The sequence below is a fragment of the Apteryx mantelli genome, chromosome Z (genome assembly GCF_036417845.1).
Source record: "Apteryx mantelli isolate bAptMan1 chromosome Z, bAptMan1.hap1, whole genome shotgun sequence".
NCBI classification, from domain to species: Eukaryota; Metazoa; Chordata; class Aves; order Apterygiformes; family Apterygidae; genus Apteryx; species Apteryx mantelli.
Genome location: NC_090020.1, coordinates 62,440,525 through 63,017,240, shown reverse-complemented (window position 1 = coordinate 63,017,240; position 576,716 = coordinate 62,440,525). Strand labels below are relative to the sequence as shown.

The following is a 576,716-nucleotide window of genomic DNA, read 5'->3' as shown; positions in this document are numbered from 1 at the left end:
GGGAGGTAACAGACTGATAGATTTGTGTTTCAAAATCTTCCTTTGACTACAGACACACAGTGTTGGAAAGAATGCAAAAAAATAGGTTGGGCCTGGGTTTTTCCAGTTCCTTAGTGCTATGTTTTGAATGCTTCTTACTGATACCAAGAAGTGGTATTGTACTCTATTGCTTCTACATCATTCCTGCTAAAATTTATTTCAAAACCACAAAGTTAATAATGAAACAGCTATTAGGATCTTGAATGTCTTTGAGTTATAACTTTGCATTGCACCTTTTAGAGAATTCTACAATGTCTTAGGTTTGAATATTGAATTTGATGTTAGAATTGTTCTTTTCTGTACATCTGAGAGAATTTCACAAAGCTAAGTTTTGAATATAGCAAGGAAAGAAGGCAGGCACTTGAACAAGGAAAGGTACCGGAAGCTGCTCCGTTGAGAGAGCTGCTATGGCATCATGGTGAACTGTTTGTTTAACAGTATATCTGGAGATCTTAAATTTTCCCATTGATGCAAGAGGACAGAATACAGTATCGCATGTGGGAGATGGTGCTGCTTTAAAAAAAAAAAAAAAGAAAGAAGAAAAAAGGAAGCATTGTTAATAAACCAGATGCTTCTCATACTTGCAAGTTGTGCAGTATGACACTAAACTGAGAGAAAATTGTCCCCGAGTAACACTTCTCAGTTACAAATGTGTAACTGTCATGCAGCTACCTGAATACTCATTCACTGAGCATATGCAGCTGGTTTTCATAGATGAGTATTGCTGATAGTTGTCACTTGAAATGGGTACATTACATTTAGAGATCATTTTATTGGGAGTACTATTCAAGTTCAGAATGATAAATCACAAGCTATCATCTGATGGGGCCCGCCGGGAAGATTCACAGTAATATTGGCAGTGTCTTGAATAAATCACCAAGGTGGGGGAGAGGGAATTTAATGCACTCTTGAAAGCTGGAAAATAAAATTTCAACTTTTCTTTTTAAGTGTAAGAAAACAGTAACTTGACTTGCACAGAAAATGTGGACAAAAACATTTGTTTCTGCCACTGTGACTTTTTGAAGCTGTTCTGACCAGTGATGTTTGCCTAACTGAGTCACCTGTGGAATTACTGGACTCTGCAGTGAGAAGGCCGTGGTAAACAAAGAATTAATTCCATCTCTATTTAAGGTATATATATATTTTTTTTCCTGAAGAGGAAGAAAGGCCAAGTAGGTAACTGAGAATGCCAGGATAATGAGGGCAACACAATTTTCATTTTCAAAACCATGTTTTATCAGTTTTGCAATGTAACCATTGCAAAAGTAAGTCAATAATAAAATACGCTAAATAAGTTGTCATTCTAAAGTTGTTTTGTCTATTCCAAAAATTGAAATCTATTAAAAAGCATTAATAAATTCAGACCTTTTGACTGCTTTTTATCTCCAAAGCATGGTATGCAGCTAAATGTTACAGCATTCCTGTAAGATAAGTATGTGTGGTACTTAACTTGCAGATTGACAATCTGATAGATGGAAAATCAGGGATAAATCCCAGCTCACTTTAAACTGGTATTACAATATTGGTGTTCTTTAGTCCTGTATTCACTGAATAATGACTATATTTAAAGTAAATAATTTTTGTCATAATTTCAAAATAGAATTCCAGTTTGAGGGGGGGAATGGAGCACTCTGTGTCTACATAAGTGTTGCTAAGCAGACTGAGTTTGCTGGACGTGTGTGACTAGCTGAACGGATAAGCTAAGCAAATTAGAGAATGGCAGTTCAGGTAAGTGATCGCTGGTTTCCGGACTGTCACAGAAGGGAGGTATCCATTGTTACTGGCCGTTGTGTTCACTGAGTCTGGCGGACCTTTGGAAAATATTAGCCAAGCGTGGATGCAGAGCTGAAGGGTGCACTCACTTGCTTACTATCTTGGCACAACTGTTACTGAATGTTAAAGAGTAATGAAAACCAGAGGCACCTGCACTGTCAATGGTGGTATCATGTGTTACCAATATTTAAGGGAAAAAGCAAATATATACTTAACAGCTGGAGAAGAAGGGGACTGTGAAAGCGTAGGCTACTGAACTGAGGACTAAGGTAAGGAAGAAAAGTCTTTCAGGTTTGTGTTTGTGTTTCAATTAAATAAAATCTTCGACTGTGCTTTTTGTTGTTTGTTTTGGTTGGTTTTGGTTTCTAAGCAGATATCCGAGGTAGATTACTAAACCCAGAGAGACACCAGTAAGGATTTAGATGACTAATCTGAGATGTGTTCTTATATTTCAGTTCTTAAATTTGACTTTTATTCTCTAGAGAAATGGGAGACTGGGGTTTACGTTTGCAAAGGAATGCAATTCTTAAACAGCTCCTTTAGTCCTGTTCCTCACCTTTTGTTTGAGGTTGTTCTTTCTGTGTGAGAAATCTTCTCAATAGAATTTGTATCAATGTAGGCAAAATTTATCAAAATTTTCAGGTTAATCTAAATGAAAAGAACATTTTTAATTGCAGATTAGTGTGTATTATTAGAGAGAGATGAACCAGAACGGAGGATGGATTACACTATTGTGGAGATCAGTGTGTCTCCAGGGTGGGGAAAAAAACAGTAAGAACTGAGGGGAGTTCTTCAGGAAACTAACTTCCTGCTTAATTGAACTAATTTGTCTCATGGAATGACGTTTTCCTCATTTTCCCATCTTGAACTGTGTAAAATGTTACTTATCCTTTGCTTTGTGTGGTACCTTGATACCTCATAGGATTAGAAGAATATAACGTACAAACCTGAAGTGGATGTTTCCAGTCCTCAGCAAGTTGCTAGCAGAGCTCTCCTCCTTGTGAAATGATGCTGTTTTCTGACAGGAGAAAAAAAAAAAAAAAGGAATTTCTTTCCAGTAGCCATATTACAATAGAGCCCTAAGGAGAACAACCAGGTATTTTAGCCTGTGGATGCTGCAGTTTTCAACTTAAATCTCATTAATGATAAATTAAACTCTTTAACACAATATTGCAGCATCTGTGATAACCTAATCTTTTATAGTAAGTAACACTGTACAGTGCTAAACTAATAGGATTGGTTTTATCAATAAAATAACATTCATGACACCTACTTTGATTTGTGATACCAAAGTCCAAGAAATCGGTTAAATCGTTACCTTTGAGACAGTGATGTTATTCTAGTCCTTGCAAGTATAATGAATGTTATTTATCCTAGGAGTAAAATAGTTACTTTAAATGAATAAATGAGATTTCTTCTGCAGTACAATGAGCCTCCTTTTTAACTTCCACTTGCTGCTTCAACTATATATTGATGGGACTGACTTAGATATAAGCAGTCCAAAATTAAGTGCAAACAATTTTGACTAAATTGAAGTCAGCTCTCACTTGCTAGATTTCATATAACTGCTGCTAATTTTTGCCCCCAGATAAGTGTAAACAGTTCCCATTTCCTCCTGCAGAAGCTGCATGAACGTAACTGTGGGCAGAATTTGATCTCCTGCTGTGTATTCATTTACTGTTTTCCAGTAAATCTTAATTTTTCTGAACTTCTCCCTGAATAAGGCAAAAATGCATAAAAGATTTTTCAAAATCAACCTATAGCCTAATCTCAGTTTAGAATAATCTACCATTAATGTGATGAAAAGTGCCTGCATGAATTAGCTCTGTAAAGAGGTTGATTTATCATGGTCTCAAAATAGCCCTTATATGCAGTTGCTTATGTTTAAACTGCTGCGTTCAATTGCCAGTCCTGCACTTTCTCCTGTAGTCTGGTTTACTGGCAGTGTTGTCGTCCTGCGGGTAAAACGTACCTATTGCCTAAGTGTTTCGCACCATAAATCAGCATTTTGTGACATATTCTTTTGCATGCTTTTCCCCTTCGTATTGCTTCAGAAACAGTGAGCCTGCACCCTGTTTGTGGGCTTGTCTTCTAATGTCACCCTAATATTAAAATTGGCTTTATGGGAGTAACTCTTAAAATTTGTATCATGATTTTGAGGCAAGCTGCACTTCTGAGCTGGTGCTTTTGCTGTTTTGTTTATGGAAATAGTAGTGGTGGTTCTGTCCTGATTGAGTGGACGGATGGGCGCACACGCTCACTCACTCGGGTAGGCAGCGGCAGGGTAGTGTGGCTCTGCGATGCACCTTGAGGGCTCTGCGAGGCTGTGTATGTGTGGGACGTGCGCACAGTCACAACTTACCTGCTGAAATTTTCAATCCTTGTTGAGCCTTGTTCATCAAGAGCAATCCTATTCAGCAACTGAAGAAGCAGGATGTACAAAAGACATTTTATCAGAGGAATCAAAAAACAAAAAACAGAGCTTGTTGGTGAGAGGTACTGAACTGTCTATTCTTAGCAGTCACAGGAAAAACACAAATCTGTGACTAGTCTTGCACTGTGCTACCCTTATCTCTGCTCTTCAATGACTGTCTCCAAACTCAGTCACGAAAAAAAGCTGTAGGCATGGACAGCTTCACCTGATGGCTTCAGTGCTGAAGCTGTTTGGGCAGCTGATCCTTCTACGCTTTCTTTCAAGTTTGAGAATATTTTTAAAAAATGTTTTGTTGTCTTTTGAGTAAAATTTGAGATATTTTGAAAGACACAGTTGGAGTTGGGCACCTACCTGATTTATGTGCCCTTGAAGATTTGTGCACATACCCGTGCCATTTTGCAGTCTTGAATTTATTCCCTTAGATCCAGTCCTTTTTTTCTTTCAGATGGTAGGAGAATTTAGAACCTCCCTAGTAAGATTATTTGTAGGATGCTTGGTTTAGCCATGCTTGCTGGGACCTGAGTTTGGTATACTAGAATCCAGATGTGCCTATTATGTTTTAGAAATTCAGATGTGTAGTTCTGGGTATCCTTCAGTTTTGTTTCTGGTATCCTGTGCCTGAATACTCAGGGTAATACATTAGTTAAATTAAAAATATTTTCTAATAGAAAAATGTAATAGAAAAAAAGAATTTAATGATTACTTCTTGCTGTGTGTGTGAAACACTGAGCTCTTCTGAGCTAGGGAGATGTGCTGCCTCCCTTTGTACAGTAATTCACATATTTCTGATGTTACTCTTGAAAAGTAAGCAGCAAGCACTTATTTAATGTCTAGTATTTGTTTCCTTAAAGTGCTGCAAACATCCCTTAGGGTGCTCTTCCTAACACATTAGCTTGAAATATAATTCTTACAGAAAATCTGAATGTCACCTTGAGCTAATGTTTCTTTTAAAAAATAAACAGGCTTTTCTAGCAATAAGGTTAATTATCAAAGAATAATTAATATTTTGCCTATAGCTGTTGGGGGGGGGGAATCCAGTGGCGTAGCCCCTCCATTCTTGGGAAGTGAGACTGGTGACTTGCCTGTACGGACCTGCCTCCTCCCGTCCTCAAGGAAGGCTGCCCAGACTTGCAGGAGACGTGGGCAAGCCTGCCCGCGGGCCGGAGCGGGAGCGCGCGGGAATGGCACTGGCGACTCCTCGCTCAGGGTCCCTGGGGCGCCTGGGCTTTGCTGCCCTTCCTGCAAAGAGCAGTGCAGTTCACCAAATGCCAGTTACCTTCCCTAACCAAGAGATCTCCCTCAGTTTCTGAAACCCACGGCTCTGTTCCAGCAGACTTCCTAATTTCTCCTAAAAATGAGCCACAGGTCCAAAAAGCAGCAGCTTCATTTGGTCCTGAATTTTGACTAGTCTGTGGAGTGTTTCATGCCTGGAACAGGGCTAGAAATCTTGACGGTTGAAAAAAATCATGTGATTGATCTTATCATAATGTACAAGAGGTACAAATTGGAGTCGCATAGGAAAATCATGGGGGTGATATAAAATATTCTGACTCTTAAATTAGTTAAAATAAATATGTGCACACCACCTTTGGTTTTCTTGGTGTTTTATGGAGCTTTATAAAAATGCTAGTCCTCATGGAACAATTCGCAATATTTTTTGTTTATCAAAAAGGTAAACTCAGACTAAGAGTGTATAAAAAGAAGGGAATAGAATTAAATTAAAATCAGCATCCTGTACAGCTTCACTGGTCTAAAACTGCCTTATGAACTGTTGTATACTGCTTTACTTTTAAGTGAAGTTACTGTTAAAAAGATAGACCTTCTTTCTGCAATTTCCAGGTTTGGCTCTCATCCTTAATAAGATCTTTAGATCATTTCCCTTTAACATTCCATACAGTCAAGACAGAACAGAACATTAACTTTTCCTTTTGTATCAACATCGATATTATAATAATGTATTTGTTCTTCAAATCTCTTAGCAGTAATTTTCCATGTTAAAGAGGAAGAGCATATTTTTCATTCAGTGATTTGCTGTTCTATTGCTGCAGAAACTGAATGTCTATTTACCGAGGAAAGGGATAATGTGACTTAAACAAGATGGCTAAATTCTATTCGACAGGATCAGAGGGGGTTGTGAATGTTTGACATTTGCCGAGAGAAACCGTCTTAGGCGTACGGGGCTGCCTTTCCTTTTTTTTTCCTTTTTCTTTTTTTGGTGCCGTCAGTTGGCGTGAGGAGAGGGACTCCCGGTTCCTCCGAGGTGTAAAGCCTGTGTGCGTCAGGGAGGCAAAAGCCTTTTCGGAAGATGAGGAATGAATTACTCGATGTGCAGAAGGGAAGGCTGCGCCCGCTTCACAAAATCAGCACAGCGTGCGTTGCCGTTAACCTGCAAAAGGCAGCTGACGGCTCTCGGTGACAGCTAGAGGTGGAAGGACCCAAACTTGCGGTGCCCCCCCCGCCCCCGGGAGATCGTTAGTCCCTTCCTTTATAGTGGCGCCTTTGGCTCGCTGTCACCGCCAGGATGCTGCCACTGAGTGTGTGCCGTGCTGACAACAGGGTGTGCTAGCACACAACAGCCATGAAAGCCCAGCGGGAGAGGCTGCAAATTCCAGGGCTGACCTTGGAGTAAGTATTGTCTGTCTTTAATATTTTAATGGTTACTGCATGATGCTAGCTTTCGTGCAAGCGGGAGCCGTTTAACATATGTTTATGCTGACAGTCTCAGAGCGCTGCAGCTTTAGGTTGAAGGAACACATTTTAAATGCACTGCAGTTGGTTTCAGCAAATGTGCGAGCCTGGAGCCGGGATATTGCAGTACGTTTGGAGAGAAAGCGTTTCTGCATATTTAAAGTTACTGAATGTCAGTGCATGAGGCATCCTATCAGCTCCTAGTGAAAGAATCTGTCAGTAGGCCATGGTGTCTGTCTTCCTTTCCACCTCTCCGTTCCTGTTTGTTTTTCCCACTGCTGCCTTTTAGAAAGGCCTCTCTCTCTGCTGAATAATAGAGAGCTCTGCAACAGATTAAAGCACTATAGAAATGCTGTTTGCAAAAATCTGTCAGGAATGATCCATATTTTACATATATAACTACATTAATGAACTGTATTTACATTCTGGAGGATTCCTGATAGTCTCTGCAGTAAGTATGTTTACCTAGTTTAGCAGATGTTTACTTGGTGTTTTCTTAAAGCTGATTAACTCATTTGTTTGCTTTCAGCAATTTAGAGAGTAACTACACGAAAACATATAATTTTAACATATAGTGGTAATAAGAAGTATAGTCTTTTATTCATAAATGCCAGCATATATTTACCCAAGATTTGTTAGTTAAAGCCAAATATTTATTTCTGTACATGCATACCTACATTTTACGTTGACATGTCAGGCATGTATGTATGCATGTAGCAGACACCCTGAGAACTCGCTAATTTTATCTAGATAGATAGATATGGTTACGTCAGATCCTTTAGTATTCCCTGGGACTTCCCCATTCTTGCTGTAGAAAAAAACCTGAATGCTGCAAATGCCTGCGGTAAAGTTATTTAGCTATGGAAGGTATTATCTCTGACATCTGCCATGTTCTAAAGAGAATGCTATAGGTAAATGTGCAGTGTAGCAAATAATTTATTCTAACAATCACATGAAAGTGACAGAGCACTTTATTCCAGGGAACAAGTGTAGACGTTATATTGGGTTCCCCACAACTGTGCTTGTGATAGAAATTCTGCATTTCAGTCTGGCTTCTTTTACTTAGAGCAGCATATGTTAGCTGTGAGCACATTAAGCTGTACATATTATTCTGAAAAAATAGCATTGCTAATTTCTCATGAGTTTTGGAGGAGGGTCTTAACAGGGAACTCATTAAAATGGTTACCATGAATAATTAATAATTGTACTCCTTTTAAGATGTGGCAATTTAAACATTTTTAAATCAGTCTTCATAGAATTATGCAATCATCAAATCAGAATAACATCAGTAACTGAAAAGGAGAAATGATTCATGTTGCTGTTTTTTTCAACATATATGTGTTTTTGTAATATGAGGCAATCATTTTTTTTCATGGTTACTGTTTTTCCTGGTAACCTGAAATAATTACACTTGTATTGCCATATTTCTACAATACTGAAATACCGATAAAAATTAATAATTATATTTAATTTCAGTATTGCTAACTGTTTTTGCTAAAACATTGTCCAGGTACAAATCATTCATATATTTTAATTTTTTACATATTTATATAAGACTTTTTTTGGCCATCAGTTTTTACTTTTTAAACCCCCTTTTATGTGCAAAGAAAGGAAAACACCCTGTTTTAATAGCTGCCACTTAATGGTTCCCATAAAATTGTTCTTTCCTGACGTGTCAAAGTTGAATCAATGCAGAACTCATCTCTCAAATTCCTACTTTCAGTTATCTATAAAAGCAAATCTATCTATCTAGGTAAAAAAACCTTATTCCTTGAAACATTCTTCAAACATGGTTTCTCATCAATTTTCTTTCAATAAAATTTAAATGTTGGGACTAGAATTTCATTGTATCTCTGAGAAATTATTACAGTCTGTCTGCTTGATATTCATTAGTTGCAGAAAGCTCTTTCAAAGAATATTAAGAATCTAAAATGAAGCATTCCAAATTTAGTAAATGTAAGAGTTAAGGCTGCCTGTCAGCCTCGTGCATGTGCACTGTGCTAATTTGTTTTAACAGGTTTTTGCATGTAATTTTTAGGTCTTAAAAAGCAAAGCTGAAAAGCAAGCTCTAAGAGCTGGATTGACACTCCTGTGTCATCAGTTGGTGCGAATTTATAGACGCGTAGCACAAGCACATCTGATGTTGAATGCCCTGAGAGTCTGCTCCGTGACTGAGACTCTTACGTGTTACAGTAATGAAAAGGAGCAGTAATACTCGAGTAGCTACTACTAGCAGGCGTAAGATTTCCACCTGCTCTGTATATGCCAGTCAACAGAGGGAGGGAGATGTGCTTTGCTACTTCATGTTGCTGGGATTTGCTCACAGCAAAGGGAAGATAGTGACTTAAGAATCTCATTTTTGATTAGGGTCTGAAGGTAGTATAATCGTCTCCTCCAGTGCCAGCCCATTTTCTTCCCCTTCCTTTCGCTGCTCTGGTTCATTGCCCCCAGCCTTTACTGCACAGTGCTTCCCTCGCGTGGCCGAGGCCCGTGGCTTCTGGCCAGCCAGTGCCTGCTCTCCTTCGCCATGCACCTGCAATTCTCTTTTGATTGTTTTCTGCTCGCCTTCCTGTTTCTTACCCTTCTGGAGGCTGTTTGCTATCTCCATCACCTGCATCCTTCTCTTTGCTTGCTGCGCACCCCAGGAACAGCCTGGTGAGCCCTGGCAGCGCAGGAGAGGTCCTCAGCTCCCAGGCCGGGTGGCAGACGGGACTGCCTGCTGTGCTGCTGCAGGCCTGAAGTGGAGAATAGAGAGTAGGGTGTAGATGGAGCTTAAAAATGCAAAAAACCTTTCTCACAAGTCTATATTGATCATATGCAAGCAAAGACCTTTCCCATGCATGTTGTGGTAGATCTATACAGTGAAACAGAGAGAGGACACCAGTGAAACAGCAGAGATCTGCATCAGTTAATCTACACCTTGCTCTCCAGGCCTGCGCAGACTGACTAATATGAGCTGGGATCCAATCTAGCCATTTCAGGAGCGATGTAACGAGCCTTTGGCTCTTAATGGAGCTTCCTAGCTTAGACATACTGTCATGCTAGCACAGCTTATTGGCAGCAGAAGTCAGACTAGCTCCTCTCCAGCTGCTGTGCCGTGTTCAGCAAGCCCTGCTGTGCCCGGGTGCTGGGATTAGCGCAGGCAGAGCTAGCAGCCAGGCTCGCTGGCCCAGGTGCAGGAGCCTTGTCAGAAAGTTACAGAAAGCATCTTTAATGCAGTGTGGCATCTCCCTGCCAAACTGTGTGTCCTCTCCAGTGCACAGAAATGTGAGAACCTCTTAAGAAAGAAAGGTTGCAAGAACATACAATGTCAAAAAAAGTTTTCCCTAGTCTGTTTTAGAAGCAGTAGTACTATTTATGCTGAAACTTTTATGTAAAAAAGCTTGAATCAGGTATCCACTGTGGAAGGTTTTGATGGGAGTGTTTTAAAGTGTGGCAAAGCTGCATGCAACTGAAAACAAAGGTTTGGGTTGGAGCTAGTTGTACTCAGTGTATCAGCCATTGTGGCTCCACTGGGGACAGGACAGGAACAGGAGTGCTAGTGGTGACTGGCTGCGAGGGTCTGTTATGTAGCAGAACAAGTCTTTGTGCAGGTATTAGAAGTTACCTGTGAACTCCTGCCTTTGCTCAGCCTGCATTGCAGGCAGACCTATGTGTAGTTTTAGACTAATATATTACTCCAGTGAATTGCAACAAGAGGCATGCTATTGAATGTGCTTAAAAAAAGAAAAAAAAGCTTTCTTGCAAATGTTACAGGGAGAAGTGCAGGAGAAGTGCATGAGACCGCATGAGTGTATTTTGGAAGCGCATCTGTGAAGTGTGTCAGTGGCCTACCATTTTATTGTGAGACCTTTTCAATTGAGCTGCACTTTAAGTAACTTTTTGAAGGCACCTTTGAAGCCAAATGCTCAAGTTTTTTTTCTGTTCTGTTTTGTTTTTGAGATTAGTCACTTATATCTCTATTTGATTACGTAGATAAAGGACTTGATGTTTGTGACTAAGCATTTCATATTGAATGAGAATTATTAGTATCTAGCTGGGTCACTTTTAATTTTTAGTAAGTGCCTGAGTCTTAGGCTCTCAAATTGGAAATTTTTTACAAAGAGTTTTTTTATTGATGATGAAATAACTTTTTTAGTTTTCCTTTTGTTTTTTAATGGAACTGATTTGCATATCAAATAACAAGCTTACAAAATTCCTAAGATTAAGAAAAACAAAGGATGAAGTGTCTCTGTTGCATATCCTGTTCTACGCAGAATGCTTAGAGGTCTGAAACGAGTTACCAGTTTTTTCTCTGTGGACTTGTATGCAGGTATGCCAGCACTGTTCCTGGAGAGATCAATAATAGTCAAACATATACAGCCAGTGCCAGATTTCCTTAGGCTTTCTTCTAAGGGTGTTTGGTATTGGTTTTTATTTCAATCAATTTTATTTTAAGGAATGTGTTACTGTCAATCACTCCATTCAGGAGGACAGTATTATTTTGATTCTAACTGAAACTCTTTTCATAACTCCTGCACTAAAACATGCAACTCTTACTAAACCTTCTGTTTACTAGAGATGACATTATTTTAACTTTCAGTCTCACCCCAAGGAGCCTGAGCCCAACCCCAACAAGTCCTTGCAGTCCATGCAGTCCTCTGTTTGCTTTTCATTTTTGGAGGTAAGCGAGTAAACTTCCATTGTTGATATTTTCTTCTTCATCCAAAACCCGACAATCAAAACATATTTCAAGGGGAAAATTGAAGAAAATCAAACATGTCTGTGCAATCAGGAGAATGTTTTACTTGACAAGGTGTTGTTCTGAAGTTAAAGTACTTTATAAAAAATTACAGTATAATCCATATTTTGAGAGGGATTAAGGAGATTCTAGATATTAATGCATAGTTTGTTTGGAGTTGCAGAGAAATCCACTATGTTGCATTTTTATGCATTTAACTGTACAACAGTTTGTTACTAGGTGTAATAGGCTGAAATAGTTTTAAATTGCTTTTGTTTTACTTTGTGGACAGATTGCTTGTATATGTGCTCACTTTGTCACCTTCTTGTAATCAGAGATTTGTAACAGCGGTCGCTCTGGCTTTTTTTGCTCAGGAATGCATATGCTGTTGAAATTTTATAGTTTGTTTCCTGTGATCGTCTCTTGAACTGTGTTCTCTCATGTCAAAAGTCTATGGTGAGTTCAGAAGTGAGGGGGATTCACTAAACACATTTTTATTTTTTGCTTACTTGAGAGGCAATAATATGTTCTGCAAGGGCAGATACCAGAAGAGTTGAGTACCCAAGAGGTACGTCCATTTAAAAGAACATAGTCATTTCCAGTAGGTCTGTAGGCCTGTTTCTTCTTCTGGAGTAGGAAAACCTTAAGTCTTATTTCTAATGCAGTAATGTTTTAGATAAGCCCTAAGCAAACACATACAATATCATTCTCATTTTCTTCTTTCTCCTACCCTGTATTTCATACAAAAGGATCATTTTTTTATACAAGTCAAAAAGATGTAGTTATGAGATCAAAAAAATCATTATTTAATCAAAAAATAACACTTGCTATTATGGTAAAATTGTCCTAATAAATAGTAATTGAAGGATGCTTTTCATTTAGAAAAATGTTTTTTGCTTTCTTCAATTTCTTGTTAATTCAGAAAACAAAACTGTCTTTTGCAAGTGTGAATTAGTGAGATTCTGCTCCATGAGGAAAGTAAGTTTCAAAATGTATTAATACAAGTTATCTGTGTCATGGATTAAAAAAAAAAAATAAAAAAATCAAAGATTTCACTTGATGCTGTGAGGATGAAGGAATTTTAAAGCAGTACCAGTGTGCTAAATTGCATAAGGTATATTTGTGCCTATTTGATACCATGTCTTTAATCTAGGATGGCAGTGAAGAAGTCATTTGGATGTGTTATTCTGCTTCAGTGTACTTCAAAGTTAAAACAAGCTGACACTTAAAGTCTTTCTGGCATGATTCACATGTCACTGAAAAATGAAGCAATAATTTTGGCACTTGCTATGTGTTTCTGAAGAAAGATTTTAATGCTTTTTCATATTTACTGTTTTGCTATGGAAGAGATGGGATGAGAATCCCAATTTTGTTCATTTTCAGTCTGGTTGAAATCACTGAATACATTTTGTTCTCAGTGGAAGCTTTGTGGTGTTTGTTTAATGAATTCTCTGCAAAATCAGTATACTCCATGGAGTTTATTTTGATGGTAGGGAAAGATTGTTATTTCCAGAAACTAGTATTTTCTAATACTCTCTTAAATGTATATAGCCAGAACAAATCACTTTTCCTGCGGGAGGAGGGGAAATGCTCTTTTTCAAAATAGCAATTTTATGGAATTAAAAGACTGTGTGAAAATATCTCAATTTGTGCAAGCTACTGAACTGTCTGGCTGGCCTTGTGGCTGTCCTGCCCTGCAGACTGTGCTCCGGACACAGATTTCATGGGTTTTGTTGTCTTTGGAACCAGGCAATAAAAATGGACACCCAAGGCTGTGGTTTCCCCTGCCTGGGGGCAGAGGTTCCCGACAGCACCGAGCTGGAGCTCGTCGCCTGGCGGAGGAGGGCCCTGGGAGCGCTAAAGAAATGGGATGGAATGGAATTTTTTTTATGTTGTTTAATGTAACTCTTCTCCAGATTGTCCTGAAAAATGCAAAATTCCTATTTGTTTAAACCTCTGAAATGAGTCTAAAGCTCTGCCAGACTGTTTGGATTTTCCCTGGAATGGATATTGAAAAGTTAAGTTTAATTCATTCTGAATCTTTGTTCTGTGTGTTGCTGTAGCTGTAGAGAGCTTTCGGTGTTCAGAACAACAAATGTTTTAGTTGTTATTACTGTTCAAGGTTGACCTAGGGTTAATGGGGGAAAATGTATGTGTTAGTTTTAGGGTATCTAAGTAATTAGTATTTCCTGTTCTGTTAGCTCAAGAGTACTCCTGTGTGTGGGAGGAATTACTTCAGTGTGACTACTTTTGCTCGTATTCGGAAGTGCTAGCAGGATGGGGCCTTACCAGTGTGAATGGATAGGATTTGCCTACGGTAACTCTCTAACATGCTGTCTCATCTCCCTTGTGTCCTTTGGCTGGCACAGCTGCTTCTTAGGCGGTTGTTCCTGTTGAAGTTCTGCTTATACTAGTTGTCATACAGTATTAGTCTAAAGGGAACCTTTTGCCAGCTAGATGATGAACATCATTTCAAAACAAACAGTATCATTTTGTGAACAGAAGTGTCTGTGGTAGCAGAGCCTGCTGGTACGGCGTGGCGGTGGTGTTACAGTAGAGGTACTTACTGGCTTTGACAGGACAGCTGTCTGTATTTTGCTGGTGCTTCCTGGAGGGAATGAGGGGGGAAAGGTTTTTCAAAGTTCAGGCAGCTAGGTGTGCATTTCCCATCAACTTCATAGCTGCTGTTTGTGCCTTCTGAAAATTTTCAACTTCTGGAGGAAAAAAGTGTATACTGTTTTAGCACAAATTAATACAAACAGGAGCAGCAGACTTGTAAGGGAAGAGGGAATGTGGAAATAACATAAATCACTCAGCTGCTGAGAGATTTTAAAGGGTACTTATTCTTCTTTCATAATAATTTTAGGGTGATTTTGAACTTTGTTTTGGATGTGTTGGTTTCCTTTGGGATAGTAATGAGGAATGGAGTTGCAGGAGTATTGGAAGATGACTAGGGGAGAAATGTTAAGTGTGAGAAGTTGTAATAACTTCTAATAAAAAGGGTAAAGGAACTGGCAGTAGCTAAGTAAAAAATGTAGAGCAGTATGAATCTTTGAGCTTGATTAGTAGGGAAGGTGATTGGAAGCAGAAGAACTTTTTTGCTCAACCTTTTGCTTTACTAGAGCCCCTGATAGGATAGGGGAACTAGAGCAACTCTGTGGAAGGCTTAGACCACATAATAAGAAATAGCAATTTCTGCTGCTGCCCACGTGCAATGGGGATCCAGGTGGAAAACTTGTGTTTGCCACCTTTGAGTGCTCTAAATCTTTCTCATGACCAATATAAGACACTTGCTGGCTGATGTCTTCTCTCTGCTTGAGTTGTGCCTGGTAAGTTGATGATTTAGTTTGTGATTGTTTTCTGCCTTTGGACATTTACAAAACTTAAGGGGTTCAGTGCTTCTAGGGAGAACTGGAAAAAAGTCCTTACTACAGACAGATAATTCAAACTCCTTATCATCCTTCTCAGGCAGAAAGTTTCTGCTGATACAAAGGCATATCTTAGTTTATCAAAAAAATGATTGTGGTGATGCTTCCTGAAAGCCTCGGCTGGGGAGCCTCCGACTTGCAGGCCTGTAGGGCGTCATGCTGGCAGGCACCTTGCTGACCTTCTCTGGGGGAACAAGCATGGGAGCAATTAATTCCAAAGCCTCCTCAAAGAAGGTGAACAGAAAGAGCCCAAGCTTTTTCTGTATTTTTGTGATTTTATTTTTTTAAAGACAGTCTTATTTCTTTGGGAAAATCCAGTTCAGCATATCTAAAGCTTTGAGTTGACAAGAAGGTAAAGGAGGATTATTAATGACACTTTTTGATATTGCAGTCAGTTCTCTTGGCCTGCTTGCGAGGGTGCCACTTAAGAGAGCATTCTGAATAGAGTGATATTATCTGCTGATTTCGTGCAAGTTACCAGTAGCAGTCATTAGAAGTAGAGCTGGCGTGGACTGAATTTGTTCTTATGACAGTGAATTGAAAGAAAAAATATGTCAATGTCACAGAGAGCCTAGAGCTCTTAGCCGCTTGCTGGTATTCAGTACTAGATTTTTTTATCTGGAAAATGCTGAAAATGTTGACACTCATAATTTTTCATCAAATGTAACCTGAATATTTAATATGCATGAGTAACCGTTACAAGTCTTAGGAAGAGAGAAAATCAAATATTAATTTTCACTGAAACTATATTTAAACTGTTTGGATTCATATACGAAAATTGAATACAGAAATCAAAATCTATTAGTCAGTGTCCTCCTGTTCTTGCACGTTCTCTGCCTGGGCTTTCATTTATTTATTTATTTATTTAGGACATTCCTGCATCCCTGAATCAAATAAAGGCAGAAAGCTTAAAATAGCTACTTTTTGGCAACTGTATTGCTCTGTTTGAAGAACCCCTCAATGAAACTGGTGGATATTGTGGAAAAGCAGACAGGAAAGATGTTAGTGGTTTTTTTGTTGTTGTTGTTCTAAAAGTGAACATGTTTTAAGCTTTTAAGTGTTTTATAGCTTTTTACTGTGCTGTGTGTGCACATGAGCATATGTGCACATGTGAAAAATGTCATGGAAAGTGGAAACTTAATTTGCTGTTTTTCTGTCACTTTAAAATATAAGCCATTACGGAAATCGATAGTGACATTTTAAACTTACCAGTGTCCCTGTGTTTAAATAGGGAGAAGAGTGATATGGTCATTTTTTATTTGTTTCACAGGGCGGCCCCAGACAGCCGGGCTGGAGCGGTTGGGGCAGCGTGGGGTGGGGGCTGCTCATGGCAGAGCTCCCCGGGGACCCTCACAGATGACTGAAGCCTGCTCAGCTGCTGGCTGCTCATCCCCACGGCTGTGCTCCCAACCCTCTTCCTTTTGTGAGCTCTTGTGATAGTGTGGCTGTGGTCGAGTTGGATCACTGCTGTGGCTGAAAATGGACCTTTTTTAGAAAGGGGCTGGGGAGGGAGCAAAGGATCAGTTTTCAATTTTGTGGGAGGCACTGCTAATGTGTGCTTGGGCTGGCTCTCTGCAGACACCCGGGCACCTCCTTTGACACGGCTGCTGGCTGTAGCTCCAGAAGTTACCAGCTCAGACCTGAGTAACAACCAAGGTGACAGCTGTTGCGCATGATCGAATCTGTCCAAGTGTATAGTCCCCCTCTGTGATGGGGATGACAGTTTTCCCAAGGTAGAGTGAAATTTTGTAGAAGAGTTAGCAGTTACATTTGGACCTTTCTTGTCTCAAGCTGGCTTCTTTGCCTCTGTATTATCTGCTCTAGAGCTGCTACTACTTTGATATACAAGATTTTAAAAGATGCAGAAAGTGTGTACTTCCGGAGGGTGCCTCCTTTTCCTGTGTCTTAATGCCACAGCTGCCACACCCAGGGATGTTCAACCTGGGCCGGAATAGAAAATAATCTGCTGCAGGCATTTTTCTTCAAAATTTATTTCCACCTTTGCTTCCTGAGATCACTGCAAAGTACCTTGACCTTAAGGTTATGCTGCAGGATTCATTTGTTGATCTGTGGCTCTGAAGCAGCAAAGTCGTGAGAAGGACAGACGTGGGTGAGGAAAGAAATCACTTGGCTCCATTTCTGTCCCAAGTTATTTTGTTTTTGCTTAAAATGAGGAAAACCTGCTGTCTCATCTCTCGAAATAATCTGATTAGCATTCATAAACACCTACCATAAAGCACAAGTTCCTCAAGGTGAAATGAATTAATATTTAGCTTTCTCCTCCAAAAATAGATTCTCTACTCCAGAGTTGTCATTATGTCCTTGCTGCTCTTTTAACTCTTTCTGTGAGCCTTTATTTAACCATACAAAACACATTTTCCTTGGATACTTCCCACACTTTCTCTTTTTAAAACTTGTGACTTGTACAAGGGAGTGCTGTTTCAGTTGGGACTTAGGCTGTGTGAGTACCTTGGAAAATGAGAAGCAACTTCCGTGTGTGCATAAAGTTTTCTGGTGAAGAGCTGGGTCTTGAAGGTTGATTATGTAAAAGCAGCCCCTTTTTCAGCAGGTCTGATCCTCTGTGTACTTAAAATCACTATACCACCATCAGCTTTTGAAATATTTTCAAAGCTTTTAACTTTTCTGAGCCCTGTAGAGTCACAGCAGAGGAGAGGATAATGTGTTTTTATTTTTGCTAGTGAATCACCATCAGTGTTTTATTGAGTGACATTCAGTAACACCTGTATAAACCTGTTAGGCCATGGGTCTCCTGGAGGATCTTTATTCTCTGTTTGCCGCCCTGGTGGAATGCAGCAATGCGAGTCTGAGCTCGTATTTTGTAGGGCTGGCAGCAGAGAAAGTGCAGCTCTGCTTGCGGCACGCTGATGCGGCATCAGAGAGGCCAAGCCTGAGGCTTTACAGTGATGATTTGGAACAGAGCTTTTGGAGTAAATAAGAATAGAACTTAATTTGATCTCCTAACGATTTGGTTGTGAGTACATTTTTGAACGCTCCCAGGAGAAATCTGAGTTCTTGTATATGTCTTTGAAAAAGTTGTGTGGAATATGGCAATTTGATTTGCGGTTTGTGCTACTTGCTGTCGTTTGGAAGATAGATTTTTTTCCCCAAAATCAAATAAAGCAAGAACAGCAGCCCTCTCTCCCTTCTCTCCAACCCCAACATTTTACAGCATATTCCAGCTCGGAAGGATAGATAACAGAATGTTCAGGATTTACCTGATTATAGTTCTTTGTAGTGCTCTAATTTTTCTCTGAATGTGTAAGATGCATTTTAGGAGATCATGAAAAGTTCTTGTGACAGTTATTTCCTGTGGTAGTTTAAAAACTACATTTTTTTTTTCCTTTGTGGGAGAGAGCTTGTCTGAATCTTCTTAAATGCCATTTTGTTGATCCCCTCTCCCTGAGCTCTCATAAAGATCCTCCCAATGTAGCTGTGTGCTGGTTTTATTAAATCTTTTGGCCTTTTGGATTATTTTTATGTACTGTTGAATGTGAAATTTTAAGGTTAGTGGTTTAGACTTTCTAACCACTTTAAGGAAGTGAGAGGGTGTTACGAATTTGATTTGTTTGCAAATTGCAGTAATTGTGGAGTGGTTCTGTTACACTGGAACTGTGGGACTGGAGACAAAGGGTTGGGGTTTTTTTTTAATTCTAAAATCTTCTAAAGTTGCACAGTCATAGAAATTATCTGAATAAAGATTTATTGAACAGCTTTACTAATCTTTAAAGCAAAATAGGGAATGAAAGTCTTCTAGAAGTATTTTCCATTGAGATACACCTTCATAATTTTAATTGTTACTGTAATTTGATGTGCTGATTAGATTAGTTTTCTTATGATTTTGGAGCCTAAGATATTTAAGTGCTCGCTGGCTAATCTGTGAACAGTTTTGCCTTACAGCCATTAAAAACAAATGACCTGGTATATTCTGATTTTGAAAACAAAAAATGGCATCACTTTTGGGGCAAGTTTTTGTTTATCTTTGGGTCAAATTCTGGTTTCTCTTAACTATTATGAGCGATATCATAACAAAGAACTGGTCCAAGCTATTGATCTAATTACTTGTGTCTTGTTTCAAAGATGAAAGAGTGAAGTGAAAGCAAAATGTGGAGAGAGGATTTCTGTAGAAAATAAACTTTTTCGGGTTTTCGATTAAAAAAATATGATGAAAATCTGTAATATTTACAAATCATAAATATGTCACATCCAAATTAGAAATTGGAGTAGGTGGGAGAGAGATTGAATGGTATTTGTTTGGGGACCCTGTGAAAAGTAGGTGACTACTCCACATGCAGTTTTCAGAAATCACTCCGAGCCAAGGAGGTGGCATTTGAATAACTGAGTTAGTACTGATCTGCATTGCATAGTGTGCAAGTAACTTGGTAACCCTTGCAATACACTTGGAAATGGACAGTCTCTTGTGTCTTCCTTCACTGTCATACCACAAGCTTTTCAGTAACATGCAAGTGACCTGCTAACAGCAGTCATTAGTCACTGAGATGACTGTACCTGTTGACCTAGAGGCTTTGCTTGTACAATGGTGACGTATCTATTAGTGACGACTGTAAAAGTCCTGAGGCTCAGCTGTTTCAATCAGCACATAGTACTCAGACTTCTGTAGTATGGTTTCATAATTGGCTTCATCTGAGTTAATGGGATAGCATTTAAAACATCCTGAATTTAAGATCCCTTTATTCTCCAAAGTGAGGTGGCAACTTGTGCTCTGTTTTGTTGCCAATCAATTTTTGCAGATACGGAGAAAGTGCTGGTTAAGCCTGCTTGTTGTCCATCACTTTTTTGTAAAAGTTTGGTCTGATAGCAATGTCAACAGTTTGCTTCTTCCAGGGAAGATACTCCCTTAGTTAATTCCACTCCTGTTATCCCAAATTCAGAAATCCTACAATCTTTCTGCAGCATAGTAACCAATTTCAGCTGGTCTGCAGAGAAACAATCCTGCAGCTGAATTCTTGAGATGGAAATCCTCAGCCCTGCTCCTTGCCAACACTGCAGCATTGTGTTGCATCTGCAGCATTTTATTGCACCTTGATAAAAATAGATGCAGAATAGAAACTAACACTGCAGACAGCCTTTCTTACTACGCAGAAATGTCAGCACACCACAACACTGCAAGCTGCTGAAAGGAGCTGCTTAACTGCCCTGAGGCAGTTAAGAGAAATGCTTTGAGACTCGCAAGGCTTTAATGCGGTAGGAGGTGTATAGCAGAAGGTCACTGCTTTCCCTGCAGTGGCTCTTTTTTGGACGCTTCATTATTTCTGCTGTACAGGATACAACTTGTTTTCATTTCTGTGCAGGCTGAATTGCTTTGCAATGAATGTTGGTGCTCCCCTAGGGAAAGTATCTTGCTTTGGTGTTAGCTTATTCTTGAATACTATTAAAGTGATTACTTCACAGCTGCAATTTCTAATCAGACTTTAAAAAATGAAATGAAGTGGCAAATAGGAATGCAAGAAGTATAAGACTTTTTCAGCAGAATGCTACAAACAAACAAGCAAAAAAACCCTGCCTCCCCCCTACTCCACCCCATAAGTTCTCAGTCCCTTTGTATTTCAGAAATCTTATTGCTCCTTTTGCTTTGTCAGTTACCGTTTCAGAAGAAAACTAAATATGCAGGTTCCTAGAGGCCATGCCTTATAACCACAGAAAATTCAAGAAGCAGCCCCTTCCCTGGTGACAGTTTGACCAGTTTGTCATCTTGATCCATGTTAGTGGTTAGGGCAGGGATGGCCAGTGCTCCTGACTCAAAGAGCTATTCAGCAGAATAGCCGCTTGGCTGTAAAGAGGAGAGAGGTTCCTTGGTGTGCTGGGGTGGAAGAGAGCTCATGGTGTGATTCAGGCACAAGCTGATCAGCTCCCTGAGTGATTCCTATTACTCTGCTAGGAGATGAGATGCAGCTGGCCTGTTGTAAATGTGCAGCTTGGTCCTAGAGCCAGTGCTGTGATGTTGGGCAGAGCAGCCTTGAGAATGTGGTTCCACCCCTGCTGGGACACCAGTTTTCTTGGAAGGGTTTGTGGGGCTCAGGCCCATTGCTGGGCTAGAGCATAGTGCTAGGAAGCAGGGGATTGAGAGGCCTGAAGTTTGCAGTGATGCTGACTTCAACATGTCCTTGTCTCCATCTCCCAGTAATGCTAGTTTAAGTAAGCTTGCGTGTTTGTCAATGCATGGTAAGCTTTCCCTGTTAGTGTGTGACAACGCTGTCAGTATTAGCATGATACCATGTTGTCTTGGGTGTATGTTGTGAGGTGTGGCTTTGAGCACTATGACTTTCTGGGCTGACACTACAGTAGTCAGTGCTCATATCCACGGTGTGTTCAGAGACGGTGCCTGTTAGCTCTGGAGGCCATGGGAGGAAATGAGCTAGGCCTGCAAAATCCTTTTCTAGCAGGAAGAAAGCTGCTCTCGTAGAACAAAAGCATGGTTCCTCCTCACCCTAATTACCAGGAGTAATGGCTGCTGTTATTTCTGGTCTTCAGGACCTGCTTCTAGGAGCGACTGCTGAGACTGTTGTGGGGCTAGAAAGAGGCAGTGACTTGCAGCTACCAGTGCTGGCACTGTAGCACTTCAACGGAACAAAGCTGATGGGAGTTTAGAACCTCAGAGTTGCATAGCAGAAAGTTACATTCACAAGGATGTACCTTGGAGAGCTGGGAGAAGGGTTGCTCCAAGAGTGGTTCTTAGATGGGAAATGCCATGATGCTTCTTGTCCAGGAAGACAAACTGGCCATTTGATACAGAAGTGTGCAGTGACTACAAACAAGCCTAAAATTTTCACACAATAGACTGTAAAAAACATGTCCATGGGCCCCAGAATACGCCAACAACAGTGTAGAAGTTGTTCTTGTCATATTTTAGGAGGTTTTAGTCTCAGACTTCTGTGGTTCTGTTGGCAAGTACATTGGAAAACATCCAATTGAGTTTGAGAAGGCAGTTAATGCTGCGTGACCTCCCAGACTGATAAAACCTGGAAACAACTCTAAAAATAGATGTAGTGCTTGAGAGGAAGGGGTGATGATGTGTGCTGGTGTTGATAATACATGTCAGCCCAAGCCAGTCTCTTTCAGTATGAGCAATCTGGTATGTTGTTCCTGCCCCCTTCCATAAAGCACTTTCATTGCCAGGTGAACACTTGGGTTCTCAACACACTTGTGCCACTGGGTTGATAAAGCCTTCTCTTCTTGTGCGTATGTACAAGTGTGCAAGATGGAGAATAGAATATACCTTTGGCTGATGGGTGAATAAAAAAAAGATAGCATTGAATGGTAGTAGCATTTATGATTGAGTCAAGTCGTGCTGTTAACAGTGTTTATGAAGATACAGTTGGAATATCTTGGGATAATCCTTTGTCAATATTAAGCCTTGTTTATTCCTTTAAATTTTGCAAGATTGAAGTGATACATTATTTTTTGAAAGAGAACCCAACCCTACAAAAATTTCAAAATACAGACATAAATGAATATGCTGATATAAGAGAAACAAACAGATAATTTTATGCATGTAGTCCTGGTTCATTAAAATCCATGGTCAGCTGTGTTCAGATGTGGTTGGAGATGGCCAAAGAAGAGGCCATTGAAAGATGAGGGGTTTTGAAGTTGGGTTTATTTTACCGCTGGCATACAAAGAATGTACATTTGCAGTGCTAAATGATTCAAGTCCCTTTTGTATCAGGATATAGATATTCCAGGAAACAAACATCCTTTGAAGTTGTATGAATGGAATAATCAGTTTGTCTGATATCAGTGAAATTAGGACTGTCAGACAGAGGTTTGAATTGCTTTTTGAATGCTGAGCAGCTAATTTTCTCATTTCAGCTACGACTGATAGAATTTTCCCAGATGCTGAAGGTATTACAAGTTGGCGTGGATTGTGCTGATCCTGCACACCTTGTTTTACATGGCTTTGACAGGGTGATGGTGGAGGTGCTGGCTGCAGTTTGCACGTTACAGGAGGTTGATGAGCACTCTCAGTCCTGTAAAGCTAGAAAGAAATACATGCGCTCATCTTTGCAGGTGAGGAAGGTGGAAGTCTGTGACGTGTCGTTCTTCCTGGTTATTGTCTTTCTCCCTGACGTGCATGGGATAGAGATTTAAGACTGTTTAACTCATCTTAGTCCTGCTAGACTTGTGCTCGTACAGCCTTTGCCTGTCGCAAGGAGGGTAGTGTAGGAATAATTTGGTACTTCTGAATTTCTACACTGGTCAGCCTGAAGATCTCCCTGCTATTGTATGCTCCTTTTCTTTATGCCTTTTTTAGTATCTGAGCATTTCATGCAAATGTTTGTGGAATTACCGTCACTGCACTCCTGCGAAGTAGGGAGGCATTATTATCTTTGCTTTACAGATGGAGAACTGAAGCACAGAGATTAAATAGCTGGATCACACCCAGTCTTAGAGCCTGGGGCACCTTAGCAATAAGATCACTTTTAGTATTTTGTCCTTCATTTCAAGGGTTTTCTCTCACATTCTGATACGCATAAATAACTAAAATCATGTTAACCTCTCTTGTACTTCTAGATGCTTGGTTTCCATTTTACTCCTGAAAAACGTATCTTCTTTCTATGTAGTTAATCCTACCATTTCCAGTAGCCTTTGTTTCAGCAACTTTATCATCTGCATATGGAATTTGGAGTATTCAGCTACAGCACCTTCTGAGAGACAGGCTCCTCTATTGTTCAGAAAACAATATAGGCCTAAGAACATGAGGTGTCAAAGTAGGCCTTCAGTTGTTTCAGCTCAAGGAGTCCAGAAGGTCCAGGTTTTGCTTATTTCAGTGTAATTAGGCTTATTCAGGAATTCAGATTGAAACTGCAGAGTGTATGCTAGAACATGATTTATTTATTTTTTTTCCTTTTGAGTAGGAGATCGTTAAGGATGATGTGTAAAGAGATTTAAAGATACCATCAACTTGCAGAGCTGTGTGCTCATTGCCTGAAATACCAAGGGTAATGTTAACGGGCAGTCCACATAATATTCTTTAAGCATAATGTTTTTCCTTTTAACTTCCGATGTCCCCAAGTTCCAATTTGCCAGCTTGCACTGCATGGGGTGCTCTATCACACGCTGCTCTGCTGACAGCAGATCAATCACTCAGATCAGCTGAAGCATGAAACCAGATGAGCACAGGGAAAAGCTCAGGAAATGCTACTGCGCTGGTATGTATACCACAAAGCTCTGAATTCTTAGCACCTTATTTTTACTCACTGTGGGCATAGATCAGGATTTGAAAATAATTTGTGTATTTAAAATACCTGAAATAAACATAGTACTTGCTAATGTTGGGGAGGAGTGTTTTAATATACTTGCTCTGAGAGATACTTAATAGATCTGGAGCCATCAGTCTGTGCTGACTTGGCAATTAGTTTAGGACATTCAGTATGCAAGTATATCAGCTGATGCACTTTTCTGTCTCATTGCAGACAGCATTTATACTGAATAACTGCTTCTAATTTCAATATAATCAAAGTCAATCTATTTAGTTTGACAGGCTTGAGTGCTTCTCATCTGTGCTGAGGATTACTGTGCTGACCTCCAGCACCCTGCCTCCCTACCTTTAAAGGTATTTTAAAAATCAGAAAAGTTGCAACTCGTGGTGGCAACTTTCCCAAACATATCAGGGTTGAATGATCTCAAACACAAATTATGCTCAATTTCTTTCTGCAGTTGATTTGGCTTTTGCACAGAGAATCCCCTAAGTCTGTTGTTATGAATGGTGGAATATGGCAGTGGGGTGGCCAGTGGCAGAGCTGAATACAAGGAAAATGTCTCTCTGTAATGAGCAGTATTCCTCTAGTAGGGAGATGTTGTTTGGGGTTCTCCAACCAAAGTTCTGCGGTTGCATAAGAAACTGCTGCGCTTACTTCAGCTCTCCTTCCCTCCGAAGTGCTGGGTTTTGCGTTTTCTTTTCTTTTTAATAGCTTGTTAACATATGGAAAAAAGCCAAAACCCCCCAAACCTTAGTACTGCAGAACAGTTATTTTATACATGTATTTGAAACTCAGTTTATTTTAAACAGTATGTTTCCTCTAGTAAAGATGGCAAAGGTCTGATATGAATATTTGCATGTTAAAAAGATACAGAAAGATTATATGATATATAGAATGATGATACAGTCTGCTAGAATTATTTATTTTTAATCTTTAAGAAACACAAATTTTTAAATACAGCTTCTGTTTTAAGAATGTGATTTTATTCTATAATTAAAAATTTTTCTCACAAAATATGCCTTGGCTGACTGCAATTATTATGCAGATTGTAATAATTGTGAAGTGCATACTATTTTAGGAGAATGATTGTATTCATGATTTCTTAAGAAATTATTTAGGAAATTTCACCTTTAGCCTTAACTGTCATGCCATTCACTGTGTAGACTGTGGCCATTGATTTTTAAAAGATACAAAGAAAGATATAGCTGTATGTGTGAAAGCAGGAGAAGGTCTCAGTATATAAAATGGCCTGGGCCAGTGCAGTGAATTAAGTCTCTTAAGTGTGTGAATGCCTCATGTGAAAGGCACAAAAACATGGAAAACTTCATTACAGCTCCTTGCATACCAGTTGGGCAACATATCTATCTTCAGATTTATAGTGGTGATACTGTAGCCACTAAAATGGCTAATTATTAATTAAAAAAAAAAAAAAAAGGAATGACCCTCCTAAGATGCTGCTAAGTCCTCGCAAAAAAGGCACTTGAGGAAAAGCAAAGCAGGATGGGTAATACAATATATTTTTTTCCCTCTGCCATTTGTGATAGGAAGTCAAGGTCCAAGCACCAGGGTACCTGGAAAAATGATGAAATTTTTCACAGACATTTTCTGTTTTGCTAGAGTTGCTTATCACATAAAGTAGCCCTTCTGAACTATAGTAATGCTGTCTCAGTTTGCTAAGATAGATGTAAATTTAGTGATAAAAATTGGAAATTGCTCTTTCATACTTTCTCATTAGTTTGCCTGTTTGCTAAATTAGCTCTGAGAAGGTAATCTCTGGGACCAGAGTAAATGTATGGTGGCCTAGTTATTAACATGTTTTTCTCCACTATAGATGCAAAAAGTTGGATTAAAAATAGTCTTGCCTGGTTCACATTTATATGGCTGATGTGGATGGTTGCACAGTATATATTTAACTTCCAATTAATACTGTGTATTTTTTTTAGAACTTTTTATGAATGGGACCAGATCCAGTGACTATTGATTTTTCCTGAATGCATTTATTTTAAATGAGCTGTAATATATCACAGCAGTGGGAGGTTAATTTGAATGTTGCACGTTACTTTATAACTAGAGTAATAATGTTTGCATGCATTTATAAACCTATCTAAGTAAACTTAGAAATTTGGCAGATATACATTGTACACCCACAAAATGCTTCCTTCCCTTCAGTGATTTCTGCAACTTATTTTCACACTGTACATCCCACAGTGAAAATCATGTGTGAATTCAGTAGAAGGTAATAAACATAAACACCAACCACTAGAGGGAGCAAGATTTCAAATATTGTAATTAATGATAACATAAAAATAATTAGTGCATAGACCAACAAGATCCCATAGTCTAACTTCCTATATAAAATAGGGTGTAGAACCTTGTCTACTAATTTTTGTATCCGTCCTATAACTCCTGTTTGAAGTGTGAATTTTTTAGATAGAAGGCTATCTAATCTTTAAGATTTATAGTGGTGAGAAATCCACTGTGTTCCAATGGGTGAGGTTCAGCTAATTTAAAACTGTGCTTTTTTCATCTAATTTTTGCCTTTAGAGCTCCTAAGTCTAATATGTTTGGAGGAGGGACAAGGTTGGAGTTTGCTATACTCACAGCCTCTTCCACTCTGCCAGGTGGGGATGCTTTCACTGAATGACCAAGTTACTCTTTAGGCTTGGATAAGCTGAAAAAATTAAGCTTTTCAGGCCTCATACTATAGAATGGCAGGTCTCATTATCATATATATATATTTTTTTCTGAACTCCTCCTGATTTTTTTCAACAGCCTTTGTGAAACGGGGATGTCACAACTAACTATGCTCTAATCCCCCAGTGCTCAATGTAGTAGTTGTATCATCTTACTCCCATGAGAGATTTTCCTGCTTGTGGTGGAGTATTTGTTCTTTCAGCTATAACGTCACATTAGGAGCTCGTATTCAGCTGCTTCTCTACGATAGTAGCTAAAGTCTGGTTGTGCCTGTCTTCCAGGCTTCACTTGAAGATGTGATTATATAATCTCACTTTCTTATGGGTAAAGAAAAGAATTGTTAAGGCAACAGTTATTTTTGCCTTTTTTCTTTCATTATTTACATAATTATCCTCTTTTATCAGTATCAGGCTTGTGTGACTGTTAGGATTTTGCTTGTCTGTAACATACTTAGGGAACTCTTTATTACCTGTACTATTACTAGTAAACTTCCTTCAGTGTATGTCTTGCTGTGAATCTGAGCAGTCTTTAATGCTTTTGGGCAATGAGTCCAGAACAGTCTTTGTATATGTTTTGAAAAATTATAATGTATATTGATTTAATTATTAGTGAAGGAAGCCATTGGAATATTATATGCAAAATCTTAATTTGTATTGGTACTGTATTTTGATTTTAAAGACATACCAACTTCCTAAGTATTTCATGGTGATACTTAAAATATGCATACATATCAATATTGCATATTAAAACATTTCTGGGGAAGAGTTTTTATTCCTATTAATCATTGGAAATGCTGACATTTTGAAATCTTTTTGCTTATATATTGAAAGGGAATTTTTCTTAGGGAAAGGATGCCTTTTATAAGTTTGCTTTTGGAAATCTAATTTTCTTCAAAGCAAGGGTGGATTAGTCACTTTTTCTAACTTGAGTGACATTTTTATCTTCTTTAAGTAAATATAAAAGGGAAAACTTAATGATCTTCATCACTTGTTTTTGTTACATGCCACCTTGTGTAATGCTTTGTGAAAAATAACTCATCAGCCAGGTTGCATAGCAAAGCACCTCATAAGCGAGGAAGTTTCCTGAGCTGCATGTTATTTTTGGGTTGGCTATGCAACTGAAAATGTGAGACAGTAAATGATATTAAGTGTAAGCTTGCAGGTTCTCAACTGTTGTATTTGATTTTAATGTTTTTGTCAACTAGAAATTTATCTAAAATATTTTTAATTTGATAGGATGTTCACAGTAGCTGAACATATAATATTTTGTTGCAGGGGAATATATTTAATTGTCAAGTCTGTGTTTATCAGTGTGTTGTAGATCTGTTCCTAATAACCTAGCCATTATATATTTATGAGCATGGTGTCATCTGCATTATGCAGTTTTCTGTCTAACTGTACGTTCAACTGGTTCTCTCACATGCACACCAAAACCAAACAAAAGCAACCCCAGCCCCCCAACCCACCTGGCTGTCCAGCCTTTGCTTGCCAGGTTGTTGCAAGGATACAGCGCACTGCCAGATTGTGGGATGAAGGAGGCTGGAGTTTATGAGGGAGCAGGACGCTGCTTTGGCAGCAGCTGCCCCCTTGCCCTGTCCCCCTGCCTGGCCATGCGCTCCCTCTGCTCCTTTTGGGCTGGGCTGGTCTGGGCCAGGCGCTCGCTTGTCCCTCTGCGACCCGGCTCAGCTCACTACAGTGGGAGAGAGGGTGGCACCTTGGATAGCAGCGTTGCACCACCTTCACTAGCTTGTGAAACCTCTCTTCCTTGAGATACGTGCTTTGAATTCAGGCTTTTCTGTGGCATGGAAAAACACAAACTGCAGGCACCCCTTTTGAAGCTGTTGTGCATTGACAGACATTACGAAGTTTTCAGCATTATTTACATTTTGTACTCTGAGGATAAGGCCCAAGTTTCCCTTTATGAAGAATACTCATTCATGTAAGGTTGTTGTGGGACTGTGCTGGACTTCTCACAACTCCTACCTTCATTTACATGCCTTTCTCAAAGTCTCAGTAGTACCTTAATATGCAAATGTCCACCAAGCATTTCAGAAAAATAATTACTCAAGTCTCCTCTCTTTCTGGCCTGTATTAAACGGCCTGACTGGTTAGCAGGATTATGTGCATGTATGTAACTGTACACAGAAAGCCAAGGTGAAGCTAAGTTTGACTCCATAGGTCGTGTAATTCTGGGAGCTCTTACTTGTGAATAGTCTATGCAGGGTCTAGAAACAGCTCTGTAAGGGTTTGACCGTGGCCATCAGATCCCACAGCTTGAAATGACCTGTGCTCAGTACTAACCATAGAATGGCATTCAGATGTGATTATTTATGGTACTGTGTTGCTATACAAACAGACAGAAAATTGATCTAAAATTTCTTTTCCTTCTGCATTTGCAAAAATCCAGCTTGCCAGATCATGAAATGTATATTGCAATAGCTAGGTCTATGTAGTTGCCTTAAGGACAATCATCTGTCCAGTTATACATAGCCTTCTATGTATAACTTCTTTTGCTATCAGAATTTTTCTAAAGTCAAGCAACAGTTCACCTTTTTAAGTGGGTCTTTGCCCACAGAATGATAAACTAGTCCTGCTTCATTTTTGAAAATGTTGAGGATGGGTTTTGGGATTGGACGCCTCAGATCATTGTTAATAAAGTGGTAGAGACTTTTGCAAAGGAATCCTCAGTTGAATTACAGCCTAGCCTTGCAGGAAGAAGGATTGTTAATATTTGGCCTTAATATGAAATGAATTTTGAGCTACATGTTATATCATCACCACCACATGTGGTGCATTTGGCAGAAAGTGACTGAGCTATGGAAACTGAACTGCTTTTGTTACTAAGAGAGGGAAGCTAGTCCTTCAACTGCCTCTTGGGACGGGTGAGGATGGGAGGGAGTTTGCTGGGAGATGGGGACACTGAAGCTTTTTCTTCATGATAGGTGGAAGACTACTGTTACTCTTTACCCAGTGCTGTTCACAGCATCAAACATGTATAGTTGCCTAGTCATCACTGTATACAGTTCTTTCTGCAAACATGCAAATTACAAGCAAAAGGTTGTGTGCAGAGCAGAGAAGATGAGGCAGTGGAGTGTGTGGAGGAGGAAATGTTTCTCAGTGCTTATGCAGAGCATTGGGAATTCTCTTCTTAGGCAGTAGGAGCTTTAAGAATGAAAGATTCCCAAGTGTGCTGGCCTTCATACGAACTTTTAAAACTTCACACTATGTTACTGGCTGTCATAGGTGTATATACTGCTCCGTTAACACAAAGAAGCATAGAAAGAGCAGGCATATAGACTGGGTGAGGAGGGCATGCCTGCCCAGCCCTTGCAGAGGGGACATGAGTGGAGGCTGGCCTAAGTACCAGCTTCTGCAGCTATTTCAGTTACTCATACAATACAGTTTGAACAGGAGAATCTGACCTGTGAACTAGACGGTGGCTGTTTTCCCTCCTTCTCATAAGTGATCTTTGTCAAAAATTAAGATACCTTTAGAGAAGTGTTAGATGATTCTTTCTGTTTGGTCTGTGTCAAACTGAGCTTGGCTATGGTGACATGTCAGTAAGTCATGTCTGGTGGTTTGTACTAGTGCCTTTGGTGATAGTTGCTGTATGAACACCTTACTAAATGCCTATCTAAACCCATTTTAAGCATTTTCTTTCTTATTCTATCTTCCAACTCTGTTTATCTTCCATTTTGTTATGTGTTTGAAGCTTTTTTTTTCTTTATTGTATTCCTCTGCATTCTCTGAATAGGATAAAATTTGTATGTGTGACTTACAAAACCAGAACCCAAGATGGTGTTTCTCTGCAACCTAGAAATAAACATGTTTTGGTTTGTTAGAGGACATTTTAGCACTGTCTTTGCAATGAGCAGTTCTGGAGGCTTTCCAAAATGTAGGCTAACGTTCAGATGCTGTTACATGCCTAGCTGCTATCCTCAGAGCTGCCTCATGCTCCAGTGTGTCAGGAGAGGCTGTCCAGCTCATTTCAGTACTATTTCACTACTTTCACCCCAGTGATAGACACTAGTCTGTATTTACATCAGTTTTTTCTTTGTTTCCCATGTTTTTAGTACCACTATTCCAGATGACTTCCATGATTTAACCACTGTTACCTAGTTTCTCTCAGAGCAAGCAGTATGGCTGGCTATCATGGTAGTTAGTGTTTTTCTAAGCCACAGCTCCTGAAGTGTTAAGATAATGCAGGAATCTTGCTTTTATTAAGATAAGTAAACACTCTCAGCACAAAACTTGACAGGTTCTCTCCGTAACTGTGAATGTGACCCAAGTCCCTTATGTGTGACCCTTGGACAAACTAAAAGGCCAACAGAAATCTCAAATATATTAAAACAAACCTCACCATTTTTGAAGCCACAGCAAATGTTTTTCTATACATGACTGCTGCTGTTTTTGAACACTAGACTTTGGCATTACTGAATGACACTGCAGTATAATAGGAAATATTAGAAACTCTGTATGTATCTGTATACTGCAGAGATGTGGGGGAAAATGCTTGTCTAGAGTGAGCTCGAAGGTGATGCTGGAATTAGTGAAAAGACTGAGGACAGGAGCCAGAACACATGGAGCTAAAATGAGAAGAAAAGTGAAGGTGGAAGGATGGAGACAAATCAGTAAAGCAAAACAGCTAAGCTGGAAGGTAGCCGGGCTAAGGGAATGGTGAAAAGAGAAGGAAGCCAAGGAAGAAAGTTAGGAGGAAGGCTAGGAGGAAATGACTCAAAGTACCTGACGATTAGGTCACCATCTTGAGTGGAAAAGGTCCTTAAAGTCTTTCTGTACCCTTCTTTTGCCAGCCAATGTTTTAGGGTAGCTTTTTCAAAGTGCAAGAGCTGGTAATGGAGGCAGGTGTCCCAGCTTGCTATCTGAGGCTAGTCTTCAGAGTGCCAGGTAGCCAGGTGGAAAATAGTAATTAAGTACCGGCACTGTCAGTTCTGCTAGGATAGGCGTGAACTCATAATAATCACATATGCATGCTGTACACTTAAATAGAATGTTAATGGCTTTTATTTTCTATTTCCAATAGAATATGTCAGCGAAGTTTAACTAGTGATCTTGACTGTGAAGAGCATAGTGGCTGTCTGCTGACCTGAGGCTTTCGAGCTTTTCACTTGTGTTTTAGTGCGGCGTGGGATTGCTGCTGTTGCTGGAAGCAGTCGCGCCAGGCGTAGCTCCACCAGGAGCCGGGAGCGGCGGCCCCGGCGCCGCCAGCGGCGCTCGCTTCCCGCGCGGCGCAGAGGAGCGGGCGCCGCCGCCCCCCCGCGCCGCCCCCCGAATGGTCTCGGCCGGCCGGGGCGGAGCGGAGCGGGCCGGGGCGGCGCGGGGCGGGCCGGGGCGGCGCAGCGCCTAGCGCCGGCTGAGCAGCCGCTCGGGAAAGTTGGTGTCGGTGCGAGTTGCTGTTACCTCCTCTCTCCTTCTTCTTCCCCCCGTGGCGGCTCTTTCTCGCGCTCTCGCTCGCTCCCCAGGGAGCGACAACATAATCGGGAGCTATTTCCTCGTCCTTTTCGTATAATGGCATTGAGTTTTTAGGGATTTGAACACAGAGAAATGGATATGTCTGACCCGAACTTCTGGACGGTCCTTTCCAACTTCACTTTGCCGCACTTGAGGAGCGGCAGCCGCCTCCGCCGCACGCAGAGGTAAGGCAGGCTGCGGCGGGCCCGGCGCGGCGCCGGCTCCCGCCCGCTCCCAGGTGGCTGCTTGAGTCAGGCCGCCGGACTTCCTGGTTCCCCGGGGCTGGCAAACCGAACCGGCAGCCCCCTGGGGCAGCTGGGCACTTTCGGCTCCTTGGCTTTTCCTTAGCCTAAACGCGGAGCTGTGGGAGCCTGTCGCAGAGCACCCCGTGGAGTTTTTCTCTTCTGGTGTTTTTACAACCAAATGCTGTGTATTACTTTCTCTTCTTTTATAATACGTTGTTATTTTGTCGTCTTCCTTTTTTGAGACTCTTGCTCTCAAATATTTGACCTCTTATCTGAAGCAGAAATACTTTATATGGACAATTCAGGATAGCCTGTTTCATTCCGTGTTCTTAAAGAGACGGATCTGTGTAATTTTGCTTGTTTTTAGACAGGCTGGTTGGTATTTATTAATACAGGAGTGGCCTTTTCATTTTTGTAGCATTTCCCTTCTTGACAGAAGGGAAAAAAGGTCTGGAAATAGCAAATGCTAAGTAGAAGCTAGGGATTGTGCCATTAATGGACAAAAGACAGGCAGGCATTGACATTTTGGTCATTTTTTTGTACTATGGTATCCCTGCAGTTGGGTATATGCCTCTGTCACAAGTAACAAAAGTTTATAATGTTTGTAACACTCTTCACCACTCCTCCATTTGCCTTTGAGACGTACCACGTGCATTGTTAAAATATGATACGCTTCTGTCTGTGAAACTACCATGAATATTAGTTTATGTATTGTCTTTGGAGAATGCTTCTTCAGTGCTGTACTGGACCTGTTGCTCTGGCTCCTACTCAGCTGTTGATGTAGATGGTGCATCCCAGAGTGATGAAACTGTCCGAAGAAATGAAAGCAATACAGAAAGCACAGATTCTCCTAGTTCTGCAGAAACGGGCTTTAGTTAATTAAAAGATACTATTTGGATCCTCATGTTCTGGGCTGTATCTCATCTGCACTGCCTTTAAAGGCTCAGTCTGTCACAGACCCCACTGTTACATGGGAAGACTGGAAGGATAGCTAGATACAGGCCACAGGATTGCTTTTCTTTCTAGAAGAGTCCTGGATCTAGTGGTAACCACTGATATTTTGCATTGCTTTCCAGGCACTTTAAAAGGTATGAGTAGGTTTGAAGGAAGTCTAGTTCCTGTGATCTGAATCTGCTGGCTGTGTTTAATTGAATGATTTGGGTCCACTGAGTCCTGAGAATGGTTGTGTGGTGTGGTTTTTTTTTTGTTCGTTTCTTAATAGTGGTACTGTCTATGAACTACTGTCCAACTAATGACAAGCCTTGATTCTTCATGAAGCTTATAGAGAGACATTTGTTGGTCTTTCTGGTTGTATCCACAGGCTTTGGGTCTCCTTGCCAATGCAAGAGCATTAATTTATTGCTTTGGTTATGCATTAGCACCTCTTAGCTTTGTTTATCTTATCAGTTCCCTTACATTTAACTGTACTACCAGGATTCTTGGGGTCTGTTAGGCCGCTTGCTTTCCATGAACCCCTTCCTGATTTTTGGGATAATGAGAATTGTCTGCTGTATTCACTGAGAATTCTGTTTCTTTGTACAGATTTACTTGGTGTAGGAATTTATTTCTCTTTGCTGAGATACTAAGAAGTAAAGAACTTAAGACAGTCTGTTCTCCTTTGGGTTGCAGTGTTCAGCCTAGCTGTTGAGTTATAATGGACATAAAATTTCCTTGGTTTATGGTCTTCTCTGCTGACTAAAGTCTTTCATTAAGATCTTTTTACTCCTGTTTTCTAACAGCAGACTTATTAGTTGAATTTCAATTGTGGCAGCTCTTGCTGGCAGTTATACCTGAACAAGAAGCCTGCCTTTCAAGTCGTGGAGTGGGTTTTCAGGACTGGCAGGTAGAAAAATTCTCTCAAATTATAAATTGGAGATGTTTGCTATTCAAATCATTGTGCCTATAAATTACGTGGATTGCACTGTGTCCTTTTATGGAGAAGATACCACCCAGTGTTAAGTTCTTTTTCTATTGCTATAGGTGTGTGGGCCCTTAGAACTAATTTCAGGTCCCTGCCTGAAATGGCATCTAGTCTTGAGTAAAGGAGGAGAGAGAGAATGTGCAACTCTGTGCATGTGTATACATATGTTTATTTAGGTAAATGTGTAGATTTATACAGGTAAGAGTGTGTGCACGCACCCACACACACACATGCGCATTTTTTCATATGGAAGGGTCACTAAATGTTCTCAGCTGCATTCTAAGCTATATAGTTCTGTTCTCTCTTCTGTCTCTTACCTTCTGTGTATATCTTTTACAAAACCAACAAGCCAATGATTTTGTTTTTCTCCCACCTCTTTGTGGTAGTTACATGGAAACAGTTATTACAGTCGTCCTTCCTTTGAGTCAGAAAATTTTTTTTTCAAAAGCATGCATAAATGCTTGCCTAATTGCTTCTTGGTCGAAGTAGGCTCTTGGTTGATTTGTGTTGAAATTCCATGTTATTTGTGTACAGTCATCGAAGTGGTATTGAAGACACTTTCCTGTTACAGGATTAAAGTATTCGTTAATCACCAAGTAATCACTTTATATGTTCTGACAATTCATAATCATTTCAGAAACATTAAAAACAAAGGAAAAATGTAACTTTCACTGGAAACTTTTTCAAAAACAGAGGTGTCAAAATTTGTTGTAATCTTACTAGATTTGGAACAACATGTTCCCTGGAAAATACTGAGCAGACCTTTTGAACTTTCATGAGTTAGCAGTTTGAGTAGACTGAGTGATTTTTAAGTAATAACTTAAACTCTTGGTTTTGGTCTTTACATAGATATTTTCTTTGTCAAGATGGTATTATTATCATGATCCTGTTGGTGACATAAGAAGACTGAGCATGTTTATTAACATAAAAGCAGTCACAGTAATGAAATATAATTGTGTTGATATCAGCTGAATCTGCCAGTGTTCCTGCTTCATTTATTTGATTTTTATTACATAGCAGTAAATGTCAGTTAAAATTTACTAAGCAATTGCTTTTTACTGTATTTGTGTCATTGTTTAATGTATGTTTTGTAGTATTGTGATCAGAAGAGCTTTACCTCTGTTCCTTACTTCTACCCTCTGCATTCACCTTAACCCCTACATGCAGAGAGAGAAAGAGAGAGGGATGCAAATATTTATTATCCTAAGAGATGTTGGACAGGTTCAGAGAGAAGACAATTATCTTAAAATTGAGGAGAATAAGAAATACACCTGTGCAGGCTATCTGTGCTTATGTAGCACATTGTCATTGAATGTTTTGTTGAAAGTTAATCTGATAGACTAATGATCCCACTGCTTTCTGTGGTAGCTGGTAAAGTGTTAATGTATTTTGCTAACTGTATTTCCTTTCAATCACAGTAAGAGTTGTGTTAGGGGGATAGTCTTACAGTCTCCCTGTGAAAATGAATGCTCTGTTTTTATTCTGGTTGGTTTACTTGACCAATCTTTTTGTTAAAGCAATTAATGTATTTTTAGTTCTGCTGACAAGCTCAGTGTTGGCAATGTTGAGTTTCCTCTGATGAGCCATTGTTGTTTCTTTCCTTCAGACGGACAGGTAAGGACTTGTTTGGTCATATCTGTTTTTTTACTTGGTTTTATCCTGACAGATTCCTATTTTCAAACAGTTAAGTCAAGATCTTAGGATTTAGCCTAAGAATCTTACTGTAGAACACTTGGGGAAGGCAAAAATAAAAGCAAGATAAAAGGAAGCTTGTAAAGGGTGCTGGGACATGCTGCAAGAAGTGCTTGTTGTTTATTTGTTTGTTCTACCTCTGTGGTTAATAATGCTGATACAGAGTAGGAGATAGTCCTTGTCCTTCAAATCAGTCAAAAGGGCAGTAGTCCTGACTTCTCTTCATTAGCTCTGGTTGTTGTGCCACATCACATGATGTGGGCACATTGCAGAGAGATTCAGTCTTGCTGCTCGCATCCATTTAAATGTGGGTTTCATCTGCTATTGATGTTCTGTAGAGCCATTAAGTTCTTACTATATCAGATGTTGACTGATCCTTCTCAAATGTAATTTTTAAGCACATGTTTGCATACTCATTCAGTTGCTGCTTCTGCTGCACCTTCAGTCAGAGAACTTCAAGCTTCTGGTAGCAGTAAGCTATGTACCTAATCTTATGGTTGTACATACTGTTGATGGACTTGCCTCTGGTAATTCTTTATCAAAGCTGGAAGTGATGCCCAGATAAGTGGATTCCTAGCTAGGTTCCCAGTGAATTTGTTATACATTTCAGTATATGTGACTTAGAAAGTAGAAAACTTTCATGGATATGATTTGGTTAATTATTGGGCATGAAACCATTTGATATTTTGAGCTGGTGTATTCAGAATGTGCAGTTATTGCTGACTGGTTTAAACATTTTTAATGAAGCATATTAAATGTGTCACACTGCATTAATAATGATGTAAAACTGTTTAACAGATTGCACAGAGTTTCCCTTCTTATATTCTCACATTACCTATAGGCTTTGGACATGGATCAGGATGTCCCAGTGTTAGATGTTACAAAAAATTGTAGTACGATGTAGATTCATTGAAAGGAACAAAGTAAAGTGAAGGCACCAGGATAGATATATCTATGCCTTACCATATTTCCCAAAGTAAGAAAAACAGTAGGTATTGTTTAGCCTTCCTACAGCCGCCTTCAACAGTGTGCCACATTAAGTGGCAGCTCTTCGATTTTTTTCTTGGGAACCTTTTAGAGGATTTTGCCTCTGAACCTTCCCAAATTCACTGCCTGCATTTACAGCCCCACAAGACTGTGTGTGTGTATAGTATTAGTACATGAAATCGTACCTAGGAATAATATGCAAGTATTGTGTATACACATTCTGTATGCTGAATTTCATCTGAGATGAGGGTCTATCAGGTATTATGTACATGGTTACTTTTTTCTTTAATGTGACTTAAGATTTCACAAGTAGAGATGTATAAGGAGATCACTCACACTTAACATTCTTGGCATTTTTCTATTTGTTTCTGAAGCTACTTTAGCACTAATGATTTAATCTGTTTTTGTAGCAGTTTGCATTCTATATTGTATCGGTATTTGGACTTACTTAATTAACATGTCAGTATTATTTAGACCTGCTTAGTAGAATCTTCCACCTGAATAAAGCTGAGAAATAAAAATACTTCCAGTACATCCTTAAATCTTGTGGTAGGCCAATTCTGTGCTTTTATTTAAAATGCTAAAACAGTGATCCACTACAAATTGAATAGTAGCAAACTAGAACTCCCCTTGGCACGGTTCCCAGTAAATATAAACATATCTCAGAAGTACTGTAAACCGGAACAATTCCCAGATTGATCTACCCAATAGAGAGATTTCAAAACTGCAAACTGCGCACTACTAGTATTCCTGTCACTGACAGATAAGTGCAAAAATACTGGGGTTATGCCAGAATAAATACATCAGCTTTTTCTGCCTTTCTTTGAATTAGCAATAGTCTTCCCTAAATAATTGTTTAGGAATAAGGAAAACCGTCATGGTCTATTGTTCCCCAAAGATTATTATTGTAAGTAGAATCTGTTATTCCCATGAAATACTGGCTTGCTCAGTTTGGTGATTAGAAAGTTAAAAACTGTTGCAGTTTCCTTATCCCACCCATTGTTTTTTCTGCATATGGAGTATTATGTAGATGTTCTAGCATGTAGTAACTTGCTTTTGATTTCTATCGTTTGGATTTAACATATGACTTTAAACCTAGTTTAAAGGAAAAAAAATAGTTTAAAGAAAAGTTGTTAAAAGGTTATCCACTAGAGGATCTTCTTTTTTCCTCATAAAAACGTTGATGATGTCAAGTAAGGCACTGCTTGCTGGTAGAGAGATGGCTATTTATACATGACCTGGGTGTCTGTCTTTGCTAACGAGGCTAGTTTAAAATATTAGATAATCTTTAACTTTCACCCAGATCACGGGAAAATCAAGGATATGTATTATCTTATGAAATTATTACTTTAGCTTCTGTAAGAATTTACATAAGCAATTTTAAAAATCTATATAAATGATAGGCAGATTAAGGTAGGGCTTATGTAGATTCAAGTATCTTTATTTGACTAATGAAGAAATACCACTCCTGATGCTGCTTAGTTTGTTGAAACAAATAATTATTAATTGCAAATTGTTGTATATTGAAATTATTTTAATAAAAATGTATGTATCCTGACTACTCTTGGTGCTTGATTATAGTATTTTATTGAAGAGTTTAAGAACGTTGTTTTCCTGGAGCATAAGACAGTAAGTTGGTTGTAAAACAAAATTTAATTGTGTGCGTGTGTGTGGTGTGTGTGTGAATAAGAGAATACATTAGTCCGAGCACTATTTTTATTTGTTCGACAAAATTCTTGGGTTTTTTTGTTTTCAGGGGACTTGCATGAATGTGAACTTTCCTTTTGCATGGTTGGAGGGGAATTGCACTCACTGTTACCAACATCTGTGGATATTTATATTGTGGATATGTATATTGTCTTTTATTTTTAATGCATCTGTGTGTATATATACACCTATGCAGACTGTAAATACACAGACATGTGGGTGCACAGACATTTGTGTATATGAATATTAAAACAGTTGCTATAAAATATGCTTGTTGTGAAGTTAAATGTGAGATTAATTTTAAGAGGTCAATTCAGGAATCAGAAAAATGTATTCTTCTTACCTGTGCTTTTTATTCAAAGGCACATCTAGGCATAAATAGGATAGAAGCTAATCCATCCAGGAAGGGATTTATGTTGTTCATAGTGTGAATTCCTGCTATGGCTTTTGAAAGCTCCCCAAGTACAGCTGTTTCTAATCTTGCTTCTGGAAGATGTGGCTGGTTTCCTCAGATTGAATAAGATTCCAGACCCTCTTCTACCACTGGCAGAAGTAGATTTATTTCCTTGAATTTCACTGTCTTATTTGGTCCCAAATTTTTGACTAATTCAAACTAGCATAGCAGTTACATTTTGAAGTACCATGAAATCTACCTGTTTTTTCTCTTAAGAAGTAGGTGAAGAAACAACTTAATTTTTTTTTTTTTGTTGAAGTAGATGTATGAGTATTAATTTTTGTTGGGAGCTCAACCTGAGAAGACTAATAAATTACAAGTCACAAAGTTTGAATGCTGGTACTTGTCGTCTGTGGTTGTTCTAAGCAGCACTCAGCATTTCGATACCTGAGACATTAGGGAGGATGGCCTTGGCGTTATTTTCCTCAGCTGATCCCGTAATGCACTGAGGCAGACTGTGCTGCCAGCCTTCCCACTGCAGGCAGGCGGCCCCCGGCCACCCGGTAGGAGCTTGGCACGGGCCAGTCTGGGTACAGGATCCCGCTCGGCCCAAGAGCGCTACCTGGGTGGGACAGGCTGCATCAGCGGGCCCTGTGGTTTTTTTCCTCTGTGCTTGGGAGAAAGAAGTTTTACAATAGAAATTTGTTGTATTAAAAGTGTCAGAAATTAGTTTCTGTGAGAAGCCCTTGCTGTTTTTGAAATATATTTAAATGTGGTGCTTTTAAGCATCAGTGTTAAATCCTAATATTATGGGGAAGATGGATACAGTGGTTTGAACTAGCTGAACTTCCTTTGATCAATCTTGAGTATAACAAATCAGCTTCTAATTTAAATTCTTCTTGTTCTTAAATCTTTTAAATTTCTCTTTGGGAAACTGGTATTGCCACTGCTTGAATGAGCTGCTGGAATTTTCTGGAAGGGTATTGCTACACAAAAAGGCAGAGGAACTTCAAAGTAGAAAACAAAAGAGAGGTAGCTGTGAGAACAGTATGTTTTATGAGCATGTACTTTAGCCCACAAACCTCCTCCCTGCGGGCGACATGAGGAGCTCTGTAGGGGAGCGGAAGAACCCGCGTGCCCGCTGGCTGCTCTGGCACGTGCACAGAGCCCTCCATGCCTGAGAGGCGGCATCTTCTCTCAGCCCAGAGCTGGTGGCATTCGGGCCACATGTCCCAGAGGTGGCACTGGAGTGGCTGTGGGAAGGGTCACGCGCACCTCTGGTTAGCTAAAACCACCGGCAAGGGAAGGAGCTGTTTGGAGAGTGAATGGCACAGGAGAGCTGAGAATTTTGCAGGGGAGAGTAGGGGATGTAGTGTTACAATTCAATGGGAAGACACAAAACGATAGAAACTTGAACTTCCATAGTTTTTTTGTTGACAGAATTATTTATAACAGGTAGTGCCATTTAATTTAACAATAGATAGCTTAGTAATAATGAGCCTAGAAATCTTTGAGCCAAATTCTGGCTTCAGATATGTGCATTTCCTGTTTATTTCAGTTAGTGGTGATTGAGCAAAGGCAAATCAAAATTTTTTTAGTGTATTAGAAAATATTTATGTACTTACAGATTTAACTTACTTAAAACATAAGCATAATAATATAATCCTTGGTGAAATAGAAGTTAGATGTTGATTATAAGAATAATTCAGAGTTTTATATTTTACTGACAGATGCCTTGGTGTTCACTGGAATTTGTTGGAATTTGTTGTCAGGACAGTTTTCATAATGTAAATCAACACAGAGCTTTTATTCCTTTTTGTGGAAACTGAAATGAGAATGCACATATGTAACTCATTCGTCTTTCAGTGCTGTTCATTGAGAAGTCATAGTTTATTGATATCCTTCATGATAATATTGTTAACCTTCTCAAGGCTAACTAGTAAAATATTGATTGTGTGCATTCATTTTACAGATATGCTTTTTCGGTGAATCTAGGCCTGTCTAGCTTGTTCTTATGCGTGTATAAGTCAAGGGAATTTCCATAAGTGCTGTAATAGTAGAAGCACAGGCAGTCAAACAAGTCCAATATGTTCATCTTGTATATGAACACCCCACGCAAAAGGATGATTATGTGAGTTTGCTGTACGATCAAGTCTTACCAGAATACCTTCTTTTTGCTTCCCCCACATGATGGACAAATAAAATGTATAATACATTTTGTAAGTAAGCTTTTTTTTTTTCCTTCTTCTTCTTCTTCTTCCCCGTGATTTGCCTTCCTCTCTGGTGATTTGGCTTGGTGATTTGCCTTGCTCCCTGATCCTTCTGCCATATTTTGATGATTGAATGGTTCTATCTGGAGGCATCTGCTCTCCATCTGTGACCTGTGACTGACGAGAGAACATGAGTTCTGTAGGGCAGTAGGCTTCTGTCTAGGTTTTTTCCTTCCTTTTGGATTGTGTCTTGCATTCTATTCTGTCTTGCCAAACGTCAAAATATTATCATCTTTTGTAAGTCTTTGAAGATTGATTTCTCTTGATGGAAGAAAGTTTCAAAACCAAAATGAAGCTGCTTCTCCTCCTCCCCCCTTTTTTCCCCTCAAGTTTGGAAATGAATTTTTTCTTTTCCTCCTCACCCCGTTACATGTCCTGCTCAAGTCTTAGAACAACATATTTCTTATTTTTGTGCTGTAAAGGAAATGTTTTAAAGGAAATACTAAACATACTAGGGTGTATGAATATACTAGGTTATTTTATTAAATATGCAAATTGTTTGTGTAGGTCAGACCTAGGCATTCAGCATTATCTGTAAATTAATACCTTTTAATGATCATGTGTTTCCTTTTTCTGATTCATAAATTATAAGGCAAGAAGGAACCAGTAAGATCACCTGCTCTGACGTTGTACAGGATACATGACATAGAATAATGTAGTGTTAGATTGGGCAGTTTTGCCCTCCTGGTCAAGGTAATGCATTTATTTAATCATTTACAGGTTTGAGAAAAGCTTACAGATTTGCCACATTTGTTATTGATCTGTGTTGTGCTGCTACTAGTTAATTGTTTGTGCTATGTATCTGCCACTATACTTAGTAATAGCCTCAGAGAACATTGGGCCAATCTTTATATAAATGTAAAAAAAAAAAAATACTGTAAGTCCTTTGGATCTGTGACTGTCTAAATATGGTTCAAAAGACAACAGTTGGATATTAATAGAGCAGAAGGAAACAGTTATCTGAAGAGTGTCCTGTATCCAAAGAACTGCCTGCATTTTCTGCCTCAGTTGGTCTGAAAAAAATTTCCCAAATTTCCCACAAATCTTATTGAGAAAACAATCCCTTTTTTGGTACCTGTCCTTGGAAGTTGGCCCTGGCCCATGGGCCAGCAATACGGAGTGGCTTCTGTCCACACTGTGAACACTTGGCCCAGGTTTCTGCTGGGCCCATGGGATACCCAGGTGGTGCTGATAATTATTTTTGTGTGTGTGCGTGCATGTGGGGGGAATTGTATGGTCTTCCCCTGTTATGTGGGTCAAACTGTATGGATTGTGGGGGGGGTTGTATGAAGGAACAAGTCCTGCTCAGGTACTGTTGGAAGACTGTGTAGTGCAGTGGGAGGCTAAACTTGCGATCTTGTTCATACAGCCTGTGAGAAATGATCCCTAGAAGTGCACCCAGGTTTTGTTTTGCAGGGAACTAGTTGAATCGCTCCAAAACATAGCACAGGAATAAAGAAATGGGTGGGCAGGATGGACAATCAAGAGAACAGGATCCAGGAGCTAGAACATTAGATGTGGTAGGCATGTCCACTGCTAGAAGTCCAGCACCCTAATGAAAATGAGATATTGCTGTAAATAGTTTTAGTCGGGGTGAACAGATGTATATAGAATATTAGAATATCTATCAGATTTTAGATGATATGGTGTCCTACTTTAAGCATTATTCCTTCTTACACTATGCTACTGTAAAAATAAGTGTATTCAAATAAAAATAAGCATGTTAAATATGTAGGTAACAATAGGTATAAAATTATGACAGCCATTATAATTACCCTATTTTATAGAAAAGCTCATATGAAAAAGGTTTTCTTTTTTTGTAACGGACATCTTTTGCGTCAGACAAGGGATTAGAATTTGAGAACTACTGGCTCAGTGTTTTGTGTGTTGCAGTGACCTGTTTGGAGGCATAGTAGAGCTGCACGTAGTGCTGCGCAATCAAAAGTAAGGATGGAGGCACTTCTTCCGTTCTAGTTTTCATACATGTTTTAAGGATATTTCATCTGAACAACTTTTGCTGTCAACAATGATTTTTCTACTCTGCAAACTTAGTACCTTTACAAAACTACTTTTCTGAAAGATGCCAAGATACAGTAAAAATAAAACACTCATAAACAATGAGTGATTGACTTATCACTAGACAATAGCCATCCTGAGCTCAAAGGCAGTAAGTGTTAACACAACTGCTCAAGAAGAGTGAAGGGGAATACAGGACTTCTTCAAATACATTAAAAGCCTGAGTAGTTAAAATGTAATACTTTGTATTAGTCTTTGGGAGGATTGTGGCACATTATGTTTTTATGATAAGTGCCCAATATCAGGCTTTTTAATAGTTATTTGTTTTTTGATACTCATTATTTTATGAGAACAGCCCACATTAGATTAATCTACTAACTTGTGCATTTATTAGCCGATGGATTCTTATCAGTTCTACATCAAAAGTGACGGCTACCATTCCCTCACCAAAACCTTACAGACCAAAGGGAAAATGATGTGAAGGTAATGGATTTTGGACCAGTCTCAAATTTTTTCCCCTCTTTTTCTTGAATCATCTGACAGTAGTGTTCACAAGACATAAAACACTTTCCAAGCAAAAGCAGGACTAGAGAAATGGTGATTTTATCCTTTTCTGTACATTGCTTTTTACAGTGTATTTCTGCTGTGATGCAAATAGCCTTAAATTAGGTAATGGGCCAGATGATTAGTGAGTTGTGATTACTCTTCCTGATGGCCAAGAATTGTAGCACACCCTTTTTCTGTCACCTGACCTCATCCACACCCTATTCTAACCTGTTGGAAATGTTTGTCTCATCTACATGTTATGCCTTGGTTTTTAGACTGTGTAAGCTCTTTGCGACAGAGGCTGTCATTTATTGTGTTTGTATGATGTCTACAACAATGAGGACTTTTTATATAAGCAATACTACTGTAATAGCGCTCCTTCTCATTATGCTCTTTTGCATATTGGACCAGTGATCTTGTTCTTGAGAGGAGAAGGTGTGGTGTTTTCTCATTTACAAACAGATCTTCCCACAAAATACTTCTTCTTTAGAAGTCTTGGAGACTAGTCCACTCCAGTTTTGCATAGTTTTGGCAGATTGATTCCATTGTAGTCTAAAGAAGGAAGGCTAGGGTCTGAAATAATTGCACAGTTTTTAATAGCAACAAAAAAAATCAAGTCATAACTTTACCATTTATTCCAATAATACTTTAATGCATTTATTTTAAAGGCGTTTTCAGACAAAAAGCACCATTAAATGTACATATAGTGGCATAGCTGTTTTTTTGGATGGGAGGAGTACTACATGGCTGTATGGAAGTACATATTAGTTCATTAATTTTCTGGTTTCATATGTCCTTCTAGAAGAAAAAGATGTGTAGAAAATGAAACCTGTACATTTCTTCTCATATTGTATTTCAGTATGGAATATGAAATGCTCATCAGCGTTATACACTTGGTGAGTTAGCAGCTACCAAGATTTCTGGTGTTTGATGTATAATGTATGCTTAGTTTGTTATTTGATTTCTTTGAAATAAGAGAGGGCACCTTACTGTAACACTGAGTGACAATAATTTTGCTTCAGATTTGTTTGATTTTTCTTTTCCTTTGCTTCTCCCAGCAGACTGAATTCATAAATTGACAATATTGAACTATACTGACTACTTTTTCTGTTGAAAATATTTGTAATTTTGAGGGTATGATTCAGCTGTCTGAGCAAGAAAGTCTGGCTTCTGATCTGTACTGTGGCTGTGGCCACACGTCACCTGTTTACCTCAGCAAAATCAGTGAACTTCTGTGCTTCTCTTTGTACGTGTGGTGGTGATAACCTTCTGAGGGTTATCCGTATATTGTATCTGCTTTTTATGCTTGGTCTGCGATTTGATAAGAATTTGTATTGCTATGTTTATTCTCAAAACATCCTCATAGTGCTTCATTGTTAGTGATGATTATAAGTATGAATGATAGAATTATGTGTATATACAATAGCTACATGTCTGTTTTTGTTAGTCTGGGCAGCTTTCAGTAGATTACATCCATTGCAAGGTATGTTGCTAATAAATTGAGCATTGGTAGACAAAAGGTCAGGATAGCTGGGAGTTTGCTTAACATGGATGTTTATACTGTTAAAAAGTTAAAATGTCAAAAACTATTTTATACTGTTAAAATACTGTTAAAACTTTTTTTACTTAGCTTGTTGAGATCTTGAAAATCAACCTATGACTGAAGAAAATGTATCCAGTTTGTCCGGATTTCTCAATGTTCGATAGGTTTTTTAAGAGTGCATACTTGGCTACCTGTATGCTTAGCAAAAGCAGTGATCTCTAATGGTCTCATGTGGTTGGCAGCCCAGATTCATCTCAGAAATAGTGCTGTGCCCTGCAGCACCATCCCAGCCTGTGTGCTTAGCACTGACTCACAAGGGATCGTCATCATTTCCAGCAGCAGCTTGTTAGCCCAGCACTGCATAGCCGGAGACGTGACAAAATCACAGCATGAGGTGACAGGGCTACAGGCGTTTAGACTATTAGAGGTAGACTTGTAAAGGATATGACATGTAGCTTTATATCACATTACAACACGATTCCTGTCTCTACCACCAATGAATGACATGTTCCTACTTTTTTACAATGATTAAGTGTGCTGGGAAACATTAGTGAATAGGAAGACCAGAATTTGTCCTTTGGAGAGAGTGACTAAATTACTATCATTAAAGATATGGCTGATATAACATTATGAATACTCAGAATTTAAAAGCAGAATATTATTTTCTGAAATTACTGCCACAGCTTGTTTTAGAGCTCTGGAGTGGATGATATTTCAGTAGCTGTCTCCTGAGCTGTAATATCAAACCAACGAGCATGAGTAACTTACTGTTCAGTCCAGCCTCAGTCTTAAAGAAACTCTTGGGACCTTAGCAGATTTTTGCAAGATGATACTGTATGTTTGATTCCCTGTGTTAAATAGGTGTGAAGCTGTTATTTTTGTCTTTATGAGTTTGTTTACTGGAAAAATGAAGAAAAGCAGGAAGAATAAAGAAAAACTAACAAGAGAAAAGTATGCTATTTCTCAGTATAAAGAATACGTAGAAATAAAGAATTTATGTGAATCAGTAAGCAGTCCCCACAATTCATATGAAATCTAATAGAAGACTTTGGGAGCAAGAAATTAGCAGATTACATTGTTATTTCACCAAACTGCAGGAGGAAATATGAACAGTTGAATGCCAATTTAGTGATGAGTGTCTTGGGTTTTTTTAATTAGTCACATTTTAAAATTTTGCTATGATTACTGTCCTGTATCAGATAAACTTATGCTAGTCATGATGAAGCAAAAGGATTTTACTTCTCCATAAAAACTAGTCAATCTCTGTAATCCGTTTAAGCCAGGTTGAGAAAACAATCAGTCACTTTTTTTTATTAGTCACACTCCAATACGTACATCAGGCTAATTGTCTGGTCCTTCTAAACTGTGCGCTATCATTTCCTGCACAGACTTTCTTGAGATTTTGAAAGATTGAAAAATCATTTTGGTTTAATATTTAGTTACGGGTTTGTAGAAGGGAGGTGATTAAAAAACATATGATTATGTTAATGTTGATTTATGTGAATGCTTTATCATTTAATTTACATCTTCAAAGGTAAAATCTGTTTATATGAGAATGGTAATTTTTATCATTTGAAGAAAGGATAATCCTAATGATTTTTTTTTTTTAATATATAATAAATACTTTTGGGAAGTTTCTGCTTCTGCTGATGTCCTTTTGTCTTTCAGGTATATGCCTGGATTTGTTTTTTGAGCTGAATATAGTACGTTTGAGGTGATTTGTAATAATTCTTTTGAAAGGTGAACTAGAGCTTAAATTAGTTTGATTAAATCACTGAACCAGCTTAGAAGTTTTGGGTCTCTATCCTGCAAAATCCATGAAATGAAGGATTAATGTTTAAACTTTTAGCATGGTAATATGTTCTAATCTACTACTGAAAAAGTTAGAAGAGCACGGGATGTTATGTGTAGTGGTGCCACTTGATCATATCTCCATTGCATCAAAAGGGTAGTTTGTATAAATTGTGCCAAAGCAAGATTTAGTGTAACAGAGTAGTCAAGCCTGTTAAAACTATGTAATTATTTTTAAAAGCTAGATTCAACTTTCAGCTTTCTTCATCCATGCTGTTTGAGATGACTGGATAATCTTCAAGACATCTTTCTGCAGTTGAACAACTGGTGTGAATCTCAGAATAATAATGATGAAGTTGTCATCTCCTGGCAGTAGAATTTGCAGAAATGTATGGATAGTCTTATTTTTAACTTGTCCATATTAGAAGTAATTGCTAGCATAGCAGTATGTTTTAATAGAGAATTTGAGGAACTTCATGTGACATGGTACTACTTAGACATAGCTGATAAAAGGGGGGAATTTGTTCTTGTCATGGATCCCGTTGTTGTACTGTTTTAATGGCAAACGGAGTGTTTCTGAGCTCTAAATCTAGTATTGGTCATAGGTACAAATTCTAATTCAAAACAGTTGTATTCACTGGAAATAAGTTCTGAGATTTTTCTCACTTTTTGAAGTACATTTCTCCTCATGCCTGAAATAACGGCTGAGTTCTCTTAGGTTGGTATGCAACTAGCAGTTTATAAACAAAGACCTAGGTAAAATAGGTCTTTGTAAGAGAGTTCCAACTCTCTGCTAATCTTTGACACAAATTCGTTCTTGGTTTCGATGCGCTTTTTCCACCATTATCACTGACACTACTGCTCCAACAGAGCTTTTAAGTTAACACTGTTAAGTTAAAAGCTGAACACATCTGTTCGTTTAAGAACTCCAAGATAATATAGTTGTGAGTTGCTTAGCTATGTAATATTGGAATTTTTACTGGGTCGGATGTGTAAAGAAAACCTGTGTACTGAATTGCAGTGTTCAACTTTGTTGCATGGGTCCAAAGTGGCATTCACGTTTGTTGGGAATTCATTACTGCTTATATTTTAGCATATGCTTTTCTAATGTGGAAGTATTCATGGATAGGATTTAATTTTTGACCGTTTGTTTTTAGATGTTTAGGGTTCATATTAAATCTTTTAATTGCCAAAATAGGGCTTGAAACATGAACTTCCAAAAAAAAAAAACCCCCCAAAAACCCCCAAACAAAACCTAAGGCAAAAGAAGACCCCAACCCCCTAACACTTGGGATTGTCAAATTGTGACATGTATCCAGAAGCTAGAGCTTTAAGAATAACTGCAAGTACTGCATTGTGTGGTTGTAACAGTTGACAGTACAGGCATGCCTCGTTTTATTGTGCTTCGCAGATAATGCATTTTTTACAAATAGAAGGTCTGTGGCAACTCTGCTTTGAGCAAGTCTGTTGGTGCCATTTTTGCAACAGCATGTGCTCGCTTTGCGTCTCTGTGTCACATTTTGGTAATTCTCGCAATGTTTCAAACTTCTTCATTATTATTATATCAGTTATGATGAACTGTGATCAGTGATCTTTGATGTTACTATTGTAATTGTTTGTTTGAACCGCACCCATATAAGACGGCAAACTTAATCGATCAGTGTTGTGTGTGTTCTGACCGCTCCACCGAGCGGCCGTTCCCCCGTCTCTCTCCCTCTCCTCGTGCCTCCCTATTCCCTGAGACACAGCAATATTGGAATTAGGGCAATTAATAACCCTACAATGGCCTCTAAGTGTTCAAGTGAAAGGAAGAGTCGCACGTCTCTCACTGTAAATCAAAAGCTAGAAATGACGAAGTTTAGTGAGGAAGGCATGTCGAGAGCCGAGACGGGCCAAAAGCGAGGCCTTTGGTGCCAAACAGTTAGCCAAGCTGCAAATGCAAAGGAAAAGGTCTTGAAGGAAGTTAAAAGTGCTACTGCAGTGAACGCGTGGATGATAAGAAAGCGAAACGGCCTTCTTGCTGAAATGGAGAAAGTTTTAGTGGTCTGGATAGAAGATCAAGAAGATCAAACCAGCCACAACGTTCCCTTAAGCCAAAGCCTAATCCAGGGCAAGGCCCAAACTCTCTTCAATTCTCTGAAGGCTGAGAGAGGTGAGGAAGCTGCAGAAGAAGAGTTTGAAGCTAGCAGAGGTTGGTTCATGAGGTTTAAGGCAAGAAGCCATCTCCATACCATAGAAGTGCAGGGATGCGACGAGGAAGGCTAAGGCCCGTTTGGAATTAAATCTGGCTAGAGATGTCAAGGACAACAAGAAGGGCTTCTTCAAATACATCAGCAGCAAGAGGAAGACTAGGGAAAATGTGGGCCCTTTGCTGAATGGGGTGGGTGCCCTGGTGACGAAGGATGCAGAGAAGGCAGAGTTACTGAATGCCTTCTTTGCTTCAGTCTTTACTGGTCAGGCCAGCCCTCAGGAACCCCAGACCCTGGAGGCAAGAGAGAAAGTCTGGAGAGAGGAAGACTTTCCCTTGGTGGAGGAGGAGTGGGTTAGAGATCATTTAAGCAAACTTGACACCCACAAATCCATGGGCCCTGATGGGATGCACCCACGAGTGCTGAGGGAGCTGGCGGATGTTATTGCTAAGCCACTCTCCATCATCTTTGAAAGGTCATGGAGAACAGGAGAGGTGCCCGAGGACTGGAAGAAAGCCAATGTCACCCCAGTCTTTAAAAAGGGCAAGAAGGAGGACCCAGGGAACTACAGGCCAGTCAGCCTCACCTCCATCCCTGGAAAGGTGATGGAGCAGCTCATCCTGGAAGCCATCTCCACGCATGTGGAGGAAAAGAAGGTGATCAGGAGTAGTCAGCATGGCTTCACCAAGGGGAAATCATGCTTAACCAACCTGATAGCCTTCTATGATGGAATGACTGGCTGGGTAGATGAGGGGAGAGCAGTGGATGTTGTCTACCTAGACTTCAGCAAGGCTTTTGACACTGTCTCCCATAGCATCCTCATAGACAAGCTCAGGAAGTGTGGGTTAGATGAGTGGACAGTGAGGTGGATTGAGACCTGGCTGAATGGCAGAGCTCAGAGAGTTGTGATCAGTGGCACAGAGTCTAGTTGGAGGCCTGTAGCTAGCAGTGTCCCCCAGGGGTCAGTACTGGGTCCAGTCTTGTTCAACTTCTTCATCAAGGACCTGGATGAAGGCACAGAGTGCACCCTCAGCAAGTTTGCTGACGATACAAAACTGGGAGGAGTGGCTGATACGCCAGAGGGCTGTGCTGCCATTCAAAGAGACTTGGACAGGCTGGAGAGGTGGGCAGAGAGGAACCTCCTGAAGTTCAACAAAGGCAAGTGCAGGGTCCTGCACCTGGGGAGGAATAACCCCATGCACCAGTACAGGTTGGGGGTTGACCTGCTGGAAAGCAGCTCTGCTGAGAAGGACCTGGGAGTGCTGGTGGACACCAAGTTAAGCATGAGGCAGCAATGTGCCCTCGTGGCCAAGAAGGCCAATGGTATCCTGGGGTGCATCAGGAAGAGTGTTGCCAGCAGGTGGAGGGAGGTGATTCTCCCCCTCTACTCAGCCCTGGTGAGGCCCCATCTGGAGTACTGCGTCCAGTTCTGGGCTCCCCAGTACAAGAGGGATGTGGCACTACTGGAGCAAGTCCAGCGAAGGGCCACAAAGATGATTAGGGGACTGGAGCATCTCTCTTCTGAGGAAAGGCTGAGAGAGCTGGGCCTGTTTAGCTTGGAGAGGAGAAGGCTGAGAGGAGATCTTATCAATGTGTACAAGTATCTGAAGGGAGGGTGTCGAGAGGATGGGGCCAGACTCTTTTCAGTGGTGCCGAGCGACAGGACGCGAGGCAATGGGCACAAACTGAAACACAGACACTTCCATCTGAGCATGAGGAAAAACTTTTTCACTGTGAGGGTGACAGAGCACTGGAACGGCTTGCCCCGAGAGGTTGTGGAGTCTCCTTCTCTGGAGATATTCAAAACGCGCCTGGATGCAATCCTGTGCAATGTGCTCTAGGTGACCCTGCTTGAGCAGGGGGGTTGGACTGGATGATCTCCAGAGGTCCCTTCCAACCTCAGTGATTCTGTGATTCTGTGAAGTGCAAGGTGAAGCAGCAAGTGCTGATGTAGAAGCTGCAGCAAGTTATCCAGAAGATCTAGCTAAGCTAATTGATGAAGGTGGCTACACTAAACAACAGATTTTCAATGTAGACGCGACAGCCTGATATTGGAAGAAGATGCCATCTAGGACTTTCAATAGCTGGAGAGGAGAAGTCAATGCCTGACTTCAAAGCTTCAAAGGACAGGCTGACTCTCTTGTTAGGGGCTAATGCAACTGGTGACTTTAAGTTGAAGCCAATGCTCATTTACCATTCTGAAAATCCTAGGGCCCTTAAGAATTATGCTAAATTTACTCTGCCTGTGCTCTATAAATGGAACAACCAAGCCTGGATGACAGCACATCTGCTTACAACATGGTTTACTGAGTATTTTAAGCCCACTGTTGAGACCTACTGCTCAGAAAAACAGATTCCTTTCAAAATATTACTGCTCATTGACAATGCACCTGGTCACCCAAGAGCTCTGATGGAGGTGTACAACGAGATTAATGTTGTTTTCATGCCTGCTAACACAACGTCCATTCTGCAGCCCATGGATCAAGGAGTCATTTTGACTTTCAGGTCTTATTATTTAAGAAATACATTTTGTAAGGCTTTATAAGAGTGATATAAGAGCCATAGAGAGTGACTGCTCTGATGGATCTGGACAACGTAAATTGAAAACCTTCTGGAAAGGATTCACCGTTCTAGATGCCATTAGGAACATTCGTGGTTCATGGGAGGAGGTCAAAATATCAACATTAGCAGGAGTTTGGAAGAAGTTGATTCCAGCCCTTATGGATGACTGAAGATGTGACTGAATTGCTGCAATTTCATGATAAAACTTTAACAGATGAGGAGTTGCTTCTTATGGATGAGCAAAGAAAGTGGTTTCTTGAGATGGAATCTGCTCCTGGTGAAGATGCTGTGAACATTGTTGAAATGACATCAAAGGATTTAGAATATGACATAAACTGAGTTGATAGAGCAGTGACAGGGTTTGAGAGGGTTGACTCCACTTTTGCAAGAAGTTTTATTGTGGGTAAAATGCTGTCAAATAGCATTGCGTGCTACAGAGAAATCCTTTGTGAAAGGAAGAATCAATTGATGCGGCAAACTTCGTTGCTGCCGTCTTTTAAGAAATTGCCACAGCCACTCCAACCTTCAGAAACCCCCACCCTGATCAGTCAGCAGCCATCAGCATCGAGGCAAGACCCTCCATCAGCAAAAAGATTATGACTCGCTGAAGGCTGAGATGATGGTTAACGTTTTTTAGCAATACAGTATTTTTTAATTAAGGTATGCACACTGGTTTTTTAGACATAATGCTATTGCACGCTTAATAGACTACAGTGTAGTGTAAACATAACTCTTATATGCACTGGGAAACCAAAAAATTTGTGGTACTCGCTTTATTGTGATATTTGCTTTATTACCGTGGTCTGGAACCGAACCTGCAATATCTCCGAGGTATGCCTGTACAGTCCCTTTGGTCTGCTCTTAGTTTGCCTGCAGTCCTGCTTGCCTTGGAGCAGATATTGTTTAAACAACAGTTTAGTTTAAATATGGACATATGCCATCCTATGTTACATATTTTGAAAGGCAGTGTTTTTGATAGCGCCTCGGGTTCTTTTTGTTATTGCCAGCAGCACTGCCAGATATGGCACCTAAACCTATGTGCTACTGTTGTGTCTGGGGACACACTATGCGAGTAGTAGGTTGTCAGCTTTCATAGCTGTGGACAGTAAGTTATCCAATGTGTTCAAAATTAAAATATTACCTATAATTACCGCAGCTTGCTTTTTAGTCTCTACATTGGCGGTTGCTTTACTAGTTCTTTTACATAGTGCTTCATTCGTAACACACCAGGATGAATTAAATCTTCATTGTGAAATTGTTCACTTTCAGGTATTAGCTCATAGCTGTTTGCACACTATAAATCATATCCTTGCACTCTTTTTTCCTCTCTTCCTTACATGTTGGGTGAGTCACTGGCATTTGCTTTCATGAATACTCCATGACCTACTTCTTCTATTTATGGGCAATTAGTATATTACTTTGGTAGTAAAATACACCTTTCCTCGTGTGGACAGTTGATAGGGGGGAAAGTATATGCAAAATTTTCTTTCGTAATTTGCTTGCACACATTATGCTGTGTTCAAGATGAATGTAATATTTTCTCTATATTCTTCTGGGATACTGTACCATTTGTATAGGTTTTAATCTAGTAGATAAATGTATATAGAGATAAAACAGTTAATTTTAAATTGCCATCTTGCCTTATTACTTTGTTTCTGGATTTTCATGAAAAAATAAAGTTATTGATTCCTGAAAGGATCAAGAGAACTATAAATGAGAAATCTAGCTTACTTGATTCTGATAATTGCAAGTCTCTGCAAGACATTACTCACAGGCAGAAATCTTGATTAAAAAATATGGATGGGTTTTGTGAACCAGATTCATTCTTGGAAGAACATTTCATTCCATTAGAACTCTACTTGGACTTGTAGTGTTGAATGAATATCTGTTTAAAAGCAGATCTTTTTTTTTTCTGGAAAAATACTACTTATTTTCCAGTTTCTCTCAGCAAATTTTCATTAGACATAATCAGTGATGTAGACAAACTTGAGGTCAGATTGCATTGTAGCTGTCCTGGGTCACCAGTTGTGGGAAAGAGGGTGAAGTATACCATTGCAGAGAGGAAAAATTCCCTTCTCCCTGGATTACGTGTCAGCTTCTTTCAGAACCTGGAAAAGCCTGTCTGAGAGACTGCAGCCCAGCACCACAGCGTCTTAATCTCTAGAAAAGCTATTTTGTATAGGCTTAAGGTGCTGAAATTGTATTAACTATGATATTTCTGTTTCCGAGGTTTGGATACTCGGATCACTAAAGTGGCACAGTGCGTCAGGGGGAAGGGGATACTTGGCGGCATAACGCGAGCGCTGCATCAGTGCTCGTTGGGGATGGCCTACATTGCTTGCTTCTGACATCACTCCGAGTAATTCAGTCCCTTGAAACTTAGGCCGCTGAGACTTTTTTAATGCTGCGCCGTGCTATTTTTAATAGTATAAATGTGCATATATGTTCAGTGCCAGGCCTGTGGCAGCAACCTGAAGCATTTAAATCATCTAATCTTTCTTGGCTTGTGTGGTGCTTGATGATTAAGTGTTACTGGGGGAAAAAAAAAAAAAAAAGAGAGAGAGAGAGACTCCATCTCGGAATCATCATCTTCCCCACTGCTGACTGTGCCTGGAGATATTTGAATTGCTTCACTGGAGATTATTCAATTACCTCATAGTGACTTTGCAGCAAACCGGTGTGATCTGCATGTATAATAGATTGCCCTCCTGCTGAATGTACTGCTGTTTGGAACCAAAGGTTGCTCTAAGGCCTATGCGCAGGTTTTATATAGGAGTAATTATTTGAGTTAGATCTAGCCAGTTAGTTTTTCTGACATAGCTATGTTAGTATACAATTACAGCTAGAAAAGAGAGTTTATGCTCTTGTGACTTGTTCCTATTCCCCTCTAGGAAAATCTGAACCAATTAAAAAGGACTTTTATCCTGGTATAACTATAACTGTAGAATGGAGAATATCCTGGTATAACTATAGCAGTATAGATATGTAGCTCACTCTCATATGTAGTTACTGTATGTCTAATAAAAATTTGTAGTCAAAAGAAATGATTGATGTAGTTTCTGTAGTTTTGTAAATAGTGTTAGCTCTAAGCCAATACTCTAAAGGGTATTTATTTTTTTCCTGTCAAATTTCTCATGAAGCTTTGTTAAACAAAACAAAAATCATAATTAATAGTTAGTTATATAAACTCAGTCTTTATTTCACCTGGAAAAAGGAAAGACTGTGTATATAGTTTCAGATATTATTTATTTGTTGTTTTGCTATTTAAAGATTTAACTATGTCTGGAAAACTTCAAGGACAAAAAGACTAATTTATAATATGACAGATGGGTAATGCCGCCTTGCTGGCCGCACGTATGTGTCGCGTGATGTCTTAAAATTATTAGCATGGATTGTTTGGTAACTTATATTTCAGTATGAGTTTCAGCAGACAGCCAGTTCCTACCGAACAGATAACCTCTTCATGGAGGCCACCATACTTGGCATTAATGGATGTCCTCTTTGGCAGTCTCAGCAGATGCCAACAGCTGAATGGGCACAGTGAAAGAACTTTTTTCTGCTTCTAAATGCTTAATTATGATTTAATTAGAAAATTTTTGCTCAGCTTGTGATGTAAGGGAAGGACAACATTGGTTTCAGTAAGAGAGAGGGTCCTTTGTTTGTGAACTTCATCTGTGAAGTGCCGTCAGTCTGGCAGAGGTCTCATAGGAACATCTGCAGTTTGCAGATTGAATGCTTCACACTTAAATGTTCCTATTCAGGTTCTTAAACAGCAAAGGGCCTAGTTCTCAAATGTCCACATTTTGTCCTAAATAACGATTAAAAAAAAACCCTCCATATTTTCTTTATTCCCTTAATTCTTGCATATTAACAGTTTGTTTAACCACTATTGAATACTTATGCCTAAACAAAAGACAGTACAGAATATTAACTGCAAAATGTTTATTGTGATCATAAGGTAGATGGGGGACTTCAATTGTGTAATATTGACTCTAACTTTTTGAGAAGCTCAGTTATAAAAATAAGCAAGACCCTTTTTGCTGTATTTTGTATTAACTCCTCTAAGAAAGGAAACAAACTTATTTCAATATTACTGACTTCTTACAGTGCATATATTATATTATATTGCTTTGTTTAAAATTAGACATTTATTGCATATTTTTGGTGACTCAGATGTGCAGGGGAAAAGAAGAGAAATCTAAACCACTACAGTTAATGTCAAAGTGACATAAAAGGGATGAAAGTCATTTTCCTTATTTTGCAGATGCTGGGTAAACAACTGTGCTTCATAGTTGCAGTGTTTTCCGGTCTGTGCAGTTGTATCCTCTCTCCTGGTTCTCAGGAGGTTAAATGAGTGTGCTGAGGCCCTTCCGCTCTGTGTTGGGAGCAGTGTGTGTCTGCGGGAGACTGACGTTCTTTTTGTCTTGGCTGCAATAAAAGGAAGCCTGTTTTCGTTGTTGTTCAAACTCATCAAGCTTCCAGAAACTACTGCTGAATTAAGATATAAGCATTTGCTTTAAATGTTAGGTGTTTGTAGCTGTATTATTTTGTCATGATTCCTGCTGTTTTTGAAGGTCTTGCAGTCCCCACAGTTGGAAGATAGGTGTATGTGCATGGAGGAGCTTGAAAATGCACCTTCGCTGTTAAGTGTTTAGTGCATCTGTTTCTGCTTCAAAACTTTGTAAAGCATTAGCTGCTTAAGTGATGATAGGCCTTATATATTTAAGTAGTGAGATTAACAGTGGTTTTGGTGAATACAGGTGAACTCTGTGTGTGTGTGTGTGTGTGTGTGTGTGCATGTAGATTGTCACCTCCCTTGTATTTGTAAGACAAAAAAGTGATGTCAGGATCTTTATGAGAGAAGATGAAGGAAAGTGGGTTTTTTTTCTTGTTTTTGTATGAGTTTGTTTACAGACTTGTATTTCAATGAGGTCTTTTTTTCCCCCTCCTTTTAAATGTATTTTACTTCTGTTTAAGCTAGGCTGTATTGTGCTGTGAAAAAGTTGCACTGAAATACTGAATAATGAAATGAAGTGGTTACAATGCATTATTCACAAATGTAATTCGGTGTTCTTTTGATTTCCTGTTCTTGAATTCCCTTGTTGTGAACCTTCTCCAGCTAAAAGATTAAAAATTACATACGCGCGCACATGCACTCACCCCTTTCTTTTTGTCTGTGATTATTTACAGAAGATCTGTGATCCGCATCCCTTTTTGGTGTGAATTAGCTAAAGATAATTCCACCAGTTTCAGAAAAAACTTAGGAAAGGCAGAAGTCTTGCACGAAAAAGTATCAGCAATGAACTGGTAATAATCAGGTATAATTTGCACAATTACCATTTTAAAATAGGAATAGACAGACATAGATGGCTGTAGAAGAATTAAGTGACTTTTTCTTAATGTCCTAGATCTGCCTTTGCTTTTTAGCCAAGGGGTATTTTTTTGTCAGTTTCTGAGCATATTACTTTTCAGTCAGAAAATAGAACACTTGATACAATTAAAAAGTGTCTTGTAGCTTCTTTAATATCCTGTTCAAATCAGTACAAGCAAGGAAATTTGGGTTTGTTTCTAGTAAATTTGATCTGGGGATGCAGTTTTTCAGTCACGTGTTGGTTTGGCATTATGTCACCTGCTGATTCTTTTCCGCTTGCTACTATTTGCTAATGGTTTGCAGATAACATGTGTGTTTATCATATATATTCCTCCAGGGATATTTATGACAGTAAATGTAAGGTACTGCTGTGTGTTTATGCATGAGGAAGCCTGAGCGAGTACTCCAAGAGGATGAAGTTTTGAGGATTTCAGTGGAGGAAGGATTTGGGGCTGCTAGAATCAAGCCCAAAGAGAAGCAGTGTGGAACTGTAAGCAGGGAAGACCAAGCAGGGCAAGTACCATCTTTGAAGGAGCAGCAGCTGAGTGGGGGTCTGACTGAGGACTGGGGAAGGGGCAAGAGCTGCCAAATTTAGCAAAGAGAAGCAGTTCTGTCCAAGTTCGCTACTATTTTGAGTAAAAGGAATTGTTACTATTTAGTTGTACGAGAAATGAGGTAGGTATAAATTATTTTAGGGATCAAAACAGAAGAGAATTATTTAGATTGAATATGAAACCATGTAAATTGTCTGTACTTCAGGCAGCTCCCAATTTCCTACTCTTAGATTTTAGGATTTGGTTAATTTAATTGCACTTCTTTCTTCAAGGTTTAAAAAAAATGATACTTCAAAGAAAATCATTTTTTAAATTATGAAATAACATAGGGAAAAGGATTTCTAGGGTTTGTCTTTTAGTGGCTTTTCTCATGGGGAGAGTCTCTGGAGTACAGTGGAGAACAGACAGTGTTTCATGTGATAGAGGGTACTGCATAGACTTCTGTTTCAGTAAACCTCTGTTTTTTGGGGGGGTTTTTTGAGAAAAAAAAGTTATGTTGCCTTGGCAACATAAATTATTTTGACAAACAAATTGAGGAAGTTGAAAAAAAGATGTAGCAAAACTTCTGTAGCATGAAGGAAAGCAAACTAAATCATTTCTTCTAGCCCGCGCTCACTCCTTCCTTCCCCCAAATGGAAAAGGTTCAGTTGTTTCTGAGGTATATCAAAGATGTCTACTCCGACATTAAGGCGTCTGAATTTTTAGGCTGGCCATATGTATAAATATGTGATAATTTCAGATGATATAAGACTTTAACCTTTTGAGACTTTATCAAGTATCAGCATCATTTGTGCTCTTTCAGCCAAGAGAGATGCTCTTTAAATCAACTCTCCATGCTGTTTGGGGAATGCTCTCAACACTGTGAGGAGGTCTATTTGTCTCATCATCCTGACACACCAACCCCTTGAAATACAGTACGTTAGGAACAGTTGTGCCCAGAGCTGTGCTGTTGGGAACAGCTGCCAGTAAGGAAAAAGAGAAAGCCAAGAGGTGGTAGGTCTAAGCAGAAAGCAGAATGAGAAGGCTGGGGAGAAGGTGTACAGGATTTTATTGTGATAAGTATCTGGATGAGCAGGTCTCCTGTCTGTAGTTTGGAGATACTCCCACTTTTTATCTTTCTTCTGAACTATGCTGGGCTCAGCATTTCAGCCAGGCTTTCAGAGAGCTCAGGGGATGATCTGGGCTCCCTTGCAGTATTGAAACAGCTTTGGGGATTGACTGTGGTGTAAGTCCTTGAGTGTAGATAGATGTCGTTCAAAGGAAATATGGCTGGAACAGGATGCTATCCTTTCTTAAGGACCAATCTGGATAGAAGTTATGAGTTGGCTGGACTGCTCCACTTGGCCTTCGTGTGGCGAAGGCAGCTGCTCAGTGCCTTGGTTCCGGCTTGAGAGCTGAGCTGCAAGGAGATCCCCCAGCTGCCGCCTTGCCCCGCTTCGGATTCCTTGTTCGGAGAGCAGCACCCGTCACGGGGCACCACACTAGCTCCCACACTGGTGACAGACCAAGCAGGCAAGCGTCCTCTGTCCGGGGCTGAGCGTAACAGCCTAGGAGAGAGCGCTCTGGTCTGACACAGAGCTGAAACTCTGGAAAGAGCAGTAGTAGTGAATAACACGCAGTGTGGTGCCAACTAACTTTACTCCTTTTCTTCCCCCCCCTTTCCCCAGTCTATTAACAACAAGCAAGGAGCCAGAGTAAGAAACATCCCACACTCAGCCTAGGTTGAAGATGACCATGGCAACCTCATTAGAAGTGTCTGGCCATATCCCCTTATCCCGAGAGAGGCAGTAACCAGTACCAGGAGCTTGTAGTCTAGAGTCAAATCTAAAATGACCTGAGTTAATACAAAATTGTCGGAGATAGCCAAGAGCATAGGGAGGCCTGTGTTTCTGAGTTGCCTGTGTGTGGTGCAGCTGTGATAGCCATGCTTCCAGTAAATAGGGTATTTCCTCTCTTATGCAAATGATTTCTGCAGGGCTATCACTATGCAAATCAAAACACTACTTCATGTTGCTAAGAGCTCCAAACTATGAACTCTTTGATCTTCACAGGTGTGATGAATGACACTTTTTTTTTTTAAGGTAGTACTTTATAGTAGTACTCAACCCATTACTGTGGCTCCCAGTTACTTTTCTTTGATGCGTTTTGTGTCTTTTTTTGTATCTCCTAAATTATGTAGAATAATAAGAATAATCATACTTAGGAATGAGTTAGGCCAGCACTGTGTATTTTTTCACACTGCTTCTGGTAGTGGAAAATACATCCTACTATTTATCTTTCTATTTTGAAAGAAATACTAGTGCATTGTGGAATTAAGTTAGATGACTATATCTCAGTATGATAGTGAACGTGCTGTTCACCTCATAACTTGGTTTATATTCCTTTCCAGAACACAAATAAGATTAAAAAAGAAATTCAAGATGCACTGGGATTTAAATGATCCCATCAGTGTGTTCTCAATAGGTTGTATGTTAAGAAGTTGCAAAAATTGCATTTTGTGGATAATGAACTTGAATTGTGCCATGGACTGGTTTATGATCCTGAGTATTCTTTGCCCGCTCTTCACTGTTTGCCCGCTTACATGCATTACAGACTTTTATCTTGTATGCAGCTATTTTATGAACATTGTTCAACTGTGGAGTTGATGGCTTAATAGTCTGTTTTATGTTACATAATTAAATATTTATCTCTGTAACAGTTAAGTTCTGAGTCAGTTTTTTAGAGGTGGGAAGGAACAGAACAGAAGTACACGATTATTTAGGAGAAACTCAGAACTCTTGTAATGTCCTAATGGTTTTGTGCTGTATGAGAAAAAGAAAAATTGGACCAAAATTGCATACAGCAAAAATGAGAGCAGTCACTGAAGCTGAATATCTTGGACATAGATTTAACATTCACGGTTGCAAAGGCTTAACGAAAGGTCTGTTTATTTGTTTAACGAATTTACTTCCTGCTGGACGGGTGGAAATTGAGAGGCCTTCTAAAGCATTACAGAGGTCTGTCTTAGGTCTGAGCAGCAGAGATTGCTTGGCAGATATTTTTGCAATGTAGTTTTTTTGTTTTTTTTTTTCTTCTTTTGTATTGCTGAGGAAAGGCAGAGCTCTGGTGATATGCTGGCAGCTAGTAAGCAGCCGTAAGGGCACGGAAAAAGGGATTGAACACCAATGTGTCAGTACCTAGAAAGGACCCTTCACTTACTGTCCACGTTCACCAGGGCAATAGCCAAAACTAAAACACTTGCAATTGTGTTCCAAAGTTCAGGGCAAACTCTGCCAAGCAAGCGCTGCTAGCAGCTGCATGCTTTGTTGTTGTTGTTGTATTCATTATATTTTGACAGCACTCTTTTCTTTAGATGAAAGTTGACCTCATTTAAATTGATCAAACCATAAAATATAAAAAGGTAAAATCTGAATATTTGCATTATAGTAGTTCAAATGTTTGTAGAATTCCAAGACTACTTTTCTTCAGCTCATTAAAGATTGTTATGGAATAGTTCTTTACAGTGAGCAGGATCTATAATAAACAATGTTTTGCTGTATGTATATGTATAATTTTATATATACATGTACGCACACACAATTTTGGAAAATGTGTGCAGACATGCAGTCTAGTGAAAATAATGCTACGTGATACTTGATCGGTGTATGAGTATGGAACATTGAAAGCCCTTAAAAAGAACAAAATGAAAATTTTGAGTTCCTGTTAGTACATTTAATCCACGTTCAGATGTTTGGCACATTTCTCACAGTGATTGTAACACCTTGCAGGTTTACCTACTTCAGTCTTTGAATTAGGAAATGTTGTTTGAAATTGTAACCCTTTGTTTCCATACTCTAGAGTGTCTCTTAGCTTTGGAGTAGAACAGTGCAACAACAAATAGCACTGAATGGAGTTTGTAGATTTTGCTCACCTAACCTTAATTCTGTGGTATTCACAGAGGAACAGTCTTGGTCGATTTGCTTTCTTTCAGAAAGTGATCGAAGTATGAAACTACTATTAAGTTATGTCCCACATATATATGCAAGATAATGTCCTACAGCACTTGCAAGGGTTCTGGAGAGCTTAGAAATATTCACCAAACTGCTTTTTAATGCAAAAGGCTTTAAAAAGGGGGGGAGGGGGCAACCCCCCCCCCCCCCCAGTAAATCCCTCACTTTGTATGTTAAAAAGTTGATTGATTCATACCCAGCTTTGGCAGATAGTACTTGAAATGCTTTGAAAAAAATGTTTTTTAAGTCAGTGCAGTGTGGACTGTTGGCTCTTCAGTGTTGCTCTCCATGAAGATAATAAATAACTGTGGAGTCATAGGTTACCTAGCTTCATAACAAGTTAAATATAACTGAAATATAACTTAAATTTAACTTTCCTGTATAAACAAAGTGGCGACATCTCATGTCTTGCTAGGGATAGCATGTTTCTCCTGAGGTAGCTTTCAGCTATGCAATTTTAACACTCCAGAAATTGTAACCATCTTTTCTATCCCTAGAGCCTTTACTGTAGTGCTGGTCTTGCGTTATTAGTCTGTCTTGTGTCTACATGGTCAGGCTTTGCATTCTGGATACTGCAGTGGCTTATTTTCTCTACACTTACATTAACAAATACAAGATTTTGTTTGCAATCTTCCTTAAAATAGGAGGGGTTCCCTTTTAATCTTTACCTTCTGCTAGGTCAATACATCACACTGATAACAAAATTAAGAAGCTGTGTGGCAAAATAGTGCTGTGCTCAGCATATCCTGTGAAAGGTGGAGAACTGTCATAATAGCTTACAGCCCAAATCCATCTTCATTACAAGTGTAAATATTAATAATTAAGGATGTTGAAATGAAATCATTATAAATGATTAAAACAGATGCCAGATTTCCTATGAAATGGCAAGTGGTAACCTCTGTCAATATATCGTTCTTTCTCTATGTTTTTTTTTTTCTTTTTTAAGCAATTAACCTTTCCTGCCAGTAATTTGCTCACATATTAGCACTTCTTCTGAGGAAGAAACTTGCATGCTAGTGCATACCTCTCACTGCTATTGCTGTTTCTTGATTACACTATTAGGAAACCTGCATTAGTATGGTCTGTCCTGAGCATATGACTAAAAGAACTAGACTTCTGATGCAACTTTTTATTCTGTTTAGCATTTCTGAGAGCTTGTGGAGGGTAGCTCTTTTTTAATGGCCATACTAGTATTTTTGTCTTGTGCTTTGATATATCAGTTCCCATCATCTCTGTCTAAATGGCTTTTGCCCTTTATTGGAAGAATTGTGGCTATTTAAGCAGCAGCGTAATTAAGTTTCATGTGACTGAAACGCATCTTTCGGCAGCTGTAGTTCACCCTTGCTTTATGAGATTAGCATGGCTCAGTACAAAGCACTTTTTATGTAGCCTCCTCTGTTATATCATGCAATACTTCTCATGGGAAGTGCTGCTCATCTGTTAGGCTTTCAGGAAGAGTGACCGAGCGAGAGGTTTGAATGCTGGTGCCGGGGTGGGGAGGAGTGAGGAATTCCCCACCGGTGAGACGCCGTGAGAAGGGAGCTGGAGAGTTGGGGCAGGGAGGTGTGGAGTGCGTGGGCAGGAGCGGTGGTGACGGCGAGAACAGGAGGTGAGGCAGAACCAGGCTGTGAAGGATTTGAAACCCAAACAGAAAACTGATTTGGATTCTAAGATCAGGACCAGTGACTGTAATGTGGGTAACGTGCCGATATGATGTAATGTAAACTACAGCAATACTTCCAGATAGGTAGAGGTTCAAGACTGCCACTTTGTAAGTTATAGGCCACAGACCAAAGTCCAGAGAGCATTTTCCTGGGAAATGAAAGGGGACAAAGGGCAAAAAATTAAAGTTTATATTCTGTTAAAGTTTTGTTATGTTTAATTAGCGTTGTTGAATATGACTGAGAAATGTTTTACATTATTTGGGCCTCTCCCACTCCATTCTTCTTCTTGGAAAAAGATTTTTTTCTTTTTCCTTTTTTCACTGCTCTAAACCCGGTGTCATATCAGCTGCCTGGCTTGCTGGTCTCTTCTCTGTGATGTGCAACCTGATCAGGACCTGAAATCCAAGGCTTAGAGAATTGCATTTTGAGGGTGTAGTTCTCCATGGTTTACCGAGGTTTATGTTTCCCAGTGTTACAATCCCTGCAGATTGCTCCTGCGCTGCTCTACCTTTGCTGCAGACAAAGAGGCTTTCTTTCAGGGCTGCCTCTTATCCGGTGGTTTATCATGTCGGATTTGGATGGGAGAACAATAGTTGTTCTGTGGAGACAGTAGAAGGGAAAAAGGTGCTTGATGTCTACAGAGATGTGGGATAAATGATTTTGTCCACAGAAGGACTTGAACTTTTGAGATTCTTTTGTGTTCTGAAGACGGGTGTTTCAAGACTAAATACGGTTCAGTTAGCAACCCTTTGCTACCTCCTTAGTGGGACCCTGCTTCCCATCTATGGTGTTCTGGCAGCTTAGATCATCTGTCAAGGTTCCCTGAAGATTTTTTTACCCATAAAGAGCCTCTTCTATAACAGCATTAATCTGGGGGAAGAGGTGTGTTTCATCGATGATGCAGGATGGATAAAATCATTTCAGAATTTTCATGAAATAGAATTAAAAAAAAAAAGTTACAGCAAGAGCTGTAGGATGAAATTACCCTTTCATGCAGTGATTTGCATCTTACCTTACTAGTAAGACAGAGGATATTTTGTATTTTTATTCTTTTAATCTCTTAATAGAACACTTCTCTGGAGTATGGTGACAAATTCTTTATATAGCTGCAGCCATATCTGAAAAAATAGCAAAATTTTTTTGAAATGACAGTTGGGAAAACCTGTGGTTCTCTCTCTCCCCCCCCCCCAAAAAAAAAAAATTATGTAAGATATTGATGTGGAAGATGATGCCATCGTAGTCCTAAGAAATAATTCTTAAAAGTACAAAAAAAAAGATGGTTTGAATTTAAAACCTTTGATAATGATCTGTGAAAGGTATTGCACTAACTTCATCTGAAGAATATGAAGTTTGAATTTTAATACAAAAGTGAATATAAGGCAATCATTTATATAGGAAATTCTGGCAAGAGTGGTAAAACTCTCAATTTCTGAATTTAAGAGTAATTGATATTGAGAGACATGTATCTGGAATCATTTTTGTAACAGAACCAATGCAGTGTCTGCTGGGTCTAGAATTTGAAAGTAAAGAAATGTATGTTTAGTTAAAAAAGGAGAATTGTCCACTATCTTTGAAATTTCTTTTGCTAGGAAAAGATAACGCATTAGATTCTTAAAACGTATGCTGTCCTTGTGACAGGAAATGAGAAGATCCTTCAGATCCCTAGTTTTGTCCATTCAGAGCTCTTTAATGCCACACGGCGGGGTCACATGACACCAGGCTGCAGCGCAGAAGCTGTAGTGAGGTCATCAGGTCGTCATGGATAGATGCAATCTGCCATGTTCTTTAGCGAAAGTCTAACGAATACCAAGAATGTCTGTTGGATTCAGTTTTGGACTGGAGAACAGCAAATGAACAGTTATTCAAGTTTTAGCAGATAAAGTGAGGCTTGTTACAGCATGAGATGAGAAAAGTTTCCAAGAATGTAGGACATTGCATGAAGCCAAAAGGAAGAATTTGGACCATTCCTAGAATGTAACGGAACAACTCAATATGACTCCTCAGCTGCACAATATTTGGAGATGGGATAAAGCAATATGGTTTTGAAATTTCAGTCTTATGAAATGTGGAATATTTGCTCAATGTATATCATTTAAGAAGTAGATTAAATGCTGAGTACATTAAAAATACTTCTACTTAGCTCAGTTTAACCTAGACAGATTCCTAAAAACATAAATTATATATATATATATGTTTCACGTTTACAAAATTTTCCCAGTTTAGCTTACAAATTACAATGAATCTCCTATTTTAAATAAGTTTTGTTTGGCTTTTCCTTCCCCTGTGCTTCAAATGTGAATCTTCTGATTGTATCTTGCTTTCTTTTGTTACACAGATTTGTAGTAATGATGAATGTATACTTATGAGTTAACTTATTGTTTAATTGATTATAATAGTAAGCGATACAGCAGATCATTATATAATTCATTCAAATGAACCTGCATTAACTCAGTAAACAGTTGGGAATGGTACACTTGCTGCTTGGCAAAAGATTTTTGAAAGGGACTCTGGTCTTGGACCTTTTTTGCAGTATAATTGCAAATATCTTTTATGCTGCTTTAATATTCCAAAGGTACTTTTGCGGTTCTCCTCCTCCCTGATTCCTTGTTTTCAGTAATACTTCAGTGTACTTTAGAATCTGTTTTATTTAATCTGTTTTTTCTGTTAAACTCCATCTATCCTTTTGCATTTTATTCAACTCATACAGTATCAAGACTGATCAGTTTTGCTTACTGGCTATTATATAGGGACTTTATGTTACAAAGTTGGTCTTCAGTGACCATTCAAATATGATGCGAATTGGCTTCTGTTGGAACGTACTCTATTAATGAAAAATTTTTTGATGTGGATTTTTCCCCTTTTAGTGATTTTGAGTTTTTCTGAAGCTTTGCAGAAAATTTTTGATTGCAGTCCTATAAACATTTACATGTGCACTGAAGTTTATGTGCAGTTATAATCTCTTTGACTTCAAGATCCTTTTTAACTTGTGCATGAATGTTTGCAACATTGTGGGGGTTGTGTTTGTGAGAATATTGGTTATAATTGACAGAGGAAAGAAAAACATTTCTGCCAACAAATACTTTAAAATGGTAAGGTAAGGTATATTTAAGAAAAATGTCTCTTTCCCAAATTTAGTAGTTGTGTTAATTTACTATTTATGTTGCCTAATGATCTTGTGATATGGGAAATTAGTGGCTTTGCAGTGAAAAATGTATAAAAAATATATATTCATTTTCTTAGGTATCATCTGTTCCATTGACAAAGGCACAGATATGAAATTTATCTCAATAATTAGATTTACAATTATTGTGTAATTCTCAGGTTGATAAATCATTGCTTTTCATGGCATGTGATTTGGAGCCGCAGTTCATGTAACACAAATAGGTTTAGTCATTGAGTGGTGATTCTGAACTGAGACTTTTTCAGATTATGCTTGTATATTTTTATATATTATAAAAAGGAAGTGCATGGCAGAGAAACAAGCTGTGTACTCTACAGGAGTATGCTAATCTTTGCACAGAGCAGTAAATGTGCAAACCTGAAAATTATCTATGGTGTGTTTTCTGTGGAAACTGCTGTCTTTTGCCATTATCCAATATGATTCTGGGCTTCTTGGACTCATGCCAGTCCTAAAACAATAGCCCTGTTTTTTAAAAGGAGACTGGGAAGTGAAGGAACAAAGTAGCCAAAAGTAAGAAAATTCCATATGCAGTATATGCGGTATTTCTGATGCTAATGTTGTCTTTTTCCTTATCTTTTTGCCCACAGTTGTAGAACAAGCAACAGGAAGAGTTTGATGGGCAGTGGCCAGTCTCCAGCTCTGCCTCGACCTCACTCACCTCTCTCAGCTCATGCAGGTGATTCATTTTGATCTATCCTACAGCCAGTATTATTAAATGTTTAAAATCTCTATATGAGGAGAAGGAAATAGCCAAATTCTCTACTACACTACTTCTATTTCCATTGTTTGTAATAGCAAGACTGTGCATATCATTGCTGTGTAAAGTCCAAATCTCTGGTCAGTTTAAATCCATAAACCCTAGGTTATAGTGAGAAGCAGTCTAGAAGTATCTAACAGATCACGGCTGTTTTTCCCCCTTGCATTCTGACAGCTTCTCCCCCCCCCCCCCCCCCGCCCAATTTCAGTTCCTTCACTGGGCCCAGTAAAATTTGAAAAGTATATAGAATAGTTTGTGGTAGCATGGTAAAGGTAGCAAGGCCAGTGAACAGGGCATTACATTCTATTCCTAATGCTGTTGCTCCCTAGGATGTTTGATGTTAGGCAAGTTGCTGGAAACTTCTGTGCTTTGATTTCCACAACAATAAATTGTTGATCATTTTGTTTCATTTGTAAAGCATTTTGAGATTGAATGGATGTCCCAGAATAAGTTATTTTATTGATATGATTGTTTATGTTCATTTTGAAAAGGAACATTTTTTAGTGTATCAAAACACATTTCATCAAAGATTTTTCTCTTATGTTTTCTGGACATTGGCTGTAATTACATGCCAGAATTAAAGCCCTGCATCAATACATGTGTAGGCAATGACACTGAATACACTGCTGCTCTCAGATACTGCTTTCAGATAGATGGTAAAAGAGAAGGTGCAGAATTTCAGCTGAAATTTTCAAGAGGTTGATGAGTTTAGTAAGGTGTCTGCAGTTTTCTTGTGGAAGCAATATTATAAGAGAAGAGTGGTGGTTCTCCCTGAGCAGCAGGTTATCACAGAGTCAGGAACTCAGAAGAGATCATGAAGATTAGTGAAGAGTTCAGCATTATTATTTATTTATTTATTAGAAAAAAAAACCCTGTGGTGGAGATTATTTAAAACTAAAAAATAAAATGTTGAAATGTTTGGCTTAGATAAGCTCTCCACAGCAGTCTTCAGAAGTCTTGTGTGAGCAACACATATGACCTGTGGGCCTGAATATAAGTTGTGAACTTGAGAGAGGCCAAAGAATTCCTGTTTGGCAGGGACTTGGGTGCCTTCAGCAGGTTGCTTCATCTTTTTGAGTCAGTTCCTCAAACCATAAAAGGGCAGTAATAATGCTGGTGTCATAAAGATGTTGACAAGCTGCTTCGAAGGTGGAAAAAGGAAGGCTAGTATAAGGATTAAGACAGGTCAAGTGTAGCTATTCTTTTCCTTAAACTGAGCAGCACGTGCTGTGTGTTCAAAAACGTTGTTGAAGCTTGGCAACTTCTGCAGTTACCCGGGCTACGCTAGATTCTCTGATGTTGATATGTTCTCCCAAGATATGCATGCCAAACACTCCAGCGGTGCTGGAAGTTCTGGTGCTGAGGATTTGCATGTATACATCTCTGTTATTAGTTTTCCCCTACATATAGTTATTTACAGTAAATACTCCCATGAATGTTGGCTCCTAACTTAGCTGGCTAATGTGCCTAGACTAGACTCCCAAAGGCGCAGTTTGAAGTTAGAGCAAGCCCACAATCGCCCTTGAAAGGGTTTCTTATTTCTCCAGTGATTGATTAGATACTGTCTAGAGTTGATTTGCTGGCCAAGATAAATTCCTAAAATTTGGGCAGTGTGAATGTGATCCTAATTAAAACAAAGATGCAGATGTTTTGGTTAAAAGCACAGAGAAGCTACATTAGTGCAAATTTTCATCTTCTACATCTACAGTAGGAGTTGAGTGCTGAGTGTTTAATGCACGTAAATCCTTGGTAACCTACGTCTTAAGAGAGAGTGTGGATTTTTAGCCATGATGCCAGAGCCACCAGGTCTTACCTACACTGGCACTCAGCTCTGCTTCCTGCTCTCCCTTGCAGCTAAGTGCAGCAGAGAGAGACCTGGCAAGGGGCAGCACATTCTATATAGACTGCTGGATTTATTCCTTCTGGCATTCCTTGGCTGGGAGGGATAACTCCAAGTCAGAGAGGCTTCCTTGATTCCACTGAGTGAACCTGGTATATCTGCTGTCCAGCTGGATCATTTTAATGTCTGTTTTTGACTACCTCTGCAGAGTTGCTGTGATCAAGAAGATTCTACTGGAAAAGTTCCCTAAATCAGAACGCTATTTTTTTGCACCCTGCACTGGTCAGTCTCTAAAAGCTTCTTTGCTGTAAACAAAGGCACACATTGACTTGGCTAATTTACCCTTACATGTCCCTCATTTTTCAGTCCTTCTACCAAGAGCATGGACTATATGCTCCAAGTCTCAGAGGAACTAGGGATTTTCCCTTTAACTTCTTCACATCTTTCTTATTAGTGGTTGCGGTTAGAGGAAGAAAAAAACAAGAGAAGGGAAAAAAACCAAAATAGTTTCCAATCCTAGAGGAAGACGGGCAAGCTAAAGACACAGCAAAAGATCAGTGCTGATATTCACTGGAAACAGGTTTATTCATTAAGCTGTCCTCAGTTGAAGTGTGATAATTGCATACATATTTGGGAAATCTGTCCTAGTGATACTATGCGGAGTACAGGGGACGTTGGAGAGATCCTGCTCCATAAAAGATTTTTCTACTTTGTTGTCAGAGCTCAGTTTTGTGCCAGAAATCTTGCTAGGCTAGTGCAGCTATCCCTGGAGAGAGCCTGCCATTCTCTTGCTGCAAATACAAAAGGTTCCATTAGATGCACTCATTTAACTAGGTTTACTAGGTTCTTGGCTTGATGTTTGTCCCATCTTGGCCTCTACTGCAGGTCCTTATCCCTTTATTTTAGACTAGTTTAATTGAATGAAATCAAGGTAGTCTGTCAGACTCTCCAAAATCCACCTGGGATCAATTCTATTAATTATCTTCTTGAGAGCTCTTCGGTGTTGTCCTGTGCCTTTCTTGCATAGTCTAACAAAATTGTTTCCATTGGTTGAGAATTCAGTGCCTCACAGCTATCTGAACACTCAGTATTTTCATCCCTTGTGAGGACACCCTTTGATCCATTGACAGCCTGTTCCCTTTTACATCAATGCATTGCCCTTGTTGGGAGAAAAGGCAAGATCTAGGCCTTACTGCATCATCTTTGCCTACATCCCATCCCTGACCTGAGTTTCATGTGGACCATAAGTTTAAGCTGCCTGCTTTTTTTCCCCAAGACCTCACATATCTAAAGGCAAAGGAAATGCTACACGCACCCTCTGTGTCAACGGAAGCAAGGTGTGTGAAGGCATGTTATGAATCTGAGAAGGTGGACCTCTATTAGTCAGAGCACACTGCATCAGCACTCATGCCAATATTTGTGGCTTTACTCAAGAATGTTTTCATCTTTGATATCTACAGAGTAATCATTTAGAGGTCTGATTGCATCTTTGGAAATAATGTGCCATTACTTCAGACCTGCTGAAGAATTAATCAGCTTGCTCCTAGGTAATCATAACAATGTGGATTGTGACTGGAATTGTCCAAAACTGAGATTAGATGTGAGCCGTATGGCTCAACTGTAGAAGAGGAGCTTGCTTGAGCATAATCAGAATTCTTCGAAGTGCATGTTCCAGATGTGCATTTGACACCCACACTCTTCCTTGTAGTCTTGTTTTTCTCACAGGTTGAGATGGACTTGAAGGCATAGTGTGACCTCTAGTTTAAATAGAGAGGAAATGTTTGAGGAGGACCAGTGGCCCAAATTTAGGACGGTCCTAATTGCCCCATATGAAAAAGACATGTAGAGTTCTCAGTGAACTTTATTACTGATGAGTTGCTTTTTTTCAGGAGCTCCTAAGAAATGCTTGTCAGTGCTAAAGAATTCCTTTGTGTTGAGCTCTTTTGGTTTAGTTCCAGTTTGTGTGCGTCCCCCTGGCTTCCCCTCTCCCCAGTTTTTGTTATTTGCTCTGAACATGGTGCAAGATTGCTCCCATGAAGGAATTTGTTTTTAATCTTTACAGATGCTAGCTGAATTAGACAAACACTGAATTTTTAAGATAGGTATAAAGAAGTTTTTTTTAATTGATAGCCTTAATGTCTCAGCCATTCTCGCATTCATGTGGTAGAATGGGGAGAGAGCAAGTGAGAGAGCACCACACTGGTGAAGCAAATACATTATGCAGGATTCAAGCAGTGCATGAGTAGCAAGAGTGAAAGGAGAGATGGATTCATTTGTGAGCAACAGGAGACAGTGAAGGCTCTTCATGGGCTATAACAAAAAGTTAGCAAATCAGTAAGTCATCCAAAGCTTGAGGGATCACAAAGAGGTTTAAGGGGCCTGAGTCTGAGGGTTAAAAAAGGGAAAGACAAAAGATAATGTATGCAGCAAGTATATCTCTGTCACATGCATTAAGTACTAATACAATACATTTAATAATGCCCTTTTCATTAGTATAGGACTTGAAACTAGCTACAGAGATAATTCATGTTGGTGGAAGGGCAGCTTTTAGTTTGCATCCAGTGTCTCCCACTATGCCTTACACATATCTGTAAAGGTCATTAAAAACTTCAAGAATAATCTCTGCTTTTAAAATCTTTCTTTCTTACAAGACAGAGAACAAGTATATACCAGTGTCACTTCTTTGGTTTCAAACCTTTATTGTTATTAATAACTGTCTTGAATTAGTTTGAACATCCTTAGCCTTCAGTATCTGGGCTGGCAGCTGTTAAACCTACTGAAAGTTTTTTCAGGAGCTGTGGATACATTCAGAATTGTGGGAGGTGAAGGGTTGCAGCATCAGCCTGGACAGCGTCTGGTGCCGTGGCCGATAATGGGCTCATCCAGCTGAACGCCTGCTGCTGCGTCAGCAGGTCTTGTGCACCACCCAGCCTGCAAAGTGAATGATTATAATCTCAGCAAGTCAGGGCACTCAGGTGTCCCCACCTCTGCAGTCACTGGAGCTTGTTCCTGTGGGTGATAGTAACCTTAATGATTAATAGCCACATGTGGTGCTACTTAGTTGTAGCTGCTGTAGGAACAAGATTTAGCTGTTAGGAAAAATGCTGTAAATCTTATTTGTCTGTATCTTAGTAAAATGTTTTGTGTGTACCATATGGTGCCGCTAAGACAGGTACTAGGACAAGAATTGCAAGATAAGTAATATATCAGTTAAAGGGAAGAGGACAGAAGTTGGTGCTAAAAAGAAAAATACAAAGTGGGAGGGGAGGTTATCAGTAGGGTCCTCAGGTTTTGCTTTTGTGTCCAAACCTGTTCAGTCTTTTCATAAGTGACATTGACATAAAATTGCAGTAGGTGATTCAAGTTGGAAGGCATCCAGTATGGAGCAGCATTGGAAATCTGGGTTGAGGTGACTGAATGATCTCAAGTATTGGATTAAAAAAGTATGAAATTGCATAGCGACATGCAAAATTTTGTACTGGGGGCCAGTAACAAAGATGTCTACTGTCAGCTCTGGACTCATCCATTAGAAGGTATTTAGGGAAGGATCTGAGTGCATTTTTGGATCAAATGATGTTTGCAAGGACTAATATTGTATAGCCGTGAAAATCAAATCCTCTCTTCCCATGAGGGAAGCCATTTTCAGTTGAGTCTGGGAGGATTTCATGCCACTGAATAATGTCCTGGTTTTCCTCTGGGGTACTGCATACTACTTTGGTTATACATGTCCAGGTGGGATCACATGAGAAGAAAGGCTAATGGTATAGAGTGTGAGAGCTTTTCATATAAGACTAAAAGACTGAGACTTGTTTGGCCTAACAAAAGGAAGACTGAAAAGCTTGTACTGTCATCTAAATCAACCAGAGATATTTTCTGCAGGGAGTGGAAAGACAAATACGTGCTGGCCATATATACTTTTAAAAAAAAATGGAAGATTCTAACTAGCAGAATGTGAGGATTCCTGAAGGATCTTCCAGTAAGTATGGCAGTGGCAAGCAACCTGTTCCTGTTCCAACCTCTTGGAGTCAGTAAATTTATGACTGGGATTACATGATGTATTTGCTTAAAGCAAAATTTTATGGTCAGGGAAGTCTTACCTCCAATCAGTAATCCTCTTTTTAAATATGTTCCTAACTTTTACTTTGAGGGTAGGCTTTTCTGTTAGTGTTAAAAATTGTTCTGTAGTAAAGCTGCTCTCTTCATGCCTGTGCTAGAGGAACAGTCAAAAATTGTACATTTTTCATGGTGAAATACAGGAGTGCTAAAAGCCAAAGGTAAGAACGTAGGGCTCTGAATCTGTTTTTAAAAGAAAACTGATGTTTAAAGAAAAGAAAATAATACAGTATTTCAACTCTTCTGACTGCTGTTGCATGTAGAATAATAAACTGTTTTGCTGAAATCAGACTTTTTATTCAGTCTTGCTCTTGAACAGAGTGAAACTAGTCTACCAGTTTCAGAGGACCTGGTGTTATTTAGGGAATAATTTAGGGAGGAAAGAATAAGTAGCAAGTTACGTCCGGATTCAGCTGACTTTTAAATAATATTATATCAAAATATAATATTGCCAGTTTTTTTTAATCAGAACCTGATTATCATGATATCAGAACATGATAATCAGAACATGCAAAGATGCCACTGTTCCTGATATGCCCATTCCCTGTGTTTTTAAGTGTGTAGTTTGTATGGTGTCCTCTTTTTGTTGTCCCTGCTGTGTGCTCGTACATTGAACTTTGGTAATTGTGCCATGTCTTTTAAGGGGAAATTTCAGATTTCCTCTGGACATAGGTTGGAATGTTAATTCCAGTTCGGAGAAATGAGAATAACATAGACATGGACGCAGAATTCTGTTGAAGGTCTCCTACCCCTTCATGTCTAGCTAATATTAATGTCTCCTAGAAGCAGGGGCTACTGAGCATGCCAGGAGATTTCAGTGACATCCAGGATGGGAGTAAGAGATCTCCTTGAAGCAAGCCAGCTGCTAACCATAACAAAGTTACTTAGCAAAAAGTCTGTGTAGAGAAAGCCTGGCAAACAGATTTAAAGAGCTTGCAAACGTTCCCTGCTCTAACTGGGGAAAGTCATTTGCTGGTGTGAAGCATAATTAATCCAGCTTTAGAAATAGCTTGAGCTCCTCACCTCTGAGCAGATCTCAGTGGAAAGCACCTGCGGAAGTATTCGAAATGATCCTGTTGCCCAGCTGTGCGTTCTGCTGACTTGCCCAGTTTGTTACAGTTTGAAAGTCAGACCTGTAACTGTTGATGGTTTCTTGTGTATTGTTCACTTCACAGCATGGGTTCACCACTAGATAAACTGACACAGAAGAATGTATGTCCTGTGGAGATATTGTATTGCTATGGTGTTGATGTACTGTGATTCACTTAAAAAGACCATCCAATAATGACACCTAGACTTCAAACTGGAGCTGACTTTGATCCATCAGGAGTTTGGGATAGCAATTATCATTAATGTCTTATTCCCTTGGTACTATCAGAAAGTCTTTGCATCAGAAACTCTTTATTTTGTAAGTAGACAGCCATTAAAATGCATTAATAGTAAAAGTAACAGTGAAAGTAACATGCCTTTTTAAAAGGTTTAATACATTTTCCCTCTGTGGCAAAGATACAGGACTTCTTGAAGCTAATTACAAAACAGTCACACAATTTAATTAATCTGGGTATAGTTTCCTCAACAATAGCTGCCTGCAAAATGAGGCACCCCTTGTGTTTTTATTAGGTAAAGTATTGTTCTGGTGCGTTGATTGCCTGTTCACTATGTTACTTTTCCCGGAGGATGATGGAGTTAATTATGTACCTAATGCCTGACCGCCAGTCAGGTTTACTTTATCAGGTCAGAAACATCAGCAATAATCTCGGCAGCATAGAGATACCCAAGGACTAAAACATACAACAGTCAGAAGATCCCTAAGAACAACAGGATTTGAGTAATAAGCAAGCACTGCACATATGGACAGAGAATTAGCTGGCACTGGTTTTCATTTGAAAGTCTCTCAGGTATTGACTTGCAGATGGGTGGATGAATGCTGTAAAGGATGAAGGTCACGTATGGGACTTTGCTTCTAACATATCTTGCTTTTCTGGAATACCACACCTTAAACCCGTAATAGCAGTAGTTACTTCTCCAGTCATATGGAGTTTGGATTTTTCATTCTCTGTTTCCATGCTTGTCTGAGTTGCTGCTCAGACATGTAGATAAACCCACAGGATTTAAAAATCAGTTATTATACAGCTTTACCATTTTTTTTTACTTTAACAGCTTATTTTCTGTTAAAAACAGTGCTTGAAAACTGATTTTTCCCTTTAACAGGATCTGATGCTCCTCCTGAATAGGAGTTTGCTGCTTCATGTTTTGTCTGTAATGAAGTGATCTTTGTTGCTCATAGTGAAGTAGCTTGCAGCACTGCATCTCATTGAATCCACCATAATAGTTATAAAATTACTGTATTCCTTCACTGCGTTTTTGTTTCCATGTAAAGGTTAAGCATATGTTCTGAATAAGTAACTGATGGGCAGTTAGGCAAGCTGTTGATGTATATTAAATAAGGATATCCATATATAATTTTTAAATAGCTATCAGTAGAAAAGAATTCATAGACAACCCCCCACATGCTGATTTGTCAAGTTACGTCCTATCAAAAGGTGTTTATGTCCCTGGAATTTTTCTTTAAAACTAATTCTCTGCTCTTCTGCCAGAGCTTAAGGTAGTCTTTTGGTCTTTTTTTCCCCCTTTTATCTAAATCCATGACATATTCCCAATTACAGCTCATTCTTTCTAGGGCAGTATAGCTAGAGTTTGTGACCATGTTTTATCTGCACGGTGTTACAATTTTTTAGCTTATCTTTATTAAATAAGGTCAGGTAGAAGCAAAAGAAATCTAGTTAGCCGTTAAATTAAATGAACTTTTGCTCTCGGTAATGTGGTGTTTGCAGTTCATGCAGGACAAGAATAAATTGCGTTGGTCCCCAAATAAAGATTGAAATCTGTGCCACATGTGCGGCTTTGGATCCCCCCCCCCCCCCCCCATTGCAAAATCCCCTCAGGGAACAAAAATCCTTGCTGCATTGAAATTATCTAGGCCTCAGAAGTGTATGAAGAGTGATGAAGTAGTGGGTTCTCGGGGTGGGGAAGGGGAGCGGAGGGTTAGCTGAAAGAAGATGATTCAGCTGTGATAGTTAAATGGACAAAAAGGAGTCCGGGGTATTGGCCAGTTAAAGTAGAATCCTTGTCTCCTGGGGCCTTGGGATGAACAGATGCAAAAATGTGATTTCAGCACAGTTTAAAACAAACCAACGCAGTATTTTACATCTGGTTCTGACAAAAAGAAAAAAAAAAAAAAGGTTTCTTCTGTGTTTACTATCTAAATAGCTTCATGATTATACTTTCTTTGGTAAAATTAATGGGGATCTGTTAAGGACATCACTATGATATACACAATGTTAATTTAAAAATTTGAGTAGAAATCAAGGCCGCATGAGGTCTTCAAGGAATCACTCTATTGGACTAGGCTTTTCTTTTCACAAATAGGTAGTAATTTTCTGCTCAAAAATTAGATGTTGATTCTAAATGTGTACATAGAAGGTTTTCTCTCTGTTGCTTAATTGCAGTTGCAGTCTCATTTATGTCCCCCCAAAACAATACATTCCTTTTTTCTTCAATTTGTTGTTATTGCAGTCTGTTCCTTATTTAAGCCAAGACTGGTTTTTAAACATGTGCAATAGCCTATGCTACCTTAAAACAAATGTTTTTAGCTTTTGTTTTTTATACAGATGTCACCTTTATTTCTTCTCCAGATACTGTATTTCCTCTAATTATACCTGCTAATCAGTGGGGGTGGCAGGAGAACCGCTCCCCAGCTGCCACCTTCCCTCACTCGCACTGGCCAATGTGAGGTCCCATGCTCTGATATGAAGAAGTGACAGACCCCGAAGTTCTGCCTGTGCACAGTGTGCAGTCGCTTCTTACTGCTTCGGGAGGAGGGTCACCTTTCTGTGCCTTGGTCTAACAAAGAATGGCAAAAACTTTCATTCTGTGTGTTTTGCCTGTTTATTTGGAGTTCAGAGCTAATAATAATGAAAACCTCACAATATGGCTGTTGTGCAAAATGTTATAGACACTTCATGTAAGGGCTAAATCATGCTAATCATATTCTGGATTTTGTGTCAAATATCTGTGTGATTTTAAAAAACCCCAGTATTCAAAATATTTCTTTCAAGCTAAAATACTGTTTTTGTAAACTTTAATTACTTTGAAAACAGAATTATAAATTTTAGCATCCAATCACTAAAAATCAAATATAAATGAGAATGGTTTGAAATAAGATTCTACTTCAGAATTTTAGTTTCTCAGAGACCTTAAGAAGAGAGATTCAGTAACTGGTTTCTAAGCTGCCTGGAAATGCTAGGATGAGCATGCCTGAATGGTATTTTCTTTTTTTTCTAACATGTATTTATTTGTGTCATCCCCTTCCCCCCCCAAAACAGGAAACAGTCCTCAAGATAGCCCTAGAAACTTCTCTCCCAGTGCCTCAGCCCATTTTTCTTTTGCACGAAGGTAAGAATTTATTTGTAGTAAGTAGCCTGTATTTTACATAGAGGAAATGTTTTTGGACCCAGATATTAAATGATGACTGCCAATATGTAGCTATATCTGTCAAGTCAGTCACTGAGAATGACTTGCTCTAGCTCTGTTACATAAACTCTCTTAAACCTCAGTTGCAACAAAATTGTATCTCCTCATCCATTGAAATTTGGAGAATTTTTAAGCTACATCCAGTGCCTCCCCACCCAAGAGTTTGTGAGGTGCAGAGTCTATGGGATCAGAGCCCCACTGCAGAACAGATGGAGCAGGAATTCCTGAGTTCCGGCCTGGTTTTCCTGGCAGCAGCTCTGTTGTCACCACAAATTAACATCTGACCTTGACCTGCTTCACTATCTCTGCAGTTGAGACAGTCATCTCTGTTGTAGGAGTGTTGTGAGGATTAATTAATGTTGGTAGAATTTTTGAAGATAGAAAATGAATTTGAAGTGATATATGAAGTAAATTATTATTTTTAAATGAACCATAACCCAAGTTGATAGCATGTCATGGGAGACTGCCTAGTCGTGCCAGTGTGTTTCCATGTCACTTATCACCTTGTCAGCCTACCTCAAATAATGTGTTCATTAACTGTTAAACCTGGGAGAGTAGGTAGATTTTGTATGTTGACTCAAGAGTCTATATGCAAAAATTGAAATTGGAATGCTGCGACTGTTTTTTGTCTATTGAACAATGCCGGGTATGTAGCTGTTGCAGTCTCAGTTAGACAGCACTCTCTAGTATAGCTTTATTTCCTCTATTTCAGGAGTTTATTAAGTCATACACACAAACTTTCACAAGTAGATGCAAGGAAATGACTTTGTGCTTTTTAAAAGCTGTAAAGGGGAGAAAGATTTACTCATATATTCCTTTTGTTCTTATCTGAATCAAACTCATCTACAATAGTAGGTCATATCAATCTTTCTGAGAGCATAGGATGTCACTTTTTTAAATCTGCAGCTTATAAAAAAAAAAAAGTATTTCTTATGACTCTACTTCACTTTAATAGTATCTATCTGAAAGGAAAGATATATCTTTTTAGATTATGTTTCTTTGTGAACATATTTTTAGAAAGATTCATTAAGCACTGAAATAGCTTATAATGGAGAAAACAGATGTGAAAGACTGTGAACGTTTTTTAGAGATACAGCAGACAGGAAGTAGTTTTCCTGTCCCACCAGTAATCAACAGAAAGTTGAAATCATTATGCTTCTGCAAACCTCAAAATTCAGGAGGAAGAAATGAATTTGTCTATCAGGCTTTCATTTTGACTTTGACCATTTTTAGAGTTTTCTAAGGGCATTGTTGTTAAGTTTAAAATGAAAAATTTTAAATAGTTTTAAATAAAATCTTTCTTTTAAAGGAATGCTAGCACAAGAAGTTTCTGTGATTTCAAACTATTTAACCACCTCTGTGTGGTTCAAGAAATTTCTTTAGACCAGTTTCCTGTGGAAGCTTTTTGGTTTTTGTTTACAGCAAAAATGTTTGATAGCACCAAGTTTAAAACAGTGTTCGTATAAAAATTTTCTTACTGTTTTGGTACATGTGTCATGGTTATCTTCATATAACCTGTAATAGGACGCATGTTAGTAGTAAAAGGGCCTGTGTGTTCATTGCAGCTGTTTTCAAACTTATGAGTTCACTCCTTTTATGTTTTGTAATATTTAATGAAGGTACAAAGGAAGGGAAGGACAGTGTGTGTGTGTATGTGCATGTGATATGGTGTGTTGAAGGAGCAGAGGTGAGGTGATATAAGGTGTATGGACAGTCCTCTTTCATCCACCCATCCCAGAGGAAGGGAGGGACAGAGAAAGGCAATGGTTTGGAGGTGTCCCATGGGAAAGGACTGCTTCTGGGTAGCTGTTTCACGTCCGATGCAGCCCAAGCCAGGCAGCAGCAGAAGGGAGTTGCAGCACTGCATCAGGGAGGTACCTGTCCGTCTGCCGTGATGCCGGCTGCCGTTCCTCAGCTCCCTCTGCCGCAGCACGAGGGTCGGCTTCGCCAGCCCGGCTCTGCCGTGGTGATGCAGGGAGGTAGCTCTGCTTCTGGTAGCAGCCACTTAGGCCTCTTCTGCCAGTACGTAGGAGCCCAGCATTTAGCAGCATGTGAGCTGCCAACAGATCCTGCTTTGCAAAGCTTCTGGCAAGCGGATAGGCCTCTGTAGTGCAGAGGGAAGCACGGTAGGGCAGTCTGGAGGAAAATGCTCAGGCGCTTGCTATCTTTTTATATGTTCTTATGGAGATGTTATTTTCCATCCTTTGCTTCCCAGATACATTCTGTGATATCCCTTTCCCATCTCCCATGGCCCTTGTGATTGGGAATTGCTGTGTTGATGCAGGAACCCTGTTCAATCTAAATCCTTTAATAAGGAAGTATTTTCTGTCTCACAGCTGCAGAATATACAGGTCTTAGCCATGTTTAGATACCTTCCAGATTGTTTTTCTATCAACTGTGAACAAATTTAGCTTGTGCAGCTGAGCCAAAAGGGAGAAAAAACTCTTTTTGAAATTGTTCATTCATCAGGAGGATGCTTATTCATACCTGGGGAAGGAGAGCAAGGAAGGAGAATTAATGAATTAAAAAATAGAGGAGGAGAGCATTTCTTCCAGAGTTCAGTCTTGGGAAAAGTCAGCAGTCCCTCTACCACATGCTCTTTTTATTTTATTTAGCATGGCCCTTTTAATGTGCAACAATGTTAGTTATATACTGTATTATGTCATTGACAAAATTCAGATATAGTTCTTGACTCTTTTCTCAGGCTTTATTTCTTCAAATCCCAGAGACTTGAGTTGTAACATGGATAAATGGGAGTAGGAAGTAAGGCCTTAGAATAGAGAGATGTGGATTTTGTTGTTGTTGTTGTTGTTGTTGTTGTTGTTGTTGTTATCTTGAAGGGTGGGGAAGTTGAACCAAAAAGTTTAGGTTCCTGATTTGGCACTACTTTAATTCTCCTTAACAGAATTATATCTCTTGAGCAAAATCAAACTTGAGATTTGATTTTATATTGACTGTAAAACACAGCTTGATTTCTCCTACCTCTTCTTCCCCACTATCATATTGTATATTACTAAAAACAAATCCTATTTTGTTATTTATATATGTATTATTTTGCTTTTTTTCTTTAACATATTTGATACAATTGTACTCCAGTCATGGGCACCGAAATGACAGGTAAATGTTACCTCCTCAAAAATCCAAACACCAATCCTATAGCTGCTTTTTGATTTGTCTCTGAATATTTAAATTCCGTGTTGTCTGTGTGTAGATCACCTGAAGTTATGAAAAATAGAAATTGTGTTTGGCTATGAATTTTTTTTATCCTGAGAAAGCATGATTTTAGCAGAAAAATAGTTTTTCCTGATCTACATACATCTTTTAACAAGTTAAAGTTCTAACCTAACCATTCCAGTTTTGTGACATTAGCTTGCTTGATGTCACACTGTAGAGAACTACCCTCATATTTCAAGCCGACTGTGGTGGTTATTCTGTGGTTTAGAGCATTGTGGATTGTGCTTGTTCCCAAGTTTTTAATTTGCTTCTCATTAATTTGCATCTAATGGACCAGAGAGTTATGAAGATTCCCGTGTCCATTTTTTCAGTGCATATTTTTGAGAGAAGTTCTATGGATCTGTTCATTTGCTTTCTAGTTGTTTCATCTCATAGACTTTAACTAGAAAAACAAAATGTGCCCTAAAAATCCCAAAGCCTAAGTCATGTTTGCTTAATGTTTGTTTATTGTGATCCCCCGTGAAAGTTTACTCTCTATTAAAAACCCTGTTCATATCATGCTTTTGGAATGCAGTTTTACACAAAAACACTTTCACAGATGTTTCTGTGTAAGGATACTGCAGTGTGCATTTGCTAACTTCAGTTTCACAACAGGACTGATGGTCGCCGCTGGTCTTTGGCTTCCCTCCCTTCTTCTGGCTATGGTACAAATACACCCAGCTCAACTGTTTCCGTAAGTACCTACTTTGCTGTGCAGATATATTTCTGTTATAAGCTGTATCTTCTCAAATACAGCTTGCTTCTTGCAGGAGAAGATAATGCAAGTTTGGTTACTGTTGATAGACTTGGAATCAACTTGGAAAACATAACTTTTACATTCTAGAAGTAGAGAAAAACTTAAGGCAATGTATGCTTTGCTTAGAGATCTTTCTTTCTGGAAGGGATGTAGTATTTAACTGCCCCTTTTTGATCTGTAGATCACTATGAGGGGAGTCATATTGCCTTATTTTTACCATCTAGAAGTCAGGTATCCAGTCTAAGTGAGGCTTCCTTGATAATGAAAGGAAAGAGAAAGCACCCCACAATGTGATTCATCTGTCCTACCTTAGACTCCTGTCTTAAGATGGGATGAATCAGGCACTTGCAGTCTCTCTACTTTTGACAATGGTGAGATGTTAGTGCATAATATTGGATGAGATATTAGCTTTTTGGATGGCTATAATTAGAAGAGGTGAATCCCTTAGGATGCACAATAGGATAAATATAATAGTCTACATTGTTAGTTTTTTGCCTGTTAGATCAGTCACTTTGTCTTAAAACTGATCTCATTTTGGGCTAACCTGCCACCCACCCATGCATGCACCACTGCGTTGTGAAATGCATGATGGCAATTACTTAGTAACTTTGTTACTTAGTAGCTAGGCAGCCAGAGAAGCGTGAATCTGTAGTTTTGCACATCACACACACCTCTGCCGGAGAGGAAGTACTGGGTCATGTTACAGTCTGGAACTAAGCAATCCCTCTTGATAGTCACATCTGAGAGACTGGGGAGATACAGCTGAGAATGAAACCTGCTTCAGAAATGGCAAATAGTGGGCATTTTTGACACTTACTGCATCTCCTACAACAGGGGGCTTCGTCATTGTAGATCCAACTGTGACTCTTCAAAAATTATTAGTTTGGTCTCTTTAGCCTTGTTTTGTACCTATAGGCTTTGATCTTTGACAAAAGTACTGTTTTATGCATGGCACACAATATTATTGGAGACCTTTCATATGATTTCTTTTTCTAAATGCTTCTTTTACAATTTAAGTAAGCCTTTTCTTTCCTTGGGTGTGTTCTGTTATTCTTGTGAAGATGGCGAGTTCCACATCCTGTAGACTGATAAAACTTGACTGTTTTATATTATGAACAACTCTCTTTTTGTCTGCAAAGGTTCCTGGAAAGTTTAGTCAAATCTTTGTCTTGCTGACTTCAAATCGAGTTCGGGGATTTAGTGTATCTTAAGAACCGTTCCTCAGCGACACTGATTTTTGACCTCTACTTTCCTCCTTGTGTAGATCTTGCTTTTGCCAAGCAAATTGCCTGATTTCACATTAATTCCCTAACTAGTTTCTGTAGTGCATGTGTAGACATCTCTCATTGGAACTAGATCAAATGTGCTGTGCTCATCACTTGAAATATATTGCCATAAGGGAGGTTATGTCAGATAACAAGTAATTGCTATAGCAACCCCATCAGTGTTATAAGAAACAGATTTGTGCTAGAAAGGAAATGAAAAGCTATGTGTCAGAAACATATCAAAACACAATTTTAATTTCCAAGCTATAGGCATAGGCTTTTTCCTTGACTGTCTGCAATTTTAAAATGGTAATTCTAGTTCATTTACTTATTTCTTGGCTCCCACTTAGGTTTACTAACTATTGCATGCATGCTGGACCATGGAATAGTTCTACATTCTTTCCATACTACTTATGAAAAAGTATAGTGCTGTCATATATGGACTTAGAAATCTTAACCTCTGTAATAGATTGCTTGTTGAGTCCTCATATTTCCTGACTAGACCACATCCTATAGATATAGATGTATTCCTTAGCATTGAATGAACAGTTCCTCAATTGTGGAAAGAAATCTGGGTTTCTTTTTGGTGGTGGTGATGAGGTTTTTTGTTTAATAAATAAGTTTGAGTTTTGTTGAAGAAACCAGGGCTGTAAAATCGATGCCCAGTATTTCCATCTTTTTTTCCTGTTTGGCTGTTTGTTTGCTTCTTTTTGACTTGTCCTCTACTGTTGATGCACCATGTGAAAGCACTGCTACAACCTCTGAATTTTAAGACGTGGTCACTATTTCTTTGCTACTTGGAAGAGATATTTTTCATTTTTGTTTTTTACCCACTGGATGTAATACTTGAATCAGAAAATGAAAACTGGAAGTGTAGCTCATCTAATTGGTTTTATGTACTTTGTCAGAATCTTAAACAGCTAGCATTATGCAGCCTCTTCCTCTGCATTTTTACAAATTCATAGAAATGATGAGAGACCACTCCACAAACAGAAGCCTAAGTGTGCCTAGAGCATGCTTCCTTTTTAGTACAGGATAAATAAGATCCACTTAATCCAGAGATCTATCAATTTTAGACCAGGAACAGTTTTTACACGTTGTAATGGAACAAAACTTTGATCTTTATGATAAACGGAAGGTCAAAGCAGGGATGGAAAGGTCTATAGTAATCATGATTTTGTTCTGATGAATGCAGCACACCGTGTCTTGTTAAGCCTGCTTTTTCATAACTTTTTTTATATTGGGAGTGACAAGATTGAAGGATTTATCAAGTTAATGGAAGTTCATGGGTTTAGAAGTGGTGCAAGTACCACATATTCCAGTTCTCACAACAGAGCTGAAAGTGAATGGAAATGGCTCCTGCAAAGATTGTTTAACTGAAAGGAAACTCTTGGTTTTTTTGTATTCTAGCAAAGATGGATCTGATCTTGCCAGTTAAGAGATATGGTAGAAGAGATCTGTGTATCTTTAGGAGGGCAAACCCATAAAACCAATAAAATGAGAGAATATTTAGTTGCATATTATTGCCAGTAGCTTATATTTTTGGAAGCTTATTCAGATGGGGAAGTGGGGTAGGGAGATGAGGAAAGCCTTTTGGGGCTGCATTAGGTGATACTGGCTCTGAATTTGTTCTGTTGTTTGAACAAGTTGCCTTCTCATGATGCACTGAGATTATGTATTTTAAATATATACTAAATCTTAAGTAATTTTTGAAAGAGCTATTCTTCTTGAATGTTATGAGAGCTAAATAAGAGTTTTGCTGTGAGAATTTGGATTTGTTCAGAGGTCTGAATTCAAACCTCCAAGAAAACGTGGTCTATGCCTGTGATGGTCCTGAGGCAACTGGGCGACCTTAGTGAAAGAAAGATTTTCTCTTTAATCCTGTTGCATCTAGACTTTCTGACACCTTATATGAGGAAAAGCATGATGTAGGTTGTTATCCTCCCCATTTCCCAGAATCCCGTGAAGTCTAAGAGATAGAAATTGATTTTACAGAAATAGGCATGTGTGACAATTTCTACTGGGTAATTATGTTGTGCTAGAATATCTTCTAACTTGCTGAGTGTGGCTTTAGGAAATATGCTGTAAGGTTAACTGCAACTAGCTGCCATAGTGTGAGGTAAGAAAACTTATCTATGCTGTGTGCTGAATTATGCATAATATTGTCCTAAGACTGAAGCTCATAAGTGAGTTACTGTGGCTTGACAAGTTACTGTGTATCAAGCGCACTGCAGTAAATTCTTGGTGTGCGTGCTTCTTCCCCTGCAGCAAAGGAAGATATTGCAGCCTCGCTAACTTTAACTTGTTCTGATGTGATGCAGTTTTCCCATGTAGGCCAGTCCTGTGAGAGTTAACCTTTCCCGGCAGTGTGGGTTTTTTTTCTTTTCTTTTTTTTCTTTTAAGAAATGACTTTGTGAGGTCTAGTGTGATAATCTTTTCCTGAGTTCTCAAGATTTAGGATAGGTTCAGCTTTCACCACACAAGTTTCTAGAAAATTATGAAGACTCTAGTTTCTGTGCTTAACAGGCTGGATATTACCTGCTGACCTTAGCAATGTAGCACAACACCTGTACAGTATCAAAGTTTATTGATTTCCCTCACTGGCGATGATACAGTGAAGAAGTTCTTACTGTGCTGGCCACCAATAAAACAACAGCAAGGCAGGGGCCTTGATGCCTTTTATGAGAAGCCCGATAAGAACGGTAGTTTGCACAGCATGAAGATTGACATACAGAAGAATTTCATTTTGTTGAAAAAGTCAGCTGCAGGAAAGGAGGTGGTCTTTCATGCCCCCCCCCGCCTCTTTCCCCCAAGTAAAATATAGGGTATGTCTACATGGCACCAAGCAGCATGGTGCAGTGATACAAAGATATCTGTGATCAAGCTATCTTGGAAACCAGCTTTGATACCAGAAACAGCATCTCACTGTCTTTTCACTAATAAGTCCTAATTAGCAAGCTTGTTTGTAAATGTATTGCACTATGTTCACCTTCTTTATGAGGGCATCAAATGCAGGCTCAGTGAAGTTTCAAAATTCAACACCAAACATTTCATGTGGCTCAGGTAGCAATGCTGTATAAAAGACAGGAAAGTATGATAGTATTATCATCTGCTCTGCATTGCTTTGTATAGTATGTAGTTTACTTGCAATTTTGCAAGGCTGGGTATTGTGGTAAAACTTCCAATCTCATAACTGTTTGTATCTTGTGTTTTTAAACTAAATAAATGTTTTAAATGTAATTTTTCATTTTTGTCAGTCATAGAACCTGTCTTGATACATGTATTAAGTTCTTTTGCTTCACTTTAGATGTACAGGTTTCTATTAAAAAAAAAAAAAGGCATATGAAAATTTTCAGCAAGAATTTGGATTATATTTAACTTTTTTATGAAGCAGTTATAATGTCTTAAAAGCAAATTTAGACAACCAAATACTTCAGTATTTAGAATTGCAATTTGTGTTGTGGCAGTAAATTGTACTCTACTGCTATCATACTTATTCTGTCCTCCTAAAATAATTTTCAGTAGGCCCTTTTTAAAATGTTCCTTAAATGTTGGTGTGTATTACTGACACCAGATGTCATCTTTGCGTTAGACTGAGGGAATTTGAACTTTTGAAATGCAATGTCTCTTTCTTCTGGGGCTAAAGTAGTTTATGAGCTAAATGTATAGCAAATCTAAAAGTCAAGACTAATTATTTTCTTCTTTAAACTGGTAGTCAAGCATGAGAAAAAGCTATACTTTATAAATTAAATGGCTTTGTTCATGAGCAGTGAATATAGTCTTGAAAGTGTTTTTTCAGTCTGAAACTTCTGTTCCCTTCTCTTGTAGTCATCCTGTTCCTCCCAAGAGAAGCTACACCAGTTACCATACCAACCAACACCTGATGAACTACATTTTTTGTCTAAACATTTCTGTACCACTGAAAGCATTGCCAGTGACAGCAGATGCAGGACCACTCCAATGCGTCCTAGGTCCAGAAGCCTCAGGTGAGTTTGTCTGCCTGGAAATAGTGGTTGAACCTAAATTTATATACTTCTGAAGCATCATGGTTTTGTACATTGGGGGCATTCGCTGATTATTGCTATTTTCAAAATTGCTGTAATATAATACAAGAAGTAAGGAATTTGAGGCTGAACAATAATCCTCTTAATCTGTTGCTTTAATAATACTTAAATTGTTGTTTCGATCATTGCTTATTTCAGTGGTTAATATTGTATGGTAGGGCTTAAAGGAGGTAGCTAATAACTTCCATCCACATGAACTGTGCTGTTGAGCTAGTCATTACTGAGCTGGCTGTAGCTCTGATTTGGTTCTGGTGTTCAAAGTATTTACAGAATAGAAGCTTTCTTTGGAGAAGTAATTTTAAATTTATTTATATTCTAGGACTGTTTAGAAAGAAATGGGGTAAAGAGCTGAGGGGTAGGAGGAGTGCATTCATTTACTGTCTTTAACTAAGATGGACTTCAGTTGCTTGTTTCCTAAAAATTAGGCCTCTTCCATTTCCTTTGCCCTGGCTATTTGTGCAAATGTGTTTTATACAAGATCAGAATAGGTTAGGTGGGATGTGGAAAATGGAGAATAATATTACAGATAAGTTTTGAAGAACTGGAGGAAAAAAAGGAAGTATTACAGTTTTATTGTTGTATTGGTCCTTTCAGAGTTTTAAAAATAGTTCTACAGGTATACAAAAATCCAGGATTCACCATTTCATTGTAATATATTTTGACTCTCTTGATTTTTACTTTATTTAAAATTCTGTGTTAGGCTGTTATGATAAATGAAGTTGTTACCTACGTGAAACAGCAGAATAGTTACTAAGGAAAAAAAATGTTTCTTTACATTACAAGTCACAAATGTAAAAAGTTTTATATGTATTGCCACACTTTTCAATTTCTTTTTTAACATTTTAAAAATTAAAATCTTTCATATGAACTCACAGAACATGTACAATCACTCTAGGGGAAAAAAAGATAGAGGTATTTTCAGGGAGCTGATTATGCTGCAGGAGTGTTTTGATGAAATTATGTCTCTACCATGTCCTGAGTGTTTCTGATTTGCCTATGGGTACAGGTAATAAATTGTCCATATCAATTAAAGGACCTACTATTGTGATATATTCAGACAGATGTTATTGCTCATTTTTGCCCTTTGGAAAGCCAGAGTTCAGCTCTTCTGTTCATGCAAGAACACATTATGATAAAAATTCTCCTAGAAGATGTCATTGCTTTTGTGGGATCTTTTTGTTGATACACCACATGATTGTGCTGCCATTCAGAGGGACATCAACAGGCTGGAGAGATGGGCAGTGAGGAACCTCATCAAGTTCAGTAAAGGGAAGTGCAAAGTCCTGCACCTGGGGAGGAATAACCCCATGCACTAGTACAGGCTGGGGGCTGACCAGCTGGAGGGAAGCTCTGCAGAGAAGGACCTGGGGTCCTGGTGGAGAACAAGTTGACCATGAGCCACCGACGTCGCCTTGCGGCCAAGAAGGCCAATGGCATCCTGGGGTGCATCAGGAAGAGTGTTGCCAGCAGGTGGAGGGAGGTGATTCTCCCCCTCTACTCAGCCCTGGTGAGGCCACATCTGGAGTACTGCATCCAGTTCTGGGCTCCCCAGTGCAAGAGGGATGTGGCACTACTGGAGCAAGTCCAGCGAAGGGCTACAAAGATGATTAGGGGACTGGAGCATCTCTCTTATGAGGAAAGGCTGAGAGAGCTGGGCCTGTTTAGCTTGGAGAAGAGAAGGCTGAGAGGGGATCTTATCAATGTGTACAAGTATCTGAAGGGAGGGTGTCAAGAGGATGGAGCCAGACTCTTTTCAGTGATGCCCAGCGACAGGATGCGAAGCAACGGGCGCAAACTGAAACACAGACAGTTCCATCCTAACATGAGGAAAAACTTTTTCCCTGTGAGAGTGACAGAGCACTGGAACAGGTTGCTCAGAGAGATTGCAGAGTCTCCTTGTCTGGAGATATTCAAAACCTGCCTGGACGCAATCCTGTGCAACGTGCTCTAGGTGACCCTGCTTGAGCAGGGGATAGGACTAGATGATCTCCAGAGGTCCCTTCCAACCTCAACTGTGCTGTGATTCTTATTCTGCATCTTTTAGACCAGGCTGAATGGGTCAGGGTCACCAACCCAAGAAAATGAGATGGAGTTTTTTTTATTTAAAAAAAAAAAAAGTGATAACTGACTATGTTAGCCAAGGCCATGGGTACCTTTTATGAATTGTTTTCCTGCAAGTGCACAGTGCTCCTGGTATTGATGGAACCGATGTGTGTGTATAGCACTGTTTGTAGGAAGTTGCTGCCTTTATTTGCCAGTCAGATTGGAAGTAGCTAGTGTCATTTTGATTTTTCTTTTATAATCTGTTTAAGAAAAAAAAAAGACTCCTGAATTCTTCTCAACACTTTTTACTCATAGCTTGCATTTTTACTTGGTCAGGTTACATTGTTTTGATTGTATGTTACCTTCAAAGGGGCAGGTATAGTTAATACACATAATTGATTGTTGTCTCATGAGTTAAATATATCTCAAGGTCCCTTTAGAGAAAAGATAATGTCATGAGTGTTGCAAAACTGTATACTGAAGTGTAGTTATAAACTAAGAAAACATTGACAATTAGAAGTCCAGCACATGAAATAATCTTAAATGCCTGGTCGGAAATAGCAGAAATTGATTAGAGAATGTAGCTTTCAAGTGAAGTCTATGCTACCTTTTGGTGCAAATAAACTGTACAGAAATATAAAAACTAACTCTAATTCATGGTGAGACAAGTTAAAAGGGATAATTTGCTTTGCTTGCAGCCCTGGACGTTCTCCTGCCTGCTGTGACAATGAAATAATAATGATGAACCATGTCTACAAGGAAAGGTTCCCAAAGGTAATGAATTATATTTAAGATACCCTGTATCTAAACTAATAGGCAACGCAGGCTTTAAGTAAGTGGTGTTTTTGTTATGGGAACTAATGACCCAAGCCTGTAATGTCTTTCATAAAGTATCACCAAGCTGTTATTGTCACAGTGAAGAAAAATCCTGCTGAGAACTGGACATTCAGTTGGCAAAGCTGCTGAACTGGTTTGGAAACGAATCATGCTGGTAATATGTTCTGCTGATTGGAAAGCTGTGATACATTTGATTTCAATAGGTGGTGTATAGTTGCAGTAAGTATATATTAAGTTAGAACAGAACATATTTCTGTTGCTCAGCATTGTGCAGCATTCACTGATATACCTGCAAATTCCTTTCTTCAGTGGCATTTCTTATATTTTCTTAACACTCACTATATACTTACTTTAATAGTGAAGATCAATACAGGGTTATGAGGGTTTCACTACAAGATACCAAATGAGAAAAGGTTTCTGTCATGTCCAGAGATCTGAGATACAGATGAATTCCAAGGTGCAGGCATGTTGCTAGGAGCACTGCATTCTCAGTTGCTTCTAGGAGTTTGATGTTTCCCAATAAATAAATAATATAAAGTAAAGCTGATATAGTTCCAAAAAGTGCCCACAAAACAGAAGATCTGAAATATGAAGAGATATTTGTCTGGATTTGCCGAGTGGCTGAGCAATAATCTGAAGTGTGAAATGACCCATTTGTTTCAATGGGTGAGATATGAACTAAGAGGTGTTGGGTTACTATTTAATAAGGAAAATACTGAAATGTCTTTAGTGTCAGCGGTTCTGTGAGAAACAGACACTTGGTTCTATAAAGCAGATGCATCTAGTAACCTGCGTGCACATATTACAGGATCTGTGAGCCTGCGTTTTTATTGGTTAATGTTCTTTCAAACACTGCCCAGGGAAGTAGTTTCATGGTATAACCTGTATGAAAGGAAGAAAGATGCTGTGGTTTGTAGTACCTACAGTTTTATCAGAACAGACAAAGGAGACCTTTATGAGTTCTCCTTTTTTATTTTGACTTGAACTTAAGGGTTTACTGTTATGGGTGTTATTCTAGTCCTGCTGCGTGATCATCACAAGATTGTTGTACAGTGTATCGCAGGTGGCAGACATCAGGGAGGATGTGCATAACAGAATAGTAAGGCTGTTGCTTTTTTGCACCAGTAATGTGGGGAAATGTCATCTGTCATTTTGCCTCTCTATTTGCTTGCTTTTTTTGCTTTAGCCATTTCATATAGTGTGCCAAAATATCTTCCTAGGCGACACAGAAATGTAAAATCAGAAGTATGCTTTGACATTGTTAGAATTTCAGGAAAAGCTGATTTTTTTGTATCATGTATGTACTTGTATGTAGGCCACAGCCCAGATGGAAGAACGGCTTCGGGATATTATAACGAATCATTCTCCAGATAACGTCCTTCCCCTGGCAGATGGAGTGCTCAGTTTTACCCACCATCAGATCATAGAACTAGCTCGAGATTGCTTGGATAAATCCCACCAGGGCCTCATCACGTCACGATACTTCCTTGAATTACAACAGAAATTAGACAAATTGCTGCAGGAGGTATGAGCCATGAGATTACTCTTATCTTTGGTTGAAAAATTGTTTAAATCTGTTTGCCTAAGAGTTGTTGCCTTGAAATAATCATGACTGTTGCACTCAGATAATTGTCAAAGTGGTATTCATAGTCATTTTAGTCTGCATAATGACCACTACAAGGACTATAAGGCATCTTAGTGTACTACTCTGGGATAAATGGGTTATAAAGATTTCAGGAACAATAGCATTTTGTTATGCATTGCAAGTTATAAATTGCTTAGAGAAGTGTGTGCATAAGCCTTAAATGAGGAGACTCACAGTTCCATTTACTATGGATAAATGAGGAAACATATACTCTTTCCACTTTATCAACCCTACTAATAGCCTGCTGTGTTGAGAAAGCAGACAGCAGCCTTTAGCTTTCCATTAGCTGAAGGTTATTTAATTCTTTAAAATATTCTTAATATTCCTTTCATAATTAAACTGTCTATTAACAAACAAAAAAAACTGTTCTAAAAGTGTTAAAAAATGCCTTAAATTAGTCAGCAAAATGGATAAGAAAAACTTGGAAGCTGACTAAGTGAATATACTATGGCATAAGTCACTAATTTATAAATACATAATTTTTAAAACAAGGATTATGTTAGATGCTATACTGCTGTTTGTGTGGGATTCACACCCAATGATTGACAGGGCATTATGACCCAGGGTTTGTGACAGACCAGCAGATTTGATATTGACTTGAAATTTGCCAAGTGAGATGTTAAGATATCCTGCCTGTCTTAATTTACGTCTTTTCTTCTGCTTTCTTTGAAATGCAGGAGCAATTTCTAAAGGTTTTGGTTGATTCTTTCTGTGCTGCTTTTTTGTTAACTTCTATTTAGTAAATAGCTTTTTTTTCCCTTTTACTAATTTCTACAACTTCTGAATTTTTAACTTTTTCCCTTCATAAAGGAGTGCAAAAACTGACACATCAATGAAGTATTTCTGGAGTATTGAAACTCTGTTTTTCAAGCAGGGAAAATTCATGGCACTTTTCTAACTAATCAAAAAGAAATTTGAACTAAGTGAAATGCTCGTTTTTATGATGCCAAAGTGCGGGCAGAGTTGGCCAAGATACTGACTGGAGATACCTGACTATGAATTACGTTATGCTAGTGTGAGTGTCATAATACAAAGAAACATGTCTTAAAAGTTAAGATTCACTGAATTGTGTTTACAATAATGTGTTAAATGTGTTTAATGGCTGTGCAGTAAGTAGAGCTTAGAGTATAAGTTGGCTCATTTGGTTAAAAAAAAATCTCTAGTGAGTTATTTTCCACGCTGTATATAAAAATCATTGCTATCATACTCTGTAATGCAAATTATGTACGATGTAAAAGTTTCTTGCTTTGTAACAATTTAATTTCTTAAATTATTCAAAGGATCTTTTGAGTACCTGTCAATAACTTAACGTGACTATAAGAAAACTTGTTTTTTGCACAACTCAGTTGTCTTTGGATTCTTGTGATACTTTTGTTATCAGTTCCCAGCTGTGACATTTGGCAGAAAGCTGCATCTCCTGCTGCTACTTGGCATGCTGTGATTGCTTTACATAACCAGGGAGAGACTCCCCTGAGGCTTGAGCAGTTTGGTTCGGCTGACATTTTTTTAATTCTAAGGTCAAGGGGATCTGAAAGCTTTCCTGCTTCATCCTTCTTTCACATGTATTGAATCTTCTGTTCATATACACACCTAAGTGTCTACAAAGCCGTACAAAGTTGCTTTACATTTTGCTCGTGATTAAAATAGGCAGGTATTTTGTTTACAAAAGAGTTCTCTTTGGATTTAGTGTGTGGAATAAATATGGTTGTGTCTGATTAAGGTTCTTCCAAAACCTATTGCGGAGTGCTAGATTGGTGGTTCTGTGTGTGTGTGTGTGTGTGTGTGTGTTTTTAACAGATTAATTGTTCTCAGAATAAGGGGGGGGGGTCAAATTACAGTGCTAAAGTTGAGGGGGAGTTCCACTATGTAGCTTTATATTTTCTGTAGAATTTTCAATACCGAAAATTTAAATTTAAGATATATTATCTATGTAAAGTACCTAGTTGTTCATATTAATCACTTTCAAAATGTTAACTGGTTAGTTTTCTTTGAATTCTCTTCTTGGCTTTGAATAAGCAAGAGGGTTAGGAAAAACTGTGGTGTACAGTTTCTACTGTTCAGAGCAAAGAAATGCTTTGTTTGATATTAGAGTGAAGGGCTATCAATATATTTTAAGCAGAAGAAAGAACATATGGCTTCTTTGCATTCATTAGGGTCCTTAAATTATGCCCTTTGTTCATAGATGAGAAAGTTTGAAAGAAATTTGAAACACAGTTCAGGCCCTTGTGCAAATCTCTTCAAACCTTCCAGAAGCAATTTTCTTTTGTATATATTCTTTTATAGCATTATTCCCCCTTTGTCACTGTCATCTTTGCAGAACTCAATTTCTCGTTGTCTTCCTTTCTGCACATACCTGTATTTGGCCTCTCTGTGCAAGAATTAGCAGTGTCTCCTATTTTTAGGTCATTTTAGTATGACGTGGCCATAGGAAATCATTTTCAGTTGGGCATGGATGTTGCTTATATTTATTAATATTACATATGTCAGCTTTCTTTTCATCCTAAAATTAATAACTGAAGCTGGGAGACAGCTGTACATGTAGACATATGTTGTATTGAAATGCAGTCTCTTGTTATCCAAAACTGATAATAATAATACTAAGTTAATACATGCAGATATTGTATCCATTTGAAATTGTAGTCACTTTTGTTATTACAGTGTTAGAATTGTACGCATGGGATGACTTCAATTTGAAATGATAATGTTGCTTCTTTGCTCAAATCCTTGTTATTTCAGCAGGCATTTTGAAGATGAATTACTGTTTGAAGCGCATGCTTCAAAACCTGCAAGAGGTGTGCCAGATTTCTCCTGATCCCACTTTTCTGAGTTGAGTATTGAATAATTATCCCTTTCTTTCCGTCTTTTAGGCTCAAGAGCGATCAGAGAGTGGAGAACTGGCATTTATTAAGCAACTAGTCCGAAAGATCCTAATAGTTATTGCTCGTCCTGCTCGCTTATTGGAATGTCTGGTAAGGTGATCCTTACTGTAAGTAGGTTTCTTACTTGTTACTATGGCAAATCTCATTGGTTAGTATTGAAGGCCCTTTACACTTTTTTTTTTTTAACCGTTCAAACTACTGGGCTGAGTTTCCTTGTTGCTGGGATTCTTTTTGTTTTTTGCTCAAAAACAAGGGACTGTCAGGGACCTCCTGCAGTTGTGTTTAGTTCCTTCTATTGCAAATGTAATACCTTACATGCTTAAAATCAGTTGGGTTTTTCTGTTGGTTGTGTTGTGGGTTGTTGTTGGTGGTGGTTGTTGTTGTTATTTTGCTTTGGCTTTGCTTTTCTCCTGGGAAGTCTGTTCCAGAGTCTTATTTGCTCAGTGGCTTTCCCTTCATTGTCATCATTGTTCTTACCAGTTTCAGAATTTTGTTTCACTCAGCAACTGCCTGGGCTATAAGCAGCTTGCAGTCAGCTCTGTAGCACCTGACTGGCAGCGGGGACGCAGCAAGGGGGTTAGGGTATGTGAATGTACAGATGCTGAGTTACACTGGGGACCGTAAGATAAACAAGAGTTAACTTACTTATGCGTAAGCATAGCACTGATGTTGCTAGACTGGGCTAGCTCATGTGAGATCATATGGGAGTGTTTCTGCCTTGCCTCCCCATGCTGTGATATCTGGGGTGGCTCAGGTGCGGGAAGTTGCTCATACGCGCTGAGCACCAATGTGCTTGAGTTGTTCAATGGAACTAATAAATCCACGCAGAACACTGTGCTTGGGAGAATGTTTAGACACCCAAATACCATGTAAGTCCCAACCTGAGTCCAACAGGCCTGGCGCGCAGCCCGAGCTGCCTTTGTTGAGCCACTGTGCTTGCCAGTGCCAGGTTCACAGTGTTGATGCTGCACATAGCTATTTGAGGCTGGCAAGGCTCTGCTTATGCGAGAGCCACTAACCTGCTGCTAGACTCAACTTATGCCTGAAAGTGGCATAACTGCATTTGCATGGCACCGAATCTGAGCTAGTAAGTATTTCCAGCCTGGTTTGGCTCTGTGCTGTGTCTGTTCATCTGTGGCACAGTTAATCCATGACCTAGATAGATCAGCTGTGGGCGTTTTGAGAGCTGACTCTGTTTTGTTTGGGAAACATCATGTCTCAGTATTCCCAGTTGCAATTTGTTCATGACTTAAAGTTCAGAAGAAATGTAAAATAAGGTATATGCTCTTAATCAGCGTGCAGCTGATGGGAAAAAAAAATTTTTCAGATACTAGAGGAGAGGAGACCTTAGCATGTCCTGACTTTGCTGTTGAATACAAACCACAAGCATTTTTCCTTTGCCCTGTCCCCTCAAAGGTATCATAATGCTCATTCCACTCCTGAATGGCTTTTCTTGTTCTGTTCTCCGGGTTCACATAATTTTTCTCCAGCCCTTTTTCCAATTTCTCATATGATCTGTCTTGTCTTCCCTCTTGTCCTTGCCTTTCTCTGTCACCACACATGTGAAAATACCCTTAAACACATTACCTGTCCTGTTGGCTCAGAGACCTGTGCTCCCTGTGACGCTTCAGTGTCACTAGTGTCACTTTAGTGTCTCTAGTTCTGGCGCCTAGCTGCATCCAACTATCCAACTGTTCAGCTTTGCAGAGCAGTGATTGCAGAGAGAGTCAGCACGGCTCCCTCGGAGTATTCTTATTTTGGATGAGATGTATAGGAGATTTTAGCTGCAATTTAACAAGTTTCTGCAGAGTATGTTTCTTCAGAGGCAGGTAGCTTGAAACAATTTAGGCAGACTGTCACAAAAAACACATTTCTAATGCAAGATGGTGCTAAGCCTACCCATAAAAGTAACTGGAATATTTTGATCTTGAAAAAACGATGTTGTTGGTTTTCCATAGTATCCCTCTGGAAACTTTTGAATCGTACTGGTTGATATTTTAGAAAGTTTTTCTGAAATAGATACTAGGTAGGGAAAACTTCAGCCTCTGTAAGCAAGTTTGTAACACTAAGAAATCAGTGGTTTTATCACAAGAAGCTTCAGATACCTTAAGGTAATACTGTCAGTTTGCTTATAGTGCTCTTAGCTCAGGTGTTCATGGTATGTGAGCACCTATTTGTATTCATTTGTTAATCATATGAATAAAACTTTTGCTTGTTTGGTTTGTACCAAGAGCTACTGCCAAATACTGAGAGATTTCTTCCATTTGAAGTGACTTCTGTACATGAGAAATTAAACACAAAAGTAAAAATAGAGATTAGGAAATAAATTCCATGCTTCTAAATAACTGTGTGTGTGTGTGTATTTCCATGTGATTAGAGCTATCTGTTTTGTAATTGCCCTGACTTACTAACAAGTGGAGGAGAAGCTTTATAAATATTTCAGCCATTGATACAGGTAAGGAGAAGAAAATATTTCCTTAATGAAGGTGGATAGGAACTCTTGGCATACATCATTGCGGTGTTCTTCAGTGCTGGGGAGTAAGATATAAGTGGTTCAGTTGGAGAATGCAACAACATGTCAGATGAGGCGAGTAAAGCTAAAATAATGTTTAGCGCTCAGTTCAGGTTTCCAGGCAGTTAGCAACCTCCTGAGACTTCAAGCTAATAAAGAGAGTTTGGGTATTTCATGTGTTTGTGGAAGATCTGTTGGAGTAGGGCTGCAGATGTTGAAAATTCTTTCATGGAAAATAAAAAACCTAAGATTGTTTTCACAAGACTGAAAGTTCCAAGATATTCATTTCAGTAAATTGTGTCTCCTCCTGGTAGTTGTTTGGATGTTTCCAAAGTGAAAGATGTTACCTAATTTCTCAAGCTGTATTCCAGGGTGGGATGTTGCGTTTCCCAAGTCCTGGATAGCCTAAAGAGCCAGGCCAGGAGCCTTGTGACCCAGCAGACAGACTAAAGCCCCAGGGAGTCATGGCAGGCCAACACATGGTCTGCAGGGAAGCTAACCAGCTCAGCAGCTTGCCTGGCTTTTACGGAAATTTTTGACAGAACTGACTTATGCCAGCAAAAAGTCTGTAACATTGCCTCATTGTTTCATGACTTAAACTGCTTTCACTGGAGAAATTCTTACTGACTCTCGCTCTATAAGCATTGCACCTGTCATGATTTATGGTAGACAAGAACATCTTGAAGAGTGTAAGGGCTATGTGAGAGGGATTTTTTTGTTTGTTTCTTTTTTTAAACTATGCATGAATACAGGGAGATAGTGTTAGTGAGAGTTTATTAAAAAAACAAAACAAAAACTTTTAAAACTTTTCTTAGTTCGCTTCAATTGTTTCCATTTTTATCATATATTAAGGTAGTAAAATAAACTGCAGGGGACTTAGAGGAGAGGCAAGGTTTTGGTTTTCTATTTTTTTTCCTCTCTCTTTGAGAGGGACTGTTTGAGGCTTGCCTTTTAGGCATGGAATAAATGATTATAATAATATAGTTGGTTCCTGAAGGAGACTGTTTCATTTCCAGATTTGGAACTATTGGATCAATGAAATTCAAATACTGTTTTCAGCAACTTATTACTTGAACTTGGTTCTAAAGCTAATGATTTATTTAATTGTATTTTCCATAAAACACAGTACATATATATGGATTAAAAATACCTCAAAAATTTTTTAGAAGTAAAAGCAGAGAGCAATATATTTACACAGTTTATTTCAATAGTAGATTTTTATATGCAAGTGGCAGCAGGAAGGTGAAGTATTCTGTATGTGAAATTTTATCATCGAATGGTGTATTGCTGGTTATAGGTCATTTCATTCTGAATATTATGGGAAGTTTTTGGGGCAGAGAACTTCCTGCGCTTATAAGATAGTGCTCTGTAATAATGGTCTGAAATTTCATCACTTACAGCATGTTGCAATATGTCGCAATCGTAAAAGAATAATAGGCTACTAGTAGTAGAATAATGAGGTGTTGGTTTTTTAGTAGGGGAAATATCAAATGTTTGCCATAGAGGAAGCAAAGAAAGGTTTTATGTTAGGTTTTAAGACTTCAGTTTCTGCAAGAAGGAGTGATGGTGATTATTTATTTTTCTTCTAGGAATTTGATCCTGAAGAGTTTTACTATCTTCTGGAAGCAGCTGAAGGCCATGCTAAAGAGGGGCAAGGTATTAAGACAGACATCCCTCGATATATTATTAGCCAGCTGGGCTTAAATAAAGATCCACTGGAAGGTAAGTGCACCTCCTGGTCCAGCTATCAACTCCCAGTAGCTTTCCATGAGTTCAATCATTGTGATACTGTGTTTGTACCTCAAAAAGTCAAAGGAAAGGCAGTAGTAGAACAAACAGTTCACTAACCTTCACAGTTCATTCACAAGCTGAAAGGGATGAGAGACTGCCTCAAATTCGATGGTCACTGTTATCCAACCATAGGTATAAATGAAACTGGGCTGAACCTTTATTAACCCTTCAGTGCTCCCACCCTCCCATAATTTAGACTCCCTGAGAAGAATGTATTCCATTGCTATTAAAACTGCAGAGATTTAGTTTTCCTAAGCAATTTCTGTGTCTATGATGATGACTTTTGTAGGAGAAGCTCAGGTTCCCATGGAGGTGCTGGTCGCTGCAAAGCATTATTTTGTGGCCTGTTTCATGCTTTCTACACACAGTGTTGGGAACTAAGAACAGTGTTGGGAAAACTAAGATTACTTCTTTCTCTTAACTAGAACATTTTGTCTTCTATTCTGACACCATTGGTGATAAATGGAAATTGGTTCATTGTGTTCAGTGTTAGCCCTGCAGGTTGGAAGTCCAGTAGGAATGTCGTCATGGAAAACATGCCTGGTGCTGTTTTGCTTGTCTGTTGTGTTGTGACACAGGACAAAGGGGGTCTCTAGGAGAGGGCTTGATAACACAAAATATTAGAAAAAATTGTAGTAGGCTTTTATGTATTAGTTCTTATGATGCAAGACCATATTTTATTAAAACAAAGAGTAGTGTATTTTAAGTGTGTTAGAAGAAAGGGCTTTTTTGTTCAATTTAAGCAGCTTGTGAAGTTAGTTCTGCCAGATTTTGACAGGAATTTGGTTAGATCTAATTCAGTTAGATTGGTATTGTTATAGATGATACTCATGTTATGTTAAAAGATTTAAAGGAAAAGTGCAATTCTATTATTAGTCCTCTTCCTATCTCCGCACCAGAACGTCCTCACCCAAATTTAATATTATTTTTAATCTGAAAAATACATTACAGCAGCAGCGACACTTTTTGTTTGGATTCAGAGCACAGCAAGAAGGCAGGACAAATTGAGAAAATATAAATAAAAATTGTTTTCCATGGGTTACTGGGGAAGATAAAGAAGTAGCTTAACTCTCTGCAAGATAAAGTGGTGTCTGCTGGATTTGAAGAGCTGTTCGTCTGGCCTAGAAGCACAATCCATAAGTCTTTCCCTGATCAAGTATGCAAGATGTAATTTAGAGTGTGGGTTGAGGGTTTAGTGTTATTGACCCTGATTCTACCACTTGAACTGTATCTTACTGATTAAAATCTTCATGGCCACTTGGATAAAAGGGTTCCTCAGCATGAGTAGAGAATCTGACACTATGTAAGTTTGCTAATGTCTTCTATGAATCTTTTTAAATAGTTTATTGAGAGAGAGGTCTGGATACAAATGTTACATATAAATAATAAATGATACTGTTCACAGAAACAGAATATTTACTTTATATGTCTACTTTATTTAGAGCACATCTTATAAATGCACTTCATAAATTAAATATTGATAAAAATTACTTAAACTTTGAAACATTCCAAGGTAATTGAAATATTTTTCCTGTGAGAAAAAAAGGCTATGTGGTTTTTCACACTGAGGGGTGTGTGATGTGCAGATTACTGACTTTTGGTTCAGTTGAGATTTGGGGCAATTAAATAATTTTGTGTATCATTTTAAAGGTTAATGTATATGTAGGTTTGTATTCAAATAATTCAGGTCATCTAATTCATATTAATATTTTCCTGCCTCCCCACAAAAAGTGACATTTACAAACAGTGTAAATCACTATGCATTGACTTCTTCAGTGATCCATTCTGTTTTTAAGTTGACAACTCTATATGAAAGGATGTTTCATAAGCAGAAATAAAAGAATGGCACTATGGGTTTATGCCCTCGAATTAATCATCTAGAAAGCAAAATATTTAGAAACACTGAAATTATTTGTATTAAAAAGTGTTGTGAGAGTTCTTTAAATTCCTTGTATGGAAAATATTTTAACAGCAGTAAGAACCAGGTCTCTTCCCCTCCCCCCCCCCCCCCCCCAAAAAAAAACCTCAAAAAGAAGCACTGAACTGGATTTCCAAACAAGCTGTTAAATTATGCCTCCAGTTTTTGTAAATGTTCATGCAAGGGCTCTCACTTCCTCTGCAGAGAAAAACAACCTACTGCTTTAGACCCTTCTCTACTTTCCTCCTTTGTTTGCTGCCTTAGCTGTAGTATCCTGTCTTTGAGTGAAATAATGCATGCATTACTTGGAGATAATGCCAGATAAATTTATACTGTACGAAAGCAATACCACAGCAGATTCATCACTTATCAGAGACTGGTGGCTGCATTTCTGAAAAGTTCCCCAGGGAGAAATTTTTCCCCATGGTTCTTAAATTACCATCTTTACCTTTTTGAATCATGAGTCTTCAGAAATGGTTTAAATCAATGAAAGAAAAAGGGCAGATGTTTAATGGTATTTAGATGAGTTTTAAAAATCTCTTCAGGCATTACAAAATGGTTCCTTAGCTCTGTGCTTCAAAAGCTGACTCTTGGTTCCATTCCATTACTACCCACTGTTTGCAAATAATATGTATTTTTCAGATAGTGGTTATTTTGCAAAAGTTCTCTTTAAAAATGGCTCATTTTAATTTGCTATTTATGAAAATAATTTCAGTCGAGAAGGTTGTCAAAGTATATTATTCTGGCTTCCTTGGTTCTCACCCATACAATAAAGGTTTCATCAACACTTCTGTTATAAAAACCCCATGTTCACAGAACTGTGATTTGACAGTAGAATTCACTCCAGCTCGGAACTTGACCTTCATGGGTTTAGCTTAGTCTCTCTTTTATTTGTTTATTCTTATTTGAGACATTTTTCACTGTTTAATGACTTTATATTCAGAATTTTTGGAATGTTTTTAGCTTCTGTAACTCTTAAGCTATGTTTGTTTTTTCAAAGTAATATTTTAGGTGCTTCAGTTTCTTACACATTGCAAACTTTGTGTTTTGCATAATGATTATGTGTGAGAGTTACTTTTTAATTCTTTAGCTATTCCAAGACAAAATTATGTGTGTGATTAATTTACTCTTAATGATTACAGTAAGTATTGTGCAGATTGCTACCTAGAATTTCACTTGTAATTGTCACTTATAATATTATATAGAAAAATCCGGTTCAGATATTTTATGTGAATATTCAATTATTTTTTGTATTTATAAATTCAGTTAACAGTGCTGACATTAAAAATGCACCTTACAAATTTCAGGCGGTCCTGTCTCTGATCCCCAGCACATAATTATGAACTGACATGTGCATCTTTGGCTCTGCAGAGTATATAATTAACTATGTATATGATTAAAGTAATACTAAGCTTCCAAGGGTGTTTTAGTTACCAGCTGTCCCATTTAGCTTTTACTATGACAAGGAATTCTTATGTTATTGGGCCCATTGAGAGCAGAACAGACTTGGGAACTCTGCAGCAGAGGCTAACACTGGGTAGGATAATAAGATAACCTGTGGACCCCCAAAATCTTAACCTTCGTATCTTAATCTTCTTAAAAAATGGCTGATTCTGTTAGGCATGTCAGCATTTCTGTGCAAACCGCTGAGAGTTCTTACTGTCTAAACTAGAAGCTTTTTAGCTGTAACTGAAGCTTTAGCGAAGCTTTAGCGACTGTGAAGTCTTAGCAAATTAGTGCTATCCCCTAATGCTCACATCACACAGATCGCTCAAAATTGCCGCGTCTTAGCAGCCATAACAATATTGTTCTTTATTACTATGTAGCTGTTTGAATTCTTTGATGGAAGATTTCATAGACGTGGAATAGCAGGTCTTCCTTTACCAGATGGGTTTTATCCTCTTAATCACAGAATCACAGAATCACAGAATCACTGAGGTTGGAAGGGACCTCTGGAGATCATCTAGTCCAACCCCCCTGCTCAAGCAGGGTCACCTACAGCACATTGCACAGGATTGCATCCAGGCGTGTTTTGAATATCTCCAGAGAAGGAGACTCCACCACCTCTCTGGGCAACCTGTTCCAGTGCTCTGTCACCCTCACAGTGAAAAAGTTTTTCCTCATGTTAAGATGGAAGTGTCTGTGTTTCAGTTTGTGCCCATTGCCTCGCGTCCTGTCGCTCGGCACCACTGAAAAGAGTCTGGTCCCATCCTCTCGACACCCTCCCTTCAGATACTTGTACACGTTGATAAGATCCCCTCTCAGCCTTCTCTTCTCCAAGCTAAACAGGCCAAGCTCTCTCAGCCTTTCCTCATAAGAGAGATGCTCCAGTCCCCTAACCATCTTTGTAGCCCTTTGCTGGACTTGCTCCAGTAGTGCCACATCCCTCTTGTACTGGGGAGCCCAGAACTGGACGCAGTACTCCAGATGTGGCCTCACCAGGGCTGAGTAGAGGGGGAGAATCACCTCCCTCGACCTGCTGGCAACACTCTTCCTGATGCACCCCAGGATACCATTGGCCTTCTTGGCCACAAGGGCACATTGCTGCCTCATGCTTAACTTGGTGTCCACCAGCACTCCCAGGGCCTTCTCGGCAGAGCTGCTTTCCAGCAGGTCAACCCCCAACCTGTACTGGTGCATGGGGTTATTCCTCCCCAGGTGCAGGACCCTGCACTTGCCTTTGTTGAACTTCAGGAGGTTCCTCTCTGCCCACCTCTCCAGCCTGTCCAGGTCCCTCTGAATGGCAGCACAGCCCTCTGGCGTATCCGCCACTCCTCCCAGTTTTGTATCGTCAGCAGACTTGCTGAGGGTGCACTCTGTGCCTTCATCCAGGTCCTTGATGAAGAAGTTGAACAAGACTGGACCCAGTACTGACCCCTGGGGGACACCGCTAGCTACAGGCCTCCAACCAGACTCTGCACCGCTGATCACAACCCTCTGAGCTCTGCCATTCAGCCAGTTCTCAATCCACCTCACTGTCCACTCATCTAGCCTGCGCTTCCTGAGCTTGTCTATGAGGATGCTATGGGAGACAGTGTCAAAAGCCTTGCTGAAGTCAAGGTAGACAACATCCACTGCTCTCCCCTCATCTACCCAGCCAGTCATTCCATCACAGAAGGCTATCAGATTGGTTAGGCATGATTTCCCCTTGGTGAAGCCATGCTGACTACTCCTGATCACCTTCTTGTCCTCCACATGCTTGGAGATGGCTTCCAGGATGAGCTGCTCCATCACCTTTCCAGGGATGGAGGTGAGGCTGACTGGCCTGTAGTTCCCTGGGTCCTCCTTCTTGCCCTTTTTGAAGACTGGGGTGACACTGGCTTTCTTCCAGTCCTCGGGCACCTCTCCTGTTCTCCATGACCTTTCAAAGATGATGGAGAGTGGCTTAGCAATGCTGAGAGACACCTTAAAAGTTATGTAGCAAGTACTACAGATAGGACAGCATGTTCATTAACTATTTTAGAAAAGTGACACTTTTCAGGTTTTAGTTTTCTGCTTAATTAAGTTTTGTAATTAACACAGTTTACAATGAAGTTTCTAATCTTTTTCTTTTTAGAAATAGCTCAGTTAGCTAACTATGACAATGGAACAGCAGAAACTCCAGAAACGGATGAATCAATAAGTGTAAGTTTTCCTGTTACAATACTGCTTTTACTGAATCTGAGTAAAGAAAAATAAACACACGTTGTTTCATTCCCCCCACCCGAATTTTCTGCCCGTATCTGCAAACAGTACGTTAAACAGAGCAGTGGTTAATGCTCAGACTAGCACCGTGGTGCACAGCAGATAGGCTAGCAACAAATAGAATTTTCTACCTGTTTTTCTAGATGTAGTAGTATCTTTAGTGTCCATCAAGTTACCGTGTGTTCATGATGCTGAGCTTGTTTTATCAAAAATTCCACTATTTTGCTGATGCCTCCTTTATTTCTGTTTGTTTAATGTATTTACTTTCCTTTTTGGAAGGACTTTAAAGCTCTTTCCTAAAAACAAAGTATTTTAAATAGCTTTTAACAGAGGCAGCTAATCATCAAATTGTTAAGAGAGCCTGAACAGGTCCAGTGAAGAGAAGAGGAGGAAGTGAGTGAGTTTAGGAATAGCCTTGATTCAGAAAGCCAGTTTGCAATGGGGAAGACTGTGTGTTGTTCATCAGAACCTGTGTCTGAAAATATTTTAGCAAAATAATGGGTCTCTAATATTTTGTCAGATGCTTGTTCAGGGAAACCAAGGGGAAGCAGGTTGGTGGATTTGATTCAGTTGAATATTGTGCTGGGTTCGAATTTTACGGTTAAAATTTTTATTTAAAAAAAAAAAAGTTTGTATACCTTGGATTTTAGTCAACAGAGTAAATGTTGCAATAGCAATTTAGTATAGATTTTCAGTGCAAATTGATAGAAAGGAGGAGCCCATGCAGTTTTGGCATTTAACTGGCATTTACAAATGTTAGAGTTTAAAATAACGTCATGAGGTATCTGGTAAACTAGTTCTGATATGCTACAGAAAAGACATCATTCTCTGCTGGATGTCTTATCACCTTGAGATAATTTCTGATTTTAGGGCAAAATGCCACCTTTAAAGGCTTCCAGAGCTATGACAGTTCCCTACTCCGCTGCTTTGGTTCATTTTCACAATGTTTAAAATACCATATTAGACCTGGCTGTTATCTTGTGGAAGGATGCTGACAAATTGAAGAAAAGTCAGTAGGTAATAACTAAAACGTTTAAGGGAAGTGCTGACTTACAAGGAGAATCTAAAAGTGCAAACTGGAGAGAGCCTATGTGCAAACCAGCTCAGCAGTGGCTAAGAAGTCATAATTCTAAGGTAATTGTGTTGTGCAAATACAAATATCAAAGTTGAAGAAATAAAGGAAGGTTAATGCAGTGTAATGAAGGAACATAACTTGGGGGTGATGAAATGAAATCAGGGAAGAAAAATACAGAGTAAATATTTGGAAACACTTTCTGAAAGTGTTTTTGTGCAGTAAACATAGCTTAAAGATATCTGTGGAGTAAATACACACAGGAAGTGGCAGGAAACATTTAGAAAAGTGAAGCATAGTATCATTCAAAATAATCATAAGTATGAAATTAGGAAGAGTTCTGTATTGGTGGGTGAAGGGGCTAAACAGTTTAATAAATCATCACTTTCTGTTGTTGTGTAATTCATTCTATTAACATGCTAATCTTCTTGCACTGAATTTGTTCTTCAAAAAGTATTTCATTGAAAATGTTCCAACCAGGTCTAATTTCAGCTGTAACTATGATAGAACTGCCTAGATAGGGCTCACAGAACTTTTCAGAGATTTAGAAAACGTCCTGAAAAAGATCTTGTGGGTTTGGAACATGGAATTATTTTGGAAATCTTCCTCCCCTCTCTCCATTTTGCTAATTCACTCTTCCATCTTTAAGACCAGATAAGTTAAAAAATATAGCTAGAAAAAAGGTTGTGCAGCAGTTAGGGTAACTCCATTTTGAAAATGTTCTGGTGTACAAGTAGGTGAGGTCGGTAATGGTCATAATTATTGCATTTTTTTCTCCTGTATTTTTCTTTTTCATTTTGTGTGTCTCTTTTTACAGTCTAGCCTAAATGATTGCAGACAACACTAATTAGAAATGTGTACGATTTTGTTTGTATGAGCAAGAGCTCATCTACACATTGTTACTATCAGGCTGTACTGCCGGAATCTGATTTACTAAAATGGGAAGGCAATAGCCAGTGAGCGCTTAGTGGGATTCACAGAAGTGCGTAACTCCAGATAGGAATTGCCAATAATTTGTTTGCCATTCTGGCTTCAGGCCAGCCTGCTGTAACGCTAATGTGTAGATGTAATGTGTAGATGAGTGGACAGATAGCTGCAGTATAACAGCTGCCTTTCTGATGAGAAGGCATCTTTGCCTCAGGGACCCCTTTGGTCTCTTACTTTGCTACCAGTGCAGCTAACTGGTTCACTGGGGTGTGGCAGCCCGAGGATGTTCGATTTGTGTTTATTCCCTGATTTTGAAAAAATGTACTGTATTAACTTTGTTCTTTCTCCTTTTTTACTTTGAAGAGCTCTAATACCTCACTGAAGCTACGGAGAAAACCTCGGGAAAGCGATTTTGAAACAATTAAGCTGATTAGTAATGGAGCTTATGGGTGAGTAATCCATGAGTGTAACAGTTCTTTTGCATTTCATTTTGGAAACTTCACATTATTTCTTACTGCAGGGATGTTTTTGTGAGGGAGTTCGTTTTCTCTGCTGCTTTCTCAATTCAGTTTTCCTGTTTCATTGCTACTATTTAAAGTTCACAAGAGAAACTTTTTGGAAAGCCTGCTAGGCAATAATGAATTATTGTGCACTGCAGTGAATTAAAATACTAAATACTGCATCACAGAAATTCTTCAGAAGTGGGTATTGTGTAATGCCAAAAATGAAATTTGAATAAATCAAAAGCCAGATTTAAAGTCACTGTTTTAATACTGGAAATGAGTGTTTTTGGAAATGTGAAACAGAATGTAACTTAATTTCTAGGGACACAATTTATTAAAAAACAGTGCTTATTTGTACTAAAAATACCAATAAAGTAGGAACAATTTCCTTAGGCCAATATTATTTTGTTGTTTTTTGTAGGCATTCTTTTACCCTCAAATTTTATCCAATTGGCTTTTAAGAAATTGCTGTTATATGGTTGGAGTTTGGTTGGAGGTACTTGGAAAGCATGTAACTTACTGCCCAATAGTATGTGAGTCTTCTGGGGATGTCCTGGAAAACCAAGACAAAATTATGGTAGCCCATGTCTTAAATGAGCTCACAAAATATTTTTGGAAATGCAGTACAGAGATTCTGTTTACCAGTAAATAGAGTAGTCTTCAATCTCCATTTCTTTTTTTTTGTTCAGATACTATCTGTTAGACCCTTGATTGGCTCATTCTCTGCACTAAAACAGATCAAGGCTGTTAGACTGTTGATCTAAACTGAATGGCCAAGAGACATGCATGGGTTCACCATCATGAGGTGAGGAGCCCACCCCCAAATGAGGCTGCATCACAGAACAGCAGCAAAGGAGGCGGCCATGCTGCTCTTTGGCAATGACTAAATTAGGCTGATTCTTAAGTTTCCCTGCTTGAATAGGGAGCAGCAACAACCTCATAGGACTAGACACTCTTTGAAGAGTCCCTGGATGTAGAAGATAAAGCGCTTGTGCTCTTTCCACTGGAATTTTGCACTCAGATTTAAAGGCCTGAGGATTGTGGGCTCAGGAATGCCTTTCTCTGGTTTATTTAGTTAAAGGTAACCCTGAGCCCTGATGGGACAGGAAACATTTAGTACTCTTTAGTGCTGTTGGTCATAACAGTGCGTGTAGAGGCTATTACTTGTATCTAGACCTGCTTACATAGTTCATCAACAAGCCAGAAGAAAATAGCGTAATTTGCATTAAAATTACATAAATATCCAAATACAACTTCTCTCTATTTAACCTCTCCTGGATTGATCCCCTCAGAATTTCCTTAGGCAGAATTTGCTCCTTAGGCAAACTCATTACTGTATGCTAGTTACTCTCAAATACTCCAGGACTTCAAAGGCCTTTTTCCCCAGCAGTTTGCAGCGGCTGCTGCTCCTCGCTGGCTACATCACTCTCTCCTTCCCTTGGCAGCTGCTTCATCCCCTCCCTTCCCCCTTTCATCTCCTACCCAGTTTCCTCTTTGTCTTATCGGAGGAGGATGAGAAGAGCTGTGTGTGGTTGGTACGTGTAGGAGAAACGGATGTCTGAGTCACTAGACCTGCCCAGCTTTCAAGTAGTTTTAGGATGGGTGGGAGTGGGGGAAAGGAGGGAATGGATGCAGAAGGGTATGTTGAGACCAGAAATGTGAAGCTTGCTGCCCGAAGGCAGAGGCTCCATAGGTCTGTGGCTCTTGCTGCTTAGATTTTTACAGTCAGAAGGAGCCTTGATCAGCCATCAAGAAGCATAGACTAGAGACAACTGTCCATTTGAAACAACAGGACAAGTAAGGATTTGAAAAGCTGGAAAAGAAAAGAAGAAAAATCAAGGCTTACTATGGCGTGTATGATGTAGACATGCAAGATTATTCTTCATGTGAAATCTTTGTTTACGGAGGGGAAAATCAATATCTGTTATGTGAAAGACCTTAATGAACGTAATTTGTAAAACTGGCAATATAAATGTGGTAAAAGTTGGATGAGACCCTGGTAAATTTGTGAGGAAAGATTTAATTTAGGGTGAACAGTTTGGAGTGTATCCAGATTCTATTTGAATCATTATTGTCCTTCTATCAAAACTGAAAACAGAGGTAGGCTGGCTTCTGAGTATCTGTGGTTTACACTGTGGTAATATTAGAAATGGAAAATATCATTAGTTTTAGTAGGATGCTATTCCATACTTAAACAATAACAAAGTGAATTTCATTGTTTTGGTTTTTTGTTTTAAATGAAACAAGAAAAATCAAGAACAAGAAAGAAAATAAAGATGTAGCCCACTAGCGACTAATGTAGAGCATAAGGAACGCATTCAGTGAACTGTGTGAAAATAGGCTACTTTTAAAAGTACTTTTTAATAAAATTTGAAATCACTTTCAAAAGTGACTTTTGCACCTAGTCCCTTATGCTGCTGAAAGCTGAGAAGGCTTGAGCTCCTAAATCTTCTAGGATACCATTTTCTCAAAAGTACCTGTGTGCTTGAAGATTTCCATTCTGGTGTATCAGATAAGAGGAACAGTAATATCAACTGACTTTTTTGTAAGTATTAAGCATTTTTTGCATTAGTGCCATACAATTGGTGGTTGATTTACTGAAAACTTACGATCAGGTCTAAAGGGGAACACATCACTATTACCAGCACTCCTTTTAACCTGTCCATAAAATGGAGTATAATTAAACATATCTGTTAATACAAAGCAATAAACTAACCCCTAGGTGTTTATCACAGCTTATTACAAGTATAAGCAGCTGAAATAAAAATTATTGTTACTATGTACAAGGATTTTTTTTTTCCTCTTCTGCATTTTTCCAGGCTATTAACTTCTTGAAATAACCTAAATATGTGTGAAGTCTACCTGTGCTTCATTGATTTATTCTCAGAAATACATCAGTGGGCATATTTTGTGCTGAGTAAAGATTTAGTATGATATTGCAATATTTTGTTTATTTCGAGGTTATAATGGAGGGTTTCATTCTGAACCAAATTTAAAAAAAAAAAAAAAGCATACCTTCTGGTGTCTTTGATTTTACTGTGGTGTTTTTGCCTCCATTAGTGAAATGGAAAGCTTTTACTGCTTGAAAGAGTAATTGTTGGTCTTGGCATGCTGTAGCAAAGATTTGTCAGATACGTTAAAGTTGATGAGTTTAAATATAAACCATTGGTTTTGTGAAAGTTTGAGTAAATATCTTAGCAGTTCTTTGCTTTTAATTGGTTGGGTAAACTCATTTGTAGTGCAATTAAATGACTGTATAGTAGATGAGGTGTATCAGGCTTTTGGGAGTGGTTGGGAATATACAAGAAGTTAAACAAGCTGTGAATCAGTAAATATGTAGGATGCTGGCCAAGTCATTAATGGTTTCACAAGCTGTCTGTTTGACTTTTTTTCAGGCAGCCAAAACTTTTTATGCTTTCCCAGTTTTATACTTTTACTGCCATCATAGCAACCTTTTTTTTTTTTCTTCCCCCAAATTATTTCAGCTCTCAAGAGGCAGCAGGTAGTCCAACCCCTCAAGTTTCATATCAGCCTGCTTTCATGAACCAGCCGAACAAAGTAGAGGTTACATTTGATTTCAGGGAAGAGAGTGGTCTTAGTAAAGAGAACCTGTACTAACATATAAGCGTAAAGCAAAAATACAGTGCTACTTTAGGAGCTGCGTGGAATGCTTTTACTTCTGCAAAGATTATTATGTCAAGGCGTACACGACATACTGACTGTTGGTGTTGCTTGATAAATTGTTAACTCTCAGAGGTGGTGTTGGCTTGAGCAGCTGCTGCCCCTAACCCTTGGTACTCATTCTTGTCTCTTCTTCACCCAGTTGACAGTACTGGCTCATGTGCAGTTGTATTGAGAATGGGACTAAGGAAGCTTCCCAGCTGCAAAATAGCACCCCTGTCAGTCAGATCAGTTCATCAGTCTGGCAGTCACCAAATCAGGAGTGGAAGTGTGGGAGAGTGGGGGGGTGGGGGCAGCTATGTAGGCTCACTTAAGTAGCAGCACCTCTGAAAGGACCACAAATAAAACAAACTGTATTTCTTTTCTGTTTATCCCTGTTGGTGACTGGTCCACAAAGAGTAAAAGGCTTTGGTTCCTAGAAGTCTATAGCTTTACAGTGCAGCTTAGAAAATAGAGAGTAGTGATTTTTGTGCTATGGGGTTCTTATATTCATCATAGACTTACTCAAAATGGTGAACTTCAGTGAACTGGTGGACTGCTCAGAGTGAGTCTCCCTTCTCAGTGCATTGTAGGCCGTGTGCCTTATCTTTCCTCTGTAGCTAATCTGTATGTGAGGATCTAATAGTGGGAGCTACTGCTGTTATCTCCAGTGGTAGAGAAAGAATGTTACAGTGCTGAATGTCTTGAATTGCGTCCTTCCTGAATGTGCAGCATGCGACAGACTGATGAAGAGCTCAGTTTCTTGAACATTTCTTCTACAAATACAGACCAGTTCTTCTTACAAAGCTTACTCAGGAAATCTGGGCAGTGGTTTCACCATTTTGCACCTATGTTTACTAGCTGCCATAAAGATAGAAGTTACTATTGTTAGATATAGAGAGTTGCTTTTATTGGCTAAGATCTATGGAAGTATTGAAAGAACTAGGACTAGTACTAGTTGTGAGAGGAGAATCACAGCCACGTGTTCTCATCTTCCTATGGCTAGCATCTCATTTGATACTAGGCAGGTTAGGATATGTCTGAAATGTTGCTGGAAGGAGGCTGTGCACTGTGTGCCAGGGCTTTGAATGCCCCCACCGCACTGGCTAGTGTTACTAGGAGTGCTGGCATTTCCTCCATACCCCCACATAAATCTGATGTGGTCACGGCCATCATCTAGCTAGGAAATGGTGGAACGTTGCTATGTAAATTGTGGTCTTAAATAACTACTTGTAAACTTATACTGTCGTAACATTACTCACAGGTGCCCAAATGGCTCCCCTACGCTGGAGAAAACTCGGACTAATTCCAGGGTAATACAGAATTTAGCAGTCAGGATATTGCTTATGAAAATGAAGCATAATTCTTGGTTAGCAGCTATAGTTTTTAAACAGTAAATATAGTAAACACAGTACCTGTGTTTCCACAAGGATTTCAAGGTCCTTTAACAAAGTAGAGAATCAGGTCAAAGCAATTGACACAGCTATGTTGGCCTAAAGCAGTGAATGTAGACTAGATTACACAATAGGGCTAAAAGATGAGGTTATTGAAGGAACTTTAAACTAGGGCTGGAGCCTATAAATAATTTAAGGGAATAGAAATCGGTGTTGTAAGATTTGGAGGAGAGATTGCATTATAGTTAAGTTGGAGCAATTGAGGAACCTGGTCGTCATTTCTCTTGTCATCTTACACACGTGTATCCATGTTTTGTATTTGTGCCTAGCAGAAAAAAGGTATTTTAGAGAGGTTTTTTTTTCCAAGCTGAAGAAGATGATTTATGTTAGAAGTGAAAGAAGGTCATATTTGGACAATCCCAAAGTTTATGAATAGATTTCCCTTGAAAAGTAAACTTATCGTGATGAAATATGACATCAATAAAACACAGGACACTTGTGTACATGATGAGGCCTGTACAGTGAAATTGCAGAGATTGTTTTAGAAATCTCTTGTAGCCATGTTATGAAAATAGGAAGAGGGAGGTGAGAAAGCAAATTGTTTCTTTGAAAACGTAGAAGGCCCCGACAAAGCCACTCTGTGGCTTCACAGGCAAAGATGGCAACCCACTGTGCTCAAATGGGTTGACAGGGCAAGTGGATGTTCTGGGAAGGGCACTGCTTTTGTATGAAGGAATCCTAGAATTACAGTTGTCTTTATAATATACTGAGAATCATGAGCTGAGTAATTAGTGGCCAAGGTCAAGAAACTGAGTAAAGTTTTCAACAGCATACTACTGTAACAGTCCTGTGCTCCTTCACTCCTTTCAAGGCAAAGGTGCTTGGACATAGAAACAGTGGATTTACCTCGATGCTGCTTTAGTTTCATTAGGGACTTCTTTTATATTACCAATCACATTTACGATCTTTTGAGAAGATGGAATGAATTAGCAAGGAAGTAGAAAATGAGGCCACTTCTCTTTCTAAAGTAGTTGGACAGAACCACTGAAAACTAATGAACACCCTTCATTGAGCTTTCTTTTTGTGTGAGGATCTGTCTCTAGTATTACCGGACATTTGTTCTCAGTAAACACAGAAAGCAGTTGTGAGTGTGCTTAGAGTACTGGTAGGTTGGGGGAATGGCAAAACTGCAGTGAATTTGCAGTATGTTGGAGAAAGAACGGAAGTCTTCAACAGGAGTAAAGTGCTGCTGTATAGGGCATAGTTTTCTTTGTAAAGCGTAAATGCTGTTTGCTCTGGTACTGTGGTACACAAAGGAGGATGTGAATAAGTAATGATATAAACTTAATTATGTTGAAGATAAAAATTTAAAATCACTTTGTACAGTGTAAGCTGTGTATGTACACATAAATGTGAGAGACACGTAGTATGTTGCTTCCATCTTGTGATTCTGCTGCACCTTGAACTAAACAATTTTTTTCTGAGGATTTGTGTATTACTGAATTCTGGTAGAAATGCATGCAATTATCTTCCTGTGATTACAAGACTGGAGAATGCAATTTAGAGACCTGGGGGAACATGACCAACATGTATTTCCTGGAGGATAGTCAGCCTTACTGATTCTTCATCATTAAATATGGTGGTAATGACTGTACAGGTCCACATGGTATGCAAAGGAATTATTAAGATGCTGTAATAATATGCTCTTGCTAATATCCATCTTTCAAAAGTTCATCTTGACATGCTGTCCAAATTTAAGCTCTGAGAAGGCTCTGCATTCAGAGTTGTAGGCCTGCCAGAGAGCTGCCTGCCCAGAAATCTGTTAAGTTCAGTGGATTGATACAACGTGGGTGGGTTTTTTTGTTTTGTTTTTAAGGATCGAGGCTTTAGGCACCCAAAAGGCTCACTCTTCTATGTTCCAGGAGCGAACCAAGAGCACTGAAATAGGGAAAAGACGAAATTGCAAGAAATTAAAAAGTTGAGACTGACTGGCAGGAGAGATGGCAATAAAAGGGAGAGAGGAAAGACAGACCATAAAGGAAAGCAAAGGAAAAGCGTTGTAAGGAGGGGGTGGAGAAAAGAAATGAATGTGAGGGGAGGAGTGAGAAGAGGTGTGGGACAGAAGGCATGAAGCCAGCAGGGAGGAGAGCTGAAGTGCTGAGCTGAATCACTAGGGGTTTTTGAGCTTGGGAGGGGCATGAGGGAGCAAGGCTGTGTAAGAGGCCCTAAGGGCGGGGTTTGTCTTGGGTTTTGCCCAAGGTGTTTTTCCCCTGGTTTCATAATGTGTAATGTCTTTTACCTGCCCTACCCTCAGACAAGAGAAAGGGATAGTTGGATAGTTCAGCCTTTGGAATCAATAAGAGAAACTTTCTTGTCAAGGAAAGTACTCCACAAAGGAAATCAGAAGGTTTTTTTGTTCTTTGTTTTTTGTTTTTTAAAGTGACTGTAACTTTGGTAGCTGTGTGGAGCTCTTCATAAAAATAGTAAGGCAAGAATCCCCATTTTCATTTAAATAACTGTATGCTGATAATTGGACCTCATGGGGACACCAGATTGAATTTAAAAACTACATAATTCAGTCCCATTTTTTTCCTCTATTTTCTCTTTTCATCCTTTCTTTCCATAAACACTCATTACTGTGGTAATCATATACTGGAGATGCTACAAGCATTAAATGCTGCAAAGTGGATTTCAAGCAAGACAAACATTTTCAGGATTTGCCTCAAGGGATTTTGAGAAATGCAGCAGTAATGTCCTGTGTCAGTGTTTCACAGCAGGGTGATTCCTTTTCCTGAGCATGGCAAGGAAAGTAGCTTGTCTGTGTGAGGTTTTCTTTCACTCTGCTTCCCCCACTGTCTTGACCTGATCTAACCAAGCTTAAGGAAAACTTTGTACTCAATACCCCAGTGGAAATTCTGCATGTCAAGATGCAGCATAACATATTACTGTGTAGTTAATACAGTGATCTTTCAAATTACCTGCTAGTGACCTGCCCTGATACAGATCGGTGTTGGTGTCGAGGCCTGAACAAGTACAGAAGATGATGCATTTTACACTTGGCAATGAAGGAACCACCCATTAAGCAACTTCTGAGGTTGCAGGTGAAACCTGCATGAGAAACTTGTGACATGTTTTAGAATCCCCTGGATAGTGTCTGAGTCATAATTATATGACACCATACTTACAGAATGAGCATTTGTCAGAGTGATTTATAACATTATGTCATAGCTGTTTTTTGTATATAATCCTTTGCTGGTGGAGACGCCCAAAATCTATATGGGCTGAGAGCATTTACAATATTTGTTCAGAGCTTTTTATTTCTTCTTTTTCGTTGGTTTTGTTTGGGGCTTGTTTGTTTTTAACTTGTGTGCTAATGTGTTGACTGAGGCTTATCCTCGTGATGAAACAAAATGAGGTCTTTAGCCATTCTCAGATGTGAAAGGCTTGTCAGCTATGTTAAACTAAAGCCAATTTTTTTCTAATACATATACAGTGGCTTAAAATATATGTACCTATTTTTACAAATATATTTAAAAATACATTTTTAATGTAGTTATTCACGCGCACCCCTTTCTTTTCTTTCATTTGAACTTCTTCAGCGCTGTTTATTTTGTGAGACATAAGGAAACCAGACAAAGATTTGCCATGAAGAAAATTAATAAGCAGAATCTAATCCTCCGAAACCAAATCCAACAGGCTTTTGTTGAGCGGGATATCCTGACATTTGCAGAAAATCCATTTGTTGTCAGCATGTATTGCTCCTTTGAAACAAGACGCCATTTATGTATGGTCATGGAATATGTAGAAGGTAAAGTATCTCTTTTCTTTTACTATGGAAGAACAGGGTTTCCTAACACCAAGAAAGGAAAATAACCCATGTGGTACTTGCATTTAGAAGGGCCCCCTGTGTGTCCTCTGTGCTCTGGCAATACTTGTTTAGTATCTAAATCCAAAACCAAGATGGCTTTCTTCCCAGTTGTTATCTACTGGTGGGAGCTTGTAAAATGCTTGTGCTACAACTATAATAGGAAATAACTGCTCCTTGAGTAAGTTCCTCATAGAATATAATCATAAGAGTCCTAGCATTTGAAGTTCATGTGAAAATGCTGTTTGCTTTTCTGGATTTTAAATTTTCATCAGCAAGTCCTGGGGTATTTACAATAGTGATTTTTCAAAGAGAGAAGACGAAGCAATTTGCAAAGGTGCTGATGTTGAAGGAAAACACAGTGGACAGAGAGAGTGCAAGATGAAATACCCAGGCTATGGTTGTTCGGGCATTTTTCAGTGGCAGTACGGGCTTAATTGGTTTCCAGCTGAACCCTTGTACCAGTCACTCCCAGCTTCACGCGGTTTGGCAGTACAATGGTTGGTGTGGCTACATGGTAAACTGGATCATGGAAATGATCTGGCTGAAAAATAAGCATTTATGGCTACAATTTATGCCTACTTCTGCAGCATATATGGATTATGCTGATACACCTCAAGAATTTATGGCGCCATCTGGAATGTTTGTCCTTTTTCCACAGGTGGAGACTGTGCTACTTTGATGAAGAATATGGGTCCCTTACCTGTAGACATGGCAAGGATGTACTTTGCAGAAACTGTTCTGGCCTTGGAATACCTTCATAATTATGGAATTGTACACAGGGATTTGAAGCCAGACAAGTATGTATAAGGAATACAACCATAAAAAAACTTTGAAATTGTTAAATAAAATATGAAGGGTATAATTTTACTATGCATGATGCAGAGTTTTTCATTGTGAATGTTGTCATGTAGATTCACAATTTCTGCACAATTTATGAATTTTCATTACCTGCAATTACAGAGAATATATTTTTCCAAAAGTGTTCTTTTAAAGCCCTTTAAGATGGAACAGGCTATCAGAGTAGCTAAAGAAAAATGTACTTATTTTTTCTGGTTGAAATGAAGGGAAATGCATTTTATCCATTAAGAAAAAAATCTTTCTAAGTATACTTAAAACACTGTTTAATACAAAATACCATCAACTTAGATATTTGTATATATAAAGAACAGGTCAACCTGATTGGGAAATGTTTTTTGTTGCATTTTTTTGCATACTTTAGAAATACAGACTCTCTCCTGTATGTGTAAATAACACTACAGCACGTAGCTGTAGTGATTGGTGTAATTGTTGTATCTCCGTTAATCTTCTATCTGTCCCACATTAAAAGAAGATTTGGGATCATGTCTGTTGAGTGGAAATACTTTCATAGCGTGATACTTCATGCCACTGTAATATTAGTTATCAGCTAACTTAATATCTGATTTTTTTCAAAAAAGTTAGATAGCAAATGCCTGCCTTGTTTCAAAAACTAAATGTCATGGATCTTTCAGAAGGATGTCTGCTTCTTTTTTTTCAAAGCATTTTATGTTATAAACCTGGATGTATTTAACTATTACCACTCAACGTGGTCCTGTAAGATGATGTTCAATTGGGTATAAAAATAGTTTGTTTACATCTGGTAAAAACAGTAACAAATGTAAGACTGTATCAGATTTTTAACCTCTTTGTTCTCTACCTGGTACAATTACTTCTTAAATTGTCTTTATATTTCTGCAGTGCTGATGAAACATTTTCCTCTCAGTATAATAATAAGTGCATAATATTGAATGATATTACAGTAACTTCAGATCATTCTAATTTTCAGTTTATTGGTAACATCCATGGGCCATATAAAGCTTACAGACTTTGGCCTGTCTAAGGTGGGGCTAATGAGTTTGACTACCAATCTGTATGAGGGTCACATTGAGAAGGATGCCAGAGAATTCCTTGACAAACAAGTAAGACACAGCCTTTTTCATTTCTACATTGAGTGTTCAAATGAAGTCATGTTTTGCGAGCAGAATGTACTGTATAAACTGTTTTTATTTCTGCATTGGTGTTCCTATTGTATATGTCAGTTACTTTTACTGGTGCCCTGTGGATTGTTGTAGGATTATTTTCCTTTCTACATTAGCATCTGTTAGTAAGATGAACAACCTAATTGTGTTCCAGTCAGTCTGTGAGAGAGACAAATGGAAAGCTCTTTTTATAAGGAATTCAGAAGTCTCAGCAGAGTACTTGTGGAGCACATGATGCATTGTACAACCAAGGGTGCTAAAATCCTTGCTATGGCCCATTTCTCTTTAAGCATGCCTCATTACCGTTGCTCACAATCTGTTCACTGTAAAAGTTACTTAAGATAAAACCATCACAACTTTCATGTAAAGATAAGGATATGTTTAAGTTAAATAAAATATTTGCTGTGATAGACTCCCACATATTAAAGCAAATGAAAAAAGAAACTATCCTTTGCATGACAGACATGCAAATATGATTATGATGCCTAAAAATGTAAGTAGGTCATTTTAAAACAATTAGATTTTATGCAAGCTCAACAGCCTAAAACCTACTGAATTTCATTTCTCCATATTTCCACATTATTTTACATTTCAAAAATTATAAATGTAAATAACATAACATAATTAGTACTGTTAGACTAATTTTACCATCATGTTTGTTTTCTTATTATTAGGTCTGTGGTACACCTGAATACATAGCTCCTGAAGTAATACTGAGGCAGGGTTATGGAAAGCCAGTGGACTGGTGGGCTATGGGAATTATCCTTTATGAATTTCTTGTTGGGTGCGTGCCATTCTTTGGAGATACACCGGAGGAGCTGTTTGGACAAGTAATCAGTGGTGAGGATCATCAGAAAGAAACAAATTTCTCAGCTTGCTGTGAAACATTTCAGTTCATTAATAGTAAAGCCATTTAAAACTTTACTCATACACTAGTTTTTCAAGCTAGTTTTGGTCAAAAAAAGGCACCATTGTTGTAATACTGTAATACACAATTTTCTGTCAAAGCAATAAGAACAAAATTTAGACTAAAAGCTGAACTTACTGTACATTATTGCTGAGTACAGAAATGGAGTAATGTAGAGGACAGTGGTTGAGTTGCACTGCTTGAAAAAGAAAAGCAGTACTAGTAGTCAAATAATGCCACTACAGCACAGTGCTTTCAGTCTTTAGTAAAGAAATTATACCAGAGAAGAAAAGGTTAAAATTAATTTTCATTGTTGGGAAAATGCCTCATGGCACAATGAAGAAATTAAAAAAGATTTAATAAAACCCTAAAACAAATGTCTCCCAAATAATGAATAATGAGAAAGAAAAGGAAACAAATTCAATTCACAGATTGTTAATGATTTCATTGGACATTGTTGTAGTGTAATGTTATTTCTGTAACATCTGTTCTTTTTTCATTTAAAATTCAATAACCTTTTAGATCTTAACCTGCAAGCTGACCCTAACTATTGTTATGCAGCTTGTGGCAAAACTAAATGATAATTAAACAGTCTCACTTACTATCCTACCTGCCATTTCCATAAATTTCCCGGATGCATAGATGTAGAAGGCCTCTGCTTATGCCAGAAGTTTAACATAATGGCACCTCTGTTAGTATTTCCCAGCATGTTTTATGATTTGCGTAAAAGGTCCACTAGCTAATACCAAAAACCATCACCAATCTCCCCCCCCTCCCCCCCCCCCCCCCCAAATCCCAAACTAACTGAACCTCCCCCTCCTTGTTCTCTGAGAACTCAAGAAATCTACTTTTGTGCTTAAGGAGACATTCTGTCGTCATCTCACATTTTTGCATCTCTGACATTGCAAGCCAGGCGTGTTTGTAAACTTTAATGAAGTGGACTTGTGACTGCCATCCATTATCTGACCTCTTTATACAATATCCTAGCTGTTTGTGGATTTGTAACCATGCTGTTTGCTGATGTGATGCACCAAGGCCTCAGTAACAGGGAGAATCAACTGTTTAATTAACACAAGCAGCAAATGCTGGCTTTGTTCTTGATGCCCCGTGGCTGCAATGCATATTCATGCTTTATATTCCAAATCAGATTTAAACTGCAGTAGAAGCTGTAGGCAGGCAAACAGGGAAATAGCTCATGTTTTTATTGCATTTCCAGACATGCATGCATTTGTGTTTATATCATTTGGCAACTCTTTGGCTGGGAGGAGGGAAGGAAATAGTCTAAAATTAATGACAAATTTTGCACTTTAGATTTTACATTTCATATGTCATATTAATTTTACTTTTTATAAACCACATTGTCATGTGTTACAGTTTAGCTGATATGTAAGTAAATAACTTCATCTGTTTGAATCTGCCCACTTACCTTGCAGAAATTATTTGTAGGAGTGTTTATAAACCTGATTCATTTCCATCCACACCCCAATGCTGTTGGTCAGTTTAGTTTCTTGTTTCACTTTTGACTTTTCAGGTTTTTCTTTTCTTTTAAATATCCTTATTTACTAAAGTCATTCTTTCTGTCAATATCTACAGGAGAACTCTTTTGATGCAAAAGTTTCCTGTGCTAAAATGTAAGGTCCCTTTGTATTAAACTTCAGAAACCTTGCTACAGAATCCAAGATTTTAATTCCAATTTCTGAGGGTGAAATCTACATTCTACATGAAAATCTACCTTCAATTCTTGCTCTCTCATTTCAGCTCCTTTCTTCTGTGTTGTAGGTTGCCATTCTTTTCCCCCAAGTTGTGTGCGTACAACTGTGGGAGGCCTAACTGTAAACTAGATGCCTAAAATGATCCAGGTTAAAAATAACCCTCCAGAAACAGGTTACAGGTCACGCCTATTTACTTCAGTATCTTTCTTTAAACTCTTTAATGCAAAGATGGAATTCATGTATAACCTTTGATCATGGAAAAATATAGATCATAAAGCACAATCCTGAAGTCTTCTGCATCTCCTGCGGTTGGTCCTAGTGCTCTGGTTCTCTGATGCCAAAATCCCAAACAACTTGTATAGAATTTTGTCTAAACCTGCAATATATTACATTTGTGGAGGCAGCTTCTGCTAAAAATCAGACAAAAAATTGCTGTGTAAGTTGCTATGAGGTTCATGTTCATATTGAAACTGGCACAGTTTTCCACTGTTGAATATAAATGAAGGTTTGGCAGAATTTCTATTCAACCTTACCTGCATGCTGCAGGGTGTAACTTGGCTGCAAGATTTAGGTGTTACTTGGTACGCAGTTCAAAAGGCTTTAGTGATGTAGGAGTGGAAGTGAGTTTTTTCCTCTAAAGTACAGGAGATTTGGAAAAAAGCTATGCTGGCATGTATCTTTCCAGACCACAGGGTCCCATACCTCTTCCCTTAGTCGTGGGAGGAATGACTTCAATGAAGCTACTAGCATTAGAGAGGGATTACAAATCTGAGCAGTGATGGCTGGTTCAGGTCAGCTGTGTCCACCTTATCACCAGTTTCCAGGAACAGAACTAGAATTTAAACCACATTGTTCTTTCAGGGGAGGAGGGACAGTGTACAAGTCGCTAGTGTTTTGCAAGAGCTTTCCATGAGCCAAGCATTGCTCTATTCTACTGTTAAAAACTGTTTTGGGTTAAAGGATACCTGCAAGGAAGATGGGGACATAAAAATACATGTACAGAGAAGGTGTCAGAGTATTGAAGTCAAAAATAGTATGCAACAGAAAGCAACTTGAAAAAGTTGCCTTAACTCTGACTACTGCTAACTTAGTATGAAGGCTTTCATACAGCTTTTGCTGGATGTTGGGACCAGACTTAAATAATAACAAATGATTTTCTTTTTTGCTAGATGAAATCAACTGGCCTGAAAAGGATGAAGCACCACCTTCAGATGCCCAGGATCTGATTACCCTGCTGCTCAGGCAAAATCCTTTGGAAAGACTGGGAACAGGTTAGGTGGCAGTATTTTAAATTTTGTTAGTATACTAGAAGTATCTTCTACATTCAGCATGCTGGGCCTTTTGTCCTTGTATTTGTTTTGCCAGGGAAGCATCTGTCAGTGTGTGCACATGACAGCATGTGGTTATAGCAGAGGTTATTTTGCAGATTCAAACCAGTAGAAGGAGCTTAACAGTATGATGGTTGTAATCATGTAGCATTCACATGTGGTCGTTCTCATTTACTCTTTTCTTGCCTCAATGAGTAAAACAGAAACCTCTCAAAGATCTAGGTAGCCACTGGAAGGAGTTCCTTCCTGAACACACTATTAAATAACTTAAAACAGATATAGAGAAAGGGGATTGAAACACAACCAACTCTTCCTTTGCCAGAAGTACCTTGACCTGGCAATTTAGTTCCTTCCTGCTCTAGAGTGAGTGATGGCTGCTTGAACTAATTATTGAGAAATGACTGCCTGAGGTTGCTTTGTGAAAAGGTTTATCGTTCTCATTCAGCACTACTGCCTTGTATGGAAAAGAATAAAATAAAATGCATGAGTGTTAAGGAAACAAATGGGTATGTCAGAATACAAGCTGCTTATTCTGCTGTGGTCATTCAGTGCCAAGCTTGTTCCATTCCAAGTAAAGAATCTGGTAGATGGTATTAGGTGTAATGAGCGTGCATTGGCTAGTGAAACCACCGTGTGGTTATGTAATATTGTAGACTTTGCTAGTTGATGGAGCAAGATTTTAGTTGGGAATTTGAGAGAGAGACAAAAATGAAGAATATTGCTGATTATTTTTAAGGTGTTAATGTATGGGAGCCTTAGTTACTGCATCCCACTTGGCAAGGCACCACGTAAACCCTAAACAAAAAAATGAGTCTTACAGTGAACACTGTATGTATAAATGAACATAGACATATCTGGGAGGTCAAGGTAACTGAGAGGCAAATTTAGTCAACATGACAGTACTTACAAAATTATCAGCAAAACTGAGTCCAGCGGTCAGATTCAGTGATGCATGTTTTTAGAGCTAACATAAGATGGAGCATTAGGAACAAGTTTATAACTGGCTTTACCACAGTCACTCGGGGAAACATGAGAATCACCCAGACCCCTAGGACTATTGATGTGGTCCCAAACCACAGGTCTTCATTTGGGAAATAGTGAAGTGACAGCAAGGACAGAGCTGTGTGTCCCTTGCTCCCTGAGCATCTGGGGTCTATGTGAACATCACTTAGGCACCACTGTAAGTGATGGTCTGGAGTAAGTGGCATCCAGTAAAGTTTGTTGTTTTCTCTGGCTGCACACTGAGCAAGGTAGGGGTGAGGGAGCTATTATGCCCAAGTGACAGTTCCTCTACTTGCTTCCTGCTTCGTCTGCTGCAAAGGGCACTGCCAAAGGCAAATTGAAGAACCAGAACTAGTTCTATCTCCTTGTTTTAAATATACTAATTTCAGGCATTGTCATTTCATTGCCTGTATGCGTTTTCCTTGTAAACGTAGTGTTAATGCAAGGCTGTCGCCCTGTGAGAGACTGGATCACAAGTAGACTGTGAGTTCTGCCTCTCTCTGTTTTGCTACAGCTGGTTAAGGAAGTGAACTGGCTAGAATTGAACTGGCCTAAGTGCTGTAATGGTCAGCGCCTCCACATGGAACATCAGTTTGTGGGCTGATTTCTTTCGACTGTTCATGGTCTCTCAAGAGCTGGTAGAGCGCAGCTAACAGAGGCAGCGAACAGACGCAGCAGTTTGCGCAGCAGTTTGCGCAGAAGGGTGCGCGAAGGTACCTTCGTTTCTGTTCCCTGTGGTGTACGCTTCCTCAAGTATGGTTGTGACACGCCGCACAGCGCGTTCCCCAGCAGCTGTTGGAGTTGCTGTGTCAGAGGCTTGGACCCAGACCGACCCTCTGACAGTAGATGCGGCTCTACAGGTCTCAGGCTGCAGGGAGTGCTTGGGGCCTCTCCGGGAGGCCTGGGCTGGCAGCCAGCTCTCCTGCAGGAGGTGTGCTGCTGTTGACGAGTTGTGTCGTCAGGTAAGGGAGTTACGGGAGGAGGTCAGTAGGCTGCGCAGCATCCGAGAAGCAGAGCAAGAGATAGACAGGGTATTCTCGGAGACTGTACAGCTCCAGGAGTCCCAACCCCCTGCAGCAGTGGAGTTGCCAGAGGGCTCTGTGCCATGTGAAATGGTACATCATAACATCATAGAAGAAGACTGGAAACTGGTCACTGCTCGTGGGAGGAGAAAGGCTCCTACTCCTCCTGAAGACCTGAAGCTGAAGAACAGGTTTAGTGCCCTCCAGGATGGGGAGGAGATGGGCATGGCTGCCAGGGAAGTACCTGGGACAACAGACCTTGTGCTCTGCCGGAACGCCCGGAAAAAGCGGCGGGTGATTGTTGTGGGGGACTCCCTGCTGCAGGGGACGGAGGCATCTATCTGTCGACCTGACCTCTTGTCTAGAGAGGTTTGTGGCCTGCCGGGGGCTCGTGTGAGAGATGTCATGCAAAGACTGCCTAGGCTCGTCCATTCTTCGGACTATTACCCACTGCTGCTCTTCCATGTGGGCGCCAATGACACCAAGGGCAAACTGGAGACCATCAAGCAGGATTTCAGAGCTCTGGGGATGGTGGTCAAGGGTCTGGGAGCCCAGGTCATCTTCTCCTCAATCCTGCCAGTGAGGGGGGTGGATGAGGGGAGGAGGAGACGGACTTTCCAGGTTAACGACTGGCTGCGCCGCTGGTGTTGGCAACAGGGTTTTGGTTTCTACGACCATGGGACCCTGTTTGAAGATCGACAACTGATGGCGAGAGATGGGATCCACCTCACGAGGCGGGGCACGCGTGTCTTTGCCAACAGGTTGGCCAAGCTGGTGAGGAGGGCTTTAAACTAGGAAAGATGGGGGAAGGGGAGAGTTATAGTGCCAGGGTAGTTGGCAAAAGACTGCTCAAGTCAGGATGCCTCCAACAGGTGAATGCAGCCAGGGAAGTGCGCATGGGATGTGGCTATGGAGGACCCTCTTTTACCCCTCCTGGGAAACCTGCATGCTCGATGACCTCTCTGAAATGCCTGTACACCAATGCACGCAGCTTGGGGAACAAACAGGAAGAACTAGAGATCTGTGTGCGGTTGCAGGGCCATGATCTCATTGCCATTACAGAGACACAGTGGGATAGCTTGCATGACTGGAGTGCTGTCATGGATGGCTACGTGCTTTTTAGGAAAGACAGGCCAGGAAAGCGAGGTGGTGGAGTTGCTCTTTATGTGAGAGAGCAACTGGAATGTATTGAGCTGTGCCTAGGGGTGGATGAAGAGCGAGTCGAGAGCTTATGGGTAAGGATCAAAGGGCAGGCTAGCATGGGTGACACTGTTGTGGGTGTTTACTACAGGCCACCTGATCAGGATGAGGAAGTCGATGAGGCCTTCTACAGACAGCTGGAAGTAGCCTCACGATCCCAGGCCCTGGTTCTCATGGGGGACTTCAACCACCCTGATATCTGCTGGAAAGACAACACAGCTAGGCACAAACAGTCCTGGAGGTTCCTGCAGAGCATTGGTGACAACTTCTTGACCCAGGTGGTGGAGGAGCCAACAAGGAGAGGTGTGCTGCTGGACCTCGTACTTACAAACAAAGAAGGACTGGTGGAAGATGTGAAGGTCGGGGGCTGCCTTGGCTGCAGTGACCATGAGATGGTGGAGTTCAGGATCCTGCGAGGAGGCAGCAGGGCACCAAGTAGGATCGCAACCCTGGACTTCAGGAGAGCAAACTTTGTCCTCTTCAGGGATCTACTTGGAGGAATCCCATGGGTGAGGGCCCTAGAAGGAAGGAGTGTTCAAGAGAGCTGGTTAATATTCAAACATCACTTCCTCCAGGCTCAAGAGCGGTGCATCCCTATGAGCAGGAAGTCAAGCAAAGGAGGCAGGAGACCTGCATGGATGAGCAAGGAGCTCCTGGCAAAACTCAACCAGAAGAAGGAAGTATACAGAAAGTGGAAAGGGGGACAGGCCACTTGGGAGGAATATAGGAATGTTGTCAGAGTATGCAGGGATGCGACGAGGAAGGCTAAGGCCCGTTTGGAATTAAATCTGGCAAGAGATGTCAAGGACAGCAAGAAGGGCTTCTTCAAATACATCAGTAGCAAGAGGAAGACTAGGGAAAATGTGGGGCCTTTGCTGAATGGGGTGGGTGCCCTGGTGACGAAGGATACAGAGAAGGCAGAGTTACTGAATGCCTTCTTTGCTTCAGTCTTTACTGCTCAGGCCAGCCCTCAGGAGCCCCAGACCCTGGAGGCAAGAGAGAAAGTCTGGAGAGAGGAAGACTTTCCCTTGGTGGAGGAGGAGTGGGTTAGAGATCATTTAAGCAAACCTGACACCCACAAATCCATGGGCCCTGATGGGATGCACCCACGAGTGCTGAGGGAGCTGACGGACATTATTGCTAAGCCACTCTCCATCATCTTTGAAAGGTCATGGAGAACAGGAGAGGTGCCTGAGGACTGGAAGAAAGCCAATGTCACCCCAGTCTTCAAAAAGGGCAAGAAGGAGGACCCAGGGAACTACAGGCCAGTCAGCCTCACCTCCATCCCTGGAAAGGTGATGGAGCAGCTCATCCTGGAAGCCATCTCCAAGCATGTGGAGGACAAGAAGGTGATCAGGAGTAGTCAGCATGGCTTCACCAAGGGGAAATCATGCCTAACCAATCTGATAGCCTTCTATGATGGAATGACTGGCTGGGTAGATGAGGGGAGAGCAGTGGATGTTGTCTACCTAGACTTCAGCAAGGCTTTTGACACTGTCTCCCATAGCATCCTCATAGACAAGCTCAGGAAGTGTGGCTTAGATGAGTGGACAGTGAGGTGGATTGAGAACTGGCTGAATGGCAGAGCCCAGAGAGTTGTGATCAGCGGCGCAGAGTCTAGTTGGAGGCCTGTAGCTAGCGGTGTCCCCCAGGGGTCAGTACTGGGTCCAGTCTTGTTCAACTTCTTCATCAATGACCTGGATGAAGGCACAGAGTGCACCCTCAGCAAGTCTGCTGACGATACAAAACTGGGAGGAGTGGCTGATACCCCAGAGGGCTGTGCTGCCATTCAGAGATACTTGGACAGTCTGGAGAGGTGGGCGGAGAGGAACCTCCTGAAGTTCAACAAAGGCAAGTGCAGGGTCCTGCACCTGGGGAGGAATAACCCCATGCACCAGTACAGGTTGGGGGTTGACCTGCTGGAAAGCAGCTCTGCCGAGAAGGCCCTGGGAGTGCTGGTGGACACCAAGTTAAGCATGAGGCAGCAATGTGCCCTCGTGGCCAAGAAGGCCAATGGTATCCTGGGGTGCATCAGGAAGAGTGTTGCCAGCAGGTGGAGGGAGGTGATTCTCCCCCTCTACTCAGCCCTGGTGAGGCCACATCTGGAGCACTGTGTCCAGTTCTGGGCTCCCCAGTACAAGAGGGATGTGGCACTACTGGAGCAAGTCCAGCAAAGGGCTACAAAGATGGTTAGGGGACTGGAGCATCTCTCTTATGAGGAAAGGCTGAGAGAGCTTGGCCTGTTTAGCTTGGAGAAGAGAAGGCTGAGAGGGGATCTTATCAACGTGTACAAGTATCTGAAGGGAGGGTGTCGAGAGGATGGGACCAGACTCTTTTCAGTGGTGCTGAGCGACAGGACGCGAGGCAATGGGCACAAACTGAAACACAGACAGTTCCATCTTAACATGAGGAAAAACTTTTTCACTGTGAGGGTGACAGAGCACTGGAACAGGTTGCCCAGAGAGGCGGTGGAGTCTCCTTCTCTGGAGATATTCAAAACGCGCCTGGATGCAATCCTGTGCAATGTGCTGTAGGTGACCCTGCTTGAGCAGGGGGGTTGGACTAGATGATCTCCAGAGGTCCCTTCCAACCTCAGCGATTCTGTGATTCTGTGCGATTCTGTGGTAGTCTGAAGACAGGAATCCTGCAGCTGTTTCCTTGAATCACAGAGGGATGTTTAGAAACCAAAACAAAGCTTTGTAAGTGTCAGAAGCAGCTCTCAGAAATGGAGGCCGCAACATGACCGGTCCCACAGGAGCACTGAAAAATAGCATGGTTTGTCCCAGGCTACGCCATGCCATTTCAAATGACAGCCCTATCTATTTATTACATATTAGCTCCTCCATAGCACTCCATGAAAATACGCAGCTGTGGATTTGCTCAGCGGATGTTAGTGGTGTAGTGAAATTGAAAGAGATAGAAGCTATACTTCTTTTAAAGAAGGAAAATGACAGAAAAGATCTTTTAAGTAACAGAAAACTTTTAGTAGCGCTAAGGCATGATAGAAGATGAGTCAGATTGCACTCTGGGTTTGAAGTGTCTGATATCTAGTCCAGAATTAAGTAATTCTGCTGTAATATCCCATTACAGTGCTCAGCAAAGGCAGAATCCATTGTTACAGATCACTCCTTGGCTAGTTACTTATCATTAGATGTGATTTTGGTTTCATTTAGAAAGACTTGGCTTGAATGAATTTTCCCTGATGCGGTGAGGAAAAAGTAAAGAATTCAACCTAGAAATCTTAACACTCTGACTTACAGACCAGTCTTGGAGACTTGATGCTTTTTCCATGGTGCTCTTCTGTCTTAGCCTAGACCAGTAAGCAAATTTATGCACTGTAGCAATTTGGCAGTTACTATTGTTACTGTCACTGGTCTGTTTTTTTTTTTCTGAACTACATGTATGCTTATCAGTAGCTCCCCTACCTGCCCCTCAAGACAAAAATTCCCATACTTCATTGTGTTTTTACAGTTGTAGCTTAATTTAAATATAATGTAGTTGTTTCAAACAAATTATAACAACTAGGCAATCATAATACTGTTCCAGTGAAGTTGCATGTTACTACCTAAAATACTAAAAGGAGCTCTTAAACAGCAATGGTATTGCAATGAATAACTTAAGGAAAGAATCAGTCTTCATTACTTCCCAGCTTCTACTTACTTTTCTGTTGTGCATATTTACATTTTGGCTACTACTACTGCTATGTCTGATGCTTCAGACTAATGTGTAGCAGATGCATAATAATTAGCTTACTCAGAAAAATGTAATAAAAATGTTAAAAGAGGAAAGAAGAAAAAGCAGTGCCACTGCTGTTAAAGAAATGGCAACAGCAAAAAAGGGATGGGGATGCTCTGACAAGTTTAGACCTCTCTGGTGGAAATGGCAATAGACATGCTTGACTGCAGTGATGCCTTTCCAAGCTAATTTGCATTTTTTGGACCATGAATTTAATTGATTTAATGTCAGAGGATTTGGTTAATATTCACTCAGTGTTTTTCTCTGGCTCCCCCAGGTGGTGCATATGAAGTAAAGCAGCATCAGTTCTTCCGAAGTCTTGACTGGAATAGTCTGCTGAGGCAGAAAGCAGAATTTATTCCACAACTGGAGTCTGAAGATGACACAAGTTATTTTGACAGTAGGTATTAGATTGTAATAAAAAAAAAAAGTGGTTGAACGCCTTGTTAAAATAATCACTGTCTTTTCACTTTTACATTTGCTTCCTGTGCTTTGAAAATACCCTTTATGAGAACCAGTGGCAGCTGTGGAATTTCACTGGTGGTTTGACATTTCAGGAGAAATAATCTTAAGAATTAAATTGTGCTTTTAATTAATACTAATACTTCCTTCCTGATAAATTGAAATAATTTGTTTTCCTTTTCTGTAGCTCGTTCTGAGAAATACCACCATATGGAAACTGAGGAAGAAGATGATACAAATGATGAAGATTTTAATTTGGAGATTAGACAGTTTTCCTCATGTTCACACAGATTTTCAAAAGTAAGTGAAATTTGCTGTAATGTTAATATGCAGTGTTTATATAATAAATATTTTGCTACTTTTAGAGAGTTTGGAAATGTCAAATATGGAAGAGGTGTATAGGACATTGTTTCTGCATGACACTGTCTACTGAAATTGAGTGAGAATGAAATTAACACCATTAATTCAAAACATGGGAGGATTCTGTAGGGAAGGGTGTCCCTTCTTCCTCCCTCGCTCCCCGAATCCTTAAGAAGGTAATAGAAAATGATATCCTTTCTGTAAACGGATTGATGCTTTCTGTTAAAAAAAAAAACAAAAAAAAAACCATAATGGTTTAAGAGAAATTTTAGAGAAACTGTATTAAGTGCTAAGGCATGTTCCTTATCTTGGTTTTCTTTATAGTTTCTGTGTTACTCCAGTTGTGTACTGGTATCTTGATGGTAATGGCATAGCACAGATTACATTACTAGCTGTCTACAGCAGAAGTGAGCTTCAGTGGCACTAGACTGCAAGAAAAAAGCATAGCAATGATTTGGTCGAGAAGAAATGTGGATTTGAGGGAGTGATTTGAATGATGTGAACTGAGGGTAAAGTTGAGTGTTGAAAACGAAGGATATTCTAGTAGTTGAGATGAGAGCTAATTAATGCTGGGCAGGGTTTGCCAGCAGGAGCAGAATGGATATGCTCAGGAAATACTGTGGAGGAAAAATTGGCAGGAAATAATTAAGAAGTTGAAAGTCTAATGAGTTTGCTTTTACTCTTATGTAGCAGCCAGCAGTGTTTTTCAAAAACTTTCTATTAATAAGCATTTTTTTTTAACCTGCTTTAGGAACTAAAAAGGTATTTTGAAAGCATATGGTTGTTTGTCCTGGTTAATGCTTTAATTAATTGATGAATTTTATACTGACTCTGCAGTACTACATAGGTATATACAGAGTCAGTATAAACTGTCTGTGATAGCATGGAGGAGCAGAGACAGGCCCTGCAAATCTGATTATCCTCATTCTGTGTAACTGCCTGTTTTGACTTGGTGGCACATTCCCAGTTCAAACAGTGGTAAATGATGAAAAGTCTTATTTTCCTCTTCAGAGTTATCTTCTATCCTTTTGAAAGCAACCTGCCTACAGTAATGGTTTGGTATATTAATGTCATTATGTCATTGCATCTCAAGCTGTGACTCAGGTTGTATAATATACAGCTGACAGTTACTTTATGTTGTTTGTCAACTAACTAAACAACAGACTTCCAGTGATCAGAATTTATTTTTTGTACATCTTTTGGCCAAGTAATTTTATTCTTATTTTCATAGTCAGTTCAGGTTCATTTTTTTCTTCCTTTCCATACCTGACTGCTAGACATTAAATCAGTAGCTTAGGGTTAAGGATTTTTTTTTCTTAACTGACTTTATGGTGAAGGAGTAATCTAAGATGTGCATTGATCCTGTGACCCAGAAACCCCAAAGGTATGGATTTTGCTTGTAGGCTTGTGGTTCATGCAGTGAAATGGTAAGAGCACTGGTGATTTCATAACAAAAAAACAGATGTTGTTCATGACCCTGTATGTAAGGAGCCAAGGAAGCAAAACTGGAAAGCATTTTAAGAACACAAACTTTTGGAAATTTAAAAAGGCTGAAGATGCTTGGAGTTTAGTCTGAAATACCATATAAGCATTTAGAACATGCAGAGTACCACATGCAGTGTCCCTTCCTGAATATCTTTTTATATCAAATATGTCAGTGATGAGTTGGATTTTTTTGTTGTTTTTTGTGTGATAGGTTTTTAGTAGCATAGATCGAGTCACTCAAATGCAAGGTGAAGAAAAAGAAGATGCAGGAGACAAAATAAAAAGTGTAACATTGCCTTCTGTGGAATCTTTAAGCTGGAGTTCAGAATATTCTGAAATGTAAGTAGAAAGAAGTGTTGGAGGGGATCTACATCCTGGTTGTCAGGTAGCAGGCCTCCTCATCTCAATAACTGCATGAGGGTTTATTTTTTTTAATGCAGGCAACAAATATCCACATCCATCTCCTCTGACACTGAGAGTAGCAGGCAACGACACAGTTCTGGTTTGCTTCCAAAACTGGCCATATCAGCTGAAGGAGAACAAGGTGGTCCTACTTGCCTAGTGGGACCCCAGGAGGAACAGGAAAAAGCTGCATTTGTGAATGAGGAAATAGTGCAAGATGAACCTGAGGTAACCACTCCAGCAAGTACTATCAGCAGCTCCACACTATCAGGTAATTTATAGTGGGTCTCTTGACTGATGACATCAGAAACAATTGTGGTTCTTTTGGGTTTTGCACTAGCATTCATGGATTTAGAGGTCCTTTATTTCAGTACTGCTTTAAAGAGAACTATCCCAAGAGGGCTTTGGTTTGGGCACAGGCTTAAACTATTAAAGTCTCATAATAATACCTGTAGGAAAGTGTCAACATCTTTGGAAATGCCAACAGTTGGTGTTACTTCACTGACTGGAGAGCCTGCTATGCAAGTAAATGAAATGATGAGCCTGTGCAGGATCCTTCTGTGGAGAAGTGGAATCTTAGATCCCTTGAGCATTTAAAGCAGCATTTTTTACAACATCTCTCATCTAAGCTGGTGCTTCTGGTTGATCATCCTAGAATCTTTCCGGCTGATCTGTACTGCTGTTTTCTAACACTCTGTGCTACACCATTGTGTGTGTTTTAATTGAGACATTTCAATGACATACGCCTTTTAGAATTGGCAGGGTTGTCTTTGATTCATGGAAGTCATTGAAGTCTAGGAAGGAGTTTTGCAAAGTGCTTCCTATTTAAATAATAATTTTCTTTTTGCACACCTTCCCCAGCACAAGTGTTTGTGTGCATTTCAGTAGGATCTGGGACCTCCATGCCTTGCTGTTTTTGTACTTTCAGAAGAGAGTTTTGCATTACTCTGAGACGACTTGATAGTTAACACAGATCTAGGCCTATATCAGCCTCACGTTTGACCAGATACAGGTTCCAGTAATCTCCTGTCTACATATACCTGTCTCTGGCTTACTTCTCTTTTGTACCTCACTGAGTGGTCCTAAGTTATCCCTTATATTATATTTCCTTTCTATTCCCATACCCCTAATTTCCCTTTTAGTCTGCATTTCCCCTTTTTCCCCTCCTCCTTTTCTGGGAAAAGTTCTCCAAGTCCATCCAGCTGTGTAACTGGAACCGTTTGTACCTCCTTCCCTTGTTGAAGTCCTTGTCTTGCTGTATAGTTCTGTTCCCCCCACCCAATGTTACAATGATGGCATTAACATAGCAGTACTAGACATAGCTCAAAGCCAAATAAAAAGTTTCTCTTTTGTCCCTTAACATTTAGGCTTAAGAATAATTGCAGTTTTCTGTATGATTCATTAGCAACAGGCTATTCTATGACCTTAAAGAAATACTAGGAATTATTCCTGTGCCTTTAAAATAAGAGGGCCACTCTTGGTGCTTGCTTCATAAGGTACAACTTCCCTGTGACATCTTTGAATCTTTGAAGCAATCTCTTGTAGGTTGTTCCTGTGGTACAAGGCCACTTTTTTATTGTTTAAAATGCTGTTGTCCTTCTTCCATTCAGTGTTGTGGAAAACTGTTACTTATGATAAACAAATACCAATGTGGTTGTAAATACTGAGTTTTGTGGTGCCAGGTATCTTCCTCTACATAGGTGTGGTAGAAAACCACCCAAAGAATAAAAGGAAAAGATGATAACTAAAAATAGAATTTAGTGTTTTAATGATTTTGGAAAAGTTCTTAAGCTGATAGCATCTTATGTAATGTTGGAGCCTCTCATAATCTTTAGTAGGAGTTCACATGCAAAATGAATGATTATGCATGATTAAGTTCTGTAAGGTGAATATTGCATATTGAGCTACCAAACTTGTGTCAGCTTTTGTCTTCATTTTACTTTAGTCAGTGATTACAAGCCATTGCAGTCCCTGCTGCTCCGATTCATTCTGTTAACCTTTATGCAATCTGTAAGTCTGTGAAAGAATTACTCAGTTTTTCGCAATGTTGTTTTACAAACTTGTTGACAGAAAGGAAAATTCCCATCTCACAATTATATTGTTTCCCCTCCCTGATCCCCAGTTTCCCTCAATGTGTTTATCTCTTCTTCTTTGTACAGTTGGCAGTTTTTCAGAGCACTTAGATCAGATAAACGGAAGAAGCGAGAGTGTGGACAGTACAGACAACTCCTCAAAGCCACCCAGTGAAGTTGCTTCTCATATGGCTCGTCAGCAATTAGAAAGCACAGAGAAAAAGATGATCTCTGGAAAAGTCACGAAGTCCCTTTCTGCGAGTGCTTTATCCCTCATGATCCCAGGAGGTATAGATAAATCTGTTAGTTTGAAGTGTTATGATTTGTGTATACTGCATGGTTTATGATGTAAGTTCAAGATTTTGGAGAGTCCAGAATGTATTCTGTGTCACAGATTTTGTTTCTTTTGTTCCTCTTGTTCCTGTGTGCTACTGTGTGGTCCCATTTTGTCAGTCACCTACAGTGGTCAGATCACAGTTGATGGACCTTCTCTCACAGGCAACCTATAGCTCAGTGGTGACTGCTTCCTGTTCAGCCATGTGCCTGCACAGCAGGATTCACGTTTTCATTCCCAGCTCATCCTTTGTTAGGGCTGTCACTGCAGTTGTAAGGAACTAGCTGTTGTACAGCTCCCTGAAAAGCAGATAGATGTTACAGCAGCACGCTCTGCCTAGCTAGTTCTTTCACGTCTCCTATGAGGAAAGGTGATAAGAAGTGTCCCAAAGGTGGAAGCAGTCTGTAGGCTCCTGTTTGGACTACATTGGCTTACAGGGAGCGCTCAAAATGTGAAGCCAGAAATACTGCTATAAATAAGTAGAGGATAATAGTAGTGTTGAATATTTCCAGATGAAGCGTTCGCCCTTCACTTTGTAATGTTTCAGAATCAAAGTCCAAACATGCTAAACTTTGAGGGAGTTTTTCAAAAGTGGGATTAGGTCTTAACTTTGTGCACTGGCCATATGTTGCTTTTAGACCTTAGAGGTAATATTTAAGTATCTGCTGGTCTGATAACATGACCCTGCACTTGCTTTGTGTGTTCAAAGGTGGCTTTGACAATAACTTCAGCAGGTTGTTCTGAGTGCTCAGGTGAGTGCCAAATCATGCTCAGTGTTGAAGAGCTGGTCCTGGCTATCTGAGGAGGAGAGAGCTGACATCTCAAACTTCACCTGGCTCCAGGGTGTAAAGCACATGTACCATAGCGCTGTGTCTGCTCTCCATGATACCCTGGTCAGCAAACACTGTGCTGTTGTGCATGTCCTCAAGACCTGGGGAGATAAAAGGCCCATCTGATCACTATTACTGCAAGAATTTCTGATGCACCTCATAATGGTTTCTGCCCTTTACCATACAGTTACATACCATACCATTACATACCATAAAGAACAGCATAGGCTTCCTCTGTCATAACTGTAATACCACCAGTGGCCATAAGCATTTTTTTAGTGAGATAAGTCAAGAGGAAGATGTTGAGTCCTGCTTGAAGAGGAATGTTTTGCCTCAGCTTGAATTCTTGGAGGGCAATCAGTTGGCAGTGAAAAGAATGTTTAGCATGTCAAAGCATATCTACCCTCACATGACATCACTTGGCCTAGAAACCATACTTGGAATCTCTGTGGACTGCGTTCGTTTCAACAACTGTCACTCTGTTACAGTCACCAAAAATATTTTTTATGCTGCTGCTTATATTAGCACAACTGTGAGCACAGAGTGCTTTCAAAACAATGAAATCAAATGAACTGTAATTGATACTGTTGTTGCAAGAAATTCTTGTGGCCTTATGTGAAATGGCAGAACATAGAATTGAGGCTTGGTTCAACCGTTGCGAGTTATGCCCTATGTACTAACTAGATATCATGCTTTAATTACAGTAGTCTTTACTCTATATAAAACTGCATCCAGAAAACCAGGCAACTAATGGTTTCTTTAGTGCTACTGGATATTGGGGGGTGGGGGGTGGGGGTGTATAGTCACAGTACTGCCAAACTCTGATGTTCTTTTCAAGTGTATTTGTTAGTAATAGGACCAAGGATTGTTCTTGCAAAGTTAGCAATGAGTATGTGTCCTGTCTGAAAGCAAGAAGCGGCCTAGAACTAATGAATTAAACCTATCATTAAAAAAAATGAGTTATACTGTGGGGGGAAGAAATTTATTTCCAAGATCTGGTTGTCAGCCAAGTTTGTAATACGCTAAAATTCACACTGAGTGAGGAGAAAGTTCTTGATGCAAATGCAATGAATTATTTTGGCACAAACGTGTCATAAAACTTTAAGCAGGTTCTCTATTCTGTGTCTGTGTGCGTGTGTGTGTGCTCAGAATGTACTCTGACAGATTTTTTTTCTTCCAGATGTGTTTGGTGTTTCTCCTTTGGGAAGTCCTATGTCTCCTCATTCCCTATCATCAGATCCTTCATCCTCCCGAGATTCCTCTCCTAGCCGTGATTCTTCAGTTACTGCTGCAAGTCCTCATCAGCCAATAGTAATTCACAGTTCAGGAAAGAAGTATGGCTTCACAATCCGAGCAATCAGAGTTTACGTGGGTGACAGCGATATCTACACTGTGCATCATATTGTTTGGGTAAGATAATTTTTGGCTGGTTGTTTATAACCACAGAAGATTGTAATGATGTATTTGCTCTTGATCTTTTGTACACAAGATAACTGTTTGTTGACAGTTACTGTGTAAATGGCAATGTTATGCTAAATAGCTTTCTTGGAATTAAATTTCTGCCTGTGCACAAGACCAGTGTTGGCTGTAGGGACAACCCAAGCCCTGTAATGGATATCTTCGATGACAGAAGTGACACCTACATATGTTGACCCTCTGCATGGGTCAGTTTCACTTTTAGCAGATCTGGTATTTGTGAACAGTCATTTCTACGTGCACAGAGTGGTGTGCCTTAGAAAACCGGAGGTGAGTGCAGCTTCTCTTAGATTGAGGCTCAGGGACTGCAGCACTAAGAGACTGTAGACAGAACTTGTTGAAATATACATGGGGTTTATTAAATTACTTCAGCCAAGGGATTCATAAAAATCAAAGGACTTGTTTATTTCACTAGTTGCAAGTAGGTTGATTTCCAGTACTGACCACCTTTTGTGTAGAAATGTGCACATCATTTGCAGTTGTGAATATCTTTGAGGATCCTATGGCACAGGAAAAAGGCTGAATACAATGAATAAATCATGTATTTTTCCTCCTCTGGTCACTAGTGATCTGAACCAAGTGGGAGACAGGCTAAAGGACAAGACAGCACTTGCCTTTTGTTGATTATCAACTTCTTCAATTGTAAATATATACATATATATGCGTGTGTGTGTATATATATATACTGTTCTAAAATGTTTCAGCTAGCTGAAAACAATTTTGAAAAAATTCCTTGAAAACATTTCAGAAACTTTGAAGATTCAGATGGCATTTTGTTTTAAGCAACTCTGGCAGGTTTTGAAATAAGTGCTACTGATGAGGTAGCATGTCGTTCATGTTGTTTACCTCTCAGACCCATTAATTCATCAAGAACATTGAATCTGGAGGCTGGGATATGTGTGACTGATAATGGAATAAATCTGAAAATCTGACTTCTTTCCACTAGTGCAGTATCACATCAGTGAAAGGAAGGGAAGAAAAATAAAAATTTCATGTTGCAGTAAAAGTGAAACCTTGGATTTTTCAAAACACTGCAATTTTTTAAAGCTATGTAGGTGCTGTTAGCTGCAATCGCAGGCATATGACTTGAAATTCTTAGAAAGCACATTTTTAAATAAATAAGTTATTTAAACCACCTTAAAATCATTTGCAATTAAATTTGTTTTGGTCTTTCATCACCTTTGTGCTGTATTATTCCCTCTATTGGGAAGCCTGGTGGATTGAATCCAAATATAAACAGTCCTTAATATTATAGTGGAGTTGCAAATTTTTCGTCATAATCAGTACTGCATATGATCATTGCCTTAATTACATAAGTATTTCTTAGTGTCAGATGTTAAAAATCTTAATTCAGATCTGAAATTTTTCATGGGAGAATGAAGGACCTTTTCCTTATCATGCATGCAAACCACCCTGCTATACAGAGCTAGCTTAATGTCAGTGGAAGCGAGCACAGTGTTTTCAACAAGCTTTGAAACAGTTCCAGCCCCCACCATAGAAGGATAAAGTCCAAGTAAGTAGATGAGAGCAAAATGGCCAGGCAGATTTTTTTTTTTCTAGGTTTCTAGGTGTAAGGCTTTTTCATTGTATTTAAAAGCCATCAGGTTGCACAAAAAGCCCACTCTTGAAAGTATGAGGGTTAACGAGTCCATTTAGTGTATATTCTTTTTCTCTGATTTCCAGAATGTGGAAGAAGGAAGTGCAGCATACCAAGCAGGATTAAAAGCTGGGGATCTAATTACTCATATCAATGGAGAGCCAGTGCATGGTCTTGTTCATACAGAAGTCATTGAGCTGTTATTAAAGGTAATTTTTGGACAACTTGAGTACAAAAGAATTTGCTGTTTTAACCAAGGATTTGAGGGGTTATGTTTGTTTCCTTCAGATGTTAGTTATCAGGGTTTGTGGTTGCTCAGTTACAAACTCTAAACTGGTATCGCACAGCTCTGGAGAAAAGCCACCTATGATTTTTGTTACTGCAAGAAACTGACAGTGCCCCTGGTACAGCTACAGCATATTTGGGGTACTGACACAGAGATTGTCTCTGGCTTCCCCTCGCAGGAGGAAAAACCAAAAGTGCAGAAAGGCACTTTCTTGAATCCCACACATTTATGAGGTAACAAGCTTTTGATAATGATGCTATTTCTCTTTTTTTTTTCCTTTTAAAGTGAAATGAGGAAAAACGGAAACAAAGAATATCAAATACTTTTTTTTTCCCCTACTGTACAGGAACTTCTCTTCTGTGATCTTTAAGACTCAAAAGTTTCTTGCACTGTATATAGCCAGATATGTCCCACAAAGCATCTTTGCTTAAATTAAGTTCTGATCCTGCAGTTGGACCTCTGTGACGGATCTCTCATGTTTTTTCTTTAGTGGACTTTCCAAGGCCTATTTTACTAGAAAATTTTAGATGTTTTTTTTCTTCTGATGAATAGTAGTGCCTTAAATATTCACTGTAGCTTATCATATTGCGACTTCTCAGTAATCTTTGTGGCACAGGCCAAAGTAGGTCAGAGTTATTTTAGACAGCTGTACTTTTGTTTCCTGTATTATTAACAATTTCATGGTGCTACATGCAGAGCTTTGCCTGTCAAAGGGAGCAGTCAGTTATAAAAGAGGATTGGAAAGCAATGAAGTATCAGAGAATATAAAGAGCTGAGGAAAGGCCCCAAATATACTTTTGCTTGACTCTTTATTTTTCTCCTCTGAAACCAGGAGGAATTTCCAAGTTCTGCAAGAAGCATATCTTAAAAGAGAAGATTTGGTTAGGTAATTTTAGGCAGTTGAGTGTGCTGTTGTGTTTTTTGGATAATGCCCTTAGTTTGTACTACTTAAACAGGAGAACAGCTCTAATTTTTCAATTTATTAGTAAAATTAGTTTTATAGAAGTTATAGAAAACTACAGAAAGATAGAGACATGACAACACTGCACACTATTTACAAGAATAAACTCAGTACAGAAGATCATTGTCTATTCAAATGTGATACATCATAAACTAATTTGGATTGTTGGAATTCCTTTAAAAAGTAAAGTTCACTTTAGTACTATCAAGTGCTGGGCAGGAGGTACAGATTTTTAAAGCATAGATGCTTATTTCCAGCTGGTTTAGTTTATTTAACAGGTGTGATCTGTTCGTACAAATAGTCCTAAAAAGCTCAACTTATACATTTATCTCTTTTGAACAAGATAAAAGCATTTGTTGCTTATTTTGGGGGACTGATATTGAAGATTTTCTCTGCTATTTCATGGGTATAACGGTATCCTCAGAGAAGACTGGCTAGTGAACAGACTACTGCACAGTAACAGCTGTTCTTTGTGGGAAAAGGAGATGACGTTTCTATAGAAACTCACTGCATTTCTTCAAAATTGCAGTCTTGGTCAATCCAATTACTAGAATTTCTCTTTGTTCTGAAACTGGTTCTTGGAATGGAGGAGGCTTAGAAAATTGACTCCATTAGATTGAAAGGCATTTGACAAAAGTTTAAGAATTTTCCAGTCATCATTTTTAATCGAACATAAATTAACCTGACAACTTCTGCATAGAATTCCTTACACTGTCAGCTCTTTCTCTGAGGCAGGGATTCTGTTTTGTTATGTTCACGTTTGTAATGTAACTTCAATTTAAAGTGAAGTGGTCCTGTATTTACTCATGCCTTCATTTTGGCAGAGTGGTAACAAAGTGTCAATTACTACAACCCCCTTTGAGAACACTTCAATCAAGACAGGACCGGCCAGGAGAAATAGCTACAGGAGCCGAATGGTTAGGCGCAGTAAGAAAACCAAGAAGAAGGAGAGTTTAGAGAGGTGAGTAATGTTTTTGTTCTGGTGAACACGTATCCTTATATGTGTGTATATAGAACAATTCCATTAAAAAAAAAAAAAAAGATTTTCTCTGATTCTCTTTCTTACCTTCTACGCCTCTTTTTTGACATCTTCTATGAGATACTGCATTTGTAACACATCCTTTCAATTATGTTTTAACTAAATTAGTTCTGTTAAAATCCCCTCTCAAAATTTTACGTGGGGCACACATAGCTATAGGGAAGAAAGTGAATAAGAGAGGTTGCATCTTATTTTGGATTCAGTGCATCTTTTCCTATTCGATTAAATAAAGTCTTTGATGCTAAGTCTGTGTATTTTGCAAATACATTGCTAGTACTGTGTAGATATTCCTTCAGATTTGGTGGGCCCTTAAATTAAGGGAACAAGGAATACTTTTATACTCGTATATATGGAACTAAAAGCTCCTCTGGAATGCAGGGAGTAGATTTTAGTTTGAAGGGATTTAGTTACAATATCTATCCTGCCTATTAGTAAATTGGGCTATTTTCTAAAGTTTGCTTTCTGCAGTGTGGTTTGCTTTCATGTAAACATAGATATAATGTTTATTTTTCTGAGAGCAATGAGACGGTGAAGCAATGTCAGCCTCAAGAGCTTTGGCTCTGGTAACCATATCTTTTGTACAACTTATCTTTTGGTTAATGCTGTACTCTTCTTGCACTAGGAGGAGATCTCTCTTTAAAAAGTTGGCCAAGCAACCCTCTCCTCTACTCCACACCAGCAGAAGTTTTTCCTGCCTGAACCGATCGCTTTCATCAGGAGAGAGCTTGCCTGGGTCTCCAACCCACAGTTTGTCTCCCAGGTCACCTACCCCAAGCTACCGCTCCACTCCTGATTTCCCGTCTGGTGAGTGGGAAGGAGTGGAGGGTAAAGGAAAATAACTGGAAGTTGAAGCATATTCTTGTGAGTTCCCAAATATGTTACACTCTGCCAAGAATAGTCAACTCTGACAAATGTAATCACTGAGCAGCTGTTTTCCTTCTGAAAAAGGGAAAAATATTTCTGATGCAAAATCAAAGATGTTTTCATGATACAGAAGCACCTTTTTAGGGGACTGCCTGGTAGATTTGTCCCAGTGATTAAACCAGTAGAATGATTAAAAGTTGCATAATAAATAATCCAGGTTTAGAAGACACCAGTAGAAAAGTAAAATCTTAACTTATGAGAGATTGATTAATAAAAGAATGAAACTGAGGAAGTAGTTGCTACATAGAGGAACTAGCATGGGCTCTTAAATGCTACTTTATTACTGAAAAGATTGGCTGGGTGCTGACATCTTTCTGACTCCTGGAAGTGCTTCACCTGCTCCTTCTTATGCCAATTGTTACAGTTATAGTGTCTGTTAAAGTGAATGTTGTTGTACAATCTGTTGTTGAAGATAAATCATTTGAAAACCTTGATCATTGCTTTGAAGTGCTAGAAAGCTGTAGCTATTCTATATAAATAGAAGGGAAAGATCATTTAAAGGGGCCGAAGGGACAGAGAAGGAAGAGGAGAAGTAGCAGCATGATTGGAATGATGAGTTTTGCAGGCCAGTCACTCGAAATCTTCCAGATCTTGGAATGTTGTGGCAGACAACACGTGTCTTTTGAATCAGTGCCAGCGCTGCCTCTCACTGAGCTACTAGACAAGATTTGAAGAATCTTGCTAATCTTATGCTTGTTTGTTTTGTTCTTTTTGTAGGTACCAATTCTTCCCAGAGTAGCTCCCCTAGTTCAAGTGCTCCCAATTCTCCAGCTGGTTCAGGACACATAAGACCCAGCACTCTTCATGGCTTGGGTCCAAAGCTTGGTGGGCAAAGATACAGATCAGGAAGACGCAAATCAGCTGGCAGCATTCCTCTCTCTCCTCTGGCACGGACACCTTCTCCAACACCCCAGCCCACGTCACCTCAGCGATCTCCATCACCATTGCTAGGACATTCGATTGGAAATACAAAAATAGCTCAGTCTTTCCCTAGCAAAATGCACTCCCCTCCAACTATTGTAAGGCATATTGTTAGGCCAAAGAGTGCAGAGCCACCAAGGTCTCCCCTGTTAAAGAGAGTCCAGTCTGAAGAGAAACTTGCACCCTCTTATGGCAGTGATAAGAAACACTTATGTTCACGAAAACACAGTCTGGAAGTGACTCAGGAAGAAGTGAATAGAGAATTGTCCCAAAGAGAAGTAACCCTTCAGAGCTTGGAGGAGAACGTATGTGATGTACCATCACTCACACGGGTCAGACCTGCAGAGCAGGGCTGCTTGAAACGCCCCATCTCTCGAAAATTAGGTAGGCAGGAATCCGTTGATGAGTTGGACAGAGAGAAGTTGAAGGTCAAGATAGTTATGAAAAAGCAAGATTTTGGTGAAAAATCAAATCTTATACATGAACCTACCAGTGAGCCAGAAAATCCCAGTACCTTGAGATTGGAAGAAAGGGACAAAAAAGCATTTCAGAAGGTTTTAGAAAGATCAAATCAGTTTGAAGCAAAAATTGTTACTCTGGAGACTCAGTCAGCTGGTGGCATACTCAAAGACACCCTTCAAAAGAATGCAAACTTAAGATCAAATGATTGTGTTGCTTTAGATGCACAGATGTTGTGTCACGGGCCTCTGCTTAATGAACTCAGTCATATTTCTTATGACTTCAAAAGAATTTCTCCTCCATGTACACTGCAAGATGTGCTACCTCAATCCTCTGACAGAACACTAAATGGAAAGGGAGAAAACACAGATAAAAATGTATCAGCAAAAGAATTTGTCAAATTTGAAAGATTAGATGGTAAGCTTGCAAATATTGATTACCTTAGAAAGAAAATGTCCTTTGAAGAAAAAGATGACAGCGTTTGTCCAGTGCTAAAACCCAAACTGACATCAAGTGTTCATGAATGCTTTCAACTTAATACAGTCAGACCCGTAAACATACAACAGGATTCCACTGCAGTTGTTGATGGTAGAGCATTTATCAGCAGTGCGCATGTTGCTCAGATTAGCTCGGTTTCTTTCGTTCCTCTCAAAGCTTTGAATGGCCGAGTAGAAACTGGTGTTGAAAAATCAGCCCTTATTTCCACCGAGTCTCCTGTCAGAAAAAGTCCATCGGAATATAAACTGGATGGAAGGTCTGTTTCCTGTTTGAAGCCAATAGAAGGCACATTGGACATTGCCTTACTTTCTGGGCCACAGGCTTCAAAGACTGAACTGCCTTTGTGTGTACTGCCAGAAGGCCAGAGCACTGACAGTGATATGGGATCTCTTAAACCCCCATCACCACAAGGGAGTGGTGGACAGGTAGAACTGGACAGTCAAAAAGAGCAGTTGTTAAGCTATTCAAAATCTAGCAAAGCCAACATGCTAGAGCCCCAGTTTCTTCAAGCGAGCAAGAATTCTCAAAATCCATCAGCCATCCCTGTCGCTGCTGAAGTAGTGACAAAGAAAAAGGTTTCTAGTCTAGCTGCTAAAGGCAACATTTCTGTTACTGAAGCTGTTCAAAGGAAAGACACTTCCCCTTCAAAACAGAAGGACAATTCATTGGAGGTAAAGTCATGTGCTATTCAGAATCAGAGTCTTAAAACTACCCAAATGTGTTCTAAATTTTCTGCTGTCCAAAGCACTCCTGAAAAAGCTGTAGAAAGAGAGAAGCAAATGCAAAAGGAGTTGCCTGCCAAACAGCCAGTAGCCCAGAGAAATTATGAGCCTCTCCCTGCAAAGGCAGAAGTGGTCAGAGAGTCGTCTCTGAAGGTGTCTGTCTCAAATGTCCTGACCACAAGTTACGCCAAAAACAATGAAAAACATTCTGTTGATTTTGCCGTTCCACCTCAGATGCAAGGAAAAGTGCAGGCAGCTGGTCCCAATGCACAACCTAAGGATAGCAGGGATTCTCTGAAACAGCTAGGCAAAGATGACGCCACTGTTTTAAGTAGTTCTGTAGAAAGGGATGTAAAGCAGAAGGTTCTCAGCGAGTCCAAGAAAGTTATTGCAGAGTCAAAGAGCGAAACTGTTCCTTCCAAATGGCCCATGCAACCCTCAGTAGACTGTGATCCTAAAAATGGGAAGCTTGCACTGTGTCCTTCTGTACAGAAGGACAACACCAAAGATTCAGGAAAGAAAGATCAGAAGCAGCTCACTGATACTAGGCTTCAGACTACTGAGAGAGAGCTGTCCAACCAGGTTCCTCAGCAGCAACTTAATGCCTCAGGCTCCCCTGCTGTGAAAGAGCCTGTAAACAGAAACTGTGCTGTAGATGTTCATGTAGAACATGTGAAGCCTGCTGCTGCCTGTGTGGAAAGCAGCAGTAATAAATTCAGGCCTGTCTCTGATAATAGTTCCTCTAAGTCTAAGCACTTGGATAAACAGACTTTTTCACAAAAGCCATGCACTCCAACTGTAAAAGAAAAAGATACAATTGTTCAGGTGTCTGCCAGCTCCCGGAAAGATGGGAAATATGCCAGTAAAAATGTGCAAGATACTCCTCCTTTTGTTTCAGGCTCTCTGAGAAGAACGAACAATGAACACGTCCAGGTCGAAAGGCCTCTGGGTTTGGAACATGGGTCAGTATCCACCCTTCAAATGAATAGTATCACTCCTGAAACCAAACCCAAATCCTCTGCTGTTGGCCAGGTACTAACAGGCCCAGAGAGTTCTAAGCAAATGCAAAGGCAAGAACCAGCAGGCTTTGGGGAATCTGCTGATCAAAAGCATCTTCACCTCAGTGAAAAACAAACTATGTCTCCAAAGTTTTCCACTGCGGAAGACTGTCTCTTGCTGAGCAAAGAGGCAGAAAGAAGCCCTAGTAACCAGACGATCTCGGCAGACAAAAGATCTGAAGGAAAAATATGCACTGACGCACTTTATGTTAAACATGACAGTGGGAAAGTAGAGCCTACCCTTTGCCTCACAAACTGTGATGCCAGAGGGAAAGGAGCGGAAAAAGTAACCACAAGTAGCAAAAGCTCTCAAGATTCAAAAGGGAAAGGACAAGTTCATCAAAAACAGCCAGAGGATGCAAACAAGCAGATCGCAACAAAACATTCTTCAGCTGCCATTGGGCAGAGTTCTTGTCGTGTGGCTGCAACGCCAGGAAAGCTGCTGACTTGTTCAGCCAATTTCTCTGAATGCAGACAAGAAGCATCTGTTTTGTCTTCAGCGAAGAGTGATGCATCTTCAGCAAAGGTTAAAGCAGGCTCACCTGAGCTTCCTGCAGTCATCTACAAGGAACTGAATAAGAAAAGCACCTCTTCCGTAGGGAGTGGTAAGACAGAAATGACTAAAAGCATTTCACTGATGACCTTGCATAGTGCAGCTGTTGCAGTAGAAGCCCACCACCCTGCTTCAAACCTTGGGGGGAAACCTGGAAATCAAGAAAGGTCTTTTTTTGTTAGCACTGTGGATGTAAAAGGAAAAGATGCCGTACAGGCTCAGCCTTCTGCTTCAAGAAAACAGAACATAGGTAAAGATTTACCTAGGTCAGCAACCACGCCTGACCGCCCTAACATGCTTTCCAATGACAAAGACTCAGCCCGACAGCGGCGAGGAAAGGAAGTTTTGCGGAGTAGTCCTCACAAAAAATCGTCTTGACTGTAGTACCTGGCAGATAGGACTTCAAGAGTAGCTGAAAAAATGTCAGTGTGTTTTGACTACCTTCAAACCAGCACTGTGTGGTGTCCTTGTGCAGCAAAGCTTTCATGTCACTGAAGCAAAGGGACAGAGGACTTTTTTTTTTCAAAATGCCTTCCCAAATGTAACCGGTAAAACTGTTACCATATAGTGTTTGAACAAAAATACCTTTACAGCTGAGAACTGTTGAAGAAAAGATTTCCTCTGTAAATACCTAGTGATGTGTTTGGGGTTTGAATGTAGCATATATACTTTGCTGCTGATTGCATTGTTTACTCTCCCCTTTTTTAAGATAGTTGCTTTGCCACTCATTTGCCATAGTCAAATATGAAAACGAATTACTAAAACTCAGACCTGGCATGGACATGCACAAACATTGGTCTGACTGGAAAACAAAAATATGCCACATTTTTACTTACTATAAATCCTAGCTAGAGTTAAAAATACTAGGAAAGAATAAATATGGTGACTTATTGTGAGTTTTTTACATGTATTTTTAATAATCAGGTTTTGATAGTACTGTATCTTGCTAACTGCTTCACCAGATCTAACACAAGATCTGACTGCATCTCCCTACTGCACAAAGCCCATCTCTTAAAATAGGTGTAATTAAAGCTAAGGGAGGACCACTCCGTTATCACTACATCCCAGTAAGAGTAGTGTTTTCTGGTGAAATGGTTGTTCTCGTCTTGTCTATTGGAAGTGTATTCTGTAACCTTCACCTCAGACAAGGCTGAGACTCTAAAGCACATGCTGTGTGCTTAGTTTCTGCTGCAACCCTCTCTTGGTTTCCTTGAGCTTTTTTAAATTCAGGCCCTTACAGTGTGAGGCACAAGTATAAGCACATGACTTGCAGTACTATATTCATCCCTGTTTTTTAATGAATTTAGAGAGTGTGTATTATCATGACATACAGGTTTGCATAATTAGCTTCATGCAGCTGTAGCTTTTTTTCCCCCTATTTTATGAGTTATAAAAAGGGGGGGGGGGAAAGCAGTTTCATATCATATCTTCAGAAAAGTTTGGGACATCTGATACATTTTAATACATAGCTGGGGCCTTACGTTGTAGACTTAACTTGCTGTTTTTAGCAAGTAATTCTGAGTTTCACATTCATTTCTAAATGCATTGAGTAGCTCCATACATTTCATAACATAATCTTTTTATTTGTATGCAAAAAAGTAAATACTGTAATTAAAAGAGAAGCATTTTTGTAACAAAGGAACCCGTTGGAGCTATTTGGTGCTAGAATGTGACTGTCTTTTTACTTTTGCTAAGCCTTATTTAAATTTTGTATACTGTGGAACATGTAGACTTTGATCATTTTAGTGTGGAGGTATTCAGTTTGTTTTGAAGGATGAAAGGTAAAATTTGAAACACGTACAGGAGCACTACAAAATATCTTTGCAGACGAGTGTTTTTAAATGATCGGGATCAATAAGGTGGTATTTTTGCTTATTTCTGTTATATGTACCCCCACTAGGGCTAAGTCCCTGCCTGTTTCATTGGGACTTACAGATTGTCTTTCTGTCTCAAAAGCTATAAAATTGTTCATAAAAGCACAGCATAATCTTGACTTGGAGGTTTGTATGACAGCTGACAGTGTACAGATTTCCCTCTGGGAAAGGCTTTATTACAATGATTAGTTGAGCTGGATTACAACTAACCAATTATTACAACGGAAAGATAAAATCACAAACAAGTCCTGATTTTTCATGTGGCACTAGAACATTCATACTACCTTTCATGTGTTCACAGAGGAGCTAGTGAGTGACAGAAAATACTTTTTGAGCAGTTCTGAAGAGAAATGGCCTCAACATTTACAGTTCATCTGTGCTTTGGCAGTTGTTACAAACGAATGCTAATGCACTTCAGTATCATAACATTTCTGTCTGGGAGGTATTTCCTAGTTTACAGTCTTCTGGATTTTTTTTAAACTATCCTCTTGTTTCCTTTAAAGCACATCTAGCTATTTGTTTACAGCGTACCTTTATGTATATTTTTGTATAGTTCCTTATCACTTCCGACAAATAAGTTTTTTGCATTATGGAAGTGTAACAGTGCTTAAGCGTGTGTTTATGTAGTACCTGTTTGTTGGTGTTTACCTTATCAGTGAGCTGTTAGAGATCCTCCTACCTGTGTGCTCCTTGGTCAGTCTTTATGTGATTGTAGATCTGATGTGTTCCTTTGTAGACTTCCTGCTGTAGATTTCTCAGCTTACAAAAAAAATAAAAATAAAAATAAAAAAAATTGTTAGGGTCTGTGCAATAAAGTGTTTGCAGTCTTATTTTCTCTAAGAAACTCCTTATGAATGGCATAATTGTTGTATATTGAACACAATTATTTATACTTATGCAGTTGCATAATATTGAAATAAAAATTCAGCATGAAGCAGTGTTGTGTCAGCATTCTCCTTTGAACTGTTTTCACTCCTGTAACTTGAAGCACGTCTCTACCATACTATGGGGGCAGGGGCACGGGAGGGCAAGGGGCAGTTACCCTTTTTCCTGAGTAGCCCTGAAGGCGCATGCTGGCCAAGGATTTTGCATGAGAAAATGTAGTCTAGTCAAAAGAAGTTGTGCCATATTCGCAGAAGATCTGTATAGCCAAGTATCTTGTCTTTGTCCGGGGCTGGAATCACTGCAGTAGGCTGTCCGGTGTGATGGACACATACTGACTATTCGCTAGTGCCTGCAGTAGGCTGTAACGTGACACATCAGTCTCTCTTCCAAAATGCATATCATTCATTACAGTAGGCCAGCATGTTTTTGAGTGCCTTCTCAAAATACCTTTTTTTTTTTCTTTAATTGTGTTGAATTCCTGGCCTCAAGAAATATCTGGAGCATGTGTGTTATATACAACTTTTTCTTCAGTTTTTAAATCTCCATCTTTTAATATCAAATCTCCCTTTATTCTTTCTTTCTCACAACAGAAGATCAGAGAGATGCAGTGAATCAGACAGGAGAGAGGGAGCAGAGTACCTTAGCATCTGCTTGATGGATCCTTTTGGTAGGAGGAGAAACACGGCAGGATTGTTGCTGCCCTGATTTACATCTTTCCACTCTTGCAGTGCAGCAGCATATATTATAATACACAGATTTTTATTGTTCTATTGCTGGTAGCTGGTAGAGGAGCTGTACACAGCTGGTTAGCACATGCCAGGAAATCTCCGCCCTGGGGGGATTGTTATTTTTGTTCATGTTTTGCTATTGCATTGTTTTCTCTGTGTTTTGCTGCAGTAGGTTTTGCACAGAGAAAGTGTCGTAGAGTAATTTCTGCTGCTGTGCTCTCTTTCTCTAAAACCAATAGGTGAGGAGGGTCTGGAGGTCACCCCAACCTCAGAGTTGCTGGAACCCAGCAGAAGGCAGGTGCTCTGCAGAATGGGTGCACTGGCAGGGGCAGGGGATGAGATGAGTCAGATGAGAGCAGGACCTAACAGCTCTGGGGGTAGGAAGGAGGCATCCAGAGTTGAGGAGTGACTCTGGGTCTGAGTAACCATTTTACCTGCTGTGCCCTCTGACTGTGGGCAGCAGCATCACCTCTGCGTAGGGAGATGTGGAATGCCATGTGCCCAGCATGCTTATCCATAGTGTTCAGGGCCAGAGCAGAGGGGCAATGTAAGGGATTTCTGTTAAGGAAGGAGAAGACAGGAGGTTACCCATTTCTCATGTGACATGGCTTGTCAACCTCACTTCTACTACCATAAGAAAAGAGACTGTTCCTCACCTGGGATGGGTGTCCTTTCATGGTGTGAAAGGGAAATATAGTGAGTGCCTCTCCTCAGCACTAAACCCACAGTTTCCAATGACCTTTTAGGCTACATTCTTCTCCATAGTTAGCAAGAATTAGCAGGGATGTCATGCTTGGATTTGGAGAATACTTTACTGCTTTAAAAGAATAAATCACAGGACAGGAAGATACTAGAGGGTATATGGATGTGTGTCCTACAGTTCATGGCATGGGTTAGCAACAGTTTTTTTTTTTCCAGTGACTGCGTGTACAGCAGTGTTTGAGCGCTGACAAGCTCAATGGAAGACATCTGCAGAGGAGGGATTTGAATGAACTGAGGGTAGGACATGACACTAGAGGTTAGAGATCAAGCTGCAGAGTTGGAAGGATCAGGATGAATGGAGAAGGTTGAGATAGCAAAGTAGGACACACAGAACTATCATGGAACAAGAGAGAAGAGAGTAAAGATGCAGGTAAGGTCTAGCATACAGAAAATGCAGGTGTGAACTAGATGCTGGAGCAAGAGGATATTTGAGAAAGCCACTGGAGAAGGCCATAGCCTGTACCTGTGGGAGATTTTCAGTTGTATTGTCAAGAGACTGGCAGGTATGGTGCAAGTAAGTGATTGGAAAAGGATGTTACCTGGTTCTTTCCCAGGTACAGACTGAGCTGGTGAATAAGAGAAAGTACACATTATACACATTAGGATATTCTTTTAAGTCAGTGGATTTAGAAATTGGCCTGCCACCAACCGTCCTGTTCAGAGAAAAATCCTTTTTCAAAAACTGAGTTGTATCTTATTGATAATATCTTGTTTAAGTGCAGTTGGGGAAGGAAGAATTTGGCTCTGAATTTTGTTTTGTACAATTGAAATAAAGGTAATGCTTACTAATCTTTGGAACGTAACTCATTAGCTAAAATCTGCTTGAGTTTCTTCTCTGTGTAAATACTCAAATTGAATTCTGTTTTGCAGACCATTGTTCAGTTTTGAATTGTACCAGAATTTTGGTGGCAGCTGTAGCCCAGAAGCCAGGATGGTCGTGAGTTTAATTCTGCTGGCTGCCATTCACCTCAGGCAATTCACTTGGTCTCTTTGTGTGTTGCCTCCTCAGCTATATTTGAAAAAGAAGAGATAAAAAGCCTGACTGAAAACCAAGGACTGCATCAGATCAGAGCTTGATTGGGTACATAAATTCTATAAAGAAAAATAAATCCAATGTCACTTTCCATATATGCCCTTGCTAAATAATCTCAGAAGAATAAATCTTCAGATTCTGAAATTTTTAATATATAATCTGGACATTGTGGTGTGTTATATTCATACAAAAATGTTCCTTCAGAATAACCAGCTCCTATATTCAGGGTTCAGCACTGTTGTTGAGTGTCCTGTGAATGGTGTTTTACAGAGAAATGAAAAAGCCAAGATCCTGCTCTGAGCAGATCACACTGTAAAGTAAATCAAGAGAAAATAAAAATGACAACAAATGACAATATGGTCATAAAAATAACTTGTGTTGAGCAAAAGGGGTGGGACACTGACAACAGTCTCCCATGACATCCTCATAGACAAGCTCAGGAAGTGCAGGCTAGATGAGTGGACAGTGAGGTGGATTGAGAACTGGCTGAATGGCAGAGCTCAGAGGGTTGTGATCAGCGGCGCAGAGTCTAGTTGGAGGCCTGTAGCTAGCGGTGTCCCCCAGGGGTCAGTACTGGGTCCAGTCTTGTTCAACTTCTTCATCAATGACCTGGATGAAGGGACAGAGTGCACCCTCAGCAAGTTTGCTGATGATACAAAACTGGGAGGAGTGGCTGATACCCCAGAGGGCTGTGCTGCCATTCAGAGAGACCTGGACAGTCTGGAGAGGTGGGCGGAGAGGAACCTCCTGAAGTTCAACAAAGGCAAGTGCAGGGTCCTGCACCTGGGGAGGAATAACCCCATGCACCAGTACAGGTTGGGGGTTGACCTGCTGGAAAGCAGCTCTGCCGAGAAGGCCCTGGGAGTGCTGGTGGACACCAAGTTAAGCATGAGGCAGCAATGTGCCCTCGTGGCCAAGAAGGCCAATGGTATCCTGGGGTGCATCAGGAAGAGTGTTGCCAGCAGGTGGAGGGAGGTGATTCTCCCCCTCTACTCAGCCCTGGTGAGGCCACATCTGGAGTACTGTGTCCAGTTCTGGGCTCCCCAGTACAAGAGGGATGTGGCACTACTGGAGCAAGTCCAGCGAAGGGCCACAAAGATGATTAGGGGACTGGAGCATCTCTCTTATGAGGAAAGGCTGAGAGAGCTGGGCCTGTTTAGCTTGGAGAAGAGAAGGCTGAGAGGGGATCTTATCAATGTGTACAAGTATCTGAAGGGAGGGTGTCAAGAGGATGGGGCCAGACTCTTTTCAGTGGTGAAGAGCGACAGGACGTGAGGCAACGGGCACAAACTGAAACACAGACACTTCCATCTTAACATGAGGAAAAACTTTTTCACTGTGAGGGTGACAGAGCACTGGAACAGGTTGCCCCGAGAGGTGGTGGAGTCTCCTTCTCTGGAGGTATTCAAAACGCGCCTGGACGCAATCCTGTGCAACGTGCTGTAGGTGACCCTGCTTGAGCAGGGGGGTTGGACTAGATGATCTCCAGAGGTCCCTTCCAGCCTCAACCATTCTGTGATTCTGACACAAGAAAGTGTGTACTCAACTCTCTCTGTGTGTAAATAGATCTCGAACATATTCACTGTTTTGCCTTTTGTTTGACTTTGAGTTTTAACTGACTGAAGTCTACATGCAAGTCTACCCTATGAAAATGGGTATCGTTTCAGAAACTGGTAATGTTTAAATCCCATGTTCTCCTCTCCAAATGAAGATGCATTTCAGATAGTGAGGGGAAAACTGCACTTTGTGCTGATACTTAAGTTGCTGATATTTATAGATATATTGTCAGGTTATACATGGATATATATATAGATAGATAGATAGATATTATTACCTGACGTTTGCAGCAATTTTTAGCACCTTTCCCAAGTTATAAACTGTGTCATACTCCCTTTAAACTTCACTATTGTCCATCACTTTCTTGGACCCATAACTTTAGAAGGAAAGTAGTTTGAGAAGCACATCAGTTTTGAGTCATGCACACGTATGGGAGCCAATGTTAGATGACTGTTAAATGCTGATGCTGGAAAGCAAAAACTTAAGTTTATTGGAACTCTTACAGCATTTTTTTTTTTTTTTTAAATGCAGAACCATTTCAGCTCTCAGCCCTTCCCTTTATAGGTACTTTAGCCCTAGTGGCTAGGACACCAGTGCTAGCATGAAGTTGAACTGAGGCATCTCCATAGCAGAAGTTATTCATGTTCTAGGCTCAGGACACAATTTTAGTTTTCAAGACCTCATAAAATAAGGATTTTTTTGTTTTGCTAAAATTATAATGGAAATGGAAAAAGTATTACAAAAGTTAAAGGAAATACAGTCCAGGAACAAAAACAGTAAATTGTTTTTCATCCTAATACAATTGCTGTGCATGTTTTCTTTACATTGTATATCCATCATAAACTTAGATTTGCTGGTATCTTTGCCTGAAATAGCGAACACTCCAGATGAAGATGGCAACACAGGATAAAATAACCAGGACAACTGCAATGATTCCCATAGTGCTGATCCCACAGTAGAGAGTAACAGTAGAAAGCTGAGCACCAGCTAAGGATTTGGGTTCAAAACATGTTGTTTTTTCAGGGTCTTCAATTTTATTCAGATTCTGCTTGTACCAAGTGATTAAACCAATATTGGAGCAGGTGCATTCCAAAGGATTGTAACTTAAATTGATTATACTGTAGCCAGATAGGGACACTAGCTTGTCAGGTGGTATAATCTGAATCCTATTGTGGGCAAGATTGAGATAGATGCTCTTAAGATTTGAAAATGCATCTGTGCTGAATGTAATAAGCTTGTTGTGGCTCAGATCAACATACCTTAACTTCCTGAGGATATGAAATGCTTGGTCATCTATTGCTGTCAATTCACAGGATGCTAAAATTAGCACCTCTAAATTGGTTATCTGTTGAATCAGGTTGTTCTTTGGCATGATCCCTGACTCAAAGATATTCTGACTAAGGTCCAAGAGCATGAGGTTTTCCAGGCCTTGAAAGAGATGCTGAATGCTAGTATTGACCTGGGAGGAGGAAAGATTCAGGACTTGCAAGAGATGCAGATTTCGGAAAGGCCCCTGTGAAGTGCTGATGTGAAGCTGAGTGAAAGCTATGTCCAGAAGCTCCAAGTTAGTACCTTCCTTAAAGAGCACATCGTGGACATGGAGTTTGGTGTTGTAGCTCAGGTTCAGGTGCTGAAGACCGCTCAAACCATTTAGCGCTTCATTACAGCAGTCGGAGCTTTCAATGTGACTATGGCTTAAATCTAGATGTTGAAGCTTTGCCAGTTTCTGCAAACAGCCAGAGCCCAGCTGCAGGCTCTGCGAGTTTCCTTTGAGGTGGAGGTGGGTAAGAGAGGGGAAGGCAGCCGTGCTGATGTTGCAGAGGTGTTCAAAGAAGTTCCCATTGAGAATTAGCTCTGTTAGCACCTTCATACCACTGATGCCAGAGGGCAACGCGTTGATGTGGGTGTGAGTCAGGTCCAGCTTCCGGAGCTTAGTCATACAGTGAAATGTGGCAGCATTTAGGTTTTTGAAGTGCCGTAGCTGCAGATAGAGATCCTCTACAGTGATGTTACAGAGGCCTTGTAAAATGTCAGGGCTTATGTAGGGCTCCTTTTGCACGTCATCAAATGTTCCCAACCAAAGCGTGTGGGCTGAGGAGTTCTGCATCCCTGCCAAGATCCCAGGGATGTTGGTGCAGCCCCCAAAGTCCAAACTATAGAAACTGGACTGGAAAGCTCCAGGTTCAATGTACAAAATGTCATTGCCTTTAAAGATGAGAGTTACGTTACTGGTCTTCTGCAGAATGCTGACATCTTCCACTGTGATTGTTCTTATATTGTTCATTTGGAAATCAAGGTATTTGAGGTTTTGAGTTGGAAAGTTGGGAGGGAGCTGCAATGAAGAGATGTGGTTGCTACCCAAGATGAGTGTCTCCAAGTTATCTAGATTTGTCATGGGAATAAAGGACAGCCTGCTTACTCCTGTCTGTGTTAAGACAAGATGCTTCAGAGACTGAGGGCCAACAAACGCTGTGTCAGACAGAAACAGGAGGTGGTTTCCAGTCAGCACAACTGTGTGCAGGTGATAGTTGTTGTGAAAGGCACCTTCATACACCCAGTTGATCTGGCACCTTGAAAAAGCAACAGAAGCCAGCATCAGAAGTCTGTCTCATCAAATGTTCCCATTATTACATGATAACCCAAATGGCATTTCATGCATGTAAAAACTCATGATCAACAGCCTTTGCCAGAATAAAACAATGTTTTCCTTTGCAAAGGACACTTGCCTGGGATTGGTAAGCCCACTTTAAATATGGAGTCCTAGTGAGGAAGCTGTATTACAGCAGAGAAAACTGCCCTGAAATGATGTGTGCAAAATCCCCGTTGAGGAGACATTTGTGGAAGTCAGGGAGACATGAGTTTTTTTAGTGTCAGACTTAATCAAATGAAAATCTCTTTTTCTAGAGAGAAAGGTGAGCACTTATAAGGACTGAACCTATCTTTCCCTAGGTTTTATAACAATGTCTTTATGGAAAAGTGAATTAAAAAGTTGATCTAGTCATTTTGTTGGTTTTAGTATTTAGTAATATGTGGAAAATGCGTATTTCACCCACTGTCTGGCAAATGACTGTCACTGGAGGAGAAGCCTAGATATTGCCCAGTTGTATCAATCTTTGTTTAGTAAAATACCAGCAACCATGTGGAAATGCTGCTGCCGGTTTCCCTGTGCTGTTGTGGACTCTGGGAGCCTTCAGCTCTGAGCAAGGGCAGAGGGTTTTGATCAACCAGATCTGTGAAAGTGAGGATGATCTACTATACCTTGTTAAATCCAAGGAGGACAGACTCTTCAGCTTCGAGAAGGTTGAATTCTGAAGGGAAGGAAGCAAGTTGAAGCTGAAGTCGAGGATTTCCGTGGTGACAGGTAGCTTTTCAGGAACTTCTGTCAGACCTAAACCTTCACAACTATAGCTTTTATTGACTGTAATCTGTGGAAAATACTTAGTGAAACTCTGAGATACCTATTCTGAATATAAATATGAAACTAACAAATTTTAAAAAGCAAACAACTTTGAATTATTTAAAAATGTAGCGATCATAACTCTCTTAACATAGGCTTGAAATGCACAACCCTGGGACTTTATGGAGTGTTTTTAAGATGAGTGCCTTGAATATCTCTTGTACTAATCTGAAGCATCTCATCTGTAGTACTATGTTTATCAAAGTTAGCACATATGAAGATTGTTTACTGTTCTGGATGAATTATTAATCTGTAAGAAAGAATCCTCACAAGGTATTTTTAAATTCTAAATTTCATGAGTTTTGTAAGAAAGCTTATTCTAAAATAAATCTTACAAGAATCTTGTAGAGAGGAGGGAAAAAGTGCTGGCCTAGAAAGGAAAATGTTCAAATTAATAGGATTTGAACTGCTGTTATATGCTGCAGCAAGAGAATGGTAGGAATGTTCAGCTCAAGCTGGGCAATGATAATGTCTGATATAGCAAGTCTTCAAATCTTCTATGAAGACTTTTCAGTTTAAGTGAAAATAAAATGATCTATTATGCAGAAAAGTCTACTCTCTGAATACCAGAGGAATTCATTAAACATATCTGACCTGTCTTTGCCTCCAGATGATGCTGCAAAAGGTAGTACAGTCAATCAAAGCCTGGGCCTATGGATGTCGATCCATGCATGAAAACACAGCCCCGGAATCGCATGTTGCTGCCGTTTAAGGAAATAGAAATGATCAAAGTATTGAACTTTGCTTGGGGCTGCACAGCTGTGATTAGGGACTTGAGCACACCTGGTGCAGCGCAGCAAGCAAGGCTGAGGAGACCGCCTGCAGCATCCTCCTGCACCAGCTGAATCCAGCCTCCAAAGTCTCCTTTTCACTGCCTGCCTGTTGTTTCATATATGGGGCCAGACTAGGAGGAATGGGGTCTCTGGACAAGCTTGACAGCAGCAGCTCTGGAAATATTCTGTCAGGAAGCTCAGGGACATTTGACTTGCGTAAGTAAATGCAAGCTCTGCACACGTGTTACATGGTTGACTAATCTGACCACGGGATTTCTTTGTCTCACCATCTCCTAGCTAAGAGAAACATTATTTAAATTGCGTGCACCAGTATCACAATGTATAATTTGCAAGTTTTTGAATTATCTTTGGCAGCATGTAGCTAAAAGGGTCACCTTACAGGAGCCTACAGCACATAAGGAGACTACTACAGCCTTTTAACCAAAATAGAGGTCATAACCATGCCTTATGCCTAGTTCACTCCATGTTTTAATTAGATTCAAGGTTATTTTAGTAGCCTAAATAAAGCAAGTACAGACAGTGAAAAGTCCAGTGAGAAATGTGAATAACACACAACCTGATGCTGGGCTCAAAGGGGAAACCTTTACGGTGGCTGGAGTGCTTTGCTGTGTGTGCACGTTCTAGTCATGCACTTGAGCCTGACCATCTACAGGTGGCACGTATTCGCTGCCTTCCTGGTGCTGGGAAAACCAAGGGCGGATGCACTTCCCCTGTTCAGTCCTGTCTTGGCTATGCAAGGTTGAGAGGACTTGGAGCGTCAGAGGCGTTTGCAGAAGGAGAGAGATTAAGATAAAAATGATGTGTGTGCTGGGGCTGGGTGATACCTCCGTATCTGGAAGTCCTGCCTTCTCCATATCTCCCACAGGGTCCTTAATGAGCAGATGACACAGCCGCCATTCCTTGTGGGATGGAAGCACGTGGAAGCACTGTATTTCTGTTTAGGTGCAAGCGTACCGATCCCTGGGGTAGGGTGCATCGTGTGCAGACCTTGCCAAACATGCATGGCCTGGCATGTTTTAGACCAAACCAAGCCTCTGCCCTTTGGCAGGGTGGAAGACCCAGGCAGGAACGCAGGCATTAAATGGCCTCGCTGGAGGAGGAAAAAGCAATATTTGTAGCAAGTGATCTTGGGTCCAGGCTGGATACAGAGAACACTTTCTTCTTTTCCTTTTTGCACGCATCTTTTAAACAAAAGGTGCGAGGGAGCCCAGTGGCAGCCCTGTGTGGCTGCAGCTTGGTGGCTGAGCAGGCGGCAGGAGAGAAATGTTGGCAGCGGCAGGGCAGAGCCAGGAGGAAGAAAAGGACTTTTACCAAGAAAAAGTGTATGGTGCAGGTCAGGGGCAGGCGAGCGCAGCTCCTCAGCTGTCGCACTTCCCTTGGGGGTGTTGGGGTGCTGGCATGGCCCCAGTGAGCCGGATGGGAAGCAACCCCCCTGCCCCTGGTCCCGTGCAGCCTGCTGTGGTGGCAGTGGGGTGCAGAGCCAGCTCTGCACCTGCTGCTCCTGGTGGCAATGCATGGGCTGGATTCCCATCTAGAAACACCTAAATAATGTAGTGTTGGTCACTGTAGAAACAGCCGGATGCAGACTTAAGAAAAGCCTGTGCTTTCAATACTGATGAGCAAAAAAGAACCCGTGGAGCTGGCTGCTGTAACATGCAGTTTAGATTAAAAGAAAAAAAAAAAAAGGAAGTTTAGCCGTCAGTATAAATGAGAACAGTGCCAGTGTTTTACCATTCAAATAAAGTAGCGAGATCAAGAGCTCTCTCTCCTTATACTTCAGGGTATAAAGTGGATCTTAGAGGGATGTGAGAAACGACTATTCCCCTGGCATATCTTGTTGCACAATTCAGGGTGTTCTGGGATTTGTACATTTAATTCAGGAAAGAATTTGCTGCAGGTCCCATCTGCGCACAGAGTAGGGCTGGGTTTCCACAGTGACTCTTCCTTGAATCAAAATGCTTGCCTTTCTTTTCTGTCTCCCAGTTAAAAAAAAAAAAAAAAGTAGTCTTATGGGCTAGCTCTTTCTCTCTTCCTCCTGACCCTGGAAAAACCCTGTTTTTCTTGTTCTTGCTGTTTTCATGTGCAAGTCCTAAACTGCAAATACCCATTTATGAGCAAGAGACACCATCATCCCATTCTATACAAATTCCTGTACAGAGAGCATAGCGTAAGAGACAAACCCCTTGTATCTGTTCTCTCTCTAGCTCTGATATCTGCTATAAATATCTTTTTGAGATTTTATCTTCCTTTGAGCTTTCTGGAAAGTAAAAGGCCAGATGAAAAAGAGAGAGCGATGGTGCATGGACATATGTGTGAGAGCGAGGGAAAGTGAGCGCCCACATGACTGACTGATTTAACCCAGCACATTTCAAGACATCCGCTTTATTTCTCTCATAAAGGTTTTCAGATCCCCTTGAGAAAAACCTCTCAGCAATTTAAAACAATCAGATGTCAGCATGCAAGCATGCCCTGAAGACTGATCCTCTACATATAAGATCCCTTTATCTCAGCAGAGACCAGAGATCATCACTCACCTCAGTGCACATCGTATCCACAGCGCTGGATGCTTCACAGCTAATGCAGACAGGCATTGTGAAAAGCAGGAGGTATAAATAACCAGCCATTACTGAGTTAGGTGTATTCTTAATATGGGTGATCTTCTGATATCTTCCCTTAATCAACGCGAAAGAGGACAGCAAAGTTGAGACGAACTGGAACAGTCTGCTAGAAAGCAGGCTGTAAGAAAAAAGTGTTTGCCAAACTTCCTGGGCTTAGTGTGAGCAAAATAGCAGTTTCAGAGTGAGAGAGGAACTTCCTCGCTTTAAATATAGTCAAATGACTGTGCACTGATGCTTTTCTCAGAACAGATATAAAAAAACGGAAAGTGAGAGAAATTGTTCTTTACACTCATGTAAAACAAAATCTCTCCCCTAAAGACAGTGGAGTTACTTCAGAGCGAAATAGGAGGTAGAGCAAAAAGAGGGAGATTAGAATGCAGCTTTCCACCAATGTGCAATGAGTTAAGAGCTTGGTAACTTTGATTTCAGCAGCTGTAATTGGCACTCTTTCTTCATCACCTGGTGAAGCCAGGCAGGATGAAAATGCACGGGGCTGGGAAAGCGAGAGGGGAATTGAGCAGCCTCTGGACGGAAAGCGCAGCCCAGTTTCTGCGGCTGGCAGTGCTGGGCGGGCAGGGGCAGCGCTCGGCTGCGCTCCCACCGGCCCCTTGAGGATGGAGCGCTGCTGTGGGTCTCCGCCTCAGCCCCTCGCGTGGGCAAGACGTCGCGTGCGTCTGGCGTCCAGCGGGGGCTGCGGCTGCCCAGGGCGCGGAGAGGACAGGGCGCCTCTGCCCGGCTGCTGCGGGCGTTTGCTGCTGGGGCACTTCTCTGCTGATCTCATTTGGCTTTTTCCTTTTCTTCTTAATTTATAAAATTCAAAAGCAAATAAAGAACTTGGCTGAATGAGAGGCTGAAAAGCTCCATATCCCGCCGATACACTCGTGTTCTGTATCTACTTTTACAGCCAGTTCCACATCTATTGGAGATCCTGCTCCCCCTGAGGTTGGCAGCAAAAAGGTCAAAGCAATTAAATGCCTGGGATGTTTAATTGTAGTTTATTTGGGGCTTGCTGTGATGATGCTCGAAGGTCTCTGAGTGATGGTGTTGTAGGCATAGCAGCGGGTCCCTGCGCGGAAAAACATGTGATTTAGCGTTAATGCAGCCCAAGAGCTGAATGTCAGAGGCTGGTTCCCCACAGTCTCGTAGCCAGCGGCCGAGGGCTGGGGCGCTCCCAGGCCCGCCACGCGCAGCCCAAGGGGCTCCCAGCCCTCCCTCCGCAGCGCCCTCCTGGCCCCCGCCGCCTCCGCTCACCCTTGCAACCTGTGTCTTGTTTCTGGGAGGGTGCAAAGACTTGGAGGTAAAAATCCTCCCTTAAGCCACCCATATCAGAAGCCTCAATTCTAAGATAAATGTGCTGTTTTGTAAGGAATGACCTTTAAATCAGGAGGGGATATTGGCATAAGCTAATCCTACCTCTTTCTGCTTTGCAAATATATTAATATAAATGTTGTGGAATTTACATAGACTTAACAGGATCAAAATAACCCCAGAGACTTTTTTTTTTGGTTTTGGGGGAAATGGGAAGCTTTATGATGCAAATAATGAATTCCAGAGACTGCTTCAATTTTTGGGTAATGAAGATTTCATTATAAAATTGCTATTGGATGACTGAAGTTCTACTTTTTGTTCATGTGCACAAGCAATTTCTGAGCTTAGAAAAAAAGACTAACAATTAGAAGCATTTGGATTATTCAGTACATGTGCCTATCTGATTCATTTTTCTCTTTGTGCTCACAAATGAGCAAATCAAAGAAGGTAAGAGTTTTTTGTTGGAATGGTTTGTAAGAGGAAATGGCAGGTAGGATGGTATTTCTGCACTGTTTGCTGTGGGTACCTGGCACGGGTTTAGCCTCCGGCCATGCTACAGCCATGCCTGTGATTGCAGCAGGGTGACGAGATGCCTTGGAGACCCCTGTGGCACCCTGGACCCATCGCAGGCTCATTCACCTTCTGTGTTAAACCAGGAGGGTTCCCTTTTCTGCCTATTTTCTGTTTTTTGTGCTGGCGATTGCTGTTCGTAGGTGCCGGATGAACCCTTTGTGCAACACAGGGAGCCTGTTTGGGGGCTGTCAGACCACAAGAGTCACCAGGAAAGGCATCTTGGGAATATTTATTTGTTCGTAATTTTGCTTTCTACACAGTTGGCTGATAGTCTTCCCACTCAGATTTAAGTGTGTGCGAACACCAGTGACGAGCATTGGTTGCTGCCACCACTAAGAGCTCACAAGTTGGTTAATACTTCTGGAGGGCTGAGCAAATCGTTAAGGGGCCAAAGCCTCGCATCAACCCAGGGAAGCGTGAATTATCCCTTTCTCCAACGACTGGAGAACCAGAAGTTAAAAGACCTGTGTGGGACCATGGGTAGACACAAGCTTAGGATGCTGGAGATGTGAGCTCTGCCTCTGGACTCAGGCCTCTAGAGGGCTCTTCATTTCTAGGGAATGGATTATTGCTCTTAGTACCGGTCCCTATCAAACCTCACCGAGTCGGAGTCGGTAACACGAAACTGTTCCCTTGGCACTAACTCTCTAACACTGCATCACAAGTGACTTTCGCAAACAAATCCTTTCCCCTTGAAGAAAAAAAACATCCTCCAAGGAGTACTGTAAATCCCCTTGAAGTTCTCCATTTTAAAAACACTTCTGACCTAGATTTGAGGAACAACTCTGAAACTCATAAAATAAGGGTGAATCACCCATAGCTCACGTCTGCCTTCCCCATGCCGAGGAGCAGCAGTGGCTTTTCGCCTGCATGAAAACTGCCACCAAGGCGGCGTTAGTCATCGCAGTGGCCAGGGCAGCTGAGGGACCCGCTTGGTCGTCAGCCAGGCTGGTGTGATATGGTCCCGAGTGTCGTTTTGGTGTGTGCTGTTAGCACAACACTGAAGTCACAGGACACCAGTGTGCCCACCTATGCAGCGAAAAGGGGGTCTCATTTTGGAAGAGAGGTCCTAGCCCCTTCTGCAGCCTCCCTGCGATGCTGTAACGGGGATTTCAAGATTTTCCTTGTCTGTATTTTCTTTTTGTACTACAAACAAGGGATATGAAATCAAAGGATTGCTTTAAAATCTGGATGTTAAAACCTGGATGCAGGGTGTGCCTTGAGGCGGGGGAATCTGGGCTGTGAGTGACCTGACTGCTGCTGCATGGTGCCCTGGGAGGACATGGCAGCTGGGCAGCAGTGGTGCCTCCGGCCCTGCTGTGCCATGCACTGGCGTTTTCAGTGGGAAAACCTGCGCACGGTCAGCTGCCAGCGCAGGAGGTGGTACATGCTCTGGCTGTGCTCCTCAGAAAAACTTGAAATGAGGTGGTGCAGCAGGAGTGTGAACCACCTGTAGGGAACAAAAGCTACCACAAACCCCATCAGATTACTGTTTGAGAAAGAGGAACTAGCATGAGCTGTGGTAAGCACGTGTAACCCCTCTGCTTCATGCTGCAGCAATTCTTTTTTTTTTTTTTTAATGTCCTAAATGAGGGAAGGAGATAGCAGCCACAAGACATGATACTTGGTCTGAAGGCTTTGCGCACGCGTGCGAGCAGGGAGCAGAGCGTGGCCAGGGAGATCAGCGTATTGGAGACATCCAGACGTGGGGCCTGTGCGCACGGGGCGTCTGAGCTGCTTTTAGGAGGGTGCTGGGGCACGCTGCTAGAGCAAGCCCATTGCCCGGCCAGGGCTGTGCGTGGGGCTGAGCATGGGGGGCACAGTGCCACTCCCCGGGGCCTCCGCGGCAGCCAGCCACCGTCGCTGAAACAGGTAACATCCAGCCCAGGCGTTGCAAGATTAAACCAAGAAGGAAGAATCCTATCGGCTGCCCTGAGGGCTCCTGGAGGCTCAAAGTGAGGGGTGGATGTCCTGTGCGCCTGGCCCGGGACCCCTCCCGCGGCCCCTCGGGTGGGATGAGGGCACCGAGGAACAGCTTCTCGGTGCGAGCACCACCTCACCATGGGGACCACGGGGCCCCAGCAGACTCATCTACACCATATTACTCACCGCAGCTTTCAGAGCCTACTTCTTTCTTTGCCCTGATGTTTCTCCTTACATGAGCTGGTAGAGGACAGGGTGCAGGACTTGGCTGGGGACCCAAGCCCCTGGTTTCTTTCTCTGACACAGATGGTAAGGTTAATGCAGGAAGCACGCTGCAACTTCAATCTATGGCTTCCTTGACTAGAGCTAATCATCTGCGCGGGTGGCAACCTGATCACCCCTTAAAAAAGGGGAAGAACGTGACTAGGAATGAGAATTTTGTGTTTCATGGAGAAATACCCCAGATGAACAAAGTGAGCAGTCCTTTGGCTGCGATCTCCACAGAAGGTTTGTCCTCACTCAGCTTTTATTTGTGGCAGCTTTCAGGTGGGCTCAGGGCAAAGTGGCACCACAGGCTTGAGGCAGTGCTGAGCCCCGGTGGGTTCTTTGCAGCGTCCTGGAGACTGTGCGCTTTGAGGGGGAAATCAATGTAACTTTTTTAGAGGAGAGAATGAATAAATTTCAGGCAAGGATTGCAGTTTGCTGGGCACCTAGGAGATGCTGAACTTCCTGGCCGCTGAGCCTGCATCCTGTGCTCTGTGTGTGTCAGCCAGGAAGCTGGTGTTTGCCACTATCTGGGAAATGCGAAACCATATGAAGTCCTCCTAACGAACACAAACCAAAAATAGCCAGGACAAAGCTGCTACATGGGAAGGAAATTGCTGATGGGAATTAGTGACTGATTCATTACTGAAGTCTTGCATATCCATGTTTCATCTGCAAAGCAATGCCTCTTATGCTCTCCCTGCAAGTACTGCTTTTGCATGACTACAGTTGGTGTGTTACCCTCCCTGAGTATTTCGTGATTTTTCAAAAATCTCCTTCAGAAAATGTTTTGAGTATCTCAGTGCTGGAGCCTTCTTTTACTGCGTGAAACAGCCGTGAGATTTTTTTTTCTTGAGGTCAAAAATACAGTCTCTGTTTTCTGCTAAGCAGGCAAAATACCCTGTATTCTCACTGCCTTATTATACTTACCATATTAATTTTGTACTGTATATACATTACTACACTTTTACATACTATACTCTTATATGTTACTTATTATATCAGTAATATAAAGTCAAGATGAAATGTAGATTTTGATGAATAATGATCAACTGTTCCAATAGAGACGAACTCTGACAAACTGGGAGGTGCTGGATTTTAGAATGACAAGTTCAAAATCTAGTTGCATCTGTAAGTCAGTACCAAGTGAAAAATCAGAATCAAAAACCTCGTGAGCTTTCCTTTTTCCAAGCTGGTCTCTGTTGGGTAGGGCCTGAAATGGCTTCTGGAAAAGGAGCTTCCCACCCGTTGCATGGAGAGGCTGGAAAGATCGCTTGCAGTTACATTGCTGTTTGGATTGCTTCAGCTGACTGCCGTTATTAACCTTGCAAGGTGAGGAAATCGGGCAGGGGTAAAGAAAAGGGCCAGTCGGGATTGCTGGTGTGCGCTCAGGCTATTTAAAGAACTTTTGGCACAGACTCTTTGAAATGACAAAAGAGCATCTTAAAAGGAAGTTCTGTTGCTAAGCGACATTAATAGCTATATCTAGAGCTACAGTAGGAGAGGGAAGAACCCCTTCCCTCCACTTCCAAGTAAGAAAGGCTGATTACAATCCCAGGTAGGAGCAAAGCTTCCCGGGACGCAGCGGGGAGGCTGCGCCCAGCAGCAGCCAGGCTGAGAGCAGGTTTCCCGGGCCCTTCAGCGGAGGGAGCCTGGGGTCGGACCGTGCAGGCAGGTGAGAGCTGTCACACCGGCCCCAGGCTTTTGAGAGCGCTAACAGGCAGCAGGCTGCAGCCCTGATCCGGGTGTGAGAACTGCAGCAGTGACCTGAAACCCCCGTAATGAAGCGGGGGGAGTTTAGGTTGCACTAGCACTGTGGCCGTGCTTGGCCAGATGGTTTGGAAATTGTGACCAATAGCTCTCTGCGTACTTTTGACCACTCCAGTTCACTTCTCTATTTTAAAGACTCTGTTTCCTTTTTTGTCCCCCATTCAGATTAACATATTAACATCTGCTCGTTTTTCAGTGATCACCTTTGCCTGATTAGCATCCAGGCAGATGCCAAGTAATATAACTTATACTACTACGGGTATGACCGCGTTTGAGGTAATAAGGTAATATACATGCCACTCAATCAGGAATATGTTCAGCCCTAAGTATCTTTTGCCGCAGGCATTAATCTGCCGTTGGCTCGGCACCTTCCTTTGTCCTCGCCATACTTCAGAAACATGTCTTGTTTTTCCTACAGTTCTTATCTTCCTGGTGATCTTGCTTTATTATCAAACGTGAGCTCTTGACAGATCTGTTTTGCTGATGAAAGAACAAGCAGACCGCGCTGCTGCATGGCTCGGGGTTTCGCTCTCAGAGCGGCTGTTGGGCAACGTGGCTGTGGTTGGATGCCAGTGATGAGCTGTTTTCTCTGATGTTTTTTAAAGGGGAAGTTCTTACCCCACGGTTTGAATAACTGCGTGCAAAGGAGACGGGCAGTCCTGCGTGGGCAAGGTAATCCCACGGCAGTCCTCGCTGGAGCGATGCTTCCTCTGCGCGCTGCCCTTCGACTGTACTAATGACCTGACACTTCTGGCGTCCCCGCTCACACCTTTTGGCAAATATTCACTCCGAAAGCCCTGCACTCTCTAAGCCCTGTTTTCAAATGTCTTTCTATACTGAATACCTGGTCCCTGTTTGCAGAGGTAGGTGAGAGGAGAACAATTTGCCACATGTTGAGGCTTGATGAATTTGTCAGATCCAGGCCAGGAACAGCAGGGTTCATTTTCAGCTCTCTGAGAGATCTTTGGGCGAATGCCCTACCACACTGTCGGGGATAACTCGCTGTAGGCCAGCCATTAGGTGTTCAGAAGTGTTTTATTCAGCAACAGTCTTCAGCAAGATTTCAGTACTGTGAACACGTGGTGACAAAAGTACCTCAGAGCTTTGCGCTGTGGGTTGGCTTTGCGTTAATTCTTTGAGCGTTGCTCCACTTCCAGAATATCAATACTCTTCATACTAAAGCCATAAACAAGAAATATTATTTTCTTCCTTTTTGCAATGGCTCTAAAAGAAGGTGGTGCAACACATGAGAGACGGTGTCCCAGCAGTGCCTGGGAAGCTTGCAGGCAGGCGCAGGCACAGGCACGGGTGCAGGCACGCTCCCGCGCGCTGGGAGCCACCAAACTGGGTAGAGCCCGGCACCGCGCAGCCGGGAGGGCCTGGGAGTCCTGCTGGCGCAGCTGATCGCCGTAGCCCAAAGGAAGGGGCCGCCGGCGGGGCGTGCGGCTCATCTCCCTCCGCGGTGGCTGGGCTGCAGCCTCCGATGCGACATGATTACAAGGTCTGGCCTGGTGGTGTCTGCTGATAGTCAGCATTTCCTCCGGCAGCGGGGCCCCTTGCCTAATCGTGCTTGCAGGCATTTATAGAGCTTTTCTTACTGGCCTAACTGTATTTCCCTTGCTCTAATTTAACTCTCTTATGGCTTATTCTGTCATTGACTGTTAAGAACAACCGACCTTTCCTCTGCGCATCGCCCTTCTGGCGCTCCCGGGCCGCCTAAGCAGCAGCCTGTCCCCACCAGCGGCGCTGCTCGGGCACCGCACCTCCGTGCTCACTGCCTGCGGTCACGGCCGTCCTTCCCAGCGCGCAGAAATAAAAGCGTGTTTAAAGAAGTGTTCCCAGCAGCTGCAGCGCCATGCCGACTAACGGGGCGCGCACATCCTGAGGGCCGGCCCCCCGCGAGCCCCATGCCGCCTTCCCCGAATCTCGGCGTGCTGCCGGACCTGCGGGGCCCGGGAGGACGGGCGCGCACCAACACAGGCGCCTGCCGGGCCGCGGGGCTCCCCGAGGACCTGTTTTGTCCCCGGATCACAGCAGGGAGGTTCCTAAGGACGTACGGGGGCTGGCGAACGGGCACCGCGGGTAATCAGCAGGCGGCGAGCAATTCCTTAAGTACCTGTGTGTGTTGCTGTGCTGATGCGAGAGGAATAGCAATATCTTGCAATATGCTACTGTCTGTGCGTGGTGGGCACTCCCTGGCCAGGATCTGCTTGGTATAATTAAATGACACAGGTAGAAGGGGGCAACAGTACTGTACAGGTGATCTTTTTTGCACAAGTGGAAATAACCCTTTGAAGGGTGATGGTGGTGATGGGGTAAAAAATGGCAGAAAAGGAAATGCCTATGTTTCAGATGAGATTTCTCAGTCTGTCCCACAAATTATCCTTTAAGTTTTACCACTGATCTCGTCTGGTGCCCGGATCCTGAGCAGCGCACACAGCAACATGCCACGCGCTGCAGGACCAAGTTCGGTGCTGCCAGCACGGTGGAGTGGCCTCCCGCGGGCCCGGCCATGCGCGGCGGCAGGGGCTGGGGGAGGCTCTTGCTCTGGCAGAGAGAGGGGCAAGGGGAAGGGGCATAGCAGACCACATGGGCTGCCTGTTGCCAGAGGAAAATCCGGCTCCGGGGAGCCTTCTTTCAGCTGTGGCTGTGGCTATCTTTTCAGTTCGTAGCATTTACCATGCGTTGCCTTCTCTTGGCCTCATTGCTAGACTGTCGTTGGCATGGCCCTTGCTGCGGGTGGTGGTGCGGGACTTCTGCAGCGCGCGCCCCTGTGGCTTTCACCAGCATTTCACAGGGGCGAGCTCCAGCTCTCGCGCCATGCGCTGAGCAGGTACGGTGCGGCGAGATGCTCCATCACACCTGGGTACAGCAAGGCAGTGCGGCCCTCCACTGCGGTGCGAGGGATAAATCACACTCATGACATTATTTACGTGTCTGTGCACCTTGCAAATGAGCGTGATTTCACGCAAGGAGATTGCTACATCTGTGTTTGGTGATCGATGCTAGTGGCTTGCTGATGTCTTTTGCAGTTCATGGGATTTTTGTCAGTTCTCTTAAGCCTGACAGATTTCATGTTTTCCTTCTAAGTGGTAGTAACAGCGCAGTAGCATAAAAGCAAAAGGATGTGTCCTTGATGCTAAAATCCACTTCTCATCTTTCCTCTCTCCCACAACATGGGTTAAATAGACTTGCAATATAAACTGTGTAATCAAAGCCAAAGGATAAAAATTAGAGTCTGGATAAATAGGAAGATAAATTTAACCATATATTAGGAAAAAGGGAGTAACTATTATTTTCAAATATAACCCATGGATTTAATGCTATGTACTTGTTTCATATTTGTGACTGAAAGCATTGCTTATCTGAATTGGAAACCCTTGAGCAGATGGGAATGTGTTTAAGTGCTGGAATGCAGATGTTCTCTTTGATTTACAAGCACACACAAATGGATACGTACGCTCCTGAAACAAGCTGTAGAATGAGAAGGAGAAACTAGATTATGGAGATAACAAAAAATGCTGAATAAGATGGAAATATAGCTATAAATTAACCGATAAAGGCAGAGAGCTAAGGAGGGGAAAAAGGAGTTTCTTTTGGAGACGGGCTGAAGCAGAGCTTTATGTAACAGCTCTTAACCACCCAGCCCAAAGTCTTTCCACAAGCTCTGAGCAGGTCCATACAGCAACTGTGCAAATATTATATGTCAAAATCAGATAAAATGTACTGTTTCTGTTGGCTTTGCGCTATGATTTTTTCATTTTATTCAAATCTGCAACTGAGAGTGAAACTCTGGGAGGCAAGGGACTAATGAAGCTCCCGTGGATGGGAACCAAATCCAAAATTGGCACAGGCATAGGAGAAACACGTCGCCAACATTTTTCTACAGCTTTTATTCTGGTTCACAGTTGTTTGCTCTCTATTCTGCAGCTAATGCCCACAAGATGGGGCTATGCCAACACTGCTGCTGCACGCTTCAGCGCAGCCCCTCTGCAGAGCTGCTGGGAGATGGCAATGGCACGCTACCACGCATTTTATTTCCATGACAATATTTCTAAATTGCACAGGCTTTTATGAAAAATTAGCATCCAAAAAAACCCAGCGGAGCTCGATGTGCATTTTGTCAGGCTGCATCGTCAAGCGGCTCCTTGGAAACGAAAGGTCGAACCTGCTCGCGGTGGCAGCAGGTCTCTGCTGGACGCGGCAGCAGCGCTTTGCCATGGCTGGTGGCCGTGGTGGAGGGCAGCTCTGCCACTCCGTTATTCTGCTGCTGCTGAGGGAAACCCAGTGTGCCCTGCGCCTGCACCGCGCCAGCCCTTGCTGGACACGGGCCTTGCTCGGCTGGGGCAGCAGACATGCCGGCTGTCACCCCTCGCCCCGCCAGAGGCAGTGACCTGCCTCCCTGGCACTGTCATCTCCCCCGTGCATGGCCCTGCTTTGCTTTCCAATCTGTGAGAAGTTCCCACTTCTTCTGCATCCCTTGTTCCCTGCCAGCGCCCACCCGTTCGCTTTCTGCTTTGTCCCCATCCTGTTAATTCTCACAGTGGAAGAAAAAGCATTTAAATGGTATTTTCCTATTATGTATGTCGAAGAACCTCTTTTGCATGATCTGGCCTTCAATCAAGCCGTGTCTGTGAGGCCAAACCCCTGCTTCCCCCCTCCTTCAGGCCGACTTTCCCACCTGCACCATGTAGCATGGGAAGACGAAGAGCAACGGCTTGGGGCAGCGGCTTTTATCATGGGAGTTTCTACAGAAATTGTTGTAATTAGGGACAGGAAAATATGCAATATTCATAATGCTTTAAAGGAGGATAACCTGAAAACATTTGGCTTGCTGTTTGTGTTGTGAGCTGTTTAGGGCCGCACTGGTGTTGTCACAAGAAGTTAGTGTTTTCTGTACACGGTGTATCTGCTTGCATGAAGAAGATAAGCGGTATCTTTGTGAAAAGGTGTCGCTGGCAACGCGCGTCTGCCTCCGAGCGGGCTACGGCAGTGATAACGGGTGTGCGGAGCAGGTGGGGCAGAGGTTTCGCTCCTGAGGAGGGGAGGCACTGGGGGAATTTGTTTGGCAGCTTCTTCCTCCCTGCTCCAATGACAGCAGGAAAGCTGATTGCTGCTTCCCAGGCGCACAGGGTCTTAAATTCTCACTCCTGGAGGAACTGGCTGTGTGGAAATCACAGCAAGATAAATAGGGTTCAGCTATTTAGGGCAGGGCACTGTCATAGCCAGATCTGGTAACGCTGCACCTGTCCGAGTTCCCATGCGAAATCTTAATTTGCAAAGCTTGGATCGTAAATGTTTTGTTCCATATGCTTTAAAAGGGTCCTCTCCGACCCCCCCCCCCCCCCCAGCACTCCCAGTGCCTTATAACAGAGGATGTAACAGAGGAAACTTTGGAGGAAACACAAAAACCTCCTGTGAGGTATCGCTCCCAAACAGGGTGTCATCCTCTTTCCAGGAACTACTGGGACTGGAGCAAGATCTGTGACATGCTGTAGGCACACAGGCACTTAGCAAGCACCATGGTCTCTTCAAGACAGGGACAGTGACAGTGTCACTGTAATTTCAATATATTTACTCTTAAGACTATCCCACAGTGACTGAAGAACACAACCAGGAGGCTCTAAGGAGCAGGCAGAAGTCAGGTCGCTCTGCTGCTGGGATGCACATTGCTGTGGTTGCCTTCCCGTCAACTGAAATTTGTTAGTCTTTCTTCCCCTCTCAAGCCTACCAAAGTGACCTTCTTTGACGTAATGCCCCTTGGGCTGATGCTTTGCCCTCTTTCACTTGTTCTTTTGTGGACAATAATAGAGAAGCTAATACTGATTCTGTAAACATAGTTTTAAAGGCCTGATTTTCATAAATATATGGGCATAATTGTGCTTGCCTAGCATATAGTTACTGTGCACCTCATTTGTGTATGCAGTTGCCATACTTACCTATCTGGATCTGGTTTGCACGTGCAAGCGCCTGTGTAGGTGCATTGACTTGCCATTTGCACGTCCAAATATGAACGTGCATTTCAAATCATCCAAGAAAACCTGAAATACTCAATTGTGTGTGGATGTTTGGGGGTGTAAATGGGTACAGTTTCTTGGGGAGACAAAACTGTCCGTAACTACTTATGGACTTCACTGCTGTGTAAATTCCCTCAGATTAACTGGTCCAGGTCCCAAAGTGTCTGCCTGAATCTGCTTCTGGGAGAGCTGCCCAGTAGGAGGGAGGGAACAAACCAATTGCTCCGTGTGGGAGTGCGATGTGGGGAATGCTGCTTCCAGCAGGAAGGGATGAGCGAAAAACTGATGAGCCAAACTGGATGATTCCCCCTGCGTGCAGGTCCCTGCTCCGGGCAGGCGGCCGAGGCAGAGGGAAGGCGAGCGGGGCTGCGCGTCCCGGCTCCCTGCGAGCCCGCAGCCCTGGCGGGAGCCGAAGCAACCCGGCGAGGGGCGCCTACCCACAGACGCCGAGCACGGGGAGCGCTCAACGCTTCTCTGCGGTAGTTCTTTGCCGGGAAGATGAGGCGTGTGATAGCTGTTGGTAAACACCACTGCCATGCATATTTCTTCCTTTTATATTAGAAGACAAAAAACAGTAAAAGGAGCTAATAAACCACAATATAAATATTACTGTTTGAAAGGCCTGGGCTAGGAATTACTTGAGATTTCCATGAGCTTCACATAGTAGGGGTGTGGGTGACTTAGGCTGGTGATTATTCAAGACACGGGGTGTGATTGGATTTTTAGGATTTGGAAGGATTAGACTTGCTTGTGAAGTGGGTGTTTAATTTCTGTTCAATTTTAACACAATCTTTGTAAGTTTTAAAACTGCAAACCATCGTGCCCTTGGTCCGAGGCATATGACATACTTTGCTAATTTTTTCCCACCTCCACTCAGACTAACCACTTTCTTCAGGTATTACTAATGCCACAAAAAAGGCTTTTTTTTTTTTTTTAATAGTTCACACTAGTGTGTGTGTGCATACACATGGGCAGGCATATGTGTTTCATAACAGGTTTTTGTGTTCGTGACTCAGAGCTGAACTATTAAACCATAACACATGGCTGACATCTGGAATTCACTCAGAAGGTTTTGTCATTCAAATATGGGTAGCCATGGATTGCTACTTTCCTTTCCTCTAAAGTGTAACCAGATTTTCTTTATTCTCAGCACATAAAAACAGAGGTAGATTTTGCTGAGCCTATTGGTGTCACTTGATCAATACATAAAATGTATATTTGTCCAAGCCTGCTTAAAAAACGCATGTTCAAAGAGGCAGATCTCTCTAAATAAAGATTTTGTTCTGTCTGTCTTCAAATATAAAATGATTGCTTACCATAAGAATATTAAGAAAATTGCATATTTTCACTCAATAAGAGTCTGTGCTTGTTCGGAACACAAATAATCACCTGTTAGTAAATTGGGGTAAGAATTGCAGACAGATTGTCTTGGTGTTTTAATCTAATTAATTACATTAATTCCTTCAAATGAATGTCTCTCATTTGTCTGGTTTTAAAGCAAGATTAAAGTATGCTAGCATTTGCTGTAATGTGGAACAGTTTGTTTTACCTGTGTTTCACACTGGGCTGTTCAATGCCTTCTCTAGTCTCAGTGCTTGTTGCTGTAGGCTGGTATGCTTCTATGGAGCTAAAAAATTTTGCATTCTCCTTGAAAATATTGTGGGGATGCCAACGAGAATGTTGTAATTAAGGATGTGTTAAATCTTACATTGATACCAAGGATTTAATGAAAAGTGCCATCTATCTGATACTGCTATGAGTCAAGCAAAAGGGATGGATTGGGGGAATTGATTCTGGCTCTGATTCAGAAAAACATCTTAAGCATATTTTTCAATCCGACTCTAATCAAGAAATCACATAAGCACATTCTTAACTTCAGGGACAATCTAATTTTCCATAGACTTCAAGAAAGGATTTTTCCCTGATTCAGAGCTGCCTCATGAAGAAAGAAGGTGCCATTTGAGGCTTATGTCAACCCCTCTCTCTGAGTGTAAGTTTAGCATGTCTATAAGGCACCCTTCTTTGCTCAATCCAGGCTGTAAAAGAGGGTTGACTTTACCATGTCAGAAAAAGGTGATCAAGGTTTCTGAAAGATGGGGATGTGAAAATTTGCGTCAGAGGCTTTTCAATCTTTGGTTTCAGATTAAAAAATGGCAGTGGTGGTGCAAAGCTGAGATGCCTTTGACTGTTGTAGTGGTTAATCAATGTCATTAAATGCAGGATTTTTAATGTGGTTCAGTGTAAGGCCTATAAGGTTCAGCAGTAAGGACTTCACATGCAGCATATGGTCTATGGCACAGATTGTCCACATGTAGGTAACTCTGGTGATCACTTGATTATATGGCTGACCTGTCAGCTTTTCAGCTTTTCATGTTTTTTGAAAACTTTTTGGAGCAGTTGTGTTTCACACCCAAATGCTTGATTCATCATGGCTGTTTTGTCCAAAATAGCTTGGTAAAAGCTCTGTCAGTGCCTCAGACAACGATCTGTTCTCTGGGGTCTCTGACTATTATTGCTATTTAATAATCACGCTGTGCTAAAAGTATGTGATCATGGCAAACTCTGAGGCTAAAACACGTGGTGGTTGGAATAGTTTGAGAAGATGACTTTACTCAATATCGTCTTAATGGATGTGGACTGAGGGTAAACTATGAACCAACCAAAATGTGTGTGTGCACCCTGCGAGCTGGGTCAGGGCAGAGCAGCCTCCATCTCATTCCCTAATCCTGGCTGCAAGGGGACGTCTGCCCCTGCTCAGGGGCAGCCTTGCGAGCAGGGGCAACAGCAGCTGCGGGGGTCTGGTCCCCATTTGTTGCTCCTCTTTGCAGTGAAAGCCGGTCCATGGGGATTCGTGTGGGCTGGAGATGCCGGTGTGCCTGTAGGTGTTATTTTGTGCAACACGACTGGTGCAAAATTATGCAGTCTCAGAAGATTCGTGCTCCTGGTTGGGGCAAACAGAGCCGAGTCCTGCCTGGGGTCCTCCATGCACAGCCCAGCTACTTACGGCAGCACTTGACCACCTTCAGGAGACAACAGGTCCACTTTGCTCTGCTTGCTGGTCAAGGTTAAAGTGAAGTCCTTAAAATTTGTACAGATGGGGAGGTGGCGTCAGAAAGCCCCTGGCCCTGCAAGTGGAACTGAGCCGTGCATTCATATCAGGTTTTTTTCCAGTGTATATGGGATCTCCCTGATATAAATGCTAATTTGACTGTGGTGGCTATGGCCTGACTTTTGCAACCACTGTGCCCCCAGCGGTAGCCCCCAGGGCGAAAGCACAGCTCCATCCATCCACCCCCACGGCGGGGTGCATGTGGTTGGGTTTAGCTGCTGGCAGTGTTGCTAATTGATTGTATGGCTACATAAAAGTCCTGTGCTATAAACAGCAATTAAAACTATGCTGTCAAACTGTCAAAATCAATCTCAATTTTGGATATGTCCAGACATGTTACTTTTTTTCCTCTTTATAAGGATTAAAGCTTATTATTATGGTTATCTGGTTCTTCTGATTGTAAGACTCTATTTTCAGTTGCTTTATAGCTTTTGATAAGCATGAGCCTTTGAGCTGAGCATTTCCTTGCCAGTTCTCTGTGTCAGGCTGATTTTGCTGGGAAACGTCAGCCAAAGTGGTTTGGCCTTTTCTGAGTACAGATTTTGGATTGCATGGAAATTTTGGACTGCAGGCCAAAGTTTCCTGCAGACATGCAAGCAGGGTGGAGGAGGTATCTGCCAGCTTCGGGTGGGAGAACTGGGGCCTCAGCAGTCCTCTGCCATCAGCAGGAGAAATCTGTGGATGCTGCTGGTGCCTTTGAGGCTGGTCCCCATGGAGGCTCAAAATTTTGGCTCATTTTTTGCAAAATGAAGGTCATCACCTCTCACACCTCCTTACCCCTTGCCCATCTCCCAGGGCCTTTTGAAAATTATGTTATATTTCTGAAGCACTTGCATGATGTAGTGGCACAGGAGAAAAACAGGCAGAATTAGTGAGTTAGGCTGTGGAGCTGTGTTTTGAGGATTATAGAAAATAAGCCTGTTAAACATTAAGGAGGAAACGGAATGCTCAGTCCTGGGTCCTCGCTCACCCTGGGTACTTAATGACATGTTTTCTGTGGAAAAAAAATGGTATGATCGTGTTAATTAAAGGCTATGCCAGAATGTATACGTACAAGGGGGGTAATTGAAGGATGCTGAATGTCTGCCAATTTGACGTTACCTAACTAGCTTGATTTTCAACTGTACTAATATTCTTGTATTTATTTATTTTGGGGATGTCATAAGAAAGAAAAATATTGTAGTAAAATAGCAAACTGAGCAGAGTAAATTACACTGGTAGGTTTTCTTGTTACTTCATGCCTGATGGAGACAATGAAATGATATAGTAAACAGAGCAGAGAAGCAATGGTGTGCGTATCATACAGAAAAAGACACTGTAACAACAGTGATCTGTCTGCCATAGTAATGAAGTCAAACGTTTGGAATAATACGATTTCACAGCAAGAAATGATAGTGGAGCTGTGTTGAGCTGAATCTCTATATTAGATGGTAGTGACTTATCCACATGCAACAACAGAAAAGGTTAAATCTTAATTTTATTAAAAGATGACTCACAGCAAACAGGATCACTTTATGGCTTTTCTAAATTCTTAGCTTTCCTTGTCTTTATTGGTCACTCCAGTGTGTGTTATTTATTAGCACCTGTTGCTCTGCACAGCTCTTTGGATTCCCTGCAGTACCACACTCACCAATTCCCAGTCCTCACCTCCCCTCCAGGCTCCAGCCCTTTTTCTTCTACTGTGTTGTCTACTGCGATATCCAGAAACATCACTCTCTTTAATGTATTCAGTTTCTCTGTATCCACCTATGGTAGAAAGACATCTGCCCCCTTTTGCAGCTGAGAAACTCTGGCACAAGGGTATGTTGCTTGCCCAAGAAAATAGGATTGGATTTTGTATCCCTGTTTCTCCAAGTGCCTCAGACCCCTGGCTCCTTATCTGCTCTCCTTCCTGTGGCTGCTCCATGCCTTCCCTGGTTTGGTAGCCTAAAAGACTAATTTCTCCAAGCTGCCTGTAAATTCCTCCATGCTATTTTCAGGCTTCCCTTTCTGAAGCAGATCAAAAGCTTTGTCCTTTTACAGGTAACTTCCGCCCAGAATTACTTCTCCTGGGACACCTCTGAGGAAAGAAAAATCTGATTAAAAGTAGGAAAACCAAACCACACACACAACTTAATTAACCTTGAACCTCTTGGAAGATCAACTGATTTTTAAGACTATTTGTAACCATCACATTGTGCAAAGGCAGGCGTGCAGCATTACTTGATCTTATCTTTGGTGCCCTGGTCTCCTTTGATCTCCATCTGACTTTCCCGTGTTTGTTTATGTGCCTTCGTTCCTTACTTCAAAGTAGACTGCAAAGCCTTTGGGGCAAGGGCTGATGGTGCGGTGGTGAATGAGAAGGACAGATAAGCTCCCTCGTCTGCTGGTCCAGCCTTGACTGGGAAAGGGGTGAGCGCAGAGCTACTGACAGCAAGGATGATGGATAAAAGCACCCTTGGAGTGGGTTAATTCACCCTTGGTCTCGCCATGGGCAGAGATCATGTTTGCTTGAGCAGCTTTTGTGGATGCAGCCCTGATCCCCAGGAGAGGGAGTCAATGCTTCTGCCACATGTGTGACAGTCAGGAGTGAGCCTGGCCTTTGCTATGACCTGTTACTGACCACAGACCTCTGCCAGGGAGTTGAAAGGATCCACTATTATGACAAAAAAAATCACAGAAATGTCAGATGTTTTTAACTTTAGCTTCATATTGTGTTCACTCCAAGGGGAAGTTCGCAAAGAGTTTCAATTATTCTCTGTGGAGGCACTGATCTTCAAGACAGTCTTGAACACATAGTTATTGTCAGATTTTACACAGACAAAAAGAATAGCATGAGGAAAAGCTGGAGATAAGACAGCCAATGGGGAAATATCAGAAGATTAACCTAGAAATGTGCACTGATCTTTTTAATGCTTTTAATTGTGTTTAATGCTTGAGGGAATAAACCATACAAAGCAGCTATTGTAATACTGAATTGGGGAGGAATGGCTGTGGCCCTGTTGGAGCACTGTAGGAGAGCTAGAACTTGAACACCTGGCACAGTGAAAGACCCAAGCTGGACCAGAAACCCCACATTCAATGCAAATATCAAACAACAGAGCACTGGTAGTTTTGTTTTCCCTGAAGACTCATCTCTAGATTTTATTACAGTGATTGGATTATGTCTTACCTCTTATTGACCTTTTACCTTCCTCTTTCTAGAATTTTTTGTCTCTGTCACTTGCTATAAGAAAGAATCGTGCAGGTACTTTAGCACTTGACTTCCTAAAAATATTAAAAGGAAATGTACTGAACCTCCAATCAAGAAAAGGAAGTTAAAGTAGTGACTAGTGATCCTTTGTAATGTGAACTTTATTTATCTGGATTACTAAATTCCTTGAGCATGGTTCTTTGCAACTCTCTCCAGTTAGGCATGATGGTTTGAGAAAATCTCATCCCTTATTAGTGATATCTTTATTTCTAACTCTCTCACTGTAAATAGTTACGAAAGCCAGGGTTGGGGGTTATAATCTGAGGAGAATGCATCAGAAATAAACCTGCACTAGTCAACAGGGAGGCTGGAAAACTATAGAGTCAAAATGGAAGACTCTGTTGTGAGAGGATTAGTGGAGGCTGGTTTTTGTCCATTACTACTCAACATTTTCATAACGTATCTAGAAGCTGGATTATTAAATTTGTAGATGACGCCAAGGTGGGAGGGCTGTGAGCACATCTCAGGATAATATTTGAATTCTAAAGGTTCTTAATGAGTTAAAGATCTGGGCTGGAAAAGGATGGCATAATTCAGTAAAGACAAGTCCAAGACTTTGTGCTTCCCCAGAAACAACCAGATGAATGTGCACATGTTGGGAAGGGCGAGGTGGGCAGGAATTTTGCAACAAGGCGTCGGGAGCAGTACTTAGAGGCTGAACATGAGGCAACACAAGCCTCCTGTTGCAGGACAGAGGAAAAAAAAAAAGCCCTTAGGGGTAGCAGTATGAGGTGTAGGAGGCACGTGATGAGCTTGTGCCTGGAAACGCCAGCTCGAGGACTGCATCCACGGCAGGGAAGCCGGGCGTCAGTTGGAAAGAGTCCAGGAAAGAGCAGTTAGAGTCATCAGAGATGCAGCAAATAACATCTGGTGGTGAAAGCCTGGAAGAATGAGGGCTTTTCAGTCTAAAGAAAGTAAGGTTGAGGAGGGAAGACAGAAATGTTTTGGTGCTGCAGCATTGTGCAGAGAGTAAGGGCATGGCTGTTTACAAACAGCAGTGAGGAAGTTTCTGGTTTGAAACTGGGAAACACTTTCCAGTGGTCATGACAAGAAGCATAGGAACTGGATGCCTGTCTTTAAGAACAATTTGGAGAAATGTCTCTCAGTAATGACATTGGAACAGCTGATTCTGTTTTGTGACAGTAGGAGGAACTATGTAGCTTTCCAAATCCCTTTGAGTGATATACTTCGATGATTTGACAACCTAAATATTTCAAAGCGTTTTGCTCTGAGCGAACTAAAAGAGAAGATAACCTGACTTCAGATTTATCTTGCTTGGTATGCTTCATGTCATGCAGCACGCCTTTGCTTTGCACAGCAGAACTTAGTTCACTTTCAGGAATGCTTGTGCAAAGTGAAAGGAAAAATAAGAAGTTTGCTTACTGGGGAAGAGTTTCTTCTGCAATTAATTGTGGTTGGAATCTGACCTGTGGTGAATATGTGCAAGTTTAGAACCTCACCACTTTTAATATGACTTTGTCATGAGCTCTGAACTTCGTTGAGCCCTGTTGGCTCCTATTTTTGTGTGTCTGTTGACCAGATATTAACTGTAGTATGTAGTCTGGCAAAATAAAGGTAACTATCAAATACAACTTATTGGGAACTTGATTTGAGCTACAGCTTGGTTTGGCAATTAAATTTCTGTAAGTCTGTTTTGTGGTAACTGTGACTCCTAAAGGGGAAACAAAAAGCTAAGAATAGTATTAGTAAGAATACGGGTTTAGTGGTTTTTCTTAGTAGAGAGGCAGATGAGGAAGACATAGCCTGTAAAAGGAAAGAAAAGGGGGGACATGGAGGAGAGAGGGATAGATAATGAGTTTTGAAAATTCCAGGTAGGAGCTAGTGGTGGTTTGTGCCTGTGAAGAGATAGCCTGGATTTGCTAGTTCTTAATTACCAAAGACAACTTTTTACTTCAGTTGAAGCAGAGATTACCTCTGGGATATACATATATTTTTTTTGAGCTGCTCGTCTTATATATATACCAGAATGAAATTTTAAGCAGTTATCTAGGACTAAGTCAAATGCATTAAATAAACATGCTGTCTGAAATATGATGCTTCCAGCCTTAGTTCAATTCCTCTGGAGTTTCTTACCAAAGAATTTCCAAGACATATTTTGAGAGACATGGAAAATTCGTCTGGAAGGAGAAATTTCAACCATTTCCATTAAATGGAAGTTAAATTGAAGAGTTTATGAAGTCAGATAGATTTTCCTGGAATTTCACTTTCACAAAAAAAGGGGAAATGGTAGAGGATTTTGACATTTTTCTAGTGAGATATTTTAACTATTTTTAAACATTCTAAACAAACTTTTTTTTTTCCAAACTGAACACTGAATATTGCAGTAAAATAAAAAAAAAAGTCAGGATAATAGTGAGATGCTTTGATTTTCTTGATTCCAAAATATTTGGATGACTGGGAGCCAAATGTTATTGCAGAAACCACCTTTTTCAAGTGGAAATTTGGTGGGTGTGTTCCAGTCTGGATGGAGGAGAGGCAGGTCTTGCACAGCTCTACTTGGAAGCCTCCTCACTTCACTTACTTTTTTTCCCATAGTGAAGGTTGAAGGCAAGAATGAAAGTTGCCCTATCAGGCCAGATTTTGTACCACAAAGGGAGGTGATCCTGATGCTGAAAATCTCCTCAAAGCCTCTGCCAGCCAGCTCCATCCAAAGAGGGAGGCTCCAGCTCCAGCTGCGCTCTCCTGCCTGTTCCTTCGGCACTGCCCTGGGACATGCCCATTGCATGCAGTAGCCAACAGAGGACTAACTAACTTTTAAATGTTTCGTTGGACGCAACAGGCATCTACACTGTAAAATGTCTGCTCCTGAGGCAGTTGAGTCTGCATGATATTTTCACTCTGCCGTATGCAGAAAGGCTGCTTGCACTTTCTGCTGTGGATGTTGCTCTGCATGTTGCCACGCTCTGCTCAAAGAGCCTTTCCCCGAAGAAGTGATGGGATTAGTGCAGGCTGCCAGGCCTGAAAGAAACAGTCACACTACTGAACAGGATTAGTTGACAGTTGTGGTGTGTCATTTCCACTTCTTCCTCATCTTTGCTGAGTTGTTCATTTGCAACCACAAGCTCCTGCCCAATAAGAATTTACAACAAAGATGGTAAAAGAAAGCGCAGGTCTGTTGTTTAACCAGTAACATGGTATCAGCTCCAGCCCATAGATTACCATCACTGAGGAGCTGGGCGGAGCTGATACAGTTACTGTTTCATCATGTCAATCATTCAATCATGTCAATTTGCAATGAGTGCATTTGAATTCTGGAATACAATGATCTATTCTTCTACATGACTTCCTTGTTTAGTTGGGGATTGCAGCTTCTATTCACTGGCAAATAATTACTAAAGATGTTAAACAAGACAAAGCAGATAACGTCCCCTATTTGCTCCTAAGTGCTCAGGCCAAATTTAGGACATGCCTTTGCTTTATATGTGTTGTGTTCCACTAATCTTGTAATCCTGTCAATCAAGTAATTGTAGTTGTCTGACCAATTATTTCTTCATAAGCCTGTGCTGCCTTTTTTTCATGTCTGTGTTGCTGGCTGAAAGTTGAACGTTGTTAGTATCTTTGCATGTGTTCCATTCCAGACAAACCAGATTTCCCCAGAGGTCTCAGGCTATCTGCATCTTTCCAGATCAACCTTCTAGCCTTGCTTCTGGGAATGTTAGCAAGTTTGGAAGTCGAGATGCAGTTTCTGGGGTGGTTCTGACCCTCCCTGAATGGGCTATGTACTGTAAGTATGTCAGGTTATTCTCCTGGAAAAAGAAAAAGGAGGAAGTGGAGCATGCCTAAAGACTACAGTCTGGTTATATAGTAGTGTAGGAAGAAGAGATTGCTGATTGCAAGCTGGATCTGTTGTTTCCCTTCATAGCAACACTTCCACCCTGTTTTTCCAGGTGTTCGAACACCCGGGGAGTTTGGATTCACTGTAGTGTGGACAGCAACCCTCTGGTTGACTTATCACTGCAGGCAAGGACCAAGGTTGCTATCTGGGGCAGCTAGAGCCGGTTAAGGGTTTATTGTTTGTTTTAGTGAGATCTTTTTCTTGAAGGAAAAAAGAAAGTGGGGAAACTCTTTCTTGCCCAAAGAATGCTCGTTAGAAGCTCTTCAGCTTCACAGAAAGAGGCTAAGCAAGATGATGGCTGTATTCTGCAATGTGCCCTATAATCTTGATGACAGGCTTGCTGGAAGGCACCCTGAAACCCAGATCCCTCAACTGTTCACAGTGCCTCCATGGCTTTTTGGCTGCATGTTGGTGTTTCCTTTGAGCCTGGAGCTTGGTATGCTCGTGTCTTGTTGGACTTGGACTTGGTGCAAGCGCACCCATCTCACAGCACAGGTGAGACAGAGATCAGAGCACTCACTCAAGACATGGGAGATCTGGATTTCAGACCCTTGTGTAGCTTCTGCTTCCTAAAATACTTTTTTTTTCCTCCTTTTCTCTGGGTTTCATATTCTCTCTCTTCTGTAGTTCCTAAGGAGCTAAGCCTCTGTTTAGTAAACCTAGAAGACACAGGAAATATAACTGTGGACTGCCCTTTTGGGACCAGATCCAGATGGCTTGCAGTCCACTCTAAAGCTGTCCTCTCTGAGACATCAGTGAGGATGCAGTCATCGGGTGGTGATAGAGACAAATGGGGTCATAGCTGATATCTGCTTACATAGAAAACATTGTCAAGTGATCAGGTCATAATTCACATATAAAAATATATTAAAAAAACCCAGAAAACTTGGCCAGTATTTTCTCTCTTGATTTTCTCTTCACTTCTTCCCACTGTTGGATTGCTGAAACAAAGTTGATATGGCCGCTTCTTGACATCTTATTTATTTGTTAAGGCTCACATGATGAGGAACCTGGATCTGGCTTAGAACTGATAGCCACTGCAGAAGTAAAAACACTGACAATAGCAATACTGGGAAAGCAATATGAAAGCCCTGAGTAATGAAAGCTTGAATGGACCTTTGCTTCAGTTGTCAAGTTTAAAAAAAAAAAAAAAAAAGTGGGTTTTTTTTTTGATTCCAGTGAAGTGGAAAGTAAAAAAGTAAAGTAAGGAAAATTTTATTTTAGATCTATCAGATGTGTTTGTTTTGTCTCAAATGAAATATTCTATTTTTTATGCTTTGAAAACATTGAAACAGTTTGTTTAAAAGTTCTTTCCCACCTTTGTTTGGGTAACACTGTTTGACCTGAAGTATGAACAGTTGATTTTTTGTCATCGCTGAAACTGCATACTTTGCTGAAGTTCTATTCATAACCACCCCTCACCCCCATCAGCTTTGTGCCTATGGTCTCTGAAACAAAAAAGGGCAGAAACAAAATAGCAATTGGATTGCCTATGGCAACAGTGGTTGTAATTATTTTTAATGTTGTTGAGGTTCCATTGTAGAAATGATATAAAGAGATACAGATTTTTCTTCGAGCCAAAGGAGGCCTTGGTGTTGCTGTCATCCTGCTTCGCTATGCCAGGGAGGGTTTGTGTTCCTCACTCCTTGGCAATGCCTCAGGTGCTTCTACAACAAACTTCCTGGCTGCTCTGGCAGCTTTTACAATGCAGATCCTCTGGGTATAAGAAATAGCCAGAAACTGGAGTAAAACAGCAGGATTCCCTGTATGCTTCAGTAAAGATGGTCCAATATAATTTAAAGTGGAAAAATGTAATGGTACAGAGGACTGGGTTAAACAACAGCAAAACGAGCCATGCTTTAAATGGAAACAGCCCACATGACACCGAAAGGAAAATGATCTGGCAGATGTAGTATATCTAAACTTTGAACTATCAGCCAAAGTCTGGCAATAATTAAAAAAGCCCACAGGACCCTGGGTGGCTCCTGGAGCTGGACTCTCCGTGCTCCCTCTGGCAAGGCACCACCACATGCAGGGCAAGTGGCACCACATGCCTGCCTGGCTGTGTCCTGCCTGTCCATCAGCTGGGACGCTGTGTGAGTCTGGGTGCTGTGTGAGTCCAGATGCTGCATGAGCCCAGGCACCCTCAGCAAGCCTGGCTCCCCGCCTCGGCACCAGCCTTGGGACGCTCTTCGGATCTACACCCCCTGCTCAGTAATCTAAGTGCTTAGCTATGGTTTGCTGTTTTGCAGCCAATTGGTAGTACTGGGTTAGGTTATGATTTCAGATTAGCAATGTGTGGTATCTTGGTGGTAATAAGAAAACTAGCTTTCAGAGGTCTGCATTTTCTATCATTGCCTTCCTAATATGTGATGCACTTTGCAGGTGGTGTTGTGTAGTGGTGAAGGGAATCCTCCTCCTGGTGTCTCCTGTACAAATCCAGGAGCAGTAGAAGCTCAGGCTACTTCTTTCCAAACAAGGATGGATAGGGTTTAGTGGATCCAGAGCAAGAAAGTAAAATTGTGTGGCAAAGTACAACACTGCACTGGATCTGCACCAAACACTGAAACTAGAAGACGTATATAATGCGTCTCCTTTGTGACAGTGACTCATTTCAGGTTGTGACCATGGCTGGATCCATGAGGAACTTGCTGAAAATGAGAGAGAAAAGAAGCAAAATCACAAGTATCCTGTTGATTTCAGTGTCAGAAGAAACACTAAAACACTGTCGGCAGATCCCAGACTCCCACTGCCTGCTAAAATGCCTACCTTCAGAGAGCATTCCCTGATAAAATACCTCCCACCTCAGTGACCCTAAAAGGGCAGAATAGTTGGAAACAGAGTTGGATGCTAGCTAAAAGCTTGGTGCGGTTGTGTTGCTTCCTCAGCATGCCTTATCTCTGTTGCCTTGCCTGTGATGTGAACACCTCCTTGTTGTGCTGGAAGAAATGTCTCCTTTCCATCCTTAAGCTCTGCAAAAAAACCACATCTCCCTCCTGTAAGGATTTTGGTGACCCGCAAAAGCAATGCACCCTATTTTTCTCTCTCCCAGGCAATCTCTTAGTGTAATAATGGCAAATCACCAGGCAGCAATGCCATGGTGTCAGTGCTGTGTTATCAGAAAAACTCTGTAAGCATCGCAGCTGATAACATCCCAGGAAGGATGAAGGATAAAAGATGCACAGTGAGATCATTTGCTGTCTTTCAGTTTTCTAGGAAAGCCCTGTGACTTGTTTTAGAGATGATTGGTAGTTTCATTTTCTGTTGGACTAACTCCAGACATGTCATTTTTAAAAATGGCAAAATTACGTCTCATGATCTGAACAGAGAAAGATGATTTTTAATGTTCACATATGAAAGAAAAACAGCCATCAGCTATAACTTCTACCTCAGATGTCAGGCTTTGCAAGTTCGACTGAGCACTGGGAACTGCAGGCCACGCTGCAATGGCATTACCCCACTCGTCTTTGGCAGTCAGCCTTCCCTTTTCATCAACTTTTGGAATTTCATTATAGCAGAAAATATATCGTGGAGAGATTATAGGTAAAGCTTATGCCATCCAACTCAAAGGGCTGCCTTTCACTCAGTGTAGCCTTTTCTCTCCTTTTTTAGGGACCCATGTTAAATAAAAGTCCTTATTCCTGAATTTCCTTGGAACTTCTTGTATTATTTATGATTGTAATATGATTTTCTAATTTTAAGATGTCTCTTGCTGCTGATGGATAGAAAGCATCATTCAGTACTGGACCTAAAGATGCTCAATGCCAACAGCAGAAATTTCAGTTTCCATGTGTTCAACCCCACCACTTGCGATCTGCACCCTTCTTTCTCTAATTAGTTTCATCTCTTGATCTGAAGGATACATACTTACATATGTTTACCACACCAAGTAATTTCAATTTTGTCAGATGAAAATCTTTCTCATTGAACAGAAGTTCAAAGTCAGGTGCAATCTGTCCATACTCTTATATATTTTCTGAATGAGGGAGCAGGTCTGGGCTGTGCTTTCATCATCATTTCTTTTGTACAGACTGTAAGAAAGAGAAAGCAGAATGAAGGCAGGGCAATCATAGTGGCCTCAGCCAGAACAACACCAATGCACTGCTTTTTGCTTTTAAGGGGGCTTACAGTTTTCTTCATGTGCCACTGGGTCTTTATCTCAGCAGGAAGAAAACATTTATTTCTCTCTTTCAGGCTATAGGGCCTTCATACTCTTTGAAAGAAATTGTTCTTTAGTGATGTGGCAAGTTTTGTTAACAGCTAGAAAAAAACAATGTTATCTCTTGTAAACCTCTTTTTGCAAAGCTACAAAATGCATGAAAGGCCCCGTTACTGCACATTGGACAGTAAGGACTCATTACAGGCTCTCGGCTTAGTTTTAACACAACTCAGGCCCTGCTCCTTGGAGCCCATGGCCTTACCAATTAAGGCAGCTTTTCTAATAGACATAACTTCAACCAGGGCTGGGAGCAAAACCCTGTGCTGCTGTGGCCGTGGTCTTCAGAGACCACGTAGAGTCCAGGAATGGGACACCAGCCTGCCTCACTATGCCTGCGTAAAACGGGCTCCCATGGTTATGGGGTTTTCCTCCGATTTACTTCTGGTGCTGCTGAGGGCTTGCTGGGTGAGCACGGCCGTCCATGAGGGCTGTGACTGGCGCAGCTGCGGTTGCCCTGTGCCACAGGCTGTGAGGAGCTATCTATAGAGCAACAGGTGATTGCTGCAGCCTTTGGCTGCGGCTCCAGCCTTCCCTCCTGCCCCTCAGTTTGTGTCCTGTCCCTCGTGCCAGCTCTTGATCCTCAGTCGCCAGTTCAGTTCGTGTCCTCGGCTTGGGATCCCTGGCATACGCCCTCGTTGTAACCTCAGCCCAGCCACTGGGCAGGCACAGGATGATCTGCCTTGCGTGACGTCAGTCTCTCCACAACATAACTCTTTCCAACTGGCTAGCAAGAAAGCTTCTTGCAGAGAGAGCCTGACGTCCGCCTTCCCTGGTCAAACATTATAGTAGTAAACAATTATCTTACTACTTAATATTTCAAATATGCATGAATAATCCACTAACTCTCAGTGTTCAGTAATTTCCTCAGATGTTGTGAGCTCTCTGGTGGGTCTCTTGGTTCTCTACTGGGATATCACACTTTCATTTCAGACCTGAGAAAAACCTTGTGTGGTGAAAGCGTGTCTGTTTTTTCCAACTTTTTTAGTAGGTCTAATAAAAGATATTACCCTCTGTCCACAAACCTTGTTGTTTTTTATTCTTAGACCATTACAACTCCATGGCTGCTAGCCCTACTATTATCAAGCTGTGGTAATTTGTTCAGTTCTGCTTGTACCATGACCGAGAGTTCACTCACATCAGTCTATTGTGGTTATGGTTTTCTGAAACCGTCTTGAAGAAGATGGCTGACTTGGTGCCCAGAGTGCCTCTTCCTTTCCCGCTTTAGGGGATTTGGGAAAGATGGCATGTTTCTTGAGGCATGTTGCATCCTTCTCCCAAAGCTTCTGGCCCCAGCTCAGACTGAAATTTTCATTTTCTCTTGTCTTGCTGCATCTACAAGGCCAGATGGACTGGTGTTTATTCCCTGTTTTGTAGGGTTCAATTTTCTGTTATTTCACAAATACGAATTCTTCCTTTTGACTTGGCTGCATTTTTGATGTATTGGATTAGCAAAGTCTCACTGTTATTTGAAGTTGAAATTAAACATCTCGTCATTTCTCTTGGGCATTTTTCATCCCTGACTGACCTTCATGTTATGTCAGCTAAGGAACCAGCAAGGCTTCTCGGTGCCAGAGACATGGCCAGGCGAGGGATGAGGGCGAGGGGGCTGCGGGATGGGCCCCGAAAGGCCAAGGAATGGGCAGGCACTTGCTTTGGAGAAGTGGTCCAGGTGCGTGGGGGAGTGCATGGGTGAGGCCAAAGAAAGGGAGGGCAGGGGAAAGGGAGGGATAAGGTCAGGCTAAGAAAGTGTTTGGAACCGCCTCTCTAGGAGGTTCCTGCTGTAAGTGCAGGAATCCATGGTGGGGCTGAGAGGGGCTGGCAGGTCAGCGGTGTCCTCCCACTGCCACCATGTCTCGCAGCAGATGCGCAGCTGACAGTGCCTGCTGCAGAAAGTTTCCAGACTGGGGATAAGCCCAGGGCACCTGGACTGAGGGAGAGAGATTAGGGCAAAAAAGGATCGATGGCTACATGAGGAGACGCAGAGGCACAAGGGTTTCCCCCCTCCCTCTTCTCTCCCCCTTATGTTCTGGATCATCCCCACAAGTGCTTGTGTCCTTAACCACAAAATGAGCTGATGAATATTGCTGCTCTCAGAGTTTTGAAGCTGGATGAAGAAAACAGAAGTGCCCCAATGCATGCATCCTTGTGTGAAAGTTGTCAGAGAGTGCAGAGCGCAAATAAAAATAGTGAGGTGAGGGATGGGAAAGCTGAAGGTGGAAGTGTTACAAGACGTGCTGTGCTGCAAAATGTTCCTGTAACTGAAAGAAATATTGAGTGATAGCATCTTGGCATGCTACTTTTAGATGCTGTTTCATCCCATTCTTCTTCTTCTTCCCTATTTTAATTTGAGGGTGGCTCCAGCCAGAGAATATGAAGACAGAAATGGAGACACGTAAGATATTCTGTATCTAAATTAAGCAGATACAAAAGCTTGAAATGTGGTAAACATTGAAAAGATGAATATTTTGCTCTAAGGTCCTGAGCACTGGTTGTGACTTAGAGGGGAGAAAATGGAGGAAACATGGGCTGGATGGTCCAAGATCTTCTCACCAAGGTGCGGTTTGTCCCTCATTTTTGGTGAGGTTTTGCAGGAGCCATCTTCATTCAGCAGCGAAAATCCCAGCTTGTGCTCCAGCCTGGCCAGCCTGGCTGGGAACAGCACGTGGAGGTGGGGAAAGCCTCCTTCTGCCTCGCTGTTAAACTGCTGCTGTGCGTTTGCCGTACCCAGGGCTGTGGGCAGCCCAGCACCAGGTTGGCACTGGCAAACGGGACCCGTGCAGGCGCTGCGGCAGTCCCCCACGTGGGGCTCGCTCACCGCTGTGCCTCAGTGGGGCCGTCCCCACTGGCTGCAACCCATGGGCAGTTTGCTTCCTCCGCACGAGGCTGGTGGACATGACTGGCGCTGAATCCTGCTGGCAAAACTGAGCTCGCGGGAAGGGGAGGCAGTCCCAGAAGTGCATCTCCGCTGGGAAACGCTTCTTCCCAAAGCAGAGCTGGCCCCTGGTGAATGCCGCATGTGTGGGGTGGCTGGGCGCTCCCGCGCTGGGCCAGGGTAGCGTCGACAGCTCAGACCCAGCATGCAGCTTCTCGTTCCCTGCTAATGTTCATCCCTGAGATGTGAGATGGCAATTCCTCTAGGGCAGAGAGGAACAACCTTTCCTTTCGCCTAGTGGGTTTTTTTTTTTTTTTTTTAAGGCTGGGGGATTTCTGCAAGAAGCCAGAGGGCTCTGATGTGACCCGTCCGTGTTCCTGTGCAGCGCGGACCTTCTGATTTCCTGAATGGTTTGCTCTGCACTCAAGTTAACTCACACCCTGGACTGTGTCCAAGTACATTTTGTTTCTTGGTAGGAGGCCAGGCTGCACTGAGCTGTGGTGCCGTTTGCTTCTCCCTGCTCTCCTCCCTGTTCCTTTATTATCATGCTCATTTACTGAGTGTTACTGGCATCGCGTGGGCCAAAGTGAGGAGCAAACCCCAGCCCCATACCTGTGTCTGGCAGCAGCTGAAGCGAGCGACGCCGAAGCTGTGGTGAGCGCCTTCTTAGTGAGCCTGTACATTGAGCGGTCCCATGCTCAGCCCTGCATCGCAAGGTACGTCTGAAACCAGCTGAAGCAGAAAACATTTGAACTCTGCACCCTGCCAAATAGCTTCCAGATGTGTAAGATACAGCCTCGCTATGGACTCTGACTGTAGCCCTGCCAACATGCGTCTGCACATTTCTGGTGCACAGGCAACATGAAAGTAGAGCTCTTACAACAGCTGCTGCCTTTCCCCTGTTCTCCCTCCCTGCTTCCAGTGGTCCTTTGCTATATTTCATCTTTCTGTTAAAAAAAAATTAGAAAAAGCTACATGTCTTTCTACTGATTTATTAAAATGTCCCAATATGTTTCATACCTTTTTATGCTGGCAGCGTGATAAAAAAAAGAGGCAAAGGGAGAGAGAGACCTTGTTATTCTGCCTAGACAGCTAACCAATGCCCAGATCCTTTAATGAATTCTGTATTGATTCGGGGCTCAGCTGGGTGCACTTCTTGCAGAATCAAATCATAAAATAGCATCAAATTCCACTGAAAAGGGTTTTATGAAAAAAACAGAGATTTATCTTACTGTCGCACTAAGAATTACAGTCTTAATTCCCAGTCACCTGGGCCCAAGGAGTGTCGGAGCAGAGCTGGCCAGAACAGAGGAGTGAGAACAGGGCTGCCAAGGCTAAGGCTATGTGAAAATGTGTTAGTAGCTCTTATAGCCAAATAAAGAAAATTGCTGCTTTTTAAAGTCTTATTTCTAAACTAACATTTTGGTTTTAAAAAAAAGACAGCAAAAGCCTTCCTTTTCTTCTGTCCCCAAACAAAATGGTGCAGTTAACCCCATGTCTTTGGATTTGCCATGACTTCTTATCTCTGGCTCCACAAGCAGTGGCTGTTTGCTGACCTTTGTTCCTGTACCAAAAGCAGTGTATTCTTCAAGAAATAATTATCTTTGGAGCCCATGGCTGTGTCAGTCTCATCTGTTCTGGAAAGCTAAACAGATCCAGGCCTGGGATATATTTTGATGAGAGACCACCTGGGAATCACAGAAGCCGTCTATACACGCCAGGGAGTTGTGGTCAAACTCTTGGCAAATAGTAGACCACAGGAATCTAATGAGTGGAAAGACTTCATTTGGCCCCATCATCACCATTGAGCTTATTGATAGGATTAAGATGCAGCCATACTTACATACCTATTTCTATCTTTGTGCTGTGATGAGCTGGGATAGGGTGTGTAGTATATGAAAAGCCTTGTCAGTCAACTCACAGGCCTTTCGCTAATGAAAATGTCAAATAAGGGATGTCTGTGGGATAGTGTACATTGTGGAGGCAGGAAAGCAGATATGGAGACACAGTGAGATGAAAGAAAGGACCTAATCTAATCTAGTCTGCCTATAACACAGACTGCCTGATCTTGTCTTTCTCAGGTTGGAGCAGGCCATGCCATGGTGTTCAGCCATCGCTACAGCGTTTGGAATTAATCTGTCTGGGCAAAACCTGGCCCTGACGGTATCATCATTTTGTCAGGGCAACAGCTCTGGGAGCTGTCGTTCTCACCAGCAGCCCAGTTTAACCAGGTGCGTAAGCACATTACAGGTTGCAGGTACGTAGGAAGTCTCACTGGCATCCTTCACAATAAGCATGCATGGCAGTACCTGCAAAATCATCGCTCACCTGGTTTGGCAGTTTACCTTGTGGAGATTGTGTGTGTGTCTCTCTCTCTCAGACTTGGCATGTCTGTGGAAGAGCTTTTCTCCTTAAAAGCATCTTCTGCAGTGGAAGTCTCAGCTTACTGTTTCTGTGAATGTATGGACTAGATCTTAGTAAAAGCTTTATTTATTCTGGCATAAGCTTTTGAGATTTTATTCCTAATATCACTGTTTTATTGCTATTTTCTAAATGGCTTGCTTCTCAAGCTGACTTTCTTCCTGACAGATAAGACAAAAGATTTCTATAATACAGTTAAAGATGACTGGGGACAGGCATGTGCCCTGAACAGGATATTGAAGGAGAAAGGTTTTAGGAACTAAAATAATAGTTTTAGTCCCCCTCACCCCCCCTTCTTCCTGGGGTGTAACGGATAAAGGAAAAAAAGGCACTGATATTGGCTGCTGCTTCATCTCTTGACATGATTTATGTAACTGTGCGTCAAAACTGAAAAGATCTGGATGAAAGAGTTTTGCTTTTACAGAGACCCACTCCTCAATGGTTTAAATCTTAGAGACAATTTTATGTTTTGAAGCATCTGGAAGTCTCCTTGGACATTTTCCAGCTCAGTGTCCCACGGAACGTATTCCTCTGAATGCACTCAGCGCATGCCCTTTGACTTAGTACCTACAGGACAAAACAAAACAGCTCAGGTTCAACCTTCATGGGCTCTTCATCCTGTAGTTGCCACTTAAGTGTTATTTGGATGGTGGAGGAAGATAGACTAGTAAAATGGTGGAAGAGGACAGACTGGTAACAACAGTGCCATTTCAGTTGCAGAGGAGACAGCATAGTCTAGTGAACAGTACCTCCGATATAATCATTTTGCTTAATAATGCCACCATCTCCTCCAGTGCCTTACTGGTAATATCACTGAGATAATCATGCTAACTACTGTAGGCACTGTCTAGATGGAACAGCTGATAGCAAAGCAAAACAGGCTTGCTTCAGTCTTTATGTCTGTCAGCTCTTCCCTCTACTCAGTTAGTTTTGGATCTGACCTTTTTCATTCACAAATCATCTCTTTGATGTATTGCCTCAAGTACACCCTAAGCCACTTCTGTCTTCCTTCTCCAGTTTCTTAGGCTTATATTATTGCTCCCTGATGGCTCTGATCTCACATTTTGAGCTGCCCCAAGCCTTTCTGATATTCCCAGTGAAACTACAACAACCCTCTCTCCTCAGTCATTGTAGGGTGTAAATTTGATCTCTACATTAGTCTGCCAGCTGAGGTCTCTTGAGACTTTTATACCCCACAGCTCGTTGTGTGCACTGAGACTGAACATGGAGATAGCGTAAAAATGGGAGACTACAACTCATGTATATTTGAAGTGAAGCCTGCTTTTAAATGTGGAGCTTTCAGGTGTCATGTATGACATTGCATGAACAAAGAGCAGACTTCATGCTGCTTCCCAGGCCCACAGGACTGAATTCCCAGGTGTCCTGGGAGCTCAGGAGGCTGGTATGGATAATGAAATAGGACAGTAGGTCTGGGACCCTGGACTCTTTGGCTTCCAGTAACTAAAAGAAGGTTTTGGACTGGCAGGAAGTGGGAGACTTTAATGTTAGGAGAAAGAAAAGCTTGCTCTAACCTTATCTGTGCCTTCTGCTTCCATCAGCCATTGACTTTGTTTCATGGAGGGACTGGCCTGATTTCCCCTGCTGAGGTTCACTGTGCAGTGTGGATCACTACGTTTTCAAAGGGCAGACTGTCTAAGCACTGTTCATCTCAGTCATTTGCAACATGGTCAACTAGTTCATGTGGCATGATGCTTGTTTCGTTAATGCGTAACTGGCACCACTTAAAATGGAATAAGTGTTTGTGGATGGAGAATTTTAGTGCAGATCTATGAATAATGAATCCATATGCATTATTATTATTATGCTATTATTGTATTATTGTTATGAATAACATTAAAATCAATGGTATTTTCATGACCTGTGCAGATCCTTGCAGTTCAGCTGCGTTGGTTGAGGCACACATAAGCAGAAATATCAGTTTTTCAGTCTGTACAAGCTCAACACTCTTATTTCAGACGATGTGCTTTCACTCTGTTCCCACTCTTTGCTGGTTGCTGTGTGGGCTCCCTGGATCACACCAGCCATGTGTGCTGTCTGCTGTCCTCCAAGATTGCAAAGACCGTGCAGCAGGAAGGGCAGCAGGAAAAGGAACAGCTATAGGGAGGGCATGCTTATCCAGATATGGATTGCTTCTCCCACCCAACTACGGTACCTGGTCTTTCTAATTGTTACAATCCATACAGATACAGCACACCGAATAGCCTTGAAAAAAGGTACCGTAATGCATGGCCAGATATTATTAATGACAACAGCTCTGTATCCTAACCACATGGAGGCTCTTCATTTTACCTGGCTTTTTCTTGGCAACTGGAGAATTTCAGATTCAGAACAAAGCACAGCCACTGAATGCCTCAGGGAGATACTTAAATGTTTTTTCTTTGTATGGAGTTGGTATTATGTTTTTGCTGGGGTAGTGGATGATTCCTCTTGGGTAGAGGATGTTCTGGCACAGCAGGTGGGATTTATGACAGACTAACGACTGATGCTATATAGGTCTGAATCTTGCCATATTTGTATATCAGGGCTTAAGAACGGTCGCACTTGTAAGTTTTGTGCAATTGGTTAGTTAGTACATACAAAGTGCTCAAGAAATGAAACTCCTGCGTAAAAGAAGCAGTTGACTGGAAGGCCCTGAGGTTTAGGGGCACCTACACTTCAGCTGTTGATTGGGTTTGTTATTTGGGGGAGCACACGTTATTTAATGAGACGACCTTTGTCAATAGCTGTATAAATGTATTTAATCTGATGTAAAAAATTGTCCATTTCATTTTTATTCTCACACACGTGGAATGGATTTAGAACTCAAATTTTTAAAAGTGTGTACACAGACTAGTATTTGGTGATATTCAAAAGTGCAATGAGCAAATGCCCAGAGTAGGTCTTGCACCATTACTTGGTCAGGATATTTTGAAAGCAGAAACACAAACTCCCTGAAACAGAAAGAGGAAAGAATCCTTAATAACTACTTACCAGCTGTAACTGCAACAAATGAATGGTGGCCTTGCCTGTACTAGCATCTAACTTATGTTGGGAAGTTCTTACAAGTACTCAAGAGGAATAGGATACCATGTTTCATTCAGCAGCAGGTAAAAAGAATGAAAAGCATTTAATGGAAAAACAACAAACAACCTACTTGTAAGATGTTCTGTAGACTTAACAGACAAAACAGCCATGCCAAAATAACCCCAATTCATTCTCCAAACCTTGAAATGCAAATAAAAATTCCAGAACTTCAGTGCAAGAATTTATAAATAGAAAAACAGAGGATAAATGACTTGCCTGGGATTTCAATGAGAGGAACATGAAGGTTTTAGAGTGCTGATGAAAATTTGGGAGACCTTACTTCATGCATAATCCATATAAACTGCTGAAAAAAGTACATTTAAAAAGAAAGGAGAAATAATGGGCCACCCCTGAAATAGAAAAAAGTACTGCTTCTTCTGAGCCGTGAAGATCAAGGAATAAGCATACAGAGAAATAGTGAAGGTATGGAACAGCTTCTTAGGACTGAATGGAAGAGCTTTAAATCTTGCTGTTTTTTTTTTTTTTTTTTTAAGAACTATTTATTGCAATGATGGCCTGGTATAGCCCCTGTGGAAAACAATTGAAAGGTGATGCTTATTCTTCTGTTCCCACCCTTTCTCTCCCTCAGTTCCCTTGTGTGTCATGCAAGGGAAGCGTGATCCTTTGATAAATCAGCAACAACATGATTTAAAAGATCGATTTGCTTACTGTTAGCAATACTTATATGCCCTACCATAGCAGGAATGTATGTATTTGTGTATATTTTATGTGTAAATACTGTAAATATCCTTTCTTTTCCTCCATCTCTCTGAAGCTTTATCATGCCTGCTCATCCTCATGGGTTTTTCTCTCTCAGTTACTGATAGACTTTTTCATTTTCTTTTCAGCCTTTATACTGGCAAGCACCCATTTTTAGCACTGGGACAAAGTCTGAAGCAACAGAGTCTCAAGAGTCCTACAGGCTCATTGCTGGGATATCTTTGTCACATAATTCTGTCATGGTTTCCTAGATGTGCTGGGCTTTTGTTTTTTGCAGAATTGGAAACCAGCTATGTCAACTTCTTCAGAAATTTTGGAAATTTTAGAAACAAAATACAACTTATAAAAGGAGAGAATTTACAGGGTTATAAATCAGGCATATGGAGACTGAGATTATGAATTGTGCTTGTTCTTGGTATTTCTTTCTTCGTTAATGAAAAGTGTATTTGTTTCTTGAACAAAATAGAAAAAATACATGATGGGTTCTTAGTACTATATCCAAAGGCTGTAACTCCAATGAGTTATGTGTTCAGAAAGCCCTATCTCTCTAACTTCCTCCACAAACTTCTTCACCTCACTTTGCGTCTCCAAAATCCAAATCCAAATCCCGCAAAACTAATATTCCAGTCTCTTCTTTTGCAATAAGTGAAAACTCTCAGGCAAAATGGCTGAGCTCTGATCTCTTTTGCAATTTAATGCCTTGTGAGGCATCTTGAAAGATGTTTTTTATTATATAGAAAGTGGTTTCATTGCTCTGTCAACTGAACCTAAAATGAGCGTGGCAAATCCAGTGTTTTAATGAGGTCTGTTATTGTCTTTGGTTCTGAAACTCCCCTCCCAGCAACCATTAGGATCTTTCAGCAAACACTATCAAAATGGCATTATCTACGTGTATGAGGGCTTGATCAGCAGTTGCTGTATAAAATCTTGTATAGCCTCCAGGACATCATTGCCTTTCCAGAAAGTAAATTGGGAGAGACGTGCTTGTCCACCTTGCTTGTGTTTAAAGACCTATAAATGAGGTTTGCTGTGTAAATGAGGTTCTTTTTGAAGCGAAATGAGAGCTTTTAGTTCTGCATGTCATCTATTCATAAGCTACGAAACAAGCAGGTAGGGAACACGTGTTTTGGAATCTAATTTATTCCTGACCTCTGCTGGAATAAATAAGTCCCTGTGATCTTTTCAAATGTGCTTTCAGTTGTGAGGTATTTGCCTCTATATATTGTTAGACAAATTTCAGCTAAATCAGACTTATGTATTTTCTTAGAATTCAGGGCTATGATGTGTATTTCTGATACTTCCCAGAAGACTTTTTCCCAACAAACAAATGAGAATATTACATGCATCATTATGTAGGCTTTTTTCATTTGCAAAGGCTAGTATATGGATAATCGTCTTATTAGGTGATAAGAGAACATTTCAGGGTGGGTTATTGCTCTCAAATAAATACATGTTTCCTAGAACAGACTGGATGTCTCTCTACGACAAAAGAGACAGTGAAAAGCAAGACAGCAAAAAGGGTCCTCATATCCCTCTTTTTTTTTTTTTTCTTTCCTCCTCCTCATGCTGGTAATGCTCATGCACAGGAGATGAAAAATGAAGTCTGAATATACACTCATGCATATTTATATGCCTGCCCATCATTTCCTAGTCATGCACATGTTGCCTCAAGTGCTTCATCCGGAGAATTTTTATTACCCAAATAGCACATATCTCTTGGATCTGTGTTTTGTCTGATTAAAAAGAAGGAAAAGAGCCAAGTTCAGAAGAGGTGGTGAAAAAGGGTTTCTTAAACCCTCTTCTGTGCAGGAGGCACTAAATTCCTTCTCAGTATTCACACAAACCACTGTGGTTTCTAACTAATGATCCTGGTAGACAAAGCAAAAATGTAGATGCTGAAGTAGCTCCAAATAGCAAACTGCAGCAGGAGGATATCTTGAAGTCATGAACAATGGCTTTGAAAGGTGGCTCTTACCTTCACCAGAGCATGTGGCAATCCTGGACCTTGACTGTGTTCTCTGTGGAGGGTATGTTCCCTAACTGAGTTGTTTATACTAGGTTACTGTCAGGTTTCCTTCACTGTGTGAAACTTCCATGCTAAAATGCTTCAAAAATAGCTCTAGTCCAAATATCTGCCTCTTTGGTGGAGAGTTCTGTTAATACCACTTTAGTCCTTCATCTGGGGCAGTAGGGACTCTTGGGCTGAAATTTGTGATTTGAGACAATATTGTTCCTAGAGGATGTCAGCAGGTGTGCAACTGCTGGGCAAACACATCCCTTGGAGGAACAGAGTGTTTCCTGACCTGTAGCCTTTGCTCTATCTCAGTGCTGATATGTGACCAGTAAAGAGACCTCCAAATGCCTTTTTGCAGGGTGGAGGAACGTGGAAGTTGTGTGCTCATGGCGAGACTCACATGCAGAGGCTTGCAGGCTCCCTGAACACAGTGCACATTCCGCTTAATTTCAGTACATGTTCCAGTTAATTCTCCATGCAAGACTGATATCTGGGCCTTTATCAGGTTTTGCATTTTGAATTTATTATACATCTAGCTTAGGTCTATGTCTTCTGATCTGTATTGTAAGTGTCTGACATCACTTAAATTACATAGATTGCCTTGGAGGATGCAGCCTGCCTCACCTCCTTTTTATAACAGCCAAATGATAAACTGTAAAGATGGTAGGAGGATCCTGTACATGAATATCTGTGTTCCCTTGGATGTGCATTTAATCTAGTCATTTCATGAAGAAAAGGCATTAAAACCTTTAATCTAACTAATTACAATGTTTGAAAGACTCTTTTCATCCAAGTCAGTCTGGAGGGCTGGTTGGAGAAGCTGTGGAAAATCTAACAGGTAACTTCTTTTGGGGAAGGGGAGAAACAAGGAAATCCTTAAACTACTTTTTTTTGTTTTAATGTTTAGTTGGCCTAATTACATGTCTGCATTATTTACAGTCTGTTATTTACTGTAAGATAATAGGGTAGCATGGATTTCTGAACTGCCAGCCCTGCAAAGTGTAGCTCATTTATTTTAATGACTGCGTTGTCTAGCCAATTAACGGGAGGGTCAGGCTCCTGTGATGAAGTGCATTAGCTCAAGCATCAGCAAGCAAGACCTTTTTCTTAAGCATGAGTCTTTATCTAAGAAGTATATTTGTGTTGTAAAGCTCCTGTTGAATGGTTAGGTGCCAATTGTTGCTTTGGTCGCTGCTGACAGCCTCTCCTTCAGCAAAATGGGATTTTCACAAATATTCTTTCATTGTATGTTTCTAATAACAACAACAAAAAAATCAGCTTGCATAAACAGCAATGCAAACACCAAACACTGAGGTAGAGCTGATAATCCCATTCCCTGATTCAATTATTGTTGGGTCTGGAGGGCTTCATTTACCCTTTTTATTCACAAGTTTTACACATGTGTGACATGCTGTTCTGCCATGATATTGGTACAAAAGTATGGTGAATCAGGCCCAGAAGGAAAGTTCAGCTGAGACAAGATAAGCTGAACTGACACCTTCAGTCAAGGGAACCAAGTGACATGAGCAGGAGACCTGGCCTAGTGCTTATAAAGGGAATTAGTGGCTCAACCTTGGAGAGGACAAGCGTGTTGGGATCCTGCACCGAGTGCATGTGGTCACATTCAGACCTGCTGTGGTGCTCAGCGGAATGAACTGCTTTCAATTAGAGCAGCTCGAGCGCTTTGCCAGTGTTACTTGTTATGCTTGTTCTCTGTGATGAGGTGAGGATTTGAACAAGTTGTTTAGATACAACTTGTGAACGTTGTTCGAACTTTCTATACATTGAAGTATTTTCAATCTATTTGCTGTGCTCCTACTGTATACCTCCCATGCCAAAGAAAGGGGCATGGCACCAGAGAGCCTGCCTTCAAGTGAGAGGAAAAAATTATCAACAAATCAAACAGCCTGGCCATGTCAGAGCAGTGGAGAAGTTGCAGTATGGGCGAAATCAGTGTCCCCTGGCTTGCTGGCAAGCCCTGGTCTGGGAGTGCTGATGGACTTCCCTGGCCATAGCACCGGGACCTTATTCTCCCATGGCTGGAGCTTACGGACTTGATGTGGCAAGGAAACATGTGCCCATGTTTCAGCTGTCACGGTCCAAGCTCCGGTGTGCGCTGCTCTTCGACCAAGGGATTGAGCTGGACTGGTGGCAGCAGAGCAGGGAGGCCATAAATTGTTGCGTTTTTTTTTTTGTTGGCATTTGTATGTCAGAGTCTTGAGGCTTAAATATTAGAAATTTCCCTAGTATTGCACAAAGAAGGTGAGTTGGTATTGGACATAAAGTCTAAGATGTTCTAGGGAGGCACTTGAACTCAAAAGAGCACATTTTCTAAGAGTGTGACAGTGAACTTTTGATTGGCAAACTAATCAGAGACACAGCAAGCTGTCTTCAAAAATTGAGATGAAACAGCATGTTGCAGGAGAGGAGCCATGTGCAAGACAAGAAGCAGAAGGCGGATCTTGGACTCTGACCTAAAGATAGTGGGAGGCTGCAGAGGAATGTGAATAAAACTATAGTTTTCTCTCAGTCAGAAACAATGAATTTGAAGAAATTCTGTGACTCTCATGCCAGTCAGACAGCAGGAGGCTCCTCTAGCTCATGGGAGATGCAGTTGAGCAAGCAGGCTGGCCTATAGGCATTGGTCCTATCACATGTGATTTTCTATAGGGCAGGGTACCACAGTAAGAAAAAACCTCTTAGCAAGGTTATTGTTTAGTTACTGTGAGAGGCATAGAGCATGGGTAACAACCTCTTCATAAATATTGAGGGTTTTTTGTCCACATCTCTGCTGTGAAATTCGCTAACAATTGCTGTGCTAAAATTATAGCTTTAGGCTGGAGCCTTCCAACTCTGGAGTAAATGTAGCTACCATAGCAAAAAAGAGCAGCCACAGAGTACCTTGGGAGTCCACACAGCGTTTCTGGAAGAGCGGCACACCTCCCTTCCTTTGTCTTCAGGCTCTGCCTCCATGGTTTATGATGACTATCACATATTCATGCCTTTGCTTTTCTTGGTTCCTGTGCAGTCAGAGGCATTTTGTATCAATGCAGTTGGTCTCGAAGTGCTAGCTAAAAATATTATACTGCATAATACAATCCAGTTCAAATAGGATATATACGTATGCACGTATAAGAGGTGTAATGCAGCCGAGCTGCCTGGTTCTTGTTCTGAAGTCTGGATGTCTGAACTTAGTGAATTTGTTTTATCCAACCCAAGAGAGATCTTGTGCAGTGTTGAGGTATTATGTGCTGAAAGACCTCATTAATGATGCAAACACTTGAGCTGTTATTGACTCATAATAAAGCACAGAAATAGGAAGGGCTGAAGGAAATTGATTTTCTTTAACTCCTTTGTGAAGTGTCATGTGGAATACTGATCACTTCGGTGGAAATGATTTAAGTCTCCCCCAGGCACCTACTGGAAAGCAAACAGGTTTTAGCTGAGATTCTTTTGTTGAACCATAGTCCTCATAATTTGGGTATTAAGATGTTCGCGACATTCACTGACCCAAAGGCAGCTGAACTATGGTTTCTCATTGAAAAGAGAGGCTGCTTACACTTAAACTGCTGCAATATTACTGTTTCATATCATGTTATGCCATGTACAACTGTTTTAATGGTTTTGCAGTGAATAACAGGAAACACATCTTGAAGTCGGAATATTACTCTAGTGATAGTATGCCTTGTTTTTTGAAATGGATCAAGGTGACTCCTTGCTCTGTCAGGATCAGTTTTATTAAACCTCTTAACTACTAAAACTTATCTTGTCATCCTGGAATATATTTTGCAATTAAAATTAGCAGTGAGAGAAATGGTAATGGAGAATCTGTGGAAAAAAATCTGATTTTTAAATATGTTTATATTATACTTTTACAAGCAAGTTACAGTTCTGTGTTAGAGGTGAATCTCTTAAGCATTTTTTTTTCTCTCCAGGCCTCATAGGCAGTGAAGTTAAATTCATGAGTTCATAAAGCACTGGGTTATCTCTTGGTGGAAGGTGGGATAGAACTATAAAGCACTTTATTTCTTTACTATCCACAGGGAGTTATTACTTTGGTCCAACACATTATTAGTGAGCTTTTAAAAATTACACTGAATGATTCACTAGGACCCAAACAGTAGTAAATAATGCCTGTTTAGACCTGCTGTCCTGTGAGGAATATTTTGGCCAGAAGACAGGTTGAGATTTGCCTAAACTAACATGTATTTCTAAAAATCTTAGCAAGGTCAGCCAGAGTGATCATAAATCAGTGGACTGTGATATTCGTAGTCTTCACCAGTGCTCCTGATCACTCTGGCATTTACATTACCTTGGTCTGCTTGCTTCATTACAGGCCATGTCTTCGAGAGATTAATCTGTTCTGCTATGTGCTGAAGTGACGGAAATGTTTAAAGAGCTTCGCCTATGTGCGTATTATAAAACTGGCAGGGAGAAGAGAGTGCATAGAGAATGCAGAATAAGAGCCTTCGTGGGAAGAGGGAGAGAAGGGTCTGAACTGAAAATATTAGTACTATTGATGGGCTCAAATCAGAAATTTGGGTCCAAGCGTTGTGATCTGAGCTGTGCTGTGGGTTTCTCTCTCTGTGTGTGAACAAAAGGCCCATGCCCAAGCGAGGTCTTCAGGAAGTTTGGCTGCAGATCTAATCTAAATTCAGCATGCTGAACTATCTCAGCTCAGCACTGCTATTAACCCTATTCATTATCTCTAAGTTAATGATGGGTATCTGATCTGAATAGCGATCTTCCTCTCTCCTTTACTATATCCACCATAATACAACTTTAGCTAGGTCATTTTTAAGTAATAGAGGTGAGACACAGGATAACTACTGGGATCACTACTACTTATTTTTAGCGAGGATTTGTTCTTGAAGGGTGGAAGTATGGTGTTGAGTATAGCAATGATGTGGCAAATGTACAAAAAAGGGAAAATAAACCGCTGGGGATTCCTAGCAGGAGTGTGATGGCTGAGTGAGCTGCAATTTAACAACTAACACAAGATCTAACACTCTTTTGCATATAAGTAGTTGGTCTAGTGTAACTACACTTTAGCTATCACCTCAATTTGTTGGGCTCAAAGTGGCAAAGTTACAGTTTGAAAACTTTCTGCTGCTTTTTACTTAGATCTTAAATCCTGTTCACTGAACAAAATATTTTCCTCTTGCAATTTGATATTTGTAAGGATTTTACATTATTTTAAATGGATTTTCTCTCTTAACCTTAATACATATATATACACCCACACACATGTGGGTGTATAGATACACATGCACTCTTATTCTTACAGTAAAGCCATGCTGAGTTTCTGATGTCATTTATTCCCATAACAAGAGATTGCGGTCATAATAATATTTATGACTTTACTAGAGGTTCAAACAGTAGAAAGGAAACCAGGAAATTAGGTGCAAAGCTCAGTTTCAAATGCATGTCTAGCAATAAAAACCCCGTGACAGTTTTATCCAGAACGGGAATGTCTCCTAATTATGCTACATCTATCTGAACTCCCCTTTTGTTTCTGCTAGATGGAGCACTGCTTGCTTTCTGTCCTGTGGCCATGGTAGGATGTTTTTGTTGCCACTGTTCAGTTGCTGTTTTATCCCCATGGTAATACTGGTGTAATTCACAGCAGACAGTCAATTCCTTTGGAATAGGGTCTGTTTCTCAGCAGACATAGCTGGGACCAAGTGTTTCAGGGTGCTCCCTATGTTGGGAGTCAGTAAAATAAGGGCCAGGCTGAAGAGTGCCCAGGGAGCAGAAACTCTTGTTGTGCTACCTCTAGCTCAGTTTTGCAAAGAATCCCACCTTTTCTCTGCTGTGCCGGTAGGGAATCTGGCTCCTCGGTGTTGGTGTCTGCACTGGAGCAGATCTCCAGGAGATCTGGTCCCAAAGGGGAGTGCTGCACGCTTTAGAGCAGTGTGGTCCCGGTGGGGTGTGTGTGCGCATGGGGATTTAATAGGCTTGAGTCTGGAAATCTCTGGTCACACTTGTTACACGTACAAATAGTCCTGTTAATCCTGCTGGAGGTGCAAGTGTGGCAGTGTTGGCCTCCTATTTTTCAACTCTTTTGTGTTTGAGGATGATGTATAACTAGGATATCTGTGTAAACAAAGCAGAAATAGAAGAGTGAAAGGACTAGTGTTTAAGTGAATTGAGGCTTTTGACCCATTTTCTTTGGTCCAGGTAAGCTATGCTCAGCACAGGGGAGAACTTTAGGGGTGAGTAAGATGATAAAAGATTATTAAAAAAAAACATGGCTGGCCTGGAGATGATAGAGAGGGAATGATTGTTCAGTCTGATCTCAGAGTCTGAGATGCCCGATGCAGCTGTCCGGCAGTGAGTTTAATTAATTAAAACAAACGAGAGGAAGCACTTTTTTACACAATGCTTACTTAAACTGGGGAGCTCGTTGTCACAGGATGTCTTGGAGACCAAAGGTATGAATGGGTTCAAAAAAAAGGATTGGTCAAACTCATGGAAGATAGGTTTGCTGGGGGCTGTTAAGTTCGGCAGCCCGGATGCGAGGTGCAGCTCAGGAAGCCCTGACAGGGGCGGCTGCTGGCCGGCAAGGCGGCACGCTGGGCCGCGTGGCTTTGCGAGCCCTGCTGGGCTGGTGCGAGCCCGCGCTGCGCCGCTGGCTGGGGGAAGCGGAGGGGTGGCTTCGTTTAATGTCCGCGGGGCTGCTGGATGCCGTGACTTACCCCTCCAGAGTGACGAGGCCCCGTGCACATGAAGCAGTCTGAGGCCTTACAGTGCTGCCTTGGGAGAGCCCTGGGGGAGACGGTGAGTAAAGGCTAGCTGCTTTGCGGCGGTCGCGCTCCCAGGTGGGAAGCCAGCTTCACAGTCACTGCAAGGATGCAGGTTTGAAAGTTTATGACGACGGCTTCAGCGTGTAATGTAAGGGGTGAAGGGGAACTGGGGTAGCAAACAGCCATTTAGAGATGTCTTCCCCTGGTAGCCCTCCTAAATTATGCAAAGGATGAAATGGGTGGTTAGAAAAGCGTATCACCTTTCTACCCTAGAAAGCATGGGCTGCAGTTATTTCGAACAGGAAATACGCTGAGAACAGTGGTATCCGGAGATAGTCTGGTAATGAAATGTGAGAGGAAAAATAGTACAGTGGTCACTTATCTGCCTCGCTGATCAGAGACCTTGGGGCCAGCACGAGATGGTGCCACAGCTACGGAGCACTCCTGAAATGTTACCTTGTCGCTCGCTACCACGTGCACTGGAACTGGAGCAGTATTCAACAGCAAACCATTTAGTGTGGGGCTCCTACTAGTATCTGGAATTTTAGACATATGTTTGCAAACTGTCATAGGTATCTCAGGCAAATAGCTCTATTTCAGTTTAAGATCAGTTAGATAGTTTCAGCCATTTTGTGAGTGAGCCTATAGTGCTTCTCTCCGTATTGGATGCAACACCAAATCTCAGCGAAGTTCATGATCTCCTTTTTTCATTACGAGAGCAGTGCAATGCAGTAGTTAATCTTTCTACGCAAAAGAGATTTTTCCCCGCGACACCATCTCTTTCCACTGGCCCAAGCGCACAGTGCGTTTGCAGAGCAGCTGCTCCGGGGCAGGTAATCAGTGAAGCTGCCCATGGCAAAGGGATGCTCCTCCATACAGAGAGACGCGCACGTGCTCGGTGCTCTTGAAGGAATGGATTTCTTTAAATTCTTTTTCCAAAAGGAAAAATCCTCAAAGAAATCAGCATATGAATTGCTTGCTTGTGAGGAAGGGGGAACTGCAAAGGTGTGTGCTGTGCAGGCCAGGCTTGCGGGGGCTGCCGGGGGGCTGCGCAGCGCGGTGCCCTGCAGCGCTGCCTGGCAGGGAAGGACACTGCACTGGCTGGCCACGTCTGCCCAGGTAGTGCTGCAGCTGCATGCATGGCTCCTGCCCCTCTGTGCAAGGGCACCTTGGCCCCGCGATGCCACAGTGCCCGATACATGTAGGATTACACTGTGAGAAGGACTCCCGTCCCATTTGAATGTGAAAAGAAAAGGCCAGATGTTAAAATGAGCACAGAGGCTTCCAGGCAAAAGGCAGTGAGGAGGGTTGTATGTGGAGTCCTCTTCATCCAAGAGCAGCTGTTAGCAATGAGACCCTGAGCCACATCGTGGAAATCAAGAGGCAGGAAGAAGCATGAGAAACCGTGCTCCTTAAATCAACCCTTTTTGTGGCATATTTCACAGATATGGCAGGAATATATTCCCAGTTATCTCTGCAATTCCTTTAGACTGGGAATATAAATTCGTCTCATAGCTTGGGAATCTCTACTTGAATCCTGCTATAAAAAATGGAAAACTTTACAAACACTGAGCTATGGCACGTATATTTTCGATGTCTAGGATAAACAAGCTGGGTCTGTACTGTCAAACTCTGGCATGACATCTCACTGAATTATGTTCAGAGGATGCAGCTTGTTTCCAACAGAATTGTGTCTTACGGCCAAAACCCTTCCTTTGCTGCTTAATACAGATTCCTCAGTTTCTCTCCTTTTCAGGAAAGGAGGATCCAAAGGAGGTTTTTAGGACTTAGCCTAAGATTATCTCAGATAAAATGCCTGATGGTATCTCAGGGGCTCCTGTTTGAGTACAAAGGGCAATGTTGGGGACTTGGATGTCTCCGGAGGAAAGAAAAAAACAATTTCATTAAACAGCTGTGAGTGAAACTTTGAAAAATATAGTACCAGGAACTGCTCTGAAATAAACTTCTGTCCTAAAAACAACCCATGGCATAGTTTAGCTTTTAAAACTTTTATTGGGGTTACTTTCTTTTTCCAAACTAAGTGTTAGCAAGTAAAGCGCTAGCACATTTTATCAGCTAAGCTCAAATGTTTTCCTTTGGCCACAAGGAGCTTCTCCAATTAAAAGAAAAAAAGAACAGAAATAATGAATCTGAGAGCATTTTGTAAGGGACTACATGTAAACCCCAAATGACTGCTGACTGAGGCAAAGAGGAGAAATTATTTTCATGTGAAGGCCTGGCAGACAGAGAACAGATCATTACAGAAGCATGTTACATAGCCTCAGAAACAGCGGCCCCAACCTGTCTCCAGCTCCCCGCAGGGTGGGTGCCAGTGCCGAGCTCCCCGCGGGCACACGTTGCTCGGGCATCTCCCGGGGCTGCAGAGGCGACGGCTGGAGCGTGCCACGCTGCCCGGGGAGGATACATGTCCACCCCTGCTGGCGCGTGGCATGAGGGCTGGCTCGCCAGCCGTGGCTTCGGGACGTGCAAAATCCAGCCTTTTCTCTTGTCGGCGCCGGGCACTGAGCAGAAAGGAAGGAGACCTTGCTCCAGCAAGGGGGCAGCTATCGATTTGCTTGTGCCTAGCAGAAATGTGCTAGCTAAACCCTGACTGCACGGTGTGTAGCAAGGCTGGGGTACGTACTGCTGTTCACGGGCCATGCGTGCCTTCCCCATCCTGGCTGCGTCCCCCGCAGCCCAGCCAAGTGGAAAAGGGAGAAATTCAGTGGGGTGGAAAGAGGTTTGCGTCTATTCTGGTCCCTAGAAACCTCCTTCTGTCCTCCCTCTGGCACAGGACTCCTGCTCGCATCCTGGTCTCCAGCTGAAGCACAGTTTGGGCGCAGTATTTGCAGCGAGGCCGAGCTTTGGACGGCAATTTTCAAAGGGCCCCAAGTCAGACGGCTGAAATTTGTTGGGTGCATGGGTTGCTCACACAATAAAGCCGGTGTGGGTAAATTTGTGCAAATTTGAAAGTACTTGCAGTCTTGTTAAATAGTTTTGAATGAAAGGTTTTGCATGAAAAAGTTTGAAATGTTAATTTCAAAGGTGTAAGCAGTGCTTGGGTGTGAAATTTGCCTGTGTTTAATTTTAAAAACACTGATTCCCACTTTGATTGTTTAAAACATCTCTGTCAATTGCCTATGATATTTTCCCAGTTCTTGCTCTGCTGAGGGAGCTGGATGTTTGCTTTTCTTTTGAGTTAACATAGCAAACTGACAAAACCAATTAATCGTATGACTCTGGTCCTAAGCAAAAGATGACACCAGACCCCCAGGGATTTTCAAAAGGGCTATGGCCACCTGACTTCCCAGGCCCCATTTGCAATGACGGACCCTGATAGCTCTCGTGAACAAAAATCAAGGCTCTGCATGCACAGGCATAAATTCTCATGGAAACCAGCTGGAAGACTCTATCTAGTATGTAAAGCTTGCTGTTGAATCAGCACTTTCAACAGTTTTTAATGTGATTTCTTGGAGTGCTTGCTCTCTCCAAGTTGCTGAATTAGTTGATCTTCTGAGAACCGCACATTTGCCCTCGTTTTGAACTTCGCAGTCAAATTCTATGAAATGCTAATGGTATGCAGTGCAGAGGGCTTCAAAAAGGCACTGTAACATCTGTGTAGCTTGTATTTCTGCAAAACACATTTCTTTAAAAAAGTGTTCATCATGTTCAATATCCAGCAAATATGGCCTAGCAATACTAGGTTTGTGAACTAACCTGGTAAGAATAGATCTGTGAGCCCAAGCTGGACAGAAAGGTCTGTATCCTGTTGTTACAGCCTCTTATTCAATTATCTATTTTAGAGCAACTTGAATAGAAAGAGTTGAAGTGAAATGTGGCAGGAGAACATCTGTGCTACCATAATGACTATTCAGGGCATTTTTATCTGATTGTCAGTTTTGGCTTCCTGGCAAAATATAATTTACATGTAATTTCTCCAAACATTATTTTTTTATAATGAATTCTTTTCTTTATAATAAATCCAGATTAACCTATTACTTTTTCAGAGAAATCCTGGGTGTTAGTGAGACTCCTGTGACTTAAAAGAAGGCAAATCTGGTATGCTTTTGGTTTTTTTGCCTGTTTTATAAATTCAGTATAGCTCTTAATGTCAGTTCCCTGATTAAGTAGTCTTTTGGGAATGAAAGCTAATGCTATAATTATAGCTTCTTTCCAAATTTTGATCACAGTGACAGTGGGTGTTTTCTAATAATTAAAGCTTGTGCAGCTGATTTGTGAACATCGTGTTCATCGATATTTTACTTTTCCTTGTTCATAAATTGTTTGCAAGCAAGCTGTTATTCTTCTGGTTCCTGTGTTGTGATTTTGAGAGGCAGAGGGAGGAGGAGGCTGAAATTTGAGGAGAAGGATATTCATGCTGCAAGCTCTCTTGCCTCTCCAGGCCCTGCTGCACACGGGACCGGCCAGCTCATCCCCATGAAGGGTGCTGGGACCCTCATGGGCGAACGCCGATTCCTGACAAGCGTACCCACTGCGTGCGAGGGTTTCTGTTAGCATGCAAGATCCCTTCTCTGCATGCTAACATAGGGATTTTCTTTTTTTAAAGCGCAGATTTTTCTCAACACATGCTTGAACAGACAATCAAGGGAGGTATGCTGGGACGGGCACGAGGGGCCGTGTCGCGCCGAGAGCGCTGTGATACGGGCTCGGGGCCCTGCTTCGGTGCTCTATGGGCTGCCGTAACGCTTGCCCCGGGAAGGCAAAGCACACCGGTTTTGACGCCATCATTTCCGTAGCACGAATCGATGCTTTTTGATAGGCGTGTTATTCTAGGCATGCTTTTGGGGGTGCAGCAATGCGCTGCAGCCGGGCCAGGCGCCGCAGGTGCCCCGTCCTCACCCTGAGCCACTGCACAGGCACCTGCACTGCTGCGGGCACGCGGGGCCCTGCTCGCCTCGAGCCGCGGCATGGGCGCCCGCCCCGCTGCTGCTGCTCCCAGCGGGGTGCCAGCCGCCGTGGGGAGACATCTCCCTTCACAAGAAGCCGCTGCCAACAGGGAAGTGACATCCCAACACCCCAAGCCCTCGTCCTGGTGTAGGAGCCAAGCCCTGGTTTTGCAGAGGGAGGGAGCAGCTCTTTCAAGCTCATTTTCCAGAGGGAGTTTCTTTAGTGGCAAAGTGACTCAGAAGAAAAGGGCTTAAGGTAAGATTAGAAAATATCTAGCAATGGTGAACACAAAGAAGTTGTTTCTTCCCAGTTTTGCAGAAGTTTCTGCCTTCTTCATTTATTGAATAGGAGCAAATAGTTCAAGATGTGCTTTTCCCTGGGAGCTTTCCAAGCTCTCGCTTTCTTTTTATCTTTTCTTGACCCTTGCTTCACTATCCTATTGTTCAGTGGAAAAATCCAATTAGAAGCATACTGATTACCTGGAAATTAAATCAGATACTGTCATGCTGCCACTTTTCCATCTCAGGTTATGCAAAACAGAATTAAAAGGACCTTAGAATAAGACCCTTACTGTTTTATGAACTCCAAACTGTATTAGGACTATTCTACCCAGTGACCTTTATCTGCACATAATTACAGTCTGAGGCATTCTTAAATCATTTGCTAAGCTGTTTCTAGTGTTATTCCATGGTATTCTTAAAGACCTACGGATTACCAGAGATTACTGCCTCATTTTCAGGACACAGCAGCTAGATGTAAATAATGCTGGGCCTGATACTTCCAGCAAGCATTGTTCTCTTTGGTAAATCTGATTAAGAAAAAAAGATTAAAATTGTCATGTTACATAGTATAGAGATAGATTTATAATTTCTCATTAAAACTTGCAATAAATTAACAAATGTAAGAAAAATGTGTCTTTATAAAAAATCTATGCTCTCTTGCACTAAAGTCCATGGGTGTATTTTAAGCAATTTCATGATCCTATTAAATGATCACACTTCTGGAGTAAACTTCTTAATGGACTTTAGGCTCTGAACTTTTGCTGCATGTTGTGTTCAGAGGCAAGTGAGTGGTGATAGTCAAGTACCTGCCTCAGGTCAGCACAGCAGTTTCATTCAGTGAATAATCTGCACACCAACTAACTTTTCCAGGGAATGGGATGTAACTCCAGGAGCCTGAAATAAGCCACTTCTTTCTTCTGTGTTATAAGCAGTTGAACAGTGGCTTGCAATGTTGGTGGATAAAATTATTAGCATGTGATAACTCTTTGTGAAGCAAATGCAGGGCATTAGGCTTGTTTTTTGGGTTGTTTTTTGAGGGGTAGTGGTACACATTGCAAGCCAAGATCAGGAAGTGTTTTCAGCTGAGCAAGGGCTGACGTGAGCGAGGTGCCCTGAGCACTGTGTCCATCGCACCTCCAGGTCAGGCCAAAGGGACCACCGAAGTCGCAGCTGGACCTGCTTATGGCCGGGGCCCCTGCCCAGCGGTCATCGTGTCCAGCCCAGACCTTGGAGCTGCTCAGGAGAAATCTGCCCATGCTCCACTGTTGCTGTAGAAGGAAGATTTCGTATCCAAGTGTGCCAGCCTTAGAATTAAATCCTCAGCAAAATACAGGAAAAAGCCTACAATGTAGAAGAACATCCTTACCAAATGGGGGAAAATTGCCCTGAAACACTGAAACATTAAACCCCTTTCACAATATTACAGGATTTAAACATGAAATAGCCCTTCTGCTCCATATTGTGTGTACCAAAAAAATAGATTTTTTTTCCCTCTGTGCTACAGCAACTGTTATGCAACTGCCCCAGTTATTTTGACATCTAGTAGTTGATGTGAAAGTATATGATTTCTTTCTAGAACTGGTAAATGCAGTGGCATGTTGCAAGCCAAAGAAATTTTACAGAAGTCATGTGAAAAAGCATTTGGATTGTTTTCACAGTATTTACTGAGATTATCTCGCATAGTTTCCCTGCTTTCAATTTTTTTTTTTTGTTTAATTATGAGCCAGCAGGGACATATGAGTTCCCCTTAGTGATGAATATCTTTCAGCATTGACACAATATTTTCCTCTATAAGCAAAGGAGCTTCTTTTTATTCTCTTAAAGCTAGGTTCAATAATGGGACAGAAAATAGTTTTAATGTTATAATACACTCAGCTCTTCAGCTATCCTTCAGTAATCTCTGTACCCCCACATGGATGTAGGAAGATGACTTCTTGTCATCCATAGTAGTGTGACTAAATCCCAGAATATACTGGTGAAAAGATCCCATTTAAAAGCCAGCTGCTTTTCTGGGGCAGTAGTGGTGTCTTTTCAGAGCTGGTTTTGTCCTCCTGCTTATGCATCTGTCTGTACATATATATGCTCCTTCTTTATGAGCATACAAACTGGCTCCGAATGTATTATTACATACTCAGTTTTAATACTCCTTCGCTTTCCTCTCCCATCTCTGTCCAGACTAAGAAATCTCTTCAGCATCAAAATCCTGGCTGATAAATGGATTACACTGGCAGATGTCTCTCTACTGGTCATCTTTCAGTCACCTACCAGAAAAGTCACTAAAGCACCTCTCTCGTTGCACCTTCCCGTTTGTCTGCGTTTTGTCCCTGGTACTGCTGCAGGTAATCATGGCCATGGTAAGTATAAAGTAAGTAGCCTGTTTCAGGTTTCGCCAATATCCTTATGCATTTAGGAATATATTTTCTCTTCTTTGATTAGCCCATCATTCATATTTTTCAAATACTTTGCTCCCCTTTTATAGTCTTTGAATTTCTTTGTTTCCTTCTCCTGTGCTTGTAATCCCAGCAATAAACCTGAATTTTCCTAACAAAATGAATACCTTTTCTTCTAGAAAATGCAGAAGATGCCAACTAACTAAATAAAATGGTAGTAACTGGAATACGTAGTATGGTAAAGCCCTGGAGTTTTGATTCAAACAAAGCAGCTCTTTGTAATAATAATAAAAAAAAAACAAACCAAATGCAAAGGTGACGCTTCTAGCTCTCCAATACCTCTACTGTGGTAGGGTTAGGAACAAGGGCAAGTGAGAATCCAGAAAAGCATTGAAGTCCGTCCTGCCTTTTCTCCTGTTTCTTTAGGGCATTCAACCTTCTCGCCCACATCTCTCCTTTTCGAGAACTTTCTTTTATGCCCTACTTGTTCACAGGTGACGGGTGTAAAACGAACAGGAGATGATTCATGGGACGTGACCCTTCCCTGCTGCGTGGCTAATCTGTTCACGTGAAACGCAGTTCAGCCATGGAGCGCTCTGCCACAGGGTATTGTAGATGCCCACATTCATGTGGGGACACTGGATATGTTAATGGCAGAGAAATACCTCGAGGGTTACCCAATGCGCAGGAACCATCCCTGGCTCGGTGTGACCCTCAGCCACATGTTGCTGGATGTAGGGATGTTACTGGGGCAAAGTACCCTGTCGGTGTATCCTTATCTTAACTGTTCCCTGAGCACCTGCCTTTGGCCACTGTTGGAGACGAGATACCTGGTGAAACAGACCTTTTGGTTTGGCCCATTTCGGGTGGTCTCCTACGCTGTTCTAGGCTAGCTAAACAGCAGTAGGTGCTTTTTTTTTAACTTTTTCCCCTCAGCAGACAGCTTTCTCTGGGTTTGGACTGAAGACACTAAATATAAACGTAGTGGGAAAGGTGGCCAGAGGTGGTTGTGGTGGGGCTGAAAGGCAGGAAATGCTTTTGTTGTTAATCCCTGTTTGTTGTTCAGTAAACCTCTCCGTGAGGAGAGAGGGGCGACCCTGAGGCTTGTGTGACTGAGCCGCTGGGAGCCCGGAGGCGGCGAGCCGGGTGCGACGTGGGTGAGCCCAGGCAGGCACCCGCGGGGAGCACCTCCGAGCCCGCTTGTGTGAGCTGGGCTGGCACAGACCCCCTCAAACCACACCAGCTTCAGCGCTTTCGTGTAATAACACTGAGCCAGACGCCAGGGAAAACCCAGCCTTCTGGCTCCCTGGGAGCCTTTGCTGAAGTCACGAAGCTCTGGATGCTCCTGGGGGCGCAGAAGCTAAAATGCTCACACACAAGCACCTGCCTGACTGCCCTGGGCTGAGCTGTTCAGTGAACAGTCCTTAAATAGCAAACATCTGGTATCAGCTGTGCTGCAGGCCAGCGAGATCCAGTCAGATGAAATAAACATTTGTGCGAAACAGGTTCCTGAAAACATGCATGCAAGAAAGGTCATTTTTATGCCTGCCTGACTGATCGGCATACAAAAAAGGGGATGAAATGTTCTATCCATGGCCTGAATATAGTGTGATTAGTTATTCATTTTTATTCAAGGCTCACATATTGTGTTTCTCTGCCTCTCTCTCAGTGGCACATCATCATCTATCTTTTTTTTCTTCACACTTTCTCCTCTGAATCTGAGCAGTCTCTCTCATTCAAAGGGCCATGCTCTGCCTTGGCTCTCGTTTAGCTACACAGATTTGGTTTGTTGGGGACAGTGCAAAAGCAATGAGCTCATTTTGCGTCTCTGATATTGGCGAGCGTGAGGACTAGGGGGTTGCAGCCTGCCTCATCTGTACCTCGTGGGGTGATGGGCACTGCATGCCCGGGGATGGGGGGCTGCTCCAGGCACTCGTCAGCCTTGCGGAGGAGCTAGACACGCACTGCTGCAACCCGGGTGCTTCAGAAATGCCATAAATGATGTATTCATTAAGCAAGCTGCAGATGAAGTCTTGTTAAACTGTTGTGTTCATCTTGAAATGCATGTCATGTTTTATAATGCAGTTTTACAAGTCCCCAGTGACACTTACAAGTCCCAACATTTTGCTTTTCTTAATTACATTTTATTTCTTGTTGTTAAAATGCTCGAAATACTTTTGCCCCGTCCTAGCAGTGACCTCTCTAAGATGTTATCATCTTAGTCACCCACCAGAATTTCTGCTTAAAAATGAGTCCTTTGCCAGGACAGTTTCTGTTGCTCTTCTCTAAGCTCCATTTTAGCTAGACACTTTTTGGTGAGATGGTGGCCCAGACTGGTGTTCAGAGATGTTTAGAGCAGGACTCCTCATTTTACAAGATGTCTCTCTGCAGATGCTGCCCCAAAGCCAAGCTGGCTTTTTTTCCCTCTCTGCTGTGTTGTAAACTTAATATCTGACTTGTCAATGAATTATTCATAGGCTGTGAGGCCCTGTGCAACAGCTATGACCATTTACTCTGACTGCCTTTACACTGAGGCCATTTAATTTCTCCAGAAGAGGATTAAAGCATGCAGGTTCTCTAGAAAAGCATGAAAACTCATTTTAAAGACTAAGTGATTGGAAGTGTGCCAGTTTTTCCAGTAATCCTCTCTACTGTTTAATTACGTGCACTGCTGTGAAACCATGTCTTAGTGTAAGGCCACGTTTACCTGTTTTCAGCTTCCATCCATGAATTTTAAGTATATGTCAACCTTTCTCCTTTGTCTTATTCCTATTCTTCCTGTGGGCACCTGGCTGGGTATACAATTATCAAACCATTTTTCTCACCATTTTCCTTGATGTGATGCAGTGCAACATTATCCATTATAAGGTCTGGAGACCATTTAATGAGGTGATTCAGGTCAGTCCACAAAGACCAACCCTTCTTGTTATTCACTGTCCCACCAGTCTCTGTGACAACTGCATATTTACTCGGCAAGAATTTTATCCTATCATCCTTTTTATCCAGATCCATTGATAATATCAATTAACATTGGACCAAAGACATTTTCCTCAAATATCCCTTTTCTCATAGCCCTGCTCCTTGATAACTTTACACTAACATCACAGTTTGGATAGTTATCAGTGAGCCACTTTTAAATCCATAGAATGTACTCTGCTACTTCCAAGTAATGCAAGCAAGCTTTTTAGTCAAAATGTTGTGTGATAGCAAGGAAAACTATTTCCAACAGCACAGAATTGATAAAATATTGTTTAAAAAAAGAAAACTAAAAAGTGCTTGTTTGACAGAATCTACTCTCCATGAACCCATGCTGACTGATGTTAATTATATGTTTAGCCTGTAATTCTTTGTTAATAAAATCCTGAATAACCTCAGGCAAACTAATGTCAGATTGGAAAATTCCTTTCTCTGTTTTGAAGCAGTGGAATTACACTAAAATATGGAATAACTTGGAATTTTTCTAGTATTTGTTTAATAATCAACTTTACTGACACAAAAATACCTTCCACTTTGCCTGAGGAATTTGGTCCGGCTGATTTGAAAGTATTTAACTTTATTGGAGCCTCCATTATTAGAGACAGACAATTGTTAAAAGAGGGATGGATTAAGACTGTTCTGCAGCAATTGCATATATTTTCTTTCTTCATTTCCTCATTTTTTCAAACGTATGTACGTAACCGACCTCAGTGTCTGAAAAAGTATCAGAAAGGCACCTTTATTTTGGTGTTAGTGATGAGATTAAGAACATTAATGAGAAAAGCCGATTTCTGAAAACAGTGTTTTGCATCAAAGCTGGGGTCATGCGAGCCCAGCCTTACGCTAACAAGGGCTCCCCAGGAGTCTGCCAAGCCGGAGCACAGCTCTGCAGGAGGCACACCAAAGCGACAGCCCAGCCCGATCCCATGCCCTCTTCTCTCTGGATTCCCTACATAAGTGCATAAAAAAAAAGCGGCAAAAAATATGAGTTTGAAAATGTGCCTGATATCTTGTCTTAAATGGCCCTGACATATCAGGAGGATCTTTACCCGAAGGCCCGACAAGCTGCTCTGCTTTCACACGGTGCCCCAGATTCATTGCTGGGGGAAGAGCCAGTCTGTGTGAATAAGTGATTTGGGGAGAAAAGGGGTCAGGGAGGTTCACTGCCTAAACTAGAAATTACAGAAGAAAAATCCAGTCAGCTTAGCTTTATATTTCAGAACTGTGTTTTTTTTTTTTTTCTCCTAAGATGTGTCACATGAAAGTTAAAGCATTTCTATTTCAGACCAAGCTGTAATGTGATTTTGACAGAAAGCACTTTGCTTTTGAATAGCTAGATGTTGTGCTTACTTTGTGGCTGATATTCTGACATCCTCACAGTGTAGGTGCTCAACCCTGCAAAAAACATGTACTCTGCTCGTGGCTCTGTCTACTCCTAGGTTGAGCAAAGCTGTAAGTGTTTGGGTCTGAAGATGTTTTTTGGAAGCAGAGTGTTGTTTTTTTCTTTTCATTTTGTTTTTTTTCAACAAGTAGATTGAGCCTCTGCATATTTGCAATTAGATGGCCACCTCACTTGCAAGATTTTTTTGATTAAATATAAAGTAATAGGATTAGACTCTAATAGTGTTATACACTTTTCATCAGGAAGGAACTCAGAGTCTTCTGGGTTTCTGACGCAACCAGAATTCAGCAGCCCCACTCTGTCTTAATTTTAGAGTTTTAATGCTCAGGATAAGGAATCTGCCACAGCTAGTTTAGCAGTTAAGTGCATTAGGCAATGTGATGAATTATTGACCAGTGGCTGATAGTTTAACACCTGATCAATATGCTTAAGTATATTAAAAAAACACACAAAACAAACCCAGGTTGAAAAGGTCTTCCCTCCTCAGTATGCAGAGTGCTTAGGGCTATTTAGCCTTTTTCGCCCTTCTCTATACGAGAAGCTATGGTCCAAAGGCCAGACAACTTCTTTAAGGATTTAATGTGTTTTGCAATCGTTAATTCCTTGAAGTCATATTGGACTAATGCCTTTATCTACCATATACATTTATATGTGTATCATATAATTTATCAGCTATTGAATATGCATTTGGCATTTGCTGAGGACGGAGGTTACCAAGGTTATAGTAAGCTGATAAATGTTTTAAAGATTTCAAAGATTACCACCACTACCTCTGTGAATGTAACTCAAGTTGGCAGTAATATTTTGCAAGTTTCACAGAAAAAATAATTGTATTCAGTTTGGTGTTGAATCATCATTTTGCCGTTGTGGGGGAAGGAATGCCGCTTAGGTTCACTTTTTTGATGGAGTGCTAATGGGATAAAACCTTGAAACATTACGGAATCCCCAAGATTGGGGAGAGAAATTTTATGAGGGAGGCAAGTCTGCCTCTTCCTCTGCTGCTGTGTTCATGTGTATATCACAATGATTTAATCTAGAAGTTTCATTCAGGACATTGTTCTAAGAACCAATTCAAGCTTACTGACAGGTAATAGCAGAGAGCTGTATGGCAAAGTCTCTTCAGTCAATTAAAGGAGACTGCAGGGGTGAAATTGCATCTTAGTGGAGACACGCAACTCTTTTCCTTCTGTGTTTGTTTACTTTCCTTTCTAAAATTGCTCTCTGTACTCACAGTAAACAGAGCCTGTGCAGTTCTAGGAGACTGAATTGGTTTCTCTTCTGCCTTGAGCACCACTAATGAATTTAAAACATTGTTTTATTTTTCCCCTATTTGTCTCTATAGATTGGTTCCCTTCCATGTGAATATAAAAATGTCTCTCCCCATCTCTGTAAAGAATTATTTCATTAAGGCATTTGATGACCATAATTATGGAAGAAGCTATATAAATGCAAATTTTATAAGATCATGTAGGTAGTTCAAATGTCTCTTGGCATAACTTGATCAACAGTAACAAAAATCACATAATAATTTGGAAAAAAAAAAGATTTCTTTGGTATTTGCACAGCTATTAATGTCATGCTCAATATTACACACTAGGTTTCCTGCCATTAGGTTAATTAGTTCTTTTCTAGGGCCATCATTAAGCCATGTAAAATAAGAAAAAGTTCCTCTCCTGTGGGTAATTTAAGAGACTCCAGCAGCACAGGGAAATGGCATAGATTTTACTCTGATAAGACTACTTTCTTGTTATTTTTATTTTTTAATAGTCTTTTAGACTGTTAATACCCTAATTTCATCAGGTAAAATACTAAGAGAGGTTACCTGCTGCAGTGACCAAAAGTCAGCTTACACCAGAGCTAAAATTGTATGCATAGCTACAGCTGTCCTTTGTGACAAACAGGTAACACTGCTAAGAACAGGTGGATATGTTACAATTAAATATGATGCATTGCAGTGTTTTGCCATTAATGTGCTTAATAAGTTTGATTATATATGTATTTCTATAACTCTAAGAGAAATTTATCAACGGTAAACAATAATGTAGGCTGCAGAAAGTCTATTGATTTCATTTATAAATCAGGATAGGACCAGGTGAGGACACAGAGTAAGGAGGTGTCTCGTGTCTCCTTTTCCCCCAGCACAGGCACAGAGACAGACTCAGCATCGGTCCCTGCGTAAAGATATAGCCCTGTACGGCTGCACAGCCGGACGAGCTTGGAGGGCCTGGCCTTGGCCAGCGGGGCTGGGAGGTGCCGTGCTTGGCCTCCTCTGCTGAGGGGCACTGAGTCCCGGCAGAGCCCTGCCTGTGGTCCCCGATGCTGCCCTGGCGCCATGGACCTCAGCCTCGCGGGACATTTTGCTTGTAGGTGACCCGCAGTGACTGACACACATGAGAGGGCACGGATTTTGGCTTGAGCGAGGTTACAGTATACAAATGTAAAGGAGGCTCATGAAAATCCAAGCATCTTCCATGTTGTGGCATGCCCCCCTGGCAAGGGCGACCCAACATCTCAGAGTCCACCAGAATATCTTGCTTCCATCGGTGCAGCCGATATCCTGGAGGGAACAAGCTTTAGGTCTTTCACACTTGAATTTCAGCTTCTTCCTTTTCCAGATGCTGGATGTGCTGGGAACAATCTGATCATCTAGTTATGCCTGACATCTAAAGCCTCTTCTTGGTAGGAAAAGTCCGTGAGGACAAGGTGGATCTAGTCTTGGTAGAGATTTTTGCCATCTAACTGTGAGAGAAGTTAGAAGACGAGTGCCTCTTTCATTTAAAAAAGGCTGATTTGTCTGGAGGATGTGCCTGGAGGCTGATGCACATGGTTGGAGGCATTGTATACTGGAAAAAATTCTGACAGGACAGTTTGTCACACAATTAGCCCTGCCCATACATAAGAGACCCTTCTGAGAATAAAAAAAAGTGGCCAAACTAAAATTTATAGATATTAATTTAAAATACACATATTTATGCCAGACTTAGGCCTTACTGGTTGTGGAAAAGAGAAATGGTATAAGGTTAACGACAGAATTCCTTGAGAAACTAGCTGGAGATTAGAAATACTGACTCAGTTTTCAGTCTGGTGGAGTAGCAAGGCAAAACACTCCAATGATATATAGACTTCTCTGGTTGAATTTCAAAAATGCATGTCAGAAGCACTCTAGAATGGAAATATTCAGAAGATTAGCAAGTTGAGATGAACCACCGTGTTTATTTTGTTACCCCAGATTATTTTCTTGAGGCCTCCTGTCATTTGTGGTGTACTTCCTGCAAGCCCTGATGTTTGCTAGCAGATGTTTATATAAAGTTCACTGCAATTAAGCAAACTTGAGATCTTTGACTAAACTCTCTGATTTAGATATCAAGTAATTAAGTAATGACTCCTCTGTTTGACATATTTGTGCTGCATAAAAACATGATGAAACTGTTTGGAGTAAAATAAAGTGAAAGAGAAGAGTGCCTGTAAGGAACAGGAGTCAGCCTGGCAGACAGGGAGGAGATATGGGCAGGGCTCCGAGCTCTAGCACAGATGGTCCCAAAATGTGGGTGAAGCAGATGACCTTACAGTTTCTCCGAACTTAACCCATCTCAGACTAAGTTTTTAGGAAGTCATCCTGGCTGCCGCAGGATCGATGCCAGGTGAAGGTGCCCACCCAAACCCAAGGGCAGCGGGCGAGAGATGAGGGACGTACCAATCCAACAGTGCTTTACTGGGGGTGCTGGGCTGTGCTGGGAGGCGGTACGTGACCCACCATGGTCCTGGGTGCATGGCTTGGCCCCAGGCATGCTGAGGGAGTGGACAAAAAGGTCTGGGTTGTCTCTAGGTTTATAAAATTGATGACCAAGTGTAGGAAGGTTTGTCAAGACCAACAATTGATTAAATGTTTTAATTTAAACTGTAATTTATCTGTTTAATGTGCCAGTAAAAGCTTACTGCTGTTCAGTGTGAATTGTTCTGTGAATAGTAACAGCAATAGTTTTCACTTATGCTGAAATATAGCCTTCTTGCCTCCTTTTTGTTACTTTCTATTTCTTTTTATGACACTTTCTAAAGGTTTAAAATGTAATTGAATAAAATCTCCTGGTAAAGACATGACTGGTCTATAAATAGGCTTTGCTGCTATAGTGTTGCCAATAGAGAAAGTTAAGATTTCTGCTTAGAAATCAATGAAATGTTCCTTTAGCTGTGGAAAAAAAAAACAGCGTACCACTGTTGCTTTCAGGCTGCTCCAAACACTCCTGTTTATGCATGGTGATGGTAACTCTATCGCTGGTGGCTGATGCCTGCCGTTGCCAAAGCCAACCGCACTGAGCGCTGGGCGAAGCTGGCTGCTCCAGGATGCAACGGTAAGTTTTGAACAGTGAAAAACATCCTCATAATATTTGATGTTAAAACAATCTCTTTTACTTAAGGTCTCAAAATGTTTTACAAGCATTAGTTAATGAAGCCTTACAACACCCCGCAGTGCACTAAAGGAAAGTGCTATATAGAATTATTAAATGTAAGTACTGCCAGTTGGCCTGAATCCCTAAAAGAGTTCTCTTGGTATTCCAAAACAGGGAAGTAAAAGACCTGCTTATATATCTATTTGGCTACTATCCATTAGCAAAGCCAGACTGGCAGATCTCTCCTTAGGTGTGAAGGGGATGTTTCAGTCATGGAGTGTTTAACACCGAAGTATTCCATATCTGTAAAAATAAACAGATTCCTCATTAAGACAGTTACTGAAAGACATCCTGTAAGTGCATGCAGCATTGCAGCCCTGCACCTACATACTGACTCCTAGGGCCTCCATTCAGCTCCTTGTTCCTGCAACTTTTGCTTCTCCATCCACGTTTCTTGCAGGTTTCCAGAAATGAAACAGAAAGGTTGAAAAAAAATAGTTTTTCAGTCTTTCCCCAGGTAAATGAGGGCAGTACCCTGGGTTAGGGCAGTACAGTGGGCCAGGCGCTTACTGTGGAGTTGCCAGCACGAGCCAGGGCAGACCAGAGAGCACAGCGGTGTGAAATTGTGCTTGAGGAGTCTGTCAGCAGGTAGCAGGTAACCGTGCAGAAGGAAAGGGCAGCAAAAAAGGTACTAGTTTAGCTGAAAGTACACATTAAAGTAGAGCAGTATTGGTTTCCAAAAAGTTCACTAGCCAGGTATTTCAATGGCAAAAATAAAATGTTTTAAAACCACTACAAAAAATAATCAAGCTGGGGCATAGGGAGGCCTAGGACTGCCTACTCAGGACTACTAGGCCTCCTAGGATGACCCAAAACATGCATGTGCAGGGCCCACGAAGCAGCCCTGCAACAAACTGCGGGAACACTCTGGAGTGGGATTTCTCAAAGGGGGACTTGGTCCTGTGCTGGAGCCCCAGCAAGGTTTATCTGGCTTTTGTCACACTTCTGGTATCTGATTAAAAAGCAGAAAAAGAGAAAAGAAGAAAAAGTCTGAGCCTCATTAAAATTCCCTAATATTGGCAAATGTGAATTAAACAGCCCCTGTTCGAGGAGGCTCTGTGCCAGCCACAGCCGGTTGGGCGGCAGGGGGTCTGCTCTCCGCTCGCTGGGGTGCTATGAAGCTTTCGGCGTCGCTGAGGGTGCACGGTGGGACGGTGGCAGTGGCTCGTCCCCAGCATACGCGGGACGCAGCCCGGCGCCTGCGGACCCACATGCCCCGGCGCTGCGGGGCCTTGCGCTCGCACCGGTGCGCGGGAACTGGCTGCCGCCGCTGCTGTGCTGCCAGCAGGCGCCATCTCCCGAGCTGTGACCACGTCCTACCCGCTCTGCCTCTTATAGGCGACTGGGCGTGAGTTTTTAAACTAAGCTTCGCTTCGGCAGGGTCTCCCTGCAACTAAACGGTGGACAGCAGCTACAAAGCGTGGTCTGCTGAAGCGCAGCCCGCATGCGGGAAGCGTGCTGGGTGCTGTGCAGCGGGCTCGGGGCTTGGTGCAGGCACGGAGGTGCGGGAGCCGCCTGGCCCCATTAGGTCTTGGCTGAGATCTCCTCACACTTTCTGGAGCAGGCCACCCCGCCTGCAACAACAGACCAGTGGGCATGTTTTTACACTATATTATATTTTTCACAAGGTGTCTCAGCTTGTTTTAGGTATAATGCTGCTGATGTGTTTTTGTAGAGAGCAGTGTGTATTTGAGTCACACAGTATGCTTGGTCCTTTCTCATTCAAGGTTTCAAATTGGCATACTGTTTACAGCTACCCTTACAAGGAATAATCCTTCAGGCATAATACAACATGCAATTTCCTTATACCCTCTGTGAGCCTGGAACATCATGATCAGATTCCAAAATGGTCACAGAACTTTTGCTCATCTTTCTTTGATATATTTATTTTATTAGGGCAGGACCCTCTGAAAAGCTTATTTTTATAGTTCTTCTTTCTTTGTGGTTTTCAATGAAACACATTTTTGAGAACCAAGCCAATGAATTCTGACAGTTGATTTTTTTTTTAAACTAATATTTAGTTTTGCAGATGACTCTGTAATATTCCACTCTTAAAAAGGCACTTTGCTTCAATGCCAGAAGTGTTTTCCAAGTTCTGCCTCTTTCTTATCTATCTACATTTTCTATCTGATTATTACTTACTATACATTAATTCTGTCTTCCTTGCTGGCAGGCATAACTCTTAAGGAACTTTGATTCTAGACTTAATTTCTATAGGGGGTCTTTGGCTGTCTCTTAGCCATTGTTTTCATGGTCTTCACTCTTTCTCCAGTGTGCGTATACACAAATTACAAAATATGATCTCTCGAGACTCAGGCCACATCCATAGATTTTGCAGGGCTGTAATTCAGACCTATAGATGTGGTCTACGGCTATATTCAAACTTGCATACAGAACAGCTATCTCTGAAAAAGACCATCTTGATCATTTTTATATCAGTTACTTACCTTTTTGCCTTGTCTTAAAAGAAAATGTGTTTTGGGGGCAGCACAAATAGCTTTTGACACGTGTATTAAAGCTGTCACACGTCAGCTGCTCAGGAGCCATCGCGGTGGCTTCCTTCAAGGTGAAGCTCACCTGGGAGCTGCCAAGGCAGGGGTTTTGCCTTTGCATGGGCTAGCACTGCTGAGCAGATTAGCCACAACCTTTCATCCCTTTCTGTGAAATGGTGGGAAAACTTCCTTCTTGACCTTAAAACCAAAATAGATGGTGTCTTCCCACTGCAGTTAGTAGCATCCTGATTGGAAGGGCTTAATTCCAGCAGAAATGTGCAAGGGAAGGCATAGGAAACCACATCACACTCCCTTGCACTCTGTTTGCAAAATCCAGCCATAATTGCATACCTTGAGCTTGGGGAACTTTATAATTCATGTGTCTTCCGAGGACAAATGGCATCTTGTTTGGCAGGCTGGTAAGGAGTCAGAACTATAGCTGGCCAGAGAGGAAGGTAACATTTATATTCTTTTCTCATTTGTGTCCCCTGCCCTCACAGCTCTTTGTGCTCCACTCTTCTTCTGTGGCTAAAAGGACTCTGGATGTGCCAAATGTCAGTGATTAAGTGATTAGTTTGGAGACTAAATTGTCAGGGAAAGTCAACTAAGCATCAGGCAGAGCAAAGCTGAGTCCTGCTATTTGCATCTGCTGTATGAAATGTGGATATATTATTTGCATTCACTTTCAACAGTGTATTGAGATTGATTTAGTATTCCTTTAGAAGCTGATACTGCTTCATATTAACCACTGCAAACCTCCTAGAATATGTCATTTTTTGACACTAAGTGAAAGATCCTGGTGCTGAGGCATCTCAATGGAGCACATGTGCATGCATCAGTTCTGAGCACAGACCGATTTGTTGTGTTGCACTTTTGGAAGCCTTACCTCTGGATTTAGGGTCTAGAGCAGGCCTGTTCAGGCATAACCCTGATCTGCATTGGATGAGGGTGTGAGAAAGGGAGTGAAAGTGAGAGACAAAGTTGGGGAAATAAGGTGATGTGCTGATTCAGCATTCCTTGTATCCCAGTTACAACCTAGCCTGAGATGGGGCTTCAGCACCCATCGTGACTGGAGCTGCAGTGCTAGCAGGACTAGCTGGAGATCCCCAGAGCAGTATTCTTCATCTCCATCCTCCCCAGCTGGGGATGAAGAATACTGCTCCTTTCCAGGCCAGTGTTTGAATACAACCACCTTCTTGTGGCTCCAGGAGACGTGTCTCCTTAGCAGGGGCATATAAAGGGAATGCCAAGGGATGAAGGCAAGCAACAGAAAGGTGAAAAGGATGTAAGAGGTCTACTAAAGAAGAGACATGTGGGGGGAATTGGGTGGAAAGAAGTGTTACCCCACTGTTAGAGAGAGATCTAAACTAAAACATGCCTCAGGAAATTTCTTGATGAGACAGATATAAACAGCTTAATTGCTGGACTGTACACAAATTTCTGTTGATTATCATTCTAATTAGCAACAACAGAAGATAACCATCTCATCTGTACAGTTAAACTCAGAGAAAATCCTGTAGAGATTGCTTTGAACACTTAACTGAAAGCATTTTAAAATTAGCTACTGTAGGTGCTTTGGATCTTGGATTTAGTTTCTAACTGCTCCTCCCCAGATCATTTCCTCTAAAACTGTGCTACAGCCAGCCTGTCCTGTGTTCTCAGGACACACTAGAGATGTGCCTGAGATTTTCAAACTGATAACTCACCACACAGATCACAATCACTGCTTGTTATTTTTCATAATCAAGCCACTTTCCACCAAAACATCTCCAAGACATTTCTTCATTTCATGCAATGATAAGCCTCTTTTATTTCAGCCAGAAGTTTGGTCTCAAATAAATTAATAGCAGTGCTGAAAAGTTAGTTGATGAAACTGAGGCAGGACTGTGAAGAAGGGGCAAGGAAGATCTTGAGCTGTGGCAGGAGTTAGACGCAATACTACTCAGGAAGCTCTGGTCTACACTCTGATAAATACTACCCAGACCCAGAGTGAGACTGGCCTTCTTTTCCTTATGGGAAAGTGGAGTCAGTGCCTTCAACACTTGAAAATAAGGCATGTCTCTCATCATCAAGGGAAACTCTGTCTCTCTGGACCTCCACCCCACTGCCACTTCCACCAAAAAAAAAATTTAAAAAAAGAGTCTTTATGGTTTGCAGAAGGCTTTTCTGAGGCTCAGGAAAAAGTTTTCCTTGAGGTATCTTGAAACATAACCTGTGCCCAGGTGTCTGAAGAAACGGCAGGAGCAATTCTGGGAGCTCTGGCAGTTTACAGTCTGATAAACCTCAGAGGAGGGCTTCTCTCTTCCAAACTAGGAAAGGATAAAAACATATATCTGGGACTAGATTGGAGCTACAGATGTGGAATGGATTTAGAGTCAGCCTAATAAACAGATATCCTAACAGGGACACTTGGTGATGTATACTCAAAGACCTTTGATTCAGAGACCGTGGCTATGACTATCATTCAGATAGTGATGGAAGCAAAACCTGGAATTGCATGGAAAACCTCTTGATTCCTAGGAAAATGGAGCTTCTGAACCAAGTTTTAACATACAGTTTCAAGGTGTCCTTGACTTCTACTTGAAGTAGATCCATCTTTCAAGTGACTGAACTTCAATGAGGACCCACTTTTGGCCTCTAGCATTGATCTCTGTTGGGTGGATGCATTCAGGTTTTCAGTCAGAGCTATGACCTTCTAGAAGCTCTTGAATTAAACAATGTGATCATAACAGTTACTGATTCTAAGAGGTATGATTATGACTTCTAATGGACATGGAGAGGACAATGCAACCAGGAGGGACGGAGTACAAATCTTTTTTGTGCTTTCTGCAAAATGCTGGTTCTTTTAACTTTTGCAGAGCTAGCAAATAGCTGGGAAGGAGGAAGCCTCTATATCCACACTGTAGGCCAGCAAGCCTCTGCTGCATATCAGATGATTACCTTCTCTTGATGTAACCAGCTGTGAATTTTTCTTTACTTGCCTAGTGTGGGGCAAAAGCATGCCCCTGATATTGCTGCTGTCAAAAGTCCTATTGACAAATTCCCTGTCAAAAATGACAGTGCTAGATGACATATTTCTCTCTGAATCTGTAATGGGGCTGTGATTCCTTCTTAGAGGAGGTGCTGGAGGCCCAAGGGAGGCTGCTGAAGTAGTAGGCATGGCAGCTGCACTTGAGTATGCAAACTAGAATGGTGTATACTGCTCCTGCATTGGTTCACATCGCAGCGACTTTACACCTATGGGGTTACACTGCATAAGCTCCACCATGTGGGCTTGCACAGAGTCCACCAGAACTGCCTGGCCAGATGGATCTGGTGAAGATCCCATGCTTGAGTCAAGCTATTAACGATCAGACAGTTGATATATTTACAGTGGAAGACCTATGACCACACATTGCGCTTGCCAGCCAAGGGATTCAGAAACAGTTAAAATAATGTAACTAGAGCATGAAATCAGACAGAAGTGTCAGAACTGGAGGATGAAAACTGCCTGCTTAGTAAATTGATAGAAATGAATTTTTTGCCATTGTTGAGGAGAGAGAGAAATAACGTGGCTGATATGGACTTGCTATAAATATATTAAGATTGTCTAATAGATTCCTGTTTGTTTTGAAAAGGTTACCCTGTCCCGCTGCAAACATCTGTTAGTTGCATTTCTCCCTGAAGGGCTATGTCCCTAATAGCAGTTCAGCTTCTTTTGAGAGTGCTGAAGAGCCACTGTAGGAAATGAAGCTCACTCTTGCAAGAAAAGTAGAGGCCTATAATCTTAGAATTGAGGGGATGTGTTCCCAGAGAGATTGTGTAAAGGTCAGAAACCAGCTCTCCCACTGAGTTGTGGCAGCAAGTGTAGTCACTGGGACTGGGTTCTCTATAACCACACTATTTCCCATAAAGTGACCACAGCAGGAAAAAAAAGCAAGATTAGTCAAGGAAATGGTAAGAAAAAAGTATTACATTCTTACAAGTAGCAAGAAGGGTAGGAAAGATGGAGGAAAGCCATGTACAATTGGCTTCCTACAAGATGGATTATGGAGCTGTGTGAGTCAGAGCTCAGAGAGCTACCCAAGGCACAACTGGCAGAAATACTTCCCTGGAACATGCAGGCAAAAGGTATGACCCAGATCCTGATGACAGTCTGGGAAAGTGGCCCAGCATGCCCATATCTGTTTGAAAAGACTCATACAACCTAAAAGCACAAGGAAACTCCAAAAGCAGGAATATCCAGGGCAGATAGAGCTGATACTGTCCTAATCTTGCTCTCCCCCTCGAGAACAGTAATGCCAGAAATTGTAGCTGAGAACCACGAGACTTCACATGGAAGGAGAGAAGCTGAAACTGAACTGGAAGGATTGGGAGAAAGAAAGTACGGAGCCGGGAAAGCAGGAGGGGGCAATATAGATACTTCTCTATCCTACCATTTTTGAGAAGTCAAGTTAAAACATCTTGCTGTGAATCCAGAGTGTTTGAGTTTGAATCTTGCTCTACATGTGTGCAGAGGGCCTCCTCCAGCTGGCTGAGTTGTAAGCAGGTACCTGGTGCTTGGAGCAGAGAATTCGAAAGCGGTCGGAGAGTCTGTTCATTCATTTTGTCAGCTGTTCTCCATTTACCTGTCCTGGTCTGATATACCACCAAGCTTGTGGTAGACTAATCAGGATCCATTGCTCATAGTCTTACTGAAGTCCATAAAAATAGCTAGGAAGTCATTGATGTACATCTGAACCATTTAAATAGCCTTATGATTCAAGATTGAACTGTTTAGGACATGCAAAAAGAGTAAGTGGAAGGAAGGGACTACAGTCCTGATGGTGGAGTAACCCCTCAGGTAAGACACAGATCAGGAGTCAGGCCAGTCAGTTCCCACGACTGATGAGGCACAGCCATGTTATCCTAAAAATATGGCCACTAGGTGGGAAATGCAAGATTTCAAAAAAATAACAGACAGTTGATAAATAAAGGGAAACCAATCCAGTTCAGAGAAAACAAATCCAGGCAGAACTGGCTCAGGATGGGATCCTGTAAGGAGAAGTCACGTGAGGATTTCCCAGGAGTGGGTTTTGGGTAAATCCCAGACTGGGAAAAGAGCCAGGCTAGACCACTGCTGACAAAGACCTGGGATGTTATATCTTTCCAGGATAAGGCACATAATGGGCAGATGGCCGTGGCTTGCTTCCTTGTGGTCTGGCCTGGATCCATGAAAGGTTAGTCTAGTAAAAACAGCTGCAGAGAAAACTGGCTTCTGGGTCCTTTGGGGTAAATGGATTCGCTGAGGCTCATGGAGGCGAGCCTAATGGATGAGCAAGGAATGAGGTAACTGTGCAGCTCTTCACTTCGGCCCCAAATTATTGGCGATTTTCAGAAAAATGAAAGAAATATTCTCTTCAATCCATTTGTCTGCTCTGTCTTATATTTTATTAACACCAGAATAGGATCTGGGGTCTAGCCTTCCATTTTAAAATGTTTTAATGGTTTGTCTGTAAGAAAAAACATACACAGGCTCCCTCCCTAACCAAACAGAGCACAGCCAGCTCCAGGAGAGGAGATGTCCTTCCTGAGTCTCTGTCCTTGACTTCTGGGATCACCTCTCAGATGCCAATGTGTCAGATCCATCTGACATCTACAGATTTGGCATGTTACCTCCACAGAGGTAGATGAGAAGAAGGTTCTATATTCAAAATGACTTACGGAGAAGGCTCGTCTACTAGGAGAGAGTGGATGGCTTGTCTGATAACACTCGCTTTGTTTTCAGAATACAGAGACATCAGCTCAGCTGTGGCCCAGGGTGATGGAGCTGGCTTGGAAGACTGCAGTCCTTAACAAGCTAAGCAGAGTTTGGTGAAAATGGTGGCAGTTTCCACAGCTCACACGTTATCCAGGGCTATAATGCCTGCCCTTCAAGAAGGTTCAGGCAGACCTTCATGGTTGATTGCTCCTCAGGGAAACTGAAGGCTATTGCTACACTGAGTGCTATTAAACCTCTTAGCAATGGTTGCAAGGAGGGGGAAAGACTTCTTTTTTTTAGGGTATGGGTGCTTTTCTTGCCCACAAGGAAACCGAGTCTGGGGATCAGAAAGCACATAATAGTTCCCGGGCATAATGTCTGGTCTGATAACGTCTTTCGCAGGACTTAGAGTGATCAGCTGTCTGAAGCAAAGGTTACTGCAGAAGTGTTAGTTTAAAGCAGTTCAGCACAACCGCAATAAATGTGATCCTACCAGTGAGTGGGAAGAGCTTGGAATAAACCTGAGACTGCTGTCCTCAGAAAGGAAAGCTTTCAGAATGTGGCCACAGATATTTTAAGGCAGAGCAACACAGTTTTGGAAGATGTAGATATTCATGCTGGCAGATGCTACTTGAAAGTATCATTGTCTGGTGCTCTGTCCAGGTAAGGCAGTGGCAGATGTTTCTGGTTTCTGGCAGGTTAGCTTTCTTCTGGGAGGTCCTCACAGAACAGGGAATTACACTTCTGTTCCCTCTTCTCTCTAGCTTTTGGGGAAAATGTGGGGTTAAGTCCTTTGGGGTCTGCAGCATATTAGCTCTCAGATCAATGGCCTCATGGAAAAATTTGATAGGTTGATCAAAATAAGATTGAGGGCTTATACCACAGCATCTGCAAAGCTGCAGCAAATGATTAATTCTGAAAGTGTCCACAGCACAGGGTTGTCTTTTGTGCTGGTCCATGGTAAGAGAGATATAGGTCTCCAGATTGCTGAGAGTCAGATAGACGTGAACATACACAGAGAGGGGGTTTGTACAGGACGGTGTTGCCTAAATGGAGGATTTGCCGTGTCCCCGCCATCTGTAAGGTGCAGTGGAAAGATCCTCCCACCTAGTCTGTAGGCAGCTGGAGCGTGTTACCTTGCTGGAACATGTTGACCTCTATCAAATGAAGTTTGATTTTTTATTGCAGAGTTTCTTAGGGACACTTTCATGAACAGACTGATGGACTTTGTTTAGAGGAAAAAGAAACAGTTCTTGGAGGGTCTGTAAGACACAATGTATATAGACTGTCTGTATATACATATGTATGTATATATGCATAGTTCCTCAATTTAGCATATGGTGTTAAGATGGAAAAACTTAATTTTGAATCAACTAACTCTGAAAAGCTTTTCAAAGACATATTTCTTAATGCAGAGCCAAAACATGAGAATCTGACCTAGGTTGGTTTATACATATGAACAAAAATATTTACTCAGCTAGTAAGTATTTGATTAACCTTTGTTTATTACTTCAAGATGAGAGACGGTTAAAATACAGGAACTCATGGATTATATTTTTGCTTTTTGGCTAATGTTCATTTCCTTTCCAGAAAAAATATGGTGTAGCTAGAAAAAGAATCTATTTCTTTCTCATCTCAAAAATCTGTATTTCAAAGTCCAGAGCTGAAGTCAGGAGAAACATATCTATTCATTTTGTGTTGAAAATTGAAGCAGAAGATTGCAATGAATGATCTGAGGCTGTGCACTACATAAATCCCCTTGTGACATGGCAAGCAAGGATATACAGGCAAAAGCATATGCAAAATTTCTCCTTTCTGGGCTGGAAGGAGCTGGATTTTTTATTAATAATCTAAAACGAAGCAAAGTCAAACACTAACCTGAGCCTCTTTATGCACTTTCTGTCTCTAAGGCTTTACTTACAAGATGTTTTACACTTTAAACTTGCCATTTTCAAAGGAAGGACACAAAACCCTTTTATGCTGTGTGCTGCTGCTAACAAGACCCATCTGGCTTAGTTAACTGCATTGCTAGCGTGAATCAACAGATTGGTGCTGCCTCTCCACTCAGGGTCCTAGCACGTGCCAGTCTGAAAGCTGCCGTAGAGCTGTCCATTTTTTTGTGATATGTAATCCAGATTAGGAATTCTTTTGTCCTGAATAGCCTGATGGGAGCATGTTGCAATACGCTGAGGGTTGCTGGCTGGCTGCACTGGAAGGGAGGGACTGGAAAGAGGCTGGTCGGGAGGAGGCCTGACCCAGTTTAGTTCCCTGCTGTATTTACAGCTCACGCTGTGGGGGATTAAGAACAGAGGGAATCGCTGTGCAGCCTTGAAGGACTGGATTATCCTTTGTGATGAAGGAGAACCAGGACTTTCATTTGGGTGTGAACGTAAAACACCATAACTGACAGGGTAAAACCCAACAATTTAATTATTTTTTGGTATTTTTTAAAATAAAATAATTGTGCTCAATAAGGAGAGACTGAATGAGATTGTTTGCATGCAGAGTCAGAGCCTTTAATATTTTGTCACTAGAAGGTCATTTCTGAATCCACATTGTCAAGGAAAGAGCACTCTGACACAGTCCCGCATGCCCCAGTCAGAAGCAGGTTTTGCTGGTGTAAGCTCTTTGGCACTTGGGGCAGGAAGAGCTTGTGCCTCAGGCACTCTCGGAGGCAAGGCCTTTGCTTAGATCTCCTGTCATACAATGAGGTGGAAATGGCATAGGATCTTCTTTTCTGCTTTTACAGTGCAGCATTTGTAAAATAGCATCTGTTAAAAGGTGGCTTTAGATAAAAAAAAAAGTGTGACCACAAGCAGAAATAGTATGAAGGGGCCCTTAATAACAGTTGTACTGATTTTTCAGGAGGAAACTCCAAAGCCACGTCATTTCTCTATAAACTCCAAGTGAAGGAACAATCCTAAACGTGGCCGAGGTCAATGTTTTGTCAAGCAACCAATACTGCCGTTTGCACTGTGAGAGTTCAACAGCACCCACAAACTCAGCATAGAGCTTTCGCTACACAAGATTCAGGCTCAGCAGCAAGCTGTTTGGTGCACAGTGGATTTATTTAGCAAAACTCAGTCCTTTTGCTTTGCTGTAAACTATAACTTCAGTTTCTGGGCTCAAATGAACTGTTTAGCAAAACTGCCTATGAGGGAGCAGGTGTATTTTACTTTTAAATTTGCAACAGATAATACTAGTTAATCATTTTTTCCCTTATTCCACTCCCCTAGAATTTACTGTTTTGAAAGTTGTTAGTGATTCCAAAAGCAAATTGGACTGGACCTGTGATGGGCTCAGTCATGGGTCTGAGAGCCAGGGGACCACTGGGACTCAGGGTTGGAGCTGAGCAGCAATGCTCAGAGGGATATTACTCTTCTAAGAAGCAGGCATACAACTAATGAGTGTTTCCAAGTGCAACTGGGGAAGCAGGTTGCCCAGGAGAAATAGCAAATACCGGTTTCTCCAGCACTCACTGGAGCTTTGGCTCCGTGCTGGCTCGGTATGCCTCTGGAGCAGTGAGCGTTCCTGTTGTTACCAACTCTGGACTCCCTTTACTTAGGAATTACAGAGTTTTCCCAGTCCATGACTCTTTCAGTAAGATTGCTGGGTGAGGGAGGGAGGGTTGCAAGAGGGGCTTCTGCTTCCCCCACTCAGTGCACTCACAGGGACCGCCATACAGTTTTCAGTGCAGATTCAATTTTTACAGAATCCACCAGGATTCAGCACGTGCTAAAAGAATATTAAAGACCTGTAACCCTGGTCTGGTAGAAGGTTTGGTCAGGTTGGTTGCGGGAGAGGGAGGGGAAGAGCAGGGCTGATGGATAGGAAGTGTTCTTAAAACGAGAGAGTAGAAGTTTGGGAACGCGGGTTCATATCTAGTGCTATGCACCACTCACTGGGAGACCTTTGGCAGGTCACTTGACCTCCCTGTGCTCTAATAAACCAGACTGCAAGTTTGTTTACAAGCTGAAAACCAGATGCTGCATCTGGGAAGAGCTGGCTCAGGCAAAAATCCTTGGCTCCCATTTACAAGGCTTGCACGTCCTATTCTGAATAGTGCTGATGTGGCCACCAGTCACTGCAGATAAAATTAAAATGATGTTGGGAATAAGTTTGACTTCAGTTTTTTTCCTTATTAAATATTATTCTGATTGGCTTTGAAAGAGAGAAGCATGGGCTAAGTTATTGTCTTAGAGCAGATCAAAACTCCAAGGAGCAAATGAATTGTTCATGCTCTGGGGATGAAGTAGGTTAACACCTTGGGTGCAAGTTGGAGGATGGGATTTCAATAGTCAGACCCATGTGTCTGCAGAGAGTTTTCTGTGAAGATTTCTTCCCTCCATGGCAATTGGCTAGCTCACATTCATCATCAGTAAAATCTCATAAGCAACTGTAATAACTATTCAGATCATGCTTTTGGAAATTAGTCTTTTCAGATTTTCTTTCTATGTGTGTTTGGTATTTAATGAAAAAAAACAGCTGCCTTCTTCTGGTGCTTTACTTCCTCTCCTCTTCCCAATGTATGTCTTCTTGGCTTTCAGCCCATGGGGTCAAGCCAGCTTCGGTACGTTGGTGGGCTGCAGACCGTGGTGCAGGGAAATGCTGAAACAAGACGTCAGTGGCGGGCTGTGTGCAGGAGACCTGGCAGGGACCAGGAGCAAGCCGTGTCATGAGAGGTGTGAGGGACTATCTCCAAATGGGCTAATGCACCATATGATGAGGAGTGCAAGCATGCTGCAAAAAAAGGTGCTGACACAGGGTTATTTCTGTCCTGTTATCTCTGTGTCCACCTTCTCTTAGTCATGGTATTTCAGGTATGTATCAGGGGAGCCTTGGACTGCTTCATCTGTATGTACAAATCACATGAATGTGGTTTTTTTCAGATCAGCTGTTGGTATTATATAGTACTGAGCAAACCTCATGTGCTTGTTTTCTGTTTCACTTTCTGAGTCTTGGGACAAATTAAGTAGAAATATGGTTTTAATTGGAATATGGAAATAACTTCTCACTCGTGGTCTTCCTTCAAGTACTAAAATTATGAAAAAAAAATTGACTATATTATTTGCTAATTTTCATAATTAGAAGACATATTTGTGTAAGACAGTTTTTTTCTCTGTTCCAGTTGTTAAAAGGACTAGCAAATTTAGAAAAGAAAAACTGCAGGAAAAGTTTTACTTTCTTTTCAAATGTATTTGTTAATTTTGGCCAAAACTGAAAGAAAATAAGAGTTCTTAAATATTTGTAAAGTTATAGCCATCCTTCTTCTAATCTCTGTCATACTGCGGTAAATTGAATTATTAGGCTGAAATTAATGGAATCACAGTTGTATAAAATCTGTGAGAGAATGGAATCAATCCCTATATCTTTGGAATTCCTACAGCTCAGTGATTTATGGTAATTCAATACAAGCAAAATAAAGAAATAAACGTTTTGGGCTGACAAACTTTATATGATGTTTGAGAGCTAAGCTTACAACTCTGTAAAGCAGACTCTAAACTGGAATCAGTAAAAGTCCTAAATAAAACAGCATGATCTTTATTATTCTAATCAATCAAAATTTGATCATGGGACTGCTTTTTTTCTTAAAGCAAAGCAATTGCTACCCTAATTAAATGGTGATGTTTTTAATCTTAAAAAAAATATATATATATATAGTGGCATAAGTAGAGCTTACAGTAAAAGAAGTTTGCTTTTCAAAAACCAGGAGCTATTTCACTGTCATAATTATTATTATACCAATTTAAAACAAATTAGTAGGTGGTTTTGAAATTACATACACTTTATATTTACATCAAACCCAATATTGTGCAGGCTGCTAATTTTTCATGCTGGGAAATGAGTGTATTTTATCAGGTGGCAGCCATTGACTTTACTCAAACTGAATCTTGCCAGCTGGAGCCCAGCTGTTCCAGAACTATAGAGTACATTGATTCTCTGAAAAATGTGGGCTGTGTTCAAAAGAAGGGTCTTTTCTTCGGGAATTATGGCTAATTCATATTTCTTAATCTTTTCTGATTTTAGACCTTGATTTCGGAATGCATTGAAACACATACTGAAATCTCACCCTTACCTAGGAAAATACTTAAACTTATATGGCACCTTTTCTTACGAAAAACACATGCACTGTGCAGTTTGTTAGATGAACTATTGACTTCTCCAGTAATGAGTGGGTATGACAGGCAGTGATATGAGAAATGCTGATGCATTACTTCCTTTCATGTGACTTAAACATGTGCTTAAATTTAAACTCATGCTTAACTGACCTTTCTGCATAGGGATGCTTTCCTGAATCTGTATCTTAATTACAAGCATATATTTTGGCAGCTGTTTATGTTTCTGATGCAAATGAGTGCCTTTGCTTTGCAGAAGTGACTTCTTCGAAGTACAGCAAAAGGACACAAAGATATCAGTAAATACTAACTCCTCTAGTAGTAGAGAAGTCCAGGTCTTTAAAAAGGCACATATGTTGATAGGAAGAACGTGTCCTATTTACAGGGTTTTTAAAATCTAATTCACCTCCAATACTATGGATAAGATTGGCTCTTTATGGAACAGTTTGCATTTAATGGTGCAAGCATGAAATGATCAAACTGATTTATATGGAGCAATTTCATTTAATGAAATGGCAGTTTAAGCCAACTAGAAAGAACCTGTCCAGAATTAATTGATCATTGGGAGTATACACATGCAAAGTTTGAAGCTGTAGATTCAAATAGTTAAGGTGTTTAAGAGCTATTAACTTATTGAAACTGATGCAAAACAGTGCTTTTGTTCCTAGATGATTTAAGAAAACCCTTCAGAATCTGGGCTAGCAACAAACAAAAGATGAACTGTACCACTGAAGGCAACAGTCCACCACAAAGTGTACAAATCAAATACAGCATATTCAGTGTCTTTGCACAGGTTTTGGAACGCTACAACCATTTTGTGTTGCAAAGCTGAAGCCAGTTATTTATAAATTATTACCATGATGACACTGCAATATATTACACAATTTTTAGATTAACCCTTTATACATCAGACTGCAAAGCCACTAAAGTTGTAGGAATATTTCTTATGCTCTCAGAGGGGTTACTCTCTACTTTAAGTTTACCTTAAAGTGCATTCATTAGAGGACATGGCAGGAAAGGAATCTCTGTGTCTCACAGTGGTTATGCTGAGCAACAGCAACTCGTTCCTCCTTCCAGAAAAACCTGTGAACTTTGTGGAAGCAAAAGTCTTACGTGTAGCAGGTGTAGCTTTTAAAATACTGTGGCTCGCAGAAGTCACTGAGCTTTAAAGGACACGCTCTGTTTCTCTTCTCTTCCCCACCCGCAGCTGGAAAAACCATCAGCGATTCCTTGGAAAAACATGTGTGTTCCTTCCAGGAGGCTCCCGGGCCATGTTGGTCTGACCGCACGAGGGTGCCTGTGCCGCGTGCCCGGACCTCCCTTTCTAGGCAGTGGGCAGACGCACGGTGCAGCTCCTTTGGAAACGGTTGCCTGAAGCAGGACCGCTACCTGCTGCCCTGAAGAGCCGCTTCTCCCCGGGGGCGGCGAAGGGCGCCTGCCCGGCCCGGCTCCACGGTGGGCCTGCCCCTCCGGCACGCGCGTCCCGTGCCCAGCGTCCGCGGGGACGGGCGGCCTCCCAGGGATGCGAATGGGCCACGGGCCGGGGCTGCTGCCGCCTGGGAGGACCTGGTGTCTGTCCCAGGTGAGGCGAGCTAGCTGCAGCTATAGTGTAATCACGGAGGGCAGGGTGGGTGGTAGGAAAGTGTGCAAATATTTAAGATAAAATATATTTCCCAGGCTGACTTAACCCGGGGGTTGATGCATCCACTGCAAAAAAATACTGGGAGGCCAAAAGCCAAGAAGTTTATTAGCCTGGCAAAGAGTTACTGCATGAACAGGAAACACCCTCACATTGTTAACAATAATCCGTTTAATATTTATTGCAGGTTCTCCGCAATTTGAATGAGAAAAGAAAAAAAAGTAGAAAAGCCAAGCAAACATGGCCAAGGCAGTGAGCTTACTGAACGATAATGCGAGAGAAAGTTGATGCACGCTTTAGTCTCTCTGCCCCATTTCAGCTATTTCCATTATTGCAGGGCTTGGTGCACCCTGGCACAGAGGGATGGTTTCACCTCCCTTTGCACTGCCCGGGGGGGACGTAGCCCCTTCTCCGCCCGTGACCGCCCAGGGCTCCCATGCTGCATCCCTGCGCTGCGTTGCTTCAGCGGCAGCTCAGCTAAAAATCAGTGGCGCCAGTCATGTTGCAGCTCCCACTAGGCTGCTTTTTATTTTGCATGGAGTGAGATATAACAAAGTAATATTTAAAACTATTACTATGTCTGAGGGAGCTACTCCCTGATATGATAAGGCAGTGCCGATACCAGCAGCCACCCTGGTAACAGCAGCGGTGGGATCCTGCGCTGCTCCGTGTCAGGAACTTGCTCTAGTTGAAGAGGACCCCCAAAATGCTTGTGCCTGTAAGCTGCTTTATATCCCGTCACCACCGCAGTCTGAGATTTCACTGTTGGTGGCACGATGACTGTATATACAGCAATTAAACGCATAATGAGAAAGTTTGGTGTTGTGGATAAGCCCTGGGCTGGAGGGTCAGGTTGGTTGTCTGCACTGCATGCTTCTTCTGGGACCTCAGGGAAGCCACTTAATACTTGTGTCTCAGTTATCCCACTAAGAGTAATATTTTTATTTAATATACCTCACTGGAGTGTTGCGTGTATCCTTTAAGTAGAAGGTGCTATGGCAATGCACATAGTGTTAGAGGATCCTTATGAATGCAGAGCTCATCACAGCTGTGTGGGCTTCATCTTTTCTTCATCATGGGCTGATTCCAAAATAAAGTGTATTTAAGCATTGTATCCTAACTACTTTTTGTCTGGCCTGAATTAAAAGGCTTACCAAGTTGCAAACAGCAGCAAGTTTTTTTTTTTTTTTAGGAGCCACATTCAAATAAAATAATGATGCTCTGAAATTTTAAGAAGAGTTTGTTTCTACTCCATCACAGGTAATGGTAAGTAGAATGGCTTTAGTTAAACAAAACTAAGCCTCAAAAAATTCTTAAATTCTAAGAGCTACTGCAGATATCTCTGGTACTATTGACAGGACCCCAAGGAACAGAGGTTTAAGGTAGATCTGCCAAGACTTTCCCCTATAATGAGTTTCTCTAGGCAGACTGGAAGGCTTTTAAATTCAAAATTTAATTTGAAAATGTTTATGCTTTTAAATAGAGAAAACTCAAAGTGACTAGGGAAGACAGAACAAGAGAAAAAAAAAAGAAATGACAAAAAAGCAAGGGTTTATACACAGTTCTCTTTGTCAGTCTGTCCTTGCAGGCAAGTCCTTGCTTCTAGCCAGCCCAGTGGCTTTGCTGGTAGCAGTGACTTTGGCTCTGTTGCCCTGGTCCGCAGAGGTCCCTCTGGCTCCCTGAGGCCCAGCTGGCTGTTCCCTGCCCCTCGCTGGCGGCACACATGGGCTCCCGCCTCTCTGCCCTGCCATTCCCATGGTCTCCTGTGCCTGCCCTCTCCAGGAGCCTGCAGGAGAAGGAGTAATCCCCCACCTCCCTTTCCCTACAGGCTTTCACATAACCCCTTTTTAAGTAACAGAGGCTGACGTATAGCTGAGAACAAGCGTATGTGCCACGCCGCTGTTCTCGTGCTCGCTCTGTTGCTGCACACATTTTCCATTCTTTCCAACTCTGCGCATGAGCAGTTCTTTCCCAAAGGGGCAGAATAGTCTTCCAGAGCTTCCTTAAAAACAAAAAAACCCAAAACAGTCTTTTTAATTCCTGCATGCCGTGATTTCAATACTGATAGAGCATAAACATGTGTTGGCAGATCATCAACTAATCTAAGTAGCCAGAACTCTACTGACTTCAACGGCTGTGGACAATTCACCACATCTGAAGATGAACACTAGAGGCTCCATCCTGCTGACACAGAAGAGAATGGTGAACCTCCTGCTGACTTCATAAGAAGCAGGATCTGACATATAATGCAATATCATCTGGAGAGGTTTGCTTATATGGACTCTGGAGGATTTGCAATAACATACATTTCATTCTTTCCTATGTGTGTCCAAATATGAGGTCACTTGTTCAATTACCCACATTTCTAAAGCACTTACTGGGTAATGAGGGGAAAACAAAAGAGTGATTGCATTTGCTTATTGTGCTGGATTTTTTCCCCAAACTAACACAATGGCACTAGGACATTTTGCTCTCAAAAAAATGTAGGAAGCCAACAGGAAAAGAAGAAGAAGAAGAAGAAGAAAAAAAGCCCCAGTCTGAATGGTTGCAAAATGTTATTGAAAGGATTCATAATGGGTTCCAAGGGGTTTTATTGAATGGCTTTAGGAAAGCTTAATTCTTTAAAATCATTTCTGAGTTGAACATGTATTTAATTATACTTCAGTGGAGTTTAAAGGCCTCATATAATTAGCATTGTTCAGTGAAAAGCTCCATTTTTTTCAGATGTACCCCTTAATTTAAATCTTTTCCTGCAATTTGGGCTTAAGAGAGAAACTGTTTTTTAATGCTGATTACTATTTCTATGAATCTCAGGCAGGTAAAAGAAGGAATTATTAGAAGAATTTTATTTGGATGACCTGTTAGCTTCTGTGAAGCTTTAAATGTAAGTGAGTGCAAAATGGTGCAATTAGTCTGAATGAAAGTCTGAAAGCTGTCCTCCCAGCCTCTCTAGAGCTTGCATGGAAAGTGTGATTGAAGCAGGATGTTGTCTGTAGATGAGGTGGCTGGAGCATGCTGGGAAGACACAGGGAGGAGTGAAGTGGTAGGGGGAGCAGTGGAAAGTGGTAGACGAGCCGGGTGCTTGGTCTCCCTGGGGACCTGCTGCCAGCTCCCAGCTGTGCTGGGGGGCACAAGCCCAGGGAGTCAGTACCTCCAGGGTGAAAAGAGGGTAGAAGGTCTGCTCAGTCCTGCTGGGAGAGGAGGGGAAAAAAAGTGAGAGCTGAACCCCCTCCTGGATTTAGTAATGTTGATAAGGAGTGAAGTAAGGGAGCCAGTATCCCACTGAAGGGGTGGTGCAGCCCGGAGGAGATGGCCGGTCTCTCCCAGGGCGTTCAGCAGCCTCAGCAGCCTGCCTGAGGGCTGCCCGTGTAGACAGTGTGCAAAAGCATATGGCGACTTCCATAGGACACCAATTAAAATTTGAGCCTTGGCTTATTAAATTGATGACAGTTATGGGGAATCAACTCTAGATAGATTTGTTACACCCCACCTAAGACCAGGCATGCCTACTGGTCAGCCCTCATTTCTTTTGGCAAAAGCAAAGCAGCTCCATTTTTCTCTCCTCGTACGCTACCATGTCCTACTAGGGCGGTCCTAGCATTTCTATTGGAAACCAAGTGGCTTGCAGGGGTTACATACCTGTAATCTCACTGTATGAATATAAAAGGATTACTTTTCATTTATTACCTAGAATCCCTTCAGGCGAGGACACAGCTGGGTTGTCTCAGCTATGCGCAATAAGAAGGTTGCCCTAGCAAGCCCTTCAGCTAAATCTATGAATGCACAGCATACTTGTCTGGCTTTTGTAAGGAGGATTAGCATGTCTAATTGAGAAACACTACCTGTTGTTTAGTCTCAGGCTGCAGTCACAGAGTAATTCCAACATATGCTTAACTCCCTTCTGATATTCATGTCTAAAGAAAACTGGCTGTTGCAACAATCCTATTGCAGAGGGTTCCCTTGTGCAAAAAGAAGGGTAGTTTCTTACAGGAATTGTCAAAAGATTGTGTCCTAAACTCAAGCATGTTGCTGCCTTGGCTCAGATTCTCTGCCCAGTTTAGCAGAGAATCTGACCCCGGAGATTTTCCATTGCAATTGCCAAAGCAATTTGAGAGTGGAATATTTTGCAAATATTTTGCAAATGTTTTGTGACAATTTGAACTTGTTTTAAGAACAGTAACTAATACTTCTTCTTTGGTTTAATAAATACTGTGCTGCTTCTATTTTTTGTATTGCTAATTCAGCTAGTTCCTTTGGAGTTCTTGGTACTTACAGGCTATGTATATAACTTATTGTTGCCCCTGTGCAGAGGGCAAAGGCCCTTATATCAGATAAGGCACAACACACTAAAGATACAGTGAACAATGTGAAGTTAGAGTTACACAGCATAAAATTGTGCATGTTGGTTCAATCATAAGGTTTTTAACAGTTTAGAGTATATATTGTTTGTCAGTGTAGCCTAGGAATGGAAATGGAGTTAACAAGGCAAGTCAAAAGAAGCATGCTTTGAGAAGTGGAACAAAAAGCAGTTTTTAACATAGCTTTAATCTTCAAGCTATTGTTCGTTTGTGGCTAGTTCACTGCAAGTTGTAACCTAGGTCTCTCATCCACCTCATTTCATCTAACTTCAACTATGTATTAAGAACAGTTTCTGGGATGAGAAAATCATTTGCCCTTAGTCCTTTGACTGAATATTCTGGTATATTTTCATCTTCATCCATTTTTTTGGGCAAAACTAACTCAAGCACACACGAGAGTGAGATGCCCTGGCCAGGGCTTGGAAAGACCAAAGAGAAATCTGAGGCTCACATCTTTCAGGCTGTCATTTTCTCCAAGTCTTTCCTTTCTCTCTTGCAGTTATATTTCCTGTTCCTCTGATACTGGGAACTATGTATGAACCTCCTTGCTTTTAGGGCAGTTTTGAACAGGGCAGTTACCACATTAGTACTGCATTATTAATGATGCATCCCAGCTTTGACAACGATTTTTGCACGGATGTGCCATATTAAAGAAATGAAGTAATTTCTGTTCCTGTTCCCAGCACAAAAGCCAGTTGCCAACCACATGCAATGAGTGTCCTGCCTGTCCTGAAAGGTTCTTATTTTTCCAGGTTTTTTTTCTCAAATCCTCTTAGCATTTCAAAAGTCCTTTTGATCCACTTGCGAATACAATGACCTTTTATTTGCCTACACCTTGATTATAACAGAGTTTGCTGGTGTGTTTAAAGGATCCCTCCCCCGGGCATTTGTCATTCCTCTGCTTGAGACAATGTTTGCACAAGTTTTCTTTCATCCTCTTTCCCATTATCTGTGATTTCTGCAATGCTCTGAGATCTCTTGCACAAGACCATTGCTGGTACAAAAGCGCCATGTATCATTTTGAAAGGCATTCCTTGTCATCTCCTAATTGCATGCTCATATTTGGGAGAGGCTCTTGGTGTTTTTCCTGAAAGCTAATATCCTCCTGCACGGCGAGTACCTTAGCGTTGGTCTGATGACAGGATCCGTGGCCTTTCCGTCCATGACTCTGCTGTGTGCACACACACCTTCTTTCTGTGCAAGCGCACTCAATAGCAGTGCTGAAGCTTTTCAAAGGGTGACTTTGTTACCTGATTTATTAGTTTTATGCAGTTTAATGTAGGGTTCATCACATTAAAACTGTTACTAAAGTCAGGGTAAAAGAAAACTCTCACAGCCTGAGGATGTGGCTGGGCATTCTTTGACACCCCCCAACACTTCAAAATCTTGTGATCTCCTGTATAGAGATTTTGGTAGCAGCCAAGTTTCCTGTTGTTCAAAAGGACTGATTATTTCTGATTAAATTTGAAGTGAGAAGGATGAAGGCTCCAGAAACAAGATCAGCTCCAGAGGCGGGTTTGCCACATTCATAAACCCTGGTGCGCTGTGAAGGGGACTCCCATTCTTCAGAGGGCTGGACCTGTCTCATGCTGGTCCTATGGCCCTTAAGCCCAACAGATTCCTGGGCTGGGCCATTTAAGAGGGGAAGATCATCTTTAATAGCTGTGTATCATTCATAAAATGCACAAAGAGAATTTGCCCCCTCAATAGACTAGAAGTCTGTTAAACCTTTTCTTCAGTTTCTTAGCAGCTGTGGTAATGTAATGGTTGAGGTTGGAAGGGACCTCTGGAGATCATCTAAGTCCAACCCCCTGCTCAAGCAGGGTCACCTAGAGCACGTTGCACAGGATTGCATCCAGGCGCATTTTGAATATCTCCAGAGAAGGAGACTCCACAACCTCTCTGGGCAACCTGTTCCAGTGCTCTGTCACCCTCACAGTGAAAAAGTTTTTCCTCATGTTCAGATGGAAGCGTCTGTGTTTCAGTTTGTGCCCATTGCCTCGCGTCCTGTCACTGGGCACCACTGAAAAGAGTCTGGTCCCATCCTCTCGACACCCTCCCTTCAGATACTTGTACACGTTGATAAGATCCCCTCTCAGCCTTCTCTTCTCCAAGCTAAACAGGCCCAGCTCTCTCAGCCTTTCCTCATAAGAGAGATGCTCCAGTTCCCTAATCATCTTTGTGGCCCTTTGCTGGACTTGCTCCAGTAGTGCCACATCCCTCTTGTACTGGGGAGCCCAGAACTGGACGCAGTACTCCAGATGTGGCCTCACCAGGGCTGAGTAGAGGGGGAGAATCACCTCCCTCCACCTGCTGGCAACACTCTTCCTGATGCAGCCCAGGATACCATTGGCCTTCTTGGCCACGAGGGCACATTGCTGCCTCATGCTTAACTTGGTGTCCACCAGCACTCCCAGGTCCTTCTCGGCAGAGCTGCTTTCCAGCAGGTCAACCCCCAACCTGTACTGGTGCATGGGGTTATTCCTCCCCAGGCAGGACCCTGCACTTGCCTTTGTTGAACTTCATGAGGTTCCTCTCCGCCCACCCCTCCAGCCTGTCCAGGTCTCTCTGAATGGCAGCACAGCCCTCTGGGGTATCAGCCACTCCTCCCAGTTTTGTATCGTCAGCAAACTTGCTGAGGGTGCACTCTGTTCCTTCCTCCAGATCATTGATGAAGAAGTTGAAGAGGGCTGGACCCAGTGCTGACCCCTGGGGGACACCGCTAGCTACAGGCCTCCAACTAGACTCTGCACCGCTGATCACAACTCTCTGAGCTCTGCCATTCAGCCAGTTCTCAATCCACCTCACTGTCCACTCATCTAGCCCACACTTCCTGAGCTTCTCTATGAGGATGTTAACACCACCATAAACTCTACAAGTAGGCATTATGGTTATGTTATCTTTCATTTAAATACTAAGCTGTTATTTCCTTCAGATCTCCTCTTCATGTGTTTAGTCAGGCTTCAAAAGCAGTGATTTTGTTACAAAAGACTATAAAAGCCATTTTTTCTGTAAAACAAAGGCAACTCAACAGAACTAAAGATGAGCAAGAAGGAAGGAGTTTGGGATCAAGACAGGTATAAGGACTGAACTCTACCACAGTCTGAGGTTGTCAGATGTGTGCTTTTGGTTTTGACCTTTAGAGAAATGAGGTTAAAGCCACAAAGTTTAAATCTTCATTTTTATATTCATAGCCTGAAAATACTAGATTGTTCATATAATTACATTTTAGGCCAGGCACTGAAGAAACAAGTAAGAAGTATAAATTTTAATCAAAACTTGCCACCATGTAAAGGGAAACCACTAGACTTTGCTTTTATATAGCTTCTTTTTTTCATGAAATTTCCAGAAATGATGGGTGATTTTTGGTTTCAAAATTATTCAGTAGTAACTTGAGATGTTTTCAAAAAATCCTGATTTTTTGGAGTCAGTGGACAATTTCCCTCTGAAAACCAGACCTTTTATAAATTTTTATATTGTGGTGAACACACTAAATCTTTAGTTCCCTTTTAAAATCTCAACCAACGAAAAGAAAATAATCTTTGGCTTGGTTCTGTTTTTCTTGTATTATCCAGGGGCCAGATCCCATTACTGCTAACCTCCATGTCAAGACTTCTGTGGGCTTTCTGGCAGTAGAATCTGGCCTTAACTTTGCAAATGTTACCTGCAAGGGATCAGCATAATTTACAAAAATACAGTGATTATTATTTCATGTGTTTTCTTATTTCTGGCTCAGTATGCACCAATTTCCTTCTCTTGCCATCCTTTCATCCACTGTTGGTGCTCTGGAAGCCTAGCTAAGCTGTTGATAACAATTTTGTCATTCATCAGTCATTTGTTCCATTGATGAGTTGCTTACTTCAGACTTTTGTTTTGAAAAATTGCTTTCTCCACAATAAGAAAAACTTCCTGTGATCAGTGTTTCTGTAGAGACCATATCAGCATGGATTCAAGAAAACAAGTGCATCAAAATAAAAGCTTGGGCTTATGTTCTAAGGTCCAGCTGTTGACCAAAGATTAATGAATGCTTTTCAGTCCTTTGAAGCCATGAGTTCGGATTCTTTTTCTACCGATGGGAAATGGTTACCTCAGAATCACTATTTGATGGTAGTGCTTTATTTTGATGAAAGTTTAGTCCGTCCTCCTGGTGAGCACGTATTAACTTTATTGTGGTATTTTCAGGCAGGCAGGAATGCTTGAAATCAATTATCCTGGGAAACCAGAGTGACAGACAGGAATCTAACTCGCATTTATACAGCATCTTTCCATGGCTCTCCTTTCCAGGGAGCGGCTTGCGGTCTCTCCAGTTTGCGTCCTCCCAGGGCCTCTGCGTGAGGGTGAACAACAGCACCCTTATTCCAAAGGGAGGGTAAGCGATTTACGTGGGCTCTGGGAAATGCAGCCCATCATGGAATTAAGTCTTTCAAATCCCAGGTGAACATCAGACTCCCAGGCCAGGCCATCCTCACTGCACTGAGAGGGGGAAGCAGGAATGAACAGAAGTACAATCTGGTCAAAACCTTTTGGTGAGGAAGAGCTGGGGGTCATGGAGAGAGGCAGGAGTAGCAGGGTGTCAGGCAGTGGAGGGGGTTCTCGTGTCCTTGTCCAAGTTTTTCAACCCTTGAGAGTTTAATGTTTATTTAGGATACACAGAAGGCTTGGTATCTTGGGAAGATGTGGTTACCCTTCAGCCATTAGAAAGGAAAAGTGTAGAAATGACTAGCATGCTGGTGTTTGATGGCAGGGATTTAGGGAGCCATTAGCTACTGCTCTGACTTGCTGTTTTTTCCAAAGGCACCTGTCAGACCCAGCCGACACTTCAAGCACAGAAAAAATATTTGGCACCAGCCATTTCTTGAGAATGTGTTTTATATATTCCCTTTTCACATACTTGCTTTGTTCTCATGAGATTTTGTACTAGCAAAGGTTTTCATCCTTGCTCTCTGCAATAACCAGCAGATGTGCCTGCTCTACGTACTGCTGAGCTGCAGGACTACGTGCAGGGCCCTGTTTTCCACTGTCCCAGGGACTGGGGCTTATGACTATCAAGGAGATATCTGCATTTCTGCGCTGCAGCAGCCTGCTCCAGCCCCTGCCTTCAAAGCTGCAACCTTGCTGCTGTGTCAGCTGTGCTGGGACCAGAGCAAACGGCCCCAGCGGGCTGACTCTGCCTGCCTTGTTGCCTTCGCTGCCATTATCTCGCGGAGAAAAGACTGGTCTTGGACTTGAACTAATGTGTCTGCTTCACTGCAAGTGTCCACTCCTCCCCATGTTATCCGTGGGACTCTTTGCCTGACTTAGCCTGTTTTTTAACACACAGGGCATTTTTAGGAGATTCCTGTTAAACTCATTAATTAATTTTCCTTTTGAGGCAGTACAAAGGCTTTCTCTTGTTTTTGTTTGTTTGTTTTAATTGTTGTTGGTTTTAGATTCTTGGTCTTTAAAAGACCTCATTCCCAAAATACTGCAGGAAGAAACTGCATATAAATCTGTTGTACAAATAGAAAGTTAAGTAGTGGCAAAGCTATCAGAGAGTAGTAGATGGGGTCAATTTCTGTAAATCCTGAAAAATCACTATCCTAAAAAAAAAAGATCAGCTAATACGGAGAGTCTGGCCTCTCCCTTTAACTTCCCAGCAGAAGCTGGGATAACTGCTATTTTGTGCTGTCTTTCTGCAGGAGGCCTCTATGAGCTCTGGCAATCACAGTCTACATATGCCTGGGATTATGCAGGTTTGTTTTTTAAATCAGATCGAGATGATACTTCTGCACTTTGCTCCCCTGCCTGTTCTGTCCAGAAAAGCCATTAGACCTTCCCAGAATTGTATCCACTGGGTATGTTTGATGTTTGAATTTGCAGATAGGATTTGTGGGTTTTTTGTGGGGCAGGAAGATGTTTGTGAGGTCCCTTTTGGAAATTGCACTCCTCGGTTTAAGGTCAGTTTCAGTTAATAATGACAGATTTCACACTAAAGCCCTTTTCTCTATTTTAAGATCATTCTACTGGTGGTTCTGCTTGCCCTATGATTCCCAGAAAAACAAACTCCTTTAGTTTCTGCATTTAAGACAGAGAAGAAATTCTTGAATGATGTTAGGTTCCTTCAGCCCCAGCCTGTTTTTATTATTAGCTTCTTGATTCCTCTGTGCCCTCACACTCTTCTGTAACTGTGCAGATGACCTGTTCTTCCTAGGGGTGTCAGCTTGATGAGATCCATGTGTGATCTGTTTTTAAAACAACGAGTATTTTAGTATCATCTCTGCTGTAATCCCTGATTGTATTTTTGTAAATATTTGTAATAACTGGTTCTTATATTACTCTGGTGAGCCCCCTTTAGATAGGCACTGTGAGCCCTGTATTTCATTTCTTTATTGTCTTCTGTGGCTTGCTTTTTTCTCTGATAATATCACTAGTCCCCATAAAGCATGTGCACCTGTACCCAGCTTAAAAAGAAGATACTAACTTGCAGGCAGATAGTCCAGTCAGTTTTCTTCTGGGATGTTGCACATTGCTCTTAAGAGAAAGCCTCTGGGCTGTTGTTCTCTTCATCCAAATTTTGCACCTCCTGCTAGCACTGTCCAGCTTTGCAAATTCAACATTTGTGACTGTATTGGCTTGGCTTCTTTGTTCCCAGACTGTGCAGGCTTGTGAATGGGGATTTCTCTGGTCTTTTGAGCTCTGCTTTCTTGGCTTTGCCAGGTCACTCTAACAATACAGAGAAACTTCCCTGATCCAAACACTTTGGGAATGGATCGATTTGTGGGTCACTGAAACTTGTAATGGCAGTGTGAGGGTTATGTGTGCAAATATGTTTTCTTAATATGTTCTAAAGTTCTTTCACACAAAAAGAGTATACTGACACTAGGTGAAGCAAATGAAGCAATAACTGTAGAATGAATGCCTTAAACATAAAAATCACTGCAGATTTTCTGTGTCAAAAATAAAGCACAGAATTTGCATGGGCTGTGTGGATATACAAAGCAGGAACACTGCAGGAAGATGTTTACAAGACACATGTTTAACCAGTATTATTTTGTTCTAGCAGAAAGCAGAAATGCCAAATGAGAAGTCCTTGACTGTCATTTATTTTCTCAGATGCTGCGAGACTGTAGAACAACATAAAGTGAGCAGTGTTTGTGCTAAGTGAGCTGCTGTTGAAGATAAGCAATGCACCCATCAAATACTTCAGTAGCAGCTTTATGGTTTACTTTTTAGCTGACATCCATATCGTTGTCCTTGCCTGAGATTGCCACATTGTTGTCTCTTGTGCACAGATCTTTTATTTTACCATCTATTATTTCAGGGAAAGCTGTCTTGTTGCATCGAAACCAAAATCATTACCATCCTCATTTATAGGTGAAACTTTCAGTTCTGTTTGCAGTGACTTCACCTGGTCATTGCCACCACTTGCATCAGCCTGCCCTGCATCAGGGTCAGTCTCAGGATATGGGCTTATTCCAATCACCCAGAAAAAAATCAGGCTTCATATTGTTCCATGCTTTGCATTTCATGGAAATTCAGTGTTTTATGGTTACAGCATTGATAAGCTTTTACAGAGTTTCCTTCCCTAATAATAACTTCCAGTGAAGATGTGCCTGTGGCTCTTCTTGAGATTTTTGAATATCTCTGATGTAGTCCTTAGAGTCTTCTGATTTTAGGAGGTAAGGACTGTAGCTGGGAGAAAATGAGTGTATGGCATTTGTGGGTTTAGCAGTAGTTCAGCTCAGGAACTAGGGTCATGCTGTGAGCTCAGGAAAAGAGAGCCAGGCACCAGGGCCAAAGCTCAGCCTCTCTGAGGCAGTGTTCAGAGCTGTGGGGTAGTGTCATTGCTGCAGAGACAACATCTCGTGACTGCCACCAAACTTGGTGCTCCAGAGGAGGCTGTGTCCCTTGATGGGAGCTGGGAGTCCTGGCTACTTCTGAGGAAAGGTCTGGGCTCCTTGAGGGGAAAGCCTGCCATGAGAAGCAGGTCCCTTGAGCCTGGCGGGCAGGAGGACCTGGGAATTGCTTGCTGCCTGCTGCCACCCCCTGAGCAGGACTTCCCCATGGGGCCGGGGCATCCAGCAGGGCTGTCCTCCCCAAAGGGCTCCTTCACATTGGGGGTATCACAGCACGGCAAGGGCTGGCAAGGGATGTTGTTCAGAAGCAGGACAGCCTTTGTCAGCAAGCTTTTCTCCCACTGATGAGTTGTGGTTCTAGGAACAAACCAGTTGAAGAGTTCACATGTGAGGTCTGACATCACTCAGGGACAGGGCAGTCCCATCAATACATCTAGGAGTACAAAACCTTGGGAATTGGGCAGTCAGGAGCTTTGGCAACTGGAAACTGTCTGGTGTGGTCGTGTTTACAAGACGGATGATGCTTTGGATGCTTTAAAGTCTCGTGTGTTCTTTTCAGAGCTGTCTCCAAGAGGCAATGTATTCCAGACCAAGTGTGTTTTATGACAGCTGAATATTTAGTTCTGACATTTCACAGATAGGCAGCTAGTGATAGTTTTGCCTTGAAAGATGAGCAATCTCTAAGATTGAGGGACTTTGGTCAGGGAGTGACAACTTCTATTTGATATGTCTCTTCCCGAATCTCTCAAAATAGTTATGCCTATCCTTAAATCTACCCTCCTTAGCACCTGGGAGGTGCAACAGTTCTTCCTGAGCAGAAGGCAACTCAGGAAGAGCAGGACAGCCAGCTGAGAGGAAGCCCATGCTTGTAGCTTACCACAGGGAAATCATTGTCTTTGACTCAACAGGTGCTCCAGTGTTGTACAGCTGTCTAAGGGAATGAGATTCATGTGATTTCTCTAACCATCTGTCATTCCCTGTGAAAAAATTTCTTTTCCATTTGAAATGCCAACCAAATATGACTGCAAAACAGAAGCCTTCTAAGATCCTACAAGTTTCGTGGGAAAAGCACATATAGGTAGAAGAGAGAGATCTATGTCACTGTCCCCCCACTGAGGAAAAGACAACAGAGCCAATTTGTTTTCATTCTGTTTTGTAGCATCCATGTGGTCAATCAACTCATATCCTGCCGGGAGAGCTCCAGACTCGTCCGGTGCTGGATCAGGGGGTGCCAGGTTGGAGCAATCACAGTGGAAATGGAAGGGGTGCAGGATGCGGGATGCTCATCTGTGGAAATGGAGGCTTTGAGATTTCTGCTCTGCACAGACGGCTGCTAGCACCTGAGCTTGGGTCCATCCCAGCACAGCTTAAACATCCAACTGGGTGCTGAGCTAAGGAAGTTATTTACCTAGGCTCCCTCAGCAGTGACCAAATCAGGCAGTTCAGCTGGGCTGAATCATCTTCTGGAAGTCCCTAAATCTCTTTGTTGGTATCTCATTTCAGTGCAAAATCATGGTGAAATGAATCTAGACTTTGGCCATTAGGATATCAAGTGTAGAACTAGAAGATGTGATTTTGTGCCCTTCAGATAGCAGAAGGTCTTGAACTCGAGGGTCTTGAATCCAGTGGTTTCTAGGCTGTGACGCAGTAGAAGTGTGTTATCTCCTCTTCTGGATGTGTTTTTGAAGTCAATTCTGTCTGTTTGGAGTTGCACCTGTACGAATACAGTAGAGGAGCCCTGGGTGCGCTTACTGACTTGGGCCCCTCAGCGCTGCAGTATCATCTCAGCCCTGGGACAGGGGCTGGGCTGCTCTCACCTGGCATGATGGAGCCGTAAGAGATGTGAAAGCTTAAAAACCTAGGGAAATTTACTGGTAAAAAGTCAAGCACTTATGGGGTTAGGTAAAGATTTGAGCGTTGTGTTCTGGACTCAGTTCTGCCTAATTTCCACTCTGGGTGCTTATGTCCTTATGTGGACTTTTCTCTAAGTGTTTGGGATTCCAGGGTGGATATATAAATAAGGAAATTATGTGTCAAAGCCAATCAATGAAGCTGATTGATTGATTATTCCAACTGGTATAATGTTGTACCATTCTGTTGATTTCCCTTTTCCTCTTTTCCTTACTTTCCAAACCTCTTATATCACTTTCTTCTTTTCTGCAGCTACAATTGACAGAGATGGGTACTGAGGAAGAAATACCTTTTTTTCCAGAGCCATAAAAATAGTTTCCTTGGTTTTATTAGCAGTGCATAGATGTGAGTTCAGCCTCCTCTCCAAAATAGACAATGAGGAGGAAGTACTCAATTTGGCAACGCATTTGGGGTTAGAAACATTGCTGCTTTCAAAACATTTTGCCAGAGTCATTAATTAAGTGCTAGAACAGAGAACTTTGACCAAACAAAACTAGAGGAAATTACATTTCTCTTTCCTGACCTATATAAAAAGCATTTGTGTTTAAATCATACCGAAAGCTTTAAAGGGACCTCTCTCCTGCTGGAACATGCAGAAAACTTAAATGTCCTGCAATGGGACTGTTGCTCAGTATAACTTAACAGAAGTTGGCTGTGTTTGCTCATCTTTGCAAATGTTTAGTGAGACTGTTTATGGGATAGAATCTAAGCAAGAATAGTGCAGTTATGGAGTTTTATTTTTCAGATGCGAGAGCAGGAGACTTTCTCCTAATGCCTAGGCTTATCCTATCTGAGAACAAAGACAAATCCATCCCATTTCTGCTCAGTCACAACGACTAGCGTTGTGAATAACTCCAATGCCTTGCTTGGATATACACACCAAATGCACAAAATCAGAAACTGGGGGAATAATTTAAGTTTTAACAGAGTCCAAGAGAACTGGATGAACAAAATATCAGAGCACTGAAGAGTGTCAGAGTATTCCCGTTTCTATTACTGACCATGATTACCAAGACTAGCGGAGAAGTGGTGATCTGGCTTTCATTTAATGTGTTAACGGACCATACCTATCCAAATAAGGAAGAAGTCCCAGCACATTGCATCTTTGACTGGGGACACAGCCACTGTTGTGCTCTTGGGTCTGAGTGTGTGTGCTGCCGTGTCCTGCTGCCATGTCAGGTCTTCATGTTGGTGAGACCAACTGCAACTCCCTCAGCACCCAGGTCGTGCAGAAGGATGCTCAGTGGCAGCTGCAGCATGGGCTGCAGTGGGGCCCTGCTCTGGGGCAGACACGAGGCATGGGCTGTGCTGCATCTCCACAGGTGGCCCAAGATACAGCCAGGAGAGTGCAAAGAGGAAAGGGAGCTTCCCTGGCACCATGCTAGGGGATACTGCACTGGAGCATGCAGCTTCTTTACTGGGAACTAGGAAGAAGCCCCTTGTACCAACTCAGCTCTGCTGTTCTCTGCAGCAAATGGCAATTTTACTGTGAGCAAGCACCTATTCGTTTCACTATTTTCTCTGGGTATCAATGAATATAACAGTTAACTACATGGATGTTAATGTTGTAACATCCAAACACCATGATGTTGCTTCTGCCTGAAAAACTGCATGTCCCTCTTCACTTCCAAATCTGCACTGTCCAGGCAGCCTTATCCCAGGGCCCACAATGGAGACATTTCTAGCTATCACCTGCAATAGGCTCTGTGACTCTGCTGCATCACTTTGCATACTGCTGTGGATATGTAAGCAATGTCAGAGTATATTGCATGAACAGCTGAATGCCTCCTCTTCTGCCCGTGGCCATGAGTTGCTGCTGTTGCTGTGAGTGATGTCAGTTCTCGGACAGATTCAGTTTGGGAACTGCTACTCTACTGCTTTCTTCCATTATCCTTCTTTTTTCTACTCAACAATTTTTTCGTTACTGCTTTTCTGTCATAGAGGGGTGATCTCCAGTTGCAGCTGCCTGTCCCATGAGAGACAAGCTGTTCTTTCACTCTGTTTTCATTGATTACCCATCCCTTTATATAGTCTGCTACATGAGTCACTCTGCCTACCTACCTGCACCCAGAGCATGGTGCACTATACATCAGTTCCTCGTTCTGTGGCAATTACCAGCCTTTTATTGCTGGATTTTTCTCTTGAGGACTCCTCCTAATGCCAGCGTACTTCATTAATTTCTAGTTTTGCAAACCAGAAACTGTGACTTAGGTGCAGAACCTGGAAATAGAAACAACTAAATACCATGTCCTAGGAATACACATACGGAGTTGGAAGAAAACTAAGGTTGACCTTGCTAGCAAGTCCCTTATAATTGCTTTCCATGAACATTTAACCGGCCAGATTTTCCTCTCACATATATTTGTTCATTTTAAAATTGTTTAAATGGACTCAGTGGCTAGTGGTGCATAGTACAGATGAAGCAGGATATTGCCCAAGACAAGAAAAGACCAAATTCTTCAAATCTTCTCACCAATGCCCAGGTATGGTGGCATGAGGTCATGACATAAACCTGATCACATTTTTATGGATTTCTCCACATTTTTGTCTGACCAACCTACCTGCAGGTTATTTGCTGAGATGAATCTCTCCTAGGGCTACTCTGAGAACTGTAGGTTAAAAAGTTAAATTCTATTGCTGGAATGTTACAAGCAATTTTATAAATATTCTTATAAAAGATAAGTTTTGGTATTAGGACTGGGACAATGTTAACTTGAAATGAAATATCACTATTTTAAAAATTACTTCTCTGCTAATAGTTGTGATTTGTACATCTTGGTCTGAAGATAGCTAAAATTATCATTATTCCTCGCAAGTGGAATGCATACCAAGCAGGTCTGGTACATAGGAATAACAATGTAGGATTAACGATATGAACAGCGTGTCTTGCAGCCCTGAAACAAAACTCAATAAAATCTCAATTGACCTTTCTCTCTCCTCATGTGAAGCAGACCAGGAGGGGGGATTGCTTGCTTCTGTGCTTCCCCCTTAATTACTTTTAGAATATTACAAAAAGAAAGTGTAAACTTCCCTCTGTTTCCCTGTCAGCGTGACGCCCAGCTGGGAAGGGTATACCCTGTGAAAAAAATGATAAATCAGTCTTCGACTATTCAACTAATATCTCTGGCATACCTTCCAGCAAAAGTGGAAGTATGTGTTTGCCACTCAGACAGCACAGTTCCAATCCCAAAGGAAGTTAGCCCATTAAATTCACTGCACAGGTCACGGCCACTGCAGATTGGAGCTGAATGCAAGCCAGGTTCCTTAAACCAAGAAGCTCGGCACTCCATACCCTGGATCTGGAGCTACCTGGTCTCTCCAGACATCAGCACAAATGACCGCTGGGGGTGCAGAGATGGTGTCTCCTCTCCTGAAACACTGGACTTCATGTATGAGTCTGTATGAGATTTATCTGATCTTTCAAAACTTGTAAAGCTGCCCATAGCACTCTGGGGTATTTTCCTTCCCTGTCACCTTTTTTTTTAAAGGGGGAAACACAGGTGTTTCTTTTTAATTGTGAAAATAATAAAAATTCAGATCCATTTCTGATCCTCTGCCATTCAGAATACATGCAGCTCTTTGTTCTCCTCTAGATAAAGTAACTATTGACAAACATATTTTATTACCATTTGCTATTTTTTTTGTTTCTAGTAGTTCTCAAAGATCCCAGTCTCATGAAATACTGTATAAACAAACAACTTAAGAAAGGTTTTCCAAAACATCCTGTACATCCAATTAAATGTTGATATGCCTTTCCATTAATACATACTTTCCATCCTGAACCATCATCATATAAATCAGTGTTTCAGCTGGCTGAACTAAATGTGTGCCTTGGGACGCAATATCCAAATAGTCCTTCTCTGTGCATTCCAGCCTTGATTTAATCCAGGTTTATCTCGGCTTTGCACTAGCTGATCAGGGACAGCCAAGCCACTCTTTAACTGAAGTAAGTGTTCATGTAGAGTATCACATTAATTAGCCTGAATGGGTGCAAACTCTGTGTACAGAAATCTTATTTATATTCTTCCCTGCCATCTCTTTCCCTTATTATTGAACCTCTCCCTGCTCCCATGTTAGTCTTTTTTCTGCTGGTCCCATGACTGTGGCTGAATTAATGCAATTTGCATCTCTAAATTCAGAGAAAGCTACACAGCAGTCAAAATTTTAATCACTAACAGCAGTGAAGGCATAAATGTAACAGCTTGGCATGGGGCATGGCACAAGAAACTGAGGTAATGAAGAGGATCAGTAACAGATTAAAAAAAAAAAAAAAGATATGAAACAGGATGGGAGGCATAAAGTCAGTCACACGGCAAATGAAGCCTAAACCCGATAAACAACAGAAAAGGAATAAGGAGGCAAATGGAGGAGAGCTTGAACCAAATTTTCATGTTCATGCTTGGCTAAGGTAATGGTGGAGCTGGAGTGAGAGGCTGCACTTTCCTCTCAGCTTTTTGCTAGCTGGAGCTGCAGGAGGTGCAGTGTATGAGGGGATGATAACACGGCCGTGCTCACGAGGACATTAAACTTCAGCAATAGATACACCGAGAAGCACATGCTGATCTGTGCAGTGAGTTCATTAGGTGGGAGACTCAGCAGCTTCCTATTGCATTTCATACAGCAATAACCTCTTTCTTTGTTCTTCACAGTGAGTTTAATAGCTGTAAGAAGTGCTGGCCACACATTTCACTCAACATTTTTTGAGAGAAGCGAAAATTTTTCCTGAAAATGCAGGTTTTTTAAAGAAATAATAAACCTCTTGTTTTTACTTCTCTACCTCTCCTTTTCTCCTTTTTTTCTATTTTGCCTTTAAAAAGATAAAGAAGTGAGAATGAAGAGAGGAGGAAAAAACCCTAAAAGCTGGTGAAAAACTGGTAATATTTGGACAATGCCAAACAGAGTAACAAAATTTCAAGGAAAGGGAAGCAATCAATTCTTCTGAATGGAACCTCTCGATGTTGAATTATCACATCTCTTTGCGAGTGTTTGTTCAAGGAAGACTCCCATTTTTCCGACGGTGCAGTGGAGCAGGCAGTCCCTGGGCCAAAGAGGCAGCCTGCTAAGCCATCTCTAGCACAAGGACACGTGCACGGCTGCTCCCTGCTCCTTTGGCTTAAAAGGCTGTGAAAACAACAGCCGGAAAGTTGCCTTAACTTACTACCAGGGCTGGATTTTTGAACTAGTGACACAGGATCTGCAGTTTATTATCAGTCTTCTGCATTTTCCTGGATATTGCATGGTGATTATATTTTATAATTAGGTCAAAACTATGCATGGGTAATGTAGTTGGCCCTTGGAAATCATCAAGTAACTGAAATGGTCCATCCAGCACAGCAGTCTGGATCTGAGAGGCCAGCGCCTCACTCTTGGAAGGAAGATGCGGCAATAAACCCCTAAGGGGCAGCTGGAAAATAGCTGGCCAGCTAGGAAAGCTCCTGATTAACCCCTGTTACTGAATATCTCAATGATGCTACAAAAAAAGTCTTTTTTTTCCTCCATTCATATGAAATGCTCATTGTAGAATATTATTGTGGACGTTCTCCCTATTCATATTTATTTGAATCCTACTAAATTGTTGACATCAGAGATATCTTCTGGTCATGTCTTCTGCAGGTTAATTAAGGCTGAAAAATCTACCATTCCAAGTGTATGGTTAGAGTTATTATATATCAATAATTAGGTAGATATTAATTATATTTAATAGGAAACATTTTTCTCAGAAGCCAGTTGTGTATGTACAGTGCTACATGCATTATTGATTATAATTTGCAACAATTCTTATTTCACTCTATTCGAGTCAATACAAATGTTTACTGGTTTGAAAATTTGCCCACTTAGCTGCGCACCCAGGAAAAGGATCTAGGGCAATTTTAGACATGCATTTTTTGAAGGTCTGACGGTTGTTACTTGCAGAACCAACAGTTGCAAAATCTCTCTTTTGTTAGCAAAAGAAAAACTATTTTCCTTTTGGTTACTGTGTTTAGCTTCTCTAAGACAGCTATTACTGAGTTTGAAATGTACCCCTTGGATGGCTGAGTGTGGCCACTTCCAATCACTGAAACCAAGGCACCTGTAAGGAATTACAGAGGCAAGGGTTTCTTTATTTTTAACTTCTCTTATAATATCTTGGTTTTATTAAAAAATGCTGTTTTCTTTTCTGAAGAGCTGCAAACAGCACAATTGGGCTAGGTTTGCAAAGAAAACTGTATTAAGAGATCTTGAGGATGAGATCAGGGCACGCTTGTATAACGTTCTCTTGAAAAATGGATAAAAAGCACTGACATGCTCCAGTAATCAGTAAGAAGTCTGTTGACTGATTTAAAAGCAGCTTGACTGAACTGTGCAAAGAATGAGTCACAGATCATGATGACCGATGCCTTTTAATTATTTGAACATTAGCCTCCAGTTTAAAGTAAGTTGAAGAAACTGGATCACACCATTTATTTGGATAATGAAATCTTACCGCTATGCCTCCTCCCTAGTACCATTAGTGCCTAGGTGAAATTCTGGCTTCACTGAAGTCAGTGGCAAAGATCCTGGTGATTTAGATGGAAATAATCTTGTACACTTCAGTATTTACTCTGGTTTCTTAGCTCTCAGTCCCTTCCTCTGCCTTTTCTGGGCTCTTTTCTAGCTTCTCATTTCATCACTTCCATTGGCCCCCTATTGCCAGCCTTGGCTTAAGTGCATACAGTCAAAATTTTATCCCAGAGCTTTCTATATTCTTGGCTCCATTGGCCTTTGGATGGAGTATAAGAAATTTTAAGTGTCTCAGTCAGAGCCCCTGATGAACACTGGTCAAAACTGACTGCCTGGAGAGGGGTAGTATCGCCAGCCTTGGAGATGCTCAAAGGACCTGGGCAACCTGGCCTATTGTTTTGAAGCCGCCTCTAACTTCAAAGCCAGTCCTGCTTTGAGCAGAGATTTGGGTCAGATGACACTCAGAGGTCTCTTCTAACCTCAACTGTGCCATAAAAATATATATATATTTGTGAAAAAATTCCACTATTGTTTTATTAAAGCTGCAAGCAACGGTGAGTATTTCTATAGATGTTTTGTGTGTAAATGAAATTTATTGAGTCTTTACTGGACAGTGCTGAAGATCTAGAATTTCAGTTTTATTCAATTTCATTTTCTCTGCTTATTTAGGTTTTATAGGACTCTCAGCACAAGAGAATCTTAGACTATGGATCCATTCAAAGTAGGCTTGCTTTATGTGTTGAGATAATTTTGCTCTACTCAGACTGCAATTCTGTCGTGTTGTTTCCATCAAAGTAGATTAAATATTAACCCTCAGTCTATTTGATTAGGTGCAATATTAATTTTTCTTACACTCAGTGTGAGAGTGGCACTCACTGATGAGGTTTTGTCCCTGGGAGGTGAGGAGGCTGGTTGTGTGTGTTAAACAAGGAATGGAGGTGTGCGTGTGGGTTGGGGACGTGCTGCCGTGAGGTGGAGATGAGCCAGGAACTGACTCTAAATCATAAGGGAGGCACTGGCCAGATGCCCTCATGTGCCGCTCACTCACCTTTACATTGTGCGACACAAGCACAGATTGCAGGGCGAGATTAAAGGGACATCTGTTCCTCTTTTGTGTATGGGGAACTTGAAGTCACTTTATGCAGATGTTATGGTGCTGCTGCTGCTTCAAGAAATGGCCTTTCCTTCCCCCAGTTCTCATTGCTGCCTTCCTTTTGCGTTTGCATTCATGCCACTCCATGCTGAACTGGATTTGAGACCTGGGCTGGTTTAAACCCTGATAAGCCCCAGCATGCATGCCCTGAACACAGGGCTTCACCTGCGGCGGGGGCACTCATCGTAGGGCTGCGTGGGGCCTCACCAGTGCCAGGTGGCAGAGGAGCCCCTTCAAATGGCAAGTGCGTGTAGGAGACAGCGACACGGAGCGGGGGACGATGACAGGCAATGGGACAGAGCTCTGGAAAATGCCAGTCCTGCAGCTGGGACGCAAAGCGGAGGGACGCTGACGGACAGGTTGGGACACCTCTCATGTTTCCTGTGCTTCTGTCTGAGCATGCCACAGTCCTGGGCTTGCCTTGTGCACAATGAAGAGTTGCAAAGACTCTTTTTCCTCCAGGATGAGAATTTTGGGTATGCCGTTAGGACTATGATAGCTCTACTGAGCTGCAATATTGACCTGTGGTCTTTAATTACATGAAAACCATTTTAATTAGCAAACCTCTGACACTCATGAATTCATTAGCATGAACTGAAAATAATTTTGAGTGTCACTGTGAATATCATGTTCTAGGTTTATTTTACTTAAACCTCTAGAGCATATTCAGTTCATGGCTGCGATGTAACCTTTAGGTAATGCCTCTTGTTCTTTACAACTAGACATAAAACACCTGGGCAACCTGCTTCAACATATTTCTGTGCACGCATATTTGGAAGAAGAGCCTTCTTACTCCACCACCCTCTCCATGCTGCCAGGTCTCCTTGTCCCGTCCCATGGGTCCTGCCTTAACTTAGCTCTGGTGGTCATGTCTACGTGCAAAGGGGAAAAAGCCATCAGCACATGTAGACACGTGGTTTGTCTTCTCCCGTCAGCCCTGTGGGAGGCAAGCACGGGCATGCAGGGCTGGGTGCAGCCGCAGATATGTGGGCTCTCCTGTCTTTAATATTAATTTATCTACAGGCCCTCACCCTCACCCAAATGAAACCTCCTCATCAGAAGCTCCCATGGATTAGCAGTAGCTCTTTGGGTACTGGTGGGAAATCAAGTGAGCAAACGGCAGGACAAATGCAGCTCTGCGGATCAGCACCAGCTCTGTGTGGCAAATATCTTGTGAAAAAGGTGCTGTCCTTCCTGATTGCTGCCTGCAGTGTCCAGGCCCTGCCCTGGGCACGCGCAGCCCGGGTGGCCGCCTTCCCACCGGGCATCCCAGGTGTGCAGGTGCCTGGGGGCACCCGGGGCAGCCAGTGGGAGGATCAGGCCCTGCGGGAAGAGCAAAGTTATTTGCTTAGGAAACATAGGGCTCGGGAGTGCAGCGGACACGTGTATTATGTATTCAGTATTTTGTGATCAAAAACAAATGTATCCCCATAGGATTAGCTTAGTACAAACTATGCAACAATGCAAAATTATCTCTTTTAAAAACTGCTGTCCTAAGTAGTAATGGGGCCTGGGGAGCCTGGGAGCCCTGTCTGTGCCTTGCTGGGAAACTTGGTGTTATTCATGATCTTTAGCTAATCAATACAAAAGCCTTTCCATGCACATTTTCAAACATTTCCAGCAGAGGGTCTTCACCATCAAATCCTCTGAAAAGGAAAAATAAATCCCCCAAAATGGCATTGTTACTAAAGAGATTTTTTTCAATAGAACTTTTAATTTCCCTTCTACATAGCCATAGGCCAAAATAAACACAAACACACACTTAGCTTAAAGACAGGTAGGAAAAAGCTTGGAGGTTTCAAAACAGATGCCTAGCCCTGCAGGAAAAAAAAATAAAAGGAAAAATCCCAAGAGTATAGATCTTCTAGAATTCCAATATCAGTGGTTATTAGTTTTCATATCTTCCCGTATCTTTCAAAAATAGAGGTCAAGATTGAAAACATCTGTCACAAATGGAAAATTATCTAATGCATTTCACCTTAAAATGTTATCATGTTATTTACAATTTCTTCATAAGCAATTAGAAACCATAATTTCCCAAATTTCTGAGGAAGCCTTATTACGCTGTTTAAACTGCAGATGGGAAAAGTGATGCAAAGAGAATTCACATATTTCCCTTCACCCTTCACTGCCCTCCCCACAGTCCTTTCCCTTCCCCTTTGTTCTACCTCCTCCTCAGCTCTCGAGCCATAATCCACCCTTATCTGTCCTACAGCTGTGTAAGTTAAATCTGCTCAGAGTTCATGAAAGTAATCAAAAAGGGATTATCTGTTTGTGTAAAAATCTAGCATTTTAAAATGAGACTAAAAATGTTAAAATGAGAAACATTGACCAGCTATACCTTTTTTACCACTTTGCTTACTATCAGTGACCTAGGAACCACTGTTTTATGATTTTGTTTTCTAGTTTACTCCTTTTACTGCTAGCTCTGTAAAACTGTGATTTTCTCTCTGTCCCTGATGTCAAAAACTAGTCTGAAAACCTTATTCTCTTACAGTACTGTCATTTGCAACTGCCTTTCCATGTCTCTCACTGTCTCCCTACCTTATTGTTCCTATGAAGCATATGCTACTGCTGTTGTGAATTTTACTTATATCTGTTTTTCCAGACAAGCCAGGAGCCCTTTGCTTTGATAGCAGTCCTGAACAGCAAAGCAGTATACAGACCTGCCTTAGGAGTTGGCTCCTGAAGTGCTGTGCACAGATTTGCTTTTCAATTTGTTGGCCTAAATGAAACACTGGAGGAAAGGGAAGAGAGAAATTCTTTTGCAGTTGGTCTGCAGATGGATTTTCGCACTAACAGAAACAAAAAGCTGACAATAAGTTCATGTCAGGTGGAACAAACATTTTGCTTTGCCTCAGCACAAAATATTTCTTGTTTATTTTCCTTTAACTGTTTAAAAACAGAAAGTTTAGACAACCACCTAGACAAAGGGTTGCTGTGAAGTCTTAAGAGTTCATTCAGAGGATGTTGAAATTAAACATTTACAAATCAAGAAAAAATGCCTCTATCAAAATAATTAACTGAAATCAATCTATATTTTTTGAATGTTTTCCAGAGTACCTCCCTACCAAAAGTCGCTCCTCCTCACCTCCTGTTTTAAGGGGAAAGAAAATGGAAATGTTATGGTTCTCATTTTAAAGACAGAAAACTTTGGTGGAGAGAGGATGGGACTGATCCCAAGTCACATGGGATATGGCAGAAGCAAGAGTCCCATTCAGATATCAGTTCAGCCCTGGGCTACAATGCCATTCAAGTGTTTTTGCTGCTCAGAGAAAGAGCCCCTTTTCCCTCACCTGCACAGCTGATTTTTTTTCCTCCCTCCTATTTATTCAAGTCAATCTGCCAGGCTGCAGTAGCCGAGGCAGCCCTCGCCTCCCCGAGGGGCGAGAGCAGCTCCAGGCTATGGCCCTTGGCCAGCGGCATCCCCGGCACCATTTATTCCTCAGCTATGAGCTCGCGATCCAGGATAGACTCGCGCTGCCTTGGCCGCAGCTGAGATATGAAAAGCAATAGCTATTGCAGATGGCTGCTGCTTCCCCCCCCCCGCCCCCACCTCACCTCCAACCCCAAAAGTTTAGAGGTTAGTAAAGCAGAAGAGAAAAATTTGTAATTGATTCTGCACTTCCACGTTGCTCGCCGGGGATCAAAGCCTGTGCTCCCTGCCCAGGGAGATCTCCTATCGAAATCAGTGGGAGCTTGCATAAGGGCTTCAGGGGTCTAAGAGCAACCATTTGCCTCAAGAATAAAGAAAACAAATCCCAGGCGGCAGTTTAGAAAATAGTGTTCAGGGCAAAGTCCTGATGTCCGTGAAGCATAAACTGTGATGGATTAGAAACAAGATATTCTCAATATGTAATTACGAATGTTCTTACCAGAAATGTGATTCTAAGCATCATAAGCAGTGTTATAAACTGCCACCAAATTGCGTAGTCAACAGTAGCTCATGAAGGACTCCACAAAAGCCTAAAACTCCTGCTTGAGTTGCCCCATGTCTTTAAGCAAGGAGTCTCCTCTCAGTTTAGTGACAGTGGATGTTTTTTTAAAAGTGAAGCTCATGAGGCTTTTTTCCCCCACAAAAGGTATATGGGGTAATGGTTTGGCATTCTATGGCCTGGACTGCATAAAAGATCAGTCTATAAATCTCTCTTTGTATATATACATTTAAAATGTTATAAATTTCTAATTTAAATTAAAAAAAATCTATACTTGCATATAAAATTTTTTATTTTTATATATATATATATATTTATACTCTATACTAAATGTGACTGTTTTGTACCTGACACACATTTGCCCAAATTGCAGACTCTTAATGGAGAACTGACACAGGCACCACTCACTGAAAATGAGACATAGGCTAGCTCCATGGAAGCCATGTTCATGGCTGAGTTATGTTCATGTTCTGAGCAAAGTTCTTAGGGGTCTCAGGAGGTAGCACATTATTTGTGGTCCCCAGCAAAAAAGCCTGCTGTGGTCAGTAGAAAACTTCCAGTGGACTTCAGATCAGACTATAAACAACCTCTTGGAGACGTATTTTTTGACCTCTCTCTGCCCTTAAGGAAGACCTGGGTAGAAAAATCAGCCCAGGAGAAAGAGGAAGGAGTTCATGAAAAATTCAGTGTTTCTGCCAAGCTGAGTGGCTTGACTGCTTAGCTGCTGCTGAGCTTCGAATGCGATGATTTGCTGCCTGTGGCAAGATCTGATGCGTAGGCTGCCCCGGCTGCTGCCCTCCTCCTCCGCTTATGGCCCAACCCCAGCAGGGAGGCTGCCACTGTGCCACCGGCCCTCGGTAAACACAGAAGCAAGGGAGACAGAGCCCTTATTTTGTATTTTGCCTGGGCCAGGATGTCACCTACCAGCTCTGCCTCTCCCAAAAGCAGGGGCTGCCTCCTTTTACTGTGCTTGGGGGACCGGTCAGCAAAATGGACAGTGGGATCTGCAAAGAGGCACCCTGGCCAGCGCCAAGATATTTGTGGGCTTCAGAGCAAAGTAGAGTTTTAAGGCAGTATTCAAAGAAAGATGATGAATTAATGTCATGGGTATTCATTTAGTGAAATTGCCTGACAGGAAGTAAAATATGGATGGCAGAGCAGAACTTTTAGTTTGAAAATGCCCTTCTGGAGGCAGGAGTCAGCAAGTGAAAGATAAACGAGACTTGGGGTAGAGCAAAAGGGATTTTAAAGCTGAGCTGGATCACTTATCCTGGATTTGATAGGCAAGGAGTAGTCCATGGGGGTTGTTTAACATAAGCAACTGTGGAAAGATCTTTGCAGCAGCATTGTGAGTGCTGAAATCTTCCTTTGGTAATGCTGGAGATAAAGGGGTTGCTGTTCATTAGAGAGGAGCTGACAAATGTAGCTAGGTCATGTCACGGATGCTGGGATGACCTAGCCAGTATCTTACGTTAGGTGGAAGATTTGGAAGCACACTTTATGTGTGGATGGAGTAGCAGCTCCAGGCTGACAGTTGTGCTCTCAGCTAAGTGAGATGACAGGCAGGACTGGAACTGCTGTTCACAGAGATGCAGAAAGATGGGACATGTCTGTGGAGAGAGGGGACTTGAGGGGACAAATGTTGATTGCCCATATTAAACTTCAGCCCACCAATGCTTGTCACATGAGATGTCAGGGAGATAAGCTGACAAAGAGTTGTACTTTGACAGAGACTAGAGCTTGACAAGAGTCTTAAATTAGGGATGAGCAAATGAACAAAGATATAAATTACCCTGACTCTCTTCCCAAGCCTCAAGCAAGCCAACCATTGACTTATCATTTCCTCTGCCTTTCCGCTTCCTTGATTTGTGTGGGACTCTAAAAGGAAATGTCAAAGGCTGGTTTTCTAGCATTTCCAAGAGAGATAAAATCAGAAAAACTACCAAAAATAGCTTTGTTAATATTCTTGGCATGTTTTTTTCCAGATTGACTTCTAGACCAAAAAGTGATTTTAATCTAGACATTTGAATACCTTCCAAACATCTGGACTTCTTGAAGTTAGCTCAAATTTACTCTATCTACTTTGGTTGTTTTCCTGTTTTACTATTAAAAGAACCACAGAAATATTTACATGCTGGAGGAATAGGCTTATGAGGAAATTCTCCAGGAACAAAATACATGCACTTGTCTACGTGTGATTAAAGAGGGGGTTGTGATGAAGATTATATTCTAGTCATACTGTCCACTCAGAAGAAAAGTGAAGCATCTCTGGGGCAAAATTAGTATGTAATTAGAAGTGATGGAGTGCTGTTAAGGCTCAGGCTGTGACTCCTCATTCCTCTTTTACTTGTGGTCTGCGGAGGGCTGGCAGGATGCATCTCTGATTCTTCTTCTTTCCTTCTATGCTTTCTATTTATTGTCTGGGGAGAGCAGCTGGAAATTTTCTTAATATGTTCATTATAAGCTGCTGTAATATGGGAAGAAGATCAGCTGATCAGTCATGACTACAACTAACAGTCATCAGCACTTCCAATGTGCCTAGTAATGTCAGAGTAATTTCATAAGGAAGAGGATACAGAAGAGCTAGCTGTTATGTTGGAAGGAGCGCAGAGAGAGAAGCAATATCAGAAAACTGGGCTTTATTATGAGCTAGTAAAAATAATGATATGTGCAGAGAAAGAGGGGACAATGGGACCTGGGCATGGAGTAACAGGAAGGCATCCAAGCAGCTGGTGCTCTGGTGTGTTCTGGTGTACTGAGGAGAAATCAGATTCTGCTGGACAGGAGGAATGAGATGCTGAAAGGTGGTCCCTCAGCCAGGTCTATTGGCAGGCCAAAACACACATGCATTTCTGTTTTATTTCCATTTTATCTTAAGCAAGCAGGGAATCCTCCTGAAATTACACAGGAGAAATGGAAAAAGGGTTGTGGGAAACTGAATGGCTGGAAAGACAAAATGTGGGGGAATAGGAAAGATCAGGAGTCTCATCTGACCAGGTGATCATAGGTCATGCTATTAAAAATGAAGAATTTCCTGTTGCAGCTGAAACTTCTCTGTTGCTCACATTCTTGTTCAAGTGTCCTTTTTCTCAAATGTCTATGGAGAATTCAATGTTCTGTTTCTCAAAGCAGGTGGTGGATCTCCAATGACCTGTTGGACAGATGTTAATGAATTGGATTGGTTGCACACTATGCAGAAATACTTCCTTAATTAGAGTAAAAAAAACCTTGCAATATGATTATTACCTTGTGTACTTGGAGCTGGTTTTGCACTGACTTCATGAAGTTTATCCACATCAGATTTTTAAAGGGATCCATCACACACTATCTGTATGGCCTAGTACTCCTGCATTCCTGCTCTCCTTGACAAAGAAACATGTTGAACAGCGTCTGTAATCTCTGACCGACCAAAGCTGAATAGATAATTATTTTCTTTGTCTAAACTCTTTGATATAATGAAATCCTTAGAATAATCTGGTACCAAAGAAGCTATTTGTAGTCACTCTCTGGTAGATATTATGGCAGTGAAACAGGTGTAAAACCCAAGGAGAACGGTTAATAGAGTCTGCATGTGGAGCCAGGGCTTTTCTGAAAAGTTGAAAGAGGAAAATTGAGAATTTACAGATCCTGTGGCTGGCAAATGTACTTGATTTTTTGCCATCTTGGTTTTTCAGTGTTTGCCTGGAGTAAAAAAATTATAAGTGTCATGTGATGCTCCATGTATTTATGGTGTTAAGCAAATTTTTGAGACAAGAGTTCCCTTCTGTACATGCAAATTATGTGTTCTTTTCAGGTTGTAATTGGGACTTTGGCTTCATTTTTGGAACACTGTGTCCTTTTTGACTTGTTTTAATGTTTTGGTTTTTCCATTTTATGGTGATCATAACTTGTTTAGGACTTTATTCTTAGCCCAAGAAAAATAAGGGTCCATACAAAATACTTTAGGTCTTCAGTGATGTAATTATTCAATTGAAACCATGTTACTCATGGTATACACATAGAGGACCACAGCATCCCAAACATTTCGGCAATACAGCTATGCAATTTGATAAATAATGGTGAAGGGGATACAGTGCTTTCTGCATGCCTCTGAGCTTGCAGTAAAACATTTCAGATGGATAATGTTGGCAATCAAATCTGCAATGTCAGTATAATGGGGCAGGGAAATGGTTTTATCATTTTCTCTGTAAAGCAAGGAAAGAAAGGAAAGCACTACAGGAGTACCAGGAGACTGGTGTTGAGCATGTATCCCTGGAGAATACCTGACTCAAGTTTTCAGGAAACTGGAAAGTTTTGTGTGAGAGAACACAAGGCAATTTAAGGTGCTTTGGGGAATCTGAGGGCATGCTATATTGCTGGTGAAGCCATAGACATGATGTAGATTGATATTCTGAAGAGAATACTGAAACACGTAGAGTTTACCTTTGAAATTTTAAATGCTGTCCAATTATAAACACAGATACCCTGTGTGGGAATTATCAGTAGGCCAAGACTGCCAGATGGAGCAGGTGGAGGAATGGAGATAATGGAAGTATGGTGAAGATCAGAAAAAGAAAAGAAAGGAAACAAGATGCTGCTTAGAGTGCGTTTATTACCAGGATCAGGAATATATCTGAAATGATGAACTCAGAACACTATTATGAACTAGAAAAAAATATACCCACTGCTGCTCTTCCATGTGGGCGCCAATGACACCAAGGGCAAACTGGAGACCATCAAGCAGGATTTCAGAGCTCTGGGGATGGTGGTCAAGGGTCTGGGAGCCCAGGTCATCTTCTCCTCAATCCTGCCAGTGAGGGGGATGGATGAGAGGAGGAGGAGACGGACTTTCCAGGTTAACGACTGGCTGCGCCGCTGGTGTTGGCAACAGGGTTTTGGTTTCTACAACCATGGGACCCTGTTTGAAGATCGACAACTGATGGCGAGAGATGGGATCCACCTCACGAGGCGGGGCACACAGGTCTTTGCCAACAGGTTGGCCAACCTGGTAAGGAGGGCTTTAAACTAGGAAAGATGGGGGAAGGGGAGAGTTGTAGTGCCAGGGTAGTTGGCAAAAGACTGCTCAAGTCAGGATGCCTCCAACAGGTGAATGCAGCCAGGGAAGTGCGCATGGGATGTGGCTATGGAGGATCTTCCTGTATCCCTCCTGGGAAACCTGCATGCTCGATCACCTCCCTGAAATGCCTGTACACCAATGCACGCAGCTTGGGGAACAAACAGGAAGAACTAGAGATATGTGTGCGGTTGCAGGGCCATGATCTCATTGCCATTACAGAGACACGGTGGGATAGCTCGCATGACTGGAGTGCTGTCATGGATGGCTACGTGCTTTTTAGGAAAGACAGGCCAGGAAAGCGAGGTGGTGGAGTTGCTCTTTATGTGAGAGAGCAACTGGAATGTATTGAGCTGTGCCTAGGGGTGGATGAAGAGCGAGTCGAGAGCTTATGGGTAAGGATCAAAGGGCAGGCTAGCATGGGTGACACTGTTGTGGGTTTTTACTACAGGCCACCTGATCAGGATGAGGAAGTCGATGAGGCCTTCTACAGACAGCTGGAAGTAGCCTCACGATCCCAGGCCCTGGTTCTCATGGGGGACTTCAACCACCCTGATATCTGCTGGAAAGACAACACAGCTAGGCACAAACAGTCCTGGAGATTCCTGCAGAGCATTGGTGACAACTTCTTGACCCAGGTGGTGGAGGAGCCAACAAGGAGAGGTGTGCTGCTGGACCTCGTACTAACAAACAAAGAAGGACTGGTTGGAGATGTGAAGGTCGGGGGCAGCCTTGGCTGCAGTGACCATGAGATGGTGGAGTTCAGGATCCTGCGAGGAGGCAGCAGGGCACCAAGTAGGATCGCAACCCTGGACTTCAGGAGAGCAAACTTTGTCCTCTTCAGGGACCTACTTGGAGGAATCCCATGGGTGAGGGCCCTGGAAGGAAGGAGTGTTCAAGAGAGTTGGTTAATATTCAAACATCACTTCCTCCAGGCTCAAGAGCGGTGCATCCCTATGAGTAGGAAGTCAAGCAAAGGAGGTAGGAGACCTGCATGGATGAGCAAGGAGCTCCTGGCAAAACTCAACCAGAAGAAGGAAGTATACAGAAAGTGGAAAGGGGGACAGGCCATTTGGGATGAATATAGGAATGTTGTCAGAGTATGCAGGGATGCGACGAGGAAGGCTAAGGCCCGTTTGGAATTAAATCTGGCTAGAGATGTCAAGGACAACAAGAAGGGCTTCTTCAAATACATCAGCAGCAAGAGGAAGACTAGGGAAAATGTGGGCCCTTTGCTGAATGGGGTGGGTGCCCTGGTGACGAAGGATGCAGAGAAGGCAGAGTTACTGAATGCCTTCTTTGCTTCAGTCTTTACTGGTCAGGCCAGCCCTCAGGAACCCCAGAGCCTGGAGGCAAGAGAGAAAGTCTGGAGAGAGGAAGACTTTCCCTTGGTGGAGGAGGAGTGGGTTAGAGATCATTTAAGCAAACTTGACACCCACAAATCCATGGGCCCTGATGGGATGCACCCACGAGTGCTGAGGGAGCTGGCGGACATTATTGCTAAGCCACTCTCCATCATCTTTGAAAGGTCATGGAGAACAGGAGAGGTGCCCGAGGACTGGAAGAAAGCCAATGTCACCCCAGTCTTCAAAAAGGGCAAGAAGGAGGACCCAGGGAACTACAGGCCAGTCAGCCTCACCTCCATCCCTGGAAAAGTGATGGAGCAGCTCATCCTGGAAGCCATCTCCACGCATGTGGAGGAAAAGAAGGTGATCAGGAGTAGTCAGCATGGCTTCACCAAGGGGAAATCATGCCTAACCAATCTGATAGCCTTTTATGATGGAATGACTGGCTGGGTAGATGAAGGGAGAGCAGTGGATGTTGTCTACCTAGACTTCAGCAAGGCTTTTGACACTGTCTCCCATAGCATCCTCATAGGGAAGCTCAGGAAGTGTGAGTTAGATGAGTGGACAGTGAGGTGGCTTGAGAACTGGCTGAATGACAGAGCTCAGAGAGTTGTGCTCAGTGGCACAGAGTCTAGTTGGAGGCCTGTAGCTAGCGGTGTCCCCCAGGGGTCAGCACTGGGTCCAGCCCTCTTCAACTTCTTCATCAAGGACCTGGATGAAGGAACAGAGTGCACCCTCAGCAAGTTTGCTGACGATACAAAACTGGGAGGAGTGGCCGATACGCCAGAGGGCTGTGCTGCCATTCAGAGAGACCTGGACAGGCTGGAGAGGTGGGCAGAGAGGAACCTCCTGAAGTTCAACAAAGGGAAGTGCAGGGTCCTGCACCTGGGGAGGAATAACCCCATGCACCAGTACAGGTTGGGGGTTGACCTGCTGGAAAGCAGCTCTGCGGAGAAGGACCTGGGAGTGCTGGTGGACACCAAGTTAAGCATGAGGCAGCAATGTGCCCTTGTGGCCAAGAAGGCCAATGGTATCCTGGGGTACATCAGGAAGAGTGTTGCCAGCAGGTGGAGGGAGGTGATTCTCCCCCTCTACTCAGCCCTGGTGAGGCCACATCTGGAGTACTGCGTCCAGTTCTGGGCTCCCCAGTACAAGAGGGATGTGGCACTACTGGAGCAAGTCCAGCGAAGGGCCACAAAGATGGTTAGGGGACTGGAGCATCTCTCTTATGAGGAAAGGCTGAGAGAGCTGGGCCTGTTTAGCTTGGAGAAGAGAAGGCTGAGAGGAGATCTTATCAACGTGTACAAGTATCTGAAGGGAGGGTGTCGAGAGGATGGGACCAGACTCTTTTCAGTGGTGCCCAGTGACAGGACGCGAGGCAATGGGCACAAACTGAAACACAGACGCTTCCATCTTAACATGAGGAAAAACTTTTTCACTGTGAGTGTGACAGAGCACTGGAACAGGTTGCCCCGAGAGGTGGTGGAGTCTCCTTCTCTGGAGATATTCAAAATGCGCCTGGATGCAATCCTGTGCAATGTGCTCTAGGTGACCCTGCTTGAGCAGGGGGGTTGGACTAGATGATCTCCAGAGGTCCCTTCCAACCTCAGTGATTCTGTGATTCTGTGATTCTGTGATATATATAATCAAAAATTCCGAGCAATCTTAGCTCATTTAAAACATGTTGAATCAACCTATATCTGGTAGCTCTGACATTATACACTACATGAAAGTTTGGCACATCTATCTGACTTGATTCTTTCATCATAACTTGATTTTTTTTCTAACTGGTGGCAAGATATGGACTGAACAATATGACACTTTAGTATTTTGAACTCTTTTAATCTGAAAGTGCTCATGTATGTGTGTGTATATAAATATATATATGTATTTATGCATTCATACATGTAATTGTATACTACTACTATTTTGAAGCAATCAACAAAAATGCAACTGTGCTAGCAGTAACAGTCTTGCAAACAGAGCATATTAAATGTTTGTTGTGGGACTTTTTTTTTATGTGGATGGTGTAATTGATAAGCCATAGAGGTTTTGAACTGTAGACAGGGAAATTTTAGATCCACGAAAAGACTCACTTGTCAGCTCCTATCTACCTGTCACAGTGGGCAATGAAATTTCTTTTTAAAGGGTTCTCTAAACCCATTAGTTTGCTGTCTAATCTCAGAGATGCCCAGTATCCATACACATCAAGGCTGACACCTATAAATTTTCCCAGGGTCCTAGTAGCTACATCCAGACATAACCTTAGGCACTTTAACTGGGACTTAAGCAGAATTTAGATACATAATTCCAAAACATCTTGAAATGCCCTAGTCACTTGAACTGCACTGGTATCTCACTTTTTAATAAAAAATTTCCTAGATGCCATGTGTTTTCTTCTTTTCATTCCCAGAGCACTCCAATTTTGGCAGGGCAGAGTAATTTAAAACCTAACTCATATTCAAGCCTACTGGAAGGAGGAACTAGATGTCTTTGCAAACAGCACAGCTCAGTTTGAAAGGTGTTCCCAGGGCACACCTAACTTGCATCAAAGGGATTAATGTTCTCATAAAAAAAGTGTTACAATAGGTACTTATTCAAGAACACAATAGAGGATTGATGGAGGGTGGTGTGTAAGAGGAGGAGAATATGGCTATCAAATGGGAGCAGAGACACTTGGTCTCCTGACTCTGCTCCCAAAATTGTTTATGTATCTTAAATTGAATTACTGGGTGAAGTAGTGAGGCAATGATGGGTCATCAGCCCTACAGATGAGTCACCCTAACTATATGACTATAAAGGCTCTTTCTGGTCTGATGAATTTTGTCCTATTTTATAGACAATGGGACAATTTCAACACAAAAAGAAAATCTTGTGGCTTGGTTATTGGAGTAGGTTGAAGGTCTGTGTTGGTACTCCCTAGGCCAAGGTAGGAACTGGTCTTCTGTTTTCTCTCATCTAACAGGAGGCCACCATTAATTTATAGAAAATGCTTTGAAAGAACCATTGTAGGCAGCTCACTTCCAGGCAGGGTTTGGGGGTGTAGATCCAGACAGGTCCAGACACTAGACAGCAATGTACAACGGGATTAGGTCTCTTGGTCAGTTTGGGACAGCTGTGGGAGCAAGGCAGCTTCCTACATACTGGGGCAGGTGTTTTGGGTCCCCTTCTGATGTCCCTACATTTTACTGGGATGCAAAGACGCAGCAGCCATGCTGGAGACTGGTTGTCCAGCACGAAGAACCCTAAGCTGAACTCTAAGGTGCCTAGCACTTACCAGACTAGCACTAAGTATCCTGAAGAAATGATAAGAGGTGAGAAAAGAAATCTTACATACCCTGAATTGAAAACCTCAGACTGACTTGAGTAGAGTCAGACCACCACGCAGTTCAAGACTTAGCTTTCTGCTTGGCTTCCAAGGTTGCTACCACTTGTCATAGGAGAGCTTTCATCTTTCCACAAAACTGCTCCTATTTCTTCTGTGCTCAGCTAATGCTCCCCTGGGAATGGTGTCAATGGCTTAAAGGACAAAATAATATTGCGAAAAGTTCTGAGAGTTGTAGCTATTGTGTAATGTGATTTTAGCAGCTGGAGACAGGGAGGAGAGCCAGGTTGATGTGACCAGCCAGCTCTCCTCAAGGCAGTTGACATTTATTGCCCACAGTTTAAGACTTGCTCTCCAAAGAGAGAGGGAGGTGGTTCCTCTCCAAAGGGGTAAATGCAGAGGGAAGGATGCGATACATAACTTGCTGTGACTCATTAATGAAACAATGTGCGGTAAAGTCATTAACAATTCCAAAGTTTACAAAGAGGAAGGCTGCTGATTTACAGCTTCTTTATTGTGACATCTCTCTGGGACAGGCAAGGATATTGTTAAAAAGAAGTCAGAATGACTGTAAACGGGCCCATTAGCAGTCCTTTGGCAAAAGATGAACGCAGAAGGTTTCTACGTTTTTGTTTTTGTTATTTCTTTTTTCCGTTAGAACAACATTGGTGTTTAACAGGTCATCACTCTTGGCTTTTGTCTTGAAGAATAATACCTATGTAATAGCACTGCTGGTCTCATGGTGCTTTTGCAAGCTGATCTGTAGGAAATGAGTAAGAAACAGATCTCTCCTGTAGCACCATATACAAATTGAGGTTTTGTGGCTAAAGGGATGAAGTGTTAAAAAGTGTGGCTTCAGGCAGTGATCTGGATGAATAATACTAATTGACTGTACTTTGGAGGCTCTTCTAGTCTTTATAGGAAGTGTTTCCAGAAAGGTACATGAGTGTCTGTTCATCAAACTTGAAGGATTCTCAAAATTGGCCTAGGGTCAAAATCAACTTAAGGGAACACATTCAGCTTGAACAGCATCATAGCGTAACCTAAGTCTCTCTGAGATTAAAGATTAGGATGATCATTAAATATCTCCAGCAACCTTGTCAGCTAACCTAAAACACAACCAGCTAGCTGGAAATACTAAGCCTTTTGGTCAAGCTACAGTCTGTTTCTTTATGTACATATTGGGAAAATGCAGTGAGAGAAATAGGTCATAGGAAAAACACAGGCCAATTCATTTGGGAAGATTTTTCCATACATGTTTTTTGGTTCTCAAATCTTCTAGAATGGCTTGTCCTAAAAACATGAACCTTGCTTTAAGCTGTCGGGTTTATGGAAAAACAATGGCTTTCTTTGCTTCTCGGTGCAGTTAATATAGTAATTATCAAATCAGTATCTAGCTCTAGATAAAGCTGAACAAATAGCATGTCCATATGTCTTACACACACGGCAGAAGTGAGAACTCATTTGCAAAAAGAAATGAATGCTAACTGTAAGCCAGGACTAAAGGTAAATTTAAGTCATCTTGGAAGTTCCTTGAGCAATCTTTTGCAGCCTGAGCTTGGATCTGCAATCTCAGATTCCCAGAACTGCATGGGAGCTTGCCAAGGGCTCTGCTAAACTAAGCATCTCACCAGGCAGCGGAAGGTCCAGATTTTCAGATTCACCTTGGTGCCTTAAAATACAGAGAGCACCTTCAGTGAATTTTAACAGCACCCAGCAGATGGCTGATTTTGATCCTAAGTTACGACAGGAATTCATGACTGACAAATCTGTAAGCCCTGCTAAGTACTGCCTGCATCTTCAGTCACCAAAGCACCTTTGGAAACCTGGCACAAAGAGCTTAGGTTCTTCCCAGCAGCTCTTGATTACGGATGCTGACAGATCACTTACCTCAGGAACACTGGAGGCATTTTGAATGTTATGTGAATTTTGTCAAAAATCTGGGAAGTCTTGGTTTTGACGCTATTCCTTTTGCTCCTGTTTTGCTATAGAGTACTCTGAAGACTAGCATAAGCAGTTCCAAAAGTCTGAACAAAAGGAGATAAATTTTGTCTACCAAGTACCCTCATATAAACCATGAGTCAACCTTGCTACCTCATTTTGGTCTTCAAATTCTCTCCCAATGTTACCTTTAAAACTAATAATTTCATGGCTGCACATACATCAGTACTAATCAATGTATTTTATTATATTTGTTATATAATACTATTAGACAGGAGACTATTTTCAGTTAAGGCACTGTAATACAAAGGGATTCAAGGTAAATGGGAGTAGAAATGCCAATAAAATTTTTTACTATAAATCCACCTACTATTTTCTCAGGATACTTCAGTTTTATAACTTGTTATCCAACACTCCAGCTATTTTATTTCCCCTTGCCTTTCTGTGTGAGTCAGGGTCCTCTCCATCTTTGAACTCCCAAATTTCAGGCCCAGGTCTCACATCTACCTGCTCTGCATGTCTTCCCTCCTAATGTCTTCCTCTCATTTTTCTTAAGAGGCTCAGTAGAAAGGCATAGGCTGGAATCATGTTGACTTGACTGAAACAGCCCATTCCAAGTCTGTCCTGCGCTAGCTGTGCTGCAGAATTACCCCCAAACAGGCCCCATATACCAGGCAAATGCTGATGTGACCTTTGGACACTGTGGATGAAGTGGCTCTGCAGCCGAAGTCTGTAACACCGAGAGAGGCTCCAGGAGGCTCAGGGGTAGGGAGGTAGGTGGGAGCTCTGTCACCTCCCTTGGCTGGGAAACTCAAAAGATGGCCAAACAAATAACAGTAATTGAACTGGAAAACCATTACACATGAATGAGGCATGTGATAAAGAAAGGATGAGACCGTGGCTTTGAGTCTTGGAAGTCTTTCAACTTCCTGTGCTTCAGCAGAGCAGGATGCCAAAACCCCACAGGTGTTTGCTTCACACAACTGAAAAAATGGGGTCTGAGCTGCTCAGAGACCACTGCAGAGCTGTAAAATAGCATGGCCCTGATGTGCACGTTTGAATTATTATTATATTCATATTCTTTCTTAATATTGTCAGAAAAAACAACATTTTTCCCATGAGAAATTCTGAACCTTTTCTTCCACTGAAATCTGGCCAGGGATCCTGCTGACGGAAAGGTTAATAAAGGAAGTGAGCTATCCAAAGAGCTCTGACAATGTTTATCATAATTTTTTTGTACACCACCCAGACTTACATTTTAACGTTCAGGATCTCAGGAAATACTGGTGTACCAGAAAAGGCATGGATGTGACCCTCACCATAAATTGGTGGTGCTAATTTGGAAGTAAGGGAGAGTTGTGCAGAGGTTGCTTTAAACTGTGTGATTTACAGATCATGATTTGGATGCCAAAGACACATTCAAGGCAGTCCTTCCCTCTTAATCTTTGTTTGCTTGTATGTTTGAAGCCCTTCCCTTCTCTTCCTTTCCCCTTCCCCTTCCCCTTCCCCTTCCCCTTCCCCGTTGTTGGAGGATGCTGTGATTGCACAAGCAGGCTTTTGGATTTAAAGCAACAGAGGCAGACAAAAATTTCCCAGCCAAAGGCCCAAGCCCAAGTTCTGGGAGTAAGGCGTAGAGTTTAAAAGGAGCACAGTAGTATTTTAGAGATTTTTAAAGTTCAGTCTTAAAAAAGCTTTCATGGAATGGCGTTTTAGTGGTTCATCAACTTGTCTAAAATTAAAAGGAGCATTTCAAAGAAAACTGCTATAGTAGCTAAATCCAATGAGAAGTGAGAAAATACATGGCTTGAACAGAACTGTTCTGAAAAAATGTTTGCAGTGTTAATTCTGCAGAATGCTGCAGACAGTTTGTGCTAGCTCAGTAGCTTAAAGCAGACCTGAGCTCCCAAGTCTTATCAACTGTGGGATAACATGGAAGGAATCCTTAAATTTCTAATATAGTTGGTCTAGGTCAGAAGTTTGAATCCAAAACTGGACTCAAATCTGAATCTCTTTGTGATGTTTTGATTTAGAATTCTGGAAAAGTCCATTCTAAAAATGGTCTTTGTCACAAAACTGGGATTTGGTTTTGAACATACCCAGTTTTGAATCTTTGATGCAAATTTAGAGGTCAGATTTCTACCTCTAACTAATTTCTAAAGAATTTTTTGATATGGAAATGAAAGAAGGAGGATTTTTGTGCTTTTATAGAGGAAAAATCAGACCCCTGAAGAAACTGATTTATGCCTGTGTAAAATGATGCAAGAAGGTGAAGACTCAGGCTGTATATTTCCCAGGGCACTATGATATCCACTTAACATGCAGTTTCGGGACTCTGGACTCCCTAACTCTTACTAAGGATTCTCTCTCCTGTCCTGTATCTCCTCCTGCATTTGTCTTCCTTGACATTTTTGACAGGGAATATGTCTTATCTATGTTTGGAAAGTGCTTTCTACATTTACAGCACTATATAAATCTTTTATAAGAATCAGAATGTAAACCTTTAGCAGCTACGATAACATCAGTGGAAAATTCTTTTTTCATTTCTCAATGACTGACTAAATATTGCCTTTAGTGTTATATTTATAGGAAGTTTCTTTGTATGTGCTTTACTGTAAATGTTATTCTTAAAGGTGGAGTTAGGAAAAACAGCAATTCTATACAAATCTTCTACTTTTCTTAAGTGGCAGAGATCTTTTTCCAGTTATATTGTTTCTTTCAGGCAGAAATAAATTAAGATATACTAAGAAAGTGAGTAAAAGTGCCCTTAATGCTCTGTGGAAGTGAAGCAAGAAGAAGCATTTTAGTTGTTCATTTCGGATTTATGGAACCTACCTTGGAGAATTTTTTGTTGCAAATTATTTCCCAAACCGTACATTTTCCAAGCCTCCTAAATTTGGGGATTTTCTCAGCATCTAATCTCCAATGATAGTTTAATCTATTAAACTATAGGCAAGGATAATTTTAGGCCAGAACAGCCAGAGATGATTTATCTGTGCTTATTTTCAGAAATTAGAAAAAGTGTTCTTGGCTACTGTCTTTGTATCTCAGCACTTTCATTCCAGACAAAACAGCCCTGTGCATTGGACCTGGTGCCGGGCAGCCAAGGAAAGAAGTGCTGCTTTTGGAAACTCAGTGCCTTTCAACAGCTATGGTGGAAGTTGCGTTCTGCTCTGGGTGACTCCCAGTGCAAATGGCCACATTTTATGCTTCCTTTGCCCTCACTTTGTACATGCTTGTGCAAGGCATGAGGTAGTGGAAATCACATCCAATAAATCAATCTGAATTCCTTCACAAAATCAAGATGCAGACATGTGTCTCTTCCTGCTTTATGGCTGAGGTTCCTACTGAGGTTTCCTGCTTATAATTTATTTCACATAAGCTGATTAAAAAGTCATTATAAAACAATAAAATATCTCCATAGCTAGAATATGATTATAAGGACAGTGCAATTATTCATTTGCCTTCTTGCTATGTTAATAGAGCAGCTGCTGCTACTGCTCTTTTAATACACCTCAGATCATTCTTGCTGAAGCTTGATCTCCATTGAAAATAATTGTTTTGTTTTTTATATCAAGATGACTAATAGAGACTGCTATAGGCAAAGTACATGTAGTTTTTACTTTTCTATACATATAAATCATAAAATCCTAGAACTATTGCTTGGACAGGGCCTCTGGAGATCAAATTCAACTTCCTGCTCAAATTGGGAGTATCACCAACACTGGACCAGGTCAGTCACGGTTTGTCTAGCTCAGCCTTGAAAAGCTGCAAGGATGGAGGTTCCACAGCATCTTTGGGAAATCATTTCTGGTGCAGCACCACGTTCCTACTGAAAAAGTTCACTGCAAATTCATGCATACTCTTAGTTTTTATTGGACTAGCTATAATGGTAAAATGGCCAGTAGATAAGATTTTATCATGAGTTAGATATCCTGATATAAAAATGGAGCCCCATTTGCACTGAAGACATGAGTTGACAGATAATGGTGCATTAAGCATAAGGATTCATTAGACTAAAGTTAGATTCATCTGAATACTGATCTGCCAAGCTGTTATTTCAGCCTGTTTAGCTGAGGTGCAAGAGCCTGGGATGAGTCCTCAGAGCAGATGAGCCCATCTCAGGAAGTTGCTTCTGTCTTCTGAGGTCAGACTATCAGCTGGAATGTTAGAACAGAGGGCCAAAAAGGCCCTACACACCAATGTGGTTGTGTATCCAGAAAACATATGTACATGGAGGGAGACAGAGAGAGAGCAAATACATCTGTGTAGAAGAGGAGCTCTGTTCATTTGGAAACGGCTGCATTATCCAGAACAAGCAAAATTCTTAGACGTATATGGAAGTCCCAGGCAAGTGTGAAACCAACTCGTTTTGCCACCCAACATTTTCCCCAATTACAAAAATATTAAATATTGAAAGAGGTGCATTATTGCCCTCTTTCTACTCTATCTGTAGAACCAGCATTGCTTGGATATCTTGCACAGGCCAACAGCACAGGCCAACAGCACAGGCCTCTAGTAAGCTAGTTAAAAATATCTTTCAAATGATCTTTTACACCCATATGCTGTCTTTTTCCTTTTCTTTTTTTTAATGGTAAGTTCTTTGGAAAGGAGTTCCTTGTAGAAAGTTGTTTGAGAGGGCAGCATTGTTTGAGAGCTGGAACGGTAAGCAAGATAGCCTACTGGGAGGCTGCTAGCTTGTGTGCTAGAATGGAAGCAGTATATGCTGCTACACTGCTTAAGAGTCCTTGGTTAAACTGATAGAAAATAAATGAAAAGGAATTTGCAGCCAATTAGGTGCTCACCTCCACCTTAAGCTGTAGTCAGCATGGTTGTTCTAAGAAGAGATATTCGGCATGATTGCTTGGTCTTCTTGTTCCTCGTAATCAGTAAATAAAGATTTCCACAGCCAAACGTCAGGCTTTCTCTGTCCTGGTTATTGGCTGGACTATTACAAGGTCTCTTCCTGGCAACTGTTTGCAGAGAACTGCTACCTGAACAGACATCCCAGTGGCACACTCTCACCTCATTTATGTGAATACCATCTCATAGCTGATGCCAAAGAACCTCTAACGCTTCCCTGAACTTTTGCTGCAGGGCTGACCAGCGCGTTCCTAAGGATGCCCCTTTCTTGCTAAGTGTGGACAGCTCGGATCTGCCTGCAGCACTGAGGGTAGGAGTAAAACTGGTGTGGCATTGTTTCAGGGTTTGGCATGGGCGTACTACATAATGTGATAATCCCTATGAGTCCAATTTGGACTGTCCTTGGCCAAAAATCTATACTAAGAGGTAAACTTCTGACCTTGTGGGTTTTTTTTCCCCAGAAAGTGTTTTGGAAAAGAAATAATTGCTATCCTTTCATAAACTGTTCCTCACTCCAAGGATTTGGTTCTCCTGTGTGCTACTGTGGTTTTTAAAAGAAACAGAATTCTTAATTTGGCCAAGAAACTACAGCACAAACAATTGAGGTGGCACAGCACTAAGGCAGTAGAATTCTTTTAAAAAAGCTCGTTCTATAAGGTCCATAACTGTGAAGTCTCATTCACACTTCAGTTCAGAACATGAGAAATTGTAGTTTGTATTTTGCATATTAACGATTCAAGTACCCGGCTGAGCAGAAATTATCAAAGCAATACATAAATAGTTTTTAAAAATGATTGCACTTGAGAACTTACTGAACTAGCTATGAATGGGAAGTGGCATATCTTGAGTGAATTTTTAAGGACTATTTGGTTCAGTGCTAGCATACATGAGATAAGTATGTACCTACAAGTTGAAACATGAAGTTCTTCATTCTTAACTCTTAGGCTTGTGTAAGTGCTTGAGAACATGATTTGTTCAAGGAACATAAAAAAAAGAAGAACTTTAGCTGAGAGAGAGTCATAATCTAATAAATACCACTCTCTGGAGACAGGCACAATCACACTAAAAACAGAAAAAAATACAGTTAAGTTTATATAATATATAACAATGTGACATTTTCAGAATGCACATTTAGAAAGAAGAAAAACTGGAAAGAAAAAGAAATCTAGATATTATCCAGTATCTCAATGAGATATAGTAATACTTTCTCACACGTAAGGGTGAAGAGGGTAACAGATTTGGTTTACTGCCCACAGAATACTGTCTCCAATTTTTAAAGCATCCTTTACTTTGCTTCCTGTTCTGCATGTTATAATTTTAGTATGCCCAATAATTGTTCCTGCAACTCCTTGTGGATTCAAGTGAGAATACACAGACATCTACCAGTCTGATTTGCTGCAATCAAGTAATTGATCATTTGCAGACTATATCCTCATTTGCACCCTGTAATTATGTTGGAAGTTATTTGCAAATGCAGAAAAGCAGCCTGTGATTTAAGAGTCATGACCCAAATGTGCTTAAAAAAATCAGAGAAAGTGATTTAAGGGCCACTCAATTTGAATTTCTGAAAGGGATATCCATATAGATGCTAAAGCTAGAGAACCATGGTATTGCAGGAGCCAGGATTGACTTTTAACTTATTTACTCCTAAAGATGAAGGTAATATGACCAGGAATGGCATGAGAGAGGGGAGTCGTTATAGCCATGTATATATTGTGTCCCCTCTTCTTTCTAACCTCTCTGAGACAGTCGTGGCCCTTCTTCCCTCTCCCTCCCGGAATGGCCTGACCATCTGCCTGCACTTCAGTGCGCCCCCCTGTCTCCTGGCCAAGCCATGTCAGCTACAATGTGAGCCGTATTTCCTACGCAAGCGCCTGCCCCGTTGCTCAGCGTTATGGTCCGTGCCACAGTGGGGCTAGAAGTCAACAGAAGGACTGAGGCCATTTGCAGATGATGTCTCTCCATATGCTTTTGAACTACAAAAGCAGCTGTGATATCGAGGCCATGCTGGCATGAACACGGCTCCTGGACCTTCTTGTTTCTGACCATTCTGGCTGAATTCTGGCTTCTGGCAATGTGACCCCCAGAAGTGGGTGCAGCCCTCCCTGGGCATATCTGGGTTGGACCATGTGCTGGCTCAGACAAGGCAATGCCAGTCCCCGGCTGCTTGGTGTTGTTTCAGTTCAGCACTGAGCAGAGCTAATTTTCCTTGTCTCTCAGGACCCAGCAGAGTAGGGACATCCTAACCTTCCCTCTTATGACCTGAGCTCCTCTACAGTCTCCTTCCCCATGATTTGTGGAGTAGTCGACAAGGAAATATATTAACCATCATTTCTGTATTATCTATAGCTTGCTGGATGAGTGGGAAATTGCTGCCTACTGAGTTTGCCAGGCAGAACATATCGCTAGGTTTTAGCACAGCACATGAGAGCACATCTCAAATTCGGGATCCAGGTGTGTACCCTGGGGATCCCATCACAGGCAGACGTCCTTCTGTTCTCCCTCCCAACCTACCCCATGGTTCTACACACAGGAAATTAGGGCACAAGCTTTGGGAGCTGTGGCACGTCCAGATGATGTGCTGCTTGAGGCTTCTCCCTTTGCAATACCCCAGCAGGTATTTGCATGTATGCGCACATATGCAGGGACATACCAGAGAGCTGGCCATCGTTACTCAATCCTATGCCGACTCCTATATATTGAAGTGGTCAGTGGCACTAAGAAATCTGAAAAGGGTCCTGGAACTGGGTATATAATACTTTTAAACACACTGAACTATTGCTTACACCACTTTTAGTGCCTCAGGGACAGTCCTCACCCTCATGCTGGTTGGAACCAAAAGCAGTGCAGCACAGAGGGCCAGTGAGCTAGCTCCAAACTACTGCCAGCACATGCAGGATACAAGCCCCTGTGCACTGTGTGGTGAGAGTGTGCTGCTCTTCACTGCTGTTTCTATTGCTATCCTGCAAAGGACTTCCAAAAAACACTGAGTCAAGCCAGAAGCACCATTCTAACTCTCGCAGAGAAGCAACCTCAAACTACTTAGCTGAGTTACAAATTGTTATCTAGCTTGTGAGATGGGAACTCTGATGAGATTCCTGAGTTTGGGAATCCAACGCTTATGTTGTGGCACCATGACACATCTGCTGTTGGTCGAATGCAGCCTCTGCTCTGGAGTTTGACCACGGCATCCAGACCCTACCAGGGATACACACGAGATCTCAGCTAGCCCCCATCTCTAGCTGGCACGCAGCTCTTGATTGCCCGTGCTCTGTTGCCAGCCAGCTTGAAGTGAGTAAATCAGCAGTAGGGGCTGCTGCTCAGGAGGCGTGCATGGCTATAAAATGGATATTTGGCCCAAGCTGCACAGTCTAGAGACAATCAGCAGTCTGCAGACAAATTTGTGTAGCTGACACTCCCCAGATATACTGGGGCAATAAGTGACAAAATTATCCCAATGCTTTGCCCCCTCCCTCAGTGTGGCAAAGATACAAATTTTCAAGTTTTCAACTAAAATCATGCAGCAATTTGTGAAAGAAAATCACTTAACCATGGGGTGAAAGGGCAAATAAAACAAACAAAATGGAACAAAACAAAGGTCAAAACTCTCCACAGAAGCAGCATGTGCAGCCCTCAGCAGCCAGAGTATTGGCAAGGGGATAATGCTCTGGGAGTTCAGAAGCAACCACGAGCTCTGGCTCTGGATCAGTGTGTCTTCAGGCCTCTGTGTGCCTGCTGGGGGTGGAAATTAATCTGTTGACAGAAAGGTGAGCGAGGAGGAAGACACAAATACGGCCAGGCTTTCTGCAGCTGCAGAGACCTCCTGAGCCCTGCTTGCTATTCCCAAGGTGAAACGTTCTCAGGGGGCTGGAAGATGTTTAGGGACTGTAGCTCTGCAGTACAGAGATAATACTGGTTCTTAAGGACATGCATGAGCAGCAAGTATGAGGGAAGAGACCGAGGGTAAATAAGGACAGCAGGAATTGGAGATTAATCAGCAAAACCAGCTGTTTTTGCAACACTTTCAGGCAGGTGTCTTCCCTCTTCCCTCTAATTAAACGTTGATGTGCTCCATGGGCTCCTGGGATATGTCTGCTGAACTCCACATAGATCCTTCTCCTGGACACACTTACATGAACTTTCCAGTTCCAGAGGACATGTCTAGCCAACCCCTCTTCCTACCTCCCTGTGGCCCTGTAATGCCTCTTGGAGACTTGTGTATCTTCTGCCTGTTTTTCTCCAATGCTGGTAGAGGTGCTTTAGCTGCACAGCTAAACTGTGGCTTCTGGAAGGCTGAGAATACTATGTCTTGCAGGTAAGAAATATAACATCGGATTATTGTGGAGGGATTTTGTAGTTTAAGAGTTAGAGCTCCAGTGGTTTCTGAAACAACCTCACCAGAGCTGCATATAGCAAAGCACTGCCCTCGAAATATGGTCATGACCCTGCAGGGAAAGGTGGCATGGACTAGGGACCCTGTGCGGGTCCCAGTGGACAGAAGTTAGAATGAAGAGGCAGAAGCAGAGACACCCTACTGACAATTGCTCTAATACCCCTCAGGCATCCCTGACTCCAGGTTACCTAGCAGAAAGGCAGCTGAGTTACATGTGTGCAGCCTTGAAAATGAACCTGCTAGGTGTGCACCTCTGGTCCTGTCGGCTATTGCTGAGGAATGAAGTGACTGTTTGCAAATATGGGGATGTAGGAGCCTGCCATTTGTGGGACTGGAAAGGTAGTTTTGGAGCATAAATTGTACTGAAAGTTGCAGTGCTTTTCTCAGGGGAACACGAGCCACATGTGCAATGTGATCAGGTACTATTCCTGCTCGCCCGTGGGAAGATGAGTGGGCATGAGCGAGTGCAGGCAGACGACATGTTCTGGTCTGCTCTGTGCATGAGCTCCTGCCTGACTGCTGCTTGCTTCACTCCTAGGAACAAAAGCCATTTCAGACTCAGTGCCTGCTTTTTGTCACCAAAGTGTGTTGCGGTATGTTGGAAACGGAGCTGCTTGGCTGCTGACCAGTAAAGGCCAGACGTGCAGCAGACTAGAGCAGGAGGTGTTCCTGCATCCCAATCCTCACCACATCCTGATGCAAGCGGCCCATTAGTGGGCAATGTCGGGCGCCAGGAGAAGCCTAGAGGGACAGCCTGGGGGTCCAGCCTGTTTGTTGCCACAGGCTGGCATTGGCCAAGCACACTTCCGCGATGGTGCCTTCCTCGCTGCTCCTGGCAGCAACAGACCAGCTCTCCAGGCCTCCCCGTGAGCCCGACTTCTCCCAACTTGCAGTCAGTGTCTGAGTGAGTGTCTTTGGGTGCTAATGGGGGTCTTACTCCCCCATGCCACAGTCTATGCTGGAGGGTCATTTTCGGTCTCCTTGTCCATGCCTTCAGGACCAGGCTGTTGACACCCAGTCACCATTAGGTAGTTGTTGGCATTCAGCATCCATTGAGTCCCCTGGCTCGTGTGACAGGAGATTTTCTCTCTCCACCAAACAAATAGCCCAGGTGTGCCCCTTGGGCAATGCCAGGCTCCAGCACGCTGACACGGAGCTACAGAGACAGTGGGAAATGCTAGACACAAGGGCATGTCTGACCTGGCACCCGAGCTGGAGCTACAGGGTCAGCACATTTGCCACTCAGAGATTTGAGTCTTTGCAGGATTATGAAAGAACATGAGCAAAATTTGAGAGATGTGACCCTGGAGAAAATGAGATCAGGGAAGGGCTTCCTTTGGAAGATGCAAGGGGGAGGAGAGCTGTTGGAAAATCGGTCAGCAGGTGGGCAAGCAGAGCAGAGAGGCAGACCCAAAGTTAATTCAGTGGGAACCATTTTAGGTCTAATCCCATCACTTTCTGGTTTAGAGTTAAATCACAATGGACAGGCCTCTTTTTTTTTTTTTTCCTGGGTTATCATATGGCTGTGGCATTTTGAGCTAATTTTCATCTACCTGCTGTTAACTTTTAATTGTTTGTCCAAATCTAAGACAGGGAAGGTAAAGCTAACAATTCTTTTTACATACTCAGTCTGGAACAATGATTCAACTGCAGAGAAAAATTATTCTTATCACAGCAGAATGATTTCACCTCTTGGTACCATTCTCCATGTCATGGTTAAAGACTTGTTTATGTTTCATAATGAATTTTCATTTTTAGGAAGTTAGAGCTTGCCTTCAGAATTATGCTTGGGGCTGGAACTCAGTATATCAAATCTCAGCTTGGAAACAAATAATCATTTGTACAAAACTGCAAAGAAATCCAGTTGGCTGAAAGTTAGTAGTTATTTAAGAATGTGTTGTGCTTCTGCTCTTTAAAAATATAATCTAAAGGGTGCTTATATATTGTCCATCATCTCTCAGTAATTTAAGGGAAACAATTCACCTATCAATGAAAACCAGCTGCTTTTGGACTGTCTTGCTGTACAACAACCATAGTTTATATGATAAAGTGGAAAAGACTATCTTATGCCAACGAAATTGCTTCAGGCAGTTTAAAACAAACCCCCACAAGCATTCTGTATGTAGCTAACCTCTGAATAACAGGGTGTGCAGCAGAATGGCCAATACAGCTGAGCTATGTAGATATGAACATTACTGTGATAGAATCTAGTTATATAGAGTGAAAGTTTATAGCTTTTTTATTGTTGCTTTCTCTGACAGCTTCAACTAAATATCTCCTAAGTAAAATAAAACTTGAATTGGCTTCTCTCATTACCTTTCCAGCAGTACTTTTTGTGTTGTTAGGGCTAAGCACATGCCAAAGTGGTTTGCTGGATTAGGCCATAAGTGTCTGAGGATTTAAACTTCTCAGATGAGTGGAGAGGAGGGAATGAAATCATTTAACATAGAGAAAGGCCAAGATATTCTAGGAGATCTACTTTGGCTCTTAATTCAGTGTAGACATCAATCTAGCTCCACAGAATACAGTTTGTTTTGTTTGTTTGTTGAAGTAACTTCCTGGGTATCAAATAATGAAAAGCCAAAGATAAAAAAGACCGAGCTGGACCATTATGTTTATTATTTTACCAGTGTAGAAATATTCCCTACTCTACATATCTATAGCTGTTTGGTATCTGAAATCCTGTGCCTGGGTCAAATGCCTCCAGCTGATGGCCAAGCTGATTAGCTTGTAAGAAATGTAATACTCTCAAATAAATTTACAGTGCATGGTCACCTCATTTGAAAACGGATTAAGTTCTTGGCTGCCACTCAACACTTGCAGGTCTGAAATTTCAAAGCACAAAACCTCCTCTAAACTGTGGAGGTGCTTTGAGTCCACAGGCATATAGTGTTTTCAGCATTACTTTTTCCTCTGTCCCCAAGGCTTGGCTCCTGGGTGTATGCAGAGCGGCCTCAGTCGCCATGGTACGGAGCCACTTGACAGCTATTTCACACCCATGTTGCAGCAGCCTCTGGAAGATGGATGTTCCTGTCCTACCTTGCCCAGAGGGCTTGATCTGGGAGGTACTGGCAGAGGAAAACAGGGTAATCACCTCAATGAGCCCTGGAAAAGAAATGTGGCCACCCTCTTTTACACCCAACACTTGCTCCTAGTACTTGCTATAGGCACCCCAAAAGATGAAGGAGTTCAGTGCACCACTGCTTGAAACTATGTCTCAGAGGACAGCTATCTGACCTGCAGGTTATATAGTGCTATATTATATGGTATTGACAGGTGTGTGTAGGTGTTGATGTTTGTGTATCTCATCCTCTTCTTTTGATACTGTTTTGGGATTATATTGCAAGGGAGAGAGATTGTATACACATGAATCGTGTTCTGTATCTCTCTAGGTCCAGTAAATATTTATTTACACAGGCCAGAACAGTTTTGAGGTAAGAAAATGACAGCTCTCCAGAACACCTACAGCCTGGGGTGGAAGAGGCTTTGCTGGGAGGTGAGAGCTTTCTGTTTGAACCCCACTGAGCAGAGGAGGGAATCGGACTCTTCTTTCTCTTGCTCTAGGTGAGTGCCCTCACTGTTTCATCACTGAGTAGCAAAGGAACATAGTCTTCTTCAGTTATTTGGTTTGAAAGGATTTTTTTTACACCCCTTTCTCTTATTTATTTTGTAATGATTGTACTACCTCAAGAGTAGGCCTGGGGATGATCCTGTGTGGAGGCAGAGGGTTACCAGCAGTCCAAAGAAGGTTCCTGAGACTGGTAGGTTTTAAGGCATGCTCTTGCTAGCCTTTTAGCTGTGTTTTTCAGATACCTGATACCCCATGCATAAAACTTAGGGAAGATACACTGCCCCATATTTTTTTAACATAGTCTGTCCTGTCCTGTTCTCTCCCAGTGGACCCAGTTGGAGGACCTTTATCTGAGGGATGTGAAATGGTTGGCAGGAGTGCCTTGTTGGGAACCTCCAGGAGCAGACAACGGGTTGCTGCTGGGAAGGGCTGGGGAGCTGCAGGGAAAAACATCTGGACAGATAGGACCACATGGTAGGGCAGCGAAGCTGTTGGCTGTTGCTGCCACTGTGGGGACTGCAAGGAGGGAGGCAATGACACTAGAAGGAGGCAGCCCACTGCCGGGCAGCCCGGAGGTCCCTCCACTCCTGCTGCTGCGCTGCTCGGCCCTGGGCCCTGCAATGGGCAGCTCCCAGGCGTGTGGCCCTCCTCTCCATGGGCTGATCATCGTAAATAGTATTTGTCTCCTCTAGCTGTCGTGAACGCCACTATGTCCTAGGCAGGGATCTAGTCAAGCCTGTTGTAACTAGTTGTCTCCATAGAGAAACTGCAAACTGCATGGCCACCTGGAACGGACTACGTAATTCAGCCCTAACGTGACAAGTTACTCAAGCAGTGCTGAGAAGTTTACTTCACCCATACATTGGTCTGTATTTGTTTATTGCTTAATGGAGAGGTGCTGTCCATTGGACACCTTCTGCAGCCCTGCGTTCAGGCTGCAACATCCTTCATACTCTCTGCATGTTAGGCTGTTTGCTTCAAGAAACAAATAATAAAACTGTCAGTCTGAGGCTCCTGGTATTTACCAACCTGTCCCCAGCCAGAGCTCTCATGGCTGAGAATATTCCTTGAGAAGATAAAAGAATTTCACTGTATTTACAAAATGAGCTCTGTTTCTGCTCCCAGGTTTCAGGCAGACATTGCAAGTGCTGGCCTTCCACAGGCTCTGGGTCCCAGTTTTGAAGCCAGAAGAAACCTGCTGCTTGAAGAGGAGTTAGTCAGGTTACCTCAGTGGAAGCAGGGAGTTTGAGGAGCTGCTTCTTCCAAGGAGGGCACGTAGCGATGGGGAGGAGTGGAGCCATGGCTGGCCAATGGCCCTGCAAATCTACTTCATCTGGCACACTTCAGGTCAATCGAAGCTGTGCTAGGGAATTTCACATGCCCTCCAAGAAACCCTTCCCTCCCTCTTACTGCTGCACTCAGAAAAATCAGCAGAGAATCTTTTCTTTTCTTTGAACTATTTTTCCTTTCAGTAAAGGAGTTGTGTGCATATCATCAAGCTGAGAATCACACAAGGCAGCAGTCAGTGGGAGGTGTGCATCCCTGACAAATCTTCTGGGACTATCAGAAGCTTGCAGGATTCTGGGGTTTGGGAGTTTTTATACTGAATTCCCTCAAGACCTTCTCCATCTGTGTGTGTGCAGTCTCTCTCTCTCTTTGAATAATGCTTTGCATAACAGAGTATTCTGGATAGGAACAAATGAATCTTCAGACAATTTTAGAGAACTGCAATGAAAAAAACAATGGGCTGAACCAAATTTGCTTTCTCCTCCAAATCCTCCAGTGGTTTTTGATTGTCACTGCCTATTCCTTTATTGTTGCTTCTTTCTTGTGGAAGAAATTTGGTTTGTAACCTGATTATCTTCATTGTGAAATGATAAATTACTTCATCCCTGTTGCCAATGGTCCATGATGCCTGGAAAATAAATCCATGAGTCCAAATTGTTCTAATAATTTGCTGATTCTTTGGGGAAATATGAACAGAATTAATATGATGCTTATGTAAGCACTTACTAAAGCTATGACTAATTTGCATCCTGGTGGTGATAAGAGGAGATGAGAATTTGTGGCATGAATTACATTCCTGTTTTTCTCCATCCAGCTTTCTGGAGCCTGAGGGCACCAGTTCGCAGCTCCAGAGGCGTGCCTCTGAACTGAGCTGCAATCACAGCACCGACGAGGTGCTAAAGCCAGGCTACTAAGCCTTTCCAGACCCATGCTAGCTTGTGCGGGGCCGGCCCTGGCATGCTTGCAACGCATTCCCAGCAGTGGTGTGAGGAACGTGGGGAAGAGCCTCCCGCGTGGCGTTGGGCAGAGTCAGTCAAGACAGAGCGGCTCACAGCTGGGCCCCAGCCCCGGCTGCGGCTGCCAGCACTGTTGGCAGGGAGTGGGCCGTGGGCTTGCAGCAAGGGGTTCATGCAGCTCTCTGGGCCTTGGAAAGAAGGGAGGAGGAGGAGGAGGAGGAGGAGGAGGAGGAGTTGGAAGAGTTATCAGGCCACTGAGGAGGCCCAAGGGCAAGGAAGTTCGGGCATTCCCTTCTGTGCAATGGGCAGGGTGGAGGGTAAGGCTGGAAGGTTTGGCTCAGAAAAGTTCAGGAACTGCTGCCTTGACGTCTCTGCCTAGGTGGGTGTAGATGCAATCGGGTGCTGCTCATGCTCAGGGCTGACAGGACGACAGCCCGCGCAGCCCTGGAAGCTGTGCGGCCATGGCAAAGCTGTGCTGTGCCTGAGCATGGCAGCCTTGCTGGGAGGCAGGGTGTTTTGGCTGCGCCCCAGGGCAGCACTGGCACGGCTGGTGGGCGCCCCGGCAGCCCTCCCCTCTCCAAGCACAGCTCTTTCCTTCGTACAGGCCAGGTGTTCTTCAGCCTGAGGCGGTGCTGGCCAGGAGCTCTGGCTGTGGGACACATCCGCAGGTGAGTGCCCTTTCCTGGTGTCTTGTGTCCCTCCCTTTCTAGGATGCTGTTGGGAAAGGCTGATAGGAATTTGTTGGGACTTTTTCTGAAACAGCTGCCAGGGTTGACCCCACCATTTTCTGTTTCAGTACAGAAATCCTGTCCCAACCTGACAGAAATGGCCCAGGTGCTTGTAAATCACCTAAACCAAACCCTGTCTTTTGTATTGAGGCATACAAGGTTTTAGAAAATTGGCATTCCTCCTTTCCCTGCCCTTGAATTGTGTTTGTATTGTTTTGTTTAAGGTTTCTGCATGAGCGTAAGTCCCTACAGAGCCTGTCCTGGGGTCCTGCAGCCTAAGAACCAGAGACACAAAATAGCCCGTAACCAGGACTGAGGGAACTGGACTCTCCTGGCTTTGCAGTACGGTATGAGAGAAACGTGCAAAATAAACTGCCTTTTAAGATAAGTAGTGAAAAACTCAGGCCTTTTAATGTTGTTATCTTAAGCTGTGCTAGTGGAGGCAGAAACATTTTAAAATGTGTGGGAGGAAGGTTTGTTCAACGCTCCCAACTTCTGCTCTCCTGGGGTGGCGTTAGCACACTATGTACTGAGCAGTTGTGGAGCACAGTGAGCCTCATTTTCTGGGGCTCTCTCACATGGATCTCTCTGCTGTCCAGTGCTGGAGGTGAGTTCACACTGCAGCCCTTCTTCCACTGGGAATATTAATTTGTATTTCCTTCCTTTTATGCAGCCACCTAACACCATGATACATGTAGCCTCCATCTCTCTGTCCAGTTTGACTGGAAAGAAAGCCAACAGGTTAAAAAGTTTCTGAGAGAGATGGAGGACTGGCAGACAACACACAAACACTGTGATTACAGAAGTCAGGTTTCCTTAGGAAGTCAGGCTAAAAATGAGCTTAGCATTACTGTTTACAGGTTTTTCTCTTGCTCTTCCTGAGCAAGCTCTGACTGAGCCTTCATGTCTATGACACTGTGTCACTGTGTGCAGAGGTAAGTTTGGCTACTGGAAGCATCTCTTCTGTACGGATGCAGCTATACTGTTTCTGGCTTGGAAGTGGCTCATGCAGCATCAGACTGAAGAGCTCTGCAATACATTGCATTGCGCAGTGCAGACATAATTAATTCATCTGAGTGGTAGAATTGCCTTGTAAGTTGCTCTTCTAGCATGGTTTAGAGGCCAAATTTGAGGTCTTTGGAGCAAGGAACTTTTAAGATACAGCCCTTCCTTAAAAAAAAACCCATCCAAATGTTACTGCTGTTACAATACTTTATTTACTGATTGTTGCACACATCTGGATATCAAACTATGGTTCTGATCCTCCCCAAGCTGTTATCATGTCCTCTACTTGGAGTATGGTGGTTGATATGGTATGGTGTTTGACTCTCTGCATCCCTTTTAAGAGGTAATATTGGAAAATGTGATTGGGGTACAATTTGGATTTCTTTGCCTTAAGATGACAAGGAAATTAGGGATGCATGCACAGAAGGATGTAGTTTATGGACATTTGGGGGGTCATCGGCAGCTCGAGGGGGAATGAACTGCAGTATTGCTAGCTTTCCACCTGCATGCTGCAAGGTCTTCTCGCCACAGTTCTGCCCTGACAGCACAGCTTTCGCTTTCAGAGCCAACGCTTCGAAGTGCTCTGAAACCCACAAGCATGCTCAAGCTGTTCTGAAATTTGCTATGCCTTAGCAGGGCCAGAGCATAAATTTAGTTTGGGGTCACTTGACACAGCCTGTTCTGTAGATACTGTCTCACCCATGCAGATACGCAGCTGCTTCTTGTATCCAGACTGCTTGAAAACCTCCAACCTGTCCACCCCTGACAACCGCAAATACTGATTTGCTACAGCAAACATTTGGTGGAAATGGAGAAGAACATTCTGTGAAGGGGTCCCTGTAATGTGGACCCCAGAAAGGAAGTTGCCTAGACTGTTTTCCAGATTCGTACAACTTTTTCAGTGCATAGGAGAAAAAAAAAATCACCCAAACCCTTCACAAACAGGCTCTCTGACCTTGCACCAGTCTTCAAGTATGTCATGTTATTACAGTTTAAATGCTTTACTGCCTCTGTTTGAAGAGACTTGACATCTAGTATTTCCTCAGAGACTCCTTGCGGAGGGACACCGCCCGAGCAGTGAACCCGCTCAGGGCCTGCCTGTGCCCGTGGCATCCGTGGGCACAGCGCTGCACTGACAGGCCTGTATGGCCACGGAGCCCGGAGCAAGGTCATCTCTGGGTTTGTCTCTGGTTTGTCTTCCTCCCTCTTTCCCCAAAGGAAACTTGCCCAAAGCAGCTTACAGGACTGAGTGTTACTCTTTGAACACAGATCCTCTCCCACTTTTGCTGTTTCATTGGTAGTGGCTGATGCCACCAAGAGGTGTGAGCAAGGGAGGTGTGCAGACGCATGCAGGTTTTTGGGAAGCTCACCCCACATGCCTGCAGTGCCATTTTCTCTGTTCTCTCCTTGCAGCAGTTTATATAGGCAGCACCGGGATATCATGCCTGGTTTGATGGGAACAAACTGGGATTACATAGGAAAAGTAGTACTGTTGCCACATCTTCAAAACACAATAAAAAAGAATTGCTATAACATAACGAGGCTAGTGGCACCTGATACCTTCCAGAAAGTGAAACCAATATGTGAAGGCTTAAAGTAAAATTAACTTAAACCTCCCAATACCAGGAAATTTCAAACTTGCCTTCTATTACACCACTTTCACAACAACCTTAACTCTGCCCTCTTTGTGAAATGCTCATCTAATCACAGTGAGAGTTCGCAAGACTGCTCCTTTCTCAGGCCTGCAGAGAACAGTGTGGAAAGTTCCACGAGTCCTGGGAGGGAAACAGCGAGACCCAGCCTTGGCTAGGGAGAGGCTGAGCTTAGGTCGGATGCAGAGATGCAGGAACTAGCTCAGCGCTGCGTCCTCACTCACAGGTGAATGCCTGCACAGGCCAGTTTCTGGCCATGAGAATATGTAACCGGGTGGCAGAAAGGGGGGAAGCGATCACCTGCGCCCCATGCCATGTCCTGTGGGGAACCAGGCTCCAGGGGGTGCCACTGCAGCTCTCAGATTCAAGAAATTTTTAAATGATTCTCATATTGCAAATTGAGATGGTCTCAGGACCCAAGTGTCTATCCAGATCCACAGGGCACAGTTATAAATAACTGCAGTGCCTGTGGATCGGAGGGAGCCTGGGCTCTGCAGAAGCCCATAGGTAGGCAGTAAGGGCATGGAGGAGCACTTACGTATTTGAACCTCTCTGTTCGTCATGAGGCAAAGAAATGGAGCTATTCCAAGTCACTTCCATTTACTCTTGGAGCTTCCCAAAGGAGAGGAGCAGTATTTAATGACAACCATAAATCATTAAGTAATTAAGCATGCAAGCTGTAAAAAAACATGCAAACAAACTGTGTGCAGTGATGCGTATGCAGAATTTGAAGTTAGAAAGCTAACACATTGCTACATTCCTCCAATAACAGACCCAATGCTGTACCAGAGATCAAGATAACCTGAGTGGGGAAATACTCCTTTCTCCCATGAGCTATTGCTATTGGCCTGAAAAATACTCGTTACCATAGTTATATGGAAGTTTGTAACCAGGGCTAAAGTTCAGCCAGCCACGTCTTAAAAATGCTGGCACATTTCTCTAAGCAGGGATGCCAATTCCATCCATGTTTATTTCAGTGTTTTTATATTATATCCTAGCAGTCTTTACAATTAGAGAATTCTGCCAAATCCCTTCACTTTTTCTTGTATTTCCTTGGGAGTTTGTATCCTCTCGGAGCTCTGGCAGAGTGAATCAGAGCAGACCACAGAGCAGGCTGTTGGCAGAGGGCGGCCAGAGTCAGCAGCAAGGGTTGTGCTAGGGAGGACCTAACCTAGCATCTGCTGGAGCTGCTCTTCTGGCAGTTTGGGTTCTCGTCTACCTGCTGTCCTGCTGCTTCCAACACTTTTACTGCCATCTCTCTGCAGTTGCTTTGCACTCTAGGAGCTTTAATTACCAAGGGATGTCACCAAGTGAATTCACACATCAAATCTTTTTTCCCTGCCACAGGCAGCACCTGTGTGGTCTGCAGGGATTTGGGTCTCTCCAGCAAGGCATGCTCCTATGGAGGGAGTGGTGCCCAGGTTAGTGCCAGGTCCTGAGAAAAAAGGGGCCTCCCTTGGCCTTCAAAATGCTGAGTTTTGAAAGATGGATATTTTTTAATTTACTCCAAGATGAAATAGCTGATACATATTTCTAGCATTTGGAGGGGCCTTCCCTGAAGGGCCATTTGATTTCTTTGGTTTATTAATCCTGTACAATATTGTATTACCTCCTCTGGTGAGCGCAGGTGTGTTGGCTCCGAGGAGCGTGGCCTGCAGGCTGCAGTGCTGTTCTCCCGAGGCGTCGGAGGGGAGAGGGACGGGGCTCCCCTGCAGTGGCTCCTGCCTCCCCCGCGGCGCCTCCTGCCGCAGAGTTAACAAGGCGGCAGGATGCTCTTAGTTTGGGTTTGATGTTATTTTCCCTGCACTGTAATATCACAGAAGAACCAAGGGCAGATAGCGCTCTTTGATCTAAGCTCCAGAGATAATTATAAATACACTGGCAGAAACCATGGTTATATAACCATACAAGCGTTTCAGGGCAGTGCAGCAAGGTGAAAAAAAAGGAGAAAGGTGGCATTAAGATACACCCAAAATGAAATAGTTATATTAGACCAGATGGATTTGTTTTGTGCCAAACTCCTCCTGTTCCACCTGGCAAATAGTATTGCCAGCTAGCAAGAGATTGAAAATTTCTAACCATGTTTGTAAAAGCTATCATTTCACTGAATTTCTCAATCTGCTCAGGGACATGAAGGCAAGTGTGATCCCAAAGAGCAAAGGTATGTTAAAACTAATGAATATGGCCATCCGCTAGTATTGTACACCCTGGGCCTGTTTCTCCAGGTTGCAACGCACTGAGACACCTTGGCATGGTCTGAAGTCTGACTCAAGGGCATTCTGTGGATTTACTTTAAGAAAAATAGATATAACACTGAGAGGGACATTTTCTGTGTATTGAACCATAGGGGCAGTTCAAGAGAAGGTGATGAGATTTCAGGGCAAGAGAAAGGATATATAACCCAAAGCCCACTGATGGGAGCAGAGCTGTTTTGTCATATCTCAGTTTTACTGACATAACTCAGGAGTAACTCTGTTGAAATTTGCAGTGGCACAGCAATATTAAAACAGCAAATGGGGAGGCATTTGGGGCTCTGGTTGTCTGTAGAATAAAATGTTATTTACTGTATCACTGGGTTACACAGTCATTTAGCACTGCGAAATGTTTCACAGGCTAATGGTCTAAATGCCAACTTCCAGCCCTGAGCAAGTGGTTCAGGGACATTGCCTTCATTAGAACTGGGTTAGCAAGATTAAATGTGACCATGTGCATGTAAAAACCTAATAAATTAAGGTCTGATCGTGAAAATGAGTGGTCCAATTCTAGGGAGAATGACTATCATCATCCTCTCCTTGCATGATTTAGACTTTGGGGTAGATTGTGCACTCCAGTGGCAGAAGATAGCAGGGCTGGAAGTTATAGGCCTGACTGCTGCAAGGGACTTTGAAATGAAATAGAAAATACTGCAGGAATCAGTAAGGTCCAGAAAAAGCAGAAAGGCTGTTTCAGCTGAAGGGACAAAATAGCTTTATGTCTGTGAGTCCAACTGCTCTCATGGCTCATTCTGATGGTCTCATTAAGGCCTCTTTTCTCTATCAACCTAATTTTAACTTGGAATATGAATCCACTTAAGAATTACCAGCAAATCCAGCTTTTATAAAACTAGGTCTTCTGAAGGCCAAAAGTGGCCCCCCTTTCCCTCAGGACGCAGCACTAGCACCCAGCCCTCTCCAGAGGAGCACGGCTGGCTGGAGGCACGCTAGCGAAATGCAAATCCTGCAGATCTCGCAGGTGGTGTCTGCGGCAGGCAGAAGAGCTTGGGTGCGTGAGTTCATTCAGCAATATCTCCCTGGTAATTAAAGATTCTAGAAGTGCTGAGTGACATAAGAAAGAGATTGTGGTAAAGATTTCAGAAGCTGTAAAAAATATATTAGAGGAGAGGCCTCCGCAGGCTCCAGGTCATTCAGAGCCACCCTGTGCTCCAAGGCCCACTTGTCGGTGCGCTGCCAAGAAGCCATTATGTGGCCTGTTCCCAGTCCAAAAGTCTACAAGGAACATGCATAAGTAAACACAATATACATAGATATATACATATGTATATATTGGGTCTGTGCTCAAAGTTATCTGGTAGCAAGGATTGCTATGATATAATATAAAAACATTTAAAAGTGTTGGAGTTGGCATCCTTGCTGTATAAAAAAAGTGCTGCAATTTTGCCAAACACTGCTGGCTGAACTTTAGCCTTGGATACAAACTTCCATATAACTACGGTAATGAGTATTTTATAGGCCAGTAGCTCAGAGGATGAAAAGAAACTGCTTCCTTCCCCAGAGAAATGATCCCAAGCTACAATGCATACTCAGGTATGCTAATGAGGATGCTGCTGAATTGCGTTGTGTCCTGCTTTTATAGTTTTTTATGAATGACTTCCTTTTTATTTTTTTTTCCCACAGGCGCAGGGAAGTTATAAAACATCTTTCCAGCTAGAACTATCAAATTTGTTGGCATTTATTTCCATCTCTTCTTTGACCAAACTTGGGGTACCATAGAGCAGCAGGGCTTGCCAATGAGCTGGCAGTCCTGTTCCCTCATTAAGATGGCACCAAGCCCTAGCTAGACTTGGGCCTCCCAGTGCTTTCAAGGTCTGCTTCTTCGGTGGGGAGTCTGGCAGCCTTGTTAGCTCCCCTGGGCTTCTAGGCTCTGAGCATCTGAGAAGAGGACCTGAAAACCCTTCTGTCTTTACCTTGGAGCAATCAGCCCTGAAGTTTTTGACCCTGGAAGCTCTGGGCACTTAGAAATCCATCATACATGTTGGCAGAAAATCTTCCATGTCTTTTATTGCAAAGCAAACATCAAAGTGAAATCTTTTTTTTTTTTTTTTTAAAAAAGGTTTCAACCAGCTGCACTAGTTTTACAAAAGTTTTTGACCTGCCCTGCTGTGTATTCCTTCTTTGCCATAAATTCAAATTTAAGGACTCTATTTTGTAGCAGTGGAATCATCCCTTAAATGTGGCCCCAACACATGGAAAAGTCCTTCTCATTAGGTGCTGCTTACAGATGACACCCAGCTGGTTCTGTTGCTGGGGCTGTGCTGTGAGACTCTCCTCCCTTGCTGTTGGTGGCTAGATTATGAAGACGGAGGACAGCTGATCCAACAGAAGTGCACAGGCAGGCAGTGAGTGTCTAGAGCATGGAATTAGGCAGCGGGGGCTACTTTCTAGCCAACACTGGCCTTTCTCTATTTTAAGCCAAATGTTAGGAGTTATGCTTATTTTAAGTGACTGAGGATCAGCTGATTGGTCCAGAAAGCTGTTCCAGGCAACCGCTGATTTGTAAGTGCCGACTTTATAAGAACACAGATGGTGGCAGCTTAGAAAGAGAACACTGCATCTTGGATTTTGTCATCATAATGCGAACATTTTTTTTTCCAGTTTGCTCTGGGAAAGTTTGTACTTTGGAGGTAAAATAATAGAGATGTTCTGAACTGGTATTTTCTTGTCCTTGACCTGTCTGTCTGCTGTAGTGTGATTTTAAACTGAGGTGGGAATCATGGTGTTCACATCACTCAGCTGAGCTCAGAGAGACAGATGATGATCTGGGCTGGATCCTAGCTCAGGAAGCATTGCAGTGCCCGTGGCTTAAGCAGCCACCAACAGAAAAGGGCAGCAGTGCTAACTTCGCAGGAGTTAAGTGGTGCAAAAAAACCTGGAAAAGCAGGAATACTTTAGATTACTTGGGAAGATCCCAGCAGGGACCGAATCTAAGTCAGGAAGCCCCTGAAATGAAATAATGAGGAGGTAAAATGTTGTTATCTGACAATCTGAGGGAAATAAGAATTGAAACATACTGTGCTTGAACTTGCACACAGGTTGGACAGAAGTGTGTGTATGCAATGAATATGCTATATTCAATCCAACTGTTCAAGTAATATGCACTTGAACAAAAGTATTTGCTGTAAGAGAGGCCAGAAAGCACATTGTTGGCATTTGCTGATGCAGGCAGAATGATTCAGGGCAATGCTCGAGTCAAAATAAACTCTCAGAAACATACACAATAACTGCAAGAACATGAGAAAAATAGTTTCATTCTCTCACTCAAGAGAGAGCAGCAAGTCTGCAATGAGACTGCTGAACTAGAAATATCTAATTGATAGCGATCTTATCTGCTCAGGTTTCTACTGCACCTTGCAGATGTTTTGGCACAGCTAAGAGATCTCCTGATGTAGTGAGTTCATGGCAAGATTATACCTTTGCAAGCAGTGGCGAGTTCAGACACGTTAATTACATTGCAGTGCTCAGGGTTACACGAGAGCCTGGGGCTGCGAGCGCAGGGGGGGAATCCAGTGGTTTATGCATGCAGAGCTCCTGTATACATGGAAATCAATTAGGCACAGATTTTAAAAAGAGATGTCTGCATTTGTATTTGATTATGGCTTTGTATCTGCAAGGGACATTGCTGGGAAGTCTGATCACCACCTTTAGAAACAGTTACAAAAAAAGAACCTATCAACAAAACTCCTAGCAGGGCCAGCAGTAGTTCATAAAGGATTTCCTCTCAGAAATTAAATCCTGATGGAGTTCAGCTGGATGTTTGCCTTCAAATACTTTATATTTTTCACATTCTCCTATCCATATATTGTGTAGAATGACATTGCATGTAATGAAACTGGGGATCTCTATATTTTTTCCAATCACTTGACTTCTTCCTTGCTGTATGGTTACTAATTGGAAGGTTTTGTTGCATCATGAGTCATAAGAGACTGCTAGAAAATTTTCTTGCTTTTGGATTACATCCTGGGTTTCCTGAGCGCATTCAGTGCAGCTGTGCAACAAGAAATGTGTCTGCAGGTCAGGAAACAAAGTTGTCTTCACGAGCTGCCTGCAACAGTCTGTGTGTAAGAGTAATTTGGAGAAAACTGTGACCTTTGCTTGTATAATAATCTCAGCAGATGTGAACACTCCAGAACTGATTTTTTACCAGAGTGATATTCTGGGTGAGATTCAACACTTTTGCTGTTGATAAGGGGTCTCTACTTACTGCCTGCTTTCCTGTTCGGTAACTTCGATGTGCTTCCTTACTAGATCTGGCAACCTGTCCTCAAAATAGCAGCATAGTCATGAGTTAAAATGATGAGGGCAATTCTTAAAAAATGATTCTACTTTGATAAAAACGATCATGAGCATCTTTTTTATGTAGCAACAAATAGCTCCAACTGTTACTTCTGCTTGGAAGCATTTCTGGCACTGTATCCCTTACTTTTATCATTCATCAGTTACTTGAGTGTAACATCACTTATAGTACAATAATAACACAGAAATAGTGAAACTATCCCTATAAGAACTGTTCTTGGGCCAGAACACTCCCGGAAGAGAATCCACTTTAGCTTTCAACAGCAAGGACAACTGGCTGCAAACTTACTTCTGAGAACCCAGGGTATGAAAATGCAAATTTCCCTATTCTTCAGCATTCCTATATGGGTGACATAGAACCTTTAAAAATTCAGTAAGAAAAATGTTTTCTGAAAAAGTATTTATTCTCAGAAAATATTAAAGATATATGATTACAATTTTAACATCAAGATATCTGTTTAAGATGCTTTTCTGGGATCTTGCATGATTCGATTTTTTTGGCTCTGTGTAAAACAAATAAAGATAGTAATAATAATTGGTGGGACCCACATTAAGCTGTCTGCATTTGTCAGTTTTAGGCCACTTGTTTCATCCTGCAGCCTCACAGAAATGATGAAGTTCCATATTTTTCTCACTGGACTTTGATTTAATTCTTTGAGGCTGTTTTCTAATGTAGCTCTTGGTCAGGCAGTCAGATGTGGTTTAAAGAGACTCATTTCCCTTTTTGGCAACTCAAATTCCAATCACAATTCCCCAAATTATGCCCATTGTGCACTGTTTTGTGAACACAAAACAGTCACAGAAAGGTGACTATTGCCTTCAGATGCAGATGTGTCTCAAGTACATAACGTCTGCTCTTCCTCAAAGGTTTTTGACATTTCCCTCAAGTCATATGTGAGTGCAGACATTCAGACATTTAAATAAGAGTAAGCATTACATTTATAGGCAGCAAATTAGGTCAACTGGTTTACCCCAAAACATTAGGTGAGGTGACTCATACGTTACAAGTATGATGAAACCTGGAAAGTTGCTGCTCAGGCCTGTCTGGAGTAAAGACCACCTCATATGACTCAATATATTCAGAACAGAAAGAACAAGGACAAACAAGGAAAGGAACTGAGGGCTTCTAGTGATATTTCTAATACTTGACACACAGGATAGTTTAACTGATCAGTTTAACTGATTTTATAAGAAAAGCTACTTTTGTTAGTGTCATAAGGAACCTTGTCCCTCCTGAGAAGTAGCTGCCCAAGGTAGGAAGTAAAATGATCTGGACTGTCTGGAAAAAGATGTTGGTAACTTGTGCAGATCCAAGTATCAGCACATTCCACTTCAGAAATTTTTTTTTCTATATGCACTTCCTGCATGATACTCCTGGCACATATTTATAGCCATTTGTTCCTGGACATGGTACTAAATGCCCCTAAACTTGTAATGAACTGCTGTTGTTAACTTCACTCCCATTTTACTGATTTGTTTGAAAGATCTGAACAAAATAAGCATGCTCACACAACATAGAAAAGACATACAGTGCAAAGTCATAATCATTCAACAATATGAAAACTAAAGAGTTCATAATGCCAGTATCTAACGGCTGTATTTAGTCTTCTATGTGAAATCTGACCTTCTCACTTATCAGTTGTTAGGAGGAAATCCTAAGCCCCACTAAGTCAGTGGCAAAACTCATAATGGCCTCAACAGAGCCAGGATTTCATTATTATATTTATGTGTGACAAAAATAATTGGAGTGAAACATGTAAGCATTTTTCCATGTAAGCATATTTTATTCATTGATTATGTTATACAATAACATTTAAATATTTTCAATTTACGTGGTCCTTGTCAACATAACTAATTTAGTGGAAAACCAAGTGGAAGAGAATTCTAGTCTTTAAGGCTGTGATTTGTTTCAAAACTAAGCTTGAAATTATCTATGCATGTGCAGTTAATTGTGAACCAATAATTTGCAATGGATACACACACATTACTTTGGCCCTTTTTCCTGTTTGCAGATTGTTTGTAAACGGATTGTGAAATCTTTGAATTTCACTCCTATTCCAAACTAGTCATGAATTCCAGCAGGAAATTGTTCCTGGTCTGTGAATGATTTATAAATACTCATAGATCACATTGGTGAGTATGTCACAGGATGTTCTTTCATCCAAGTGAGGGATTTGGGTTTGTCCAACTAGGTAATGTGCCACGTGGCACTTGTACCTTCTGCTGTACAGTGTGAACTTTTGGCTAACAGAACCCAAACACGAGGTACCTATCAGATGTCCGGGGTAACATTACTTACATCCCTAACTACTACACAGATAGGGTATTTCAAATAGCAATTGAAATTTTCCAGTGTCCTGTTGACCTCTGCAGGCACTGGATCCACCCACATCTGTAAGCAGTCCTGTTCTGAGCTTTGTGAATCTTGCTGGAGCTGCTCACAGGCTTTACACAGAAACACTGCAGGGATTGAAGGTGGTGAACTGGAAGGTTTGCAGGCAAATCTGCAATTCAGTCAGGTGTATTTTTTTATATCTCTTAGAAAAGCCTTATGGAAAACTCTTTGTAAAATGACAGGGAAATTCTTAGGAAGAAAAATTGATTTGCTGCTCCACCTGTTTATTATGCTGAAATATATAACCCCACATGCGCAGAGTGCTTACAATATCAAGGGAATTGAGGCTAGCTTGGAATCAGGAAGGAAAAGATAATAGACAGAAAAGTCAACCCATGACATACAAAAAGCCTGTGAAAACTACCCTTAGATAGTAGCCATGTTTATAAATAGAATATGATTTGCTTATTTTTTGATATATGCTTTCTTACATTAAGGAGGTTTAGGGCAGCTATTAAAAAATTCTGAAGTTATGGAATGAAAATATTTCCCTATAGCTTATTTCATTTTTTTCCTAAACATTGAAATGTTGGTTTTCTGAAAGGTTTCTGGCTTCTGCAAAGAGTACTTGTCCATTTTGATTTATTCCAGTCATCTCTCTGCAAACTTGCTACTGTAAGTATATTTGTCATTGTTTACATTTATTTCATGTAGCTGTAGATGAACCATTGCTTAGGTTAGGGTATTTAGATATGGAAAAATGACAAACAGCATTCAGGTCTTTCAAACACAGGAAGCCAGGGCACCAGGAATAGTGTTTAATAGGCCCTAACAGGAAACAGCCTTGTTGGAAATACAGGTTTATTTACAAACACATCAAATAAGATGGCCTCTCAGCCTCCAGGCAGGGTGGAGGGTGCATTTTCTTCCATAAACATCCATTTGGACCGCTTTCATGAGACTAGCTTCAGCCTTTGAGCGGGCAGCCCTCTCCCCTTGAGTGGCGCCGGCCGGCCAGCCAGGGGTGACAGGATCCAGTCGCACGGCCCCCGCGCTACCTGACTCCTGGTGCGGGGCAGGTGCAGCTCCTGCCGGGTTACCCCGAGGCTGCATCCCGCGGCTTCTCTCTTGGGCATGGCTGTGGGACCCCGGTGAGGGCTTCGCTGGCTGAGCCCCAGGTGTTACAGGAGATGCTGTTTCCTTTGCTTAGCTGGAGCCAGGGAAAGTGTTTGGAGAAAATCTGGCCTTGACTTTATGTTGGCAGGTACTTGACTAGGGTGGATATTTCAGAGGGGCCATATATGTTGGTGGGATGTATTAAAAAGGAAAGAAAATATGCTTATGCCAAAACTTGGGGTCCAAATAGCCTTAAACTTTGGGAACATCCCAGTCAAGACCTAAGCTTTGCTATTCCAGCAAGGCTCTGCATGTGGGGTTGGGACGCTGTGAGCTCCTTCTCCAGGAGTGCCCAGAGGAGTAGGAGCATCCGGGCAAGCCCTCAGCGTGGGAACAGAGCCACAGCTCGTCCGGTGACCATTTCAGGAGGACGGTGATGGGACAGGCTGAACCAAAGGCATCTGGACTGAACACAGCTAGCAAACAGCCGATGCCAAGTCGGCAGGAACATAGCTCTGTGTCGCTCTGCCCCAGGCCCCGGGGTGCAGGCAGCCCAGGACACAAGGTTTCTGGCAACAGGCAGCCGGCACCAGCAGCTCTGCCAAAAACGCTTGTGGATGCCAGTGTCTGGTGGGAGGCTCCTCACCTCTCTTCTCCATTGTACAGCATGGCCTAAGGATGTTAATATTTTCTATGCACAGCTAAATCCTGCTGCTTCTTTGTTTTGTCTTTTTATTTCTTTTTAGTTTTTGCTGTTTTCACAGGTGTTGACAGAAGTCTGTGGGGCCAGGCTAAAATCAGGAAAATGATTCAATAGGACTGCTAAGCCGCCCTTGCTCAACGAGGAGAGATTTTTGAATGCCTCAGATTACCTCCACCTGCTTTGAGCCTGGCGGTAAGCCTCAGCCTTTGACTTAAACAGGAGCAGTGTTAGGTGACTCCTGAATGCATTTAAAAATCCCATTCCAGTTTGTTTGTGTGTGCATTTGTCAGAGTACCTGTTTACCTGTCTCTTTGAGGCAGTTGCTAAATCTGGGAATTTCTCAATCAGCTGTTGAAGCTGCAGCTGTTGCTGTAAGGAGGCGATGGCTCGGGGCTGAATGGCTCTAATTGCAGACCTGAACTCCTTCCCTGCCGCTGGCTGCATGAAGAGTTTTGCCAGGGTAAGGGCTGAATAATGACTTCACAGCTCGGACCTGTGTGCAATATTCATCAGGCTGTGACAGTGCAGGTTTGCAAATGTTTTGACTGCCTTCCAAGAGGCTTTCAGCGTAACATAAGCTGGTAATGAATTTCACATGCAAGTGCAAAAGATGCAGATAAGCAACTCCCCACCTACCGCTACTGTCTATATTCATTAGAGAGACAGATTGTTCGATATCCAAATAATCATGGGAAAAAAGGTAAAATACAAGTAGTCAGGAAAGAAATGAGGCATGTAAAATTATAGAGTATTTTCCCCATTTAGATAAGAAGTAAAATAGCAGTGTTGATCAATGGTCTGCTCTTCTCATTTCTCGCTAATTGCTTTTTTCCTATAAAGAAATTGCTTGAAATTATGGCGTTTAGAAAAGCAGGACATTTCAAAGTTGGATGCATGGCAAAGAGACAGTGAGTTGGGGTGTGTTTCCAATTGAGTGCTGTCAGCAGATTCGATTTTCCCATTTCTAGTCAGCCTAAGGCCCCTGAAGAACAGGTGGTTGCTCAGGAGCCTGCAAGAGTTTCAAAAGAAACGCAGAGTCAATTGAGCAAAGGCAAGATGCCTCCTTGATCAGGTCTCCATGCCTGGCTCTTGGAAACCCGGTTTCCTTTGCAGCTGGTGCCCACATGGGAGAACGGGGAGGGAGTGGAGGCTGCGAGGTGCCAGTGGTCAAGGGCTGCCAGCACGGTGTGGGGTGAGCTGCAGGTCTGGCAGCCCTGCAGCAGGGTGGCCAAGCACTGCCTCTGTGGCACAGGGTGAACTGTGGGCCCAGCAGCAATTTTTTTTGAGAGCAATTTTTATTTTGCATGCAAAAACTTTTTCACCAGATATGAGGATCATCTGAGAACAGGGTGAATATTTGTGATGAGGCTCGAAATGAGGGACACTTGAATGTTGCATATTCAGATTAAAAAGCTCTCAAAGGAATCAGTGAAAAAAGCATACAGATTTGCACAATCTGGTCAACAAGAGTGACCTGATCCGGTGCTTTCAGCCATTATCTGCCATGGGATTAATGGCTGATTGAACCATCATCATCCTGCCAAGACTAGTGAAGTATCACTGTCAGGAGCTAGCTGCCATCTGTTCAGCAGAGATGTAGTATAAAGCATAAAGAAATTAAAACAGGGGAATGCAGAATAAAAACACATCTCTGTTATTTGATATTTTTAATCAAAAGCAATCAAATGCTTATGATTTTCATGAGAACATTTTTTCCTAGAGTAATTTAAAAGACAATGGAATGAATAAACCTAATGAGAATTTCAGTAAAGACACTTCCTTTATTCAGTATATTGTCTATATAAACAAATCATAGACAGAACATAACTGTGTCCTTTCTACATTTGATTTTTACTGATAAGAATCTGGAATTGTCTAAAATTTTGCATCTCAATTTTTTTTCTGGTCATGGAACTGCTCACAACTGCTTAGAAGTCACTCTTCAGCACTCAGAAGAGTTGCTTAGTGTTTTCCAAAAGAGGAGACCCAATATGAGGCAGCTTTACCAATCCCAGGCCAACTCAGTCAAGATACTTTCTTAAATTTCAACTGTATGGTTTAAAATATGCCCTTTTAAGAGAGACAATTATAATGACACATTAGCTGTGAAACAGATGTGCCATCTAAGGTAAAACTTGTTTTGATTCTTTTCTCCTAAACACTGTTTTCTTTTCACAGTGAGATAAGGGTTCAGAAAACTCACCTGAACTTGCAAGATCAAAACAATGGCCACAGTACCCTTCAAATAAATGTTATTTACATCTGAAGAACAATATTCAAGGATGTCAGCATTTATAACTGACAATTACAAAGGCACTGCCAAGCCTGGGTAATGAATCGGTTATTAGCAGAGAAGTCAGACAGTGCTAATCTCTTTACCAGCTAGTCAGCACTTTCAGACAGCCCATGGAAATGGCAGATGCTGTTTACTTAAAACAGAATTCCCAACTACTCTTCTAGCGTTGCTGGGAACAGCCGGGGGCCAAAAAGTGGTGTTGATCTCTCTTTGATTAGGAAAAGTATTCAAAAGTTCCCTGCTCCACAACACACTGTTCTGTCTTTGTTTATTTTGTATTTGTGAAGTTGCATCCTTTCGAGCATTCTGCACATTCCTTTTTCTTCTTTGTTCACTTGGAAGATGTCTTTAAAAAATAAGCTAATCCCCAAATACCTGTCTCTTTGGCTTGTTGGGTGGAGAAAATGTTGCAATCATGTGGTTAGGATACTGCAGCCTTGCCATGTCTGTGCAGCACAGCACGCCCACACCCCAAGCACCCTCGGCTGAGCCTCCTGCGCCTTCGGATGTCGCTGCTGGGAACAGGGCCTGGCCCACCGCGAAGATCCAGCGCAGGGAGGCATCCTCGGTTTTTCACAGATTCAGCCTACGTTTGCCTCTGGAAATTAATTCAGCTCCCTAGTGCCTGGGCGTCTTAGCAATATGGCTTCAGGAGGCAGGAGGGCATGAATAAAGCAGTGTGAGCGCACTCAGAAGCAGCATTGCTTTACTCATTCAAAACCCTGCTGTAAGAACAGCAAGCTAACTAACATCCCATGCACATGACAACACTGCTACACAGGGCTCTTTCTTCAGGGCTAGATTATACCTTTGGCTTGCGCTAGTGAATAAAACACCAGCGCAACCTGTGCATCAGCAGGGTGGCTCAGTACTCATTGCATTATACATCAGATTGGCTTGGTTTTCTCTTCTTGCTGTGTTGGTCTGTTTATAGCCTGGTGCAGTGCAGGGATGACTTGAGTTCTTCTCTTTTTGGCTAATGCTCCCTGGACCAGCCAGGCAGGGCCAGTTTCTGCTCATGGGGCTTCTCCTGAAATCAGCCTTGCACTAGTGTGCTGGGGGAGGGAGGAGACAGAGTGTGGGAATACGCACCTCCGTGCGAGAGCCAGGCGCAGATTTGCCCACAGTGGAGACACACTTTCATTTAGGGTGGCTGAGGATGAAAAGAAAAACATTTTGTTTGGGGAAATAATGACAGGAAAGTCGACAAAAATTGTTCTTCTATGTAAATGCAAATCGGCAAGCCAGCGGCTAAGAAAAGGCCTTCCCACCTGTCTCCTCTCTTCTGTGGTTTGGCTCACCAGACAGTCCATCCTAGGCGTGAAGCTGTGCATGGTAACACATGAGCTCCCCCACTACAGAAACCCCCAGTTTATTCCTTTTCATTTATCCGTGTTGCAGCATGTAGAGACCTGGCTATGGGGTGAAGCCTTACTCTTCCAAGTACTGCATGTTTATTGGCCCAAAGAGCTTACAGGCAAAATAATTCCTTCTAATTCTTGTTTATCTATGGCATGAAAAGAAATGTGTTGCTTGTGCTTTAATTCCCACTTGTATATATTGTCCCACTACTGTGAGACCATTTTTCACTCCATAAGACACAGGATTGGAGCAACTTATGGGTCACAGCCAGGGACAGGTGTGTCACCAAAGCTGTTTTGAGAAAACCTGACAACTTTTTGACAGAATTTAGCACAGCTCAAGCTGCTTCAGTTACTTCCCTTAGTTCTGAATCCACAATTTCTTTATCCATAGCATGGCTAAAACTATTTCAATTATTCCACTCAGTTTAAAATCTGTTTTTTTTTTCTTTATCCTTTAGCTCCTTCTATTTTGCTTGGAGATTTGAACTGGCCTCAGAGACATGATGGGTCAAGTACAAAATAGTGACAGGATCATCACTAAAATATTGTTATGAACCAATTACCTGGCTGAGAGTTCTGCAAAGCTTATTTTTGTCTGGCGTTGCACATATTCCTCTGGCACTGCACACTGCAGTGCCACTGAAGGATTCCTTCAAAGTGACATAACTTACAGTGAATTAGCCCTAAACGATATTAATAGAAAAATACACCCAGTACAATCTGTCCATTTGCCTTGGAGCTAACTGAACTTGGGAAAGGGAAAATATACATGCTTTTAGGTCCCCAGAGTAGTTTCAATCAGCATAATTCTGTTTTAGGGCTCTTTCAGTTGAATCAGAGCAGCTTTGGGTTACAGATAACAATGAAGCCTTGGGAGTTAAGGCCTTCAGCAGTATCAAATGCATGTACATTTAATTAAAAGTAATAACTGCTGCAAGCTTACTCAGAAGGACACATAATATTCAACAACACAATATCTTCCAAACATTGCCTTTGCATTTATTACTATCATTTTAACAGAGGGATCATTTAGTATTTTAAACTCTGAAAGAAATTTACTGGAATGCTTATTTAAGATCTGGATCATTTGGTTTTTTTTTTTTTTTTGAAACCATATAAACTCTTGTGCATAAAAAGTATTATAAATCTTCCCATCTGAAACCAGAAAAAAACAGGTAAACATAAGACATAATATCGTACATGGTTTACTTTGGATTCAGATGGTATCTGAGGCAAAGTTTCTTGTGAAGCCTATGTGGAAAATAATGTATATGTCATTTTTAAAACAGATTTTCACTGACACATGATCATAGGCATTTCTTTTCCATTTTTCTAGTTTTTTTCAAATAGCAATATTACAAACATGTGAAACTTAAATTTCCACATATATTAATTTCTCATATTCCCCTTTGTTAAATGTTTTTGATTACACCAAACCTAGAATTTTGAAAGCAGGAAAAGCTGCTTTCACATCACTTCCACATTACCAGTGCAAAGTGTAAAAACTGTTCATGACAAACCATGCATGTTGGTCCAAGTCTGCCATTGTCACATCTAGGAGATGCTCTCACCTGTAACATATGAAAACCTGCCTGTGCTGCAAATCCGCAGAGACATAGCTCTTTATGGCTGCTACTGTCTTCCGTGTGCCATCTGCTACACAAGGGGCTGCTTCTACCTACCTACCTTGTCTGCAGGTGTGGTGGTGTCACTGATTTGGGCCTACGCTGTGCACACAAAGCATTCTCCCTTTACTCCTTTCAACTGTTCAAAAATCATTTCTCTTTTTATGATGGAAGGTTAGACAGGCATATATTGTTGCAGTGACCTTTTGCCCCATGATATTACTGAATAATGTTCGAGCAGAGCTGGATTTAGGGATTAAGCAAATGCAAACCCCAGTGACCTTAATTACTCTAATGCCTCCTTTAATCTCATCAGAGCTATGCAAATGAAATGCACTTTTTGCATTTAGAATACAGATCGCTTGGTCGTTTTTAAGCTGCAACTGGGGCACATAATGTTAAAAACGTAACAGAAAGACATTCAAGCCACCTGCTGTGCAGATGCCCATCGGAGTCATGGAGCACTGTACTGGGGTGACTCACATGGTCAACTGCAACAAGGGGGGACGGAGGGCATGGGACCGCTTCATCCCTTCTTCCCATTGCGCTCACGGGGCAGATTCCCCTGGAGAGGCCATCAGAGCAGGAAGCCTGTTCTCTGACTCTTTGGACCTACTCCCACACAAATATTCAGGACTAACTTCACACCAATAATGTGAAGGGTGTGTGTGTGTGTGTGTGTGTGTATATATATATATATATATATGTATACACGTGTGTGTGTGTGTGCATGTGTGTGTGTAGGCGTGCATGCATGTAAGGCAAAGGCTATGAAGAGTCAAGGGTATTTGTAGCTAACAAGGAGACTGAGCACAAGCATTAGTTATGCTGCCCTCAGTGTGTACGACTTTGGAGCTTAACTATGTCTTTTTTTTTACTCCCCTCCTCCCCAAATCTATATTCATTCAAATACAGTTGTCTTGAGGTATTGGGCTATTGCAAATGTTTCAGTGGATGCCCGGAAGTTCAGCTGACCCCATCCTTATGTCTGTTTGCTTTTCTTTAGCACCACCACAAGAGTCATTAGTTAGTGCTCAGCCACACATGGAGCTGGTGCTGATCCAGCTGCACATGTAAGCATCTGCTTAACTTCCAGCAGGTACCTAATCCTGTTGGCTTCAAGATCAGTGCTTCTGAGGGACAGATTCCCTTGTGCTGGCACCAGAAAGGGCAAACTGCCCTTCTCTGTTCCCTGATGCACTGTTGGTGCTTTCACATTTTTCTCCTTTCTTCTGTGCTGAAGTCTGTGTAACGAGAGCCGACAGACACGCGGGTCCTTGTGGGGGCAGCCGCGTGCCTGCTGTTTGCTGGGAATCCTTAACGAATCCAACCTGGCCACAGACATATTTTTTTATGGGTATATCTCTGTTGTCTTATAAGGAGGCTTGGCTTGTGCACAGTTAGCACACGTCCCTGAGGACTGCTGTCAGGCAGGGTGCTGGCTGCTGTGCATCCCTGATCTTGGGGCTGGAGGTAGGACACACCACACTCCTGTGTCAGAGCATGCTTTTTCCGAGCCATATGGCATAGCGTTTGTGTCCAATGAGTAGGATCTGAACTTCCTTATTTTTTAAACTAAAATTTCCATGGACAAAACCTCTTGGGCAACCAGGGAAAGGAAAAGCTGCTGCAGACACACACAAAATCATCACATCCCAGGCTGTTTTGCGAATGCCACTGCCAATGAGCGATGTCGGCTTTTGATGTTCTCCCACACTGGGCAGACTAGGACCCCTCAGAAAGGGGAGTTTGCAGGAACCCAGCACCATCTGCTTCTCACCACTGCCAGGCCTGGCGACGGGCTCTGCACGGGTTCCCGTCTGCACAGATTGCAGGCAGCCTGGCCTCCTGCCGGCAAGCAGTTTGAAAATGAAAAGCAGGACACAAATACGGAGGTGGTCAGTTATTCCAGCACCTCACTGCTGATTTGCCAGGATGGATAGAAAGGACAGTAGGAGAGCACTGGGCTGGGCAACCCAGGATCCCATCTCCTCCACTGGTGCTGGTGTCTTGGAGATGGGACATTTTCAGAGTAAATGTGGTTCATATGCCTAGGGAAAAAGAAACATGGAAGCGGATGAATAGTAGTAATATTATTCTCAGCATCCTGAAAATGATTACTTCATTGCAGGAAGATGCCTGTGAAGCAGTAAATAGCTCACCTGGAGGCCAAGTACTTCTGTTTTACAGGCACCATTTGTACTTTCTACATGCATCACAAAATATGCAATTATGTAGAGTTTAACAAGTTGGATAAAACCAGCAATTTATTCCATTTTTACCTGTTTTTCATGGCTGTGACTTTCTTGAATGCATTTGCTGTTCGAAATTAGTTATAGAAGAAATCAGATTCTACAAAAAATTCTTGACCTGTTGATTGTGAATTGCTTGTTCCAAGTATTTGACATTTGAAGTATATCAGTAATGCTTAACTAGGCACAAAATAATACATAGAAATGTTTCTGCTGTCTTGCTGTATATGTTTAATTCCTAAAATAAGATTTTGACTGCAAACAGGTACAATTATGATCTTTTAATTAACTTTACTGATAGTTCTGTCAGAATTATTTCAAATTCACTTCTCTTTGATAATGTGCTGCTAGTATTTACTAGAGCATTCCAAGGAAGCAAATTCAACAAATGTAGATGAAACTAATTTTGCTTTACTGAGGCCAAAATTTGCAGAACTTTTCAAGTATTCCTCCAGTTCTATGATGATGTTGAGCTTTGAAAAGGATAGCAAAGGAAATGCAGGAAATGACTGACCACTGAGACTGATACCTATTCTGAACAAAGAATCTGAGTGCTTCTAATAAACAAATAAAATAAAATAAAATAAATTAAAATAAAAATAAAATACCAATATTGACTACATTTGGGCAAACGATGTGGAATAGCCAAACAGCAGCACATGCAGAACTTTACTACACATCACAGCAGATTTAGAACAGCTGAATAAGGGCTGAATTCTTCTAGAAATATATGATTTTTTCAGTGGATGATATTTGATTCTAATTCAATGGAAGCCCAGGAAAAAGTGACATCTGGGATTTGAGCTATGATATTTTGATCACATTAATCAAGAATGGCCAACATAGCTCTGAAGAAATGGTTAGCAATCCATGACTTGTGGCTGCTAGGCAACGGCAGTGACTTGAAAAATATATTAGGAATGATGTTTTACTTCCCAAAGTTACACCTCATCTTCAAAAAATGTTGGCACCACTGAGAAATCTGAGCTCAGGAAAACAAAATTTAGTTGAATGACTGCAGTTGCAGGAAGCTGAGGGACAGCTGAAAGCCACCGCAGTCCTTCCTCTCTCACTTAGGGATCCCACCTGACACACCAGGACGAGGCATGATGTCATGGTGAAACTCAGAATAAGAGAAATGATACTAATCAGTGATGTCTGAAGCAGATTGCTTCTGGCAGAGCACGATAGCATGGAAGTGTTACTTGGAGAAAAAGTCTAGTCAGACATACCTGGCTGCTTGGATCAGGCAAGAAAATGAGAGAGCTCAGACATAAGCGTAGCAAGGATATTGCCATCCTTTGCAATGCTGAAAGCTGTCATGTCTGGGTGGCCAGAAAGAAGCCTTGTCATGTGTGACAGGATGATGGGCGGTGCAGGGGGCAGCGCTAATCACAGCCACCCTCACCATGGAAAGATTAGGTGTGTAGTGCTGCGCTCGAGACGTGATCAATCAGTACGTGTGGAAGGATGGATGAGCACAGGTCTGGGTATTTGCAGTCCATGCTGACTCTGTGGTTTGCAGTGAAGGAGATTTTTCTACACAGCTGCAAATGCCATGTCCTGTTTTATCTGTCATGTTGCTGATAGATGCAGTGGTAGCTCCCATCAGAAAAGGTCTTCCTATCCCCATTACACTGAGCTGTGCATTGGTAAATGCCTTGTAATGCCTTCCTGCTCGGAGCTGGCTGTGCTTCAGGAGCGGAGAAAGAGAAAAATACTCTGACACCCTGCAGTCTGGTTTCACTGAGTGATGCTGGGATGGAAGTTATCACTTTGCACCAGACCAGGTGGTGAATGGAGCAGGAAGGATGGTCTCCTGAATATGAGAATTTCAATATGACATTGAAAACCAAAGCAACAGGAGAGAGCTCCAGATGAGGCAAAAGAAGGAACTGAGAGAGTTCAGTTGATTCAGAACCTGTTACAGAAAATGCTTCATATTTATATCTTCAAGATACAGACAGCTCAGGTCAAGGGGTATAGTCACTTTTCCCCAGGCTAAGACAGCAAAGTGCAATTGCCTCAGACAAGGACTCTTGCTGCTTTCAAGATGTGTGAATAGGGCAATTGGTGCTGGAACAGGCTGCCCATGGAGATGTTCAAGGGCCTCTTGCCAGAGAGATTCAGTGGAAATTAGTGAAGAAATTCATATAAACTGTGGAGCAAGTGGACCTGTGAAAAGCCTGGGGTCAGGCTGCATGGATGGAACAGCCTCCCTTGGCTGTGCTCACTGCAGATCAAAGTAACCTCATGCCTTTTCAGCCTTGCAGGATGAGCACAGCCTGAGAGGCATGCTGTGGACTAGGGCCTGGGCAGGCCCTTCTAGGAAATGGAGGTGGGGGATTTCTGTGCGGGAGCTCCAGCACACGCCTAGGCACCTGCACGTGGGGGGAACGTTGTTGTAGAGCATGTGTCAGGTAACTCCTCGTTAAAGCACAGACATTTGGTTCTTCCTGAAGGGCCAGGGGCTTGGTGCCAAGCACTGCTCACTTTGGTTGTAGCTTCAGTTGCTCCTCTCTCCTGGTGTCAGGGCAGCATGGGGCAGACTGGAGCAGATGCCATTGGGTATGTCTCTCCTGCTCTCCCTCCTTTCTGCCCACTCTCACCAGCTTTCCTTTTTCTGTTCCCCAGGGAGAGTGGTGGTGGTGGTGGTGGTGGGGTTCCACCAGACTCCTATTCTTTCATGAGCAGCTGTTCTATCTTTTGCCGGGAAAGCTGGTGAGGGGGGAGTATTGCCATGGGGAGGCCAATAAACCTGGGAGTATGCATGCGGGAGAAAACATCTGTCATGTCCCAGTGGGCCACTAGTCAGTCAACAAAGAGACTCTGCAGGCACAAATGTGTACTGCTTTAGGGTCTCTGCACGCCTGCTAAGAAGAAGTGGAAAACAGAATTAACGATTCATTGACTGTCACTGCAGGTTTTCTTTGCGTCATAGCTGAGAGATATGCAAAGCCCAGGGTGGGCAGCACCGAGCATTAGGAGGCAGTGGAGAACACGTACAAGAAGCGGGGGTCAAACTGCATGAAAAGGAGGGCAGCAGTGCTTGTGGGAGGTGAGTAATCCTGCTCCCAAAGCGATCTGACGCTGGCGGGCAGACAGCCTCCCTGCAGAGCAGAGGAACCATCCCAGTACTGGATGTGTCCCTTAGTTTATGTACATAACCATCCCTGTTTCAGAGGGGGTTTGAGCCGTGGATGAAGCATCTGGGTGTGGAGTGAGGAGGGCAGCAGGTAAGCAAGAGCTGAGACGGTGAGCACCTGCCGGGCTGCACTGCAGTGTGACGTGTTGGGGCCACTTCTAGTCCTGTCAAGCAGCTGCCCACTCCCAGGCAGTCCTGTCTGGGCATACGTGTGCGCGCACCCATAGGAAAGGAAGCCTGGGTGTAGCTGAAATGCAAAGCCGCAGATTGGAAACAGCCATGCTCAGACCTCGTTAACAATTAGAGGAGCTCTCAAACCTTAATTACTCCTTGGCACAGGCCAGGTCAAGCTCTTCCACATAACTATGCTCAGACTCGTATCTTGAGGCCAATCTGCTTTAGCAGTCTCTAGGCTTTGGCAGGCTTTAGCCCAGGTCACCAGCTTTGGCCCCCAGACACAACTTCTGGTCAGCAGACTGCTGGCCAGGTCCCCTCTGGGAGCCTCCCTGCCTAGACCTGGCCTCCACTGAGCACCAGCCACATGCAGCCTGCCCCACATCTCCCTTCCTGGCCACTGCCCCGGGCAACATGGGCAGCCTGCCCCACATCTGCCCTCCTGGCCACTGTTGCAGGGCAACACGGGTGGCTGATGCAGCAATGCACAGACTATGCAAAGCAGCAGTCTAAACTCCTTGCACTTAGCATACAGACAGCACCCGAGAGACACCAAAAAAGCCAACGCCGCTCCCACGCAAACCCCTTCCTCAGTTTCCTTTTCACCCCAGAAGGCAATAGCTGTGTGGGAAGGCCACGAAGCCATTGTGTTCATTCACCTTCTCCTTCCTGTTTGGTCTTGCCTTCATGCCTAGTCACAGCGGATTTTGTCTTTTCTTAACTTCTAGCTTCCTCTGCCAGGTCAACCTGAAAATCTACCCATCAGATAATCAAGGGCTCCCTCAGTCTGCTTTTTGCTAGGTTAGCCATCAGAAGGCCAGACTTGAAAAACTGTTTTTTATCTAGATGGCAGCAATTTCATTGTTCTGCTTGAAAAGCAGACCATTCATTTGTTAATTGTTTTAATACCCTGCCAATTCAGAGGCAGACTTGCAGGTGCCAGTCTTCCTTTCCTTCCCCCAGATGTATAAGGCAGCGAGCACTACAATGAAAAGATTCAGAAAAATGAAACACATTAAGAACTCTTAACATGAAACAACATGAAACAGAGTTCGCAAGCTGCATGTAGATCAGCTGGTAGCCAAATCTACAGTAAATCAAAACTGAAGACCTAATACTACATATACACCTTCAAGAATTTTTAGACTGGAAAACAATTTTGCCTTTATCAGTAGTCATTAGGTGAACTCCTTAGTGAAAAAAAGCTGCTAATTCCACTGCCTTTCCTCTCATTTTTAGTAAGATCATACTTGAAGTGACAGATGACTCAAAGCTAGCCAGGGTGGCCACACCTGGCCCATGGGTCTCTGAGTGTGACGAAATGGTGAAGACTTGTGAACCCTGATTTTTCCAAAGCTCCTGTGAGTGGTTCAGTAAGTTCATCAGTTAATTCCCATAAGAATCTACTCAGAACATATATATATATAGAAAATCTATATTTATAGATTTAAATTTGCATATATGTTTAGACTTGTGAATATGTAATTCTTAAAGCTTTTCTCTTCTTCTATTTTTAATTTAATTTTAATGTCTTTTCCCCTGTTAACTCTACACAAATCAAGGCCTTTTGCCCTGGAATGCAGGAAACTATTTTCTGTAATGCACTAGCATCAGCAGTCTCAAGCACCTTTGAAAATCTAGTCTCTGGGAGCCTAACTGATTTTTGAATTGTTTTTGACTTTCTCATTCCTGCCTCTAAGGCACTTGGGAACCTACTTATAGTATCTAGCTAACTTAGTTGCCACAATAGCTCTGGTATTTTAGCTTGAAAAGACCAAATGACTCTGACTTCCTCTTTTTGTTACCCCGGGTTGCTGGGGCATGGCTCCTTATCTACTCAGTAGAGAGAAGTAGTTACTGCTTCTCAGCAAGGGTACCTTCCCTTTGTGGTTTGTACTCAGGTCAGAACCGAGGGCTTCACTCAGATAAAGAGTTTAGCCAATTTTTAAAACTCTTCGTATTCCTAAACCTGCATGCTGACTTTCCTAGGATCAGTGGTGGAGCACCAGCATGGAGTGATAGGCTGGTGCTGGACTTCTTGTTCATCAAATAGCCCCTAAAGAAGGTCTTCTGAAGGCAGCCCATGGCCATTTTGCAAATTATGCATGTATTACCTTCCTCATGGCTGTTTTAAATGGATGGGCTAGCAGTTCTGCAAAAGTGTGCATGGAGTCTGGAGAGCCACTAACTAGGGTGGAACAGCAATGACAGCAGCTCTGCCTGCATCATCAGGTCTCCTCCCACCATCTGAGTTTGTGCACTTAGTCCCTCCTTCTCCTTTCCTTCATTAACCATTGTTTAGGAAAAGAGTGAGAGAATTTAAGACAAAAGGGTATTTTCAGAAATACTTTTAAGCCATACTTTCTAGCGAATGACCTAGCAGTATGAAGCATTGCTTTATTACACTAACAGATGATCTTAACGATAATCCTCTGGCTCCAGGTCACAAACATTAAAGAGGAAAAACTTGCAAAAATGTCCCACTTAAGTAGCATGTATGTGCCCATCTTTAAAGGGTGTCTGTTTAGAGAAGGAGGATGTCACATGACCCATGAGAAAAAATCATCTTTATTTTTTTAAATTAACCACAGCTTTTTATAAAAACACTGGTTGCAGAGCTGTTAACAAAGTGATGGGGGCCACTGATAATATGAAATGATGGAGCTGTTATATTCAGTTAGCCTATCTAATGCTCTGTTTTTAGAATACTTTTATTTTTCTTGAAAGAAGTTAGCAGGCATCTATTTTTATCTGACATCTGCCTCCACATAAGTCCTTTTGCAAGCTCTCACTCCCTCACAGTGTCCAGTCTTGTTTGTGCTGTTCCACTCCCTGATTTCTTCGGCACTTATGAACTGTCGTGGGGGTGTTGTTAAACCACATATGAAAAGAAATCCAGTGTAATACCATACAGCCTAAAAAATGGAGCACAGCCAAAGAAAGAGGGTTTTAACCCCCCCCAAAACTGCTTTGAACCACAGTTTGCATGCTAAGGAGAAGGCTTCTCAATCCCAACCCAACATATGCTGCAGGGCTTTGACTTTTTGCATGGTGCCTATGGACAATCTACATGGGACTCAACTGACTTCTTACCCAGAGTCAGCCTTTGCTCATGACTTTCCACACACATAAAGCTAGCTCTGTTCCTGTGATATATTGTACTTTGTGTAGAACCTGAAAAGGTTTTAAAAATCTCATGCTGGGATTCCCTTTGTCATTTACAGAGGAGGGTGCTGTCTGGAGATTCTTTGCTGCCTTCTCCAGTAGTTGCTGAATTTGGGCACAACTGCACTCTTCAAGTTTTGGCCTGTGATAGTAGTGCAGTGCTCAAATCTACTCAGCTGTTGGAAGGCTGGTGGAAATCCAGCTGGCTGTGGAAACAGACATGGAAACAAAGCTTGGCAAAGCAAGGCTTAAATGCCACAGGCAAAGGGGACAGGCTGGTAAATTGATCAGCAAGGAGGAGGCTGAGCTGGATTATTGCTGAGTTCAGATGATCATTCAGTGGGGAAGTTGGTCCATTGCAGAGCTATCCTCAGTACTGCAGCATTACAACTAGCCCTTTTTTTAGCACCATCCTATCCCAGAATTTATTGTACAGGGAGATGAAGGAGAATTGGTCCTGTACAGGTTAGAAATGGGTGAATCTGAAGGTATGCAAAAGCCTTATGCCTTCAGAGTAGCATCATACCTTTGCAAAGATGGATCTTTTGGGTGTTAAAACACATTTCTGTAGAGACTGTGCTTTTATGGTCTACCTCCATGGTGTCTGTATTAATAATCAAATAAGGAGAAAAACGAGTTTATATCTGAATAGATAGGACAAAATAAATGTAGCAACATGAAATAGCTTGTCTGAAGAGACTGACTGAGGCTAATTGCAGGTACAGAATGATTTTTGGGCTACTGAAAATCTAGAAAGATTTAGGTTAGAAGAGAACTCTGGAGGTCATCTTGTCCAACCTCCTCCTCCAAGCAAGGCTAGCTTCAAAGTTAGTATCAGCACACATAAATAATATCTTCGATTTATATGACAGCTTTTCATTTCTTAGGAGTCTGGAGTGTTTTATACTGTATATGCATGAACGACTACATCTGCCACCAGAAATCCTTTAGGTACTTTTGGGGTGGAATGTGATGACTCCTCAGCAGCATGTAGCGAAACTTCATGGAAGTTTAACAGGTGCTAAAGAAGAATCTCAGTTCTCCTCTTACTAAACCATTCATCCTCCTGCCAGTGAGTGTCTCCTCATTGTTCATTGCACTTAACTTGCATCACAAGGCCATCTTTTTCTCTGAATGATAGGAATTGGTTGGCATTTTGAAAGAGGACAGTTTTCTAAGGAAATCTCAAGAAGAAACTGCTTGTTCACTTCACCTCCAGAGCCTGCTTTCTTTTATGGAACAGAACAAAAAATGGGAGGAAAAAATTCTCCTTTACAAATTCTTCAAATGTAGCCCAATACACATGCTTTTAGAGTGTCTCAGCTATGGAAGAACTTCAAAGATCTTGCTCTAACCTCTAACAGGGCAATCAAACACAGTTAAACAGAGTGCTAATTATCTTTCTGGACCCATTTTTTTCACTGATTGTAAAGCATTATCTAATTACAGGGATTGCTTGTGAATTCTCATTTGGCATACAGCCTGTCATTTCAGGGAAGATATTCGCTAGCTTTGGTTTTCAGCAAAAATAGAAAATGCCCTTCTCTGATGTGCAAAACTCAGCTCAACATTGACAATGGGATAGTGGCCCTGGCTGCCCAACCACTAGCCTGCTCCAAGGGGAAGGCACGTGGTCTGCATGGATTCATCTGAGCCACAATTTGAGCAAGACAGGGAGGGTGACTGCTGCCAAAAAAAACCCAGAGTAGCTTGAGAACCTCAGTGTTCAAAGGGAGTAAAGTGACTCCCTAGTGCTATATTGAAAGATGTATTCTATAGCCACAAATTGGGAAGGCTTATCTGAATACCTACTACTTAGAAAAAGAAATCTAATTCTTGAGTAATTCTTTACTAAAGACAAAATCTGGGCAGTGGTAGGAGTGCTGCAATAGCCAGTGTTGAAGTTGGATGTAGTCACGTTTTCCTTTCCTCCAAAGAGAAATACCAGACAATTTCTTTTGAGTCACTGGGCAACCAACCAAAATGGCCAAATGAATGTTTTCTATATGTCATTATTGATAACACATGATTGGCACTTTAACAAACAAACCTTTTCTCAGGCTACAATTCTGGAACCACACTGCACATTAGGTGGGCTCAGGGCTCCTGAGCACCACCTGCGAACGTGCTGAAGTTCCTCCGATGGAATGCCGAGATTGTGAAAATATGAGAGGCTAGTCCCATCTTGCTAGCTGGCACAGTGGCCACAGCAAAGATATGAGTAACTTTGCCTTCCAAGTACAAAATGATTGCTGGCAGTACACTGTGAACATGTCAACTTAGGGGAACATATTAGGAAAAGGCCATCAGTGGTTTTCTTTCTTTAAATGGTAGCCACTGAAAAGTTATGCAAACACTTCAGCTGTGGAATATATAATCTGACGTTTGGCAGGGCTCCTTTGTTGATCCAAAGAGTGAAGTATGCAGTGGATAGCTAGCAGTTGTTTCAGTGCTTATTCAAAATGATAAACTATATTAGATGTGGTTTTTTTCCCCCACTTCTGCTCTAACTAGGTCACTCCCAGTAAATAAACCTGATTCCCTGGTTTTCTAACAATGAAATGTTCTTTTAGTGGCCACAGGCTAGTACAGAGGGAGCTGCAAAAGGGAATTGAAGAGGGGAAGAGAGAATGAGCTTGTGGCTATACATATGGCTATACAGTTATCTGAAACATGTACCCAAGCAAACATGGTGGGTTTTAATAAAACCATTCCCTGATCCAAGCCACCCAAGTTAAAACCTGGCCAAAGAGGTGTTGCTAAAATAAAACCATTTTTTGCCCACTTCTAATCAAAATGAATATGGCTGAAATCAGAGCCTGTTTGTGGAATCTGCCTCTGTAGTCTCAAGTTTTGGGCATCCTGGTCTAAACTCCTTTAGGAGTTGATTTTGCAGCCCAACCTCTCTCATCACCATCTTCTCTTATGCCGTCTTTCTCTCTACAGCCTCCAATCTCTCCTGCTCAACCCAGCTTCAGTAAAAACTTTGGGGGAAAAAATCCGAGGTTGTATCTCCAGAAGTTACTCAGGTTTCACTCACTGCCTGACAAGGTCTAGACGATAAATAAAGAAACCACACTTTCCACAGAAGACCCTATAGCACCTGATATAACACACAGTCTGTGCAACTGCTGAGGAAACAAAACTGTGTGCTGACTCTGTGTATTCTTTTTAATACCCTTTGAGAGAAAAATAAAAAGCCTGATTAAAATAAAGTATGTTTAATTTTTTATCATGTTTTCTTTCTACCTCTTTATCTACTCCATGTGAATACTCACCTACTAGTTCATTTTGAAGAGTTAAACTCTTTCTAAATAAAATGAATTATGAATATGGGCAAAACTCATACAACATCAAAAGTATCACAACCCTTCCCTAAATTAAAGAGAGAATGCTCTCAAAAATGGATATTGAGATAGTCAGTAAACAGGAAAAATATGAACTAATTAGTCATGCATCATTTTTACAGGAATGAGCTGTTTTGAGAAGCTAGGTCTTCAAATGATTTGGAAAATAAGAGGGAATTTGAACAGAATAACTGCTTATCCTGAGAAGAAAAATCAGTTACTCAAGAAATGTGTGAAGACAACACAATAAAATATTTCAATGCTACTGGAATACAGCTACATGAATTGGAAACCACAAATTATTGCCATTCTCTGATCTGGGCTGCATATTTCCATTTCCTATCCTTTTCTGTTAGTTGAATTCATGCTTACCCACACACCCACTATTCAGAGCATATGAAACTTCTAAGGTTTAATGACTGCAAAGTGGTGATGGGCATCTCTTTGAACTACATATGTACCTTGTAGGTTCTGCCTGTTTCAGGGTTAGTAATAATAATAATTCCTGTTGATTACCCACTCTTATCATTCTGGATCCACGAGTAGGCTGAATCATCTGTGAATCCTCACCCAATTCTCACCCAAACACAAGGAACCTGAAGTAAAACCCAAATTAGCATCTTCCTACTGAGATTGGATCATTTGGTCAACAAAACAAACAGCTCTCCTCTGAACTTTCGCCTTGGCCTTGGCAGTCTTAAAATGCCTGTTGACTTTATTCTTGGCCCAAAAGCCCATGGCAGCTCCCTTTTGTCCTGATTGATACTAGCACCCATGTCACAGTCAGCACTGGAGTCTTGCTTTCTCTCACCCAGGCTTGCATGTGCTCTAGTGTTTCATGACAGTATCATTTTGTGGTTCCTTCCCACAGCCTCTTTGGCATTATGGGGCTGATGTGTGAAATGGAAACCTTTGGTCTCACACACCAGTATGTGCTATAACCCCCTCTTACGATTTTCCCTTCTTATCCTAGAAACGGACTCACACCCACGCGCATACACAGTCAGAAACTTCACATCCTGCCACTAGGCTTTGATACACCGAGCAATATACAATATATGGTACCCTTGTGGTTGGAGGAACCCTATGGAAATAAATCCAGCGAAACCAGTGTACGGTGATTTAGTATGAAATATCACCCAAACTCGTCCTGATGCTACATAGCATCTGCTGAATCAAAAAGAAATGAAGGAAGGAAGCCATCATTTAAAACACTAAAAGGAATGAAAGATGTGGAAGATCAGACTTCTTTTTTTCTTTCTTTTTTTTTTTTTTTTTGAGAATGAATGAGGCTTCACGTTCCTTGCAGCATTTTTCACTCAAATACAGCAGCTATAACCAAGACATCTGGTCAAACGCTGCAGCATTGGTAATATTTACTCCATAAAGGAAAAGCCATGCATAATTCCATTAGATTTGCTAGGGAAAAATGACTTTCACAGCGTCCACTGACAGTGAATGACTGGGTAATAAACAGACATGATGAAATTTAATGTAAATAAGAGCATTTTCTACCATGCACATGGGGAAAAATGTCCTAACCTTTGGGTTCTAAATTAGGAAATGTATCTCAATAAGAAATCCAGGAAGACTGAAATCATAGAAGACAATTCTTTGCTAACACTACCTCCACACTAGGAAATCTGGATATTAGGATTTCTTAAAATGAGTAGCAAGCAAAAGGAAAAACTCACTTGCCACCACAGAAAGCAGAAACTTTCTTCTTCCTGGAATACTGTGTTCAGTACCAGTTACTCCAGCTCAGAATGTGAAAGGTTTTAAAAAAGAGCATGATGAAGAAGATTTAGGAATATGGAATGGCTTCTGTACAAGAGAGTGATCACTGATAAAACTCTGGCTTGGAAAGGAGGCAACAACAAGGTGAAATGTTGGTCTACAAAACCAAGAGAACAATCATCAGTAGACTGCATGAACTGCTGGCCTGCCCCAGTGTGGATGTTTGCATGCAGGTGGTTTGTAGGCTGCTCAGGATGATGTAGAAAATTGGCAGAGTGGTCGGCTACTGTCATGCCCAGGCAAGACAGAGTCAAATATAGAAGAATTCAAACTCTCTCTTCTGAAGTGTTCACTGCTACGGGTGAGGCTCAGAAAGGAGGGAGAGTCTGAAAATGTGTCATCTGGTCTGCTTAAGGGACGACCGTCAACTGCCCACCCTCAGAGCACCTTATGGGGGGAATGGACCATGATTCCCTTTTTGGTCGCACCGTGCACCAGCAGGAGGTCACTTGCAACACATTGCATGGCGGGTGACTTCTCAGGCTGCCCTGGCTCGTTCTGCTGGCTTGCATTTTGGGAGGAAGGGAAAGGCTTGTATCCGCTCCCAGCCTGCTTCCATGGAGAGCTGAATAGCAATGCAATGGATATGGTCTGCCCTCTTTGTACTCTGACCTTTGAGATGAGCCGCCGGTGCCAAGCTTTCCCTTCCTCTTTCATGCAGCGTAATAAGGGCAGGTCAGAATCCTGTTATTGGTTTGGAGGCTTATCAGCAATGTATCAGAGCTCACCCAGCCTCTGGAAAGCAGTCTGGAGCTCCCACAAGAAAAGATTTATTGTACTTCGTACTTCCAGCTGGGCTGGAGTCGCCGTAAGAGCAGTTTTTCTCTCTTTTTCGACATCTGACAGTTCTACTTCTGCCTGGAGCCTGGAAACCTAGAGGTTGGTAAAAAGTAATCAAGAAGTAATTACCCTTTCAGAAATAATTCAGTTCAGGTTTAGATACAATTTTGGATGAAGGCTTCAGGGCAGTGAAGAATTTTTATTGTATTGGAGTCTTCTGGCTCCGTCTTAGGCAGTGTAAGGCTGTGTTTTAGCTTGCTCATTAGGGCAGAAACAAGCTCACTCACAAAGAGCATATGCACACACGTATCTGTAACAAAGTTACAGTAAAAATAGGAGTTCATTAAAATTCCTCTTTGCAATGTCGCTGTCTTTAAAGAGAACAATTTGAGTTTTCAAGTCCTTGCTACTTTCCATGAAACCTTCATTTTTAATGAAAACATTTCCCTCTTTGATACTTAGGTTTCATCAAAAAACTATGTTCTGTTGCAAAGATGGAGAACTGAGGGTCAATGGTAGTGCTCACACAGCTAAAACAAGGCCTGGCTATTGCAACATGATCCTTGTGACCAGCCACTGCATCCAGTCTGTTTCTGTGGGATTGTGCACGGGGAGAAGAGGACTTCCATTTGCCCACCCCAGGCCAGTTTGTGTGCTTGACGCTTGCCCTGCGAGGAGGAGGAGGCACTGCCTCAGCCAGGCAGCGCCGGGCTGCTCTGCTCAGCTGCTGCCAGCTCTGCTGCATGTTGATAGGCACCATTTCCCTTCCCTCAGGCAGCACCAGCTGGGTGTCCCAGAACTGCTCTGCCTAGCAACACATATTAATTGCAAATGAAGCTTTTGAAGGCTGAGCCTGGTTCTGTAACAATTTTCTCCATCTAAAATGTCGGCCTCTCCTCTACTGCTCTGAGCATGGGCACAGGCCTCCTGTGCTTGTCTGCGGCTCCACAGGGTGCTCCTGGTGCCACAGGTCACACACATTGGGGTAGCCGCTGTGGGGCCAGCCTCAGACAGAGATCACACCCCGTGTCCCCCTTCCCTGCCTGCAGTGCCACCGAGATCGAAGCTGGCAGTGGAGCTGGCCTGCAAGGGAAGGACTCCCTCGAGAAGCTGCGGGGCGCTGTGTGTCTTGGAGCTGGAGAGGCTGCGCATGCTGCAGATACCAGCACCTGAGCCATGGCCCTGCCTGCCGGAGAGCGCTGGGCTGTGCAAGTCCCAGGTTTGATGAGTGCACCAACTTGGATGTAAGGTATGCCAGATGTAGGTCAGGGCTGCGGCTCAGCCCACCCTCCTGCCCCAGGCGCTTACACAGTGCCACGTGCTCCTCTGCCTCCACTCCATGTCTCCAGGGCTGTGCTGTGAAAGGGGAAGCCGGCTCCTGGGCCACTGCCTTGCTTCTTGTGGAGGGTGGTGGAGTTGGGGTCGGGCAGTGTGTTAGGGTCCCCACCAGCAAGCCAGCAGTGCCAAGAGCCAGTCTGCACTGGCAGTAGGCTGGGCTGGGCACGGAGCTGCAGAGAAGCACCATTCAGACAGTAGCTGAATTATAATGCAGTCCCTAGCTTGTCTGTAGGAGTAAATTGTCCTTCACTATGGGCTAGAGGGTAAATCCACAGTCTAGTCCACAGTGAGTCCAGAGAACCGAGATAAAGCAAACCAGATGTGTGATTTCCTGAACCTTTGGCATAAACCTCACATACAGAGGGTTGCTCCTAAAGGCATCTATTAATGTTATACCACTGTTGAAAACAATTATGTTTTATCTTGATATAGCCCAAATTCTGTTGAAGCACACTAAATACCATGTAATGCAAGACGCTGAAGCATGGTGACCTCCCCCTCGAGCTAGAAAAGGTGGGCAAAGTGTGAAGTGTGGGCTCAGACTGATGAGGGAAAGCAAGACAAGAGCTGCCTTCTTGTTGGGATCTGGCTGTGGCTGAGTGAGGAGACTGCCAAGGCAGTCATGTAGCAAGACGGCAAAGAAGGGGAGAGGTCTGTCACCTTCCCCAGGGCCAGCCGGGCGGTGGCGACGATGAGCAGTGCGGAGGCTGCACCTGTGCAGTGGATGGGTGCAGAGGGTGGAGGAGGAAGGAAGAAGAGTTGGGCCAGGCAAGCCGGGCGTAGCGCTCTGCAGCCCCTGCCACCGTGCAGGAGTGTAGGTCTGTGAACAATGCTGTGAGCAAGTGGAAATCATTTCCAGACAGCCAGCCAAGTCCACGTTCAGGGTATTGCCCAAACATCAACATGTGCCATGCTGCAACAGGACAGCTGGTGGCAGGAGCATGCTTGCTGTATAGAGATGTCAGCTTCTGAGCGAATGGCTCACAACAAATAAAATGTCTTGCCCATCGGGTACCTTTGAAGTGGATGTGATTTTTTTCCACAGCCTCTTTTTACTTCCTAATTAGATTGTAAACTTGGTGGTCAGTCCTTCAGACTGAGTTTGCACGGCTCCCAGCAGGATTCTGGTCCAGACTGGTGCCTGTGCTTTGGGGGACAGGACAGTATTTTCTCAGAGCCGCCTTCATGCACTACAACGACCCATTTGTGAATCAGCCCAAGCCCCACCCTTTCCTCCTTTTTATGGGTTTGGAGTGGAGTAATCTGGCTGCAAACCAGCAAAACAAGTAAGAATATGCTTAATTTTAAGCATGTGACTAGCAGCAGGGGAGCTGATCATGGGGCTGCTCCCATGCTGTGCCCAGAGGATACTGAGCCGGGGGTCAGCACGTGGCAGCTGGGGGCTGCAGTGCCCAGCACGTTCGTCGTGCAAAACCCCAGCGCCTGCCCAGTGGGAGCGCCAGGCTTGGCCAGAAGCGCTCCCTGCTCCCAGGGCTGTGGCAGGGCAGATCTTGCTGCGCCCCAGCGCCTGTTTGGGCCCTGTGCACAGCTCTGTGGAGGCCCCGAGACCGCCCCACGCCTCGGCGCAGCAGAGACCTGGCTCCTGCTAGTCCTGTCTGACCCACAGTGTTCAGCTGGTGGCAACAATCCTGCAGATTTTGCCTCCCGCTGTTTGCATGCAGTCAGCTCGCAGCACTTTGCAATCTAGCACGCAATTATTTCAATGGCTAAAACCAGTTTGTTTGAATTTCACATGCCAAGCAGCTTCAAGGCAAAAGAGCTAGCACGTTACAGTGTGTCACTGCGTGCTTATGTGCCTTCGCTTTCCCTCCGCATGTTTCAATGGGCCACATTAGCACCCGGGAGAAGGGACCCAGGTCCCCGTGCTCCTGACCTACAGCCAGTTAGACGGCTCGCAGCCTCTCCAGACTCGCACTAGTGTTAAAGGATTAAATCCTGAGGGCTGTTCTTGTAGGTTTCCATTTTGCTTCCTGCATTCCTTTCGAACAAAGATCCATTTTATTGAAAGAGATTTTTGCAAACTGCAGCTATAGTCAACAGGAGTTCACCTGATTAAGGACCTTCGCTTTTAAGACATGCCAAAGACAAATATGCTTTGTATTGGGAAGTTTCCAGCTCTGCTAGTAATGGGATCCACAAAAAGAGTAAAGATAGGCAGATGATAGACAATTTCTGAAAAAGAAAGCATAATTCACTAGATACTCCCCAATTATTTGAAAATACCATCTTGGCCCTGGTTGAAGTATCAGCTAAAAAGAGAAATACACCATGGCTTACTTGATTGATTTTGGTTTAACCCAGTGGTATAATATACCTCATTCATCATGCAGTTCCAAATTGCTGTTATCAAAATTTATGTGTATTTCACAGGCTTTCAGTTATTGCTGCATATGTATCATTATGGTATGGTGGAATTCCATGACATATCCCCTTGGCAGAAAGTGTGGTGTTGCATTTACAACATTAACACTTGGTTATTCAAAATGCTTTTATTTCAGAGGTTCAGAAATGAACGGGGGGGGGGGGGGGTGGACCAAAATTTCAACTTTTGCTTGAACTGAAAGTTTTGCTTCCAGGCTATGTTTGCAGGCTACCATTACTTTAGTTACAGAGTGGACTTACAGTAAATTAATCCATCATTAAATTATACACTTCTTTGAGATCACATTTTGTTGCCCTTACTTCTTTGGCCTCCAGGAGCAATTTTGACTCTTGCAAGTACTTCCTTAATGTAAGCTGTGAGTTTGATTCTTTGGTATTTGTTAGTTTGTGTTAGCTATAGACCACTAACAAAGTGATCATGAGTGTGTATTTTGAAAGTTTCATGTGTTGCAGCATGAATGATTAACCACCTGAGACATCTTATCAGAAGCATGTGTTTTGGATTTGCTATCCATCACTTATCCTTCTCTTTTTAATATCTTTACTAGACCAAATGAATAAAAAGGCCAGGTTAACTGATCAACAGAACAAAAATTGCCTATAGGGGACAGATGAAATGAACAGTTCTTGAAGAACCTATTGGCAAAATAATCATCCATGAATGCAGATGATTTCACAGTAGCAGATATTTCACAGTAGCCAACTTGGACAACACATGACTCATTGAGTTTTAGTCTGGAAAATCTGGAAGAAGAAGTCAGTTTTGACACCTATGACCCCTACGTCTTTAGCCAGTGCTGGCTTCTTACAGTTGTAGTGTATAGAATAAAACTTTTTGGTAGCACATTTTTGTATAAATATTTTACCAGAGATGATGTTTAGCCAGCCACCAGTACTCTTTAAAAAAAATGATTTTCAGTAGACATGCTTAAACAATGCTAGAACCTATCGTAAATCAAGGTGGCCAGTAAAGACAGATAAGGAGCACTGCAGAAAGAAACAGAAGAACCGCACTGTATAAAAAGTTAATTCATTACATGTTTAAATCCCTACCTTTTAAAGACTCCATGTGTTTAAAGCTAAGGGCTTGTATGAGTTACACATGTGAATACTAACAAAATAGTGAATTCTGTTGAACAATTTTTGTTGGACATTAGCCCCCCTACCCATTACCTCACCTCCAGAGGCTAATGAAAAGCTGTAAATACTCTCTGGCTGGATAATATGCTGTTATAGATTAGAAATTAGCCAAGGGTATGGCCAGATGATTTTAAGTGATCAAATTGCTGCTTATCTGCTCTTAGCCCACCCTAGCTGTCAAGTTAAACATTTAAACCACAGTTTAAACATTAAACGTTTAACGTTAAACGTTTAAAACATGGTTTAAACTATGGAAGTGGTTGAACCTCCAGTGTTTTACTCCCGGTGAGCCATGGAGAGGGAGCTTTGGGAGGGGTCCTGGGACTGGACGATTTGCCTGGCAAGCCACATAGCTCCTGTGGGCTACGGGGCCACGGGGGAATGGAGCCAGCAGCGGGACAAAAAAGGTGAACTCTAAACATGGCGAGAGGTTAACCACTGGCTTCCCTGGGAATACTGGGACCAGCTGGAAAGGGGATGAGAAGAAAGCAACATGGTACCAAATAAACCTGGGAAGAGCAAGGGGGCTTTGCTGGGGGGTTTGTTGTGAATTTGTACTGGTTTAAGAGCACTCCTTCAACCTCAGCCTTCTATACCAAAAAGGTAGATGTGGAACATCTCAAATAGAGGCCAAACAGCCACTGTCAGATGGATTTTCCCTGAGGGGACTAACACACTGGGGCCTGTCATGTCTCATCTCAGAGCTGTAGTTCCTGGGAAACCAGGCGCCCCCACTGCATGCGAGGCTGTGGGACACTTAGACAGACCTTGCCAGTTACTCTGTGTGGTGTTCAGGCACAGGCAAAATACCGCAGAGTGGCAAAGGACCACACTTCATCTCACCCGAGACAGCTGTCCATGAGACTGAACTTCGCCTGTGGTAGATGGGATGTGAAACTCAGCTTGCTTGACCCTCATTCTTTGAGGGTTAAGCTAAACTAGTTTAAATTACCTCCCTTGTACTGTGGGCCAAAAGATGGAGGGATTGCTGGCTTTTAAATTAACTAAGCACTCAGATACATCTCTCTGACTTTTATATTAGCTCTAACCACTTAAAAAGAAAACCTGAGAGTGTAGTCAACTCTTAATGCTTCTAGATAGCATCTGGTACTGATCATTGTCAGGTATGAAATACTAAACCCTTCAGACCACTGTCTGATCTGGGTTTGATAATTCTTGCTTTCCTTTAAAAAAAAATCTGGATAAACCTTTTTTAAGTGTTTCCATATTATGCTAGTTAAAGTGTTCATGGAAAATACTATTTTTGGGTGGTGATCCTTCTTTTTACTATTCATAATATTGTGCAGCAGTGAATGATGGCTGGTTGCCACTTCCAAGTTCTTTACCAGCTCCTACTTCTACTACTCACTACTTCTGATTCATTACTTTAGTGCATGGGTCAAGGCCCAGTGCAGAATCTATCAGTTCATAAGTGGCAAAGGCATCATCTGCTACCAGCTGTAAGTAGGTATGCTAAAACATAGTTTGCTGAGGTGTCTCATAGCTTGCAGGTTTGCTAAATGAACATGCAAGCCCTTATTTTGCAATGAGCTCTGTGTGGGTGTATCCATGTACTGTCTTACTTCAGCGGGAGTCTTTGCTTAGATCTCTTTTGGAGGTATTTTTTGGGAAATGTTGGACTTGTAATTTGCACACCTTACAAATCTCCCTGCAAAACTTTACCAGTTCCATCCCCTTTACAATAGCCCTTTTCCCAGCTCCTGCCATCCTTATGTCATGGTCATTCATATGCACTAAAATGTGCTAAAACTCCTCATTAAGAGGAACAGTGTAAGGGGAAGGATTTTTAACCTACTTCATTTTGAACATATTTAACAAAATCAGTGGATTAAAGCTAAATTCATCAATTTCTTCTTAGTGTGACATCATATATAAATTGTTCTTCCAGCTGCACAATGACAAACTGACAAAATAATGCGCTTGAAAAAGACTTGATGTGATTTTGCAAATGCATTCACTGGCAATCTTTTTTCAACTTGCTTTAGCAGCAAATGAAAGCATAAAAAAAGTCTCTAGATTTGGGCCAATATTCACAAATGGAATCTTCCTCTAGGCCATTAAATCTCTGATTGTGACAGATAGGTACAGCTTGAAAATATTCTTCATCTTAAAGCCTTTCTATATTACCTCGTCTGCATGTTGCCATTGCCTGCAAAGCCTAATGAGCAATAATTTTCTTGAACTATAGCTTGCTGCCTAAGGTCTGGTATTTCTATCTTTCCCCCTTTCCCTCATTTTGGCTCCTTCTTTGATGGTTTCACTTCAGTCAGATTAGCAAAAAGATAAAGCTGCATTTCTACTAATAAGTCTCCTGGAGTCCCAGCCAATTGGCTGAAGGGCTGAGGATGTTGAAAATACATATCCAATTATGATCTGGCTGAGGTTCCCATTTGGCTAATGTATCAAATGTCAGTTCCAACTGAAAAAAGCACACCCTGTCACTAATGTTGTTTTATACATAGCACAAAGTGTACTCTTGAGAAACAGCCTCATCTCCTGATACTCTGAAAAGCTTTGTCAAAAAATCAGGGAAGGATAAACTACCCAAAAGTGCAAACCCAGACATACAGAAAAAAATTTATGCAGGTTTCTCCACCAAACTAGGGAATATAGAGACTAGCATGTTTAAAAACCATGATTACTTCCATGCCATGGATTTTTCAAGATATGCAGCAACATGTTCCCAAATATCACAGATTAGCATCAAAATCAACATCTATAACCATTTTCTAATTGCAGAAAAACCACTAACAGCATACATGTGTTTTATCCACCAGCGAATGAAGCAACAGTTCAAGAATACAAAACTATGAATTGGGGGAACTGTGGTTAAGGTAAGGAGGCTGTCCAGGAATTATGTATTATTTTATCCCTCTACTCCCAAGTCATTCTGTTCCAAGTGGGGCTGTTGCACTGAATGCTGAAGAATGAAAGTCTTGTTCTCTCCCTTAAGATGCCATTACTGTTTGCTTTACTGTTGCCTTTCCCCCCTTTTTAGTGAAAGAATTCTATAATGTACTGGAGTTTTGTGTAAAAGAGAGTCAATATTATTGTTTAGTTTTCCAAGATGAAAGACTGCTGGGTAGAAAAGATCCTCCCCTCCATTTGTGGGTTGTACTGCCTGTGCTTAGTAAATGTTTATTTATTTTTTTATGTCTTGGGAAGGAGACAAGTACTGTGGTTAAAAAAGATTCTTTTTCTTTTGGTTACTGGCAAAAAAAAAAGATAAAACAACTATAAGATGAGGCAGGAGAAACCAGAATATGTGAACATGTTCCAATATTTTAGTCCCAAATCAGTCAGCTATAAATAAATGTTAAGTCTTCAGAGAGCTGGGCTCAGTAATCATTTGTATATCTCATAAGCATAGTTTGTTTTTGCAAACATCAGATCTCATGTACTTTTCTGTTTGATATTCACTAATACTTGAGCACACAGAGTACTTCCCCTTTCTTCCACAATACATTTATGAGAAGTATAGCACATTAATAACTAAATAGTGCCACCACTTAAAAAAATAATATGTGTCCCTGTAATTCCTGTGCACATGTTCGTTCAAAAGAAAAACAATATGGATCAAAGTCAAGGAATGACCTTCTCTTCCTCACTCCTGAAAGGTCATGTTAATCCCCTAGACCTAGATATTTGATGACCTCCAAATGGTATTTAGGATGGGTGCCTAAAAATTGTTTTAGACTCAGGTCCTGCATGTATTTCCATGCATATAAAACACAGTGGATAATATACACCCCTTAGAAGTCCTGGCTTTTGAAAACCAGCACCTAGGCAAGCTTGGGAAGGGAGAAGCAAAGATGGGGGATAGTGGTGGGAGCTGTGATGGGAGCAGCCCGTGGCGGAGGGCAAGCCGGAGTGAAGAAGCAGGCTCTGGGAGCCCCAGGCTGAAGGACTCTGGTGGGCAGCAGGCTCAGGGGGAGTTTTTTTTCTTGTGTTGTCTCCCGGGGTATGCTTGCACTGCTTCTGAGTCCCAGGGGCTTGCTTTGCTCCTTTTTGACATCCTGCATGAAACCTGCATGGAAGTGCCAGAACCTGTCACCTCCCCTTCCAGTGGACCTGAAAGTCACCAGCCTCACAACGGAAGAAAAGTCACTTAAGGGTATTTCAGATTCTTTTCGAGTGACATTCATTGTAACTTATTGTGCTATATATTTTTAAAGTCATTGGCATTCCTTTCATTACCAGAGGTTAGGCCTGGCAAGTGCAGCGTTTTGTTGCTCTAAAAGTGTTTGAGGAGAGCTCAGCTAGCTAGTTATCATTTCAATTTGTCTTTTTAAAACTAGGCCACTAGGGCCTGGCAAATGGCCTGGAAAAGTCTATATAGACTTCGTGCTGTCAGCTCAGTTTTACAGATCTCATTTTGGTCTGGCAGGTTTCAGGCTGCCCAGGGAGTCATTTGGCCAGTGTCTTGTTAGTGCAGAGGACATTTTCCAAGTGGGAATGAAGCCAAGTTGTCATGAACTTTACTAATGGAGGATGGAGCACAGAGGCTGTAGGTTGGAGTTGTTTTTCCAAAGACTAAACCAAAATCCTGAACACGCAAAATGGAAAATGTTGCAACAGGCAGTGTGAGATCTAGGAACTAATCCTTGGTCAGGCTACCAGTTCGCTGGCGGTACTTTGCACTAGTACAGGGGAGATGTACGTGCACTCCTCTGCTGCTGCTCCCAGGGCTGAGGCTGGGCAGGGCCCCGCAGGCTGCGAGCAGGGTGAGGAGAGCGCGGCAGCCGGCCAGGCTCCGGGAGCCTCCTGCCTGATCTGTGGGGCAGCTCCCAAGGCAGCCGCATGCGCTTCCCAGGTCTGCACGAGGGACTGGCGTCACCGTACGTCTGGGGTCGCCTCGGTAGTTTTGCAGACAGGTCATTTCTTTTTCTCAGGGCAACAGCGCACTGTACTTCCTCCATTTTCCAGCGGGCTGCTGTAAACTTGCTACTAATATATTTGCTTTTCTTTGGCAATTAGAAGTAAAATATATAGTATACTTCAGTCACTGAAAAAAAAACAGCCTACATCTTCTTTTGAGCACTGAATCTTGTTTTAAGCTCTAACACTAGAGCTGTAAAAATATATGCAGGGATTGTACAAGAAATTCTGACATTTGACCACTAAGGAGCAAGCAGGAACTATGTTAGAAAACTCTCAGTGGAGATTGTGTGTGTGTGCGTGTGCGTGTGCGTGTGCGTGTGTGTGTGTGTGTGTGTACAAGCATGCTCACACTATAATTGAAATATCTGTGCTGGTAAAAAAGAATCCAACATTGAGAGAAAGGCAGAACACCTCCCTCCCCCCCCCCAATATTTTTCTTAGTCTGGGGCAATACAGAATACAGAAAACAAGAATTTAAACTCAGAGAAGAGAAGAGAAGAGAAGAGAAGAGAAGAGAAGAGAAGAGAAGAGAAGAGAAGAGAAGAGAAGAGAAGAGAAGGGAAGAGAAGGGAAGGGAAGGGAAGGGAAGGGAAGGGAAGGAAGGGAAGGGAAGGGAAGGGAAGGGAAGGGAAGGGAAGGGAAGGGAAGGGAAGGGAAGGGAAGGGAAGGGAAGGGAAAGGAAAGGAAGGGAAGGGAAGGGAAGGGAAGGGAAGGGAAGGGAAGGGAAGGGAAGGGAAGGGAAGGGAAGGGAAGGGAAGGAAAGGAAAGGAAAGGAAAGGAAAGGAAAGGAAAGGAAAGGAAAGGAAAGGAAAGGAAAGGAAAGGAAAGGAAAGGAAAGGAAAGGAAAGGAAAGGTGAATATATTTCTAGTCTTTTTGGCTGCAAGTTAAATACTGGATCCATCTCAGAGCCCTGTAGGCCTGTCTTATTTTCCAGACAAACAAACAAACTAAAAAGTGTGTCTTTAGAAAGATGTGAACTTCCCCATTCACCTCCATAACTGCTCATTATTACTGGTATGTTATTGTGAGAGCTATTAATGACCCATTGAAGTAAGTTGCCTAACACTTCAAAGATAATACATTTACAAACTTTTTGAAGAGGTTCTGACATCCTTATTACTCTCAAAAGACCTTTGAAAGCTTGTGGGTGAAAGAAGTACCTTTTCTTTGTCCCATGAAATTCCATGCAGGAGTTGCAAAGAAAAATCATGCCAAAATTCACTATTACCCTTCTCTCACTTGTGTTCTCTGGAAAATAATACAATAGACTTATGAGAAAGCATTGAAAAATGGAGGAGAAATAGTCACCACATTTGGATCATGTCCTCATTCCTATGAAAAAATTATAGAGAATGTAATGGGAATGAGCCAAGAGAGTTCAACAGGACCATAAAGGAAGTTTATAGAAAAGCCTCTGAGATACTTGCACTGTATTTTAATGCTGAGATATAGAGAGTTCTGAAAATCTCCAATAGCATTTTCTAGGAAATTATATATGTGATATAAGAATGATTTTGGTTAGTTAAACAGTACTTCTGGAAAATTATTGGTTCCAGTTACATTCTCTAGGCTGCTTTGTAACTTAAAAAGAGTCCCAGCATCCCCTCCAAAAGTCAAAAATGCTCACAGAACCGCAGATAGGACCAGATTTATATACTCGTGTAAGGTATATAAAAGATATTTCTCCATCTGCTTAGTAAGTCAGGAACGAGGGCTAAGCTCACAAAGCAAGGTATCGTGATATTATGTTAATCAAGACAACAGCATGTCTGCAAATTAGCAGTGTCTGTGATTCTGTCTGATGTTCTAGGGTATGTTTAAGCTCTGTGTACTATTTTCACATGCAATTTTATACATTTGAAGGCTATAATTAAATTTAAAAGTAATGAAAAACTTATTTTAATTCAAATTAGATAGAAACGATGCCTTAGCCTTGAGCCTTTTCTTCCTGCATTTTCCTGCTTGTGGGTTTTGTTGTTGCTGCTATTGCTCTGTTTTAAAGAAAGAATAAAAAGACAGTGGAAAGATTCTACATCTGTGTTTTAATGGTAGCTTTTGGATTTCAAAAGAATTTGGATGGGACAAGGATGGTGTCAGGAATGTGATGTCAGAGACACAGTGAGAAAGTTTTTAACATTTTCCTGCTCTAAAGAATGTTTCTATGAAGAAAAAGGACCTTTTAATAGGGCAATTGCCTGGGAGATAGGAGAGAAAGGTCTAATTTCTGACTCTGCCCCAGACTTTCCACTTGACCTTGGGCTAGTCATTCAGAGCAGGAGCACATCACTTAACTGAAGCCATCTTGAAGATAGGTATCTAAGCTAAGCTAGTTATTTAGGCCTCCTCTATCATTCAGGCAGACTGACAGACATCTCCAGAGTACTATTCATCCTATTTTAGGATAGTTGTCCAAGAAAGGAGGAATGAATCACACTCTGGAGGTAGCTCTCTTTCTTCATTGACTGTAGAGAGAGCCTAGATAACTAGCTCTGATTAGATGCCTGATTTTGGGGGTAGGTAAAGTGAGGTGAGCTTAAGCCCACTCTTATCCTTTCTGTACCTTCATTCTCAAATTTGTAAAACAGGCCTGTTGTCCTCACCTGGGGACACCTCCAGGATAAATATCAGAAAGACTGTGACATTCTCAGACGTGGCAGTCATGAGGGCCACATAAGCATCAGAGATGACTTTGTTAGAATATATCTTTGGTACTTAAAATAGGGAATACTTCTGTAATGAGGGAAAGCTCTCCAGGTGGAAGGAACTTTTCAAGTGCAACGCCTGCCTGAGGAGGAGGTATCCACTGGAGCTTTTGGCACCTCTCAATACAGAGTGAAACAGTTCAGCCTTTGCACACAGCATCCGTATTTGAATCCTGTTGGTGACCACTGCATTAGAAATAGAAAATATCTGAGGTAACTTAACAGATGACTGCTCAGAAACCTTCTGAGGATGAAAGAGACTGTATTCTGGAAATGGGAGAGGGGAGAAACAACTAACTGCTCCAAAATGTTCAGCCTGTAATGACTTGTAGAGAAAATTTTACCAAGGGAGTTTACAACCAGGATGAGAGGCAAAAGAAATGTTCGTCATTAGTAAATGAGAAGGAAGATGAGGTACTGGCCTTATAGAGGTGATTTGGCCTTGCAATGAGTTGTTGTCTTTGAAAAGCCTTCAAGCCTTCTGCACAGTGTACCAGACTCTCAGCCTTTCCCTCCCAATCCCAGTATAGTGCTTGGGGCTTATGTACAGTACCTTGAGGGCAGTGCTGTGTTCAGGGCAGAAGAGATAATAGGGGCAAAAGAAGCTGTGACATGGTTTTGTATCTGGAGAAGGCACATCACCATGTTAAAATGGCCCTGCTGCAAGGGATGCTTCTGTTGCAGTCACCCATGACCAGATACACTTGTCAAGTGACCTCATATCCTTGCAAGCTGCCATCTGGTAATCCTGCATGTTGGAGATGTGTTGTCACATGGACTGTCACATTCCCACACACAATGTGGAAGATCTGAACTTGCTGGATGTCTTGGTACTGCTCTGGACTTTGGGCCCCCTTGTAATGAGCGCATGCAGACTGAGGTAGGAGCCAATCCAATTTCTGTAGTTGGGAAACTGAAATTGCCCAGGTGGCAAGGCTGGCCAGAGACTAATTTGGAAATAGGCTTCCAAGTCTTTTGATTCCCAGTCCACATTCTCCCTGCTGGAGATATTACCTCTCCTAAACAGGGATTCATGTTACCACTCCAAACTATGGATTCCAGCCACTGTGTAAAGTGCTCTGAAATAAGAAAGCTCTATAAAAGTGTCAGCATGCATTAATGCTTCTCTTGCTCAGAATAAAGCATAGATATTGAAGGGAGGTTTTAAAATGCTCCAATTCCGCTTATCTTTTTTGCTGGGTTAGCAAAAGTCTGATTTAAATCCTTCAGTGGAGCTGTGTAGTTCACATTCAGCTCTAGTACATGGTGCAAGACAAGGCCCATGCTAGTTGCAGCGGTTGTGTACCAACGGCTGCAATATTTCTGTCTGCACTGCTTCTAAAAGACAGTGAATCTGTACAGTTGGACTCCATTCATAAAGTTTTACAAGGCATTGGGCACTTTTGTTGCAACGGACTCCATGCCAGCATGCAACTTGTTCATTTTATGTTCTGAACATAACATTGTCCACATGAGCTTCACAGTTGGCAGCCACCAGCAGCTGTTTTTCTTTATTCACCAGCTGGCATACTGAATGCAGTCAGCTGTAATTCACTTTTTCACTCCCAGCCATGAATACTGATGCAGCTTTAGAAGCTGAGTTTGCATTCAGATAGCTAATTTTTACTAGACCTTATGGGAGGAGGGGAAAGAAACACCATTTATTTCAGGACTGGTCCTACATAAAGCTGCCTTTTGCAAGAGAATGATGGAGATATATCTGCTTTCCTATGATATATGTATGGCTGTACTGTAAGGGCTTTGAAATGATGTTCTTACTTTTGGGTGCAATTGTATTTAAAAGCCTATAATATGTGTTTATTAGAAAAATTCTGCTAGAATAATTGCTAGTGTATCTGACAGATTTTTCCTTTTCCTTTTGCTCTCTCCCACCTTAGACACTTTTTTCTTTTGCCTTCTTCTCCTAACTCACTGCTCTTTCTTTTTTTCACTGACACTTGCACCTTATTGATGCCAGGGCCAACATATGACGCTTCTCAGTGCCACCATTGCTCATACATTTGTTTCTCTGCTATTCCATTCTCTTGGAGTATCAGTGCCAGCAGCAGCTTGAAGAAACTATGTTTCAAAAAAGACATTTCAAGCCACCAAGTGACCCAAATGCTCAGAGCTTCATGCAAAGCCTTTCAAGTCAAAGAAGATGGACATGTTGCACAATGTCTGCACTGTATTAGAGTCTCTACAATGCAAAAGTTTTCTGTCTGCTTGATCGCAGCTTTCTGGCATTGCATTGAAAGCCTGTAGAGTCAACATATGTGCACACTTTGCTTAGAGTTGCCCCATATTCATGCCGCAGTCGGAGCTCAGACCTTGTGACCTGGCAGAGAGAAGTGGCATGTGGCTTTCTGGAGCATGTGGCTGGTACTCACCCCCTGCCTGAAAACAAGCTCCAGACAGGGAGTACCGCAAACTCTGCACAGGGGAAGGGGAAAGACTAAGGTGGCACAGTGAAGCCATGTGGATACTTACTATGTCTGCCTCATGCTTTCCTTCATGTTCCTCTCTTTTTAGAATGCTACTTTTCTTCATGCTTGGTTTTTGTTTGCCAGATATTCAACACAGTTCCCCTTTTGCTCTCAGAATACAACTTTTAGTTCAAAGATGAATAAATAAGCACCAACAAAGAGAAAAATCACATCCAAATACTTCACAGAAGCTCTATATGAAATTTTGTATTTCAAAAATTAAATGGCTAAAAGGACTTTTGGGGCTATTCTGGCATCAGCATTCCGGACTAAGGTGATGTTATATTGGGAAAGCAACAGGATTCTATTAAAACTACCAATTATCCTTTGTGAATCGGAAAAGAATACAGCACGTAAGTGCTGTATTAAGCCACTTCATGCCAACTGGGGAATTTCTGAAGGAGTGTATATTGTGTGTAAGCCCCTGCCCCAAAATAACTTATGCCTCAGTCTGATACAAAGAGAGAATTTAGATATCAGGAAATAAACTTGTTTCCTCTTGTAATACCAGGAGGAATTACAAGAATTACAAAAGACACTATATGTATCAGGACACTGTCTGCCTGTGTTAGAAAGATGTGATTCAGAGAAGGATAACATTGTTTTCTTTTTTTTTTTAACCCCGAGTCTTTCAAGATGGGTCAGGTTATTTCACATATAGCTTCTTGCTCAGAGGAAGTAGTTCCTAATGAACTGAGGTGAACTGATCCTGCTCACAGCCTGAAGTAAGATTAGCCAATCCAGGTCACAGAGAAGTGCCATATGAATTTCATTATGTGTCTTGTCTCATATCACAGAATCACAGAATCACAGAATCACTGAGGTTGGAAGGGACCTCTGGAGATCATCTAGTCCAACCCCCCTGCTCAAGCAGGGTCACCTACAGCACATTGCACAGGATTGCAACCAGGCACGTTTTGAATATCTCCAGAGAAGGAGACTCCACAGCCTCTCTGGGCAACCTGTTCCAGTGCTCTGTCACCCTCACAGTGAAAAAGTTTTTCCTCATGTTCAGATGGAACTGTCTGTGTTTCAGTTTGTGCCCGTTGCCTCGCGTCCTGTCGCTCGGCACCACTGAAAAGAGTCTGGTCCCATCCTCTCGACACCCTCCCTTCAGATACTTGTACACGTTGATAAGATCCCCTCTCAGCCTTCTCTTCTCCAGGCTAAACAGGCCCAGCTCTCTCAGCCTTTCCTCATAAGAGAGATGCTCCAGTCCCCTAACCATCTTTGTAGCCCTTCGCTGGACTTGCTCCAGTAGTGCCACATCCCTCTTGTACTGGGGAGCCCAGAACTGGACGCAGTACTCCAGATGGGGCCTCACCAGGGCTGAGTAGAGGGGGAGAATAACCTCCCTCCACCTGCTGGCAACACTCTTCCTGATGTACCCCAGGATACCGTTGGCCTTCTTGGCCACAAGGGCACATTGCTGCCTCATGCTTAACTTGGTGTCCACCAGCACTCCCAGGTCCTTCTCGGCAGAGCTGCTTTCCAGCAGGTCAACCCCCAACCTGTACTGGTGCATGGGGTTATTCCTCCCCAGGTGCAGGACCCTGCACTTCCCTTTGTTGAACTTCAGGAGGTTCCTCTCCGCCCACCTCTCCAGCCTGTCCAGGTCTCTTTGAATGGCAGCACAGCCCTCTGGTGTATCAGCCACTCCTCCCAGTTTGGTATCGTCAGCAAACTTGCTGAGGGTGCACTCTGTCCCTTCATCCAGGTCACTGATGAAGAAGTTGAACAAGACTGGACCCAGTACTGACCCCTGGGGGACACCGCTAGCTACAGGCCTCCAACTAGACTCTGTGCCACTGAGCACAACTCTCTGAGCTCTGCCATTCAGCCAGTTCTCAAGCCACCTCACTGTCCACTCATCTAACTCACACTTCCTGAGCTTCCCTATGAGGATGTTATGGGAGACAGTGTCAAAAGCCTTGCTGAAGTCAAGGTAGACAACATCCACTGCTCTCCCCTCACCTACCCAGGCAGTCATTCCATCATAGAAGGCTATCAGATTGGTTAGGCATGATTTCCCCTTGGTGAAGCCATGCTGACTACTCCTGATCACCTTCTTTTCCTCCACATGCTTGGGGATGGCCTCCAGGATGAGCTGCTCCATCACCTTTCCAGGGATGGAGGTGAGGCTGACTGGCCTGTAGTTCCCTGGGTCCTCCTTCTTGCCCTTTTTGAAGACTGGGGTGACATTGGCTTTCTTCCAGTCCTCAGGCACCTCTCCTGTTCTCCATGACCTTTCAAAGATGATGGAGAGTGGCTTAGCAATAATGTCCGCCAGCTCCCTCAGCACTCGTGGGTGCATCCCATCAGGGCCCATGGATTTGTGGGTGTCAAGTTTGCTTAAATGATCTCTAACCCACTCCTCCTCCACCAAGGGAAAGTCTTCCTTTCTCCAGACTTTCTCTCTTGTCTCCAGGATCTGGGGTTCCTGAGGGCTGGCCTGAGCAGTAAAGACTGAAGCAAAGAAGGCATTCAGTAACTCTGCCTTCTCTGTATCCTTCGTCACCAGGGCACCCACCCCATTCAGCAAAGGGCCCACATTTTCCCTAGTCTTCCTCTTGCTGCTGATGTATTTGAAGAAGCCCTTCTTGCTGTCCTTGACATCTCTAGCCAGATTTAATTCCAAACGGGCCTTAGCCTTCCTCGTCGCATCCCTGCATACTCTGACAACGTTCCTATATTCCTCCCAAGTGGCCTGTCCCCCTTTCCACTTTCTGTATACTTCCTTCTTCGGGTTGAGTTTTGCCAGGAGCTCCTTGCTCATCCATGCAGGTCTCCTGCCCCCTTTGCTTGACTTCCTACTCATAGGGATGCACCGCTCTTGAGCCTGGAGGAAGTGATGTTTGAATATTAACCAGCTCTCTTGAACACCCCTTCCTTCTAGGGCCCTCACCCATGGGATTCCTCCAAGTAGGTCCCTGAAGAGGCCAAAGTTTGCTCTCCTGAAGTCCAGGGTTGCGATCCTACTTGGTGCCCTGCTGCCTCCTCGCAGGATCCTGAACTCCACCATCTCATGGTCACTGCAGCCAAGGCTGCCCCCGACCTTCACATCTTCCACCAGTCCTTCTTTGTTTGTTAGTACGAGGTCCAGCAGCACACCTCTCCTTGTTGGCTCCTCCACCACCTGTGTCAAGAAGTTGTCACCAATGCTCTGCAGGAACCTCCAGGACTGTTTGTGCCTAGCTGTGTTGTCTTTCCAGCAGATATCAGGGTGGTTGAAGTCGCCCATGAGAACCAGGGCCTGGGATCGTGAGGCTACTTCCAGCTGTCTGTAGAAGGCCTCATCGACTTCCTCATCCTGATCAGGTGGCCTGTAGTAAAAACCCACAACAGTGTCACCCATGCTAGCCTGCCCTTTGATCCTTACCCATAAGCTCTCGACTCGCTCTTCATCCACCCCTAGGCACAGCTCAATACATTCCAGTTGCTCTCTCACATAAAGAGCAACTCCACCACCTCGCTTTCCTGGCCTGTCTTTCCTAAAAAGCACGTAGCCATCCATGACAGCACTCCAGTCATGCGAGCTATCCCACCGTGTCTCTGTAATGGCAATGAGATCATGGCCCTGCAACCGCACACATATCTCTAGTTCTTCCTGTTTGTTCCCCAAGCTGCGTGCATTGGTGTACAGGCATTTCAGAGAGGTCATTGAGCATGCAGGTTTCCCAGGAGGGGTAAAAGAGGATCCTCCATAGCCACATCCCATGCGCACTTCCCTGGCTGCATTCACCTGTTGGAGGCATCCTGACTTGAGCAGTCTTTTGCCAACTACCCTGTCACTACAACTCTCCCCTTCCCCCATCTTTCCTAGTTTAAAGCCCTCCTTACCAGGTTGGCCAACCTGTTGGCAAAGACACGCGTGCCCCGCCTCGTGAGGTGGATCCCATCTCTCGCCATCAGTTGTCGATCTTCAAACAGGGTCCCATGGTCGTAGAAACCAAAACCCTGTTGCCAACACCAGCGGCGCAGCCAGTCGTTAACCTGGAAAGTCCGTCTCCTCCTCCTCTCATCCACCCCCCTCACTGGCAGGATTGAGGAGAAGATGACCTGGGCTCCCAGACCCTTGACCACCATCCCCAGAGCTCTGAAATCCTGCTTGATGGTCTCCAGTTTGCCCTTGGTGTCATTGGCGCCCACATGGAAGAGCAGCAGTGGGTAATAGTCCGAAGAATGGACGCGCCTAGGCAGTCTTTGCATGACATCTCTCACACGAGCCCCCGGCAGGCCACAAACCTCTCTAGACAAGAGGTCAGGTCGGCAGATAGATGCCTCCGTCCCCTGTAGCAGGGAGTCCCCCACAACAATCACCCGCCGCTTTTTCTGCACCTCAGTCAACCATGTTCAAACCTGAAAGATAAAGTGAGCTGTAGCTAGAAACTGCTAATGAGTAGCCAGAGCAAGTAAAGCACATCTGTGAGATTTCCAGCTGTGGAGTTTTGCAGGAATAGTGGAAGCTCCATTTGACTAGTGCCTTGTCCTGGCACAGATTCAGGCTCAAACCAGGGAGGAGCTGGAGCTTCCCTGCAGTGCAGGTCATGAAGCAGGTAACTGGGTATTCCTCTAGTCTGATAAATGATGGACAAATAGAAAAGCTACACTGCAATCCTCAAAGAAGTTGGTATATCCCAACATTTCACTTCTCCTGATATTCCTTCCCTCTTATCATCCACTGTTCCTTCTCCCTAATCTCCTTTCAAAGTCTCAACCATTTTAAGTGAGAATAAAAAGGAAATACATTGTCTAAATGTTGTTAGCTGTTACCATATCAACCAGTAGAATACATTTCACAGCAGTCTAGATGCAGGCTTGATTATAACAAAGGTACCAAACCTTTATCCCTCTTTAAACTAACTGAGACCTGTCCCTTTGCATAGAAACACAGCCTTCAACTCACCAACCTACACAAAAGGCATGAAGCAGGACAGCTAGAGAGAGTCTGAATAGAATAGAAAAGGCTTTCCCTGCCCAGAGCTTCCCTCCCCCAAAAAACAATACAGCAGCACAAACTGGCAAAGAAACAAGAAGGTAAATATGCAAGGATGGTGGATGGAGAAGTGTGGGTGACACAGCTTGATAGAAGTAGTGATAGTACTAATTAATTATTTAGCAATTCTTATACACTATTAATAGCCCTTTATATTTTTCTGTTTAAACATGGATAAAATAAGACATACAGATAAACAAATCTTTTTATTTATGCTTCTCAGAGCTGATAGAACTCAGAATTATTATTTTAGAGTATCCTGTTTCTACCTATAACTGCAAGTCAGATTTTTTCTGCTTATACAGCACTTGAAACAATCTGTTAAAATCAGAATTGATGTCTTTGCCAAAACTGGTGCATTTTTTGCATGCACTGAGAGGCTTTTAATGACTAAATCCCTTTTCACTCCAGGGTGGAGTAGTTCTTTAAATGGTAGAACGGCATGCACACATGCACGCACACACTCACACACACACACACACACACACACACACACTGGAATGGGGTCTCAAGAGGTCATTTGGCCCAATTCCTCCCCTCACCCCCAATTGGCAGAAGCAATTAAACTTACATCATGTCTGACAGATACTTGTCTAACCTGTTCTTGAAAAGCTCTTACAGATGGGACCTTGTGACCTTCAGAGGCTACCTTGTGCACTGCTTCACTCTCCTTACAGGTAGAGAAAAGAAGATACTGCTCTCAACCTAAATCTCATTTGCTGCAGTTAAGCCTTTTACTTCCTATGCTGTTTCCAGTGGATCTGGAGAAGGGTTTCTGAGCTTCTGCTCTGCAGCAATCTTTTACAGAATAGCTGAAGACAGGAATCTTGTGCTATCTGCAGCCTGAACACTTCCAAGTAAAGCTTTAACACTGTATTTATCTCTAGTGATGACCAACTTTCTTCTTTCTATTTCTAGTGTCGTAGGCAATTTACAGAATGGTGTTCCACAAAAAGTATAGAAAATATGTAGCAGGAAGTGTATATACCAGGAAGTGTTCATGGCATAGGTCTGTCCCCTGCGACCTACATACATATGTTGAGGACAGCCTGGAAAATTCCTCCAGAAACTCTTGGCTTGACCGTGAGAAGGGTGAGGCCTGGCTGCTGCTTTAGCAGAAGAGTATTCCTGAAAGACCAGTTCTTTGACTCAGCAAGTCAGATGATAATTAAATTGCTGCTCAGGCTAATAGTGAGTGTATGTGAAGAATTCTGTTCATTATCAAAAGTCACAGTCATGATACTGATTATTGCTTAGTTATTGTGAAATATATTGTGAAGTATTTTATGGGAACTCAGGGGTGAACAGAGTGCATAAGGCTTTCAGAGAAAGAATACAAATGTGCAGCAGAAGGAGATTTTTTTTTAGAATTGGTAAAAAAGAAGTCTCCTTAGATCCAGCCAGACAAGTGGGGCTAAGCTCTCTTCACACCCTAAAAGTAAAGGTGTGAGGAGCCCTGTAAGTATACAGTTTGTCCCTCAGCTCTGAATCTGAGCCAGACTGCACAGAAGAAAAAGACATCCTTACAAAGTAACCTGCTTATTAAATGCAACTGGGAAGTAGAGATGGCATGTAAACAGCAATAAAGCAGAGCTGGGAAATGAGCTAAAAAAATCTACTCTAACTGGAAACATAAATCAAAGGCAATGTAACAAAGGTTCTCTGCAAGGATTTGTTTATGGCTGCAGGCTCTGGAGAGCCAAAGCCAGCGTGCGGTTGGCTCAGGGACACTCCACAGAGGTTCGTCAGTCTGGTTCGGTGCTGTGCTGAGACACTGGCCCCGGGACTCACATACTTGAATCCTTCCATTCAGTGGGGAGGATAGCAACTGAAAAGTAGTTCAGTACATATGAGAAAGGAACAGAGTGCAGAAGAAAAAGAAAGGTAAATGGATTCTGCTGCTGTTTCCTTGGATTCTGCTGCTGTTTCCTTCATTTCTTCTGTGTTTAAGAAAATCAAGCATTGACCGAAATGCCCACACCAAAGCTAAAATGCAGCAGAGCCATTCACCCCCCACCAAAGAAAGTTTCAGCACTTAAATCACCTTTCCTTCCCTTTCTTACATGCCACTAATCTCTCTTCCCACATTTCTGGTTTCTTTGAAGATTTGTGATTTTTTTAGTGTGCTGAGGTTCTTGCTATTCAGACTCTGCACCTTCTGTGACTTTGAGCTAGACTCCAGAAAATTCAACCAAAACAATAGAGAAAGCCATAAGTTCCAGTTAAGGAAATGTTGCCCCCAAGCCCTCTGCTGATCTCAGCTGTAGTAGTGTATGCACCTAGGTACCCCCTTCTGGCTATGGTGGCATTTTGGAGGTGTTGTGGGACTTACCAAGACTGCTCAAGCTCTGTGTTTGGAAAAAGAGCAAAAAAATTATTTCTTTCTCCCCCACAAATCACCAGTGATCTAGAAGCAGGCAGCTGCTGTAAAGAACAAGATTCCTGTGTTGGTACAAAGAACACAGAGTTTGGTACAAGTGTTCCTTATCAGTATTTTTCCCTGAAAATAACAACATAGTCATTTTGGCATACCATCTTTATGTACAAAAGGAGATGACTAGTGCAGGTAGATAATGGGAGAGAGAGGAAAAATCCTTCACACCAAAGCAAGGGAACCTGCAAAAACAAAAGCAGTGGGAGAGGTGGGACTCTTAAAAGAGCAACACTAGTGGGGGGAAAAAAAAAAGCACACATAAAAGCAATGCTGAATACATTTTTGAAGTGAAAATACCTTAGTTTGGTTCTCTGGCAACTGTGCCTATATAAACCATAGGCAAATAATAGGCTATGGAGCAGCAAGTAACAAGTCCCCTTTTATTGGTGGCTGGCATTTGTGTTCATGGCATAACAGAGCACAGATTCCTGATGAAAATTCAAAAAAATGAGATTAACAAATGGATTTGTCCTGGCTGAACTATTGCATCTGGTCAGGTACTGCCCAGTCACAAAAATCTCCATATTTGTGTGTGCAGGCATGCACAGATATACCCACAATAATTTTTTGCCAATCCTAATCATTTTGTTCAGCTGCAGTTGATGACATTTTTCTGCCTCTCTGGTCTTTCACTGCAGTCAAAGCTGAGTTTGAGAATAAAAGGCAAAGCTCTTTACATCTCAAGATTGAGTTGTATTTCTCTGTAAAAGAGAATGCTCACAATTACAATGGTAGATAAAACCCAGCCATATGGAGGAGAGGCTAATATTCCAATATTCCCTTGAATCCTCCATGGCAAAGTCTATGTGCCTTTGGCAGCATCCTGGGAAGTTCACAGTTTTCTGTTCTTTAACTTATTTCAAATGAATTGATCTTATATCTGCAGAGAAGGGAACTTCCTCCAGAAAGTAGAAGCAGGTTGTTCTGCTGTCAAGGAAGGATACAGTCAATGGCGCTCACAGCTTTCAGGTTTCTGCTGTCATTCTGAGACCACTCAGGTCTCCATGTGGCTCTGTTTGTCTGGAACCATCTTTTGAAGAACAAATATGCTATGTCTCTGAAGGACATATTGTCTCAAGTGCATATGTTGCATATTTTGCAAACTTCAGCTGAAAATGCTTTTGTCTGTCTTAGTATAACAGTAATGGTATTGTATATAAACACTTAATATTTCATATTTCATATTTTCATATGAGCATATTTCGCTGCTCATAGATAAATAGATGGGGCAGAGGGGATCAAAGAGCTTTACGATCAAATGGTCATTTGGGCACAATGAGTGGGTGCAGTGCAAGAAATATGTGTTACATCTTTTTTGTCTCCAAGCAACAGGAGCTTAAAATTACTCAGTAGGGCATCTAAGACCCAATGTGTAAGGGTAAGGAGCTAAACCCCAAAAGCCTAACACTTTCCCACTGTGGGAAAGCCAAGCTCAAGGATCTCTATGGAGATAATAAAAAGTGCTCAGACTGTGATTCTTTACAAGTCTAAAATGAGTGACAAGCTATTTTGGTGAGCTGTACAGATGATTTATTTTGTGAACAGAAGAGCGTAGAAGACTGTCCCTTCTATTTCTCCCTCCAACCTCCTTTGCAAATGTAACTACAGTCACAGTGGTGAATTACAGGGATGTATTATTCCAACCAAAGAGTTCACTTTATTTGTTATGGACGGGGAGGATATGAGGCTTGAAGATTGTTTCCACTGTCCTGAAGTATAGATTTTTTTCCTTAATTAATGAAGTAGAACTGGGTATTTACCACTCTTTTCACAAAAAGCATCCACCTTTGCTGTATAGGAGATAAATGTAAGGTTGAGAAATAGATGCCATTCCCAGGAATTATAGCTGTGCCTTGGTTTAGACTCTGTCTGTAGTAATATCTGAGATCAGTTCATTGTGTGTGTGTGGGGGGGGGTTGCTGCTCCTTTTAGACACGTGCTAGTCATACTGTTTGGAAATGTAAGCAATCCCTGAAATTCACTCTAAAATATTAATTCTAGGACTTTTGTTAAACAAATTTTATGGCTAAACATTTCTCAGTACAAAGCTTCATTTCATGAAAGCAGTTGTTCACAGAAAGTGTTCACTTTCCACAGGCGTCTGGTTAATTTCTTATTAAACTGGTGTCCCAAAGACAGAAAGGTTTTGGTCCTCAGACAAAACACTCAAGTGGCAAGTATTTTGCTCTGAAATTTGACAATGAAAAATTGCTGTTGCTGAAATTTTTCCCAGGCAAAATAGTTTCTGAGCAGCTTCTGAACAGATTCACTGTGTCCTTCAGCCCTGCCTCTGATATAGAAAAGTGAATATGGATGATGTACGAAAGTGCTTCAAAGCAAGGTCAAGGACAGGCACAATTCAAAAAAACCACATTTTGCTCCTTAAAATGTGGATTAATTGGGATTGTTCAACGGGGATGACGAAATGGACAGTTACATTCAAAGCCACTTCTGTCCAGCTTTTGAAATTCCAGGCAGGTCTGGCCGGGGGCACTGTCAGGCCCCCAGGAGTTGAGCCACGGGGCACAGTACCCATCTCCCTTCTTTGAAAACCTGTGGCTTTCCTCTGCAGGACACCTGCCACAGCTCTCCAGGGAGAGGTCGCCCCGGCAGCTGACCTGGGATATGTCAAGCATGAGGCTGAGCCTCCCTGGGGACCAGCCTTGCCAAGCAAACACAGGGAGAAAAGGAAAGCCTGTGTTCAGCTTGCCCCAGACCGAGACTCAGAGCTTCCCTTGCACGGGTGCTAGGACAGGGCCTGGCTGGAGCAGAGCTGACCAGGCTGCAGCAGCCCTGTGCGGAGGGATGCTACTGCCAGCGGGGCAGAGAAGAATACCTCTGCCACAGACCTCGGCTGCCTGGAGCCTGCCAGGAGGGCCTTCCTCACTCCGTACCACCTCAGGGCTGGCTCTGACTCAGGATCTCCCTATTTTCTCAGAAGCAAAAGGTTTTGTACAACACCATGTAATTGAACAGTGTGCATTTTTCAGGGAGGAACATTTCTGTGCCAGCTGCATGTCTTATTAGAGTCAAGTAAGTATCTCAAATTTGTGATGTGAGCCCTTTTATAAAGATCAGGGCTGTTTCATGGCAGGTAAATTTATTCAGTGCCTTTACTTAGCATGACCATTATGTAGCAGGTGGAGCTATCTAATGCATTACGCAGTTGACTACTTGTCCCCACCTCCTGTGTGGTTTCAGATTGGTTTGCCACTAATTAATAATCCACGATGGTGCATCACTTTATTAAAAAGCACAGAAGAAGAAAACTAGTGGAAGCAGAAATTGAGCCTAGAAAATGCCAGCTATAAACTAAACCCCAGTAACTGGCAGTCTCAGCTCACAGGAATTAACTGAAGTCTGTTCTGAATGTGCTGTGGGCTTTCAACCCTGGATCAAGAGGCTTTAACGCAATTGCAGAACTTTCCCCCCTGTTCAAAACCCTGTGCCTCACAAAACTGTCCAAGATACTTTGCATTCCCGCAGTGTGACAAACAGTCGGAAACTGCATTGCCTGTTGCTGACTGACCAGTGCATCTCTGTCTTCCCAGGTTTTGGAGCTTCAAAACTACAGTTTAGGAGCAAGGAGTCATCTGGTATAAAACTGATTATTCTACTCCAGTACATGCGTGGGACTGCTATCTTAACTGCATTTAAAGAACATTACTTTTTCATCAAGTGTAAAATTGTGCTGTGATTTGCTCTCTTCTTGGGAATTAGATGCATTTGAACATTTATGTTTGTTTTCTTTTCTTCTCATCCTGATATAATGAGGAATAAAATTCTTCCTTGTTAACTTCCCAGTGATTTCAAACACATGATCATGACTTATTTTTTATGGTAGTAAATTAGTTCTTTTATATACATTTGCAAAGAACACGATTTTGATTTTGAAATACAAAATAATTTATAACAATTATTAATTCATCTTGCAACTGTTCTGTGAAAATGCCAATATAACAACTGTACTGAATCAGTCCACAGATCTGTTTAGTCCCATCTTCTCTTTCTAAGAGTACTGGATGCTTATGAAAGTATACAAAGTGGAGCACCTCTCCCAGGATAACTGCTTAGTACCTGGTAGTTTAAAGACCTCCTGAGCTGGAGATTGCACAGTCTTTGCTTGATCCCTCTTTTGTGTAATTTTTTTTTAGCCTGTTTATACATTTCGATAAATTATCCTCTGACAATGAGTTTCACAGTTTAATTCTGCCCTGAGTGAAAGAGGATTTGGTCTGAGGTTTTTGTTTTTCTTTGTGTCACCTAGCACTTGTGCTGTAAGTGACAATGAATGTGTTCCCTATTCGCCTTCCCTGCGATTCTGCAGGCTTCTATCATACCACCCCTCTGTTATTTCTTTTCCAAGCTGAAGAGTCCTCATCCATTTAACTTCCCCTTGCATGTAAACCACTCTTCATCTTTGGCCATCTCAGCCCCCTCCCTCTGTGCTGAATCCAAGGTGCAACTGGGATCCCTTTGGATTTATAATGCTTAATCCTCTCTTGCTTTTCTAACAATTTATCTGGTGTAAAGCACTCCCACCTGCACTTTGCAGATGGGCAGCTAAGCTAAGTGTTTTGCCCTGGGAGCAGCTTGTACCTTTGTGCCCAGCTGCCCCAGCTCAAACCGGGCTCCCTCCCAGAAAGCCCCAGGGGCTGGATGCACATATGGCTCTGAGCAAACAGCACAGATGGCTTTTGGCAAAGACTGCTGCTGAGGCATATGCTCTTTTGATGTCCCTCTGCTCTTCATGGGTCCAACACCAGTGAGTTGCCACATCTGTGCTGCAGAAGCGCAGCACCTCTGCAATGTGCTGTTGCCTCTCACAGCTGTGCGTAACCACAGGAACTGGAGTGAGCACAGAATGGGAAAGGACCCCTCTAAGGTGGTAGCTGTTTCAGTCCTCCCGAGGCCCCTGCTACCATCCCTAGGCAGTGGGAGACCCCAGCCGCAGCTCCCCTGCCCGCAGCCTCAGCACCACTGAAGAGAAGCACAGCCCCTCCAATCTTCTGGGAAACCTCCTGACCTACCAACAGCAATGGGAGTCTGGCCTGTGGGCTCCCCACAGCAACCTGGCTCGTAACTCACAGAACCAAAGTCTTGTTATCATCTAAGAAAAGAAAAAGCAAGTTTCTGAACTTTTTGTTGCGGCCACATAGGAGAGCAAACACTCCTTGAGGGCTCTGGAAATTGCTGCTGCAGTTACATGGCGCATCTCTGCCCCCAGGCTCCAGCCTAATCATCATCCTCAGCAAGGGGGAGGTGAGGGTGTGCATGGGACAGCATTGCTGGGTGCCTCAAGGCCTTATTTCTATGGCTTCCTGCTCCTGGAATACTCCATGCTGCCTGACGGTGGAGCAGGTACTTTTTATACTAGGTCTATTTTTATCATGGACTGGGGCTGGAAGTCCTTGGCACATGTTTCTCCCACCACCCAGAGAATTTCCAAGGCTTGTGTGATGTTCCTGACAAGGTGCCCTAGCACCCAGGTCTATGGGGCTGCTCTATCGTCTCAGCCTCATCAAGCTGTGTTCAAAGCTTGGACTAGGAGGCAATGTAAACAGCCTGTGGCTAATGTGTACTACTAGAGCTCAAGGTTTTAGGAGCTTGTTTCTGCATGTGTACAGCACACAGCTTAGCCTGCACTGAGCTCTCCTCTCTCCTTATTTTTCATGATTTCTAATGTGTACATCAGAAAGGCGCCTGAATGCAGATCAATTCAGCTTTTGGGAGCTGAAATATAAAAAGAGCTGAAAATGTTTTTGAAAAGGGAACAATTTAAGTCAGCACTGAGTGAGTGCAATTTTCAGATTATTCACTGAAGTCCAAAATCAAGAATATCCAAGCTGCAAAGTCACTGAGATATGCAAGCACCCCAGATGTGGTCTCCCGCCCTACTCTGAAGGGATCAATATGCAAGCAGCTATAGCTAACTAATGAAAAACAGCATTTCAGTGTTGCTGGAAGATGCAAATAAAGGAGGAGTCTAGGGAAAAAAAAACATTTCTTGTATGAAAATGACACTGAGAATGAGACATGCTATTTTCCAACTGTTTTTTTTTAACATTTGCAATGTGATATAGTAGCACATTTTTTAAGCTTTTAAAATTTCTCTTAAAACAGCAGGAAAATATTTCCAGCAAAGCACTATCTAGAAAATAAGGAGATTAAAAGCAATCTCTAACTGAGGATCAGGATCCACATTCTATTTAAAGCAGTAATTTCATCATTATTCATAAGAAGTTGCAGGAGAATCAAGCTGGTATGATCACAATAACAAGCCAAGTGAACTGGCATTTTAATTCAAAAAGATATATATTAAAAAAAATCTTACTGAACAGCCAGGAAGTATCCTTTGTAGTTATAAACACAAACACATTTATCAGCTGAAAGTGTGTTTTAGATTGTTTTACAAAGCAGATTCCATATGGTAGCTGAGGTCCAGAACTGGGATGACTCAGGATATCAAAAAGACAAAAAGACCAGCACAGTTTATTGAGCAGGTCTGACAGTTCCTGAAACATCCCCGGCTCCATGGGCTGAACAGGCAGACTTACTAACTGGCAGAGCTGGAGACAGACTTTGCAGTAGCTGGAAGTCATGACTACATTTTTCAGACTGATTTTCTAGTAAATAAGCATATACTACAATCCAGTTTAATATTAAACTTTTTGTACATAGGATTTTATGTATGGAAATAGGCAATATGAAATCTGATTGATTATGTCTGTAAAAGGATTCTGTATAAAACAGGCAATAAAAATGGAAAATGGGCACAAAACATTTTTATGAGAGTTAGGAGGTTGGAAACAACTTTTTTGAATGGAGTTTTTTAACTGTTTGGGCACTGGGGCTACCATAAATAAAGCATGTGCTAAAATCACCTGTTCCAATTATACAAAAAATAGGTAAACACAGCACTGCGCAAAATGGAAATTGCTTGTATTTACCCTTGACTGTATTTCTACTTTCATAGTTGTTTTCTGGTCTCAGTGAAAGCAAAAACTGAGTCCTGCGCAAACCACATACACTGATCAGGGGGCTGCAGCGGTGCCGCCTCCGTCCATGTGTTGTGGGGTGACAGGCAGCGCGGGGCACCACTGCCGCTGCTCATGCTGGTTGTGCCACCCTTGGCACCTGCCTGCCTTCCCCGAGACCCTGCTTTGTTTCAAAATACTCTGCGAGGGTTTTCAGCATGTCTAACTTTGGCCATCAAAAAGCCAGATATGTCGTCTGAGCTATGTCCCACCTGTTTTAGGAGGAGGTGAATCTCTCCTCGGCAGTGCCCACTTCTGACTGCAGAGGCATCCCGCGCTATCTGCTAGAGACAGGCGACTGCCTTGTAAGCTAGCTACTGGTGAATGAGAAGAAACCAGCCTTATTTGGGGATATGGAATGAAAAAACATGAAGCTTCTAGTTCTGCCCATTTCTGTAAATTTCTCTTTTCATGTTGATTTAGAATAAATTCATTTCTTTCAAAACTCAAAGCATATAACACAAGAGACTTTGATTTCCCCAAACCTGATCTTTTTCTCTTCTTTCAGACTGGTCCTTATGCACAGAAGTTCCTCCCCAAGTTGCTTTGTGAGGCTAAAAGGTAATCTTATTTCTTCTCCTGATGATATTATCTAAAAGGAATCAATCTTTATAAATGTGCATAAGTGGAGCCAGGAAGAAATGTCAGAACACCAAGCAGAACAGCAAACAAAGGTAGGTCTATGAAATGTATATTTGACTGCAGGCCTATTCATCGCTGCCTTTAGGCTGTTACTGAGCCATGACAAGGATTAGTCGGAACTTGAGTGAGGCGTTCGGGTATTTCTAAAGTGTAAATATTAGTTGCATTACCTCCCCTGTGCAACTTCTAGACCAAAGATAGTTCTCTGGAAGGTTTCCTCTGGCCACCTGTGCAAGTCCCGATTTACTACATGCAGGCAACACACAGCCCCTCTCACTGCCCTGCTCCAGAGCACTCTGCTGTTTTGAGCCAGGCTTGCTTTCTCCCCTGCTCAGCACAGGTACAGGCTGACCCTGATGACATGAGGAGAACTGTTATGTAAGCCTGCTAATTAATGCATAGTGAGCTGTGCTGGGATGCAGATAAATCAAGTAATGATATCCTCTCCAGGAGCGACCCATACAGCATGTTCCGGAAATGGGAAGAGCAGCTCATGTGGCTGCGCAGGGCCAACAGCAGCAGAAAGCATCTGGTTCTCTGCAGCCCGCTTTAACGCTGGGCTTGCCATTTCTTGGGCCATGTGGGAAAGGAAGGGGAGAGGTGGCTGAGCTCCACGGGTGGGGGTATCAGCTCAGCAGGCAGTCTTTGAGGAAATAACAGAAAATGCTTCAGCAAACAAAGAGACATCATGTACAAATCAGCAGAGCAAATTAAGAAACAAAAGAGCATAGACATAGAGACTTACTCCCTCTCAGGAAGCCAAGAGAAGAATGCAAAAAGAGAGGCAGGGGGAAAGCCTGCGAGCCTGTAGGAAGCCTGAGCTGAAGCAAAGCGAAAGAAAAGGAGCATTGTGGAAGCTACCAACCCATCTTGAGCAGGGTGAAACCTCTGATTCAGACCATGGCATGTAAAGAGGGAGTTCTCTGGGGGCTGTTCAAGCTTTGGTTTTAGTGTGTCAGAAAAATAGAACATATGGCCCTTCCTAAAGGGAGGTGGTCACTGATGAATGATATGAAACCCAAAAGAAGCGCTGTGTCTGCCCCTTCTTGGTTGAATCCATAGTGCTCCCCAGAAGTTCCCTCTGGCAAGACAATTTGACTAGAACAGCTGTGTGATGATGAGTTCTTGGATTTCTGCTTCACTATGGGGAATCCAGATGGGGATGTTAATAGCTTCAGCTTTAAGGGCGTTCTAAATTACCTATATTTTTAGTGTGTACAAAGAACTGCTGATGTGAAAACCCTTGACTTTTTAACATTAAAACTAAGTTTCAAGATTCAGCAGAATGTGTGTGTGTGTGTGTGTGTGTGTTTGTAAGGCTTCTGATGCCAAAACACGCAAAAAATTAATAGACTGTCACTGAAGAGTCCAATACTGAGTCTATCAGGAAGAAAGGAAAATGTACTATGCTTCCTCTCTTTTTCACAGCTGTTGTTGTATTTTATTTTGCTCTTGGCATTTTAATTGACCATCAAGATATCCAAACCCCATTCCTGATTTTTTACGCAATTCCATAATTTTTATGTGCACTACATCATCCTCTGCTCTAAATCTGTTCTCTTCCCAGTAAGCTCTGAGCAGATTTCCTTGACAGATTTCTTTTATACTATTAAGCTTGGAAGCAAAGAAAATCCTGAGCATGCAAGTCTTCATGGAACTGGGGGGCTCGTGAAGAGAAAGACAGAAGGAAGCACAAAATCCAGAGAGGAAGGAGTTACAGCTACCACCTTTTGCAAACCTTTGCCTCCTATTTTGGTAGGATATTTACATGAAAAAGAAGGGCAGAAAAGCCAAAAGGAAGGGAACTGTGACATGGAAGAAGCAGGCTCAAGAGTAGCAGAACCCTAGAAGGAGGGCTTTTGGTAGAATTAGGAAGCTAAGACATACGTGTGCAGCCCCTTCAAAATGCCAGAAACTCTTTCTATCCACAGCTGTATGTGTGCCTGTGTGAGCGTGTAATGTCTGGGACGTTAAATGAAAAGGTTTGCATCTCTTCCAATTTTTGGTTTGGTCTAGCCCACTGAGGGGATTCCATATGCTTTCCAGCTCTGCATTCCTGCCTGGGGGTAGAGGACATGCTGCCACATTGACTATGGGAGAAGGAAAGGGGAGAGTGGAACCTCATCAAAAATTCAGTGATGAACCTTTGTGTGTCATAGGTGGATAAGGTTATTATTTCATGGAGCTGCTCTTTTCACATACTTTTTATCTGTTTTTCCTTTTTCCCACCTTGCCTTCTGGCAGAACAGGTCCAGATCTTCAGGTAAAGCACATCCACAGAGCTCTACAACTGCAGTGAAGTCACCAAAATGCCTATTCATATCACCAGGGTCTTAATTACCACTTTCTCTTGCCATGTTTCTCCAAGATGCACAGATTATACTCTGCAGAGTCACAGTGCATGGGAAAACACAACTGGGGATCCTCCATGTAGGATCTGTGTGGTGGATCTACAGTAAATTGCTGTGGTGGTTTTTGTTTAACTGAAGCCTGACTTAGCGCCTATAATTACGGTGTTTTAATGTAACAATATATAAAACATTATATAACAGCGTAACAATGTTTAGGCTAAGCAACAACAGAAAAGAGCTTATGAGAAGTGGAGAGAGGTCCATTTGTCTCCATCCAGCTGTTAAAACCAGTCCGAACCAGGCTGTTCGGGACAGTGTTTAAGCCCAAGCCTCTCCCCTAAGCCTTTCCCCATCCATTGACACTTACCCGAAGAATTTGAAGTAAATAGCTGGAACTGAAAGAAATAATGAACTGGTGCTCAGTGCTACCAGCGGGAGAAAGAGTGGAGGAAGGGTAGGTGTGCTGTGTGTGGTGGACTGTCCCTTGTGCTGTGAGGCAGAGAGCTGGGTGCCCTGGCACAAATGGCCAAGCCCGCTGTGAGAACAGCCCAGCGCAGAGTCCAGCTGCGGGCAGGCTCCACTCCCTGCTCGCCCGTGACGCTGGCAGGCTCCTGGACAGTGCACAGCTTGACCCTGGGACTGCTGGATTTGGGAAGGCGAAGGCATGAACAACAGTTGGTTACCTTCATACTGTTCATGCCTGATGAGGGAAAGAAGGCAACTGAGGCAGTGCAAATTGCACATCTAGCTGCAGTGAGACGCCATGGCCCAGGAAACGTCGATATCACACTGAACTGCATGTTTATGAAGACAGTAGGTCAGAAGCAGCTGGGGATAAATGAAACTTTTCAGCTCCGTGTTATCCTTCCCCCCACATCAAAGCCTCTTTGTCAAAGGCTGGCTCCATGTATAGACAAATGATATAAACTGTGGTCCTATGCGAGTTCCCTTCGAGGGGAGGGAGACTGTTATGAATTCATGCTACATACTAGCATTGCTTAAAAAGCATCCCACATGTAGTCTTGAGAAAAGTAGGGGATTGTGATCACCTCTGGGAATTTATTAAAATTGGCTGGCCACAAAATGGCCACATATGTCAGTCAAGTGCACATCTGTGGCTGTCCTCAAGTGTTGCCTATCAGCCACTACTGACACGCCAGCTTGGGGGCAGTACCCACATCCTGGAGCCCCCCAGGGCAATGCTCCAGGCAGGCATGGCACTAAGGGCGAAGCACGGGTTGAAGCATACATTACATACTTTCACACAGTCTGGGTAGCGGAGAGAAGCTTTGCAATAGGTGCTGCAGCCTGGGCTGGCTGCTGGTACCCCCAGACTCAGCACAGATGCTTTGTGCCTGGCTGCAGCTGGATCACAGCTGGCAGCATGGGCAGAAATTGTACAGGCGCTGGGCAATGATGTGCTCTAGAAGGTGTTTTTCACTTTTCAGTGTCTTAGAAATTTGCAGTCACTGGATGCCCTTTTTAGGTTTTGCCCCGAGGGGTTTCTCCTCAAATCAAGATCAGAAGCTGCTAATTCATCTTCATTCCTCTCAGATTCAACAAAATGAATTTATTGCTCAGAGTCTGTGATGCAGATACAATCTGAAGAATTACATTATTCCCTTCTTGTCTTTCTTACAAGGGCAGAATTAGCTTTTGGCATATTTCTCTTCCTTTTCCTTTCTCCTTCCCTTCCCTTCCCTTCCCTTCCCTTCCCTTCCCTTCCCCTCATGCATAGCATTACTCTATTTGTATTGACTACAACAAGGGCCTTGGCTGGCTTTCCATTTTACTGTCTCTTCCTTTTAGCAGACAGATAATGCTTAGCAGGAAGCTCTAACCAGTATAATCACTGCTACAGATGGAAGGGTGAAGCCCAAAAGGTATCAAAGAGAGAACTCTTGTCATGGCAACCATTAGTACAGGAAATCTAGACAGCTGAGGCAGTGCAGTATTTTGAAACCAGATTAGGAAAAATATGCAGCTTTTTACATATATGACCATGTGTGGGTGCTAATTGTGGGAAAAAATGACTAGCTTTAGCATGCCAGCCATAGAGTTTTTGTCTGGTCTATAAGTTCATCTGTTGTTCCAAAGCTGGATTTACTTCTTAATTGTTAAAATGTCCTAGTAAGGTCTTTCCTCACACAGAGTTTTCCAGAACCTTTTTCCTCAACTTTTCCTTCACCTGTTTCTGAGAAAGAAATGGAAAACCCAAGAGATATAATAGTGCAGACGTAACTTTCCCTGACACTTCATGTCTTTTTTGCTATCTGAACAGCGGACTGTCTATTATGGTTTACATTATATCTGTACATTAATCCGTTTGCTCAGATCTTTGTGTATCACTTATCAATGTTTCATTTTATTATTCCAGTTTTCTGCTTGCATCAAGGCCATTCAATTAGATTTATTTTTATCCTGGATGCCTTAAAGCCTGTCTTACAGAAAAGAGGGGACATATAGCCATAAGCAGATGGTGTAAACTGAAATAGTAACAAACAGGTAAAGTATTCCTCTGACTTGCAGAAATTATACCCTTTTAGTGTGCTGAAAGGTAGCATAAAATGCACACTGCCCACATACTTGCACAAGACTTGGAATCTCCAACCAAAGCCAGGTCAAAGGTGAATCTCACAAATCTAAATCCAAAGCTGGATTTACACAGCTCTAAATTTAATTCAATACACTAGCAAATGCTCTGAAGAGCTCAGACGTCTTGAATGGGCTACTGTAGATTTGAACTCTAGGGCATGAAATTGCTTTTCCCACACAGCTCTGCAGCAGCAGTAACAGTAAATTGCAAGCATGTGATGAAGCTGTGCATTTTTGTCCTTTTTTTAAATAATCAAGTTATTCTTTCTGAGGGAGAGGCTTTGGAAAACTGGTGATCTGAGCTAAGATTGTGTTGATTCACATAATCCAGTTATATAATGATCTACAAATGTGGTAGTGAGAGCTCAATAAATGCCATCACACCCAAACCAGAAGGAAGATATTCCTAGCACCCGGGAAGTCTGGATAACACAGATAGCACAGAAACCAAATGTATGTGAAGCTTTTGCCAGACAGCCAAACACTGAAAGAGAAACCCTGTATGCTTTATCCAGTTTTTTTGTTCTTCTGCTATTTGGTTAAACGCTTTTGAGTCTGAAAGCTTCTGCTGCTGTTACTAAGCTGCAAGAAATTTTTTTTTTTGCAATATAGCTCAAAAGTCTAAAAAAAACTATTCCCTTCACATGGGAATATCCATGATGAGAGGACAAGATGATTCTGGAAGTTAGTAATGGATTATGGAGCATTTCACCATGTAGGTCACTGGTTTAAATACAGCTTATTGCTATACACCTACTGAACTTTGTTTTGCATTTGCACAAGGGAAAGCAGCGGATCTGGCATGCTGTGAACCGCCAGGTAAACGTTGCTGAGCCCGCTTTTCCCCATCCAGGCACAAGGAGGATGGGACCCTGGCTAGCATCATCCCAGCCCCAGATAGAAGTGTGACCTCAAAGAGAAGGATCCTAGGAGGCGTTTTTGGCATGGTAAAGATAGGGAAAATGACGTCATGTATGAAAACTGTGGACTGCTCAACAAGCAGTAATTCCAGAGCTCAAATACCAGGAGATTTTGTCATGGAGATCTGTTACAGCAAAGGAATTGCTCTCTCTCAGGGTAGCAGAGAAATATCACCTTATTTTTTTTTCATCTAGTGCCATATTCAGGAGAAATGGTCAAAATCTGATCTCCCTACCCATGACAGGTCTGATACTGAGATACTTATTTTTCTTCTTGCATCTGGACGAGAAGTCAAAATATCAAACTTCTTAATGGAATTGGAAGTCCCAAAAGAATCGGTGCCAAAATAGCAAAATATTTTGTTTAACCTTTTCAAACTAAATGAAATGGTTCAGAATATCTGAGCCAAAACATACCTGCTTTGTTTTTAAATTTCTTTTAATCTGTGGTCCTAGGTGAGCAAGCCCTGGCGGCTCCCTGTGTGTCTGCATGGTCACTCCTGGAGGGTGAAACCGGTGCGTTAGCCCTGGCCTGGCCCCCACAAAATGGCGGCACGAGGTGCACGCTGGCCCTGGCCTTCACTCCGCCTCCGCATCCCGCCCTGGTGGCATGGAGTTGGCCCCTCGCCTGGGCTGGCCCCTGGCCCCTCCCCAGCCGTGCCTGCCTGCTCCATCACCCACCGCGGCCGGCCTGCGCCTCGTGCCACAGCGGGGCCAATGCTGCCTCCTGCCTCCCGCCGGGGCCTCCCCGTCATGGCGCCCTCCTCGGGCCCGGCCCTCCCCGAGCCGGGGCCTCCCCGGCATGGCGCCCTCCTCGGGCCCAGCCCTCCCCGGCATGGCGCCCTCCTCGGGCCCGGCCTCCCTGAGCCGGGGCCTCCCCGGCATGGCGCCCTCCTCGGGCCTGGCCCTCCCCAAGCCGGGGCCTCCCCGGCATGGCGCCCTCCTTGGGCCCGGCCCTCCCCAAGCCAGTGGGCTTCGACTCTGGCCGCCATTAGTGTTGCAGTAGTGACAGTGAAGTTGGGCATATCTCACAAAAGCCTTAAAAGGTAAGCACTCCCTTCTGATAAAATATTAACGTTACCAGGCCATCGCTGCTTAGATGGGAGCATGTACATTATCCCCATTCAAGGCATCAAATGGTTTTATTGATCTGGCCACAAGCGCAGAGTTTCCATTTGGGCATATTTCCTCTCCACCAGAGAGCACGTAAGGAAAATCTCTCTGGAAAGCTGCCCACCTCTCCATTGCCTGTAAGCAGCAAGAGCGGCTTCCTCTGTGGGTACGCTGCATGCCCAGATGGAACAGCTTCCCTGGGAAAAACAGATATCCTTTGCCCTTGATCTCTGAACTGCTCTACATTTGGCATGCTGCTAAAGTCTTCACAAAACTGAACTGGAAGGAGCTACATACACATTTGGTAAGAATAAAGCTAGGAAAAAAATTGAAAACAAGTTTCTGGATCAGCTACAGCCTAGAACTGACTATATGACTGCTCTTTTCATAGACATTGCCCCCACCCTCCTCACTGGAATATATATATGTTTAAGCGATCCTAAGAAAATCTGGAGTGTGTTTATTGTGTGTTGTTAGAAGATAACATGGTACATGAGTCGCAGAAGAGCAGATAATAAATACAGTGAATCTTCCTGCTATATCTGGTCAACGTCTTGTTGATACTACAGTTTGTAATTAAGAACACTAACATTTTATCTTGCAAGAAGCTTGTCTGAACTCCTGTCCCTCTAAATGTGTTTTCTGGTTAACTTCCACAGACTCACAGAACAGTTGAGGTTGGAAGGGATCTCTGGAGACTGTCTAGGTCCAAAATATTCCATTTATATGTTTTTGCTAACTGCCTGATTCGATTATTATTCTTCAGTGAAGTGTTTGCAATTTTCTTTTCTTCTTATCATGAAAGGAATAAGAAAGTTTGCAATTGTCTCTCAGTTTTTATAAGGTGAAACATTACTGTCTGAAGAAAAAATAGCCAGCTCTTTGCTGTTTTATGTGAGTTTTTGTTCTTTCATTCATTTCCTCAAAGTTTTCCCTCATTTGTTGATTTTGCTGCTTCCAGACTTCAGGAGAAATGGGTTGCTTTAAATATTTGTATTACAGTAAATATTTGAATCCAAAGTGTAAGAAAGAGGAAGGAACCAGTGACAAATGAAAAGATGCAATAAATGTCTCCAAAGGGCAAGCAAATAGATAACAGACTACAGAAATTTGGGCTAATGAAAATTAAGCAGACAGCAAGAGCTTTTCTAAGGATAAGATGACAACTTTCAGAAGATGTCTCTATCACATTATTGATTAAAGTAATAAATACCATCATGGGTCTTCTGGACACAGATGTTTTGATCTAACATAAAAATTGCTGAAGAACCTTGTCTGGAAGCACAAAACTGGCTTCACCTTTGTGGCTACTAAACGTGGGCAATCTGTCACAGCTGTGCAGCCACACTTTCAAGCACATGCTGTTGACGTAGTTATTCAGCAGAAGACTTCTTGTGAAGAGTATGAGCAACACACAGAATATAAAATTCACGACTATAAGCTAACTGTTGTTCTGAGCAGTGTTAAGTGTAGCTTTGCTATGTACACTGTGTACATAGTCCTAAAGCTATTTCAGGCTCCTGGAGCAAATTGAAACCATGGGAATGAGCAGTGCTGTAAAAGAAATCAAAGAACTCAGCATTGTGCAGGCCGGCTCTTGGACTCTGATGACTTTTCTCCCTCAGGAGAAGTAGAGTTGTCCCAAGCATCTTGGGACACCACCCAGGCGCAGTGGAGGTGGCCTGGGCTTAGTTCCTCACGGCCACAGGGAGCGGGGAGGTCTGAAATGCAACAGCAGCAGCACTGGGGCTGGGCAACACAGATGAGGGGTAGGGTCGGCTCTGTCATACAAAGGATGCTTTGCCCAGAGACTGCCCCACTAAATGTTTGGGATAAAGGTTTTCTCTTTCCTAGCTCTATGCTTGCTTTTTCTCCCTATCCCCTTCCGTTAAATTGATGTCCATTAAGCTTGCACTTAGCTCCACTTAGGGCACCTTGGCACTGGGTGGACGAGGACTCTGAAAAAGGAGTTGGCAGCTATGGTGTCCTCTGCATGGGCCCAGTACACAGGTCTTCTGCCCCTCAGGGCTGAGGACCACCATTGGCATAGCATATTTTCCTGTGCTCTTAGAAATGTGCAACTTCTAATTTTGGTTCAAACAAACACATCCATCCCAAATCTCCACAGGCACCTCTATGAAAACCATCTGGCCAGCCTGATATTTTTAACCGAAGCCCAAAGATTTCTATAACCTTCTAAAAGCATTCCTGAAATATCACAAGACATTTTAGAGCCATACTAACTGATTTTTTTTTTTTTTTAATCCTGAGTGTTCTTCAAGAAATCATTCAGGCACAGCACTGATGTCCTAAATAAACATCTTGACCCACTGCCTCCAAAACTTCCCAGTGCTCCTAAATCATGTCCCAAAGTAGCAGTACGTCCTGGCATGATGGAGAACATTGCACAGGAGATGCAGTCAGCTCCCAAACATGAGAGACAACATGATCTGGGACCACTGACATCAATCATAGCCTACAGACCACACTGTAGATCAGCACCAGCTTCAGTCTGTTGCTAGCAACACCTCAAATCTACACCAAATCATTCCAGAAACTACCCAGTCTTTCACTGATTTGGGGTTATTTCACTATTTCCAATAACTCCCTTTGGCTATATAAAAGACAACATGGTACAAAGCAGCACAAATAGATATTCAGTTCACCCAAGGATAATTTTAATATAAATGATCCTGACTGTTATTTAAAAAAAATTATATATCCAGTTTGTAGTTATTCTCAATGGCAAGAATTTACAATATCTTTAACCATACCTTAAGGGTTTTCTTGCCAGATTTCTTACATAAACCAAAAGAGAGAGAATTATTACACCACTTTTTACAGAAATAATGTAAATCTCATGAGCTACTATCTTCATAAATATTTATTATGAAGTTAATATTTGAATGTGATTAGATGCTAAAGAGCACTCTTCTGAAATACCATATTTGGTTAGAGCAAATTTCAGCTTTATGACAATACTGGGTTTAAAAAGCTGTACTTGTCTTTTTTTTTTTTTTTAGGAAGGGAATGATAAGATTATTCAGGACCAATGGCCTTCTACCACATCATCTAGCCAGTTCTGTTTTTCTGAGCATGCAGAAGCTAGACCTTGGAGGAGAGATTTTGTGTTGTGAAGTGCTGACCCAGTCTGCTTTGGAAGATGGGTATAATTCTATTAGAGCTTCTGCCTAAATTCCTGTCAGATTTTCTTAGATACAGCTGTTGCTAATAAACTGTGTTGAAGTATTTAAGCATCAGTTTCCCTGTAGCTTGTAGCATTGCTAATGGCTTCTGCTGTATTTATTGCTATTTTATTGCTGCAGACCCCTGTTCAGGTTCTGTTCAGGTGACATTTTGGCTCTGGAGAAGTCAGGCACTAGTCACTAAATAATTATCCCTGTAGATACAGAAAGTAAAGTTTCTGAGCAAGGTCTGAAAAGACAATAGGGAACATACAAATAATGAAGAGAAATACACCACAACATAGACTTACATTCAAAAAGAACAATCTCTTTTTTAAATTTAAATTTTACATGAATGAATCTCAGTTTCCTCAATGCTTCACTATTATTGGCTGGCCATGTTCTTGTAGAAGTATATGGAAAAACTTCACACACATTATTACCAAGGGAAATAATATTAATTACACTGCATAAAGAGCCTGGATGGAAAGAGAAAGGAACTGGAAAGAACAAGCTTGTAGAGTCTTCTCAAAAAGGAATAAATAAATACAGCCATTTTGAGGCAAATGGCCATCTCAAGGCAACTGCTGTTTATATGAAGAACATGAATGCAGGCCTTGAAGTGCGACTGCACTGCAGATTCTGGCAAGAGGGAAAGTATACTCTGAGCAGAATATGAGAGAAAACTGCTCCAAGGAAAAAAACGTGTATGGTTTGAGTTTAAAACCAGAGCTCATTTACATTAAGAGATCAATCAGTGGGAAAATCCATTCTGCAAGGCTAGCCCATCAGTAAGCAAGCTAATTGAATGCAGAGTAAGCGAGAGCATGGGTGGCCTGTTTCCTCTTTTATCTCAGTGCAGAGTTTGCAGCAGCTCAGAGATTCCCCTCTTTCCAAATGAAGTGCCTTCAGACAGGGCAGCCGTCCGACTGAGTGCGAGGAATTTTACCTGTGAGCATGTAGCATCTTTGAAATCAATTTGCCTGCTTGTGAGCAGGGCTCAGCAGCATGCCACAAAAGCAATTGCAGTTTGCAGCTACACAACCACTCACTGCAGGCAAGACAGCATGCGTCTCATCCCCTTTCCCCATGCAGGTGGGAATCAGATGGCCATTATGGAACTGCAACAGATGTGGCTAAATACAACATACAGTACTGCGAGCTCCCTAAATAAACATGCTTACATAACATGCAAAATCATCCAGTCTTTCCCCTAGGTTCTTTTGGCAGAAATGTTCACAGGAAATATCCTGTTAGTGGAGATAAAAGGCTTGATTTACTCTGTTCCTGATAATGCATAATTGCTTAATTGCAAGCACATAATTAAACTACATTGGGAAGGTTACAGTGACAACTATTGCTGAGCAAAGATGAGTTCCCCTAGAGAGGTAATCTTTGCATCAGCTGGATTTTTTGTAACAGGAATGAAGAGAAATGCACTAAAAAGCCTGAATGTTTGGCAAGAGCTGTGAAGTCACTGGCCAGAGAGGCTGGACATGACTGGAAAGATACTGACAGAGAGAGAGGCGATACAGTTTTAAATTAATTCCTTCACTAAACTGATCATCTGGTGGAAGTAGCCTCTCTGGAGAAGCTCTTTTTGTATGGTGAGGAGTCCTGCCAGGCCTGCCGATCTGGCAACATGGGAGGAAGCGAGCTCTGGAGAAGCCTGTTCCAAGGCTCTGTGCAGCCCACAGGGCTCATGCCAGCATGGAGACCAGCCTGGCTCCACCAGCCCAAAGTGGTGCTGACCCTGCTGAAGGTTATTTGCACATATGGCATGTTGCCACCTAGCCGAGTGGGAGCAGGGAGGTGATCAGTGCACTCAATAAACAGCTAATCTTGCTTTCTAGCTCTGCCCAGCTGAACACATGTACCTCAACAGTCCCATTGCTCCAATGCACCGTGTACTTTCTGGCTAATTTTCTAGCAAATTCATTGCTGATTATTTACCCAAGCTTATATTCTGAGAAAAGGCCTTGAAAGCAGCGTTTTTAACTGACTCATCTTCAGGATGACAGGAGTTATGCAGGGCGCCCTGGGCACATGGTCTCCCCTCCTCCTGTTGGGCTCTCTCACTAGTCTCTGGGGGGCCCCAGTGTAGACTGCTTAAGGAACTGCATGGTGGGTACCCCGTGGGCTATACAATGGATTTGTGCTGCACAGTGCTAGTATAAATGCAGAGCAAGCATGTGGACCCATGTCTGAAACAGCAAAGTCGGTGTGGTGACAGCTCCACAACACAAATAGCCACTGGCTCATATAGAGCCCATTCTGTCCTCTGGTACAGAAAAAGGCCTGAAAGGAACAAACAGAAAGCTATTCCTCCTAGCTATGTGAGGCAATTTCTCAGAGTGGTGGATGAGTCATAATTCCTTTTATTGAAACCTGCTCTTCAGTCATCTGGAAGCCAGTGGTAAAGATATTTTTTTAATTCCTTTGTCATGTAAATTTTCTGTCACTACTGCATTAGGCACTCACCACAAAGGAACAGTAGTTTACTGAGCCTGTAAGAGCCTTGAGTGTGTGTCCACAACTCTGAGGCTTCCTTAATAATTATATAAATGAATGAAGTCCTGTTTGCACATGGAAGAGCACTGTATTCATTTCCATTAGTGATTATGAAGGAAGTCTGAGAACTTAAAAAAACCTTTAGTATACAAGAGCCACTGTGTTCCTTGAAGAGAGAAGACAGTCGATTCCAGTTTGGGGAATCCAGTTTGGAAGTGGAAGTAAAGAATGTCATTTTGCAGTCTGCATAACAAAAGAAGAAAAATATCTGCTTCAAAAAATGGTGCTTGCTTTGAGCTGGTAAGAACTACTTCAATAACAGGTGGTGGAGAATGTTACTTCAAAGTTTTGAAGTCACTGGAGTTTTGGAAGCAATTGCTGAAAATTTTATCCAAAAGTGATTTAACTTCCCCAGTAAGTGATGTGTACAAATGACACACACCACTAAACCACATATGCACGCAATGTATGAATTCCCACATTCTTGACTACCCATTCCAGCTTTAACATTTTTTCCAGTGCTAAAAGAAATGAATCAAGCTTGCAATAGGATGTGTGTATAAATGCCAAAGAAAAAATTAAAATCAGCTGTTATTTAAAAATTACTGTGCCTGGAGTACTTTGTTTAGATATTCAATGCCCTTATAAATCCTTTACACCATTGTGGGTAATCAGCTAAAGGTGGAGCTCTTTATGGCAAAGCTATTCTGGTTTTTTTTGGCTTTTTTGGTAGTTTGACCTTTTATAGTGACCCAGATGGTTATAAAATCATCAGGATCCATGGGGCATATTGTTCTTCTATGAACTGATTTCTTGTGTTGTGGTAATTCATCCATCGTAAAAGTATTTTTGTTGCTGTTGCTGAAGAGGAAATGTTGTGGCTAAAGAAGAGAAACTTGGGGACGTCCTGGATAAATACGTTGCCCAAATTTTTTATTTGCCCCAACTTGCTCTGTTAAGAAAGAGAAAATTGTTGGGACCATATGGAAGCAGAATGGCAACAGTTCACAGTGTATGAAAGGTTTCTGCAACAAAGCAGAATCCCTCAGTCAGCCTAAAAGTACAATGAAAGCATCTCAGTCAAAACTTTTAGGAGATCTCTCTCTTTTGAGGGCTTGTCAGCATAATTATGGCAGGAAGAAATTTACCAAAACAAATCTTTATTTAATGAATGTTGGTAGTTGTCATGCTTAAAATTGTTTAGATACAACACAGGAAGAGGATGAGACAGGCAAGTGCTATATCTTATTTAATATTCTAAAAATAACAGCATTGCCCTGCTAAAGAAGATAGGACATAATGCAACACTTGAAAAAAAAATTGATAGTCATTTTTCTCCTGTTATTATTTAGAGTTCATCTGTACCTGTACAAGGAGTTTATAAGTTGCACTGCAGGATGGAGAGTCTCAAATCTCATTCCAGCTGGTGGGGGATTTTCTCTGTTACCTTTTTTCTTTTCTGAATAGCATTTTATTTTCCTCAGGCACATGAGAAGGTGCATGGGTCAGGTCGCCATGTAACATGCATGAGCCAGGAATGGGAGGGTACAGCCTGAAAGCAGAGTTAGAAGAAGCTGCATCATCACCTTCTGCATTGTGAAAGTAGCATAGCCATCTGCTGTATTTCATTTCTATGTCCATGTCCAGAATCCTTCCTTTCAAGGGGAAAGGCAGTGCTGAGAGCAGCTACAGGATAGCACTCATAATTTCACTTCAGGACTCATCCCAGCAGTGAGGTGGGGAAAGCAGCATGTGTTAGAGCCACGGTTTATCTGGCCCTCACCTACTCCTAGGGCAGGAAAGTGGCTCTGAGTGTCACGGTGGGAAAAGGTGGGAATATTTTTCAAGCAGATTTGTATATATTTTACTCCCTCCCTAGTTCTTTCACACTTGCATTTTTGCAGGCTGCTACCACCTATTGCAACATAGAAAACAGCCGGCATGAACAAGCACGTTGGAGGTTTTGGGCCCAGTAAGCATACCACTGGCAAACACTGGTGTTGTTATTCAGAGACCTAAACCATATAATGTTGGGCATAGACCCTGAACCTACTTGCAGCCCCCAGGCATCTTTTTGATATTACTCACACTGAGTAATCACAAGCCATTTCAAGGTAACAAAATGCTCCTGGGGGCAAAATACAACAGCACTGCAGTCATCACGGTCAGAGCTTTCTTTCTAGGAGGACGGGAACAAAATCTGAAGTATCAGGTCCCACTGAAATACCTCATGATGGATGTAAATGATGCAAATTCAATTAATACTTCTGCCTTGTCTGTAATGATTCTGCTCCCCTAACGCAGCAGAGTGTCTAGAAAAGCAACCTCTCTAACAGCGCATAAACACTAAGTGGTTGTCCTACTAAGGTTATGCAAGACTCAAGACAGCCCTCTGCAACATGATGTCAGCACTGGAGCCTGGCCTGACACACAGTTACACAACAGGACAGGATGAGCAGGAAAAATGGAGATGTTTTGGAGCTGTCAATTTTTTAAATTACATTTTAAGTACTTTGTTCTATTGTAGTCACTGGCAAAATGCCAGATGGGCAAACAGCAGTGGGGAAGAGTTAAAGACATGCTGGGGTTTTTTTTCATTTTATTTATATTTTTCTTTACTCCTCTTTTCCTGTATCTGTTCTGATTTTCCCTTTCTCAGAGTCTTGGCAGGGGTGCAGAAAGAAGCTCAGATGTACATAGCTTATGACTGAGTAATCTTCTACTGAAGGAAGGGAATCTCTTTTTTTTGTTTTTTGCATGGTTTTTCTTACTTTGTGCATGAGTTATTAGCCTAGAAGCCCTCCTGATATTTAGCATTCCTTCCACACTGGTTAATTTTTGTTGGTTGCAAGAAGCACGTGGTGAGGTTTTGGAGCTGGCATTGGTGGAGACTTGCTTGTTATCACAAGCAGAGAAGGGAGGTGTCATTGCCGTGTTGCCTTTCCCAAGAAAAGGCAAGAAACAAGTCAAAATGACCCCCTTTCTTCCACAGCCCACGTAAGCCCAATCCAACTTAAAGATCAGAACTGAATAGAAATGGAAGTATGTCATAGAATCACAGATTGGTTGAGGTTGGAAGGAACCTTTAGAGATCACCTAGTCCAACCTCTCTGCTCAAGCAGGATCACCTAGAGCAGGTTGCCCAGGACTCTGTCCAGATGGCTTTTGAATATCTCCAAGGATGGAGGCTCCATAGTCTCTCTGGGCAATCTGTTCCAGTGCTCTGTCACCCTCAGTGAAAAAGTTTTTCCTCATGTTCAGATGGAACTTCCTGTGTTTCAGTTTGTGCCTGTTGTCTCTCATTCTATCACTGGGCACCACTGAAAAGAATCTGACCCCATCCTCTTTACAACTTCCTTCAGAAACTTATACACGTTGATAAGATCCCTGGAAAGTCTTCTCTTCTCCAGGCTGAACAGTCCCAGCTCTCTCAACCTTTCCTCATATGAGAGATGTTCCAGTCCCTTAATCATCTTAGTGGCCCTTCGCTGGACTCACTCCAGTATTTTCATATCTCTCTTGTACTGGGGAGCCCAGAGCTGGACGCAGTACTCCAGGTGTGGCTGAGTAGAGAGGGAGGATCACCTCCCTTGACCCAGGATACCATTGGCCTTCTTGGCCACAAGGGCACATTGCTGGCTCATGGTCTACTTGTTCTCCACCAGGACCCCAGGTCCTTCTCGGCAGAGCTCCTCTCCAGCTGGTGTACCCCCAGCCTGTACTGGTGCACAGGGTTATTCCGCCCAGGTGCAGGACTTTGCACTTCCCTTTATTGAACTGCACAAGGTTCCTCTCTGCCCATCTCTCCAGCCTGTTGAGGTCCCTCTGAATGGCAGCACAGCCTTCTGGTGTATCAGCCACCACTCCCAGTTTTGTATCATCAGCAAATTTGCTGAGGGTGCCCTCTGCCCCATCATCCAGGTCATTGATGAATAAGTTGAATAAGAATTGGATCCAGTATTGACCCCTGGGTTACACCACTAGTTACTGGCCTCCAGTTACACTGAGATAGAGAAAAACCTCAGACTCCACCTTTGCAGGATAGGTTATACTGCTCTCTATTCCCACTGATATTTTGAGAAATTAGTGCTATGAGCCATGAGAAATGGTCCTCTTTCCCAGCTCACAATTCAGTAGGCCTTTTTGAAGGCATTTTTTCCCCCTTCACCTTAAAAAAAAGGTTTGCTTTGCACAGTTTTAGCTCAGGCAGATTGAGAGAGAAGAGAGGTAGTATTCACTGACGCCTGTGGATAAGTGATTTGGCTCATTACCTGAAGGGCCAGATCTCAGTCGCACCTCAGGTACGTGCAGCTGCCCAGGCACTCTGGGAAAGTCCCAGCAGCCACGAGCCATACAGATATCAGGGCTACCGCATTCTTCCCCTGAACAGTCCTGGCCTGCTACTTAATTTCCTCAGCTGTCCCTCTTCAGGCTTGAACATTTACACTTAATATTTTTATATTAAATGGAAATGTGAGTCAAGCAAAATACACAGCAACATGTATAAATAGACTGACTATTCATTCAGTGAATCAGGAGACTGTATTTGGTTTATGTGTATGATTCCAAGCTAATCATACACATAGCTGCGTTTTACTTATTGTGCCCAGATTAGAACTTGTAAGCATAAAGCTGAGAAACTTCTAAGATGAAAACAATATTGGTAATGAAGTTGACTTTTAATAGTAAACTCTAATATAGTTCAGTTGAACTAAATCTTTTGTCCACAAGTATTTTCTAAAGTTTTCTGACTTCCCGTATCTCTGATACCCGCCAGCTTGCATGAATTTCTTTTGGGGGTATCTTGGGACCATAGCAAAACCACTCAGCCAGAGACTCCCTTGCAGATGAAGAAAGTCCGATCTAGAATCCAAGTCTGTCATTCTATATTAAATAACAGGCATCCAAATCTTGGATCAGAAAACCCCTGGAGTTTTGTGAAACATTTGATTGTGATCTGACCTTTGTGGCTCAAGCCCATTGTATGTCTTTTTATGATGAAGAAAATATGCAGTAAAACCAGACCTGTATGGTCAGGATCCCTCAATGTAAATGCATTAAAAACAGAATAAATCAATGAAGAAAACTGGCTTTCTTCATTTCTGCTCCAAGTTACTTCCTCAACATCTGCCTTAACTGACCTTGGTAACAGAAGAATTTTTCTGTAGGGTGTGTATTTTATACTTTGACAACTTGGTACAAATATTTTATTGTCAGAATTGGGACACAGTTACGCTTGTAATCTGAGTACCTATTCCGATTGAATGTGTATGAACTTGTACATGTCTATGAAAAGATTAAGCTTTTCTATTCACCCTCTAGTCCTCACACTTCACTTGGACCAACAGTATCATTCAGGCAAAACAGATCTTTTCAGAGAAAAGTAACTTGCTTTTTACTGCTTTATAAAGAGACCTGTATTTCTGTGAAGCAATATAAATTTCTTGTATTAAAAAAAACCAACCTGTTCCACGTGGATGCTAATGCTACCTCCAAATGACACGTGTTTGTGTGGAGTGCCTTTAAAATAAGCCCTTCACAAAATCCATTTGCATCAGAGGATGCAACTGGTGGACTTCCATCTGAATGTTGCTATTGTTCTAGCCTCCATCACATTTGTTTTCCCAGTCATTCTCAGATGTAACTTCCCAGCCACAGAAATTGTTTTGAGTTGTTGGCAGTCTAAGTCATCTAGATTTTCTCTGTTTACTGGAAGATTTTTGTGTCCAATGAGAGGAAGGGATTTTGCTAGTGAGCTATTAGTCACTGTGGGGTGAAATGCAGGCAGGGGATGCGTTTCAGCATGTCAAAGTCCATAACAGGAGGTATTTTTTTTCAGATTGCTGGCTGTAGCCTAGCCATTAGTTTGGCGTGAAGCATCCACACTGTGCTTGTAAGGAGCAGGACTCAGGTCATCTGCTACTAAATTGAACAGCCAAGTTCTCAGCCCCATTCGTACCCCATCTGTTCAAACTACATGAACAAAAAGCTGAGCCTATGCCAAAATGCCACATGTTGAGGTTTCCCCCTCCAAAGAACTGTGGAGCTTAGCCCACAAGTGTTCATTTGTGTACAGAAAAACTGGATGGCAGATCTCAGTTTTGCTTATTAAAGGTCTATGTGTAACCAGAGAACGGCACATGCCCCTAACCTGTTGTCCTGCAGATCAGATCAGCAGACTCATTGCTCACAGGAATGAGTATCTACACTGTAGAGGATTTGTGTCTTGGCCTTTCTCTCTGATTTCTCTCCATGGATTCCTCTCTGCTCCTGAACTGAACTTGATAGACCAGATAATTTGATTGTAGTAAATAGGGTCTGACAGGTCCTCTGTCCACCCTTCTGCCTCATGGCAGGACGAGCTACACCTAAATCTGTCACCGCTGGCACTTTTTTGTCTATCCTATTCTTTAAGATCTCTGATGATGGGGAGGCCACAGCTCCCCTCAGCAAGCTATTCCAGCTTTTGTCTGTCCTCACAGCCTTCAGTTTCTAACCTGAATCTTTTTTAGGCAATCTAAGACCCTCAGCTTGTGTGAAATGAGATGAGCTCTGTTGACATCAGTGAAGTTTCGCCACTAAACATGCTTTGAAGATATGGCCTAGTACTGTCAAAACTCAGTCCTTTCCCTCTTAATTTTTTCTCTGTTTCTCCTCTTTATCTGTTGTTGGATTCATGGAGTTCCTTCCAGTCACATCTAAGCAGTGTGAAAGTGCTGACGCTCACTCCTACATACCATCATCAACATTTAGCTCTCTTTTTCTGTTCATGTTCCCAAAACTTTCAGGTCTTCATCTTCACACATCCCCACTACAGCTTCCTGTGCTGGATGTCTGAAAATCACATCATACATAAAAAGAAGTGTTTCTAAGATCATCTCCCAGACTTGCCTTTCTGAGGAAATAAACCTTCTCTTTGTGACCCTCACCTGGCTTTCCAAGGTCAAATTTTCTGAGGTGAACTTTAATACTACTCACAGTGCAAGAGGTCAGCCAGTTCCTAAAGCTAGTTCAATATATTTCTATCATTTCTGTTCTGTTACTACGTGTATCCCCCAACACCTGTAGTGATAGCAGCCTCAAATGTCCATTTGTCCTATTCCACAAAAGATACCTTCAAGCTTTTCTCACTTTTTCCTATACGAATGCAATTTTCCAGAAGTGTTCTTTAAGGCTGTTCTACTGCCTCATCTCAGACCTTTCCTTAAAGCTTAAATTTACTGCAATGCTTACAGGAAGCAGTTGACTGCAAATATCTAATTAGAAGATAGGAAGTACTACTACCATTTTTAATTAATTAATTAGACAAGTTTGAATACAGTTAAACCGCAAATCATTGCCAAATGCACATGCATACAGCTAACTTTTGTACGAGTGACTTCCCTACCACTGTTGCTTTAATCTTTCCTCTGTTTCTTCTGATTTTTTTGTTCACTCATTTACTAGGTCTTGTCTTAAATTAGTAGCAGCCACACAGGTAATGTTATTCACTGTGTGTTTGTGCAGATACTCACATTTCGGCAGTAGTTCCCACTTCTACTTGTGCTGTGAGTTGTACTAAAAGTCCAGCATGTCCTAGGAATTAGCTAAAACTCCACATCTCAGCCTGCATCTTTTCATGACATATCCTGGATGTTCTTGCTGTCTGCTCCTAGGCAAAGGTCTCATAGTCACTTTTTAAATTTTGTGTACCAGAAGTGGGTTTGCTCACTCGCAGTGCTGGCATCATCAGTGCAGCTTCCTCCAGGAAAAGGCTTCCCTTATCTTTTGACCAGGGGGTAACACAATGAGCAAGCCTTTCCTACATTTGCCCTGAGGAACGCTGCCAGCAGTGTCTTGCCCCCAGACAAAGGAAGATCTGAACTACGGATTTTACATTCAGTAGTGATTCTTGCAGTCTAAGTTTTCCTAGCTTCAGGGCCTGCTGGGCAGACTGTTTGATTTGCTTGGTGTTTGGCTGATTCTTTACTTGGACTTTGATTGTATAAAAATATATTAACATTCAGGACTTAGAACTGCTCACAGGTAGCACTTTGTAAAAGATTTAAAGAGAGAGAAATTAGAAGCTTGTCCAAGAATCATGTTGGTCATAATTTGCATGCTCTCCTGGTATTTTTAGTTTTTGTTGTTGCTGTACTTGCTGTTTCTTTTTGCCCTTGTAAAAGTCCTACATTAAATACATAGTCTTGGTTTATCCATTATACTCCATATCTATTGTTATACGCACCTATTGTGAATCTGCTATAAACTGTATCTCTGCATGCCTTCACTTACTTTTCTACTTCAGTGTATCCTGTGCCTCCATCTGATATAATTAATCACTTCACTGAGGGAAAACCTGATATTGATACCCTGCAAATGCTCTGGCAAGTACCCTAACCCAAAGAAAATAATGGACTTGTTGAGAAAGTACCTGCAGGCAGAGGACTGCTTTGGGGGGAATGATTGCCTTCACTTTTCTTTAGGGATTGCTGGAATGACTACAGAATGGGCCAATATTGGCAAATGTCATATAGGCATAGCAGATGTGTTCACTTATCCCCATCAAACACACTGTCAGCCCCACGTTCCTTCCTCTATCCATCTGAAAAAGCATCTCTGCAAGGCAGCCCTGAGCAGTTAAACATCAATGAAAGCTAGACTTGTCTAGTCTTTGCAGTTCTTGTAAGGGAAGAAACATTCAAAAGACTACTGAAAAACTAATGAAAACACTTTTGTTTTGGGCCACAAGCAGAGAAACCTGTAATCAAAGCAGAAGAGCTTCCTTCTATTTTGTCTTCAGCCTACAGAATCAGTGGATAGCTGAGTAAGAACAGTGTGAACTGGCATCATCACCAGTGCACGCGCATGGCTCGGGGCAGAGCTGAACCTGGACGCAGTGCCAAGCAACCTCATGGCATCAGTGATCTCTGAGGAGATGTGCTCCTTGCAGAGAGCTGAAGGCCACAAAAATCTCCTCCCCCACATCTTCCCCACACTTCACATGGGCAGGCCAGATCTACCTAATTAAACAGGCTGTCTTCCAGGAACATCAGGGTTTACCCTGAAAACTGAGGAAACTGGAACTGCCACAAATACTTTTGCTGTAGCAATACTGGCAAAACAATAATGCACATACAAAAGCAAAGCAAAGTGTAAGCATTTTCATGCCCGATCTGAGTGTATCTCAATGTGTTGGTAGCTTTGGCATTTGCTCATCATGCTAGAAGGAAGATTACTGTGCAAGTAAACTAGGTTTGCCTCACTGTCAGTGGAAGTGTGTTGTTACGAGCACAGATACAGAGAAGAACTTTTTCACCTGCCGACATTAGTTTTGAGAAGCCCTGGCAAAAAAAAAAACTCTCTATGGCTGGTGCCTGCTATTCAAAGAATAATACTCGACATGTTAATGCAGGTAGCAAGAGCATTATGAAAGAGCCTTATGTGCAGTTAGATGGATTTGGCTGAATTTAGCTGATATGTAAGGACTGCAAGTTTCTTGCTGGTAAGAAGATACAAATCAATCTTCAGTTCATATAGTCACATGTGAGAGAGCCAGTGTAAACTTGGTTATTTCAAACATACCTTTGAATTTGGCCCACTGTATTTATTTATGCTGAATCTTCCCTTGGGACAGTTTGAAGAATCATCATATTTTGTGGCAGTGTTTTATTTGCAATGGATTACATTGAGAAGGTTGGAGAATTGGAAATAACACCTTGAAGTTTCTTTCATGGTTCTTTTCTTAATGCTTTCCATTCCCTCCCCTTGAATTGTAAAGGCAATTTGCTCAGCCTTTAAAGGAGCAATTACGCCATTGTTTAGCAAAAGCACAATGCCAGAAGTGAGTTACAAGTTAAACAATACCACCTCCTTATTTCAGTGAAATACACATTTATGTCATTTCAAATTTCTGACTTTTAGTTTTCCATTTTTGTAGTTGTAAAGTTTTGGAAGCTGCACTGTAGCTTTTTTGGCTTATGCTTTGCAGAATGCTTCTGCAGTAAAACAACTTAGCTTGACAGTAGCTTCATTTTCCTGTAAAATCAGTCAGAGTACTCATCGAAATGAGACCAGTTCAGGAATGTCCTCACCGTGTTGTCACCTAGCACATAAACTTTATCATTCCTTGTCACGCCAACTGCCTGCTTGCCTATTGCTCTTTCTAATGAGCTCCTAGATGAACACTTGACTGGTTATTGGCTGTGAAATCAGAGTCCCAGATCCTCAGCTGTATGAAAAAAAGTACTGAATCCTCACTGTGGGCTCTACCAATTGCTGCAGGACATAATGAGACTTATGGTGTTTGGACCTTCTTCATAGTGGTTTTGTGAAAGTTTCAGGAAAATGTGATACAAATTTCTTGCGGTTCTTTCATGGCTTCTGCACTTGCATTCATCTCATTTTTAAGAACCAGCTACATAGCTGGAAATATTAAGTTGTCAGCACAAAAGCACCTTAAAGTCATATGCAGGTTAGGTCAAAGCCCCTCCAAAAGGATCACACTGGGGAACAAAGTGACAGGCAGATACCACAGAGGAGGTGAAAACAGGCAAATTAAAATCACCAGCTTTGTTTTCTTAAAGCCTTTCATCCCAATATATGCAAGTGTGTCTGTTCTGTGTTTGGGTATTGTAGTACTGCCTAAGGAGATAAGCAGATGATACACCTTGAAACGTTTTAAAGAACAAGGACTAGAGAGAGGTTATAAACAGTTTTAAAATGAGGTATGGCTCAGACATAAAGCAGAGGACATTTTCATTTTCTCTTTTCCTGCCCAGTTTGCCCATCTCTTTCTCTTCTTCTCCCTTTCCAGGGGAACTCACCGTGTTGAGATTTAAGTACTGATAAAAAGAAGCTTGATTTCATGGAAGGCAGAAGATGCCCTATTATGCCAAGTGTGACTCTGACACCATGGCCCTAATTTTTGGAAGAAAGGAAAATGTGTGGAAAAACTTGCTTACCCTTGCTCAGGGCTCAGCTCTGGCTGGGCTCTAGGCCTTTTTCCAAGAGGGAGAAGAAAAGGGAGGAGTAGGCCAGGCCACTGCTTTTGACTTTTCCAAAGCACCAGGAGGAAGAGAGCCAGTGTATTAATATGATAAAGCACCCTGAAAATAATAGCTGTTACCTCCAATCGCAGCCTTCTGAGCAGTGGGATGGGAGAGAAGGAAAAATCTGGGGTGGTTTGGGAGCAACAAAAGAAGAAATCCTGTCAAAACAAATGGAAGCTTGTTGAGGTCTGGGGAAAGAAAGGTGGCCAGAGTGGGAGAGAATAAAGCTCCTTGCTTAGCTGCACAAGTTTTGATGCTGCTGATCTGTGACTTGCTTGAAGTACAGCTTTTCTGTATTCTTCTGCAAGTATCCTGCCAGACTGTAGGTCCTGTGCTTGACTGGGGGGAACTATTGCAACCGTTGACTGCAATAATCACCTACTGCAATAGTCAAACTGCTCAGATATTTTGATGTGCTTGGGCTGCTGCTTCTAATGCTTGAAAAGCTGCTGCTTTCACTCCTGGAGCCAGACAATGTCATCGCAGAAGTGGGAGAGGGACACTCTGGAATAGTGCATGCAAAGAAAGAGGATGTTAGTCATCGTCACTATGAAGCAGAGATGTTATTGGGAAAAGACTGGTAGACACTGTGAGCTACTTCATTCCCCTGAGTCTGAGGGCAGAGAGCAATCCAAAGATGACAGAATAGTAGAATAATTGCTGGTCTTCATTACTATCACCAAATGTTGTGAAGAGATGTAGAAGACAATTGAAACCAGGTCTTATTTTCCCTCCAGAACTGAGATGCTAACAAAATATAGAGAATGTTCCTGTCAAGTGTAGGATTCCCTCCCACCCTTTCATCTTCCTCCACCACATTTTTATATTTAAGAACAGATTGTGCTTGGGAGAAGATGTCTGTGAAACACCCTGCTCAGTTACACGAGTGACAGTCACAAACACCAAAGCTGGCTGGATACCTTACACACCCAGTTCATCCAAAATGTAATTTAAGCCAGGCCATTTATTCAGTTCAACTACATATAAAGCAGAGCAATTCTGTGCAGGAATGCACAGGATCAGTAAGAAGGCCTTAAGCTGTGTAAATTCATTTTTTCACATGCCTGTTCCACTTGTAGGGAAGTACAGTATGCTGGGGATTTCTTTGTCCAACTGCTTTAAGTAGCTTCAACTTACTATCTGATAGGTAAACGCAATAAATCACAAGCTCATTTAAAGGTAGAGCAAGACAATTTCTCTGATAAGCAAATCAGCCTCCACAAAGTTATTTCCTTTTGATTCAGTCTCATTTGCACACTGAAAAAGCAAATCATGTGGCACTTAATGAAAGAGCACGATAAGGAGTGAATAATACAACAGTTTAATATTTCTTCCATTGCCCATAGATGCAAACAGAAAAAAAAAAAAAACAGATGTTGAGCTGCGTGGTTGGCTAGGCAAAGACAACTACATTATTCTTGGTTTGGACATGAGCTCTTCCTTCTCCTTGCTCTCACCTCATTTCTGTTTTCACCTACCCTGTTTTAGCATGTACCAGCACTAGGGTCTGTAGCGTATCGTTTGTAATCATTTGGGAGGTACTGATCTGGCATAGATGGTGACATCCTCCATTGATTAAAAACAGACAGGGAAAAAGTGAGCCGAGGCCAGCTGTGCAGGGATGGATGGAGCCTGAGGGCAATGTGGAAGGAGCCTCCTGGGTTACAGGGCAGCAGCAACAGACAGGTCAGCATGGTGTTTGGCCCAGGGGTGCTCATATCCAGAGCAGGCAGGAGAGACCAAGGCAGGACAGGGAGCCCATGCAGTCACTTTGCAAAGAGGCATGAACTGCCCTCCTCTGCATCACCTGCCCCAGGCACAGGACTGTCAAGATGGGGACGTCAGGACTGCTGGACACAGCAGTCAGGACTTCCTGGCCATCAAGCCATTCTCTCTGCCTGTCCTGTCAGGTACTAGCTCCTCTGCAACTGAAGAGCTTAGGTTGATGATTAATGAGAATTAAGCCATGCAGAAGGCATAAAACCCCACATTAGAATGCTGGTTTATGACACCATTTATTAGGCAATTGCTCAACATCAAAAAGAGACAGCCCAATGTGGCACTTTCATTACCTGGTTTTATTATACTGAAGGATTTTATAGAGCATGCACTCCCAGCTGGGAAATGTGATTTCTGAATGGCTTCTTCACCCTCCAAGGGTGTTTCCACTCACAGGTTTCTGGAAATGAACCTTGCATTCAGAGCACCTCCAAGAAGACTTTGACTTCTGCATCTGCACAGGAAAGGAGGGGTTGTCACTTGGGAGAGGAAAAGTCATCTCATACCCTCATGTGATTTTGGACGGAAAACCACTCCATCAGTTTCCTTTAGCTCTGAGCTTCCTTAACATATTGACAATCATATTCATTTCCATACTCCTACCATGATATCTTGGTTACATTTCTAGAGGCAGCGTAAGAGCCAAGGAAGAACTCATGTTCACCATCATCCCCCACTGAAAAAGGAAGAAATGGACAAAACGGGTACAGTGATGTTTGAGCCATTTGAGAGCTCAACAGGACAGCACTGCTGACCCAGGAGGAAGGGACATGGCCAAAGAGCAACACTGGCCATGCACAAAATACACTAACGCATTCAAATCTGTAGGTATATGTAAATGTATACATATACATATAGGCATATGCTATAAAACATGAGCTACAGCTAAAAATAGATTTAGAGATAGAAGCAGAGGAACAAACTATAAGGAAGGAGAACAGGGAAAGGAAACTTTGAAAAGGGTAGAGAGGCCTGGCTTAGGCTATTCAAGCGCTACAGAAATGTCACTTTTTGCCACTTTACTTGGCGGGGGGATATAAGAAGGCAAGCATTACATAATGAAACAGATGAAGAATGAGTCATGCTCGTTCTCATGGACAACTACCAACGTCTGCTGAAACAGCTGATATTAAAAGTTTTGTCTGCATAATTACACAGTCCATTGCACTTAGGGTGACAGGAGTTATGAGCAATCAGATCTCATGCTTCAGAGTATGAGTCGATCACACGTGGGAGTCAGAAAGGAATTTCCTTCCGTTGCTCAGCGGAAGGGCTGCTGGTGGTGCTGGTGCCGGTCCCTTGTGGCTGACCTGAGTGGCGTGTGGTTTTCAGCCCACCCGGCTGCGCTCACGCTCTCTGCGACGGCAGGGGAAATGACTGCCTCATTGCGAAATCGTAGCACAGCGAAGACACAGCAGCATGGCCCATGCTGGTTTTGTGGGAGGGGGGGTGGGAGAGAGATGGAGCACAATCTGAATTCGGATTTGAGCCCTGCTGTTCCTAGATTTGGATTCTTTTAAGTGTTTATGCTTGATGTTTCCCAGAGCAAGAGGAGGGGAGGGGCAGACAGGAACCAGGATTTGTCTTGTTGTTCTTTGCCTCCCATCAGTAAATACAGGGGCTTTCAAGTCAGCTTCTCAACGGGAACAGAAATGAACACAGCCCTTTCAAAATATTTCCCTATGGCCACTTGGGTATTTACAGTGGTCTTGGTTCCTTGAAAGAGCACACAGGCAATTTCATCTCACCAAAAAACCCCAGCCATGACCTCACTGCTCCTCTTACAAAGGAGCAGTTCTACTCAGTCATGGCTATTTGACAGTAGCTGCTTGCAGCTCACTTGCCTTTCCTTCCCCAGCCTCTAAATGTTACTGCTAGCTCACAGTCTAAATATGGCCCAGAGACTGGGCTTCCTTTTGTACTTTCTTTTTGCTCTGGAAGAGAGGAATATAAGAAAGACTGGATAACTCGGACAATTCAAAGCGAGTGGTTTCATGTACACAGTATCTTTAACAGCTAGAAAGTTTGGTCACTGATTTGCAACTTTAACTCTTTCCACAGAAAGTTTCATCATGGGTGCTTTTGCATTGAGGACCTTTAAAGTGCAAGGCACTTTTGACCCAAGCAGTATTGCAACACCCTCTCCTTTAAATAGCCATGAGCCCTTATCATTCCCATCCCTCTATTTTATTCCAATGAGACCTTAACCCTCTGCTCCTTTGGCATATTTTGGCAGACAGGGGACTGTTAATTAGCCAGACTTCATTTTTAGTGGAAGTCTGCTGCAAATGCCTTGTTTTTCTAAATCTGTCCTGTTGAGTGATTCATGAGATCCATATTAATACATGGCACAGTACAGCTCCACTGGTTAGCATCCTAAATCTGGCAGATGGCTCAGTAAAAAGATAAGCAGCAGGAGAAAATTCACTTTCAAAAATAGCACTGAGAGAGCAGCATCCATTAGCCTGAAGTTCACAACATAAAGCTACCATGCTATGGCATTTTTGAATACATTGCACTCTCAACTAGGATGCAGGGGAAGATCAAATTTAGAAAAGAAGGACTTTAAATAGAAGTTCAGTTCAAAAATATAGTGTACCCTTTGAAGTTATGTTCCTGTAATAAATTTAGAAAGAAGAGTAGAATAGAAAATTTACTAGCATTCTCAGGTAACAGGCAGCATAGTCAGGTGGACATCCCTGCATATGACATGCTGTTTCAAATACAGACTTCCAGGAAAAACAGGGGCAGGGACCATGTCTTCTTTTTCTGTTTATTATACGGAGCTAAGAACATTGGAGATGTGTGAAAAACTATAAATCTTGATATGTGGGCCATCTGGCTCAGATGGCATGACAGCTCATATCAATAGTTTTGTGTACTCACTGGTTGTCTCCTGGTTTCCAAGTAATGACTATCTCTGTGGCCAAATTTTCAGATCTCCGCTTCCAATGAGGCACACAAATAAGTGCCTATTCAGATGTGCTCTGCTCATAACAGCTTCCATTCTCACATGCCTGGCCAGATTTTTAAAAGCATTTGGCAATAATATCCTATCAATAGCCCAAAGATAGTTGAGAGAGATATTGTGGTCAAAACTTTTCTGGTAGAAAATGTACAGTATCATCCCCAACTTTTAAAATTAATTTCAATCAAGCTAAGTTGTTTACATCAGAATCCAAGAAAGAAAAAACTGCACATGCAAATTAAAAAAGAAAAGGATTATTACTTCTGTTTTGCCTGCAGAAGGGTTTTATTTTTCTGTTCAGTGATATTCCACTGTGAAATTCCATCCAATATTTAGTTTAATTCTGCAAAATGTTCACAACTGAAATGCAATACTGCGTGAAATATTAGCAACACATTACCTCTTGTGAGTTCAAACTACAACAAAAATATTTTCTGCAATCATTCAGATTGCTGAAGATGTTGAAATAATATATTTGTTGTTAACCTAGGCTGATTTTTTTCCCAGTTGTTGGAAAAACTTGTAATTTTTGGAACTACCACAAACCGGAATATCAGTTATTCACATGGCTTGAATATTGCTTTTTTTTAAATCTGTCTCCACTTTTAGATGAATTTATGATGATACAGAGAAAATTTAGTCCCATTCATGTCCCTGAAAATACAATTCTCTGGAAGGGCTAGTGAGAGACAGAACTTTCCACCTCAGCAGGTGATAACCTCTGTCAAGAAGCATGAGGACAGACTGTCATTTTTACTCAGATAATGAAAGTATAATGGTGTCACTATTTAAATATGTCCTGTTCTTACTACTGTATTTAAAAAAAACTTGCTTAAGGAGACAGGATGGATTTTGCATATTATACTTGTCATATTATGGAACAAGATACATGACACTGCATTAGTCATATTCCTTATTGGTGACATTTTCACCAGTTCATTTGGCTGAGTATTTAGACTCTTTTTACATTTAAAAGGAAAAGAAAATTTCCACGTATATTCTCTTTCCAGAGAAAAACAGAACAATGCAATGAACTTTGTTTTGGTGACAGAAACGTGATATTGAATATAGGAAAAATATTTTGTACTGCATTATAATCATTAAACTTCTGTTAATTCTTGTAATATTTCTGACAATTATTTTCCCAGATATAGAATCTGGTCTATGTGTACCTCTAATTGTTTAGTCACTATTTACTCTTTGGGCATAATCTGGAAATCTGCCCATGATTCTTTTAATCATATTAGTTTTCCACTGGCCTGTAAGAATACTGAATATTTGATAAAATTTAGCAACATCTCCTTGTGAAATGCCCAGGGCTTCAGTTCAGAGCCAGGAATCTCTGGTTCTGTGAGTGCAGCACTGAGCACTGGCTCCTGGCTCCACGGCAGGGGTGTGGGAGCCCTGGCAGTCAGGAACTTCCAGTCCCTGGGGAAAATTCAGTTAGAAATTGTCAAAAAGCTACCCATTTCAAAATTATCACTTTTTGAATATCTCTTCATGAGAAAAAAATCAGGTTTTATTTTGAAAAGAAATTTTCTTTGAAATGTTGAGGCTTTCTTTGGCATGAAAATTCTAACTTTCAGATAACTTCATCATTTTGCTGCTTGTGATTTAGTTCCACATTTGTGGACAAATGCACTTTTCTATCGCATAGGATTCTTCTGTGAGGATAAATAAATACCAACTTGTAAAGTAGTCAGATAAAACAGGGCTGCTAGGGCTACCAGAGACAGAAAAGAATAGCTCATCTCATCTATAGTGAAGGTGCATACTGTGTTATGAATAATATACAAATTTGAAAGAACATCATATAAAATGGGAAAATAATAGAATTGCATAAAGGGGAGATAGCAACATAACAGCTTGAATTTCAAGCTTTTGATATTCTTCAGGATGAAGCAGATGACCCACTATTAAAAATATTCATAACCATTCTCAGAAATTTGTTGGATCCACACACGTGCCAAAATCTTTGACTAAAATTAGATTTCAGCTTTCAGTAGCAAATAGATATTTGAGTGCCAGTTGAAAACCTTGTTGGAAGACTAAATTTTGCTGATTTTTCAGAAAGGTTGGGCATCTTCTAAGTCATATTATTTTCATGGGGAGATGTGGGTTCTCAGCATATTTGAAAAATTAAACAGGCTGAGTGTGGAGGTAAGAAACTCATTAGAAAAAGAAGATATTTTAAAAAGTCTTTTCATTGAAAAATGCATGAAACATTGAAATATATTCTCAAATAGAGAGGCAGCAGTGTATAAGCTACACAAATGTGACAGGTAAGAGCTGATCCACTGACCAGGAAAACAAGACTGAAACAGAGATACCACTGAGAAAATTACATCTGTCCAAAATCAGAATGCGATATGTAAGGTATTTGAGTTTGGGCAGGTATAATAAGCATTAGAGGAGATACTGGCTAATTACTCTCCAATTCTTTGACATATGGGCTTGCTATGAATGATATTTATTCAAGAAGTACTGGATAGCATCTCCCCATGAGCCAAAAACTTTGCCTGTGAAAGGGACCATGAAGTACGGAAGACCCCCAGAAAGCAATAGCAAACACATAGATGGTATAATGTCATACAAACCTAATGTACTCAACTTGCGTGTGACAGTTTGGATTTCACATAGGGGAATATATGGTGCACAATGGGCATGTCAAAAAAATACACCTTCTGGAAGCAGGAGGTGACAACCTCAGGCTAAGGTCCCCATGTCCAAGTGGCTTTTGTAACGTGTGCCCTGGCCAGGCGAGGTAGCTCGGTAAGCACCCACCGTGCCCACACAGTGGAGAGCTGGAGGTGTCTGGAGCACCAGGGTGTCTTGCCAGGGAGCTGTGTGGCTCCTCCCGGCCAGACTCAGCAGGGAATTACCTCCTGCATGCTGCTGACAATCAAGATATCAGGACCCTGAAGCAAAAGAGAGTATAAACCAATTGGGCAGTATGAAGGCATCCCAGCCAGGCATTGTCCCCAGAAAAAGTGGTATTGCCTGAGCTCAGTCCTAGAAAACACAGCTAGAAGTGAAGAGTTTGCTTGAGTTTCCCCAACACTAGCAGCTTCACTTCAGTGTAAATTTTTAAAATGAAGGCACAAAAGAAGAAAAAGGGGGTAACAGAAAAAGAGAGAAAATAAAAACAAAAGAAAAAAAGCAGAAAGGCTTTGCAAGAAAGCAGAATCAAGACTACACATGCTGCCTGGCTAAAAAGAGAAGAACTCAAGATGGCACAAGAAAGTCCTGAAAGTTTTCCAAAAGTCAGGGTAAAAAAAGGTGTTAATACATGCAGAGATGAATAGAGCAAGTGAAGATCCCATGGCAAGCACAGACAAAGAGAAGTGCATTGCCAGTACATCCTGCCTTCTCTTCAGGGGCTTCCAAGGACACCAGAAAAGAGAACAAGCAAGTTCATTGAGGAAGAAAAAATTCCATGAACCCACATTGATCCAGGAAGACTGCCCATAGCAAAAATGCCTCTGAATCATACCCGTCTATAAGAAACCTGTCCAAAGGAGTCTATTTCAGCCCGATTACTGACATTACTGGGTAAGGAGCCTTCTGTAGGTGATCAAAACAAGGGGACCCTAATGCAGGGCTCCATGCCTGCAATGGGAATAGTGCCTCTGTGAGCACTGCATGAGAGGGGTCCATGTATGGCTCTGCTGTTGGGTTTGTAAAGCAGGGAATGGAATAGGACAGTTCTGGGAGGACAGCAGGAGCCTGGCTTACAAAATTATTCATGGCACCAACTTCAGAGATTTTTGCTAAGCTCTTTCTTCTTCTCTTTTGCCAACTGAGCTATTTATGAACCTGTCCCCAAACAAGCTATTGCTGATCGCCACTGCTTCTTTCCTCTGCATGCCCTGCAATTCTCCCTCGGGAGAAACTCCCCACCTGAGTGCGGGCCTGCTGCTCTGCAGATGAATGAGACAGTGATGTGTCCTGAATCGTGCCCACACAGTCAGGGCCTGGCCTTGCCAGCTGTACACAAGACAGTGATTTGGCTGATTCATTTTCAATAGCTGCCTGCCTGGAGACAGGCTCCCAACAGATCCTCCATCTAGCTGAGCTGGGGATACCCAGAGTGACTTGGATACCACCTTGCAGGTCGGTATTAACTAACCCATTGCCAGCTACGTTCTTCTTCATGATACTTCCCAGGGGTCAGGTGCACAAGTCGGGCTGTCCTCACACATGGGTCCAGGCTCTGTGAGATCCAAGTCGCAGGGCACTGCGGGTAGCAAGCCCGTAAGCAGCCCAGAGGCTCTGGGCCCCGTGGAAGCAGCTGCTGGGCCTTTCTGAGGGCTGAATTCTGGTCATTTTGTCTGCAACCAAAAGAGTATAACGCAGCTGAGCATCACTCTTGTATCTATTTTAGAGAGACAGGATGTGCAGTGATCATTTGAATTATGGGGCAGGAGAGAAAGTAAGACACTAAAACCAAAGTGTCAGACAGCTAACTTTGGCCAGCCACTTTTGCAGCCTGGGCTCAGATTCAAATCTGAGACTAGCCCTTTATTCTTCATCTCTTCATCATTTCATTTCATGCAACTTCTTCAGCAAGAAGAACTCCTGCCGTGACATGAAGCTGTCTGGATGTCACTGCTCCATTCACATAATCTGGGCTCTCCCCCAATACCAAGGATACACAGTTTTTTTTGTTTTTTTTTGGGGGGGGGGGTTGGTAAGACTGCAAAATGCCAGTTTTTAGGGGGGGTGCAAACAGACTGTAATCTTTAGCAACAATCAGCAATGAGCTTTTGATTCCTATAACTACTTACATTGATTTGTCATGTCTCACAGACTCAAGGCTTTCTTCCCAAGGAGAAGGACAGGAAACATCTTTGCCATCATTGTATTTGTTAATTTTTAAGATGAAAGCTTAGGTTCTCATGTATTTCCTGGTTCCCAGAGCTGGCAAGGAGGGGCTGGGGAAAGAGGAGGCTGGGGAAGGGAATGGGGAGAAACAGAAGAGGCTGCAGAATGGAGGAGCTGCAAAGACTCACTCTGGTTGCTGATGATGGGACTTTATGGAAAAGTTGAGATGAAAAGATTATTCATTGCTGCAGCTTTGCTGATATACTTTTGGATGTTCCCAGACTTACTTATGTCATGATGGCAGAAGGGACTTCTTCACCTCACTATCTGACTTGTATGTTTAAATGCAGATTGTATTAGGTGTTGAGAAGTGCTTCATCTAAAAATTGAATAATCACTGGGCTAATACCTTATCCTAGAAGAAGCTGGGAAACAGTTTGTTCCAAGTCCCTAGGTCATGTGTTTTCTTAGAAGATAATTTAGAAATTTCCAGACTGACTAAGACTGTGCTCAACTCAGGGACATTAAATAGCAGCAAGCTGTAGACCGTGACCCACTTGCTATCAGTCATATTATCTGGTTTAAAAGAAAACAAGAAGCTGTCACATGGTATATTTTAGTATCACTTCTTCACTGTAGGATTGCATGAAAGCACTAGTTCCTTGGAGCATTATAGTACAAGAGGTAAATGCCAGGCAGCTAAGTGATTTCACAGCTTGCTAAGGTATAGAGACTGCACTTGTTTCTTACAGCTGCAATGAAAATAGAATGCCTTGTTTATTTATATATGGAATAACAGAATAGGGAGGTAAGGGGAAACACCACTAAAGAACTACCCAAAGCAATAGATTTCTCCTCTTATTAATAGAAGTTATATGGAATTAAACAGAATCACAGAGTGATAGCACAGATCAGTCCTCCTGTCCATCACAAACTGCACTGCATTGGTGCAGTCGGGCTTGTTCATAGAGGCTGCCTTGGGAATGTATAACTGTTCCCCACAGAACAGGACTCCCTTCTCTGGGCTGTCCTCTAGGATCCTTTCCCAGAGGCTGCTGCACAGCCCTATTTCCTAGAGTTTTTACTCCAGGCTTCTTATGGTTTGTATTCTAGCTCCATAGTCAATCTTTTTTTTCCTGTTTTCTAGCAATGAGTGCTCTCAAATACTTATCAGACTTTATTTCCTAATCAGGGAGGTGTAGGCAGTACAACATGCACAATGCCAATAATGTGGTTTTATCTGTGGCTTATGGATGTTTATTTTAGTATCTGCCAAAACTGTGATTTTTTTTCCTGCTTGGCATAATGCTTTGGCAGTCTTGTGACATCAAAAAGAGAGATAGCTAAACCTCATCTATGCCTCAATGAAAATCAAAAGATAACACTCCTTTGTAAACTTGGAAAGCTGTTACCACTCAGTGCTACACAAAAATTACAAAATAGAGAACAGCATAAACCAAAGATTAATTTGATTTGAAAGTTTCGATTTAAAATATGGGGATCCCATTCTATTGATGCATATGTATTTGATGGGAAGGTTTTAGCAACGTGTTTTATCAAGTAAACAGTAGCAAGTTAAGACAGAAGCAAAGTGTTTCTGTTCCACTGACGTCTAAATAGTAAATCTTCATGTGTAGCAGTGAGTTATGAATGGCTTTCATGTTTTGAAACTTCACAATGCTCTTAAATTTTAAATTGCCTGTATTTAAGGAGACTTTTAAAACTAAAATGAAACTATGAAAGCCCCTTTCCAGCACACCTACAAAAATATTAGTGTTCTGTTTTTAAGATCACATAACAGTATAACTTTGCTAACAAACACTAGTTTTACCAATATATGTAAAAAGACTATATTTTAAAGAATTTCAACCTCACTGATGAATATTCTGCAGTTCTAAAAGTTCACTTTCAGTTTTTTAATTTTTTGTCATCTAGGGATATTATTTGAAACTGAGGTCTCGGATGAGTTCCAAATGTGAGTATTGAAAAAGAGAAATAGAAGACTTAACTTACCTAGCAATGGAGAAATTAGTTATGTCTACTTGTCAAACTGTTTTCAATTTTGAATATATATACAGAAGGCAACATTCAAAATTTCCAGTTTCATGTGCTGAAATACCTCTTGCAAGTGTGTCTGCATTTTTCAGAGTAATGATGTGGGGAAAAAGGTGATAAAGATACCCAACAGACAGATTCCATTCATAACAATAAATACATGACATGAAAAACCTAGCAAAGCATTGTAACAAAATCTGCTCATTCAGGGCAGAGGACAAGCAGAGTATCAGAATAATGGAGTTTCATCCAAACTGTGTCCTCATTAAGTACCTGAATCTGCAAAACACTGAAGTAGGTGAAGATCTTGGGACACTTACGGAAAATGTCTCCTACTCTGTGTGATGTTTTTGTCTCCTTCCTACAGAGCTACCATGTGGGCCCATGTGTGGCAAAGGAGAGTGACTGTGGATGCTAAAAATGGACCTTTCTTCCATACAAATAAAGGTAATTCCAGATAAAAGAAGCCCTCTGAGAGACACGGGCAAGAGAAAAAAATAACACAGAGAGCATACCAGCATGCATAACATGAGGTTGTCTAAACAAAACTTTTGAAGATGTTAGATATTTGATGGTCATATTTTCACAAAACCACCCCCTTTTCCTAGCCCCACCTGTTTGGGCAGTTTAACCACTCCACTTGCGTTGCTCAGTGTCTCACATTCAGACCTTACTGTAAAGGTCCTAAGCTGTTTTGCAGGGGCAGTTCATATTTCATCAGTTCCAAGCACAAATAACAGGAACTCACATTGCTGTGGTAATTACCACAATATCTCACAAGTGCCTATTTCAGAGCTGCAAAATATTGCTGCTGTTTTTTTTTAAAGAGTTGCTACTTGTGACCTGCAAACCTATGTTCCAAACAAGGACATGCTCTGGACATGCTTTGAGAGTTGGTAGAAAGTATCTCCCAACTATATTGTTTTCAGCTGCTCTACCTCCATCCTCTGGTATTTTGGCATGCAGCTTTCTAGCCAGTTATTGTCCACTAATATTTCTGCGTGAAACCTTCAATACTCTATTTAGAAACTTTCCTTTTGAACAAGGCACATGAATCTGAGAAAGTGCATCTTGTGAACAGTTAGAGGTGAAAGAGATTTATCAGGTCAAGTGCACAGCAGAAGGACAAGAGGTCACAGTCACAAGTTGCAGAAAGGGACATTCCAGTTGGACATAAGAGGAAAAAAAATCACCGTAATAGTGGTTTAAGCACTGGAACAGGTTGCCCAGAGATGATGTGAAATCTTCATCCTTGGAGGTCTCCAAAATGTGATTGAACAAGGTCCTGAGCAAACTGAGCTCACTTTGAAGTTAGTCGAGGCTGGACTAGATGTCCAAAGCAGATGGTAAGAGCAAAATCTTGGTTCTTTTGCATTCAGTGGGAGTTTTAAATTTTGATTTTAATTAAATAAGGTTCATCCTATATTTTAGGGTGTTGTAAAAATGAACATTTTTTTTCTGATTTATAAGACAGCAGTGTATACTTACTATTGCACCAATTAATTTTTAGGCAGTAATGCTTAGTTTCGTATCTACATCTAGATCTGCCATACTTCTTGCAAGCTTAATATTTGTACCTGCAAATATTTTTTCTGACAAGTTTTAGTTAACATTTTTTGAAATTAATCTCATTTTTATTATTTTATAACTAAGTCTGCAAGCATGTAGTGTGTCTATGTCTGTGTCTCCATGTCTGATTTCTCAGTCCAATTTCTGTTTACAGTTCTGTTCATTTCTTTCTCTGGAAGATCTCCATAAGATATCATTTTTAAACTCTGCATGTTTATTAACTAAGGCTGGACTTAACCCTATTCTCTGAACCCCTCTCTAGTTTTATCTGTTCTGTGTCTGGGCTCCCAATTTTACTGAGATATCAGTTAAGTTTCTGCTGGCAAAATTTCTGTATGTTCTTAATCATGACTCTTGTTCAGTCATTCTATTAGTGAAAATGCCAGTGCAGAACATGCGCTAAAATATGTTCTGCTAGTATGTGACTTCCCAAAATGGTGATAGGCCACTAGACCAGTTTGGCTGCCTCAGTGATCTGCTTTTACTATATCTGAATTTCTTTTATTATATATATGCAAAATTAGATCTGTAACTATGGCTCCTATTATCCCTCCCATTCTAATCTAGTGACAGATGTTCCCTCTGGCATTTGGTTGCTTTTAGGTAGAAGATAAGAAAGATAAGTTTAGGAAGATAAATTATTAGCTTGGATTGTCAACACACCATCACCTGATAATGAGTAGAAGGGCCAGATGATCAGCAGAAGTGGAAAAGGAAATTGCTATACCTGTATACATTTAGATTACAGCACGGGTGAAACAGTACATGTGAGCACATATATGGAAAATCAGCAGAGAGCTGCCTGAGGGGTGGATATATGTGCTCAGCAACATTACCTAGAGAAATCAATTTAGCAGGAAAAATAAAGGAAAAAGGCTTATAGTAAAAAAATAAAAAAAAAAAGGGAAGTCAAAATGGAATTTGTTTTTTGTATCAACTAGCTCAGTTTCAGTTTTTTCCCCTTGCAGATTTCTTTCACGCTTACTTGACACAAACTGTTTGGGAGATACTGGATGTGTCTGAGATTGCTAGGAGGCCTGAATAGCTCCTTATATTGGAAAATGTGGTTTTGGCTTAAGCAGGGGCAGTTTAGGTCATTCTGTAGCGTTTATGTGTAGGACCATAAAGAAACACCCGAAGAAGTTATATGAAGCCACAAAAGACTCTCACAGAAGCTGTTCCAAATATGCAATTATTCTAAGAAAATGTGAAAACAGGGCTCTGCTTCCAAAAACAGTTAGATGCAGAACAGAACCAAGCAGGCGAATATGGATAGGTACTTGCTGTCACCCGTTTGGCCTTAGCAATCACATTGAGGCAAACCATCATACCATAGTTTTGCATATTGAAGCTGGAGTGCTGGTTCCAGTATAAGAGGAGGAGGGAGAAATATTAAGAATATTTTTTTCCTGTTTTAACACTCCATAGAGAATGAAACAATTTATAAAGATCCTTACAGCAACTTCTTAATAACACAGCACACAGCTGAAATAAAAATCACCAGACTTAAATCAAGCCTTCTGTGAACTGAACCTCTAGGCTAAACTGAATCTGGCCAGTACAGATTTCTGTCTGAAATATGCTTCTCCAGCTGGCCTAAATTCTTCTGTGCTTCAGTATGTTTCTGCTTAGACTAAGGAAAGTCTTTATAGGTTCACCAGACTGCTATCCAAGCCAAACTTCCAGCTTAAACTCTTTCAAAGCTGGGGCAAACTACATAGCTCTTCCACCTCACCTTTAAATAAACCATCAGTTATCAACCACCTGCAGAGGCAAACCACACTTTCACACTAGTATACTGCTTTTAACCTCTTAACAAGAAAATAAGAAAGCGTGGGAAGCATTAAATCAGAGATGCTGCTATAGACCTGGTAGGCCCATATAAATTACTTTTTGAGCTTATTCTCATGGTCCCCCCTGGGGCTGGAATATCCTGCTCACTTTTCTGCTGCAGGCCCTTAGGGCACATCCACAGCATTTGAGGCATGTCTGCGCTGCAAACAGCTCTCCTACAAGCCACCATGGCATGTCTCCCTAGGCCCTTTTAGTACTTGCACTAGCTCTAATTTATCTGCACCACTTCATCGCACCATGAAGAGCTACAGAAAGGCTCTCACCTGAGTTACCTCATGGTCTCTAGCCTCTCATAGCAAAAAAAAACAGGGCAAAGAGGGAGAGGGAATGTGAACCAGAGACCAGTTCTCAAAGTTCGCAACCCTTCATTCCCACTGCCCCTCTCAGGCAGTGGCAGCACCTGTATATGCCTATACCTGGCATCCCACACAGGTTTGATTGGCTGGCATCCACTTCCACAGACATGTGTATGTGCATGCATTTGTGCACATGTGCATACGTGTATATGCATATGCAGAAGGGTAATTTTCAAGAGAAGGTTCTTCCTTGGGTTGCTGAGTCTGGAAACAAGCCACTCAGTGTCAAGTAAAATGTGCTTCATTCCCAACAAGAAATTAAAAAATTATTGCTATCCAGGACAGCACATGTTTGATTTTCTCACTTGCACAGGCCATTGGCAAAGAGGCCTCAGAGCCAGCTCTGTGGCCCCCTGCTCTTTCAGAAGCCATTCAGAGCATTGGACAGGGTGAACTCTTGTCTCGCATTCTCCACTCTGGCATATTCTGGAGCCAGCACCTAAAAGGAAGCCAGATCTAAACAGGCTGGGATGAAGATGGCAATGGAAGACAAGCAGTGTTTAAAAAACTTCTTACTTAGTGCTGGAAACCTCCAAACTGACATGTGTTGGAACTAGCAGCAATTTGCCCAAGAAAACACAAACCCCTCAAAAAAACAGGTTTCATCCTGTCCCTTCAGATCAACCTCCAAATCAAAACTGACAGCTCTCTGCCTCAGCAATCCAGACAAATGACCTAGAAGGAAAAGGGTAATAGAGTCGCTACAGGGAAATATGGGGAAAACAAAAACAACATAATGGCCTGTCTAAGGTTGTGAAGCCTTTCTGTCATTGTCATTTTCACCTGTCTGGTGTTCCCATCCCTTGGGCTCATAGACCACTGTATGATCAAGTCTATGGGAGGGCTGGCTCTGGAGATGATCCAGAGAAAGCTGGCAAAGCCTTTTTTCAAACACTGGTCTGGATCAAATGCACTGAAGAACCCCATGCCTTCTGAACTGGGCCGATGCCTGGAAAAAGGGATACCTCCTCCTCCTTCTCCAGAAGGGTGAAGAACCAAATGAGAGTAAACATGAAGTATCTTAGGACAAAGTGGTTTGGGTTGGAAGTCACTAGTCATGGCCCCAGGGCCTGGCGTGGGTGCCTGAGCATGAAGGAGGGTGCAGGGAGTGGGGCAGATGCTGTTTGCAAAGCTGATTGTCGTTCATGTAGTCATGTCCTCCAGCGCGTATAACTCCTGCACCCACAAATGCACGCTGCAACATGCTGGCTCCAAGAGTGCTGACAAGGAAAAGGGAACTGGTACACATCACAGATGCAGGGATGCAGGAGGGCTTGCCTCTGTGTGAGACGATACACAGACACACACACACACGTGCGTGCACATACACCAGCTCCAACAAGACCACATGGGTTTCCAGTAAGGCCTTCCTTTTGCCATCAGAAGGTCAGAGGTAGAGGGCAACAGCTGCTGTGTGAGTGGACTATAGCTAGTGCCATCAAGAGCAAGCCTGTGCAGGAGGTAACAGGTGCCTGGTTCTTGTGCCATATTGCTCAGGCTGTTTCAGAGGCTGTTTCTTGATTTTGAACTTTAGAGGTGCTTTTGCAGGGGAAGGCCAGTGCCACACCATCACCCCTCTGCCTTAACCTGTCAGACTGTCCCCCCATGACAAGCCAGAGCAGTATGGGCTGCACAGACCTGAGCTATCTCAGCCCTCTGGCATTGCATCTCTGCCATAGGAAGGGAAGGGAAAGGGTGTCTGAGGAAAGGCCCTCTGGAGGTAACAAAGTCCATGCCTCATGAAGGATGTTTTATATCCTTGTAAAAATCACTTGTGTCTGGCTTTTCTCCACACACGGGCATGTCCATTCTTGCACAGTGGCTGTTGGCAGCACTGCTTCTTGTTCGTAACCGGTGCAGCAGGGTCTGCCAAGCAGCGGTGCCTGGCGGAGGAAGGGTAGCTGGGCGAGATACTAGAGCACTCTGTGGGCAGCAGTCCTGACTGTGAAAGCAGCCAGAGGAGGAAAACAGAGTGTCAGGAGCATGCACCTAGTCAGCAGGGGCTGCTTATGGCTACTGTGAATGGCCTATGCCATACCAGAAGACTGTGGCATTGCTAGCGCCTGGATAGAGCTGCGCATCTTGGCAGCACTGGGCTTGGTGCTCCACAGCCGTGCCAGAGCGGGGAACCCGGCTGTGCTGTCTATGCAAAGCAACGCAACGGTGATACAAGCACTCTGATGGTGTGCACAGACTCAGCCTCCAGGAGCAGTTTGCTGGTAGCTCTTCCATAGCGAGAACCCCATGGGGGTTCATGAGTGGAGAAGTGGCTGGTCTCCTGAGGAGCGCTCTGTGGCTGTGGCAGCATGACCCTACCAGTAAATGTCAGGGCTGCTTCTCTGTGCCATGGAGATGTCAAGGAGGGCATGGAGATGCTCTGGTTTGGAGATGGAGGCTGTGCTGGCCTGTTTTGTGGGACATGTTGATAAAACCCAGCCACTCTGACAGGGCCATTCCCAGGGGTGAGGCTCTGGAGGACTGCACAAGGCCTGGACGTTTCCGCCCAGATTTGCGCTTGGGTATTTCCCCCATAGCCTGGATGTGATCCAGGACAGGACTACTGGACCTCCCAGAGCTGTGGGGGGTGCTCTGACAATGCAGATGAAGCCATGAAGCTGTGGTACCGCGTTCATGGCATCACAGCCTTTCTTAGTGACCTTGAGCCACTTTGTTCCTTTTGCCTCAGGTTCTCAGCTATAAAAGAGAAATAAATATGCCTTATGTCTCAAGGATACTCTGAGATGAAGCCTGTTAATTACTGTAACATTCACAGTTATTATGGTAATGGAGACTATATGAGCAGATAAGAAATTCTGCTCTGTTTAAGTAGAGAAAAACATCATGAAACAGTTATCAACAGAAACTGAATATCTTCTTTTCTCTACAGCGCAAATTGTCCAGCCCTCTGATCTAAGTAAGCGTATTCCGTATTAGCTCATTCATAGCTGCTGCATGGAAATAAGCCCTTCAGCAGGACTGTATGTTAATGTTATAGCATGGACAAATGTGATTTCTGTCTGCTCCGACTCCAAGTTAAAAAGCAATGGGGCTGTACTAGTGCAGGTAAATCCTGTGTGTAAACCCCAAAAGCAAAATGGGTCTACCTGCCATAAATGGTATGAACGCAACGTGCTCCAGAGTTCGGTGACTAAACCATTTCATTTCCCTGGCCTTCACACCCAAAGCCAGCCAGCTTTCTGCAGAAAGCGCCTGCTTTCTCTTCCACTCCAACACAGCAACTGCCAATGCTGGGGAAAGTTGTTTGAGGCTGCAAAAAAAGAAGCAAGTGAGAGAGAAGGAAACATAGTTCTTATATGCTTACAATTGCCTTTCATTAACTTCTGTTCTTATATTGCAGTGCCTTTTATTGAAGTCAGAGGAAGCCATCCTTAAAAAACAAAATAATGTTTAAAGAAAGGCTGTTTGCCTTCACACCAGGCTGATTTTTTTAGAGTTTGTTTCTCTATATCTGAAGCCAGTCATTGATAATAGGAACCCTGGCACTGACCCCCTCTCTGAAGTGAGTGGCATCGGCAGCTGGTGCTAGAGTTTACAAAGGGGAACAAATCCTTCAGTCTGTGTTCAGGCACAGCTCCATCTCTGTGGGCTGCAGGGTTTGTCCTAACCTATTTTTTCATGTTCCTCCAGTGTTTTAAAGTTCCAAATGCTCCTCAAAAGATTCCCACTTTTGAAAAGATGATATCTAATTGACAGAAGTCTTTAGCTGATAATGTATATTTCTGAATAATCTGCTGGCATTTTTTCAGGAAGAAATATGATCTGATGCAAGTAAGTGCTTAAGGATTTTTTTTTTTAAGAAATGTTAATCTTTTTATTATCAGATACCTAGGAGGATCATTAAGAGTATTTTTTCTCTTCCAAAATCTCTACTGCCAGCACATTTTGTGAGAAGAAAAATTTCCTTACTCTTTAAAAGACCAGTGGTTAGACCTCCCCTTCTAATCCAGAAGACCTCTGACATAAGGACATTTCCTTGTTTAATACATTACTAAAGTATGCTGTTGACAGATACTCTGCCAGTACTGATTTCCCCTGGGAAAGTGTAGTAGTATAGACTTCCTTCCTCATCTTAGAAAAAAACCCACTGAAATGTGTTTTTCCAGGCAGCTGGTCAAGGAAGCAGGTGTCCGGCTTATAAGAAAGTCTGCAAGTTCTGCATCACAGCCCCCTTCTTCCACTTGCTCAGCTGATGTCAATACCCCAGTCTTGTACTGAGACCATTCCTTGTGTGAGTAAGAAAATACTTCCTTGTTATCCTAAGGCACAATTAGGCTATGCTATATATAATTTGATAGTCATTTCTTCTTCAAGCCATAAAAACAACTTCTAGTTCATGTTGTCTTTATTTCCTGCCACAACTATCTGTCATTTGTGGAAGCTAATGCCTCTCTGCAAGTTGTCTGGCTGCTTGGTTTGGATTGTTTTCAGGCTTGGCTGTTTTTTCTAATTTTGCATATCTCCTTCCCTGCCTTCCCCTTCTCCTTTCCTCCCCTGCAGCAGTGGTAATCTATCATTTACATTTATCCCTCTTGACTACTGCACTAGTTTCCCCCTTTCATTTCCAGATCAGAACCAAAATCCCCATCTGTGTATTTAAAACCTCCATGGACCTGCTTTCCTCAGATGCTGTGCTTCACTGTGCTCACCCTCACCCACTCCTGCTCAGCCCGTGCCAGCCTCCTCACTCTGCCGCAGCACAATGTTCCCTTGTTGGAGCGACAGCCGCCTGCTTCGCCGCTCCTGCCATCTGGAGCAACCTCCCCACGTCCCTCTGTTCCGCCGGGTCCTGCAGCGCCTGTGCCTATAAACCCAGCCGTACGCCCTTTGCTTCACAATTAATTTCTTTCCTCCCTCCACTGTTTTTCAGGATGGAAATCAGTCATTATTTCTGCACCCTGTGTAGCTTTTTAGAAAGCAGTCTGAATCGGATGCTCCGCAGAATGAAATGAGATCATGTTGTATTTCATTGTCTTAAGGACTGTTTGGCAGGCAGGTACAACATTGTACACCATGGAAACAGCCGATGGAAAGGAAGATGTTATAAATACATGCACAACACAGAAGTCACTTAGAACATCACTGTTCGCAAGGGTTACTTCATGGCATTATCATTTACTTCCTTTTCTTATTTCCTTCTTTTATATACTCCACATTTCCAAAGAGGAATTAAAAATGGCAGCTTCTCAGATTTGGGGTAATATTTGTCAAAAGTCAGATTTATAATGGTGATTATTGTATGCAGGTGGTTTCCTTCAGCAAGGGCTCTAAGTGCCTTTTTTTTTTCAGTGGATAGTGTGAAATAAATCCCTAAGAATACAGCAAAAGGAAATAAAAATGAAGGGAGAAGATAAAAGCAAGTGACATACAGACTCAAAGAAACAGATTTACCATCACAAACAAAGCAGGAAAATCCTATTAGTGTCCATGGAAAACACCAACAATAAAGTAAGAGCTTAGCTTGCCATTTTGCCTTATTTGATAACTTTTAAAAATATAGTTGCTCAGGGAGCTACTTCAGACTGGATTCCTGCAGGTCTGTCTTTTGTCCCCAAACCTCTACCTACTATCAAAGTAAACTAGCTCCCCTCATACTTGTAGTCATCCTCACCAGTTAAGAGAGAGCACATTCAGTGCTTAGCCCCAGCTAAGACTGGCCACATGTAGCCAAGACACGTATGCCAGCTGGAGCGGCAGGATAGGCTTGTGATCAGTTAACGGGTCATTGCCAAATGCTTAAGGGGACTTCTTATGTTTTTAGTATGAGTTGGATCATTAATTTTGATCTCTCTTTTGCCTGTCTACTCACTTCCACAACACTTGGAATAATTTATTTATCTTTAAGACTTCTACCCCTCTTTCAAATATGGCTACTACTGGCCAATGGGCTTAAAACTTATTAGAGGAGAACTGGCAGAAAAACGGACAAAGATAGTTAACGAGATCCCCTAAGGCTTGTTCTGTGAGGAAACCATGCTGAAAACATAACTACTGCACAGATGGCACTACCATTTTACATTTATTTTAGAGTTCCTCACTGAACAATTTTGACACCTCAGCATGTGGGCCCCAGCAGTTATATCCTCAAGGTTTAATAAGAATATGTGTGAAGAAAGGAAGGCAGGATATCGTCTGTTCATGTAGTGAAGTGAGATACTGGAAACTGGGTCTGGATCTTGGGCTTAGGGCTAGATATGAAAAATGACTTGTATTTTTAAAAAGATGTAGGTGAGCTTTACTCCCATGCTGCAGTCCAAAGCCTACCTGGCCAGTTTAAACTCACAAGACCCTCTCTTATCTGAGCTGCAATTTGCATTGATGCTAACAGGTCTACCTACAGGGTATGTCTCAGTCTGACTGATCTGAATATTGATGGCTACATCGATACTAGGAGAACTTTCCAGTTCCTGGGTGCTGATGGATGATCCAGACTTGGCCCTTTGCCACAGCAGGGTGAGATGTGGTCACAGACCAGCCACCCAGGGGAAACCCAGATGTGCGCCACAGTGGAAGATACAGTACACTTCGGCAAGGTGCCTAAAGTTGGGATTTGAGTCCTGGTCCAGGAACAGAGTGTGGTGAATAAGCTGAATACACTATGTGCCTCTCTGGATATGCACTTTAACCTCTTCATTCCTCATATCACTCTTTATAAAAATATAGAGATGTCTCTAAGCCTGTATTTTTACTGTGCCTAATACAATCATACCTTGATGCTGTTTGGGCCTTTTGCATGCTACTTTAATAAATAAAAAGCAGAGTAATATTACACATTGCTAGTGACAGAGAAGTATCCATATGTATGATGTGTAGTGATTCAAATCTGTAGTTCCAGCTTTGAAACCAATCTGTGTAGCTGTGCCATATACAATTTCTAATCAACAACACTTACATGACGAGTGGTAAGAAGAAAGGAAGGGTGCTTGCCAAAGCTGAATGGCAAAGTGGGATAAACTCTTACCAACATTTCTGAGAGCCTGGGCAGACTCCCTGCTGGTCTCTTTCAATACAGTCAAGACGATTCTGCTGAGCTAGGTAAATCACAACAGGAACATTTGTTCTTCCTTAAGAACCAGTGCATACATGTGACAAAGCACCAGGAAGCAGACAATGATATTCTACTGAATGGCCATCAGTACAACATATGTCCAGCCTGCTTGTCACTTATTTGCAGCTTGAGTACATAGAGTAATCATAGGTTGTGTGCGCTTGGTCATCTTCCATGAAACTCTAGTGGATAACAGAATTAGAACTCCAGTGAGCTAAAAACACCAGCTTCAGCCAATGTTTTGTAAAATTGTTGGCCTGTTGCAGTTTATATGCAAATCAAATTCTCTAACTAACTCTAAGTTTAATATGTCACATAAGTGGTTTGCATGATGTCTGCACAAAGAATGGGTTTCTCATTTATTTGGAAAGAAAGCTCATGATATGTTCCATTTCCTATCAGAATTGCCTTTTACGAGTGATTTTCAATGACAGTCTTGATCTCCCTGTTATGCTGATGATTAGTGTGTGGGTAACAAGCCCTTTAAGAGATTAGAACCTTCATTTGAAGCCATAGCTGTAAGTGTAAGTGAGCTAGGAGCCTGATAAAGAGGAGATCTCTCACAGTTTCTTATGCTATTTTCCCTGTAATTATAATAAAGAGTCATCCTAGTTAATAAGCTTTGACTCAGACTTCCCTTTAGCCATGATGAAAGAACACTGCCATTAATTAGCTACACATGTAACTGCCAGTGAAATCCAGGAAAGTGAAGCTGAAATAAAGAGTGACCCTCTTGGAGTGCTACTGTCTTTTGCTCTCCTGCAATGTAGATGCATTTTTTATAAATATGTTCCCGTCTAATCATCCTGTCAAGTAAGTTTTACTTGTTAGTTTTGAGGTAATCAAACTTATACTCGAAGCAGATTCAAAAGACTCCCAGTACACAAGCTGAGAAAATAGGATGAAAGATTAAACCAGAAAGTATATACATAATCTAAAATGATTTGAAGAAACAAAATGAACTGTGCTGTAAGAAAAAACTAAGGAGGAGAACTAAGGAAGACTGGTTTTCTAAGGATTTGTATGTATCATCCAGTGATGGTCCCCTCAAGTAGTTTCCTTGACACTTGAAATAACCCGAGCTCCCTTGGCTGCCCATCTCCTCATCCCCTTGCTCTCCCCACCACAAAGGGGGCAGGTGGAGCAGCCAAGTTGGAGGTACCTACAAGCTGACCAGCTAGCTGGTGTGTCTGCCGACTGGCCTGCAGCCGCTGCCAAATGCACTAAGTGACAGCTGAGCTCTGCCTACCTTTCCCTCCATCTGGTACTCTTTTGGCTCTCTCTCTTCTATCCAGGCACTGAGTTTCAAACAACTTGTGGGACTGTCCTTGCTCACCTCTCAGGTGTCTCTTTCTGTATCTCATTTGCTTGAAATCTCCAAAGAGTTATTGGGAGGGAGTGGGGGAGAAATGCCAGCAAAAATGGACAGAAAGGCATATGGTCAGTGAGACTAGATAACTCTTCTTCCATTGGAAAATTAGGCTAAAAAGAGCAAAAGTTAAGTTATTTATGAGTTAACACTGTAGCTTCCGTCCTGAAGTAAGAGAGATATTCTTGAGCTAACTGGAGCACAAAATTAGTATTGCTGCTTCGTTCATTATCTTATACTTCATGGTATGCTGACCTCTCTTGCTTTCCCTTCCCTGACCTGTTCCTTAGACCTTTACACTGGCACTAGGATCATTTAAGAATTTCCAATGTATTGTAGTTTTTGAGGTTAGTGAGAGAAGAAGAGGGGCTATTTCCATATCTTTAACAGCTACAGCAGTCTAATAACTTGCTGTTTATAATAGATCTTAGTTTGTAAGCTTAAAATACTATTTCTGATCTGTATTTACACTTCTTATGTCCTACTTCAGCTGTTGCAGTCTTAAGTTAAAGGTGGGCCAGAAGTATTGCATTCCTGAGAAATAAGCCCTGTGATATTTTGCAGTCAGGATATCTCTGTTGTGAGGCATGCTTCACAGAGAAGTGATAGGCCTATAACAAGCTGGTTGGCTGCTACATGCCACAGATTAGTTGTCATGCCTTGGTCAAAACAACAAAGCGTGAAATACTTTTCCCTTCCCTGATAAATACATGTCATAATAAAACACAGGCTCCTCTCCAGGTCTATGAAAGTGACTTCCACTATACAGTTTTCCTTAGGAGACTGTCTGAATAATCAGATAAAATGAAGAATATTTGCAGTATCCTGTGACTACAATTTGTACAGAGTTTCATGAATTAAGAATATTACTTTCATTTCATCTGTCATAAGATGAAAATGACCACAGATGAATGTAAACCATTCATTTTTATGGACTCTGTGTTCCAGAGAGTTTCATCTGTGTCTCTACACGCTGTAATTTGCATCTGTATATTTTTCAACCGAAATAAAGCTAACATCACAAGTAACTAGGCAACTCCCCCTCATATTCTGGGGGTTTGTGCTATTCTAGTACATATATAGAAAGCGCTGGGCTTGCGAATGATGCTAGTAGGAGTACAATGGTAGCAGAAAGACAGCTACCACCTTTTTGGATTTCGTGAATGCGGCATTTCCTAATCCACCTTCAGAAACACTTGATACTCTGCACATTTTACCCAGATTTTTAGAAATGCTAATTAGGTGTGTAACTGATCTGAGGGAGAATTCTCAAAGGTCACTTAAAGGACAAGCTTTGATGGGAACAAAAAATGTACAGTACTAAAGAGTCTGTTCACATGAGCTTAAAAAAAAGTCCAAAGCTTTCTCTTTATCTCACAGAAACACTGGCATTTTGCCTCTCTTGATACATTGTATGTGAAGCTGTAAGATTAGAACAAAACTCTGCCTGATATGAATCTGCAACAAGGAGAAAGTTAAACAAATTTTTCACAAGCGAGCAAAAAAGGAAGAATACAGAGGCTAATTTACAGTTCACTAATCAATTCTGTACGTAATTTCTGACCCATTTTTATACTAAGTCTGGTATAACAGGCTTAAAAATGCCAAATATGTGTGTGGGGGGGGGTTGTTTGTTTGTTTGTTTGTTTGGTCATTATTGTGCCACAGTTTCCATACATATTCTACTGTTCATTTACTATCTAAATGTACCATAAACACTTTTCCTATAGTATTTGAACAACGTAATAGGATAATGGTAAGCTTGGTTTGGTCATCTTAAAGTAATTGTCATTTCTTATCTACTGAGTCATTTTCCAGGTTATTAAGAAGTGACAGTCACCAAGGAGTGCCCTGTAAAAACCTGTCTTGTCTATCATTGGTTGAAAGCCCTTTCAAATTCATGTCAGAGTGCTAATTGCAGTGTTGCTGCGGCTGTGATGGTCTGAGGACAGAAATGAAGAAAAGTCTGTAGGAAGAGAGAAAATATCTTTAAACAGACCAACTAGTATAGCTGGAAAAGTAGATCAAGCTTTCAAGACACATACCTTTTTCTTCAGGTCAGAAATAGTAGCAGCAAAATTAACAGCTAAATACAAATCAAATCAAAGGAAGTTAATACCTATGGAGTAGCAAGGAATAAGATTCTCACTGGTCTTTTCCTCACACTTAATGGAGGTAAAAAGAAGTAGCTCCAACACTAGGAACATCTTCCTGACTTCCTGACTTCTTTCTCCTATGTCTGTCATACTAACTTCCACTTAGTTTTATGTAACTTTTTCTTGAGCCTTTTTGCTGTCTTGCAAGGAACTTTTGGTACCTGCACAACAGGGAGTGTGCACCACAAGGGATCACTTGAAAATCACAAGCAATGCTTAAATGGGAAATGCACATTTTAAGGGTACTGCATTCATGGAGATTTTGGTAGTTGACTTGAAAAGAGAACAGAAAGAGCATTAAGTATGAAATAGCAAAAAGAGTGCTCAGTGTGAAGGAAGGTTGATGGTACACATCAGGTATTATGAAAGGAGAAACAGACTTCTCTGTACTTCCCTTTCATTCTGCCCCTCCATGGACTTTGCTGCTTTGCCTTTTGTATTTATGTCAACTGTCTGTTGCTTGTTTCAATAGTCTGGTGAAGAACTGTAAGTTGGGGAAACTGAGGAGTTTACCCATGTGCCAGGGTGGGGGCAGCCTGGGGGCAGAGCCTTCACAGTTGCTGAACCTTACGGAACTGACTTTTGCAAGAGGGATGATGAATGTGGAACTAAATATTTTCAGAACAAAATACAAAACTTATCTTCAGCTTAGCTTTTCACGAACTCAAAGCTAAGCAACACAGCTACTCCCTTGCAAACAGAGACTACATAGCAACTAAAATTGTACTAACAGCCCCTCTGCAATGTAATCAAACTATTTTTCAAGAAGTTGTGAAGGTGACCAGGAGGGAAGACAGATAGACAATATTGAGGTGATGAGGTAAGATGCAGACCTTGATGGACTAAATAGACAGACTAGACCCAAGAAAAGCTTATGAAGAAATCCCACCTGCATATGGAAATACCCAGGACACATATCTCCATGCTCCATGACGAAGTAGTAGGTTCAATTGCTTTTTGGGTGGTCCTGGCATACTCTTTCCCCTCAATTTTCTGTGCCAGCTCCCCTGCTGGTTAGGGCCTCTGCAATGGGGACAAAGCGGTTCATTTGTCTTGGACCCATTGGCTCTTCATGTTCATTATTTCAGAAATATAGAAAGTGCCAGAGATCCTTTCTGAAAACCCTCAAAACTTTCCTGAGTGTTCAGAGTCATTTCAGTCAATGATGAGAACTCCTTGGCCCAAGGATGAGGGTGTTTGCTCAGACACATGAGATTCACCAGCTTCCCAGAAACGAAAGTGGCCAGTGTTGGAGTATTCTTTAGCAAAAGAAGGTATCGATATAAAGATATCTTTACTCCCAGCATATATCCACCAGGTCCTTTGTTTCTATTTCTGCTGATGATATGAAGATGATAAGCACATAAAAAGCAAGCACAATTGCCTTTTCAAATTCTCACGTTGTGAGGACATAAAATCTCTCCTGGATTGTAAAACTAATCTGGAAACTGCTGTTGCTGGTAGGTAAGAGAAAAGGTGGCATGAGTTCCAATTACCATGCAAAGGAGCCCATGAAATATGTAGCTTTAAAATAAAGACTTTTGGATTCAAAGAGAGACTTGTTAAATGAATGATGACATAGTTTAGTTGTTAAAAGAAATAAAAATATGACATTTCATGAATGATACTCAAACTTGTCTTTGGTCCCCAAATCTAATATGTATGCTATAAGGTTGCAGCAAAAGCCTTGGAACAATATTCACTGCAAGTGAAATCTGATTGAAATGATAGACATACCTGGTCAATGAGTCCTGTGAAAAGAGTCACAGACTTCTTCCATTTCAAGGGATTTGTGGAGACCGTGCCAATGCTTTGGTGAGAACTTCTGAAGGACTTTGGGCCATGTTTTCAACAAGTGCAAAGTGCTGCAACTTTTTGCTGATATGAGATGTACTTGCAAGCATGACTGGAAGCAGCATCTCCATAATAAATGCTTTTCACTTCACTAAAAACAGCAGAGAGAAAGAAGGTGCTACTCCGTATTAAGTAGCAAGCGCTGGAAAGTACAGCATTCTAGGAGCATAATTTGATGATGTGAAATTTCACAATAGGCACAGATCTAATTTAAAAGTGATCATCCACTGAAATGAAACAAAATCAATTTGACATTTACCAGCTGCACACTAAAACTGACTGTTACTGGAGAAAGTTCATTTTAACAAAGTTAACCACCAACAGATTCCTATATCTAAAAGTAGTAGTGTACAGATAACAATGTACTTTTGTTATATTTTTCAACTGTGAATTAAGGAGATATAAGAACTATGTGTTTTGAATGAAAGTTACAGCAGGGCAAAGTGGATGACTTTTTTTAAAAGAAAAATTATTCTATAGTTAAATATGATTTTTAACTGAATTACATTATATTCTCCTTTTAAAAATACATCTGGCTAAAATTAAACAGGAAATTATGACAATCTATATGAAAGCTGAAATATATTGTGACTTAATAAAATGCTTTATACTAAGAAAAAAAATATAAGATTCAAGAAGTGCATATCTACTGCCAGTATTGAAGAAAGTCAGAGAATTAAAATAAGAAAAGTCACTGGACTTTGAACCAGAGTTTGGTAAAGTTATAATCCAACTTTGGACAGCTTCAGCCTCCTCAGCAAGTACGGAAAGATCATTTTCTTCACTTCATCTTATTCAGTTCAGGTCAATGAGGTATTCTCTCAAAGTTGAGAAACTTGAGAAGTTAAAAGGAAACTATGCTTTCCTCAACACCAAATGTGGGAGTCAGGAATCTATTAGTTTTACCATCTGAACAAACACAGGCCCCTAAGTCAACAAATGTCCACATGAAGAAAGTAGGGCTTTCAGTAAGAAGTTAAAAATCTAAATAGGAGTTAAACTCTAAGCATTTAATTAATTTAGTTTTATCATGCTTCCTGTATTTATAAAATTGTTGTACTTTAAATACAGAAATTAAATTGACTTCAAAATGAAAGCACAATTTGCAAAGAAAAGTTGAATGGCTCAGATAACAATGTATCATGAACACCATCCAGAGATTCTTCAGAGCAATCAGAAGAAAATGGAAGGGCCACAGTTCTGAAATGCTGAATGGTAATTTAACATCTTTGTTCCTAATGGAGAGCTATTTCTAAGAAGAACAGGCTTAAATATACTGAGACACCACGTGGAAGGGCAGGCATACTAGATGAAAGGTAAAGGGAGGATAAAGGGCCAACACTCCAACTCCCCAGTTATAACCCTTTGAGGTGGCGTATGGGAACCCATGCCCTGTGGCAAGGCCTTGGCTGCACGGCTGTGCAGAGATTTCCCCCCCCCCCCCCGAATATTTGGCTAACATTAAAGAGACAACCTTTCTTGTTAGTAATCCAGCTGAGGAATAATGAGTTTCTCTTTGCCTTCTCCCTAGACCAGGTCTCATGTTGCAGTAAAAAAGCTGTGTGATAGTGTACTTTTTGATGCAGTGCAATCTGCCACATGAAAGGAGGTTTTAAGAAATTTAACCAACAAGATATGTTACAATTCAAAACCTTTAGAGACATTCAAGGACCAGGGCAGTGGTGATCTAGACTGGCCTCCATCATTTTCTCTTAGCCTTGAACTTTGTCTTCCATCTCCCAGATAATATCAGCTTGACTTGCCTCATATACTTTGCTTATGGCTTTACTTATCTTTCAGAGTTATCAGGAAGCTCCAGCTTGAGTGAAAAGCTGATACCTAAAATTAGAGCTGAGTAGGTTGCCACACATGTGCTTAGAACTAGTTAACACTCTTCTGGATGCCATGAGGTTTTTTTAGTGCTGGAGACTTCCAAGGAAAAGGTGCCTTTTCCCTTGCACTCATTCACTTGTGCTACTGGATTTCCACTCATGTGCTCTTGTGTGGGGCTGCCACAGCTTGAATTAAAGCGCAAAAATCCAGTAGTCCAAGCAGAAGGTCTTCCAGTCTCAGGTTCACTCCAGTCATGAGTATGTATACTTGACTTTTTACAGCAGATATCAAATTGCATCTTCCATGACTCAGGCTGCAAGCCTGAGTGTGTTAAGCCCATCACCCTTAATTAGCTAATTATAAATCACCTCACCCATCAGAGAAGGAAAGATAGATGGAACGAACTTAACTGGTGCCCATTTGGCAATAGTTTCTATTTTCAATGTCTAAAATATTCAGATAACATGATGATGAATGCAGACAAGTGGCTAATGAATATTCCATATTTTATAACTTTAAAGAATACATATAGTGTAATACTGCTTCCATGTTTAAAAATAACCATTACCACTATTATTATTATGAATATGTATCATCTGGCATGAAACTATTTAAATGCTGTACTTATTTCCACTTTTATCTCAATATTTTTAAAGGTGTGCTTATATTTTGTGGATTTTTTAACTACCAGACTTGCTTACTGTTATGAGGATGTAGCAACATCTGAATTTCAAAGCTGAAAATCTAAAATGTATGAACGCTTCCCAAGACTCCAGTGTCGACACGCCATAGAAAAGCAAAGCTGAGAGCAAATACAGGTATGGCTTGCATAGGGTAATTCCAGTCTTTGTTTATTTGCTTTATTAGAATTAATAGAAAGTCTAATCAAACAGATTTTTAAAGACTGAAACAGATCACCGATATGTACAGGTAGGTACTATTCCTTGTGAAGCTGAATGTTTTCATAGCTACATTCAGATGACAAGTAGTTTTGATTTTCCACTGATAAGCAAATGACCATCTCTTGGGGAAAAAAAATAAAAACATTCTGTGAGATGAATAGCTCATGTGCATATCTTATCTGCTTTGAATTGATTCAGTGTGGTTTCTTCAAAGCAGATTTAAAGCTGAGGAAATGTTAAGCTGACCTAGTTGTACAGGCCAGAAGTAATTAATTTTGGTGAGCATAGTTTTAGCAAAAGAGGAGATGTTAAATGAAATACTTTGAGTCTCTTCAGTCTATTTTGAAAAAGTGAACTGAGTCACCCTGATAGAAGCAGAGTATTTTCAACACTGTTGAAACAGAGTTGGTTGAACACCTCTGTGTTATGAATGTGGGTGGAGCTATCCTCAATCTGTATCAAGCTTTAATGCATTAAGATGTTCTTTCATTCATAATCATCAACAAAAGCAATGTAGCTATCAATCAGAAATCCCCAGCAGAAGAGGGAGAAAGCTGAACAAAACCATACTTATTTATTTCCCTTAAAACTAAGCAAGGAACAATGGTAACCCGCTCAGAATGGCTCTGGAAGGATGATGCATACAACAAAAATTCGAATTTTGTTCCAAATAAACAATACTTTGTGCCATGTGAATGCTAAATTATATTAAGCGATGACTTAATACAAATAAAAGTGATCTGTGGAGAGTTATGTAAACATCATACTACAATCAACCAACATTATTTTCCCATTTTAAGTGTTCATAGGAATATTCTTACCACAGTGGCTGGAGGCCAGGTACCAAAAGTTATACAAATGTATCCAAGACAAGGAAATCCTAAATTGTTACTTCTCAGTACTGCCCATTCCCATCTAACTCAATGACACCAGGTCTTTGGCTCCGTAGCCATGAGGTCACATACATAATGATCACTACCAGGCTTCATTTCCTTAGAAAAGACTGCTTCCTACATCTCTGCTGGCAGTAGCACAGGGTAAGCATATCAGGGCAGTTTGGACTCTGCAAGCTTTCTATAATCCAGACTTTTCTTACAGGCACATGAGAAGACACTAGAGACTGATCAGAAAAGAAGAACCTGTTTTTCCCAGGCAACTTTTCTCACACATCCTCCATCCCTTCTCTGTTTCATCAGGCTGTAGAGACACATTTGACACCCTTTTCTTTTGTTCGCTTTGCCTGAGACAGAGCTGCATGTCATACAGCTCTCTGACCAACCCTTGTCTACGAGGATGTCCAGGCTCTACCAGCTCTGCAATCTGGTCCATATTTAAGCCCAGGAAATGATTTCCTGTGGCAATGCCGGATTTGAACCAGACCTAGGCAGTGTATACTTGCCATCACCGACAGGCTTTCCTTAGCATTGGCAACTACTGCTGCTGATTCCTTCCCAAATTATTTACTACCCTGCATTTCCCTCTCCTTTTCTGTCTGCTGCCACAATAAGACTCCTTTGTTTCTAATCTTCCCTCTCTTGCTCTTCTCTCCTTCAGCTTGTCTCAGTGTTGCTGCCTTTTGATTTCCCACGCCACTGAATACCTTCTTTAATTTCTGCAGTGGCTCTCCTTTTTTTCTTTTCTATGCATCTGAAACATCCTCTCCACCTGCAAAGTTCTCTGTCTCTTCATGTCCTATTTTCCTTCATGGCTAGTAGAATGTTTTATCTGTTACAAAGCACCACAAACACTCAAGCTGCCATATAAATTACAAGGCATGCGAAAAGGGAGAGAAAAGAAGGGAGAGAAAAGAAGGGAGAGAAAAGAAGGGAGAGAAAAGAAGGGAGAGAAAAGAAGGGAGAGAAAAGAAGGGAGAGAAAAGAAGGGAGAGAAAAGAAGGGAGAGAAAAGAAGGGAGAGAAAAGAAGGGAGAGAAAAGAAGGGAGAGAAAAGAAGGGAGAGAAAAGAAGGGAGAGAAAAGAAGGGAGAGAAAAGAAGGGAGAGAAAAGAAGGGAGAGAAAAGAAGGGAGAGAAAAGAAGGGAGAGAAAAGAAGGGAGAGAAAAGAAGGGAGAGAAAAGAAGGGAGAGAAAAGAAGGGAGAGAAAAGAAGGGAGAGAAAAGAAGGGAGAGAAAAGAAGGGAGAGAAAAGAAGGGAGAGAAAAGAAGGGAGAGAAAAGAAGGGAGAGAAAAGAAGGGAGAGAAAAGAAGGGAGAGAAAAGAAGGGAGAGAAAAGAAGGGAGAGAAAAGAAGGGAGAGAAAAGAAGGGAGAGAAAAGAAGGGAGAGAAAAGAAGGGAGAGAAAAGAAGGGAGAGAAAAGAAGGGAGAGAAAAGAAGGGAGAGAAAAGGGAGAGAATATATTGCAGCCCAAATATTCACTGCTGAGCTGCCAGAGCTTTCCTTGTTCTTTTATAGCTGCTTCAGATGCCGATTCTCATTTATACCCACTTGATTGACCTGTTGGCACTGCCAAAATGGTGTAATGTGTGTTTAGACATAAATCTGAGCCAGGCCATAATTCTGCAGTGCAATGCTCTACTCTGAACAGAGTCCTATTCACTTCAGGGCATTTGGGATAGGCAAAAGGGTTATGCACGGAAACGGCCACGCCACACCAGGCCCTTGCTATCACAGCTGCCGATACACTCTCCGGATGGTTGGGCCTATTCTGGGCCAGTAGTTATTCCTCTACACACAAGAGTCATAACCTCTCCTCCTCTTTTTGGTAATGGCAGAATTGTATTTCAGCTACCACACAGCAGCATACAGCAGTAACAAGCAGCAGCTCCTCAAACACATGCATCTTTCTGTTTTCTATCTTCGAGCTTGCTACCATAATTCTTGCTGTCCCTACCTCCCCATCTCTACTCTTAAAATTTCCTCAGACAGAAGCAGTCGAGCTTCCATCCTCCCAGCATCCTGCAGCAGCACGTTCCAGCACCATAGCAACACAGGGCACTTATATAACAAGATAAAACACTCAGGGGGACAGACCTAATAAACCCCCCAAACCTGACAGACAGAATCCCAAGCAAACAGCACGTGCTTCTGATCAATATAAATGTGCCTGTAATTTATATTCCCATTGAAATGTGTACAAGAGAACTCGCAAAAGCAAAAATGCTATACAAAAATGGTAAAATGTACTTCCTAGTTTATTGCTACTGAAAATCATCCTAAACTAACAACCCATCTCACAGGGTACAGGACAAAGATCTTTGCCATGGGATTGCTTCTGAGGCCAGTTTTGTAAGCTTCAGAAAAAGATTAGACATTTGCATGGGAAATAAAGGCCTCCACAGCTGAGATATCACAGAATTCAGATTAATAATTCCCTAGATCTAAGAATCCCACAGGCCCAGGAATGGAAGGTTTCTCTAAGTCTTGGTTTGGCATACCCTTTTGATGTGACATGCAATGCCATTCCTTATCTTTTCCTAATTCAAGTTCCTGTTCCAGACCTATTTTCTGTGCAGCCACTTATTATTTACCTGACTCAGAGACTCATTTAATTGATTCCATAATAAAACAAACCAACTGTTTCTTAAAGTCTGTGTTGCATTTTAACACAGAGGGAGAATTGCCACAGTTTTGCCCTCACATGTAAAATTCTTATTTCACAAGTGCTGCTTTGTCTTTTTTTTTTTTTTCTTCCCTTCTTCCTTTGTGCTGTCCACAGATATCTTGCTATTCCTTTCCATGGCCATTCAGAGTATTTAGATTTACAGGATGTGCATCATGTATTTTTATCTTTTGAGAGACATCTAGAAAGCTCCTGTATCCCCATGATTACTAATAACTAAAGGTCATATAGCCCATCTTCCTGCAAATAAATCTCTTTCACACCTACTGTTGACTTGTCCATTTCAGAACACATTGTGAATCCTAAAAATAACCAGAAATAAATGTCACCAGAAGAGAGGCTTTTACCACATCTGTAGGGAACCTATCAGTGCAGTAGACCTTGCTGTTAGTTTTTTACTGCAACTTTACCCTGCATTTTACTGCCTTATTACAGAATCACAGAATCACAGGATGGCCGAGGTTGGAAGGGACCTCTGGAGATCATCTAGTCCAACCCCCCTGCTCAAGCAGGGTCACCTACAGCACATTGCACAGGATTGCATCCAGGCGCGTTTTGAATATCTCCAGAGAAGGAGACTCCACAACCTCTCTGGGCAACCTGTTCCAGTGCTCTGTCACCCTCACAGTGAAAAAGTTTTTCCTCATGTTCAGATGGAAGCGTCTGTGTTTCAGTTTGCGCCCATTGCCTCGTGTCCTGTCGCTCGGCACCACTGAAAAGAGTCTGGTCCCATCCTCTCAACACCCTCCCTTCAGATACTTGTACACATTGATAAGATCTCCTCTCAGCCTTCTCTTCTCCAGGCTAAACAGGCCCAGCTCTCTCAGCCTTTCCTCATAAGAGAGATGCTCCAGTCCCCTAATCATCTTTGTGGCCCTTCACTGGACTTGCTCCAGTAGTGCCACATCCCTCTTGTACTGGGGAGCCCAGAACTGGACGCAGTACTCCAGATGGGGCCTCCCCAGGGCTGAGCAGAGGGGGAGAATCACCTCCCTCCACCTGCTGGCAACACTCTTCCTGATGCAGCCCAGGATACCATTGGCCTTCTTGGCCACAAGGGCACATTGCTGCCTCATGCTTAACTTGGTGTCCACCAGCCAGTCATTCCATCATAGAAGGCTATCAGATTGGTTAGGCATGATTTCCCCTTGGTGAAGCCATGCTGACTACTCCTGATCACCTTCTTGTCCTCCACATGCTTGGAGATGGCCTCCAGGATGAGCTGCTCCATCACCTTTCCAGGGATGGAGGTGAGGCTGACTGGCCTGTAGTTCCCTGGGTCCTCCTTCTTGCCCTTTTTGAAGACTGGGGTGACATTGGCTTTCTTCCAGTCCTCGGGCACCTCTCCTGTTCTCCATGACCTTTCAAAGATGATGGAGAGTGGCTTAGCAATAATGTCCGCCAGCTCCCTCAGCACTCGTGGGTGCATCCCATCAGGGCCCATGGATTTGTGGGTGTCAAGTTTGCTTAAATGATCTCTAACCCACTCCTCCTCCACCAACGGAAAGTCTTCCTCTCTCCAGACTTTCTCTCTTGCCTCCAGGATCTGGGGTTCCTGAGGGCTGGCCTGAGCAGTACAGACTGAAGCAAAGAAGGCATTCAGTAACTCTGCCTTCTCTGCATCCTTTGTCACCAGGGCACCCACCCCATTCAGCAAAGGGCCCACATTTTCCCTAGTCTTCTTCTTGCTGCTGATGTATTTGAAGAAGCCCTTCTTGCTGTCCTTGACATCTCTAGCCAGATTTAATTCCAAACGGGCCTTAGCCTTCCTCGTCGCATCCCTGCATACTCTGACAACGTTCCTATATTCCTCCCACGTGGCCTGTCCCCCTTTCCACTTTCTGTATACTTCCTTCTTCGGGTTGAGTTTTGCCAGGAGCTCCTTGCTCATCCATGCAGGTCTCCTGCCCCCTTTGCTTGACTTCCTACTCATAGGGATGCACCGCTCTTGAGCCTGGAGGAAGTGATGTTTGAATATTAACCAGCTCTCTTGAACACCCCTTCCTTCTAGGGCCCTCACCCATGGGATTCCTCCAAGTAGGTCCCTGAAGAGGCCAAAGTTTGCTCTCCTGAAGTCCAGGGTTGCGATCCTACTTGGTGCCCTGCTGCCTCCTCGCAGGATCCTGAACTCCACCATCTCATGGTCACTGCAGCCAAGGCTGCCCCCGACCTTCACATCTTCCACCAGTCCTTCTTTGTTTGTTAGTACGAGGTCCAGCAGCACACCTCTCCTTGTTGGCTCCTCCACCACCTGTGTCAAGAAGTTGTCACCAATGCTCTGCAGGAACCTCCAGGACTGTTTGTGCCTAGCTGTGTTGTCTTTCCAGCAGATATCAGGGTGGTTGAAGTCGCCCATGAGAACCAGGGCCTGGGATCGTGAGGCTACTTCCAGCTGTCTGTAGAAGGCCTCATCGACTTCCTCTTCCTGATCAGGTGGCCTGTAGTAAACGCCCACAACAGTGTCACCCATGCTAGCCTGCCCTTTAATCCTTACCCAGAAGCTCTCGACTCGCTCTTCATCCACCCCTAGGCACAGCTCAATACATTCCAGTTGCTCTCTCACATAAAGAGCAACTCCACCACCTCGCTTTCCTGGCCTGTCTTTCCTAAAAAGCACGTAGCCATCCATGACAGCACTCCAGTCATGCGAGCTATCCCACCGTGTCTCTGTAATGGCAATGAGATCATGGCCCTGCAACCGCACACATATCTCTAGTTCTTCCTGTTTGTTCCCCAAGCTGCGTGCATTGGTGTACAGGCATTTCAGAGAGGTCATCGAGCATGCAGGTTTCCCAGGAGGGGTAAAAGAGGATCCTCCATAGCCACATCCCATGCGCACTTCCCTGGCTGCATTCACCTGTTGGAGGCATCCTGACTTGAGCAGTCTTTTGCCAACTACCCTGGCACTATAACTCTCCCTTTCCCCCATCTTTCCTAGTTTAAAGCCCTCCTTACCAGGTTGGCCAACCTGTTGGCAAAGACACGCGTGCCCCGCCTCGTGAGGTGGATCCCATCTCTCGCCATCAGTTGTCGATCTTCAAACAGGGTCCCATGGTCGTAGAAACCAAAACCCTGTTGCCAACACCAGCGGCGCAGCCAGTCGTTAACCTGGAAAGTCCGTCTCCTCCTCCTCTCATCCACCCCCCTCACTGGCAGGATTGAGGAGAAGATGACCTGGGCTCCCAGACCCTTGACCACCATCCCCAGAGCTCTGAAATCCTGCTTGATGGTCTCCAGTTTGCCCTTGGTGTCATTGGCGCCCACATGGAAGAGCAGCAGTGGGTAATAGTCCGAAGAATGGATGAGCCTAGGCAGTCTTTGCATGACATCTCTCACACGAGCCCCCGGCAGGCCACAAACCTCTCTAGACAAGAGGTCAGGTCGGCAGATAGATGCCTCCATCCCCTGTAGCAGGGAGTCCCCCACAACAGTCACCCGCCACTTCTTCCGGGCGTTCCGGCAGGGCACAGGGTCTGTTGTCCCAGGTACTTCCCTGGCAGCCATGCCCATCTCCTCCCCATCCTGGAGGGCACTAAACCTGTTCTTCAGCTTCAGGTCTTCAGGAGGAGTAGGAGCCTTTCTCCTCCCACGAGCAGTGACCAGTTTCCAGTCTTCTTCTACAATGTTATGATGTACCGTTTCACATGGCACAGAGCCCTCTGGCAACTCCACTGCTGCAGGGGGTTGGGACTCCTGGAGCTGTACAGTCTCCGAGAATACCCTGTCTATCTCTTGCTCTGCTTCTCGGATGCTGCGCAGCCTACTGACCTCCTCCCGTAACTCCCTTACCTGACGACACAGCTCGCCAACAGCAGCACACCTCCTGCAGGAGAGCTGGCTGCCAGCCCAGGCCTCCCAGAGAGGCCCCAAGCACTCCCTGCAGCCTGAGACCTGTAGAGCCGCATCTACTGTCAGAGGGTCGGTCTGGGTCCAAGCCTCTGACACAGCAGCTCCAACAGCCGCTGGGGAACGCGCTGTGCGGCGTGTCACGACCGTACTTGAGGAAGCGTACACCACAGGGAACAGAAATGAAGGTACCTTCACGCGCCCTGCTGCGCAAACTGCTGCGTCTGTTAGCTGCGCTCATTATTCCCTCCATTATTTCTAGATTGCTAAAAAAACTACGCTAAATAATTCTTATGGCAATTGCAGAGTATTGGCCATTCATATGAAGCTGTAGTTACTGAGATTTTTTCCCAGCAGAGGTTGCTCCTTCCGTTCTAGGGCAGACTGCAGTTGCAGCTATACCAGAATTGGCTGGACCTGGGCTATTCCTTGAACTCTTAGCTGGTAATTATCACCTCTCAGCTGACACACTTATCATTTTTCTCCGTTCCAGTCCAAAGTCAAAGAGATTAACTTACCCATAACTGGGAGGCAGTGCAAATTAACCTGACTGCCTTTGCACCAAAAGGGATTAGGCTCTCTCACAAGATCAGCTGCAGAGACTAAGCAGTTTAAGAAGATGGCCTCTCCCCTTCTGCTCTCTGCCTCTGAGCTGTTAGTTGCCGCATTTTAGCTTGAGTCTCGGTGTGATTTGCATATACTCCATCTGTTGTCTAGACAGCACCCAGGAACTCACACTTGCCCAGCAGGGTGGTCTCTCTCCTAGCCCTTGGCTCCAAGAAAGTCTCAGCAATCTGAAAGGGTGAGTGTCAGAAGAACTTCAAAGCTGTGCATGGCTGATAAATTAGAAATCCAGGTTGGAGGCAAGCTGTGCTTAACTAACAAGGTGAATAAACTTGATAGGGAATATTGTCGCCTATGCATACTGAGCTCTTTTAATCTTTCCTTCTGAAAGCTCCGCAAAATGTGACTTTACCATAATACTCACAGAAGTCTGTAGTTTCAGTATTTATCAAACAGCAAGCTAAGACTTCCAGAGGGTTCATGATGGCTCACCAGTACTAGACTAGGAATACTTCAGTGCTCCGACTAAATAGCAGCTCAACGCTTAGTTACAGGCAAATAGCACTGCTGTGGAAGTGCCACCATTTATATACCTATTTCAGTCAAGGGAGAAACCTGGTATCTATGGGCCTGTCTACATTGCACAATGGTACATGGTGCAGAAATTCTCAAACTAACATCAAACAAGATAACTAAGAGTGAGAGCAGTAGAGTCATTTCATCATTTTAGGCCAAGCACAGAAAATATAGCTATTTCCAGCATCGCTTTTGGAAACTGAACCGGTATCTTTTCCTGGCACTGAACTGCCATGTACATATAGAAGCTCAACAAGGGCTCAGTGTGTGATTGCTTGCACAGCTTCCATTGCACTGGGTAGACACGCCTCAAATATCTCTTGTACTAACTGCTAGTAAGTGTTGACATTTTAGTGAAGATGGTGGTGCCTCTTGCATCCAAGGAAAAGAGAACTTACCCCAATAGAAGATGCAAGAACAAAAATGACATCAAACTGTGTGTCAGATCCCGTGAGATTGTTGACACAGTGTAGCATCCATCACTGCCATAGCTCTGTTCCCTGTGATGTCACCAGCACTCTCCCAGTGATATCACACCTTGGCTTAATGCTATTCTTGCTGGGTAAATAACAAAACTTCCATTCAGTTCAATGGATTCAAAATTAGATCTGTGCTGAGCACAAACCCAAATTCATGAGCCCCTAAGTTCTACCTGCCACTGTTAAAATAAAGGGCTCTGCTGGAGTCAGAAGCAGGAGGTCTACTGCTCTTACGCTAAGTAGATCTGCTTGCCCTTGGGTTTCCAGTGGACCAGGAGAAAGGAGCAATCACATAATTATTTAAGAGAGTTCAGCTGTGCTGCAGAGAGGTTAATTATCCCTCTGAGATAACAGATTTAGCTGAGTCCTGAAAGTTACCCCACTGATGCCAGTGTTACTAAGTTCAGTCCTAGTATTCATTCTAGTTAGAAAGTAGCAAGTGTCACAGTAATGTCAGCCATCTATATGTGAATAATACAGAGATTTTAGTTGTAACAACCATATCTTTAACCTCCTGAGCTAAGATATTTTATAATAGCTGTGGGGGGGGGGGGTTGTTTGTTTTTAAGTGATGGTTTATCCTCTGTTTTCTGTAGAGACTTTAGTTCTTACTAAGGGTTCCTGGACCTTGCTAGAGAGACCCAGAATGAGTCATCTAGGAAGGACAAACCTCCAAGTTTGCTTCTATCTTGGTGGCTGAGGAAGGGGAGGAGACTGCACCATCAGTTTATCACTGCGAGGCACTTAGCAGGACAATAGGCTTATTTTTGTTCAGATGGAATAGCCTGGCAACACCAAGTACTAAGGAAAGGATTGTTTCTCGTTCTCCTCCAAGAAAAATCCTTGCCTGATTCCTTGAGTAAGTACCACCTGCCCTTTCCCCCCCTAATGCCACAGCTCTGTGCTGTGTCAAGTAGAGTAACATACTCAGTTGCCTTTTTACAGTAAGAGCATCAATATAATTAAAAAGTCTGCAATGGCCTTTTAAGGTCGATGCCGGACTGATAAACTATATCACAGATTAAAAACATGCACAGCCTTCACCATATGTCAACAGGTGGAAGATTTTACTGTTTCCAGACCTTCCTCATGATGGAGAGTAATTATTATGATTACATAGCAGAGGTATAGCAGCACAGAGAGACACTACATCTGTGAGTCATTCACAGCAGTAGAGTTAGCAGAGACACAGCCTGGATAAAGGGATTAACAAGGCAAGACAGACAGATACATGCCTTGGGAGTATACACGTGTGTGTGTGCTCATTAGGTGTCAAAATAGATAATTAAGGACTACATTGTATTGAGAAGATCAAGCAGGACTCAGGGCACATTCACATGCCAGCTGCATTGGTAAACTGATCACAGCACCTACAGAGTACTTTTGTCTCCTCCCCTGCCCCACCATTTCCTTGTTCTTTAGTAGCACTGAAAAGTCGCAATGCTAAAAAATAGAAACTTGGGCAAAAGAATTTGTCTAAATAGATTTCTAAATATTACAGAAGTATTTCAAGACTGTTACTGTGTATTAATACAGAACCAGATAAGATAGTGCTATGCATTTTCCCCCTTCCACTTCCTAAAAGCCAGCATGATAAAACTTTCTTTCCTTCTTTTCTTCCATCCTAGAACAGATTTTTCTATTAATAATTTTATGCCTGAAGGGGGGTGGGAACCAATGTGACTGAGGGGTCACATATCCCTTATGACAACTGCAGACTGGAATCACTAACCATGCAAAGCAAATTCTTGAGAAAGGAAAAGGAATATGCATCAGAACGCTCACTTTTTTGACACAAACACCAAATGGCATCCACTGCAGGACATCACTCAAAAATCTTTGTTCTGTTTCATTTGCACTGTTCTTTGTGTATGCCTGCCCATTGCTTCGATTGTATATTGGAATGGAATAATAGTTCCCCTCAGGTTTTTCTCCAGTTCTGTTTTATAAAAATCTCCTTTATGATAAACTACACTGTTGTGTCACCCTTATTGTATTTTCTGCTTATAATTAGGAGTAGGGTGATAGAACCAAGGCTGTCTCTATAAGGATATTAACATTGTACAACAAAATAACTGTTGTATAGTGGTCAATCAAAAATATTTGAAAAGTAACATTGATTTCAGTCAAGTTGAAATATAACTTTTCCGGAGTGTTTTGGCTAAACAGAAAAAGTAAAAATCTAATCCTAAACATTTTTGTTTGATCAGCCTAAAATATTCTATCCATCTTGAAAACAAAAAGATCTGTTTCATTTTGGGGTAATTTTTTTTGACTTGTTTTTGTTAATTGATACAACTTTATGAACAGAAATGCCATTCTGAAAAGTTAAAACCTTTGTCAAAAAAATGTTATGGAAAAACACCAGCATTTTAAAATAAATATTTTACCTAAAGAGCAACTACCTTAATCTATTCAGTTTCTTTTTTAAATGATTTGTAAATAATTTGCATCTCCAAAATTTCAGTGTATTTCTCATTACTGGGTTCAGCTCTATTTCAGTGATCCTGTGATGGAAGCAGCAACAGTCATAGATGCTGCCTGTGTGGAGAAAGAACAAGGATTTTGAATAAAATTAAATGAGATCTGGATTCAGTAATCCTCTGAAATGAATCTCAGGACATGATTCTGTGTGCTTTCTCCTACCAGTTTTAAGAATGCATGATGGTGTTATTTGGTGTATATATTGTGTGCTCTCAAATGAACACCCATAAAGCTTTCACATCACCCTATCATGCATTCCTTATATGCTCTGTCTTTGACTGAGAAGCATGCAGTGTCAGTACCAGCTGGGAGTGTATGGCTCTTGGTGCCTCTAGCACAAAACAATCTCATTAACTTTTCATGCTCATAGAAAGCTGCTCTACACATGCATATTTTCCTTAACATGAACAAATTTAACATTTCTGATTCTAATCAGAAACAAAACAAGAAGAGACAAGTTTTTTCCTCCTGAAGCAGGAGGCACGCAAATACAGCCTCTCAAGACTCTGTGGGGATGTGCAAGAAAGTTACTACCTTTCCATCAGCCCATCTTATGCCTGATATGTTGTAGTCCACAGAGCTGAACCTGTGAGATTAATTAAGTGTTTGTATTCTCTTCCATTTATACAGATAAAAACTGGGTAGGACTCCACTGAAGAAATGTAGTTACAATGGTGCAATTGAGAGAGCTATGCCCTTGACCCCCATGTTGATCTATATCCCCAGTGGGAAAAGCTGGTGGACTGAACTATTGTGCCACACTTTTTATCACTGTTTCTAATTTACTCCTATTATTCCCCATCTTACCACTGAAAAAAGGCAAAGCTGGTCAATTGAAAGCTTTCACAATACTAGCACAAGACTGCATCCACAAATGCAAATGTTATATGCTTCCCTTTCCTGGTAGGAAATGTAGAGCTGTCTCCCACCAGAGGCAAAATTGAAGGCAAACCTGCCCAACAGCAGAAAAAGGTTTCATCGTTTGCCCATGGCAGAGATTGTGTGATGATAATCTGCAGTATGGGGGAGGAACCCACCACACACCCCCTCATGATGGCTTAACATGGTTGTGGCAGATGAGGGAGGGAGGCAGGGCCCTTGAAAGCAGCCTTTTCAAAATGTCACTGAGTAGGTTTCAACTGAAGTGCACAAAAATAATTTAATTCCACTCCTACTCTAAGAGGATGGCATATATTGTTCTTTCTCTTCATCTATTTCCCCTGAAAGCTTTCTGCACCCAATTGTATTAATGAATGTTGAACTGATGATGACGCATATTAGATCAATATGGATGCATGTAGAATTAGGTCATTCTAATGGTGAGCAGCCCCAGCCATTCAAAAAGCACTCTGCCAAATGAGAGGCAGTGAGCCGAGCACTTGTCCCTTGCTTTTATTTTTCTTATATGATATGCATGAGGATGTAATACAATATCCTAACAATGCATTTTGCAGAACCAGAAACTTGCTCTGAGTGTGAGTTTAAAACATGGGTACCTTGGTGCACTGAAGTACAAATACTTGGTACTTATCTGCAATAATCAGTATGCCTCTAACAGCTACATAGGAGCCATTCTGCCCAAGTAAGGAAGAGGGACAATTTGGGAAGATGAGACAAAGATATGGTCATACCTTCTTTGTGAAAAAAAAGTCTTCAACACTGGCAGAAGGGAAAGATTGAAGCCAAAGGGGTCTGTCCACATGCAGATTTACTGTTATATCCATTCCACTGCCCATCAGAGAGGTGGGTAGGACAAACTAGAAAGAGCAGAGTAGTTTCACGGCACCCCCTAGATCCTCAGAGAAAATTCTTGTGCTATGAGGCTGTGCCCAGGTGCCGCTAACTGTCTAGGGATTTATTGCATCATGAATCCAGGACAGTATACTAGCAGGTTATTTGCATAAGTGTCAATATATTTGTTCAGGATAATTAGTTTTGTAAGCAGTATACGTGGGACAGCAATAGAGATTGTTCAGATGAATGGGTACAAAAAATGGATCTCAAAGCTGAATATTCTTGCACACTGTTTCACCAACATTTTTGTTTTCTATGAAGTTGTACAGCTCATGCTTTTCTCTAAATGAAGTACAGAGGATTAGCTATTGAAGAAATAGATACTCTAGACAGCCATCTTAGAGCAGAACCAGCAGGAGCGGACACGGGTTGAAGACTAGGTCTGAGGTGAACCTAATTACCTCATGATATTTCTATGTCAGTAAACCAACCTGCCAGGCAGCAGGCCAAGTTTTGATATCAAAGACTATGAACTTTATTTCTGAGCAAGTTGGAAAAGGCATGTTCCTGGACTTTGCCTCCAAGAGTGACCAAAAACCCCAGTAGGAGCAGGAAGAAATCTTGCGCTGAAGTTATGATAAATTTCATTAATAATAAAAGTGATACAAAGTCTGTATCCCTGTTACCCAGCAACACCACAAATGCATTAGATAATATGGCATGCAAAGCCACTGTTACGTTGGCACAGCCACCTCCTCGTATCCTACAGTAACATTACTGAGGAAAAGTAGGTAAATTAGAGCACTACAGACACCCATGAGCAAAGGGATCTTAAGGGCCAGTGGAAATAATGCATTTCTATTGCCCTGACCATGGTCCCATCAGAAACTGCACAGACAATAAGTGAAGAATGTGCGAGTGTTTGGGACTTCCACCATATCTAAGCTGTCAGCAGCACAGAACAAATGTGAAGTTGATAAGAACTACAAGGCTACTAGGAGTTCATCACCTATTCAGGCCCTGAAGTATTGTCTTATGAAACTAAACAACCAAATTTGAAAGTCTTGGTTACTCTGCTAAAATGTTAATTGCCATGATAATACTTAAACTACCATATGATCTATTATTTAAAGCAAAGACAGTTTTCCTGATACTAAGAATGAGAATATGAACTGGATCTTGGTGTATGATGAGTAGATGCTTTCAGCAGAGGTATGCAAGCCATCAGGACAAACAACAAAACATTCCTGCCTGTCTGGAGTGAGAAACAGAGCCCATGGCCGTATTAAGTGGTTAGTATGAGACTGAAATTTGGTTCTAAAAAAGCCTGTGCTAAGGAAGAATAAGGGGGCTGGGATTTTTCATTTAAAAATAGATCTTTTCCCCATTTGTAGGTTGGTCTCATTTTGCAGCAGCTATATTCTGCACCAACATGTGGTAGACCAAAGATTAAATCTCAAATTCCCAGACACTGGGTTAGAAGAGGCCAAGAATGTCACAGAAGTGACAAGCTTAGTGTCAGGAGATGGGGATTTGGTTGCCATACTTTTCAGCACCTCTTGTTACTCGAGCCTTCCAACAACCTTGATGCTCGTAACAGAAGTGGCCAATTCCCACCTCTCTCTTTCCTAGTAATCATCTCTCAGTAGGCAGCATAGCTAAAAAGAGCCATGTAGTTTTTTTCAAATGGCTGTGGCTCACACCCTCCCACTGCCAATGTTAATGTCACCCTTTGCTTTTTATAAAGTGGTCAGGACTTTATCAGAGTGCACAGACTTGGAAGCAGCAAAGTATCAGAATAAATGCTACAATTATCAGCCAGAATTCAAATACGTGCCAGGTAGTCATTCAACTGCTTTATGAAATGAACACTTTGTTTTAAATTCTTTCCCAGCATATTGGTCTGAACTCCTTTTGATTGCAGAGAAAATTATATGTATGTTTTTGAGGTCAGAATCTTGCCTGAGGTGAGCAAATACAACCTAGGTGCACAAAAATATAAGAAAGATCAAAGGGATACAGCTACACCATGGTGTGAAGGGCATTTCTAGGACATCCTGCAGTCCACACACCCTGTCCAGACATCTGAACAGAATCCCAGCCTAGAGTATGGCAACAGGCTGCTCTCAAAAGGATGTGGCACAGTTGATGCCTGAGCTCACCTAGTGACTCAGTACATTGTAATTACATTAGTAGGTGCTTATGCAAAGTTCCTGTTGCCTGCATGATATCAAAGTGGATGAAGAGCGAGTCGAGAGCTTATGGGTAAGGATCAAAGGGCAGGCTAGCATGGGTGACACTGTTGTGGGCGTTTACTACAGGCCACCTGATCAGGAAGAGGAAGTCGATGAGGCCTTCTACAGACAGCTGGAAGTAGCCTCACGATCCCAGGCCCTGGTTCTCATGGGCGACTTCAACCACCCTGATATCTGCTGGAAAGACAACACAGCTAGGCACAAACAGTCCTGGAGGTTCCTGCAGAGCATTGGTGACAACTTCTTGACACAGGTGGTGGAGGAGCCAACAAGGAGAGGTGTGCTGCTGGACCTCGTACTAACAAACAAAGAAGGACTGGTGGAAGATGTGAAGGTCGGGGGCAGCCTTGGCTGCAGTGACCATGAGATGGTGGAGTTCAGGATCCTGCGAGGAGGCAGCAGGGCACCAAGTAGGATCGCAACCCTGGACTTCAGGAGAGCAAACTTTGGCCTCTTCAGGGACCTACTTGGAGGAATCCCATGGGTTAGGGCCCTAGAAGGAAGGGGTGTTCAAGAGAGCTGGTTAATATTCAAACATCACTTCCTCCAGGCTCAAGAGCGGTGCATCCCTATGAGTAGGAAGTCAAGCAAAGGAGGTAGGAGACCTGCATGGATGAGCAAGGAGCTCCTGGCAAAACTCAACCCGAAGAAGGAAGTATACAGAAAGTGGAAAGGGGGACAGGCCACGTGGGAGGAATATAGGAACGTTGTCAGAGTATGCAGGGATGCGACGAGGAAGGCTAAGGCCCGTTTGGAATTAAATCTGGCGAGAGATGTCAAGGACAGCAAGAAGGGCTTCTTCAAATACATCAGCAGCAAGAAGAAGACTAGGGAAAATGTGGGCCCTTTGCTGAATGGGGTGGGTGCCCTGGTGACAAAGGATGCAGAGAAGGCAGAGTTACTGAATGCCTTCTTTGCTTCAGTCTGTACTGCTCAGGCCAGCCCTCAGGAACCCCAGAGCCTGGAGACAAAAGAGAAAGTCTGGAGAAAGGAAGACTTTCCGTTGGTGGAGGAGGAGTGGGTTAGAGATCATTTAAGCAAACTTGACACCCACAAATCCATGGGCCCTGATGGGATGCACCCACGAGTGCTGAGGGAGCTGGCGGACATTATTGCTAGGCCACTCTCCATCATCTTTGAAAGGTCATGGAGAACAGGAGAGGTGCCTGAGGACTGGAAGAAAGCCAATGTCACCCCAGTCTTCAAAAAGGGCAAGAAGGAGGACCCAGGGAACTACAGGCCAGTCAGCCTCACCTCCATCCCTGGAAAGGTGATGGAGCAGCTCATCCTGGAGGCCATCCCCAAGCATGTGGAGGAAAAGAAGGTGATCAGGAGTAGTCAGCATGGCTTCACCAAGGGGAAATCATGCCTAACCAATCTGATAGCCTTCTATGATGGAATGACTGCCTGGGTAGGTGAGGGGAGAGCAGTGGATGTTGTCTACCTTGACTTCAGCAAGGCTTTTGACACTGTCTCCCATAACATCCTCATAGGGAAGCTCAGGAAGTGTGGGCTAGATGAGTGGACAGTGAGGTGGATTGAGAACTGGCTGAATGGCAGAGCTCAGAGAGTTGTGATCAGCGGTGCAGAGTCTAGTTGGAGGCCTGTAGCTAGCGGTGTCCCCCAGGGGTCAGTCCTGGGTCCAGTCTTGTTCAACTTCTTCGTCAGTGACCTGGATGAAGGGACAGAGGGCACCCTCAGCAAGTTTGCTGACGATACAAAACTGGGAGGAGTGGCTGATACGCCAGAGGGCTGTGCTGCCATTCAAAGAGACTTGGACAGGCTGGAGAGGTGGGCGGAGAGGAACCTCATGAAGTTCAACAAAGGCAAGTGCAGGGTCCTGCACCTGGGGAGGAATAACCCCATGCACCAGTACAGGTTGGGGGTTGACCTGCTGGAAAGCAGCTCTGCCGAGAAGGACCTGGGAGTGCTGGTGGACACCAAGTTAAGCATGAGGCAGCAATGTGCCCTTGTGGCCAAGAAGGCCAATGGCATCCTGGGGTACATCAGGAAGAGTGTTGCCAGCAGGTGGAGGGAGGTGATTCTCCCCCTCTACTCAGCCCTGGGGAGGCCCCATCTGGAGTACTGCGTCCAGTTCTGGGCTCCCCAGTACAAGAGGGATGTGGCACTACTGGAGCAAGTCCAGTGAAGGGCTACAAAGATGATTAGGGGACTGGAGCATCTCTCTTATGAGGAAAGGCTGAGAGAGCTGGGCCTGTTTAGCTTGGAGAAGAGAAGGCTGAGAGGAGATCTTATCAACGTGTACAAGTATCTGAAGGGAGGGTGTCGAGAGGATGGGACCAGACTCTTTTCAGTGGTGCTGAGCGACAGGACACGAGGCAATGGGCGCAAACTGAAACACAGACGCTTCCATCTGAACATGAGGAAAAACTTTTTCACTGTGAGGGTGACAGAGCACTGGAACAGGTTGCCCAGAGAGGTTGTGGAGTCTCCTTCTCTGGAGATATTCAAAACGCACCTGGATGCAATCCTGTGCAATGTGCTGTAGGTGACCCTGCTTGAGCAGGGGGGTTGGACTAGATGATCTCCAGAGGTCCCTTCCAACCTCAGTGATTCTGTGATTCTGTGATTCTGTGAAAGTGTACAGGATACATGTGGACCTGGGAATTGTGTTGTTCTCCTGGATGTTCCCGATAGTACTCCATAATGGCAGGGAAGGCACAGCCCTCTAGGATTGTTTCAGGCATCTGCTCTGCGTTTTTGAAATACCATTAAAACAAGAGTTTATTTCCTGAATTCAGTCTTGTTCCATCCACATGCTTCATCCTTGGAGAGCTCAAAGAATTTAAACTTCAACTTTTTTTGCTGTTCATTATGGAAACAGGAAACTCCGAACTCACCTATTCTTATCTGCCACTGCAGCAAGATGGAATGTTATCTGGGTTCAGTTCGGGGGTTTCTGATTTTGTTCTTTATGTTCAGAAGCGAATGGCTGAGATATGCACTGGCTAAGGGCCTACTTCAAACCACTTCAGCTGGAAACCAATTTCAATTCTGGAAAAGGAATGTAGGATAGTTTTCAAGTATTTTTTTACTGGATTGACATACTCTAGAGTGTCTGGAGAATCGAAATCCAGCTTCAGATCTCATGGGAATTGGCAAAAGCATGAGCCCAGAGCTTTCCGGCTTTGCCAGACTTTCATACCTTTTCCTTTTACCATCCAAATACGAGAGCAGAAAATAACAATTAATTTCACTCACATTTCTGAATGGGAATTTCCTTTCTTCAAAAGAAATGCTTGTCTATCACCTCAGTAAGTGATCAACAGTGCCTTGGAAACCTGCAGAGGCTGCAGTAATTTCTACTCACCTCTGAGAGCAGTGAATTTTTCCCTGATCCTTGTACAGACATAAGTACTGGTGCATCAAGCTTTTGCTATTGATACTCGCCTGTCTTCTCCTCCAGGTGCAGCAGCCACTCCAACCCGCACTGTTTACCCTAGTGCTAAGCTCCAGATCTCACCTCTGTGCTCAGCAGCGCACTGGGCTGTTGGTTTCCAACAAGGCTCTATGTATTGCCGCTAAGAATTCAGATTACTGCCAGCATTGGACTTGCACAGGCTATCTTATGCCAGCATTTGGGATGCTCTGACTTTTACTGAAGACTACAGAAAGCAAAGTGCAGTAAAGCAGCTCTGATACTTCTGTCTAGCAAGTCATAGCATTGTGCTGGCTAGATCTGAACCTCCATTTCAAAGCAGGGTTGCTGGTAGAAGTTAAATTTCCAAGGTGCTACAGCTGCTACCTTAAGGCCTGGTCTAAAGACCAGTGAAGGCAGTGGAAAACTTCTCATTAACCTTAGCATTTAATTTCCTCCAAATTTAAGGAATCACTTTCTTTAACTACCACATAGCCTGTCACTGTTCTTGTATTGACTATGCACTGATTGCCATAAAAATGACCAGTACACGTCAGCACACCTCCACTGTATGTTTATATCCCATCTGTGAATTGTCTGTGAACAAATCCAGACTTCCCCAAATTCATTCTTTGGTTCAGAATTCTTCACTGATTGTTCCCATGGCCATTATCTTAGTGTATTGATATTTGTTTGTTGTGTATACCTTTGTGTGAGAGTTGCCATTAAAATCTCAGGCTGTTTTGGTTTCACATGTAGGTCATGTTCATTGATGGGATGATGATAATGATGATGATGATCATAATAATAATGCATCAGAATTTCAGTGCAAACTCATGATTATGAATCTGAAATTTACTTTCTCTGAATGTTCTCAATAATCACTTAAATTTCAGTGCTTTCATGATTATTCCTCTGAATAAATTTGCTTGCTAGAACATCAATGGAAAGTGAATAGAAAAGGGATATAAACTAAGTTGAAGCACACATTAACAGTTTTAAAGATTATCTATGAACATGTTTTTGCTGTATTTATTGACCTATACGTATATTCAAACGTGTATTTGATCCAAACTTCCATCTAACTTATTCAGGGAATAAGGTAGTCTTTTACTTTTTTAATGAGTTACTAATATAAATCTCTAGTTGTGAATATCAAGGAAATATAAAAATGATGATACATTTATTTTATATCATGTGTGACTTCCTGTTCTAACAACATTTATTTTTTCCTATTGCCACAACTGACTTCTGAGCATATGGAGAAGCAGATGTGTCAGAAGTATCTCAGGGTGTACTAAAAGTAAGGGAAAAAAAATTATGCAGTCCTGCGTGGTTTAATAAGGTTGATGTGAACATGAATATCCACTGGCTTAATAGTTTAACTAAAAGCTGAGCATCATATTTCCTTTTGTCTCCTGTGCTGACTTGCCCTTTTGCATAGTTTTACTGAAGTTGCACTAAGTTTTGTATTTCAGCACATTCCCACTGAGTATTAAAAAAGCGGAGAGGTGCCATGTAAAGATATCTGACATACAGCTAGAGCTGGACAAAACTTTTTTGGCCAAAATGTTTGTGATAAATAACACTGATTCAATGATGTCCATTCTTCTGAGCTGTTTAAGAAAAAAAAAAAATTAACTGGAAGAAAAGTCAACATTTTATTTGTGAAATATTTCGATTTTTAATTAAAACAGTGTATCATTTGTGAATCAATTTCAGTTTTATGAAAGAATGATCCAGTAAACAAACAACCCCTCCCCAACCCCCAAACTTGTTTTCAATCAAAAATTATTATTTTTCCAAAATTTTATTTAGCTGAACATTTCGGGTCAGGTTGATACAAAAATGAATTCTCGTTTTTCTCCTTGTAGGTCCCCCAGTGAACCCCCAAAACCAATTATTTGCCCTGCTCTGGATACAATCGTTTAGTGAGGAGTATTTAGTTGGCAGAAGAACCAGCTGTAATTTTTGTGCGAGTGTCAAACTCCTAGGTTATTTTCAGATAGATGAATGGTATGCTTTCAAGTGACTACTCTTCCAAGCACTCTGTTTGCTTGTGCTTATTATGCATCAGTAGTTTTGCTTTCACATTGAAAATTTGCAAAGATACAACTCATAGTCATGGAATTGTGCAAGAATGATGCTCATATGAGGCCAAAAAGAATTTGGATAGCAGGTTTTGAACCTACAGCAATGCAAATATGAAGGCCTTGGTGGCTTAACGGGGATGACAGAACCTTTCTCTTTTATTTTGCTGTTTTGAGTCCTGGGTGCAGCTCTGCACAACATAAAGGGTAAATGAAAGAATTTGCAAATAAAATTTGTGGGAACTATAATTGTAATATCAGTTGAAATAAAAATCATGGACATTTGAGTGCCTGAAGCAAGATATGTACCAACATTTCAGTTACACAAAATCATTGTTCCCCTGTCAGATGGTAGTGAGAGATATGAGTGCTTTCCTCCTCTAAGAATCAAGACAAATCCCTGTATAATTATATTTATCCATCACGCCGTGGGCCTACACAAGGCCCTTCCATTTTTCTGGGGCAGTGCAGGGAGTTCATGAACAGTCAAGGGGGAAATACCACCTATATATGCCAGCCACAAAGTCAGCATTTGTGAGAGGTGAGTCACTTTGTGAGAGGTGAGAAGAGGTGAACGTTTGTAAGAGGTGAGAAGGGTCTGGGCAATTTCCAAAGTCATCTTTTCATGAAAGAGTGTTGCTGATAATGCTTTGAGTATTGCTCCCTTCGTGGCAGAGCAATCCTGAATATACTCTTCTTTGTCTAGCTAGAGAACATTGCAGAACTGGGTGGGATATTAAGGGCAGAAGGAAAAAGAGAAGTTCGGATGGATGTTCTGCTATTCAGTGCAAATGATGGCAAAAATCCAGTCCTGCTGAATTCAAAGCCAAATGATTTTCCCAGTGCAATAGAAAGGAAAGCATTGCACACAGCTATGGACTGTAACACAATACTCTGGACAAAACTGTCTTCATGTTCCCAAAATACAGTACTCTTTTGCCAAGCACAGGACAATCACTTAATCATTTCTAATGAAAGCTGTAGAAAATCATTCTCACTGCATAGTAAGTGTTTTGCACCCATACTGAGTAAATAATGTGCAATCAAATAAAATTAACCAACAAAATCAAGTGTCATGCCTCCCCAGGACCTCCCTGAATCCTCTCTTAAATGTCTAACAGAGTTAGAGCTACTTAAAGAATAGTTCTTGTCTGTGTTAAGCTCAGGGGAAGAAAGATTAGATTTATTGTTTCTGGTGATTGGGATGACTTTGTCTATAAAGCTATAAAGATGCCAGTTTTACCCATGAATAGTGTTTGACCCATTGTTTGAAGCTACTGGTACAAAATGTTTTTGATACCCATAAGTCCAGGCAACACCTGCCAGGCACTGCCAAGAAAATAACCTCCCCTTTTTTTATTCTTCCTCAAAGGTAGGTGAATTCTAGCCAAATGTTTTTTAAAAAAAGTTCATGAGAGTAAATGGAATAAGATGTACAAACAACATGAATCCCACTTTGCAGAAAGCTATGGTTAGAAAGCCTGAGAAAGGTAGTTCAAAGTTATATATGGCTACTGCCCCCTGGGAAGCAATACTGTCTTCAGCACAGTGGATAATCCACTACAAGCTCTGAGCTCTGGTATCTTTTATCCATCTGACAAGTGCACAGCTCTGCCACCAGGATATTTCACCTAAAGGGCACCTGCATCTTTGCATCTTTCTGTGTGCTCAGTGGGACATGCAATGTTTCACATAAGAATCTTAAAATTCTCTGGGGTTCATATTTCTAACAAAAAAAAAGCAGCTTTATAGCTTTGGCTTCATAATTCCATGTATTTGGTGTGGATAAAAAAAATGAGGAGGATACCGAGTCTTATGTGAAATGTTAACAACCTAAGACTGAAGTGACAAACACCGTTTAAGTGGTGTGCATGTTTGCTATGCTCTCTCAGTATGGGAAAAGTTCATGACTAAGTAGTATCTCTGTGCTAGCAAAGCAGCAGCATAATGGAAATAATTCAAAGACAAGCACTCATAGTAATTATTAGAGGGTTAAAAAGGATGATGTTTGAGGTGAACTGAGAATAACTGGATGTGGGTATGTCAGACAAATGATAGTTAAGTGCCTCAGGGACAGTAGGCCAGAGCAGCCTTTGCTTCACTGTGGGAAAGGCTGAAGCATGTGCTCCCCCAAGCCAGCCCAGCTCCGCTGCCCAGTGACTTGAGCCCTTGCCCACATTCTTCTCCCAGGGCACTGGGAGAGTAAACCAGGAACTGTCCTTGCACAAACATTGTGGAAGCAGGGCGATACCAACAGTTTCTGCAAATGGTGACTAGGGAAGGATCCTCACTCTTTTGGCTCTCATGCACAGGCTTGTGCAGAGGAGTAAGTGTCCAACGCTAGCCTTCATGTACTGGCCACAAAGACCTTACACAGGAATATATAATTACAATCCTTTTTTTGATCAAGGACCTTAAGTAGTTGAATGATGTTTCTTCTTTTCCCCCTCTTCCTACTTTTTTTGTTTGCTTTTCTTTTTGGGAATTAATGCTAGATTTATTGCCTTAGGTGAGATTTTCAAAGCACTCATGGCTGGCCTAATCCTGATCCTGTTGAACCACTGGGAGTTTTGCCAATGCCTTTAATAAGAACAGAGTTAGGCCAATGCCATGAGCTTTGAAGCCCCCGCTTTGTGTGTACTCATGTGAAGGTGGGGAACAGGGTGCAGATAAAATGAGAACCAGTCTAAACCTGGATCCAGCAAGGGAAAATAATGCAAACAAAACCCTTCTTGTGGTTCCAAGGAATCTCTTCAGCCATTTTTTGTTCCATTCCCCCAAAGCACCAGCCTGATTTTGTAATCAGCACCCTATTCTGTGGGGATGCTCCATTCTGTGGGGCTACTTCTTGCTTTAATGCTGATTTCATTTACCTTTTGAGGATAGCTGCTTTTCATTCAGGAGAAATGCACAGTGACTATTTTTTTTCAAGTGTACTAATGAACATTTTGCTGGTAATCCACCACTAATCAGGAATTTTAAGACCAGAAGGGACCATCGCAGTTATACAGTTATATGACATCAGCACAATGTAGTGTGTAGCCTGTAAGCCAGTATTTTCTATATTCACCCACAACTTCTGTTTGAATTGTAATAACATACAGAATATTTGTGTGTGCGTGCGCGTGTGTGCGTGTGCGTGTGCGTGTGTGTGTTCAAGACTATGCCTATATATTAGAGAAATGCACACGTAATCTACATGGGCTGGAAGTGCCACAGAGAGAAAGCATTACCCAGACTAAACCAGGCCATTAATTGGGAAAGACAGACTAAAATGAAACAGAGTTTCTGTTGTTGTTGTTATTCCTGAATTGCAGTAATATTTTCTTGTTGCCCCTAAATATACAAAATGTATTGATTTCAATTGACATTACCTATTGAGATTGCTAGATTAAGCAAAGATTATACTCACTAGCGCAAAATGCTTTCATAAGTTCAATTTCCTCATCTGCATCCAAAAGCAACACTAAGAGAATTTCTCCAGAGTAGATTACTACATTGCCCTGCTTTAGGCATTACCAAGAAAGACAATAAACAGGCTTCAACTTGCTTAAAACACTCTTGCCAGTGTTAGCATTTCATGCAAGAAAGCAGTGACAGATTTTACAGATTGTACTGTTTTTCATAAGGTATCAAAGGCAGTTGATTATAAGATCTTATTGTTTTAAAAGCCCTTAAGCCCTAGAGAATCTTTGCTAAAAAAGAGTAGAAAACCTACAGCGCTGGAATAAGAAATCTCTGAATACTGATCCTGGTCCTACCGTCACATGCTCTGTGGCCTTCTTAGAGTGACCAAGTCTCATGATATTTCAGTTAACTTCCTAAAGCCTTTGCTGCCAGAGTCAAGTGATTATATAAGAAATATAGCTTTTAGACTAACAAAATAAAAAGCATGGCCCTTATGGTTGTGGAGAATATCTTCAAAACAAACTCTCAATGCTCAATACTGTATATGGAGTTAGAAAACGCTCTATTTTTTTTCAAATCGCAGTAAGGGTGTGCAGTAGGGCTGGAGTATCATTTACACATAGTTAGGCAAATCATAGTTCATACTCAGTTTCTTGTACTTACAGGCAAGTATTCACCTTGTAGAAGTTATTAAACAATGGAAACCAATCGTTGCCTCAGAAAATCTTTGAGTGCAAAGCATAAGGATATAAGAACGGATGTATCACTCTTTGTTTGATCAGTTTGTATATTCTTATACTCCTACTCATTTTTTCTGGGTCAAAGGAGTTGGGCGCAATGGTACTGTTGGATATTAGGCTTCGCGAACCTTCATCTGACCCAGCTAGTATGTCTGTGCAACTAAATGCAAGAGGCCCGGGGAAAAATGACCAGGAGGTGTCAAAAAAGAGGGTCAGGAACTCTTTAAAATAATGTGAAGGATATGTTATGCTAGAGTGGCTTTTTATAGACTGAAATTCAGGGTAACTACAGCATGTCCTGGGGTGTAAAAAGGAGGTGTGAAAGAACATTAGAGGGTGCAAAGCCTGAGGGGATTGTGTTGGAGGACTGTGTACTCTGGTGCAATGTCTCTACTGTGTCATTTGGGAATGGTCCCGAAGTGACCTGTCCCAAGCACCAAGAGTAGCTTTGCCTTGGAGAGTGCTAGTTGGAGTGGCTCAAACAGAGCAAAGCAGGCAATTAATAATCAATCTATGTGAGCAATCAAAAGTCCAACACTCTTGCTCGCTTCCCGAAACCCTTTAGCAGTGTACATACAATCAATGTGGCTATTCTTATAAGTTTGGGGAAGAACATTTAATTAGAAATTACATTGTGCTCTAGTACTGTATAAAATTACTTAGTGTTATACAAAATTAGAAAAAAAAAAGGTTTCTAAAAATGGTTCGCAGAATTATTCTTAAAAATGTTTGATTATCAGGACCATTCTCAGCTCTAATTTGCAGGTATCTTCTCTAGGTTCATTCAAGAGGCTGGAAGGCTGTCTCTTCTCATTTGGAAGTGCTTCTTACTCAATTTAAAATCATGTTTTCATTTCTGCTTTAAATGTAATATTTGGCTGTATTCCTTTAAAGGTTTTTTCATGCACTGTTACTGCAAGGGCTTTGAATGAGCCTCTGAAAACCACTGAACAACAAAGTTGTTGTTGCCATTGCTGCTTGATCTTTCTGGGAGGCCAGCCCCACACAAACCTCCTTCTCTCTCCAGAATACTGCATATTGTAAATACAACAACAACTTTCAGTTTAGTCAGAGGAGAAAAATGCAGTAGCTTTCTCTTCTTTCAGATTGTGAATTCATTTTTTGTTTCTTGAACACCAATTTCAATAGCTCCACAGCCATTTACATTAACCGAAAGGCCTCAGATATAACAAATAGCATGAGTGATGTGGCGAGATTCTATTTCAAATTCGCCATTCTGGGACTGAACAAAGCATTATATTTAGACATGTTCCTAGATTTTCATTTCTTTTTACACTTTTAGAGCTCTTCATGTGCTGTAATCATACAAAGGTGATTCTTATCATGTAGCAAGAAGATGTATGCTTTCAATCTGTGTGAGTCAGTGAACTCTGACACTTCATATTGTGATAGCTCTAAGCCTACTCATGTGACTGAAGAGAAAGAAAGGGAAAGGAAAATTAAAAGAAAAGGAAAGAACAATATTATTCATATTTTATCTGCTAACCAGATCTATATGGAAAATTATTCTCCCATTCCATAAGAGTTTTTGAGACTTTGCAACTTTTTCCCATGCTGAACTGGGAGGAGTTGAAAGGCAGAAAAAGTTCATAAACTGATACATTGGAGGAAAAAATAAATGGACCAGATGAACTGAAGCATTTTATTTAGGCATGTTAGAAATCCTTCATCTCAACTGTGGCCTTTTTAATTTGATTTTTTATTATTATAAATTAGTTAAATTTTTAAATAAAAATGTAAAATGAAGACAGAAGTTGAAACTTGTATACGTTTGAAATGTCCAAGAGTGGTGTTAATAACTTCCAACAATTTTTTTCTTCAGGATATTTTTGAATCAGACATGCTGAAACAGCTCCTTTCTCAATGAGAGCTTCATTTTGACTAGCTGACATGAAAAATGTTCATTAGAAAGTTCTTAAGCAGCTCTACCAATATCCTCTCCTTTCTCTCCACTTTTCTGCCATTTGCCACCTCTGGTCGTCTTGGCTGAAGAAAAGGTGTTTAATTTTGAAATTATTCTAAGCCTTAGAGCTGTGCTGCTCCTTTGCGTGTTATTCTGACTGCTGCTGTTGCATAGCCATTCCTCGGCTTTACACACAGGCAACACTTTAGGTGCAGAAAACATGCATGAGCACAATGCTGAAACAAGGCCTGCAGGCAAACACGGACGGACCCAGCAAGGAGACAGGAGTAGGAACATTCATTCGATTTCACTGTTGTTTATTTTGACATTGCATCCATGCTATAGCTGGGGGAATGGGAAACAGAGGAGAAGGCTAAAGCAGGATCAGGAGAGGGTGGCAAGGAGTCTGAGACAGTGAACGAAAATGCAGAAATTTGGATCAGAGGTTTCAAACAGTTTGCAGAAGAGAGCCAAGAATGAGTTCAGATCTGGAATCAGAAAAAGGCAGAGAATTCTAGTTGTATCTCATCTCCCAATCTAATTTACTGCACATTTCTGCTCAGCTAATTGCTGCTGTCTTTCCTAAGATGTTTCAGGACAGCAGATGGATAATGGAGCTATTGGTGCTATTATTTCAGTTTTTCTTGCTCCAACTCAACTAGACAATCAAGCATGTTTTCAATATGTTTAAGGGCTGCAAACCTCAGACCAGAACCACCCCATCACCTTCACTGAGCTACATCAGTGAAAATACCTTGTTCTTACATCAGTGTAAAAGCTTGGATTCTGAAGGAGGCAGAAAAGGGTCTATTCAGATTCTATGTTTGTGGGTGAAGTGCGTACCTGTTCATGAAGAAGGAAGGAAGAAAGGAAAGAAAGAAGGAAGCAGGAAGAAAGAAAAGAAGGTAATCTGAAAGAGGCAAAGAAAACTACAGAGTTCTCTCCTTTGTGTAATGTATTCTTGCTTTAGGCATTAGGGCTTCCTGGTATCCTTCCATTCTCCAGTTCTCCAGGAGACCCACCTGATGAAATATGCTGTTGTCAGCAAAAAAACAAACCAAAACATTTCACAGTAAAAATATATAGAATTTTCAAAGAATTCAGATTTTCCAAGAATTTCCTTCCAGCTCACTCAGTCAGCTTCTGAAGACCTAGGCCTCTGTTGACAGCAGCATCATGCCCGTTCTGCCAGGTACCAGCCAGGTACCGTACCCACTGCCCAGCACGTGCCTGGGAACTGAAGCTCCGGAGCAGTCAGACAGCCCTGCCATGGAGCTGCCTTGGGACCAGAAACTTCAGGACTTAGAGTCTCTGACTCAGAGCTGAGAATTCAGAAAACCAGGGCTTCCAGGGTCCGCAGCTGTAGGGCATCCCAACTGTTTGGACTGTGCTCATGTCTAGCACCTCTAGAGTCTGGATTTGATCCATCCTGAACACTATCCCATTTACCATTGTTGGAAAAATTCTTTGGTCTTTCCAATAAAAATGGATTCAAATGGCTTTTAAAACAAATAAGGAAAAGAAATCAGAACACTTGATTTAAAATGCACTTTTCACCTCCCCAAAAATGGCCTTTAGTGATAACACTTCCAGTATTATTTCCTTCTTGAAATGAATGAGGGACAGGCTTTCCTAATGTAGGAAAGTTTCTACTCTAAGCCTGTTGTCTTTCTTACACTGGAATTTTCAGGTGGATTTCTAAACCTGTTAGGTCTGTCTGTTACTGTGGTTCTGGGTTTAGTTATTTTTTGAAGGCTGAGTATTGAATATCAACACTGATCAAATCGCTGTAACATAAAGATGCTGGCGTCATCTGATTTTTCCACATGTTTTGGTTTAGAGTCAGAGATATATTTACCATTACAGAGGACATGCAAAACTTTGTTCTACTTACTGGGAAGAAGAATGAAGATCTTGTGGAACAAAAGAAACCATGTTTTTAATTAGTACATCTCCATACAGTTAGGCAATGTGTAAGTATGGTTGCTAACAAACCCCAACAGGAAACGGTTTTCCTTTCTCACAAGAAAATATCTATCCACAATCAGGGCAAAGAACAAAATCCTGGGGGAAAAAATGAATAGAAAATTTCAAAGCAAAAAGAAATTCCAATCCAGACAGGGAAATTTTTTTTGTTTGCTAAATTGGAATTTCCCAACAGAAACAGATTTCACTGAAAAAAACCCAAACAAACGGATCACCTCTTGTTTCCCTGTCTGGTCTTCACAGCAGGACATGATGGGTTTGAGTGCTGAAGCCCAGATGCCTACTATCACATGCATTGTACCATATAATCCCTCCCAGAGATTTACTGATTACCAATTTAATGATTACTTAGGTGTTTTGCTCCACTGTTCTAGTTTAAAGGACCCCTTAAGTCTAATGGTTAGGAGCAATCTTGTAATTTCCCAGCTATATTTATTCAAGGCCACACTTGCGGTTGTGCTGACATAATCTGCTATTATCTGTAACTCTTCTTCCTCCCTGATATCTATAGAAAATCATATAGAAAATGAATTTCCTAAAAGAAATCATATTCCTCCATAGTTTTCATTTTACTATGTGACGCAAACTAGGCTCTTCTAGTGTCTTGTGGCCTCCTCTAATCTCCTCTCTCCTCTCCATTCCTCCCTCATATAGTTTGAATTAATCTCTCTCAAACATGACAATCCAAGTTTGTATGTAATTGTTTCAAAGAGATTACATGAGTTCTTGGTATACTGTCTGTAACAGTTCTCTTATCTCCATTGGAAGTACTTCTAATACACTCCAGCATCATGTTTGCCTTTTTTTGTGACTGCATCACATTGGCAGCTTTTAGCTCTTCTTTAATCAACTTCACACCAGGTTCTTATTCCTCTCCAGCATTTCCAATTGATGTTTTTGTTATGAGTCACCACAAGTTCAAATTCTAGGACCTCTTCATAATCCAAGTACAAAGAATTTTCACTGGGCAAAAAAACACGTTTTTTCCCCCTAAAAATGTGGAGTAGTTTCATTTCAGTGTTCATGATAACATGAGATGCTAGGAAGTTTTAGCTTGGACTGATTTACAATGTCCTCAGTCCTACTCTTTGGCTTTGCCACGGACAGAAAATGCCTAACACTTGTGCCTATAAAATCTCTCTTACATATCACATCATCGGTATTACTAATTACATATCATTCATTTGGTTCTTTTCACATCTGAGTCAGCACCAAAAACAGGAATGATGTTCTGAAAAACATCCATTTTAAGGTAACAATGAATTTAAGGAATTTCAGAAGACCATTTTAAAGTTTAGCTCTCTAAATGTAAAAACTTTTAAGAAAATGCTAAAAATAATATTCACTGCCATTTTTTGCCCTTATTCTAGATCCTTCATCCTATCCCATCATTTCTGATGACTGACATGAGACATGCTAACAACTGCATAGAACTGCCTTTGCCATAAGAGTTTTGCAAGATCCTTTCCTCTAATGCATAGAAAATATGCTGCATTACTTCTTCAACATCAAGGAACATTCTCTTAGAAAAATCTACATTTGTTTTTTTCATACCATAGCACTGAGAGTTCTCTTTGCCAAAGGAGAGTGATTGGAGTATTTGGTTAGTTTTCACAATTGCCCATAGTAAAAAATCTTACTTTAAATTAACAATCCCATGTCGGTGAAAATGGCAGTATCTCATGTTATGTATATAAGAACATTTCAAACATAGATCTATTTTTGTAAATATAAACAGAAGTTTTCATATTGTAACTTTTTGCACTCAGCTTGCAAATGAAAATTGCTCTTATTTTAAGTATATATTTGATGTCTTCTGTTGCAGGATTATGTATCCCTATATATTTGCTTCTCAAAATCCATCTGTACTCATCAGCGTCTGTTTCTCCATCAATTATAAACCAAAGATAATGATTCCTAAGCAGTAAAATGCTATCAGTTCTAAAAACATGCTTACATGCAAGTTATGTGAGCATTTAAATCTTATTACTGAATGACATTTTTTCAGTGATAAATCTAGAGTTGGAATATTTTTAGAATTTATTTCCAAGGGACAGCATGCTGTGTTTGCCAGCCTTAAGTGTTTAAAAAAAAATCCAGTTCACAAAAAACTCATGAGGTTGGCTTAAAAATGAGATTATAAATAAAAATACATGCTGAGGCCTCTTTATTTACCTAAAGATGTTTGAACCTGCAGCATTCCTTTTTCATGCGTTGCTCAAGAGGACAATTTTGTGGAGTGTTATTTATTTTATGTAGTTTTTCTAGCGAAAGCTGAGATTCTGATGTATTCCTTAGCTCCTTAAGAGAGACTTTAAACCATGACAGCTGTCAGAATGATGTGTAATTCTCACTGACTTAAGAGTATTTTATCCAGTTTTGAGGGAATTCTGTCATTTAGGGTAGAATTTTGAAAATACAGTACAACTCTCTTTGATTCTTTAGGTGCCAGAATTAGAAGGACAAGTACACAAACATACCTGCTAAGTAACACACTGACATTTTTGTGGAATGTAAGGCTGCTAGAGACTTATATATATAGTGGCTTATATAGTGCTGGTCTTTTCTTCTTAATAACAGTATGGTTATAGTATATATGGGCAACTAGCTCAGCATTGGAACAGATGACCTCAGCTACAGACAGAAAAGAATTACTCAGGGAGATTAAAAAGCAAACTTTTCAAGAAAGTGGAACAGTTAAGTCTCAGACAAATGGAGGGCTCCAATATTATCCAAAGTTATGAGTCTTGCTGATAGACAAGCTAATCAGCACAACTATTACCAAGAGCAGTGAAGGAAAGCAAAAGAAATACGTTGAAGTTCGGCTGCTCCCAGACAGTCAGGAGTCAGGTAGCTGTTTGTCAAGAATCCCTTGCGTTATTTGTAGCAGGTAACGAGTTTGCTGGTTTCTCCTTGAGATGCAGGCCTCTTCATATCTGGACATGTCTTTGTCATGGGGAGACAAATCCTAAATACTGGCAGACAAGCTTGCGAGACTCCCACACACCAGGACAAAGTGCAGGGACATGCAAGGAAGTCATACTTGGTGGTGGAAGCTTACGCTAACCCTGATTGTAATGGCAGAGTACGAGCCATGTTAACCCATTAAATTTAAGCAGTTATTTGAAGTATTAATTGGTGTATGGTCTTTAAATGGTTTGTATCCTTGCAATCTGAGAAATTCCTCCTAGCTCAGTTGAATTCATGTTGATTAATGTCTGCTTGTCTGACAGTTTTGTTTAGTTTCAGTCTTCCTTCCCTCCCTCTCTTCGTATTGTAATTTAACAAAAATTTTGAAATGAAAAGCAATTCTAAACCAAAACCCACTTTCTTTTAACTTCCTTCTGACAACCTGGGATGTTTTGACCAATTTTTGAATCAGGAGAGTTTTTAAAAAACAGTTCCTCTACAGTCACTTTTGGTTTGAATGAATGGGTATTTTGACATGAGGGAATCAGGAATTTCCCAAGTGGCAACTTTCTGTGAAATTTGCATTTTTGTATCTAAAACTACTGGACTGCAATGTTTCTGTAAATGTAGGTAAACTGTAATAAGTGAGTAATTATGACCAATTATGACTAATCAGTAATGGGAGGGCTTTAGAACTGGGCCCCTTGTTAGACTTAAGAATGAGAATGTTTTGTATTTTGTTATACTGGACAGCGATACCATAAAATGCATGCAATCTCTGGGCATGTTTTATCAATACAAGACAATAAAGAGGGAGGCATAGTTCAGCTTTTTTCTTCTATGACAGCATGGTTTGGTAATTCCAAGATGTGTGTCAAGTGATTCAGAGGCACACCAAGAAATGAAAGCAACTGCCTTCCTGATTTTATCACTCATTCTGAAAATGTTAGATAAACTACATTCAACTAGATCTACTCTACTGCTTAGAACAGAGGCATATAGTTTTAAAACTTAATATTGTGATAAGAACTACTTAAGGATATCGTCTGTTCCAAGACAAGCTACTGCAAATTACTGATAGTCTAGGATATTCATATCAGACTGGGTAGTGGCACTGTGCCAATATAATTGTGTCAGTTGCATACACAAACAAGTATATATTTTGTGCATGTGTATAGCCACTTGGACGGCTGGTTATATTAGTCTCACATGCAAAAAAAAAAAAAAAAAAAAAAGATTCACTGCCCATGTTTCTCTGAATCCTGCCTTAGGGACAGAACAAGGAGTGGCGCATAGGTAAGCCATTTTCAACCCTCTCTCCCAAGCTCATTGACACTAATCAAGGAAGGGCACCGAGGAGAGAGATGACAAAAGCTGTTCCCAGGCTCTTTCAAGCTGATTTCATTCAGAAACCACTTCAAAGGATGTGGTCAGATGCACACCTGTTGGTTTTAAATGTATGGAGCCCTGTCTGTGAGGACTGTCATCCTCACCTTCTCAAAACACCGTATCTTTGGCTGGTGCAGACTGGCATCCTGTAACCTGGCTGCATGGCTTTTCACATATGAAACTGTCACAGAAAAGATTCAATTATACCACAACTCTTTCCGAGTACCAACTTTAGAATATTCTAACCAGCATTACATACAGCATCCAAAATACTGAGCCAACCAATCAGAGTAAATCATCTAAAACTCTGAGCACTAGTCTTTTAAAAGGGAATTCCCATCTATTACAGCTGAGCTATTGAAAGGTAAACTTGGCTCTATTCAATACACTTCCAGTTGTCTAAAGGCTTCTCCCTATTCATATCTATCTTCTGCATCTGGAACAAAAAGCCAAGTATCATGTGGGACAGTCTAAATCACCTATTACAGCTTCATTCTGTTCCCTGTATGTTGCATACACTCTGGATTTCCATAGTGTCTGAAAGACCTAGAGGCTGGAGGGTGGCTACTCTTTCAAATTTAGCTGGAGCCTAATAAATTCTAAGTTAAATTCTAAGTTAAATTCTAAGCTTTTTTTTCAGGCTATGGAAGGAGCAGGGTTGAGAGTATTGACAGAGGTGAGAAAGAATAAACTGTGGTTCATTTACAGACTTCTGTTTAAATGAAAGGCCTTAAGGATCCCATATTTCACTTTGTTTGCATTAGTTCTTTTCTAGGGCATGGAGAGTAAAAAGTAAAGCCTGGGCCAGAGAACATGGGATCAAGCTCCACTTTCAGCCATTGGGAGTTTTGCCTGAGCAAGAACTGAAAGACTTGGTACTCAATAACAACAGATAAATCTGTGAGACTTAATCAGTTTTCTGCATATATAGATTTTAAATAGGACTACACACACAGAGTGTTAACTGTTGCTTTGCTGCATGGTAACAGCTGTTACAACTCAGCCCTTCATCTCTATAGCACTCTTCTCTTGGAAATTTCCTTTGAGTGCATGGTGCCTATTGCAATTGCCAAATATGGTTTAACTGTGTTTAACTCTGGTGTTCGTGGGTGACAATAATATTCGGGATATAAATAACCTAATTCTGGCTTAACCTTGGGCCACCAGACAGCATGACAAATATGCAGAGGACAAAATATGCGCTTGGGGAACTATAACTTATGGTTGCGACAGTTGACAGGCATTCCTGTTCAGATGGCTTCTCAAGATTCATGCAGAGTTAATCAGTTGCCCCCTGTAATCTCGCTGGCAGGGATCAGGCAATTTTAGGACCACTGATTTTTCTCAGGACAGTTTTGCATCTGTTTTTCTCATCAGTAATTGCCCTTTTTATTGTGTAGTACTTACAAGTGTCACTATTAACAACCCTTAAAATTCACTTATGATTTGTAACATAACAGAGGGGCTTTGCACAGGATTAATGAACTGATAATTGTTAATCAATCTCATTAATAATGATCTCAAAAGTAACCCGTATGTCAGAGGTTGCTTCCAGAAGAAAAGAAAAATGATAGTTTGCTTCTTAGTTAGGAAGCTAGTTAGAAATAGTTAGAAGAGTTAGCTAGCAAGTTAGAATAGGAAACTACTCGACTCAATAAATATGCACATTATCATCTCAGCAGAAATATCAAAAGCACCTAAATATCAATGAAAGAATCTAAAGTGTCAGAACAGGATTTTAGAAAATGGATCACTTCTTTTACTTTACCCATTTTAGGCCTGCTAATACCTAACTAAACTCTCACTACATCTGCAGCTCATAAAATGGATCAAGAAGGAATATCCTGTGATTTCTGGAGAGCACGAATATTTAGCAGTAGGAAAAGCACCAGCTGAGATACACTGCATCATTATGCCTAACATATACAAACCAAACATTACAAATCAGACTAAATATAAACAGTGCTTAAGAAATGACACACACAGAGACTCTTCACAGGTACTCCTCCATCACTGGAAACCCTTCACGGACTTGCACAGAACACACACACTGAATGATAATAAGAAAAACTCATCTGTCAATGGATTTATTTGCAAATATCATGCTTCACTGTCTCTGTCTTACAAATCTACACATTACTTCATCCCACTAATATCATTATAAGGTTGCATGGTATTGACCAAGGTTAAATACAATTTTTTATTTCAATCTATAAACTGAAGCCAATCAACATGCCTTGATATCACTACTCAAAATTCTCAATAGGATTGAATAATAGAGAAGAGGTAAATCAAAGCTGACTACTTTAGCTCCAGTCAGTCTGTCTCCACTCAAAGCATCCATTCAGCTGGGAAGCATATCAAAATTTATAGCATAGACATTTACTGTGAAAGGCTTTAACACTATGAGGAATCCTACACTCGTGCCATGAAAGCCAATAATATGACGCAGAGCCTATATTTGCAATGTCCTACAGGAGTGCTCAGTGGCTGAGAGCAACAGCGAACAAAAGCATTTATTAGTCTGTGAATCTTATTTCATCTGAGTACACTGACACTGGATTTGTTGTCCTTGAAACTGAAAGCAACAAAAGATTAGAAATGGTTACAACTCCAACCTTTTTATCTGCTTCCAACTGAGAGTCCAGAATCATGGAAGAATGATGTGATTCCCTGTCAAAAGACTGGGCAACATCTGCATTGCCTATAATCTGTTTGACAAAGCCTGAATGTTAGTAAAAGAGATTCCTCTTTCCTTCATGAATATATCAAGGTACTGTTTGGCAAACAGGGACAATAGGCTGACATTGAATGGCTCTTGATTTAATTGTTGACCTGTGATTTCTTCTACTTTCAAAAAGGAAGAATTTCTTTTTAATCTATGACCTTCAGTTTGTGGTTCTAATGTTCTTTGCAGCCAGAGAAGATGAAAAGCCATTGCAGCTGTGATCTACATTTTATATAAACAGTGAAATGTACGGCTTCCTGCAGAACATTAATTGCTTAATATTGCAGCCCATAAACCAAGAAAGATCTGGGATGCATTCCTTACATATCATTGAGTAAAAATTGTATCAGATGTGTCAAGTCAGAAGTCTAATTTACCAGAGGGATGTTCAAATGATAGGTACTTTCCCAGATCCTCAGTGGACAAACAAACAGGAAAAAAACCTTGTGATAATGTAGCAGGAACCTTCATGCATTCAAGAGTAATCATTTCACTATGTTCATCACAGCATGTTATGATATGGATTGTATGGCTTTAACACACAGAAGTATGATAGTTTTCAAAGGTTTCTGCTCTCCTAGGGAAAATAGGCCAGTGTGATTGATTGACTTGCTATTTAGGGGGGGATTACCAGCTATAACAATGTTTACTTAGCATTTCACTTGCTTTGTTTTCTTATTTAAAGGTTCACTATTTACATCTGTGAAAGTCTTCTGTTTTTTGTTTTTTACTGATTTGGCAATGATATTTTGCACTTTCCTCTTCCACACTTCCCCTCCAGAAAAGTTCAGTCGTTCAACATCTCCTTACTTTTTGCTCCCTCAGTTTGCTTAAAAACATTTAGGAAAGGAAGTTATCAAGCTCAGGATAAGAAGTTTGATAAATCATCATAGCACCCCTTCAAAAGTAATTTTTTTCCTGATCTACATTTACCCCGAATAACTCACCCTTTGCCCATTCTGGTGCCTTTGTCTTTTATTGCATTTGCTAATTGTTTGCCAATGGCAATGCATTCACATTCAGGAAGAAGGTTTTTAATCTGACATGACTAATGCATGTTAAGTAAAAAACAGTGAAAACAAAATACCATAAGGCAAGCTATGTGCAGTCAAGCATGGCCTGTAGTTTAGTGCTAACCTTGCCAAGTTTATGTTGTGATAAAACTCCACTTTATTTCTAAAGCAAGTGAGTGGAGGAGTGTTGGTTATTCTGTTGTAAAAAAGCTAGAGCTGATGAAAATAAGAATATCCTTTCCAAGAGATGTTCCAAAATGTGGAGGGAAAAATGTTCCACTTTGTCCCAAAACATCTTCAGAAATTTCAAAGCTTCTTGGAAAGGGGAAATTCCAGTGACATTTCATTTTGAAATCATGACAGCATTTCATTTCAGACATTTGAGATCAAACTTCTACCAAGAGCACAAGCAACCACAGCTCTTATGTGCCACTCAGCAAATCTGAAAACCCCTGGACTGCTCATCTCTAGGGCAGAGGACAGGATGGGCTGTTCCAGGGGTGCCAATCTGAGGCTGCACCACAGGTGGGTAGCCAAGCATACAAGTGAGCAAACTGGCAAACTTCTGATAGAAATCTGTCTGGCAGGCAAGTTTTGCAGCCCTCCTAGTAAGAAAACTTCCCCATCTGTTCCCCCCAAAATATTCCCAGATCGGTATTTTCCTGTGAGTTGATTTCATGCTGTTGATTTCAAGTTTTCCAATAGATCAGTTTGGAAATTTCTGAACAGCTCTAGTTAAAACAGTAACATAAAGCCAGGCATTATTCGGATTTCTTTTTGTTACTCCACATCCCATGCTTTTCTTTTGGGTGATTACATTTTCCTTTCAGACAACCTATTAGATCCTATTACCTCTCACTTCCCTTAGCTAGCAGCTCCTACTGATCTTGAGTTCTGAATCAGGTCCTCCATATCTCATCCCTTTGCTTGGTCTTTACTGGCCAATGCTTTTTGCCTCTCTAATCTTCCAAACTAATTCAGTTGTTTCTTAAAAATATATAGCTTCCCCTAATGCTGTGAAGAAGTTTTTGATATTCTCTAGTAAAGGAGCATTTACCTCACACTGGTATGTTAGAGCAGCTAGTTTTGTAATCATCTTGTTCAAGGTATGCTAAAAATATTCAGATACCGAATTGGGAAAGATGGAGCTAACTACCATGCACTGTGCTATAATGAGACCATGCTCTGAACTGACTGGTATTACTAAAAGGCTAAGATTCCTTTGGAGTCCTTATAAACCATTTCTGGTTATCAACAGGTTGTCAGTGACTGAAGATGGTGTGTATTGGCTTTCTATGCTAATACAGCTTTTCTAGTAATTCTCACCTTACATTAGAAATCTCACCACATTTGAGTCAAATTTTCTATCAAGTCTCCCAAAGCACCTCAGACTGAATACATGTGAAACACCAAGCACATATTGCTGTCAGATAGGCAGTTTTTCATGTGATGAATATTGTGAGCTGAAATTTGTAGTTCAGGTTTGTTGAAACTGTTTCCTACTTTGAAATATATTTAATTCCAGATGTGTGCACCTCCCATCATTTGTCATGGGTGACCTCTGAAAGGCTATAGGATTTGGTCAAACACATGCTTCCTCAGAGGGTGCATCTCTTATCGCATTTCTGATTTCTAAAAATATTAATTGGAAATACTTTCAAGACTATATGTTTTTCTGCAGGTAGTACTTTCATTCAAGAAATGTGTCAACCTTCACTCTCTGTGAAGGAAATTGGCTGGCTATATGTATTCATAGAATGTATGCATCACAGCTCAAACACGTGCAACTGAGATACTTATGGGTTTTGAATAATCCCTTAAAGAATTTGATTCCATAGGGTAAATCTGAGCTACACGTAGTCTAACTTCCATATGCTGTCTGACAATATCACTTAAAGAGAAACTCTTCTCACATGTCTCAAATCAACATTTGAGAAGCAGCTCCATAGGAATTCAGATCAGAAGAATAATTTGGTGTCATCTTGAGAGCTGTCAACCACAAAGGATGACCAAAATAGATACAGCTCTCTTCCAGCACATTATGGTTACCATATGTGATAGAGGAAGTATATTATAATATTCCATGACAATGCCTAGTGCAGCACAAACAACAGGAACCTTTCCCACCAATATATTTTTACAACTCACGAACTAATTTCTCAGCTGTGTTTGCAACCCTTCACATTCTCACTCTATGAATAATCAAACTCTTGAATTTGGATCATCTGCTAAAAGTATTTGTTGGCAGTGTTGTTTTTAATGCTGTCATCTAAAGATAGGATTTCAGATATGGTGTAGGGTCCATGAGTTAACTACATGTGACAAGGTCTATTGCCAGGGCATGACTAGGGTAAAAGGTCTTAGGGCTACCGACTGAAGAGCCAAAGGTCAATCAGGAAGGGTCACAGTCAGCTGGGGTTCATTAGCCTCCTAGGAACCAGTCTGGAGCAGCAAGAAAGGAGAGAAAGGGGAAGGCAGCTTCTATTAAGAGAAGATCCAGTAATGCATTTTTTGGAGCGCAATGAAATTCAAAGAATAGGGTTTGATCTTATGCTGTAATAATGGGGTTTCTATAGTTTTTTGTTTTATCCTTTTTCTAGAACCAAAATATCCTTAAGATTGTTTTCATCTTAATGGGGCTTCCTGAGAACTTGGTGGTGAGGAATACAGACAACTGATTTTTCTGTATAGACAGGAAAATATAAATGCTATTTTTGCCCAAGTTTTTGGATCATTACTCTGGAATGTTGTCACTTTTTCCAAACTGGATGGAAGAGAATATAATGATATTCACAATTAGACAGATAGGAGAGGTAGCATACAGTGTTCATATCTTCAAGTGTATTTTGTTATAGGGGGGATTCTGTGGGTCTTCCCAGACACAGGCAGTTTATTTCCCCCAGAGAGTGAAGGCTGCTAGTGGACTGTAATTAGATTTGGTGCATAGGATGACTTCTGGGGGTGACTTCTCAAGGGGAATGCGGAAGACGTTTCCTAAAAACAGGAGAAAAATGAACCTGCATTCTGCCTGAGCCATGGATAAAATAAGCAAAGATCAGAGATCTTAACTTTCTGAAGGAATTTGACTAATTAGTTGCAACTTGCTCTTAGCTAGCATGTAGCACTGCTCTGTGGCAAGTCATGTCACGCTATCATTGCAAGCAGTAACCTGATAAACTCCTTAGCATGATGGTACTATTATATCTACAGGCTTGGCAGCCTGCTTCAGCTAGCTTTGTACCAGCCTGGAGAAGGAGAGGCATGTCACGCTTGTCATTCAACTGTACCACGCCACAAAGTAAATTACAAGGGAATGCTAACTTTGATAAATGCCACAGGCTGGCACCTACCTGGAACATGGTATAACTCCTGTCTGAGATGTGTTGTAAAAACTGGAGGAAGGAAGGAGATGAGTTGTGCCCATGAAAGTCTGGTTCTTGCCTTGATAGGGGACTAAAACAGCACTGAGAGGCATAGCCTGAACTGGAAATTGTTCCCAAGTGTATGAGCATAGATGCAGTTACTGGCAAATACCTATAACTATTCCTGTAAAATGCCAGGGCTGTGATCTTACTGCAGTTCTGTCCAGAATGACTGCAGCAGAACTACTGTGCAAACTCCTCATGAAAGATAAAGAACCTAATATATGTGGCCTGTATCCACCTCCACAACTACAGGTCCTTCTTACTCACTCCCTACCTAGGCTGGATTTTAGGCTTTAAATTTACTGTGACTAAACAAAGACTCCAGAAAAAATTTCAGTGGCCTCCTGGAGTCGTCAGCGAGTGCTTCTGCAGACCCATGAAACAAGATCAGAGCCTATTCCACAGAGCAAACTGGGGGAGGCAGGCAAAAGTTGAAAAATAAGAAACAAAATTTCGTATTATCTTGCTGAATGACTAGGAAGGACTATGAATCATTTGAGGCCCTGCTCTCAGGCGTCAGCCAATGGCTCAGACGATATAGATGTCTGCCTGTGTACTGTGATCCTGGACAGAAGGGCAGTAGAGAAAGGCTCTGTTATTTATGTGAAACCAAAAGTAAAAAACAAATCTTACCCAGGTGAGAAATCTGATATCTGCATCTGACTTTAGAGACATTTGGTGTTCCTTATTTAAAGACTGGATTGTTTGGGGAACTACTTATTCCCTCTTATAGGACAGACTAAGAGAAATATTCAATCCTAGAGAAAGCTCTCAAAGAACAAGGACAGCTGAGGGAAAAGGGTCAAGCGATAACTTTTACTAGTGTGGAATAAAAGCAAAGGTAGGCAGAGGAAGAAGGATGAACAAGAGGGCAGGTGTTGGGCTCCAGCGTAAATGCCTGGGGAAGCAACAAGAAACATGGAAAGAAGGACAGAGCTGTAGGCTGGGGTTCGTGGTGTTTGGGCAGCAATCACTAGCCCTGTGTCACAGCTACCAAAGGAAGAAAAAGGCTGCAGCATCTGCAGTGTCTGTCAGCCATTAACTGCCGTATTTGTGATTATACTACCTGATCAACGACCCATTTGATTGCAGCTGGATTGGGAAACCAGCTGCCGTTGCTGCCAGTGAAGATAAGCAGCAGTGTTAGACTGGAGATGTGTGGCTGACTGCTAGCGAGGTGTGTGCTGAGGCCAGTGGGCAACTGCTGGCTGTTGATAGGAAACCCACAGAATGAGAAATGTCACCACTTGGATACCATCACCCCTGGCACACGAGGAGAACCCTTCAGTGCCGGGCTGCAGAGCAGTGCAAACCGTGACCACAGCGGTGTCAGCAACGAGGGAGGAGGGTGCTGCTGCAGACCCTGTGCAGCATGCTGTCAAACAGCGAATGGAAACTTAGCAGAAGAGATTAAATCCAGAACTGCATTAACTTTGAGGGATATACTTGAGGCCAGTTCTAGTTGGAAGCTCTCTGTAGAAATTTTCGTCCTATGTGTCAAAGTACCTGATGAAGGAACTTAGTGTAAATCATATACTTATGAGCTGTAGAGTAGGGAGTGACTGCCTGAAATCATTCAGTGAAGGCTGGCTCCTAGCTCTGTAAGTCCCAGCTCAAACTGTTTGCTGAACTACACTGTCTCCCTGAAAAATGGTGCATTTTAACCTCTTGTAATTCACATATCATTAGCGTTATCAGCTCAATAGCACTGAGAAAACTTCCCGATAAAGGGAGGAGCTGAGTTGAACATAATCACTGCCTGGGCATGGAAGAGTCTCTAATCAATATGTCCAGGACAAAAGCCCTCACTCTGCGCAATGTCAAAATAGTTTTGACACTAGATGAACCTTCCATGTGAGGTTTGCCACTCTACTTTGCAAGTACTGCTGGACACACTGCCAGCTCTAAAAGTGTGACCCCACAGCAGGCTTCTGTTCAACCGCATGGATTTGTCACTTGGGTTACTGAAGTAACTGATAGCCGTACTGGGTTAGCACTCATCCACGTATGGGAGGACAAGGGGTAATGATGTGCTTTCTGCCAGTGTTTGTCACAAGCGTCTGCTGACAGTGAAGAAATAGCAATAAACCTTTCCCCTTGAGGTTTTTTCTTGTGAAGAGAAGGTTAGTTTACAACTTATTCGGAAGTTCAGGATTAGGGCATGGTTTTTACTTTCTGAATTGTGTACTGAGCTATGTACTGGAGTCAACATTATGCAATACAGAATAGGTTGGGGAACTTGAGTCATTCTCCAAAGCAAGAAACTTTCTTGTACTTGCAATTAACTGCTGGCCTGATCCTTTCCTTTTGACAGCTAAGTCTGACTGTAAGTACTGTGGACTGCATAAAAGGAAGGCACTAGAAAAAAAATCAGTCTTCTTGCATTAACACAAGATGATTGAGGGAGAGAGAAATTTTTAGGAATGTTAATAATTTATGTATGACACAAGGTGAGGAAGAACACTTTATATTCCATCCGTTTCTGCCTGAACAATTCTCACATTGTCATCCTGTTCCCTGCTAAAACAAATGCTAAGCATTTCTAATGGCCAATAAACCTCATCGCATTGTTCAGAGCATTTCCAAAATCCAGTTTCCACTTACATCATGTAGTCTGATGTTGTATTTCTTTCCCAGAAAAAATCCCAATGAATTTTACTGAAAGAACACCCCAAATCCTGCTTAACTACTGCTATTACAAAGAAAACAAAACTAAGGAATATATATTGATTATGAATTATATTAATAAATCACCAAGACGTCATATGGATGTGACTGGCTGATCTGATGCATCATTCATGCTGCTTTTGCAATTCTGCATTAAGAACTACATTGAGCAGACAAGGAATGGTGAGAAGCTGACAGTACTGGGTTACTAGAGATCTATTAACTCTTGCAGCATAAATAAAAATGACTGAAAGACTTGGAAGTAGGACTAGAAAGGGCTATGTTGGCTTAGAAACATAATAAACATTTTATTTTGGTGCTGGTCTCATTTTATAATTGAAGATCAGTTTGAAATATCATGGAAGGTGAAAAACAAAGCATTTGAGGTCTCTGATAGTTGTAAGTATATTTTCTATTAACAGCTTTGGGAAGTTTCTTGAGTGAATGGTTATTTGCCAAAAATATCATTTAAGTGAGAGATGGCAAGCAGAGAAGATGAAAACAATATGAAAAAGAAACTTCAAACTAGGTCTTCTTGTGGTCAGTATCTTTAAAAATTGAAAACTTAAGGCCCTGTTCTCTTTCAGGCAATGAGCAACTTTAGTTGTTGGTTCAAGTGGAAGATTTGAAAGAGTTTCAAAGTACTTTAGCGCAGTAATACGTATGTACCTCACACTGATATAAATGGCAGGAAGTTCTGTAAAGATCTGCAGTCGAGGGTTTCTGTCATGATGTATAGCTAGATTCATCCATTTAGCCAGGTAGGTCGTGTAGATTCAATCCCCAAAGAGTTGTTCATTGAAACTGAATTTCATGTAGCTGTTCTTTAATTACGTATGGACAGGCATGAGGAGCAGGCTAATTTTGCACATTACTTCAGAACTGACTAAACCAGGGACTCAAGCCATTCATTGTTACTCATTCAGTTGGAAAAGTTAAATATGATACAAAGTGTGCTGGATGGTGTCTGGCTGTACTCTCTCCAACATCAATGGGACATTTGCCAATGACATCAGCGGGTGGGGACTGGACCCTCAATCTCCATTCTCCAGCGCTAGTTTCTTTTTTTGCATTTGTGAGCTCTACCTACAAATGAACAAGTTATGTTCTTCATGACTATTTTTTTTTCCCAAGCAACAGAGCTTTTATATATTTTCTATGCACCATTCCCACTAATTTCAGAGGTAAGATAAATGCATCATGTCTTGCAGATAATGGGAGTTCTCTTGCCTTTATAAACAGAGTTTCACCTGTTTATACCTATATAAACAGGTTTTACTGGAATGACCCAGAACTGCAGAGGGATAGATACATATTAGTTGTAGAACAGCTAAACCATTCTGGAAGCAATTCCTTTTGATAGCTGCTCCTACACAGGCAATTCACTGTTACAAAAATCATTGCATGGGGGAAGCCCAGCGCTTGAGGCAACTCCTCTTCCTCTGCATCAATTTACTATTGTGTTAGTGACGTGGGTAACAGTTTTGTAATGGATGACCTTGTAAAAGTTCAGACAGATTGACTCACAATAGTTACTCAGCTAACGTAGAAATCAATTGATAAGATGAAATGAAAGAAGTTCTGCTTTTGTAGCTTGTTTATAATTTACTGATGCAAAGACTTCCAAGTTGCCTGATCCAGAAAAAAGGAGACATGTTAAGTAGGAAGCCATATTGTGCCTTCTGGCTTTTACAGTATGGAAGAGAAAATGATTAGCAGTACAGTGGCTATTAGAGAAGATGGGGAATTTTCTAACTGAACATTTCTCTGTCAAAACATGCTAATTCAATGAAAGCAGAATGCTTCATTTGGAGTTCATTGTTTTTCCAGTTTTCTACTATAACAACCGGATGTCTCATTAAACCTCTTATTTTCTATATAAAAAAAATCCAGATTGTAATGAGGCATTTTGATAACACTGAAATTAACACAGTGATTAAAAAAAAAAAAACCCTTTGGTGTTTAAGAACTCACTCCACAAGATATTTTACTTTTTTTTTTTGTCTTGTTTCATTCCACAGTCTGATTCCCACCTCTCTTGATTAGCTGTGCATCTGGCCTCTGGCCATCATATTTGCATTGGGAATGCTTCCAAACTCAACTGGAGAGTCAAGTTGTAAAAAGCCATCTTCTAGTTGGTTGGTTAGTACATCTTGTTTTGTCATCTGTTTCTTTAGTGGAGAAAACTCCATAAACTTACAGTTGCTCTGTTGTAAAAAAGAATGGGCATTAGTCCACTTTGCTTTGAAATTCTAATTCTAGATTAATTCTACTTTTTAGTGCTGGCAAAGCATAGGAATTTTTCAAATCAACTTTTAAAATATGAGCAGCCTTTTTGTAAGTAGTATTTATAGCATCTATTTAAACCTATTGAATCCCTATTCTCCCACCTGACAAGCTTGATGGATTCACACATGCTACGTGTTCTGAAAGCTGAACATATTTTGTGGCAGTCTTCTGCTACAGAGAGAAAATGGAACTCCTGGTGATGGGATCAAAGCCAAAGAAAAAAGTCTGAACAAAGAAGTATCTACTTAAGAAACAGTAGCAAATCTGAGGCAGAAATATTGGCAGCAATAGATTGTGTTGTACAATACCCTGTAGTGGGAGCCAAGATTCAGCAAAGTTCCATTTCTGCTGAAACATAATGCAGGCCCTACATTCTTTCAAAGTACAATAAGATGCTTTAAACAATTCAGATTATAGTGAATGCCTGCTTCTAATAAAAATCTCTCTCTGTGTGCACAAAGCCCGAGTAAGCAGGCATGGAATTTACATCTTTCTGTACCATATAACCTGTCTGGCATTGTAACCTATACACCAGGACAGGTGTCCAAATCTCCACTCTCAGACATCTAGTGGCGTCAACCTGGCTTACCTATGCCCTGCAGTAGTATCACCAAGACCTTGTATAGCAGAAACTATAATCATGTTTAGGAAAACAAAACAGTTTGAATAGACAGGTCATTCAATGTTTCTGACTTAAACAACTGATTTAAACAAGAAACAGCTTTTGTCATAAATTTAGGATGAACAAGTACCCTCTCTATCAGAAAGATAGAGCCTTTCTATTTATCCCACCTATAATGTGTTAAAAATCAGTGTATCACTCAGCTGATTACTGTATCTGCGGTTTGAACTCTTTTTTCCATTTCCAAACCCATAAACTGACTTATAAGGCTGAAGTGCATGTAGGACTGCAACTAGAAAATGAGCAATAGCAGTCCTGTTCCACTATTGCAAGATCTGCACAGATTTAGGGGAGGATGCTTGACAGGGATAGGATTAGTTCTTTTTTACTAAAATACTTCTAAAACTGGACATAGGGCAGTGAAAGTAACACTCCTTTTCCACCAGAAAGGCTTGTAAAACTCTCTGGGAAAAGTTGAAGTCTGCTGTAGGCATTTTCTCACCCGTGTGGCTCCAGCCAGCATCTGAAAATGTGATTCCAAATAGCATTTACTAAAATGCAGAACAATGCACGCTGTGAATAGAAAAAGTTTCATACTAGTGGCGTTTGCATGTATTCTAGGAAGGAATAGACTATTTAAAGAAGTCATAATGTCATGAAGAGATGGTGAGTGGTATATAATCTGTGCATGCCTACAGTTCGTGTAGGCAAATATCAAGTCCTCGTAAGTATTTCAGATGAGAGTATTTTAATTTATTTATAAACCTCACATACTCTGGAATTTTATTAGTCTGCATTCCGCTCCCAGGAACAAGTTCCAAAGAGCTGCAGGAGTACAGAAAAACATAAAGGGGACTGCTGTTTTGGGACCGAATACAGGGCCTATAAAGTCATGCCACTGAATGAGGGGTGAATGCCTCTTAAAGAAAAAACAGCATCAGGTACAGGAGAGTGCTGTTTGCTTTGTAACTAGAGGCATGATGCAGCAATATGTACATGAATGAGAGAAAGGCAAAGGACTAGACAAGTTTGCAGTTGCTCTAAGTTGAGGGTAAGGCCGATACCAGTAGGGACCTAAACAATTTGCCTCAGTTTCCTCTCTCATCTCAGTCGTGAAATCCCTCTAAAATTTCAAGAACCAAACGTGATGTTTTTGTACTTTCAAGTCAAAGTGGAAATATAACAAAAGAGAATGACGTACAGTCTAAATTTCAGCCCCACATTTCCATTCCTGAGTTTCTCTCAGCACCAACTGTAAAACTCACATATCTGCATTTGCCTCTCAGTTTATAGTCCAAAGATTAGAATGGTAGAAATCCTTACCCAGCAAAGGAAAAAAAACCTCTTTAAAGCTGCTCATTTTGCTCAGCTCAAGCTTTTAGGCGTCAACATTACTTTATTTTTCATATTTGAAGAATTGTGACAGGAATATTATATCTGCTGTTTGAAAGAATAGCCTATAGATCCATATATTCCATATCTACCTTTCTTCAGGACGTATGTCATGTTTATCTCAGAATGTCATTCTTCTGTACCTTACTACAAGTACTTCACTGTGAAACTGTCCTGAAGCTATTTATAGCCACCTGTGAGTCAAAGAGCTTGAATTCAAGACATCTGGATGGTAACATTTTATCTAGGACACCTGTCATTTCAAGATCTGTCTGTAAGGAACCTGACACTCAGCAGGACACGGGAAGGCTATGCACACTGAAATGCCACTGAGACTGCAGTGTTCCTGTAGCTGCCGTACTGGAGCAATGGCACGGCAAAGAAGAGCAGCAACCTTTGCTCTCTAAGAACACGTCTGTCTGCAGAAAGCTGCCTGACTTGTGTCTACCACATATCTTAAACATCCAGTAAATCTGATCTGATTTTGGCATTTGACATTTTGGCATCCGATTCTGGCATATGGTGACTTCAAGAACAATTCACGTTAGTTTGTTGTCCCTTCTAAATAGCTGTCAGTTCTTGGATACAGTTACATCTTTTATACTACTTTGCAAGAGGATACTTATATTCTATAAATGAAAGGTAGACTAAACAAACTGAAATGAGTTTTATCTTGGAAATTATATGCCCAGCACAGAATTCAGAATTGCTGCATAATTCCACATTACAGTACGAACAGGTCTTGAATTTACTTAGTTGCAAAAATAAATCAATTATCAATTCTTCAACCACCTATCACTGGCAAGCTAGAGTAAAAGAGAACTAAACTAGAATCTGCACTGTAGAAAGAAGAAACAGCATCTCCACATCAAGAAATGACTTCCCTGGCAAGGGAATGATACTAATCAGAGACAGGGACCATTTACTTTCCAACTGTATTTGCCTTTCTGAGCAACTTCTGAATAAAAATTAGATAGGACTTGAATTTTAATTAATTGTACTTTTGCCATTCCGTCACTCAAAGAACAGTGTATGACCAGTGTTGCAGGCAGCTGACTGCAATAATATAATCACTGAAAATGAGCTTGCCAAGGGATCTCGAGAGATTGTCTAGTCCAATACTTTGCTTTGAAGCAGGAGAAATATGCCTTCATTGTTCATGCCAGAGGTTTGTCTTGCATGTTCAGTAAAATGTGGGGTGGGAAAGACCTTAGGGAGAACGGCAGAAAAGGAATGTTATTATCAGTTGCTAAGAACTGAGTTACAGGATGCACTTCACCGCAGATCTCAATCTTTGGAGGTGATTCTGTAGTGAAACATGAGGTTCACCTCTTAACACTGACTGTCCTGCAGTACTTCTTTGGTCCATGTCTCTCGCACTTAAAATTATTTATTAATAAAGATGTGGCCCAGTTTCACCACTTCTTTGCATGTTTTTAAGCGAGGATTATCTGATGGCTACAAAATGCATTGTGCATCAATACACAGTATGGATGGCCACAAAAACTGAATGACAGGATAAACAGTCTTTGAGGATTTAAGTTCAAAGGGGAAGAAGAAATTAGTCTAAATCCCTTTTGTCCTTTCTGTCCTGCTCCCCACAAATAGATTCAAGACATGTTCATCTCATCCTTTTCATTCAGAAACAGCTGTTTTAGCTGTTGCTACATCCAGCTTGATAGTAGTATGCTTGGTTGGTTGGCATGTTACCTTTAGGAAACTTTGCTCACAGTCTACAATTTTGGGCCTGCTAGTCCTTCTCCTTTGGCTCAGAAGTAGGTTTCTTTCATCCTTCACCTTGTTTAAGCCCTACAATTTTCACTGAAAAAAAAACAGAACACTCCAAGCCTTCTGAAACTCAGCTCTTTGACATTGTCTTTTTGAAGTTAGACACACACACACACACACTCACAAATCTAAAGCTGGTAAAAATGGCTGCACTGCATTTAATCAGAACACTAATACTAATCTGAGTTGTGCTCCTACAGAGTCCAGAGGAAAGCTGCACTCAATTCTATTTCTTCATAGTGATTTTATATGTTCTTAACTGTTTTTATATCTAAATTCTTGCCCCAACAAACTAACATGTTTATGGCCCATTAGCCAAAATGCAATACTATAATACTTGGATAGCTCATCTCTTACTACAAACTCTGCCTCTAATTAGAAAACCAAGTGTGTCATGACAAGTTCCTCAATGTCATATGACTGGACTGGCAGAAAACTTGCTAAGCTTTTGTTTCAGAAACACAATACTTTCCATGAACTTTATTTCACCTGTGTTAACATCACTGGTATCAAAACAGCTGACAAATGAACTGCTAAGGCACAATTAATTGAGTACCTAAAAAGGGCCAAGAACATTAAAGCAGGGCTAACAACAAATATCTGTAAAGACTAAAAATATGTTCTGTGCCTCCCATTGAGAAATTGAATCAAATTCAGAAAGAAGGCATGGAAAGAGATGTGCTTGGCCAGAGGAAAGGTTTCTGACATTTTACATTGAAACATAAATACTAAGTAAAATCAGTCAGGTAAAAGTGTCAGTGACACTATTTGAAGAACTGCTGCTACTCCTAATAAGTAAGAGCGAAACCTCACTATTTCTCTCCTATTCAGTGAAGCAGTGACAAAACTTTCAACTATGATATCCAATGCATGTCCAGTTAACACATTTGTAGATGCATGTCTATATATAGTAGCCTGTTAGCAGTTTAACACTATACCAAATCACTATGCGTCTCAATGAAGCTGTTTATTTTCAGTCTGAGTATGACTGAACACTCTGTATAGAAGTCAATGGAGCCAGTTTAGACTTGCTGAGAATCTGGCTCGAAATTCTTAGTCTTAGCTGTTCTGGTGAGAAATCTATTTTCAGTAATATGTAGACTGAAAAAAACCTTGCATCACATAGTAACTATATTTAACCAGAAACACAAATAAGGTAACTTCCCAGCCAAACAAAGATGCATCATTAATGACAGATACAAAGATAAAGATATCACAGAATGCTTTTAAATAAGCCAGTCTCCTAATACGGACTCAGCATATTTTCCTCCTGCAAAGCTTTTTGCAGAGGTAAGTCACTAGTTACTGACAGCCCATTCTGATATTAATTGAAAAAACTGTCTTAGTTTCTGCAATGCAAAGGCTCGGCAAAGGGTACCAAATCTGTGGAAAACAAGGTAATAAGAACAAAGCCCGGGGATGAAAAAGCTCTTTACAGAAAGGTGTAGGAGTAACTTTGTTTACCTCAGCAGCCCTGTGTTTCTGTGGGTAGACAGTCAAACCCAGAGACCACCTTTTTAAAGAGGTCTGTAGCTGTTTTTCCCTTGAACATATGCAATTCGCACCACATGTGTCCATCTGTAGGATAATGACCAAAGTTAATCTGCTCTTAATGCTAGGTCTAGCATTTGCATGCACAAGTCATATGCAGGGACCCATTTGCACTTACATATGTAGAAGATGGCATTTTGAAAAACTGGCTCCTAGAATCATTCCTTCTGTGAATGTTATGCAGCCATCTGTACAAAAGTAGCAACCAAATACTTTGCCATCAGCAGTGTGCTAGCCTTTCAGATGCGACTGGGAGGAAGAGGTTTTTTGTCCCTTTGTCCAAACTTCATTTCAACAGAAAATTGGGTTTTCGACTAATAAAAATCTTCAACATAATGTTAGAAATGTTCATTTTCAGCAGAATCCTTCCTTTTCTCACCTCTGCCAAATATGATTGATCTGATAGATGCCATGCATGTTCATGCCCTGTGATTTCAGCTTTCTCTGTGGTACTGTGATCAGGGGTTCTTGTGACACATCCTAGCAGCTCATCAAGACAAGTGTGATCTCATGAGGGACTGTGGCTTACAAAAAGAAGCATTACCTCAGATAGCACAACAGCATTTTGGAAAAAAAAAACAGCATTCTCTTTCTTCTCCCACTTCGAAAAGCACAAAAGAAATCCAAAGAGGAAAGAATTTTCTTTCAAATACATTTTCAGTGAATCTGAAAATCAAAACTTGCCACATGAAGGTACATCATTCTTCCAGGTGGGAACTGTTCCAGAAGAAAGAAGGTCTTTTTCAGAGAAAATCATTGTGACAGGTTGTCAAAGAGATTTCTTTGCATTAAGATCAATGTAAAGTCAGCTGCTTAAACCAGGTACAAACTGGTCAGTGCTCTGCTCTCAATAAAATATGCTGTGACTTGATCAATGGTGTGGATGGACAAAGTATGCAATCAGAGAGGCATGAAGGGCAGGACCTCGGATGATGAGAACCACACGTGGAATCCACGGGTCATGCACCATGCAAAATGCTCAATATGTTAAACCTCTCAGAGGCTACACTGTTCAGACTCTGCAGTAAGCCTAGTTACAAATATTAAATACGCATGATACGCATGGTGCATGTTAGATTACATCTGACTCAAATAACCCAAACATGGGTGATGGCCAATGAGAGAAGCCATCACAGAGTCATGAAAACAACAGTGTGGCAATTTTCCAAAATATACTGAAATAGCATACATGCCAGGACAGGTGTTGTCTGCCTCCACAAACTGTGCCAGAGAAGTTAATTAGAAAAGTAGAACAGTGACTTCTATTTGTCATATTAATCTTTGTAAATATTCATTCCATTTTATCCTTCCTCAGTATTTTATGAAAGCAAGGTCATGTGTGAACACATAAACACAGAATAGAGCAAAAGATGGGATTTTTTCAATGAAGCGTAATCACTTTTATATTCTTTCAATCTTCTGCTGGCTTCTTCTCTAGGACTGTGCACAAAAACAATGAAACTGTTATATAAGGAGAGTTTGAGTCACTGAGAACAAAAAAAAAATTGAATGAAAAGGCCTTCTACATTTTAGCTATGTACTTGGGATAAATTTTGCTCTCAGTTACATAATTACCGGTATCTGTTGAATCAAAGGTTTTACCCATGAAGCTGAAAAAAAAAAATTACTCCTCCTAAGGAAATGTTGCTGCAAACCAACACCTCTATAGGGCAGAAATGTTGTGTTAGACTTTACAGCCAAGATGCCTGACAAAATCTATGTTCCCTTTAAGAGGAGATATTTAACATTTGACATTTTTTCCTCCCTCTTTCCTTCACATCTTGCCTTTACAAGAATACTGAATGCAAGAGAAAAGCAATCATATCCCACAGTGGTAGTGCTTTTTTCTCCCATCCCACATTCACAGCATTTTATACACACTTTTTGATATGCTGAATTATTGCAAGACAGGATGCAAGACAATGACAAAACACGATCTAGAAGCCAGCAGACTCGGTATTTTGTTTTGTGTATGTTTGAAAAGTGCATTTTAGCTTCCAGTCCTCAACTAACAGCTGAAAGCCATCATTGTTGTTGCTACCAGAAGCCTTTTTGAGTCAGGTTCCAGGGAAAGACGACATCAGGTAGGTGACAGCTTTTATGAAGTATATATTTAAAATCATTTCCCCCGCTTTAGGCTGACATCCATTTCCATAGAAACAGAGGGGGAAATGGACCATTAGCATCCACAAGTCAATTTAAGCTACAATCGGTCAATTTCTATCACTGAAAAAAACCTTGAATTAGTGAAAATGGCAGTTTTAAAATAACCCTTAAAAAATCTTTTAATGTTTTTTTTCTGTACTAGCTAAGCTCAGTCTTGGTGGAACAGAGTCACAAAGGCCACTTAGAGCCAGCAGGGAAGCAGAAGGTGAGGATAAGAACTCTAGGTCATATGCAACAGCTGGAAGTAAAAAGCAATACAAAAGGCAACTGAAATTTCAGGGTTCTAGAGCCCCAAAATTTATATGTCAGTTTAAAATTGCATAGACTTGCTTTAATACAGTGACTTTTTAGTATCTTCATTTGAAAATCAAATTCTGAAATTCCTTTAACAACTGCAAATATACTCTTCAAGAATTAACTTTTCTTGGATAGGTGCACTTACAGGATAGAAGCAGGCACCTAGGTCACGGGGATATTTGGTTAATAACCATATATATTGTGATACGTTGTTTTATCAATACAGCCTACCCACGAAGACATAAAAGATGCAATTCCAAAGTATCCTTTGCTATGTAATTGTAAAATGCTGAGTTACAAGAATGCTAGACTGAAGGTCTCCTGAGATTATGGCTTAGCAGTGTGGTACAGATACGAACCTCACACTTCTTTTATTGTGGTGTAGCTCCATCACCATTAATGATATTACTCCTGCTTTCTAAGCATGAGAAGCTTCCTTTGTGGGAAATCAAGGCAATCAAAACCAGTTTTGCAGTGGCTGCTTTCAAGCCTAACTGTGCATCTGTTGTGCTCTATTTGCACACTACATCAACCACAATATTCTATTGCCATTTTGCCCTATGTCTTTTGTATGCAGTTTATAGTCTACATGTTCTTTATGGAGTGTGTACCCACTGTGCAAGGCTTTAAAACCATCAACTAGAAATCTGTACTGCAAAATCATACTTTTACTTGGAGATAGAGCAGTAACATTTCTGCATAGCATTTTGGATGCCTAGGGCTCAGTAGTGTCTCCTTTCTTTGGATGAGTTTGACTCTCTCCACAGATGGTTAAAGGATGAAAATTACATACTTGGTGTTTTTTTTTTCCCCAGGAATTCTGCCTGATTTCTACAGTGCATTGATATAAAGGTCAAATTCCATCAGCTTCTGCCAGAGAATTCTCTGAATTTTGTGTTTTTTTTTTCCAGGACACACAGTAAAGCAGAACATTTGCCTTAAAAAATGCTTCAACTTTGGGGAAATTTCTTAATTTATTTTCTTCCAAACTAAGTATTATCTTTGTATAGTATTTGTTGATTTCTGTATTTAGCTTCTTTATTTCGCGTTTAGTCTTCAGCATTGGGTTGAGTCCTTTTTTTCAGTCTCCAAAGCACTCAGAAGCAAAAAAGAACATCGTGTTCCTGCAGACTGCCCAGGACACATGCTTCACAGCTGTGCCAAGTTTGCAGCTGACCAATTGGCCTACATCGCAAGAAGACTCATTTTCAAAATTTACAATCATTTTTTTTAATGTGTGCCAGATAGGCCGTTTCACTGTGAGACTTCTTTGATTTTATTGACGTTTAGAGCCTCATCCAGTTCCCAGTGAGTCAATGGGTGCCTTTCCAATCTGCGTAGCAGCACTTGGATGAATCTGTAAGTGGGCAGAACTTTTTCCTGTCACCTATTTTACCCACTGGGACACTTAGATGATCACCGGTCCCTCATTTTGTGATGCTGGATAACGGTATTAATCCTGGAATTTACAGGATGTGAATTTACCAAATTTGAAGACGCAACTGACTTAAACTAATGAATTCCACACATTGTCTCTCATGGAAATGGCAATGCTAATGCTAATGGTGTTATTCTGTTTGATTTGTTCAAGAAATAATGTGTGATTTTAAGATCCTTAGGTCCTGCTCCCTGAATGTGGTTGGCTTGTCTGGATGAAGGGAATACATGAACAAACAAACTTTCAATATCTAGTCTGAAATACTAAGATGTGATTTCATTAGTAGAATTTTTATAACAGTGGAAGCAGGCATAATTCAACCATAAAATGTTTTGATTAGAGCTTAATGTCTGAAACTATTTCAGACTGAACATTTCAGTTTACAGAGCATATAAACAGACTTCTGAAACTCAGCATTTGCAAAGATGAAATCATAAGCTGGAAGACTCCAAACCCAGATGACATTTTAATCTGTAGCCAACAACAGCATCCACTCTGCAAAGTAAAACCAACAGGGGAGCAGCAACGTTAGTACATATACTTTAAGCACACGAAGCCTGTATACTGTAGACGCTCTGAAGCCACTTGTCAGGTGAATGCAAAAAAATATATATATATAATAATAATAAGAAGAAAAGAACTGAGAAGTTCAGGGCTTTCTATTCCAATCAATCATCCAAATATAAGTGGGAAATGAACGGAAATTGAACGGAAAAATGCCTCTCCCCATTTGCTAGGGAAATTTTTTTAGAAAGTTGAAACACCACCATATTGGTACAGCATACATAAAGAAGAAGGAGGTGGCAAGATATCTTATTCACTGAAAGAACTGGGCTTTTTGGTGCCCTACTTTCCTCTTTCCATCTGGGTCTCATCCTCCTTTACCCCTGGGCCATTACAAGGAAACATGCAGAAGAGAGAGAAATTAAAAAGATCAATTCTTAGAAGAAAAGAAAGGAGTATCTGACCCATAAAAGAGTCAGCACAGCACACACCACTCCTCCTCCTACACTTCTGGTGAAAGATCACAAACCTTTAATGATTCCAACAGAGTTGAAATTGTTGCTCTCAGGAATTTCTGGGGTCTGAATTCAGGGTTGCTTAGGACCCTAGATTCCTTAAATTGATAGATCTTCATGCACATCAATTTGTCACAGGACTGTTCACTACAGAAAGTTATTAGACCAGGACTCCTGACAACAAAAATGTCCAAAAATGGACAACAAAAAGCCGTCTATTGTGTGTCACAAAGGGATGTGATTTGTTTGAAATGGAGTTAAATTAAGGTGACATATCAAGAAAAGCTTTTAGTAGTGATGTCTACTGGAACATGAAATGCTACCCCAAATATATCAGTGGGAGAACCACTTATATTGCTACTGCTGAGGGCACTTGAGAATAGGCTACACGGATAAGCTTTATTTTGGTAGAAAGACATTAACTAGAAGTATAATGGGTCCCTTCCATCTCCACTTTCTTCACTATTTAACATAATTGAAGGTGTATTGTTAGAAAAACTGGCAAAAGGTACAGAAGTGTTTTTCTACATTTCTGTAAAGAGTAGGAAAACAGTATGAAATCCTAACATTATAGTTAAGAGGAGCACTAGGCCTACAACCTAGCAAGTATGGAAGAAATGATGTTAGATTGCAGAAAGAAAGGAAGAATAGATCTTCCCCAAATAACAAGCAAGGGGAGGATAAAAATCGACGACATTGCTATCACTTACATGTGATAGTTTTCTTTCTAAAATGTGTTTCATTCTCAGTTGTTAGTATTGTTTCCCAGAGAGAGAAAAAAAAAAGTCATAAAGAGCTGACAGGATTGTCCTGTCTCAAATAAAATGAGAAGAGAAGACCAAAACCAGGAAAAGCAATAGACCAAAACACCTGGATAAGTTTCTTCCACGACAGATTATACTATTCCATTTACTAACTACACCTGTGAGAAGGGAGGCTGCATAAAATATCCTCAGAATAATGCACTGGTAAGGCCAGTTTGGTTGCCCCTGTGGTCACCAGGACTGCAGTTACAGTCACACTGCTGATCTTTAAATGGAAGCATGAACTGAACTGCAAGGCAAATGGAAACAGCCCTAGAATGTGACAATACAACTGGCTCCTCTGAAATCCTAACTCAGGTCACAGTGACACTTGTTTTGATCATAAAATCCCCTCTTAAGGACTATTTATGAAAAAATGAGCCAAATTCTCCTTTTACCTTATTTGTAGCCATGGTGTTTTGAATCCTACAACAGAAGCAGATAAATGCTCAATTAATAAATGAATGGTTATGTTTTCTGAAATAATATCAGGTTTCATATGGGCTAATAATTTGTTTGGAAAGTTGCTGATAAAAGTCTTAGACACAGAAGAGAAACTTGTAACTAGTTCCTTGCTCAGTTACTTTTACTTTCAACACTGCCTCAGATAATATTCATACATTGCCCACTGAAGAATTCCAGCTCTCTTTGAAGAGATAAGCATACCCACTACCAACATGTTCTCATAAAAGATTAAAGTTTCTTTCCATATCAACAAAAAATTAGTCATTCATTTACACACTGTTGCACTCTGGAATCAGAAAAATATAAATTATTAAATATTCTTATACTCCACTTACAAAAGCAACTATTTTAGTTAATTGCTAATTTTAGTGTGGCTTAAAAACAAATGAGAAAATGTACTGTAAATGTTAGCACTCAGTTACATAAAGTGGATTCTACTAGGAACAATATCAGTACTTAACAGTATTTGGGGAATAATTCATGATAGCAATAAGTCTTAAAACAAAAAGAGTTGCTGCAAACTTCATTTTCCTACATAATAGTATAAAAATGGATCAAGATATTTAAGATACTATTTCTTCATTACAGACGGCTTATAACTAAGACTGTATTTTCTTTCCTCCTGTAGTGGAAGGTATTTTTACTGGCAGACACAAGAGTATGGTTATATGCACTTGTGACTATTAAGAAACCTGTGTGGTAACCCAATGACAAAATTCAGTGAAATCTTATCTATTGACAAGGTGAATAATTATGACACGAATACTTAACACTTAAACTTCATAACATTCCAGAAAGGGAATCCTTTAAACAGATCTGTCAGCATTATACCCTTTTACCAGCAACGAACTGAGATACATAAACAACCCAGTGGCATAAATAAACGCATGCTGGTTCACTTCAGGTGAGGATTGACAAGCAGGCTTCACTAGGGCTCGGCACAAGCACATGGGACTATGTGGTTTGGTTCCTTTGTGGGACAGTATAGTTTTTGTGGGACTACAATAGTTTTCTATGGAATAAAATGTCCTTTCATCCAGGAAGGGTAGATCCTGAGATTATAAGGAGTGTTTATTGGAATGTACTCTACCTGGAGTTATGATCCAAAGAAGTGGACACATTTAAAACAAACATCAGTCAGTAACTTTGTGGCATGATGTAGAGGACTGTGTCTGCTTCTTAAAGAAGTCAGTTCTGTGAATTAAAAATTATATTTAAACATTAAAGCCACCACAGAGAATGTTCTTTTTTTTTTCTTATTCATGAATCAAACTCCCACTGGACTGAGTTGGTGATCCATCACAGTGCCACATCAGGATCTTGTCCAGCTCTCCTGTAGATAAGAAGGCTCCAGCACACAGGCAGTGGCCAGATGAGGTGGACAGAACTGAATGGAAGCACAATCCTTTATACTTTCCACCCACCCTAACAGCATAAACAAAGGCTGGTGTGAAGCCAGAATTGCTGGACTGGCAAAGATGTAGATCTACCACACCAGACCTATGTTCCATGGAAACATATGGAAAGAAAGAAGTTGTAAGCTAATTCTGCTGTTATCATGGATCAGGTGCAGGATGGAGTTCATATGCAAAGTGTGAGCACACCTGCCACAGACGGGCCATGTAGGCTCCTAGCAAGTCTCTCAGCTTTGCTCTACTCTCCCCCAGCAGATCTGTGTGTGTTGCTTGATGCATCCTGAAAGAGAAGTCACTGCCACTAGCCAGAGTCTACCTGCAGGGCAAGCGCCAAGACTCATGCTCCTCATTCCAGAAGTCCACAGTTTGATCCTAAGCCTGACTCTTAGTAACCACCTTTTACTAACAACCCTGAAGATGGCAGTCTTCACTTCCCTACTCTACCAAATGGCACCAGTGAATCAAGGTCAAGTTGCGAATAAATCCCAATAAGGCCTACCAGAGAGCACGAAGTCTCCAATAGAAATAGCACTGCGATAGTTTCCAGGATTGGGCATGAGCAGTGTAGAAGCTGTATGGGGCACAGAAGGGGAGCCAGTTATCCACAGTGCAGTCATGACCAAGTATGAAAATCAATGGAATCACTCCTGTACAAACTAGAGCAGAATCTGGTCCAAGCCCTCTGAGCACCTTTCACCACACAGCTCTGAGGAGGAGGCCTGTTTTCGCGATGCCTGCTCCAAAGAGAAGCAGAGCTGGGGCTTGGATCCCAGCATTGTATCTCTCCACAGGGCAGATGCCAGTGAAAAATGAGAGCAGTGGATCATGCCTGTTGCTCCAGCACTGACAACAACCCTGCAGCCAAACTACTGAAGGGATCTGCTGTTCTCCTGGAAATGGTTGCAGAAGAGATTTTTTCTCCCTTTACAGAAGAGATTTTTTCTTCCTTTTCTATAATCACATTGGCCTCATCACGCAACATAGGCATACTGCCATACATAAGCAGTCTCAAGGAGGTCTTGTTTGACTGAGACAGCCAGGGAAACAGACTGAAAACCCTGCTGTCTTCACGGAGGGAGGGAGGACTCTTCCAGAAATACTGAGGCTTCAGGACGAATACTGGCATGGGAAATAAAATCTTTATTTCAGAATACCTCCAAAAACTAACTCCCTACTGCTTTTACTTGCCAAGGCTGACTAAGATTCCATAAAGTGCTGATATTATATGAAATATAGCACTGTGCAGGAAACAAACTCACCAGGCTTACTGGAATTATTTAATTCCCATTTTAGCTGTTACATTACTATATGGGGCCCAGATACACAGATCAGGCATCCATCCAGCTTGTTCCTGTTCCCACTATGAGTGCTGGAAGAAAGTCAAGTTTTAATGGACTGTGTTATATGACCACAGTCCTGACAGAGAAATGTCAAGCTTTATTAAAAGATCCAGAATATATTATATTCTCCAACACACAATAAGGTAAGATTTCCAGCCCACAGTACAAAATGTCTGTAGACTATAGGCTCCTTGACTTTTCTTTTAAACAGGTGTTTGGGTTTTTTTCAATTCACTATTCCATAACCCAAGAATTGAAATGTTATTCTAAACATTCTCTTCATTATTTTGTAGATCAACAGCAATCAAAGAAAACCCATAGTTAAAGACAGAGGGGAAATTTCCAGTGATTCAAAGTGCATTATCCGGGTTACAAATTAAACAGGCCCTGTCTTCTCTCACCTCTCCTGAGTACCTTGGTGCAGCATGTACAACACAACATGCACTGCTCACCCAGACCTCCCTCTGCCTGCTTCTTCTGAAAGCAGAATCACTCTCTAAGGACAGCTGCTTACAACTTCTTTCAAAGGCAAATGTACCACACATACTCCTAGAACTCAACTTCCATGTGGCTTATATTAGCTACATTTTTGCTCTCCAGCTTCTTCTATTTTGCTGTTATCACAAGCAACTGAGAGCCAGCTGTAACTAGATTCAGGCACAGATAAGGCAGGTAAGGCATATCATAGGCTCACCCAAATTAGAGCTTCTCTGGGTGACACTGAAGTCCTGAATACTTAAATTACTGTGGCATTTAAACGCCTCTGCACTGAACAATGTACAGACATTAAAGAGAAGCCACCCTTGCAGGGATACTGGCCCTCCCCGGACCACCATTTTCTGCCTTCTGGCCTTCCAGAGAAAAAGGATCGTCATCCTCAGGTGCTGCATGGCAGTCTGAGAAGTGGGATTTGCTTCCCACAGTCCAGCCCTTTGGCAGTTTTGAGTTCAGGAACATACAACAGCAGCCACAGTTTCAGAACATGTCACACTGCTTTAATAGCACCACCTCTCATGAGCTCCTAAGAAAAGGTTTGCTGTATCAGCAATTCTTCTGTATTGCTTTTAACCATGATGGCCCTTATGGTGCACTTCACCATATCAGTCTGTTCTTACACCCTCTGTACATTTTCATAAGAGTTGCTCCAAAAGGTGTTTGCTTCTCCAATAGTCTTTTTCTTATATCCAAGCCATCAGCATCTTCTCTTTCTAGAAGGACTCATGAAAGACAGACCATATTTCCTGTAAGACTTTTTTTTTTAAATACGTTGACTGTTGTCTCAATCCATTTCTGTACTGAGTTCAGCCTATTTCTTATGTCTTCAAGGCTGTCATGAGACACCCTGCGTGATCTGATTTATGATATGACACAGCTGATGAACTATAACTTCCCCAAATTCCTTTACTTTAACTAGTGATGCTTTAGGAAGCAGGCCAGAGGGCAATGCTGTCTCTTAAGGAGCTGTTGAGCCTAGCATAAACCACAATTGCATCACGTCAAGGGATCTCTTTTCAGCAGCCATTTGCACTTCATAACATAGCTTCTGCTTCAGGCTGCCTGCACAATCAAACAAGGGCAGCGACGAAGCAAACCCTGCTCTGGACAACATAACTCACTTTCATCATGATCTGAGGGGATTATGGTATCTTTGCACCAGCCACTGATTTTTGCTAGCCATCCAAACCCACGCCCATCCAAAAAAAAAATATCCCCAACCCCCTAAACAGGTACCAAATACTACCTGACACTATGTGGCTCTGTTCTAGGACCCTCTCCCTCTCTTGCAAAAATTGTTAGGAAATACTCCTGTTCCAAAGTGCATTTCATAGCAGAAGCTATATAGAAGTGAAGTATTTGCTCTCACATGAAACGTGCAACAATAACGTACAAATTTCTGGATAAAGGACAGAGACTATCAGCCTTATCTTTGAATTTCCATGCTTTTCCTCAGACCTCGAAACCTTACTTTAAAACAGTGGTTTTCTTTTTTTTTTCCCCTTTTCTTTGTGGTTTAACAGATAAAGTCATAATGGGAGGAGGTTTTACTGCTTCTGCTGCATGTAAAAACATTAAATTATTCTGTTATTCTGAGGCTCACTGATAGGATGAAGATGCCAACTGAACACTAAGGATAGCATTTTCTTGTTCTGCTAGTAACAGAGGGCTTCTTTGGTTTGGTTTTTCAGTTTAGCAAATTCCTGATGCAATTGTCTTGACATGAGCTCTTTTTCCCTCAAAATAACACTTCTTTTTCCCATTCTTTTATTTTTGCAAATAAAGTAATTTCTAAACCACTACTGAATTTGTACTAAAATATGCTAACTCAAGCACATTTCTCAGATTCTATTTTTCATATAATTATAAAGGTGTCCTAATAGCATATATCAAATAAATACTCTTATGGAAATATCACATACAAAATATTGGCTCTACTAGATTCAAAATGAAAATAAAACCACTTCAGATTTCATAGAATCACAGAATTGCAATTTAATTTAGGTTGGAAAGGACCTCTGAAGGTCATCTAGTCCAGCCTCCTCAATTTGTTCCAAACAGAGCTAGCTTCAAAATTAGATCATTTAAATGAAAAGGGGTCCAAATACTAACTGTTCACATAACTAAGTGCTTGTTTTATACTGACATTAATTTAATAGTTTTGTAACATTTTTATGACAAGGCATATCTTCCTGTAGGTCAGAAGCTCTGGTGCTGCTATAAAACAACACAACCGCTCTACTGAAATAACAGGCAAAGTGAAAAAAAATAGAAGGCTCCCCCTAGAAGAGGGAGTACTATGTCCAGCGCTGGTCTCCCCAATACAAGAGAGACATGGAGCTACTGGATCAAGTACAGCAAAGGGCTACTAAGATGATTAAGGGCCTGGAGCATCTCTTATATGAGGAAAGGTTGAGAGAGCTGGGACTGTTCAGCCTGGAGAAGAGAAGGCTTTCCAGGGATCTTATCAACATGTATAAGTATCTGAAGGAAGTTGTAAAGAGGATGAGGCCGGATTCTTTTCAGTGGTGCCCAGCAACAGGACAAGAGGCAATGGGCACAAACTGAAACACAGGAAGTTCCATCTGAACATAAGAAAAAGCTTCTTTACTGTGAGGGTAACAGAGCACTGGAACAAATTGCCCACAGAGGTTGTGGAGTCTCCATCCTTGGAGATATTCAAAAGCCGTCCGGACAGAGTCCTGGGCAACCTGCTCTAGGTGATCCTGCTTGAGCAGGGGGTTGGGCTAGAAGATGTCTAGGGGTCGCCTCAAACCTCAACCACTTTGTGATTCTGTGAAAAACAATTATATGCAACATGTGTGGGTATTTATGCATGTGCATGGAAGAGACCCTGTCCTATAGCTGCAAGGTAGAATTGGCATAACCCCTGTTGGATTCATTTTGCTGTTCCCACCAGGAGAGGAGCAGGTAGGAACAGTAAAGACAATTTGCTGCCCTGCACTGGCACTTGAAAAAGTGAGGCAAGTGTTTTCAGCCTTCATCTTGCATCCTATCAACTAATTGAGGTTTAAGGGAGCCTATCTTTGTTGGGTACACCTCATAGCATTCACATGATCATTTTAGGCTTGCTAGAATGACAGCTGTCATGTCACATGGCAATATTTACCAACAAAACAGGTTGAAGTTTTGTTGCTCTGTGCTTAGATTTCAGCAGAATACCATGATAAAGCTAATTAATCATACTGCAAATTTGTTCCAAAGTTAAAAAAAAAAAAAAGCAAGTTCTGGCCCATCAGATTAAATAGCAACAATTCAGTCTTGTTTATTGCTTCAATAATAAAAAAAAAAACCCTAGCCCAAGCAGCAAAAGGAAACTAAATATGCTTTTCTCTTGGCCCTAAACTCCTACTGTCTTCACAGGATGGGCCCTAATTTTATATTTGCTTCCTAGTACTGTAATTGTTAGAGATGTCACTCAAGATGCATTTTATGTAAGAGCAACAGTTACAGGTTCCTGTCTGGCAGAATTTGGACTATTCATGCCCATATTGTAGTGTATTTCTGAGGCTTGACAAAAACATATCTAAATTGGCACACTTTCCAAGGCTTGGTCTTGTATCTTATGCACTTTGCAAAAGAAGGGAAGGTGCCGCCTATCTAGTAGCCATATTGAGACTTACTGTGATTGGTAACTCTCGTGAATAATTGATTTAAGGGGCCACAGTATCTCAGACAATTGGTAATAAAGTATGACCTTTTCCATCTTGATATTACTGGAAGAAACTAGACAACTTTTATTCTATATAAACTGGTACCGAATGACTAGACGATCTCAACCTAATTTAAACTTCATGTCTGCTACTCAGACTGAGCTCATTACTGCAGGATGCAAATTTCCATGTGATCAGCTGTCAATACTGAAACCTACAAATGAGGTCTTCAGGGAAACAGTCTTAACAGAAAACACATCTACAGATGGCCATGGAAATTTAGATACATTATTACTCCTGGGGGTCTTATTACTGTTGGGGGTCTTATTCAGATAGTGCTGACAGACATCAGGTGCACAAATGACACAATGTACGTGAAAACTTGCAAGATTACTGTTCATGCTGTACCACTTGTCTACATAGAAAACATGTGAGCCTTGAATGGTTGTCAAGCCTGGACTTTTCTATCAGTGAGTGCACAAGCACTGAAAGAATAGAGGAGGAATTACTCATATTTCATAAAAAGCAGAATCTATGTTTATGTAATTTTACTTGGTTGAAAGATAAACACAGATGTTGCATTTGCAGATATATTTATAACATTATTTTATCAATTATGCTGTTTCAGATATGGAAAAACATTGTCTATTTATCTGTCTTAATAATCCGTAGATCTGAAAAAAAAAATTTTCTTTTAGATTTAAAAAAAAATTTTGAAAAATGTAAATTTTCATAAAAAGGTTTAGTTTGTTGAAAATTATGAGACTAGAGAAAAAGATTGCATAAAAAATCAACTTTCAGATGACTAAGGATAGTTTGTTTTTTACTACAAGCAAAACATTTTGAAGGCTTTTCATAAATGCAAAATAATTTCTGGTTGTGATTTGCACATAGAAAATTTGTTTTCCATTAATTCTAGTGTTTTAGAAATTTGCTCTAAAGCAAATTGGAGAAACTCCTTTCTAATAGACAGTATTACGGAAGTATGGTCCTCTGCTTTTACGACTATAGAAATCTGTTTTTTGGATACGGTATTAGAGGGGCAGGGAAGTGATTTTGGACCACTTCAATTCTGACGGGAAAGTTTAACTATGAGAAAGTATGATATGTCAGGGTTTGTGTCTTCTTCAGATAATTAATATACAAATGCTTTTAGAGATCCAGAAAAGGACTCCAGTGATCATTCACTCCATTTCTCTGTCCAAGGCAGGACAACCTTTATCTGTGCCAGACAGCTGTTTGACTAGTCTACTCCTAAAAACCTCCAGTGATGGAGATTCTATCACCTCCTCCTGGAAAATGAAAAAAAGTCATCATGTCCACCGTAGCATGAAATGAGTCATACACTAGAAATGTCTATAAAGGGAAACTTGGCTGATTAGCTCAAATATAGACATTTATTGCTGATGTCAGCTTTTTGGCCAAAGAGATCCCCCATTCTATCCCTTGACAGACTCTGTTAGGCCCAGCATGACTGGCACACTGCTAATCAGCCTTCTTCCAGTTTTAATATGAAAGTTGTCAGGCTTACTTCCCTGATTCTTAATATGATAGGAAGCTTTGCTAATTTCTTTCCTGCATTCCTCTATCTTATTTTTAGTTCACTCTTTTCCTTTATATGCTAGAATACTTCTAAGCAATGGAGGAACTTGCTTTTCATGCTACTGTTTTGTCTTCAGAAACACAGTTAAACCACATTTTTGGGCAGTAATACTCTCTTTGTCCTAGCTATGACAGAAAACATCACCATTCACAGGCTTTGATGCTTTTCCTTCTTGTGATCTGCTTTATTTATTTTCTATTTAATTCATGTTTACAACAATCACGAACAGCTTTTCCTGTTGTTTTCCTGACTCCCCACTATGGTCATTCCTTTACATGAGTCATTTAGCAATGTGCGCTAGAACAGCTAAAGTTACACTGTGAAAATTCATTTTCAGCTTTGGGAGTAAGAAAGAATATGAGCATTGATTCTCTTTCAACTTCAACCCTTAAATCAGCTGGCTGAAACCCTACTGCTGCAGGATGGTACGATGTAACAACAGGAGTCACAGGACTTTGTTCTGAACTTAGCAAATGACACATGCCATTAACATTCATCACACCTAAAGTGTATTCCAATAGAATTCCCTTATGCTGCCTCCTCTACCCTTGCCCACATTATCCCAGGAGATCATATTCAGTGCTGATGAAATCCACTAAGCTAGATAACTTACCTTAGGAATGGATTTGCCTTGATATCTCAAAAGAAAGAGAAAGAAATCTCCCTGCTTAAAATGTGTCAGTAATGAACACAAATGTAGTTTGCCAGATGTAGTAACAGAGATCTGATGCTCTGGGAACTCTGCTTTCCCCACAGATCCTCTTTGATGACGTTTTGTTTTCTTTCCTCTCTTCCCAATTTCCATACTTTAAAATTTCCTTTCTGAGATCAAGCTGAACTTTTTTTGCTACAGGAAAGGGAACTTCCAGGGTAAATTCTCTTCAGTACTGCATGACCTTTACTAAAGAAAGTCTGCCCAGAAGTAAGATGCGAAGGCTAAAATCACCTGACTGCTACTAGTACAGAACAAAATACCTGCTCATTTTTCATTGTATTCCCTTAAGCAGCCTCTGGCAGGAACGTTCCTCAAGAGATCCCCTGATGGATGGAGATTAAAGTTGTCTTCCTTAGCAAGCACTTCAAGTGTGTATGGCTTGTACTGGATAATTCGGCTGTTGTAAATTGAGCCCTCTATCTTTATTTCACCCTTACTTCTGTCTTTTCTTCTTTCCTCTGATTATCAGGCTTGACAATCACTCCTGTTTTTATGTTACCTCGATGACTTAACCTTTCAACTGGTCAAAACCACTCTTCTCAAGAAATTTTGACCTAATCAAGCATGCCTACGTGCACTACTCTAATTGTAAACTTTATATGTAAAAGCTTTCTGTGATCCATAAGGCCTCCTTGCAATGAGCTATTTGAAGAAGGTTTACAACTCCTGCATCTTCCTCCCTTTTGTATCAAGCCTTGCACCTGAGCAGTGCTTCCTAACCTTCTCAGAGCAAACCTCATGGCCTTTTCCTGCTGAGATTAGACATGGGCAATGATCCCTGGAGACACTGGGATAATGCCTGGGAAGGAGAGAGGTCAGGGCAATGAACAATCCAGGGCGTGAGGGAGCTGGAGTGACCTTGGGAGAGCAGTTAGAACAGGCCTGACAAAAAGGCGGCAAGGGCTGCTGCAGAACAACTTGCTGCCATTGCCTACCTTCCCCTCTTGGGTACTTCTCTTTCTTTGCAGCGAGTGAGTTCAGGGAGGACACCTGATAAAGAAAGCAGACCCAGACTCTTGGCTGCTACAGAGGGGATGCAGGAAGAAGGTCCATTCATCCCTGCCTTAGAGACTTTCTCCTCCAGTGAGGAACACAGCGCCAGCAGGGAGGGAGCAGAACCGTCAGCTCTAGCCCTGCATTTCACCTGTGGTACAAGTCTAGTCTTGTCAGTTGGGAACCATTACTCCAGAGGTTTTGAGTTCCCTTAAATCCTCCATTGTCAGGCCAGTGCCCAGGACTGGCATTCCAACCAGCCAGTCTGTCTAATCCCCTTCAAAATCCATGCTGTTTTTGCCCTCAGTAACAGCGAATGCCAGAGACAGCAGTCTGGACAGAAGAAATGGAACATTCTTTCTTAACTCTGCTTCTGCATGCATTTTCAATCCCACAAAAAAAACATGAGACAAGGGCTGGCATTTCTCTCAATAACCTTCAATGTTACTATTATTATTTAAATTATAACAATGCTTTTGCTTACGTACACATACTGGTCTCTGTTCTGAAAGAGTGCTAAATTTAAAAGTGATTCTGTGTGTTTAGATTGCCAGATATTCTAATAACAGCATTTTTACCTTTGTCTGGGCACTGGATCCCAGGATTCTGTTGCTGCAACCTTGTGGCATTCTGTCACACCTTGCATTGTCAGATCCATCCTGCCATCCCAAGAAGCCTCTGGCAGAGCTGTCGCTTTTTCTCATCTGTAGTCCTGGAGTAAGTTAAGTCCTAATGAACCAGGGCAGAAATGATTAACAGATGTCAGAACATATCCTTCCAGTTTCTCTCAGAAGCTTACAAAGAAAGTCAGGAACTCAATGGGGGAAAAACATCCCTTCCAAAGCATAAGGAAGATGCCACAGAGAAGCATCTTTAAAAATAAATATATATCTGATAAGAGATTTCTGCTTTTTTCTCCAAGCTCAGTACAACGAAATTCCTCATCTTAGAACATTTTTGAACATATCTCCAGAAGTCTAAGGATTCCAAAAGCATGTAATTTCTTTCAGGCGCACTAAACTATAGCACTTTGTAAAAAGTACACCTTGTCGTAGTAAAACCATTTCACTTTTTCTCTTAGTTGTCTGTGATCAGACCATGAGCTAATTTGCTTTTTAAGAATGCCCAATTGTCAAATTATAGCAAGGTAGACTCTTCCCTACCCCTCAGCCAACACGTACTTCTGTTCTGATCATAAGACTTCAGGCCATATGTATTTCTGGATATCTATGTTACTTCACCAGACTTACAGTTTCTCACACAGCATTTCAAGACCTGATCCTTGTGGTCTGTCCAGATAGGTAAGTCTCTTGTCTATGTTCTTATGTCCTCTCTTCATAATCAGAACCATCTGTATTCAGACTTCTCTGACACCTAAATAGTTTTCCTAAAATCCATAGAGAGCACAGCTGCAAAAATTTTCTTTGGCTAGTTGACCTGATCCTGCCCCATCCTTTTTTGTGTATCCTACCACAGTGGCATCTATCCGTGCCACTGCGTCAGGCACAAATTCCTTGTCCTTGCTTTTGAAGTTCTACATATTGCTTGCCCTCATTTAGGCACTTTTCAGACACCCATTGTGCTGGCATTCAGCACGCCCTGGCACCGGCCTCAACGAGCCTTCAGCCTGCTCCTTGCACTGCTGCTCGTGCCTTCTTTCCCTCCTAGTCTGTTACACCTATGCTTAAATTTTCTCCTCTTTCACAGCGACACCTACAAGAACTGTGTCACGGTAACATATGTATGCATATATTTAGTATCTAAAAGATAAATAGAGACCTGTTCAGACACAGCACACATACCTCAACAGCATGATCCTGTTGCTGCAAACTCATGGTGTCCTGTCACACCCTCGTGTTGTCAGATCCACTTTAGATTGTAAACTCCTTGGGGCAGGGAATATGTCATTTTGCTCTGTGCTGCACGGAGTCCAGCAAACTTTGGCACGGTAAGATGATAACTAACGATATCGTCTGAAGATCTTGGCTGCTTCAGACAGCTACCACCTCCACCCCTTGCCTGTGCCTGCTACAAGCCCCTCGCTAGGCTGGGGCTCCCGCTGCCTCGCGGCACCCACCACGAGTGGGCTCGGCGGGGCGCAGGGGTTTGTCGCCCCTCGCCCCGGCCGGGCTCCGCTCCGCAGGACGCGGCAGCGCCGCGGGGAGCTCGGGGGCCCCGCGCCTGCCCCGGCACGGCCCGGCCCGGCACGGCCCGGCACGGCCCGGCCCGGCCCGACGCGCAGCCGCCCGGGCCTGGCGGCGCGCTCGGTACAGCACGCCGGGGCGCGGGGCTGCGGGGCGGCCGCTGGCCGAGCCCCCTCCGCCGGCAGCACCTGGCGCCGGGGGGAGGAGGAAGGGCCCCGGCGAGGAGCTGGGAAGCGCACACGCTCCTCCCGCCCCGGGCCGTGCGGCCTCGCCCGCCCCAGCGGCGCATGGCGCGGCGCCGGCGGCCCCGCGCGCCCTCCCTCGCTGCCGCCCGGCCTGGCCCGCACCGGCCCGCACCGGCCGGCTCGGCCCGGCCCGGCTCGGCTCGGCTCGGCTCGGCTCGGCTCGGCTCGGCTCGGCCCGGCCCGGCCCGGCCGCCCGCACCGGCGGCGGCGAGCCCCGCGGGCCGCCGTGCGGCGGGCGGCGGCGGGCGCCGCCCCGCGGCCGTCAGTCAGCGGGCGGGCGGGCGCGCGGCGGAGCCGGTTGGCGGCGGCGGCGGCGGGAGGCGGGGCGGAGGCAGCGGCGGCGGCGGGTACCGCGCCGCCGGGGCACTGGGGCGGCGAGCGCGGCCGGGGGAAGCCGGGCCCGGGCGCGCGGGGACGCGGCGGCCGCCAGCGAGCGGGGACGCGGCGGCGACGCGGCGGCAGCTGCCCGGCGGCGGAGGGAGGCGGCGCCGCCGCCCCGCTGAGGTAAAGGGGCGCCGGGCGGCCGCTCACCTGGCGCTGCCCCGCGGCGGCGGCCGCCGGACAGCTGCCGGCGGCGGGCCAGGGCCGGGGCCAAGGCGGGGGCACTGCCGGCCGCGCCGGGCCGTGCGCCGCCCGGAAGCCGGGCACCGGCGTGACAGCCAGGCCAAGCGGGAAGCGCCGCCGCCGCGGCTCGCCGCAACTTTTCCTCCCGCTCGAGGCCGGGCCGCGCCGCGCCGCCGCCGAGCCCTCCCGGGAGGCGCCGCTGCTGCGGCCAGCGCGCTGCTCCTGCTGGCGGCGGCAGGCGGGCGCCGGGGGCCGGGGCGCCGGCGCCTCTCGCCGCGGCGGCCGGGCCGGAGGGCGCTTCCTGGTGGCGCTGCGCTGCGCGGGGCGGGCGGCGGGGCCGGGACGCGGCCGCGGAGCCGCCCGGTTCCGGGGCTCGCGGCGGGGGCGCCGCCGCCTCCCCGGGCGCCTCCCCGCGGGAGCGCGGCCGCGCGCGGCACCCGCCCTCGGCGCGCGGGTTCCTTGTGCGGCGGCGGCGGCGTCCCCGCGGGCTCCGACCCCCCTTGCAAGGGCTGGGAAATGGACCTGGCATGAAGTCTTACAAACACGCATCTCCTAGTACTTCTTATATAATACAGTATGGACCTCACTTTCTTGCGGAGAATAACGTCCCGACGTGGTACTTACCTAGGTTACCTCCATTTGGAGAACGGCAGCATCGCACTTCACTTTAGAGATAACTGCAATTTTGAGTTGCAGGTGTGTAGACACCTAGTGGGGAGAAGAGTCCGTCTCCGAGCAAAATTCCGTAGCTAAATTTCGGTTCCTGTTATTTCAGTGCAGGGTTTTGCTTCCGTAAATATGCTAGTCTGATCTTCTTTTGACAAAGCTCACCATAGCTAAGGAAGGAAAGTTTATATCTTGGGCACTTTTTCCCTAGGGGTTTTTGGAATAAGTATTAGAGGAATCGTATGCATAAGAGAGATGACAGTACAAGGAGGTATGCTTATTAAATATGCTTATTTAAAAGTGAAGAAAATTCTTGCCATCTGGCATAGTGATGCAGGAGCAGTAACGTGCAAGTACCCCTCTGGTTGAGCTAGCGGTAACATGTACTTATGGAGCAGAAGACATTTTTCTTCTCAATCAAGAAAAAAAAAGGAATGGCAGTGGGGGGAGGAAATGCTTAGGTACCAGTGGAGTGGGAGCTGGACATCATTTTTAATAGGGGGACAAAAGAGAGCAGCGGGAAAGCTTTAATATTACCTTAAGTGGAAAAGGAAGAGGGTATATAAGAACCTCTTGTAACTTTCTTTAGAGTTTTAAATCTTGTAACTGTTGATATGCTCAACATAAACCATTCTGTTGAGAGAACAGAATTCTGCCAAAATTCAGGAATCTTTCATCAGGGTTGAGCTCTTTAGGCAGTAAATAAAAAACAAATGAGCATCTGACTCTCTCACAATACTTATTCCTCCTTTTCCATTCCATCCGCCAACTGGAAATCCAGTAATATATCATCTCAGATATAACAATGTTTCTTGCCTAAAGTGTTTGGTTTGGTTTTTTTCCCTCTACTTAAGATGGTCTCTGAGCTATTTATATTAAGAGTAATCAGCTTAAATCAGTTTGACTCAAAATGTCCGAGAGTAGAGACTGTGTAACTCCACTTTGAATAAAATTCTATTTATATAAAATCTTAACAGGACAGAGAATGAAGAAGTGTCGAAAAGGGGTTATTTGGAGACACTACAGTGTTTCCAGGCTGATGTAGAGAAATAGTATCTATCACTGTTTTTTACGTATTGATATGCACTATGGCTGTATGCAAGGTTCTTGGAGTCGGAGTCTTCCTCCATCCCCAGACTTGGCAGATACTGAGGATACATACAGGCACGAATTCAGGAAATTCTGCATGGATCACCCACGCAGTGTCTCCAGGTACGCGCAGCAGCCATCGGCCAGGTGACAGGGTGCTGGGGCCTGTACCGAGGCTGCAGAGTGTGTACAAACCAGTACTGCAGCTCTGAGCCCCAGGGAAGCCGGATTTAGGAAAATTTTGTTACCATAACTGTATTGAGCTGTTCTAACATGCAAGTCAGTGAGGCCTTTTGTTCTCTCTGATACTAAGTTTTGAGTTTTTAAAATAGGTTTAAAAAGTGTCATAAACAATTTTTACATTATTACAGCATTTCAAATTTTGTGTTGTCAGACGAGGTGTAAGACACATAAATACTCATTTTAAGTATCTGGCCTTAAAGATGCTGTGATAGATTTGATAAAAGATCAGAGGAGTAGATCAAGTCAGTTAAATTATGCAGTGTTTAGAAGACTTATTTGGTTAACTGCCAAAATGCCTGCAGGCAGTAGGAGTGAAACGAGTAGTAGCAAAACACTTGTTGAACCTTTCTTAACAAGAAAATAAATTTTTCAGAATATTTAATGTAGTAGAAGTGGTAATTTTCTTGCAGGTTTTGCTGTGCATAGTTGGTTTTGATTGGAGACATTTAGATTAGCTCCAACATTTAGATCTAAGGTGTGTAAGTGCACTTTGTTGCCTTGCTGTATGAAATGGGAGGAACCCTTGCCTTTAAAAAGACTTCTGTACAATTTAATTGATACTTGTGCTGCAGATTTTGTTTCTTATTTTTCCCCTTCCAATTCTTGTTAGGTTCTGTGCATTTCCTTCTGGCAGAAAATGCAAAAATACATATCAATAAAAGCATCTTCCTGCTTATTTCAAAGTCTGTGATGTTTGCTAGTGTGTGCTAAGCAACGTAGTCTGGGTTTTCAGAAAAGGCTACAGAAATTTCTCATTAAAATTTCCATGGGAGATGGATGCCTAATCCACATGAATATATTCAAAAATAAATACTTGAGCATAGGCTATTTTCTTAATAAGTTGTCTAATTCAGGCTAAGATAATTCTTTCTTATGGCAAAAATGGTAACAGTGGATGATAAGGAAGTTCTTCAAGAACTTGCAAGATTTTCTTCTCTGTTCTGTTACAAGAGATGTTGCACAATAAGCTACAGGGAATTATATTTAGAGCTGAAGGAGTGAAAAGGAGCCACATAGAGGCCAAGGCCATCCCAAGTAAAGTCCATATACATATTTAAAGATACTTTTTAGCTTTTCAGTTAGTCATGTTCCAAGGACTTATTGGCTGAGACATTGGAGAAAATGAGGTGAAAAAGAGCTGTCAGAGGTTGCCTAATACAACCCTGTTTGCTCTTCTCCTTTTGCAATGCAAAAAGGAGTGTTAGCTGAAAAAATTCTGCTTTCTGTTACACTAAGAACAGGGTATGCAGTCACTGTTTTACCTGCTGGCACTACATAGCCCCCTCAAGTCTTTTATGCAGCTGTAGTTTATGTGTTTCTATGCAAGGCTGAGTAGTTAGCACTTTATGGTTTCTAGTGTAGCACTTAAAATTACAATTGGGCTTGACATTTTAAGTAGATGAAAACGTGTAACAGTTGAAATAACAATGTTTAGAAAACTTTCACTCTTCTGTATGTCTTTAAGCTACTATTTGCTAAATTTAAAATACTGTTTTTTCAATCATATTTTTCCATATTACTTTAGAGTCAGGCAAACTTCATTCAAATGTTTAGGCCTGTAGTCTCTTGTCTTTAGTGTAATTTAAACATACACCCTGATACTCTTGTCCTGCTGATGCTGCTTAGGTGGTCTGGGTGTGGCTGCTTCAGTTGCTGATTGTTCTTCTAACATTATACTATAAACACATCAAAAACCATCTGGAAGATGGAGGAGCGGGGAAGCCCCTCTGTTTAAGAAAAAATGCACCTGTCAAGTAAGAGTGTTCCTGACTTTTTGATTCTCACTGCAGATTATGAAAAGACTGCACCTCCAGTAGCTTTGGGGAATGCAGGTTTGGGGCTAGAGATTGTTACCCACCTTCATACTCTGTACAAAGAGCAGGACACTGAGTACACCAGCAACGAATGCTGAGCATGTCGGCGCTAATTACACTGAGTTCCTGCTCAGTTTTGGTAGACCTTGTGGAGAGGAGTTGTGGCCCTGTGTCTTCAGGGAGATAGTATGTAGGATCATGCTGCCAGGTTAGAGAGAACACTGACAGGGATACCTTGAGGGCTTAGCCCTCTGATTCTCAAACTTGAATAGCCGTAATCCACAGAGAATGAAGCAGGGAATACAGAGCAGCGTGCCTCATACTGTTGGGATTCAAATTCAGTTCAAGTAATTAGATATATCTATTATAAAAATGCAAGCATTAGCTGACAGATTTTTTGTGAGGTTGCTTTTTTTTATTGCTCTTTAGGCCCCTTTTGTGGGAGACCTGACCTCTGCCTAGGTTGCAGAAAGCTTAAATCACATGTGGAATCCTAGGTTCACAAGTATCAAGAGAATTTGAAATGACTCTACCAATTACCTTTTCTCTTTCTAGGAAGAGCATGTATGAAGAGTTGCGTGGCAGAGTATTTAAGGTACATGGGCAATCTATGTCCAGTACATCAGAAGAAGGTGTGACCAGCTATAAGAATCAGCTGAACTTGAGTATGGACACCCAGAATTACCAGAAAAATCAGACAAGGAACTAATTGGAAGAATATTGCTAGACATAGAAGAAGTGGAACACATTCTTCTGCAACAATCATTGACTCAGAATAAATAGATGAATAAAACATCAGCAGTAAAATGACAGATCCTGGTGCTTTTTGATTCTCTGGTGGATCTTATTACTTGGACATTGCTATTGACATTTTTATTATTCCATTTAACACATCTTGAATCTGAACATAAAAATATAACTGGACAGTTGCATTTTGGTACTGCTTAACACCTTTGAATGTTAAATCATTTGCCAAGATGAGCGCTGAAGGATATCAATACAGAGCTTTATATGACTACAGAAAAGAGCGAGAAGAAGACATTGACTTGCACTTAGGAGATATATTAACTGTGAATAAAGGTACCTTACTAGCACTTGGATTCAGTGAAGGGGAAGAAGCAAAGCCTGATGAAATTGGTTGGTTAAACGGCTTTAATGAAACCACAGGGGAGAGGGGGGATTTTCCAGGAACTTATGTAGAGTACATTGGAAGAAAAAAAATATCTCCCCCAACTCCAAAGCCTCGTCCTCCTCGACCTCTCCCTGTAGCACCAAGTCCTGCAAAAGTTGAAGCAGAGAGTGAGCAACAAGGTTAGTACTGTTCTCAGATGATGTGTGTGTGCACGTGTGTGCACATGGGTGTGTCTTTGTTTTATCAGATATTTTTGTTTCATGGACTTACATGACTGTACATTTACATGTATAACGCATGCTTGTCAGCCTTCTTAGTGCACACCTCGTTTCAGTCAATTGAGAGTTATTTGTACTTCACCATAAAACAGATCACATATTTTGTGATTTTATGTGTTGTGTCAGTTACTGGTCTCTGTGGTACCTTATCATGGGGTACATCTCACAGGTTGAAAAGGTATGCTTATAATTCATAACTGTAAAGACTTAAATAGAGAATGGGCAAGCTAGCATTTATTTTAGGTTTTCAAGAAGCTGATGGAAGTGTTTCCCTCTGTGGTTCGTCAAACTCGCTATTGAGAAATTTCTTGGTGAATCCAACAGTATGAATTCCAAACAAACAGTATGTTCCTAGAATAAATATCTTGTTAACAGTGAAAATTACGTACTTTGTCGTGGAGGTTTATATATGGCATTAAAAGTAAGAGTAGATATTTGGAAATAAGCAATGAAATGTTGATTTAAAAAAATTCAAGTTTAATTTTATGTTTTGTTTCAGTTTTGGGCAGGACATGTGTTAGAAAAATTAGCACTTATGTAAACAAAGGAAGATATTTCCTTTGTTTTAGACATAAATCACTTTCTAACCTACATATGCAACAGTATGCTGGGCAGAACTTGGACAGAATTTGATCAGGACTCTTCTGCTAATAAAAGAAAGAATCTTAAGTGAAAGAGCTGTAGGTTTAAAAAAAAAAACTTGAAGTGATTTCTGTCTGCTCTACCTACTGGCATTCAGATATTGGGGTTTTACATTAAACCAATATAAACAAGATCCATCTTAGGACAGATTTTACATTGGGCTTTCACTTCTTGAAAGTCTAGATTGGCTCATATTACTTTAACATCTAATACTTCTTAAATGCCTAATAGTTCTACCTGTGGAAAATACGAGTCGCAATATGTGATCCTGATTCTCATAGTGATACCACAGTCATGAACAGTATCATCACCCTCTGCCTCCATAAAAACATTTGCAGCATCATTCACAAAGTTGTGGTATCCGTTTATCAGCTTCCATCCCACTTTGCCTATTAAGAGTTTATGTTTAACTCTGCTGATAATCAACAAAGATGAAGAAAATCCAGAAAATTGTACGTGACAGCTGAGTGAAAACCTGGAAGAAGCATCTCCAGGTTAGGAGAGGCTTAGTGAAGGGTAGACCTGAACTATTTTTCATAGTGATTTCCTTAAGCACCAAAGAATTGTTTATATCTGTACAATGTCTTGGTGCACATCACATATTGAGAGAAGGGGTCAGATGGGGGTGTAATGGCATTTTAGGTTGTACTGTCCCTAGTTTTTAAGCACTCAAAACTTCAGCCTTTAGTCATCTGGACTCTCATTGCATTACTTCTGAAAATGGGATTTTTGCTTTTGAAAGAAAATCTTTTTACTTCTTTGATAACTCCTTGATTTAGATGTTAACGTGTGCTGGTCAGGTAAAATTTGTTTCTTTTCTCTAAACCCACCTGTTGAGATGGACATCTCCATCATATTGTAACTGCAGAATAAGCACTGGTGTTTGGATAGACACCCCAACACTGGCAGGTCATTTTGAGAGACAGTGGGTGGAACGAAAATCTGATTCTTTACATGTGCATGCTACAGTGAATTAACCATCATCTTAGGCTTTGAAACATCTATTGCTTCAAATTTAACGTAGTGTTTTGTAACTTGCTTGGTCTCTCTAGTCCTGCTTGCTTGATGCTCTTATTCTCAACTCCATGCTCTGAGCTGACTACGGCACTGCACAGAGAAGTCCTGGTGCTGACCTCGTGGTTTCAGAGCCCGCCATGGGATTGGGTTCACAGCGGGCATTTACAGAAGCTACAGCTGCTAGGAGTTACTCTGTGAAATTCTGCTGTGGTTTTGGGGGTGCTCTACTAAAATATAGTGGGTGGAGATTTTTTTTTTTTTTCTTCTCCTTCTTTGGCATGAAACAGTGCTGCAACCATCAGTGACTAGATCTCTCCTAACCTGAAGTTTATTGCCTCTAGCCAGAGTACTATTTGTGTGATGCGCTTATTTTATATGGCTTGGAACTGTAGGGTTTGGAAACAAGAAAATGTGCTAATTTAACTGAGCATCTGATAACCTAAGATGAAACTTGCACACACGATATTGCTATGGGCCAAAATATTTGAGAATCATCTTGCAATCAAGCCATGTATTTTTGTGGTTTAAAAAAAAAATCTTTGAGTTCACTGCAACTCCTCTTGACTTAGTGTTTGAATCTCATGTAAGAGACTAGAGAGCTTCAGTAATGCCCTAGGACCATGAATGAGACCTACCCTAACAGGATTAGGAGAAACACTGAACTTTGAACTCCAAATGGCAAAAGGAATAGGTTTAATTATGTTTAAAATCATGTATGTTTACTTAAGATAAGTTGGGGAAAATTTAAAGATAAGAGGGTATCTCTTGGCTTTTTAAGTATTGTACAGATCTTTTTACCATAAAAAAACTAAGAAAGAGTGCGTTTAGAAACGAAATGTGGGAAATGTTGCACAGAAAGAAGTCTATAAAAAAACGAAATGAAGGTGCAATTTTTTAAGTGAGCAGAATAATACAAAAAATGATACCTACAGTGAAATCAGAGTTGTTAGGAGGCAATACAGTTCAGATAAGAGTAAAGGAGCAGCGTATATCGGACTCTCAGGTGGCTTTGCAATTTCTATTTCTGTGTATAAAACTTGGTGTGGAGGATAGCACAGTTAATATTGTCCAGGAGCCAACTTAATGGGCAGTGGGCCAAAAGATTCTTCCTAGGATGATACTTCTCTCCACACCCCTAGAGTGTATTTTAAATAAATTAATGCATAGTATGAAACTTACTTGACCAAATACAGTCAAGTTTACATTTAAAGTGCTTGATGATTTGAAACTGCTGTGTATCAAAATGACAAATTAATGGGGAACTGGAAACAGGGACTTCTTGAATATAACTCCGTTATTTGTAATCCATATACTTGCTTCATTCTATGAAGAGTCAATTCTATGTGTACCCATGTGAATGTATTGAATAAGAATATCAGAAAAGTAATTGGAGATTTTTAAGAATTTATATATGATCATATGAGTTCTTTAAATTTAATCATATCTAAAGCTTTAAAAATTCATTACCTTTTAATTATCTCAATAGTCTTTAATATGTCATTGTTTGTTCTGAATGTTTTTTTTCCCCCAGTCTTGCTAAGCTTGATTACTTGCTAGTCAGTTTTCAGATTCAGATCAAATTTGCAATGTTTAGCCACAATGCTGCCGGTATTCAGTGCTGCAGGTACACACAAATAATTGTAGGCATTGAATAGATGTATTACAGTCAATGGGGCTAGTAACATGGGCAGAGTTATTCATCTGGGCAATGTCTTATGCAAGCACAGTCCTATTTATAAATAAATAGGGAGCTCTTTAATTGTTAAAAGCTAATTGGAAAACAAATAGAACTACTGTTAGTCTTGAATTCTATTAAAAATATTTATTACAGCACTTAGGTCATATTTCCCCCCCAGATTTTTCTTTTATCAATGATCCATTTAAATTTCTAGGACGAGTGTGGATATCGAAATGGAATTTTAGTACTGTTGCATTTTGTCTGTCTTCCCCTTACTTTTGTCAATGTAGAATAGATTTGGACTTTTTTTTTTTTTTCAATTGCATCTGTGAAGATAAGAAAATGAAGGGGATAAAAGAGCCTCGGGAAGCCTCTAGCACCTTTCAGTTTCAGGCCTGGTGCAAGTCAGGGCTACTCAAATGCAGATTTAATTCATGCTGCTGGTGTAAGGCTCTCAGCTCCAACCTGCCCAGGTTACTCCTCCTGCCAAGGAAAGGTGAATGGAGACCATTCCAACAGTGGAGACCCTGCACAGGGTCTTCTTTATGCCCTACATTAGATGTCTGAGGTTTGTGTGAAGCAGTAAAGTCTTGAGAAGAAAAATCCATCCCTTATCTTGACTTTCTTTTCTAAACTGCAGCAACCTAGCCCCCTCTCCCCCAACTTTTTTTTTGAAGATGAGAAGTGAACAAGCTACTCTGAGTCTAGCTGAGTTTTCTGAGCTTTGATTCAGCTCTCATCTGACGTGACTGTATACATCTAGAGTTGGCTTGTGCAGTATCGTTTCTCTACCTGGTTTCTGAAAGCTGATCTTGAACAGAGTTTGGAGCATAAAGCTTTTAATGATTGATAGCAATATTTTCTGATTTAACTTGGAATGCTAAATTCCCACTTTTAAATGAAGGTCAGGTTGCACAAGGCAGACTGGAATTTTATATGAATAATTTTTCTGTTTGGATGTTTTGGAGCTTCCTGTAACTTCCTGTGTAACTTAAAATGGTTGTATATGTTAACAATTCATACCATTTGAGCTGTTTTAGAGCCTGAAATCTTTGGAAGCTGTTCCTTCACATGACAAGAATATAGCATAGATTTTTTTTTTAATAAGATAATGACACAGAACGTTTGGAAACCCTTTCCTTTCAGAGACCAGGTTATGCAATGTCTGACAAAGATCCAAACTGACAGAAAGCAGAAAACTGTTTGTACATGCTTGAACTGAATATGCTGCGGGATTTGTTTCTTTCTTTACTTTTTTTTAATACAATTTATTTAATATTGCAGTACAATGATTGTGTTTCTGAAAACTATTTGCATTTGTAAAGTAGGGGACATAATAGTGAATGGAGTGGAGAGAGCCTGGAGCCTCAGTTGGGAAGAAAACAGTCATCATCTGTCCTGATTTAGGCAGATGGAAAAAGGAAATAACGGGGTGAAGTGATGAGTCACTATCTCATTTGGTAAATGTACTTGCCATTCGAGCCAAAGCCCTGGGATTTGTTCTAAGAAGCCCGGTGTGAGAATAAGCCGTAGTTCTGCCAGAGTTGTCAGGGCTGCCCTAGAGTCGTGCACTTCAGCAGTAATTGCTTTTTGCTTTTAGTGAGAAATGTGACAGGTTGGTGCCAGAGAACCTCCCAGCTCCTCCAGGGCTATGTTTCGTGCGTACGAGTCAAACGATTTCTAACTGCCGGATTAGCACATGCATCCGAAAAGAGAGTTCTCGCCACCTGCCGTATCACCAGCGAAGACAAAGTTTTTGCAGTGTGCACTAACGTGAGGCAGAATGGTTTTTTCACAGCTGTAGGAATGGTGGTGATAGTAACTGAAAAAAGTTTGTGTGAGCAGAGAGAGCACGGGGGTACTCCTGCAAGCGCTATTGCGGACTGCACGTGAACAGTGAGCCCTGGGCAAGTTCACGGCTGGTGCTTGGCCCCACCTGCTGGTAGCGGGGGCAAGGAAGCGAGAGGGAAGAGAGAACTTCAGAAACGGCATCTTCTGCGTTGTGTTTTAATCCTGATGGTGTAAGAATTCTTTTTTCTTGCTCCATTTCTTTTTTAGTGAGAGATGCCTTTTGGGGAGAATATTTTATTTTACTTGACCAACTGATATTTCTAGAAAAAATACCTTACTTGGGGCACACAGGACCTCCTTTGGGTCCTCAAGGAAGATCTCACACTTGAAAAAGGCTTGTGTGGCTGATCTAGGTCTTTTTTTCCCAGGTGTATCAATTAGTCTTAAAAAAAAAAATGCTTTCCTCGTACATTTTTCTTTAAGAAACTGAAAGAATAAGACACTACCTCTTTGATTCTGCAAGAAATATTTGCCTATTTTTATATTACATTAATCTTAATATGCCTTTTTATAGCTACTGTAGTGGCATTATGTTGAGTGACTTTGCTTACCTTTCTTTAGCCTTCTGTAATACTGATTCAGTCTTTTAATAACTCCACCTGAGGTGAATGTGCCTTGGGCAGATTTCAAACATAGCAAATATGAAATAACCTGCTCCTCTAAATTGGAATCATCTTAATCTGTGCCTGTAGCCGTGATGCAGGAACATCTGAAAAACCACGAGTTAGTAATAGCATTTACTTGGGTTCTTATATGAGAAAATAAACTTAAGAGTTTCAGCAACACATGGTGCTAAGTATTTGCCAAGAATGGATCATTCTTCACCCAAGCAAATGACCGTGCCCGCTTAACTAGTTGTGTGATGCCATATACGCATCTACGTTTTCTTGTGTGAAAGGACGCAGGTGTTGTAATTACAGCTGGCTACCTACTCTTTCACATCTGCTACTTGCTGCAGAGTTGGTTTCCATGATGAACAGCCATGAAATCAATCTAAAGTCTACAATACAAAGAACTGTTTTATTTTAATAGCTAGAACTGACAAGGGGAATTACAAGATTATTAAAAAAGTATTTTGATGGGAGAAGGACTTTAAGTCCTGAGGATACTTTGGTGAGAATCTAGGTACTTATAAGAATTTAAAGAGGAAATCTTTGGCTTTTTTTAAAAAAAGTAGTAACTGCAGTTAATACTTCACTAATTTGTATTCATTCTCTTTCAGGAAAAATGTATGTATAAAATACATATCCAAAATCCTATTTTGTGTTTTCATTAGTAGAAGAAAGTGCTATTTTTTCTTTTTTTGTTGTTGTTATGTATGTATTACATGTTTTTTCACTTTGTCATAGAAATTCCTGAATCCTTGAACACTGCCTGAAGTCCTTTGATAAAGTGTTAGCAGGTGTGACTGCTTGTACTAATTTGATTGCTTTTTGTTCAATTTTACATGAATGCTGTATGCAACAGTCCAGAAGAATAGCACCCAAACACTATTCTTTCTTTTCACATTTTGATCCATTTTATAAAATAGTTTTCATGTAAGACAGCATTTAAAAATAATATTTAGGCTGCAGTTTAGGTAATAAAGATCTATAACCAAAAATCCTCAGGACAGAGCTTCAAAAACACGCTAGTGCCCTGAGCTAGGGAAAGAAGTGATTGCATACAGTTCATAGAGTTTTAAAAAGTCTTTAAAGCCAATCTTGTTCTTCAAAACTACTGTGTAAATTATGGTATGAATGACTAAAATGGTCTTCAACAGTTCAGTTAGCTGTTAGACAATATGCTTGTATAAGCCACTGGATTTGTTCATATATGCTTGGCATTGTTGTCTGTACTAGAGCATTTCCCAGAGGTTACAGTCTGAGGTAGCTTCCTCACTAGAGACTGTGGATATAGAGGGCAAGAAGTGAAATCTACCTTTGGTGGGTTGGGAGGTGCCCGTTTCCATCCGTGCTGGCAGATCGCTTGGTAGTGTCCGGGGTGGGAAGGTGCTCCTGTAGAAGGCAGATCTGCAGAAGGCAGGCCAGTAAGTTCTCATTTCTGATCCTGGCTCCATCCAGAACTCCAGAAGTTCTTGAGCAGCTGGTGTATTTTTCAGTAATTAAGCAAGGCCTAAACTGGTCTTTTTTTTTTTTTTTTTTAATCCAGTTACTGTATGATGGAAAACCAGACTTTATTAACTCTGCTTTACTTTTAAGTTTTGCTACTTCATTCTAGAAAACATTCACATTTAAAAATGGAAAGATATTGGCTGAAAGTCGAACTATTCCAGTTAAACACATCTGACTGATGTAATTCAGGGGTATCTTGCTTGCTGTTTCTCTCCCCGGGATCAGATTCATTTGGTGCAGTATGTCCATGCACTCCTGCACCATAGCCTCCTGCTCACCAGATGGGGAGGAAGGGGGAATGGTGCAACATAAGCTCTGTAGTGCAGGTAGGGCATGCATCTCCCAGGAGGTGTGGCAATGTGATTTTTTGCTTAAAATGTCTTGTTAATGAATATATCAGTGAAATTTATTTGTTGGGGAAGGAGAGAAAGCTTTAGTGCTGTCACTGATTTCTTCCTAGATGTCCACATCCCACTTGGATAAAATTTTGTAGGTAACTGATAGGCATGGAGGATTATTCTTGGTGAAGCTACGCTCAGGAACTTTTAAATGGGTTAAAACATGAGGAAGACTCATGTTTCAAAGCATGCTATGGCTTCTCAGTTATTCATGTCACAGGGAGGGCTCTTACTTTGTGAGTTTACTATTTCCTAAACTGCTTACCCTCTTCCTAAACTGCTTTCAGCTGGAGGTAGACCAAAGCTCTTAAATTAGGGCATTAATGAAAGAAGCCACTAATTATGTGCAGTGATAGATAAGGCTGCACAGCTGTGTCTGGTTTCACTATCTTTGCATCCAGAAATATCCCAGGAAAAAGCAGTTAAGGGCGAAGGCTCACAATCCTATTTGTGCTTTCACATGATGTTTAACATTGCAACCACACATTCCAGTCCTCTGTCGCTAATTCTTAATTTTTAATGTGCTAGGCTTGGATGGAGAAGTAAAAATGTCTGTTATGTTTATAAACTTAGCCATGAATTGTCTCCTCTCAGTGCTGCAGCTGCTTGGCACAGGTGAGGAGCGAGAGAGGCGGCGACAGAGCCTTCCTTGCCTCCCTGCTTTCCTCCCCAGAGGCTGGCACGCGCTCAAGGGTCTCCCCACACTGCCGGCCCAGAGCGACGAACCCACGGGCAGGGTGCACCGGGCGCTCGCTGGCATCCTCTGTCTCTGCATGCTACACGCAGACCCCAAAGCTGGCTGCGTGGGGTGGCTCATAGGTCCTCTAAGGTGGATCAGTGCCATGTGAGAGCTCCTCTAAAGCCGGAAATTCTTGGCTGACCAGGCTCAATTGCTTTGTGCCTCCTACTGTAATACAGTTTTCCATTCTTTGTTTCATGTTCATGGCGTTGTTTGTAATATACCCTTTCCATTGAGAGAAACATCAGAAAATGTCACCCGCTGACATTCTGAAACAAGTTATTTTGGGTACTTTGTAGTCAAATCTGGACAGATGTTTGAATATAATTTAGAATATATTCTTGCCAGTCCAAATCTGTTCAATTGTTCTGAAGCCAGAATAGCATAGTTACTCGTTAGCCTACATAAGCAATTTTGTTACGGAGAGAAAGATTTAGGGAGGCCTTCTGTTCCAGTGCAAGCCGGTTCTGAGACTAAAGATCTTTTTAGTGGCTCTCACAATCTGGCCTATTCAACAGAGAAAGTGTTAAGGAACTCATATTCAAAATACTACGTAGCAAAAGCTTCATATCAAATGTCTGGAAATAAAGGACCTCTGTTCACTTACTTTAGGGGTCCTCAAGGGCACAGAGGGATGAATGTTTGAATTCTTCTTGCTCTGATGTATTTATAATTTATTACTGTTGGTTGAGAGATTAGTGTGCATTCCCTACTGCTTTTATGTTTTTCTAACTTCCTCCTGGGTTCAAACTTAGTGCTGACAACTCCAAAACTCTTTTGTTAGTCTGTGTAATTTCCAGCCCCATATTTAAAATAAGAGATTTTCATAATCCCATTATTATCACAACACTTTCTTTTTGTTACAGTAAGTCACTGGGTTAATAACATTTACTAACAAGAAGTCTTGCTTCTTTTGAGCAGCCTTTTGGCTGTTGAGAGAAATATGACTATCTGCTAAAGGAACATTTGGCACTCATCTGTTGTACACGATATTAATCATTGCTTTGGATTATGCTAGTCTCATAGTGATAGTTAAGTTTCTTATATTCATGATATTAAAACTTGTACTGAAAAGGATAGTGGGTTGGGGGTGTTTTCCCCAGTGATTTAAGATACAGGACTTTAAGCTGCATGTACAGTTTAGCAAAAAGGGGAAGACAGTTACCAACTGGTATGCTTTTGCCCCAGATGTTTCCTCTAAGACAAATAACTAGGGTTTTATTATGACACAGTAAGAACATGCCAATAAGATGAGAATGGGGTTTCTTTTGCCTTTCATTGTCTGTCTGATCTAAATAACCAGTCAATCAAACACTGTGGTAAATTGTCTAGTAGTTTAGATGGAATATGCCTGTGCCTGTTAATGTGAGCTGCTCTCTTCTGAATAGAGAATTTAAAATGTTTTATTCAAAATCCCTTTGGATGCAAAGAAAAAAATAAGGTTATTTTGAAGTGCTGATGTTGTTATAAATGTTAGACATGACTTTGTTTACTGAAAAGACTTGTTTATACAAGAAGCAGCAGGCTCCTATTCTACTTTACCTTAAATTGGTGGCAAAACCCATTTTGACTTCAGAAGGAACAGGATCAGACCTATTGTCAAGGATTAGCATCATTGGGACAAATCCCACAGTTCTTATTTCTCTCAGGCAAAATTCCCATTGCCTGTAGGGTTTGGAGCACAAATGCTATAATTATGCAAGCTCTGTTTTGAAGAGATTCTGCCTTTTCAGTATACCAAATTCCATCTGGTATGGATGTGTGTAAAATGCTACATGATATACACTGTATAGAAGAACAGTATCTAACTGTCCTTTTATGTACTTCAAAGATAGTAGGGAAACAGCATTATGATCATCTAGTCTGACCTCCTGTGTTAACACAGGGCATGGAATTTCACTTAGTAATTCCTGTATCAAGCTCATAACTTCTAGATGATTTGAAGCGTGTTTCTAATCAGTCCTGACTCCTCCCTTTACTACACGCTTAATGGACATGACTTTGAATTTAGTTTCATCCATTACATAGTAAGACTTGCAAATTTAGTAGCAGAAATGTCTTTTAAATTTTTGAGCCACACTTAATTGTACTTGGTGATGGAAAATACAAAGATTATTTTCAGACAGGTTATTTCCTTTTGTTGTATTCAGTCATCTTCACTAATGCAAATAAAAATGCCCTGTGCTGCTAGACACTTTGGCAAGGATGGTTGTTTTTTCAGGGCTGCTTGTTATTTGGATAACTAGTGTGACGATCAGTAGGGTTTCTTATAAGTGAGGAAACGATATAGTGACAGTTTTAATTGGATACTCTGTTATGGTAATGTATTATTATATTAAAATAAATATAGGGTTTTGTTATCCTGATGCATTTGCATATATAGAGTGAATTCCACACTATATTAGCAGAACATTGTTAAGGTTGCAAAACTGAGCATTTTAAAGTTGTGTTTGTATGTGTAACTACACCTTCTTGTAGCATAAGCAGTATGAAACAGTTTTTAATTATATAGTCACCTGACCCCTTTTCACCTCTCATCCTTGCTTTGTTCGTTGTAGACATCTTCACTGAATGAGAATTGCTTCATTCTGGTTGTTTAGTTTGTGGTCTTAAGCCACCTTTACTTTACAGTATTCAGATTCCTCTCTGGAAGCAGATTTCTTCATTGCCTCTTGTGCTCTTTCCAGTGACCCTCCTGGTAATAGTATCACGGAGCTTCTCAAATATTAAGACATCTTCAGGGTACTGGTGTGAGCGAAGGCAGCATTTTGATTCCTGTGAGGCAGCCCACAAATAAGATTAAAAAATAACTACAGTTTTAAGGTGTCTGTGTTAATCTCTTTGTAATAGGAGGTCATGCAGGAAAAATATTTCAAAAAGTTGGATTTGGGGACAGAACTGGAGTAAAATTTCACTTAACTGTTCATTGAGATAAGCTAACATCCAGAACCTAGGTAAGTTGGACAGTGTAAGGCTTTATTTGTCCCAAAGAGAAAGTACCATCTGCTCACTCCACTGTTGGCTTTGGTTAGTTAGTACGGGGTGTCCAAGATGATTCCTTATAGAACAAATCATACTAGCATACCTCTGACTACACCATCCAGCTTCACTGTCTGGAATCCAAATATAAGCATCAAAAGCAAAAGAATTATTGAACAGATGTGGTAACATAAATTAGTGTTGTCTCACTTGTTTCCCGATTCTGGGAATTTAAATTTTCAAATCCTCAAGCTTTGTTGTAAAAGTATATTTCGTATTATAAGTATGTGCATCAGGGATGCATGTTTAAAGTACTTTTTGCTTTACACTTTTATGATGCATCTCTAATAGTTTCGTTGTTTTTCACTGTTTCACAGTTGCAATGCACAGGAACAGTGCAGAAATTTTCCAAGTGATGGCAAGTTTTGTAGTAAATTTCAGTCCTTGAAATCTGATTTTAATTTTCTAATGCCAATCAGTAACTTGCTTGCTTGAAAGGTGCTTTTGCTACCATCTTTATTCTGCCATGCTGCAAACTGCAACCTTATTTAATCAAGAGATGTGGCAGTGCAACTTCATCCCGGTGTGCCAGACAGTTTTTTGCTGGATTACTCCGTTGCTAGAGTCATACATTAAACTTCTCTTTTGGGAAATACTAGTTTGGAAAGTGGAAATCCAGAACGCTTCAGTGCAAATGATAGATGAGTAATGAGGGAGGTAGAAGAAAATACTCTTGATATTTGGAATGGTTGTTCATTAACTCTCTAGCACTTTCTGGACACATTTGAAACATGAGAAGAGAGTTCTGCAGTGGAGGAATCTGTGCTGTCTTGCACCAGACCTCTGCACAAAATTGGAGAAGTTGAAGGATATGCTTATTCTGTATGAAGCTGTCTGCACAAGCTTTATATTTTCTTAATTTTTTCATAACTCATGTCTCTTCTAGATACTGATAAGTAAATTGCAGAGGCATTGGGTTTATCTGTACAACCAGGACACAGAACTCTGAAAAACCATGGCATTTGATCTTTGAAAACCAAGAGTGTATGAATGCATGCTCCTATGAAAACCTTGAATTGCAAAAATCGTTTGTAGTGGGCTATAGAGGCATTTGACAGATTACGTGCAAGTACATACATGTGTGTTTCATTATTTGATTGCCTTAGGAGACTGGTGTTTAAGTTGGCAGATCTGCTTATTATTGCTGACTGGCAGAATTACAGAATGCCAGAAGGAAAAAGAGACCAAATGCTGAGAGAGAAAGAGAGAGAACATGTAATGTGCATAAAGCATGGAGAAGCTATAAAGAGAGCAGGGAAAAGTAGAGTTAAATGTGGTTCCAGTTTGTTCTGTTGGGCTCAAGTTGATGGCCATTCAGAAGTAAAAGCATGAATTTCTCTAATTTCAAGATGAATTTAATATATTGAAATATCTAGGGTTTCTGTCCTGTTACGTGTGATTTGGTCAGCTGTTTGTAGCCTGTCAGAAATCTTTAATCCATGAATATTTTTCTGTCTCAAAAAGCAGCTTGCTTTGAAGTTTTACAAAACGCTGTCGGACCATGGCATAAATGAACACTGTGACAACACCTGTAGCTTTGTTCTTGCTCTTAATAGCTTGATAAGAGACTACAGTAACTACAGTATTGACTCCTAGTGTGTCTTAAATTTCTGCATATAATTTGAGGATGGGTAATTTGTAGCTTTTTTTGGGGGGGGGAGGGGAATCCAGTTTTTATACGTAATAGTTTAGACCTGTCCTTCCTCTTGAAAGCAGAGGCCAAACAAGTTGAGCATGTGTGTCTCCAGGTAGTCTACACCTGTGGCATCACATTTTCTTATTCCAGTCTGGTTCCTTCACAACATCAGGCAGCATAATTACAATATTCACTAATTCATTTGCATTATTTATTCTTAACTGAATATCATTAGAATAACCAGTGGCTTTGCTTTGTCTCCCAAGACTTCTCAGTTTGAGAAGAATGTTTAAAATGTGGAAAGCTGACAGTTATAGTAAAATACAAGAAAAAGAGAAGCAGAATGGCTGATTCTCCTGAGAAATCAAGAAGTATCCTCTTTTAAAAAAACAAAAAGTATTTCCCTTAAAACAAGACCTAGATTTAGGTGTGTGTGGGGGGTTATACTGATGTCCCTAAAAAGGGCTATTAGTGGTACAGTTACTGTGAAATATTAGAACCCTTTGGGAGGTGGCAGGCTCCTATTTAGCAATCCTGAGTCCTAAAAGAATTACATACCTGGTGTGTAGTGTAGCAGTGGTTAGGTGAGCTACACCAACAGTCTGCTGTATCTACCATTTTTGAGGAGCTTTAACTTTTAAAAGCCTTAGTAAAGTCCTCTGAAGATGCCAAGGATGAGCTAATTAAGATACAAGTTTTTCTAGCTGCATGCATAAGTATGAAAGGGTAAAACTAAAAGGAGACATAGATAGAAAAATGCTTGTTCTGATGTAGCAGGCAAGTCAGTTGAACTACCCTCAAAAACAGGGAGTCATAAGCCTGTCAGAAAAAACAGGTCAGTTTAAAACAAATGCATTCCTCTTTTTTTCTGTTCTCAACAGGGAATTAGTTTTTTGGAATAATTCTCCATCTGTGAATCAAGTAAGCCATCCTTCCTCTTCCTGGCATGCCCCACATTAAAACAAACAAACGAAAAAAGTTCTTTAAGATGGTAGAAGAAAAAGAAAAAGAGGTGTTCCCATTTGGTAGGGTCAAATAAAGGTAACTCTGGTTCTTTCTTTTGGCAAGATGATGACCAAAGGATTCCTCTGGAGCACAATAACAAAAACAGACATGTAAGAGTTCCTTTTTTTTCAGTAGGATAGCAGGAAAACAACCAGGATATATCTGGCCTTTTGACAGATTGGCAGCCAATCCAAGTCCTTGCTGGCCAGTGAGGAGGAAGGCTTAATCCTTCCAGCCAGAAGCCTTTTGGCCTCACAAGCCTCCACCCGTTTCTTAGTGAGTCATAGCTGGAAGACCTTTTCACATGTTTTATCACATCTTGTGCAAGTAGGGGATATTTTTTTACTCCTTTATTGTATCCTGTAATCAACATTCTAAAACAGCTAAGTGGTTGTAGCTCCAAGCTCTCTCTTTCAGTGTGTGTACATGTGTGAAAACACAGACAGACAGACAGATATGTAATGCTATTATATTTTAAGATGTGGATGGGTAGGTTAGAAGACTGGCTAACTTTCTTGGCAAGAGCAGGATGGTGGTGGAAAAACTATACATGTGTGTGCGCGTGTGTATGACCGGTGGAAATTATGCTTGCAACAGTTAAATACACAGCAGATGAGTATTTCTTGGCATGCTTATTTATATACTCAGTACTCCCCTAAGTTCAGAGACAGTCAACTTAAGCACTGATCTTGCTCCCCATAAAGTTTCTACAGGGAAGCGGGAGAACATCCACAGCAGTTCCCTTTACTCTCCTTGGGGTAAAATAGGCCACTGCAGGGGAGCTGCCCAGCAGCAGTAGCAAGGAAGAGAAGAGGCTGATCAGTGTGCTTCCTCCCTGGAACAGAGGCTTTTATTTGACAACCTGAGTTACAAATCACGGGGACCACATTTTTGGTTCTTAACCAGTTGCATATTTTTTCTTTGCAGCCGCTCTCCGGTTTAGGCTTTCCAAGACCATTTACAAAATATTTGTGTAGTTATTTTAGCCTCTCTATTCTTCTTCACTCCTTCACAAAATGTTGCTTTTTTTTTTTTTAATAAGAGTTCTAAAAGTATGTCCCATTTAGAGAGGGACACATTTTTCTTAGAGTTTCTTAGAATCTAAATCAATTTAACACTGTAGGTTTGCACTGAAGTTGCAAAAAAATTTCTCCCAGAGTTCAAATACTTATAATTAGACTTCTCTTAAAGAGAAAGCCTTTTTCTATTGCTTTTGGTCTCCTTGCAAATGAGTACTACCAAAGCAGACTGAAATCCTGTTCCATACTCCTTACCCTGACTTCAGTCAGGATTTGGCTTGCAGATGCTGATGTAAAAACATAGCCAGTTTTTCATGCTAGCTTTTTGTTACACCATCTTTGGTGTTCTTTTTGATTCTAATTTTTTAACACTTCCCAAGAACAGATTTTTGTGCTGTATGAGTTTCTACAATGCAGTGTGCTAGACGATACAGAAAGCAGGTTCTTTATCCAGTTCAAGTTAGGTGGCCAGTTGAGACGCTTACTTGTTTGAGCATGTGGAGTTCCATGAAATCAATTCACTGCTTTAACTGCTAAGATCTAAATTAGTTGATTCAACAGCACAGTGCGAACAAACTTAAGTGGTTTATGGAATAGATAACTTTTAAGTTCATGTATTAAGTGCTGCACTCAATATTCCATAAGGCCCTTTTGGTATTGTATCTGGATAGTGCTAAGAGTTGGAATGAGAAATCAACGCTGATACCGCTATGTAGAGAAATTTAGGCAGCTTCATGATCAGGGTCAGAAAATTTATTACATACAAACTGAGAGTTTTCTTCTTTATCTGAAATTAAAGAAGGCAGTGGGATTAACTCTCTGTAGATCCAGTTCAGGAATTTCTTAACAATGTTGTTGTTTCTGTATCTATGTCAGATCGGCCCATGTTTTAATGGCTGTAAAAATTAACCCATTTTTTCTTTCTTATAAGATTGCCTTTCAGCATTGTCCTATTTTTGTATTTCTATTGCTACATCTAGATCCCCAAGCTACTTTTTTTTTTTTTTTTTTTTTTTTTTTTAAGACAAGAAAGACTTGATTTGAAATATGTCAGCTTGCAGAATAAAGAAAGCCCTTCTGATGCTGGATTGCTGTTACCATTGTTTGCATTTTTTTTCTAGGTGACTGCTCTACACTCATTATTTTTAACTTTCTGTGTGTGTGCTTGTAAATGTTTCCCTTAATTCCCAAAAGATGAAGGAGCTGTTTTGGCTTTTATCTGTCAGCAGCTTCTGCCAGTATTTTTATGTAAATTTTCCGGATCTAAACAACTTGACTTCTCAAACACAATAGTGCACACTATCTTTTTCTTGCAGTAGTGAAGAGCTTATTCTTCTCCTCTAGATTGCTTGCCTGTAGATACTTTGAGAGTGATGTGATTTTTTTTTTCCCCCCACTTATTCTGTCCTTAGCAAAAAGGTGACAAAATAAAGTACTCTTGCAGAGCAAAGCAACATACTCTCCCAAAGTTGTGTGTGTTAAGATTATTGAATAAAAAGAGTACACTTTAAAAGCTACTTTTCAAGCAGAGTCAATATCAGAACCTCGTGATGGCTTTGCATAAGGAAGAGCATCGTGGTAGTTAGAGAAGGAAACAGCAATAAGGAATGAAGGTCCTTTTCAGGTGGGGCCGGTCATAAGGAGAGAGTTCCAGAGTCCCCAGTCTCTTCCAGCAAATGCCCATCCAGCAGTCGTATTTCTGTTATAAAGAGTGGATGCTGCTGGAGCACCATTGCTAACCATCATTGTGACTATGTGGAATGGGGATTGAGATTAGTCATCTTGGTAGGTTAGTGCCAGACCATACAGAAGAGAATATGTCAATGTTTTTTTAGATAAAGTAGCACCCTCTCCCACTGAAACATAGCAAGTGATAATCGAGCCTTTGCACCCTTTACCAGTTTCAGTTTATTGCCCATTTTGTAGAGGAAACTGCACTATTCTGATCTTGAGTTGACAAAACTACAACCATCAATTGCAAGGTCCGCATGAGGAGGCAAGGTCTTGAACTTCTACCAGAATGTAGATCGTCAAAAGTTGGCTGAGTGAGTGTCTAAAAAAAAAAAAAGCTGGTTGTCTAACAAAGTACCAAACAAAGCAACAAGTACCAAATGGTTACCTAGCAGCAGGGGTATTTATTCAGTAAAAGGACTACTTTTTCTAACATATGTTCATTAGTAGCCTGTCTATTGAGCCGAGCCAACAAAGCTTGGGTCAGAGGTCTGAAAACGCCAGCATGGGAACTTGCTACATCTGTGAACTGATGGAGGTCCTTGAAGTCATCTCACCATGGCATTCTCCACAGCTTTGCCCAGAAAAGGTAGAATATGCTAATGGCTGGACAGATCCAAAATTTTCAAGTGCTTATTGAGATGGACCTCAGCATTGCTTCCTTTAAAAGATAGGCAGCTGTCTCTCTCTTAAGAGTGATGGAGGTTTCCGGAAACAAAAGACTATGTATTTTCTCAGTTGCCCGGAAGAACTGGAGAACAAATTATGGAACAAAGTGCTCTTGCATGAGAAACTGGGTTGAAGAAGAGATAATACAGGGATAGGTTGGAGGAATTTAAGCATCCAGATTTGAAGAGTAAAGTGAATAGAAGAATATGAATTTGCCAGAAGACCATATGTCCTTTGACAGATTGAGTAAAGCTGAAGGTAAAAAATACCTCAACTACTTAACTGTCCCTTGAGAGCACTGGACTTTGTGTGTTGATTGAAGCAGAGTAACTTGGTGGGAAAAATGCTATATCATAATGTGGAAAGAGGTGAAAGAACTGACATTACACATGCAACCTTAGTTTTTAGTTGTCTTAAACTTTGAGTACTTGACATTGCAATCTTAATATTCTTTTACTGTAGTTCTGTTTGTCTGTGTAGTATTCCATGCATCAGACAGAGGGAGCATTACTGCTTATTTCTTGAAGAGTGACTGTAGTAAAATGCCATGTAAATGTATTAACAGTTTACATAATCTGTTTAAAATAAAGTACACTTTTACTAGAGTTTTACTATTCATTTTTTAAAAAGGAATCTAGAGTGCAGAAGCAGTATTAGAGTATCATGGCTTTAATATTGTAGGGAAAGATGAGGTAAAGTTTGTGGAAAGGTTAATAGAGCAACTGGTATCAATTCTAAGAGATTGCTTAGTTAATCATAAGACCAAATAAGGGAGGCGTTGTTTGTACAGAACCTATTGCAAGTTTGTTTGAGTCTGATAAGGGTTTCTAGGTACTACTACTGCAATCTGGATATTTAATGACAGTACTAACCCTGAAAGTTGCACAGGGAACCTGTTAAGTAGGTCACAAGATGCAGCTGTCATTAGAACATGCCATTTGTCCTCACACCTACACTATCCACAGTACACTCGAATATTCAGTGTAATATATTTTCCTTCTTCACATCATTTATGGTTTCATGCAAGACCGCTGCCAGAAGCTGGAATGTTAAGGCAGAGCCTTTCTTCTGCAGCAAACTTTTTCAGTGCCAGTTAGTATCTGTGAGGGGAACTGGGTAGAATTACTGAAACCTTTTCAGAGCTCAGCTTGTTTCTAACTGTGGAGCTGCCATCCAGGAGGAGGAGGGAATAATATGCACAAGCCTCATTTGGCAAAAAAAGGCAATGTTTTGCAATTTACTGGGTCCAGCTCCTTGGTTGTCCCTGTCCCTTCCCTTCCTTACCACCACCTCAGCCATCTTATCCTGGCTCATGGGGGATGCTGTAACTGGGTACCTACGCCACGTTTTTACTGTAATCTGCTAATATCTCTCTGATTGAAAAGTGCTAGCTGGGAACCTGCAGACATCAACAGGAACTGAAGAGCAGATGTCAGCTTTTAAAATGTTTTCTTTCTCTGCCCTCAGAATCACACTCTGAGGACCACACCTGCTTGCTCGGTTTAGAGATGTTAACCTGATTTTCTGTTTAAACAAATGCAAATTAGGAGTTGTGAGAATCTGCAGGAGCGCAGCGGATAGCAAGAGTCAGTCAGGGCTTAGGGTGAGCTGTGAGAAATGAAGTTTGGATCAGCCTCCGAGCCCGTGAGATGTGTGGGAGCTCTGTAAGCCCTGCGGGGTCGCAGCCCGTGGCTGGAGGTAAGGTGCAGCTCCCGCACAGAGCCCCGCTGGTGACATGCTCGTGCCTACCTGCTCTGGCTCCACATCTGGCCGTGCCTGTCCTGTGCAAGCTCCTCGTCCCCTCAGCTCGGCTTCCTGGGTGCCCTCCTCTACTTAGAGGCAGGAAGGCAGCTTTCAGTTTCTTCTTTTCTTTTTCTTATGGTACTATTTCGGCTTATCTCACAACTCTTTGACAAAACAGTTGAATAAACAAGAGCTCTTCTCTTCTCTTCCTTGATTTTTTCCCCTCTTTTTTTTGCAGAACAGTTTAAGTTAAACATTATGTGTGGCATTAGAATGCTTGCAGGAATATATTGTATTTAGTTAATATTTTTTTCATAAGCCTTGCAGTTTTTCCCCAGCATAGGGTTTCTTCTTTCTCTGATTATGTTGGTTGCATGCATTCTGTAAGAAATACCAATTGGAAATAGTTGCAGCCATTTCAAATCCTAAGTTCAGTTATAGTTTCAAAAAGGAGTATTACAAAAGCTCACCCATAGAGGGAAGCAGAATACTGTCATTACAACAGGCTTTTTAACTGTGGATTGCTTTTTAAAAATTATCTGTGCTTCTACTGATGCCAACAAAAACCATCTGTTGTCTTATTTATAGCTCCTGTTTCTAAGAAGTATATTCTGTAGCGCATGAGAAAAGTGCCTGACAGCTCATAATTCATAAAGTTACTGAGGTTTAATCTGTTAGAATATTATGTACAGAATTCCACCCCAGTACAGGCTGTATCACTTCCCTTCCACAGATGATAGAAACAGGGCTTTATGAAACATTAAATTAGTAAGTGTGAAATGTGATTAGCAGACACTATTAGAAGTATTAAACTGTAATGAAGGAATATATTATTCTACAGTGCTGCTGTTGATTGGGTGGTTTCATACCAAATAAATCTGTCTTATTTTGCTGCACATTTGTGCAGCTAAACTTTCCTCAAGTCAGACACATGCTTTTTTTTTTTCTTTCTCTCCAAACTTTCATTTGTTTTGTTTTAGAATAATTTTTTTGATGCTTAATGCAGGTCTATGACAAACATTCTTTTTTGTATCAGAGAAAGGTAAAGAAAACCTAGATTTCTTTCTGAAGAATCAATACATTACAAAATGCAACTTTCAATATCGGATCAGAGCTTTCTGCTTTTTATTGTTTATAGATTATTCTCTCATATTAATCTATATTTGCCTTGGGTTGTTTCTCCTTCATTCATAGTTGCCCCTTACTCTCCTTAGCCCTTAAATGCAGCTGGTTCAAGGTTATATGTGGGGATGAGAGGGGGATTCTTTCTCACACCACCACCCCCAACTTCCCACATAATCACCGTACACATGATATTTTATCAATCAGATCATTCCTTGCATATTTGTGCTGATAACCTTGGCAAGTATCTAGGCAAAGTATTTGACTTGTCTCACAGCATTAATTTATACAGGTGACTATGTCTTTTTCCACATATGTAGCCAAGATAAAATGAAGTAACATTCAGATTTTATTCCAACCTTCCTAGGTTCTGTGGGTTGGACTATAAATGGCCCAATCATAAGAAACATGTATTTGTCCTCTGGGAACAATGACTGCATAGCCTTATTCTGTTAAGTATCAAATATATTGTAACAATTTGCATATACTTTTTAAATTTTCTACAAAAAATTAATTTGAGATGCTTTTTCAACCTTATAATTGATGTTGTAAGTACCTACCTCACACATGGGATTCTGCAAATGCTCACTTTGCATTTTGGCCAGTATGTTGTGAATTGATTGAGTTCAGAAGGTTATGTTAATAAGGATTCCCCTCTTCCTGCAGTCATGATCTTTTGTAATAAGCCCCTTCAAAAAATTCTTATCATTCTGTATTACTGGTATAGGACCACAGCAGAAATATGAATGCTTTAAAAAGCTATTTAAAGTCCAGAAACACATTAACAGAGTACTGTTTATCCATGAGAGTTAATTGGTATCATTGAGATTCCCTAAGAAAAGTGTTGTGCTTTATTCAGATGTTTCTCCATTGCAGACAAAGGAAAAAGAGGACTGACAGTTTGATATGATAAATTATTTTTCCAGTACAGAGCTGTATTTCCTGCTGTGGCTAAAATCCTCGGCATACCATTAAAACTGAACATCTGAATGAAGTTGTCACTTTGTCCTCCAGCTCATAATGAAAACCTACTGATCAATGGAAGAAATAAACTGGGCTTGCTGCATGTTATTGAAGAATCTTCTGATGGGAATTTAGAATTAGCTGTATTTCCATCAAGCCTCCCAATTGTACTCTAGTCATGTAAGGTCACCAGCAGATGTTATTTCTCCATTCCTTTTCATAGCTTTGGGATCATTCATATCCCAATAAATCTTGACCTGCAGACATTTCTCTGCCTAAATAAAAAGTGGGCTTCTTGTGAGCCCAAAGGCTGATAGCTTTGGTGGGCCAGACCGTTTCTTTATCTAGCGCTGGGGTATTCTTCTCTCTTCATTTCTCCCTGATCTAGTCTCCTTTTGCTGCCAAGGCTTCTGTGGTATTCTGAGTCCACAGTCTGTCTGATTGACAACATCTGATAAAAATAAAAGACAAGTAATAGTAGACAAGCCTATTAAGCCATTTGTAATGAATGTGTCAAATTCACTGAAGCTTAAACCTCCATTTCATATTTTTCCATGATTAGTGTTGCTTTTTACAATATTGCTAATGAAACAAATACTGGAGAAGGTGGTTGAGCCCTGAACAGCTCTTCTTCCTGCTGGTTTAGTGATGGATTCTGCCTCTAGGAGAACTTAACTATAGCCCAAATCAAATCTTCTTGGTCAAGAGGGGCATAAGGAGAAGCCTTTTTCTCCTTGAGCAGTTGTGCATAATTTTACTGGCAATTGCAGAGCTTGATTGATCTGTGACACACAGTGACATTAACTTTTTCTTCACTCTCACCTTCTTGTCTTTCATCCTTGCCCAATTAAAACGCATTGCTAAAAGCAGCTGGGCAGTTCTAAATATTTCATTTGTTTATTCTTTTGGTAAATGTTATGAAGTGCTCTAAAATTGCTAAAGCCAAGGCATAGTTATGGTCCTCAAATCTCAGAATGAACTTTTCTCAGGTATTTATTTGTAATACCAGACCCATCTTTTTTCTGTCTTAGTCTGGCATTGAACCCAAAGCTTAGATCTTTATGGAAGCTTTCTCTTGAATCCTGATAAAATGTAAAGTTTTTATCTAGTCTATAAGAACTAAGGAAGGCTACAGTTCACTACTAGCAACAATACCAGCTGCTTTTTTACAAATACCAAGATGATTTGAGCTGTTTGTTTAGGACTGGTGGTTTTTTTCTGTTTTATAATATTTTACTGAAAGTTTCTGCAGAAAATTGTTCCTTCCTAAGAATATAAAGAAACATATAATGGAATCTGAAATGCCCTCTCAATTAAAGTTACAAACTTTGTGTCAGTAAGGGTTTTTTCATTCTTTTATTATGGTCTGCGAAATTCCTGTGGCCCTTCTTTCCCAGCTGACAAAAGCAGATGTGAGGGGGCAGTGAAGGTTTGGGCTCTGCATCTGGAGCAGTCACCACCTGACAGCCTCTGATAAACGTTGAGCCTCCTCTCTCACGCTTGTGGAGGAACCTCCTGGTGATTTCCTGTGTTAAGGAATCTGAACTCTTGTTTATACAGACACTGCTTTTGATGTTTCTCCATGTAGTCTTCTTCAATACTGCTGTCTCTCTGTTTTGGGGATTCCTAACAGTAAGCCACTATGAGTACACTGATTGCCTCGACTCCAACCACTGCCTGAAAGGCTGTGCAGGAATGCAAAACTGTCCTTATTTCCAGTGTGCATCTCCACTTGAACTTGACATTAGATACTCACAAGTGATTAAATTCAGCCATTATGGGTTCTCATTTAAATTCAGTATCTACTTCAGGGAAGATGGATGATAATAGCAAAAGATTTTTTGAACTGTTTTTCCCCTTCCCAGTACAATGCATAACTACTTGTTTTCTGAAATAACAGCATTTGAAGCAAGAAGAAAAGGTCCTCTGTTTCCCAGGATTTTCAATAATAAGCTTAGAGGTTGAATTCTATGGAGAATCTGCCATTGTCCACACCTTGTCTTTCGTTACGCTGCTGCTGATGCCACAGCAAAAGTACCATAGGCTTGTTTCTTCACAGTTTTGTTAGCTGAACGTGTTGGAGGCATTGTCACAACTTGCCTGACAATGACAGTTACTGTTGCCTTGTTCTTCTGTGTTAACTAATATGTTTATGTTTGTTATATAGTTAATTTCAGTGTTGGTCAAACCATTCATGTTTGAATGTGTTGTATGACTTTCATACAAGGATATGTGCAAATCTATGAAGGCATAAGTCGCTGTGTTAGTTGATACAGTTGCATACATAAAGAGCATATCTGCATGCACATAAGCTAATTACAAACTTCGTAAGACCTGCCCTCTCAAATATTAGCCTTTTATGCACAGCTGCATTGTTATTGATTGCAATATGTATGCATAAACTTAAATGCCCATTTCTTGAAAAAGGTGAAGAACATGCATGGAGATCTTGATTCAGAACTAAATTTGAGTAATGTTAGTATATAGTTGCTCTGAAAATATTTAGAAATTGAATTCTTTTCCATGGTGTGTGTTGTTACATTTTAAATTATATCCTTTTTTATATACTCATTTTCATTCTTCTTCCAGCAGTAATGAAAGATTTGGCTCAGAAACTTTGGAAGCCAAATTCCAGCTTTAAATTTCCATTTGTCGTTGCCAGGTACTAACTCCAAAATATCTCTTTTTACTGAGAACCCTTCCAAAAGGTGCAGCTGTGTGCTGGTTTCATCTTGCACTTTGTAGCTGTGTTGGCAACCCTTAAACGTAAGGTATGCTCTCATCTCCCACACATTGCCATTGCCTTAACGCTGTTCAGGCCTGTCTGTATGAGGGAAAGTGAAGAGCTTGCAGATTGGAGAAACCCTGACTTGTGGTTCATCTCATTGGTTCTCACTGTGGCAAGGTAAAAATAGAGCTAGTGGAAAATGCAGCTTTTATAATGTGTCATCAGAAGCTTCCTTACTATCTGGAGACCTATTCCCAGACTTGTGACTAGAAAGAAGACACAGAAACTGTATGACAGCTTTTCAGACCCTTAATCATTTGGAAACCGTGGGATTTCCAAAAAATTGCAGGATTTCTTTGGGGGTGGGAAAATGATTACTTTAAGTGAAAAACTGATACTGGATTGTAGCAAAGGGATCTCCAAAGTTGCTCAGATTCTTAAGAGTGGATTTGATTCTCCAAACCTCTGTGCTGTGCTACAGCATGCTTCAAAGCAAAAGATACTTGTGAAATCAGGTACTAAATGCAGGCTGCATGTGGGATTTTATTCTCTTTCCTTTTACTAAAGGCGACATATACAAAAGGTTTTTCTTTCCTTCTGTAAATCTCTTAATATGCATGCTGGGTTTTCCTTCAGAACATCTAATCTAGAATCAGGACTTTCTTTAAGGATATCTTGTATTCTGGCTCCAGAAGTCAAACTGTTTTTTTTTTTTCCAAACTTAGCTTTAGTTTTCTTCTATTTAGCCTCTGCCATTTCCTGTCAGCATTTTGAAAATGAAGGGCACTGTTCTCAATTTTGACTGACTTCTGTGTAAATGTTATAAACTGGCTTCAGTTCTACGAGTGCTCTTAAGTCTTTATTTTGGCAGATGTGTGTTTCCTGAGGCCTTTCAACTTTAAGTGACCATCATTTTCTATTTTGTACAAAAGGTGGAAAGTTTAAAGTACAAATGGCACTATGATACTATGGATATTTTATATAGGAAATGACAGTAATGAATAGGCAATCCTAAAATAGGTGGGAGGTTAAGTAATTTTAATTTGTTAACGGCATCTCCTAAGTGCTTTTGAAGTGAACATTTTTTCTTCAATATTGTTGAGCACTGTAATTAGATTTCTTAGTTGTATTGTTCTTTGATTACTGTGTTGAAGGTAAGTATAGGTTTTGTTATTGCCACTGTGTGTGTGTGTCTGTGTGTATCGTTTTGCTATAGAACTACTACTCACTAGTATGCTTAGTATTAAAAGGCAGGTGAGTATCCTGAGGTTTTAGTCAAATTCATAAGTATTTTATGGTTTACATATTTACAAAACAGATTTTCATTTTTTCAAAGGCTCTGTTCATATCTAAAAGTTCACTAGTTTCTCTGGTAGATGGAAATTGCCTGCAGAACTCCTCTAAACTCCCAGAATTTTAATATTTTTCCAGTTATATATTTTAGGGTAGGAGAGAAGCATAGGAAGTCTTTCATTTTAACCAGTCTGAGGTTTGTTCTACATTCGCATGGTCGGTTGACTTCCCTCCTCTATCTATTTCTCCTTCTTCTCTCCCTTCTTTCCTCAGTGTCAGTTTAGACTCTTAGTTGCACGCTGCCTCTCTGCAATTGAGATGAGCATCTTTGTTCAGAGATGATGCAGTTTCATCACTGCTACTTAAGGGGAGAAGAGCACTTCATGTAACTGGCTACCTTAGGACCAGAAAATTATTTTCAGAGGTAAAATATGTAAACTCTGTTCTTGAAACCTACTCTTCCTTTGCTACCACGTGAGGGATACATCTTATGCCCTTATCTTTCTATGAGTATTTTCATAACATACCCTTTGTTATGACTCTGATTTGATCTCTGATTTGATTCTTTCAATGGATTTGGCATTATCATAAGAGAGATTCATAGTTTGGGGTCAAAAGGAACTATTTGACCTGAATATTACAGATCGAATAGTCTGTGTTTCAGCATGTCTCAGCAGGGGCTGGACTACAGAGTCTTGCATTTGAACCCAACTTGTGTTTGGTAAAGCAGAAATGGATATGAAGAGATTAAAAAAAAAATCTGTTCCTTCCGTAGGTAGTTTGTTCTGCATTATTAACTATATTTGGACTTCGGCTGGTTGGCTAGATCTTCATCTATTTAACACGTGCTTTTAAGCACATATTTAAGTTTCAATCAAAATGTTACACTGAGTCAAATATCTGTCAAAACTTCAGAGTTTATTATGATTACTCATTTGCATTTTTCAGCTAACTATAATCCCATCAAGGAAGGAAGTAGTGTGTTTTTTAACAGGACCTATCCTCTGTGAACCTATGCAGACAATCCCTAGTTACAGTGCTGTCTTTTACTGCTTTATCATATGAGTTATCATATCAGGTTTTCCGGTATTTTGTCCAGTACTGATATTATAACTAGTGTGTAGTCATCAGGGTCATCTTATTTGTCCTTTTGCAGTGCAGATATTGATCTCCTGTAATTGCTCTGATTTTCCATGATTCATTAAAAAGTAACACCAATAGGCCAGAAATCTCTGTAGGCAAATCTTTTGGGACTCCTGCATGCTCATTTTCTGGGCCTCCTAAGTTAAACTTTTATGACTAACAGACATTTTTCTAATGTCCTTCTTAGTTATGAATGGACTGGAAAGTATTTCATCATTATCATACCATCATTCTGCTTCTTTTTGCAAGGCACATGTCTCAATGTCCAGTGTGTTCCACTTCCATTATTAGTTCCTAAATAATCATCTTTTATTATCTTTAACTTTTCAATTTTGTGCACTTCCAAACCTCTTCTGTACTTTCTTTGCTATCTTTCCCATTTTTAAGTTGTTTGCATTTTTAAAAAGATGTCTAATTGCTGCCTTTGAAATAGGGTGAATTCTCAGCCAAAATTTTTTCTCACTTGCAGTATGTTTAATTTTCTGCCTATCTAAAAGTTTTTCATTAAAAACTCTCTTATGTCTATTTGTATTTTGCTCTTTTTTCCTCTTAGTTATGCTCATGATTTTGTTCAGTTTCAGTCATCTAGAAATACAGTGTGTGCATATGCATGTATGTTTGTGTACATATGCATGCATGCACATTTATGCATGTATGTTTAAGAATGCTCTCTATTTGTGCATGATGAATTTAATCAGGCAAAGATCACCATCCCCTAGGCAACTGGCAACTTCTACTTCAATGATTAAGCTATGTTTATCAATCATAACCCATCAAAGTATGCCAGATGTTTCTGGCAGCTGTTTAATAAGAATATATTTATGTGAATGCTCTTGCTTTCCAAGAATTAAATAGGACTGATCTAAAGCTTCAAAATAATTATTTTGCCAGGAATAGTGCATTTAGAGATATATCATCCCTCATATCAAAAAGCCAGAACATTCCTCTATACAGTTTGTTCTTTCATTGAAGAAATTGCATCGTGTGAAAACTGACTTTGTACAAAATCAGTACACAGGTTTGTCTGAAGCTGCAGGATGCTCTTTCAGAACATCCTCCTATTTATTCTTCACTGATCATTGTACAAAACAAATTTCTTGCTTCAAGAAAAATATGTTGTTAATACTGTTAAGATTGAAAAATGAAAACAAACTGAAGTTATCACTGAGCTTTTGTATGAGTATTAATACTTGTTTCAACTGCTCTTTCAGGCCTTTGTAAATTTGTTTCACACAGGGGATCAGCAGCTTCCAGATGGTGATGCATTTAACTCCCTTATCTGGTGCCCACTGGATGTAAATCTTTCAGGACCAAAAAACTATTTTTATCTTCCTTGCATTGTATTTCTGTTTTTTTCTATAGATTGCAAACTTTTATTGTATTTTCTTTTCTCTGGTAATATTAAGGGTGATTCTAGGAGTGATTTAGATAGCTAAAGGAAGATACCATAAAAATGCAATTGTCATCATTTTTATTCAGCTTTTGATTAGTTGTGTAGTGTTCTCATTTAGGCTTGACCAGTGGGATGTTTGCACTGTCTTTTACGGCTGATAAAATGAATTTGTTCAGTGCTTAAAAATTAACTGGTTGCATTATGTGTCATGGCTTTCATAAGCGGAAATCACTTTCAACTGTAGCTTGGCTTATTTTTCTTATTTTTCTTTTACAGGTTTTTCACTTCCAGATCTTACAGAGCAGTTTTCACCTCCTGATGTTGCTCCTCCAATCCTTATCAAGATAGTGGAGACAATTGAAAAGAAAGGTAGGTTGAAGAGTGGCCTAACAAGGTTTTTGTTACTTGTGTTAGCCAAGATGGCAATCAGATTTAGAGTTGGTATCTCCCCTTCCTCGAGCTGCTCATGCATCACATTACTCAACTGGTATGAAAATAATCTAATGTAAGGGTTATTGTGTTGGTTTCCTCTCAACAGAGGCTACTTGTATTTTAGGAGCCATAACAAAGCTTACCCCAAATGACATTTAGTAACTTAACTAATGTAAGCATTACTGAAAATGATTGGGGGGGAGGTGGTTTTGCTTTGTTTTTTTCCAATAGATGAACATCTCAAGTTGCTCATGAGAACGGCATCATAACATTGAAATGGATACAAGGCTAAACAAGTAATGTGTTGCCCCAAAGCAGAAAAAAAACTTAAGTATGGAAAAGTTACAAGGTTTTTATATTTCAGGAGTGAATTCTTTATAGCTGTTGTCTGCTGGGCCAGCCAGTGTTAGTTGCATGGTTCTTGACTCTTCTGCTTTCCCCTGCTCATGCCTCTCCATCCTTTTGAGGCCCTCCCTTTTCTACTACTGTGCCCTGTCCCTTTTGCCCTTTATCTCTTATCTTGGCTTCTCCTCTGACAGGCAGTCCTCCTATGGTAAGGAGCTGCCCACAGGGTCCTGCTCGTTCAGTGGCCTTACAGCCTGGGAGTGAGAGGGAAAGCGGTACTCTGATCTGATTCAGACTGCTGTCCTTGGGACACAGGACCTCACATAGCACTGTGAATCTTTAAGAGAGTGCAAACTCTTATCAAATGAGTAGGAGCTTGCTAATGTCAATGAGAGGGGCCAGTGTTTAGCTTGCATAAGCAATTACGGCTTCCAGGAAAGCCCACTGATAGTGTTAAATCATTGGTGTTCTGGATCCCTGGCTATGCTCTCTCTCCGTGTGTCTTGTGTGTTTTCTCTGCAGCAGGGGAGTTGTAAAAGATGCCTTTTGCATAGGACATGAAAAAGTTGTATTGATGTCTATTATTCAGGTGGATTCTCAGACATATTATGTGACATATGCAGACACAATGATGTGACACACACCCTGCATACACCGTGAGGTTTGGGTCTCTAGATAGTCAAGGGCAACCTAAGAGTTAACTGTCCTGTAGGAGGGCCTGTCTGTCTCTGTTGACTAGGTAGGGTGCCAAAGGCTAGGCATGCTTGTTACTTACATGGCTCAGTTAAGTCCTCAAGCTAAGTAGGATGCGTCAGAACTTTTGTCATGTCCCTCCCCCATTCCTGTTGTGGTACGACTGAGGCTTCTCACCTCTTATACAGGAGAGGTGAAACATCTGCCTTTTCTACATTTCTCCATTGCCTTTTCTTATCCCATTTGAAGACAATTGTGATAGACTGACACTGTGAAATCCACTTAAAAGACCTGGTGTTTCCACCTGGCATGTAGAATGTAAAGAAAGATCTGGGTGCTCCCATATTACTCTTGTAAGCTGTTTTCTTCCCGGGATATGTTTATCTGTTTCCTGTTCTGGCCTTCTAAAGTCAGCCCGTGGAGAGTTATAAAGAACATGTGGGTCTACCAGGATCTCTGATCCTTCTTGGCCAACAGTTTCTGTAGACCCAGCAGTTTGCATGTATGAAGAGGTATATTACTGCCCTAAAAGCAATCACATTCAATAGTGTAATATTTTGTAGGAGAATGGTGGTGGGAGAATGTTGCTAAATTATACTGTTTTTGAAGAAAACAGAAGTATGTTGTTTCATGGCAACAGTCACAGGAATATTAATGTATCCCATCGATTTTGTTCTGAAGGTCTGGAGTGTTCGACTTTGTATGGAACACAAGGCTCAAGCAACTCAGCAGAATTAAGACAAATTCTTGAATGTGGTAGGTACAGCTCTTCCTTAAAGCATTAGGTAGATTTTGTGGTCAGACTGATCATGTTTTCTCTGCTCCCCTTCTCAGCTTATATATGATCTGGTTCTGAATGATACAGTATAAAGCCCAATTTAAGGGAAAATTTTGCTAACTTTTAAACTTAATGTGAAAGGTATTTTTCGCTAGTACAGACTGTGTATTTTTTTCATGACTCCTTTGCCTGGTTCTTTTTCCAGGAATAATTATTTTAATCTTTTTTTTTTGTCATTTACTTGTTCAAGGACTAAAAATCTAGCTGTACAAAAGAAAAAGAAGTTGTTTTGTTGAGAAGCAAGATAAAGATGCACTATTCCTGTAAGGCTGCAGGTTAATATTTTGTAAATGAATGGACAGTTTGTGTAGGGACAGACATGCAGTTCTGTGCATGCATTTGTTTGTGCAGGTTTTCTGCTTCCTTTGGTCCAGTGACTGGAGAGGCGATAACTGAACACTCCCTCCCTAGCACAGAGATGATGGTGGAAGGGAATGAAAAAGAATGATGTTGCTGCAGCAGGCAGGGTTCTCTGGTTTTGGACAGTAAAATGCAGCTACACTACTACCACCACATACCTGTTCAACTTTTCTGATATATACTTCTGTTTCTTTTAGTATGCTTTTTTTTCTCCTTCATGCTGGAGTATAGTGGCATGACAGCACTCAGCTGCACTTGAGCAATCAGGAACTTTGCTGTTGTAGTGAGAGTGCTTGACCACACCTTTGCAAGCTGAGTTGGGGTGCGGGTGTGAGCTTCCGGTTGCATAAAAGAGCACAAAAATACAAGGGCTAGGAGATGAAACTGGTTACATGCAGTGTTGCCAAAGGGACAAAGCAAGCAAACTCAAACCGTGGATTCAGCACGCTTCCTATTTAGTAATTGCAAGTGTTAACAAAATGAACTAGAGATGATATTTTGAGCTGACTGTTCCTTCAAATCAAAAGAGCATCCTGTCCTCTCTGATTTTGGTGGGAGGGAAGAAGTGTCTGTGTGCAAGCAGGGAGAGGAGATATGCATGCAGTGCTAGCAAAGCATTATTTTTAGTATTGTATTTTTCAGTACAGATAAATCCAGATATTTCAAGGCACCAATGTGAATGTAACTTATCTGAATCCTTTGTTAAGTGTCGAACCTGAAGTGCACTTTTATGAAAAGTTCATCTATCTCATGAGATCAAGAATTTGTGGTTTGCATGTATTCTTATTTAAAATGCGATTATGTTTGAGAAAATGAAAATAGGACTTTACCCTTTAGTAACAGAGTATCTTTCTTTCTTCTTTTTGAAATAGGATCCCAATCTGCCAGGACAAAGCCAGTATAGTGGGTCTCCAAACAGATGGATATAGACAGCTCTGATCTCCTCTGCCCACTCTCTGAGTTAGCAGAGTGCAAGCCAGTTTTGTTCTCAAAGTTGAGCTGCATTAGTGTGCTGTTGTGCTTATGGTTAAAGTGCTCTGCATACTAATTGGATAACTGCCTATAAGCTTCAACGCAGTGCTATCTGGCTCCAAAATCAAAGCTGACTTGTATCTGGCCAGCTCGGCAGACACAAGAGTTCAGATCTGTTTATGACACCCAAGGAGTTGTGGAGCACCAGAAGTTTCTTCTTGCTAAAGCATTGATTATAATAATTTGCAATATACTTCAGAGAATGGTTCGATGCCAAGAGAACCAGAATTTAACTCAGTTTATGAAATAAAAGACATTCAGTGAGCCAGAGAACTAATGAAAGCTATTTCCTGTAAATTTGTGGTTGGATTCTCTGATGCCTAATTACTCTTGCAGCATTCATACCCATGTGGCAGTTTTTTAATTTCTGAGCCATTCATAATGTCCGTGTTGCTATGTGGATTCTTTGGAGTCTAATAAGGATTGAGTTCACACTGCAAGCTTTTTGTTGGGGAAAGCAGGAAGGAGGAGGAGGAGCAGCACTAAGTGCCTTACTGTCCTCACTTGGCTGCCTTTTTTCACAGTCCTTGTAGACACACCATATATCTGAGTCCTCAAATATCTGAGTCCTCTGCTGAGTATGGTTCAAAATGGCCAAACAGGTTCAAGAGTTACTTTACAGGGGACTTGACTAGCCTAAAAAGTCAGTCAGCATTAATAACTCTAAATTCCTGTACCAAACATGGATCGTTCTGTAATCATTTGGGTCTTTTCTGGACCAGTTTCATGTTTAAGAGGAAACCCAATCTTACTTGCACTAAGCAAGCATTTCTGAATTTGCCTATTTTTATTGTTGCTGCTGATATTCAGCTAGTCCTGTATGTGACACTCTTAAACCTTAGCTTGAGTCGTAACTATGCTGGAAGGACACCAGGTTTTACAAGAGAAATCCTAACTGCTGCATAAAACACCACACACCCAATTCTGCAAGTGCATATTTGTTTCCACTTACTGACATAAATATTTACAGACTTGGGGCCTCAAGTTGTTAATGTAGCTTCTAATCATAATAGAAGTAGCTACTAGTAGAAGAGCTGCATTTGACCAAACCCTTGATTAATGCTTCTTACACAAAATATTTACAGGTAAAACACAGACTTTTTAAAAATATTCTGATGTTCCATAACATTGCCAACATACAGCAAGTCACTACCATTATTATGAGTCTTAGTTCAGCCCTGCAAAGCATATGACTGGAGGCCACATGTGGCTCTGGAAGACATTTGGTCCATCAGATGACAAGAGAGCCTGTTCGTTGTGTTGAGCACTGTATATTCTTGATCTCAAAGATTTGTCCAAGAGTATTTCTTACGAGTTCTTCCCTGTAAACCAGATATAGGTTAGCAGATTTGACTTGGTATAAAGTGCTAATATCATGAGCCTATATGTTTTTCCAGTTTCTAATATCTGAAAAATATGTTGCTCTTTCCCTTTAGATGCCTCTTCGTTGGATTTAGAGACATTTGATGTGCACACTTTATCAGACGCTCTCAAGAGGTATCTCCTGGACCTGCCAAATCCCATCATTCCAGCAGCTGTTTACAGTGACATGATCTCTGCAGCTCAAGGTACAAATATCAAATATTTCAAACCTCAAACAAAAAAGCTTTTATTAGAATTCTGAGTATCCAGTGATTCAGCTGCTGCTTTGTCTCCCACAAAATATGTGGAAGATTCTGCACACCCTGGTAGAATCGCAGAAGAAATATATACATTCACTGATTTTAATGCAAGTTGCTTCAGTTCAGATCTAGAGATGTATTATTTACTTCTCTGTTTATGCAAACATCATGGAAAATATAAGGGTTAACACAGTTCTCTGCCTTTTAAAAAGCAGAATGGCTATAGAAGAAACGGGGAGAAAAAATCAAGGACTTATCTGTATGCAGAAAGCTAATTTTTAACTTTTTATCAGTGCTGACAAAGTAAATGTATTAGAGGTCATGATGTTCTACAGTACGTTGGGAGTTACAGATTATGAAGTGACAAATACATGCATATAAGATTCATCATCTACACAGTGGTCATTTCAAACAAGCTTACAGGCTTTCAGCACGTGGGCCAAGTATTCTGTTGAGTGTCTCAGGACAAGATATTGTTACTGGTAACCTTCAAAGTTAGAGCAGCACCTGTGAGACTTATCTAATGCATCTCAGAATTACCCAATCATGTGTGACGCTAAACACAAGACAGACTTCTACCAGTACACTCTGAACACTTTGTGGTTTTTACCAAAATGCATATCTGTTTCCATTTGACTTTTAAATACTTGTTCTTTACTTTTCCCTGAGCATTTCACTTTTTTCAGAAGAAGAAACAAGTCTTACAGCAGTAATGAAGGACAGAATTTATATTTTTTTTCTGTAAAATTGATGCTTCCAAAGGAGTTATATACAGTTTCATTTTACTGGTTGAATGTTCCTGTACTGATATCAAGAGCCTTTTATCTGTTTGCTTGCAGAAGTGCAGAGCTCAGAGGAATATGCTCAGTTGCTGAAGAAACTCATCAGATCTCCAAATATACCTCCCCAGTATTGGCTCACACTCCAATATTTGCTCAAACATTTCCTCAGACTTTGTCAAGCCTCCAGCAAAGATCTCTTGAATGCAAGGTCTCTAGCTGAAATTTTCAGCCCTCTGCTTTTCAAATTCCAGATAGCAAGGTATGTGGGACATCTTTATTATATACTATATTGTAAACACAGGTTAGCTACATACAAAGTAAGTTGAATAAATTACTTCTCTGACCTTATTTTTGCTGTGCTTTCTGGAGGGCATTATTATAAGTTTTTGCAATGCTTTTCGAGTAATACTAATGTTAACTTTTGTACTTTTTCTGGTTCTTATTGTCTAATCTATCTCTTGCAGCTCTGATAATACTGAACACCACATAAAAATCTTAGAGGTTTTAATCACAAGTGAATGGAATGAGAGACAGCCTGTACCAGGTAAAAATTGTTTGTACTTTAAAAAGTTATATACTCTTGTTTTCTTAAATATTAAAATTCAACATAAGGATGCTAAATGCTCTATTTTTTTTTAATTAAATTAACTTAATGCAGAACTACATAATTATAGAACTCTGTAGAAGTGGTTTATATGTGTGCAGCATTTGTTTTATAAGAAATTTTGCAGTAAAATCATTTCAGAATCAATAGTTTGTTTAGCCTTAAGACTTCTGTTGCTTTTCATTAAGTATTGAATAGGAATTTGTGAACTTTTAATATCTGCAAACCAATAGAATATATATCATTACGTGTGTAGGAGGGGGCAAATTCTGAAGATCTTACTTATCTCTCACTCTGTAGCCCCAGTCAGATTTTCTTGAAAATACTATACCCCACACAGATCATCTGAATAAATTAGGGTTTGACCCTTTGTTTACTTATGTATATTTTTTAATCCAGAGTCTTGAGAGCTTTATTTGTCAATATCAATAAATGGTACAGAAAATATTAACACCCTATTCAGGAAAATTAGATGACACTTTTTGTGACTCTGTGAGTGTGCATTTAGTTTAGTCAACAAACAGTAAGACCCACCTCTAATTTATGCAAAAACCCCTGTTTTTAAATCAAATATTTGGTATGAGCAAAGCAGAATTGCCAACTGTGTGCAAAGGAAATTGTTAATGCAGGAGACTTTAGGTGGTAGCTTGAAGTAATCCTTTTTACAGCTTTATAACAAAGAATATCCTAACAAAGGATAGGGCCTGGTGAACCGAACATTAGGCATGTTGTAGCTCTCCCACCTCTCTATTAAAAGTATAAGGTAAAGTTCATGTCAGTAGGATTTGCAGGGCCATTTAAGATTTGAAGAGCTAGAGCACAGCAGCAGAAAAACAGCAGCAGAAGAATGCGTTACTTCTCTTATTTTAAGTAGGCACACTGTATAATTCCCTTCATAAACTAATGAAGATCCATTTTAAATGGCTATGGTTTTTGCTTCTACTACTTTGGAAGGTCTAACCTCACAGGCTATAGTAATTAGGAACCTTTTCCCAATAATTAACATACATTTACTCTCAGCTAGTTTATACCAATTTTTTTTTGTTCAGTTTTCTCCAAACAGTTAAAGCAGGCATTCCAGTACCACTGTATATTTTGTCTTCCTAATGTTTCATGAAAACCAAGAGAGTCCGAACTTTTAATGCCTGCTTGTCTTATTTTACTAACAGTCAGCAAATAACTGCTTATTGTTAAAGAATGATTTTGTCCTTGCCACATGTTATAAGCCTTAAAAAAGCAAAATACATTACCGAATCCTCTAATATTCTAAAGACTTTAATAGTAGCACTTTCTGAGATGATATGTTTAAAAACTCTTTTGGATATGTAAGTTTGCATGGCTTGAGGCAGTGGTAGAGTGAGCAGATACAGAGGTCGGATCAAGAAGTGAGAATTTCTCAAGCTGAGCTTAAGAGATCAGTTAGTTGCATTTAGTTGTGAGTTGCTTCATACTAGTAAAATATATAAGTGAAAGGTGTTGATGTCAGAACCACCAATGAGGGCAAGGAGGCTAGTCATCCTGAGAGTACCTTTATATCTGTTTCACTAGAGCCCTTGAAATGCAGCTATATCCATCAAACTTATGAATTAATTAATATTTTGTAACGCAGTTGGTTGTTCTGAGGGTCCTTCTGGGATTTTTCATGTGATCCATTACAAAAAAAGAACTCCTTCCCTGTGTATTTCAGGGTCCATTCTGGACAAGAGAATGTGTTTTAGTAGAGCGTTTGCACATTTATTAATATGCCGAAAAAAATTAGATGCAGACTTTCAAACTTTATAGCCTGTAGTTAACTAGCTTCTGCTCTAAGGCCTGTAGAGCACTTGAATAGTTTTCAGAAGTTGAGTATCTACAGAATCTTAAATGATTCTTTACAGGATTGGGAAACAAATCTGTTTTTCAGCTCCAAAATCAGTCATGTGATTGTCTTAAGTGCTGAGTTTTTACAGTTCTCATAGAAGACTAAGAGACATATTTTTCAAAATTATCAGCTCCAAGATTATTGTGTACAGTGGTTTGACCTTCCATCAAAAATGTTTTGAGACATTATAATAAAGGAAGAATCCTAGAAAAGATAACTTATTTCTTATGTAAGTGTTCTGAATGGAGAATGCAGACCTATCATAGAATTGTTCATAACTTAAGAGCTTTTAAACAGAAAGACTCTTACTTGTTGAAAATAATTTAATGACAACTAAGTGAGAACAGGTAAGCCAGTGTTGCCAGGTTTCTTTTCTTCTGATTCTTTTCTCATCACATTACCCAATAATCATCCTTCTTGCTTCCAAACAATAGAAAGCATGCAAATAGGACCATCATCTCAAGCTGGACATTTTATGGCTACAGTGATGCTATACACTCCATAGTGCAAAACCAGGAGTTATTGTTAGGCCCTTACTTGATTTTTTTGTTGCACAACAACTCTGGACTGATTTTTTCCTTGTCACAGTGTTCAGTGGGAAACTATGCATTTTTATGTGTGAATCAGAATAGAGCCTAATCCTGCACAAGAAGTTAAAGTACTAAAGTTAAAGTCTGTAGTATGTAAAGACAAAATAATGTTGCAAGAGAACTAGGATTATGAAAATGGTTGATGTTCTGAATAATTGGTAATGAGATCCATTTTCTGATTCCTGTCTATGTAGCTAATCAGCCAAAGACCCAATGGATGATTAGGCTTAGTGGACAAACTGAATGATTTAGCATCCCATTTTAACATTCCAACTTGATGAACAGCCACAGAAACATAAAAGAGTAATGCTGATTTTATAGTCAGAAACAAAGTGTGTGTCTTCAAATATGCCATTTGAAACAGTAGTATTAGAAAAGTCTTAATTATAACAGATTATACCTAACAGCATTGGTTATATCTAACAGAATCTCACAGAACAGATTAAAGGTATGATGGTGTGTGTGCTTTTAGAGGTATACATTGAAAAATGGGCTATGAGTTCTTTTTAGGCATACAGGGCTGGAAGCTTTTTCAGTTCATTTTTGACGATCATGAAGCAGCAGCAGGTCCCAGAGCCGTGTGTGGGACTATTTGGGGCATGGCCCACCAGCCAGCGAGCACCCAGGGCCCCTGCCAGGCGGCTGTTGTATGAGTCCAGTGCTAGCTCATGGCCAGCTGGCAGGTCACAGAGGGAGAAGTGGGGAGATGGGAGGTTCGGGGTGGTTTGGGGGAAGAATGCAGGGAAATCGGGGTCCTCTTGGCGGAGTGTTAAGGAGTGCGGAGCAGCGCATGGGTATGCAAGGTGAAGGTGTGTGTTATTGCAGGGAGGCAGAGAAGGAGGGGGGAAGTGGTGGGTCTGGTGTGGGACAGCAGTGGCAACGTGAAGCCCCTGGGTTGGTGGGAAGGGAGGGATGTGGGGACCAGGAGGAGCTCCTGCAGCCTCTGAGGCCACTTCCCATCCCGTGGTGGCAAACTGAAGCCTCAATGGCCTGCACACTAACTCAGGCTGTCCACATTCTAGGCTGTCCATCACAGCTTATTCCTCTTTTCCAGACCTGTAAGTAACATTGTAAATAACATTGTAAATAATGGCTCCATCTGTAAAATACCACAGGTTTTAAGCATGAAGAGGTAGGATTACTACTCACAGGATCCTAGCTAGAATAAAAGAAGTCATGATCCTGCCTTATACTTAACTGGTCACTTGGTGGTGGTTTGGGTGAGAGTCCTAGCAGTACAGCCAAAATACAGATGCTTTGCTTTTAGCTGAACATAATATAGCAAGCCTGATAGAATAATAACCAGAGCAGGGGATGTAAAGGCCAGTCCTGTTCCTCCTGAAATCTGCCCAAAAGCTCCCCTTGACTGCACTGGTCCGGATCAGCAACGGTCCTGGCTTGCAGTGTCTTGGGAGCGCAACAGAATATGTAAGAATGCTGTCCTTTATCAGGACTTTTTTGCACAATTTCATAAGTCTGGCTGGATCGTCAGCCAGTGCTAAGAGTATTTTGGCATGTGCAGAGAACAGTCTGTCAAGGAAGAATTGATTTTTTACGGTGTATTGCGTGTCTGCTCCTCACCCGGCAGAGGGCCCCCCTTCTAAGCTAATAAAAATCATGCGCTTTATACCTGATTTAACAGGGAGCAAAATACATTGTTAATAATCTCCAGCACTAGCAATACTGAATTCTTGGTTTAGATTTTGGTAATAGTGTATACCTTATGTTTCTCAATACCTAATTAAAAGTATTTGGTGAAACTGAAGTAACATGTATGGCATTGCTAGAATTTTTTACAGATTAATATTATAAATGTGTGTGAGTATATGTGTATGTATGTACATATACCTATACATATATGTGCACACACACATGCAAACCTCTCCATCCTGATCAGTTCCTTGTCCTGCTTCATGCATCATTTTTAGAAAAATATTCCTTTATAGATCAGAAGGATGCTCTGAATATGACACAAAAAAGTAGTTGGCCCCTGAGTTTCTGCAAATACAAATCTGTAGATTCGATGAGCACCACTCAAGGTGGTGAATTCTTAAATTTAAATAAAAGTTAAGATGGGACAATTGCGTGAAAATGCAGGTGTGTGCAAGTCAGTACCTTTTTTTGACCAGACATGTGATCCAACCCATTTTTGCACAAGGCATTGAAATCAAAAAAAAAAAAAAAAACCTCAGACTTAGGAATACCCTCAGTAGTTTCAAAAGCTTGACTTTTATATCTGCCTAGGTACCAGTGCTTTTTAAAATAATAAACAATTAAGTGAACCAGAGTTTCTTTGTCATCATTAGCTGATTTCCTTTCAGAATACACTTCTATACCGTGGTCCTATAAACCAAAAAGCGTTATCACCCCTTTCTGTAATTTTGAACAGTAAATAAGAGGCATATCAGTTACTATCAAAAGTTGGATTTTTCTCTTCTCCTGTGTACTGTCATTACTTCAGAAACACAGATTATGATCTCTATTTGAAATAGGCTGTACTTTTATGACTATGGTGCTTTAAATTATATATAGAACTGACAATTGTTTTAGTAGGCAAAGGTCAAAACTAGAAGAGCAAAGAATTGTTATAGGTGAAACTATTTAATCAGCTATAAAACACTGAAAATATACTGCAGATATTTCAGATTTCGTTGTAAGGCACAAGTGGGTTTTGGTAGGTTTGATATTTTGAAGCACAGGACGATTTTGCTAAGTGGAGGGTTTGAGGAGGGAGGTGAAAACTTTGCAATACCATTTCAGTAACATAAGGGAGCCACAGCTGATCTCCAGGAAGACAGCTACTAGAGGTTCTCACTGCTTCCAACAAGAAGTCAGAGGAAAATATTAATCCCATTCCTGCCTTTCTCTCAAAGGAACCCTTTGGTCTGCCTCTCCTTTCACTTTTGATTTTTTCCATGTAAAAGTATAGCTGGTAAGGAAGTTAGCTGGTGTAGGCAGAGGGGAACAGGCTCTTCAGTTGCTGCTCCATTTCTTCAGCCAGTGTGATACTCCACCAAACACTACAGCAAGGGAAATACATATGACCTAAAGTGCTCCCTCTCTGTACAGTCCCCTTTCCCACCTGCCTGACCAAGAAATGAAAAGAACAACCCAGAGGTCCTTGAAAACACCATGGATATGGACAGGTGTTTTTTCTAGTGTTTTGTTTTCAGTTTATCTGAAATGGATGAAATGCCTCACCAGTTTGTTCTAAGGGTCTTCAAGCAACACGTGTGTTTGTGATCTTGCACAAGTGTGTAGGAGGTGTGCTTGCAAGCAAGCAGCCTTGCACGGGGTTGTTCTGAGAGGTACAGCTCTTTTCAAGGAAGATTTTGATTCTATTTTTTTTCTGAACTAAGTTAGCCACTTCCTGTATTTGGCTGTTCATAGTGCTTTTCTTGACTTTAATACTGCACTCAGCAGCCAGTTACAGAGTCTATTTTAAGACCTCTCACAATGGTCTTCTCATTTACTTGGCTGCAATGAGAAAGTTCATCCTGCATTGGTCACTTGTTCACTGACTGACAACTTTTCCTTTGAATCTGGCTCCCCTCCCCCGCCTGAAATCCCTGGCTCAGCAAATATTTGAACCTGCCCAAGTTAATCATGAAACTGAGATCATTATCTGAGAGAGACGTGCAAGCTACTGAGGGTGGTTTCTTTTTTTTCTTCTTTTTTTTTTTTTTTTAACAGTACTAAAGTCAGGTTCACTTTTTAATGATGAACCAGAGTAAGTGGATACCTTCTGCACAGCACAGAGCTTTATGCAGTTAAGAACAGAGAGAAGGCTTGGATTTTCTGACTGCATGTTACAGCTTTTTTTTAGTGATTTTTATGAAGAATTGAATGGAAAGCATAGACTTTTCTTTCAGAATTATTTTTTGCTTAGTTGCTTCAGAGAAACTTCCTAATAAAAAGAGTTTTTTCTCTTTTAGAAAGATTTCTATAAGAGAAAACCACTTATTTTTTCAGATTTTTGGATTGTATTTTCAGGCTGTATTACAAGGGCGAGCAGTTGTGATGCATAATTTACAAAGTAAGTGATTTTGAATTTCTGTGTGCTTTCTTCATCACCTTGTGGAAGTACTTTACTGTAACCGATTACCAGGTAGAGATTTCATGGTCTTAAGATATGTGAATGAAAGTCAAGTGCCCCAGTACCTCTCCAAGTTATGCAGAGGCAATGGAAAATCACCTGTCTGTCTCCTGCCTTTTCCTGCCTGCAAGCTGGGTTGGTTTGAGCTGAGCAGTAACCTGATTATACAGGTGTGGGCAGTCCAGAATTGGGCCACCAGTGAAACCCTGGAGACTTATTTTTTCCTGAAAGCCTTTATTCAATGGAATAAAAAATCTTACTGATCCCCTCTTAAACTTAAATGCAGCAATATAGTCTTTTTCAGAAGTCTTTTATAACCTAATTTAAATAATTACCTTGGCAACTCAAGTGTTTGGGTAGCAGGTGGGCTAAACCTTCAAGTTCAGTGTTTGGACTTGTGTCTGGGATGATCTTAAGTATCTTATTACACTTTGGAAATGGAAGGAATCTTTGGAACATGTCTACCTAAACAGGGAGGGGGAAATGAATTTAAGCTTAACATATAAGCAAACTAGCATGTATTTTTTTGGCGCTCTTGGTACTCCAGTCATGTTCTTACATGTTAATGCTTGTCTAAAGCAGGTGAGCTAGTGAGGGACGCAGAGGGAGGGTAGATATGTGTGAAATATTTGGGAAGGATATGAATTGTGTTAATTTTTAATGAGTATTTGTGAGAGAGCACATTTCGGCTGCCCCAGGATTTCTTATGATATAGGCACTGGCAGTTGCTACAGTTACTTTTTGTTGTGGTTATTTTTGGTATCTGGTTTTCTGCCCCCATAGATTATAGTGAATATAAAGCATTCAGATTGCTCTATATAGCATTCTGCTCTGGAATTAGCAGTATATTCTGCACATGTTCCTTCCAAGAGGTCTGAGAGTTACAGTCAGTGATGGGGGGGAGTTAAGAAGGAATATTTCTAAATAGTAGGAGGATACTGATGACATAAAGTCAAGTTAGGAAGAAGACACTGACAAGGACTCTTGCTTTTAAAAACAATTAACATGATAAATATCTCAATGAGAACAGGGTAGAGAAACAGTGTGAAAAGGCAGACTAAATCTTGTTGTATCCTGACAGACTGGCTTTTTATGTTCTGCAAAATTATTGTTCAAGATCCTTCTCAGCTCTGACTTTATTCCGTGGTTTAGGAAAGTCTCAGTGACATCCTAAATGCAAGATTACAATATTTGATTTTTAGATTTCAAAATTAGTTAATCCAGATGATTAGTATTGTATTGCATTACAAAATGATACAGATAAAAAAAGACATCTCTGTAGTAAGTACATTTCATATAATAATAGCAAATGTGTCAGACCTTTGTGTCCATAAAACTACAGAAATTTGTAAAGTTTAAAAATATAATTAATATTTTATTATGTGGATATATATATGCATATATGTGTATGTATATGTATAATAGATATACACACACACACATGGAGTCATGCTCTAATTCCCTTTCCCGTCTTTGTATACGTACAGCATGTACACATGCTTATTAAAGCTTTTTGAATGGTAAACTTCATGCATCTGAGTAGGATAATGAAACTGAGAAGTGACCTACCTATCTATAAACGGAGCTCCACTGCGTGTGCGTGTGCATGTGTTGTGTGCGCGTGTGTGTGAAAGCTACGTGCTGCAGCATATCAGCCTTTTGTCATCCTGCCAGCACTGGACTGTACCAAGCAGCAAAGAGTCAGGCAAATGAAACGGAGATGTGCATGAGGGGAGCCCACTCCGGCTTTCTGTTTGTAATACCAGCTTTATGTTGCCATTCTGCTAAATGCAGATTCTTTCTGAAACTGAAATTGTTTTAAGATTAATGTAGAACGAAATGATGAAACAGGAGTGGTCTGGTGACATTATTTTGACATGATTGGCTGAGGATTATGATGTAATAGGTTACAGTGCAGCCCCTTGTAGGTTTTAAAATGAATTCCAAGACACCATTACAAAGAGAGCCTGGCTCTTTTCTTATATCTGAGCTTACTCAGTGAAACTCATACAAATGTACAATACTGTTTGGAATATGGAAGAACTGGATATAGACTATCCTAAGACAGATATAAATTGTGGCACAGACTTGATGTTTTACATAGAAATGGATCCGCCAGGTAAAGCTGCAGTCTTCTTGTGGAAGGCTAATTCATTTGGGTCTTTACGATAACTGCTGAAAAATCCTTAGTGGATGTTTAAGATTTATTTACTTTGTCATTGATACAAATAGTTTTCCTTTTTCCTTTATTTTTCATAGATTAGAATTAAATTGTATTTTAGTGCATGGTTATAGTAATTAGAATCATAACCTGTAGAAATACCTGTCTGCTTACTTAATTGAATTTTTCCTGAATTGACCTGTTTCGGTTTTGATTTTATTCTGTCATATGTAGCTCTAGCTCTGCTATTATATTCTAAAAATGTTGCATTTCTTTTATTATTATTATTTTTGCTATCTCTGCTCCACATTGTGGCTAAAAAGAGATGCTGTAATAACACTTGTATTTCCTGAAACAGTGATTACAAATCATTGGTTTGGATTGTTTTAGGAAAAACAGATTTTAAAATGTAACAGTATTTAATTGAATTCCTGATATCACATCATTTTGTCATGTGGTATTAAAAATATTAAGCTGTCTTGTCATTCATTGCAATTATAAAAACATTGTCTTTTGTAGCCGGTCGTGTTATACATAGAGGCATGTTTGTAAGGAATGTTGTACTTACTAGAGAATTAAAAGAGCTGGGTTGATTTTTAATCCTGATTTAAACGTAGTCCCCCTTGCTAGTAAGTCAGGAGTGCTGCAGTATCTTCTCTGGCACCCACTGGTATACGTATGCAGCTTTGACATTGAGAAAAGGGGATGTGGTTTTTAATCAGTCCTGGCATTTGGAACACAATTTATTCTGTAGAATACTAAGATTAACGCAAGGGATATATGGGTCACAGATGGGTTTCTTAAAGTGCTTTTCAGCAAATCATTGCACAAAATGCTGAGTATCAGAGAAATCAAATTCTTCTTAAATGTACAGTATTGCTGTGGGTTTGCATTTTTTATTACCTAGCTCCTAGGTGAGAAAATAGCAACATTCCCCTAAGATCATTGCATAGGAGGAAAAAAAGAAATTTTACATGTTTTACTATTTATATTCACCTGAAGACAGTGGAAGGAGGTAAAGACAAACATCAGATTTTTTTTCCAAATGCTTTCTTGACTTGGGGGGGAGGTATGGTGTTGTTTTGCTTTAAATATGTTATTGCAAGAGTAATGTACTTTTTGAAACAGTACATCTTGCTTGTTGAATTATATTGTTTTCAGTAAAATATCTTGATTCTTCTAGCACCTTTTAAAGACCTTTTAAAGTGATGGAAAGCTATATTTCATAACCATTCATTTTTTTCTCATTCATGCACTAAGGTATAATTTCAAGGTATATACGGTCAGGTTTTCAATGAGTTATAATCAACTTTTTCTCCTTTCATCTGCAGCACTGCCTCCTAAGCCACCAAAACCTAATACTGTAACTAACAACGGTATGAATAACAACATGTCATTACAAGATGCTGAATGGTACTGGGGAGATATCTCAAGGTAAATCAGCTCAAGATGTATATTTCCTATATTTGCTTTATATTCTTGCTATGTTGTTTTATATATGTATATTCTGTTTAAGTATAGAAAAATTATAGTTCAAAGAGCTAGTTTTAGGATATTTTCCAACACAAACATATCACAGTTGGTTTTGTTCCAAACATGACTAAAAAGTTACTGGCAGTCAGTTAGAATGTAATATGTAAAATGATTTGGTGCTTGTTGTATTATTTTAAGACAGCTATGTGAAATGCTGGCATGAGAGGACAACACCAAGAAATAAGTCTTTTCTTCTTTTCTTTCATTGAGAACCTCAACTCCAGGCACAATGGTTAATAAGCCAGACTAAGAAGTGCCATATATTAGCAACATTTTTAACTGTACTATATATAGGTACATTAGACCAGCACTGGCTTCTCCAATTGCTCAGGCTTGTATGAACAAGCAGAAAGACCTTTGCATTAATATTATTTTGTTCCAGCAGTAAGAGGATATTGAAGATACCATTTTTGTATTCCGTTTGTTCACTAGTAATATTAAATAAGCTATTAAATAACTGTGTTTGTTCATATGGAGATCAAGAAGGCTCTTAAAAAAGCAGTTATTTTAAAACAGAAGAAATTGGAGCACAGTGAGAGAAGAAATGAGTGAGAAGTAGCTGAAATGATTGGTTACTTTTGCTTTCATTCTAGAGAAGAAGTAAATGAGAAGCTTCGAGACACTGCTGATGGTACCTTTTTGGTACGAGATGCTTCAACCAAAATGCATGGGGACTACACCCTTACGCTAAGGTAAGATAGTTACACTAGGTCTGTAATACTTGACAGTATACATGCAATAGTAAATTTCAAATACCACATTCTTTAGGCAGTAGTATTTGAATTACGCCTGACTTTTCAACAAACTTTATTTGCAGGAAAGGAGGAAATAATAAATTAATCAAAATATTTCACCGAGATGGGAAATACGGCTTTTCTGACCCATTAACTTTCAACTCCGTGGTCGAGCTAATAAACCACTACCGGAATGAATCACTAGCCCAGTATAATCCTAAACTGGATGTAAAATTACTGTATCCAGTATCTAAGTACCAGCAGGTAATTTGGTTTATTTTCTTTGTGTTCCACCTAAATACAGAGAAATTATTACAGCCTGAGGAGTCACTGATTATAAAGAACCTCACATCTGTTAATATTTGAAAAAATAAAGTGGATATAAAGCTAGATATTTTTTTAAAAAACAACCCCACAAATTGCAAATAAATAATTAAAACTTTAAATATTGCAGATACATCATTAAGAAATAAACTTATGTTAATAAATATCCCACTCATTAACAATGAAATATATAATTTTCAGTACAAAGCTGCACATTTGCAATGCAAAATTGTTTTTATCATTAATTTTATTTCTAATTTGCATATTATTTGCATATAGTATATGATATCTCCATATTGATAAGAGAGATACCACATTTTCCATGTAAAATATTTGGGCATTTTTAAGCAGTTTTATCCTGAAAATCTGTTCAGTGTAATTGTTTCTTTATTGAATGTATTTCCTTCTTCTCATTCTCCCAGGATCAAGTAGTAAAAGAGGATAGTATTGAAGCAGTGGGAAAGAAATTACATGAATATAATACCCAGTTCCAAGAAAAAAGCCGAGAATATGACAGACTCTATGAAGACTATACAAGAACTTCTCAGGTGAGCTATGTTTGAACCAGACAGAAAGTGGAGGTCATCTTCTGTGGTTTTAGAAGAATATTACTATAAATTCATACAGCCATGTTTGAAAGCTGCCTTCTTCTCCTCCCTTCCTCCACCACTACCGTCGCCCAAAAGAGGAAACATGCTTGATGTGCTTGTTCAGTATAATGGAATTGCTTACTCATGTTTGAACCATCAGCACCTGCAACCTAACCCTGTGGTTAAGTCTGACACCTGCATCCAAAGCAAGCTCAGAACTCCCTTGATTTAGCAACACTTCTGCACACTGACCTCATCAGGTCAAGCTCAGGTTTTCAAGACATATCTGCAAGGGAACATTGTATTTTATTATTAGTTTCTGAAGGAGCTGATTTCATCTACACAGAGTGGAGAGATGACGTGTAGATACAGTGCAGGATTGAAAAGCTGCCTTTATGTTTCTTTCATCTTAACCAATAATTAACCGGGTCTTGAAGTGTCGGTGGAATTAGTGCTGTTTTACAGCCTCAGGATCAAGACGGCTTCTTACAATATACAGGAAATATGCCTGAAAATAACTGAGGCAAGGTGGAGGTGTGCAGGCAACATGAAAGTTGCCTTAAAGACTTCAGTATCGTCTAACTGTGTAGGAGCAGGAGGATGGACTAGATGAATTCTTGAGATCTGTCCAGTGCTACATCTTATAATTCTGTTTTAGAAACGCAGCTATACTTCTAAGGACATTAGTTGGTACGAAGGGCAAAGTGCAGTGCCACAAGCCTCCAATCCTCCTTATTTATACAAAACAAGTATTGAAGCTAGGCCTTTGTCTAGCAGTTTGCCTTTCTTGGAAAGCCTCATCATGTTAGCAGTTTGCACAGGCCTGTTTTCTCTACTTTGTAAGGCTCTGCAGACAGAATGCATTCTTGGTAAAGGGATTGAAGCCATTCTGTTACAACATACTGAAGTCTCTCTGTGATACAGGCCAATAAATCATCCTTTCTGTTTGCTAAGAACTGTAATAACAATTATTTTATTTTCAGGAAATTCAAATGAAAAGAACAGCTATTGAAGCATTTAATGAAACAATAAAAATATTTGAAGAGCAGTGCCAGACACAAGAAAGATACAGTAAGGAATACATTGAAAAATTTAAACGTGAAGGAAATGAGAAGGAAATACAAAGGTCAGTATTTGTATTTGCACTTTGAATTGTATGTTTTTGAGGAAAAAAGCAGTACCAAGTACAGATCTACCTAAAACTAAAGCATGCTGGCAAGTTTACAGTTGTTCAGTTGTAAGCTAAGGAAGCCTTAACTAGGGTAGATGTGAGTTTGCAAAATGTGTACCTACATCTAGAGGAATAATCTCTTATCTTAAATATCTACATGAGAAAATAGCAGATAAAGTTGTGAATAAGACCTCGTGAGAGTATAACCTACCAAATTATTCCATTCAGAATTATGCACAACTATGAAAAATTGAAGTCTCGAATAAGTGAAATTGTGGACAGCCGACGCAGATTAGAAGAGGATTTAAAGAAGCAAGCAGCTGAATATAGAGAGATAGACAAGCGTATGAACAGCATTAAGCCAGACCTCATACAGCTGAGGAAGACAAGAGACCAGTATTTGATGTAAGTACCGTTATGAATTAATAAAAATATTTTTTAAAGTTTGTTTTTATTGGCATCCAACTTCTCTGAATAACAATTATTTGTAACTTTTGTCCAGGTGGCTGACTCAAAAAGGTGTTCGGCAGAAGAAGCTAAATGAATGGCTGGGCAATGAAAATACAGAAGAGTGAGTGTTAAAAGATTTAAATATTCCTGGTATTTCAATTCATCTTACACAATAATGAGATAAAGCATATTTAATTCCAGGACCACATAGAGGAAATCTCAAGCCTAGCTATCCAGTAACAGTGTACACTGTTAACACGTGGCAGCCTACATAACACAAGTATTAGAAAGGACTTTATCTCACCCCCTAGTGCTATTGTTCAGGTGACTATAGCAAAGCACTGGAACCTAACCAGTGTCTTTATTCTTACCAGTAAAGTGAAGATCATAAGGTGTTAGTATCTCGAAGGGGTGTTACATGGATGGATAAATGTTCAGAAGGTCTCAGGCACAGGCTGGCTCTTTCCAAAGTTCAAGTGCTGGTATCATGGAGCCATCCAGTATAGTGGTACCAGAGTACTATATCACAGTGGTATCAGAGATGATAAAATTTGTATGTTGAAGAGTGGTTCTTCTCTGGCTTATGGTCTGGTTAATTTTTGTGAGAAGTAGTAGCAGGATAGTATTCTGTCATTTGAGCAATTCAGTTTCATTTATGTTTTTGATTTGGGCTTGGCCACTGAATGTGTATCACCTAATTCCTGGGCAAAAAGCAAAAGGCACTCAGTTGGTGAGAATGTAGACCAAATGTAACCAAATGCAAACCATAAAATAATATCAAAAGTGACTTGAATTCACAGTTTAAAATACTAAACAGAGAAGAAATGAACAAATATAAAAAACGGAATGGTCTGAATAAAAATCCGTATCAGCATTGTCACCTATGTAGCTTCCTGTGCATGCTTTTTACACTGCCTGGCTGAGTGACATATAGCAAAAACACCAGATTGACAATGACTGTTTTGTGGGTTTGCATTCTAGCCTTGTTCACATTAGTGGTCCATTTTAATTTGGTTTGGTTTACCGAGTCTCCTACTGTTATCCTGGAAATTGTGCATCTCTGCTGTGGCTGCATTGGTAGAAGCAAAGTTATAAAAATGGCACAGACATTTTGAAGCCATGTATTCACCCAGTCCTAGCACAGATCAAAGATGATATAATGGAGAATATGTAGCTACCTGTTTCCACTTGGTACTCCCATCAGTTAACCGCTAGACAGCAAGAATAATTTAACATTGCATCAAACTAGTAAGTGAATCTGTTTAAAGAAAATCTTTCTTTTCTTTAACTCTGTGACTATCCTTGCCAGTGGATCTGATATGTACTCAGGTTTCTGCTGACAAATTAAACTTTTTGTTTTCTAACGTTATAAAGCAGAAAAAATCAGTATAGGAAGCAGCAGTAGAAAATAGCAATCCCTTTCTTTAGGTGCTGGTTGAAGACAGAGCCACTGCTGAACACATTTGAATATCGTGCAGGACAAAGGGGTATGATGGGATAAGGGAGCTAGATGGAGTGTCACATGAAACAAAAGAACCCCCTCCTCTTTCTGAAAAATTGAATTCTATGTGAGATTGCTGATTTCTGTAGAATTTTGAGAATCTTCAGAAATACAGAACTATGGATGAGTGGGAAGTCATGTTTTCTTAGAGGAACAAAAACTGATTAAGTACCTTTTACAGAGAGAATAAAGATATTTGCCAAACACACATTGATTACAAGCTGAATGGGAGAGGAAGGGTGCACCAGTATAGGCTACTGGACAAGTAGAAAGTCCTGGAGCTGCAGAATGTCAGTGCTGTCCACAAAACCATTCTGGAGACATCTTCTTTCATGGTGGTATTTAGCTTGGAGGGGTCTGTTCAACTCGAATTATCTTTATAGTTGGTGGCTGTTTTGGAAGAGAAAACTCTATATTATATGCTCTTCTCATAATCTGGTTATAAGGAGAGAGACCACTCTATTATTTCACGCTTTCCACGCAGCCATCTCCCCTATGAGTAATTAATCTGTCTACCTGTACAGCTGCTCATAGGTTTCCCAAGCAGCAGCTGTAGTCAATATACTGCATTATTTTTCACTGCTGACCAAGTATTCTGGTCTTTGGAAATGAAGCTGACTCAAAAGGTATTGATTTCACTGGGCTTGCTATTTACCAAAACAGTGAGCAACAGTAGAAGTACTGAAGTGCTCACAGCAGATTCTGAAAGATAAAACAGCATCCTTTTATTTCCTTCTTCAGATTTACATGAGTATTTTTAAAAGAAACAAGGACCAGAACTTAGATTTTGTTTTTACTCAGCAGTTGAAATGTTGCAGTATTACATAATTTACATCCTTGATTTTACCAGGGAGGCATCCTACTAGCCAGTGACGTACTTTTTTTTCAAGTAGTGTGAAGGAGAAGTAGTTTGCTCTTGGTTTTTGCTCTGTAACATGTTTCATAAATGTATTTTGTCATATTTCAACAGCCAATACTCTATGGTAGAAGATGATGAAGACTTGCCCCATCATGATGAGAGAACATGGAATGTGGGAAATATCAATAGAAGCCAAGCCGAAAATCTGCTGCGGGGAAAGCGAGATGGAACATTCCTTGTTCGAGAGAGCAGCAAACAAGGCTGCTATGCTTGCTCTGTTGTGTACGTACCCTAATTTGTGAATGATGCAATCATTGTTTGAGGCCTACCTTGAGCAAGGGGCAGATGCGTACTTGCATATGCATGGATCCCACTGTGTCTTTGGGCTTAGAAGCAGACTACCAAGCCCTGAGGCCACCCCTTCTTATTGGTGCTCCTCCTACCTTTCCTACATAGCTCAAACCTGTGGCACTCCCACAGATGAGCATCATGGAGAAGGGAAATTAGAGCATGGAATATCTCCTTTATGTGCAGCTGCAGCATCCTGCCTGCTTACTGCCTTCCAAAGCTAACACAACATTGGGGAATTTTGATTAAACCTAGACTTTTACCATTATCCCAGTACAGAAGACAGGAATTCTACGTGGTGACTAGCATTGGAAGAGTTTTTGCCAATACCTTATTTTTAGCTAAACTTTACTGTACTGTCAAACTAAAAACTGCTTTTTGTTTTCCTTTTTAGGGTGGATGGAGAAGTAAAGCACTGTGTGATAAACAAAACACCTACTGGGTATGGATTTGCAGAGCCATATAACTTGTACAACTCACTCAAAGAACTGGTGCTACATTATCAACACACATCACTTGTGCAGCACAATGACTCTCTCAATGTCACACTAGCCTACCCAGTATATGCACAGCAGAGGCGATGAAGATCGTAATACGCTGGGTTGTTTCTTTTTTTTTCTAAAGAAAAGGTTTGACAACATTGAGGCCTCTGGAGAGAGAAGGCTCCTTTCAGCCTTACTCAAGAATTTGAGCTGCAGTATCAAAGCTATCTGTCTTCAGATGGGACTAGAGCTTTTCTTCACAACTGCAGTGGGAGAGATCACAGTAGTAAGCTGTGAACATATGTTTCTAATCTGAAGTGCTTTTTTTTTAATCAAGAAAAGAAAAACACAAGAGAGAGAAATCCTAACCTGATCTCCCTGCAGGGACATAGAGGCCTTTAACCATGGTGCTTGTTTACGACCACTTCTGAAGCTTTACCAGCTAGAATGTTGGATTCTGCAGACCCCAGGTATAAGAGGTCTTTGTGATCTGGTTTTCGGAATTTCTTGGTCACAACCTGGTTTGGATTTGGTGTTGCTGCACTCAGTGGATCCAGCCACACAGCATTGTGGATTTTTTGGATTCTGGTGAAAGATATGTAGCAGAACGGCACTTTCATTTATAAGGGACACTTTAAAAGGACTTCAGTTACAGTATGTGGTTCAGAGGAATTGTAATAGCAAAGTGCCAGGAAGTGTTTTGTTTAGACATTTAAAAATCCTGTTTTAAGAATATATTTAAGACTGAAGAAAACAGGACTTTCAATGGCATACCATATATAATAATGTAAATAGTACTGGATGACTAACTATCATTGATGGAAACTATCAATACCAAACTGCTTCTCATTTCCCTTTTCTGTTTGCTGAAAGCTGAATCCTTAGACTGTGCTATGCAATACTGAATTTTCTTTAGGCTTTAGTCTTGTCTCAAGCATATCTACAGGTTAAGCTTGTTTTTCTTTCTTCTTTCCTTGCCTTCTTTTTCTTTCTTTCTTTCTTTTGCCTGAGAATATTTTTCCTGATGATAAATTTTTTGTTATTCATTTTGTTGGTTGTTTGTTTTTTTAAAAAGAAATGTACAGGAAGCCAGCAAGAGTTGGCTTCAGAATGAAAACTATGAAATATTTTACAGTTTTCTTTGTATAGATTATTGAGCTACTAGCTCAGTTTAAAAAGTTCATAATTTTTTTTGACTAAATATTTTGTTGGGCAGTGCCTAATAAGCTTCAAAGCTGCTTTATTCAATAAAAGTATATGAACATTACAAATTATCATTGAGTCCAACAATATTGTTTCAGAGATATCTTTAGAATACGGTACCGTGCTATGTTTGCTTCATGAAGCATTTGAACTTCTGTCTTGATTGTCTTTGTATTTGGAAGAAGAAAAGTTGTATATCCTTCTCTGATAGTGACTGCAGAAAAAAACAAAGGAAAATTTGACTATGAGGAGAGATAGTTTGAATTTCAGAATGAATCCACTCTTCATAGTAAATAAATAACATCTTGACCTACTGTGGCAGAATTTTTGTTAGCATGTCAAGATATTTTCATTTCATATGAAGGAAGTTTCTCTAAAATGTTGCCTAGGATTGTTTTTTGTATTAGTGTTGTAAAAAAAGCTCTCACCTTTGCTCAGAACAATTGGATACAACATAGAGCTAATTAAGACTGGAAAACCTTTGTTTTAAAAATATCATCAGGCTGTCATAATTAATATTTTGGATTTATTTTCATAAGCTTATGGACTGAGGCAATATCAAAGTGAACACTTTTACAATTTAGCACCAAAGACTTACAGAATTGTGGTTCTGTTAAAGGAAACAAATACATGAATCCCACTAACACAGACTTATTAGGAACTCTGGGGCTATTCACTGTGGGTGGCTTGAAATGGTTATTAATTTCCCTAACCACACTCAGTAAATTCACACATTACAAACTGAAAATAATGATATTCAGAGAAATCTTGGAAAAGTTTTGACTAAGTGAGGATAAGAGTTTATTCTTCCCTTGAGATGCAAAGGGAAAATCCATTACTATTAAAGGCAGTTGCATATGCAATCAAAAGAGTAAGACCCATGGAGTTCTCTCATAATAGCTCTGTTTTAGAAATATATGTTTTAAGACAAAGTATGCAGTACTTATTAAGCTATTGGAAATAATAGGAAATTTGCCAGTCACCAGTAGTTTTTATATTATCTCTTAATTTTTACATTATCCCTTCATTTCTGATGCTGTAAGGCTTTTGTTTTTATTTGGATTTTATGCTTTTTTTTTGGTGGGTTGTTCTTGCTTTCCTGTAGATGTATTTTCTTACTGAAACTTATATCAGGAAACAAGATTCAATCAATATTAATATATCAAGATAGTCATCACTTAAAAAAATTATTCTGAATATTTTTTTTCTGGATAGAATTTTAGTCTTCATCTCTTCCCTTCCTCTTTCTCCCCCAGTCAGGTCTCTCAGGATAGGACCATGTGAATTTGGTTTTCTAGTAATTTTCTTTTACTATTAAAAGCACCAACAGTTATGCTAGCATGACAGTCATACTACTGGGCTTAAAGTTACAAATTAGTTCAGTATACAACAATTTAACACCTGTAGCAGTCCAAAATACTCTTCTGACATATATTAATTTTTGAAATTTTAAGTGTAAAATTGTACTTTTTTTCTCTATAAGAAAATTGTGGGTATTCGGAATTGATCTTTCGCTTAATATTTCTCGAGAAATTTTATGGTTGTTTTGGATCTAGTTTGGATCTAATTTTCCTCATATTAAGAAAACCTCTGCTATGTCAGTGGGCCATATTCCTAGCATGCCCAGCCCATTATGGGATGCCATTTGTTCCTCTGTTGTGCCATACTACTTCACTTCATCTGTGGTTGTAGCAGAGAAAAACTAGTGTTTGTGCAAATTTGGCACTTGCTTTTCTTCCATAAGCAACAGTGAGTCAAGCACTGTGTTGTGAGGATTTGTGCTTAGGGCTTCTTAAGGAGAAGTCCTGCCTATGCAGCGTCCGTGCAATGCACAAGGATCACTTAGACCCTCAGAGTGGGCATGCGAGGGAGTTCTGTGCTATCCAGGCATTGGGTGGCCTCTGCATTTCCCTTCCTCCACAATGCACAGCACTGCATCCTGCCAAAGGCCCTGTCCACTGCAGAGTTGTTTTTCCTTAATATACCATATTGCTCACTCCAGTTGTGATTTGATCTAAAACAGACTATTTATCTGGAAAAAAAAAAATACGTGAATATAACTGAAGAAACATGGTGCTTTTCTATATTTCTATTGATACGTAGTGTTTCCATCTAATATGGTTCAGGGGTGGGATTTGATTCAGTTTGCTTTTTTTGTTTGGGGATTTTTTTGTTTTAAAGTCCTGAGTTATGCTGTACTGCAGCAGCACTTTCACAAGGCTTTTGAAAGGTATGACACATAGCAGAGAGAACCTAGCACTCCCGAGCAATATGAGGAAAAATCGTGCAAGTTTTTGATTTCTTTAATTTGAAATTTGGATTTGAGGGTTTGGGGTGTGCATGGTTGTGTGCGTATGCACACACACACATGTGGTGTGTATGTATGAGTAGATCCTAATATAGGCCCATTTGAACCAAACATAATCTTTTTGCTGACTTCAGTAAGTGACATCATTAACTTTGCACACATACACACTAGATCTTGGTGGGTGCAGCATGTTTCCAAATACAGTTAAAAGGCTATGTTTCTGTGTTTTGTTTTGTTTTTCTTTTCTTTTTAAAGCTTGTCTGTATGGTTCACTTATCTAAGAAATCTTGTCAAACAATCTGTGAAACCAAATCTTCAAATTTTCTATTTGGTGTCAACTGTTCTGTAGTAAAGAAATGGCTTTGTCTTGTAATTGGCAATGAGTAATGCTTGGGAAAACCTTCAGATGCTTCTAATGGGGAAAACTTCTGCCGATTTTCACACAGTGCTTTTGCTATGCATGGTATTAAGTTGGGAAAGTGAATCCTGATATTATTTTTTTCAGGGTCACTTTAGAAATGGGCAGCTCAAAGCACAATGCCTCCCATGGGACAAGGTTCCAAAATGCAACATTTTATGTAGAATAATCATGTATTTACTGCAGTAGAGGACTAAATTGGGCTGTGTGAGTTGGTAACGTTACATTGCACTTGTCCTGATGAGACTGCATTAGCTGCCCAAGATGCTGCTATTATTTTTTTTTTAATTATTCTTGTTTTAAAAATAAAACTCTGTTCTGTTAAATGTGTTTAAGACATTAAGATTACTTTGTTTCAAAATGGTCTTTGAGGAGGTGGAGGGTTAGGTGGGTTGTAAATTGCCTTTACAAGGCAACAATGAAAACTTGCCTCCTTGAAATTTTGTTCAGGCTATAGAGTTGATGGAGCTGTGTCTTGTTTTTAAATTGCTTTAAAAATTGTACTAAGTCTTCAAGCAGAATAAAGGTTGTTTTGAAACTGCATTTCAGTTGTTGAGGCTTCAGTAAGGACTGAAATATTTATTCAACAGACTCCTCTGCTGACTCTTCCTATATATATGTGCCCTACTTTAAAATTGGGACCCAAATGCCCATATTAGAGGGAACTAGAAAGCAAACGATTTCAGCTGAGTCACAGCCCTCCTATTTACTGAACTGAATGGAGTAGCTGAGTAGCTCCAAAATAGGCTCATGCCAAATAGTGCCAAAATAGCAGTTTTAATCTCATACTCCTGCAAAAGCAGTATAATATTAATGATCTATAAATCTGCCCTTTTACGCTTCAGATAAAATTCTGTCTCTCCTGAAATCAGTGCGAGTTTTGTCACTGCTTCCCATGAAGCCAGCCTGTCAATCTTTGTATCCAAATGTAATTTATCACCTGCATGAATATACTTCATTGTGAAAACCAACATGAGAATGAAGAAGAGGGAGGAAGTGAAGGGGAACGGGGCAAGACCGAGTCTGAGCGCTGTTTTCTTCCACTCATTATTAGAATGCAATATCATAATTTCTTCATGCCCATCTGTATTTTGCCTCAGGAGAGGTTCTCCAGGGATGTCAGGCAGGCAGTCTAGAAATAGAAAGAGATCGCTGTTCCAGCTCTATCTGAAGTTTCCATTCCAAAATCTGCCCATGTTTTGCTCACTGCAGTGACATAATACCCATGACTGGTATCTATCTGGGCACCACAGAATTGTAGTAGTTATTAATAATCACAACACTATCACCAGGCCTTAGAGGTTCTTATAAGAAATACAGATTAAAGGCTACTATTATAGTTTTGTTCCATATAATATAAAGTGGAGTTAGATCTCAGATGAACATATTTGTTACAATTTTTCTCATTAGTAAACTGATTGTTTTAAATAGGCACTAGTCTTTTAAATAGTTGAGCTCTTTTCTGCTCCCAGAATATATGTTTAGCAGCACAATCTCCTCTGCAGCCACAGAGCTCAACATCTAAAAATAAGGTTAGTTTGGTCATGAATCACGTATCTTCCATCATCAGCTATTGGAAGAAATCATGACTGGTTGATCATAATCTGCAGAAATCTACAGACCAGCAGATTTCTGGCCTGTATCATACATTGTATAGAAATCATACTTGGCAGACAGTGGAAAAATTAGTTTGCAAAAATGTCATTCTATTTTTGCTGTCTGCAGACAAACACACTCCCACTTCTCTGCTTTCTTGCTAAGATTTGATGGTCATTTTTCACTGGCAATATGAAAAGTCGCATTCAATTAAATCTATCTTTGTGCAGTTACAAGTGGGTGTGATTTTTTTAAAGGCTTAGGAATGCTTTTTGTATTGTTTTCTCCCCAAGTTGTTTGACTTGTGCTAAGTCATGTGTGCAAACAATTTCTCCACGCAGGTCCCTTTGTCTGAGCTGTGAAGCCAGAAAGGAAAGAGGCAGTGTTAGGCTGCTCTCTCGGCTTCTTCAGGCTTCACTGAAAGACCAGGCGAAGGCTTTTCCCGGCTGAGGGCCGGACAGGCCGCGCACTGAGTCTGCGTGGTCAGGAAGCAGTGTGCTTTCCGCGGGCAGAGGTCCCTGTGGAGCGAACAGGGCAGCGGCAGACGGACGGTGCCTGCCGCAGGGGGCAGGCCGAGGCCGAGCTGGGACGTGCCAGCAGTTGTGCATGGACCAACACCACTGCTGTCTGCTGCCCGCCTCCCGACAACCTTCACGGCTGCTCAGTGCGGTCTGTGAACGGTGGCCCTGCGATGACCGGCGAATGGCAGCCAGCACGACATGGCGGACAGTCAGGCGGGACCTGGTGACAGCCCTCCCGCGGGCCCGTGCCGCCCCCTCGCTGCCAGGCAGCACCACATGGCGGCTGGCAGGAGGAGGAGGAAGAGGAGGAGGAGGAGGAGGAGGAGGAGGAGGGCCCGGTGACAGCCCTCCCACGGGCCCCTGCCGCCCCCTCGCTGCCAGCCAGCACCACATGGCGGCTGGCAGGAGGAGGAGGAGGAGGAGGAGGGCCTGGTGACAGCCCTCCCGCGGGCCCTGTGCCATCCCCTCACTGCCGCAACGGCCTCACGGGAGGAGCCCCCTCATGCACCGGGTTGCAAGGGTACTCCCAGGGCCCGCGGCACTGATACGGCACCTGAGCAGGCGCCTCGAGATGACTACCTTCAGGGGACACTTGTCATGTATCCCGAGGTCCCACCGCGTGCTGTACAAGCCAGGAGGGAGCCATCTTCGGGGCGTCAAGGTGGCTGCCTTCCTCTTCCTCCAGTACCCGTGCTGTAGCAGAGGCCTGCCGCGGCCACGGCCTGGGAGATCAGGCTGAACAAAACTAGAGAAGCAGCAGGACCAGGCCCAGAGTGGATCTTCCGCCTCTCCATGTTGCTTTGCGCCATGCCTCTGCCACAGGACCACCATCCAAAAATGGGCCATATGTAGAATCTGGAAACTAAGGGACTGGTAGACAGAGTGAAATCTTGTCTGCTTCCGTGGCTAGAAATAAGGGAAGAAATAACCGGTTCTGCTTTTCCTGCAGAAGGGACACTCAGGAAAGCAGGCTTAGACGTGACTTCGGTCAGACTTTGGCTGCACAAAAGACACTAGGCCTTTCACAACGACTCTGACACCACAGAAAGCATTAATTGTGGAAGCTCTGCTGAGGACAAGTTCTGGTAATCCTTTTTTCTAATTTCTTTGAGGACCTGTGTCCTCAAATAGGGAGACTGCCAAAAATAGAAACTCTGTGGGGACTTTCTGGATTCTGGGTAAACAGGTATCAATCAATCAACCATATTCAAACTTTGGCTAATCTATGTGGAGACCAGAACTTTAACCTCCTAACAACAATCGGATAACCAGAAAAGTCCTGACAGTTCTTTGAAAAATATGAGTTTTTACCCTCTGCTGTGCCCAGACCATATTTCCTGCCAGAACTGTATTACAAGAACACTTCTTGTCTTCTTTCTCCATTCTTTCTAGCATGAAGAAATTACCTTTGCATAATAAAAAAAGGAGTTTAGGCCACTGATTTAAACGTGCAAATATTTCCAAAAGAAAGATGTAACAGGTAGCACACAAAAGCATATAAACTTGCCATCCTCAGGTCTTTGAACAAACAATATTGACAAAACCAGACATGAATACAGTTTATTCAGGTGATGGTTTCACTATCATATGTCTCACATTGCTGAATCTTAAGAAAACCGTAGCTTCAGAAGAAAAATAATGAATCCACACCTGAGAACATTTCTTCCTCTACAGATGTTTTCTTTCTATATAAGTTTTACTTTCTTTTCTCCACAAACCTTGTGCTTTGCATAAAACGAATGTTCTGTGAAGGCTGCTGGATTATTTCCTCCTCATTTTTTTTCTTCACATTACAAGTCACCTGAAGTACTTCTGCAAAACTGTCTACATGGAACTAGGTGAAACAGGCACATTGAGTCAACATTTTTTGTGACATGCCTGAAGGGAAATGAATGGTTGCTTTATGTGACAGGGTGGTAGATCACATTTGCCTTTGCAGTACCCAAGCAGTACTTCATGCTGATACTGGCTTTCCCCCGACCTGTCACTGCACCCAGGGGAATAAGACTTACCCTCTTCCTGTCTAAAAGCTTGCTATAGCAACTCTTAGCAGCTTATATGTTGTGAGGCTGATTGGGAGTAAAGACCTGAGAGAGCCTGAAATGAACATATTACAGGAATGCAAATCCAAGAGCTGTCAGAACTGGAGCCAGCCACAACGTACCAGGGGGGCAAGGGTGAAGGGGACAGCCTTGCATCTCTCACCACAGCCTCTGGGCAGGACACACACTGCAATACGCTGAAGCCAGGGTCACAGGCACCTTTCTCCTTCCCTGTGAAATCCATGCTGGATTAATATTCTGTTGGGTAACAGCTGCCACTTAATGCAATTTGCATGCACATAACCTGCAACTCTCTCTCAACTCAAGCCTCCCTTTGGCTCTTCCCTGTTTCAGGAAGACTGAAATTGGACATTTTGAGGTGGAATTCATCTCACCTACTTTTAAGGACCTAAAAGGAAGGCTTATCATCTAAGACAGCTGGAAAAGCTCTCTTCACAGAGAGAGACAGGCAATTCCTCAAGGTGATTCACCCCACCTACCTTAGACACTATTCTTAGGAAAGAGTGACTCATGCTCTGGAATGACTCCATAGACTGTAGAGGGAGCCCAGACAAGGGGCTTACACCAGACAAGTGACTTTAAGGTGGCTAAGTTAGATGAACACAATCTCTCCCTTGCTGATAGACAGTTCAGTTTTAATTCTTCCAATACTAGCTGTGACATCCTCTGCTCTTAGCCATAAAGAGAAGGGACAATTAAGTTGTGACAGGAAGTTCAGCTGGTTTCTAGAATTTGGATCTTTCATAATAACTCTGAAGATGGCAGAAAGGTTGGAAAACATGCTGGGCCTTATTCTTCTCGGAGCTGTAATGCTGTGACTCCATGCAGAGGAAGGAGAATGAGTAGTAATGCAGAGATACTGATAGCTTCTCTGCCTTCTGTTCTCTTCCATTGGCCTTGCAAGGGCCTAACCAACTCCCTGTCTATGTGGAAACTGGAGAGCTATCTTCTGGGGAATAATCTGGCCTCTTGCCAGCCATGTGATCAGCTGCAGAGACATGGATAAAGAAGATGTTGCTGGTCTTTCCAAGTAAGATCAGTTTGTTAATCACCACATCTATATTTCCTTTCTTATCCAGGGGATACTTATGGAACTTGATTTTTTTTCCTTCCAGTCCATCCATAGCCAAGAACACAGGCCGGGATAGAAATGACAAGAAAAACAAGAAAGGAATGACTTCAGTCATATTACCTCCCAGCCAGACTGAGCTCTATCTCAGAGTGGGAGCGCTGTGTGAGGCTCCCATTCATCTACTTGGACAATTCAAGAAGGTGGCAGGCTCTACAATATTTCCTGGGTGCAACACTGCATGCATAGTACAGCAAAAATGAGCATTTTATTGAAGAATCTTCTGCCAGAAAAGGTCTGCAGACTGCCCTGGGAGTTTCCCTGTGCAGTGAAGTGGAAGGTGTGGTCTTGCAGAGCCTCGGGTACAGTGACTTGTAGGATCAGGGTCTAAGGCAGTAACAAAATTCTGGAGAGAAGCTTCAGAAGACTTGGGATGAAAGAGAAGCTGTTATGCAAGTATCTGCTGCTCTACTGATAGCAGGCAATGTAAACAAGAAAACTGAGGACTGTCTAACAATCAATGAACACCAGGAGTCCTTGAGATATGTGAACAAGATCCTCAGGATCGGTTCACAGTATTCCACCATTTTTTTGCTAGATAGTGTAAGCATTTGGACAACAGAACAATATTCCTAGTCTTCAAGATCATCTGAGCTTCTTGTGTTTGAACTTTGAAAATGTGATTGACTAACATAAAATACATAGAAATGGGATGTCTCCTTCTGGGTGGATGCTAAAAGCTCAGTTTTATGAATTGTATCGCAAGAAGCCTGACATATCTCCAAAAGTTTGTCCTCCAGACAGCAGGCGAATAAATGTGCACAGCCATGCACTTGCACTTGCATGGCTGAGTATTTCAAGAAGGAAGAGAGGATAAACTGAGGAAAAAAGCACCGACTGGTGTACAAAGTTGCACAACTAAATGATGTTGATATTTCAAAATCTTTTGATCTTCATTACTAATAACAGCATTATTAAAACTGAAATCTTGTCATGGTCTGTCTATTTCCCACAGCAATCTTGGCATTAACAGTAGAGCAAGGCCTCATCCCCAGTTCTTCAGTAGAGAAAGTGCCTCTTATCTGGCTGGGCCACATGGGCTTCCAGCAGGGTGCGGCCAGAGGCTGGAGTCATCTTGTCTTCCATTACCACAAGTCATTTGAGATTCGTGTGCGCTCTCTTGACCTGCTCTGTGTGGCAGCTCCTGGGTAATGCTGTTTTAAAGCAGCCATTTTCAGGGGAAGGGAAGGGAAGGGAAGGGAAGGGAAGGGAAGGGAAGGGAAGGGAAGGGAAGGGAAGGGAAGGGAAGGGAAGAACTGCTATTAGTTTCATCTTGTTGTAATATACAGAAGAACACATCCTCTAACTGGGTATGCCACTCTCCCCCCCACTTTTTAAATTAATTTGTCCTTTGAAAATGGTGTGAAAATTGTGAAAAGTAACAACTGCCACAGGCTTCTTGAGAAACACTGAGAAATCCATGTCAACGCCTTAAGAAAGATGTAACGATTTTGCACAAGGGAAACAGACCGCTGTAGGAGTTTTCCAGAAAAGTTATTCTGGAGCTTGAGAAGTGAGTCTACCACAGCTCCATCACTGTGTCCCATCCTTATTGAATGTACTTATGATTTCTAGATCAGATTTTCTTGGTTCATCTCCATTCAGAAACAAAGATTGGGGTCTTTTTGACTGTATTCTAATCTTAATACTTCTGTCACTCACAGGAGAACCAGCTGAAATGGGTCAAAGCTGCCCCCGCCCACACATCTGGTTCTTTTCTGTGGCAGCTAGGTTGCAGGGAAAGGTGGCAGCTAAGCTAAGCCCTGATATGAACTCAAGATGTAGCTGAGGGACATGACTGAACTCAGAAAATCAAAGAAAGTGTTCCCATATTTGGTAGTAAATATGTAGCCTTTGCTATGTATGCATGTCCAGGCCAAATTCAATATGTATGTTGTCTTCTTTGAGCTGCCATCTTTTTAGCTCACAAAAACATCAGCAGCAGTTGGGCAGCTGGTTTCTTCTGATTTGTTTGAAATTTTCAGTTCTACTCTCTACAGTCTTGAAGCTGGGTGACTGTGGGCTCCCCAGCATAAAAATAATGGGTACCTGTGGCTGTCAGTCCCACCAGATAGTTCACATCTGAAGTCTCTCGATAAGGTTTCACCTCTTTAGCTTCTGAAGTGAACCTGGCTCTAGAGCTTTGAGAACTGGCTCCCACTGAGAGAGAAGGACCAAGAGACCTGTGGGAAAATAACTTTGCTTCCAGTGTTTTCCTGAGCTCCCCATTTTCAGTGGATCAAATTCATGGGAGATCTACTTGAATTCAAGCGGGTGGGGACAAGGCACAGAAATATAAGACTGTTAGTGAGTAGCTTTTCTCTCCACAGGGTCTTCTAAAACCATGGATTTATTTATCTTTTGGATCAGCATACAAGTACCGGAGTTGGTCAAGAACAGTTCAGTAAAACCAGTTCTCATTAAAAAAAACTCACTATCTGATACGAACCCCCCACATGGGCAAAACTTTTTCGCTGTTCAAAATGAAAAGCAGGACTCCACCTTCCATCTAAAATAGTTCGTTGGCTAACAGTGACGATGCTAACAGTCACTTAGCATATGTGAGGTCTAGGAGAGCCAAAGTCTCTGGTGAGTGGTGGTTGAAGTCAGGGATCTGGCATCCTAGGTGAGTGCTTCTCCCACCAGAGTAAAGAATTAACTTCAATCCACTGGTGGTGTTTTACACTGTATGAATAAAAATATTCATTGGGCTAAAGAAAACTGATTACAGTACCCAGTCATTAAGGTACTCACCAGACAAAAGAGAAGACTGAATTCACATCCTTCCTTCAATGGTTATTCAATCTATATAGCATCAAGCCTCAAGCTTCCTGAAAACTAAGCACACTGTGTAGCTATAAAGATGCTGTTGTTTTCCTCTGGTCAGTTTGATTTCTTGGTTCTTCACTGAGTATTACAGCTCAAGAAGTGGTGTCTAAATCAGAATTACTTTTAGGTCAATACTCACATTTCAAGGCCTAATTGGTCTGTGATGTGAATTTGGCTTTGAATTCTAAAGGACCAAAATCTGGGGGGTTTTTTGCAATGAGAAACCGTCTCGTACAACTGAAGAAATCACAAAGCTTCTACTTTGAGCAGAGCTAACGCAAAAACAGAACAGGAAAACAAGCCCAGTCAGATCTGACTGAGACCCAGAAACCAGACTGGACTGGTGTTTTCATAACTGTGCTTTATCCACCCAAAAATCCAAGGTATTTTAGATCCTCATTTTTAGTTTGGTTCATTTTTACTGAAAAGCTCAATATCTAACCTTGTGGATCAGAAACATGATCATGTGAACACAGCAGCAACAAAAAGGCCAATGAATGCATTAGAAGCTTATATGGCTCTAAAATTGCATAACTAACAGTTAACTGTTTGGAAATGGCAAATCAAAAAAGAAAGACCTTCGTGTCTTTAGTTTCAAAAGGAACCCCTCCCTCCAGATTACTCCAACCCCAGCACAAACTCATGCAAACTACGGATGGACTAATATACATGGTGGGGCAGTGTCTGCCAAAACTCTCTTTAGGTTCACTGACTCCATCTAATCTCAGCACAAGAATCTCCCCCGAATTATTTTCAGTCTCTATAGATAGATTTGGCTGCCATCCAGGTTACTATTTTAATTGTTAAATTAAAGTGATTAGCCCTGAGTACTTGCTAAGCTAAAATCTTTAATATTGGTTTCTGCTTTCTTTACCAACCTGTTAAAATGTGAATGAACAGAAATTACTAGTCTGGCTTCCAAGTCTTAAAGATATACATGATCTGGTAAGGGAACAAATTTTCTCCTACTATTTCCATGGGAGCACAATCAAAGTGCAAAAATCCTGTGTGAGTGATAGAATTACACCAAGGGTATTCATTAAAGAAGGTTCAGTGGAAGAAGAGTCACATTAAAACTTCACTCAAATAATCCCTTTTGGAGGACATTGGAGGAACAGCTGTTCAAATGCTGTTCAACCAGCAAACTGGTGATCTTATCTACCAGGCAATTTATTTGTCAGCTTTTTCAATAATTTATCTAGCACTGATGATATTGCATTTGTAAGTAAGTAAGTGTAAATTATTTATTTAATTTTGCTGCCACATGGTCCTGTGGAGAGCTTTTGTACTAGTGTCATAGAAACATGTTCCCTTTACATGCCTGACTGTATGCTCCCAGTTATCTGAATGATATTTGCAATAGAAAATAAACTTGTAATTCCCAATTAGAGAACTTGACTATTCTTAGAGAAGATTGAGTTTTTTCAGTTCTTTGCTCATCAAATCTGAGGTACAAATTTTGCTTTAATATTGTTCCCACAGTGATGTCCTTGGGTTTTAGGTTTGGGGATTAATTATATTATTTTTTAGTGTTTTTTTTGCATGTTCATCTTCCCACCTAAACAATAAGTTGGGGGGGAGGCAGGCAAGTTGGTAGTCTGATCAGATGTTTTGCTTAACTGGCCATCAGCAGTCACTTTAAGGATGGGACCAACAGTTGATATCAGGGCAAATTCACAGGGACTTGTGAAAAGATGTTCTTGTGGAGGTCAGCTGGATCAGAAAGGTTCATCTCTCTTTGTTTCTGTTTCATTGTGGGGATAGCGGGGGGTGGGAGGAGGAAGTGGTTTTTTCGTTAGTGGTAAGGGCAGAGGGAGGTATCCATTTCCTCTTATAAAAATGTAGAGTATAGAGGGGATTTTGGGGGGGTAGACAAACATATGGGACAAGTCAATAAATAATTAACCCTGCTGCAGCACTCACTTGCACCATAAGCACAAGCAGTCAGACGTCTCATACCTACCTTCTTTCTCACATTCTACAAGTTGGCAGTGGAAATTCACACCTCAGGCTGTTGCTTTATCAAACAAAAATCTGTGAGAAAGCCCTGATATAATACGCAACCTGAAGAAGTTCAGTTCAGAAATTAGTAAGCAACTCAGCTGTTCTAAAGATAGTGGAAATCTTAGACTACATATGGTTGTGGTCTCACCCTTTTGGAAAAGCAGGTAATAAAAAGAGCAAAGGTACCAAGTAGGACAACAAAGATGGTTGCAGATGTGAAGTGGGTTCACTGAGAGAGGAGATTAGCAAGACTAGGGTGCTTTAGTATGGAAAAGAGGCTGATGAGGGGGTGTGATAGAAGTACACCCACTTCTGAAAGGCAGAGAAAGGCAAATAGACAAAGTTTAGCTACTGCCTCTCAGTACACAAAAGCCAAGGGCATCAAAAGAACTTAACTGGTAGTTGATTTAAAACAAATGAATACAAATAATACATAGCTGAACTGTGAAACTCTTTAACCTAGGAAGCTGTGAAGACTGAAAAGTGATTAGACAAATTCATGGCAGTCAAATCCATCAGGACTACTGAACAAAAATCTGCAGCTGCAACTGCCAGGCAATAAAATCCTTAAACTGCAAGTAGCTGGAAGCTGGGGTACAGTCAAGAGAAGTGTTAAGGTGCACTATATTTATACTTATTTTTCAAATAATCTGCTGCTGGCCACAGTTGGAGACAGAATATTAAAACACATTGACCACTGATTCAATACATATACAGCCTTCTTTGTGTTTTTATATTGTGTTTCTCTGTACTCTTTGAGAACTGAAACCATGATGAAACAGGAAACTCTTATCTGTGGACTAACAGATTATCTGAAAAAATGCTACTGAGATAATTCAGACCTAGATTATAAATTTGTTAAGGATTTGGGGGTTGGGCTCATTATAACTTCAGCTGCAGTGTTCAGCTCCACATCCTTACTTAGACTTCTGTGTTCCAAAGTGTGGTGTGTTTCTCTGCTTTGGCTTTTCTTCCAGGATTTTTGATTCACTCATCTTTCATGAATATTACTTTTTCTTTTTTTTTAAGTCTCTGGGAGCTCATTCCTGATCTAATAAAAGGTTTTGGAAAATATGGCAGAACTCCATCTCCACAGGAGGATGTGAGACTCACGTTTAAACTCTGGGGTGTACCATACCATAAGTACCTGTACTAAAATTATACCAAGTATTAGTCAACAGAAACAAATAAGGGGATATTCTTACTGTGTCCTTGTGACCTTTTGTTTCAAAGGTAAATGCAAGCTTAATTTCTAGTATTTCTCAGCTTTTACAGACACATTCTAAGAGGCTCAGTTTAAACAAGATTAAACATGTTCACAGCTGAAATCTAAATGGGTTCTGCATCCCTGTTGAAATGTTCTGCTTATATGTTTGATCCTTAATGCAGTCTATACTTTGCCCACAGCAAATGTTCTTCCCAGCTGCTGTTCTTCCCATTAACAGAAAGGGGAAGAAGAATTAAGGTACTGCTCTATCCAAAGAAGTTGAAGCCAAGAGTTCAGTAGCTGCCATTCAGTATGCAGTGGCCTGTAATATTCAGGACTCATGTTGCATGAAAATAGCATTTGCTTTGTTAAAAATATTCTCCTGATCAGTTAGTCCTTCTGATTTCCAGGCACTTAGCTAAGCCTTTCTCCTTCCTTTCATTTTGGAAAATCCTCTCCAAAAAGGATGAAAAATGAAGATTTTTTCATTATTACCCAGTGTTTAGCCATAAAGGGAAGTTTCATGTTGAATTGAAAGGAGGGAACACAAGACCCCTAGAGTCATGCCAGATTCTGTCCATTCAACCCTGAATTATCATGGGTCAGTCATTACATGTCCATCTGATGTATTTCTGAATTTGTATTTCTTCCTGCTATTTGTCTGTTTTGTCATTCTGAATTACTTGAACAAGTGCTAGCATAGTGGAACCTCTTTCTATTTCCAAACACTGCAAATGAAAAAACAAACACATCTTTCAACTGAAGACAGTGATAATCCAAATTTTTCCTTCTGCTTTGAAATAAAGAGCCATGCTGGATCCAGACTACACCATTCTAGGTCATTTTCAAAGCAAATATTCCAATTCCTATCCAGTGATATATGAGGAAGCAACTGGAATTCATTCCAGCCACTAGCTGAAGCTCTGTAATAGGAGAGACTATATAACATGGGTCTGTTCTACTTTGTTCCACTCCTTGATTCTTCAGGTTCATTCAGTAGCCTCAGAGCATGTTACTTCATTTCAGGCCTAATGACAGAAAAAGGGATAGCTGGCAGGAGACTATGCAAAAGCCCTGTGCCTATCAGGCTGTTCACAGGAACCTCACTGACCACTCTCATCAGCTTGTTTCCCCAGATTTTTCTGGGGAGAAGTGAGCACAATTCACCTGCAACATTTTCTTACAACAGTAATGAATTCCTCTTTCCCTGGGAATATGGGTGGGTTCCCCTCAGATTCTATTCTTTTCTTTTCTTTTCTTTTCTTTTCTTTTCTTTTCTTTTCTTTTCTTTTCTTTTTTTCTCTTCTCTTCTCTTCTCTTCTCTTCTCTTCTCTTCTCTTCTCTTCTTTTCATTCTTTCTTTTCTTGTGGCCATCTGACTACTACAACTGACTAATGCAGTGTATTGGGCAAGCACATTGAGCAAAGAATTCTTTGGACTGTATAGTAAACTACCCAGTGCAAGCTTGTCATTGCAGTTGGTCACATTCCTTCTTTCTCTCTATCTCAGCAAAGCCTTATCTCTTCAGCTTGCTGCCATAAGCTGCTTTGAGGTGGCAAGGGAGGGCATGAGACAACACTCAATCTATATGAAATAAAAAGTGAGAGATTAGAAACAAGAAAGTAGGGGGGAAAAAAAACAGAAAATTAATGGGAGCAAGTTCTACAGGCTCTATGATGATCAGACACCAACCTTTAGTGTCTGGGAGAAATGAGCAAAGACACAGCACTTCTGGAGGAGCATTGTAATATTAGAACTACATGCTAAGCTCGCAAACCAATATCACTACCAAACCCAGTCAACACCAATCTCTTCTGCGGGAGTTATTCCCCTTTGTAGAAATAATTAAATATCCACAGGCCCAGAGTAAGTACAAGCAATTAGGAGGGATACAATGGCTCAGTGGCTGAATCTCTCACTGGGGATACGGGAGAACAAGGTTCAAGATCCTGCTCCAATGTCCATTTAATTATTTATATACACTAATAGAATGCTACACTAAATACACTAATATGCACTATTTATCTACCTTAATAGCCCTAACAAGAGATCTTGCTTAAAAGACTCCTGTTCCAAGTACCTATTAGCATCATGGTGAGAGCACTCCACTATACTGTGGAAAAAGATGCTTTTTATTCTCAAACCAGGTCAGAGACAGAAACTCATTAGTAATTAGCCATTCTGGTGAGCAGTAGACTGGTCTCCCTTCCCCTTGGATATTCTCCCACTGAACGACAGGAACATTTTTTATATGTCATTTACTTTCATGAAAGAAGAAAGCCGTTTCCTGCCACTAATGTGGCAAAAATGCTGCATCCCAACTGGAAGGTTGCCTCAGCTTGGTGGGTACCTTTCCAGTGATGTCTGGAATATAGAAGGAGGCCAAGAACTGTTGTAAATGGAAATTGAAATAATCTGAAACAGGCTTTGCTTGTGGAGCCCTTCAGTGGTGTGGCATCAACTTGTCTTGTCTACTTCAAGGCAAACCAACCTCAAGAAAGAATGCTGAAGACTTTGAAAGCTCAGGGTCAGGATGGAGGGACCAAGAGCTCTGGCCCCAGAATTGAGCCTGTGGAGGAGAATTTGTTACAAATCAGCTTAACTAAGAAACAATTTTTTGAGGATTACTGAGAGAACAGCTAACAGCAGGATAATTTGATTAGAGACGTGGAATTAGATGAAGGAATGGCTTAAAATAAACTGCTTAGATATTTTAAAGCTATGAGTAATAGGAAAGACTAGGAGAGTGATCTAGATGTTTTTTGGTTAGATTTTCAAAGAAAGCATTCAAGAAGATTTTCCAGTGGTGAAGGCTGCATGGAGGAGGAAGTCATGTAAGCCTGAGCATAAGAAACAGGGGAGAGGTAACAGACCCCAAAGTGTCAGTACAGAAGAATATCTTCCATGGAAGACAGTGCTTCACAGGGAATGGTTTAGGAACTGCCCAGTTCACATAGGATATTATTCCAGCGTGGACTAAGGAATTGTTTTCTTAGTTTTAATACTTTATTATTGTTGTATTTTGCTACAATCAGAAATGGAACCACCACAGCAGCAAACACAATAATCTGCCAGAAGGCTTTGGGAAGCAGAAGATCTGTATCATGCTGTATGCTTGGGTTGAGCTTACAGAAGTGACAGTATGCCAGTTCACCTGTGCATTTAGAAACCTTGGCTCTGAATTGGGACTGTGCCACAAAGTCCTCATCTCTTTATTGACCTGAATGCAAATTCCTGAAAGAGCTGAACCTTGGATCTCAGTCTGGGTTTGAAATTAGCAGCCAGGGAGCAAACCCCTGCATCCACTTACTTACATCAAGCCTCCATGTATATTAGGAACAATGGGAAAATGCATTTCTTGTACAGACTTATTCAAGTAAAACAGAATTATTATGCTGATGTAGCTTGACTATTCAGCCAGATAAGTGTCATTCACCACAAACCAGGGATCCAGACAAAAGACGTCTTTGATCACATGTCTCTGATCCTTCTTTAGGAGTATAAAAGGTGCAGCTAAGGTAACTTAAGATGGTTGAAAAGCCCAGTACAATGAAGACATCGCTACAGTTTATGAAATTTTGAGCATCTTTCTAAATATCCAGTAGGTTTTCAGTGGGCTTTCACTTCCCTACTGTGAATGCCACTGAAAACCTGCTAGAGAAGCTAGATAGTGAGGCTATATGTGTATCTATCTGCATACATATCAATGATGGATACGTCTCTTCGGAATCCAATTATACCTGTATGGTTTCCTGTTATTATTTATATTATGTTAAGAACAAAGCAAAGTTTGAAGGTTTATTACTCAGTGTGTTGTAGCCCAGACTCCCCCCTGGGCCAAATATAGGCAGCTAACAAGTTTTTGAGCATATTAGCCTGCAACCTAACATAGTTTTTGAGCTGCATGAATTGCATTGCTTGAGCTAACATGACTGAAAAATGATGCTTCTTAGCCTACTGAGACAGGCTCTCTGAGGAAGCAGGAATCGAGTTCAGAGTGAAAGGGCAAACTTAATGCCAAGGATTGTTTTTTCTGCCCAACAAAATTAACAAGGCAAACTCCTAACAGCTGTGAATGTTAACATTCCTGTGGTATAGAGGTGGTGCACATGCTACTTTTTCTTTGCTCTCCCTTGCTGAGGTTTCTATCCCTGTACTCAGTCACATCCCAAACAACCAAAGTTACACAACACCCTTTGTAGTACTCTAGTGCTGTTTTGGGTAGGCAGGCAATCTAATATTCATGAAAAAGCATGAAAAATTGCTATGTTTTGTAGTTAACATTTAAAGGACCACCATGGATGGATGGGACTTCTATCAGTAACTCCTCGCCAAGCTAAGTCCAGCTCTCTGTTACACAAGACCAGACTGCTACCTTCTTGCAGGACTGGGACTGACCCTGCCTGGACTGACATTAAGCATGGAGTTACAGATCTTTCAACCCCCAAGCCACTAGCAGATATGCACTTCCCTACCTATTCTGCCCTGGGACTTGATTTGCAGTGGGCCTGTAGGCTCATTTCCCCAGAGAAGATGTGCTGAGCACCTTCTGATCCTGTTGGCTTCATTGGGATTCAAGAATATTCATCACCACTGGGAATTACACAATGTTTGGCAAGCTCTAGGTGGGGAAATACTCACTTTCTCAGTCATGTCTCTGCCAACAGCAAAGCATAGTGTCAGTCCAAGGACAGGTTTGCGGTACAATTAATGAGTCACAACCATAGCTAGTTTTCAGAAACTCTCCCATGTACAGTTGTCAGCTCTCTGCTCCCTCACTACACTCAGAATTCATCATCCACAATAAAGACAACACTTCCACTTGACATTTCATCTTGAAGAAGGAAAAATTTCACATTTTAAATTACATGACTAAGAAATCTTATTGGACACTTCAGAGCAGTAACTTCTTGAGGCTGCTTCATATTACATCTGGAATAATGTGGATAAAAAAGGAGGTGAAGAAAGTTGCTTCTCTATTATGGCCAGTCTTTTCTACAGGCCTCTTTAGTCCTTGGACACACTGATCCTCATCACAATACCAAATCCTAATGCTTGAAGTATTTTCCAACTATCGACCATTACTCTACAGCTGTAAAAACAACACCAGTTTATACGCAACTTTCTCCTCTCCCATGCAAACTCCACCTAAACCCCATGACAATGACAGCATGTGTTTACACAGAAAGGAAAGATTGAAAGATACTTCTAACAATTGTTAATGCAAAGTCTGATTTATATTTTCTGGAAGAAAAGAATTTTAATCCTTCTGTTCATAACTATACTTAATTCCCCCCTTGGGTCTGTGGAACATCAGACATCAGATAGCCTGCCTAATCTTCTGAAAATCCAGGGAAGACCAACACTTTCTCATGAAGAGTTTGGAGATTGTTAAATGTCCCTCTCAGAGGATAAGCAGCAGAATGATAATCCAAAAAAGTAATCCTTGCCTCCATCTTTAGCTTCATAAATAGTCTCATAAACAGTAAGAGACTTTAAATTATCCTCCCAGTAAAACAAATATTGTAAGTACTGCTTTCTCCCACGTCACCACCCTGCCTTCACCTACTGCTGTTTCTCCTCATTCAATAAGGAAATAGTCAGAGGGATTGTGCCAGGTATTGGGAGTATCAGTTCACTGAAGAAAAAATGTGGGGGTTTCTGATTAGGAGCAGGAAAGCTTACAGAGGTTTTTGAAATTTTTTGCTATGTGGAGTTTTGTATGACCAAGCTCATTTTTTTGCCTCTTTCCAATTTTTCTCTTCAATGTGCCCTACCATCCTGTGGACTGAATTGTTCCATCTTGCAGCTGTAGCAGGTTTTAAGGGTCTAACGCCTGCAGGCAAGAACAACGGTTGTGTAGCCCAGTGCCATTTCTCAACCAGATTCTTTATCTCAAAGTCACTCAGGACCTCACATCTCTAGCAGCTCCTACAGAGGGTACTTGATGTTCTTGAGGAGCCTGTTAACTTTCAGTAGATACAGGGTTGTGCTATGCATTTGGAAGGAGGGAGTGCCTTAGGCAGAGCTGCACAATGGTGCCAAGACCAACGGAGCTGCTTAGACCAGCAGAAAGATTTTGAACCTTCAGGTCTGTGGAACTTGGAAATCCACTGAGATTAAACTCATCCAAACTCAGAAGGATCAGATTTGATTTATTTAGCAAGGCTTGTATAGTTATAAGCCAGGTCTTTCTATACTCATTTGGCTTCATTATTCTCCAGGAAGGTCACATCATTGCAAGCTTTTCACTTAGGTCTTCTTTATGGTATAAATCAGACAGAATGGGAAACAGAACTAAATACATTCAATAATTAAGGTTCTGATCTTAGAGACTTTTTATGCATATGGTTAACTAAATGCAATGATCTCTTTTTTTGGATACATTTAAGAATTCATAAAGATCAGATGTAGATTTGTAAGATTATGATCTAATTTATGTGCTGTAGTATATACACTGTCACTGATATAACAAATCTCCTTTATGTATTTTCACTAGGGTAAAACATGACAGGATCTGGGCTGCTTCTCAAAAGAACCAGGAGACAGTTAGAAATCTCTGGGATGGAGTTATTTGCCAGAAGGACTGTCCATGCCATATAGCACTGTGCATGCGGGTGATCTTGCTGGTCTTTTCTCCTTCACTGTGCTGATGTTAATGTCTCAGTTTGCAGGTTAGGTGAAAGACCAGAGTTCACAGACCAAAAGCCTCAGATTTCCAGAACCAGACAGTTACAACTGGAAGGTCAAAAGTTAAGCAAAATACTAAATGTTCATAAGTACAAGGAGTCCACACACACCAGACATCCTAGTTCTGAAATAGTCTCTTCCTGTTTAGTTTGCACAGCAATACAACTCAGTGCAAATTAGCAGTTCTCTCAGATAAGATAACATCCCACAGGGATACTGTGTCGAGAGTTAGCTGTTCAGAGTCCAAATGTTCTTCCCAAGAGCTTCCAGGGACTTAAATCTCTCCAAACCTGTTTGGAGAATATAGGTATTTCATTAACCTGTGCTTGTTCTGCTGAAGGTAAAATGTAATTCAGAAAGAAGCTGGTCTTATCCTCATCTGAGGATTAGGTCATTATCTGGCACATCCCCAAGCTCTGTTACTGCCCAGCTCCATGCTTTTCATCATTGTCCAGGGATCAGTAAGGGCCCAGTTCTATGCCATAACATCACTCCACATATAGATCTCAAAACCATTTGTTAGAGCCATATGACATAGTTTGAAGGAATCACATGCAGTCTGATAGATGTGGCACATGCTAAAGGTACAAAGGAGAAGGAACCCAAAGAAACCCCCATTCATCCTACCTATCTCATGGGTAGCAGCAGTGAGATGGGGACTAGACCAGCCCCAAAATCCTGACGCTGGGGAATTTCATGATCCCCAGGAAATGGCAGAGTTCCTTGTCTATGTTCTGTCTCTTTAGCCAAGTAGTTTGTTCAGTATATCTGGGAAACTTTCCTCAGATATTAAAATAAAAACTTCATTGCTTGTTATTCTATTCCATTAAAGAAGTAGTTATCCACCTCCAAAGTCTTGGCTTTGAGGTTTTTTGGCCCCTACCCTCACCTTTAAACTGCAACTCCTGTAGCACAATTTCAGACATAGGTTAGGCTATATCATTCAACTGATGGGTTTCGTCACCATATTTCCAAACAGCTTTTACAGTAACTGGTGTTACTTGCATAGTAAAAGCTAAAATAAAAGGTTGCATTTATAGCTCATTGCATCACCAACCACAGCAGCAGGCCCCATTAACAACCACCTAGCTCAGGGAGAGCTGCAGTCCCAAATGCAAATCAGTTAAATGAGAAGGGCTGGCATCTAATGGTAGATAAAATTGTTTGACATTATCGAGATCACAATTGCCTGTCTGTTTTTGAAAGATATTGCTATCAAATTTAAAAGACGTAAAAGGTCAAGTGTATCCTTTTAGGAAATACAAGGATAAGGAAAGAATAAGAGAAGATGATTTAGCTGTGTGTTCCTTAGATTATGATTTTCATAGATTATTCTTGCATTAATTTGCAGAACAGATGAGGAAGGGGAACGCTTACTTTTCCCCTTACACCTGGCTCTCCCTACTGCATAGTCACTCCATGCCTATAATCCAGCTTCAGATAAAGGAACCTGTCACGCTACTGGAACTGGAATTTTGTAGATCAGTGTGGGGATGGGGAGCAAAGCTTAGCCCTTTCTCACTGGGAATGAGTCAGCAGTGGAAGTCTTTTTCCCTAGACACCTGAGGTTTCAGCCATCATCAGAGAACAATGCCAATGTCATATTTCAAGTGCAGAACAGCAGCAAATCTCTTATCAGGGAATTATAGCAGTTGCAAAAACAGGGAGCCACCAGGTGAGACTGGAGTGCTTCATACAAGCAGGGAGTCAGAAGATTATTTTCATACATATTCCACTTTTCAATATGAAATGGGAGGCTGAAAACCTCTCTGTATTTACTTCCTGATATATTTCCTTTTAATTAGCTCAAAACACAAGCTGCTTTTCAGTGAGTCTCATATAATGTGCTTTCTGATGCAGGGCTTTGTGTTCTTTTCTTTTCTTTACAGGTATTAAGACTCAAAGTCATCCATGCAGTAAGCTCATGTTTGCTTTATTTACGGGAAAAATCATGACAGGCACAACACAATAGTAGCTGCACCTGTGGATAGATTAGGCCATTTAAAAATAGAGTTGTTCTTGGTTCAGAGATACCTTGTGATAGGGACAGTCTGATTAGGTGATCAGTAGCAACGTGACTTAAAAATTCTTCATCTGAATTTGAGATTGCTAGTATGTATTGTAGCGATCTGGCTAGATTTCTACTGAGATGCAGATTGCTGAAGATGGAGACTGCTGGACTGCCTCAGTTGCTTCTCAGTGTTTTTCACTGTGGTTTAGGCTGTTGTGAGATCAGCTCACTTCTAGAAAATTTGTGAGGCCAGTTCTAATCTTCAATGGCATCCTGAATCCATTACTACTAGATATGAAACTCTGATCTTTATAACATGATGGCTGTTCTCACAGCAATGCTGATCACAAAAACTATGCTGATGTGTTTGAGATGTGTTGCATGCTCAAGCTCGGTGGGAACAATCTGCCAGCCATGATAATCAGTAGGACATGCTTCAAACACTTTTCAAAGACCCTACCCCCAACTATACAGCTTTTCTGCTTTACTAGCAGTTTTCAACCCAACCAGCTAACCAAAAAAAATCCATATTCACATACAATTAGAACAGGTAAAGAAAAAATAATAAAAAAATCTACACACAACCCTCAAAATAAAGAGAGTATTACCCAGAAAAGAGAAAAGAGTTTTGCGAGTTTTCACTATAGCCATTGATTTTACCTGATAGGCTTTCAGGTACTCTGTTAATGGATGGCCACACAAAATCCCAAGACAAAGAGCTATACATGTATCACTCTGAAAGAATTGCTTTATCCTGAACTCTTGCAATGTTTCTCCACATCACAAAACTGCAGAGTATGAAATTACCAAAACGTGCAGATATCTGTAATCCCATAAACTGAGCACAGCTTCCCTTAGGAGTGTGGCCTTGAACTTGAAATGTTGCCATATAAAGTGCACTGAGGATTTGTGATGACGATTCTTTTCTTTTCTTTTCCTTCAAAAATGCAGAGACTTCATTATATAACAAATACTTTAGTTTCATTCTAGTAAAGCAATCTTCTCTGTATTGGCTTTTATTTTTCTATTACAATAACCGAAACAGCTGCATGAGGCAAAATAAAGAATTGTTCTGGCTTTGTCTTGTTCAAAACAGATACAAAAATCACTATGAAAATCATCCCTCAATGGCTGATAAAAACAGAATTGCAATTTATGCTCCCAAATACTACCTTTATCTTAAGGCTCTTAAGGAGCATTTTCAGTAATAATGGCTGATTTAGATGGATTCCCAGGGTGCTGGATCATTGCTGATGACATTAATGGTTTAAGGCTCCCTGAATTTTGATTGATTGCTATAATCTGCAGAAACTATTTCAGGACACAGATTTATTATTATTAAGCCTATAAAATGGTGTCAGGGTCAAAGCAAGCTGATGATTTGTGTTGTGATGCAAACATTACACAGGAGAAGATGAAATCTTCTAATAAATGTGAAATTCAGGAGAGAACAGTGTTTCATCTTCTTTGAAGAATCTGTGGCCAACTAATACAGACTACAGCAGCAGGGAGGGTGTATTTAGGCAAAGGTTGTGCTGCAAAAAATAACCTTCAACAGCACACTGAGTCTATTGAATTTTATTCCACCCAGTGATTGAGATCTTTCAAGGTGTTTCACTATGTTAAAACATGCTTACCTGCCTTTCTTCATACTCTATCAATATAATCTGATCTAGTACTCTTGATTTTATGAAACACTATGGACCTAAATACATCTAAGAGCATGAAGAATTTCAAAAAATTTTTTCTTGGTGATTTTTCCCCCATAGACCACCTAGTTAAAAAGGGAAGCTGTGTATTGTTCTAACTCCATTAGAACATGAAAACCAATGGTAAAGGCAAGAACAGGGATGCCTGACAGGCCAGAACTGAATTTGGAGATCACCATTTTTCCCTAACTTCTTGTGTGCTCTGAAGCAGAATTTGAGCAGCTGGTGTCTTGTTCATAGGAGAAATGGGATTATAGTGAAATGATTCACAGAGTTTCGTGGAAGACATGAAAAAATATGCTTGTTTGATTTTCCCCTTGTGACTGGATGGAAGCATGTTGTCAGGTCCTGAACTAGTAGTACAGCCAATAGGAATGGGAAAAAGACATGCTCTCAAAAATGAAGTGTAACATGGCTGTTTTGGGCTAGCTCAGGCTGCATCCTGCTGCGTTAATAGGTTATTTATGCAACTGAATACCTTCAGGCAAAAACTGATTTTCTGCAGTTGACAAGATATCTACTGAAGCACTGAGAAGTGCACAAAATCTAATAATTCATTTATTCTGGTCGTTCTAATAAATTAATGACTTGAATAAGAGACTACCAGTAAGCTTCAAAAACCATGATGCTTATTCAGGCTGGCCTGGCTTAGGTTCCTTGTGTCATGCTCTGTTCAAAACTATGTCCATCTTCCTGTTGATAATTGTTCTTACTGTTGAACAGAGTCCACCATGATCAACATGATGCAAAAAGAGATGGAAAAAAGCAACCCTGGTCCCTGTAAGCTTAAAAAAATACAGAAAATAAAAAGAGCTAAAGAAACATCAAGTAGGGAAAGTAAGTAATGTACTCGGGCTTTCCAACAGCCATACTGTGTTAGCTCCACAATGTATTGTGCTTTTGTGTAAATATTTATAGCTGCTATGTTTTAGGTCATTAGACAGTGCTCACTGGAGCTGAGGCAGGGTAGTGGAAGAGCAGGAGAGGAGGGAAACAGGCAGGGCAAGGAACAAAGACTGCTACAACAGGAGATAGATGGGACCAAAAGCCAGTGCCTGCACTGCATGTAAGCAGCCTCCAAGAGGATAAGCAGTGCCAGCACACAGAGCTTTGTAAATGGTGATGTCAGGAACCTGCAAAGCTTTCTCCCATTCTTGGAGATTGAGCTGCTGAGCAAGAAGCCCTGGAAGATTATACTGGGTTTGATAGTGGGGGGGTCATGGAGATGGAGTGGAGAGAGGGAGGGAAGGGAATGCGTGGCTGGGTAGGATTTAGAAGAACCTCCTGCATCATATGCTGCACTGTTTCTTTCAGTTTCAAAGTCACAAGGAATGGGAATTCCCACTAGGTAACCTGTCAAAAATGGCCATGAGTATTCTCAAGCCCTGATCATCTGAAAAATGTTAACCAAAACTGATGTATTTTGAGAAGAATTACAGCTTGATGAATAGCCTTTTTGAGAGGCTATTTTAAATGATAAAATTCTTTCAGAGCAAAACGTTGTCTAGCTTTCTTGGTTAGTCTACTATCTGTTGCATTATCTCTAATACTCTGTTTAGAGGGCATCTGTCATCCCTGAGAGCAATCAAAATGAACTGCTCTGTCCAGAGGCAATGAAGGCTTTCTTTGGGCCAAATCTCTTATATATTGCGCTGAATTCCCTCAATTTTCTGTGAAGTCACTGGCATCATACAGGAATCCTTGGAAGGATAATGCTCAGTAGTATCTTAAAATCACAAGCAATTGTTTGTAGGAGGTTGGCCCTGCGTCTTTGGCAGCATATGGGAGTCCTACCCATACAATCTTCTGTTGAGTGGAAAACTGACACTGCTGGAAATGCCATTAGTGAGAACGTTCCTTGAAATTGCTTTGAGCTCTGTGGCCATTGCTGAAAATGGTCAAACAGGTTCTGTTAGCCTGAGATTGGAGACTTGTGAAAACAGCTCTGGTTCCTTTCTCAGAGCGTCTGGACAGGACTTTGGAGGAGGAAGCAGAGAAGGGCACATAAATGCTTTTCACACCATGAGTCTGTGTTGCAAATATGCATTAAACATACCCTCTGTAGGTCAGTGCCTAGAGAGACCTCTTGCAGCTCTCGCTTGGTGATGACCAGCAAGGTGTCCACATTCTGCTTCAGAAAGAGCCAGCTTCCTTCTCTGTGTAGATGATAATGCAAAAATACTTCATAAATTGTATTTAAGGGGAAGAAAGTAACACTCTGGGTCAAAACTAAATAGTGGATATTATAAATAGTTGATGTTTTTGTCTTTTTCTCACTTTCTTTATGGTTACCAGCTCTCTCTTGATGTTTTTGTGTGTGCCTAAGCTTTGTAGCACTCTGGTGGACTTTCTAGGCAATGGGAGGAAAGGAACAAGGGCCTTTGTGTGTATGCACTGAAGGGTGACTGAGGAGGTTCATTTAAAGCTGAGACCTATGTCAGTCAATATCTTTCCAAAAGTAGGATGCCAGTTTTGGGGCAGTGCTGTGGGTCAGTCGGTTGGATGCAACAACAGCTCAGAGACTCAGGGTGCAGGCATGCATTAATACACTAAGAAACATCTGGAGTCAGTTTGGATCTGCACAGAAGCATTTCACAGGATGGGTATAGTCACTGGCCTGTCAGTTGGACAGCCCTAATTTAAAAGATATTTGTAGATGAAGATGAAATTGCTAAGTATGGAGGAACTGACCCATGGTACCACTAGCCTGAGCATGGGGCTGTGCAAATTTTTGCCTGACTCTTTTACAAGTTGTTTTCAACAGGAAGAAGGAATGGGGCAGCAAATGGGATGTGAGTCTGAAAAACACAGCAAATAATCCAGTGAAATTAGAGTGCAAAAAGGTAAATAAATGGATAAAGCAATTTTTCTGTAAGGACATTTGAAGAGAATTAATTCTGCTTATTCAAGTGGTACAGTGTAAGTGGTATAGAAACCTTTCCAAATACTAAACTTGATTTTTGGCCTGTTTTTCTAAGGCAATGAAGGCTATTTTGTTTGCTTACTTGTCTTCCCAATAACTTTTGAATAGATGGTTGATTTCTACCACACTTAGAAGGGCAGATAGACTTGAGCTGATATTGTTATTTTTTCAAGAGAGGTTCTTCTTATACTGAAAGTAGTCTTCACTGCTTCTTTAAAGCAGAAAAATACATATAGATTGAGAAAGAGACATATATATGTGTGTGTGTGTGTGTGTGTGTGTGTGTGTGTGTGTGGTTTTATAGTTAGGTATAGAGTTATATCCAAAAATTATAAACTATCTCTATAACTTACGTTTATAAATATAACTATAGAACTATAGAACTATAGAACTCTATAACCATATAACTATATAGATATATGAAAATACATACACATACATGGTTGTTCATTTTTGTATAAACTCATTTTTGTATAAACTCATTAATTAACCACAAAATAAAATCTGAAAGACTGACCTGATAAATGTGAAAACATTTCCAGAGTCTCCAGATAGCTCCAGGACTGTCTGGAATTTTCTAGAAGCTTATTTCTTCCTTTTCTCCATTCTTGGGTGCTATGATGATGCAGTACAGACCTGACTGGTGTTTTCCACTGGCTCCCTTTCTTCTCAAGGTGCTTAGTGGCCATGATAATTTCTGCATCCAAGTAAGTGAAACATTAGCTAATTAAATCCCACCACATCCCTATTAATTCACCTATTTGGCAGAAGAAGGGATTTGCTCAAGGCTACAGAAGAAAACAGTAGCAGAGCTTGGACCAGAAGCAGATCTTCTGAGTCACAACCCATCTAAATAGGTATTTTGGCAATCTAGTTCAATGCAAAAACAGTTCAGCATTCCTAATAAGATTCTTAAATAATGTTTGGAAGCAGAAGTTAATATTTTCAAAATTTAAGCACATTTCCAAGATTACATTCTCAACCACATCAGCAAGATAGGCAATGCAAGCTTTAAGGAGATGAATTGGTTCCACACCCCTATTCTCCCTAGTTCCCATAGCAATAATCTCCACGCAGCAGAGACCCCTGTTGTCATCTGCCAGCTGAACCCCCTCACACTGCATCAGGAAATCCTGGAGGCACTGAAGTACAGAAAAGTTGTGATGGAGCTCCTCAGCATGAGACAGATACAGTCCTAAATGCAACTCCTGAAAGTTAAGGATGAGCTGGACTCTCCCTGTAAAAGCGTGATTCTCTCCTCAGAAGACCTGAAGGGTTTCCAGTAAACAAGCAAAATATTGCTTCCAAAAGATGATTCAAGTAAAAATATCTTCCAGGTTTACCCTACCTCACTCCACTGTATGCCTTCTTTACCATTTTAATTTCAGGCCATGGAAGAAAGTCAGAGCTTAGGTCTGAGAATTTGCTAAGAAAGGGACCTGCCCCTGGCTCCCAAAACACGTATAAAGCATGATGAGAGGGTGACCTAGTGCGCCAAGAGTAGTCTCACTCTAGGGCACAGGAACCACCGTAGGACATCGGCTCCCCACAGCGCTGGCTCTGAGCAATGAGTGACAGAGACATCCACATTCTCTGAATACAGAAGAGAGGTGTCAGCATTCAGGTTGGGAAGGAAACCTTGCCTCTGTGCAGTAAGCATGGATGGAGTGGGGAGCAAGCTCCTGAGGGTGGACATAAGCCTTCCTCCCTACCCAGCATCTGGACTCCCACACTGCTCCTCCCAAGGCAGCTGCAGTGCAGAGTAACCCATAAAGAGCCACTGGTCTAACAACCAGCAAGATGTTTTTATTAGAAAGAGGGGCGCAGAGCAAGGAGGAAGGAGACTGGGAAGTAGAGAAGATGTAAAAGTCACTCTTAACTTTCACACGTGAAGGAGGGTGCCAGGCCCAAAATATTTTGATAGCCAGATTAAAAATCCTGTCACCGTTGATGGTAGGACCTACATAACGAAGGAGCCCTACTGTGTGGCCTGCAAGGAGAAAAGAAACACACCTAGAGAGCCCAGCTGTGATAATGGAGGGAGGACTAACACAGGCTATACAGGATGCAAGGCCATGTTGGCAGTCCCAAACATACATTGGCCTGCAAGGGAAGAGCTTCTGGGTGAACTGTGCCCTGTGGGACCCTTTGCTCAGAGGTGCGTGCAAGTTCCCAACAGCCCAGGGCAGAAGACCATGACAGTCCAGACCAGGCCACTTACAGGAAAACAAACAGAGTTTTGTCCTCCGTTCCAAAAGTGGCAAGCAAACTGTTCTGGTTGCCCCAACTTACAGGCTCTGCTTCCATCAGACAAGGCAAGAGTCTGTCAGGATTCCTGGGATCTCACTTAATTCAAAAGTTAGATGGAGCAGAAAGCAAAGAGGTAGCTTTTCAAAACTGTTCAAAGAAGAGCTGAATTTTAATGCTGCCTCTTTTTTTCTGAACAGGCTTGCTCTGACTGTTCCCTAGCACTGGAAAGACAGGGTTCTCCAAAGGTAGCAAATTCTCTTTCCAAGCAATATCTTAAGATAATAAATAAGCCAGTGATTAAGGCAGTATCTGCTTTCCTTTGCTGGAGTGGAAGGACATTGTCACTGAACAGCTCTCTGCAGTTCAGATCGGCACAAACCAAAACATTTGGGTATATGGATAAAGGTATATCTGCTTAACTTACGCTAAATTCAGTCTTTTCTGAATAAAGTTCAAGGAGAATGTACTGGTTCTATTCATGCCAAAATGAAGTGCATGCTTTTTAATTGCATATGTAAACAATTAACAAGGTTTCTAATGAAGGTTCTGTGCAAGTCATAGGGTTGTTCCAGAGTCACATCTGAATTATTTCTTTGTGTAATGTAATCTGTGTCAAGTGCCCTTGGGCAGGAAGCCATTGTAAGCAAGTTGACTAGTTTACCTTGTTCCTTTATCAAAACGGCTTACCTAAGTAACCGATTCTGCATTTACCTGCGAGATCTATAAAGAAATACAAAATGGACTACAAGAATAAACAGACTTGCTAATCATCCAGGTGAAATGAATAATTTACAGCTAATATCTTACCCAATTAAGTCAGCCTATTTCTCTGCTTCCAGAATACCAGTAAGCAGACCATGATTCCCCCCCCCATTTACTCTTTATTTGTCTTCCAAATAAGCGTGTCGCAAGACTGATTTTACTCTCTGACCTGCTCTTTCCCCTCCTCCTCCTGCCAACAGGACTCCTTTAGATGGTTCCTCTTTTCCTGCCCGTGTGTTTTCCAGAGTCTCTCCTCCTCCCCTGCCCTCAGTGACTCCCCTTTACACACAGAAATCCCTTAGCCTCCCTTTCTGAGCTCCTCCGGGTATTTTGAAGGACAGCCTGCAGTGGCTGGCTGCTGCTGGCCACAGGGCATTTTTTTCTCGTTTTCTAACTGGATGATCCACAGTGAGGGCAGAGGAGAGTCTGAAGTAGCTCAGAAGCAGCTGTAATGAAGAATTACTGCATCTTATAAAATTTTTGTTTTAAGGTCGTATGGGCTCTTGCTCAGGTTTTCCTTCCTGAAAGTGAGCTCTATTTGCCCAGCGAAGCACTAACAGTGAGCGTCCCCTTCTGCTGCTGTGCGTAACCAGGAGCTCTCCTGTGGAGGACACACCTTGTCTAGGAGGGCGTCATGGGAAGACCATTTACTCTGCAAAATGATGCCCACAGGCAAACTTTGGAGCCCAGGCCAGTCTCGACACCTTCAGTCTACGCAGAAGTGTCTCCTCATGCACACAGCTTTGTCAGATCACTTCTGTACCGGGATGACAGCAAAAAACTCTGGAAACCTATTCCTTTCTTTTTGCTAAATGTCACTTTGACCCATGTAAAATATCCCAGCTGCATGCTACAGACTGTTCTGGAATTTTCTGTCATCACTCTTGTCATTGACACAAAATAAACAACTGCGCACGAAACCATCAGCACTGCTTTGTCTGATTCATTCCCTCTTTGCTCTGCCAGAGACGAGAGGAAGCTGGGAGCCTTCTCTTACTCCGTGAACCTATATTCCAATTCTGTAGTCTGCTGCCTCCTATGGACTTGTTGATGCATATACAAATTTTCATTGAGGACAAGTAAGTGTAGGTAAAACAAATACCCACTGGAAAAAATGCTGTAGTGTTCCCTACTGTGTTATTATTCAGAATGAATAATATTTCAATACCATGCTTGTCTCACCCCAGAAAGCAAAGAAAACAGTATTGCAGCTGGTATATGAAATCACTGCTATGTGTTTGGCCCAGTGGAAATATAGAACTCCACAGATAATGCAAAGGTGGATGGATAGATAGACAGATTTATTTTCAGTGTGCATGATACTTGTTTTAAGACTTTGGTGTTCATATGTACCTGCTCCACTACATTTGTACCACAAGACTACCAGGCAAAGTTTGCTGTGATCAAACACATAGCTGAAGAGACCTATCAATGCCATAAAGTTTATTGTAATATAAATACTATGAAAGGAGTGCTCTGACTAGCTGGCAAAGGTTCTGACTGGGGAGAGATCCACCTGCTTAAAATGCACCCAACCTGAAGTCAGAGTCTATTAGCAAGAGCTAGAACCTATACTTGCATAACTATTCCCTGTCCCATTCTATTGCTTTTTTTTTTTCTGATCTGTTTCCATGGAAATGGGAGTGAGAAGGTCAGATATGATATAGGCAATTGTTTCTCAAGGTACTTGAAAGGCTTTGTTTTTCCCTGAGCAGTCTGAAACAAGGACTCTGTATATACCTGAGAAGGGCGCTTTGAATCAAAAAATTCTATTTCCCTACTATAAAATAGGAATAATGTTTATCTCAGGGATGTTTTGAGGCTAACTACAGTTGATCTTTGGAAAGCACTTTGAGATCCACTACTGGAAATAGCTCTAGATAGAAAGCATTTGCCTTGGTACTACTAAGCAAAAGTAAGTTGAAGGTATTAGACTGCTCTCTTTTGATGATTTTCTCTTATTTTACTGTCATGCTGCTAGCATCCATTTCCATGGAAACAGGACTAGAAAGGCAGTTTGTAGCAATGTGTAAGCCATAGTTGGGAATGACACACGTAGATTTTAGCTGCTGGATGTCAGCTGCTAGCTGTAAAAATCAAGGCACAATATAAGAGGAATGACAAGAAGGAATGGAATGGACAAAGGGAAGGAGACACTGAGTTTTCAAAGCAGATGAGTACTCCTCCTCCCTAGTAAAGGCTATAGACATTTTGTGTTTTCCCTCCGCATTATTACCATCATTTTTCCAGGCCTTTCACACAGAAGCCTATGTCTGTACTTGAATCTGGCCTCTTTTCTATTATTTCTGTTATAATTGGGTAATATTTCATTACCATGGCATCTGAAGGCCCCAAAAAACCTGAGGACCTCCTGTGCTAGGAACCATGCAAACTTGGAACAAGAGATGTTTCCATAGTGGGAAGGAAAAAATTAAAAGCACAGGGAAGGTAAAATGACTTGGCTGTAGTCATGCACAGGGTAATGACAAAGCCAAAAGATGGTCTGTGTTTAGACTTCTTTGCACAGCTCCTCTCTGTTTGCTTATTTCTTCCTGTATCAGTGTTGTGATAGATACAGGCCTCTTACTGTCTCTGACACTTCCTATGCTCCTCCTTGGAATTTCTTTCCAGAGATTAGATTTCCTGCCTTCATGTTTCTTTCAAGTTACTCTTCTAAACCTCATACTTAAAGGACTCTATGGACTATTTCTTCCTTAGCTTCTTTACCTTTATCAATGCATTCCTCTCCTTAGCACTGCTCAGAGCACTGGCTCTATTAAACCCAAAGTGAAAGAGCGATCTTTTCCCTCTTTCCAGTGTATGTTAAATCCCCATTTTTCTGTCCAAGCCACCTTGCAGTTCTTTAGAGAGAAGTTTTCCTTTGAATTTATTTTTCTTAGAAGTTCCTGATCAAACTGTGCCTTACACTAAACAGTAAAGCATAGTAATAACAGGACAATTCTCCAATGTCCTACTCACAGTTATGGATATTTCACCTTTGAATCTACCCATCTGATAATATTCAGGCTACTCCGCCTTTTCACTGAACTCTATAATCACTCATCCTCTTTGCAATCAAAGATTTTGGACTTTCTTTGTTACCATTGTACTTTGGTCAAGGGCCACAAGTCTCCTAAGAACACTGCTATTTCTGAATGGAAACTCTGAATGGAATTGTTACATTTTAATTAGTTCATTTTAAATATACTCTTCTGTCTAAAATATATGATATTGAACAGAACAAAACTTTCGTTATTCATAAGACGGTAGTATATATTCCACACACACCGTCTTATTGGCAGTTATTGACTACACCGAGAAAGATATTCAGCACTGGTTATACTGGGTCACTGAGGCGTGGGACCTTTAACTCATCTATGCTGAAAAAAGTAAAGTGTTGTTGCAGGGAGAGAGGATATAGGTGGAACAGACCAAAGGAAAGTCGCCTAAAGGAAGACTGACCTAACCTTCCTGATTGCATGGGAAAGGATTGTATTTGGGCCAAGCAGAATGTAAGAATTGTGTTTTGGAGATTTTAGTGCACATGCTGAAGGCTTGATCAGGCCCAGGAGAGGTGAGCTATGATTTACATTGCATAATAAGCATTTTACATTGCAAGAGCTGACTAGAGCCTCTGTTGTATCAGAGGCTCGGGATGGATACTGCAGGATGGATGGCATTACTGTTAGAACAACTCTTCAGTGAAATGCATATTGAATCTTGTGTTTACAATAAGAAACACAAACTCACTAGCTGCAATCAGTGTTCTTGTTCAGCTTTTCTGTTTGGATACTCTCAAAACTAAGATCGAAATTTCACTTATGATATGTCCCCCCTCTCCCACTTCGTGTTTTCATTAAACTCCCTTGGTTTATGTATGGCTCTTTTCAGGCTACAAATGAGTAAACTGAAACACTTCAAGTGTCCAGTCAAACCCCAAAGCTTGTTGTTTATAAACTGTTGACCAAGTAGATAACCAACCTTCCTCTTGTTGCTCAGGAAGGACTGGTATTCATAATCATTGTGCAGGCAGCATAAAATCTCTTAACAGCAGATAAGCTAAGAAACCCACACATCAAAGCATCACACTGAAGAGTTCATTTGATTTATCACAGAACAATTCTAAAGTGTTAGATTTTTTGTTGTTTCTTTTCTTCTTTATTTTTCTATTATGAGTTTAGTGCACTAGGGCTCTCTAATCTTTTGCTGCTCTTCTCTGTACGCTTACCATCAAGAAGAGAAGCACAGAGGCTTGTTTAGGGCAGCTGATACTACAGGGAGAATGAATGAAGGGATGTAAATCCATTTTATGATACAGCACTATTCCCTTTGTACCTCAAAATTCAACAGAGCAATGCATCTTTTCTGTATGTTAACCTCTTCTTGCATGTTCAGCCTACCTCAAACCCATTCGTTGCTGCACAGATGAAGTGTTCCCTGTAAGAATGCCTCCCCTTCCTTGGACCATGACACTGAAAAGCTGACAAGAAATTATAGCTAAATATGCTATCACTTAAGCACAAGCTGTCCCCAAACCATTCCCACAGAAAAAAATCAGGTTAAATTGTGAAAAAGGAAAATAGAACAGAAGTTATGGAAAAGATTATCAGATTCAGACATCCTCCAAATGTTCCCCAAATCCTACATCATGGATGTGGCGGGGGAAGGGAGATCTCTCAGCTCTGCCTTTGCAGCAGTTAAATTTCCTCCCACACTCCAGATCACTCCGGCCTTCAAAGCCACTTGTCAGCCCTTAGTGTTTCCCAGTCTCCCCAGAAATCATCTTTGCATGATATAAGGGACTGACAAACATATGCATCCCTGGCACTGCAGAAGCCCGCTCCACATGGTAACAACCATGCAGAAAGCACACAAGAGGTTATGTTTCCCCTTCTGTCAGATTTCAGCACATTAGCAAAGCCAGGTATCAAAGAAGTGCTGAAAGAAATTAGAGTCACCACATGTAAGTCAAACCCATTCCAGCCATAGCTGGTGAAAAATACCTACAAGCACCACTACTGACAGAGTTTGTCAACACTGCCGTGAAGAAGGCGGCTCACTAGTTCTCCTAAGCCATAGCTGGCATTGCCCTGGGACACATTTTGTACCTGACAGATTCCATAAATTATGCATGGCTCCAAAGTAATTTTGAAGTATGAAGTTGCCAGCCAAAGAAATGAAAAAATCTTTATGAAAAAATGCTTTCTTTTAAATCTTTTGACCATCAGGCAAGTCCCTGAAACTAACCCATGGTATTACAACACTTTTGGTAACACTTACAGGTTATCATCTACCTATAGTCTAGAAGAAAAAATCCATGCTTGCTTGTGGGATTTGGTATTCATCTCAGTTCAGAAATTATGCAAGCAGTTGAAGAGGAAACTTTTGAAAGAGCTTAGTTCAGATTAGCACCAAAATAGCAGGCACTGGGTGAACCCTGAACAAAGACCAAATGGAAGTAATAAAACATACTTCAGTAACAAACACTTGGAAGAGCAAACAACCTTACCACCTGTCTATTCAACAAAGGTTTTTGCTCCTGCAACATCAGAATAGATTACAATTCAACAGCATGTCTGGATTCCTTGGGCAGATTTGCCTGAGCAATGATTAGATTCAGCCAAGGAGCTGCTAGTACCAAGTGCTTAGCTTCAAAGCACCCTCCAAAATGCATACAACACTCCACATTCAGAAGCAGGCAGGGGAAACTGGGCCTCCTGTGCAAACAGAAAAAAATCCTACTGCAGTGTACATGAGACTTGTATTCCATCTGTGCCAAAAGTTCTTCACTGTCTCACCATGCAGTGGATGTGCCACAGGGTGGCGAAGCAAAAGGTTCAGGGAAATGTAGATGTCTCCACCATTTTGCCTATGCCTAATGGTTCTCCCCTTCAACCCCCAAATAACCAAACCTAGCAGAAAATTTTAGCAAGCAAAGAAGGCTCCTGGGTACATTGAATACAATACAAATGAAATTATATTTGGCAGATGGGTTGTGTCTTTTTTGCTTCTTAAAAATCTTTTTTCTTATAGTCCAAGAGTTTCCATAGAAAAACCTACAGGAAGTTGTAAGAAGGAAGAAAACCCTCCTTCCAGGAAAGTTATACTTTCCTTGCACTCTTTTTGCTAATTTGGGATCCTTGACTGAGTCTCTTTTTCTTGTGCTGCAGAAATCACCAGAATCGTCTCAGAGAAAATGTGTGTACATGTGAATAAAAGGCATTATTTGCAGTCCAGCTATGTCCATGTTTCCCTTCTTAATATGCGAAAGCAAAACAAGAAGAGGAGAGCTTTCCACAAAATAGAACGACCATTGCTGTTACTGTGTGTCCCAGAGGACCCTCAGAGATGACCTTTCTTAATTGAACTAATGACTCTCATCGCAGCCTTTTCTGCAAGGTGAGTCTGTCCTTAGGGCAGCTAATACAGCCTGGAAATGAATGTCCTGTCTTTATGGTGGGAAGGAGGGGAAACAGTGATGACTGTTATCCTCTCATTCCTTACCTCCTTCTGATGTGAATAGTTAAACATGCAAAGAGATTTCCAAAGCATCCAAGGAGCAATCAGGCATAGTTGTATGCACAGAGATAGAAAGAGCTGCTTGCAGCACCCCAGATCAAAAACTGGCTCCTTGATCTGCTCCCACTGAGTGCAAAATAATATCCTAATCTTGTTCTCTTAGAAGTCCAGGGGAGTTACCATGAATTTCAAAGGCTGAAGTTTCTGAACCCCAAATGGCACTGCTCTCTCCCTCTAGGAAATAATAGAAAAGGGAGAGAAAAACAGGAATGGGAAAGAAAGAGAAATCCCAAAGGAGAAATAAAAGGCAAAGAGCCAGCTTACAGGGCCCAAAGCAATCTTTCCTTTCTGCGAAAATTAGATCTTTATCAATGCCCAGATGAGAAGATCTTAGCACAGTTCTGGCTAGCTTATCCAGGGAAAACAGCAATGTCACTGCAGCACACCCTGTCTCCTCTCTGTTTGGGAGGTGATACTTTACTCTGCAGAGCACTCTGGTCCCCTGGTGCCATACAGTGTGCCTATACACCCCTGAAGGCCTGACTACCCACCACTATCATCTCTGCAGCCCCCTTGACCCAAACATTGTCATTCCTAATGCTTATAGTGCAGGTGACAACAGAATTGGAAAAAAGTTGGATCCAGGACATGTTAGGAAGCACTGGCCCAGAAAGTAAGCAGGAGCATACCATAAATCCCTCACTGTGCTGGGTTTAAATCATTCTGGCTTTTCATTGCATGCACATCTCTGGTAATGTGTTGTGTTTTTGGGGGGGGGTTTGTTTTTTTGTTTTTTTTAATGGAATGAATTATCTGAAATATTTCCTACAGTAGATTTCCTAGTTTAAATATTTAAAAATCGATTAAACTTCTACTTCAAGAACTGGATCCCTGCATTATTAAAAACATTCCTTGCTCTACTCATTTATCTTTATTTCCATATTTCCTCCGTGCCTGAGGACTGGAAGAAAGCCAATGTCACCCCAGTCTTCAAAAAGGGCAAGAAGGAGGACCCAGGGAACTACAGGCCAGTCAGCCTCACCTCCATCCCTGGAAAGGTGATGGAGCAGCTCATCCTGGAGGCCATCCCCAAGCATGTGGAGGAAAAGAAGGTGATCAGGAGTAGTCAGCATGGCTTCACCAAGGGGAAATCATGCCTAACCAATCTGATAGCCTTCTATGATGGAATGACTGGCTGGGTAGATGAGGGGAGAGCAGTGGATGTTGTCTACCTAGACTTCAGCAAGGCTTTTGACACTGTCTCCCATAACATCCTCATAGGGAAGCTCAGGAAGAGTGAGTTAGATGAGTGGACAGTGAGGTGGATTGAGAACTGGCTGAATGGCAGAGCTCAGAGAGTTGTGCTCAGTGGCACAGAGTCTAGTTGGAGGCCTGTAGCTAGCGGTGTCCCCCAGGGGTCAGTACTGGGTCCAGTCTTGTTCAACTTCTTCATCAATGACCTGGATGAAGACACAGAGTGCACCCTCAGCAAGTTTGCTGACGATACAAAACTGGGAGGAGTGGCTGATACGCCAGAGGGCTGTGCTGCCATTCAGAGAGACCTGGACAGGCTGGAGAGGTGGGCGGAGAGGAACCTCATGAAATTCAACAAAGGCAAGTGCAGGGTCCTGCACCTGGGGAGGAATAACCCCATGCACCAGTACAGGTTGGGGGTTGACCTGCTGGAAAGCAGCTCTGCCGAGAAGGACCTGGGAGTGCTGGTGGACACCAAGTTAAGCATGAGGCAGCAATGTGCCCTTGTGGCCAAGAAGGCCAATGGCATCCTGGGGTACATCAGGAAGAGTGTTGCCAGCAGGTCGAGGGAGGTGATTCTCCCCCTCTACTCAGCCCTGGTGAGGCCCCATCTGGAGTACTGCATCCAGTTCTGGGCTCCCCAGTACAAGAGGGATGTGGCACTACTGGAGCAAGTCCAGCGAAGGGCCACAAAGATGATTAGGGGACTGGAGCATCTCTCTTATGAGGAAAGGCTGAGAGAGCTGGGCCTGTTTAGCTTGGAGAAGAGAAGGCTGAGAGGAGATCTTATCAACGTGTACAAGTATCTGAAGGGAGGGTGTCGAGAGGATGGGACCAGACTCTTTTCAGTGGTGCCCAGTGACAGGACGCGAGGCAACGGGCACAAACTGAAACACAGACGCTTCCATCTGAACATGAGGAAAAACTTTTTCACTGTGAGGGTGACAGAGCACTGGAACAGGTTGCCCCGAGAGGTGGTGGAGTCTCCTTCTCTGGAGATATTCAAAATGCGCCTGGATGCAATCCTGTGCAATGTGCTGTAGGTGACCCTGCTTGAGCAGGGGGGTTGGACTAGATGATCTCCAGAGGTCCCTTCCAACCTCAGCGATTCTGTGATTCTGTGATTTAGGTCATGGATTTGGATTTTTTTGCCCCTCCACCTTTCTTTGTTTTAAATCTGCATTAAATTGAGCATTTACGGAAAGAAAGATGACAACAGACTCTGTGCAGTCTCTCTCAAAGCTTAGCAAACAACTTGGTTAGTCAAATCTTGGCCTTTGTCATGAGAGAGTGCTCTATTGTGCTGACTTATGACAGGTTCTGTAGGCACTCAGAAGCACATAAATAGGGAGCCATATTTGACCACTGCATTTATTCTTTAAGACCCCTCATAAACCGTTTATGTAAAATACCAAATTTATCTACAGAGCCTGTGGAAGAACTCCTTAGAGACTGGAAGAAGAGAGAGAAAAATGGCATGGTTTCAGAAAGACATAGAAGGACCGCAGTGATAATGCCAGTACTAAGAAGAACAGAGACCAGAACAATCATTTCATAACGATGGCTCACATTTTATTAACCTCTTAAAATGGGTTTCTTAATGGTTTACAAACACCGCTTAATAACAGCCTTGCAATCTTCCCTGTGGTGGAACAATAATGACCTACTTTTGAAAAAGATGAATGCTTTCTTAGTCCCAAGGAACTGCCATCTGATGGTTCAAGCCCGGAAGATGAATCAGATGTTTCTGAGGTCTGCTTCTAACTTTGCATAACTCAGGGGAAATCATTCAACCTCTCTGATTTGATTTCCTCATCTGTGGAAATGGGAGAATTCCTGTTCACATGGAGAGACAGTGAAGATGTAAGTTTTGCAAAGTGCTTTACAAGCAGGAGAAAGAGGAGCTGCGTTGTATCAGTGCAAAGATTAATTCTGTGTAACTGTTAGTACCTTATTACTATGAACCATGTTAGCCCAGTCTATCACTCCAAACCTTTGGAACAGACTCTTCCCACAGACTGATGAGCCTGGGGTGTGCTTCTGGAGCTATTAGAGAGGAACTTACCTTTAATCATGTGTCCCAGATCTATGTCTTGTTAGGGCCTTTGTTGGCTCTTTTTCACTTGGGGATTTTGCTTTAGGGAAGGATAAAATGTTCATTTCTGTAGCATTGTGTATGCTGTAATCCAGGAGGACACACTGATCTCCAAAACCCACCTTTCAACAGCAGAACTATAAATATTCCTGGCTCACACTTCAGAAGTGGCTACAGAGCTAAAAGCTGGGGCTGGATGTTAAAAGGTTATTTTTGTCACAGGCAATTATATTTGCAGTTGTGCATGGACATGAAGATAAATCAGAGTATATACTTTGTGGCAAAAGAGAAAGCTTGTGGGACTCAGTTTCAAAAGACTTCTCAATGAATTGGGTCACCTTCAGGGGCAATGCTGGCAGTTGTCAGTGGTGCATACCAAGCTGGATAGGAAAGGAGGCTATCTGTGTTTGACACACAAAGTGAAGGCAGTTGGTTCGGTACAAAATTAACAAAGGTGAGATTAGCATCATTCATTGTTTATGTACTGAAGGCCTGCCTTAACATCTTACTCTTGGGTAAAGAGAATAGCTCCTCAAACAGATCAACAGTTATCAAGCCCTGCAAATGATTACCCTAAGGCTTCTTCATGGGAAGATATGCATCCGGGGACAGATGCACCAGACAGCCCTCCCTGCCCCCCGTGTGTATATCTGGCACACATAACATGGACTAGGGAATCACTGACATTGTTCATTCATCTGCTTTTCCCAGTCAACACTGCAGCCTGCATCTAGCCCTAGTGCCCTGTACTTTCTAATTGCTGGCCAGCAATTGCCATGACTATTTTAGCTGTTATTGCTAGGACCTCTTGAGCTGTAATCTTGAAGAGAAAAGCAGCTACAAAAAAGCAGATGAAAGTTTTCATGCAGAAGGGAAATGAATGATTGCTCTTGCATAAAAACAAAGCAAGCTATAAATCATACCTACAAGCCAAGAGATGGAAGTTGCAAAACAAAAGATACCTCCCAAAACAAACAAACCAAAATCCTATGATCACCTGGAAGTACAGCCAACTCAAAGAGCACGACACAGAGCAGCTGGAGGAGTTCTTCACATCATCATCAACAGTTACCTTGAAAGAGGCACAAGTAAGTGGTAATTCAATCAGTAGAAAATCAGATAATAGCAAAGAAAACAAGAGTTACAGAGCCAACATGGAGCACCACTTCATTCTTGAGAAGATGCATCCATCCTCCATGTGCTGCAAGCGCAGGAAGGAATCTGCTACCTTTAATGGCTTACCCACTTGGTTGGAAGTCGTGAAGGGTCACTGCTATTTTACTGCAGGTTATTTTGGCCGCTGTATAGCAGGTAACATACTGCATGTATGCTATAGAATATACCTAAGAGCTATATATAGCATACACACATATAACAAATATCATATAGCTGCATGTAACTATACTCTATAGCATATAGCACTCTGTATATCAATGTGTAGGCAACTACAGAAAATATACAGTTGAACAAGCTGGTCAGCTGCACTTCTCACTATGACCCTCAGAGCTCTAGAGGAGAGGGAAGATTGAGATTCAGGGATGGGTCAACCTCAGGTTTTGGTGGAGGAAGGTCTGTCAATTAGGATAGTTTTCTTCCTTGAGTTATAGGCTATATATAGCCAGGCCTGTAGGAGGCCTTTGGTTACTGTTGCTGACCACAAGCTCACATCCATCTCACAGACTCATTGAACTCTCAGTTAAAAACAACAAGAGGAAAAAAAATCGCTA

At 41.5% G+C, this 576,716-nt stretch overlaps 3 protein-coding genes and 2 long non-coding RNA genes across 13 annotated transcripts; 3 read left to right on the top strand and 2 right to left on the bottom strand.

The window, feature by feature from the left end:
* Window positions 1–49,440: 49,440 nt before the first annotated feature.
* On the top strand, window positions 49,441–148,527 carry MAST4 (microtubule associated serine/threonine kinase family member 4). The gene is made up of 27 exons (XM_067316435.1): window positions 49,441–49,803; window positions 66,894–67,015; window positions 67,690–67,778; window positions 78,198–78,267; window positions 82,174–82,252; window positions 87,409–87,566; window positions 90,386–90,461; window positions 91,840–92,049; window positions 95,037–95,138; window positions 99,150–99,282; window positions 104,826–104,893; window positions 107,316–107,401; window positions 116,109–116,317; window positions 117,036–117,174; window positions 118,182–118,314; window positions 119,049–119,214; window positions 122,163–122,264; window positions 129,558–129,680; window positions 129,930–130,042; window positions 131,799–131,926; window positions 132,028–132,260; window positions 134,149–134,349; window positions 136,406–136,635; window positions 138,385–138,507; window positions 140,370–140,506; window positions 141,207–141,388; window positions 142,226–148,527. The coding sequence occupies exons 1-27, from the start codon at window positions 49,441–49,443 to the stop codon at window positions 146,095–146,097; spliced, it is 7,647 nt and encodes a 2,548-aa protein (XP_067172536.1). The 3' UTR covers window positions 146,098–148,527.
* A 4,633-nt stretch (window positions 148,528–153,160) lies between these two features.
* CD180 (CD180 molecule) lies at window positions 153,161–159,355 on the bottom strand. Its single transcript, XM_067316434.1, has 3 exons — window positions 159,344–159,355; window positions 155,817–156,016; window positions 153,161–155,128 (listed from the first exon to the last, which is right to left on the bottom strand). Exons 1-3 carry the CDS (start codon window positions 159,353–159,355, stop codon window positions 153,403–153,405), a joined length of 1,938 nt encoding a protein of 645 aa, XP_067172535.1. The 3' UTR covers window positions 153,161–153,402.
* Window positions 159,356–300,057: 140,702 nt separating this feature from the next.
* On the top strand, window positions 300,058–319,487 carry LOC136995335 (uncharacterized). The gene is made up of 3 exons (XR_010886907.1): window positions 300,058–301,294; window positions 302,500–302,630; window positions 319,406–319,487. It is a non-coding gene; the product is annotated as an uncharacterized lncRNA (long non-coding RNA).
* Window positions 305,895–476,174, bottom strand: LOC136995334 (uncharacterized). Of its 6 annotated transcripts, XR_010886906.1 has the most exons (5): window positions 475,795–476,174; window positions 474,571–474,721; window positions 394,679–394,842; window positions 378,242–378,402; window positions 366,319–366,691 (listed from the first exon to the last, which is right to left on the bottom strand). It is a non-coding gene; the product is annotated as an uncharacterized lncRNA (long non-coding RNA). The 6 variants fall into 6 exon arrangements; XR_010886903.1 differs by lacking the exon at window positions 366,319–366,691 and having other exon boundaries at window positions 377,475–378,402; XR_010886904.1 differs by lacking the exons at window positions 366,319–366,691; window positions 378,242–378,402; window positions 394,679–394,842 and adding exons at window positions 461,722–461,965; window positions 463,691–463,718.
* Window positions 476,175–476,808: 634 nt separating this feature from the next.
* PIK3R1 (phosphoinositide-3-kinase regulatory subunit 1) lies at window positions 476,809–537,970 on the top strand. Of its 4 annotated transcripts, none has more exons than XM_067315833.1 (16): window positions 476,809–476,885; window positions 481,313–482,068; window positions 510,367–510,459; window positions 512,242–512,316; window positions 515,227–515,358; window positions 516,252–516,453; window positions 516,659–516,738; window positions 526,838–526,940; window positions 527,633–527,731; window positions 527,857–528,037; window positions 528,520–528,645; window positions 529,671–529,813; window positions 530,087–530,263; window positions 530,361–530,429; window positions 532,780–532,950; window positions 533,411–537,970. In XM_067315833.1, exons 2-16 carry the CDS (start codon window positions 481,735–481,737, stop codon window positions 533,598–533,600), a joined length of 2,175 nt encoding a protein of 724 aa, XP_067171934.1. In that variant the 5' UTR covers window positions 476,809–476,885; window positions 481,313–481,734; the 3' UTR covers window positions 533,601–537,970. The 4 variants fall into 4 exon arrangements, with proteins under 4 accessions (XP_067171934.1, XP_067171937.1, XP_067171938.1 ...); XM_067315836.1 differs by lacking the exon at window positions 476,809–476,885 and adding an exon at window positions 477,587–477,641; XM_067315837.1 differs by lacking the exon at window positions 476,809–476,885 and adding an exon at window positions 480,464–480,697.
* Window positions 537,971–576,716: the final 38,746 nt, after the last annotated feature.

Coding starts and splice junctions, on each gene's coding strand:
- MAST4 (XM_067316435.1), top strand. CDS start 49,441: ATGACGAAGTTTAGTGAGGAAGGCATGTCGAGAGCCGAGACGGGCCAA. Junction 78,268..82,173: donor CATTTTTCTTTTGCACGAAG/GTAAGAATTTAT, acceptor GTTTCACAACAG/GACTGATGGTCGCCGCTGGT. Junction 92,050..95,036: donor TAGACAAATTGCTGCAGGAG/GTATGAGCCATG, acceptor TCCGTCTTTTAG/GCTCAAGAGCGATCAGAGAG.
- CD180 (XM_067316434.1), bottom strand. Junction 155,129..155,816: donor TCCTCCTTGGATTTAACAAG/GTATAGTAGATC, acceptor TGCTTTTTCAAG/GTGCCAGATCAACTGGGTGT.
- PIK3R1 (XM_067315833.1), top strand. CDS start 481,735: ATGAGCGCTGAAGGATATCAATACAGAGCTTTATATGACTACAGAAAA. Junction 527,732..527,856: donor GACTACACCCTTACGCTAAG/GTAAGATAGTTA, acceptor CTTTATTTGCAG/GAAAGGAGGAAATAATAAAT. Junction 530,430..532,779: donor GGCAATGAAAATACAGAAGA/GTGAGTGTTAAA, acceptor ATATTTCAACAG/CCAATACTCTATGGTAGAAG.